The 576716-nt window shown below is 35.4% G+C and overlaps 9 protein-coding genes, 3 long non-coding RNA genes and 1 pseudogene across 13 annotated transcripts; 8 read left to right on the top strand and 5 right to left on the bottom strand.

Moving 5' to 3' along the window:
- Positions 1–20384: 20384 nt before the first annotated feature.
- Positions 20385–47817, top strand: LOC137396617 (sodium/mannose cotransporter SLC5A10-like). The gene is made up of 15 exons (XM_068082937.1): positions 20385–20462; positions 21941–22012; positions 23620–23724; positions 25315–25479; positions 26743–26929; positions 27899–27988; positions 31473–31606; positions 32264–32399; positions 34554–34730; positions 39568–39672; positions 40579–40724; positions 42590–42680; positions 44030–44160; positions 44815–44947; positions 47572–47817. The coding sequence occupies exons 1-15, from the start codon at positions 20385–20387 to the stop codon at positions 47769–47771; spliced, it is 1950 nt and encodes a 649-aa protein (XP_067939038.1). The 3' UTR covers positions 47772–47817.
- A 46371-nt stretch (positions 47818–94188) lies between these two features.
- Positions 94189–119797, bottom strand: LOC137396640 (uncharacterized). Its single transcript, XM_068082956.1, has 4 exons — positions 119417–119797; positions 104032–104248; positions 97151–97434; positions 94189–95007 (listed from the first exon to the last, which is right to left on the bottom strand). The coding sequence occupies exons 1-4, from the start codon at positions 119610–119612 to the stop codon at positions 94805–94807; spliced, it is 900 nt and encodes a 299-aa protein (XP_067939057.1). The 5' UTR covers positions 119613–119797; the 3' UTR covers positions 94189–94804.
- A 14609-nt stretch (positions 119798–134406) lies between these two features.
- On the bottom strand, positions 134407–172306 carry LOC137397044 (RNA polymerase II-associated factor 1 homolog). The gene is made up of 10 exons (XM_068083328.1): positions 172258–172306; positions 165061–165459; positions 162085–162251; positions 160461–160558; positions 159506–159578; positions 155397–155486; positions 145837–146016; positions 143201–143337; positions 136244–136329; positions 134407–134684 (listed from the first exon to the last, which is right to left on the bottom strand). The coding sequence occupies exons 2-10, from the start codon at positions 165441–165443 to the stop codon at positions 134570–134572; spliced, it is 1329 nt and encodes a 442-aa protein (XP_067939429.1). The 5' UTR covers positions 165444–165459; positions 172258–172306; the 3' UTR covers positions 134407–134569.
- Positions 172307–172472: 166 nt separating this feature from the next.
- Positions 172473–221794, top strand: LOC137396376 (ESF1 homolog). The gene is made up of 15 exons (XM_068082633.1): positions 172473–172703; positions 185012–185246; positions 192011–192089; positions 200910–201005; positions 202150–202340; positions 203746–203875; positions 205326–205488; positions 205613–205727; positions 206304–206418; positions 211287–211337; positions 215421–215564; positions 216849–217003; positions 217138–217293; positions 217586–217753; positions 221407–221794. The coding sequence occupies exons 1-15, from the start codon at positions 172558–172560 to the stop codon at positions 221713–221715; spliced, it is 2253 nt and encodes a 750-aa protein (XP_067938734.1). The 5' UTR covers positions 172473–172557; the 3' UTR covers positions 221716–221794.
- Positions 221795–250161: 28367 nt separating this feature from the next.
- Positions 250162–262010, bottom strand: LOC137397047 (ras-related protein Rab-4B-like). The gene is made up of 4 exons (XM_068083332.1): positions 261955–262010; positions 254101–254285; positions 253400–253495; positions 250162–250298 (listed from the first exon to the last, which is right to left on the bottom strand). The coding sequence occupies exons 1-4, from the start codon at positions 262008–262010 to the stop codon at positions 250162–250164; spliced, it is 474 nt and encodes a 157-aa protein (XP_067939433.1).
- A 3647-nt stretch (positions 262011–265657) lies between these two features.
- On the top strand, positions 265658–395732 carry LOC137396382 (uncharacterized). The gene is made up of 2 exons (XR_010978548.1): positions 265658–265729; positions 395345–395732. It is a non-coding gene; the product is annotated as an uncharacterized lncRNA (long non-coding RNA).
- Positions 268086–276719, top strand: LOC137396616 (ficolin-2-like). Its single transcript, XM_068082936.1, has 6 exons — positions 268086–268395; positions 269028–269246; positions 270025–270165; positions 270618–270754; positions 272450–272579; positions 276589–276719. Exons 1-6 carry the CDS (start codon positions 268086–268088, stop codon positions 276717–276719), a joined length of 1068 nt encoding a protein of 355 aa, XP_067939037.1.
- Positions 375754–387459, top strand: LOC137396381 (uncharacterized). Its single transcript, XR_010978547.1, has 3 exons — positions 375754–375840; positions 377197–377247; positions 387359–387459. It is a non-coding gene; the product is annotated as an uncharacterized lncRNA (long non-coding RNA).
- Positions 395733–419265: 23533 nt separating the features above from the next.
- On the top strand, positions 419266–428295 carry LOC137396767 (ficolin-2-like). The gene is made up of 5 exons (XM_068083078.1): positions 419266–419281; positions 419430–419648; positions 422293–422429; positions 425990–426122; positions 428165–428295. The coding sequence occupies exons 1-5, from the start codon at positions 419266–419268 to the stop codon at positions 428293–428295; spliced, it is 636 nt and encodes a 211-aa protein (XP_067939179.1).
- Positions 428296–432968: 4673 nt separating this feature from the next.
- LOC137396766 (ras-related protein Rab-4B-like) lies at positions 432969–440125 on the bottom strand (annotated as a pseudogene).
- Positions 440126–462704: 22579 nt separating this feature from the next.
- On the bottom strand, positions 462705–463841 carry LOC137397041 (uncharacterized). Its single transcript, XR_010978706.1, has 3 exons — positions 463714–463841; positions 463058–463190; positions 462705–462890 (listed from the first exon to the last, which is right to left on the bottom strand). It is a non-coding gene; the product is annotated as an uncharacterized lncRNA (long non-coding RNA).
- Positions 463842–469980: 6139 nt separating this feature from the next.
- LOC137396379 (ESF1 homolog) lies at positions 469981–496439 on the top strand. 2 transcript variants are annotated; one of them, XM_068082637.1, is made up of 9 exons: positions 469981–470047; positions 471728–471857; positions 481298–481401; positions 481936–482051; positions 486944–487087; positions 489463–489617; positions 489753–489907; positions 490210–490377; positions 496336–496439. In XM_068082637.1, exons 1-4 carry the CDS (start codon positions 470033–470035, stop codon positions 482029–482031), a joined length of 345 nt encoding a protein of 114 aa, XP_067938738.1. In that variant the 5' UTR covers positions 469981–470032; the 3' UTR covers positions 482032–482051; positions 486944–487087; positions 489463–489617; positions 489753–489907; positions 490210–490377; positions 496336–496439. The 2 variants fall into 2 exon arrangements, with proteins under 2 accessions (XP_067938738.1, XP_067938737.1); XM_068082636.1 differs by lacking the exon at positions 481936–482051.
- Positions 496440–555501: 59062 nt separating this feature from the next.
- On the top strand, positions 555502–567836 carry LOC137396763 (ESF1 homolog). Its single transcript, XM_068083072.1, has 9 exons — positions 555502–555621; positions 556153–556267; positions 556929–557027; positions 558385–558435; positions 560974–561117; positions 562985–563139; positions 563274–563429; positions 563728–563895; positions 567528–567836. Exons 5-9 carry the CDS (start codon positions 561066–561068, stop codon positions 567834–567836), a joined length of 840 nt encoding a protein of 279 aa, XP_067939173.1. The 5' UTR covers positions 555502–555621; positions 556153–556267; positions 556929–557027; positions 558385–558435; positions 560974–561065.
- The last annotated feature ends 8880 nt before the right edge of the window (positions 567837–576716 follow it).

Here is a 576716-nt window from a genome sequence, read left to right as displayed (position 1 = left end):
TATATATAGATCACTAGAGTGTATATATATTCGAAAAATGTATATGTCGAAAACTATATATATACTGTATATAAAATATGTAGGCTATACAGATATGTATATATACACCAAAGTGAGGAAACAATTGTGTTAAACATAATAATATAATGTAGTTTCTATATTGTTTATTGCAGATTTCACTGATGCAGTTGGCTATTCAGCTGCTCCTTCTCAAAGCAGCTTTTGGAACCCTTCATGAAGACCTGTTTCGGGTTTTCCGCAACCCCATAATTCCTGCAGAATTTGCATACTTTCAAATAAGTGAGAGTAAAGGTAAGTAATGATTGACAACGGCTAAAACTAGATGTTCTCATGTTAGCCTTAATCTATGCAGTTTGGTAATAAAATTTTTGCCTAAGGAGTTTAGAAAGTGTTTTTACATTTATTCATTTTGTTTTACATACAAACTAAAAAAAGAATTTTGTTGCTTGAAATTTTAAAATATGGAGCCTGGACTACCTGGAAGTTAATTATATACCAAAAAAAGTTTCATGTCTCTGTTATGTTGTGTCGAGTCCCCTGCCTCGATACAATTCATATTGCCAATTAATATTTAAGTATTTATTGTTTATGGTTTTGTCCATTTAGTGCTTTCACTAAGCAAAAAAATAATTGTACAGTAATTTCTTAACAAACCAGTAACTATTTTACATTTACAACACTGAAGAAATGGAAAATACTATCTTCAAATAAAAAAATTTCCAAAAGAATATTTAGTCTAATTGACACTATATATTCTCATAATAAATTGTTTAGTATTTCAATAAAACAATCTCAGAGCATTTAAAACAGTCTCAAAAATCTTTAATAAAATAAGTTGAGCTAATGTACTTTTAATTTTTAAAAATTTTATACTAAAAATTTAATGATTAATCTCTAGAATGCTTTTATTTGCAGTTACAAACATGCAATAATGCCATACTTTTCAGTTTTGAACATGCGACACTGCGCCATGCTTTGCAATAAAGAGGAACATTGTGAAGCGGCAACCATTTCGGATGAGTCATTATGCAAACTTTATGAAGCATCAATCATCAATGTGACAGATTCTGACAACGACCAGCAGGTTGTCTACATCGAGTCTTTCTGTGCCAACAATGCTGTAAGTTTAGTTCAGTACTAGCAACAACCTTAAAGATAAACTTACACAAAATTTTAGTAGATTCATCAGAAAATATCGGTATTTTTCTATCATTTGCAATTGTTTTTTATGTTTGAGGTGATCTGACTGTGATGATGTTTCGAGATTAAAATTGAAAAAACTTGATCACTTTTTCTCAGACCAAGTAAAAATGTGATTATGACGTCGGTAGTTGCAGAGAAACCAACAGAATAGACACGCATGGCAGCAAGTTGAACACAATAATTGGTATCAACAATAACAACTTGTGACTTCATTTCTTACATATTTTTTGTGGCTTTTTAGCTGTGACCAAGTTTTAATAGTTAGGTATATATTTTTAAATGATGACAATTTTCAATCATCTGTTTCTAAAACTGCTAGTACACAATTAAGTTGCTATATTGTAAAACCGTACATTTGTCCTAAAGATTTTTTGACTGGATGTACAAAACTGATTTTACATAAAGAAAAAAGTTATTTTTTCTTCTCTCTGAAATTAAGTTTTTTTTGTACAAATGGTGAAATCAATTTGCCTAATTATGAAAGTTTTAAGTAGATTCTTACTGATAAAAAAAGGAATTGATGGCATATGGTTGGGATCAAATTGACAGAGTGTTGCTAATTTTTTAGGCAAACAGACCTGCATACTGTGCCCCAGCCATACCTGAGCCATATCCTGAGACTACAACTCTAACTCCTCTAGTCTACACAGGTAGGAACTTGAGTCATTCTGTTTCCGATCATATGCTAAATTATTAATTTTTGGTTAAATGAAGTCATATCAGTTTTTTAAGAATACAGTGCTGACTTTTGCATTAAATAAATTGCAGAACCCGCTAATACAAAAGATTTTTCAAATTTTTTAGTGGTGCCATTTTTAGAAGGACAGCAGTATTATTGCAATATAATTATGCTAATCTATCAGATGCCTCTAGCTATGTCTATTTGCATTTATGGCAAACTAACCAAATGCCTGGCATTGCGCGGGTATTAAAAACAGCTTATAACTAATGGCCAGTAATGTAGTCGCTTGTCACTTGCCATCAGCCTGGCACATTTCAAATGACTAATTTGAGTAAGTTAGTATTCGTATTGCTATACTTACTAACAAGAGCTGTAAGAGCAAGCTTTATAGACATTGCACTGTAGCGGAGAGCGCTATGCATATTTTAACCCAGATAATGACTCATATTGCCAAATGAATCCATTGCATCCTACATAGCTTAATAGGTTAGGTTATTTCCTAGAATAGGGCAGGTTCCGAAATCAAATCTTCTGTGATACGGGTTTTTCATTGCTAAATACTAATCACTATAGCTGGACAGACCACATGACAGACAGACGACAAAATTTGAGATTTGTATATATATAAATGAGTGCTATTTCCCTCAGGTGGAGCGCTGTTTTTTGACGTTTATGTAGAACTTATGTCGTTCAAGGCTACATGTTGCCTCTACCTGTTCTGAAAATCTAGCTTCAAATCTGGTGACAGTTTTTTCTAGACCATCAGATCATAGTAGCTTATTATAAAACCTACTCTATGTAGACTGGCTAGATTAGCTTTAACATTTTACTGAATATTTTGAAAAAAGTTTACTTTATGCGGTACATGAAAAAGCAATAAAATATTATAAAATTACAACTAGCATTGACCCTACTAACTGATAACCCAGTGTCAACTTTGCACTAATCTTAAGCTAGTAGAAAAAGCAATGAATAGTTTTAAGCAGATGAAACCTGTCAGGTTTTTTAAAAATATTTTTACCAACAAAGCTTGTTTTTAGATATGGCTTATTAGTGCCAAAGTCCTTCTCTTAGATTTCCTTTAATCAGAGCATGAGGGTAATTTTTTTTTCAATACACTGCAGGCTGAAAATTTCTTTCAGTACAGCAGGCGATTGTCTAAATGCAGACCAGCAGGTTGACTGGACGGACTACCAGTAGTCTTCAATAGTTGATTTTATAGTGGAACTTAAGATTGGGTTCTTTTCATGTCATTAGTAAGGATATTTTTCAAGAATAGAACTGCAACTGCCTATCAAAATTTAGCGAAATTTAGAAAACTCTTTCCGAGAAAAACTTTTCAAGTTTCTTTTGACATTACTGTGGTCTATCTGCTACTCCCGCTGAATTCTGCCAGCTTTCATTAACCAAATAGGTTTATACAGTAAATACATATACAGTATACAGTAAATAATATATAATGATTTATATAAACATTATATAAACATATTTATAGTATACAGTTAATATACAGTAAATAATCACAGTTGGTTAATTGTGTTTATTTACTGTATTAATTAGTTAATTGTAATTACTTAAGGTATATTATTAAATAAAAAAACTTATTTTTATGACGAGACGTTCTGGTATAAACTGCACAAATTTTTAGAGAACAAAAACTTTCACTCAAGTCTCAACTAAAATATTTCTGTTCCAAATAATTTCATTTCACGTGAAAATAGCAAATTTATTTTAGACTGTCAGGAGTACTACGAGAATGGCTATTCCACTGATGGTATTTACACCCTAAACATCTCAAACAGTGACCTTGACCCATTCAATGCTCGATGCGAGTTCTTTGATGACCACGGGTGGACAGTTATTCAGCGGAGATTCAATGGTTCTGTCGACTTTAATCGCTCTTGGGCTGAGTATAAAAATGGATTTGGTGAAAATCAAGGAGAACACTGGCTGGGTAGGAATATTAGCATTTGTTGTAAGAGCTCTATAATTTGCTGTGCTAAACATAAGACATTTTTGTGACAAAAACCTTTCGAGAGTTTGTGACAGAATGTCAAAACTGTCAATGTTTCTCATTGGTGTTAGCCAAAAATCAAACCCTACAATTTCTGTTTGCTGAAAATAGACGCATTAGGTTTATTAAGCACTCAACTCCAGTTTTGTAACCAACCTGTAAAACAACATGAGTATTTGTACATTATTCTTGACGCCTTGCTGGTGACATTTGGAAGTCAAACAGTCAGCTGGAATTTTGGCAACTTGGCCAATCTGAACCGTGTCAATATTACCGCATATAAAATAAAAGACTTTTGAGCAGGGTAGCGACGATCGCCCCAACGACTACTGATGAAGTCATAAGAATAAGCGTTTTCAGGTATCATCATCTTTTTTCTGACGTAGTACTTAGAATCTTGTCCCCCAAGCAACTAGCCTGTGCTTCAATCCTAATTATAAGGGATGTTAAAAAAGCATATGGTCTCAAATTACTCATTCACTAGGGGAGATATCCCTGACAGGAACCTTGAGGCAGACAACAGGAAACAACCTCAGTAAAGACTTGGAAGAACTGCCTCACTGCTTTCTGTGATAAAACAGGTTGAATGGTGAAGAGGGTTAAAATGTTGGTACGTAAGCCAAAAGTCACGATTTAAAACGTTGTTGAAAACAACTTTTTTTTTACTTTTTGGCTTCAGGTAAACAGATAATCAAAAATGGCTTTTGTCATTAAAAAGATTAGCTCCTACATTGAGAAATTTTGTGAAAGCAAATTTGTTGCGGCAGGGTGACATAACCAGAGATGAAGAGACTGACCTCCTGGCTACTGCGGTCGGCGGACCGAGCCTTCCTGCCATCGGAGAAGGTGCGGTCATCAATGAACAGACTCGATCGACCGAGTAAACAAACAGACTTCCGAGAGTTAAATAAAGAAAAAAGGGCGGAGCTTAACAAAAAACAATCGTATAAAGGAAGGAGAATGCCATCGTTCTAGCGGAGCGGGCAGGCTCTTTGCATGATTGTCATTTGTTGCACTCACAATTATGTTCATATATTTGTACATATTTGTGGTGAAATATAAATTCCTTGTTGAATAAGCACTTTGCTGTTTATTTGTTGATTGATCGGCATGTGGAGAGCAAGGGAGCAAGCAGTTTCCTTTACAAATTGATGCAAGTGTGCCTTGTAATCACATCATAACCTGCCAGTAGTCAGCCTATTCACTAAGTCTGTGAATATTGTGGTTTTTAGATGCATTTAAAACATTGAGCTGCACTAAATACCTTGACTAAATCTTGTATTAAAAACGAAAAATGAATTTTTTATAATTCTTTTGAGAAGGCTAGTATAATTATGCTATCTAAAGCTACTATCATTTAAAGGTAAATTTGCACAAAATGTTAGTAGATTATATCATAAAGTATCAGTATCTGTTTATCATTAGCAATTGTTTTTCATGTTTGAGTTGATCTGACTGCCAGGATTCGTCAAATCAAAGTCGACCCAAATTGATTGCGTTTGAAACGCTTAAAAAGTGTACAAAATGATGTCACTCATTGTTATTGTTGCTCTTGCTGATATCGGCTATTCTGTGTAATGTTGAAGTGTTGCCCATTTCTATTCTGTCAGTTTCTTTGAAACTATAGACATCATAATCACACTTTCAACAGATTTGAGCATTTTAACTACAATCAAGTTTTATCGATTTTAACCTTGAACCAAATTGGCAGTCGGATCACTTAAAACATCAACAACAATTAGTAATAAAATAAAAATATTGATACTTTTTGATAACATATACAAAGTGTTTGTATACAGTCATCTTTGATAGAGAATAAAATGCTGTCACATTTTATCTATTTGTCTGGCAGCCTTTGGCTAATCGACGGCCTATAAAATGTGTTTGAAGTGTTTATTTGCTCTTTCAATTGATTTTGGGCTCATTATAAAATAGGCAAATAGTCGGGCGCCAAACCTAACCAAATAATCAATAAAGCAAACAAACCATTATCTATTCAAACAGACTGTTAAGAGTTGTCTGCTCAATAAGAAAACTTGTCTATAAATGTGTTTGGAACTAAATTTGATCATAAATAGTCAGCTTTTAACAAAATCGCCTAAGCCTTTTTTTTGTAAAAAAAGTTAATTTGATTTTTAAAGAATTTGAGTCGGTAAGTAAGTGCAGTATGCCAGCTAATGGCTCGGCAAACTTTGTTAAAGTAATTCATAAAATTGGATAAATATTTAAGTCTGCCGCTTTCTGAATCTTTGTTTTTATAATTTATTTTGATGTTTGCAAAGTTTCAAAAGTAGCAGACTTTGTGAATATTTCCTTTTTCAAAGACTTACTCTTACTTACTCTACTTACTTACTCTTTCATAAAATTAGCAGAGCCTTTTTTGTGAAAAGCTATTCTTTAAGGCTTTCAATGAATTTGTGCCAAAATTACAAAGAAATAAATTAAACTATGATTATCACAGGCAACTAGGATGACAAGCTTGTTAAACGTCATAACTGCATAAAACTTTGTTAATTTATAAGTCTACTGTTTATCAAAGTTTCTGGTTTGATAACTTACTTCAGTGTTTGTAACAATTTACTTAACCATCTAACCAGGCTCGCTCTAAGTATCTAGAAGTGATTAATTTTCCACATTTTATGTTGGTTTAGGGTTTTTATATAGTTGATAACAACAACTAGTTAGTTTACAGTAGCCAGTTAGGGCAGCGAAGGATCTATCCGCCACAGCGGCAGTAAGTTGAGATCAGTGAACAGGTAAATGTTTAATGTGACACTGATGGTAGGAGAGTTTAATAATGCATGTAATCAATACTTTGACACTTGAAGAGCGCTTTTTATCTTGTTGTCTGTTTTCAAGGAATTATTAATATATAAGTATTTATTCTCAGCTTTTGGTTCTAAACTGATATGTTGTCTACTTTTCTATCACACATTCAATGAGTTGCAGTGTTTTAGGGCTTATAAACATTGTCGTTGTATATTTTAACTTTGGTCTCTCAAATATATATTTGCGAAATTAAAGCTATATATAAAACATATATGTATATATTATAAGCAAAAATATATATATACATTGTATACGCATGCTACAGACAACTGTTTCGATAATTGACACCTCATTAGTGCGGCTAAGAGCAGGCAAGGGAGACAAATCCCATTACCAATGAGAGTTGACTTGCTGCCATGAAACAACTAAGCTGCCTCACAGACTTTAAGAAAGTTGATGTGCTGACACCAGAGTGCTCAAATCTCATAAGTGATGAGCTTTGCATTAAGGCTAATCAGAGCTGTGCTACTCGAGTACAAATTCGAGTACAAGTACTACTTGAGTACTGATTTCAACTACTCCCTACTCTACTCGAAGGGGCCATAATATGGGATAAATATACTCTACTTGTACTCCCTTGGGAAGAAAGTACTCAGAATCTACTTGCAAACTTAAATACTCTACTCTACTTTACTCTACATCAAATATACTCTACTCTTACTTGCACCAGGGAGTTGTCAACTCCCTGTTGACACATAATATTTCTCTTTACTTTACCTAGACTGTGATCCAATTTGTATTGTGTACTACCTGCTTTGTTCAGCACCACAATTTCTCTGTTTGTACTCTGTACGTGTGTAATGTATGTTGGAACAAGGGCTTTTTTTCTTATTGAAATGTCAATCCAAGGTCACATAGACTACTGAAATGTTGTGCAAGTAACATGGTATGATAGTTAAGTGTCTGTGAGAATTCAGAAAAATAAAATGTGAGGAGAGATTTATTTTAACAATGGCAGAGGCAGGACTGTTGGTGTTTGGCACCGAGAGCGGGAAATACTCTTCAAGCTGTACCCTCTTGCCCAAAAAGTTTGAGTGTGCCGGCAAGTTCTGCTGCCATCGAGAGGATATTCTCTCACGGTGGCACCTTGATGAGGCCACATCGCGCCTCAATGAGCGATGCCGTTCTGGAGAACCTCCTAAATAAAGAAAACTAGAACCCGGGGATAGTTGGACATTATACTTTTATATTATCAAATTATTTTATCATATTATTATCATACCCTAATCATTATCATATTATATATAGGCCTACCTGTACTGGTTAATTTGGCTGTTTTACTTGTTTGTTCATTTTACTTTAATTTAATAAAAGTATTTGATATTTGATTAATGTACTCTATACTTGTACTTGAAATTCAGAAGGAAAACTCTACTTGAACTTGAAATTTGAGAAATAACTCTACTTGTACTTGGAACCAAGTTGTGATACTTTACTTGTACTCGGAATCAAATTGTGATACTCTACTTGTACTCGGAAGGCAGAAATGTGTGTATACTTGTACTCGATTTTGTTTTGAGTACTCGCATTACTCTACTTGAACTGAAAAAAAGTACTTGAGCATAGCTCTGAGGCTAATAGTGCCGCACCTCTCACTGAGCACTCAACCAAACTGAAGTAAGGATGCAAGTACTCATGCTAAAAAGACTTTTCCGGCGATTGAAGCCTCATCAGTACAGCTCAGAGCCGACTAGGGAGACAAATCCCATTGCCAATGAAAGTTTATGTATTGACATATATTTAATTAAATATATGTATATATATATTTAAATACATATATATATATGCTTTTTTCTACATTTATTGATATATATGCGTATATTTATTTATATACATTTATTGATATATATATATGTATATTTATATATATGTATATACATTTGTATATATATATATATATATATATATATATATATGTATATATATATATATATATATATAATTGTTTCCTCACCACGGTTAACCCATATGAGTGGTAATTTCTGCTCTAACTCGGGTCTCCTACCAGACGCCTGCGAGTTATATATATATACACACATATATGTATATATACATATATATATATATATGTATATATAAATAAATATATATATACTTCTTTATATATATTATAGCCAATCAATATATATATTTATTGGCTATAATTTCATTTCAAACAAAAATGGTTCCTAATTTATGCCATATAAGAATCATGAAACAAAAAGGGCAACAATATCTTTTGAGGATAATCTCCATAATTTCTGTCAAAAAATTTTGGTTCACAACATCACACTAAATTAAGACTCTATTTGAATTTTAACCTGCCAGCCACTGAAATCCGCTAACCAGTAATCTGTATAATATTTAGAAACATTTTAAAGTTGGCACAAAGGCTATATAATCAAAAACTGTTTGTTATATTTTTAAACTGAGCTATAATAAACTAGAAACAAAGCGAGTTTCATCAAAAATAATTCTTACTGCAATAGTTTACAAGAGCGTTCATACAAATTCATACAGGTTAATATGTCAACTTCGTCCCCTACTCAGAGATCAGTTATCAGTAGCTATCTTGTGTTTGATTTTATATTATATTCATTATCTTACTGAAATACTCTCCACCAATAAGAAGGCTAAAAAAATAGTTACCTGTAAGAACAATAATAATGTAAGTAAGTAAGAACAATACATAGGATTAAGCTTAAAAAGTTTTCATTTACTGAGGACGCGAAACTGTAAATCATCAAATTTAAATATACAGAAGAAACGAGTTGAGTTGAAACATTATAGTTTTATAATTGCAGACAAGTGGTAAAGACAAGCATTAAATCTAAATTCAGGCCCGGGCATAGCAGTGAATTAAAAATTGAATGACTTGCACTTCTGTTTTTTAACAAAAACAAACTAGTCCAATGGGTTGGAAAAGATTGTGTAATAGCTGATAAGAAGCATAATAGCTGTCTGAGCTATTATTATTATTATTGTTATTATAATAATTATTATTATTATAATTGATTATTATTATGGTTATAATAATAACAATTATTATTATATGTATTAGTATGAAATGCAGCTAGGTTGTTGAGTGGTCAGTCGACTAGGCTCAAACTCACGACAATTTGATCATGTATTAATTGTGATCAAGTTTTGCCAACTAAATTTCAAAACACCCTTGCAGTCAAATCACATCTAATACCAAGCACTAATGCAAATGATCAAAAAATACTAGTACTTTCTGTTAAATCTACTAAAACTTTGTAAAAGTCCAATAATCAAGGTCAGCTAGAACTTCCTATAACAACAATAAAAACATGTTTTCCAAAAACTGAAGTTGTTTGACCTTGCAAGGTTTTCTTAGGAGAGGGCAGGCTATTCTAACATGGCTACCACTTTTTAGTAAAAAGGAGAGAAATAGACTCATGATTTATCACGCTGTTGATTTATAGCGCTGTGGCTATATTTACATCTTAATTATACATAATTTTAATCACAAATTTAGCGTCATAAGCATCTATCTAATCGGCAGCGATTATTTTAGGAAATGACAAGATTCATACTCTGACTCAAACTAACACCAAATTGAACATTTACTTAGAAGCAGCTGATGGAACTAGCAGAAATGGAACTTGGACAGACTTCCGGGTAGCAAATGAGGAACATAACTACCAGCTTACGGTACAGCATAGCTTTCAATTTATCTAATTCCATATTTTGTCTTGAAACAGTAAGCTTTACTCTATAGCAGCTTGCGTTGTGCTGAATAGTACAGATTAGTTTGGTTTGTTTGTACCGCTCATAAATTTAGTAGCTGGTATCAATACTCAAAAGGTGAAACACACTAGGCGATATTAGAGCGATATCGCACTGCGTGGCGCTCATCTGGGCTAGAATGCACTCAGCGAGCTCATGCAGAGCGATAACGCTGGACTTTCTCTACACAATTTTATCGCTAGCGAGATGCATTTTGATTGGTTAGTTTTTACCAGAATGCAATTTTATGGCGGGTAATTATTTCTGATCAATGTTCACCAACGTACAGCAGCGACAATTTGCTATTTTGTTAATATTGAAACTTCTTCAGAACGAACACTGAATTGTTCATAAATTAAATAATAACACTCCCAGTCCTGTACACCTTAACAAACAAAAAATACAAAAAATCCGAGTTGAAAAACCAACATTTGGATTCAATCGTTGTGCAGGTTGACCATCTCGAAAACGATAAATATTTAACATATTAAATATAAAAATAACTGCAAAATGAAATATGTATAAAAATCATAAAAATATTACAGTTAAAAATACAATAATCATTTTTTCTTATGTCTTCTTGTAATGTAGGCAGTGTACAATCCATGAAAGTGAGATAGGTTTAATAACAAATGCGGAAGTTGTTTACGTTGTTGCATAGATGGCGCCATATTGACTTACATAAATTTATTAACAACTCTGAAGAAACTTATGATACGGAATTTTATTGGCAGTTCGTGAGCGTGCCCATTATATCGTTTGCTAGTAAATCGCTCAAGTGTGTTTATGCACATGCCAGCGATATCTCCGCCCTCCTCATGAGGCTCATGATAAAACCGCCTAGTGTGTTTGGACCTTTATACGCTTGAAGCTTCAAACAGTTTTCCCGGTTTGTACTGTGATTTCATGAAGATGTATTTCGATCATCTTTGAATACTGCAGCTCTCTACTGAGAGCATCCGTGACCTTATGATCTGAAAAGTCTGACCTGTAAACAACCTATCGGAGTTCAATCCTTAAAAACGGCCTCTGGTGGTGACAGAAATGACATCCAACTTACATTGCTCTTTGTAACTGGGCATGTCGTCAAAGTTCCTTTGCAACTGAACCCAGACATGCCCACCCAAGATGTGTATTGTTTGCCAAGGCATTGTTTGTGTAACAATGCTTTTAGAAAATGTGCAATTATAGTAAACTAACCAGACACAGAATCTTATGCAAACTTAAATGGATTGCTCAGACATCATGTGTCTACAACAAATAGTTAGACGACTTGCCCAAATTTTAAAATAACTAGCCATCAACAGTGAGGGATGCTAGAATGTAGAAACGATGCCAGTTTTCAAACATGTAACGAAAGTAATCATAATTTTGAGTGCGTACACACTCTATGAGTAGAAAAGAGTTGATATGAATGGTATTTTCAGGTGACAGCTGATGGATACAGCGGAGATGCTGAGGAAAGGTTGGTCTCACAGCACAATGGAATGAACTTCACGACATTAGATGTTGATAACGATGAATTAGATGTCACAAACTGTGGATTCAAATATTCTAGTAAGTTTGCCATAAACTGTGTTAGTAAAATTTGAGGTAGATAATAGGTATTGATGTTTTAATTAAATCCAAATTCTAGACAAACTTTACAGTAATTTCATATTACAAAATATAATTCGAGGTAAGAATGTCTAACTATTGAACAATTTGGTATGTAGTCTATTACAGTTGACAACACAGTTAGACTACTAGTGAACAATTGTCTCTAATTTCAAACAAAAAGCGATTTGACAAGACAAAAGTACAACATCAAAAAGCATAGGAAGCTGGTGCTTACAAATACCAGCTTGACTACAAACCTGCAAAATCAAACAGGGAAAACCGACAACCATACAGACAGACAATCTGGTATAATACCACGTAATGTGAAACCAATGTTGACAAGAGCTTAACCAACATTATCAAACAATGCTTTTCTAAGGAACACAAGCTCCAAAAAATATTTAACATACTTTTTAAGACTGGAGTGCAAAACTACTTAGAGCGAAGATTGAAAATTCCATTTTTTTAAATCAAGTTGGTGATTGCATTAAAACTGTCTTGAAATGAGCTAAGCAAATAGATATTTTGTTTAAAACATTGGAGTATGAAAAAACATCAATTTAAAAAGTTTACGACAGAAACAGTATTATTTAAGACTTTGTTATAAAAAATCAATCAGATTGAACTAATGCTACATATTTACATATCATGGTTTTTAAATAGGAAGCAAATCATGGACTCAAATTGTTGGTTCACAGACCCTTTTTTAGTATAGCAAACAATTACAGTCATAGACCTTTTAACTATACATATAACTAACTATATATAAGTGTAGTTAATTGGTCTATGATTACAGATTTAAAAGATTTTGGTTATTACATTCGCCATAACAGGTAATTTATGGAAAATCTTAAGCTCTAGTTACCAATATCTGCTTAATGCCTCATAAAAAATAGAGGCTAGGTTTATGGAAATATATGGCTACTTGCTCAAACAGCAGTTTTGCAGCTTTTTTATTTTAAACTGGCTTTTAGACAGTTTTCTATGACTATGTAAGGTTAAAACTAACTAATTGTTTTACTACTAACAGTTATTTCAAGAAAAATTTAATCCTTTATCCCTAGGCCTTGCAAGAACATCAAAATCTTATATAGCTAACATAATATATCCGTTGAAATGAAACAGTGAGGTAATATATAATTATGTCTCTTTCTCTCTGTTTTTTTTCTGATTATCTTTACCCCCCCCCCCATCTTTCTGTCCCCTCTGTTCTGCCTCTTCTGTCCCGCTGTCTCTCTGTTTTTTTATCCATCTGTTCGTGTGTTCATTTGTCTGTCACTCTGTTCACTCTTCTTTTTCTTTCGGTATCCGCTCCTTCGCCGCTTCGTCGCTTTCTTTCTGCAAAATTTAATTTCACTGTTTACCATTCATTTGATATAGTTGGTGAAATATTGACAAAGTTTTCTCTATGAGTTAACATATGTGGGTACCAGTTGCTTAGCACATGCAACCTTTTAATAAAATTAATAAGAATTATAAATTTCTCTGGAACTATTGCGTGGATTTGCAATCTTTCAGACAATTTTAAAACGTTTGCAGCAAAGTTAATTTTGAACAGTAACTTAACAAATTCTGAAATTAAGGAATTGCTGGCAGTTAACTGCAGTTTTTTATCTAATTATGAATGTAATTGTCTGCATACATTTTACACACCTACTTGACGGGACAAATGTAGCCGCAAATTATTATAGGCTAACTCAATTTGTGAATCTGTCTATTCAATCTCAGGCTGAGACAGGTTGAGACAAGCTGAGACCGGTGCTTGAAACTGCTTACAGGTGGTTGGTGGTTCAAATCTTGCTTCCAAGTTAACATCAACGGTCAGTATGAAACGAGTGGATTTTCAGCATCTGGTTTTGGCGTGAACTGGTGCTGTACATGGAAGGATCATACAGATTCTCTTGTTAAGACCGGAATGCGACTAACTAGAGATTAACTGCATACCAACTGTGACTATTTAATCAGCTCTAGCAGTGCTGCTGAGGAGAACGAGAGTATGAGTCATATCACCACATTTCACTAATAAATTATAATCGTTTGAATTTTCTAAAACCCGCATTACCGCGTTTCTATGCTTTGAACGGGTTTGGAATTGTCTGCTGCTGACGAATTCGCACACTACTGTTTAAACATTTTGATTTTAGATGTTTTCAAAATTTGAGATGTATTCTTCAAAACCAAACTTGTTTAAGTAAACTCACTTTTATATCACGGTCGCTTTCAATTTATAATTAATCAACTAGTAGCACTAAAAATAATTATTTCATCATCTTCTTTATTATTATTAACGTAAAGACAAAAATTCAAGCAGAAACAGTAGCGGTAATTAGCAGTAGTACGTTTTTCAAAGGAGAGAGCTGCGTGGTTTTGTGCTGAAATTGTTATACATCTCTTGTGGAGAGCTTGGCCAACTGCTATCAATTTGAATTCATCAGTGGTGAGCATTCCCATAAAAATTAGCAAAGCAAAAAAGGCGTGGAATGAATTCGGGTTTGGCCAGTTCTATAATTAATGTGGAAGCATCTCTGAATCCATTCAAAGCATGGAAGCGCAGTGTGCGACTGACATACTTGAAAAAGCCAGAAAAAATATTGTAAGAATGGTCTAACTTTCTGCAGCAATTGATAATATCTTTTATTATAATACCTATTTCTGAAGGTCAAGGTTGCAATGAGGTCATGTGACTGCTGAAAATTTGGCACCAGTTGAATATTATTTAGTGCTTAAATCATTGATTTGACAGCTTTTTTACTAGAATGTTATTGATACATTTTGTTCATGGGTAATTTAAGTGCATTTGTGTAGTTCCTGCTAGTTTTTATGTTATTTCTAAACAGGCAAACTATCAAGTTTAGTTTAAAGTACTATGTTGTCAATCTGTGATTGCCTTGACATTGCAAGACATCCACTATATGCTGTTCTAAAAAGGTGCCTGTATACATTGAAGGTATGCAGTAGAATGATAGCTGTTCCCGCCTTATTAGTTCACACACATATATGTATACATATATAGATGCATAAATATATATACACAAACACAAATACATATATATATGCACATAAAATATATACATAAATATACAAATAAGCCCACATAAATATATATATATACATATACATATACATATATATATATATATATATATATATATATATATATATATATATATATATATATATATATATATATATATATATATATATATATATATATATATATATATATATATTGTGTGCAATAATTAACGCATCGAGCGTTTTAATTAACGCACTCGGCAGGTCATAGGACCTGCCGAGTGCGTTAATTGTATTTTCTAAACATTTCTGATGGACTTCAGTTTTATGGTTGATGTTGCTTTGTGTAACTCCCAAGTACATGTACCCTTCTTCTACATGTATATAGGTTTTTATGTAGATATGTATATATTATCAATTATGCAAAGGAGTTTTTATTAACTGGCCAAAAAGCCAAACCTATAAATCTCACAGCTCTTAGTGGGTATTCATAGCATTTAGGTATTAATATTTTTAAAATGGTTTCAACCTTAAAAACAAGAGAAGACAACTTCAGACATACTGGCAACATTTTTTTTAAATTGTGACGAGATTCTAAGAATTACAACTCACTTATTTTATACATTACACATATATGTTATCACTTATGTTATACATATATATAAAATATACATGCATATATATATATATATATATATATATATATATTTATATATATATATATATATATATATATATATATATATATATATATATATATATATATATATATATATATATATATATATACATGTATGTATGTTACATAAATATGTTATATACAAATATATATGTATATATGCTACATATATATACAGATATATATTTTATATGTAACATATATATATGTTATATATAAAATATGTAACATAAGATTGATATTATGCTAAATACATAGTTATATGATAATATGTATTCACATATAAATATTTATATATTATACTGTAATTATATAGTTATAATATAACATAAATATATTATAATTATATTATAATTATTATAATTAAATTAAAGTAAATATTGATATAATTAGAATTATATCAATCTTTACTATAATAAAAGCTGTGTTTGTCTATTCGTTCATTCGTCTGTCCAAAACAATGCTTAGGGGTTTTGGATAAAAATGCATCAGAACAAAAACTCAGGCATCCTACTTATCAGCCAAACGCAACAGCAACTATGCCACTGGACCACCTTGAATCGTCATAGAATATTTGTACACATAGTTATTACGCATAATGATCTCTCATGCACTAGACCACGAGCATACTAGTACTTTTAACAGAATGATCAAAATAGTCTTCAAGCTCTGAAAGGTTTTAATACCTTAGCACTGGAGTTTTAACAAAAGCTAGCATCTTCGTTTAACCTAAAGACTCACTGCGCAGTTAAAGCATTACTTGTATTCAGAGTTGTCCCATCTTGAAAAAAATTAATTGCTAAAGAAGATCTAGAGATTTACAAAAGCAGAAAAATTTAAAAAAGAAAGCACAAGTTTTCACAACTTATGATATCATAGAGAATCTGAAGCATCACAACAAGGCAAGACAACTTCTCACCTACCACACCACAGCTAATTTATGGGAATGTTTGGCAAATGATAACAGGCTAAGTGGTTTTATGATTATTTTATGATTATTTTGCTGTAACATACATCTAGCCTTAAAGCTCTAGCCTTAGGTCTATAAACCTTTACAAACCTCTTATAAACCTTTACTGCATCGTTTAAAAAGCTATGAATGTGAATATTCATAGCACAGTAAAACATTAATATTGTTTGGAGTTGTGGCATCATGCAAAATAATTGTTATTTAAATAGGAGATGTAACATTTCAGCATTCACATTTTCTAAAATTTTAATAAAATTTCAATTATTTAAAAACTGAAAAGTGTTCCACAGCCAAATTATAGCTTCAAGAACAAAGAACAAACCACACTTCAATGTGTATTGCTTTTTGATGGATGATTGTACAAACTAATATTGGAATATGTAGTGTGATACACTTGTTATATTTCAATACTTGCAGTAACATATTAATAAGACTTTGAAAAGCTTTAGAACTTGTGTTACATTGGCCAGTGCTGGTAGCATGTACATTTTTTCCCAATGTGCCAAATTATTAAATGTTACAAGCCTGCTAAAAATGTATTCACATAACATTTTTGTAGATTTTATCAAAAAGTATCAGTATTTCTCTATCATTTGCAATTATTTTTGATGTTTGAGATGATTTGGCTGCCAAGATGCTTAAAATTAAAATGGACCAAACTTGATTGCAATTAAAATGTTCAAATCAATCAAAAGTGCGATTATGACGCCTATTATTGCAAAAAGACCAGCAGAATAGAGAAGCATTTTGCTTAAATGCAAATAGCAAATAGCAAATAGCAAATATCAACTATTACAGCAAAAACAACTAGTGACATCATTTTGAGCTTATTTTCATTCTAAGTCTTTTAACCACGATCACATTTTTTATTATATTCATGAAACATCCTGGTAGTCAGATCATCTCAAACATTAAAAACAATCGCAAATGGCAGCAGTACCAACACTTACTGATGAACTCTGCTGAAATATTTTTGCAAGTCCATCTTTAGCTCACCATTTTTAGATGTTTATTTAAATAAGACACAAATTTAGAAAAGGGAAAATGGCTGTGAAGTAACTCCAAACGAAAAATGGGCAGTTTTCAATGCAGGTGGTTTTTTGGTTTCGCTATTTTCTAACCAAAGACTAACACGAGCGGTCGATATCCTGTGTTGAAGAATGATAACTAAACAAAAAGCAGACAACTGTAGAACTTTTACTGGTCCAGATAGTTAAAAATAAGTAATGTATGAATAGCTGTGATCAGTGCAGGGCTCACTGTAAATTTCTACCAAATCCTACAAAGATAAAGGTTCATGTAAACACATGATAAAATACTTCAAGCGGTGTTGAGGGAGACCTTTCATGATAAAACATCCGCCTTTTAGAAACTCTGGTTATCACTTTGTTTTCATCACAACGTGAGCATATTTACTGAGGCAATCAGCTGTCAGTACAGCCACATGCTGGCACTTCTACCCTCATGTCAGGGTAGATAGATAACCAGGAGAACTTTAAAAGTCAATTTATCGTCAACGGAGATAAACTGGGCTGCTCATTAGATGGATTACCCATATCTTATCTCCAGCACACAGTTCAGTCATTAAAGCTGATACACTTCAGTGATACTTGCTTGAGCTCAATGCGCTAGTAAGCTTCCTGAGGCATACAACAAGGTATGTACTGGCTACGCATCACTTACAAATACGTATCTCTAATGCTGGTTATGAAACTGTGGAGGCAATTGATTGACATAAAGAAGGCTTCCTCAGATCACTGGTTATGCTCTCTAGAAAAGTTCCTGACAACTTTTAAGAATAATTTATAATATATCACTATAATATTACTATAACCATTTGAAAGATGTTTTTGTCATATAGTTAGGTACAACTTATAATCAAACTAACATAAGACCCGTTGCAAGAAATTTTTTTCACTTTTACTCAAATAACATGCTGGGAGATTTTTAACACAAATTGTTTCACTGCTTTCACAACAATAATTCATCTAGGCATTCATTGAGGGCAAGTGTCCTTATTTCATTTGACGACTTGTTTATGAGTTTCTAATCCGATATGTGTTTAGGAAGCTGGTTCTCAGTAACCAGATAAAGCTTTAAAACCAAAAGATTTTGGCGAAACGCAGAAATAATATGTGAAGTTTGGAAGAATTTGACCTAAAGTGGAAATGTATACCATTGTCATAGATTAACAGGCACACACAAACTCACGCACGCATGCACGCACACACATACACATGCACGCACGCGCATGTGGAACGCACACACACGCAAAAAATATGCATGCACGCATGCTCACACGCACACACCCACGCATACGCACACACAACCACGCATGCACACACAAGCGCATACGCACACACACGCACACATGCACACACACACGCATACGCACACACAAGCACGCATGCAAACACTCATTCACACGCACAATGATAAATTGAGATCGAGCAATAGAGATAATAATATACACTTTTGTAATATAGATTAATAATCCACAACCATTTTCACTATAAATTCTCTTGATGCTTTCAGTCATGTACTAATACATCTTATCGAGTATATAAATAGACATATTGCTTTGCAACAACTGTTCAACAATTGCCTTGCAATATTTCTCACGGTTGTCTATCCACACTGACATGAGGGTAGAAGTGCCAGCATGTGGCTGTACTGACAGCCGATTGCCTCAGGAAATATGCTCCCGTCGTGATCAAAGCAAAGTGATAGCTAGAATTTTAAAAGGCGGATGTTTTACCATGAAGACTTTCTCCATGATGCTAAAAGTACCTTCTCATGTGTACACAGTCTTTTTTGTAGGACTTTGTATAAGTTTGCAGTGAGTTTTGTATCAACTACATATATTCATAAAGGTACTTATTTTAACTATCCAGATTGGGAAAAATTTAGCAGTTGCTCATGCATTGTTTTAGTTAGCACTTTTCAAAGCAGACAATCAACAGCTTTTGTTAGTCTTTGATTGATTTTTAACAATTTGTCCTGTTTTCTGACTTTTTATTTTCTGCCATGTGCTAACAATCATAAACGAGTCAGTGTTTTATAAACTGTAATGTGAAGAGCCCAAGTTAGGCTAATTAATTTTATATTCAAATCTAAAATAGGGTATACAATCTTTGACTTTAAATACATATAAACTGTCTGAAATAGAGGTGCTTTTCTGATACAGATCTGCTTTTCCTGAGTAGACATAAGCTTATTACCTCTTTTATTAGCCATCAATTGAGTTTATTAACTGTCTTTTTGTACACAAATTAAAAAACTTTTGCTTTAGTTTTCTAAGCGAGATCAAAAAATAACTAAACTGAATTTACTGTAACTGGTTGCTGCAATCAATCAAGTATATGAAAGATGAAATAAATGTAGTTTAAAACACAGTTTTACCAATTTTCAAAAGTTGTCAACAGATAGAAAATAAAACTATGTTCAAATTTATCATTCATTTGTAATTTTAACCAAATATGTTATCAAACCAGTTTACAGATTGACACTATAAGCCTGGCATCATATTTTGAGCTAAGCCGTTAGTTTACAATGATTATAAAATGCGTCTATGCCGGTGATTGTTCACTTACTAATCCTACTTACTATTTCTAGAATATTCTAAAAGCTCATCACCAGAAGCATGACTAAAGCGCTGCGACCTGGAGATATCGCTGCCATAGTTATCTACTTCGCTATAATAATAGCAGTTGGAATATGGGTGAGTGACAGCTGATGAGATATATTCAGGAACTTAGGCTGCTTCATAGTCTAGTAGAAACTTCTAGAAACTAGAAACTTCTCCATATGTTTGGAGATGGTAGCCATGGAAGGGTTTAGTTTTAATACTCGTGCATTAGACATTATAATTAGAGAGTTGTCTGTCTACCTTTGTGAACTTTACTAGAGACTCTCATGGCTGTAATGAGTAACATAAAACTTTGTTGATAGTTGAATGATAGAGTTATCCACAATGTATAAAATTTGAGAAATATTCAGCTAAATATAAGAATTTAAGCAGTACATGAAGTTCCACTTTATTTGTATGTTAATTGTAAAAACTTCACATCTGCTTAGAAATGTTAGGAACGCATAAGTTTAAGATTTCAGTTCACCCATGAAGCATGCTTAAGAAATGACCTAGCTTTGTGCATTCTATCAAAGACTCTCATGGTTGGATTCTAGCCTAGCTCTTTTAAGGCATAGTAGCCCTATGCCAAAAAAAATTAGGATATTTGGTTATTCTTCTCTGCAGTGTATAAAACTTGAGAAAAATTTGTTTAAATATAACAATTTTACTTGTATGTACATGCATGTGCAATCGTCAACAAGTAATTTCTCTTTTTACATGCCAAAACAAAAATGAGAATACAGGAATTATTGATAATTTGGAGCGAAAATGGTTTAAAGTTAGTAATCTAATAGTACTGTAGAGGAGTGTGATAACAAAATGTAGGTCGTACTAACAAAAAGTTCATGTACTGAAACATATGACGACAAATGTAGTCTGTTGGAGTCACGAAATAGAAAGCGATGTTTGTCACATGTGTGAAAAGATGAGCACTAGTGTTTTGAGCATTTTGAAACTTGCAACACAAATGAAGAAATAAAAAAGTTTGGGATAAAGTAATATGCTCAAAGATTGTGTGATATGTGATTGGTAGACGTTGTAAGCTGGAATATTTGATTGGTCGTACACAAATCTTACTATAGACGTCCACAAGAGGAATATCTTTGTCTGCTGTTGATATGGTGAGATGGGGAACTGTATATCAACGCTATTGATAAGAGAACAATGCACAAATTGAAAGTAAAACAACAGAGCTGTCTTTCGGTTTGTTTTAAAAGAAGCCTTTAATAAACTCTTGCTGAAAACATAATCAATATGTTCAGACCACGTAAGATCATCACTTATCAAAAAGCTGAGTAGTTTTGCTGATCTCCGTGACAGAATGTTATCTCCTAGGTGTAAATTCAAAGATACAGTATCTATATTGACAAGAATAATCAACAATAAATTTATTAAGAGCATTTATAGATTTTTTTCCATCATTTTTGGTTGATTTAAATTTATTTTTATTAGAATATTTTATTTACTATAAGATTTTAAGATTTTCTTAAGCCATTAACTTTCATGATAAATATTTAATATATTTTTTTAAACCCTTATCAATTTTTTCATCTTTCCTTTTGTTGCAGTCGACTCTCCGACGGGGCAAAGGAACAGCTGCTGGATATTTCCTTGCTGGTAGACAGATGACCTGGCTGCCAGTGAGTATACAAAATTTCTGCTTTTTGAAATGCAACAACTGTTGATGTAAATGTCTGCAATACTAGTTAGGATAATACATATTATTATTTTGTATGCAAGTAAGCAAGGCTAATGTAAACCAGTAGCAGAATTTTTATTTAGCTGGAAGATAATTGCATCAAAGATAAACTTGCACAAAAGTTCTAGTAATTTTTAACGTAGAGATATTTTTTATCATTTGTGATTGTTTTTGATGTTTCAGGTAATCAGACTGTCAGAATGTCTTAGGAATAAAATAGACAAAACTTCATCGCAGTTAAGAAAATCAGAAATAAAATTTGGCAAAATGACGTCATTAGTTCTATTGCTGCCATAGTTAATATCGGCTATTGTGTTCAAGTTGCAACATTACGCATTTCTATTTGGTTGATCTTAAATTAAAGGTGTCATAGTCCTGGTATATTTCTCATTAGTTTTATATCCTCAAAACATACTGACAGTCAATCATATCAAACATAAAAAACGATTGCAACTGATAGGGAAAAAGACCGATACTTTCTAATAAAATCTACTAAAACCTTTTGCAAATTTATTTTTAAGGAAACTTTAATATATTAGTACCTCTGCAGTCTAGCTCCCTAGGAGAAATTGTCAGGTGTGCCAGTAAAACCCAAATAATAAAAAAGTGCAATTAATTTGAGGCTTAGGAAGATGGTTGTTTGGTGCAAGTGTCAGAGACTATCAGTTTACCAAGCTAATTGTTATGAGTTTAAGCCTTGTAAAAAGCTTTCTTTTATTCTAATTTTCAACTCTGAGTTCAGATAAGAAGATATATTTTATAGTGAAGATAAGGCACTGCCAGCTGTTAGACCCGTATGTAACATAGAGATATTTTGAGGTGGTGTATGAAAACGTGCCTATCAGTACCTCGTGCCATCCTGTAATCGCAACACTATGAAATAATCTTTACACAAATTAAAGTTGCATTTGCGCTAATAAAACAATTCTGGAATTTTTGTTAACTGCTGAAAAAAATATAACATTTCTACTTGGTTGCATGGCCGGTTATCCCATGTTAAATATATGCAGCATACGAAACTTTGTATGCTTTGTAGCTTATAGGCTTTTTAACTACAACAAGCAATTTAGTGAAATTTGTAGCCTTTGGTCAAAAATAAACTTGCTGTCAGTCTTTGACTTGGTTTCTGTTCTTCGATTGAAAAAGTCTCTCCTTCACAGTACCAAAAATATACAAAAATGGGTAAAACAATTGGTAAAAAAGGGGCATTGACTAATACACTATATACACTAGCTTGAGCCAGAGTGTTATTTGACTCTTTTTGAAAGTTCTACACATTTCTAACTCAATGAAATGCCAGAACTCAGTGAACAGCCTAGGTCAATGTTTGGATGCTAGGGTTGCCACCGTTGGTGATCAAATACTACTGCATTTTCCAATTACTTAATAATGTAATTTGCCATCATAGCTTTACTGTACAGTTACCGGCATGTTACAAAATATGAATGGTCAACGATCACTATAAATAATTTAAGCATCTGTAATAAAATTTTTTGACAATTTGGTTTTTTAAATTATGGAAATTGAAAATAATGTAATTGATTACAGATAGGGGCATCAGTGTTTGCTAGCAACATAGGAGTTCCGATGTTTGTTGGTCTCGGAGGTTCTGCTGCCGCGGGTGGTATCGCTGTGACAACTTTTGAATGGCATGTGAGTCAAGTTTACTATTATTCCGGTTTATCATCAATGTCACATATGGTATTTATCCTACTTGAAATTTTAAATAATATAGTAATTTTGATTATTTCAATAGCACTTTTCAAAAAATTTCAATCACGCCATCCAATAAAAATTTTTCATAAATAATATACCTAAATAGCCACCTAAGGTGCTCAATTTGAAGTTGCAAGCAAGCTATCTATGAATGTCACGTTAGTCAGCCTAGAAATTTCAAACCTAGTACAATCTTTTGGATTTGTCATCTTTTATCGTACGATAGTTTTAGAGGCTGAAGCAAAGTTTTAGCGAAGTCTCAAAAGTGCTTTTGCATAGTGTTGAAGTTATAAATGTTATAATTTAACCAATTAAACTCAATTTTGATAAGCATTACGAGTCTAGCAGCATCGTTACACTGCTAGCATTTATCTGACTTTGAAACAGAAGTTGCAAACCGTTTGGTAAATTGTGTAATACCTGTTGGTTTTTATTGTGCGCATTCTGCTGATTTGAGTGTTTTTAGCTAGCCAAACCCTAAAAACTAGGCAATATTCAACACATTAAATAAAAACAAACATTGCAATTCATGCAGTAGTACTTACATGTATATGTCCATTCATATTGGATTGGTTTAACAAATTTACTTTGTTATATTTAAGGTGTTTATTTTAAGCTCACCACTTACTTATCATAGTATAAGTTGCTTCAAAAGATTGTTTTCCCACTTATAAACAAAAAAACAGGCAAAAGAAAAGCTGTTAGTACACTCGAGAATAAAGTAGGTCAAGTCAGAATAGGGTAAAGTTCAAGTTGGTTTCTAGCTAACTTGTATCTACAGCTTGACAGTATAAAACTTTCGCTAACTTTCTTGAAACAGTATAATAATAGTTGTGGAAAGTTTTTGCTGCAACTTTCCAAATCTAAAAATTTTAGTGGCATGTTGGTTAACACATAGCTAAAATGCACGCTAATTTTTTTTCAACAAAGAATTTGCCTTTAAGAAGGGAACTTTTAAAAATTTTGAACCCGAACTTTAAGTTTTAAGAATGAAGATTTCTGTGAAAACAAACATTAAAAATGAAACAATAAAGATGTGAGTTTCCTTTATGGCTAAATGTTTATCTTGCTAAAGAAGTTACACATAAAAAGTAGAATATTACATACAAGTTTTACTCAGAACAGCTGTGATCTAGTGGTCTTGACCTTGACCTTTCCGCAAAAGCCCACTGGTAGTAACATGAGTAAAGCAGAAATCTCAACTTCGTCGTCGAGGGGTTGTCCACTTTTGCCCGATATATACAGTATACTGATCTTTTATAAATTTTACTGCTTGCCGTAAATTAGGTTTTAGCTACATAAATTGCAGTCTGTTAAAAACTGTCAATTAGCAAATAACCACTTTGCTATCTGCCCTAACAGATATGGTCAAAGGTTTTGGGCAAATCTACAATCATATATTTTTAATTCAAATTTCTCTCTGTATACCTACTTTTTTCAGATAGCAAACCTAAAGCTCTGTTATTGTATTTGTTTGTTTTCTTTGTAATTCAAACCATTTCCTTAAAGTTGTCTTTACTTGAGCAGGCTGTGCTGATGATCATACTACTAGCCTGGTTCTTTCTACCAGTCTATCTGTCCAGTGGCTGCACTACAATGCCCGAGTTTATAAAACGAAGGTTTGGTGGAAGGCGACTCAACACACTTCTATCTTTACAAACTCTTATCTTATACATCTTAGTCTATTTGTCTGTAAGTGATGACAACTTCACATAACAACTTAGGTTATAATTTTATAGCAGAGTGAATGTTTAAACAGCTTTTAGTGAATAGGTACTCATAGCTACTCCGAGTGCAAATAACAGGCATATCACTTCAGAAACTTTCGATTATTGTGCAGAACTTTTATACTGCATAAAACACCCTGGGTCAATAATCAACTACTTTCTTAGCATCTTTTTGTCCTTTTCTATAAAATAATTTTTGTTTTTGCTCCACCGCTAATCAAAGTATGACTTTTTTATTTTTCAATGCCAGTGATAAAAAATAATTTTTATAAATTTATTTTTAACCAGCATAAGTAAAGCAAGTTTAGCAAGGACTCATAGCAAATTACATATTTATGTATTCTATTACTTTTTATTTTTGTATTTATTTGTTTATCTATGTATTTATAGTGTATTTATTGAAGTATTTACTTGTTTTTTATGTATATATTTATTTGTGTATTTATTTAATCTAGTATATTTCATTTATATGTTTATTTGTTTTGTTATTTAAATATTTATTTGTTGTTCATATACTATTTTGTTTATTTGTATGTACCTTATGAAATCATTTTCAAAGGTACTAGTATAACGCAAACAGGCATGAGTCTATTAACTCCATAAATTGTTAATTTTATAAATATTAATATTACAATAATTAATCTACGAGTAAATACTTTTTAGTTTACATACTCATATTAACTTTTTTTAAATATTTTCTTTGAGCTATTGAATTACAATGATGCCATTTTAAAATAAGACTTTTGTAGTCAGACTTTTTGTACTCTGGACTTCAAAACTTGGCACTAAAATTAGATCAGTCCAAAATCAGGCTTTTTAATATAATACCTTAACATTTTTGATAGAAAATTCATTAATACAAGCTCTCAAAAAATATATTCATGTAAAATTAAACAAAAGGTTTACTACAGACAGTGTTAATAATGGCAATTCTGTCTGTTCAAAAATGACCAATAGTTTTTACGAATTTTTGCACTACAATAGAATTGTCAAATTTCTCAACTTCTCTTTTTAATTCATTGACATTTATACAAACATTTAAATTGCTCATTTGACAATATTGTAAATGGAGGGACAGGCATATATAGGGGCTCTTTTTATCAAGTATGTACTTTCTTGCTTAGGGACAGATGTATGCAGGTGCTCTGTTTATCAAGTATGTAATTTCTTGGTTAGGGACAGATGTATGCAGGTGCTCTGTTTATCAAGTATGTAATTTTTTGGTTAGGGACAAATGTATGCAGGTGCTCTGTTTATCAAGTACCTCCTTGGTTGGAACATCTACCTGAGTTCCCTTGTGCTTCTCATTCTCACCGCCATATCAACCATAGCTGGTGGCCTTCGAACTGTCATGTGGACTGACACTGTTCAGTCTGGAATCATTATTATCGGTGCAACAACAGTCACTGTGTTCAGTGAGTAAAACTGTACTCTCTTTTGCTATGACATTAAACTGTTGATATCAAGTATGAATATTCACATATTTTCAGTTTTACCAAATACGTTTGTGGTTCAGCAATTTTAAATTGCAAAATTATGCAAAAGAAGGTACTAAAAAGTACTAAATCACTTGCCAATTTACCACTTCAAGCATCTACTTCAGCATCTGGACATCGTCTGCCCTTATACCAAACCTCAGAAGCATAAAATTGGTAATCTATGCTATCAATAGAAAAACGCTAATCTATTTTGAACGGTCTTGAAGGGTTGCTTGCTGTTAAGAGTGAAATAGTTTTTGCATTTTCCGTTGCCTTTTTTCTTTTTCCATCAAACTGCCGTGATTTTCTATCCAAATTTTATTAGTCATTCTACGACCAGCTCACCACCTGCCAAATGGCCTCTAAACCTCAATCAGCCAAACTATTGTGCACATGGAACCTCTATCAATGATTTTATGGTGTAATCCTTAGCAATTATCATTTTTAATGAGAATATGAAAATCAATAAAAAAATTTAATTCAATTTAATTTAAAAATAAACATTGCTTAAATTTTTATTCAGTGAGCTCTAAACTTTGTTTTGGTTGTTATTTATACCATATTTAGTGTTTTACTTTTTGTTTTGAATTTAATAAGTTAATTAATTAATTAATAATTAATAAGAAAAATAATTTAAGTACATGTATAGTTATATTTTGAAACCAATTGAGAAATTTACTTAAGTAACCGCCATATTTTTCTCAAACACTGTAAACTGTAATAGTATAATCATTGATGGCAGCAGACGTGTAATGAATATCTGGAAAATATGTGGAAGTTATAAACACAGAATACTACTACTATTAATACTACCATTGCTACTAAGTAGAAGATCTCACTTGAGATTGATCTATGTTTTTCCACATGTATCTCAAATTAGCATAGTTGCTGCCATATTTATTGAAGGTCTTATAGAAGTTGGAGGCTGGGAGAGTCTTCAAAACAGGTTTTTCACAGCAGCTGCCGAAGGTGTCATTGAAACTCACACAAGATTTGGTAAGTATTTCTTTGGATATCTGAGAGCACAGATTGATTGGATGATTGTCACTTTGCAGACATCCTTACTGCACTCAGAATACATAAAGTTTCCTTTTTTATCATCGTTGTTTACTTACTAATGATTTTTTCTTTATTATTTGTTGATTTATATATCTAGTTGTTACCTTTTCATTTATTTATTATTCATTAATTTCATTTTTGTTCTTTATTTACTTATATATTTACTTATTATTGTCTTTCTTTATAATTTATTAACTGACATATTTATTTACTATTTATTTTTTCAAATTTACAGCTGTATTAGATGACCTACCTCATATTACTGTTATTATTACCACTTCTATTAATACTACTACTAATTCTATTAATACTACTACTATCACTACTATTACTACTACTACTACGAGTACTACTACTATTACTACTACTACTACTACTACTACTACTACTACTACTACTACCACTACTACTACTACTACTACTACTACTACTACTACTACTACTACTACTACTACTACTACTACTACTACTACTACTACTACTACTACTACTACTATTACTACTACTACTACTACTACTACTACTACTACTACTACTATTACTACTACTACTACTACTACTACTACTACTACTACTACCACTACTACTACTACTACTACTACTACTACTACTACTACTACTACTACTACTACTATTACTACTACTACTACTACTACTACTACTACTATTACTACTACTACTACTACTACTACTACTACTACTACTACTACTACTACTACTATTACTACTACTACTACTACTACTACTATTACTACTACTACTACTACTACTACTACTACCACTACTACTACTACTACTACTACCACTACTACTACTATTACTACTATTACTGCTATGAGTACCACTACTACTATTTCTAGTACTACTACTACTAATACTACTATTACTACCACAACTATTACTACTACTTCTACTACTCCTATTACTACTACTACTACTATTACTAGTACTACTACTACTACTACCACAACTTTTACTACTACTGTTACTACTTCAATTACTACTACTACTACTATTTGGAACGGCACGCTTCTGTCATGTGGTGACAATGCTTGGTAGTGTTCGCATGTTTTAGAAGAAAAACACACCGCTAGGACTAGTTTTTTATAAGCTACCTTGGCTGGTCCTAACACTTGTCAAGGGCTTCTTCTGGAACTGTCAGAATAATCTGAAGGAAGCAATTTTGCAACACGTCAGTCTGACAGAGCCAGGTAGCCATTTCACTTGCCCAATGTGCAAAGGACAGAGGTGGATCTTTAATGTGCCCACGTTGTCAGTGTGGTACACGGGGGCTCCAAGTTATGACATCGATCCGAAAGACCCAGCAATTTAGGGTTGAAAACTTGAAATGGTGTTACTACTACTGTTACTACTACTATTACTACTACTATTACTATTACTACTACTACTAATGCTACTGCTACTAGTACTGCGTCAAAATCTAGCGTCAAAATCTAGCACCTAGTGCCCTTGCTCAGATTGAAGCTACCAGTGTAGTTGAAGCTACCTTTGCATGTTACTACCAAATAAATGCTATATTACATTAAATCTGAAAATGATTAAAAAAATAATATAATTTACTTAAAGCTGCTCTATTAAGCTAAAAGTATATAAAGGCTGGTGCAGAATGTATCGCAGTGTGTTGACAGTAATCCTGCAGTATAGCAGTGATCGTCTGTGATAACATTGTTAGCGTTCAAAAACCCATATGCTTTTACATCAGAGAGTAGTCTGCAGCATGGTATATTCTCATTATACATTGTGATCACTAAAATGATGAAATACTAGTCCCGCAGTAATTATTACGAAGGAAAAGGTAGATCAAGCAATCCGCAAGAGCCAATCACAGCCGCCGATGTGGGACCCATTACATAAACTGTAGAAAATGCACAGCAAAATATTATAAAATTTTTACAGCTGCACGGCTTTTTCCGTCATAGCTGCATTGTATCAGTGATGTAATCAGTCTACAGTGCACATAATATACAAATAATCATCGAGAGTACAACTCCAACCTACTGAGACGCAGCGTGTACAAGCCTCAAAGAGTTTGTGACATATTCTTAGTGTTGAAATTTTTGGTTCGTGGCTTACAGCATCCTGTATGTTATAGTCATGAATTTTATAAACATATTTAAATAAATATTTTAAAACAAGAAGAAAAAAACATTTTTCATCAGCCAAAAAAGCTGCTAATTGGAGTAGCTAATTACCCTCTTCGTTGCAGCGTATATACTTAAATTCTCCTCATTTGCTACAATATTTTTGATGTGTAGTTGAAAATATATTTTATTTTAGAATACACAGTATAGCTTTTTGAATGGGTCTATAATTTGATCTCAGTATTTAAGTTACAAAGTTATTTGATTATGAGAACAATTTTTAACTTTTACTTTTTGCTTACACAGTTAGATTTACCATGTACCAGTTACCAGTTTGCTTGAGTCAACTGTTTGCATGAAATGCCTGTCATAGTCACTTGATTAATCTATTTGCGCAAAGACACTACTGAACCACAAGTTACAGGTGTAACGCCATAACCTTGCACAAATTCCATTTCTATAATATAGATTTTAGATGGGTTTGAATGAGAATACACCATATTCTTCGGCCCCATTGTTCAATAAATTGATTACTGACACAACCTTGGCTTTGGCAAATTACCTTCCAGATGCAGTGACAAAAAAGTAAATTTGCAGCTTGTCATAATAACAATAGCCAAATGTATCTTTTTATTACCTGTTAGTGTAAACCAGTTAAAGAGGCTTTTAATGATTACAGCACTAATTTTTAGCCAATCCACATAAAAAAGTTGTAGGATTAAAAATAGTCTGAGTTATTTAAGTTCAGTCTAAATTAATTGACAAAAGATTGCCAAATCTCCAAATGACTAAATTTTAAAGGCATTTCTAAAGGCTAATAGATTTTACAGAGTATGTTCCACTGTGCTCATATTTAGAATATAATAAAATGCATAATATAATATAGTTTCATACAAAGTAATTAAAAAAATATAATACAACATAATATGTTATAATAAAGAACAACATATTATAATATAGGATAATACAAGATAAAACTACATAGCAAAATATACTATATTATAATTATTTGCAACATAATATAAAAGAATTTAGTATAATATTATATATTATAACTATAAAGCGATTTAATATAATGTATTATTTTACGTATAGCATGCTGCAATACAATGTAATATTGTAAAATATAATAAAAATATAAAGTAAAATTCTATAACATAATAGGATGTATAATAACATAAACTGATACAAATTACATAATGTAATATAATGCAATATAATACAGCCATATTAAAATGTTATGTACTCTACCACGATATAATATGATAAAAATATACTTGATAGCCAATGGATATTTAAGGCAACACACTTTTTGGTAGGAAACTGGAGTTGTGCCTACCCAAGGGAAGATTCCCTACATCTCTGGAGAAATGCCGTTACTGGAGATCTTCCCTGGCCAGGGATGATGTTTGGCTTAACCGCCATAGCGATGTTTGTCTGGTGCAATGATCAGGTTAGCGAAGTTGTCTTTCCCACATATTTAATAGTCTGCCTTGCAGTATGTCATGCTCAACTGATGTCAGATGTCAGAGTTAGGCTTTTACTGTTGGCTGTTGTTAGTCAGATGTACTATTTTTTTGCCAACAATTCAAATATTTCCTTTGCGGTTTTTCTGACAACAATTTGGGAGGTTCTTGTGAACAGTAGCATGCTAAAGTAGTAGTATCTCTGTTACCGAGTTAGGGAAAAGTGGGCTAGTGGAGACAGTCACATTATTTGAATTTTTCTTTGTACTCATGAGTTGTTTTTTTTTTTACTTAAAAGGGCATTTCTTGCTAGTGCTAGTCATATTAGTTAGAAGCTCATGTAAATGTTCCTTTTGAGGTAAAATAATTTTTAAAGTGTTTTGCTGAGTTCTTGCTATCATTAGATTTTGTGTGTCTTCTAAGAGATAGTAGGAATCCATGTTTCAGTTTTAAATACATTTTAGTTTTAGATTCTCACTAAAACGTTGTGAATTTAATTCTGCAAATAGTTTTATATGAAACACTGTTTACTTAATAACATCGGTACTAGTTGAGGCAGCATTGGTGGGGAAAATACAGAAACTGTCTCATCTTGGTTATCGAGTTACTCACTCTTCTACTTCCTTTTGTACCTTCCTGTTTAGATAATGGTTCAAAGAACTTTAGCCTCTAAGAACCTTCTAGAAGCAAAGAAAGGAGCAGTCTTTGCAAGTTTCTTGAAGTTGACTGGTTTTGGGTTATTCATCATACCTGGAATGGCGAGCAGGGTCATGTATCCCGGTAAGCAGAGCTCAGACACTATATTATTCAATCAGTTAATCAATGCAGCAATCAATTACAATTAATCAATTACAATCAAGTTTTGTCGATTCTAATCTTAAAACATCCTGGCAGTTAGATCATCTCAAACATCAAAAACAACACAAATTGATGAAAAATATCAATCCTTTTTGATAAAATATATTGAAATTTTGTTTAAGTTTATCATTAGTCAGCATCAAAGGGTTCCTGTGGTATGATTCTGGAAACAGTGAGAGATTTCGGAAAATGTCGTGGATTAATCAATCATTTACAAGCTCAAAACAATATTCAATTTAATTGCTAAAGATAAATAATTTACTTTATACAGTGAGTATTTTAGAAACAAGCTGATGCAACTATAGTAGTGATATTGCTAAAATTATTATTTGCTATGGTAAAGCCATGCTGAGAGTGATTAGAGAACAGATTGCACTGTATCGGAGTTGTACCCGGCTATTGGCTTTCCCGGACAAGCAGGCAACCATATTCACTACACGATAACCTTAGACCTAACTAGATAGCATTGTAGAATGATTATGCACATATTTATTACACAGGATGATCTCATGGATCGTATAGCATACGTAGCTAATTGATCAATCTAGAAGTTGTTGAGTGTGTTTTATTGTATTTTTATTTCGTGTGCAATTATTTTGTAAAACTACCAATTCGTGGGTCTTGCTGATGGCAAAAATCTTCAGTAGTAACCAATATTTTTATTTTGTTAATTGATGAATAAGGTCAAGGCTGCTTTCTATCACTACTGATAACAAAACTACTTCTGTTGCTGAGTCCCAACAGCTATTGCTTTGGTTAGTCAAATAGTATGTCGATCTGTGGCGTTATTTATTCACATAAAGGGAAAAAACGAAAAACCTTCTTGTCATGTTTTCGGGATATCATGCTTAGGATCAAAATTAAAATGATTAAAATTAAAACGTGATTAAAATTGCAAAATATTGATACCCAAGTTACATATAGCCTTAGCTTTAAAACACGCAGTATTCTAGAACTAAGGCTATATTTAGTTTTATTAGAGATTTATGTTGAATATTAGAGCTCCTTGTTTGTTGTAGCATTTTAGGGGCTGGACAGTAGTTCTTGCGTACTTTCTGTTTGGAGACAGCAGAGCTTTTGGTGATGTGTTTTTGAAAAAATAAACATTAAGCAGAAACTCCATTGTACAAGACTGTTTGCTATCTACTCTTTAGCATTTTTTGTGAAATACTACTAAAGAAACAGGACAGTTTACAGCAAAATTCTATAGGATAAGGCAGTTAAAAATTACCCCCACCCCCTTCCAAGTACTCCATGTAACATATATGTTACATATATGTTACATATATGTAACATAAATGCAACATATATGTCACATTTATGTTACATATATGTAACATATATGTTACATTTATGTTACATATACAGGCATGTAACAAAAGATTTTAGAGTCGCCTTGCCATAAATATATATTTAAGTAGAAAATTCTATCATTTATTGTATATGTATGTATTTGCTATTAATTCATTTTTAATTTATTTTATTTTTTTGTTTTTTTTCACACCAGAAAGAAAATTTTTATAGCTACATAGCATTACCAAGTTTTAATAGTCTACAACAACTCATGTGACCTGAAGACCATTTTAATTTAGCTTCCAATTTAACTTCCAAATTTTAAGTACTTGTTAAGCACACGAGAACTTTCAAACTGAGAACACCGTAATAAGTAGTGTAATATTGTTATAGTGTAAACTAGCATCATAATATGAAAAAGAAAGTTTTTTCTATACATTATAAAATACAAAATATATATTTTGATGAAAATTTTTTTGAGTTGAGTATTCTACTGAATTCGCAGTCTAAATAAAAAAGCGATCAAAAGATTTCTTTGTTTCAGAGAGTCACTGATTCTAAAACTAGTTCACAATATTCAGTCATCGCAAATAAGGTTCGAAAATATTCAATTAATTTAATTGATTCACAAAATACTATTAAGGCTTTGAATCATGTGAAGCATATATGTGAGCACAACTCCAAATTAGAACTCAGCCACATTTTACAATAAGAGAAGTAAAATATTACAAATACTTTTGAGCATATGGAGGTAACTTTGTATCTCATATTATCTCTATACAGATCTAGTAGCCTGTGGTACTCCAGAAACCTGTTACGAGCAATGTGGAAACAGGTTAGGTTGCAGCAACTATGCCTATCCTCATCTGGTGTTGACTATTTTACCACACGGAGCTACTGGTGTCCTCATCGCTGCCCTGATGTCAGCTCTCATGAGCACTCTTACATCTATTCTAAACAGTAAGACTATATCTGCATTACTATCTCTCCATGTCAATGTGTACACCTATATTTATGCCTTATAGATAGGTCTAGTTCAGCTAAAACAGGCTAGCTTTTATGGCTACTTCAGATTTTTTATAAAAGGATTAAAAAACTAAATATTAAAGGTCAGCTCACTCAAAATTTTAGTAGATATTATCTGAAAATATTGGTAATGTTCCATCTTGTGCGATCGTTTCGAATGTTTGAAGTGTTCCAACTGCCAGGATGTTTTAAGACTAAAATTGACAAAATTTATTGCCATAGAAGCCCTCAAATCAAGCAAAAGTGTGATTATGACGTCTATAATTGCAAAGAGACTGACAGAATAGAAATGCGTAGCGCTGCAGCTTGAACGCAATAGTGGATATCAAGTATCATATCAAGTCATTTCCATGTACAGTAATTGACTATAACAATTTAGAATCATGAGCTGTTCACTGATTGGCTGGGGAAGTATTTTTGGCAGTATTGTAAAGAGTGTGAAAAGCATTATTGCAAAATTTCTTTCATCGCAAGTTCCACTAAAACAACGAAAAGATGAATGAATATCTTTTTTTTTCATAGTACTAAAAAATTATAATGCCAAAGAAATAATTATATCACGAAATGTTTTTACAGTTTTGCAAAAAGCTCTCCTCTAAATTAATAATTAAATTAAATTAAGTTTGACCTTGACCTAGAATTGTCTTGTTATTGCATTTCTACTGATCTAAATACTACCTAATCCACTGTTTTATTGATTTCTGGCATATTTTCCTTGAGCAGTCACAATGCGCCAATTCTCTTTTTATTCAGGTTATTATTATATATATATATATAATAATATATATATAATAATATATATATTATTATATATATATATATATGTATATATATTCAGGTTGTATATAATTAGCAAAGGAGCAAGTTTAGCATTAGCCCAAACAAACATTTTAAAATATTTGTTAGAAATATTTTAGAAATATTTCTATCACTAATTTTGCAGTGCTAATCTTTGTTTTTAAGTTCATACTACAATTATCTTGACTGAGCTCTTCTCCATTCCAGGTATGAAAATTGAGCTCAAATTATTTGCGCAAATAAATATTATTTGCCTATTTTGCTTATTTTCCAATCATCTTCTTTAATAATCACAATAGGATTATTTGTACTAGCACCCTGGATTGCTTCGCGTACCGTGAGAGATCGTCAGGTAGGCTGAAAAAGCCCAGAGAGTAAGAATGCTCGTAAAAATTTTGATGTGCTGGATGGCAGAAATTTAGTCTAGGTGTAAGAGTGTTTCACTAACAAGTGAAACTTCTTGAGTTCAAACCCTGTATTTTGCAAACTTTTGTAAAGTAACTCGGCGGCCTTTATTTGGCACAATCTCGGCTATTTCATAAAGAAATAAAATGCGTGTGATTTTGTTCCAGTTTTTATTATGGAAGGAAGTCCCACTAAGCGAAGAGCGTATGGCTATCCGCTTTGCCCAACTCAGTGAGCGCGCTCCTTTCTATACAATAAACTCACTCGTTCTGGCTAACGGAACCGAGCAAAACCGTATTACATTAGTAGTAAACAGATCGGCATGGTTATAATACAGCGATAAACGAGGACATAATAGGGATATAATATATAGACAAATTAATAATGATATAATAAAAAGAACAAAACAGCATGCAAGATATAAGATATAAAAATATATACACAAATTACAATGTCATGGCCTGGCGTCCACCACACTTTTTTCCTAACCTCCTACTGACGCTTCAGACAGATGAATGGACTCAGTTTTCACTCCAACAGAGATTGTTATATTGGCAGAAAAATTCATTCAAGGCTGGAAGTCTTTCTTTGTTTTCCTAGCAGCCTTTACTGAAGATCAAATCGAACTTGTAGCTACCATTAGGTTGGGCATTGTTGCAACTATTTAAAAAGCTGAAAAAAATTAACACTTTTAATTTGAACATATGCTATAACAAAAAATGAGCCCATTAAAACTGTCATTATAAAACTTAAGTGCCTATTGTCTATGATATTTTTATAGTTTCTTAGACCTGTGAAGGGAAGATATCCAGGAAAATACTAGTCAGTGACAGAAACGCCATCAGACTTCAAGTACCTCTCTCTGTCAAATTACCTCAAGAAGTATAGCCTACACGCTAATCAGCAATTATCTAACTAAATTTTGTTAAGATGAGAGGTCAAAAGGTCAATAGGTCAAAAATATTTAATCTATCATTAAAGATGTAGTTGCGTCAAAATTTAAGTTGATCTTAAAAGAAAGCATTTTTTTTTCTCTATCAGTTGATATGTTGTTTGTTGTGTTACGCGATCGCATTGCCAAGATATTTGAAGATTAAAACCGAAAAAATCTGATCGCCGTAAAAACGCTCAGGCCACAAAAACGTGCCCAGCCTCGCCAAAAATGATGTCACGCGTTTGGCAACCTGTCTCTATCCCTCGTATTCACATCGGCTATTTGCGATAAAAGTCTAGTCTTACGCGGCTCTATTGGCATATATCTTATTTTGTATTTGCTCATGTTAGCTAGAATAAAATTTTAAATCCTGCTACAGATGCATTATTATGAATGTTTCAAAGGCCTCAAATAACGAAAATTGAAAATTTGTTCTACTCACTTTCTCCAAATGTTGTTTAAACATTTGGGTACCGACTACCAATTCTACCGGTCTACGGTAATTCTGTCAAGTCACTTTATGTAGGACGCGGTCTTTGTATCAGCAGTTTTGCAGCTACCCTATACAGCCTCCCATAAGCCCCGCCCACATTATGTCGCCTATTACATATTGCCTACGTACTAGTTTCTTGCTAGTAGCAATGATATACATTGCTGTATATCATTGCTAGTAGTATTCTTACCGAATACTAAATTAATGAAATAAGCAAGCCACCTCTTTGAAAAGAATATAGACAGGGATAGAGTTTTAAGGATGAGAAGTCTGCTGCAAACTGGATTTGAACTCACATTCTTCAGTTCTGCGGACACCCATATACCATATCCGATTCACTACAATATTCTGCAAATCATGTTTTGCATTATCTTTAACAATATTATTTTATTATATAATTTTTACAAGCAAAAATATTTTCATCTCGGCATAAAGCTTTTATTAAAGATATTCATCAAGTCGTGGCCACTCACATAGTATTAGCTGATACAATAAGACAAATTCATCTACTGCAACAAACTCAACAAAACATCATCCAGCACGCATTCAATTCTCGCTTTCTCCTTTATGGCAGTTTCCACACTGACAAAGCTTCTTCGGCTGGTGGGACGACATAAACATTCTGTAATCAGTAAAACAAGTAAATGTAAACAAAGTAGATGCAATAAATATGTCATTCATAGATATGTCATTCTAAAGCGTATCTATTGACAGCTTCCAAATTGGGAGTTGAATAGATTGCGAGTGTAATTTTAAAAACGAATAAACATTTAATAAAGGCGCAAGTACGCCAAGCCAACGATTCGAAGCTTTGGTTCTGGAAATTAAAGATTTGCAATGATCAATCGATTTTACCCACTTCCTACGAGTGAAAATAATTTGTAATCATGACTCTAATTTACCAAAGAAAATTCGAAAAAAATATTATAGCTAGGTAAAACGGCAGATAAGCTATGAAACGATGATTGGAGATAGCAAAGAATTATCATTTTATTAATTAGTACATGTATTTATGACTATAAAAAATATTACATTTACTAAAGTATAGAAGACTCTAAGTTAATTTACCTCCATTCTGTCTTCTTCTGCAGCAAAACGCTGCTGACGCCTGTCAGCTTTGGCCATAGGCTGTCTACTCTAATATTTTACTTAAAGTTGCTCAGAAAACTCTGAGTAGCGGTCGCTCGAACTTGAAGCCATTTTAAAACTATGTATAACTTAGTAATTGTTGAAACGCGTTGAATCAGAAACAACGATGAGAATCTTCGAGACCACAGACAACGCGTTTTACGAGTGATAACCTTTATTACGGCCTATATAAAAATTTCGCACGCATGATTGGCTAACGAATCGACCTCATTTTTATCGCTCGTGGTTTCGTTTCAGATAACAAGCTTGTTACGTCACGAAATTGGCACCCGCTGGAACGTGAGCTTTTTAACAGAGGGCCTCATTCAAACGCATATATCTCTGGACAGGGTTGGTCTACAAAGACAAAAATGGCATCAAATTGTAGCTGATGTTTTAGCCTTTTATGGGTCCTAATTTCATTTTTGACGCAACTACATCTTTAAGGTTATGGTTGGGGAAAGAGGCCAAAGGCTGGTTTACACTATATTACCGTATTTCGATGTTGATGCCACAATACATGTACTTTGATGATTGTCGATAATAACCATGTTCACACTATCACAAACCCATTTGCGTTTTCATCAGCAAATACTCCATGGCATAGTGTTCTCCTTTTTTCTAAATTTTTGCTAAGAAACCTCTTTGTGTTTGCATGACTGAAATCAAATGCTAGTCCCGCAGCAGCGATCATAAGCAGAACTGAATAATTCATGTTATCGGCAACCGTGTATTGCCACCGCCGAAATGTTTCACATTGTGCAGGCGGTCTTGGATGCTTGGTGAAATATCGAGAAAGTTTGACAGCTGCAAACTTTTTCGATGTGTCCCCGTTGCTTTGCCGATGCCATCGGTTTACAGTTCACATAATCAATAATAAACGCGGAAAGGAAAACGCAGACCTACGGCGATGGAGTGTGAGCCAGGCTTAAGGCAGCAAAATGCTAAGAGACGCGACAGGCACTAGACCTATACATACTCGTATGATATATCTACATCTATGTTCTTTGCAGGTGGAAGTAGCATATTTACTTTAAACTTGTGGCCCATGTGCCGACCTAAAGCCACTAAGTCGGAGCAGATGATTGTGGGAAGACTGTTTGTTCTTCTTCTGTCAGGTGAGATAACTCCTAAAAGCAGTTGATACAATAGTAAGATTCAAAATTTTTAACCTTCACTAATCATTGATGATGTTCCGTTTTTTTCTAGTTATTAATTTTTCAATCTATATATATAAATTTCAGTGTTTGTGTTTCGGCTGTTATTCTGTGATTCTGTGATTCAGTCTGTCAAGTTATAGCTGTTAGTATACCAGGAATGAAAAATCTGTAATGCAGAAAATTTGATTCTAGAACCTTTCGTTCACCAGGTAATAAACTAACTCATTGATCTATGTGAGATGCATTTGATTCATCAGACGATATGAGTCGTTATATATGTTACAATATTCATATCACACTCTCTGTTATGGCGCAACATCACTAAAGCTTGCTCTCACGACTCTTATTAGTAAGATTTGCTATAGTAGCTTACTCAATTTAGCCATTGGCAGTGTGCCAGGGCCATAGACCTATTAACTATACGGTATTACCTGTATATTTAATAGGTCTAAGGCCAGGGTAGTGGCGAGTGGCAAGCAACTACATTACCTGCCATTGTTTATAAGCTGGTTTTTGATAGCCTTGGAACATCGGGCATTATGCTAGTAAATGATAATAATAATAACCCTTACTATAATAAGAGCAGTGAATTTTCTTTCATTTGTCTGGAGCCAGGCTAAGATAGAAAAAATATACGGTGTTATCCAAGGACAAAACATTGCCTCACACAGGAATCAGACTAAGGGCTTCGGTAACAAAGGCAAGCGCATTACCGTGACATCACTCCGGTCACCTTGCTGTGCTACAAAATAATTATGGATATTGTGATTACACGTGACGATCTCTCACAGCCCACAGGACTGCTAGCGCACTAGTAATAATAATAGCAACTGAAGTTTATAAATTTATTTAATTTTTACTAAGGTATTACAATCGCTTGGCTACCAATTTTGGAAGCTGCCGGAGAAGCACAGCTTTGGAACTACGTACAGGCTCTCACCTCTTATCTTGCTCCACCTTGTGCCATGTGTTTCCTGTTGGCCGTTTCTTGGACCAGAATGTCTGAGCAGGTAATAGGATACTGCATCTTTGCAAGCAACTTCCTATAATATATGCCTCCATAGCGCTTATTTCATTGCCTGTCGATAATGTGTTTGTGAAAAGAGATTTACCCTTTGTATTTGCTAGCGATTTAGCAGTGCAAGTGTTACAAAGATTATTTTAGTTTTTCTCCAGAGATTAAAAATTCAGTCACTTTAGTAATGAAATATAGATAAATTAGCAATTTTAATGGAGTTGACCTTATACCTCTTACATGGAACTAACTAGAACTCTTTATATTTTTCTCTGTTGTCTTTTTTCTTTTCTCTTCTTTCTCTCTCTCTCTCTATCTTTCTCTCTCTTTCCCTCTTTTCCTCTTTCTCTCCTTTTTTCCCTCCCTTCCTCTCTCTCTCTCTCTCTCTCTCTCCCTTTCCCTCTTTCTCTCTCTCTTTCTCTCTCTCCCTCTTCCGCTTTTTTTCTTGCAGCTGTTGAAAGTTCAATCAGAGCTCTTGGCATGAAGTGACTAGAGTACCATTAATGTAAAGTAGACTTGCTACTATTGTTGTTTTTACTGAGGGTTGGCTGTAGTAAACCATTTCAGTAGTTAGCGCTTCTAGTGAATGTTGGCGCTTCCTATAATTGATTAACTTGCCATCTTTATATGAGAAAATCTTTAAATGAAAATATAGGCAGTAACCAGATACAGAAAAGTAGCATATTGCTTTATATCCTGATTGGAAAAAAATGTTTTGGAATTGCTGTTAACATATGAGTAAATCTATAACGCTTCTGGCGTAACACGATGTCTAACTTGATAGGCACAGTAAAATCCCTTTTTGGGTTACCACACATTATAAGCTTTTGTGTTTCTAAAGTGATAAACACACAAAGGCAACTTTATTGGGAGCATCATGATTAGCACAAATATATTCCTACACTTTCTGACGTGTGCCCACACACACTTTAGCAATTTCTCAGCAAGTGGTAACGCATGCACGCTCGCAACAGCCAATAACATTCTGCATGACCAGTTCCTTTGGTGTAAGTAATGAACAAACATGGGTAAATCTGGTGTCTCCAAGCAAGGACATAAACAACTTTTGCGTTTGTTAGGCCTGTATCTCATTCACAAATTGCACACTACAAAAATAACAATAGCTTTAATTTCGACATTTGTTTGATAAATAACAATAATTTATCGTTCTCAAGATGGTAAATCTGCGCAATGATTGACTCTCAATTGTTGGCTTTCAAATGAGTTTCTTTGTAATTCTTGTGTTGTACAGGACTATTCTGGGTGTGCTCTTATTGAATCTATGAACATTTCAGTGTTCATTTTGATGAAGTTTAAATTGTAACAATAATGTAACATTTGGGGTAAATTGGCAAACATTGACACAAGAAAATTGACAGTCAGAGGAAGGAAAAACTATTCTGGGAACAACAATCGATCAAACTGCACATCGCGTGTGATATAGCTCTAATTTAGCAAGTCTGGTAACATCGCTCCACTTTAACTAGCCCAGGGCAGATTGGTACAGATTGGCACAGATTGGCACAGATTAGCGCAGATTGCCACAGCGTTACCCTACATATTGCTTAGTGTGTTTGTGCCTTAAGAGAACTCTTGCAATATTTTTAGTAAAGGGTGTAAAAACAGTTTTTTTAGTAAAGTTTCCAATCCTCTTTATTTTCATTAATGAGCAAACTAACTCGAAAAATGTAGAACTTGATAGTTAACTACCAACTGTTTTACTTTTTCATTTAACGTTTAATTGAATACAGAGTAGCCCTACCTCAAAGTTGAGACTTACTAAGTCAGCCACTAAGTTAGTAACTTACGTTATTTTAACTTTAAAAACAAGAAATTAAAAAATTAAAAAATCTGTTTTAGGGAGCGTTTTGGGGTCTTCTCATCGGACTTTTGGTCGGAATTGTGCGATTGGTGCTCGACTTTATATATCCAGCACCAATCTGTGGTTCAGGTAATTATTTCTATACAGTCTATAACTCTATAGATAACTCCATGAATAACTCTATGGATATCATGAATTTCTATACAAGCTATAACTATATAAATAACTTTATGAATATCATGAATTTCTATACAGGCATAACTTTATAGATAACTCTATGGATAGCATTAGTATTCTCACTACAAGTTCAATAATACGAGTTTCTTACTAAATGGTCACAAATCTTTAAAAAACCCAAAATTTTGTACTTTATGGGTATTTGTATGTTCCAAGTTTGTGTAGATAGCATTTGCTCTGCGATGTTTGCAGTAATCTTTCTGACTTCAACGGGTTTGAATTCTAGACCCACCTGCATAATAGAAAGAAGGTTTTTAAAGTTTCAGCCATACTTTTAACATTCGAGAACATGTGAGCCTTTTATACTTTCTGGTTAAAGTTTTCATTTTTGTTGCTGACATCAACTAGCTCATAGCTCACAAACTTTTATATCAATAGACTGTGCTCTCATCAATCATGCCTTAAAAATGAGACTAACAACATATAGTAGTATATATGTAAACAAGTGAAGGCCCCATAAAATATGTCATACACCTCTCTGACTTTGACAGTCCCAAAGTCCAAGAGGTGACTGTATTATCACTCTGTGGAGATTGAACAAAGCTACATGTAGATAAGTTTGAAATGAAATTATTTGCAATAAAGTAATAGATATGTACATACAGTGGTGATCATAATAACGGGACCACCTGGTAATTTCACAATATTTTTTCATTTAAGGCATAAGCTCTTTTTCCCTATAATCTCAGATTATAAATATTTGAAAAGCAAATTTAATTTTCTAGACATTCTGTCTGCCACCAAAGGTACACTCTAGTAATAAAACCTGTTTAATGGGCACCCATTATATCCTATCAGGTCAGTCTAGGCTTTTGGTGTCATACCAAATACTAAGATGATAGAAATACTTTCAAGGAACTCAAAAACATCACTAATTAACTTTCATATATGTCTGTTCTAAAATTATGTCAAATAAAGTTACGTTTTCCACAAATTTAAACATTTGTTTTGGATTTTTGTACCAATTGATGCCGAAAATGCCATATTCTACAAAAATCAAACTAATGAAGCAAATATCAGTTAGTTTTACATAATAATCATATCCAGTAAATTCTGAGCGTTCCATTGATGTGCGTATTGTCATAATTCACATAATAACGACAAAAAAATATATGAAATAACAACAAAAAAGGCATATATTCCAAGTATTCCCATAACTAAAATCACTACTGTAATTAAATGTACCTGAAACTGCAGCAGCTTTATATAATAAGCAAAACTAACAAAAGCTTCCTTTTTAGGAGAACCAGATACTAGACCAAGCGTTCTATATAAAGTGCATTATCTCCACTTTGCCATACTTCTGTCTGGAATATGCGTTGCAACCACTGTTTGCATCAGCTTAGTTACTAAACCTAGAGCTGCCAAACAGGTTGGTACAGGGACTAGCAGCCTCAATAAACTGGAAGTATCTAAGCTTATTTGAAGTTTTGGTTAGTGTTTTTTTGTAATGGATTTGAATCATGTGAGTGTTTTTAATGATAAATAGATATTTATAGGGGATCATTTTTAAACGATTTCATTATTGGTTTAGTTTTATACACATTCTGATTATTGTTACACTGTTGCATTCCAGCTTCTCACAGAGTAGGTTATCTGGAGAACAAGTTGTTTTCTTACATAACATAAGGAACTATCTTGGTCTCAATTGAAGCAAATTAGATGATATTTGTTTACCAGTATCCTTTTATTGCTAAGTTTGTGCTGTTAACCTTTGACCTTTGACTGTTAACCTGTAAACCTTTAACCGTTACACAAATAAACACTAGGGACTGACAACTAATTAAACTGTTTATTTGACAAAAAATTGCTCACTATTGTCACTAAAGAAACCTCTCAGCAAGTTATATATTAAAGAAAAATTTCTAAAGACAGTTTTCGCTGCAGGTTTTTGTTTTAGAATCATATTTCTTTTGCATTATATTCATTGACTTCTGGAAGCAATCAGTAACAGCTTGTCTGAGATTTCCTTTAAACTACTAACAAAACTGTCAAACTAAACAATTGTTCCAAATTATTGTTTCAGTTGCACCGCTTGACATGGTGGACAAGGAACTCCCCAGAACTTCCGGATCTTTCTGAGGAGAACTCAGATGCAGTGTCTGAAAACACTCAGAGCAATGAAGGAGAGCATAACGATGAAGAGAGTGAGAGCCCAGGTTAGTGCTACAAATATACTTGAAGATGATTTTATGTAGCATTTTAGCAGATTCTATCAGAAAGGATCAGCATTTCTCTATCATTTGCAATTGTTTTTGATGTTTCAGGTGATTCAACTGCCAGGAGGTTTCAAGATTAAAATCAACAAAATTTGATTGCTGTTAAAATGTGCAGCTCAATTTGATTATAAAATCTATTATAGTTACAAAAAGACAAACAGAATAGAGACATGTAATGTTGCAACTAGTACATATATAGCAATGATAGCAACTAATGATGTCAGTTAGCACGTATTTTCCTTCTGAGTGTTTTAACTGAGATCAAGTTTTGTTGATTTAAATCGGGAAACATCTTTGCAGTCAAATCATCTCAAACATAAATAAAAATACTGACACTTTTTGATAAAATAGATTGAAGTTTTGTGCAAGTTGGTCCTTAAAAAGTATAAAAGGCTTTTTGATGGAATCGTCTGCTCGGCATTAGTGTCATTCCAACATGTTTTCCAGTTGTAATATGTTTGAATATTAACCAAAAAGTTTTATTCCGGCTTTGTTAGATTAATCTCATTGGTTTGTGTTTTAAATATATTATTTAAATTTTTTAATGCTTTTTGACTATTCTGTAGCGGTGGTTCAAAACTTGCAAGTTTGTTTAAAAATGAATGAAACAAAAGAATAATGAAATAAAATGAATACATGTAGAACGAAGATACTACTGTTTAAAATAGAGTTTGAGAACTAGTTGGTAGCAAATTTTATTGTGACTAACCAGATAGAGAAAAAGAAAGCAAAGTGAATTAGTATCACTATAGCATGTAATGAGTCACTAGCATATGATTGGCTAACAAAAGCAAAAGCTACACTAGCAAACAGCTCTATGAAAAGTAGGTCAAAAACTGAACATAAGTTCTTAAAGGAGAAGGCAACTCCTAAATGCTAAAAAACCAATTGTGTTATACCCTACATGATGAAATTATTCAATGAATTTAATAATTCGCGAATTCGCGTACAGTCAATTCCACAAATTATTAAAATCCGCGAAAAATTAGTTTTACTTTTAACACAAGGTAGAACAACTACTACCTCAAATTAAAAACTAGCCACTAGGCATAATTAGCAAACGTAGCGTGTTCCAAACTTTTTCAAAATCATCGCCGGGGCTTTGAATTAAGCCTATTGCCAATGCATCACACTTCTTTACAAAATTATTCAAGGTCGTCACAAGTTAATCGGCACGGCGTCATCATCGCAAAAATCTCTTCTGCAGTTCTTTTCGTTGAATAAACTCATAACTTACCACAAGTGATTGATTCACCAAAGGCCTCCGAATCAATGAATATTCATGAAAAACTCTAGATGCAGCAAAAAATTTATAGCTTTGTACAATCGACAAAAATTTCTCAGCTAAACAGAAACCTAAACATGTGGTATATGCACATGAAGGTTTTACTCTATTGCTAGATGCATTCACGAATTAATTTATTCATGAATGCGTTCATCTGCAAATAATTTAGTCCGCGAATATGCATGAAAAGACAATTTTCGCAAAATTAAACTTCACGAATAATTTCATCCTGTGGAGTATAAAGTTACAAACAAGTCTTATTCAACAGTTTAAACACTGATTAGCTCTTTTGAAAAGTATTTTTAGCAAATAATTTGTGGTCAAGCCTAAATGTTTTGGATTAATTGGAATTGACAGTGGTGCTAAATTTTTACCACTCAAACTTAGTAAACTTTGGCAAGTTGGGACATGTAATCTTTTGTTTGTTATTAATTAAATTTAGATACTGTTAAAGGGAGCAGCTGTAGTGTAATGGATAACTTTTTGCAATTTTAAGCGACAGTTTAGTGAATTATGCTCCAATACAAGATGAAAAAAAGGAACATTTTGTCTAAAATTGCAATTTGAAACAATATTTTAAATTTAACTTTAAAACAATTTGAAAAAAAATTTTGTAAGAATTTTTTCGGTTAAGCTATAAAGATTTTTACCTGTATGCTAATCAACAGTAATAATAGTTTTAACATAGTTAAAACTCTGTAAACTTTCTAGCAAATTGCAAAGAGCTGTGTACTGTTTACTGCTACCGTACGGACATCTATAGCCAGTAATCAGGACAACGAGACCTCTTCTAAAGAGGCATCACAGATCACAGTGATACTAAATCTTTCTTTAACCTCTTTGAAACCTATTTCATGTAACGAGCAAGTTCCACTTGTGACTTCACTGAGTTAAGACAGTTTTTATTATAAAGTATGTTATGCAAAAAATATAAAAGATAACACAAATTTAGCAAACATATTGAGCAAATAGGATTTGGCAAACACCTTGAGCAAATAGGTTTATTTACAATTTTGTTTGTCATTTCCCATTCTGATTTCCCACTCTGTATTTCACATACTCAAAACATTCTGCTTATGTTAGACACATTTGGGCTGCCATAGCTTAGAGCCGTTACATTGTTATTATTATTGTAAAAAGTTATTTATTTGAGTTATTCTCAGCATTTTTCTAACACCTGTAATCTAGCAACAAAAATGATTATCAGTTAAACTTCTTTTAAGTATACGTAATTTGTATTTGTTTGAAAATTGTTATTACAAATTGTTTTCTGTTTCAGAGACTATGAAAAGCAAAATTCTTTTCTGGTTCTGTGGAATACATCTGCATAAGAAGAAGTCCCAAGTCACGGAAGGTGATGATAAAAATTTTATCGATGCAACACTGAATGAGGGAACGACTCTAAAGAAGAACTTGATAAACTTTGGTGCATGCACTGTTCTGACCCTAACTTTCTTTCTTTTTGGATTTTTTGGATAAAAAGGCTAAAAAGTTAAGTTAACAGTAACGTTATATAATAAATAAATTGTATCCATTAATTTTTTAATTTAAATATAACTCTAACTTTTACCTTAAAATTATTTTAGTTATAAATTTTGTGTTCTTCAGTTTCAGATAAAAATATAAAATTTGTGTTATCAGAAATTTTTAAACTCTGAAAATAATTATATCATAAAAACAGGGCTATTTTAAAAATATGAAAAGTGCCAATATTTTTTAAATTTTGTTAAGCATAATCTATTTAACCAATAAAAACCTGTGAATTAAAATCAGGGCAACCCCCGAACCAGGCCAAGCAGGAACTGAAGCTTGATTATAGCAGCCAAGGCACCTCCAATTTAACTACACTTCCATCACTGCCAGCATAAAAGTCGTTAATACCGACTCGCTATCACACAGCCGGAAGCAGACTGTATATACCAGCGCAACTCCAACAAGAGCCGATAAATCAGACTCGATATAACAGCTGATAGCAGACTGTGTATATATTAGCACACCTATTAAACCAAGCTGTCCAAGTTACAAAAGAGATGCATTGTACTTGAATAAATCTATTGTCATATCATAGTATGCCTCACCATACTAGCCCAGTTTCAACTGCTTCTCATATGCAAAAACTGTTTATATAAGCGAGCAGAAGCAAACACAACATATGATTGGTGGTTACAAGTAGTGGAAATTTGTAGGTCAAAACGGCAGTTACTTTTAAAAAGAAAACACACGCTATTTACAAGTAAATACATAATATAAAAATTGTGCTACATTTTGTAATACATTAATTAATATGGGAAAAGAGTTAATAATAAAACAAAGAACATTCTTTCTTGAAGTTCAGAAGATTTTCTGCTTCTAAGTCCAAGGTAGTGGGTGCCTAAAATAAGGTATAATTCCTAAAGCGGGCGCATTTTACATTAGATTGCATTTATGCTATTCTTCGTTAGCCGTTGGAATACGTCATAATTTGAATTTTTAGTTAGATAAATAAACCCTGATTGACTCGCTAGTGTAGTTTCAGCTTTTGCTCCTGTCCTTTCTTATGCCCTTCTCAGTGCCACCAACATTTAATGAGGAGTTGTCCTTTCTCTTTAGTGGTGGAAAGTCTTTTTCATAAATTTTACGCAAATTTACTCCACCTGTCAAGTATTCAAGAGAAAAGAACTCCCAAAATTATTGCAGTGAAATAAGCTTAAAGATGAACCTATACAAAACATGATTAGATTTGGTCAGAAAGTTTCAGTATTTTTCAATCCTTTGCAATTATTTTTTATGTTTGAGGTAGTTTGACTGATAGGATGTTTTAAAATTAAACTTGACAAAACTTTATTGTGGTTAATACACTTTTTTTATTTCTAATATTTGTCATATTTTTCTTCTGAGCAATGTAACCGTTCAATTTGAAGTCAAATTTTTTTATTTTGACTTGCAACAAAATTCACATTACAGTTATTTGGTATCCAAAGATTCACTCTGTTGTGTTGTAGGTGCCAAGTATGTGGAAATGCGATTACAAGCTAGTAAAAGCTCAAAAACGAAAAGCCGCCACAGATTGAAATCTGTTTATTTATCTGACGTAGTCATTACAGTTTGGTTATCGTCTTGTTTCACTTGATGTTCTCACGTGAATTGAAAGGCCAATAAAAAGCTCGATATAAAACTTATCGTAGCACTAGTTTACGACAGACACTTCGGGTTTTACCAAAGACCCCGTATCAAATATAGATGCTCGCTACTTTACAGTTTTGTTTCGGCACTATCTAATCGTCAAGTCCTAATCTGATCATGCGACCCTCTACTTTGCAAATAAGTTTTGCAGCACTTTTCGATTATCACAGGTGACCAACAGGCTCGTCATGATTATCAAACAATGAAATGTACTCTTTCGAGCTAAGGTTAAAAAGTTTAACGAATTTTTACGGTAAGTTACAAGATATCAGTGCTAATAGTGACAGCATTACAATGGCGATAAAAAAGATGCGTAAAAACACTAGACATGGTTTTATTGAACGCGTGAGGTATATTTGTGAAAACATTTCAACGAATGAGGTTGCATGAAAGTGTAAACAGAAGCCATCTACCACAGCTACGTCACATTTGCGCCATTTTGGAAAGCGAATCCAAACTACGGCGGTCTCATGTGGCTGCAATTAACTGTTCGTTTTTTAGCTTTTAAGAGCTTGTAATCACATTCCCATATATTTTGCACCTACAACAAAACAAAGTAAGACATGGTGAATTTTATGATACCAAATAACTGCAATGTGAATTTTGTTGCAAGTCAACCATTAAAACACCCTTTCAGTCATATCACATCAAACATTAAAAACAACAGCAAATGATAAAAAATATTAATACTTTTTGCTGAAATCTGTTAAAAATTTGTATAAGTTTGTCTTTAGCCAGTATTAATGAGTTTTTATGATATAATTCAGGAAACCATCAGAGATTTAGAAAAGCGTAATGGATCAGCCCATCACAAGTTCAAAACAATATACATTTTAACTGCTAAAGATAAATATGTTACTTTCTACAGTAAGTGTTTTAGAAACAAGTAAATGCAGTTATAATAAACACTTTGATCACGATATATTATCATGGTCTTACTTGCTTAAAATGACAATAATAATAAAATAATAATATTAAACATAATAATCAATAATAAATAATAATAAGAAACCAATAATAAAATTATTTATTTTATTATTAATTTTAATAATAAAATTAATAATATAATTCATATATATATATAAGTTATTCATTACTCTGATAAAACTACACTAAACGCGGTAAGAGAAAAGATTGAACTGTACCAGAGTTGTACTTAGCTGTTTGGGTCCACAGTCAAACACGCTATCATCTACCTCCCACGATTCTGCATTGCAGAATAACTATGCGCATAGCTATTACACATAGTTATCTCATCGTTCATAGAACCGCCAGTATAAAAAAAATAAATCAATGAAAAATAGAATATTGAAAGCTGCAGTGATCTTTCACAGCCACAGCTCTAGTGACATCAACTCCCTACTATGTGTTCATGTGTTAACTCCAACGCAGTCTAGAGATGGACAAATTTGTTGTGTTTCTATGTTTTGATGATATAGATCATTTTGATATTTAAAAATATCATTTCGAGTCGTTGTTTGTTTAAAAATATAGTTGTAGTCAATTTTTCATCTAACTGGACTAAAATATGCTACAAAATATCATGAACTGTAATTGTCACGACACAACTACAAAAGGAATTCATGAACTATACAGTTGCCAAGCTCATTTACATAATTGCTAGTTGAAGGTTTTAGAGGTTCAATGTAGCCTGGGCATGGCTCTCGAGGGGGATTGGGAGAGAGAATCTCTCTCTCCCAATCCCCACGAGAGCCATGCCCAGGCTAGGTTCAATGCATCATGATTGAGGCTGTTTGAAGTTTATATTTTTTGAATTAAAATTATTTAATTTTACAGTTAAATTATTAATTATTACAAACTATTATGAATAGCAAAGGTAAAAGTCACTATAAGTATCTCAAACAAACCAGAGACCACTCGCAGCGGTTCATGTGCTGAATTAATATTACGAGTTCGAATCCCATCCCATGCAATCTTTTTTCAACCTCCAACCAAGGCTTCTGATAGACAAACGGACACAGCTCTTATTATAGTAAAGATTAGTAGCCTGAGAGTCTAGTCCCCTGTGAGAGATTATCAGGTGTAATAACTATACGTACAATTATTCTGTATTGCCAAAAGACTGTCAAACAGTGCAGTTGTTAGAGTGTTGGTGTGATGTGTTGAAAGCCAGAGTTTCAAATCCTATACGGCACAAACATTTTCCCTATTTCTAACCTTGGCTTTAGACTGACAGATTATATTGTAGCAATGAGTTTTATTCATTGAAGAAACATGCAAAGAATTTAATCAACAAATTGTCACATGTAAAATCTGTTTTTTTGTAGTTTTCTGTACTTTTAAGCATTGAATTACATTAAAAAAGGTGTTTAAAACATAGAAAAATAGTTCTACCTGTTCTCCATTCTATTTCTGTGTAAGTTGTGTTCTCTCAAATTTGTTTCTCTATGAGTTCATTTGCTTCAAGTAAGTTGTTATAAATAATACTTCATTGCTAATAGTTGTGCCTACATCAAAACTCTGGACATTAGTATTTAAATGTGATAAAACTTATAACAAGCAGACACTAAATTATAAATTATTATGACTTTTATTGTATTTAATAACAGTATATAAAATATAAATTATTATAAAGTTGAGTATTTCACTAATTCTAGCAACATTTTAGGTGTATTTAAACTATTTAATAAAAAAAATGACAAGTAAGACATAACGTCAATTCAAAAATTATTTGGTGAACTAAAGCACGCGTGCTTGGTTAGACCAAGTGTCAATATGTAAGACAGTTATCTGCAAGTTCATGCAACATCTGGTTAATTTAACCAGTACATATTTCAACACTTTCTATAATGTTAGTTGTAAAGTGGAATATACCTAAATGTATATTTAATAAGAGCCACTCAAATAATAACAATAATAATACTATTAATAATAGTAATAACTAATAATAATATTATTATTAATATTATCGATATTATTGTTATTATAAGGTTATTTTAAGGTCAATATAAGGTTATTGAAGTTAAAAGACTAGTCCTGATACTAATAAACGAAGAAACCAAACAATATCAGGTCATAGACATAGCAATACATGGAGACACAAGGGTAATAAAGAAGGAAAATGAGAAGATTAGTGAATACAAAGAGCTTGGGTTCGAGATAAACAGACTGTGGAAGGTAAAGACAGAAGTGATACCAATAGTAATTAGTGCACTCGGAACAATATCAATGAGGCATATAGCATACCTTGCCGAGGTGGGAGTAAACATGTCTTTTGAGACTATACAGAAGACAGCCATCTTAGGAACAGCTCACATATTGAGGAAGGTCCATTTTAGTGGAATTAAGAAAGATGCTGGATCCTTTGGCCTTTTGTTAAAGCCCGGACTCAAAACGAACTAAAACCAGTCACCTACCACCACACGACTGTGATGAAAAACTATAACATTAATAATAATATGCTTGGTTTAAAGTCACAGCTTGACTTTGATATCGAAACCTAAATTTGGCCTTATCAAACAGAAATTCGTGACCCGATGTATAATCATATTTTCTTTGCTGGCAGTAAGAAGCAAGTGCTTCTGTGAATTCTACCTGTCACTTTCTAAAAGGTAATAAATTCTGTTTATATACAACTGAGCTGCGGTCCCGCTTTCATGAGTCATTCATAAGTCATGGCAAAAAGGTTGCAGTTTAACATCAACTGTGGAGATTTTGTAAAATCTTGCACAAGCATTAAACGAACTACAGACGTTGGAAGAACAATGTTAGGTAAAATAATTTAATTTATTACATTTTTTACTGTTAAAAATATAAGCAAATCTGATTTTAAAAACACAAAGCTAAAACATAAGTAACATTAAACATTGTCAAAGACATTCTAAAAAGTTACATTATAAGTACAACAAATACATAATATAAATTGAAACATAATGATCTTGAACTATTGAAAAACCTTTTACAATACAACTTGTAATAACACTGAAACCAATGAAATAGTTATAAAAAAAGCCACCACAAAAAGCTTCATGATGTTACTTATAATATAATAAAGTGTCTACTTTACGCCTACACAAAGTGAACACTGTTGGTATTTAGTCCATTCCAAAATCTTTCAGCTCTGAACTTTTATGAAAATGATACATTATGCAGTACCCATTATATAGTACCCATTATATAGTACCCATTATATAGTATCCATTTTAGAGTACCTATTATATAGTACCCATTATCGTATTGATATATCATATATACTATATGATAGATCATATACTATATATGATACATGACATATGATATTGGTGTGATTTACAATATATGATACATGATATATGTCATATAGGATATATTATGAGAATATATGACATAAGGTATATCTTATATCATATTTTATATTTTATTATACTTATATAATATATTTTCATACATTCTCATCATATGATATACGAGGGGCGATCGTAAAGTTCCAGGAATTGTCTCAGTACACAAAAACCGTTAATCGTAATTACTTAATTTAAACTGTCCCCTTCAAAGTAATCGCCTGAGCTTGCTATGCACTTGTTCCATCTGTGTTTCCACTGATCCATGCAATGCTGGAAATCAAAACTTTGGCTATGGGGAAATCCCGTGCTGCTTAGCAACATGGAACAATCAAAACAACTGCACATGGTCTTATATTTGACTAGGAAAACGATTCCGGGAACTTTATGATCACCCCTCGTATATAGTATATATACTATATATGTCATATGATGAGAATATATGAAAACATATAAAATATGTGGTACAACAAGCAACAGTTCTTTATTACTCATTGTCTGTCAGTGATTATTACCAGAGAGTATCTGAACAGACAGAACAAAGTGCTAAATGACTGGTTTTTTGCAGTAGAAAGAATAAAACTATCACAGCTGTAAACCAAGATATGAACTGCAATGAAGACCAAAGAAATTCATGCATTAGAAGGCAAAATGTTCTTAACTGGTTTTCACTGCAACTAACTATTGACTAGTCAACCCTTTCCTCTGAAAGATAGTGTTAGTGTTTACATAAAGTAATTTGCAAAATATCCGGTATCTACATTTGTGGACTGGTAGTGAAAGTTTGACCAGCTAATTAAAAATACGTTATGTGACAATATACCAAGCGTAAATAGGGTAGCGCAGCCTCGCATATCTACTTATAATTTTGAGTGAGTCAGATGGGTGAAGGAAGGATTAACCGACTCTCTCAAGGTTCTGATATGGTTGACCAACACTCTCAGCCTCGCATATCTACTTATAACTTTGAGAGAGTCAAATAGGCAAAGGAGGGATGAACTGTCACTCTCAGGGTTCTGATAGGGTCACAACAGTTTGAAATGATGTCTCTGACAATTCCTTCTTTCCTTCGAAGTCAGCTTCACTACTACCACTTATTGTTTGTAGTGTTGGTTTTTGTTCAGTTGTTGTAACTTCTTCGGATCCAGTTGCTCTGCACACTAGTTTGTTCAAAAGATCTCGTGCATCTTTCTGAAAATATTGGGGATGTAGTTTAAATGGATCAAATGAGCATTTTTCTATACTTTCTATATGAGAACTTAAAACTCAAGTAAATTAAGCTGCTTATCAAATAACTTCTTAGATTTTAAAACGGTTTTTGTTCCACGATTTCACTATAACAAATGAAATACAGAGCACTGTATACTAAATTTAATAAATATTTCTAAGATATATTTTGAGTTAGTATAAACCTATTTTAATTAGATGGAAAACATTTTACCTATAATTTTAATACTAGAAGTTAAGAACTTGAGAACTAATGTAATTTAAACTTTGTATCAACAAACTAAATTTGGTATGACAACATATATAATTTTAATGGTATAACAAATGAACCAAATCTAAAGCAATCTTTAATTGATTCACCAAAGTTTGCAAGAAGGTTTTGTTATTAAATATTATCTGTTCAATAATAGTAGCAGTATAATTTATTTTATGTGTCTTGTGGTAATTTCGTTGAATACTTTTGCATTAATGATTTGGTAAGTTGATATTTAGACTAAATTGTGATATGGCTACTCAATCAGAAATCATGAATCTCATTTATTACATGTATATTTTTTTTCGTAAATTTAAACAAATTCAAAAAAAATTATTTTTAGAAAAAAGCACTGGCATATAAGAACAAGAGTAATTCATGTAGTCATCAGAAGATTAGCTGCAATAGCACCAACATGTGATGTGGCTTCTACAAATACTGGCAGCGTCAACACAAATGAGTTATAGAAAAGAATGTTATTGGGAACGACTAAGATCTTGAGGGGAGTGCTTAAATTTTTGGGTCTTTGGTAGGATACTAAGCGTGAGCAGGCAGGCAACTACCGATTGTAATCAAAATTGATGATTAAACACTACTAGATTAAACACTACTATAAAGACATCTATGGCTTAAATATGGTTTCTACACATAAATGGGAATAATTATTATTAGGACCACGCTGTTCTGTAAGCCTCTAGTGGCAGATCACACACCAATCCCCAATCATCAGTGAAGTCTAGGCATACGGTCGGCCACAATACGCTTACAAAACAGGCTTGTCATAATGATAAGTATGCTCATATTCATTCAGAAATCATTGATTCATATATAAACAGCTGTTTGTACCCTAAAATTATCGTTGAATACAAAGTAAACAACCGGTGTTGAGAAGGCGTTGGTTGTCGTCAGAATATACAGGATATAATCAATAGTCTGATAGTCATTGTAAAGCCGTCCTTCCGTCAACCCAGTTCGCATGACCTTGGGGATCCATGTAATCAGAGTCAAGGCTGCATCTACCAGGAGCATTGTCTGCAACTGTCAAAATATTTCCATAATATGTGTAAAGCCAATATTTCACTTTAATGCGCAACTTCACGGAACTCTACAAATGGGTTTACATGTTGAAACCAAATGTAAGATAGGGTGGAGGATAGAAATTGGTCTGAGTAAGTAGTTTATGTTAGTGATCACTTTTTGTATGTTTATCTCTTAACTCACCAGAAGTCAATCTACAGTAATACACTAAACTCTAGTTACAGACAGAATTAAGCGACTCAAACAGTAAACTGATCAGGTTATACCAAACACAACTCCTGGCATAGCGTCATAGTAAATATCAAGGATAAACAACCCATGCACATATTTGATCAAACTTATGAGTCAACTCTTTCAAAGACCTCTAAAAGTAAGGGCATAGTCTGCAACTGTCAGCAAATCTAAAGTTCTGTTGGGCATACTGTATAAATCGACCTAATATATTTTAGTTTTATGTCTCTGATCATATGACTAACCAAATGACTAATCATAATTCACTGTAGCCAAATTAGGCAGAATTTTAACAGACAAAATTGTCAAACCTAGAAGAGAAATGAGTGTCAAGTTTTGTCAGCAAAACTATACTACTTCTGATATTGAACGAGTTAGTTTAATAACTTTTCTATAAATGAGTGAACTTTCATGTATTGATGTGAAGAGGAAAAAGAAGAAGAGCCCCTGTCTTTTGTTACACTTCCTTATACCCTCCCCTATACTGCCTTAAACTAGCTAATCTTCTAGCTTTACCCACTAGCCTTATTCCGCTAGCTTTATCCAGCTTTATCCACTCACCGTAATTACCAAGACCCCCTGTGAGCTCAAAGGCCAATGTAGCCTGGGGCTAACAAACTCCATAATACAAAAATAACTATTACTTCTATGAGCATGACAGTTTATGTAATCACATGGCTGTATTTCCAAATTCTACCTCAGAGCACCAACTGACTTTCAAATCCCTTTCTACGTAAACATGAAACCGACAATCGGTTTTTGTTGCAAGCTAAAACACAGTCCAACTTTACACATGTCTACAGGAAATTAAATGCATCCTATGCTAACTATTTCAACTTCACAGATATAAGAAGTAGTAAAAATTAAAAGCAAAGCTACTAAATTTATGTGAAATGTTTTTATGTAGTTAGATAGTAAAGGAAATATAAGTGAAATAGGTGTTAGGAACGATGTATGTTAAAGAGCAGTGTGTTTCCTAGACTCAAGTTACATGAGAACTAATGGTTCTTTTGCTATCTATCTTTACTCCTCAGGGGAGCTTAGTAGTCTACACCTTTCTTGTCTTCACCTGAACTGGTCTGACCTGATTTACCATGAGCTGTAAACCGAGCCAATGTGTCTTGATCTGAGGTGCCCTGTCTGGTCCGGACTTGAACAGTATTGAATTAAACCGAGCAGGCCAAGCCAAGTCAGGCCTGGCTTAGCCTGGCCTGACCCAGCCTGACTTGACCTGAACTGACCTGACCTGACTTGACTTGACTTGACTTGACTTGACTTGACTTGACTCGACTTGATCTGATCTTATCTTATCTGACCTGACTTGACTTTACTTTACCTGACTTGACTTGACTTGACTTGACTTGACTTGACTTGACTCGACTTGATCTGATCTTATCTTATCTGACCTGACTTGACTTTACTTTACCTGACTTGACTTGACTTGACTTGACTTGACTTGACTTTACCTGACCTGACCTGACCTGCCCTGCCCTGACTTGACCTGGCCTGGCCTGGCCTGGCCTGGCCTGGCCTGGCCTGGCCTGGCCTGGCCTGGCCTGGCCTGGCCTGGCCTGGCCTGGCCTGGCCTGGCCTGGCCTGGCCTGGCCTGGCCTGGCCTGGCCTGGCCTGGCCTGGCCTGGCCTGGCCTGGCCTGGCCTGACCAGACCAGACCTGACCTGTTCTGAACTGAACAGACGTTACCTGATTTTACGTGTTCTGATCTGAAATAACCTGATATGATCTGAAACAATCAGATTACTAAAAATTAGGGTTCAATTCTCAAAAAGGCTACCGACTGTGACAAAAATTGTATCAAACCTTAAACTGCTCTCTGCAAATGGGCAGGTCTACGGTCAATGAAGATATAGGTTTTACCAAGACCACAGAGACATTGTTCATGCAACAGATGTAAGCATACCAGACATATTCGATCTACTAAGTACTGTTATTTGTGATAAGATCAATGCTAGGTGGAAAAGTGTCTGATACATGATTCACACTGAGCAATTTTTTTCTGTTGAAGTTCATGCCAATATGGAATGCAGTATGGATATTACTATCTGGCAAATTATAAGAAACAGTCCAAAAGCATAGCAGCTGATTAAATGCAGGTGTACCTACCTTTTTCATTTCAGAGTCTCTTCTTTCAGAAGAATTAGCGTTTAGAGTGCTTCTTTGTCGCGTGTACAATTTACCATAAATGGCAGCATAGCAACCGATCAACACAAACGCCGGAACTGCAAACTTTATTAACACTATATAGTTCATTTCGTAATGTCCTGTGAAAGAACTTGCGACTGCAACAACCCAAACCAGAACAGCGACGAGAAGCTTATGTTTGCGAGTATAACGATAAGCTGACAGAGGAAAGAATATGATAAATACTCTTTCGATGCTAATCACAGTGCTGCACAATAGACTAGCATACCATAAGTTACCTCTGGACCAAATAGGGTTGAACTTTCTTGCCGACAATGCGCATCCGTTAAAACCCAACATAGCCATAATTACGTGTGAGATGGTAATGAGCGCAAGGAGAAGGTCAGCGAGAGCCATGTTGATTAGCTGTATCTTTACTTCTTTGCTGACTCTTCTACCGAAACCTATGATGAAGGTAAGAGGCACGTTAAGGGTTGCTCCAAGAATTCCCATAATCAGAAGAGAGTAAATAAACAATTGGCTCTCGCCGTTCATTTTTATTTCTTCTCCTGTTGTAACATTTTGCGCTAAACCGTGGTGCAAATTTGTCCAGTTTATGGACTCTTTCTCGCAACCGTGCAACAAAAAAAGAGCAGTTCTAATGTTAAACATTGTACCAGTGTCCTCTATGGTCAGCGCTGCCGATATATCTGATTTTAATCATAAAAGTTTCATGAAATAAATTTGAATTGTTGACTAGTTAACGGAGTCTCGTGAGAGATGAATATTTATTAACCCTCCTTTAGCTGACGACAAACCAGCTCTGCTGTCGGATGGTTTGCTGTCAATGTCAAATATAATCAGTCAAACATTGATTTGTTACCGTCGCTCTTACGTTACGAAATATTTACTATTAAATGGACAACAGTAATTATGTTTTCTGTTCTGCTTTTCGTCTTGAAGACTTTGACCTTAGCATGATCAATAGACCAGTGACTACTGGAAATACGTTTTGTTTGCCGATGTATATCCTTATGTGATACTATCTGTCATACCTTCATTTGTTGCAATGTTTTCGAGGTCATAAACTGATGTTTTAGCAGTGACAACAAAAATATCAATAATTTATAGCCATAAGAATTACCATTCTAGGTAGAATGTTAAAGCTACGCACTCCGTCTCATTATTACATGGTATGCACCACACACAGTTTCTATTAGATTCACCACTTTGGCATGGTCTGCTTACCTTATGAAATCTAGGGAAAACTTAAAATAAGGCATTCTACATAACACTAGAATAATAATAATATATAATAAAGTATGATACATAATAATATTTTAAAAATTACAGGCTTTATGAAATGCTTATTCTGGTAGCACAGACTTTTATTTGGAAGCAAGCTGTTTTTTTTAAATAGCGTTGTAGAATATTTTGGCTTCAATCAAACCAAATTTAGGCTTTATTTGTTTAGCAGTAGCTTCATTTTTATTGCTTGTTCTGTACAAAAAATCAGCTTAAATATTATACTGTATATGTAATATTTATAATACATAATATTATAATACATATTATATATAATATAAATTATTGAAAGTTATCATACCTAGAGCGAAAACCACAGTGCTCAACATAGAATGGAGCAGTATAAATTGGTAAAGAATTAGATAGTGTATTTGTGTTCTTTCAGCTACTGTCAGTTTTTTGTTTACGCAATCATCAGGCTGTAGATCTCAACTATTTACAGCCTGATGATTGCTTGACGAAGCAATTAATGAAGCAAGAAGTTTAGAATTTTGTTAGATCATATTATATTATTCCTACGATATATTATTATTAGCCGTTGTTCATCTTTCTGTTTGTCTGTTTGTCTATCTGTCCCTTTGTCCTTATTTTGTCCGACTGTACATCCCTCTTTATGTCAATCTGTCCCTAACCATTCTTTATTCGCAGAGTGGTACCACTATTCTGATTCATTAGTGCTCTGATGATTGACTTAGTTATAGCATAAACTAACAAACTGAATGTTCAGAGTTCAAAACACAACACAAGCAATCTTTTTATCTCATTATCCTAAGAATTATGTGATTTTTGATGGCGGCTAATTAGCTCGGTTAGCTAGAGAATTAGTCTAATAGTCTAAGTGTTTTGAGTTCAAGCACAATATTGGCCAATATTTTATTTGTTTCATTTATTGCATGCAAAGAATTTCGTGATTGAGTGATATTTGGCACATTTAGAACAGCTACGTTGGCAACACAAAAATAGGACATCTTGTCTGCACTTTAATATTTTTGACAATTTAATAGTGCTGCAAGTCATGTTTTATTAGTTAAAAATTAGGGAGTTATCTTAAACGAATCTCCAATGCAGATGATTTTAGATAAAGGAATTATTATGACAGATGTTGTAATCTGTCCAATGAGTACCACTCTTTTCAATGAATCAATATTCATAAATATTTCCCATAGTCCCTTGGGAGTCTGGTGAGAGACCGTCATGTGTAATGTAGTTATATATACGCATTATTTTAAGGTCATTCCATGGTCAGCCATGTGGTCGACCGGCACGCGGATGAAAGCGCGCTTGACTGCTAAACCAAATGTGAGTTTAATTCTTAAGGGAAGGGATATTCTTTCCTAACCTCCAACCGTCGCTTCGGACTAATGGAGCAACATGAATCTCATTAAAATAGATTCTAGCTGAGTGCCCAAAGTTGCCTGGGCAATAAAAATGTATTTGGACAAAAAATTTAACTTGTAAAAACAGCTATCATTCTAAATTTTAAACTTCATATCATGAAAAAAGTGTTTTGGGCAATTCAAATAAATTAAGAAAAAAATAATTCAATTGGTAAGGTGTTTGAATGTAAATGTGAGATGATTAGCAAGTAATGGCCAAATAAAGTCTGTTTCGCTATGATTGCAATGAAGAATAATTTGATGATGATACAATTAATAAGAATAATAATAATACAGAAGGCAGCTATCTTAGGAACAGCTCACATATCGAGGAAGGTCATCTCTTAGTGGAATTGAGAAAGATGTTGGATCCTTTAGCCTTTTGTTAAGACCCGGACTCAACACTGACTAAAACCAGTCACCTACCATCACACGACTGTGAAGAAAAACTTTTACAATAATAATAATGAGTACATAGAAGTGTTCATATAGAGAGAATTCCTCCTGCAGCAGATGCTATTCATCAAAACTTTGAATTCAGCAATAAGGGTTCCTCTCGATACTGGTGCAAATGAAAAAATGAGGTAACAGACTGTTTTTTTGGGTGCATTGTCTGGGCGAACCGAGAGAAAATCTGGATGCAATATCTACTCAAGATAATACTATATTCCACGTGTAAACTTTAAAATTTATTAGCTATTAGCGATTGCCTCGAAGAGAGATGGCAAATTAAAGCTGGTTAAAAGACATTTAAAATAAAAATGTCACACTTAAAAATTACCAATTAAAAACTAAGCTACGAATTTGAAAATGACTTTTAAAATGTTTTAAAACGCCAAACAAACGCAAAAGGTAATAATAAAAAGTGTATCTACATTTAACGATAAAGATACCATAGATAAAATAGCTAATAAAAAGAATGGATTTGCCTTGTTAGCGCATTCTCAAACTTGTGGTCGAGATCTTAGGGTGCCCAAATCTAAAGTGAAGCACAATTTTTGTTCCGGAAAACTTTATTGCTATGAATAGACAGATGACAGACTTCAAGATTCATATATATAGATTAGCCTGTTACAGAGGAATTGAACTGTGAACTGTGAATTGTGAACTGAAAGATCTATCATTCAGCTTGTTCTACAATTCTTATTTTAGTATAATTAATATCACAAATACCAATACATATAAAACTTTTACAAAATATATTAATATTCATAAATAAATTGTTTGATGGTTGCTTTTAACTACTAATAGAAAACGGTTACAGCAATTTTTTGTTTCCTACTGACAGAGGATTGTGGGTAAAAAGGTTTTATTTACATTACTCTTAAACTAAGTTTAGTTTTAAAATACACATTTTTTCAAAATTATCAGATTAATGTTCAATGAGCATTAAAAAAACCTTATAAGTAAATTTGTGTTGGAGATTATCAAATAAAACTATGTTTGATATTGTTATACAATTCAAAGTTCATGATTATTAACAAATGCTGTTTGCTTGAGGTTGTAATATAAATATTTTTAGAGGTTATCAAATGTATACTTGATAGAAATTATCAGAAAAAATTGCTTAACCCTATCATAAAACTCATTGTTTGATATTACCAATAGATAATTTGTTTGAGGTTATTAGATGTTATAAATTTTAGATATCAGGACACAATCAAAAGAGGTTCACTACCTATTAAACTGCTGAGCTTATTCACACAGCTTTTAATTGCTGTTTTTAATATGCCAATGGCCTCTTCTTGATAGTATTTATTGTTAATCAAAACGGTTAGTATTTTCACCTAATTCTTTTATTTTGTGATAAAAGCTTTTATTTTGTATTAAAGATAAACTTACATAAATTTTTTGCGGATATTATCAGAAAGTATCGGCATTTTTTATCATTTGCAATTGTTTTTATGTTTGAGTTGATCTGACTGTCAGGATGTTTTTAGAATAGAATCGACAAAACCTGATTGCGATTAAAACGCTCAGAAGAAAAATACGTGCAAAATGGTATTGCTATCGGTTAATCAATTCATACCTTTAACATTTTACATTAGAAGGTAGTTTTATGGTTACATGTTATTAATGTTTGTTTTTTTGTTGCAGCTAAAAATATAAGTTTATCAGCTCACAAAAACATTGCAAGAGATACTAGTCAATAGGGATAAAGGCGCATCTTCATACCAAAAGGTATTTCTAGAGGTCACCGGTATATTGATCATGCTTAAGTCAACATCTTCAAGACCAAGAGCAGAACGCAACACATAATTATTGTTGCCTAGATAATAGTAATATTTATTATGTATATGTGGCACAAAATCAATTTTTTGTGTGATTATGTGTGGAATAGACAGCAAGTATGCTGACAGCATTTAATTCAATATTTCTAGGTTCCTGATTAGATAGTTTCTTCTTACGGCATAACTATAGTTGAGTGAAATGTAGCCCATACCAATCAGAATTCTTGACCCATACACATAGGGCCTGAAATGCTTGACGACCTTGACCATTGCCAGAAACTCCCTCTAAGTGATGCAGTAATTACTCTTCAGAGGTGTCAATGTTTTGGTAAAATAGGCTAATCGCTAATTGTAAAAATCGCTATGCATCCACCCTTGATCTGAGTAAAGAATAAATACTCATTTTTCCTTCCAGTTAGTAAACTAGTAAATAAATCAAATTTATTTTATAAAAGTCTATGGATAAGAAAAAATGTAGGATCATTGCTGACTGTAGCAAACATTGGCAAACAGAACTGCGTTCTTTGTCGTGCAGTTGCAAAACAAAATTAATAAACCACGCAAATTTACACCGTGGGTCAAGGAGAACGGTACAACAGATGTAAAATACATAGCACCAGCACACGAAGACACATATTTGGACCTAAAAGTTTCGGAGTCTTTCGGATTTCGAATATAATGACTAAGGTGTTACTATACATGCTTTATCTAGAAGGGTTTCCCACTTTTAATTTTGTTTTCATTTCAGAGAGTGGCTATCATCCATTGCTTAAATATTGGCAATATAACATAGAGAGATAACTCTAAGGTCTGATGTCATCTGTCAGCAAATCAGGCTTTATTTTTAGCAGATACCAGTACTATTCGCTGTCTGACAACCAGAAACTGCGTCTTTACCATCAGTTGAAGCTGTGCATAGATTGAACAAAGGCCTTAATAATGATGCTTTTTACCTGCAATTAACACCTGTTAAAATTTCCACTAAGCAAACTATCTAACTAGAGACGGTTTTGCCTGGATAAAGCGGGTCTAAGCTTGCTTCTCATAGGTCACTGTTTCTGTGTCGAAAGCCAAAAGAAATCAAATCATTATTGATCTATTTTAAAAGCTGGAGGTTGATCCTTCAGCCCTGGCTTTGCCAACTATTACCTGTGAGAGAACAAAGCATAGTCAGTGTCACCATATTTACATACACGTCAATGTATGCAAAATAAATTGCCCACACAAATTCAAATCCTGTGAGATTGATGTAATTGGAACACTGATGTTGCACATGAGCTTGTACTCATAGACTATTGCTCTGATATAAGCTGCCGCTTTAAAATCTTAGTTCATAGTCAACGTAGTTGGGGTAGGAAAGACTTCCACCCTTCTTTTTGTATGTCGGTATAAGTTCATCACGCTATACTTGGCTATACAAGTATAAGTTTTTCCTTTTTAATTTGTTTTTCTTCAGGCCTATAACATTGTAACTACTACAAGATATTGATGGCTTGGTCCTCGTAAGCTGATAGCTGCCTCCGGCTCTTTCATTTTATAGCCACCTTTGTTGATGTTGTTCAAACAATCACAATCTCATTTTGACTGTTTTTCTATTAATTTTGAACTAATGCTATTCATTTTAAACGGTAACATTAGATGCAATCTAAGGTTACGTGTACTTTATACATTAAGCTATGCTAAAAAGGGGCTGGTAATCAAAGCATAGAAAGACAGCTCTCCCATTTTGGTTTCTTTTCTCCACTCATTCTCTGTCTTAGTTGTGCTCTCTTGTCTCTCTGTCTTAGTTGTGCTCTCTTGTCTCTCTGTCTTAGTTGTGCTTTCTTGTCTCTCTGTCTTAGTTGTGCTCTCTTGTCTCTCTGTCTTAGTTGTGCTTTCTCAAATTCATTTTTACTTGTTCATTTACTTAAAGGAAATTATGATCTATTTTGCTTTATTTCTGTCCAATAACAGTTACAGTTACATACACGCTTTGGAATTCCCATGATGCTAATTGATAAAAATTACACAATGCAAGATCAGCTCGGTTTAAGTGGCAGCAAAGTGGAAGCTTGATTGCACAAAGTCCGCAAAATTTTGCCCTAGTAATTTTGCCCTGACCAGTTGCAACAGCAACTGATCAGGGCAAATGAGTAATAAAAAGATTTTTTATTACTCATGCAATGTCGAGCATTCATCTAGCATGTATATATATACATATACATATATATATATAAAATCAATTGTTTTTTGTTTTTCTTTTGCATATTTAGTTAACAGTGATTAGTTAAATACATTAACTGTCAAAAACTGTTAGTTATTGAAATATCAGTTCAGCATTGTTTTCCACACTGTGTTTGTTTAGCATATTGGAGTTGTATTACCATTGAATCATATGTTTTTGCTAGTATTATTGCAAAACAACACACAATTCAACGAAAAATAATATGTTTTTGCTTACAGAAAAAAGTAAAAGCTTTTACTGATTTCATTACTTATTTTCCAACACAATATACAGCTTGTTTATATACACTCAGTATGCAAACAAACTGCAGCCTTGCTGTTACAGAGTTAGTCATGAGTAACACCAATAATAAGGTTCCCATCTTACATCGACTGCAAAAACTATAGAAAATATTTCGCAAACATTGCATGAACTAGAAACATTAGAAGAGCTATATTAGCTAAATTAATTTAATTTACTATATGCTTTACTACTAAGATATAATAATAAAAAATATAATGATAAAAACATAATAATAAAAAATACATATACTACTATCTAAAATATTTTACAAACATTACATGAATTTTACATCTTACATGATTTATTTAAATATTGCTAGATATCATGGAAAAAAGATAAATTTAAATAATACATGTATAAGGTTTTTTGTGTAGATTGTGCGAGTCAAAGACAAAGTAATTCAAGTGGGGTAATAATCAGTTAATTACAATTAATAATAGCAACAGGCAGCCTTAATAATCAGACTCAACTTTTCATTACAAGTCGAAGTATTTTAGAGTTGGTTAATCGTACTTTAATCTCAATTAAAATACAAAATAGGAAAACACTTCCTCTTGTTGGAGTTATCATACTACAAAATGGCATTACAAGGTTTTCAATCTAGCTATATATAAAAATCTTAAAGTTGGTTTGTCTGTAGTTCAGTCTGTCTAGATATAGCTATTAAAATCTTGGAATTAAAAGCATGCATTCTGCTAAATTTGAACTCACGAAGAACGCAAGCAAAGTTTAGTTATTCCATTGTCGAACGATGAGTCTACGACGGTTACTACGGTTTATTTACCTACGAAGGCTTGATAAGGCTTACGATTTATAGCTTCTACTCTATAATGCATACACACTTTTCTCGGTTGCACGGGCTAAATGACGTACTAATTGAAACTCTATTAACTCTATGTAACATTACGCCTTTTCATCCTCCTCGCACTAGGGCTAATTAGTTTTTTGCCAAATGATATCAACAAAAATTTTTATCGAAACTAAAGTTTGGCAATTGTATCTTAGTTCATGTCGATCCCGTTCCAATCAGTTCTGCAATCCATTATAGTTAAAATTGCTTTGAAAACAGATAAGTGATAAAGTTTTAGTTAAAAGTTCACTAAAACACCTACTAAAACTTGTTTCCAGTGTGTGTTTAGTAAACTAAATTTACATCGGTCAGATTCAGCGTTTATGTTACACTCCTGTCTTTAAGGTAAGAACTCTGCACATAGCACATTGTAATGTTAAGTTTTCTTGCAGATTATAACCGCAAAAGGCACTAAAGTTATTGCAGGTAACTATAGTTACTAAGGTTAACATATTGTTTTGTTATTTTTTTTAATGATGTCGATTTAGATTATTTTCACTAGGCAGTGATTGCATTAGATAATTAATATGGGTTTCTATACCACTCTATATGTCTATGCAATATTTCCGCCTTATGACGCTGACGCTGAAACAAACTGAAATCATATAATCATATTCCAAATAAAATTGTCATTGTAATCATAGCAAAACAAACTATATTTAACCATTTATTGCTAATGATTTCACATTCAGATTTAAGCACCTTAACAGTTTTATTTTTCCTCCTAATTTATTTCAACAAAACACATTTTCCATGATATGAAATTTAAAAGTTACAATGGTAAATGTTGTATATGTCAAACAAAAATATTTTTTTCCAAAGACCTATCTGCTACCTGGGCCACACCAAGCATTTACCTAGTCTATGTATATTGTATATAAATCTCAAAGCTTGTCTGTAGTTTGCTTTGTCCGGCTATAGCTATTAAAATATGAACCAAAATGAAATGAACAAATCATTTTGCAGAAGATTTGATCTCGGACCTGCCCATTTGCTAGTCCAATCCCTTACTAGCCTGTCTTGACAAACTGTTTGTTTTCGCAAAGTTGTTCCCCCGTCGAGCGGGCGAGCAACACAACAGCTTGTCACAAGACGTACTGCACCTGATGCTTCAGCTGCACTTATAGGGAGTGGTTTTTTTCCGTCTATGTGGCTTGGTTGCGATGTTATGTCAGTCGCCCTATTGGTAGTCATAACAAATTTCGTGCAAAAATTCATGTAGACAAAATAAGATTACAACATTTAACCAGCGACCAGTCTTTGCGGTAAACTTTAGTAGAACTTGAGAACTTAGGCAACAACAGCGACTAAACATGGCGTTACTTGTGCGCTCAGCCAGTTTTAGTTCTATTTTTGTATCAGTTAGTTTTATTTGTTCTTATAGATTTTATTTTCAATTTATTTTATTCTCAAGTTCTACTAGCGTTTACAACAGAGACTGGTCTTTGGTTAAACGTTGTAATCTTATTTTTTTCTACAAAAAATTTTGCGCGAAATCCGTTATGATTACCAATGGAGCGACCACCATAACATCGCGCCAAGCCGCATAGACGGAAGAGAACAACTCTTTTTCAGTGCAGCGGATACATCAGGTGCAGTACGTCTTGTGACAAGCCGTTGTGTTGCTCGCCCACTCGACGGGGGAACAACTCCGCAAAACAACAGTTTGTCAAGACAGGCTAATCCCTTACTAAGACAGCGGGGTTAATTGGTAGAAGAGTATTAGTAAGCTTGCTTGAATTAACTATCGGAAATGTGCCAGGCTAATAGCAAGTGGTAGGCAACTACATTACCTCTCATTGTTTATAAACCAACTTTTAATACCAGTGCCACGCCGGCAATTTTGCTAGTTATATAATAAATTTTAGCTAAAATTTTTGTTATTTGTTTTCTAAGTAGGCTTGAGTTTGGTGTAAAGTTTTATTGAATGCTCAACACAATTGCTTGATTGTAATATATTTAGGTGGCTTTAGGTGACTCAATGCAAATTTTATACAGTATTTAGTAAGATACCAACATTAGATTTATTAAATGCATATATTTTATTGCAACTACCCTAGGACACTTATGTATTCGCCTCATCTATCTTTCACATTTTCGCGGAGTCATCCTCTCGCGAAGATTTCATGAGCAAAACTAAAACGTCATAACGAACGAGCAAAAACGCTGAATTAAATAGCTTTGTTCATTGATAGTCCAAAAAACAAATGGCAGCAAGCGATAAAATTGCATTATCGATATAAGCCAAACAATTCTACCTGCGATTTACAATTACAAGCTAGTACCAAAGTAAAAAAAATATCTTATCGGTGAACCGAACCTGAGGAATCTAATTATGTTTGTTCCATTGCTTTTATTTCACATCACTATATTTTTGCACTCATCAGAGCTGCAAAATTAAGTTGCATCGAAATTTTACTCTGTATGATACTCACGAAGCTAAATACTAGCGAAATATAAGTGTCCTAGGGTAGCGGTAACTATCAGGCTTTCAGGTATTAGGTTTCAATAGTTATTATTGTTACCTTTGATGTATTTGAACAATATACACATGTAAAGCATGATAACAACAATGAGGTGTGTTACATAATCATTGACAGATTAACAGAGTTGCAGCTACAGTGTAAGGAAGTCAGGTGTATTTGCGGTTTGATCCTGTTTTGGTATAATTTCAGTTTTTCCAGTGGGAGGTACCATAACCCAAATTGCACATTTTCTTCCAGTAAACGGTTTGTTGTAACCATTTGCTTATGAGATCTGGTGCAATTGTGGCTAGATGCCCTTTTCTAATAGCATCTGCGTACTTCTGCACTTTTAACTAATGACCTACTGAACATAAGCCACCGACTCTAACCGAAAGACTACTGCTGCTCCTCTTAGGATAAAAACAAACACAACCTATAACAGTATTGTTATTGTTTGTTATTGTTATCTTGAAAAATGAACCTATACAACATCTATGTAATTTTATCTTAAGATATCAGCATTGTTCTATTTGTTGCCATTTATGTTGATGTTCGAGATGATCTGACGGCCAAGACGTTTCAAGGTTATAATTGACAAAACTGTCGATCCCAACTGATATTTGTATCGCTGATTGCAACAGTGATAGAAACTATTGATGCAATTTTTGCATGTGTTTTTTGAGTGGTTTAACTGCAATCCAATTGGTCAATTTTAATCTTGAAACGTCTTGTCAGTCGGATCATCACAAATGTTAGCAAATGATAAATTAATACTGATACTCTCTGATAAAATCTGCTAAAATAATGTGTAAGATCATTCTTAAAAAATAATATTTGAGAATAATATAATAATAGGAATACTACAACCACAAGAAAGAAAAATTATAATAGTATTATATTAAATGACTTAGGAGGTTAGTCCCTTGTAACTCTCATGGTTGTCTTTGTGAGAGAGTCTTGATGTCCTTTCCACGTGCAACACCAATTGATGCCTTGGCCACTGGTAGGTATCCCATTACCAAAATACTGTCCGTTCAAGTTAACACTATAGCATGCTGAATACCACCAACCACCTGTAACAACACGTCAAACATGTCTGAAATGATGCATATAAATGCTTTTCTGGCAGTGAGTACTCCGATGAAACATTTGTTTACAAAAAATAGCACTTTGAAGTTTAGTAGCATAATGTATATTAGTGAAAATTATTTCACTGATATTATAAATGGTAAATTGAATTTGGTTGCAAATAATTCGCAGAAAGATAGGTACATGCTTCCAAAGATAGTTTCTTTCAAACACATTGTTGCTTGCTTGAAGCCATTATAAATTGTTCCTAACTTATTCACTGAGGTTGTTAATAACAAGAAAACCTTTTGTGTAGAAGTGAGATTACTATAGTGACAAATCTATTCATAGTAAATAAAAAACTACCAGTATTGTTGTTAAATCTGTAAATAGTGTGAAGAAACTATTGGCTAGTGTGACAACTCATGAAATCACGTGATTATGTAACCATGTGGTTATATAGTCACTTGCTTTTGTATTTGAATGGCTGTGTAGTCAAATACTAATAAAGTCATGCATTTCTCATATTTCTTTGTCTGTTTTGAATAAAAATGAACTTGTACAAACTTTCTGTACATTTTATCAGAAAGTATCGGTATTTTTCTATCATTTACGATTGATTTCTTATGTTGGAGATTATCTGACAGGCAGTATTTTTCAAGATTAAAATTGTCAAAAGTTTGTCGCAGGTAAAACCTTCATATAAAAAATATCTTCGAAATGAAACAAGCTGCAGCAATATGTGTTTCTATTCTGTCTCTGTGCAACTAAAGACATCATAATCACACTGCCACTTGATCTGAGCATTTTAACCACAATCAAATTTCTTGATTTCAATCTTGACACATTCTTGCAATAAAATCACCTCAAACATAAAAAAACCCAATTGAAAGAAAAACACCTATACTTTCTGATATAATCTACTAAAACTTGATTTGTGTTCGTTTTTAAGGAAGTTGTAGTTGTAAATATACTATATATTGTATAATAACTCTGTTACAGTTATATGGAATGTGAGCCAGGCAGTTGCATTGCAGCTAACTTGAAATATATCAAATCAAATATTAGTTCTTATATAATATATATTCTTATTATATATATATATATATATATATATATATATATATATATATATATTGCAAAGCTCATCACTTTTGTGATTTGAGCACTCTGGTGCCAGCACATTGACTTTCTTAAAGTCTGTGAGGCAACCTAGTTGTTTCATGGCAGGAAGTCAACTCTCATTGGTAATGGGATTTGTGTCCCTTGCCAAAGCTCTGAGCTGCACTGATGAGGCTTCAATAGCCGAAACAGTACTGTCTGTAGCATGAATATATATATATATATATATATATATATATATATATAAATATATATATATATACATATATACATATACATATACATATATACATATACATATATACATATATACATATACATATATACATATACATATATACATATATACATATATACATATACATATATACATATATACATATATATATATATACATATATATATATATACATATATATATATATATATATATATATATATATATATATATATATATATATATATATATGTATATATATATATATATATAAGATCCTCTGGGACTTCTACATCCAAACTGACAAGCATGTCCTGGCAAACCAACCAGATATAGTGGTGGTGGACAAGGAGAACAAGAGGGCTACTATAATAGATATAGCAGTACCCAATGACTACAATATAGCCAGCAAAGAAAAAGAAAAGGTAGAGAAATATCTCCCTCTTGGAGAAGAAATTGAAAAATGCTGGAATGTAAGAACAACTGTAATCCCAGTAGTCATTGGGGCACTGGGCGCAATAACTCCGGCGCATAAAAGGTGGCTTGCCCAAATACCAACAGCAATCAACTCAGGTGAGTTGCAGAAAGATCTTGAGGCGAGTGCTCAAACTCCCAGGTCTCTGGTAGGAGACCCGAGTTAGAGCAGAATTTACCACCCATACGGGGTATCCGGGGTGAGGAAACAATTTTTTTTTATATATATATATTTATATATATGTATATATTTATATATATATACATATATATATATATTATGATGTTCGCTTATTCTCTTGTTTTAAGTAGTGGCTGTACGTATTTCTAAGAGCAGAAATTTTTGACTCTGTGATTTTGGCTAGAGAAAGAAACATCGATGACGAGACATGCCCAGTTTAAGAGAGCAATTCAATGTTGAATGTCATTGCTGTCACCACCGAGGATGTTTTTTGGGAAATTGAAGCTCAACTTGCTGTTTGCAAATGAAAGTTTCTAAGCCACGAGGCTGCTAAACCATAGCTGAGATTCATAGGCAAAAGTAAACAAGCTGCAGTTATAATTGTGGTATATTTTAGTAGTCATTTGAGAAATTTATGCAAGAAATTAAATTACCGTAAAAAGTTTAGAGTCCAGAGAAATAAGGAAATTAGTTTGTATATTTAATGAAACACAAACCTGAGTGTTGAACGGCGCAGTTGCCGCCACTTGAATCATTGTCCGTGTCCATCGTGGTAAACTTCAGGCCATTATGGTTAACTGCAAAAGCTTCGTCAGCATCACCAGTGTATCCTTCTTCCGAGACCTTTAGCAAAAAAGTAGTAGAGAGCTGCATCTACTAGCAACAGAATTTTCAGGAATAGTGGAGTTACTGTATGCAAGCTACTGCTAGTATTGCAATTAAACTGAATCTTACTACTGGTATTACTACTGCCATTATACTACTACTACTTCTATTACTACTACTTCTACTTCCGTTACTTTTACTACCGCTAGTTTTTCTAACTCTGTCAGCAAAGGCATGGCAACTCGGAAGTTCACTTCCCTTCCTTACTGAGGCTTCTTTGTCGGAGCACCGACTTATATACGCGACCGTTTATAAAGCAATACTTGTTACAGTATGTGTTCATGGCGCGCATGATTCACAAATTTGAGCCAATCCGCAAGTTAACAGCATTTTGGAAACTGTATAAATCTGCAAGCTAAGCCAGTTTTGCGGTTCGCAAAACCTTATCAAATCCATCATGCTTGCGAATTATAGAAACAGCATTTGCAAATGATGCTCATTAAAACACTGCCAGCTAATCAATTTTAAGCATGTTCAAGATTTCCGTCATTCTTTCTCAATTGAGTTTTATGTGTTTGCGTCGCTAACACATGCATCATTAACTGTGTCGCTACATATTAATTTCTAGCGAATAATTCCTCACCCTTTCTTCAACAAGGCACCGAGGTCAATCCGCATCATGCTAATGACTAAAGAAACACTTAATTCGCATGGTAATACAGCTTGAACAAAACTCCAAACTGGCATGATGCGTGTCATGAAAACATGGTGTTAGATGGTTCAGTGGCTTTGTATAAAAGCCGTGATTCAAAAGCTGTGGCTTTCCATGAAAGCTAGCATTTCCATCACAGGCTAATCACAGAGAATCCCCATATATTCACATAATATCCCACATCTTTTCAGCTTTTAACAAAGCTCACAAAAAAGATGCATTGGTCTCAAGTGACTAGCAGTCAAGACCATCTAGACATGTAGGATGCTGTTGCACACGCTGTAGCCATTTAGGCGGTTCAAGCTTTTCAACCAGTCTGTCCACTTCAACCACCCGCTGCTTTGCATCAGCCAGCCTTAGGTTTGACTCGTTCATCTGAAAGTTTACCTCCGTTATGTTCCTGATTTACTACTGCACAGGTGTCAAACACATGGTCACGTCATTTTATGTGGCCCGCAAGGGCTTAATTACTCATCCACATGAAACACACGGAGTTTACTCCCGTATTTATAACGGTGCTAGGCACCCAATGTGAGTTATCTTGCCTCTAAAATTTATCTATTCCTTGTATCGTTATTTTTTAATTACATAAAAATAATTTTGATTAGTTGAAAGAAAATTTTCTGGCTAAACAAACGTACAAATATGCCTAAATGATCTCTCTGGCAAAAGTTATAACGAAAATACTACACCCATTTTGACATCTAGCTAAACTGAAAATCATCGCGGTCACTTAAAAATTTATCGGTCGCGGTCAATTCTTTTTCAACTCCAGAAGTAAATATGCAGATTCAGCAGGGGTAAGACAGTGAAAGACTGCGTAAATCAAATCAAAACCTTATTTAATGTCTCAAAGTTTTTACTAACTTTTAATTTTGTCAATTTGAATCGTTATGCTCTAATAAAAATGCACTTTTTAGGCTGTCAGCCGTAGTCAGACTAAAGATATCATTCAATCTCGATAGGATCATTTTGATTCTTAGAGCTGCCCCTGAAGTCTGAAAAGTTAAGAACAGAGTTACTGAACATATTTTTATCATTTGAAACATGTTTATGACAGATTATTTGAGTTATATTGGGATGTAGATTTGCTATGCTTTGAAGGATAATACTCGTGAGGAAAAATTCGAAATTATAGTCTTGTAATTTTCATGTTCATGACCAACTGTATATGTATAAATAATATTCGTAACTTTGTATTGCATGTAATAAATAAGTAATGTTAGCCAAACACTGTATATTTTGCAATTTTTTGGTGCAAGTTTAACTTTGTTTCAGCAAATAGCAAATAATTCTTTGTTTTGTGCTGCTTACATATTGATTTTATGCTGCTGTTGCGATTATTTAGTGTTTGCAGGTTTAATGTGTGTATGCAAACAAATTGATGTTCTTAGCAGCTCACAACTTTTGATTTTACTGAAAGTATGCCCATGTTAATAGGTATTGTGTAATTTTCCTAATTTCTTTCGAAAACAAGTATTCTGCATGTTTTGCTGTGCAACTGTTCTGTTTGCAACTTTAAGTAATAAAGTCAGAGTTATTTAATATCAAAGACTAGTTAAAGTTATTTTACATTATTGGATTACATTTCATTACAATTATAAGTTACATCTGTTCCTTTGAGGACAGCCATTACGCTGATGTGGCCCTCGGTGATAATGAGTTTGACTCTCCTGTTCTACTACCTCATCATCAGCCTTGCCTAAAGGCTAAACAGGCAGTACCATCTCTTCCGGCTGCGCATAGATGAAACTCTCTTCCAAGAGTTAGGTGCAACCTAAGCCCAGTGGTCTAGGTTTTATGTCAGTGACAAGTACATGACTGACATGGTCAGTACCTATGTCACTGCTATATCTCTGTTGCCTGACATCTCTCAGATGCCCTGGCTTGTCATTTACACACACTGCCTGATTGGAAACGATGCTGGTAACCTGACTTAGCTCCCAGTGCTTAGCGCAAGACGGTGAATATGGTCTCACCCAAACTTCATCACCCACACTAGAACAGCCTTCGACATTTTTCTTAGTTGCCCCGCTGTTGATATCCACCTTGCTTTGCTTCCACAAAACAGCAAAAATCATGGCACATTTGAAAAACACAAAAGTCTTCCCCACCTTCATAATGCGACACATTATGCCATAATGTTGCCTCTTCGAGTGTAATCTTTTTTCTTTGGTAATCCTCTTTAACTTCAGCATTTAGGCTGAAGTTCTCAGTCTAGGAAGGGATAAATGATCGGCAGGGTATTTTATTGTATGATAGCTTGATGCAGTTGTGTGGTAGAAGCCACCAGAACACCAGCACTTAGTATTCCAGTTAAGAGGTCCCTAATTAGCGACACGCACGATCAGCTGAGTGGTAGGAAACTAGCTAGTCATCCGGGTACAGTTGCCATGGCTGTAGCCAGCTTGGTTAACAAGACCAAAGTCGGCACGACCGAGACTTTCTCTGCTATTCAGGACAAAGTCAGCTCAGCTAAGGAAGGCTATAGTTGACTCAGATGAAACCAGGCACATTACCAGGCACATAACCAGGCGCATTACCAGCCAGGCAAAATTGGCACATATGGCTTAGGGAACATGGTTTAAAATTGAAAACAGACTAGACTTTGTTTAATGTGGAAGTAAGTTTGGTAGACTATTGGAATTTTCGAGACTTTGTCTTACACTGAGAGTGTAAAAGTTGGACTCATCAGCTATGGCAAACCCAGTCCAGAATCCATTCCGTTGAGTTCCATCTGCCGCCTCCAAGTGAACATTTAGTCTTTGGTTTGTTTTTGTCAGCTCATGAATTCGATCATTACCTGATGAACAATAGCAATAATTTGATTTGTAAAATAGAAGTAATTTGTAAGATTTGTAAATTTGTAGATTAGCATAGGTTGATTTTTAAAAAATATTACATATTATTTTATATTACTTTATTTATATAATACATGGCAGAGACCTGTGGCCTAGTGGTCTGGAATACTTAACCTGCAAGCAACATGCTTGGGTTCAGTTTCTAAAAAAGGTAACAGGTTTGACCAGGTTAACCAAAATGACATTCTACCTTAAATTCCTCTGCACAACTAGGTATGTCACCAGTCGTGTTTTAGATTTTACTACCACTCTAGTTAGACATTTCTAGCCAAGTTCATAGAACTATTGTTTGTGCAACAATGCTCTTAAAAAGACACTGCAGTCTCTGCAGCCTTTATTGATCTTTGAAGGATGGCTTTATGTCATATTGTATTTTATAAGTTTTATGCATTTATATCTTGAGGATTTTTTTACTGTTTAGAGATGGGACCAGAAACTAATGCCAGCCATGCATAAACAAACCAAAGCTTTATTTTCTGTCAATAAAATTTATGGTTTTGCTAACTCAATGTAATAGTTAAAAAGAGGAAGAAAATTTCGCACAATTTTAAATGTAAGACAAAAATCAAAAATGCAATTTTCCATCAAGCTTAGTTAAACCAGCTAAATATAATAAAAAAACATCCACTGCAGATTACTGATGTATCATCATTCTTTACTTTAATAGTAGCCCTTTGTTCTCCGAATTAAAGAGAGAATTGTGGCAATTAGCCTGAAATTGTTTTATTGAAATAATTTAGAATGTTGTAGCTGTTACATTACCAAAAGAAAATTTGAAACAAATATAGTTGAAAATTGGATGAAAGATGCCATAAAATCATTTCTAAATTTTTTACTCAAGTTGATAACAAAGGTCAATAGCTAGATTAAAAAATGAAAACTATGAATGACTCATTTTAACAGCGTTTGTGATATTTTGGTTTCTGTACTTCTTTGTTTTAAGAATGCAAAATACTATAAAATTAGCTCTAAATTACATAATTAAAATAAAATTGTTAGTTAAAAGGCGCATTTGGGTTCATTTTCTTAACTATTGTTAAGCTTACATGCAGCAATAGCTTACAGTTTCCTCTACATTAGTAATTAAACAATTGATTAGTGCCATGTGTATAAGGAAACATGTCTGGTAATAAGGAGCAGTGTTTTTTTAGGAAATAGGAGTTCACTGAATGGTTAGATAGATCGGAGATATGACTTGGGTATTTTAAACAGCAAATCTCATTCATGGTTTATGTTGTTTTCACCACTTAAAGATACAACCTTGAGATAGGGCATCACACAGCCATCGCTCTATTATATCGTCCTACAAAAACATGATCTGCTTGTCAGCCCAGCGTAGCGCTTCTGCACTGGTGCACTCAAATATGCACCATCGTCTGCGTTGAAACTTAGTCAATATATGCTAAAGAACGACAACTGCATGCTGCCAGATATGACCTACCTAGCCAGTGTTCCCCATCAATTTCTCCGAAGCCCAATTTATATGCTTTCCAATTGTGGTTAAATTCGACTGATCCATCAAACCTGCTTTGTATGACTGTCCAGCCATGGTCGTTAAAGAACTCACACATGACATCAAAAGGGTCAAGGTCGCTGTTAGAAATGTTAATTAGATAAACTCCATCTGCTCTGAAGCCGTTCTCATAGTATCCTTGGCAGTCTAAAACATTTTCATTTTTTCAATAGTTATTTTAGTTTTTAGTTTTGAGGGTTGTGTTCTAACTTCATGACAGGTTTTTTAACTTTATAAATATTTGTGTTTTTGTAGTTGTTCATAAGTTATTGAAGGAATTGTAACTACAAAGTAAAATGAAATAAACACGTTATTTGCAATTTTTATAGTATGTACGGTATTAATTAGCTAAATAATAACAATATCCGCTTTAATGGCAAACTAATTAGGTTTTACGTATAAATATTATTAATTATCAATTGAGACTTTTCTTTCAGTTCTGATTTTGGTGCAACATTGTGTAAAACATAATAAAAAATTCTATAAAGTTATTTTAAAAAACCGTCAGAATAGAGGCGCATAACACTGCAACTCGAATGCATAGCTGATATCATTAAGGAGGATTATTATAATAATGAGAAGTATATTATAATAATATGATTATTATAATAATTATTATAATAATTGTATAACATAATTATTGTAATAATAATTATTATATTAATGTAAAGAATTTGCCGGTGTTTACTCAGGCCAAAACTACATGTAGATTTCAAGATTCGCTGCATAAACTGTGAGAGAAGTGAGTACGGTTTTTTGTTCATTTTATTCTCAAAAAAATTCCGTTAGACGAGGAGTTGCAATTATTCTGCTCTCCTAGCGAGAGCGCTCTCTATATGCTTATATAATTTTTGCCCGTACCGTATCATGGAACTGCGTAAAAAATCGTGCAATGAATGATGATTAATAAAGTTTCTCACACGTTAGCGTAGTTACGGTCAAACTAACAAAGCATGAGCAGTAAGACAACAAATACAGAAAAAACATGAGAATAACATGTAGGAGTAAGTATATGTGAGTAGATAAAACATCAGAAATATATAACAATAACAATATAACTACAATAATAATATCAATAGCCCCAACAGGCAGCAGTGCAAGTAGTTTTCTTTTTAGTGTTTTAAGGACGATTACGTTTTACCAATTTTAATCTTGAAACATCCTAACATTCAGATCAAACATCAAAAACAATGAAAAATGACAAAAAGAATGACTGATACTTTTTGATAAAATCTACCGAAACTTTGTCCAAGTTTATCTTAAAACATTTACTTGTCTATAAAGCGTTAGTGGTCATGTTTTACCATGTCTACAGGCCATTATGTCTACAGGTCATTATGTCTACAGGCCATTATGTCTACAGGCCATTATGTCTACAGGTCATTATGTCTACAGGCCATTATGTTTACAGGCCATTATGTCTACAGGCCACTCTGTCTACAGGCCATTATGTCTACAAGCCATTATGTCTACAGGCCATTATGTCTACAGGCCATTCTGTCTACAGGCCATTATGTCTACAGGTCATTATGTCTACAGGCCATTATGTCTACAGGCCATTATGTCTACAGGCCACTCTGTCTACAAGCCATTATGTCTACAAGCCATTATGTCTACAGGCCATTATGTCTACAGGCCATTATGTCTACAGGCCATTTAGTCTACAAGCCATTATGTCTACAGGCCATTATGTATACAGACCATTATGTCTACAGGCCGTTATGAATTATAATTTAAACAAGAATGCACATAAACATACAAATAAGTATCAAGCACATAGCTATCTATGCATGTACATACCTATGTAAAGGTCCATATCAAGGTACCATACATATCTATGTACGTAGGTACCTGTACATGTAAAGATTTATTTAATGATAGCTTAAACAAAAATGGATTGATTTAGTTCTTTGAAAAATGAAGCGTGTAAAAGTGTTAAACGTACCTTCATAAATACCATGAACAGGAAACTGTGACTTTCCACAGTAGGACGGTCGGTTTTCCTGCAATAAATTGATTGGTACAAATATACTTGCGCAGTTATCAAAATGCTTTTTGAAGATTCAAATTGCTTCCATAAAGTTATATACATCTTATCTACGTCATAGAGGTATCCATGTTTTCTCCATGCTATAAACTTAGCCGTATCTTAGCTATTCTGTAGAGTTATCTTCATTCTATCTTTGCCATAAAGTTATTTATGACCTATTTATGTCGTAGATTTATCTACTCCTAATATATGCTACAGAGCTATGTGCATTTTGTTTATGCCATAAAGTTAGTCTTTTCATATCTATTTCATAGAGTTACTCATGCATTATCAATACTATCAAGTTATGTACTTCCTATCTATTCCATATAGAGTTGTGTGCTTCAGCAATGGCCAAACTTACTGCGTAATCACCGCAAACATTTTCCAAATAGATGAAATCGTCGCTTCTTTCAGCTCCTACAGCTCTCCCTAATGCTGACTTGCTTAATAGGCAATGTAAGGTGGTAAAGACAGCAGCCTGGCAACTAGCATCTCTGTTGCATAGCTTGCTACACTCTATGACATTCTCTGCTGCAAACAAATCATCAAATTTTCTATCATCGATTTTGTTATCATTTATATTCCCACAACCAGACAGCGCAAGTAAACTACGGGAAGTTTTATCATCAGGTTTATTCCCATTTCAACTTTTCAATAATAAAACATCATGTGAAATATAATGAATTATATATAATACAGTAATATGATATAAATATATCTATATATACAATGAAATAATGTGTAAAATACAATGCAATATAATTAAAAATTGAGTGGTGTAATGTAATATACTACAATATATAATATATATATGTATGTATACATATATATATATATATATATATATATATATATATATATATATATATATATATATATATATATATATATATATATTTATAGAAGAAGGCTTCTTCTATTAGGCATATATAGGCCTAATAGAAGAAGGCGACCATCCGGAATGGCTGACCAAAGGACGAACTGTACTTCTGATAAAAGATCCAAAGCAGGGGCCAATTCCCAAGAACTATCGACCAATAACGTGCTTGCCCACCACCTGGAAACTGATCTCAGAAATAGTTGCAGACAAACTGGAAGAGCACATGAGTCACTATATGAGCAGTGCTCAGAAAGGAATTGGGCGCAACACCCTAGGAGCCAAACATCAGTTACTGGTGGACCAGACGGTCTGTCAAGACAGCAGGAGAAGGCATACCAATCTTGCCATGGCTTGGATTGACTACAAAAAGGCCTATGAGTCAATTCTCCATAGTTGGATATTTGAGTGCCTCAGTATGTACAATGTTCACCCTGCTCTTGTGGCATTCATCAAGATGTCCATGACCAAATGGAAGACGGACCTGGAGGCTAATGGCAAAAAGCTAGCGAGTGTAAAAATTAAGTGAGGCATCTATCAAGGTGACTCCTTATCACCGCTGTTCTTCTGCATATGACTAAACCCTCTAAGCAATATACTGGAGAAAACTCAATATGGGTACCAGTTTAAGAGTGGCACCAAGATAAACCACCTCTTCTACATGGATGACATCAAGCTGTACGCTAACAAAGAAAGGGACATTGATTCGCTAATACACCTCACTCAGGTATACAGCAAGGACATCGGAATGACCTTCGGTATTGAGAAATTTGGAAGGCTAATTCTTAAGAAAAACCATTCTATGCTCACAGATAGCCTAAGTATGCCAAATGGTACCATCAAAGATATAGAAGAAGGGTACAAGTACTTGGGGATTATGCAAAGCAACATCAACCACGAAGCCGAGGCACATCACAAAGCCATTAATGAATACAAGAAACGCCTTCGGCAGGTCTTACGGAGCCAGCTCAATGCCAAGAACCAAGTCATGGCAATAAATACCTACGCACTGCCAGTAATAAGATATCCAGTAGGCATAATAAAGTTGACTGAGGAAGCCATCAAGGAAACAGATATAGCAACTCGTAAACTGCTGACCATGCATGGAGCACTCCACCCAAAATCTGTTACTACTAGATTGTATCTCGATAGGAAAGATGGCGGTAGGGGACTCAAAAGTGTACAGCAGACAGTGAAGAAGGAAGAGCAAAGCATCAAAGTCTATGCAGCCTCCATGGCCACATCAGAAAAGTTGCTAGCTGAATTTCAATCGGCTGCTCTTACAATGGACCTTTGCCCTGATGATGAGGAAACTGACTGGCACATGAAACCTCTTCATGGTGCTTACCACCGACAAATATCCAAGGTTGGCGATCTTCACCAGACGTATATGTGGCTGAACAAAGGAAACCTAACGGCCAATACAGAGTCGCTAATCATGGCAGCCCAGGAGCAAGTGCTCCCAACAAGGCAACTCCAAACAAAAATCTATCACACTAGAGACAATCCTAGATGCAGACTGTGCAAAGATTCACCTGAGACCATCCAACACATCATCAATGGATGCAAGCAGCTAGCAGGAAATGCATACACTGAGCGGCATAACCATGTCGCAGGTGTTGTGTATAGAAGTTTATGTGAGGAGTATGGCCTTAATAAACCACAACACTGGTGGGAAACTCCTGCTAAGGTCAATGAAAATGACCGCGATAAGATCCTCTGGGACTTCTACATTCGGACTGACAAGCATGTCTTAGCAAACCAACCAGATATAGTGATGGTGGACAAGGAGAACAAGAGAGCTACTATAATAGATATGGCAGTACCCATTGACTACAATATAGACAGCAAAGAAAAAGAAAAGGTAGAGAAATATCTCCCTCTTAGAGAAGAGATTGAAAAATGCTGGAATGTAAGAATAGCTGTAACCTCAGTAGTCATTAGGGCATTGAGCGCAATAACACCGGCGCATAAAATGTGGCTTGCACAAATACCAAGAGCAATCAACTCAGGTGAGTTGCAGAAAAGTGCGCTATTGGGAACAGCTAAGATCTTGAGGCGAGTGCTCAAATTCCCAGGTCTCTAGTAGAAGACCCGAGTTAGAGCAGAAACTACTACCACCCATACGGGTTAACCGAGGTGAGGAAACAATGGTCTTTATATATTTATATATATATATATATATATATATATATATATATATATATATATATATATATTACAACGTAATGTAAATGTTGTAATTTATGTATTACAACAAAATATACATGTAGTATAGTATAAAAAGACGAGATATTAGTTTTCTGTCTACACAAAGTTTAACAAAGTGGCAGGTGACAGGTGACAGGTATTAGGTAAATATGATGAGAGAATGGCGACATGTGACAGGTGACACATGAGAGGCAACAGCTAACATTTTGCAGATAACAAATGGTAGATGGCAGATTGCAAGGGACAGATGACATGGAACAGATGACATGTGACCGTTATAGTGGCCAGAAAAGAGATGTCAATTGACAAATAAATATCATCGTAAAGCAAGTAGTAGTTGCAATTGAAACATAGTTTTCTGTTAGTTTTTGAAGCAGTTTGAAAGCTTTTTTAATAGTGTTTAAAAGTCATACATCTCACTTACCAGAATGAATGGCGATTATATTTTTCCTGTACTCATCATAAAATTCTGGGCTCTGCCGAATTCTGAACAGGCTAGCACTAAAATCGCAGTAGACGAGGCAGGCAAGGATGGTAATGATTGTCAGCTGGTACAACTGGTAGTTCATCTGCGGAAATATAACATTGAAATAATACATGTATTTACACAACTTCGGATTGGTTAACCTACATGTATATTAAACAAAGGAAAGCATGACATTAAAAGGCCAGCCACAATTAGGCAGCCCAGAGCTCTTTAGGTTCAACTACACACCTTCTGTAGTGTTTGTAATATCTAACTGAAGGTTTACAAAGATTTGAAGTCACATAAAGTCATACCTTGACATATGAACTTATTCTTAGACGAAACTTGTATGTCAAATTAGTCAAATCAATATTTATTACATAAAATTGCTGAATACAAAATCAATTGTTTCTATGAAAAACTACCTAAAAGCTGATAATTACTATGAAAATTGTGCTTTTAGTTGTTGTAATATCTTACCCGAGCTCAAAAAGTAACAATAACTTATGTGTTTGTTACAACCTGCAGTAAAATGTAACATTTATTATTTAGGAATGAATGGAGATCTTAGCTTTGAGACAGATGTATTGGCTAAAAGCAATGTCAGAGCGATTTGACACCAACACGCTTGGTAGTCACGCTTTTGGAACTTTCAGAACACTTTTTACAAGAAACTTTAAATTTAATTTAAATGAATTGAATTTACATAAAACACTTAAGATAAGTTTTAATTTTGCAGCAAACTTAGTTCTAGCTTTGTCTTGGTTTTTTTATTTTGTTATCATTTTTCAGTTTGGTGCTCACTGGCTCCATTTCACTATAATTTTTAACTGACCCTATTACCCCTTTTTTTAAACTGATGCGATGAGTAAGATTGAGTGATTTTGTTCTCAAAAATGGCCTCTCGCATACTTGATCGTTTAAAACTAGTTCCTAATCATAATTATGTTTGTATCTCAAAACATTGAAAACTAGTTCTCAATCATGTTTATGTTTGTATCTCAAAACATTGAAAACTAGCTTTCAATCATATTTATGTTTGTATCTCAAAACATTGAAAATTAGTTCTTAATCATATTTATGTTTGTATTTCAAATCATTGAAAACTAGTTTTCAATCATATTTATGTTTGTATCTCAAAACATTGAAAACTAGTTCTCAATCATATTTATGTTTGTATCTGAAAACATTGAAAACTAGTTCTCAATCATATTTATGTTTGTATCTGAAAACATTGAAAACTAGTTCTCAATCATATTCATGTTTGTATCTCAAAACGTTGAACACTAGTTCTCAATCATATTTATGTTTGTATCTCAAAACAATGAAAACTAGCTTTTAATCATATTTATGTTTGTATCTCAAAACATTGAAAACTAGTTCTCAATCATATTTATGTTTGCATCTCAAAACATTGAAAACTAGTTTTTAATCCTATTTATGTTTGCATATCAAAGACTCCTCATGTTTCAAGGAGGAAACTTGCTCGAAATTCTGCTCGTGTTTTGATTTTTTTATATTCTGAGCCACTCAAATGTCGAAGTGTGGTTAAATTTGCGTGTTGAATATTAAGTGATGCATATATGCTTAGGAGTTGCCTACACCTTATCTTTTTCTACCTATGTTGTCCAGTTATCTGTTCATTATCTATCCCATCCAGTTATTCACATAATATCAAAGCAATAAAGTTATCTATTTTTATTTATGCGAGAGATTTATGCATGTATCATCTGTTCTATGGAGTTATCTAAACCTTATTTATGACATAGAGCTATTTATTTGTTATCTATTCCATAGATTCATCTACAGTTTATTAATGCCATAAAGTCATGTGCACCTTATCTAAGGCTTAGACTTCTGGCAGTATAAAAGCCCTGCTAATGGGCGAAACCCATCTAGGATTTTATGAATTATTTTGAAATGGAAGTCTGTTTCAAGAGATTTGAGACTTATAAAACTATTGCTAGTCAGAATTTTTCTACTTAGTTTAATATTTGTGACAAAACTCACGGTAATAATGCTATTGGGACATTAGTAAAGAATACAAAGTTCATGTTTAGCAAAGGTTAAAGGTCACTACTTTTTACTGGCTTAGCATCAAATAATCAAGCAATTTAAAAATGAGCTCATTCAGAATTTTTGTAGATTTTATTAGAAAGTATTAGAATTTGTTTATCAGCTGCAATTGTTTTTATGTTTGAGGTGATCTGACTGTCAGAGTGTTTCAAGATTAAAATCAATAAAAAATTGATCACGGTTAAAATACTCAGATCAAGTGACAGTGTGATTATGACGCCTATAGTTGCAAAAAGACAAACAGAATAGAAACAGGAAATGCTGCAACTCGAACATAATGGCTATCAAATGTCGCAGCAATAACAACTAATGACATCATTTCACACGCATTTATCTTCTGAGTGTTTGAATTGTAATGAAATTTGATCAATTTTAATCTTGAAACATCCTAACAGTCAGATCACTTCAATCATCAAAAGCCATATTAAATGGTAAAATATTGATTTTTTCTGATAAAACTCACTAAAAATTTGAGTTAGTTAGTTTTTAGCATGTGAGCGATTAAGAGGTTGATTTAGTGGCTTCATGGTCAATCAGCAAACGCTGACTTAGTTAAGGGCAGCTTGGGCCCAGTCGTGTTGACTTTAAATGTGCGTTTTAATCTTATTTCCTTTTACTTGGTCTGAATTCAAAAATGATTAAAGAATAGAGAAAGCATAATATTATTATGATTTATTAGTTATCTTGAGGTGTTGACTGATGTTCTGAAAAAAGAATCAAGGAGATTGACCCCCTAGAAGCTGAGATATAGACAGCCAAACACAGGTCTACCTAATAAAGAATCAGAGGAAAACCCTTCGAAAATCCCGAAAACTATGACGTATAAAATCGACTTAATGGTCATGTGCCGGAGTTGCGCACCCTTACCGCCGTTACTTATAATGATTGTTTTGGCTACGAGATGTGAAACGCTTCTCGCGATAGTAAATAATTTACATACTAGCTCTGGTTTCTCAGGAAAATCATCCAAACATTGTGTGGTAAAGGCATTTGCCCACAACCCCTCGTCATGATGTTTTAAAGCAGAAGAGCAGATTTTGACTATTGTGCTTCAAATTTTAACTCGATCTCCACGGATATGCTCCGAAGATCATCTGTTCAACGAACGGCGCGTGTATAGTCTATATGCAATATCCGCGATTGCAGTTTTTTTAGAATACAAAATAGGAATGGGACTTTTTGTTCCTTCATCATTTTTCTACTGTGTATCTACTGCAGCATTCAGTTGATTTTCATGATTATCGTCACTATTAACAGACTGGAAGTTCACTACAGCCATAATCTTAAAAAGACTAACTTTACCGTGCTGCTCTTGCTATAAGAAAAGAAAACGATAACTTTTGCTTTGATTTTTCTATTGATCTATTATCTTATCTATGATTATTTTTTATGATTTATATAATATTCATAATGCATATTATACAAAATAATAATATAACTGCGTATAGAATAAATGATGTAACTAATATAATTTGTAGAAAATTCCAAATGATAACCGAGATTGATTTAATTGATTCTATTTATTAGCTATAGTTAAAAAATCTGAACAACGCTAAAGATGAGTCTGAATAGGGAAGCTTAGTAGGAGAACAACAAAACTGAGCTGAACTAGCAAGATAGCGAAATGTTGCGAAATAATAGATGCGTGTAATTATTTTATGCTAAAACTAATCTACACGTCAGAGGGACTGGTTCGGAATTCTAGGAGCGATGATTGTTAGGCCCAACTTGATTGTTCTATACTTCCAGGGATTAAACCAATTAAAACGCCGTGATTGTTATAGGAGAGCGCATTAGTTGGCTTAATTGACCAATGACACACAAGTCGATTTCATACGTCATATATTGATGATTACCAAAACACTTTTGTTTTTTGGTAGACCTGTGTTTGGCTGGCTATATCTCAGCTTCTGGTTGGTCAATCTCCTTGATTCTTTTTTAGAACATCAGTCAACACCTCAAGATGAATAATAAAGCATAATAATATTATGCTTTCTCTATTCTTTAAATAGTTTTTTAAAGTTTTTTAAAAGGTGAAAAACTCTAGCCATTGGCAATCTAGTAGCTTCATTGTATGATTTTTGTCAATAATTTGTGTCTCGATTACACAATAAAATTTATCTAACAAAAGATGTTAATGTGAAATCTAATGAAAATCTATATAATATTATCAATAAAATTTATATATTATAATTTATGTATTATAAAATAATATAAAAATATAATATATATTCATATATTATAATTATTAATATAATATATTATTATATTATATTTATATATAGAGAATATATATTGACAAGTCCCCCTTTGTCGATACAGCATCTCATAAACTGAGCTGCTGTTTCCAGGACCTTCTGTAAAGGTGGAAGAGTTGGTTTAAGTCAGAGGTCAGGGGTCTGCAACCTTTTCCAATCAAAGAGCCATTTGGACCCGTTTCCAGCAGGAAAGAACAAACTTGAAGCCACAATCTCTTTTGGATATTTTAAATTTTTTTTAAATAAATACTACACGTAACGTTTTTGTTTAGCTTATAATGCTTTAATACCATGTTTACACTATAAAACGAAAAGGTGTGGCATGTATAATGATTTAACTGGTGAGAAAACAAAATTAAACTTTTGCAAAGAACAATAAAATAACTAATATTAACTTGAACGTAACGTGAAAATATTACGTTGTTTTAAGGTTACTTTCCAAAAATATTGCAACTTTATGTTTAATTCAGTCCTTCTTTTCACAAAACATTTGCAAAAGTTGACAATAAGACTTGTTTACAAATTTCTCATCACATCTTAAGCAAACTGGTAAACTAATCTCATCAGCGGTTGAAAGCAAACGAATCAGTCCACGTAGAATTAAATGTTCTATTTTCCTCTGTCACTTTTCTTTCTTTAGTATTCGCCATAGTTTGCCTACCTGGGGTAAAAAAATATCAAAAAGTGTCATGCCAGCTGGTGTAATGTTGGCAGTTTTATTGGCGCATAACAAGTGACAAGGTTTGATTTATCACCATAATTACAACTGTTTAAATTATATTACAAAATCTAGTGATAAAACTTCTATATTTTTATGAATTACTCGGCATATGGTAGAAAAAGACAAAAATCTAAAGTCAAAGAGAGCCGCAGCGAGGGGGTAAAAAAGCCGCATGCGGCTCCGGAGTCGCAGGTTGCTGATCCCTGGTTTAGGTGTCACACAACTGTGGCTGGCAAATGTTAGCTTTAGAAATATACTATACTATTTAAATATCCTTAAACAAACAACCGCTTTAGAAAACAAACAGATTATAATCAAGTCTCATTCTGGCTGTTCTACATTTACTAGACAGGAACTCAAAGGAGCTGAATAAAAGGCAATGAAAGAGTAATAAATGGGGAAGCACAGTAGACGCTTTTATAACGTAAATTCTAGATAACGTAATGAATTTATGCTAAGTTTTTGTTTCGTAATATATAAAAAATTCCATATAGCATAAAGTGTCAAATCGAGTGAGTGTGCCTGTTATTCTGTGCAAAAGCTGTTTAGATCATTTTGAAAGTTTTAAAAGTTTCAAATATGATAGCTATCTGCAGATTTATTTTGGTTATTATTTTATTTTATTAACTGGTTTATTTTGGGAACTGTGAAATGAGAAAAAAATGCAATCATGGCTTCTCATAAAAACCTGTATTATTAAACCTTAACTAAATTATTGTTAAATTATTTTTTACTAAATATTATTAATCATAAACTACTTTGTCATTATGTCTGTCTGTTAGTCTGCAGTTCATAATTTCGCAACTGATTTCTTTCAAACTTTACTCATCCATGCCTTGCACCAGATCGCTAACAGAATTTGGTATTAAAACTTTGGCATTCCTAATAAGCAGACTTTTAAACCCCCACCTGCAGCTTATCCAATTAAAAATAAAAGAAACTTAGATTATTAACTAATTTATTGCCATGGTATAAACTATTACAAGTAAAGATATTTCAGACTAAAATCATTGAATCTGTGTGTTTTTACAAATATAAACATTTACTCACCATTGCGCCAAGAAACCCTGTTTGTTGCATACGAAAGGCTCATCACTTATATCGGTTGTTGGCGTCATCACGTGGCTTTTAAAAAAAGTCGGGCATAATGTCAATGCCTTTTACAGGAAATATGTAAATGTATCATTGATTAGTGTGGTTTATGGCAATAAACAAAAAATCAATCAGATAACGTCATTCTCCAGTATGGTTAGTAGAACTCAGACACTTTGCGATTTAAAATGCTTCACAGCAACGAAGTGTTTGCACTCTCATTACTCAATAGGGCTAGAAGTGGATTCAAAATTGATTTAAATCCTAAACATACCTCTTCTATCCAAGTTAGCGTTTCAAATTTCATTATAAAACTGCTGCCGATGTCAGCAATTTTATAATGAAAAATAAATAAATAAACTAAAGATTATACTTTTTGTTTATTTACATTGCAAAGTCAATAAAGTTTGTGTTTCAACTTTTAGCTTGTTTTTGTTATTATACATGTCTTGTTTTGAGATATTCAAAAAATAGAAATTGCTGAGAATATTCACAAGTTGTGAAAGATAAAATGATTGGCTCAAAAGGCACCAATCGAAAATGCTGATGGTAATAAGGAGAGCTTTTTCAAAAGTTCTACAGTTGTTTTTACATTTGATGAGCAAAAATGTGGCAGCAATTTGAACATCTTTTTAAAGATTTCTAACTAAAGGTTTAAAACTTCTGAAATGTTTAAGAATTTCAATTAAACTTTTAAATATTCAACTCCTTATATGAATTAGATGTGTCAGGTTTTATGTTGCTACAAAGCTCACAAATTGTTTAGCTTTTTTAGTTTTTTGACGATTTGCTGGAAAAAAACAAATCAAATTTTTACTGAGTCTTTTTTTTAGTTTTAACCGAACTTAAATTTAAATTTACTTTGAAAAAAAAACAAATTTGGCCTGGCTAATATGACAATCTCTAAATGAATACGAGTGAATGACGACTTCACATGAATGAAGTCAACTCTCGTTGGTAATGGGATTTGTGTCCCTTGCCTAAGCTCTGAGCTGCACTGATGAGGCTTCATTAGCTGAAACAGTACTGTCTGTAGCATTAGTATAAATATAAATTATATATATTTATTTTGTTTTTTTTATCTTTTGTCAAACATTTTTGAATTATGCAATTACAAGAATTGTTTGAATAATTTATTGGTTATTATTTTGTCATTAACCTGTGGTGTATTAGAACTAATACAATCGTTCTTGTTTGTAATCGCCCTGGCTCTAATTCGCAGAGCAGTTCTGAATAATCCTAAATATAATCTCTTTAGTTTTATTTGCTGAAATATTGCTTTCATAAGTTACAAGTTTGGTTTATATATTACCAATTGCAGCTTTCAGAGCAAAAAGACCTGTAATTACATGTAAAAGAGTGCCTGTCAGAGACAGCTAGTAATACAAACAAAATTTGATAAATACCTCCTTTGCCTTACGTTAAATTATTGCAAAAGTGGCAAGAATATATCCTCCTTAGGAGAAATAGGAAGACAATATCAGGAAAAACTATCAAAGCAAGCAGCTGTTTAGTTGAGAAATATGATAGCTTCACCAGAAACCTAAATTCTTTCTCACATCAGAAAGTTACAATACAACTTGTCAACACAAAATGCTTGTCGAGAAGTTGGTCTCTGAAAGCGTATTTGTAATGTTCTTTGGAAGCAGCATTGCTTTTACTTCTGATAGCCGCATTCTAGATACTTCTCATTGCATTCTACTTCTGATTATGCTGCTGATTGGAAACAACATCACTGCTTCTTATCAGCTGAGCATAGTCTTGCAATACTATAACACTTTTTCTATAGTGTTAGTGTTTGTTTGGGACATGCATGTATTTAGTGCATCACACACTTCTGATTGGCTGTTTTTGTTCTTTCGCAATTTTTAAGTGACTATTGTTTGCTTAAAAGAGCCTCGTTTGTCCAAAGGCCAGGGTCGGATGCTGAGAAAAAGATTACATAATACAGGGTTTGAACTTGCCACCACTTGATCAGTAGTCTGAAACACCAACCACTAGACCAGCCACTGCCATATTTTGGTTTGAAATTATTGTACAGTTAGCAATTAGTACACCAGACTGCCAGGGTACTAGCAAAAGTAATTAATACCATGATCTAGTAATAATCTTCTTATATCATTAGACATTATTACATCATAATGCATTACTATGTAATACTGAGCGTATTGCTATTTAAGTTTAAAAAGTTTGGTCTCCAAATCTCTTCATTATTGTAACTAAAACATTTTCCAAAAAATGGAGTTTAACAATTCAAAAACAAAATTTTTATCATTTGCAATTGTTTTTTATGTTTGAGTTGATCTGACTGCCAGAATGTTTCAAGATTAAAATTGACAAAACTTGATGGCGGTTAAAATGCTCAAATCAAGAAAAGTGAGTCTACAGTTGGACTTCAGCAAGGAGACTAACAGACTAGAGCACATGTGTCAAACTCATGGCCTGCGGGCTACGTCTGTCCCAGTTTGTAATCAGATCTGGCCCTCAAGATCATTTTACATTATTGTTATTTGTGGCCCATTGATATGAACCGCTGATGACATAATACTGCACAGAACTGCAAATCCCATAATGCAATGCTTCAGCTGCCTTGCTGCGTACTTATCACGTTAAGTAAACCTGATGTTTGTTTCAGGATGATATTCCTTTTTTTTATCCATATTTATGTTCCAGAAACATGTTGTTTTAGTTTGTTAAATAAATGTTTATCCTGTTTGGTCCGCGACCTAGATGGTGTTTTGAATTTTGGCCCCTTGTACAATTGAGTTTGACATCCATGGACTAGAGACACATATCACTGCTAATTGAACAGAATAGCCAATATCAACAATTTGCTATTGTTGCTAAAAATTCAATGAAGCGCAGATAGTAAAGTGCCTGGCTGCTAAGCTAAATGTGAGAGTTCAAATCCTACGCCACGCATTCTTTTTTTCCAAGAACCAACCATCTTGGGCAATGGTTGGATCGCACAAACTCTTATGGCTTTTATTATAGTAAAGATTTAAATTAACAAAGAAATTAGTTTGACTAGCTGTAGTAGCTGTGGTTACTAACTCTGACTGATCATTTGGAAGTCATGAGAAACATCTTTGGCGTCCCCTTGGAAATGGCGTCCCTTTTTGCTATTGTTGTTAAAGCATTATTACATCATAGTGCATTATTATGTAATACTGAGCGTATTGCTTTCTAAGTTTAAAAACATTATTATTATTATTATGGTTGTAAAGGTTTTTCTTCACAGTCATGTGGTGGTAGGTGACTGGTTGTTGTCCATGTTGAGCCCGGGTCTTAACAAAAGGCCAAAGGATCCAACATATTATTATTATGGTAATTATTCCTTTACATTATTATTATAATAATAATAATATATTATGATCCAATATATTATTATTATTATTATGCTAAAGCAACAATAGCAAAAAGGGACGCCATTTCGCACATATTCTTCATCAGAGCATTTTAATTACGATTAAGTTTTGTCAATTTTAATCTTGAAATATCCTGGCAGTCAGATCACCTCAAACATCACAAACAATTTAAAATATAGAAAAATATTAATACTTTCTAGTAAATCTACTAATTTTTTGTGTACGTTCTCCTTTTGAACCTCAGAAATGTTAGAAAAAGACGTCTTTTGGCATGAAAATTAATCATATGCAGCCGTAAAACCACCAACAGACCATTAAGATAACTTTACAAAGGTTTTCAGCTGTCCAAAATTTTATAAGCAAAATATATGTTAAGCTGATTATGAGATTAACGGATTAGGATTACAGGATTAGGCTGAAAAATGCAAAGAGATAATCTAATAAGTTGTTAACATCTAATAAATGTTTCTCATGACTTCCAAATGATCAGTCAGAGTTAGTAACCACAGCTACTACAGCTAGTCAAACTAATTTCTTTGTTAATTTAAATCGTTACCATAATAAAAGCCCTAAGAGTTTGTGCGATCCAACCATTGCCCAAGATGGTTGGTTCTTGAAAAAGAAGAATGCATGGCATAGGATTTGAACTCTCACATTTAGCTTAGCAGCCAGGCACTTTACTATCTGCGCTTCGTTGAATTTTTTTCTAATTATGCAGATATTTATTACTAAAAAGATTGTACTGTACAGGGTTTGAACTCTAAACATTCTGATTGGTAACCTACTTAAAAATAATGTTGCAGAACTTTGTTCAACATGATGATCTCTCACCGCGCACCGACAGCCAATGTACTAATTCTGATAAATTAACAGTTTGAACTGGAATTGCGTCCTTTTATTTTACTTTAATATATATATTTTTGTTTCAAAACACAAAGCTGACAATTCATCAGTAGTTTACTAATACAGAATAATGAATAAAATAACTCATTGATATATTTAATAGAAAATCTCATAATATAAATAGTGCTTACACTTTTACATATATATCCAACATATAGCTCTAAATGTCAAAGTGTTTTATATTATATAAACACTCAAAGAATATAAACTTATATATGATTACATATCTAGAAGGTAGGGGCTGGTAATATACACATAATAAATAAGAAAAACATTGTCTTGCCAGCATATCATATACTTAAAAGACAAGGCAAAAAAATCTCTTTCACGAAAATAAGTTTAGAGGCATTAGATATTTGCAAACTGCATCCAAAATTTGAAAGAGCAACCAATTATTCCTGAGTGGCAAATGAAGCTTTTATTCCTTTTTTTAAAAGCATTTTTCATAAAACTTACAAGTGCTGCCAACTTATGCTGCCAAATACTAAAACAAGTTTGTAAGGTTTACGAAGTTGGCAAAAATAAAAACTTGGTTGAGTGTTTTGACACTCCGAACTTTTACTGCAACTTCTTATTGCAAGTTGCAACAATCTTGCAGCTCGAATATATAATACTGTTTAATTAATTGGTGCTGAAACACTTTTCGGTAATAAAACGATGTTCTACCTCAGAACCGGCACAATAAGCAATACTAAAGCAGTGTACACGGAGAGTTTGCTGTTCTGTAGCTGCAGACACAGTTTCTGACGGAGAAGATTAAACCTGGATAGCAACTGAACATCTCAGAGTTAGGGTATGACATGAATCTGGAGCAGTTTGTTCCCGGTACTATCTGATATCGTGGCCCTCCAGAAGGTTTGCACCAGGAATAACCATCTGTTTCAATATGTGAACCTACAATTAATAAATTTTTCAATATAGTAGTGGAACCTTCCATGGTACTACCAAAGAAATACTAGCAACCAACCTTCACAGTATTAGCAAACTAATCAAGAGGGAGACACGCAGCAAAACTGAAGGAATCCAATAATTTACTGGAAGAACAACAAAAAAAGGCATTTTCTGCGTTTACGTGTTTAAAAAAGTGTTTCAAGCCAACACCCTAAAATATTTAAACGGGATGTTATCTAATTTTAGTATTTTCTAAAGCTATATAATTTTGTTGGATTCCTCGATGAAATAATGGTGAACTTTAGCGTAAACTTTATTATACTAAGAGTTGTGTCCCTCCGTCTGTCTGAAGTCACTGTTGGATGTTGGGCAAAAAAAGATTGCATCATATGGGATTCAAACTCGCAGCATCCAGCATAGTAGACAGACTGACTAACAACTGAGCCAATCAACGCTCTCTTGGCAATCCAAAAGAATTGTGCATTTAGCAGTTACACCTGATGATGTCTTACAGCACACTAGACTGCCAGGGTAAGAATCTTTAGATCGATAAGAACCGTGCATTTTGGTTAGACAAATATCAAGGTTGGAGGTTAGAAAAAGATTGCATCAAACAGGATTTGAACTTGTAATAATAATTCAATACATCAATTCTTGTGTGTGGTCTTTGGTTTACTCAAAAGACTCGTAGTAGCTTTTACTGCAGCGATTTACATACTGGTACTAATATCTTTTAAAAGCTAATCACTCAGCTCTCGACTAGTATTGAGTGAGCAAGAGCCATAGAGGGAAATCGAGATATGGCACGCTAACACTTTGCCAATAGAAATGTTTAACTCTACAAATTGAACGCAACAGCCGCTAGTAAGTATAGCAATGACAACTATTAGTGACGTTATTTCGCACATATTTTTTGTTTGAGCGTTTCAAAACTGTGATCAAGTTTTATCAGTATTAATCTTAAAACATCCTGTCAGTCGGATCACCAGAAAAATAACAAACAATCGCAAATGATAGAAAAACACCGATCCTTTCTGATAAAATATAATAAACTTTTATGTAAGTACATCGTTGCTTATGGTATAATCATCCAAGATTGATTATTATTGATTACCATTATTGGTTGTGGACAGAACTGACAGCTAACCCTCGTCTTTATGACTGGAACATTAGATCTCAAGCCTGGGTCATAATTTTGTTGCTGTTTAACTAAGATATTAGGTAAAAATTGTAAGACTAGAAAAATATCTAGAGTTGAATCCTTACTTTCACAGTTAAGTTTGGTTGAAGCTTAAAACATACACAGCCATTTCTATGCTATAAGTCAAACTCAGCATGAAAAGTATATTAAGGACAAAAAACACTTATGAGTCACATTGTTGGAGAAATTGTTTTAATAAAATTGAACACCAAGAACTAATATATCACTTTAAACTTTAATGATAAATAATTTTGAATTATAATAGAAGCAAAAGCAGGCTGAACGCTACATGACACATTTAAGCTTGTTAACATAGCTTGTTAACATTGTGTTAACATGTTAGCATTGACAATCATTGACAGCATTGAGTTTGTGTTAACCTGCTAACATGTTAACACTATGCTATGTGTTAACGTGCTAGCATTGACAACATTGAATTTGTGTTAACATGCTAACATGTTAACTCTTAACATAACATGTTAAAAGTCATTTTGATAACTATATCATGACTAACAGGCTAAAAAATTTATTAAAACCATCTGAGTTAATTCAAATACGCGGTAACTAAAATTCAATAAAATCTTCATCAACAACGTTACTTTTCAACTACACTGATACGCTGGTAAAAAGAAGTCACCAACGTCAGAAGATCGCTAAGTCTTTAACTTGCAATTGATGTCTTTGTTTTTTTCGTTTTATTAAGATCAATCTCCAATTGTCGCCAGTTTCTTATAAATTTTTTGCCAACTCAAACTTTTCTTTTTTCACACACTAATTTCACGCGTAAGCTACTCGGGAGTATAAGTCACACCACCAACTAAACTATAAAAAAGCGTGACTTATTAGCAGGTAAATATGGTACTTGGAAGCCTCAACTAAACCACATCGCGTAGGGAAGAGCCTAAGGCTATAGGCAACTTTTTCTCTGAATTGTAAAAACCTTACCAGAAGAAGGTCTGTAGTTTGGTTTTCTTGGTGGTGAAGGAGCGGTTGCTGAACTCACGCCTCTGTTTGGAATCATGGTTGAAGACTCTCCCGATACATTCTCCGCCTGTGATGGTGTTGATGTAGCACCGTTATTTTGATGAGTTTGTTGTGCTTCTAGCGGATGCTCTATGCTATACAAAACGTCACTAGGAATCTCGCCAAAATATTTCAAAAGGGTTTGCCTGTAGCAGTTGAGCCAGATCTTTGTCTGGCCATCATCTCCATCCATTCCGATAGAGAATCTGGCAATGAGAGAATGAGCTAATTACTTATTTAAAAGGCAAAAAATAAAAAGGGTGGATTTTTTGGCAATGGTGGTTTTATGACTTGCGATAAAGATTTTTTTCCACAACATTAGGTAGTTTAGCTTATTATATATTAGAATATTTTATCGCAGCATATCAATATATGCTATTTAATCCCACGACCAAACGAAGGGAGCGAATTTTTGAGAGTTTTTAGGATAAATGCATGCGCACACAACTCTCGAACATTATTCATCAAAAACGTCGCAAACCCTTGTTCCGAAATCTCATCAACAAATTTCACCATTTTTTTATAGAGTAATTTAAGTATAATAACAATACAAAAACACATAAAAACATATTTAAATATGTTACCAACTCTTTGAAAAATGTCAATATATTCCTAAAACTTACCCATCTGAATGTAATATACACAAATAGACAAATTAATTTGGCCGAAAATCATTATTAAAACTTGCTAAGCCTTACTTTTATCAAAATTAAGACCGGCAATTGAAAAGCCGAGCGGCAGAGAATAGAACAATTAAGTCATGCGCATTTTACGAAAAAATAACGTGCACATTTCATCAGTCTATAGCATTGTTGAGTTGCCAAAGGTTTCTGTAATTAACGTAGGAGTACTGAAATCGTTTCATTTTTGCCGATTTCAAAGTAACTGACATTTTAGACACTTTTGAGTACTTTGGTATTCTAACTGATGTCCAGCGCAGTGTAGTAAAGGAAACGACGATGATATTTTTTTCTAACGATTCTTATGAGATTATTACAATATTTAATTATAAGTTTGGATGACTATTGAATTGTGATAGTCACACGAACAACATCAATGATGGGCAATATGTTACTGTTATTTTATTTTCTAAATAGTTTTGTTAAATAGATTTTCTAAAAATCTATATAAATATCACAACTTCTTGATATTGTTAGCTATGACGTTTTGAAATATAAACAAAATTGAGCATTGGTTTTATATTATTACTATATTAATAATATTGGTCATTCTAATAATATCAGTGCATTTTACTTCTAATATTGGCCAATATTGCATTTCTCCTATAGCAGAGGGAGAGATATAAACATATAATCTTTTCCTTTCATTATTGCTGTTTGTTGTATACAATAACACCTACACCCAGTACATTACAGCTACCATTGCAGTTATCTTATTGCACTGCAGTGCCATTTGACTGCTAATATTGCATTTCTCAACCATCAGTACCCTTTCTTTTTTTCCAATATCACTTTGTATCACTGTATGACAGTGGAATTTCTAGTTTAATATTGCGATTTATAGCATTACATCATATCATGCTGTGTCATCTCGTGGTATTATACATTATTTTACACATTATAATACTATATTATGTTATATAATGTGAAGTGATATAAAATAATATTTACTATGATAAGAGCCGTGTTTGTCATTCAGTCTGGCTGAAGCCATGCTTAGAGGTTAAAAAGATACATCGAACTCTCATATCAGATTTTGAAGCAAGACACGCTATCAACTGCGCTACTAGAACTAGTAGCACCACTTAATAATTGTGCACATAGTTATTACACCGGTTAATCTCTCACATTGCACAGGACTGCCAGCATAGTACTACCATATAATATTATATCTTATTGTATTATATTGTGTTTTATTTTAGCATAATTTAATATATTCTAGCACAATATATGTGTTATATTATGAAATATTATACGTTGTAAGACGTGCTACTATATTTTCCTATTTAGTATAGTATTGCATAATAAAAACTATCCAAATCAGCGACGATTAATATCTTCAGAGAGCTAATAAACTATTACCCTAGGACACTTATATTTCGCTAGTATTTAGTTTCGTGAGTAGCATACAGAGTAAAATTTCACTGCAACTTAATTTCACAGCTCTGATGAGTGCAAAAATATAGTGATGTGAGAATAAATGCAGTGGAACAAACATAATTAGATTCCTCAGGTCCAGTTCACTGGTACGAACTTTTTTTTCAATTTGGGTCTAGTTTGTATTTGTGAACTGCAGGTAGAAATGTGTAGTTAATGCAATCTGATTGCTTGCTGCCAATTGTTTCTTAGACTATCAATGACGTCAAGGTCTCTGCCGCCAAGGTCTCTGCCGCCAAGGTCCCTGCCGCCAAGGTCCCTGCCGCCGTGACTGATGTGGTACCAATATTAGATCTCAAGTATTTGTAGCACATGGTGGCCATGGCTCAGGGTTATTGTTTTTAGTTAGTAATAAAATTCATCACTACAATAATTATTATTCAATTTTGTGACTTTCCCTACCAGACTTTCATCCTCAATCCTCATATCAATGAACAAAGCTATTTAATTTGGCGTTTTCGCTCATTCGTTATGATAGTTTAGTTTTGCTCATGAAATTTTCGCGAGAGGATGACTCTGCGAAAATGCGAAAGTTAGATGACGCGAATACATAAGTGTCCTAGGGTATAGTATAATGATGATGAAATATAGCAAATAAAGTATATTCTTGCAAATCAGTACCCTGGCATTCGGGTGAGCAGTGAGCTCATCAGATGTAATAATAATAATGCATGTAGATGTGATAATATGTCGACAGTTATCTTCACAGCTCTTTGGGTAGTCAAGTGGTGCAGAGGTTAGAGCGCTGGTATAGTATGTTGAAAGTCTTGATTTCAAATCCTGTTGACTGTGGTATGTGTTCAAAAAGCAAGGTACTGGCTAGACTGTTTTAAGTACTGGTCGTGCCGCATTTGTTAATATCTTTATCATGCCAGAGTAAAAAACTATTAAATTTTACACTTTTTATCTTGCTTTCTTAAACAGGTTGTGCATAAAAAAATCTAATGCTGGTGATTTAAACAGTATTATAACCAAATGCATTATACTATTACCAAATATTATAACAGAATTAATGCAAACAGTTTGTGCTTCTGCCAAAAGGAGTGACATTTCAAATGGGCTTGCTAGCATAAAAGCCATTAGCTAAATATTTGTCTCTGAACACACAAATATTTCAATAGATGGCTCTTGTTTTAGCCAGTTTAGAAAATATTATTGTAGCAAGATTGGTAGCTGGCAAGATCATCATGTTGTTAATGTTGCCATTAATGTTTAACCACTCCACCCTTAGTTCCTTTAGTCTCTGATCCAAAAGCCCAGTTTAACCCAAATCCGACTTTGAAACAAGATAAATGCATGTTTTGGGGCCAAGCCTAACAGCAAAAGCTGGTGATTTACTTGCTTCACTCCATCAATCACTTGGAATATATTAATGGTGCCGAATATGAATTCCTAAACATGGTAGAACTATACGTTGAGAAGGATCAGCTACAAGGTAATAATTCCTGAAAGATAACTTTTGTTTATAGACTAAGAAAACGACCTCATTTACCAGAAAACTTCACTAAACAAAATCTCCAAAATATCTTTTTATAGACCTTACTTTTTAATAAACCAAGAACTTATGCCATATGCTGTGTTTGTTTAAGAACTGTGTTGATTTACACGATGCACTTTAACTAGTACTATTCCTTGAAACATAGTTTTTTAGGAAATCTATAGCTTCATCGGGATATTCAAAAGACATAAATGTTTTCCATTTCTTGTACCTTATTATAGGTTTTAATCAACGAGTTTTATTTTTCAATCTATAAAAAAAATTTGAGAAATAAATTTTATGGTTGCTTTGAAATAGCGTAAGAAAAAATTTGATAACAAAATTTACACAATTTCATTGGTTAATTTTACTTGTAGGCACCCTGCTACAACTGTGTGTGTCAGCTTGTGTTTTGTGACTAAAGTGTTGCATACCGCTCGCTATGTTGCAAAAGGTTGTTGTTCAATTTTGAAACAAATACAAAATGTTGATTTTAAAGATCTTTTAACATAAATAGGCTTCTACTAAAAGCTTTTATTTGGTTGAATGAAATCAGAGCATTTATCTTCTATTGTGGCACAATTATGTTTATAAATAACTTTACTTGGACAGCCAGAGTGATGTGACATTTGATGATTTTCCAACTGGGTCATAAATTGACACAATGCTAGGTTGCGGTTTTAAATAGCAAACGTTTGGCATGGAATGCTTTTCTGGCATAATTCAGTTCACGCCCAAGTAATGAAACAGTTTTAAATTAAGATAAAAGAATCTGCAGCAATACACAATTTTTTTTCCATAAATTTGGCAAGTAATAACTTTTAAAATGGACAGAAATTCAGAAAAAGCTAAAAAGCTAGCTTTATTGTGCTTCCTTTCCGTTACTGTATGGCTCTGTTTGGTCCTGCCAATAAAAAGATCTGAGACTTTTTTGATATTTCTATTTTATTCAAAACAAGGTTTAAAAATGTATTTCGCCAAATTCGCCCCTAACTTTAGAACCTATTATAGTAAAACTAATTATAGAACCAAAGAGGTATTAGGAATACATAAAGCTTTGCAAACAACACTCCGTGCATCTCAGTTTCAAGGATTAGTTCTTTGGATGATTCTACTTATAAAACTGCCCTGATTCAGCTTTTTGAAGGGCTTTTGTCTTATTATACAATTGTATTACGTTATATTAAATTTAACTATTGACAAGCTTTCTAGAGCTTTTGGTTTAAACTCAAAACTGGTTTAATTTCCATTCTGATAAATCACACTATGATAAGCCACACTATGGTGAGTCCCAATATAGTAAGTCATACTATGGTAGGTCCCAATATAGTATGTCACACTATGATAGGACACACTATGGTGAGTCCCAAAATAGTATGTCATACTATGATAGGTCACACTAAGACAAGTCACATTATAGTAAGTCACACTACAATAAGTCACACTATGGTAAGTCACACTATGATAAGTCACACTATGGTAAGTCACACTATGGTAGGCCACACTATGGTAAACCACACTATGGTAAGTCACACTATGGTAAGCCCCAATATAGTAAGTCACCCTATGGTAAGTCACACTATGGTAAGTCACACTATGGTACATCACACTATGAAAGTCACATTATGATAAGTCACAACATGGCAAGTCAAACAAGATTTTTGTACTTAATGTTTAATGATCAGAATAGTTCTTAATTAATAAACTTAATAGAAGATCTATATACGGGTAAACTGCTAAATGTTATTAATTTGATATACTGTAAACTGATAAATAGAAAGACCATGTTTATTATCATAACCATGAGTATCATGTTGATCCTTGTACTCAATTCTCACTCCGGTTTGGTTCTGGCGCAATCAACTAAAGCTTAAAAAATAGTGTATGGGAAATCATATTCCTTTTAAACCTTAGTAAATCCATCTTATCTAACTTCTTTGAAAGACGAAAATATGTCTCAATAAAACAAAGTTGTAACACCAGAGAAGAGCGCTTGAAGATGTGATTAAGAAAAGTAGCAATAACTCAGGAATTATTAAAACTTTAGCTTTTTAAATGTTGGCGCTTTCAAATACTTCAAATGTTAATGATACCCGTTGTCTATTAATTAAAATTTCATTGCTATATATTAAAGATAAAATTTAATTAAGCACTTGTTGTTTTATTAGTAGATAATAAGAATGAACATACAGTGAGAATGGTTTGAGTTTCTACACTGCTTTAGTTCAAACAGCAAATCTAAATAGTACTGTCAATAAGCAATCACTTCACCTGAGAGCTTTTTTACACCCAGCTGTTTACCAAATTTGCCCCACCAATTCCAGGGTAATCATTCATTAGTAAATGAGCACAATTGGAACCTTCCATTAGTTACTTAACATATATTGCTATACAGCAAAAGGTTGCTTACTGTAGCTTTCAAATATTGAGTATTGGCATAGGTCTTAGGCAACATTTTTGATAATAAATTATAAAGACAGATATAGGTGTAGCTAATGTCGACAATAACTCCAAGACTGGTTTTAACTATGCTTACTATAAAGTTTTTTATTATATACCAAACTACGTCAAGGCAGCAGTTCTATTCAAATGATGGTCCAAAGTTGATAGCCAATAGCTAGGTGTTAGTTTAGATTCAGATATCTAAAAAGTTCCTTTTTATAACGTACACAGGGTCATAAATAAAATTATTTTCACTAATCTTTTGGATATCTAAGCTCGTATAGAATAATCCGCCAATATCAAATTTTTTAAACTGGAGTAACTTATGAAAGCGAATCATATTATAATTATATATTAATATATGTATATTAATATATATATTAAAATATATATTAATATATATATATTAATATATATATTAATATAATTATATTATATTATTACTATAAATGAGAATTGAAGTAAGTTTTAAATTATCAATGCAAAATAATAATTAATTAGAGACTACACTGTTAGCAGCTATGATTATGTACAGAATAGCTATGTACTATAGCTACAAAGACAACACTTTTTACCAAGTCATTGGAAAAAAAAGGATTGTTCAATAAGAATGTGTTTAACTTTCTAAGTTATCTTCCGCTGAAATTTCTGGCACATTTAGCTTAAACCAACAATAATATTGAACAACTTGATTTGGTATCAACATTTGACTGCATAATTATTTTGTTCCAACTTAGTTTCACCCAATATTTGCAGTAGTCCGTTACCTGAAAAAGAGGTTTCCCAAATTTGAGCTCGGTGCTCTCCAACTGAAAGAGATCTTTCTGTCTGCTCCTGCTGCTGATGAATCATGAGTCAGCATGGTACCAGCCATACAGATGTTGGCTCCTCTGGTGAACTGCCCGACAGCTTTCCCTCTAGCATCTGTTATTTCCACATTATAGTAGTCCGCTCTCTGCTCAGGATTAGTAGACAGCAGCATGACTAAAATACAGCCAAGAACAATTTAGTTGCTAGTAATTTTCCGTGTTCTATAAAACTCAAGTTTTCCTCAACAAAAAGTTAGACTAGGCAAAACTCAGCTATTTGAGGCTGGAGTTTTGTAGTTGTTGCTAGGAAATGGCTTTGTCTTAGAGTGAACCTCATGATCAAGAAATACTTTTATGTAAAGAAACTTGTCTAAACAAACTAAGCAACTTAAAGTTGGGTTAAAATGAAATCTCTGACTGAAATCAGGTAAAAATCTTTTAAAATGCGATATTGAGTGTTTTATGTAGTGGCATGGACTACACCAAACTAACACTTTTCTACTATCCGCTAGTTTTGGAGACAACAAATTTTACTTCTGGTTTCACAAGCGCTTTCAATTTTTTAATGGCATACTGCATTAATGGCTTCAAGTCCAAATTTTAGTTATTTTTTACAATGCTCCAGAGCCCAAAAATTTGGTAACATCTCATATGTGTAGATCGAAGGGAATGCAATAAATTTATCTTTTTTGTTTTGTGTAGTCGAAATCCCTACAGTAAATATATTACAGTAAACACCAAGAGAGGTATTGGGCTTTATCATGCTACTAGCTGTAAGTGTGGTTGAGTACTCAACAAACGTGTTTCTGAACTAGAGAACTTTGGTTAAAGTTCAAGAGCCGGCTGAGACAGGTGTTTTGTGTTATAAAAAAGAAATGAATATTGAATACAGCTCAAACAAAAAATATCCTTTGCTCCAAGCAATATGATTGTAACTTGAAATAAAATTTTGAAGTGAATTTGAACATCATATAAGCTGTATATGAATAATATACAATATAATTATATAAACTTACATAGCTGTTTACTTTCTAAACTCATTGTTATTGAAATGAGATTATTAAACTAACAAATTTAATGAAAACTTATTATCTATGCATAAATATATATCCATTATATGTATTATTTATACATATGTAGGCATACCATAGGTTTGCATAGTATTTTAAATCAAAGTTTAATCCATAGTATTTTAAATAATATTGAAAGTAATTATCTTATAAACAATGCAATATATTAGTTAACTAAATATTAGACTCATAGTTTAATTCAACAAGGAATAAGACACAAGAGATAGGACACATTGATTTCACTTAATCTCTTGGGAAAATCATGCTAATAGAGTTTACAGGCTTATATATGTACATCGTATGTGTTCATTTGTATATTTATACATGTATTTATTATTTATTTGTAAGTTTTGCTAATTATTAAATGCTCGGTCAGCACCAAACTATCACTATAGAAACAAATATATGAATAGTTGTAAATCTAAAGAATTATTAAGTTGTCATGGAGATGTAATCAGCTTTAGGAAAGAATTTAGCAGATGGATATCAATTAACTACACTTACTTGTGTAATTACAGTGTATGTTGATATATTCCTGGTGAACACACAAGTATATGTATAGTGGTTTATTACATTAGTATATTACTTACACACTAAAGTATTTGAACCCCTGATAGAATGTTCAAGTGTATACAATTTTATGGCATATGAGTACACGGTGTATATGTCTACATGTATAGAAATGCTTGTGATTCTTATAAGCATGCATGCAATTAGCGTTGTAGTCATGCTGATACTTTTGAGCAACTTTACTGTAGCATTCAACTACTCTCATCGCTTATCTTTATCTATATTTTCTAACTTTAAAAACAATATATTTCATTTTTTGTATATATATATATATATAAATCTCAAAGTTTGTTGTTTAGTCTTTCTAGCTGATTATTATCTAGCAATAAAAAATGTGTATCGCAAAAGATTTGATCTTGTAATATCCTGTTCACTAGGTGATAAACCAACCCATTGAGCTACGCGAAATGCAGAGGATTTGTTGGGCAATATGAGTCATTATTCAGGTTAAAATAAGTAGAGAACTTTGTCTTACCATGCAACATCACTAAAGCTTGCTCTCACGGTTCTTATTGGTAAGTTTAGCAATACGGATACTAGCTTACTCAAATTAGTCATGGCAATGTACCAGGCTAATGGCAAGTGGCATGCAACTACATTACCTGCTACTGTTTATAAGCTGTTTTAATGCCCGTGCAACACTGAGCATTTGGCTAGTTTATGTATATAAATATTATATATAAATTTAAAATATGTATATATATATATATATATATATATATATATATATATATATATATATATATATATATTAGTTTCAGTCTTTGTCATTTGTTTGCCCATTGATAGCGATAAAGTTCTAGGAATGAAAAATCCACTCCACATCAGATAAAAACTCAAAACCCCCAAGTTTGAAGACCAGCAAGCTAATCTACTACACTAAATAGTCTTTGTCATACTATGGCTTATTATGATGAATACTTATGTATTGTTTTAGGTTCATGATTACATTATACATCTCACATAACACAACGTCACAAGCTAGCTTCTGATTTAGAACGAGGCTTTTAATATAGTAAGTTACTAGCTAAGTTACTCAACTTCATGGGGTAATCATATTTTTGCCCGTGCAACACCGATATTCAGCTAGTATTTATTATAGGGAAATCTGTGTCTGTCCATCTGCCTGTCTGAAGCCACAGTTGCAAGTTAATAAAAAAGGGCATAGTTCAGAATTTGAACTCGCGACTTCAAGCTGGAAGGTCAAAACGGTAAAAGCTGCACCAACCAACTGCCATTGCATCTCAAAATAATCATATATATGTTTATTATGCCTGACGATCTCTCATGGCACACTTAATTGCCAAGGTACTATTATGAATTAAAGAAGCTATCAACACTACTTGAAATAAATCGTTTGCCAAATGATGCCAGTAGCATCACTAAGGCTTGCATCTTTGGTGAGAGTACAGTTGCATTTTTCAAATCTAATAACCAAAGCCAGTGTATTTTCTGCCTTCAAAAGTTTTCAGAAGCGATCGTAAGAAAAGATAAAAATAATTCATGACAGCCTTGACTTATGTTTTCTTGCCAAATGCTAGCAGCATTATTATAAAACTACAATTTTGTAAGAGGTTTTTTCACTCAAATCACTAAGTATTTAATCAAACATAAGCATCCAAAAACAATTGGCAAACTTATTATACCCTAAACTTTAATAGAGCATTTACGTAAGGCTTTATAAGAATGGCATAAATAAAAATATTCTATCGTGACACTTACATTTACATGCCTTCATTACATAAGCAGTATCTTGAGTGATGGCAACACGAAAAGCATTGTGTCTCCAGAGAGATGCCAGTTATACATTACCTCTGCATAAAATTACTCAAAACAAGGCTAAACCTTATGAGATTGTGATTAGTGGAATGTCACGGTATCAGTAAAGGCATTACGGGAACTACACTTTTAGCTAGTAAAAATAGTAGGCAAGTGCTAGGGTCATCCTTGAAGGTAAGGTGTTGAGGTGAAACATGATATAAATTGAAGTGTTGGGGTGAACCTTGAGAAATATACGAGTGTTGGGATGAACCTTGAGGAATATATGAGTGTTCGGGTGAACCTTAAGGATTACATGAGTGTTGGGATAAACCTTAAGGATTATATGAGTGTTCGGGTGAACCTTAAGAAATATATGAGTGTTGGAATAAAGCTTAAGGGATACATGAAGGTTGGGGTGAACCTTAAAGAATATATGAGTGTTGGAATAAAGCTTAAGGGATATATGAAGGTTGGGGTGAACCTTAAAGAATATATGAGTGTTGGAATAAAGCTTAAGGGATATATGAAGGTTGGGGTGAACCTTAAAGAATATATGAGTGTTGGAATAAAGCTTAAGGTATATATGAAGGTTGGGGTGAACCTTAAGAAATATATGAGTGTTGGGGTGAACCTTAAAGAATATATGAGTGTTGGGGTGAACTTTAAAGAATATATGAGTGTTGGGGTGACCCAAAGAAATAAATAATTGTTGGGATTGAGTTGCTTAAGGTCATCTGATAACTGAGATAACTTTTATAAAGAATTAATACCAAAGTCTACTGAATATCATATCTTCATTGACTATCAGCCATTTATTGAATTTACTGCTACTAATAAATGATCATTTATTTAAAATAGCACATTTAACATTATAAAAATATTGCTGGTATTAAAGCTCTGACATGAGTTTGAGGGAATTAGCCAAAGACTTATTTCTTTTTTATCTCCGAAGATTAATAGGAAACCATACCTGGGGTTTCCTATTAACCTCTAAAATTGCTGTGTTTGTACCGATACTCTTGATACAAAAAGCAAAAATTAGCTTTATTTACTAAAAACCAGATGCTACTAAAACAAGCAAAGCTGTTGCTGTTGACATTACAAAGGAATATTAAAAAACTTTTTGCATCACTTACAAAACCAAAAATTGTCTGCAGTGTATAAAGGGTTTTGAAACATCAACTTTAGTACAACTTCCTGCAAATAAATCTAAATAAACCAAACTATGTGCAATTGATTAAATAGAGATCAAGGACTCTCTTCAAACTACTAAATGTTTTATGACAGACAATAACTCAACTCAAAATAACAAGAAGTAGGTGTATATGACGCTGAACAACCAAATAAGTCGTCCTTGCGAAATGAACATGTTGCTTTTCGTCGATAGAAATAAAACTAATGATTGTTTGAAACAGTTAATTTTATTGACCATAACTTTAGTTTAATTGCATTCATTGCAGTCACAAACTGTCAATGATCCAAGTTGAAGGGAAACATTTTTTTCCTGAGTATGACATGGCAATACAAATAGCTGCACAAATGTTTGTGCTAGTACAAATATTTGATTATTTGTACTAGATAATAAATAAGCTAGCAATTTGTACTGGAAAATCAAATAAAGAATTTTTGTGGGCCACACGATTGAGACCAATTTTCATGGGTCAATCTTTTGTCAACCTGATGCATCGTTTACTAGTGTTTTTGTGTGCAGTCATAACCAATATCTACACTAAGCGTTGGAGAATGATGTATGCCATGACGCTGTGTAACCAGACCTATAAGAGACAGCAAACAATCAAATGCTTTTGATGTTTCCCTGCTTTAAGCATTGCTACTCAAGACCGAATATTAGATTAAGCATTTTTTATGTGACCAAATCACTGCGTTTCCATTTTTCGAATGAGTTTGGATTTGCTTCCTCTCCAAATCATAGAAACAATAAAATTCAAATGCATCTGACATCATTTGATTTGCTTAATTTCGTGAAAGCATTTGCTTTGAGAGTCATTTGATATTACAAAAGCGTTCAATTATTAACCCCCGGCTAAGCTCTCACCAGTGAAAGTAAAAGAATTTCATCAGAAAAGCATGGAAACACAGTGATATAATGGGATTAATCTATTTTACCAAGTTTTAGTGACTCAAAATCCTAAAACACATGCTATCGACTATGCATTTTGTATAATTTGGTGAGCATAATTATTCCCTACACTTCAGTTTAGTTTTCCTGAGTCCCCTTTTTCAAGCTAAAGTCGTAGGAACTAATTTTGCGACTTTCAACAGCAATACAAACAACTCTTTGACAAACCTTCAAACACAGGCTTTACATACACTATATTATATTGTATATAATATAGTATGTTATAAACTATATTATATTGAACACATTATCACATAGCTAGATCATAGCCTCTGGCATTTCATAGCTTTCCAATAGAGCAGAATTGGTAAACAAGAAGCTATGGTTGCCTTAGACAATGTCCTCTCATTGATAAATAGATATTAACTTTGTATACACAGGTCAATGCGGCTTAGAGCAAATTAGACCACGAGACCAAACAATTAATAGTGAAGTGAGAGATCGTCATGAGTAATCAGTATATGGATAAGTCATTCCAGAAGTGGCAAGGTAGCTGAGTGGTGTAGGGGTCAGAGCGCCAAGCTGTAAATTGTTTACTAGAGTGCAATTCCCATGCTAAGCAATTTTTTCTAAAGCCTGTAGCATGACTTTAGACAGATGGATAGACACGGCTCCTATTATAGTAAAGTTTGGAAGAAATAGCTTTTTTGCATATGCTATAATATATATAATATTATATTCTATAAAATAAATTAGCAAAGTGCTGGTATATGGTAAAGTATAATGGTTGTTTGAGGAAGTAGAAAGGTAGAATAGGTCTGGCAGGATAGAGCTACTATTTGAGTATTTTAAAGTAAACAGTATAATAATTATACTGTTTACTTAACGCGGTCGCGGTCACAGAAACCATGGTTAAGTTGCAAATCACGAAGTTGAGTTATTCGACTTTAAAGTTCCACTAACTGAATTTATAATTTTGGTAAGGATTTTGATAACACATGCTTCTGAACTAATCAAAGAGTGATCTTTCTGAATCTGAAGTCAGTTTAGATAATAAATGTCTTAAAACCTCGGAAAAACCCCTTAAAACCGTTGCTATGCTAAACAGGAAGTACTGACAAATGGCGTCCGAAAAACGTAATCGTTTCTTTTTTGCCGATTTGAGGGATAATTCTGACATTTTGGACACTTATAATGAGTACTTTGGTATTCCAACTGATGCCAAAAGCAGTGTGAGTAAAGGGAATGACCATGATATATTCTTACCCATTCATATAAGATTTTTACAATATTTAATTATAAGAATAATTTTTCGATTTTATAAGATTTGATTATAAGAAAAATAATTCGAATTTGCAAGATCAAAGTATAAAGTGACCAATGATGTGCAATATGTTACTGCTATTATTATTTTTTAACATCTTGTTGATCATACTACGGTTGTGCTCAATATCGCGGCACTGCCAAGCCGTTTTTAATATCTGCAAAATTAGGTAATACATTTTCTTATAGATATACAGCCATTTCTATGACATCCAGCCAAATTCTGTTTAAATTTTTAAATTCAGCATAATTTTTTTGATACAAATACAGAAATCTAGATAAATATCACAACCTCTTAATATTGGTTGCTATGACGTTTTGAAATGCAAACAAAACTGTGCATCGGTTTTCGTTTCTCAGACTTTAACACCAGTTTTCTCGGAACTAGGTTTTCGCACTGATGGTAAACATGCATTCAGTTTATTGACCATAAAATCTGTTGTAATTAAGCTAGAATCAAAATATTTTTTGCAAAATAATTGTGAGAATTTTCTCCTTCTGTTAATGCAGATAAATCTAAATCTTATAATCCCGACTTAACCATGGTTTCTGTGATCATGACACAATTATATCTAAAAACACATCGGGCTCCTCAGCATTAAGAGAATTTAGACACTGGTCGTAATGGTCCATATCAGGTAGCATGGTGCACTCTCATGGTGCACATTTGGCTAGTGAAATGGCTACCTGGCTCTGTCAGACTGAACGTGTTGCAAAATGCATCCTTCGGGTCAATCTGATAGTTCCAGAAGAAGCCCTTGATAAGTGTCAGGACCAGCCAAGGTAACTTATAAAAAACTAGTCCTGGAGGTGTGGTTTTTTACTAGAGAACATGAGAACACTACCAAACATTGCCACTACATGACAGAAGCATGCTATTACTTGTTTATTATAAGACATAATTTTTGAAAGCGTTCTAACTTTTTTATCAGTTTTTAAGAAAAAGGAATGCCAGCTTGGAGCAGCGTAAGACAAAATTCATAATATACAGTTGTGGTAAATGAGTGATAGACCTTTTTGTTTCTATATAAGGATTCTATAATGTAGGTAAATTAGCAAAGCGCTGGTATATGTTACAAGTATAATGGCTCTTTGCAGAAATAGGAAAGTAATGGATGGTCAGACAAAATAGAGATACAGTTTGAGTATTTTAAAGTGAACAGCAAATATCTAAAAACACATTTAGCTCCTCACCATTAAGAGAATTTAAACGATTTAGATTTAATTGTTTATATTAGGTAGCATTACTCTAGAAAATAATTTTTGAACGATTTGGTTTTTTTAACAGCTTTAACAAGAAGGGATGCCAGCTTGGAGTAGCATAAGACAAAATGGATATTATACGATTGTGGTAAAAGAGTGATAGAACTTTTTGTTTGATAAAAGTTTGTATCTCACAATTAATACAGTCATTCTCTAATATATTGAGGTACCCAGTCTAACCTGCTCTCATGTTAAGAATTTAGTTTCACATTCCACAATCTATTTCCTCGGTCTATTAGCATTAGTTAACTATGAAATGCTTCCTTACGGTGCTCTGCTAATCCTTGCGACTAATACACCCTAATCCAGATCAGTGTGGGATTATTTAAGCTTGAGTGCCTGTCTGATCCTATTCATTGCCTTTGACGCCCAGAATAATTGAAACAAGTCATTTGGAACCAAAACATGACAATCTACTAGCGCACTAGAACATTACATGATGTGTTGAGTCTATAATTACTACTTTAAGAGATACTCAGTTGATAACACTTCTCTATTTGAAACTTACAGACAAAATTGCAAAAACTATCTTTTTTGCAATGAGCAAGTTGGTATGACAGATTAATAAAATGGCTTTTAATATCACATCGCATTGTACGCATATAAAACTGGGTGTCCCCTTAAAGGCGTTATGAGTAAAATGAAAACCGCCTACATTCTTTGTGCTGTAAAGGAAATTCTCCATTGCAAAAAGATAGTCTGCAAAGGAGGTCAGGTTTGCTTTATGGCTGCAAGCATACTGTAGTTTTAATGTTAGAAAATATTGGACAAAAATAGCATAGTTACATTTTCAATATAATGAAATTACCAGCATATACTTTTATTAGAGTACACTTGGCCTACTAGCTAAATTACAACTGTAGACCACACACACTGACACTCTTCATACGCTAGACACAACGTCTTTTACAAGCAGACGCTCAACAGGTGCTTAGTTAGTAGTGAGCCTTGGAAGGAATATGTCATACTTAGTTACTTTGTATACTGAGCTGGTTTAAGGAAACCAATAGGTAGGTTTTATTCTATTCTCTTCTGTTTAGTCACTTTTTGGGTTTTTATATTCAATGCCTATAAATTATACAATTACATTGTACATGTAGTTGTATAATGTAAATGTTGAATATTGTTACCTTCGTGCTAACGTCAACATTTTTATGATAAAATAAAATCAATACAAACATCCAAGACTCAGTTCCCTAAACTCAGACTTCTGCATCTTTTAAATTTTGGTAAACAAACTCAAACAGCACTTTTTGAACCAATAACCTTTTTAGATGATTGTGAGGTCATTCTTCTGATACGAAAACATAAAAGATTATAATCTGCATACCTGCATGTTTCACTATTGTTTTATTTTATTATCACTTGAGGTAGTTCATCATAGTTTGGCATATCAGGGTGTTGTGATAAATCAGACAGTTTGCGTTCACATGTCAAATAATGACATGTTGAGCTAGATGCTTTGACAAACCATTGTCTATCTATATACATAAATGTCAAAGCATGTGCGTGTATCTGTGTGTAGTTCAGTTTGTCCAGTTATCAAAATATTGGAATGAAGAATCCGTATTGCAGATGATTTGATCTCAGACCCTACTGTTTGTTACGCAAATGCCTTACCAAATTACGAACGCGAGCTTGATCGATTCTATAGAAGATATATGTCGCAATGTGTGTGAAAATATACTACCACCCTCCGTTATGACACAACGCCATACTGTGTATTAGTGAGAGCCGTAGATAAGTAGTTTACTTAAATAAGCCATTGGCAATGAGTCAGGCTAATAGCAAGTGGCAGGCAATTGCATTGTAAGCTGGCTTTTGATACCTGTGCAACGCTGGGAATTCCACTAGTACTTGATATTTCACAAAGCAAAGACAAAAAAGTGGCAGGACGAAAACTGTGACAAAAGCAAAAAGATGACAATGGCTGCACTAGTCAAGTAAGGTATGCTCAGATATTTGCAGTTTTTTTATATACCAATAAGTATTTTTTGCAATATGACTGCTACCGGCTAAAATAATGCGGATTTGTAAAAAGTAAGACGAAAGGAAGGGTGAGGCTATGCTTAAAGGATGTCAATCAATTTGCATCATTGAATATCACAGAGATAACTTGGGTGACACAGCGTGAGATATGCAGATCAGCTTTTCGCTAAGTTATTTTTATACTGCTAACGTTGGGTGCCTGCATTTACATAATAAATATTCAAACTCAGCAGGAAATACTCATTAAGTATTGAATTCTAATCTTACGCAGGTTGCCCTAGATCAGGTGAAGAAAACATGAGAAGACGAAGGCCAGCACAGAGCGTTCAGCAGCCCAACTTCTAATTACTTTATGGAAAACGCTATTCGTCTGATGGGCAGGAAATACTCATTAGGATTGAGTTCTAATCTTATGCATCAGGTGAGGAAAACATGATAAAATGAAAATTCAAACAGAACTTTTAGTTTCCCAACAATAATGGTTACTCCTAATGGTACAACCCAATCTTATGTGCTAGTTGGCTTGGCATTAAAATGTATCTAACTGAGTTTAAGCAATTTACATTCTACAAGATCATACTTATGTGACAGTTGATATTTGAAATATTTGACTTTCCTACACTGTAGTTAAGGCGTAGAAACAGTGGAACCAATCAGCAACGCCTGTCTTAAATGGCTCGTGTAATGTTCTTTTTCATTTCACCCACTTAATACGCCTATAAATGCATTAGTGGTACAAATAGTACCCAAGGTTCGTAGTTTCTAGAATCAAAGATTCTTTGAGAGCTAATGCCATACCAAACCTTTTCTGCCATTAATGGTGTCAGATCAGATCATTGGTTAGTCATTCTATAAACATGTTTCAAATATTGTGGTTAGTTACTAGAGGATACAACTACATAGAAAGACTAAAACTACTAGTGAGTTAACATTTCCTTTTACTAGTCTATAGTACTTGAAAGTAACTGCAAAATATATAAACCATTATGATATTACATTATGTGAAGACTGTATTTGATAATCTACTAGCTGTGAGAGTGGTTTCATTTGAGGTAAGCGTTCAAAAGGTGACGGGTTAACTCTAACAAAAACTGAAAAAGTGAGTTCTTTTAGCTGACTATGACTAGGCTTTTTCAAAAGTCAGTCTGAGGGTAAACTAGAGTAGCAACTAAACTTGTTGTAGAGTTCTAATCTTTTCTTTGAAGAAAGAGAGTTGGTTTGCAATACAAATAAATATCAGTTCTATGCTTGCTGATCAACAAACTCTGTTGTTTTCTTCTATCTTTTCAACTCATAATCAACCTTCTTTACACTAGCAGTAAGTCCGAGATTTCATTTTTAACCAGGTAGCCTGCAGTAGTGTGTTATAGTGCTAGTTCTCAGAAATCAGACAGAGTTTTGAAGCCAAATATTTTAATGGCCTAGTAGAAGGCAGGGAGCATATGCTTGTAAAATTCAGACGAAAAATATAGAATATATAGGTTATCCTTTGTGTCAGCTAAGGCGCACATACACACACACAACCATACCACACACCCATACCACACACCACTACACACCACACAACCATACCACACACCCATACCACACATCACACACCCATACCACAAACATACACACATCACACAGCCATAACACACACATACACACCACACACCTATACCACACACCCATACCACACACCACACACTACACACCCATACCACAAACATACACACATCACACAGCCATAACACACACATACACACCACACACCCATACCACACACATACACACCACACATCCACATCACACAACCATACCACACACCCATACCATACACATACACACACCACACACCCATACCACACACATACACACACCACACACCCATACCACACACATACACACACCACACATCCACACCACACAACCACACCACACAACCATACACATACACACACCACACACACCACACACATACACACACCACACAACCATACCACACACATACACACACCACATACCACACACTACACATTCGCACCGGACACATACTCACAGATGCAAGTACCTACTCATTCAAAGTAAGATTTGTTAAAATAAATTCGCAATTTATAAGTTTTTTTACCACAATTTTCTGTATGTTTATTAAAACAGTCTATACTTTTTGTAGAAACATTCAATTTGAAGTGATTGAGTCAAATATGCAATGAATTGAAAACAGGGGTTTGCCTTGTTTTAAAGTCTAGACCAGAAGAAGGATATTATTAACCTTAAATGTCATATTAAATCAAGTATTTGAGTTTGTGGTCGGACTTCAAACTGAGTCGATGTTCTTCCTTAGACACTTTGAAACTTGAAAACATAACAAACAACATGTTTAATAGCTAAACATGTCTATTAGGCTTCCTCACTAACAGCCTGTCTACTTACAAATGCAAAAACAGATCTGTAAACATCAGGTTAATGAATCAGCAGGGTTGGTACTTTATAACTAGTACCATTAATAGCAATAAAGATGACCTTACGTAAAATTTTAAGAGATTTTATCAGAAAGTATCAGTATTTTTTTAATGTTTGCAGTTGTCATCTGGTGGCCAAGATGTTTTCAGATCAAAATCGACAAAACTTGATCGCGGTTAAAACGTTCAGAAGAAAGGTATGGAAAAATGATGTCACAAGGAGTTATGGTTGCTATAGCGATACCCGCTATTGCATTTCTATTTTCCATTGGGCATTTCTATTCCCTCGATCTGTTTGCAACTATAAATGTCCTGGTCGCAGGTTTGACTGATCTGAGCGCTTGATCCGCAATCAAGTTTTGTCTGCTTTTATCTGTAAACATCCTGAAGTCAGATCATGTCAAACGTTAACATCGATCCCAAATGGTAAAAAATACTGATACTTTCTGATAAAACCTACTAAGATTTTGTAAAAGTTCATCTTTAAGCTATTTGTAAAACTAATAATTTGTAATAAATTAAAACAATGTGATAAATTAGGACCTACATCCTCAAAAGTGATTTGGAAGCCAATTAAACTGGAAAAAGAATTGCTGAGACTTTAAGAAAAGCGACACAACCATTGACTCCAAATGTAAAATTAATTCACTCAACATTTTTTTTACATAGTCTAATAATTAGCTGTTTAAATTTGTTTGACAGACTGTGAAAGTAAGATTATTTTACATTAAAATTAAATAGCAAGTAATAAAACCTTTACGACGTTATTTAATAATAAAACTAACAATCATTATATACTACTTGATATACAATATTAGAAACATAACCATGGAATTTATGGATATAAATTGCTTCTCATGCTCTGCTATAAAAAAACAGCATGTTTCCCATCTGAATGCAACGATTAAGGTTTCATTTATATAGCAATTATGTGTAAGCAATAAATTCTGAGATCACGGTTTAAACTTGAAAGTTCCAAGAAGAAGCATAACCATTAGTTCAGAAGTGATGACGAGTTTTGTGCACATTATGAAGAGCATTTTTGCAAAACTAATGGCTCTATGACCTTGGCTGAACATGTCTGAGCCAAGCAACAAAAGAACATTCATGAATGAAGACATGATCAGTAATAATTGAACACAATTCATGTTTCTACAACTCCTTTTAGTGGATTTGAAATAATTGGACACAATTCTTATTTCTACAACTCCTTTTAGAAGATGTGAACCTCAGCCTGTTGTTTGAAGGGCAGACATTCCAGACCATCAGGTTACAGTGGCTCTCTTAATCAGTCACAATCACTAGGAGTTTAGATATTATCAATCAAGCTTATACAAGTTCTGACTCACGCTAAAACCTTCAGTAGATTATTTAGTTCTCGTAATAGATTGCAGAACAGATGTGTGTATTTTATTAATATAGTTCCTAGACTACTTCATTCATAAAACATATTTTATCAAAACAGGCTTGTACGCTCCAGATAAGTTAAGATGAACTTCTGTAGCAAATTTGTTATTAGATTAGCTTAATGCATCTGTTGATAAAATTTATCTCAGCCAAAATTTTGTTGATGGCTTTAGTATATAACGTATCATCGAAGTCGGCATCTATTAGCTTTTCTAAAAAGTTTGAAATAGAACCCAATAATAGCGTTGCAAAGTTTTACTGGAGAAGGCATATTTGTGCTGTTGGCAACAAGTTTTAAGCAGGCGTACCTTAATGTTAGTGGAACTATACACTCAGAATATGTCTTCGCAAGACTCAAATAATTAAAAATATTCAGAGATGAAAATATGATAAATATTCAAATAGGTTTTAAATCAATGCAGTAAAATTTTACCAATAAAGCCTTTACCCAGCTGTACTAATTTGCTACCAAAAAAGCTATTTCACTTTTTTTATTTGGGAATTGCTTAATAAATAGCTAACGAGCTAATGAAGTTGAATAGTTTTATTGTATTCATACAATATTAGCAAACATTAAATTTCTTAGCGTTAACTTTTTGGAACTTCTCTAATATCTAATAAGTTACCATGTTTTGACTAATTCTCGTATAAAAGGGGTCTTTAATATCTAGCTGAAAATTATGATCAGCTGAGAGTTTTTGGTGACGCCTTTTTTCATAGTAAAGAGGTCGCATATTAAAAACAATTATATCGTTTGATATGCCTTGTGAACTGTCTTTAGCTTTTAGCTACAACAAACCAAAGTTTAGCTTTAGCTACTACACAGTATAATGGTTGTAACAGATTTCATCTCTGCATATTCCATTTCATTAAAGATAAACCTCCACAAAACTTTAGTAGATTTTATTAGAAAGTACTAGCATTTTTCTACCAATGGCGATCGTTTTTTATGTTTGAACTGATCTGACTACCAGGTTGTTTCAAAATTAATATTGAAAAGGATTTGATTGTGGTTAAAATCATATTAGGAAAGGTATGTGCCGAAAGGACATCACTAGTTCCTCGGCTGCCTGTCCTTCCCATTACTGATATCGGCTATTGCTTTCAAGTTGAAGTGTTACGTGTGTTTATTCTGTATGTCTCTTTGCATCTATAGACGTCATAATTCTGTTTTCTTGAATCTGATCGCTTCAACCCTTTTTTGCTCAAGTTTTTTTGATTTAATTTTAGCAAGATCCTGGCAGTTACATCACCTCAAACATGAAAAACAATGGCAAACGATAAAAAAGATACTGCCACTTTCTGATAAAATATACAAAGATTTTTCGTAAGTCCATATTCAAAATACACTTTCATCTTACATTAATGTTCATCCTTAATGTAATGCTGTCTGAGGTTAAGAGATGAAAGAAAGAAGTGCATTTATATGTACTTACAGTTCATTTCCGTAGAAGGTCTGTATATATACGCTGATAGACTGAGAACTGTAAATGCGCATAGCGATTGCTGCTCTTCAACGCTCGGTAGGTCCCTTATTAAAGGACAAGTTTGTTCTGCTGATGATGTATGAATAAACGCGTTACCAAAAACGATTGGTACACAACTTGCCACGAAAAACCCTACTAGCAACATCTTGATAGTCTTGTTTCTAATTATACGCAAAGAAAAGACTACTTATTAACACGACACTATGATGACTAATGTTAACTTTTGCCCCCGCACTCACTGCTAAAACCTTGGTAATGCTTAGTGGAGAGATCTACCCGAGTCGTACCAAGAAGAGACAAAACGAGTCTAGATTAGTTGTCTCGGTGATTCTCGTGTTACCCACAGCAGAGTACTATGTAGGATTGCTCATCATGCCTTTATAAGTTCAAGCGGTTTATGTATTATTCTACCGTACGCTCCCAAAATATCTCCATATCAAGATGATTTTCTAATAATAAGTTTGCGGAATGATCCAAAAAGCCCTCATGTGAAAACGGTTTTCTGTAGATAGGTCTCAAAATGTTCCTAAAAAAGCCCATTTCACGATGGCATAAACTTTATATAGGTCTAGAGAATTGTCCCAGAAGGCCCACATATCAAACTGACTGTAGATATTTCTACAGTATGTTCCCAAAAAAAACTTTTTTGCTTCAAGATGGTTTCAACTGCAAATAGTTGTGCAGTTATCTGAGAGTTTCTATAGCAACACTTTGACAGAAATCAAATCTATTCTGAGAACGTGACAACCGAGAGAAAATCCTATATTCTTGAGTAGTCAATGGCTGTTCAATACCTGACCTCGAGAAGCAAACTAATTTCTTTCACAAAATGGGTGTTCTCTCAAGTACATGTACCATTAACAGCTTCATTTTGGAACATGGTAGGTTTTCAGTAAAAATAACTTTTAAAGTTAAGAGGAATAGTCCTAGTTCTAGGTTTCTGTGTTTTACAGGGAATAAAAGTTCAACTACAGCAAGTAAGTGAAGTAAATGAGATACCAAATTGTTACCACTTTGGTTTGAGCACTCGGGCATAACCATGTTCAACAATACACAAACCATAGCATTCTAGCTAATGAAAAATCTGGCAACCAGGACAGGTACTTCATGAGTACAACCTTGCGTCAAATCGTAAAGCATGACGCTCAGTAGCTGTGTAATTTCTCTATGATGCTTGATGTAAAATTGCTACTTTTCAGAAACACCTAGTTGTTTGTTTGTAAATTAAATAACAGGTACAGGGCCATTTTTAATGATTATTACATGCACAGTAAATATTTCAATGGTAGAATTAGCATTTTAGCTAACTTTCTTCAAATTAGATTTCTTACATACGGGGAGTACGCAATAAGGAACACATTTGGTTTCAGAAATCAAACCACGTACCGCTCACAATCAGGGCCGTATCCTCCTACACTGCAGTTACTGCCGTGGCAGTACCATTTTTTAAGGCTCAAAATCCCGGAGTTCACTTCTTTTTTGCTTGATTTTAATAAATCTTTAAAAAGCTGAAAAGACACAAAATTTTCACTTATGGGCACCGCCATATTGAATAAGTATCTGTGGTAACAACACTAAGTCACGCGCTTTGCGAGAGGTATCATTGATGTCTAAATTATCCCACTCATCACCAAGTGCGTTTTTGCCAATCCAACAGCAGCCCAAAGAGATCATTGATTGAGCACACTGTTGGACTACAGTGTTTAAGCTGCGCGTGGTACATTTGAGCAGAGGTTGATTGAGACTTGGTTTGAATCAGCATCACCATCTCCATAATGGTAGAAGCAGGTGCATTATTTTTAACATGGTGTTCAATTAACTTTACTTTTTAACTCTACAATAATATTTAATTAAATTATTTCATAGGAGACTACTCGTCTCCTACACCATTCAGCATTGTACCAGGTGATAATTCTACCTCATGCTAGCTGTGACCAACTCCTTTAGCAGCTTTCATTCACATTATATTTTTAATAAGCGTTGTTAAAGACAATCTCAAACAGTATTATATTTAGAAAACAGTGGTTTATAATGTCAAGTTCGCTGTTAGAGCTTGTCCCTCATCAGGAGCCAAGTGTGCTAGATTTGCACCATTTTGAATAATTATACTAAAAAATTTCTCCTGGTTTTTACAACTCAACGAATTTCACAATTTATTTTATTAAGCAAATACAGTGAACACATGATGAAATATTGATTGGTTTTTTATATAGATAGATTTCAAAGTTTATTCGTTGAGTCTACAATTTTGAATTAGTTTGTATTTTTAAAATTAGTTATCAAACCGAAAGTCTTATCAGTTATACTCAAAAAAAAAAATTTTTTATCAATCATTCTTCAAGTAAATAGAATTTTTAGAATTTCACAACCACTGTAAGATTCTCATAATATATATTTCAGCTTTACTCAAGTAAAGCTAACAGAATTAAGGGCTGAAGTATTTACTTCAGCAATATACATATGAGTACATATAATTATATGTACGTATTTTAAATGTACATAAACATATACAATACATATAAATCTCAGTGTCCATATGCCTGTCTGTCCAATTGCCAAGGTAGAGCGACAAAATTTTAGGAATGAAAAACCCACTGCAGACTAGATTCCAACTCTAAACCTCCAGCTTTTCAGACAGATATCTATTAAATACACTACCATGCTTAGTTGGCTATACTATAGAATCAATTGTGTACATACTTATTACGCCTGCCAATTTTTCATGGTTTCACTCTTAACACTGCAGCTAGCGTTACGTGTGAAGCCATATCAAAAAAATATGGTCACAAATGTGAAGGAAAATGCTTGAACTATTGCAATCAGTATAGAGCTGTATATATTAGGTACTGCAGTCGGTGCAGTATTAAAAAATACACAAAAATAAACACAGTACACAGAAATCAACACAATATACAGAAATAAACACAGTACACAGAAATAAACACAGTACACAGAAATAAACTCAGAACACATAAATAAACACAGTACACAGAAATAGACACAGTACACAGAAATAAACACGGTACACAGAAATAAACACGGTACACAGAAATAAACACGGTACACAGAAATAAACATGGTACACAGAAATAAACACGGTACACAGAAATAAACACGGTACACAGAAATAAACACGGCACACAGAAATAAACACAGTACACAGAAATAAACACAGTACACAGAAATAAACACGGTACACAGAAATAAACACACTACACAGAAATAAATACAGTACACAGAAATAAACACAGTACACAGAAATAAACACAGTACACAGAAATAAACACAGTACACAGAAATAGACACAGTACACAGAAATAAACACAGTACACAGAAATAAACACAGTACACATAAATAAACACAGTACACAGAAATAAACACAGTACACAGAAATAAACACAGTACACAGAAATAAACACAGTACACAGAAATAAACACAGTACACAGAAATAAACACAGTACACAGAAATAAACACAGTACACATAAATGAACACACTACACAGAAATAAACACAGTACACAGAAATAAACACAGTACACAGAAATAAACACAGTACACAGAAATAAACACAGTACACAGAAATAAACACAGTACACAGAAATAAATACAGTACACAGAAATAAACACAGTACACAGAAATAAACACAGTACACAGAAATAAACACAGCACACAGAAATAAACACAGTACACAGAAATAAACACAGTACACAGAAATAGACACAGTACACAGAAATAAACACAGTACACAGAAATAAACACAGTACACAGAAATAAACACAGTACACAGAAATAAACACACTACACAGAAATAAATACAGTACACAGAAATAAACACAGTGCACAGAAATAAACACAGTACACAGAAATAAACACAGTACACAGAAATAAACACAGTACACAGAAATAAACACAATACACAGAAATAAACACAGTACACAGAAATAAACACAGTACACAGAAATAAACACAGTACACAGAAATAAACACAGCACACAGAAATAAACACACTACAAAGAAATAAACACAGTGCACAGAAATAAACACAATACACAGAAATAAACACAGTACACAGAAATAAATACAGTACACAGAAATAAACACAGTACACAGAAGTAAACACACTACACAGAAATAAACACAGTACACAGAAATAGACACAGTACACAGAAATAAACACAGTACACAGAAATAAACACAGTACACAGAAATAAACACAGTACACAGAAATAAACACAGTACACAGAAATAAACACAGTACACAGAAATAAACACACTACACAGAAATAAATACAGTACACAGAAATAAACACAGTACACAGAAGTAAACACACTACACAGAAATAAACACAGTACACAGAAATAGACACAGTACACAGAAATAAACACAGTACACAGAAATAAACACAGTACACAGAAATAAACACAGTACACAGAAATAAACACAGTACACAGAAATAAACACACTACACAGAAATAGACACAGTGAACAGAAATAAACACAGTACACAGAAATAAACAAACACTTTCATTTAAAAGTTAGAGTGTAAGCGTTGTATATGTTGATTAAAGATGAATTTATTGCATTAAAAACTTTTTTAATTTGTATACATATACCCACGAGAACATATTCATTTATTTGGGTCATTTGAAAAAGTATATATAAAGGCATATACTGCTGAAGTAAACGATTATTTCCCTCAAGTAAAGCTAATAAAAAATGCTCAACACAAAGTACAGAACTATTTTTATATTTAGTTTGAAGAATAGATTGTACTTAACTTTCTGGATACAACTAGTAATAATGGAAAACCAGAAAGTGCCACATAAACCCACAGTTCCGACCTAAATGAATCATTCAAAGAGGCTGCACCATTCCTATTTTCAATCTCCAAGAGCTAGGAAACACTAAAATACACTCTTAAAATCAAATAAGAGGCCTCCTGTTGCAATCTCACTAAATACAAACAACTAAACTCAGATTATCGATCACATCTAATTTTATTACAAGGAAGGACAACTCTGCCGTTTTGTTATTGCCTGTTTAAAAAACAGATAGATTAACTTTGAGCGAGTATATCTAAATAAAGAGCGACAGTGTCTAAGCATTATGGGAAGGTAAATTCTCGATAACCACAAGAATGATTACGAGTGATTATTAATTCTGAACGGAACGTGTCCGCCCTGAATGCTTATATTTGTCTGCAAGTGTCACGATGGCAATGCTATGCTATCTTTACACATAATAATTCAATAATTATAAATAGCTATCTAAGTTAGATGTGATCATGTGATCTAAACCAGCCAATCAGCTCAATCAACTTTCACTGTCTCATTGAAGGAGTAACAGAGGAGTCACCTGCTGGATTACTTGTGAAATACTCGCCTACGCTAGCCGTGGTTTACCTCACAAAGATAACTTTAGAAATTTATTAAAAATGTATATCATAGAAGTGATTTAAAAACATAATAAAAAAACAAAGTTATGTATGTAAATGAAAACACTGTCTACTTGAGCCAGTGTTTTGCTCTTTCCCTCTTCTGACATGAAAGAGTGCAGTCACACTTTGATTTATAGTCAAAGCCAAATAAAACACTTGACCTGAAAACAAATTAAAAGCAAATATTTGACTTGACAACCAAAGTAGAATCAAACATTTGACTTGACAACCAAGTAGAATCAAACACCTGACTTGACATCCAAAGTAAAATCAAACATTTGACTTGATAACCAAAGTAGAACCAAACATTTGACTTGACAACCAAAGTAGAATCAAATCTTTGACTTGGCAGCCAAAGTATAATAAATCATGCTACACAAAAAAAATTTTCTCGTTTCATACTGCAAATGTCCTTCATATATTTTAGTTCTACAAATAATATTGGTCTGTGCTTCACACCTGTTATATTTGCATTTTGTATATTTGCATTTGTTATATTTGCAAAGTTTCTATGAAAACTAAAATGAGTGGTAGTCGCGTAGAAAAAGAAGAAGATAATGATTTTCCTGAAATTAGAACGAGATTTTATAGAAAGACAACCAACAAAATTCTTTAAAAAACTTATTAAAAAGGTTAATAGTTGTAGTGAGGAGAAAAGAAATACTGTAGTGTGAAGATGAAGAAAAGAAACCATGAAACTAGTCAAAGTGATAATTATGCATAAATGTAAAACATTGAGTAAAAGAATGAAAAATATTAAAAAATAAAATTTATTCAAAAATCATGGAGTGGAAGCTTTTTTATCTATCTATGCATAGTCTGTAACATGTAACCATGTAATATCAAACCTGCTTTCCAAATTTATACTCGTCAAAGATGAGCTTACGCAGAATTTTAGTAGATTTTATCAGAAAGTATCAGTATATTTCTATCATTTGTGATTGTTTTTGATGCTTTATGTACCATATTGTAGCCTAAGAGTACGTGTGTGAGACAACGCAGGCTGTTTAAGGTGCAGTCCAGTACTCCATGTTCTGCCTTTTCAATGTGCGGATATGACTTTGTGTGCACTAGTCCAGTTTTAAAAACTTTAAGATCACATTTTGAAGATTACTCAGGGTGTAGAATCAAATTTTTGTTAAAATTTATGCCCTATATTGGATAATTTGTATGTTTTGGTAACTGACAGTAGATCTGATCAAAAGGTTTCAGGTTTTTGGCTAGTTATTTAGAAAGCCATCTTTCCAAGATACCACCCGTTGTCAAACCCAAGCACCAGCATTTTGGGCGTATTTAACACATCTAAAAGTATTTTATGTAATATTTTAATTACGATAACATAGTGAGAAGGCGACACCGCATAATTATTATGTAGCAGTATTCCATGGCAGTTCAGCATGATAAGACAACAACTAATAAACCTGCTTAAAAGAACTTTACCAGAAAGTTATTGCATACGGTTATGGACAACTGGCTCAGACAAGAAGCAAAAATTCCACATTGTAATTTTTGCTATAATAAAATCCTTTTCCGTCTGTTTGAAGCCACAAGTAGGTGTTGGTGAAAAAATGGTGTCATACAAGATTTGAACTCACATCACTCAGCTTGGTAGAATGACGCTCAAACATCTGCATTTAATCAACTGCTTTACCTCAATTTGGAATAGTTGTACACATAATTATTACACCTGATGATCTCTTGCGGTACACTAGACTACCAACGTACTAGTATTTGCTACAATAAGAACCATCTCCGTCTGTTTGTCTGTCTGTCTGTCTGAAGCCATTGTTGGATACTGGAAAAGTCTATAAAACGAAGAGTATTTCGCCCTTTTTGTTTACATGCCAAACTGGGAAAAGATATCTGTCCCCTCGTTTACAACAAATTACTAGATAATAACACTACATACATACGCTACCCGTAAAAGTGGCATTGGTCACTGTTTGTATAACTTTAAAATTATGCCAAATATTTACTGTACGTCTGTCAGAAGTCAGAGTTGGAAATTGGGATAAAATATTGCTTTGTGTGGGGTTCGAACTCTAACACCTGCACCAATTACGCACAGTTCTTTTGTGTCATTTTTTGGCACCGCATATTAGACTACCAGAGTAATAGTCATTGATAATTCGTCAGTTGAAACAAATAAAATTTTGTCATACTAAATTCTCCAGTTCTGTTTAGTTTTGCCATAGTAAATGCTAGATTATTCTTCTATTGCTGGTCCAAGCTAGAAAGGTGCAGCAAAAGAATGCATAACAATATCAGCTTATTTTGGAATCCAGCCAAATGAGTCAAGAAATGACACTGATCCACATTTCCTGAACTAACAGCTGGTGGTAGTATTAGGTCCAACACATCAGACAGGAAATAGATATTATCTCTATATTTTTAGTATCTTTAATTCATCCGGCGAGTGCACTCGTTACGACCTATCCAAAGGTGTCAAATCTAATACATCCTTCCTCCTTTCATGAGCAAAATCCGCCACAAGTTTGTCACAAAAATGTCTGATATTTTGATACTAGATAATCTAACCACAAAATGGAATAAATACTACAATTGAACTCTCTTAAAAATGACTTGCACTACAGTTTTGTAGATTTGTCAGAAAATTTCAACATTTTTCTATCACTTGCGGCTGTTTTTGACTTGTGAAACGATCTGAATGCCAGAATGCTTCAAGATTAAAACCGATTAAACTTATTAAGTTTAATCGATTTTAATCTTGAAGCATTATATATTATATATAAAAATGATTGTATACATATTAAATATGATTATATATTATAATCTTGAAGCAACTTTATATTATAAAGGTTCAGACAAATCAAACGTGAGATTATGAAGTCAACAATTACAACATTGCCACAGATGTAAAATAAGCACAACCAACCATGCAACCAACAAACATTTGCATCTCTATCTTGGAGCTTTCACTGTTTCTACAAAATATTACGCCAAATATATAAAATTATTGTACGGTATGAAAGTGATTCCAGTCTAAAAGCCTTTTTTCTAGTTGATGATATGAACTTTAATATAATGCAAAAATGTTTGTATATCAAAGTATCAAATATACTTCCATCAAAGCATTACCTTGAATGCTTAAGAAAAGCTTTTCAGTCAGGCTTGCCAACCCCAGAGTGGGGCAATGCGTGAGATTTGGTTTTGGGGCAATTGATGTATCAATGATAGTATATATAAAATTGTGGAAATTGAGGCAAAAATCTCACGCATTTTCATTTTTTCTTTTGGGTGATTGCATGAGTCTCACGCCCAATGCGTGAGAGTTGGCAGGTATGTTTTCAGTGTAATAAGAGAACACATTGAACCCTAACTTACTTAAAAATGAACTTGACACCAAATTTTTTCAGAAGTATCGACATTTGTCTATCGTTTGCGATTGTTTATTATGTTTGAGGTGATTTGACTGCAAAAATTGTTCAAGACCAGATCGACAAAACTTGACAGCAAGTGAACTGCTCAGACCAAGCAGAAGTGTGATTGAGGTATATAATTGCAAAGATATCACCAAAATGGAAACGTATAACTCTGCGACTTGAGCTGATAACTGATATTAACTGATAGCAAAGATAGCAACTAGTGGCCTTATTTGGCATGTAGTTTCTCTTCGGAGCGTTTTAATCGTTTAAATCGCGATCAAGTTTTGTTGACTCTAATCTTAAAAGTAATCAGATCGCCTCAAGCATAAAACACAAACATATATAATAAAATAAAGTATATGCTATATCTATATTTATATATATATACAAATATACATAAATATATATATACAATTAAGTATAGGCTAAAAGTCAGCATAAAGTGTTCGATACTAAAGTAGAGCTTACTATAAATTTGGTAAGAAATTTATTAAAATTTGACTAAGCATAAAAATTACTAAAATTTTCATATTACACAAAAGGTGTGTAACACTCATCAGATAAAATGCTTAGTCTAAGTATGACTATGACGAAGCATTTCATCTGATGAGTGTTACACACCTTTTGTGTAATATGAAACTTTTAGTAATTTTTATGATTAGTCAAATTTTAATAAATTTCTTACCAAATTTATAATAAAATAATACGTATACTTTTTGATAAAACCTATGATAAGTTTGCATAAGTTCATTTTTAATCAGTTTTTTGTTACATGTCCACTGGCTGCACTTAAAAGGAGAGATTTCAGCGTCAGTTACCTCTACATTTGAGGAATTGAAACAACGAAATCTGATATCTTTCTTTTGTACACTTTAATTGTTCATCATAAAGAAGTGCTGGGATCTGGCTACAAGCAGTCATTTTCTATTTTGTCAATATAATCTGCATCAAACTGCTGACTTTGTATATGCATGTTGCGCAATCGTTGAATTGCTGATGTTGCATTGAGCAATAGTTAATTGGCTGATGTAGTATTGCGCAATCCATGTTATTGTTCAAAGTCATGTTATTTCTTTATTAGCACAGTTCACTTACTCAGTTATTACGCAATATTCTATTTTTAGCAACTGACTAATAATGGTGTTTTTCTGGAAATTAATGGAATAATGTTTTAGTACATAAGGGTTGACATGCTACTGGCTTTATTCATTCGTTATTTATTAGCAATAAAGACAACATCTAGTGAAAAGTTTGAATCTTCTCTTGATAGACCAGTACAAGGGGTCGTATATAAGAACTCTGGGTGTCACCACATCTGCTGTGTGACATATTCCAACTTGGCTGCAAACAGTCATTTTTTATTCCAATTTTTCTCAAAGCAGTATTGCTTTTTCTCAGCAGCATAATCAAATCTGCTTTAAAAATAAAGAACTTTATTCCATGTCAAATTTCTATGTTATTTGTGTTCCTATAGACTCAAGCCATGCTACACATTTGGCTGGTAACGAGGTTTTCCACAAGGTAGACTGTGGTCTCCCTCAACAGACTAACTAGTAAGCTTACCGACATAAAAGAAGCTCCGTGGATTTGGTAAACCAGTTTTAATGAACTATTCAATATGCAAATCTAGCCATAAATATATTTAGCAGTGGTTGCATAGAGTTGTAACGGCTAAAAGTTGCTACAAATATGAAAGGTAACTCCAGCCTTCCCTCTTGGTTGTTAAAGTGAATATGTTGGCTCAAAACTAACAGCAATGGAAAATGCTTACAATAACCCACTCACCAAACTTCCTGGGAATGAATTCATTATTACCCTACTATGCATTTTATAAAATGGGGGACAGATAGGGCAAATAACTTACAATAAACTCATACGTACATACATATGTGCATACATACGTACATACACATGTACATACATACGTACATACATACATATGTACATACATACATAAGTACAAATATACATATGTACATACACAGGTACAAACATACATATGTTCATACATAGATACAAACATACATATGTACGTACATACATACTTAGAGCTAAGATATGAGAAGATCTATTAATCAACAACAAATAAAGGGTTGCCATAATTTTGAAAACCACGAAGTTTTTTTTTAATTTTTTAAGTTTTTTTTCTTTTCAGTTCAAACCTATTTTCTTTTGAAATGATGAGTCAGCAAATTGAGTTAGAAAAAATCTACAATTTATCTTAATATCCAGAGCCAACCAGAAACAGAACAAATATGGTAATCTTTGTGTACAGTTGGAAAAAAATTTACAGACTCGCAGCCCGCTCCTCTTTATCAATATTTAGGTCAAATATGTAGGTCAAATCAAGATACATGTACAGATAGCTTGAATGAATATAAAGAATGTCTAATCTTTCACTGGTTTACCAAATTTAATTATACATTTTAATGGCAGGTCATCTTTTCAGAAATCCAGTGCAGGCAGGATCTTTCCATCCTTCAAATATCAAGATTTATTATTTGGTTGCCTATTTGCAGAGAATGCGGTTAGGTAATGCCGCATCAACATAAGATATGACGATGGTAACTCAGCCAAGTATGGCACATCAGCTACTCCAGGTAAAGGTCACTTAGTGAAGCTTCCATATAAGCTCATCAAAGTCTTCTTTTTTGCTAAAATATCCCCTCAAAGGTCACTACATTATGATATGTTTGGTTTGTTTGTAGCACAACCATGAGGGCATCGGCATCATTATTAACATTGTTGAATGTACTTAGCATCTCTACTTGTCATTATGTGTATATTCAACCCGATTCTCTTTCATGTTCACTAAAACCTTTATTATCTGTCAATTAACTATTAAGGTCAAGTGTGGAAAGTCGTTTTCAGCAACGCTTGTGTAATAAATAAATAATAATGTATTAAATATGAACAACTTGATGAATGCCCGGCTTTGCTTGGTTAATAAAAAAGATTTTGGCAAAGAAAATTATTTTTATTTAACATGTACAACACAAAATATACCATTTTAACTTTTAAATTTTATATCATGAAAAAAGTGTTTTGTGCAGTTCGAATAAATTAAAAAAAAATTAAACATCTGTAAAGGTGTTGAAATGTGAAATAGTTAGTCAGTAATGGCTAGATAATCTGTTCTACTACAATAAAAATGATTTGATACTAATGCAATTAATACGAACTGAAAAAAAATCGTATGTTTAATTAAAAATAATATTTAGCACATAGAAGTGTGTGTAAAAAAGTTATGGACGCAGAAACAGCTATTCATCAAAACTTTGAATATGACGAGACTGGTAGTTATTAACACTGGTGCAAACATAGCAGTAAAGCGCACGAGGTTACTTTGTCTGACCGAACGACGAGAATGTTGAGGCGATTCCCACTTGAGATAAGACAGCATAAAAATGCCCACATGAAAGACTTCTAGCTGTTACAGTGTTAACGATTGCCCTGAGGGAGAACTGGATATTGAAGGAGAGTAATGGCACATTTGAAATTGGAAATGACATAATTGTAAATTAAAAATCAATAAATAATAACAGATTTTAAAATGGCTTTTGAAAAAATTTCAGAAAAAAAACAAACGTACAAGGTAATATTAATTAATAATAAAAAAGTACATATCAAGCTTGTAACCTGCAACCACAATAACAACAGATAAGATAGCTGAGTATGACAAGAATGGCTTGGCCTAGGAGTTAGATGTGTGTTTGTATACTTGAAATTCAAAAGTCGTGATTTCAAATCCAGTGCCATGCAGTTTTTCATTGCTAGGTTTTAATCGTTGTAATTGGACACACAGCAGATAGATGGCCAATAAATATTGAGATTTATATATCTTACTTTATCGCATAAGCTTATTAGTATTATTTTTGATCACTTGAAAAGCTTATCCAATAGTAAACAAGTGGCAAAAGTAACCTCTGTTGGAGGCTTAGAAAAAGATTACATTGTACAGGATTTGATCTCACAACAATGAGCATGGTTGTTGGAAACATGCGAACAACCAACACTCTCATAATCGCATCAATCATCGCATCACCTACTAACATTTCAAAAATATTGCTTGTTCAGTCTGTTCAACTGTCCGAAGCCAGAGTTGATTGAGATAAAAGTTCGATATAAATGACATTCAAACTCTGGATATACAGCTATTATAGTAGACCAACACTTTAATTCCTGCGCCAATAAACCTGTTTTTGTCATTTCAGCATTAAGGTGTATCTTTGTGCTGTATCGCCATACCTCCTGATCTCACACAGCCCTCTTATCTGACAGTGTACTAGTGTGAATAACTTTATCTATTCCAAGCCTGGAAATGCATTTTTGTACTGACTTGCTCTCTATTAAAAGAACAGGTAATATATAAATATACCGAACGTCTCATAGAAGTTAATGAAGAAGGCAAGAGAATGTAATATCCTATCTGTAGCAACTCGCACCGAATCAAATGTCAGTTTTTGTGTAAAATTTAGAAAGTAGAAACAATATTCTAATACGTATAAAATAAACATTACACCAATGCTATACGCAAAACACCAAATATAGTCAGTATTTGGTAAAACACAGCTAACACTAGATTACTAAAAAGAGCATCCGCTGGCAAACGAGCAGGGCCATGTTTTTTTGACTAACTCAGAGAGATTTGGTTTCTGAACTTTTGTTTCAAGTCTCGGTTCTTTTTGAACTTGAGATTTGTTTAACTTGAGATCTGATTCGTTTGGAAACCGAAAAAGAACTGTATTGTACGCGAGCAAGACCATGCTGATCCGAGTGTATTGGAAGAACGTATCTAGTGCAACAGCATGTGCCGTCTCTCCTCTGATCTGCGCTAGCGACATACCTGGTCAGAAATTCCAAACATTAAGCATTGGAACTCAAAATTTAGGACATCCTACATTCAGACAGGTTTTCACGTGAGCATTTGTACTTGCAATAAATGCCATGTCTTTTGCGGTTAGGTTTCCCGATGTATAAATATTAAAACTACAATAATAGTGAACAAACTATTTCCTGTAATCACAGAAACAGCTTAAAGGTTGACTTGCACCAAAATTACATTACTTATTTAGTATCAAAAGGTTTACCATGTTTTACTCTGCACTGTTGTAGGTTCAAAATATGTGGAAATGTTTACAATGATTTACAATGTTTAAAATGATTACAAGCTCAAAAACGAACACTTAAAAAACGGCCATAGGTTGGAATTTCTTTATTTCGATGAAGTACTCAACTTGGTTATTGTTTTTGACATGTGATGTTATCAGATGAAATGAAAAGCCAATAAAAGGCTGAATATAACATTTCTTGTAGCACTAGTTTGTGACAAACACTTCGGGTCCTACCGGCAAACCCTCATCAAATATACAGTGTAGATGCTCGTTACTTAACAGTTTTGTTTCAGCTTTGTCTAATCATCTAGCCATAATCTGATCTTGTGACCAATATTTTTCGCCAAATAGCGTGAACAACTTTTATAGCATTTTTTACCATCACATGTGACCAACAGGCTCCTCATGTTTATCAGAGGATGATATGCGCCCCCTCGTGCCAAGGTTAAAAAATTATATCCGTTTTTTGGCTAGGTTTTGAGATATCAGTGCTCGAAGTGACAGCATTACAATGACGATAAAACAAACGCGTAAGAACAATAGACATGGTTTTATTGAATGCGTGAAGTATATTTGTAAAAATATTTCAACGAATAAGGTTGCATGGAAGTGTAAACAGAAGCACATCATGTTCAACAGCGTCAAATTTGAGACATTTTGGAAAGAGAATCCAAACTACGGCGGTCTCGTGTGGCTGCGATTAACTGTTCGTTTTTTTTAAGATTTTAAGAGCTTGTAATCACATTCCCACATATTTTGAACCTGCAACAGAGCAGAGGAAGACATGGTGAACTTTCGGATACCAAATAACTGCAAGGTGAATTTTGTTGCAAGCCAACCTTTAAGGAGATAATTTGCGATATTTAATACATAAATTATAATAATTATTAACATGTAAATGCAGCTGTTCTCAGCTGACTTCAAGATTGTTGCAAAGGGGAAACAGTCCAAGTGGCCGATGTAGACAGGCTGAATAAGTTTAAGCCTTTTTTATTCATATTGCAAGACGGGTACATTATTTAGCCACAGACAGAGTCATAGAGCTATCCAGAAAATTCATACCTTTATAAAAAGAAAAAAGAAAGACCCAGTATTTACAACTCTTATATACAAGATAAACAGAGTGTCCAGAAACGCAGATGTACTGTGAAGACATCTGCTTCAATCGCTGTCGCTGCCGAATATCTCAGCTTCATCATCTCCGCTTTTCTTGTCATCAGCTGATGCCTTTCCAGCGCCCTCGTCCTCACTTTCAGACGATGAACCAGAAGAAGAGCTACAATATATAAGGGATTTGTGAGTACACTGTCACTACATGACTAACCACTAAGCTTAGATCTCTACAATAACCAAAAGTTGACAATAGACAGATAATTCGATTGCAACAGCTTCCAGAAAATACCAAGCCAATAAGAACGGTTTCAGAAAATACATTTAAGGAAGTCATATTTCCAGTTCTTGTATACTACTATTACCAACTACTAACCCTTATTTATTATATCCCTACTGTTACCATATACTAACCCTTGTTTATTATATCCCTACTGTTACTATATACTAACCCTTGTTTATTATATCCCTACTGTTACCAACTACTAACCCTTGTTTATTATAACCCTACTGTTACCATATACTAACCCTTGTTTATTATATCCCTACTGTTACCAACTACTAACCCTTGTTTATTATAACCCTACTGTTACCATATACTAACCCTTGTTTATTATATCCCTACTGTTACCAACTACTAACCCTTGTTTATTATAACCCTACTGTTACCATATACTAACCCTTGTTTATTATAACCCTACTGTTACCATATACTAACCCTTGTTTATTATATCCCTACTGTTACCATATACTAACCCTTGTTTATTATATCCCTACTGTTACCAACTACTAACCCTTGTTTATTATAACCCTACTGTTACCATATACTAACCCTTGTTTATTATAACCCTACTGTTACCATATACTAACCCTTGTTTATTATATCCCTACTGTTACCAACTACTAACCCTTGTTTATTATAACCCTACTGTTACCATATACTAACCCTTGTTTATTATATCCCTACTGTTACCAACTACTAACCCTTGTTTATTATAACCCTACTGTTACCATATACTAACCCTTGTTTATTATATCCCTACTGTTACCAACTACTAACCCTTGTTTATTATAACCCTACTGTTACCATATACTAACCCTTGTTTATTATATCCCTACTATTACCAACTACTAACCCTTGTTTATTATAACCCTACTGTTACCATATACTAACCCTTGTTTATTATATCCCTACTATTACCATATACTAACCCTTGTTTATTATACCCCTACTATTACCACCTACTAACCCTTGTTTATTATAACCCTACTGTTACCATATACTAACCCTTGTTTATTATATCCCTAATATTACCATATACTAACCCTTGTTTATCATATCCCTACTATTACCATATACTAACCCTTGTTTATTATATCCCTACTGTTACTATATACTAACCCTTGTTTATTATATCCCTACTGTTACCATATACTAACCATTGTTTATTATATCCCTACTGTTACCAACTACTAACCCTTGTTTATTATAACCCTACTGTTACCATATACTAACCCTTGTTTATTATATCCCTACTGTTACCATATACTAACCATTGTTTATTATATCCCTACTATTACCATATACTAACCCTTGTTTATTATATCCTACTATTACCATATACTAAACATCAGATGCCATGTTCATAATTAATATCAAGCGGGTAATGAGATATGAAACACCTAATGACACTTATCCTGTCAGAGTGATCAAAAGTAACATACCCGCTACTTTCGCTGCTGCTCGCTGATCTGCTCGCTGACCTGCTTGGAGACTTCTCTTTCTCCTTCTCGCCCTCTGATTCTGAAGTCTGCAAAAAACACTAAAATTTGAACAGCGTATATCATACAAGAAGAAAGCCCAACACATGGTTTGATAAACCCTCAAGAGAAAATCTTCATTTTACCCATAGATATTGAGACGCATAAGCTTTTCGATTTCAATATAATTCGTGCTAGGTCCGAGAAGCGGGTGTTTGTCAACAGGGATTCAAAATTCATCTTGGCTCACCGATTGCACATGCTAGCAAGGAACGCCAGTCTTGTCTTTTAAAATTGATGAATCTGTCAATGACAACTTTTGAAAGTGCATATTTTTTTGTATTTGTTTTAATTTTTTTAATCATGGTCTAATTTGCTTTACACAGCATCGACCAGTGTAAATAAAGCCAATATCTATCCATTTACTAAGAAGCCTGAATTGCCGAAATTTAATTTTATGTACCGTACTTTTCGGACTATTAGCCGCTACTTTTTTCTGATGATTTGAGCTCTGCGGCTTATATAAGGGTGCGGCTATTCTATGGCTTTTTCTTTGAACGCTAGGGCGCATTAACCATAATCTACGGTTAGTGCGCCTTTAGCGATGAAAGAAAATACGAAACAATTCCTAACAGTACTGTTCTGCTAGGCACTAGGTTAAAAAGCGCCGATTAATACGAAACTGTGCCGTTAGGCACTGTTCTGTTTTAAACAGGAAAGTTGCGGCCGCGTTAAAAATAACCGTCCTGAGTTCTGCGGCCTATACAAAGGTGCGGCCTATGTATTGCTTTATTATCGGTTTTTGGAATATGAAGCAGATGCGGCTTATATAGGGGTACGGTTCATAGTCCGAAAAGTACGGTACAAATCATCATTTTTGCAGCAAGCGCGTAAGTATGTAATTTGCAAAATCTATGCGATGGCTTCACAACCAACCGAGTCTAATGCCACCGAGTTTATAAGAAGCATTGGGTGGTAAAAACATCACTGATTTATTCTAGGGAAATGTACTATCTTTGGTTTTGAGCTGTTCTTGTCTGCCTCTTCAACCAGACGTCCCTAATCAGTGCTATGAACAGATTTTATAGGCTTTTAGACTGTAAGCTGTAGGTAGGAGTGGCCACAGCATTATAAAAAGTCGTTTAATGGACTTGCTAAAAGCCTCATTACAAATCGGATGCTCTTTCTAGTCTACTCGCTTGCTTTGGAATAACTAACTACTAGCTTTGATATTTTTTGTAACTGGCAGTAACAAATCAATGACACACTGTTTACTTAAAAACAACACTGACAATCTAGGTGAGCAGAAATAAACTAAACTTTACTATAGAACTGGTTGGTAAAATATGGTAGGGGTGGAATGAGTATACAGTCACAAGAGCGTGAAACTGTCTAAAGACTAAGTAAATGTGAGTGACTAATTTCAAAGCGGATTCATAGCTAAGAAATGATGTAGAATAAATACAGTAATAACTCGATATACGAGAAACTCGAGTTCCGAGCAGAAATTTAAGCGAAGTTTTGGCTCAAGATACAACAAACTTTGAAATATGACCATGCGAGCCAGTTCTTAACAGGGTTAGAAAAAAACATGGTTTTTATGAAAAAAACCGAAAAAAATCTGTTTTTATGGCTTAAACCGGTTTTTATTGTTTTTATAATTTTACCAAGGTTTTTTTGCAATTTTAAGTCTAATTAACATCACTTACTATAGCTGCATGATTGAGTATTGAACATACATATGTGGAATCATCTGTTAAAGATGGTACTGTGAAAGTTGTCATGGGAAAAAAGAGAGAAAACATATGGAAATTTCGGAATGAGTCTTTAATCAAACATGATTGATGAAGTACAGAGCAGAAATCTTATCACATAAAGTGAATATTTTACATACAGCTCTATGTATAAGAATTTTATTCCAAGTTATTAGTTGCGTGGTAGTGTTGAGCAGAGCATAATGCAGATGCATTGCTAGTGTTTGGAGCAGTGGCAGATGACTCAACTTCTATCACCTGAATATTAGCATCACTGTCTGAATTGGTGTTTTCAGCTTAAAATTTTGCTACATGAGCTTTAAGCCTCTCTGCGTGACCTCGCGTTACGACAGCACACCTACGTATTACATTTTGCCTTAAAACTTTTGCCTTTTGCAGTTCGAGTGAAAAACTGCCAAACGGGATCCTGCTTGCGAGGCATGTTGAAAATTTGAGACACAACTTCAACTTTTCAAAACACAAAAAACTTGATAAACTGAATTCTAACAATCCAACTACTTTGGCTTGTGCCCAATAAATGAAATATTAGTTTGCAAACTTAAAACTTTTGCCCAAAAGGATTTTATTGTTTTAATTTCTAATTATAAGTAATCCTTTCTCACTGGCCAAACTTGAGAAAGTATTCATTCATTATTGGAAATGATGATTGGATTAGTATATTTCACATGGTTTTTATATTTCATCAGTAAAGAGATCATCATAAGACTTGATAAAAGCAATTGAAAATGAAATTCACTAATTTCAATTGTTGTGCTAGGATTTCATGTAGTTTCAACTTGAGCTCTGCCATCAATTTTCCTACTGTGTCCTAAATAAACTTCCACAGCTGATAATTTTATATAATTGCATTTCTACTGCACATGAACCACTAGGAGCTTAAAATATTATGTTTTTCACACAAAAATAATGAAAAAATCCGAGAAAACCGGTTTTTTTCGGCTGGTTTAAACCGCTCGAGCTGAACCAACAGCTCGAGCGGTTTAAACCGTTTAAACCAGAGTTGGCTCGGTTTAAACCTTTGGTTTGAACCGAGCCAACCCTGGTTCTTGATGTGGTCGCTATATGGCCAAGTATGTAAAAGGCCCTTCTCAAGAACAGTACCGATTTGTCTTTACTGTAGAATCAGTATAAAAAAAGTTTTTAAAAGGCGGGCTTGAAATTATAGTGAACACGAGGCAAAAAAAATAATGAAAATATTAAAACAAATACAAAATTAGAATTTTGTGAAAGATTAAAACCTAGCTTTAAGTGGGTGTGAAGTAAGCTAAATTCACATATGTTAAATTTATACAAATTTTATCTAGCGTTGGGTCACAAAAGTCTAGTGTATCGAACACGTTGCTGTCAAGTCTCAGTGGGGGTCCTACCACACAAAGTTGTCGTCAGAATAGTCACTTTTAAAATCACTGTCGTCACTTTTAAAATCACTGTCGTCACTTTTAAAATCACTCTCACCTTTTTCAAGTTGGCAACCAAATCAACCTTTTTCTTCACATTCGTTATTTTAATACAAATATCTATTCTGGTGGCACTGGGTTGCGTTAAAAATCTGAAACTCGCTCAGTTTGAACTTCTGCTAACCAAAAGCATGGCTCAACCAGCGACCTTCACAAACATATTAGTGATGTTTGGGAGCGTTGCTGATTACTCCGCGAAGAGTGACAGCCGTGTTAGGTTTTTAGGGCTATATTTCTTGCACTGAAAATAGACCGAGATTGTCTTTAATAATCACTGTCAGTCACAGACTTGGAAACGGATTTGCTGTCAATGTCGTGGCATTTCATTGCTTTAATTTTTTGGCAGTCTATAAATGCTGGGCCAGATGCTTCAAACAAAAACTAGTTAAGTTTCGGTTGACCGTGGTGATTTATGAACAAATAATAAGTTAGTAAAGGTACGGCTACACGTAACAAAATTTCCGTTGGTTCTAACTAAAATCACGAAATGATTGAAACACACAGAAATATTCTGCGCTGCTAGAATTGTGCTAGCGAGCACGATTCCATCAGCTTTTGCAATTAGAGAGACGTATAATGACGTCCAAGAGACGTATAATGACACACAATAAAAGTATAAGTGCAATTCAACATAATTGAATTTAGATGCAATTCAAAACATAGAAGCAATTCAACATGATGCAACTGCTTAGATTGCGTTTTGAATGTATTTATTGTTTGGACGCTATAGCTACAAATTGTTTATTTTTTAATTATATTTCCTTTTTAGCAGCAAAAGTTTTGTGGTAGAAAAAGTTGACATCTCTAGCGCAATCAAGTCGGTTGCATCGTATTTACTATGGTAACTTTCTGTAATATTTTTCTTATGTGTCGCATTATGTTCTCGGACTACATATATGTTAAAATTTGCTAGAGTCGTGCTCGTTAACCAACAATAGCGCGACCTAAACAGTTACATAGTGTGTTTTATGTTGAAATACTTTCGTATTTTTATTGTGTGTCACGATACATGTCTTGGACTATACTAATTGCTAAAGCTGCTAGAATCGTGCTTGCTAATAATTTGTTTAATCTTTTAAAAGCGTTTCGTCGACGAAGTCGGTGGGCATGCACAGCTCAAATAATTCTTTGAATTTCGACCGATTAATTCTGCGTTTTTCGTGATTTCGGTCAAAACTCAGAACCAACGAAAAATTCGTTACGTGCAGCCGTACCTTTAGTAATCCTACTTACACAATCATCGTCACCTCGTCACCTACATTGATAAATGGTCGTCTCGTCTGTCACTTTTTAAATATTCCTGTCGTCGGGTCGCCAGAATCGTCACAAAACATGGGAGGACCCCCCTCAGTGACACTCCCGTTAACCACTAGATTATCTCGAAGGTAAGAACTCCATACAGTACTGCACATAGTAATGTTACATTTTATTGCAGATCATAACCACTAAATAGGTATTTGTTACTTTTATGGGTAGCGAATTACAAGAATTTAAAAAGCATTTTTCCAGCGTAAAATTTTGTTTTAAGTAGTTTTTTCAGTATGGGAATGGATTGATGTAATTATAGTTATTTTATATAAGAAATATTGCATTGAGATTTGAGAAAATTGACATACGTGCTCAGTCCCAGAATGCATTGACTTGTATGTCGACATATGATTAACTAAATGCTATGGTCCACTCTATATATCACTATGATATACTCTACTATGATATATTCTAGCACACGATTGACTGAAATAAAAATTATCATATCTCAATTATATGCTTGTACTTTTGGTAACAAAAACAGAAAAGTTTTTAATCACACAGATGAAAGACTACCACCATAGACGCCTACTATTATAGACTACTATCATAGACTACTAAAACACTTCAAGGCAAACGAACGACAAGTCGTAGTGTGTTGGGCGGCAAAGCCGAATGTTGCAGGTTCAAATCTAGTACAATGAAATATTTTTTAGCAACCTCCAGCTGTGTCTTTGGACAAACAGACAGAGACGGCTCTCATTGTAGTCTTGTACAACACGGGCTTAGTCTGGCTAGAATTGTAGTTGATGCTACGACATGTATACACAGGAATAATTTATGTCGGGCGTGTGCCGTTGTCAGACGTATTAAAGCAACAATAAATCCTAGTTATCCTCTAGATAACAAATGTTTGCTGGAAACGCCCTCATTACATGTGGATTTAACGCCTGCCTAGCTGACCACAAATCTCGAGAATTGAATGAGTCGAAGATTGGTTCCGTCCAATGTAGGTCAGATAGTGACAGTAACTTATTTGAAAAAAAGTTGACACGCGAATAAAAAAGGCATGCAAGTCGATCTCAATCAGTTCAACTGAGTTTAGACAATGGCAATGCGAGTACCCGTCTGTTGGCAGGCAAAGGCGGGTGCTTGACAGTGGAAAGACAGTGAAATTGCCTGATAGCTGACAATACAAGCTAGAGTATAACATTTGACCGCTGATAAGGGCGCCTAGCAGTTGACAGACTAGGCAAGTGCTTGGCAGTTGGCAGAAAAAGCAGGGTGCTTGACAGTAGATAGATGATGAGATTGTCTGATAGCTGACAAAAAAGTTCAGTGTCTGAAAATTGACAGCTGATGAGGGTACCTAAAAGTTGACAAGCTTTGCAAGTGCTTGATAGTAGACAGCTGATAAAAAAGTCTGACAGTTGAGAAGAGTTTTTGGCAGTTTATATTAATTTGTTTCGTAAAAGGTAAGTCGACATGTGGTCTAGCTAGAAGTCACCTTAGACCTACTTCATATATAGGCATTTACTTGGAAGCTTACAACTGTTAGAACTATGTTTACTGTAAACTAGTACAGGTTTTGAAATCTCTTCAATTGTTCCATCAACAGATGGAACAATTGTAATCAGATAACACTTTACAGACTACTTCTAGAACCTTCCAAACTGCGTATATAATAAAGGCCATAATATAGGTTATAATATAGGCCATAACACAAGTGGTACTTATAGTAAAAAATAGCTAAAAATACTTTTAACAATTCTTTATTTAAAAAATTTAATTAACTTCGCTTTACTCTTAAAAAATAATTTTCACATTAAATTCTGTAGTCTAAGAAAGAAAATGCTAATAAAATTGAAAAAAAGTCAAGTCAGCCCATTAGAAAAAAGGAACCTGGACCTTGCTGTGAAAAAAAGAAATTAACGCAAAAAAGCAACATTTTTCTGCACACAGATCCTTGTCACTGACCGAATTCACTGCTATATCACAGATATGAAAAGTGGGGAATTCTACAAAAAAAGTTTTTATAAAAAACCGCTGTTCAACTGTCCCGTATCTATTTCGTTCTATGTTTAGCTATTTCATTTATAATGCTTGACGAAAATCACTTAAAAGAAGAGAACAGAAACAGTTACTCCTAAAAACCATTTTCACTGAAAATGTGTTTCCCATTTTTGGATTAATTAGACATTTTATGTCAATAATGAGGCTTTTTGTCAAGCTTGTCTTCCTTACAACAATTCAGTGACCGTAGCAGGGCTTGAACCACTGACAGGGGGCGCTATCCATTACACTACAACTGCAACCTGTTTAGACAGTATCAAATAAGAAGCCTGCCCTAGCCAGCATGAAAACATTTCAGAGTCAAACCAATGCGTATTAACCGATTTTTGAGAACTAAAAGGAAATGATCTCCATACAAGCGTTCTCACCTCTGCATGAGATGCCTCCTCTTCATCCTCAGCGAGGGGCTCAAGCAGAGTCATCCTCCGCTCCATCTCCCCTTCCTCTGTGTCGTTCATCGGCCTGTGACGAACAATCAGTCGTGTCTTTGGAGCCGGGCCACCTCCTGCGAAGTCGATAGCAACTCATATACCACAAAACTAATTCTTTTCTCACTACACACGGCACAGATAAATATACTTTCAAGTTAACAATGTATAGCCCTGATTCTTCTGTTAAAATACAGGACATTAAAAGGGGTCGAACTTAACTTCTAAGAACTCTAAGCATCTACAATCTCGATATCGAAATATCGATCATAAATAGGCAATGTATATTCGCTTATGTGCTAAATATATTTAAAAAGCTTTAAGGTAACTAATAACTGGTTTAATTGGTTATCATACGCTGTGAATGATTTTTTATGTCTAAAAGTTATAAAGACTTTTTATTTGCTCGAATAAAAACCTTGATAAAGATGATAATATACATGCGCACGATTATATATACCGCAGCACGATTATATTTTCCACTAGGGGTGCACCATATCAAAGGGTGCAGTCTCATATCCTCAGTATGTAAAGTGCACCACATCATAACACGCATTTTAAAACATGCGTTTAAAATCACAACTAAGACAAAAAATGAACTTAATCGACTTTATTGAATAAAATATTCACTCTTCCAACATTTTGTCCAAAGATCTGGGTTTCTTCTCATCGTTGCTCCTATTATAGTAAAGATTATATATTATTCGATATATTATATACAATATATAAGTATATATATTATATATGCTTATATATATTATAAGGTATTACATGGTATTATTAGTCACGGGAGCATAACCTTTGGTCCATGACATCAATGATATACAGCCCCCCAAGGATAGCCGACGGCTCTCATATGGGCGGGGTTTAATGATGGAGCTCTGTTGGGATGAACCCGAACACGGCACCCGAACAAAGAAATATACTGAATAAAGCACCTTGTAAATTTACAAATATTATGAACTATAGTGGTTATTTCACTTATCTGTTGAATTCACTGCGTTGTCAAATAAATATAGTATCCCAATATCGTCACCATTATGATCAGTCAGTTGCCAGTCACAAGCATTAGTGATATTAATAGTCACAATCGTAAAAATAGCTCAAATTCGGTTTTATATTTAGATTTTGAGTATAAAAGCTACACTGCACAGCTTTGCCTGCTGTCCCATCTTATTGGCAAGGTAAAACAATGAGAGAACGATGAAAGACTGTCATTTTATATTAGGGGTGACAAAATATTAATCAAAAACTAGGAAAAAAGCCGTTGTTCGGGTAAATTATATTCAACTTTAAGCATATACTACAACTTTTACACATTTTAAAATTACTAAAAGTAGGTAATTTGAAATGTCTTATTTTGTATGGATCCATTATTTTGGTTAGGTATTACCCCTACATTGTAGAAATTCAAGGTTTACTATTGTGAACCGCGGGGTCTACTGACTGAATGAGCTAATGAACCGATAACAGTGAGTTGTGTTTTTCAAAACCTAACAAGGCAACGCGATCGCCCGCGAGAGTTGTGTTTGCTCCGAAACCCAGGCTAGCATAATCCTCACATAGCTCCATCATTAAACCCGCCCACATGACAGCCGTCGGCTATCCTTGGGGGGCTGTATATCATTGACGACATTTACAGAAACCAACGTCGATTATGAAATGGGAATATTAATCACACTTAGTTCTTAGTATTTTTATTGTTTTAGCATTCCTGTTTGATAACTCTGACATAAAAACTATTTCATAAAACGATAGAGTTATATCATCTTTTACTTTATCCGAAGCGTTTCAAACTTGGTTTGAAACATATTATATGACATTCAGCTTACCCATCATGACAGGCGGGAATATCAAGCAATTGTTATGTAAATCAGCCAGCTTTGACCGCAAGTGTCAATGCACGCGAATACAGTCAATATTTCCCCGGTACACTTGAGCCCAACTTCCCTGCATAACTGGTAGATGCTAACCACAAGCATTGTAACCGCATGTACTGTGTACAAAACTCGACACTCTATATATTGAACGTAGCAAAGAGCGCTGGCCATTGATTACCGACGCTGGAAAATAAAAGCACCTGCTCACACCTGTCTAAAGCCTGGTTCTCATATACGTCGTAAGCACGGCAACAGCACCGCAGGCTATTAGCGGTGAAATGGGAACTTATGTGCCGGGTACCGCCGGTAGTTGCCGGCGGCAACGTAATGATTCAGGGCTGTTTAAATCTTCAAACCTTCCCAAAATGCACTGTACAGGTGAAGATCACTATTATCGAAACGAAATGGTGAGCGATCATGCTATTTGATTATGCGATTATATTTAGCGATGCAGCTTTATACGTGAACAGATGCCGCCGAGCCTGGCGTAGCGAGCGCTTTGCTGCGCAAGTTACCGCCGTAATCTCGCAATCGATACGGAAACCAGGCTTTACGTTACTTGCTGAGCTTGCATTGTCACTGTTCAGAAGGCTAATGATAGGTCATGTACTAAACTTGCAATTCTATATATTGAAATGGGCAAAAAGCACTAGCCCCTGATAACTGACACCCGAAGGAAAGACCACCTGCCCGCACCTGTCTTACGCCGCTTGGTGAGACGAACTCTAGTCTCCAACTCGTTGTAACAGAACTGGCCATTCCTCTCCAGAAAGAAATACATTTCTTCATATCCTTTTGTAGCCTTATTTTTTACATTCCATGTGTACTCCCGACTTAGCATGTGGTCATATGGCTCATCGGGGCGATAGATAACGGCTACAATAAAAGTAACTGGGATACAGTGCTGACTTGGCTATTTCTCACAGCTGAAAAATACAAAGTAGTGGTAGCTAGATTTTTCATTTGAAGTCGAAAAAAATTCACACGTTCCCAGGGAATGTGTGAAAGTGCTAAAACAAAGCTTCTGATTTTCTGACACGATAAGTATTAACGATTTCTATGCAAACAAAAGTTACTGATAGCATTAATTACTAGTGACCTGTATTGACGGATAACATGGCTTTCATGTTGAATTCCTCTGTTAATGAAACAAGCTTGTACATAAAGAGCTACGAGTTCACACGCACAGTAAATCCTTGCGACTTCGCAGTTCAACTTCAGCGGCTTCTGTACTTCAGCTGGTAAAAACATCCATTAAAATTGGAATACATAAAATAAATCTCTCTCATGCTCTGACCCAGTGGCCCTCCGCGATTGTGATAACAGTCGTTGTGATGCACTGTTTTTCATGTTATGTCTTGCAAAGTGCAAAAAGGCAAGTGATTGTGCCACCCTTCATCATGCCTTTCAAATGCCCTTGACCTTCAAAATTGTCTATTGACAAAAATTTAGTTTTTTGAGATTAGGCGCATATGTGCTTAATTGTCATTGTTCACTGAAGTAATGATTATTAGTAAGCTTTTGTGAACATTTGCAGGTAATTTTTTTGTTTTATTGATATTAGGTGCACATGTGCTAAAAATTGTCTATTAAGAAAAAGAAATAAATGCTTTCAATAAAAAAGTCACTTTACTAGATATGAGTTGTTTTTACTTTGCGGATTTTTAATTATCAAAAGGGGGCCGGGTTGACCACAAAAAGTGTGGGGGGGGGGGGTTGTTACTTTCAAGAAACACAACTTTCACTCTGCGAAGAAGCTGAATGCATGAGAAAAAATAGTCTAGTTATAAAACACTCTGGTCTTAGTTTTGCCTATATAATATAGGATAGCAATGTCTTGATAGCTTCTTGACAGAGAGATGCTTAGATTTTTGATGATTTGCACAAGCAATTCTCATTGCTGTGTGTCTGAACACTGTTTTGATGTTCCGTATTCACTTATGCATCCTAAAGATATGACATATGAAATACCAGTTAAATCAAATAGTAATATAGCCAATGCTCCGACTTTGAAAACTGAGACAAGATAAAACGAATCCCAAAATTATGAGGATCTTTTGCAATTTGCAAAATGGTAATCAAATCTGGCAATCTGGAATGAATGAGTTCCTACTGCCAACAAATGCTAAATAACCATAAGCAACATACTTGGTGGCCCATTCTTTGATCTTAGACTTCAAACGTAGAAGTGGGACAGGCCTATATTCAACTCAAAGACCAACTATTTACAATGAATATAATTTAAATTATCCAGATACCTAAATTATGTTCAGAAATTCAAAGCATGATGGGTGTAACAGTCATTAAAAGGTGAGACAGATGAAGAGCCAGCAATGCAGCTATGAGCTATGCATATTATTCTTCGCTTATCCTACATGCACCTATTTATTGACCTCTTTTAACCAAGCTGAGATACATTTAGAGATAAAACTTACAAAAACTTCATGTAAGTTTATCAGAAAGTAGGAGTATTTTTTATCATTTGGATTGTTTTTTTTATGTTTGAGGTGATCTGACAGCCAGGATGTTTCAAGATTAAAATCGACAAAACCTGATCGCGGTTAAAATACTCAGATCAAGTCAAAAGCTCAGCTGAAGATTATGTGAGTAATGATGTCACTAGTCGGTATCGTTGCAATAGTTGATATTCAGATATTGTGTTGAAGGGACAACATTATGTGTCTCTATTTTGTCGGTCTCTTTACAACTGGAGACGTCACAATCACATTTTCGCTTGATCTGAGCGTTTTAACCGCGACGAAGGTTTGTCGATTTTAATCTTGAAACATCCTGGCCGTCAGACCACCTCGAACATAAAAAATAATGCAAACGATAGAGAAATACCGATACTTTCCGATGAAATCGACTAAAATTTGGTAGAACTACATCTTTAATGTTGAAAAATAAAACTCTACTTGTGCTTGAGGGAAGTATAGCCTTATAGCAAAAGCCAGAAAAGGTTCATCATCCTGCGAAATAAAAAAGTACTCTTAACAGAAAAGCCCAAAATGTAACACTCCACAGGCAACTTGCAGCCGATCAATTAACGCGAAACAGTACCACAAGGAAACATGGTCATAGTGGAGACAAAACTTTTAGTCGCTGGCAAAAAATACAATAGTCTTTACTTTAATAAAAGCCATATCCATCTGTCTGAAGCCATGCTTCGAGGTAAGAAAAAAATAATGCAACGCATGAGAATCAAACTCGGATGAGTGACGAGGTGGACTGACACACTAACCACTGCACCACGCAACCACCTCACAGCATTTAGGAATAAGTTTGCAAGCAGTTACTACACAAGACGATCTATCATGGGCCACGGGACTGCCAGCTTACTACTAGTAATAAATGCTCTTGAGTACAATGAAATTCTGTAAACCCTTCAAGCTAGCAAGGTCAATAAATAGAACATCTTGTTAGATGCCACCAACTTTCCATCAGCTGGTACTGAATTGATCTTTCATCATGAAATATAGTGAAAGGGTATCTACTAAGTCAAGAAAAATGAAAGTAAACGATACTGAATTTAAAATGTAGCTGGTGACCATGTTACAAGATTTGTGGAGTGAGAACTGCCTCTACATAAGATTGGAGATGTGGTGCTGAGTATATTGCGTGTTAAACTGCTACGAAACTTCCATTTTTACTACACTCTAGCTTGTGGTATAGCTTTGAAAAATGGCTATTAAATGATAGAGTGGAATGATGGAATGTCATCCAATTCAAAACACGACAGTGTGAAACACCTAAAAATCCGATAACAATAAACCATGGAAACAGGTGCAAGAAGAAAGAGACCCGGCAAAAAAACCTGCTTGTTATTAATGCTCAATAAATCTCACAAAGACCTATTGTTTCTTCATCAAATGCTCAGACTCTTATCTAGCTTGCTCTTTGATTAGCTCATGACGTCTTCTCATTGATCTCCACCACAATCATGCTCCATCTAAAGTCGGGCATTAAATGTTTCGTTTGAGACCACAAGCTAGCCACTAAGAATAAATTGGAATTACCTAATATCAGTTTTGAATGATGGCCTTGCATAATATTGTAGTAGATTTTATCGCAACATATCAGTATTTTTGTATGTTCCATGTTATCGCAACATATCAGTAGTTTTGTATGTTCCATGTTATCGCAACATATCAGTATTTTTGTATGTTCCATGTTATCGCAACATATCAGTAGTTTTGTATGTTCCATGTTATCGCAACATATCAGTATTTTTGTATGTTCCATGTTATCGCAACATATCAGTATTTTTGTATGTTCCATGTTATCGCAACATATCAGTAGTTTTGTATGTTTCATGTTATCGCAACATATCAGTATTTTTGTATGTTCCATGTTATCGCAACATATCAGTATTTTTGTATGTTCCATGTTATCGCAACATATCAGAATTTTTGTATGTTCTATGTTATCGCAACATATCAGTATTTTTGTATGTTCCATGTTATCGCAACATATCAGTATTTTTGTATGTTCCATGTTATCGCAACATATCAGTATTTTTGTATGTTCCATGTTATCGCAACATATCAGTATTTTTGTATGTTCCATGTTATCGCAACATATCAGTATTTTTGTATGTTCCATGTTATCGCAACATATCATTATTTTTGTATGTTCCATGTTATCGCAACATATCAGTATTTTTGTATGTTCCATGTTACTGCAGGGATGTTTCAAGATTAAAATCAACAAAACTTGATTGTGGTTAAAATTCTCAGATCGAGTGAAAGTGTGGTAATGATGTCACCAGTTATCATTCCTATAGTTGATATCGGATATTGCGTTCAGGTTGCAGCGTTACGCGTCTCTACTTAGCCAGTTTCTTTGCCGAAGTGCGACTATAAAGGTCATAATCACACCCTGACGTCATTGAAACATCCTGGCAGTCAGATCACCTCAAACACCAGAAACAATCACAAATGATAGAATCCTAACACTTTCTGATGAAATCTACCAAAATTTGGTAGTTCATCGTTAACCACTCGGTAAATAGCCGGAGCATCGGACCTGATCTAACTCCTTTTCTATCCTAGCCAAGAAATGTACGAGTGTGATTGATGAATGAATGAATGTGGGATTAGAGCAGAGTAAATAGAACCAATCAACAGAATCGTCTGAAGAGCGGAGATGAGATTTGGCAGAAGAGATTAGGAGGTTGATGAATTAATGATTGTAGATGTTCAAATGTACGATTGAGCCCAACCCAGGAGCTAGCCGGCAGCCTCTAATCATAAAATAAGCGAATTGAAAAAAGCTCGCAAAAGTGAGAAAAATCTGTTGCAAAAATAATTTCCACAACTGCTATTACAATGATTAATTGTGAGCAGTTAAAATCTTGAGATAATTTCCAAGACTTCAACTTGCGTGGATGTAACTACCACGGAGACACAGCTTATTTAAAAAACCTTTCCCATGCAAGTTGAAAGACACCAATTTAAAGATATAAGCGTAGTTTCATCTTGCTGGCAGGAACCTAAGACAAGCGAAATGAAGTGGGAGCCGACACTATTTAAGCTGTAGGTGCAGGCGGTCAGCGTAAGAGTTGGGAGTTGTTCAACTTTCACAATGAGCTACAGACAAAACCTACCCATAATGCATTGTACAGCATGTAAATTAGGTTAGATTTTTCAAGACATTGTGGAAACTATACTTATCAGATTTTTCTTTATTGACAAAAGGAATTTTCAAAATGGCCTTGACACGCTACAACAGTTTGACCTTGCAATCACCGACGAAACAGCTATATGATAAAATAAACTTTTCGCTGTGATATTTCGCTGCATAAAAATTCCGTCGGTGTCCTGGAGCCAACCTAGGATCCAGTTTAAATCTGGAGAAAAATCGCCAAATGAAATGGCAAGTGTAAAATTTTGCAATAGATCCAACTACTGGATGATAAAACTCAGGCCCTGTTGTTAGGGTTTAAGGCCGGGCCACACATATTGTGTAATTTCAACTAATCTGGGAAATTCCATTCGTACGAAAGTTCTGACCTGCCACACGGAGTTTCCCCACGACGGATTCGTCCGAAACTAACTTTCAACTAGCCAATCATAACGCAGTGATAAATTGAAGCCGATTCCGTTTCAATCATTTGCTTCAGTACAAACATGCGGGTCAGATCTAAAAAAGATAACGATTTGTGAGTTTCTAGTCGCAATTCCTAATTCCTAAAATCGGTTCCGGAATGTACACGTAAATTAATTTCGGCGCCTACAATATAACTGCGCATTAATAAGGTCGTTTCTACGCAACTACAAAACTGCTAATGCTAGTTGCACTGAGTAGTTGTAGTAGGCTGTTGTTGTAAATGGTTTTAGTATACTTTTGAATAGAGCTTGTACATTGATAATATTATCACAAACTATTACGTATGTACTACATTGCAAAACGGTTATTTTGTATTTTATATGACTACAGCAAGTTTTGGCTTGCCCACAAAACCGTTTTACTTTTTCTTTTAATTACAATACAAATTTGAACCTGACTTTTCAGCAATTATTAGCCTAGCTACAAAACAGTTATATTTCTATTAAATACATATTGGAACCTGACTTTTCAGCAAATATTATACTAGCTACAAAACAGTTATATTTCTATTAAATAAATCCATTACGTCCATGGTACTACTGATTACATATAATCGCCAACACAGTACACAGTTTTCAAACCGAGTTAGGAACTGCGGGCTAGAAACTCGCAAATCGTTATCTTTTTTAGATATGACCAAACATGCGCAAAAGAAAACGGCCTTCAACATTCAACTAACCTTTTCAACCGACCAATCAAACAACGATTCGTAGGAATTTCTGACGTTTCGTCCAATTCAGGATTCGTTCATCGTGCGCAACCAACGATGGACGAATTCATCCAAATGTCAATTCGTACGAATCGTTTCGTCCAAATTTCGCCGATTTCGTGAAAACTTTGTCTCGTGTGGCCCTACCTTTACCGTTTCGACTTCGCACCAATCGTCAATTAGTTTCCTATCCGAATGCTGCTTGACATAGTTAAGGAGCACATAAATAGTAGTTATATATTCTTAAAATCTGCTACTATTTACTGTTATTGTTACTAGTGTTAATTCTAATATTCTTAGAAATCTTAAAACGGGTAGACCGATCCTCAATGACTGACACCCTTATTGAAAAAAGTCTGCCAGAACAAGGACTGTCTTCCACATCAACTATTACTCTAGCGACTACCCGTATGTGATGATAGTGAAATCGAAGAAAACATAGACTCTGCTAGAATGATGTAACCAAGAGGAATTTAGAATGAAAGCAGATCAAAACAAATTCATGGCAGACAACTGCTTGCAATCGAGCTCATTGAAGATCTGCAATCGTACGTAAGCCACCGCCATAGACAGTCTTAAGCCTAGTTCCCATATGACAGCGCAAATACCGGCAATAGCACCGCAGGCTATCGGTGGTGAAATGTGAACCTACGCGCAGAGTACCTATCGCGGGTAGTTCCCGGAGGTCAACGCAAAATTTCTGCGCTGTTCAACTTTCGTAAATAGCCGCAGGCAAAGCCTTCCCAAAATTCATTGTGCAGGCGAAGGTCAGCATTTGTGTAACTGCATGGTGTGCAAAGATTTTAACGCGATTATTAGCGATGCAGTTTTATGTGAACATTACCCGCCGAGCCTAGCACCGCAAGGACTTTGCTGCGCGAGATTACCGCCGGGGTCTCGTAATCTATATGGAAACCAGGTTTTAGAGCGCGAGAATTGAAGAGAGAGAACAGATTCTATTAGCTACAGGTAAACGGCAAACAGTCTCACAGGAATAAAGCAATCATTGTAACACAATTTATTTTAGTATTTTGTGTGATGTAACAATTGTGCCTCAAATAGAGAAGAGTTTCTCAAAAACTAAGACAACGAGATACTACATGGCTTTGGACCCAATTGAAGAACTGGCAGTGCCGGACAGCACTATTCTTCAGCCTGCTGCCATTTTTTCATGTCAACAAACCAAATCTTCAACAATTGTGAAATTACCTCCTTGAGGCGTAGCAATTGTTTCTCTGCAACGAACCACTAGGTAATCCCCTATTCCAAAACTTAAAATTTTAGACATTGAAAAGAGCAAAGAGCACTGGTGGTACGATGAGTGGTAACCTGAAATACATGAGTGGTAGTACACAAGTCTTAGTACGAATTTCTGTAAGAATACTTTTTTCTGCTGTCGGTATAGTTATACAAGAAGATATATATCAACATCATTGATAAGACAATGCGCAAATTGAAAGTAAAACGACAGCGCTGTCTTTCTGTTTACAAAATATCTACAATGCCTCAAAATAAGCACGTTTGATGATTGCTTGCTGCAAACATGATCAATATGTTTAGACCATGTTTAGACCATCATCGCTTATGATGAAATTAAGCAGTTGTGTTAATCTCCTATGAAACAGAATGCTACCACATGTAAATTGAAAGATACATAATCCATATTGAAATGATTGATCAACAAAAAGTGTGACTCGTACATATGGATCTTTATACGATCTGTTGTACATCACTGAAAAATTTTATTGGTATCAGAATTATACTCTCTTTCAGCAAGGCGATGTAAACAGTGTCATTAGCATACGAAGTATTTAACAGGGGCGCTGTAGGCAAGTAACTAAGCCTCCTAAGAAATCAAGGATTACTAGTCGGCCAATTGTTCTTACGTTTCATAACAACATACGCAACAAAGCACTATTTGATAAGGAAAGAGCAGTTACATTTTAAGATTTAAAACCCCATCACAAGAGGCTTCCATGATATCATCATTTCTAAACTTAGATTTGAAGTGCCTTAAGCTCGAATAAAAAAGTTATTAGTGAGTCAAGAAACCACGAGGGTGAATGGATCTACTGCCATATAAACAGAATGAAAAAATCATAAATAAGCATGGAAGTTAGAAATTGCAAAATGGACTTGCAGTAATTCCTCGTCACTTCGCGGCTTACCTTTTGCGGTTTCAATACTTGGCAGTTAAAAAATTACGAACAAAGGAAAATTAATAACAAAAACATTAAAATATATAAATATAGATACATAAAATACATTTAGAAACATGTGACTTCTTTCTCACAACGAACCCAGTTAACCACATGCACGCATATTTAGACCAGATGATGTCTGAGCTATGCTATGACTCAAGTTGAAATATAAACTGAAAGTCAATCAAGATAACTTACAATTATTAACTTAACTTCAATTTACTTATTATATAGAAAATAAATACAATATGTTTAGAAAGTTTAGGTGTTCTGGTGTTAAAATTTGGCTTGTACATACAATTTGAAGAAAGTAGCTTTCATTTCACTTATCACAGAGGATGCCGGTTCCTATAAACCGTGCAAAGTAAGGGGTTTCCGTATTCTTTAAAATTATGTATCGATTGGTAATGACTGCGTTAATGCAGTTCTTCCTTGCAGACATTCTTAATAATCCTAAAAACTCATTCAAGTGTCAGAAGTGCTCTGACTCTCGGTAGGCGAAGAGGTTTGTAGGAAAACTTCAAGTCCAACCGGCTTACCTAACAGCAAGTACATTCGAATTTAAAATGTTGAGATGTGACAACTCCAAAAGAAACACAACATCTGGTTATGAGGCAATAAACAAGAGTTGACCAATTGCAGGGCATCAAAAATGTTAAGAAAAAAACTAACTTGCTAAAAATACTTATAATTATTTATGATGTAGCTGGGAAGAAATGGTTCAAGTGGACACTACTTCTGCTTCCCTAGTTATTTTAACAGTATTGTTGTATATAAAAACAACTGGAGCAATCTCGAAAGTGAAAAGTTATTTAAACTCTTTTGTAACTAATGGGTAGAACAGCTTTTGATTGGATGAGTTAAGTTTATAAACAATGATTTACAAAGTTCGCTCGGAAACACCCAACCCATAGACTTACCACAGATATAGACATGTACCATATACATAAACTAGGAGAACAAGATTTAACAGAAAAAGTGGTCAGATATCAGACAGATTTTGCCTTGCAATGTCTATACACGGAATATTGAAAATTCTTTAGAAAATTAAAAAGCATTTTCATTCTTACCAATCGCACTACCATGTCGATGTCGTTGTAAAATTGTCTTCACATCGTACAATTGTCTAAAGAGTGCATTAGATTACTAGTAAAACCAGTAAAATAATAGCAATACCCTGCAATTCCATGACAAGCTTTCCTTTTAAAGAAAGTGTTTTTCTGAAAAATTGTACGTACAATTAGCCTTATCCTCTTCTCTCTTAGCCATAGATTCATCAGTTGGAAGAAAGTAAGCCACAAACTGCTCTCCACTCTCATCCTTCATACCTGTAGATGAAACACAGTTTATCAGCCTTTTTTATCATACCTTATTTGCATGGAACTACATAACAGAATCGTCGGATTTATCTTCTCTACTTTGTAGAGCACACAACTCCAAACTATCTATACAAATTCTGATGGTTTTGTCCAAGGTCGTATCTTTGTAGATGACAAATGCCCTGTGTGCCATTCCAACCAGTAACCAGCTTGGCTTTCCATATTAGATTAGAACTAGCGTAGTAACACTTTGAAGATACATATATACATGTATAAATATATATGTAAACATTTATATATACGCATATATATGTATATATGCATATATATGTATATACGCATATATATATATATAAATGTATATATAAGCTTGTTTGTATACTATATACAAACATATACCGTAAGTCCTTATGCTCAAGCCACGCGACTTGTGCTCAAAACCAGATGACTCACGAAAGAAAAAATAATCCTCCAACAAGCCGCGTATGCCCACAGACCGCGGCTAATGACTGAGGTTTTGTCGTCCTTGACCCCCTTCAGGAGCGAGAGTGTTGAGAAGAGTGTCGCTATACTCCCATTCTCTTGAATAAGAAAACAGGCTACATCAGTACGCGTGAAAAGAACTTTCTTTTACTTCCAAGTTCGAATTAAAATTCCTAAACCCTTGCATCAAGAACTTACTTGCCATGTCTCAGCTAGATTTTTATTGCGCTGTTAAAGGCTTCACGTTTATGGAAAGATGCGGTCAGGAAAGAAACGGTTTTAATGACCTATGACTGTGGTGAGTTAAACATTAGCGATAAATTCTTCGTTAGTCTAAAGTATTCCATCAACATGACCTTGAAAATAAACGAGTAACTTGCAAAAAACCCGTACATAAAAATGTATCATGGCTGCGATTCTATGGCTATAGCGTGGAACTGAGCAGAGACCGCATTTATCGAGAAGCCGCCCTAAGCTTCATGTAAGTTTTAAAAACTTGGCTTTAGCCGCGACCTCTGACTTTGAACCAGAAGCCGCGCCCAACGACAAACCGCGCGGCTTGAGCATAAGGACTTACGGTACTATAATAGTATATGTTTAGTATAGTATATGTATAGTATATATGCGTGTGTATATATACCATAAAACCTATATTTGAACGCCACCTTTATGTGAACGGCATCTCTAATTGACCGCCACTTTGACATTCTTCGATCTTTACGAACCCATAATAACAAGTGATCGGTAATGATACAATTAATACAAACTGATAAAATAAAATTCATGAATAAATTGAATTATTAATAACAAGCAGTGAATAGAAGTATGTGTGTGTAAAAAATGTTACTGTTGCAGCAGAAGCTATCACTCAAAACTGTGAATACGACAATACCGGTACCTCTTGATACTGGTACAAATGTAAAATTGAGATATCAGTCTGCCTTAGTCTAATACTTTGTCTGACCGAACGGAGAGAGTGTAGAAGCAATTCTTACTTGAGACAATACAATTGTCCACATGAAAAGGATTTATCCTTTACAGATTTAGCGATCAAATCTAAGAGAGAGCGAGCATTGTCTCTTTCATGAGTTGTGTGAGGGATTTCGGCGAATAGCATATCGGCATTTTCGTTATCCTGACGTATTCAGCACACCGACTGCCAAATATAAGAACAACCTCCACCCCGTCATGCATATCACTGCGCCTCTCGGAAAGGATGGTTAGTCCTTTGGAAGGCTTGTTGTCCTTTGCGAGAGCTTCGCAATGTCTGAAAATCACCGGACAACTCGATACTGCAAATAGGTGATTCGCGATATATCGCAGTATTATTATTATGTGAAAAACTTGCGAATTTTGGTTAATATTTTTTGTATTATTTAACTTAAAAAGAAACCGTTTTGTGTTGTGATAATTAAAAATTTTTATTGTGCGTGGAAGGCCATGGAATGAGCTTATTATAAGACTAGGAGGCCCTATTATAAGACTATTATATATATTATATATATATAATATATATAATATATATATATAATATGTCGATTTATATTACACCTGAGAATGTTCAGAGTGAGTGATTCAGGAAATAAAATGCATGGACCTTTTAGTCTTATAATAAGCTCATTAATTATTATATATTAATTATTGTATACCTTAAATATTTTATGTATCAAATATAATAAAATTGTATATAATATTACATTCTTATATATAAAATAAAATATTACAGTATGTTATTGTTATGCTATGTTGCGCAATTTATGTATTACATCATAATTATCACATTATCTTATAATATTTATTATATATTATTTTTGTCATAATATTGATTATGATATTATTTCTCCATATCATCTTTATAAGCTAGTGTAAATAAGAGTGGTTGATCCACAACTGGCATCAACTGAGATAGCCATGTTTCTGAATTGAATATATAATATAATCGCGTATATAATATATATATATAATATATATATTATATACGCGATTATATTGTTTATACAATTGGTGATATATCTTTAAATGTTGGCAATTTTCAGACTTTCCACCTCAAAAATCGTCACAAACTAATTAAATCGCCATATCGCGAAGGTCCACTCACTGTCTGATGATGGTACATAATGTAGAGGTAATGTACTCCTCTCATACTAGTGAGCCAGTTCAGTCATGCTCACACCACTCTTATGTTTTCTATTACTCTATGACTATCGGTTCTCATCACACACCTATCCTATCCCTATCCGGCACTGGCTTGGTTTGTTCATTGTTTACTGTTAGACCTATTCATAGATATATAAAACTTATAAATCTATTCATAGATATATAAGGTTTATATATCTATGGACCTATTGTTTATTCCCATAATTCTGCACTAATTAACACACAAAACAAATGCAAACTGATCAGATGAGAAATGGCGAGTGATGCTATTCTAATAACCAGCAAACTTGCATCTCAAATTTGTCTTACGCCTCAAGGCAAAAACTTGCCCATGTCTCAAATCACTTGTATGAGGTCGGAACCAAAAGTTCCCGGAATGGAGTTGTATTCTCATGCATATTCGCATGATAGAAAACCCCATTGCGGGGTTGGCTGGGGAACACCTCTGGGGTGTTGTCACAAAATTTTAGGTTGCTATGACAACGCGTTCTCATGTGAGCTGATGATATGTCAAGATCAGTTCGGTGCTTCCGTCGTTTTTTAACAAATATATCGTCGTGTCTAATCAATCGGAACAGCGTATTTGCATTAAATTTTGTGTGAAATTAGGGAAACAAGTACTCAGACAGTTGAAATATTAACTATTGCTTTTAGAGGTGCTGGTCTAAAGAAAGTACAAATTTTTGAGTGATACAAATGTTTTTGTGAAGGTAGAAACAGCACTGAAGATGACGCGAGGTCTGGCAGACCAGCGTTGGCAAGAACCTGCTCGTAAATTGACAGCGTGGGGTCACTAGTCATGCCAGATCGACGTTTAACCATAGGAGATATCTGGAGAGACTGGACTTAGTTTTAGAACTGTTCAACAAATTTTAACTGACAATTTAGACATTTTAAACGATTTTTTAACAATTTAATGAGTCGCAGCAAAGTCTGTGCCAAGCTTGCTAACTGATGACCAAAACGAGCTCAGGATGCACGTTTGCAACGATTTTAAGGAAGCTTTCAGGAATGATCAAAACTTCATTCTAAAGGTTGTAATATCCTTGTTTTCCCTAATTTCACACAAAAATTAATGCAAATGCGCTATTCTGGTTTATTAGACATGACAATAATTTTTTTTAATCGACGGAAGCATCTGACAGACCTTGACATATCACCGGCTCACATGAGAACGCATTGTCCTAGCAGCTTAAAATTATGTGACAAAACTCCAGAGGTGTTCACCAGCCAACCCTGCAATGGGTTTTTCCAACGTGTGAGTATGCACGAGTATACAACTCCATTCCGGAAACTTTTGGATCAGACCTCGTTTGTTGAAGTATGACTGTATATAAATTATCGCTTTTTGTTTGTCTACAGAAGAGAAGAGTGCACTACTGACTCACCTCTGATCATAGCTTGAGACATTTTATTACATGCAGCACCTGGCTGGGGGGACGGATCAGAGTCGAACATAACCTGTCCAACATGAAAATTATACTGTAGGTGTGATATCACTGGTTAAGAAAGATAAGAGGTCAGCTAGAGGTCAGTTAAGAGGTTTGCTAGAAAGCATTTGCTGTTAAATTAATATAAACAAATACATATTAGAAAAAATATTAGAACAGATACAAATAACATACAATATAATATATAATAAATATAAATATTTATAATATTAATAATAGATAAGATATTAATACAATAGATAAAAAGAATAGACAAAAATTTGAAAATCGCAGAGATTCCAGCGGTCTATGAATTTTTGGTGTCACTTTTTAGCACCGCTAATTTTACATTCAGAAAATTATTTATTGCTTATTATTTATTAATTATTTATTGCTTATTATTTATTAATTATTTATGCTTATAAACAGCAAATAAATAAAATGAATATATTAGCAAAAGCATTATTTTATCCATGAAACTTCACAAATAATACCTTTTTCCTTGAAAAATAAAGAAAATAAATTGAAATCTATTTGAATTGGGTGAATTTCATTTAGTATTATAGTGTAGAGTCAATAGCTTCAAATGATGAGCTGATGATTGGTTGCTGGTTTATTTCATTCACCATCTTCAGTGTGAACTCTTCATTTACATAAATTTTATGTTCACATCGCCACATCGTTAATTGAAGGATCTCATGAACTGCATCTGACCAATACATACAATGTAAATGTAGCCGGTATGTAAAAACATTTATCTCCCACTTTACTTACAATTTGTTGAGCCGTAAGTCACGACGAAAGATGAACAAATTCTGAACTTTTAACTTGCGCCATAAATCTTCATGGCAAAATTTCATGCACCAATTAAGTTCCATTCCGAGATTCTAGTGTTAATTGAAAAAAAACAAACCTGGGCAAATGGAAACTTCCACATGGTAAAATCAGGAAAGACATCCAAAACAGCTTCTGCAGTGACACCAGGTTTGCTGTGATGCTTCTTGGGTAAATCTACAAAAACATGCTATAACAACTGAAGGGAGACGAACGCTGCAATATCCACATAAGGCTGGCCTGCTTCATCTAACTGGCTTCGCTAACTAAACGAGAATGATAACCGATAAGCCTGAACACTATTTTGAACGATATTAAATATTATATATTAAATAAAACAAAATTTTGCCTCCCAAATGTTCCCAAGCATCTATTATGGCTGAAGTTATGCAACATGTCAATTGAGCAAGCTGGCAATTCTTGTTTAATCCCAAAAAAGATAACAGACTAAAGGGATGGTCACACGAGAGCTGAAACGAACTAAACGGTGTAAAACGACATCGGTGGCAGCTGTAAACTGCTCGACAGAAGACATTTCTGGTTGAAACGAACCATTTCGGTCCTACTGGAAATTTTGTGGTCGAACCCTTGCCCTTATTGGTTGGTTAAAATTCTAGTGAGCACACGCCACATTTCTCTTTGCGTGCGTGTGAGCAAAAATGGGACAATCTTTTTATTTCGTTAAATAAACAACATGAAACAATTTACGACAAGGATCACCCGGACTTGTGATTGTGTTGCATAAATGTAAAATGTTGCACTCAAGTTTTGCATAAATTTAAGAGAATGGTTGTGGTTTTCTTTCGTGTAGAATAGAAGTAATGTGTCATACTCATCCTGATGAAGAATCGTTGACTGATTTATTTTTAATGTAAAACCACAGTACTATGATAAAGACTGTTTTTGTTTGTTATGTACTCAGCATAGAAAAACATTCATATGTTAACAAAAAATATAATTTTGTTGATGGGAAGGGTTGGCAAAATCTTTGTATCGAGTGATTTATTTTGAGCAGCTGAACGATCTTCTGATAAATCTGCTGCGTAATTATAATTAATAGTTGTTCCTCAAAGTTTTTTGTTTACAATAGAAATATTTAGCTCAAATACATAAAAACTACCAATGAAACAGTGTGCTGTCTTCATGCGTATGGTATCTAGGAAGCGAAATGACTTCGGATACCGTGTGACATGTGGCTTAGCTGAAGCGAAGTAAAACAACCTCCGAACCAAACCAAAGTCGGTTCGGCCATCGTGTGACCACGGCTTAAGACATAACCGATTTAACGATGCAATAAGCTGCAAGATTTCGTCGACTCAAATTACGAAGTTAAAAGGAGGACAATACCTAAAACAGTGTTTCTCTACTAAGCCTTTCCACGATAACAACCCTGTTATAGAATTCAACCCAGATATAGAGCCCTGGCTATCAAATTCAAGTGTTCACCTTTAACAATAATTCTTAAATTCAGTAAAAAGACGACAACTTCAAAAAAAATAGTGTTTCTATACTAAGCCATTCCCGGATAACAATACTGATATAGAATTCCACCCGAATATAGCCCCCAGGGCTAATAAATTTAAGTTTTCACCTTTAACAAGAATTCCTAAACTCCGTTAAAAAGAAGACAACTTTCAAAATAATGTGTCTGTACTAAGCCTCTCCCCAGATAGCAAGACTGCCAAAGGGCAAATGACCCTCACCTTTGACAGCCTGGAATGTCCTCTCAATAGTTCTGAGCTGACTCTCCCTGTCTTTGTACAAGTCGTCAGGGTTGAACAGTTTCTTTATGTTAAAACCAACTTTAGCCTCAGCTTTCTCAGATTTAAACTGAGTTCTGTAGTACTCTGAGGCGATATACTCTGTTTTCCTGTCAAGAAATTCTTTCTTTTCATGATTCTAGCCAAGTACAACATCTAATACTTGGGTCTTTTTTCTTATCTTTTAACCAAAAGCACTTATGGTGAAGTAAACACCTCTTCCTAAAATCCTAAACAATCTTTACTATAATAAGAGCCGGGTTCATTAATCTATCACATTAATCTACCTCATTAATCTATCACATTAATCTACCTCATTAATCTATTTCATTAATCTACTTCATTAATCTACTTCATTAATCTATTTCATTAATCTACTTCATTAATCTACTTCATTAATCTACTTCATTAATCTATTGCATTAATCTACTTTATTAATCTATCACATTAATCAATTTCATTAATCTATTTCATTAATCTATTACATTAATCTATTTCATTAATCTACCTCATTAATCTATTTCATTAATCTACTTTATTAATCTATTTCATTAATCTATTCCATAAGCCATGCTAAAGCTGCTGGATGATTTGACCAACTGGCCGAGAATCGCCTCATGTGAAAAGAGCAACGAGCCGGAAACCAATTTTTTCCAGAAATAAATTTTATCAGGCTGTGCCTGGCCAGTAAACAAGTCTAGGCTGACTTTCAAATCGAGTAGACAATGAAATCACTCTTCACAGCGAATTACGCATTGTCATTGTTGTTTCGCCATCCGAGAACATTTTTACGAGCCCAAACAATTCTTGGTGCTTTAGGCCTATGCCCTATGTTTCTGATGACTAATGACGGCGACGCCATAATAATTTATGCAGATGCTGTTAGCAAAGGATCATCCTCCCTGTAGTTATACATTATTAGTGATGAACTACGCGAGGCAACATAATTGTCCATGAGAAACTTTGTAGGAAACAGTAAAGAAAACTAAAAGCATGACTCACAAGAAATATAGCGACCAAGTTATCTGACCCTGCAGATAAAAAATGCAAAATCGCCCACTCTTGGTTCAACATCGTCCTGGTGTTAATGAAAAAAAACGGGCCACTAGCTCCCATATAATCGTTCAGAGATAAGCCACAAGAAACGTTTGCAAGTCGGCTGGTATGGACGCAGTTTAAGAGCACTAGAAAAAAGATTCCCAGCATGTGAATCGAACCCGAATATTCAATTTCAAAGTCAAACATGCTACCACCACTCCGCTTGACCACCTTGCTGCACCACAGAATAATTACACACATAGTTATTACACCTGATGATCTCTCACGGCACACTAGACCACCGATACTAGCATTCATAGTTTTCCATGTAATCTATTTATAACATCTATTTACCTTCTTGACAATTAAGTAATCAATTCTCAGGTTGATATTTAACCAAGCTAAACATAACATGTGCCTCACTGTCTTAAAAGCCAACCCAAATTTAAAGATTCATCCGCAAGCAATTAGTGGTTAACAACTGATATTCGACCTGTTCTGGGTGGAATGCTTGAAGGAATGGCCAAAAATGCAACAGCTTCAATCATTTTTAATTTGGCCCGATCAATATACTCTGAGTGAACACAATTACGCTGTTCAAAGATAGACTTGCAAAAAATTTTAGTTTATTTTATCGAAAAATATCGATATTTGCTAAATAATAAATCAATTACGATTGCATTTGATGTTTGAGGTGGTCTGACTGCCAGGATGCTTACAATATCAAAGATGGAAAATGAGTAAAAAATGGTAGGCCTATTTGAGAAAACTGTATGTACTGCTGAAATTAAAAAAAGAAAAGAGTGTAAATGAAAGAGCGGACAGTCCATTACTATGTTCCATGGTAGGATAACTCCCATGGTAGGATAACTCCCATGGTAGGATAACTCCCATGGTAGGATAACTCCCATATTTGCGTCATCTGCACGATAGAAACGACAAACTGCCCAAGTCAAGCGAGTTTTGTTATTCGCAAATTTTCAAATGTTTCATTCTTGCAGAAGATGGGAATGACGCGAACGATGCACAAGAAATCGTTGCACAAGCTATACGAGTTTGAACATTTTCCACACTTTAGTCATTCTTATTTTGAAAGCATGTTGCCAGCGAGACAGTAATGCGCTGCTATGACCTCTGTCATAGAATTCCTTCGCCTGCTGTAATCCACAACATGTAAATACCCAATGAAACACTTATCTCGCGGTACATCAGTGTGAGCACAATCACAAATCCCTATCGTTCAACCGATGGAAACAGTTTATAACTCATAGTGAAAGGCTGATAACTGAAAAACATACAGTGACGGCCAAAATAGCTGGGACGCCCAATTCCACATTTTAATTATGACTAAATGTCATACTTTCATTTTATAACATTAGTTTTTCATCCCAATGTAGTTAAGTAATATATCAATAGAATCCTCAGATGCTGAGAAAGCTGTCAGCTGGTTATTTCCAGCAAAGGAGGCGCAAAAAATATCAACAACCATCAAAATATCAAAACCCTAAAAGCCCTTTTCAGGGCCTACAAATTATACAAAGAGTTGTTCAAAATTATTTTAATATGATATCGAGCAGACACTGTCATAGATTGGTCATAATCGAAATCATGCTAGATATTGTAGTTGAAGATGTTGTCCACTAAAAAAATTCATAATAAAAACCAGCTAATTATAATATTAATATAATTGGTTTCATCACACTCCTGACAGTATGAGGAATTACAAAATATATAGTTTTAGTCATCTAGCCGCTCTAACAGCCAGGTAATTTCAACATGAACATATATTTCTGGTTATTTCAATAGGCATCCCAACTATTTTGGCCGTCGATGTATTTCTGGCCCAACCATGTAAACTTGGTATACAGACTAAAGAGGTACCTGAGCCATGAGACGGGGGTGTTGTGATGCCGAGACCGTTTAGAATCTGTTGATGCCGTCGTTTCTTCCTCTAACAAACGTTCATCTTCGCTGTCAACTTTGGCATCTGAACTGATTGCATATGCATCCGGATTTATCAAGTCAATATATACTCCAAGATCATGTTCGGTCAACATGTCATATTTGAAATTTCTTTCTAGCGATGTCGGATTATATTGTACAAATCTGTTGGCTTCAAAGGGATAAGAAATAAACTTGGGATCAAATGGAATATCAGGCAAGGTGTTTGAATATTTAACCCTGCATATTAGCTGCTTCTGGCGTTCACCAGCCTTCGGGCGCCTGTCCCTAGATCGCCCCGCTTGTTGGACTGTGGGTGGCATATCACCGGTTCAAAGCCTACAAATGTATAGCGAAACATTTATGCCGTTTCTTCAATTTCCGTACATATGTAGTTTTCCCTTATAATACTGCATATTCTCTGATGCATGTCGATTTTCTATGAGCTTGCTCATAAAAGATTCAACAAGAAATAAAACGCCTTTTCTATTGTTATTTCCAGGTCTGACATGGCTTCGGAAGCCGCTTACAATGACATTAACATTAGGTGTAACACATTAGATGTTTGTTCTGATTGATTCAAGTCTCATTCTTTAGCAATGGCAGCAATTTTTAGCTTTTCAGAAGCGAATGGAAATGGTAATAACAATTACAATAATAATATTAGTAATAATAAATGAACATGGATTTGAGATGTAAATCAGTCATTCGTTGGCAAATGAAGCGGGTATCAGTAGAAGCTAATCATTTTGCACAGTAAGCAATGACAAGATTTAGTACTCATTTTACCTACCTACATTTTACCTACCTACATTTTACCTACCCATACTTTACCTACCCATAAGTACATATCCATTTCACACCTACCTATATCGTACCCATATTTCACCTACCCATAGTTTACCTACCCATATTTTATATATATTTTATATATTTATCTAGCTATAGAAGCACAAGCTTCTATGAAATGACTGAACTTGAAAGGAGTTGTGCTACCACAACAGAAAGTGTCTAGAAGAATTAAAAGTGATGCTAGCTGAGTTGGCAATGCTGCTTGTTATCTAAATAAATCCCAATCATGTTGACAATAAATTATAAGAAATATTGTTGGAAAACAATAAAAGTTATACAGGTGTTAAGTATGTTCCAGAAATACTAGAATATTGCAGGTGATCCTATAAAATTGAACATGTACATTACATATGGCTGAAAATGTACTTGACCACAATAGATTTGAAAATGTTGCAAAACCTTGCCCTTGCACACTGTGGTCAAGTCGCACCACGCCTAAACGCATAACCCTAGCCTAACTGTTATAGCATAAGTGTAGCATCCTATTTTAACACTGTACTCAAAACCTGCATAAAAATGAGTCACATACTGAACTGCATAAACACGAGTCACATATTATACTGCATAAACACGAGTCACATATTAAACTGCATAAAAATGAGTCACATATTAAACTGCATAAACACGAGTCACATATTATACTGCATAAACATGAGTCACATATTATACTGCATAAACAAGAATCACATATTAAACTGCATAAACAAGAATCACATATTAAACTGCATAAACATGAGTCACATATTAAACTGCATAAACACGAGTCACATATTATACTGCATAAACATGAGTCACATATTGTACTGCATAAACATGAGTCACATATTATACTGCATAAACATGAGTCACATATTGTACTGCATAAACATGAGTCACATATTAAACTGCATAAAATGAGTCACATATTATACTGCATAAAAATGAGTCACATATTATACTGCATAAAATGAGTCACATATTACACTGCGTAGATCAGTGGTTCCCAACTACCTTGGAGCAATGGACCCCTTGAGCTCCTTATCTAAAAGTCACGGACCCCTTTATAAACATCATAATCTATGGTGCTCATAACAATGCATTGTAAATTGAAATGTTTTATTTTCCATGGATCTTAGTATATCCCTGAAATTGAAGAGGGAGAGAGAGAATTACGTGTTTTCTGGTTACAGGTTTTGTTGTTTTGTACTACTAACCGGAAATCAGGTACTATCCAGCAATTGATGCACATATGTGATAAAAGTCTGGACCCAAAAACCTAACAAAACAACGCAACCACCCCCGAGAATCGCATAAGCCCCGAAACCTAGGCTAGCACAATCCCAGACCTGAACCATTGAACCCCGCCCATATGATAGCCATCACCCATCCTTTTAGGGTTTATATCATTGATCCAACCACTGTAAGTCAGAAATAGCTGTAAATAACTAGCTAGAAAAAACCAATACTGGCACCAGCCTGTGGACCCCCTAAAACCTCCTGTGGACCCCTAGGGGTCCATGGACCACCAGTTGGGAACCACTGGCGTAGATGGTAATGTTACGAGTAGGCAGAGATGAGCAGATGATGAGTCTATAAACAGTAACAAGCAACTGACTATCACTCATAAAATAGTCAAGCTGCTGATAGCATTTACTGATAAATATTGCCTTTATTATTTTTATATATGAGCATTTTATATTTTTATTGTAAGTATATGAAAATAAATATTTTTATACATATTTTTAATGCGAATGAACAACTGGTTACAAGCAAACCAACTCACTATGGTACAGCCTACAGAGATCTCAAGTAGAATACAAATGAGATAGAGATAGTACAGCAGGCTGCAATTGTTTGTGTGAACATAAGGAAAACAATTAAAACAATGGACTAGGAAACGGCAGTCAACAGACAACAACAAATTAATCATTTACAGAAGAATGTGTTAGGATCATGATTTGACTGTCAGAAGGATGCCAAACTGAGGAATAAAGACCTGTGACAATGTCATGTATCCTGAGCAGAACTATATGGCTTCCAGGAATTTATGTTAAAAATATGCTTATTCCTGAGCTTCGACTAATCATAGTCGAATCAAACAATTAAATTTTCATAGTCAATAGTACAAAAATTAGGCTCAATCAATGACCTAAAACAAATCTTTTGGTGCGAATGTCAATAGACCATAGAGATAATATAATCAAAACATTTGCAGAACAACAGGTGGCTGTATAAAAATGGAAATTACAGCTGGCTTTAAGGTTGACTCGCAACAAAATTCACATTACAGTTATTTGGTATCAAAAGATTCACCATGTCTTACTCTGTTGTGTTGTAGGTGGCAAATATCTGGAAGTGTGATTACAAGCTCTTAAAAACTCAAAAACGAAGTTATTCGTCGCCATCACGAGACCGCCGTAGATTAGAATCTCGTTACAAAACGGCTCAAATGGGACATAATTGAACAAGATGGCTTCTGTTTATACTTTCATTCAACCTCATTCGTTGAAAAATTTTCACAGATATACTTCACGCATTCAATAAAACCATGTCTATTGTTCTTACGCGTCTGTTTTATCCTCATTGTAATGCTGCCATTTTGAGCCCTGATATCTTAAAACCGACCGTAAAAATTCATTTAATTTTTCAACCTTAGCTCGAAGTCATTTTTATCATCTTCTGATAAACATGATGAACCTGTTGGTCACCTGGGATAGTAGACAAAATGCTGCAGAAATCATTCACGCTGTTTGGCAGAAAGTACGGGTCACACGATCAGATTATGACTAGACGATTAAACCAAGCCAAAACTGTACACTAGCGAGCATTTATATTTGGTAAGGGCTCTTCGATAAAACACTAAGTGTTTGTCATAAACTAGTGCTACGAGAAGTTTTATATCGAGCCTTTCATTGGTTTTTCAATTCACGTGAAAGCATCACGTGTCAAAACAATAACCAAATGGATTGATTACGTCAGAGAGATAAACGGATTCCGATCTACGACGGTTTCGTGATGGCTGCGATTAACTGTTCATTTTTGAGCTTTTAAGAGCTTGTAATCACATTTCCACATATTTTGCACCTACAACGCAGCAGAGTAAGACATGGTGAATCTTTTGATACCAAATAACTGTAATGTGAATTTTGTTGCAAGTCAACCTTTAAAGTGTGCAAGATGCCAACAAAGTTGCTTTGCAGGTAAGGAGTATGTATGCTTGAGGGTCTTACAGAATTAAAACGGTAGAAGCAAAGTCAAGGGGAGACAACAGTAAGCTGGGATGAAACTGGTTAACAAATTGTGGAAGGCCTGTCTAACGAATGGTGATGTAGTGTGCATGCATAGCTGCCCAAAAGAAAACAAAAGTAATCCATGCATCTCCCTAATCATCATAGATGGAGACACGTCCTTCTTCCCATAGCAAAGGCTTCACTTAAAGTGACTGAATAGTGTATAGAAACCTTGCGGTATTTGTAGGCCATGCGCAGACAATAAAAGATATGACTCGCCAAGGTTGTATAACAGACAGAAGAATATATACATGCATGTGATTGGTCGAAAAAAATGATTGTTCTTAAATTATTTTTCTATCTGACATGTTCTTTCGCAAAGAGATTGTACTAGTTATTCATATTAGTTAAGCTTGATCAATAATTTGCCCTAGCTAGTTGTCTTTCTTTGATAATCTTGTTTTTAATAATTTGCTTTTTTAAAAACCAGTTTATGTAAAAGAAAAGATGTGGGATAATGCTGGGTTCCTGCTTGATAAAGAGAATGCTGCCTAATGAAGAATAACTGAAAATATTATGTTCTTCTCTAATAAGCCATGACTAAAACAATGGTCTATAGTAAGGTCAAAAACATCGGTATCTAGTCAGCAACTTGAAGCAGAGCTTCGCCCACCCACATCTGTGCATAGAAAACTTGCTGAACCAAGGTACTGTATCCATGAACTAGATATGCCAGTCAATCAGGCATATAACATTGCGCTAGTAGAACAAGGGTCTTTCGAATAATTCCAAAGAGTTCAGTGAGTTAACACCATAATATTAAGAAGCAGATATTCAAATAAAACAGCTGAGCAGCATTTGGCCTAGCGCTAGTAAACTAACAGTTAAAATACAGAGTATTTTCTAGGCTACCACACTGTCCATGTTAAGCATTGATGCCATTAGAAGGGTGTAAAGACAGGGTTAGAACAAACAAAAAATCTTGAACTCTGATATGTTGAAAACATGGAAAACTGCAAACGTCACCTATACTGCAGCAAGAGTTCTAATGCTGCAAGCTAACAGCAAGTGCCTGAGTATTACAGGTAATCAAACAATTCTTTAGCTAATTAATTTGCGCAAAAAGTTAAAGAGCCAGCTAAGACAAGACATGCCTAACAAAATGATAAAGCACTGCAAAAAACCACTGAAGGCACTGCGATTCTAAAGTGATGATAGCTGAAGATTTTAGCATTATCGTAATGTCATAGTGTTGGAATAGTATAGTTCACTATTTACTCGTCTGTGTGTACTGTGGTTCATGGCACAACTGCCTCGCTTCCATTTTTATAACATGTTTTAATAAATATTAATTTATCTTCAATTCATCTGCTCATTTAAAATCCGTATACATCCTGTAAAGAATACCTCATTATAATAATCCTACAAAGATAGGAAAAGGAAAATTGTTCATTACAACTTTTCCATGCTCTGGTAAAATATGCTATTACTTTATTATACTTTGTAACAGACATACTGTTGTAATTATGGTTTTAGATTTTGAAATTTTCTGTATTTTCATTTTTCAGTCATGAATAATCTGATCTATTTCTTTGCTGAGTGTATCTTATTCTATGGGCTGAGGAGTCGTACTGTACATACTGAAGAGCCATTCTATTACTGTTACATTACAACAGAATAGATCATTTTTCCACCAAACACATTTTTTTAATTCAGCTCTATTTCAGTTTATGTACCTAAATCACTAGATACAGAAAGTCCACAACAACATGACGGTTGACTTAATCATTCCTTAAAAAGCAACACAATAGCTCATTGCTAATTACTGTAATAAACAATGCTTTCAGGTGATAGAAGGTGCAACAACCACTATTGACTCAACACCTCAAAATAGGTCCTAACACAATGCTAAAAGCAAAGTTGAACAGAAAAATATATTAAGTGTCAGTTTACCAATCAGTTGTGTTCCATATTAACATAATGAGATTAGGGTTGGTTTTTTGGACAGAAAAAACCTATTTTTTGGAGACAGCGGGAAGTCCAGAAAATAATTGGGAAAAAGCGGAAATGGGAAAAAGTGATCAGTGTGGCAAAGTGAAAAGATTATATTGAAAATTAGTGAATTATATTTGATGATCGCCCACCACTTGGGTCATGCATACAGCTTATTGCTACCAGGTATGAGATGCTGTAGGAAAATACCTGCCTGGGCCCAATGGATTATTAAAAAGATAAAATAGATAAACAGAGTCTGTGAGTTCCCTGCCCTTAGGGACTTTATTAATGAGTGACCATAGCTACTCTCAGTTCACCTCAAACAAGTAGTTAGTGAGAAAGGCAATGTAATAATTTTCTTGGGTCAGTTTGAAATGCTGTTATGTTCACTCAATAGGCCAGCTTAATTTGTGAGAAAATGAAATATCATTTATCCAAGAGCAACATTAGAAATTATGAGTTTAGCTTGTGAGAAATACAAGTCTGCTCAGTACAATAAATCAAAATAATTTTAGATATGATGAAATTGTCAGTACTTAGTTGCTGTTACTGAGCTCATATAACTCCTTTCTCATTTTCTCTACTTTCACCGTTTCAGGTATAGCTGAGTATCCAGTATAGAGAGTATCCTAACTATGTCAGTACAAAACAGGCAAACAAATGACATTTGGGCACACTTCAAAAAATCAGGAATGAGAATAGCAAAACAAGTGATGAGATTTATTGTGGTGAAATTATTACTGAAAATAAAAGTTATGAAATTGTTTTTTAAATCAATACAATACCAATTTACTCCATTTAGCAAACTATAGTTTAAGTTTATTTTTGCAAACGGAATATTCCTATTTTGCCTCCACTTTATCCCACTAAATACATTTGTCCTAGGAGGGTAAATACTATCAGTATTTATCAAACCGGGAATGTATCGATCCTGTATAATATTTGGTGAAAAAGGAATGGCAAATAAACAATTTATATCTGTTTAAATTAAAACTGACATGAAAATAAAACTACAAGAACAACACCATACTGAAGCATGCAGAAAGATAGTTAGCACGAAGCCTCTGACTGAAATGCATACCTTTGGCAGGGAAATGAAAAAAAAATTGTATGCGTTTCACCATTACACTGTTCCGCAGAAAATTCACGCTTCAAACGCCTGTATTTTACAAAATATGTAACATTTAAAATAAAACTTTGTAAAAATTTTTTAAATAATGTTCAACAAATTTTATGCAAAATAAATAATGAAAAGTTACTTTTGGAGCTCTTTATCACTTCCGGCTGGAAAATCTTGAGTCGCACATGTCATTTTAATACTCTTACCTTACCAAATAATTGATTGATTTCGACTTGTAGCGTGGTATTAATTTCATTAGTAATGGATGATGAGCGATTTAAAGGTATTGCTACGGACCCTCGGTTTCGGCCACTGCCTTCTAGAATTCGGAAGGTTAAAATAGATGACAGGTTCAAAGGAATGTTTACTGACAAAAAGTTCAAAGTGAAATGTTCGGTTGACGAAAGGTGGGTTGTGCGTGTAAAACATTGTTTGTAAAAAACAGCGTTCAGATAGCTGATTGTTTGTCTGCCAAATACTTTCTAAACTGTCATGTCATAATTATCGGTATATAGTTCTCACTAGAGATTCTTTGTTAACTATATGGAAGGTGTTTATATTAACACATAATTGTAACCTAGTTACACACATGTAAATTAACGATATTGTGTATTAGTTTCGACACTAGTAGACTATATTATAGTCTCATACAGAGGTTTTTGTAAGGCTTTGACAAATGATGTGATTCATTTCAATTCTCATCAAAAAATTAACAACGCAATACCAAATTCTTTTTGTATCAACTTACATCATTGTCGTGTAAAATTGATTTATTTTACAATACATAGTAAAAGCATCATAATTCAATTCTCAATTCTTTAGTTATTCTAATTTCAATTTCTTAAATCAATGATCTCAAATGGACAAAATAAATTCTCTATCAATTATTACAAAAATTGACCTATGACAATAATCAAAATAACAATAACTCTCAATCCCCAATTTGTCTAAATTCATTAGCTCAGTCTATCGACTGTTTGTATAGCTAATATCAACTATTTCACTAGGGATTTCATTGCTTTTTCGGGTGGAATTAAGTGATTCTTACCCTTTTTTGCTGGCATGCACTCGGTATGTTTATTGTATAAGTAGACATTACAGTGCACCCTCGAGATACGATGTTAATTCGTTCCAGGGTTGGCATCGTATGGTGAAAAAAATCGTATATCGGGGTATAGAGACCATTGTAATTACAATGCAAACACCCCCTGGTGAAAATCGTCAATTTGTTTTTATAAAAATGTGTACATATTGATAATTAACAACAAAATAGTATGTTAACTTTAGTAATTATAGTTACCTACAGTAACTGTATTGTATTTGGTGTATTTTAATGGTTATGATCTGCAATAAAACGCAAAATTATAATGTGTGTACCAAATGTAGTACGTACGGTAAGGATTTCTTGCTTTCAAAAGGTACGCATAACATAAACTTTGAATTCACTTCAAGTAAGTTTAGCTTGCTAAGCCTACACTTAAAACTAAGTTTTAGTATGTACTAGCTGCATTACCCGTGTTCGGGAACAGATTTACGTAAATCAATAGTTTTATTGAGAGTTGTCTTTCATACCGTAAAACAACTCCAAATATGCAATTTACTGAAATTTTTGTGCTGATCTGACTGCATACACATATGCAGTTGTACATGTCAATAATGTTGGAGAGACCAATGGAAATATGCAATGTGTTTTACAGCTAGTCTTCAATGCATCAGTCTCGAACCACTCAAATCGGAGTTGTCCTAATTTTGTACACAACTGATAATGAAATTGACATTGCTAGGCAAACTGACATTCTTCAAACTGGCAGTATTGAGAAGTTTTACATATTTTAAGAAATTCTAGAAAATATTTTGCTATTGCACTGCTTAGCTATCGCCAGCATTTATTGAATTGAGACTTCTGCATGCTTGAAACACTAATCATGGTTCACCAGTTCTTCGTCTATAGCCTGTGTTTTGACATTGTATATACCAACTGTGCAGCAGTAACGCGGTTGTTGATAAAATTTATTATCAATAAAATCTACTATATAAACTACATATATGGCCTCTCGCCTTTCCAACTTTCCAACGTAAGGCATTACATTTGGAGCATTTTTGGACATTCGTCCCATAAAAAATTTCAACCCTATACTGTGTTGCAGGACTGTAGTCAAGTGCAAAGTTTTCTGTCCATAAACGGCGCCTGGTAGCAGCTGCTGTAGTTGTGCATCTCGCTGTTGTCGCCGTTTCATCCGCTCTGAAAATTCAGCTCGCCGAGCAGCTGTTGTAGCTAGTGCATCATGTTCTTGTCGCCGCTGCATCTGCTCGGAGGTTTCTGGACGTCTGGCCGATGTAGCGGCTGCTTTGAGCCGTTTGAGTTACTGCTGGGGTCGGTTTAGTAGTCTCTGCACTTCTAGCGGCTGCAGCATCTATTCTGGCCTGCTCTCGATGTACCCGTGTTTGTTCGGCGGTTTCTGCTCTTCTAGCAGCTGCAGCAGCAGTTCCGTTTCGTTGTGGGCGTAGCTGCGTTTGCTCTGCAGTTTCTGCTCGTCTTGCTGCTGCTTCGCAAATTCGATCTCTCTCTACGGGAATCAATCTGTTTTTGCGTTTGGGCAATAGGCTTTTTAGAAGGCATTGTACTGCTTCAAGCATTTCTAACATCGAATGAGATGGTGTGCTTTTTGTAATATACGCTGCTCGCTTTCTTCTCACCGCTGCCTATCGCCAGGCTCGGAGTGCCCGTGCAAGTTCTGTAGTTCTCGTAGCTGGAAAAAAAGTAAAAGTAACTCAGCTGCGGAAGGAAATGAACAAACAGTGACAAATCCAACGTTTTCAACCCTTTCACTGAAGTAGACTCATTTATGCGTTTTCTATGGTCGACCGCCGTAGACACATTTTGCAATTTTACCAGCAATTGCTAGTAACTGAATTTTATTATTCGTTGATAACATAACCAACGGTCTTTAAGACTTTTATAGTAGTGACAGTGTTGTCCAAAGATTTCTCTATAAAATTAGCCTAAAATTTAATTTTAAATCTTCGTTCGAGAATTTCTAACATAAAAACGAAGATTTTTTGTGCGAGTTCATTAAATGCGTCCGAGTTAAAAAACAAATAACTACTTATGTTGACGACACATGACAGATAATTAAAATGCACAAAATATAGATACAACGATTTTTTGTATAGCAGTGCTTGTTAACATGTTGGCAAAATGAAATATATAACCAAAACAAACAGTATAGATGAAGTTTGAAATTGAAAAAAGATCGTATACATTGTATTAAGCAATATCGGCAAAATGGCTGGCAGTAGGCCGAGAGCTAAATTTGTACACGGACGCAAGTGAGAGGTTTATGTAGTGGAAGTGTGGCAATTCATAGACAATACAACATTGATTAAGAAATACCTACCTTTTTTATGTAGAAATGTAGTTGGTGAAAACTGCGTTTTCCCGTGACCGCAAGAAATCAACGTTCGCGTGACCTTCTCATTACACGTTGGCAGTAAATATTAATCGCATGTAAATTACTATTCATTAATTTATTTTATTTAATGATTAGTACATTTGTATAGCTGTATAGGCTGCCGAACTCAGAACGGTGCTTTTTCACATGGCCACAATTTCGCTGTTCAGAACGCACCAATGTCGTTGGGCGCCGTAAAGAGGCGCGCTAACCAGATATGACGTGGTCTGTGTAAAACTATGAATAGGTTATGTATAGAGGCGTGTAGTAACCGAAGACTCCCAGTAATGCGCCCTAGATACCTAGTAGCGGGTAATAGTCGGAAAAGTACGGTACTGTATACCGCGGACACTCAATCACATACACACACACGCACAACGATTGCCGTTTATATAGTAGATTTTGAACTATTTTACTGAATTTCAACTTTTTATCACGGAATTTTATCCTTCAGCAGTTCCTGTCTTCACTTTCACTATAAACTTTAGCCTATCTGGTTGAAACCTTTTTCAACCTAAATCAATAAGGCCGAGCGATGCAGTTATAGACAGCGGCCTCTCGCACACTTGACCATTTAATGGCTACCGAAAAGAAAAATAAAATTATATTTTTTATATTGGACGTACATACCTTTGGAGTAACGTTGCTTTAGCTGGTACATGTAGCGGGTAAAGCAGAGAGGAGGCAAAAACGTATCAATGCTAATTATGGTGCTGTACTACACTTAAAAATAAATTTAAAACGTAATGAATTGTAATTTTTTAGCAGGCTAAAAGAAGTTGTCCATTCCTGTCCAATTTTTCTAATTATACGAAAAAATTGATGGTGCAATGCAGAAAATTGCTAGCTAGCGCTTGTAAAAGGATCCAGAGAATGGGGTACAGTAGTTTGTCTTGTATGAAATGTGCACAAGAATCAATGTAACCATACATACAGTTTGTACGTATTTATACCCTATGGGGGACAGGGCTTTAGCAAGTTTCAGAAAGTAATGTGGATGCGTCAACTATCTTGAGTAGCTAGTTATATGAGTTACATACATACATTGTACATACGATGAATTGTATTCACGTAGAAGATAACAAGCCCACATGCAAAGACATGGTTAAACAAGAAAATACAACATAAAATCAAAAGGAAACAAAATGAATAAAATATGAAAAACATGCCACACAAGAGATAAATAATATATATTATATATGCATTGTTTTAATGTACCAGTCTACATCAGTAAATTAAACACTCGAAATATTTCTGCGAATGTGGGATTTTCTGTATCTTCTACCTCCTCGCCTTTACTAAATGGTTGCTCCTTTTGAATGCTGATCGCGAGCATGACCTAGCTCATTCAAATCTTCAGTTGGAAGCTCTTTCGTGTGCTTGCTTTAATGGAGTTCTTGTTTTAATAATAATTGCAAATGCTGATTGGTTGCGATCATATTCCTTGACAATGTTGATAATACGGGTCCCTTCTTCCTATTTACGACATCCAACTTTGTTGATATAGAAATCATTTTTCCTTCGTTTTGTAACGTTTGTATCGGTCTCAGATTACATAAATAACGAATTAATTGTAGATAGTTGTAGTTATATACGTATGCTGACGTAAAAGTTTATAGTAAAAGCTATAATAACGCTACAAATGAATATTTGCTCACGCTTGTGTATTTTACACGAAATTTTCCATGCAGACATGAGAGAAGTCGATCATCGTGTCTCTTCTAAACGTTCTAAGAATGTTTTCGGCAAACTATATTTTGGTGTCTTTTTTATTTCGACGTGTGTTATGAGCACACCGACGGCCAAATTTTAACTCGGGCGAAACTTTTCTCAAATTCGTATGGTGAAATAAAATTCGTATAGCGAGGTGAAGATATCACAATGTTTGACTTCGTAAGGTGAAAAAATCGTATATCAGGGTAATCGTATCTCGAGGGTGCACTGTATTATATAAATTTTATGGTTTTTTGGAATCAGCAAAAAATTCTACACGAAATTAATGCCTTTGAAAAACAAAAAAATGTTTTATAAATATTTTTGTAGTTTAGAAAAGCCAGCTGCAAAAGAAAAATGCTATCGTTTTTGCAGTTAGACCAAAACTTCTAAGATTTCGTAGCCAAACATATCATTGGTTCAGTGTTGAAGGATTTCATTAGCAGAAATATGTTTAGGTTAATGTTTACGAATTTTCTTTCATTCCTAAACCGGGAATGTGAAAAAATTGAAACAATAATTTTATGCTGCTTTGTGGAGTAAAGGAAAAAAACTATGCAACCGGTTCGTTCATGGCCCATCGATAGCTTAACTTCCTAAATTTATTGTGGTAAAGTTTTTGGTGGATCTAATAGCACTGCGATGTGTGATTGTTGCGTTTGTATAGATACAAAGGCGGGTCATTATTGAGGCTTTTTAGTAAAATGAACGATATTCACGAGCAGCTATAAAGCATATAAATAAGGTTATTGTCAGTGTGGCAAACTATAAAGTTAGTGCATAGTACATATTATTGACCAATAATATATACACAGTGATATCGAAGTTTTTTAAAAATGTGTGTGGGTGGCAACATGGACTGCACTGACATCTTCGTTTTGGGACACCTTGAGTAACAGATGTTGTTACTTCGGACATCGCTGTCCAGGATTTTCCATCAAAGTAGTAATTATAAGGGAAATGTTGGTGCATTTTGACTCAAGTCATTTTGCTTATTGAAATTAAAGAATCGATTTAATTCCTTTATGGTGTCAGTAACGATTCAATTCTTCCTAGGAGGATGCTCTGAGTCGATACAATTGTACAGTAAGTTAAATATACCATTGAATCGATTTTCTTTCAATTTACTTATGAAGTGAGCCTTGAGGCTTGCTTGAGCAAGCATGTTTACTCGAGAGCTCATCTCCTGTCTCATATAGGTTTCCGCATTTCGAGTCTATTAGATAGGCAAATATTATCCTATGTTTTTTCGTGACGTCATTTTATCGTTATCGGCCATCTTCGTAGACAATTTTATTATTAAAAACACGGAGCTGTTGCAATGAATTTTGGAAAATGATGCATTTGTTTGCAATTTTTTTATTATAGTATCAAAACAACACCAAAAAGTACTAGTAAAATAAAGAAAAACGATCGTTTTTTCTACAAATATGGTGGCTTTTTTGTGAACGAGGACATGTGCAAACGACTTGTTGACGTAAAAAAAAAGATGGATGGTAACCAGTTCAATCACCTCAGAACATATTGCCCCTAAGAACTCATCTCAAGTCAAATCTATTTATATCAGTCCACGCGTCGCAGGCTAGTTAACTCCTTTCAGTTTCATGAGTGAATAGTAATTATATTGCGGTGTTCAATCAGCCATCACCACAGGGAAGTATTTACTGCTTTACAATACTGTAGAGTTATCTTTATGAGTACATCCAGCTCTTCCAAAATAAAATGAAATATCAATGCTACTAGCTGTTGTCCTTACCGTGTTATTATTTTGTTTGCATTATTTGGACTATTAACTGAAGTTCAAATTATTTATGTATTTGTTGTGTGCAATCAAATCAACCTTTTGTAATTGCCCATAGAGCGTCAACGATATACACATTAACACATAAAAAATTGTTGACACGTAATTTTGAAGCATACATCAAGCAAGTATGCCATATTTACAGACAGAACTACATCATGCAATTTAAATAAATCTCAAAGTTTGTGTGTACTCGAGTAGTTCGGTATGTTCAGTTATAGCTATTGACATCATGGAATGAATAATCTGTATCACAAAAATTTTTGACCTTGAAATCTCTCATTCGTCATGCTAATGCCATACTAATTTAGCTATGCAAGATTGATAGATTCTTTGGGTGATATATGTCGCTATGTAGGTGAAAATACTCTACCGCTCTCTGTTACGGCGCAACGTCATTCTATGTTCTAATAAGAGCTTACTTGAATTAGTCATTGGCAATGTGCCAGGCCAATGCCGAGTGACATTGTTTGTAAGCTGAGTTAGTAAGTGTGGCATTGCTATCACTGCTTATAAGCTGATTTTTACTAATGTGCAGCACAGGGCATTCCGCTAATTATTAATGAAACCTGCCTGCTTTATATTATGTATAGTAATTAACTTCATCATTTTTGGTTCACCTACACCAGTGATATGAAGCCCATTGTGGTACTATATCACACTGATAGAGACAAAAGGAGCCCGTATGGAAATGGGTAAAGGTTTTCTGAGGTTATTAAAGGTATTATTATAGCTAAGAATCGTCCATCAAGAACACAAAATATGTATTACCATGAATTGTTAACTTGAGCGCCTGAATGAATAAACAAAAGCTTTGATTGCCAAGCGGTTTGAGCAACAAAATCCTATATAATAGTATAATCAATATTGTAATAATTTTTATGTTATAAATTATTTATATGATATAATAATTATTATAATGTAGACGCTCATATAATATTTATATATACCTCAAAAAACGTAAATCTCAGGTAACAAAGAATTTATATGAAGTTAATTTGAGTGAATTTAACAGAGTATCCAGTCGGACGAGCTCTTAAGTTTGATATTAATGATAACCGAATTTGTCGCTGCACTTGCGAGGGTAAAAACGATGTGCCTCTGGCATTATATCTATTATATATATTTACAATCAAACATGGATAACTTACCCTCGGATTGCTCGAACACATGGTTAACTCGAACAGTTTTTTTTGTTTGTTCCCACGTAATGATAAATTGCTTTAGGTAACTTGACCTCCACATTGTTGACTCGGAACAGTTTTTTGCCCAACGGCTACCGAAACGGTTGTTATTACTTTAAAAAATCACTCTATTCTAAGCCATAGAGGTAAACCTCAACTTTTCGGAGTTCATAGGGGTCGTTATAACCATCATCGGCAAAATATTTTTGTCAACGACTTTTCTAAAGGTTTGATGAAATTTGATTTTTACCAAATATCCGCTTAGCGATGGCCTTTCGGAAGCGAGGAAAAGTGATGTAATCTTCGCATAAACTTCAAGAAAAATCTGCAAAATTGATCTTGGTTAAAACGCTCAAAAGAAAAAGATGTCTTTTTTTCTGAGCAGTTCAACAGCGATCAAGTTTTGCCAATTTCAATCTAAAAAACGTCCTGACAATAACATCAACTCAAAGAACAAACCAATCTCAAGTGATACAAAAATCTCGATAAGCCTACTTTTTGATAAAAAAATTTTTAACTTTACATTAGAAGCATTTAATTTGAAACAAGCCATTTATGCTTTTGATTTATATTATAGGTTGTATATGTACATGTATTTACTAGTAAATAAATAAATACATGGACTTGTGACAGTGCTCTGATAATTTGAACGCTCTGACAACTTGAACGCTCTGAGAACTCGAACACTTTCGCTCGGTCCCGTGAAGTTTGAGTTAACCATGTTTGACTGTATATACATATATAGATTTGTAGTTGTACCGGAAGTTGTATATATATACATACTGGAGTACTTACTAATAATAGCTGTGAGAGCAAGCATAAAGTGACGATGCACCGCGCAGTACGGTATGCTTGTGTAGCATATCGCCCTCGCTTATCTCAATTGGTGAGATATGTGCTTCGCGGATGGGAGGTTTCGAGATCAAATCCAGCATGAAACGGATATTCCATTCCCAACTTTCAATAGCTATAGCTGGACAAACCGAAACACGCATATATATACATTATATATACTTTATATATATATACTCTTTGTATATGTATACAACTTCTAGTATGACATTCTAGTTCGTCGTGATAGATTGTTAGATGTGTCAACAAAACAAAGAATAGGATAGATATGCAATTGTTCATAACAATGGTCGATTGGTGCAAGTGTTACAGCATTGTTCTGCCAATTCGAATGTCACAAATTGGAGTATAGTTAATAGTTATCTTTTATCATAACCTTGACCCCTGAATACTGATACACCACGAGCGGGTAGACACCACTCTTTGTAGTAAAAATATCGTTTTTGTTTTGCATTATTGTTGACGTATAAAATATTTGTTATTAGTGCCTTGCAGAATAGAATTCCCTGTCTAGAAAAAATAAACAAAGCATTGTAAATAAACGTCAATTAGTTTGGTAAACTGTAGATGTGCGCTCCCCATCAACTTTTTGTAAAATAACAGCAATCATGGTCTATAAATCCTGTGAAGTTGATCAGAAAAAGGAGAAAAGCTGTCAATTGATTGTAAACCAATAGTACTGCAGTTATGGTATGGCCCAAAAGTTAAAAATTACGTCTAGTTTTTCCTTTTGGTGTCGCCAAAAGGATGAGTTTGGAAAGATATTGGAACAGACTAGGCAATTTACATGTATTTTCCTGTTTGTATAACGTAAAATCCCAAATAACGTAAACGTTCTCGGATATATGTATGATTACAATAACTAACTTGTGTTGATGCTGATGTATGGAGAATTTTGCCACCAAACCACAGCTTAATTATGTTACGCTGGCATAACTATAGATATATAAAATGTAATATACAATGTATACATAAGAATATATACATGTAATAATTGACACCAATAGAACCAAATTATGTAAAAATATGCTTATTCTAGTTTTTAGCGCCTACTACATGGCAACGCTAGTCATATTTTAACAAATAATGTCGCCTAATTACTGCATCATATTGCAAAATTTTGCACGCTCAACAATTTTATCATGAAAGAGCTATTGCTATTTCATCTAAATACAAAATTTTTACATCAATCATACCGACACATCGTATTATCATATTAAAGTACTAGCAGAATGTCCGGTGTTGCATTGGTTTTAAAAACCAGCTTATTAGCAGTGACAGGTAATGTAGTTGCCTGCCACTTGCCATCAGCCTGACACATTGCCAATGGCTAATTTGAGCAAGCTAGTACTTGAAGTACTTACTAATAAACGCTGTGAGAGCAAGCATCGAATGACGATGCGCTGAGCGGTAAGCTTGTGTAACATATCGCCCTCGTGTATCTTAATTGGTAAGATATTTTCCTCGCGAACGGGAGGTTTCGAGATCAAATCCAGCATGAAACGGATATTTCATTCCTAAATTTTAATAGCTATAGCTGGACAAACCGAAAGACGCACATACACAAAAACTTTGAGATTTATATATATATATATAGGCTCACATTCATATTAACCAAGTCCTTTGAAAATATAGACCATCATCTTTACTATCAAACATTATATTATTTGAAACAATAGTTTTGTATTAGCAATACATTCTGGGTTTTTATGTGTACCAAAAAAGACCGGTGTTGGTCGGTATAATTTATCAATCGGTGTTACTTAAGTCTTGTGTATCTTATGTACTCACAAATACACATACGACTTCAAAATTTGTGATGCTGTACATGGGATTAAATAAATTCATTAATTTTGCAAGGACTTCCGCCATAACATGAACTTCAAAGTCTAAACAATAAGCAGTGTAGGAACTTCAAAGTGATGAAGTAGGTAGTTATCATGAGATTATATCTTCCACTTCGCACCAAGTGATTTCTGAGCTCACTGGGTTGTTCTTAACAGCAACTATATGTTTTAAATTTCAATTTGATTAATCATGACTAACTTTATCTTCTCATTAAAACTTTGGGGCTAGTGGATCAAGATTGGACGATCTAATCTAGTCGATTGAACTAGGCCAAGTTATCTCTGAATCGACTAGTCAGTGAATTAAATATTGTAATAGCTAGTAACATAGAAAGCTAGGAGGTTGTAATTTTATGTGAAGCAAGCAAGACTTGGAATTGAAAACCATTGTTCTAGGTTTTTAACACAGTGTGCCTCTCCGAACTGCCATGTTTTATCACTAAATGCATCGAATGTTTTAAGATTAGAAAAATAATTCATGCTTGCTTCTGCAGTATCGAATCACATTCACATCAATTCTACTACACGTAGATTAACCTGAAAAGTTAATTGTCTTGTTTGAATGGTACTGAACATCCCATTTCTATGTTATTGTAACCTAAATGTTTTAAATTTCATTGCATTAACCTTTTGGCTGGGTTAGAGCCCCGCTAAAACACCCGCCGAAAATCGTGTAATAATTATTTTTGGAAAATCCAATAAAATTGGTATTATGTGAACATGCATAGCCCAAACTAAAATTTATTTCTATCACCAAAATCTTTTGTAGGTGAACATTCATTCACATATCTACTACTACAAAAAAACTACGACCATGTACAATTGTCCCTGTATGAAATGCTTGGAAGCAATCCTTTCGGTAGAGTCCAACGCTACAGGGTAGCCATGCGAGCTACCATAATGATCACTTTTCCCTGTATATTCAAAAGTATTAAAAGTTTAAGTGAATTCCATCATCTGAATTATTTTTATTATTATTTTGTTCTGATCAAACAAAAGATCACTAACGATCACATGATCAAATAAATTTTTATTTACCGTTTTGAACGTCGAGTCGATGTTGACTGGGTTTTCCTTTACTCCATTTTTTCAATGGTGTAGCGATTTCTTAAGCATTGAGCTCAAAACAACGCCTCTCAGATAATCGTTTCATATAGTAATTCATTGACTAATATCTTGTTGATGATATTTAAAATTTACTAGCATTTTTATCTTTTGTTTAATGTTACTAGGCGACAGTTTTATAAATGTCTACCGAAAACGACATAAAAGTCGTTTCTCCATGCAACCGATAAACAACATTTTTGTCATTTCCCAGCCAAAGGGTTAACTTTACATATCTCCAATAATTGCATAATTAATAATTACATAATCTCCAAAAAATAATTACTTGTGCTCTGCTAGATTTATTGTTTGGGGGATGCTTAGAGATGCATTTGGTAGGTTACTAGGAAAAAACCTTTACAAATTTTTGCACCACTCACATTGTTACAGAGGTCGTCCTGTAAAACCACTCACATTGTTACAGAGGTCGTTCTGTAAAACCTCGCATTGTTACAGAGGTCGTCCTGTAAAACTACTCGCATTGTTACAGAGGTCGTCCTGTAAAACCACTCGAATGTTTACAGAGGTTGTCTGGTAAAACCACTCGCATTGTTACAGAGGTCGTCCTGTAAAACCACTCACATTGTTACAAAGGTCGTTCTGTAAAACCATTCGCATTGTTACAGAGGTCGTCTAGTAAAACCACTCGCATTGTTACAGAGGTCGTCCTGTAAAACCACTCACATTGTTACAAAGGTCGTCCTGTAAAACCATTCACATTGTTACAGAGGTCGTCTGGTAAAACCACTCACATTGTTACAGAGGTCGTCCTGTAAAACTATCCTCCAACAGACATCTCAAAAAGTTTTATCAGCTGTCGTCATCTGAGGAAGAAAGTGAAGAAGATGATGAAAAACCTGTTGCGAGGCATGTAAATGTTGGGGTGATAGAAGATGTCCATACATCTGAGGAAAGTGAAGACGAAGAAACAGGAAATGAAGCAGAAGCTGAACCTTTAGCAGTAGATCAAACCAAGGTCACTCAATCCACAGACAAGGTATGTACAAGTGCTAACATTTCAATCAAGTGATGAATTCCAGTATATCGTGATAAGGGAATCTTACTGTTTGTTGATGGTCACTGATTTTGTCAAGTGTTTGAGTCTCATATAATTTATGACTAGAAACTCGTAAATATACACTGACGATGACGATCACAATTGTCCATTGTGATTGGATAGGGTATTTTGTCACATCTGAGGTACCGTATATCCCCGCATTTTAGTTGATTCTAGAATGCAAAATAAACTTACCTAACTAAGAGGTCCAGCTTATACGCTCATAACTCTGAAAGCAAATGATCCGACTTACTAATGCTAACTTAATTCTTAACGATATTCAAGAATTTTTAGACATTTTTTTACATTATTAATAATAGTAAATAAAGAATATATTAATTGTTATTAATGTTAATGATTACCACTATCGTTAAATATTTCGCTACCAAATAAATCTTTTTACCGAGACAATAAAATAGTTGGTAAAACCAAATATTTTACATTGGCGCATATAAGTTGCCATCCCATTTAACCAAATTAATTAGTACATTTTTTTTACATTCGATATTAATAAAAGCCACAAATATGTTCCGGAATCAGTTTGGACGCTTTTGTGTTCTTCATATTACCAAGGTTGACAAGTTAAGCATGTTCCGAGCCCGACGAGTTGCCACTATTACTATAGCTTATGACATTATTATTGCTTTTAAACGTGTATAAACACTCGCTGACACTACTACTATTACTAAAGTACATACTAAGTTAACTAGCATAAAATTTTACACTAATTGATGCAATAAAAGACAGTATATTGCAAAATGAGCGTAGACACCTTTTCGCTACTACCGTGATCATGTTCCAAGTCTGACAAATTATCAATATTATTATAGTTTATCAATATTATTACAGCTAAAAAACACAACCACTCTCAGTAGTACTATTATTCAATAGATAATCATCAGAAGTTCATTGATCTACAATGAGTGAAACCTCCATATCTGTAATGCATCTAATCACTACGAAGAAGAAATAGCTATAAAAATTGAGATTTTTCAAAGCAAAACTAAGGCCAGCGTGAGATGCAAATATATAATTTCCCTTTAGCTCAGCGCGAACAGATGATTGTTTTCTCTTTGATTAAACGGAGACATGATAGGCTAATTATACAACTGCTCTCCAATCCTGAAACGTTTTAGACTAAGTTTACAAATGCCACTGTTCCCACAACCTTTTGCTTTGATAGATACATACAGCGTATTATGAATTATAGGTTTCGTTTATATGCGAATTCGCATTGTTTATCTGAATTTAAGGTTTTTTCTAGGCTTATGTGCGGGGGGGACATTTGGTATCCATCGTTCTTTTTGGTTTCACCACCCTGTTTGCACTAGCCTGTCTTGACAAACTGTTGTTTTTGCGGAGTTGTCTTCCCTTGAGCAGGCGAGCGACACAACAGCTTGTCACAAGACGTACTGCACCTGTTGCATCAGCTGCACTGAAAGGGAGTTGTTCTCTTCCGTCTATGCGGCTTGGCTGCGATGTTATGGTGGTCGCTCCATTGGTAATCATAACAGATTTCGCGCAAAGTTAGTTAATCTTTATTGAAATAATATTAATATAGAATATAATATTATTTGCAGGCAAAAATAAATATAATCTTTAATTATATTTCATGAGAAAGAAACTCCCCGTAGGTGAGATTGTCAGATGTAAATAACGAAACAGTTATGTAGAGAGGGTAATTACAAGTAGCAAACTAAAATAATACTGGCAGGAAACAGAAATTGCTCCACGGCAAGACTTATATACAGTGTTTATATACAAGGCAATACAGAATGCAGTAATGAGAATGCAATAAAGAAAATATCTTGAGTCCACAATGCCAGAGGTGGACCCAACCCACCCAGCCCCGGCAGCACGGCGGCGCAGGCCTCGCCAACCAAGGCCAGACGAGGTCAGCGGCCTAGAGGAACAAAATTCCAGAGCAAACTGTGTGCAAGACATGAGAATCAAAGCAAACTTTGATTCTCATGTCTGGCACATGCTGAAATAACAGCTGATAAAAATTCGCGCAGAAATTTATGTAGAAAAAAATAAGATTATAACGTTTAACCAAAGACCATTCTCTGTTGTAAACGTTAGTAGAACTTAGGAATAAAATAAATTGAAAATAAAATCCATAAGAACAAATATAACTGACTGATACAAAAATAGAAATAAAACTGACTGAACGCACAAATAATGACATGTTTAGTCGCTGTTGTTGCCTCAGTTCTCAAGTTCTACTAAAGTTTACCGCAGAGACTGATCGCTGGTTAAACGTTGTAATATTATTTTTTCTACATAAATTTTGCGCGAAATTCGTTATGATTACCAATGGAGCGACCGACATAGCATCGCAACCAAGCCGCATAGACGGAAGAGAACAACTCCTTATAAGTGCAGCTGATGCATCAGGTGCAGTATGTCTTGTGACAAGCTGTTTTGTTGCTCGCCCGCTCGACGGGGGAACAACTCCGCAAAAACAACAGTTTGTCAAAACAGGCTATGTTTGCACATGCGCCCATCTACGAAAAACCGCCATCTTTGTAGAAAACGATCATCATTCTCTTGATTAATAGTATTTTTTGGTGTTGTTTTGATACTAAAATCAAAAATTTGCTAAAAAAGCATTGTTTGCAATGAGTAATTGCAGAAACTTGGTGTTTTTAACGATAAAAGTTGTCCATAAAGATGGCAGACAACGATAGAATGACGTCACGAAAAAACGAAGGATAGTTTGTCTATTTCTACACATAAGTAACTGTACCATGTACAGGAGCATGTACACTAGTAACTGTAGCATGTACACATGTACATGTTTACATGCTACAAATTTTTGTCATATTTTTCATTTTCGTAGCGCGTAAATGATTTCAAGTGTCGCTTATTTAATTCATCGAAGCGATTCAAACCTCTGATTCAAGGGGGTTTATTTGAACACATCGTATCAACATCGAAGTACTGCGTATGATGCAAACATCAATATTCAAATTATTGCATAAATTTTTGCGATCGGATGTTTGACATTTGTGTCAGTCGCGATATAAAATATGCGCTTCTATGTATCTAAAAGCGCTACAGGTTAATATAGAAAACGTGGAGTTGTGTGACAATTTCTTCGTAGCATATAAACTCGTCAGCTATGAAGAATTGGGAGTTGTGTGACCACTCCTGCGCAACATGGAAATACATTCTCCTTGTTCCTAGGATCAAAACCACAATTTTGAAGATGAAAAATTCACAGCATGTAACACTGGTGATGTGTAAAGGCTATATATGTAACACTGCACTGTGATAGTGTAGTAAAGGATTTACCATTGTGATCAATAACTTTTTACATCTAAATGTCAGTTAGGAATACAATGGAACCCCTACCTACTAAAGCTTCTGCAAACGGGATTTTAAAGTCACGAAATGCCTTTTGGTAGAGATTTTTTTGCTTGGACTAAAAGATATTTCGTTTGTTCCACCTCTTGGCCTGTTCACTTCAGGTGGGTATGACTCAGATCAGTTTTATTTGCTAGTAAACGATAAGTGTTTTATTTTCGCTGGCTGTATAATTTAGAGTAATCATATTATTCCTATATCGCATACAGTGTAGGACATTCTTTTCTAATAATTTATGTTTTGTGCTTTTTGCATGGTCTTCGTTTTTCAGTTCGTGCCGTAGCCTGTGTTGGCAAACTGTAGTTTTTGCGGAGTTGTCCCCTGTTGAGCGGAGCGAGCAAAACAACAGCTTGTCACAAGACGTACTGCACCTGATGCATCAGCTGCACTTATAAGGAGTTGTTCTCTTCCGTCTATGAGGCTCGGTTGCGATGTTATGTCGGTCGCTCCATTGGTAATCATAACGAATTTGGCACAAAAATTTATGTATAAAAAATAAGATTACAACGTTTAACCAGCGACCAGACTCTGCGGTGACCTTTAGTAGAACTTGAGAACTGAGGCAACAACAGCGACTAAACATGTCATTATTGGTGCGCTCACTCAGTTTTCTTTTTATTTTTGTATCAGTCAGTTTTATTTGTTCTTATGGATTTTATTTTTAATAATTTTCTTCTTAAGTTCTGCTAAAGTTTACCATAGAGACTGGTTTCCGGGTATACGTTTATATATATCTTATTTTTTTCTACATAAATTTTTGCGCGAAATCCGTTGAATACCAATGGAGCGACCAACATAACATTGCTGCATAGACAGAAGAGAACAACTCCCTTTCAGTGCAGCTGATGCATCAGGCGCAGTCGTCTTGTGACAAGCTGTTGTTTTGCTCGCCGGGGAACAACTCCGCAACAACAACAGTTAGTCAAGACAGGCTATTCGTGCCGATGTAAATAGACACTTCTCTGTACGTTTTTTAAAACAATTAGAGCACAATAAAAATAGCCATACAACACCGTCAACAGAGGTTGCCTCATCTGATTGCCATCAGTCAACTTCTCGAGGTCTTTCCTTAGCCTCGCTTACATGGCCAGCAACGAAGGTAAAAAAAAAGCTCATCGTTCAATGTTTTTCTATTTCTCATGCGGTAATATATTTCTAACATGTGCTTATATAAAATGCTGCAAAATTTTAATTTTAACAATTAAAATTTATACAAATGTTATATCAGAGTTTCGTGCGGGTTTGGAATGGATTAGGGCATTTATATGATAAACTCAGTTTCTGTTTCAAAATATTGTACTATCGAAATAGCTACCGCAATGAATTACTTTCACAAGTAGAGGTTCCATTGTATCTGGTTATTGAAGTTTAAAGGTTGACTTGCAACACGTCCCAAATGCATCACGTTCCACTTTAGTCACCTCTTCAACCATGCTATGATGAACGGTTACTGTTTGTTTATTAGTGTGTAACCATTCTTAAAAGTTGACTTGCAACAAACTTCACATTACAGTTATTTGGTATCTAAAGATTCACCATGTCTTACTCTGTTGTGTTGTAGGTGCCACATATGTGGAAATGTGATTACAAGCTCTTAAAAGCTCAAAAACGAAAAGCCGCCGTAGATTGGAATCTCTTTATTTCTCTGACGTAGTCACTACATTTGGTTATTGTCTTGTCACATGATGTTCTCACGTGAATTGAAAGGCCAATACAAAGCTCAATATTTAACTTACCGTAGCACTAGTTTATGACAAACACTTTGGCTTTTACCGAAGACCCCGTATCAAATTTAGATACTCACTACTTTACAGTTTTGTTTTGGTTTGATCTAATCGTCAAGTCATAATTTGATCATGTGACCCAATATTTCACAAATAATTTCTGCAGCACTTTTCGATTATCACAGGTGACCAACAGGCTCATCATGATTATCAGACAATGGTATGTACTCCTTCGAGCTAAGGTTAAAAAATTAAATTAATTTTTACGGTAAGTTATAAGATATCAGTGCTAAAAGTGACAGCATTACAATGATGATAAAATAGACACGTAAGAACAATAGACATGGTTTTATTGAACGCGTGAAGTATATTTGTGAAAATATTTCGACGAACGAGGTTGCATGAAAGTGTAAACAGAAACCATCTTGTAACAACTACGTCCCATTTGAGTCGTTTTGGAAAGAGAATCCAAGCTACGGTGGCCTCGTGTGGCTGCGATTAACTGTTCGTTTATTAGCTTATAAGAGCTTGTAATCACATTTCCACATTATTTGACACCTACAACACAACAGAGTAAGACATGGTGAATCTTTTGATACCAAATAACTGTAATGTGAATTTTGTTGCAAGTCAACCTTTAAAACTATCACTCTTTCTCAAGTTTGGTAGTGTTCTACCTTAGCTGATGTGATGTCGCTAAGGTGCACGTGTTGCTGTTTTTTATGTACCATATTTGAAGATAAGTTCAGGATATTATTGGGTGGCTTATAGAGTTGTTCACACGGGTAAGAGTTTTTATTTTGAGTGTCTTCAGATTTTGAAACCTATTAAAATTTGGCTGAAAACATAGTTTAATATTTAATTTTACAAAAAAAATTTTTATTTTCTTAATCTTCACATTTTATTTTATCGTAAACTGTACAATATAATGAATATTAATTTAAAAACGAAATTAAAATAAATGCCTATTTGTCATTGAGGTCGCCATGGTAACACGTCTGTAAGTATCATTTAGTTTTATCATTGTTGCTTTCTGTATAAAGAAGAGATATAGATATAGAATTAGGTATTTAAAACTTTGCGAGTGTAGGTATTCAATTACAATAGTGAAAAACTGGTTTTTCCATCACAATATCCTATTTTCGGTGGTTTCCCGTAGTATTGGAACGGTACTAGTAGTATTGGAATGTTACTAGTAGTATTGGAACGTTACTAGTAGTATTGGAACGTTACTAGTAGTATTGGAATGTCACTAGTAGTATTGGAAAGTTACTAGTAGTATTGGAATGTTACTAGTAGTGTTGGAATGTTACTAGTAGTGTTGGAATGTTACTAGTAGTATTGGAATGTTACTAGTAGTATTTTAATGGATTAATTCGTATTTAATTATTTTCTAAAGTAAATTTTGCTTTGAGATGCGAGAACATTGACATACGAGTTCAGTCCTAGAATTCTTCGAGCTTGCATGTCAAGATATGACTGTATTAAGAAACATTGGATGTCGTGTGTTTCAGATTACATCTGGTGTTGAGTCTAATACTTCTTACATTATTACATAGAACCTGGAGGAGATTTTAAATAGTTTTGTAATTCTAGTTTGTTCTTGAATAGACTAAGAAGAGGAAGAAGAAAAATAAAAAAGAAGAACATTCCAAGGAGGAAACAGAGGATGAGTTGAATTATGCTACTGGTGAGAGTTTTCCTCTCTGTGCGTTTTACTGAGCAGGGGTTGGCAACCCGTGGCTCACGAGCCGTATGCAGCTCTCTCATCACCACGCTGCGGCTCCCTCTGACTGGATTTGTTTCTTTTTTAACCATATGCCAAGTAATTCATAAAAATATAGAATTTTCATCATTAGATTATGTAATATAATTTAAAAAATTGTAATTATAGTGATAAATAAAACATAGTCGCTTGTTATGCGCCAATAAAACTGCCAAAATTGCACCAGCCGGCGCGACGCTTGTTGATTTTTTTTACCCCAGGTAGGCAAACTGCCGAATACTAAGGAAAAAAGTGACAGAGGAAAATAGAACATTTAATCTCACGTGGGCTGACTCGTTTGCTTTCACTGCTGATGAGACTGGTTCACCAGTTTGCTTAATATGTAATCAGAAATATATGCTTACTTACTGTACGCCCCAAATCACAGCACAAGAAGAAACGTAGCACATTTGTTGCAGTTAAAATTCAAGTTTGGCATTTTGTTAAAAAAGAACTGAATTAAACAGGAAAGTGCAGTTTTTCTTGAAAGTAACCTTGAAAATAATGTAATATTTTCATGTTACGTTCAAGTTATTTTTAGCTATTTTTTTTTTTCAAAAGTGTAATTTTGTTTTCTCAGCAGTTAAATCATTATACATGCCACATCTTTTCGTTTTATGTTGTAAACATGGTATAAAAGCATTAAGAGCTAAGCAAAAACGTTACATGTAGTATTTATTTATTTTTCAGTTTAAAATATCAAAAAGAGTTTGTGGCACCCACTGCGTTCTTTCCTGCGGAAAACAGGTCCAAATGGCTTTTTGAGGGGAAAAGGTTGCCGACCCCTAGTCTAGGATGTTGTTTATGGAAGCAAAGTTATCTTTAGCATCATCATGTTTTATAATTAAATACCTTTATAATCTCTCAACTTGAAAAAGGAAAAAATGAATAAGGTTGAAAAAGGAATTGCTATTTGCAAAATTAGTAGTTTCAACTCATTCAAACAAAGCTTGATCTTAAGGTATTCTGTTCAACTCCTGGTAGGTGTAACACCATAAGCCTAGCCGTGTCTATGCAAGCCGGACCCCTGATCCTAAACCGTATTACCCACCTGCTATCAACCAATTCCTTTCAACTGAGTATTGTGCGAAGTTTGAAGCGTCCACAATACAATGCAAAAAGCAGAAATCAAATAGAGTACACAGCTTTCATTTAACACTCCCTCAAAAAAGTGATGTTCCCTCATCACTTTTTTGCCATGTACCAACATCACAAAAAAGTGATGTCATCTTTGTTTTATTTTAGGGATAATTAAATTATAAATTATCACATGTCGACTTCATCCTCTGTACACTATAAGTCACAACAATGTATTTAGTGAGTGTATTTTGTTAACTCCCCTCCACTTTGTGCATAGAGTAAATACATGTAGTAGATGATCCTGTCCATATAATATGGGTCTGAGAGGTCATTTTGCAAACATGAGTTGAGCTGCAATTTTTAGCATAGTACGCATATTCATGCAGGTCTAAAATTTTGCAACAGATGGACCAACGGATCTCAAAAGAAACATTTTTCCCTATCTGTGATTGTTTGTCAAAATTTTGTGATTCTCTAGCAGCTTTTTAGCAGTCAAGCTCATATTGTATTCAAATAAACCTTTCTTTAGGTAATATTGAGGTGAAATCAGGGCAAAAAAAGCATAACTTCATAGAAAACTCAAGATTCTGGTTAAATTGATTTACATAAAAAATGTTTGTCGTGCCACACGTGAAAATTATATAAAAGTTGATGCAAAGCGAACAAATTTAACTTTAAATATTTTATTAGATGGTAACACTAATCTATACCTCAAAGAGTATCTTTGTTGGCTGTTGATAAAGGGATGTTTAATTTTTTCACATTATACATAATATGTCTGACATGACAAGATTAAATATATGTCACTTTCCACACCTTTTTATGTGTGCAAAGCGGTGCTTCATAAAATACAGAAAAGTTTCACAGCTGTAATTCAAACTAAATCAAGTTTGAATCAATGGTGATCATGTTGTAGTCAAATACCAGACAAAGCGTGGAAATGACACTATGTGGACGTCATAAAAGCATAAATTTTGTGATGTGCAAATCAGGGAGTTTTGAGTTTCTAAAGAGTGTAAGGGAGCTTATGAGTTTAGAATTTGTTATAAAGGAAAACCACCAGTTCCGGGTAGAAGAGAAACATACTTACGGTCTTCACAATTTGAAAAACAGATTACGTGTTTTCTTAGTTGAGTAAAACTACAATCTCTAAAATGTGGGTGATTGAGTTGTTCAGAGCTTTTGCAGTTGTTTGCACTAGTGGATAAATATTTAGCTGAATAGCTTGTTATTGTGTATGTCTGTTTAATATCATTACTAGCATCATGCACTTACGCTAGGTGTTATGTATAATTCTTTATTTTATAAACTATTATTATGTTATTCCATGTAAATTACAATTATGCTAATTCAAAATTTTAGTCAACTTTTGTTTCATATAAATTTCAAATTTAAATGAAAAGTAATATCCTTGCCAAACTCACCCTTTGTGCCCTTCAAAGAGGCAAAACTAGACTTGGATTTTCAAATTTATGGCTGCATCGTAACTTTAGTATTATTACTTTTTTACTTAATTTTACCAAACATCCACTTAGCGATGGCCCTTCGACAGCAAGGAAAAGCGAAGTAACCTTCGGATAAACTTGAAGAAAAATTGGCAAATTGATCTTGGTTTTTAAACTTAACGTTAGTCTAATTCCATATATTCGGGACACTACATTTGATGAACATAAGTCATGGTAGATTTTTGTTGGAACAACATAGAACTGATTTGCTGCTTATTATAGGTAGCCCCTGATGGTGTTTAGCTTCCACTAATATTTCATGGCTGTGGAGTTGTCATTTAACAAAATAATTTAAATGGTCTCCCTTCTGGACGCTACTGGATAGAACCGTGAAATTTGTTTCCGGTTTTAATGTTTACAATTTATCAAAGCGCCCAGGTTTACCAAAATTAAACTTGGTTTACATTTGACTAGCATAGACCAGCTTCACAATAATGTATATATAGACTGGTTTTAACCAATTCTAGAGTACTAGCAAAAAATTAACACGCAACACCTTCAGGACGCTACATTCTGGACACTACAACTTTGTCCACTATGTATTGTCTGTAGAAATTGACTTTTCACAGAACTTTATTAACTGTATTTATTACAAGTAATTGATAAATTTATTTACAGCATAATATGAGTTCAAAAAACATTTGAATATTATTATAACTAATAGAAATGTTTATGATAAAACTATTTCTGAGAGCAGCAAGACCAAAAAAAATACCATTAATTAAAAGTCCTTTTTCTTGTATCGCTCGCTAACAACTTGGGAGTTGTCAAGTTTGTAAGATTGAACTGAAGAATCATTAGGGCTTATAATTGGCACCGCAGCCAAAATATAATTAGCATGAAAGAGTTGAGGCTTGTCCTTGGCAGGCCATTTATAATGTCTATTTGAGGTGGCAGTCATGAAATTAGCATGAATCTCTTTTTGATAATCGTTGATCCTCTCGATTGATCCTATATATGTTCCACATTCATAAGCTACAGCTTCCAGTTTCCTAATAGCGAAGCGCTTAGGAAGACTAACATTGCGACCAGGAGAAATAACCACAGTTGCGGGTGCCGATGTACTGAGATGTGGGGCTGGCGTTATTGGGATGGTTTCTAGAAAATTTGTTTTAGTTTTAAAGATGTAGTTGCGTCAAATTTAAGTTGATCTTAAAAGAAAGCATTTTTTTTCTCTATCAGTTGATATGTTTGTTGTGTTACGCGATCGCATTCCCAAGATATTTGAAGATTAAAACCGAAAAAATCTGATCGCCGTAAAAACGCTCAGGCCACAAAACCATGCCCAGCCTTGCCCAAAATGATGTCACGCGTTAGGCAACCTGTCTCTATCTCTCGTATTCACATCGGCTATTTGCGATAGAAGTCTAGTCTTACGCGGCTCTATTGGCATATATCTTATTTTGTATTTGCTCATGTTGGCTAGAATAAAATTTTAAATCCTGCTACAGATGCATTATTATGAATGTTTCAAAGGCCTCAAATAACGAAAATTGAAAATTTGTTCTACTCACTTTCTCCAAATGTTGTGTAAACATTTGGGTACCGACTACCAATTCTGCCGGTCTACGGTAATTCTGTCAAGTCACTTATGTAGACCTCGGTCTTTGTATCAGCACAGTTCTGCAGCTATCCATACTGACGATATACACCCTCCCATAAGCCCCGCCCACATTATGTTGCCTATTACCTACGTACTAGTTTCTTACTAGTAGTATTCTTACCGAATACTACCTAAGTGAAATAAGCAAGCCACGTCTTTGAAAAGAATATAGATAGGGATAGAGTTTTAAGGATGAGAAGTCTGCTGCAAACTGGATTTGAACTCACATTCTCCAGTTCTGCGGACATCCATATACCATATCCAATTCACTACAATATTCTGCAAATCATGTTTTGCATCATCTTCAACAATATTATTTTATTATATAATTTTTACAAGCAAAAATATTTTCATCTCGGCATAAAGCTTTTATTAAAAATATTCATCAAGTCGTGGCCACTCAGATAGTACTAGCTGATACAATAAGACGAATTCATCTACTGCAACAAACTCAAACAAAACATGGCTTATGCAGCACACATTCAAGTCTCGCTTTCCCCTTTATGGCAGTTTCCACACTGACAAAGCTTCTTCGGCTGGTGGGACGACATAAACATCCTGTAATCAGTAAAACAAATGCAATAAATATATGTCATTCATAGATATGTCATTCTAAAGCGTATCTATTGACAGCTTCCAAATTGGGAGTTAAATAGATTGCGAGTGTAATTTTAAAAACGAATAAACATTTAATAAAGGCACAAGTACGCCAAGCCAACGATTCGAAGCTTTGGTTCTGGAAATTAAAGATTTGCAATGATCAATCGATTTTACCCACTTCCTACGAGTGAAAATAATTTGTAATCATGACTCTAATTTACCAAAGAAAATTCGAAAAAAATATTAAAGCTAGGTAAAACGGCAGATAAGCTATGAAACGATGATTGGAGATAGCAAAGAATTATCATTTTATTAATTAGTATATGTATTTATGACTATAAAAATATTACATTTACTTAAGTATAGAAGACTCTAAGTTAATTTACCTCCATTCTGTCTTCCTCTGCAGCAAAACGCTGCTGACGCCTGTCAGCCTTCACCATAGGCTGTCTACTCCAATCTTTGACTAAAAGTTGCTCAGATGACTCTGAGTCGCAGTCGCTCGAACTTGAAGCCATTTTAAAACTATGTATAACTTGTATGTAGTAATTGTTGAAAAGCGTTGAACCAGTAACGGTGAGAATCCTCTATCGAATGAGAATGAATTCTCTAACGATGAGAATCTTCGAGATCACAGACAACCCGTTTTACGAGTGATAACATTTATTACGGCCTATATAAAAATTTCGCGCTCATGATTGGCTAACGAAGCGACTTCATATTTATCGCTCGTGGTTTCGTTTCAGATATCTTGCTTGTGACGTCACGAAATAGGTACCCGCTGGAACGTGAGCTTTTTAAAAGAGGGCCTCATTCAAACGCATATATCTCTGGACAGGGTTGGTCTACAAAGACAAAAATGGCATCAAATTGTAGCTGATGTTTTAGCCTTTTATGGGTCCTAATTTCATTAAATTGACTTTTTTGACGCAACTACATCTTCAAAGTTGAATGTCTGAGTGGTTGAGAAACCCGTGCAACGACAAAAAATAATTCCTGTTGCCATCTTTGATTTGATGTAGTGAATGCCATGGGTTCCAGGCAGAGTTAATATTCCTTCCCAGATCTTGCCAGCTCCTTGCCTTTGCTGTTCTGCAGCAATGTCTTCTTTGACACAAAAATGACATCTACAGTCTGGTTTGAAGATGCAGCTGCATTGAAAAATTCCACGGCATTTCTTGCTTCGACTTTACCAGCTTTCACACGTGTCCATACAGATATTTTCACACACCCACCCACACCATCAACCGCTCCTTTGCCGTGGCCGGTAGCAAAGTAGTTCCACTCAAGTGACACATCGAATGTCTTTTGTAGATGCTACAGATTAGAAAAGAGATACTTTGCCTTGAACGGACTAGTGGCTCCATCTGAGAACACTAACATGTTTGACCTTAAATTTTTCTGTAGCTTTTTTAGCAGCACTCTCATTTACTTGTGAACCACACTTTATCATGGTCTAAAGAATCAGAGACGATAGCGTAATTTTGATAGTGTAACCTCGGTGTACTCCTTGTGACTAGATTACTGCGGTGAAGATTGTAACTTGATTGTGATTGTAGTAAGCCGATTGGATTTCGTTCTGCAGCACACATGCATAACTTTCACTAAAATCTACTTGAATGACAGCAGTTCTGTCATCAATGTTGCCTTTTGCTGTTTCCAAAGTTTCAGATGTTGAGTGCAACTATTCTTTGATATGTCTGACTAGGACCTTATAATAATGCTCCAAAATACACTTGTCAAAAATTAATAACAATTTGTAGCTACAGCTTTCTCACTTCTGGACACTACAATTTCTTCTGGACACTACAATATTTTGGACACTACCAAAATGAATACAAGTTTTTTAAACTGCGGAACTGCTGTGAAATAAAAGTGTTGCTATTAAAATTATCTATAGAGGTTGCAAACATAGGATTTAAAGAAAAAAAATTTTGAATAGTGTGTGCGGGAAATATTGGAACTTTAAAAGGTTTTCCCTTCTGGACACTCCGCGGGTTCATGTGTTTTTTTTTGTGTCCATATTTTTGAGGATTAAAGTTGAGAATGACAGTTTTTTATTTTCTCTGATACCCTATATATATTTATGTGGCAGCATGATGTCTAAAAAACTAATAGCATCATGGCCTGCTGACTTTTAGCTTCATTTTGATACCCATATTGTCGGTGAACCTTGAATTTTAAAAATCTTGGTTGAAAAAAGGTTGACGATTTTGGAAGTGGCTGTTAGAAGCCCTTTAATTTGCAACAAGCCATCTATGCTTTTGATTTATATATAGTATAATTTGTATATGTACATGTATCTACTAATAAATACATGGACTTGTGGCACTCCTCTGATAACTTGAACGCTCTGATAATTCGAACACTTTCCCTCGGTCTCCTGAAATTTGAGTTATCCGAGTTTGCCTGTACTTCATCTTGGTGGTGTAGACCATTATTATTAATTAGTTTGAAATGTATACCGAGCCCAAGAAACATATGTTCATGTGATCAGGAAATGCACTTCTTTAGGCAAAGCTAATTTGAAGGAGAAGTAATTTTTGGTTAGTTACTATCGTTTACTTGTATTGTTAGATAATATACATGTACAGTCAAACATGGATAACTCGCCCACGGATAGCTCGAACACATGGTTAATTCGAACTGTTTCTTTGGTCCGTTCCCACGTAATGATAAATTGCTATATATAACTCGAACTCAACACTGTTAATTCGAACTGTTTTTTTGCCCAACGGCTACCGAAACGGTTGTTATCGCTTTAGAAAATCACTTTATTCAAAGCCATAGAGCTAAACCTGATCTTTTCGTAATTCATAATCGTCGTTATTACCACCATCGGCAAAATATTTTTGTCAACGACTTTTCTAAAGGTTTGGTGAAATTTGATTTATACTGCTATACGATGAGTAGCACGGGCTAGCCGGGTCACGCGTGCAAGGATTTTCGCCACGCACATACAAAACAAAAATCGCATGTTTGTTTTGTATGTGCGTGGCGAAAATCCTTGAGTGCGTGGCGTAACCCAGCTAGCCCGTGATGAATAGTTTTCCGACGTTGATTCCATGTTGAATCAACGTTGGAATATTGAATGTTTAAAACGTCTTAAAAATTGTTGTAATTAAACGTATACGTTGTCTTAGCTACAAAACACTATTCATCGTTTGACCTAAACACAGAATACGTGTGTACATTCAATAAGTATCTATTAAAAAAGCGTGAGTGATATAGAATGTACGTAAAACCTCGTAAAACTTCTAATTGAACTGCCTCGGAGTGTTGCTCTTAAAGAATCCCAGGTAAAGTAAGGTAATCTTTGCATAAACTTCAAGAAAAAACGGCAAAATTGATCGTGGGTAAACCCCCAAAAGAAAAAAATGTCTTTTCTTTTGAGCATTTCAACAAGGATCAAGTTTTGCCAATGTCAATCTAAAAAACGTCCTGGCAATAAAATCACCTCAAACAATGAACCAATCTCAAGTGATAGAAAAATCTCTATACTTTGTGATAAAAACGTTTTAAACTTTACATTAGAAGCATTTAATTCGAAACAAGCCATTTGTGCTTTTGATTTATATTATAGTTTGTATATGTACATGTATCTACTAATAAATAAGTAAATACATGGACTTGTGACAGTGCTCTGATAACTTGAACGCTCTGATAATTCGAACACTTTTGCTCGGTCCCGTGATGTTCGAGTTATCCATGTTTGACTGTATATATAATAGAATAACCGGTAGCAACAGAAGTTAAGCTCATCATGTCTTTCTTTTGAGTGTCACAGGCTAGTAGAAGATGAAACATTTTTTAAATTCCCTTAGCAAATGAAGGTTGGCTTACCTTTGTAAGGTATCACTGCTGATATGAGAACAGTTCAATTCATTCAATGCTGATACAAAAACTACTCAATACATTCTAATGACCAATTCAAGTAGGTTCCGTTTATATTTGCAGAAAGACAGACAAGGGAGATAAATCCTATGGAGGACTATGCACGAGGAGTAGTGATGATGTCCAGCAGTAGTGAAGATGAAGATGATGACGAGTTCAGTAAGGGACGCTACTCTTTACACCTATCCAAATATTATTTTGACACTCGATAGTCTCAGGCTAGGTTGAAATAAAAACATGACTCATTTATTATGGAGATACTCTGAGTTTAATCAGGATTTTTGGGTGAAGTCAATATTTTTACATTTTGTTTCTACTATTAAAAAACATCCGCCGAAGTGTTTGCCTAAAATTATCTCCGTCTAATTTTTATGAACTTTAATACTTTGGTTCTGTCCTGTTTAGTAATCTACAGTATTATCTCGCTAATTTTAGACTAATCTGTCGGGTCTTCAGTACATCACCAGTTGAAAAGTATTTATTAAATATATGAATAAAGTAGAAGTATTAAATAAATGTATCTCTCTCATCTCTCATACCCAGTGAGACTAGCAGTAGTCGTAGTTCACGATTTTTGTGTTTGTCTATCATTTTTTGGAAAATAAAGCAGATGCGGATTGTATATGGGTGCGGTTTATGGTGCGGTTTACTGTTTATACGAAACAGTGCCGTTAGGCACTGTTCCGTTTTAAACAGCAAAGTTGCTACCGCGTTAAAAAGCACTGTTTTGAGTTCTGCGGCCTATACAAAGGTGCGGCCTATGTGTTGTTTTACTATCGTTTTTTGGAAAATAAAGCAGATGCGGATTTTATAGGGGTGCGGTTTATGGTCCGAAAAGTACGGTAAAAATAATGTGACATGAAAGCATTTTTTGTTTCCCGCATTTTCACTAAGCACGGGAGATGCCCAAGTAACAGGCAATCCCGAGTAGCCACGAAAAATAAGGGGTTTCTGTAGTCTTTCATCCGGTAATGCCATTCTCGTATCTGTGACCTATTCACGACCTCGTGCAAATTATAATAATTATCTGAGAAGGCATTGTGTATTGAGTCGCGGCACCGTAATAAATTGTCAAGTATTTTTTTATAGTGATGGAATTTTGGCTCGCCTGAGAAGTTTTAGCCATATTTTTTACTCTTGTCAAGCCCGAACAATGTATAAGTGTACCTTTGGCATAACATCCATAACAAGGGTTTCAGTCTACATAGATTCTGATGTAAGAGTTTGTTTCAAGTAGAGTTGGTGTCTCAAGAACCAGTTTGAAGCTAAAGCTAGATATAAGCTCTGTTTTCAAACATTTTAGCAACTCCATATGACCAGGAAGCTCACGATGATCACTACTGGGGTGAACATGATGACGATGCCGAAGAGACGGATGAGAAGACACGTCGATTGGCCATACAGAACATGGACTGGGATCGAATCAAAGCCTATGACCTGTTTATGCTTCTTAATTCCTTTAAACCACCATCTGGTACAGTTCATAGTGTCAAGGTTAGAGCTGGACAATTGTATGCTGAAAATTGCCTTAGGATTCACATGATCAGCTCTCAGAATATAGATAGTATGTGTTCATACAAGTTCTGGACTAGTGCTTCCTGTTTTGTTTCTCTGAAAGCATTCATGTAGTGCCCAGGTTTGTGATTTTACTAGCCTTCCCGAAAGGAAAATTTTTACAAAATGTTCATTGATGGTTTGCGGAACTGGTGAAGGTACAAAACAGCAAAAAAAAACAGTCTGAGCTTTCGGTGTGAGCTTCAGAGCTCAATGTATTACTTGCAAATAACTGGTTTATTGTGATCAGTTCAAATATCTATTATATAACACACGCACAGTCAAGCCTACCCTTCTCAGAGTTGTCAACTCTCGATTCCTGATTTGAATTTTCTAATCCTCATTTTGGTCTTTTCTCTTGTCATTCAGGTTGTAAGAATTAATAGACGTTTAATACATTACCAACCAGTAACCAGCTTGGCTTTCCATATTAGATTAGAACTAGCGTAGTAACACTTTGAAGATACATATATACATGTATAAATATATATGTAAACATTTATATATACGCATATATATGTATATACGCATATATATATAAATGTATATATAAGCTTGTTTGTATACTATACACAAACATATTCCGTAAGTCCTCATGCTCAAGCCGCGCGGCTTATGCTCAAAACCAGATGACTCACAAAAGAAAAAATAATCCTCCAACAAGCCGCGTTTGCCCACAGACCGCAGCTGATGACTGAGGTTTTGTCCTTGACCCTTTCGGAAGCAAGAGTGTTGAGAAGGGTTTCGCTATGCCCCTGTCCTCTCGAATAAAAAAACAGGCTATATCAGTACATGTGAAAATAATTTTCTTTTACTTCCAAGTTCGAATTAAAATTCCTAAACCCTTGCATCAAGAACTTACTTGCCATGTCTCAGCTAGATTTTTATTGCGCTGTTAGAGGGCTTCACGTTTATGGAAAGATGCCGGGCAAGAATTAAACGGTTTTAACAACCTATGACTGTGGTGAGTTAAACATTAGCGATAAATTCTTCTTTAGTCTAAAGTATTCCATAAACATGACCTGGAAAATAAACGAGCAGGCCGCCAAAATCCCGTACACAGTGTGTATCGTGACTGCGATTTTATGGTTATAGCGCGAACTGAGCAGAGACCGCATTTATCGAGAGGCCGCCCTAAGCCTCACGTAAGTTTTAAAAACTTGGCTTTAGCCGCGGCCTATGACCTTGAATCAGAAGCCGCGCCCAACGACAAGCCGCGCGGCTTGAACATAAGGACTTACGGTGTAATAATAGAGACATGGAATAGAGTTCCTAGTTTTTGATGCTGCAAAACAATTGATGTACTCTCATAGAGTAATAGTATTTTGAACGCATCACTTGGTAGATATACCCGAGTGAGTTTGGTAAAGAGAAAATGAAGGAAGATGATCTGAGTGGTCCAAAGGAGCTACGTAATTCAAAACTTGATGAGGCAGGGGAGGCTGAAGGAAAGATTAAAGACCTACCAGAGAAGGGTACGGCATTTTTATTAACTCTGTTATGTATAGTTATTTTTAACCTCTTCTCAGTTCTAGCTGGTCTGTTATATAACTATATTAATCCTCTCTCCTCATTCCTAGCTGGTCTGTTATATAGCTATGTTAACTCTCTCTCCTCATTCCTAGCTGGTCTGTTATATGACTATGTTAACCCTCTTTCCTCATTCCTAGCTGGTTGGTCATATAGCTATGTTAATCCTCTCTCCTCATTCCTAGCTGGTTTGTTATATGACTATGTTAATCCTCTCTCCTCATTCCTAGCTGGTTGGTCATATAGCTATGTTAATCCTCTCTCCTCATTCCTAGCTGGTCTGTTGTATAACTATGTTAACCCTCTCTCCTCATTCCTAGCTGGTTGGTCATATAGCTATGTTAATCCTCTCTCCTCATTCCTAGCTGGTCTGTTGTATAACTATGTTAATCCTCTCTCCTCATCCCTAGCTAGTCTGTTATATAACTATGTTAACCTTCTCTCCTCATTTCTAGCTGGTTTGTTATATGACTATGTTAATCCTCTCTCCTCATTCCTAGCTGGTTTGTTATATAGCTATGTTAACCTTCTCTCCTCATTCTTAGCTGGTCTGTTGTATAACTACATGTATGTTAATCCTCTCTCCTCATTCCTAGCTGGTTTGTTATATGACTATGTTAATCCTCTCTCCTCATTCCTAGCTGGTTGGTCATATAGCTATGTTAATCCTCTCTCCTCATTCCTAGCTGGTCTGTTATATAACTATGTTAATCCTCTCTCCTCATTCCTAGCTGGTTTGTTATACAGCTATGTTAATCCTCTCTCCTCATTCCTAGCTGGTCTGTTATATGAGTATGTTAACCCTCTCTCCTCATGTTTAGCTGGTCTGTTATATGACTATGCTAATCTTCCCCCCTCATTTCTAGCTGGTCTGTTATATAACTGTTAATCCTTTCTCCTCATTCCTAGCTGGTCTGTTATATGACTATGCTAATCCTCCCCCCTCATTGCTCGCTGGTCTGTTATATAACTGTGTTAATCCTTTCTCCTCATTCCTAGCTGGTCTGTTATATGACTATGCTAATCCTCCCCCCTCATTGCTCGCTGGTCTGTTATATAACTGTGTTAATCCTTTCTCCTCATTCCTAGACTGTCTGTTATATAACTGTGTTAATCCTCTCTCCTCATTCCTAGCTGGTCTGTTATATAACTGTGTTAATCCTCTCTCCTCATTCCTAGCTGGTCTGTTATATAACTGTGTTAACCCTCTCTCCTCATTCCTAGCTGGTCTGTTATATGACTATGTTAATCCTCTCTCCTCATTCCTAGCTGGTCTGTTATATGACTGTTATGAATATGCTAGTTCTCTTTTTTCTATCACTGACCATTTGAAGTTATGAAATGTTGCGTAATTACAAAGCATCAGTTTTATAATCCAAGTGTCATCACTTTCAGACCAGAAGAAGGCGATGCTGGAGAACCTGCGACAGTACCAGCTCAATCGACTCAAATACTATTACGCTATCGCTGAGTTTGACTCTCCCGAAACCGCTGCCCATATCTATGACCAGTGTGACAGCAGGGAATATCTTGCGTCATGCACACAGCTTGACCTTAGGTGTGTAGTAATATAACCACTAGCACACATTTCACAAGTTAACTTTATTAGGATTTATCCTATCCAGCGTTGGTCTCACAATCAGATTATGACTGGCCTATTGTCATATTTACTTATTTTACAGATTTGTTCCTGAAGGAATGGAGTTTAATGAAGACGAGTTGAAAGAATCTGCTAATCATGTGCCAGATAATTATGAGCCTAAATTCTTCATCAACCCCGCTCTTGGCCAATCACTGGTAAGCACATTCATGGGTTATTAATTTGAGATTTTTTCCAACCAATAAGCCCACCTTCCTGAACCTCGACACTCTGTTTCACCTGATTAGCATATATACAAGAGATTACTTTACTCATTTCATTGTCTAAACCTGATCTGTTAAGATTGGGTCAAGGTGAAAACAATATGGCGTTGCCTAGTAGAATAAAAAATACGCGCTTAATTAGTTATTATGATGTTAGCTAGATATACTATGACTCAACTTACAAATAAATTGGGTTTATTTCTAGTTTGAGTTCATCAGCAATCGCGTTTATTCACTGCAAACTTAATTTCAATTGATTCAACTGTGTTTGACTGAACAGGATAATGGTGATATTGCATTAGCCGAGAAGTGTCATATTGTCATTCCATTTGTGTCAGATAAGAATTGGGCGATCATGAGATTACAAAATTTATTTTGGCTAACGAGTCATTTCATGCGCCACATTTGTTGATGCAAATTGGTAATTGGAGCTGATAACTCTCAAGTCATCCACTTTATTCTTTCTACATCATTGTTTTGCTCAGACTCAAGGTACATGATATGTTACAGGTAAGGTGCACTTGGGATGAGAATGGGCCTGACAGAAGTGGAGTTCTTAACAAGAAATACCAGGCAGATGATCTTGAACAGCTTGACATGGATGACTATCTGGCGTCTGATTCAGGTATGAGGTTTGGGTAGGTCAAGGTCAAACATTCATAAAAGAAGCTTTCAACATCAAAAGTTTTAGCTAGAATAATCAGCCAAAGTGTAAAAATGTGGAACTGAATGGCTTTGATCATACTTAACTGAAGTCCAGGTTTGATTGGACAACATAATATTAGCAGTTACAATATTCACATTATTGACTCACCATCCTAAAGTAGTAATTGACAAAACAAGCATATCACTGTCCATTATCTGAGGGCTTACAAGTTAGGTAGAAATATAATGGTATCAGTGGAGTCACCGGACAGCAGAATAGGAAATAACTGGATTGATGTTGCTATCACTGCTTGGTTCAGTCTCGTGTAGTGGCATTTCATAATTGTTGGTTGTATTTATTGAAAGTATTGAAAGTAGGTTTTCAAATTGGTTTAAACTAGAGCTGCACAATGATCACTTTAATTAAACGATTAACACGATTAATACAAATACACGAAAAACTGAGTTGAAACATTTATTCTTCAAATAAAATACAACCGAGGTGTTGTTCATGATGTGGTTCCTTTGTATCGTTTAATATATTGTAAAGGATTTTGCCTCTACTCGAGCTTGATCTAGATTTGAAGAAATTTTGCATAAATTGTAAGAATGAGTATGGTTTTTCTTTTGTTTTATTTCGAATGAATTTCCATTAGTCGTGGAGCTGTGACTATGCTCTCCCACAGCAAGAGCGCTCCCTTATATATACTTATACTAGCTGCATTACCCGTGTTCGGGAACAGATTTACGTAAAGCAATAGTTTTATTGAGAGTTGTCTTTCATACTGTAAAACAACTCCAAATATACAGTCTACCGAAATTGTTGTCCTGATCAAAGAATGCATGCACATATACATGTCAATGTTGGGGAGAACAATGGAAATCTGCAATGTGTCTTACAGCTAGATGCGTGTAAAATCTAGTAAATATTCTAGATTCATGTGTCTAGATTCATGCATCCGTTCATACCCGTCTATATTTGCAGTTGACGATCACGCACTTTTGCCGCTGAGCCCCCGCCTCGGCTGACCAGTCTTTACACGCCTCGCAGTTGACAATCGCGTTCTTGCACTCACCTCACAATCAATCGCTTCGCACTCACAATCAATCGCCTTGCAATCAATCGGCCCGCACCCGCCTCGCAATCAATCGCCTTGCACTCTCCTCGCCATCAATCGCCTTGCACTCGCCTTGCACTCGCCTTGCAATCACCTCGCAATCAATTACCTCGCACTTGCAATCAATCACCTCGCACTCGCCTTGCAATCAATCACCTTGCACTCGCAACCAATCGTCTCGCAACCAATCGCCTCGCAATCAATAGCCTAGCACTCAATCGCCTCACACTCACCAACTCATTCATCCGGAAAGCCGTGCCTGTAGACTCTTGCTGCACTCGGGGCGAAAAAGGTAACCCGCACATCCCCGAGTGACGCCACGGTCCCAAGCCTAGCTGTGCTACCCGGCGTTGCCCGGGTAGTAAAAAAAGTCTGCACAGAAAATTGATTTGTATTTAACATATAACAACATTTGCCATTCTAACTTTCAAACTACATATCATGAAAGAAGAGTTTTGTGTAGTTGAAATAAATTAAGAGAGAAAATAAAACAACTGTAAAGGTTTTCAAACTTTTTTACACAACTACAACTTTCAAACTTCATATCATGAGGAAAAGGTTTTGTGCAGGACAACCGATTTAAAAATAAATAAAACAACTAAAGGTTTTCAAACCAATGTAAATTTAAAATTTCATAACTTTCAGCGACCTATATATTTTGATAACGTATAGTGGAACCTCAGCTCTCGAACATAATCAGTTCTAGAACTTCAAGATCTGAAACAATTTTTCGCATTAAAATAAAATAATGTAAGTTTTAATCCGCTTCAAGGTGAGAAAACAACTTCGGTAAAGTATTTTTTCAACATTTCACACCATAAGCTGTACTTGTACCCAGGAATTAAAAAAGTCTTTGCACAGAAAATCTATTTGTATTTTTAACATATATAACAACATTTGCCATTCTAACATTCAAACTACATAGGTAACATGAGAAAACATGATAGGTAACCAACCTATCATGAGAAAAGTGTTTTGTGTAGTTTAAATAATTTGAGAAAATAAAAACAACTGTAAAGTTTTATCAAACATTGTCAAACAACTGTAACTTTCAAACTTCATATCATGAGGAAAAGGTTTTCTGCCATTCTAATAAATTAAAAAAATGAAACAATTGTAAATGGGATTAGGTGTAAATTTCAAATAATTAGCAAGTAATAGCTAAATTAAGTTGGTTTTGCAACAATTACAATAAAAGATGATACGGTAATGATACGATTAATACAAACTGAGAAAACAAAATAAAAATCATGAATATGTTGAATTAATAGTAGCAATTCTTGCATAAAAGTGTGTGGGTATAAAAAGGTTACTGTCCCACCAGAAACTATCCATCAATTCTTTGAATACGACGATACTAAAAAATATGACAGAATATTATAGTATTTTGTAGTTAAAATTTTGTTAAAACAATGTCTGCCAAAAATGGTTGAATAAAAGAATAATATTAATAATAAAGATTGGAAACTAATCAAGTAATAATAACAGTGATAGGAAAATGAATAATGTTTAAACTTCAAACACGATACTCAATTTATGTTTAAAAGAATGCAAGTTGAAATAATATCAACGATGAAACAAACTTTAAAAAACTTATACTATAAACTTCAAAAGTCATAAAAAGTTTATAAATGTAATAAGAGAATTTAAATATCTACTATATGTCAATGTATGTAAATATAAGATAGTGGAGAATAACTGATACTTGCAATCTTACACGATAAATCTTACAGTAATCTTACAAATGTTTGTTGTAAAATGTGAAAATAATTACGAAAAACTAACTGGTTAGGTTTAACAGGAAAGGTGTGTAAGCTAATACATCTAGCTGTACAACCCAGCGTTGCCCGGGTAATAAAAAACACTGAACAGAAAATTGATTTGTATTTAACATATAACAACATTTGCCATTTTAACTAAAACAACTGTGAAGATTTTCAAATTTACTTTGTCAAACAACTTTTAAACTTCATATCATGACAAAAAAAGGTTTCGTGCAGGTCAAATAATCTTTAAAAATAAAACGACTATAAAGGGTTTAGATGTAACAGTGAAATAATTAGCAAGTAATAGCTAAATCGAGTCTGTTTTGCTACGATTACAATATGAGATGATTCGGTAATGATACAATTAATACAAACTGAGAAAACAAAATAAAATTCGTGAATATGTTGAATTAATAATAACAATTCTTGCATAAAAGTGTGTGTATAAAAAAGTTACTGTTCCACCAACAGCTATCCACCAAAACTCTGAATACGACGATACTGCTACGACGATATGTTATGTAAAAATAAAATATTGTAGTGTCTTTGTCTGATCGAAGGTGAGAGAATATAGATGTTACTCCTACTCGAGATAATACAATTGTCCGCGTGAAAAGTAGTGACCTTAACAGCGATTTAGCAATTGAAAAGCCAGATATAGAGGTTCACAAAAACGGCATCGTGTTTCATAGAATTAATAAAATTTAGTCGCCAAATTCTAATATCGAGAGAGTCTATTGTCGATATCGTTTTGCCGAAAACAAATTAGCCCTAATACGTCGAAGACAAAAAAGCATCGCGTGTCATGTAGCTAAAAGAAAGCCATAGAGTTGTAATTATTACGTCATTTTGGGGTGAAAACGGCAAACGATGAATAGGTTATGAGGCGCACTAATGTTTTCTCGTTAATGCGCCCTAGATACCTAGTAGCGGCTAATAGTCCGAAAAGTATGGTACTCTATAAAGCGGACAGACAGATAGACAGACAGACAACGATTGCCGTTTATATAGTAGATTTTACCCGGACCGTATATTGGAACCTGGTAGGAAACCGTATAAGAATAAATGATTAATAGGGTCGCCAACACGTTAGCGTAGTTACATCCAAACTAACAAAGTATTAGCGATGAGACACATAATAAAAAAGACGCAATATGCAAAATATATATAAGAATAGTTATATGCAATTGTATAAAACATCAGAAATATGGTCGTGGCCCGGCCACAATATAACATTAACGTAGCAGGTTACTACCATTTAATTTACTAACAAATAAATATTCTGACAAGCAACATTTTCTTTCCAATTAGATACAACCACAATTTTTTGCACTCCACTATGAAAACACTAAGTGAGTCACTAACATAAAACTTGTTTCTACAATTACGCAAGCGCGATTTTATCACAAGCTAGCGTTGTTATCGCGCTTTTTTAGCTCATTTAATCGGCGTTCAGCCTATTAAACATCCTGTAACAAGCTACGAGCATTGTGTTCAGCCTATTAAACATCCGGTAACAAGCTACGAACATTGTTAATTAGCTTATCTAGCTTATCTATATAAAAATAATGAGATTATTTTGAAAGCGGAAATTAGATAATAGTGGGTTTTATGACATCCATCTCTATAATTCTAAATCAGACTAAACATCTCCTACTTCCATCCCAAAAAAGTGAGGTTGTCACATATTTATTGGCGGGGCTTGTTGTGTCGATTGTGACACGGATATTGAATCGTTGTAAAAAAGCCTTCAAAAACAAACATGACTTTGAAAGTTAGTCGACCAGTCGTTATTTTGAGTACAAAATTGACATCAGCGTTTCTGATTTACCAATGGAACCTTCTAAGAACCTATGATGTACCTTTCAAGTTTCTCTGATCGTTCTTCCTTAATAGCAAATTGTTTGGCATGTGACAGCATGTAATGGCAAATTTATTACTAATCTATTATATATGTTGTGTAGACAAAGAAGAGGAGACTGGGAAACCTCGTGCAAAAGCTCAAGAACGGTCAGGTACTATCATATTTTGAATATCTGAATACTTTGTAACAATGAGATACTGATATGTCTGTTTCCAACAAACTCATGAAGAGCCGTTTGTTTCTCATTAGGTTATATACTCATGATGAGCTGTTTGTTTTTAAGGTGACATTAAAACTGTATTGTAGCTTTTGCACCTTTACTAAGTCTTGACTATCTGTTTCTCATTTTGCATCAAACATTTCTATATATTGTCATTAGTAACACTTCATTTCACAAGTTTCATTCCATGCGTATCCGGCCTTGATTTCACGTAGCTACTTTTAGGGTTACAATTTCAAATAGCACCCTTTCATTTTCATCTTTTTCTAGCACATTCTTTTGGTCCCCACATATTGCTTCATGCTTTTCCTATTAGGTTCCTGTTTACGGTCATCATCTCATAGAGAGTCATTGCTATTGGATGGTTCTTTGAAACACCATTATATTTTGAATGCCTTCATCCATGGCTCGCAGTTCATAAAGCACCTGTCCGTGATTGTCGATAAATTCTGTTAAACTCCTGTGTCATGTGTCATCAATTCACCCCACTTCTTTTTATGCATAGAATGTATGTATATATATATATATATATACATATATATATATATATGTATATATATATATACATATATATATATATATGTATATATATATATATATATATATACATATATATATATATGTATATATATATGTATATATATATATATATACACGCGGTCACGCGTGTATATATATATATATATATATATACAGTCAAACATGGATAACTCGCCCACGGATAGCTTGAACACATGGTTAATTTGAACGGTTTCTTTGGTCCGTTCCCACGTAATGATAAATTGCTATTTATAACTCGAACTCAACACTGTTAATTCGAACTGTTTTTTGCCCAACGGCTACCGAAACGGTTGTTATCGCTTTAGAAAATCACTTTATTCAAAGCCATAGAGCTAAACCTCATCTTTTCGTAATTCATAATCGTCGTTATTACCACCATCGGCAAAATATTTTTGTCAACGACTTTTCTAAAGGTTTGGTGAAATTTGATTTATACTGTTATACGATGAATAGCACGGGCTAGCCGGGTCACGCGTGCAAGGATTTTCGCCACGCACATACAAAACAAAAATCGCATGTTGTTTTTGTTTTGTTATCGCGTGGCGAAAGTCCTTGAGTGCGTGGCGTAACCCAGCTAGCCCGTGATGAATAGTTTTCCAACTTTGATTCCATGTTGAATCAACGTTAGAATATTGAATGTTTAAAACGTCTTAAAAATTGGTGTAATTAAACGTATACGTTGTCTTAGCTACAAAACACTATTCATCGTTTGACCTAAACACAGAATACGTGTGTACATTCAATAATTATCTATTAAAAAGGGTGAGTGATATAGAATGTACGTAAAACCTCGTAAAACTTCTAATTGAACTGCCTCGGAGTGTTGCTCTTAACGAATCCCAGGTAAAGTAAGGTAATCTTTGCATAAACTTCAAGAAAAAATGGCAAACCTGATCGTGGGTAAACCCCCAATAGAAAAAAATGTCTTTTCTTTTGATCATTTCAACAACGATCAAGTTTTGCCAATGTCAATCTAAAAAACGTCCTGGCAATAACATCACCTCAAACAATGAACCAATCTCAAGTGATAGAAAAATTTCTATACTTTTTGATAAAAACGTTTTAAACTTTACATTAGAAGCATTTAATTCGAAACAAGCCATTTGTGCTTTTGATTTATATTATAGTTTGTATATGTACATGTATCTACTAATAAATAAGTAAATACATGGACTTGTGACAGTGCTCTGATAACTTGAACGCTCTGATAATTCGAACACTTTTGCTCGGTCCCGTGAAGTTCGAGTTATCCATGTTTGACTGTATATATATATATACATATTATATATATATATTATATATAATATGTATATATTATATACTCTCAACGACATACTTTGAGAAATATATTATATATATATATATATTTCTCAAAGTATGTCGCCGTATGTCGGTTTTCCAGCTATAGATCTTAAAATCTTGAAACAAGTTTTTTGTACCGAAGAGGATTCAATGTCGGACCAAGCTGTTCACAAGTCTTACACCTAGCCCACTGGACTATGAAAGTCGAATTGCTAGCCTGCCAATATAAGGCTTTATATCAGTGCAATACCTAACTGCTTTACGTATGACGTGGGTCATAGCATAACGTCACGAGAAGTTGTTCACTCACATTATTAGACTGCCTAATAGCAAAACTCTTACTACTTATCTCATTATTTATAAGACAAAAAACCTTTCTCATGATGTTCTCATGATAGGTAGTTTTAAAGTTAGAATGGCAAATTTTGTAATATGTTAAATACAAATCAATTTTCTGTCCAAATACTCTTCTATTACATGGGCAACGCCGGATGGCACAGCTAGTATATATATATATATATATATATATATATATATATATATATATATATATATACTGATGAAGAAGAAGGTTGCAGTTCATTAGAAGGGAGGGCTCAGTATTTACATAGAGCATTTATATAAAATATATTAAGAACTGAAAACTTTAAAAACTGTTTACTACTTTAAGTAGTAAACAGTTTTTAAAGTTTTCAGTTCCTAATATATTTTATATATATATATTCACAAATCTATATATATCTACATGTATATAGCGTAAAGCCTTTAATTGAACGCAACCTCTATTTGAGCCCGACAAGTTTTCAGTTCTTAACATATTTTATATAAATGCTCTATTTTAATACTGAGCACTCCCTTCTAGTGAACTGCAACCTTCTTCTTCATCAGTATATATTAGTGTTGGGCCGGTTGAAAATTAGAGCGACACCTTTTCTTTCAACGTCACCTGCATTTGACTGCCACTTTGACTATCATTGATCTTTATGAACCCAAAATATCAAGTGATCAGTAAAAAAGTGTCCACAAAAGCGTAGTAGTAATGTATCGCTTTAATTAATAACAATCAATTATCTCGTTGTCCAACTCCAAAGCTTTTCGATTCTTTTTGTCAAAATTTAAAAGCCTTAGACCTTATAAAAATAATCAGTAACGGTCTCAGGCTAATAGTAATTCTTTTTTGACAGTCTGGATGCTTCGAAGTACAAGTACCTACTATTCAGTATTTTTATTTTGTTTTCTCAGTTCGTATTATTTCTATTATTACTGAATCATCTTTAATTGTTATCGTAGCAAAACAGATTTAATTTAGCTACTACTTGCAAATTGTTTCACATTTACATTTAAACTCAAATTCTTATTCTCAAATTTCTTCTCAAACCTGAATTCAAATCACCATTCGTTTCTTTAGCAAAAAAGTCAATGAGTAATTGCCTTCCTCCTCTGCTATTGATAACATACTGCCCTGACATCTTCCATGTCAGGAATCCAGAATTCTCGATAAACATGAAGTCCCCTCAACCCACAAGTGAAATCAAACTGAGCCATGGCTACCACGTGCTATAAATACTTGAGATCTAATATTGGTACCACATCAGTCACGGCGCCAGGGACCAAAATGTCATTGATAGTCCTTAAAACAATTGGCAGCAAGCAATCAAATTGCATTATCGGTCTCGTCTACACATTTCTATCTGTAGTTCACGAATACAAACTAGCCCCAGATTGAAAATTTTTCCCTTACCTGTAAACTGGACCTGAGGAATTTAATTACGTTTGTTCCATTGCATTCATTTTCACATCACCATATTTCCGTACTCATCAGAGCTGCGAAATTAAGTAGCAGCAAAATTTTACTCTGTTTGCTATTCACGAAACTAAATACTAGCAAAATATAAGTGTCCTAGGGTATATTTGAAAAAGACTGTAGCCTGTTAACATTATATTTTCATATTATATATTGGAGAGAGAATTGTGTTATTGCGAGCTAGTCAGTATTAGTACATACATTTCTGTTTGAAAAAACGTGTAGTCTGTTTACATTATATCACCTAGAGAGAAAACGTTATTTTATTGTGATTTAGTCATAGTGTTAGTATTAGGCAGGCTGCATAAGTAGGAACATTCTAGCACCTCAATCCAATATTTGTGTAGAGTTGCTCGAGCTAGCTGATTCAAGCTCTGGTGAGGAAGATGAGAGATCAATTGATAAGTACCGAGCTCTTTTACTCGGAGGGGTCAACACAACGAAGGAGGACAGTGACGGGTCAGTTGACCTTGAGGTCACATGGGATACAGGTACGTAGACCTGTATTGAACCAAAACAGAGATGGCTTGGTTAAGTCTGGCAGTGTGTTCTAATGCATTTCGCAGTTTGCTGGTTTTTCTACTCTTTAGCATAATAATAGTTCACTATAAGGTTCTTGCATAATATCTCTTTGAACTGTAAGTGTTGCTGTGATGTACAAACGCTCCCCAACTTACGAATGAGTTACGTTCCGAACGATCGTTCGTAAGGTGAATTCGTTCGTAAGTTGCTTCAGTGCTATATTTTGTATTATAATTTATGTTTAAGGCCTATATAAGTATATCGGAGGTTTATATAAGTATGTTTAAGGCTTGTATAAGTTACCTGTATTGGTTTGTACGGAAAATACATTTAATAAAATGGAGAGAATACTTACAGTACTATACTACGTATTTTATATCATGAGAGGATCTTCGTCGTCGCTGGAATGGGCTTCAAAAGTTACTTCCTCCTCCGTAACTTCAATTTAGGAAGAAGATGAGGGTTGATGAGTATCTTCCTTGGAGGATTTACTAGAAACTGGCCAAAAGAAGCGATCTAACGACGATTGCAGTTTTCTTCTTTTTTAACGGTCGAAATATTCAGGTTGTATGCCCGTGCAACGCTCACCATTTTCTCACCCGCATCAAGCTTCTTTATTATTGACACTTTCGTTTCAAATGAAATGGCTTGCCTCTTCTTTGCACTACCACTCTCACTAGAAGCTTTTCGCTTTTCTCCAACCATATTGAATAATGGATGCACGAGATATTTAATGATAAAATAAAAAAAGTTCTGTGCGCACTGGAGATACGTTCATGCACTTGTGCACTGCAATGAACTGGGCAGAGGAAGGTGGATGCTGGGTGGTGCTTTCGAGTAGTGCTTCTTTTCGCCATTAATACCGACGCCAAGTGTCTTCATTAGCGGTGGACATACACGCAGACTTGTTCGTATGTACCGTTGGTCGTAACTCGAATGTTCTTCAGTAGGGGAGCGTCTGTACTTACATTAGGAAACTCTACACACTTATGTCCTATTTAGTGGAAGCGATTGTCTCACACTAATTACTATCCTCTTGTTTGCTTTTTCCATTTTATGTAGAAAACACTTCATTAGGCATGAGATTTATATGAATTCTGGCAGTTTTCCACTTCTGGTTTGTGATAAGAAACAATTGAAGATTTCTCATCCCACTAATACTATTATATGAGTACTAAAGGTGTAAAGGTTGTACAACAGTTACTATGCCTTTATCTTTGCTTTTGTGTCTGTATGCCAATAAAATGTTTCAGGTCTAAAAGACACTGCAGAAGGGTTGGTAAAAAAGAAAACAAAGGCAGAGAAAGCAAAAAGGGTGGAGTCAGTGTTTGATAAACAACGACAGCAAAAGCGTGAAAAGGCAAAGCAGCTAAAAGAACAGAAAAAGATCAAAGAAATGGATGTGCAGGTAAATTTTGGCATTTGTTGCCCATTTAGTTCAAGTATTTTTTAGAGAGTACAACATTAGGGTCTTCAGTTCCCTTATTGAGCCATATTGGTGGTTCTAAATCAACTGACAGATAAATGTATACCAATTTGAAGGCTTTCTCAGATGATGAACTACCAGAAGGATTTAATGCCTCTGAACTTGTTGCATCAGATGATGGTATCGAAGAGGTGCGCACCAGCAGGCATGAAAAGAAAAAGAAGATACCTAAGGCTAAGTCTGAAGTCCTAACTCATGAGGCAACTAAAGAAGTGAGTCATATCAGCAAGCTCATTTTACATGATCATCAACTCATAGAGTTATCTATATATCCATCGAGTTACCTATTTCTTTGTCATTGCCTTCACCAGTTCATAAACATAAAGTTCATAAACTGTCTAGAGACATACTTGCCTGTTCATCGCATTCCTTCGCTATCGTAGAATCACTTAGTTTTTTATAGTCAAGTTAGTGATAGTACCACTTGGCATATTTGTTATCTCTAAACACTGTCTGTGAGTCAGAAAGCAAATCTTTGTAATTGAAAGATGTAAGTGTTATTAGGGAGAAGGGGAGTCTCTCAATCTGATGGTGATGAACGACAAGGGAGACACCCTGTCAAAGAAGCACTTCAACATGAAGGAGATTGCTGAGTATGACAATATGACAAAGAGCAAGAGGAAAAGGAAGTTGAAGAGAAATGAGCTAAAGGATTTCGAAGATGACTTCAAGGTTTTTGTTAAAATCATCATATACAATGGAACCTCGGTTCTCGAACGCTTCGGTGCTCGACCAACTCAGTTTTCGACCAACTCGGTTTTCGACCAAACATTTTGAGATTCCTTCGTCTCAGTTCTCGAACATAAATTCAGTTTTCGACCAAACCGGAGCATGCGCATTGAAATTAAACGCTCGAAAAAGCTCCAAAAACAGCATGGAAACTTTCGGAAGGTTTTCAAACAGAGGGAGTAGCAAGTTAGGCTTCATAAATTCTTTACAAAAAATAGGAAACCATTTGGGACGCCGTCTCGTCTACTGAAGAGATTTGCTAGTAAGACAACTCTTCAGTCGAGTTTTCTTAAATTGTTTATGAGGAAGATTCTCTTCCAAAGATGTGAAGTGAACATGTCCCTGCTGTTTATATTTCCTTTTTTTCACGAGTTTTTATGTAACCAATCTGTTGCATTTTTTGCCATTTTTCATTATCAATTTTTGGTATTGTATCTTAACTTATGTTTTCGATCTTTCAAGAGCAAAACACATGAAAGTTTACTTTTTGTTTTCTTTTTTCATCATAAATGAAAAATATTTTAATAACATTCAACATGATCTACATCTATTCGTTTTATTTATAGTATGCAGTGTAGTGTACGTGTATAGTACCGTTTATAATGTAAAAGGTTAAAGAAACACCTACCGAAGTTGTTTTCTTGACATAGAACGGATAAAAATTCACATATAGGCTAATAATTCTAATAGAAAAAGTTGTTTCAGATCTCGAACAACTTTTGAAGAAGTTTTTGAAGAACTTTCTGGAACGGAGCATGTTCGAGAACCGGGGTTCCACTGTATAGACATATCATTCCTTGTAGCCCCCCTATCCTTGTTGGTTCAGTCTTTCTGTTTATTTGTCTATCACAATTCTTTCACTCATTCACTCCAATGATGAAAGGCTACATGGTTTATTCACTCACACTCTTCGAGAAATCCTAGCATTTTAGTTGAATCACAGGCTATGTGGTTATTGCACTCATCAACTTCGAAAAATCCTGGCTTTGTGACTGAATGCTAAATATTAAAGATGTGATTGCATCAAATGTTAGTTGATTTTAAAAGAAACTATTATTTGTCTATCAGTTGATATGTTGTTTGTTGTGTTAGACGATTTCATTGTCAAGATATTTGAAGATTAAAATCGGAAAAAATTGATCGCGGTCAAAGCGCTTGGGCCAAAAAAGACATGCCCAGACTTGCCCAAAATGATGTAACATGTGATAGAACCTGTCTCTATATCTCGTATTCCCATCGGCTATTGCGATAAAAGTCTAGTCCTACATGACTGTACTGGCATATATTTTATTTTGTATTTGCTCATGTTGGCTAGAATAAAATTTCTAATCCCGCTACAGATACATTATTATGAACGTCTCAAATGCCTCAAATAAGGGAAATTAAAAACTTGTCATATTAGCCTCCTCTACATGCTGTGTAAACATCTTAGTACCGACTACCAATTCTACCGGTCTACGGTAATTATGTCAAGCAAACGAAGTAGAATAAGGTCTTTGTATTGGCGCAGTTCCGTTGCTACCCACACCGGAAACTAGTTACTAAGTAAAATAAGCAAGCTGCGTCTTTGAAAAGGCAAAAGTACCTGTCAATGCATCTCTGATTACACTTCATAAATCCATCTATCAGACAAGGTTTCAGCACATGTGTCAACGGGGCAATGATGTATTCAATGTTCTGCAAATCATGTTTTGCATTATCTTCAAAAATATTATTTTATTATATAATTTTTACAATCCAAAAAGTTTTTATCTCGGCATAAAGCTTTCATTAAAAATATTCATTCAAGTCGTGGCCACTCACATAGTTTCAGCTTATACAATAGGACAAATTAAACTACTGCAGCAAACTAAAACAAAACATATCATGGTTTATGCAGCACACATTCAAGTCTCTATTTCCCATTTATGACAGTTTCCACACTGACAAAGCTGTTCGCTGATGGGACTCCATAAACATCCTGTAATCAATAAAACAAATACAATAAATATATGTCATTCATAGAAATGTCGTTCTAACGCGTATCAACTGAAAGCTATCAAATGGAAAGTTAGATAAATTGCGAGTGTAATTTTAAAAATGAATAAGTGTTTAACAAAAGCATAAGTACGCCAAGCTAACGATTCGAAGCTTTGGTTCTGGAAGTTAAGATGTGCTTTGATCAATCGATTATCCTCACTTTCTACAAGCGAGAAGTGAACATCTAAAGTCTAATCATAAAACTAATTACCTAGCTAAAACTGCCAAAGAAAATTTGAAGCAAATATTATAGCTAGGTGAAACAATAATTAAATTATAAAACGATGATTGGTGATAGCAAAAAGTTATAATTTTATTAATTAGTAAATGTATTCATGAGTACTAAAGTTATTACCTTTAGTATATTCATCAATCTAGGCCATTGTATCGATAGATGCTATGGATTAAAAAGAAACCGTCAATAACTCACTGTGCATCCGTATCTCGCACGATTGGGAAATTACATTAGTCTCGAATGGGGAAATATAATCTGAATGTAAACACAACAGTATATCTATAGGAGACTCAAAGTAAAGGATAAATTTACCTCCATTCTCCTATCTTCCTCTGCGGCATCGCGCTGCTGACACCTGTCAGCTCTAACTATAAGCTGTCTGTCCCAAACTTTAACCACCTGATGCTCAGAAAACTCAAGAGTCATCTTCGCAGGAACTGGCTGCATTTTTACAATTCTGTTTTTTGTCGATAAACTGTGTCGATCGAGTAATTAATTAAAATAACGATGTTGATTATTTTAGTAAATATCAATGTTGATCCGATCTAATAATAGAGTAAAATGCATAACTTCGAGATCGCAGACAACACGTTTTACGAGTGATAACATTTATTACGACCTATATAAACATTTTGTGCTGATGATTGGCTAAAGAAGAGATGTTATGTTTATCACTCGTGGACTCTTTTTACATGTAACACTCGTCACAAATGAATTTTTAACAGATGGCCTCATTCAAACGCTTATATCTCTGGACAGGGTTAGCCTATGAAGACAAAAGAGAAATCAAATTGTAGCTGATGTTTTAGCTTTTTATTGGTCTTAATTTCATCAAATCTACCTATTTGACGCAATCACATCTTTAAGTCACAGGCTAGAAACTCATCTATTGTTTACAGTTGGTCTATTTTCAACTCCTTTAAAACAATGTTAGGAATAATCTGGTTTGTCAGTCTATTGTATCGTTTACTAAAAGATTACACCTGCAGTTACTATCACTCATTATAGAAGTCACCAGTTAAAACTATGACAAGTAATGGCAGGTGTTACTAACAAAGATGCCCAACCTTATCAGAAGCACCAGAGCATACATCGTTGTCTATTCGTAGATAGTAATATTACGTCTAGTTGTATTGAGATTTGAAAGTTCCTGAAAATAATGGATAGATTGTTCTTATACCCTTTGTTTTTTTATTCAGGCAATCATGACAACTGACATATTTTATATTTCTATATTTCACAACCAATTTTATGACTGAGTGCGTCATTATGTTGTTTATTAGTACACAATTAGCCACAATTTTGTTTATTAGTAAATACCATCGTTAACTCTCTATTTCAGATTGATGTTAAGGATGAGAGATTCAGGGCTATGTACTCATCTCATCTTTACAATATCGACCCCTCTTCACAAGACTACAGGAAAACTAAGGCTATGCAAGCGATAATTGATGAAAAGCAACGTCGTATACGTGACAGCGAACGGTCGATTGACAAACCAAAAAAGCGAAAAATAGATCCTGAGACCAGCCTAATGATAAACAGTAAAAACTCAGAATCAAACAAGAATATATCTACTCTAGTAAAGTCTATTAAAGCTAAAAGTAGACTGCATTCTAAACAAACACGGCCATTGAATGGCAAAGGATAGCCTGAGGTGTTAATATTTTTATATTTTATGCATCAGTCTTTATGTATGTAATAAACTGACCCCCAAACAGTTCTGGAAAGCAGTCTACATTGTGAATATTAGCAGTGTAAACTGTAAAACTAGCAGCTAGATGCATATTGCGTCGCTGTGATAGCTGAAGATAGGTTCACACTAGCCTGGGCATGGCTATCTTGGGGGTTGGTGGGGGAAATATAGTCTGGGGCATCTAGCAAAAAAAAAGTAAGATAACTTCTGCAAAACGAGTGACATATGTTACATATGACGCTCAGGCTGATACTCATGGAAGCGTGTCGATAGATTCAGATCTCACGATGTATTAGATGTGGCGCGATGTATTAGATGTGGCGCGTCTTAGATGTTAAAAGCCTATTGTCACGGTCACGTGACTTGATCCGTCTATTATATGATTACAAGCAGTGTAAACTAAAACTAGCAGCTAGTTGCATATTACATTGCTGTGATAGCTAAATACAGGTTCACACTATATTAACATATCAGAGTTGTTCTCTCGGTAATTGTTTGCAGACTAGGTGTACCATAAATCAATGACCTCATTTAGGCAACGTGGATACGTCAGGAAAGACTATATAAGTTGTGAAAGCTGCTAGAATCGCGCTCTCTAATAATTTGTTTAGTAGATTATTTAGTAGATTGTTTAGTAGACGGTTTCGGTGCGCATGCACAGCTCTGATCCTTCGGTTAATTTCGGCCAAATAATTCTGTTTTTCGTTCATTTCGTGAATTCGATCAGATCCATCCATCAGTAGGCCCGGGTGGTCGGACCTTAAAGAACATGAACCACTTCGGTGATGATAATTACCTATTGCGGATTGCTTGGTTTATGTTTTCTTTCGTGATCGTAGCTGTGACTAATATTTCATCATTTGTTTAATGAGAACACTAATGTTTAATGATAATGATGATTGGCTATTGCTGATTGCTTGATCTATATTCTCATTCATGACCGTTGCTGGGGGACCAGTATTCCATTGCTTTTGTGACCGCAACATATAACGAGAACGCTATACCACATCATATTTGCTGATGTAAAATCATATGGGTTTATGATAGTATGAACATCATTATTATAGACAATCACCAAAGTAGTGTGTGATTACCACTGACATTTGGTGATATTGTGTGAACCAGTCTTTAGATGTTGATAGCAAAAGAGATTCCAGTAAGAGTTGTTGATCACTACCAATATCTAATGGCAGCACAGTTCTAGGGTATGAAAGTGATAAGACTCCTGTATGTGTCAGGGGGTGTCAGCTGTAACTGATAAATAGCTATTTATATTGAGACTGTTTATATAAGGCAGATAAGAAACTAGCAGACGTGATTTTCCACACTCGCTTGTCCATGTGTTAGCTTACTGACTGCATACATTATTTATAATGGGCTGATATTAAGGGGCAGAAAGAACTACTTTAATCATAAACTCTGGATACTGCCTCAAAGAAAAGCATAACCTCTGTCAGACTAAACAATCCCAAAGATAACCATTTGAATAGCATTTAGTACATAGCACTAGTTGCCTAGAAGCAATTTTTCCATTGCAGCCTTATCTGTTAGGACCTTAATTTGTACATTTTAGCAGTAATGAAAATTCAATAAAACCAGATAATAAAACTAATATTACAAACTGGGTCTTGAAAGACTGTCACTAATAGATCTATCAGTTTTTATTGTAACTGTGACACGGTCAAGACTAAAAATACACGTAAAAATGTTAAAAAAGTTGCATATGTGTAATTTAGAAGCATAGAAAACAACAGAAAACCTACAAAAGAAAGGTACATGCATAAACATGAAAATATTGCCAGCGTCACTACCGAAAGTTGAATGTTATTACTGTTATCTCAAGGGAAGAAAATGATAGAAGAGGTAAAAGGTAGTAAAAAGAATAAAATAAAACCTACCTATCAGTTTCCTTAACTAAAGAAATTCAGTGACAAAGTTTAGTAGAAACTATATAGTAGCTCTGCAGTTCAGTATAATTGAACAGGTGTTCAGGTATACTTGGTTATTTTGTAAAAAGTAACTAAGTATGACATAGCCCTTCCAAGGCTCACTAGTAACTAAGCACCAGTCTAAGGTCAGCTTATAAAAGACTTTGTGTCTAGTGGAATTAGGACTGTCAGTGTGGGTGGTCTAGGGCTGTACTTTAGCCAGCAGGTCAATGTTAGTGTCTGGAAGAAAATCATCTCTAGAGACAAAACCAATATGAAATTATTTTGATCAACTGCTACAGTGGAGCACCGTGAACAGAGCCGCAGACTGACTCCCTGGTCACCATAGCAAGGTTGCGCATATATATTTACTCTAGTAATAGAAATAAGAAGACTTGAAATACATAAAGATTAATTTTCCTGTAGAGAGTGAGTGAACTTAGTACAAACAATTACTGCTTCAATTCACTGCTGATCCGATCTGATAGAGTTCAATCGCAGTATTCGTAAAATATGTTTTATTGTGTTATATTTCGATCTTTTTAGATTAGCTGTTGTGACATTATTGATGATAATTCAATTAATTATATATAGAATATCTTCAAACTTTCACATTGTTCTGAGCAATTTTATAGCAGAATGAAATAAATGCTCCCCTTAAAGTAGGTTGGGGAAGCATATTGCATTTTAGCCTTGTTCTTCCCTTGTTTAGTCCTCGCTTGGATTCTTTGTTGAGAAGCGAAGGTGCCTAGCATAGATATAAATACAATATATTTATTTATATGTATATATAATTCTTGTATTTATATGCATATATACTATATATATACATGAATATATATGATATATATATATATAGAAAATTGTTTCCTCATGCCGATAAACTCATGGGAGTGGTAAGTTCCTATATAACTAAGGTCTCCTACCAGAGACCTGGGAGTTTGAGCATATATATATATATATATATATACATAAATGCAGCTTATGTACTATATATGCATTTTATGTACTATATATACATATATATGTATGTATCTATAAATATATATACATAATTATCTATATATTTCTGAAAGTTTGTCGCCGCCGGAAATCTGGCTATAGATCTTTAAATCTCGGAATAAATATTCCATACCGAAAAGGATTCAAACTCAGACCAAGCGGTTCACCATTCTGACGCTTTGCCCACTAGACTACGGAAGTCTATTTGCTAGCCTGCCAATATAAGTCATTATATCAGAGCAAAACCTAACTGCTTTGCATATGACCGCGGGTCATAGCATAACGTCACGAGAAGCTGTTCGCTCACATTATTAAACTGGTTAATAGCAAAACTCTCACAACTTCTCATTGTTTATAAGACAAAAAACTTGTCTCATAATATGTAGTTTTAAAGTTAGAATGGCAAATATTGTTATATGTTAAATACAAATCAAGTTTCTCTTTAAATACTCTTTTATTACACGGGCAAAGCCAGGTTGCACAGCTAGTATATATATATACATATATTTTTTTTTCTGTTTGGAGTTGCCTTGTTGCTCCCAACAAGGCAACTCCAAACGAAAATCTATCACACTAGAGACGATCCTTGATGCAGACTGTGCAAAGATGCACCTGACACCATCCAACACATCATCAGTGGATGCAAGCAGCTAGCAGGGAACGCATACACTGAGCGACATAATTATGTCGCAGGTGTTGTGTATAGAAGTCTATGTGATGAGTATGGCCTTAATAAACCACAACACTGGTGGGAAGCTCCTGGTAAGGTCAATGAAAATGACCGCGCTAAGATCCTCTTGGACTTCTACATCCAAACTGACAAACATGTCCTAGCAAACCAACCAGATATAGTGGTGGTAGACAAGGAGAACAAGAGGGCTACTATAATAGATATACATGTAGCAGTACCCAATGACTACAATATAGCCAGAAAAGAAAAAGAAAAGGTAGAGAAATATCTCCCTCTTGGAGAAGAAATTGAAAAATGCTGGAATGTAAGAACAACTGTAATCCCAGTAGTCATTGGGGCACTGGGCGCAATAACACCGGCGCATAAAATGTGGCTTGCCCAAATACCAACAACAATCAACTCAGGTGAGTTGCAGAAAAGTGCGCTATTGGGAACAGCTAAGATCTTGAGGCGAGGGCTCAAACTTTCAGGTCTCTGGTAGGAGACCCGAGTTAGAGCAGAACTTACCACCCATACGGGGTATCCGGGGTGAGGAAACAAATTATATATATATATATATATATGTATATATATATACATATATATACAAGTATATACACTGTATATGTATACTGGTATATATATATATATATACTAGTATCTATATATACAATGTATATGTAAATATACATATATGTATCTATAAATATATACATATATGTATCTATAAATATATACATATATATATTTATATATTGTACTAGCTGTACCACCCGGCGTTGCCTGGATAATAAAAAGTCTTTGGACAGAAAATTGATTTGTCCTTAACATATAACAACATTTACCCTTCTAACTTTCAAACTACATATCATGAGATAAGTGTTTTCTGTAGTTAAAATAATTAGGAGGAAAAATAAAAACAGCTGTAAAAGTTTTCAAACTTTGTTAAACAACTGTAGCTTTCAAACATTATACCATGAGGGAATGATTTTGTGCAGAACAGGCTCTTTTCTTTGAAAGTATCAGACAATGTGTAACTTTTGAGTATATATATTTTTAACAGATTAATAAGAAAAATGTAACATAATATGGTAGTATTTTGTGGTTGAATTGTATTAGAACAATGTCTGCCAAAAAAAGTTGAATGAAAAATCTATATTAATATTAAAGGTTGGAAACTAAGTAATAATAGGTAACAGTGATAAGACACTGAATAATGGTTAAACTTCAAACAGATATTAAACTCGAATTAAAATCAAAAAACGCAAGTTGCAATAAAAACGATAACGTATCAAAATTAAAAAACTTATATTATAACCTTCAAAAGTTATACAAAGTTTATGAATGTAATAAGAGAATGTAAATCTACCTATACATATATTTCTCAAAGTATGTAAATGCATGTAAATATACGAGAGTGAGGAATAACTGATACTAACAATAAATCTTACAGATAATATTACATTAATCTTACCAATGATTGTTGTAAAATTTGAAAACAATTACGAATTATTAATTGGTTAGGTTTAGAAGAAAAGATGTGTAAGCTAATACACAAAGCAAGCACTGATAGAAATATTTTTGAAACATGCATTTAACAAACGAAACATTTGGTTGTTGAAGAAAGGAAATAGCGCTTGTTACTATACTATGTCGCTATTAAAATAAACGATAATTACCAAAATGAAAAAAGTTTTAACAAAATGAAAACAACTGTAAATGTTTTCAAACTTTTTCAAACAACTGTAACTTTTAAACTTCATATCATGAGAAAAAGGTTATCAAACCACTGTAAATTTAAAAGTTTATAACTTTCAGCAACGTATACAGCAACATACAGTTCAACCTATTCTAGCAGAACTGTTCTAGCATTGCTAACCGAGTTTGTCATAAAGTATTTTTTATCAACATTTTACACCATAAGCTGTACTGTATACTGCATACTATAAATAGAAACGGGTATATATAGATCATGTTTAATTTTAATAAAATGTTTTATATTTATGATGATAGAAAAATAAAGCAAAAGTAAACATTTTGTACGTTTGGCTTTTAAAACATCTAAAGCGTTAAAAGTTAAAATACAATACAAAAAATTGCAAAAATGGATAATGAAACAGCAAAAAATGCAACAGATATTTGCAGCAAAAATCATGAGAAAAATAAAATATAACCAGCAATGACCCGTTTACTTTACTTTTTTAACCTAACCACTGTAACTTTCAAACTTCATATCATGAGGAAAATGTTTTGCGAAGGACAACTAAATTAAAAATAAATAAAACCACTGTAAATGTTTTCAAACCGCTGTAAATTTAAAAGTTCATAACTTTCAGCGATGTATAGCTTTTAGTAACGTAGAGTACTTTTAGTAAGAGAACCTTGGTTCTCGACCATAATCCGTTCCAAAAGGTTTTTATGTGTTACCTGTTAGGTTAGGTTACGTGTTAGGCTGTTGTAGCGTTGCTAGCCGAGCTTTTCGAGATCCGAAACAATTTTTCCCATTAAAATAAAATTATGTAGATTTTAATCTGTTTCAAGATGAGAAAAACTTGGGTAAATTCGGAGATATACTTCGGTAAAGTATGTTTTCAACATTTTACATCATAATCTGTACTGTATACTGCATACTATTAATTGAAACTGATGTATATAGAACGTGTTTAATTTTAATAAAGTATTTTATATTTATGATGCTGGAAAAAGAAAGCAAAAGTAAATATTTTGTACGTTTGGATTTTACAACATCTAAAGCATTAAAGATTAAAATACAATACTAAAACTGAAATAATAGGTAAGGAAATAGCAAAGAAATGCAACAGATAGTTAAATCAAAAATCGAAGAAAAAAGAAAATATAAATAGCAATGGCCAGTTTACTTTACATCTTTGCAGGAGACTCATCATCCAAAACAATTTAAGGTAACTCGACTGGAAGGATTAACTCCTTAGCAAATTTCTTTGGTATAGGAGGCCGTCGTCCCGTGTGGTTTTCCCTTTCTGTAAGGAATTTACGAAGCATGAAACGCTTATTCATTTCCAAGAGTTTCTGGAGCTTTGCTAATCGCAATGCGCATGCTTCAGTGTAGTCGAGAACCAAAATCATGTTCCGAGGTAAACAAATCTCAAAACATTTGGTGAAAAACCTAAGGCTAAAATAATTACCACGCGCGTGCTGTATATACTTTACATGACAATGCATCTTCCGCTATGGTGTTCTAGCTCAGTGGTAGAACATCCGGATCAAAAGCTTGTCTATTAAAATATCGTCGTGAGTTCAAATTCATCAAATGGTAGAAAATCGAGATTTTAAGATCTATAGACGGAAAACCGACAGATATAAAAAACGATGACGACAACATAGAATACGACGACACATGGGGAGACTGTGAGAACTATATATATATAGAAGGTTGAAGATAGATACATTTATATGTATATATATACAAAAAATTGTTTCCTCACCCCGAATACACCAAATGGGTGGTAAATTCTGCTCTAATTTGGGTCTCCTACCAGAGACCTGGAAGTTTGAGCACTTGCCTCAAGATCTTAGCTGTTCCCAATAGCGCACTTTTCTGCAACTCACCCGAGTTGATTGCTGTTGGTATTTGGGCAAGCCACAATTTATGCGCCGGTGTTGTTGCGCCCAGTGCCCCAATGACTACTGGGATTACAGTTGTTCTTACATTCCAGCATTTTTCAATTTCTTCTCCAAGAGGGAGATATTTCTCTACCTTTTCTTTTTCTTTGCTGGCTATATTGTAGTCATTGGGTACTGCTAAATTTATTATAAAAGCCCTCTTGTTCTCCTTGTCTACCACCACTATATCTGGTTGGTTTGCTAGGACATGCTTGTCAGTTCGGATGTAGAAGTCCCAGAGGATCTTAGCGCGGTCATTTTCATTCACCTTACCAGGAGCTTCCCACCAGTGTTGTGGTTTATTAAGGCCATACTCATCACATAGACTTCTATACACAACACCTGCGACATGATTATGCCGCTCAGTGTATGCGTTTCCTGCTAGCTGCTTGCATCCACTGATGATGTGTTGGATGGTCTCAGGTGCACCTTTGCACAGTCTGCATCCAGGATCGTCTCTAGTGTGATAGATTTCTGTTTGGAGTTGCCTTGTTGGGAGCACTTGCTCCTGGGCTGCCATGATTAGCGACTCTTTACATATTTATAAATATATATATATATATATATACATATATACAGATAATGGTTGAGACTTCACTGATATAGTGCTCAAAGTTGTCCACCTAGCCTGTATAAGTACAAAGATGGAAAAAGATTTTAGCAACAGTTTATGACTAAAAGTTTCATACTGCATGCAGTAATCATCAGATGCTAATGTGAAGTCTTCACATTAGCATCTGATGATTACTGCATGCAGTATGAAACTTTTAGTCATAAACTGTTGCTAAAATCTTTTTCCATCTTTGTACTTATATATATATATATATATATACATATATATATATATATATATATATATATATATATATGTATATATATATATATTTATACATATATATATATAAATATATGTATAAATATATATGTACATATGACCATATATGAACCATATATATATATTGTTATAACCGAACCCATAGCTGTCAGCATCCTCTGCTATACAGTGTTCTATATTAGCGCACGGTAGACCTCACCTTATATACATATACTTAGAGTCCAAAATACTTTTGAGCAGAGGCATCGTAACTCGTGGATTCAAGGCTAAAATAATTAGCATATGCATGGTGTATACGGTATATGAAAGCATCTTTGATCACTACGCTGTTCTGGCTCAGTATTACAGTGTCTGGATAAGAAACTTGTCAATGTGTTTGCGGTATTCGTCACGAGCTCAAATGTATCAGCAAGCGGAATTTTAACATCAAGGTTTTAAGATCTCTAGCCAGAATGAGACACAGATCCACACATCCACATACACACATACTTTGAGAGTTATTTATGTATAGATGCTATCTAAACCCATAGATGTAACCATCTTCTGCTACACAACGTTCCATATTAACACACGTTAAACCTCATCTTATCTACGGCTAGACTTTGCTATTGACAATACTACTATTATCATACAGTGAAGTCAGTTTGAAGAAAGAGATTAGTTATCAAATATTTACTCAGTTGCCATAACACTGATAAGTAGGTGACAGACAGTCTACCTGGCATTATTGTTGTTAAGGACTTTGACTACCACCCACCAAGCAAGAGCTGTTTATCTGTTTTACGTATAACTACATAATACACTTCTGATTGTAACCACGCATGTGCTACAATGTTTCCTCAACAATGGCTAATCACCCAGTACTTCATAGAGCACTCTAGAACCAACAACATCTGTTACAAAGACAATAGTTTCTGGTAGACTTAATTTTTCTTATGACTCTCTATATAGCCATCAACTTAAAAAAGTGTTTATATGAACACATTTTCTATATTATAATTATATAGAAAATGTATGACATTAGAAGGAATAATGGGGAGTTGGAGCAGATATAATATAGATACAGATGATATGTTGAACTGTCAATATAAACTAGCAGTAAAAAGTCCATTTTCGCCTTCTGAAAGATCATGTGGGTGGGTGCTTTTCATACAGACCTTAATGGGCGGAGCCATGTAACAGCTTAGTTTCCTACTAAGCTTCTTGGTATATAAATAAAAAAAGTTGACTCGTAGAATCATTAGTAATCGTGCAACGCTACAATGGCTGCTATTCTACAACTCGTACTGCTCACTCTGCTAATATCAGCTGCACAATCTAATGTTATTGAACCCGACACGATCAAACAAGAATTATTCTTTTACCAACATCAAATCTACGCTATACACCAAATATTGAATACTGAGTGCCCTGACCTTATTAGGTTCAAACGTGAACTCTACCACGACACCTTTACATCGTTACATTTGGAAGCAGCAAAAGTCGCTTACAATAATTTGCTGAAAACTCTGATGTCATGTCGTTCCGATGCTCACAAGAGTCCTTCAGTAATGATCAGCTCGTCCACCACACCAGGTAATACATAACCTATACCAAGATGACTTGGTTTTGTGTAGCACTCTACTGGTTGCTATAAAAGTATTTTTTTCTTGTACCTTTTTTTTCTTGAATATTTTGAAGCCTACTGATGTGTTTTTGCAAAATACCTAACTGGTATAAACTATCATACTAGAAACTGCTTACACAAGTATTTACATGTCATTTACAGACCAACAGAAAATGTTAACACAAAAGACACCACGACACTTCTACGTACAAAATGTAATTCTATAGCTGAGTACAGAAAGAAGAATTTTAAACGTCCAAATTATTCTGTTAAACTTCCTACACTGAGATTAGTTACCCATTTTTGTTGTACTCAGTTGTCTATAAAATAATATTTTCCAAGCTGTGCCTAAAAACTTGTATATTTAAAGTAACTTCAAACTGTTTTTGTTTACAGAAGCCAGCTCGACTTTAGGTGCTACCAAAAAAGCAACAACAACAACAGTGCCTGTAGACAAAGGTAACTTACTCTTTTCATGCACTCAGCTGTGTCTCTTTTTCTAACTACAATTAGACTGTGTTACTCTGTGATTAATTACTATTTATGTCTTTGCTAGACAAACCACAATAACTTAATACTTTAATAGATTGTCAGGAGCATTATGAACGTGGAGCTGCCACCTCTGGAGTCTACCTAATAAATCCACCATCCAGCAACTTGAAACCATTTCCTGTTTGGTGTGATTTTCTGGATGGTCATGGATGGACTGTTTTCCAGAAACGCTCTGATGGCAGCGTTGACTTTTACAAAGACTGGTTGAGCTACAAAAATGGATTTGGCAATATGACTGGAGAGTATTGGCTTGGTAAGAATATTGGATTTACTCTCTCTGTAACTATGCTACTAACACACTGTTTTCTAGACGTTTTACAAGTTGGTTCAGAGTGAAATGTTTAAATAGGAAACTTAGCAAGGCAATCAATAAATAATGACAGAAAAAATGAATAAATAGAAAAATATTAATGCAGCCAGTAACTCTTTGTCGCTTTGTTTACAAATTGTATCAAATATTTTATTAACTTTGATATAATCTGAGTAAGTGTAACAATTATAACATTGTTGTCATATAATGGTTAACCATGAAGTGTTTAAATAGTAAACCCAACAAAGAGATCAATATAAAAAACAAAATTACTATTAACTTCTTGCTGCTTTAATTACATAATATAAAAGTTCTATAATCTTTGGTTTACTCTGTGTAACTTTAAAAGTTGACTTGCAACAAAATTTACATTACAGTTATTTGGTATCAAAAGATTCACCATGTCTTACTCTGTTGTGTTACAAGTGCCAAATATATAGAAATGTGATTACAAGCTCTTAAAAGCTCAAAAACGAAAAGCCGCCGTAGATTGGAATCTCTTTATTTCGATGACGTAACCACAAAATTTGGTTATCGTCTTGTCACGTATGTTCTCACGTGAATTGGAAGGCCAATACAAAGCTCAATATAAAACTTATCGTAGTACTAGTTTATGACAAACACTTCGGGTTTTACCGAAGACCCCGTATCAAATATAGATGCTAGCTACTTTACAGTTTTTAAGACTCCTATATGTGTCAGAGGGTGTCAGCAGTAACTGATAAAGAGCTATTTATGTTGAGACTGTTTTTATAAGGTAGATAAAAAACTAGCAGAAGTGCTTTTTCACGCTCGCTTGTCCATGTGTTTGCTTACTGACTGCATTCATTATTTACCATGTGCTGATATTAAGGGGCAAAAGGGACTACTTTAATCATTATAAACTCTGGCTACCCCTATTATATCAGAATTATAATTTTTATAACCGTGAATAAAAATAAAGTGTGACCTTTGTCAGACTAAGCTACTCTAAATACAACCATTAACCATCATTTCTCTAGTTGGCTAAAAGTTATTTTCCTTTCATGCATTTCTATCATTACTTTGATGTGTAATTTTTAACATTAATAATAGTTCAATAAAAGCAGATAATAAAGCTGATATTACAAACTTGGTTTCAAAAAGTCATCACTGATGCGTCTATCAGTTTTATTTTATCATAAAACATGGCACTGTCAAAACTGAAAACCACAATATTCAATAATTTGCAATTTTTATGAAAAATATTTTTTTTTTATGATAATTCTCAATTATAATAAAGCTGGTATTTTCAACATTTCATGTGAGTTTATTTGTAGAACCCCAATTTTGACAGCGACCGTGTATACCATAATATCTACATATAAAAAATGTCAGTTTTTATGATGGTTTGATGAATGAAAAACTAAGGGTATTAGAACTATTATTGTTATTATTATTACTATTCTTCGAATTATTATCTATTATTTATTACTATGACATTTATTATTTTCAGTGACGTTCAAAGGCTACAAAATTAAACGAGTTTTTACGGTAAGTTATAAGATATCACTGCTAAAAGTGACAGCATTACGATGACGATAAAATAGACGTGTAAGAACAATAGAAATAGCTTTATTGAATGCGTGAAGTATATTTGTGAAAATATTTCAACGAACAAGGTTGCAAGAAATTGTAAACAGAAACCATCTCTCACAACTACATAACATTTGAGCCGTTTTAGGAAGGGAACCCAAACTACGGCGGTCACGCGTGGCTGCGATTTTCTGTTCGTTTTTGAGCTTTTAAGAGCTTGTAATCACCTTTCCACATATTTTGCACCTACAACTCAACAGAGTAAGACACGGTGAATCTTTTCGTATCAAATAATGGTAATGTGAATTTTGTTGCAAGTCAACCTTTAACAATTATAGTTTAAGTAAATCTATTCAACATCTAATTTGGTTGCTTGGCTGATAAATTCAGTAATATAACAAGCTGAAGATCACTTTCCTATCTTTCTTGGTGTCTAAGTCCATTTTCAAACTCGAGTCTGTTTCTATTCAACTCCTAATAACATATATTTGTAATCAAAGTTTTACTAAGACAGATAACCAACTGACATGTATGACCTAAAATGCCAGATGTGTTCTTTTATTATGTATTATAGAATATATGCTTCTAAATGGATATTATTATTGTATGTACCGATATTATGTTTGTTTATTTCATATTTTAGGACTGGATAAGATACATGCTTTAACTCAGACTAATAGGAAGCTGAACATTCTTGTGAAAGCCGCCCATGGGACTACATACTCTGGAACCTGGTCTAGCTTTATAATTGGGAGTGAGGGAGACAATTACAAGCTAAATGTGAGTACGTAGTGCATAAGGACTAAATGAAGTGAATGTATGCAAGTAGTGAAGGAGACAACTACAAATTAAGCTTGATTAAATAGGGAAATGTGGATTGAAAGGAGTGATAAAAGTTGATGAATAGAAACACTGTATATGAAGTTGGTGAAATGAGATGGTAATGTGTGCTGAGTTGATATGATGACAGTTACATGTGATTCACAGTTGGTAAGATCATATCACTCCAAGATCTTCTCCAGCTAAATATGATTAAAATGAAAAAGTTACTCTGAAAAGAAAATATTAAAGGCTGACTTGCAACAAAATTCACATTACAGTTGTTTGGTATCAAAAGATTCACCATGTCTTACTCTGCTGTGTTGTAGGTGCAGAAAATGTGGAAATGTGATTACTAGCTCTTAAAAGCTCCAAAACAAACAGTTAATCGCAGCCATCAAGAAACCACTGTAGATTGAAATCAGTTTATTTCTCTGATGTAGTCATTACATTTGATTATTGTTTTGTCACGTGATGGTCTCACGTAAATTGAAAAATCAATAAAAGGCTCTATATTAAACGTCTCGTAGCGCTAGTTTATGACAAACACCTCGGGTTCTACCAAAAGCCCGTATCAAATATAGATGCTCACTACTTTACTGTTTTGTTTCGGCTTGGTCTGATTGCCCAGTCGTAATTTGATCATGTGACCCATACGCCTTGTCAAACGGCGTGAATAATTCTGCAGTGTTTTTCGACTATCACAGGTGATCAACAGGCTCGTTATGTTCATCAGAGGATGATATGCGTCTTTCGAGCTAAGTTAAAAAAATTAAACAAATTTTCACAGTAGGTTATGGGATATCAGTGCTCAAAATTACAGCATTACAATGATGATGAAATAGACGCGTGAGAACAATAGACAGGTTTCAAAGGTTTCAAAAATAGGTTTTATTGAATGCGTGAAGTATATTTTTAAAAATATTTCGTCGATTGAAGTTGCGTGAAAATGTAAACAGAAGCCATATTGTACAACTAAGTCCAATTGGAGCCAATTTGGAAAGAGATTCTAATCTATGGGGGTCTCGTGATGGCAGTGATTAACTGTTTGTTTTTGAGCTTTCAAGAGCTTGTATACACATTTCCACATATTTGACACCTACAACACAACAGAGTAAGACATGGTAAATCTTTTGATACTAAATAAATGTAATGTGAATTGTTTTGCAAGTCAACCTTTAAGTAGTTAATCTGAAGAAAAAATATCAATATGATTTTGAACACTAAGAAGGAATGTGTTTTTCGTAAATAAACTGCCCTATAAATTGTCTCTTACACATAAACCTACCTCCTTAGAGTATCAGTCATCTTTATGTTATTGGTCTACTAATAATTATATGTATATAATTGCACTTACCCAGTGAGTGTTACCTCTGCCTCACACTGAGTAAATTATCTGTATTTTATAATCACAAAGTTATTAATAACTAAAACTTCAAAACTTAAACTAAGTAAAAACTAGCTGATAAAATTCATGATGAAAATTCATATAATATATTAATAATAATCATAATTAATATTAAATTAACATTTAATAATAATAATATTAGACCTAACAAAAAACATGAGTGGACATATTCCCTTAAGTTGATATCACTTCTTACCTCTCTAAACAATGCTCATAACACATCATAATTATGTGAATTAACCAGTTATTACAAATATATATACTGTAGGAGTTATCTTTCCTCAACCTATTACAACTTTTCTCTTTTAATTTGGGTCATGGCTAGCTTTAGATTATTTCTGGTATATATTTAACCATAGGACGTGAAACGCATACTTTAAAAGTAAAACTCTATTGAAAAACAATTGTCGTGTCAAAACCAACATCAAAGTGCGCTTTTAAAAAAATGCAATATTTCTATGTTGCTTTTGCTTGATAAAATATCATAAAAAGAAGATTCTAACTCGCTATATCTGATGTACATTAACACTTACAGCTCTCACTAAACAGTAAGTTAGCAATTTGGTTTGTAGAATACTTTCATTCAGTTAGTATTTTCATTAAAAGTGTTATAACGATAGAAACTGATTTTCAATTGAAAAAATATAGTTGCTTGTGAAGCTTCGATTCATACTCTTCAAATGATCGAAATTTAATAGATTTGTATGCATAAGTAACAAACGGTTTTAATCACTGGATTTCTATGCATAGAATAGATTCGGAGTTGTCCTCTGCTGAGCAATTTGCACCATACCGTCTCCATGATTCAAAGTTGCACTTTATCAAGCAGTGGGATGTACTACTTGCTATAAAATTATTACTTCAGAGGTTGCATGAATGAAAATCATTTTTAGCAAAAAAAACTTTTAATATTGAAGCGTTAAGCCTAGTAACAGTGCAGTGGGAGTCGGTAAAAACAGCAGGATCATTTGATTAATGAATAGCGTAATAAAAAATAAAAATGTAATTATCTCATTATTGCTGTATGAGCAACCTATCATTAGCAATAGTATCTATAATATACCCACGTGATAGTGTAATGAAATGCACTGAATTTTTTACTTCCATCAGGAAAGCTTTATTGGATAATTGATAAGCTTAATTTGGTATTATCAAATGTTATCAATTTGAATCCATCCGCTGTGAGCGTTTCTGTGATTTTAAATAATAGGTTCAATGCAAATGCCTTCGCACAAATTTTACTAATCAAAATAGCGTCAACTTTATTTGAACTTGATTGTTTTTAGGATTCAGAGCAAAAAATGCTCCGATCTTTTCGAAGCATTTAAACCCAGTTAATACATAGTGCACAGTTAGTTTTAATATAGAGTTCATAATGGGTTTCAATGTAAGGTACATAAAGGTGCGTTTGCACTTCCATGAAAATTATCAAAATGATATATTGCATAATATACAATTTTCTTTGCTGTGGAATTTATAGAGTCATTCTTTAAACAATTAAAAAAGTTATTAAAAGTTTGTTTTTTTGTAAAACTTGATCCTTAAAATATAACAAGGTGTTTGTTTTACTAAAATTCAAATTTTGGTAAATAATAAAGTTTTAACGCTCAAAGTTATTATTTCTTTGAATGTACTATTCATGCTAATTAATAAATTATTTATTGTAGATTAGTCATTCTCCACTGTATTGGTCTGTATTATATTGTGTGTTTATGTATCTTACCAACAGGTTAGTAGTGCAGCTTATAATGGGAGTCTTTATGAAGGTGGTCTCTCCGACCTCAATGGTATGTCCTTCACTACAAAGGACAGAGACCATGATGAATGGAGTAGTGGCAACTGTGCAACACACTGGCATAGTAAGTATAAACTTGTATGTAGCTGTCCATCTTTTCACAGCTCATAGAAACATAATTATATTTAAATGTATCCTAATACTACTATTACCTGATAACTAGTTATTTTATATTATATAAACACTATTAACTCTAAAAGACTTATTATTATAACAGAACTAGTTAGAGTGTCTATCATGGAGTGTATATATCAGGTGATAGCATTAGATAGCTAGTGAATATTTAATTTATTACTAGTAAACTGCATAACGTTGCTATAAATTTAGCAGCTAGGAATGCAGGCTAAGTGAATGTAGTACAATCATACCTCAACAAACGACTGCCCCAAGATACAAGCAAATAGAGATATCAGCAAAATTTTGAGTTGGTTACTACTTAGAGATATGAGAAACCTTTAAGATATGTACTTACAACAGGTTGTCAATGGTCATCAAATGGCCAAGTATGCGACTGGCTGTGTTCGAGAACAGTATGGCTTATCTACAGAAGGCTGGCTAGTAGTTACAGTGAGAGCTAAAAAAATTCGCCGAGCCAGAAGCTGGTAATATAAAAATTAGGATGATGACAAAACTAAAGTATATTAAAATAATAAAACTCAGCTTTAAGTGTCTGACTAAATTCATTTACATCGGTTAACGGCCAATTGAGAGAGACTTGACAGCTTTGTGTTTGATACACTAGACTAACAAGATGCTGCACGTAACATAATGGAAACTTTAAATTCAAATTCATTTATATGAAATTTAAAGTTCCAGTTAGGTTACGCAGCGTCACGCTAGTCTAGTTTATTGAAAGACAAACTTCCAAGTCTCTTTCACTTCGCTGTTAGCCATTAAATTTGTCTCAAAGTTAAACACTCCATACAGTACTTTACTCAGTAATGCTACATTTTATTGCAAATCATAACCACTAAATAGTTAATTGTTACTTTGTGAGCATAGATAGTTAATTACAACATTTAAAAATGTATTTTTTTCATCATTTTTTTATGTTTTAGGTGTTTGTTCCTTAGTATGCAAACAAATTCATTTTTATTTAGTTAATTTGTAGAGGAAATATTGCATTGAGATACAATCACTTTGACATATGATTTCACGCCAACTATGTATTAAGATTGTATGACGCGGTTTGACTTTATATTCAAATAAGAGTAATTGTTTTTAATATAGCTTTGGTTAGGGGGTATTTATATTATCATATGACTCATTGAGTTTTATAGTATAACATTATTTGTGAAAACTGTAACGTGCATAATCAAATAAAGAAAACAAATTACATTTAAAGATAATAATAAGTTATTATTGCAATAAATTTCCAGCAATTATCGATAAATTCTTAATTATCATTGTTGAGTATGTCTAACCTTGTTAACCTTTACAATGAAATTGCTAGGAGATCGTAACTCCTATAGACACAAAGGAGTGATGGAAGTTTGTCTAGCTAAATTTTTACCATCTTCATTGTCCTCTTTTTAATATTTTAGTAATAATTATGATACTAATAATTGTAACTTGTATCGGCTACTTAAAAGTTGCATTTAATTTATATGTCTCTAGTCAAAATCCTTATCTATCTGTACCATGATATTGTATGGTGATGACAGCTGGTCAGCTAGATCTGGCAGTTGGTGTCTGAATGCAGGTTTGAGAGATTGTATGAGTTTAAACCATATACTTTAAATCATCATATGAACTTTAACCTTAAACATCAAACTATGAATAAATTAAACCAGATTCTTATACAAGTTACCTGCAGTAAAACACTTTCTAGTGAGCAGATACCGGCTGTTAACATTTAAAATTACTAAAGTTTTATTTTAAAATAGCTGTCTGTCTCACTTAAAATTAATAATAAACTCCATAAACATATTAGGAGAATCGCTCATAACTAAATATTTAATGGAAATTAATACAATGTTATTATAAAGTTAGCGGCCAGAAACACAGGCTACACATTATATATAGCATAAGCAGATGAGAGCATTTATTTGGATTGTAAACATAGATAATTGTGTATATTGCAGGTGCCTGGTGGTACGGGGCTTGTGGGTGGTCTAACCTCAATGGTGGCTACAATAAAACTGATGATTCTGGAATCTGGTGGAATCCCTTACACCAGCTGAAAGAGACAGTGATGAGAGTCAGTAGAGATTAAGTTGTATCAACTCTAGTCAATAGACACAACTAACTAGTTACTAAACTCTATTGACTTTATGATGTATAAACATGACTTTGTTGGAACTCTAATATATTATATTTATAATTATAGTACATGTTGGTTGTCTGATGTCACCATAAACACTCCTATAAGTCTTTTATGACTTTGTCTAAAATCAAATATATAACATAACAAACGCAATTTCTCTCACTATTGTAGGTGAAGTTGTAATTGTTTCGTAAAATATGGCTGCTGTCCAAACACAATGCATTATAAGTAAAGCACCATCAACCAACTTATTAAAATATTCACAAGTTTATTAGAGAGCTGATACTTTTTTGTCAAATTTAAACTCATTACTACGACAATAATGAATATAATGACAATTAAAATGACCCACAAAACATTTTAAAATCTCTGCCACTCATTTTAATAATTTAAAACTTCTGTCACTCGTTTTAGTAATGTGGAGACCCTTTTGAAAATGTAAAATCAAGCATCATGCATATGAGCACGAATAAGTTATCGATACTCCAATAATTTAATTCACTGTATTGCTTTATAAAAAGAAGGACGATTATTTGTTTTCTTTTGTTTGCTGCTGAAACTTGTTTCAGTTAATTTTGTTATCAATAGCAACGTTATGTGTTTTATTGATTTGGTTAGTTTCAGTTTGTTTTGTTATTGCTAGCAACCAAACAGCGTAAAACATCTAATTGAACGCCATGGCGCTCTATTTTTCAACCCTTCTTCTATGGTGATAGTCAATTAGAGGAGGTTTTCAAAGAGAAGCTGGCGGTGTATTTTTCCAAATGGCTCGTCAGACTTTTTGGAAGGAAAATCTAGCGCTAATACGGGTGAAACGAACATCGCCTATAGTTTGCTCTCTTTTTTTGTTGGAACGATATTAAACCTGTTGGATGCAATAAATCTGTCAACTTGCCTCTAACATGTCAAAGATCTCTTAATAAATGTGCATCGAGAAATATATTTATTAGTTGATATCTATTGTGTGCAATTGACATGTGATGAGATTATAGCCTGTGTTCTTCTTTGCAATTGGCTTGAGTTTTCAATTTTTATTTCATTTTGAATTGGAAGACGTATTTTTAATTTACATCTCTATTTGATTTTATGACCATTTATAAAAATGACCGTCACTAATCAACTTTTGTGGCGTCACGAATCCGGAAACGGCGTCACAAATAATTGTTTTTGTGACGTCACGAATCCGCAAATGACCATCACTAATAAATTTTTTGTGACGTTATTTTCACATTCATGGCGTCACCAATACAGTTTTTGGTGATGTCACAAATCCAGAAATGACGTGACAGATAAAATAAAAGCTCATTGCACTCTTTCTTATGTTTGCTTCAATTTACAGCCAAAACTAACTTTTTATGTGCATAATAAGTGGAGTTATGAGCATCGTTCCATCGTAAACCATATTAAGAAAGCTGCAAGGATATTTATAAATTATACAATAATAATCTATCAAATGATACAAATATTTATATTATAAACAATTAAAATAAATGAATCATACTTATATTACATGCAGAAACAAAAATTAAGGTTTTCAACACAAAAGTATTTCTATCGTTTGCTCGGATAGCTGCGTTCTGATTCTTGCTTGAATGGAACAAACATATTTTAGTTGCCCAATACTTCTTGTAGTATCCTCTGACTTCAACTCTTCTTTTGCACTGCTGAACTAGTCGATGTTAGCGTGCAAACATATTTTAGCATAGCTTTCACGCGCTGCATTTAGTACAAACACAACTAGTAAATGTTTGCTTAGTAAATGTAACCTTTGGTCCAAAACTTGCAATCGGGTATTTGTACGCATGTCCTTAAAAGGATTAGAACCGCGTTAAGCAAGGACCACTATTAGCTTGAGATAGCAATCACTTCTATAATAGTGTTGCTTTGAAAGTTCATCTACCGTCGTAAAATTAAGACGATTTTTATATGTAGGCTTCTTCGAAGTAGAAAGACCGTGTCAAACAGAGAACTACTACTAGCCTGAAACCGTTATTGATTATTCCGATGGTGCTGCTTTTAAAGTTTTAACAAAAGAAAACAAAAATCTTTGGAATTGGATAGCGAGATAATAAATTGTTTGTGATATGAACAATTCATTAATAATTCGATTTTGTGTACACTTTTCTACTGGCCAGTTGATATTATGGGCTCGTAAAGATCAAATAATGCCAAAGTGGTGGTCAATCATGGTGGCGTTCAATTGGAGAGTGGCAGTCTATTTTTCAACCCTTCTTTCAGGGTGGCAGTCAATTAGAGGCGGCATTCAAAAAGAGGCGACGTTCAATTAGAGGTTTTACAATATGTTATATTGAATGTTGTTAATTTCACTTTGTTTGGTTATTGCTAGCAGCCAAATATGCTGTATAGGTTGTTGTCAGTTTCTGTTTGTTTTGTTGTTGCTAGCAACCATATATGTTGTGTAGGTTGTTGTTAGTTTCAGTTTGTTCAGTTATTGCTAGTAACCAAATATGCTGTATAGGTTGTTGTCAGTGTCAGTTTGTTTTGTTGTTGCTAGCAACCATATATGTTGTGAAGGTTGTTGTCAGTTTCAGTTTGTTTTGTTGTTGCTAGCAACCATATATGTTGTGAAGGTTGTTGAAATTACTGTCCGTTGCAGCGGCAACGCAAATTTGTTTATAGAAGAGCATACAGAAGAGCATATAGAAGAGATATGTTTATCACTTTCTACAATAAACTTGCTTGAACTAATTTAAAAGGTTTGAAGTCATTTTATGTATAAATTGACCTTCCGGCTAACATACAAATGAAGCCTACACACTGACACTCTTCATACGCTAGACACAACATATTTTATTAGCAGACGCTCAACAGGAGCTTAGTTAGTAGGGAGACTGGGAAGGGTTATGTCATACTTTGTTACTTTACCTACTGAACTGGCTTAAGGAAACCAATAGGTAGGTTTTACTTTATTCTCGTTTATTCTATCTTCTAGCTCATCTATCTTCTTCTTCCCAAAGATAACAGTAATAATTTTCAATATTTTGTAGTGTCACAGGCCATGGTTTTATGTATATGCATGTACCTTTGCTCTGTAAATTGATCAATATTATTCTATACCTATAAATTACAGAAATGTAAATTATTGAATCTTATAATTTCAGTTTTGACAGTGTAATGCTTTACAATAAAGTCAAAATTATAGATGTATTAGTGATGATATAGTTATTTTACACACAGTTACTTCTTGATCTTCTTCTCACCCCTCAGTCTTTGTCTCAGTTCCTTATCTTTTCTTTTGGCAGCCCGAGTTTTTATTGCTGGTGGGGCTTTCCTTGATGCTTCCAAGGCTCAGTCCTTTGACATTGGTAGCCAGGTGGTCTGTCGCTATAGCCCTGATCACAGTGCTATGCCATTACACTTCACCAGTGGAGGCCCTGAGGGCTGACCACTCTGAATTTAGAGGGCAAAGCAGCTGGTGCTGGGCACTGAACTCCAGCCTGGCCACCTCGGTCATCTCAAATGCCCAGTCTGCTCTTGTCAGGTGCTAGGACCTGGTGTGCTGGCTTTTCTGCAGTGTCATGCGTTGCCACTGTCTGCTGTCTTCTAACAGCTGCAGGGCCCACTCTTCCTGTCTTCCATACAGTTCTTCATCGGCCTGCGGAATGCTGAACTCCAGCCACTCCATCCGGCCTTCAGGCTCCATTGATAAGGCAGAGGTATTCTCTAGCGGCGCCGTCATTTTGGCCGCTTTTTTCCTAAGCAGATCGTCTGCTAAACAGTGTTCCATATTAACACATGTTAAACCTCACCTTATCTAAGGCCAGACTTTGTTACTGACAGTGCCAAGGTTATCATGCATATTCATCAGATCAAAGAAAGATATACACTATCAAATACTTACTCAGCTACCATAATACTGATAAGTAGGTGACAGACAGGCTACCTGACATTCATAAGTCTTACTATTATAAACTTTGAATACCATCAACAAAGGAATGCCAATTGCATGTTGTACATGGAGCCTCATGCATGTATTATTTAACACACTTTAAACTGTAAGCATGCATGTAAAACAATATATCGAAAAGCTAAAACACACAAGGCAATTTTATTGTGGGCGTCTTGAGAAGCGCGGAAAAATTGCTGGCATGTACCCAAACAAACTTGAGTGATTTCTAGTGAGTGATAACATAAGCACTCCCACAAACATCAAATAAAATTTTGTCTCATTTTTTTTCAGTTGACAATAGATTTACCTTGATATGAAACAGCGATTTAGGCAGCAACGTAAACAACCTTGACCTTTGTAGAAGCCAACTGCACTTTTACGAATTTCACGCTACAAGAACACATAAAAGATCTTTATATTTTCAACAATATTGTTTAAGGAGCTGTGTATACCATTTAACTTACATTCAGTTTTAATGTAATAAAGTTATGCGCAACTAATAATAAAAAATAAATGTTTAAAATTTTCAAGGTGGTCAGCGATTGAATCCCATATGTTAGTTTTTGTTTCTGATTCTTTGTGATCCTTATGTCTGCATCTTTGTAATCCTTGTGTCTTGTGTATTACAGGACTGTGTGTTGTGTATTACTGGACTGTGTGCTCTTATCAAATATACTAGAAATTGCCGTGTCATACAGCCCACGACCAAAGTGATATTGGAAACGAGAAAGGGTATACTGATGGTTGAGAAGTGCAATATTTGCAGTCAAATGGCCCTTCAGTGCAATAGGATAACTGCAATGATAGCTGTAATGTACTTGGTGTTATTATATACAACAAACAGTAATAATGAAAGGAAAAGATTATATGTTTATATCTCTCCCCTTCAAAAGGATAAATGCAATATTGGCCAATATTAGAAGTAAAATGCACTGACATTATTAAAATAACCAATATTATTAATATAGTAATACTACAAAACAAATGCACAATTTTGTTTACAATTCTAAACGTCATAGCTAACAATATCAAGAAATTGTGATATTGATATAGATTTTTTAGAAGATCAATTTAAAAAAGTGTTTGGCGATGACAAACAGCAATAATGAGAGGAAAAGATTACATGTTTACATCTCCCCCTTGTAATAGGATAAATGAAATATTAGAAGTAAAATTAAGTAAAAATATTTACAAAAAATAATAACAGTAACATATTACCCATCATCGATGTTGTTAGTGTGACTATAACACTTCAATAGTCATCCAAACTTATAACTAAATATTGTAACAATCTCATAAGAATCGTTAAAAAAATATCATCGTCATTTACTGTACTTTCACTGCGTTGGACACCAGCTAGAACACCAAAGTACTCAAAAGTGTCTGAAATATCAGTTACTTTGAAAGAAGAAACGATTATCTTTCAGTACTTCTACATTAATTACAGAAACCTTTGGCAAATCGACAATGCTATAGACTGGTGAAATGTGCGCGTTATTTTTTTGTGAAATGCGCACAACTTAATGGTTCTATTCTCTGTCGGTCGACGTTTCAATTGCCGGTCTTAATTTTGATAAAAGTTAGGTTTGAAAGTTTTAATAACGATTTTCTAACAAATTTAATAACAAAGGGTTTCAATGTAGAGTATACAAAGGGTTTCAATGTAGAGTATACAAAGGGTTTTAATGTAGAGTATACAAAGGGTTTTAATGTAGAGTATACAAAGGGTTTTAATGTAGAGAATGCAAAGGGTTTTTATGTGGAGTATACAAAGTGTTTTAATGTAGAATACACAAAGGGTTTCAACGTAGAGTATACAAAGGGTTTCAATGTAGAGTATACAAAGGGTTTCGATGTAGAGTACACAAAAGGTTTCAATGTAGAGTATACAAAGGGTTTCAATGTAGAGTATACAAAGGGTTTTAATGTGGAGTATACAAAGTGTTCTAATGTAGAGTACACAGAGGGTTTCTATGTAGAGTATACAAAGGGTTTCAACGTAGAGTACACAAATGTGCATTTGCCCTTCTATGAAAATTATCATAATAATATATTGCATAATATGCAATCGTTTCTTGCTGTAGATTTTATGATATCAGTGTTGAGTATTGTTCACCTTGTTAACCTTTACAATAAAATTGCTAGGAGATCGTAACTCCTATCAGACCAGAAGGAGTGATAGAAGTTGGTCTTGCTAAATGATTACCATCTTCATTGTCCACTTTTTAATATTTTAGTAATAATTATGGTACTAATAATTATAACTAGTATCGGCTACTTAAAACTTGTATTTAATTTATATGTTTCTAGCCAAAACCCTGTTCTATCTATACAATGGTATCTAATGGTAATGACAGATAGAGATGAGAGTTGGTGTCTGACTGCAGGGTTGAGAGATTGTATGAGTTTAAACAAGTAGACTTTGAATCATGATATGACTCAAACATATCATTCAACTTTAAACTATGAGTTTTTTAACCAGATTCTTATATCAGTTACCTGCAGTAAAACACATTCTAGTGAGCAGATACCGGCTGTTTATATTCATAAGTTAAGAAAGTTTTATTTTAAAATAGCTTTCTGTCTCACCTAACTAATTAACTGCATAAAAATATAAAGAAATCAGCTCATAATTAAATATATACTGGAAATTAACACAATGTTATTATAATGCTAGCGGCCAGGAACACAGGCTACACATTATATATAACATAAACAGATGAGAGCATTTATTTGGATTGTAAACTTAGAGAATTGTGTACATTGCAGGTGGCTGATGGTACCAGAGTTGTGCGTGGTCTAGCCTCAATGGTGGCTATGATAATACTGGGATTTATAGAATCTTCTGATATCACTTATACCAGCTGGAAGAGACAGTGATGAGAGTCAGTAGAGATTAAGTTCTATCAACTCTAGTCAATAGACACAACTAACTAGTTACTAAACTCTATTGACTTTATGATGTAGAAACATTACTTTGTTGGAACTCTAATATATTATATTTATAATTATAGTATATGTTGGTTGTCTGATGTCGCAATAAACACTCTTGTAAGACTTTTATGACTTTGTCTAAAATCGAATATATAAAATAACAAATGCATCTTTTCTCACTATTGTAGGTAAATTTGTATTTGTTTAGTAAAATATGGCTTCTTTCCAAACACCATGAAATCTGGGTAAAGCAACATAAAAAAACTTATTAAAATATTCATAAGTTTATTACAGAGCTGATAGTTTTTGTCAAATTAAAACTAATTACTACTACAATAAAATCACGCATCACCTATGTACACTACATATGAGCACGAATAAGTTATCAATACTCCAATAATTTAATTCACTACGGGTGCTTTATAAAAAGGAAAACAATTACTTGTTTTCTTTTGTTTGCTGCTAAAATTTGTATCTGCATACTGTTGTTGTTAGCAATAATTCTTCAGTTTCAGTTAATTTTGTTATCGATAGCAACATTATGTTTGTATTCATTTCTCCAGTTTCAGTTTGTTTTTGTTATTGTTAGCAACCAAATATGCTGTATAGGTTATTGTTAGTTTTAGTTTGTTTAGTTTTTGCTAGTAACCAAATATGCTGTATAGGTTATATATAGTTAGTTTTAGTTCGTTTAGTTATTGCTAGTAACTATATATGCTGTATAGGTTATTGTTAGTTTCAGTTTGTTTTGTTATATCTAGCAACCAAATATGTTGTATAGGTTATTGTTAGTTTAAGTTTGTTTAGTTATTGCTAGTAACCAAATATGCTGTATAAGTTATATATAGTTAGTTTCAGTTTGTTTTGTTATTGCTAGCAACCATATACCGTAAAACCTCCAATTGAACGCCATGACGCTCTATTTTTCATCCCTTCTATGTTGGCGGTCAATTGTATGCAGCGTTCAAATAGAGGCTGGTGGGTGTATTTTCCAAAGGGCTCCTCAGAATCTTCGGAAGGCAAATTTAGCGCCCCTATGGGCAAAATGAATGTCACCTATATTCTGCTCTCTTTTTTGTGGAGCGAAATTAAACATTTTGGATGCAATGAATCTGCCAACTTGTGTCTAGCTTGTCAAATATCTCTTAATAAATGTGCACCGAGAACCTGAAAAATATCTCTATTAGTTGATATCTATTGTGTGCGATTGACCTGCGATGAGATTATAGTCTGTGTTCTTCGTTGCATTTGGCTTGAGTTTCAAATTTTTATTTCATTCTAAATTTGAAAACATTTTTATTTTATATTTGTATTTGACATTATTGAATAAAAACTCGTTGCACTTTGTAATATGTTTGCTTCAATTTGCTGCCAAAACTAGCTTTTCATGCGCAATAGAAGTGGAGTTATGAGCATCGTTCCATCGTAAACCATGTTAAGATAGCTGCAAGGGCGCTATTAATTAAATAACATGCTAAAAATCTGCATATTTATAAATTATATAATAAGAATTTGTCAATCATACAAATATTTATATCTATATGAACAAGCGACATAAACGAATCATACTTATATTACATGCAGAAACGAACATTAACGTTTTTACTGAAAAAACATTTCTATCGTTTGCTCGGATAGCTGCGTTCTGATTGTTGCTTTGAATGTAACCAACATATTTTAGTTGTCCAATACTTTTCGTAATATCCTCTGACCTCAACTCTTTTTTTGCACTGCTGAACTAGTCGATGTTAGCGTGGAAACATATTTTAGCACAGCTTTCACGCGCTGCATTTAGCACGAACGTAACGCTTAAAAGTTTGCTTAGTAAACGTAATTTTTGGTCCAAAACTTGCTATCGGGTATTTGTACGCATGTCCTTCAAGTATTCAAACCACGTTAAACAAAACTATTAACTTGAAATAGTAATCATTTCTATAGCGTTGGTTTGAAAATTCATCTACCATCGAAAGATTAAGCCGTTTTTTATATGTAGGCTTCTTCGAAGTAGAAAGACCGTGTTAAACAGAGAACTACTAATAGCCCGAGTTCATTATTGATTATTCCTATGGTGTCTATTTCAAAGTTTTAACACAAAAAAGCAAAAAGCTTTGGAATTGGATAGCAAGATAATTGATTGTTATTGGTATAAACAATTCATTAGTAATACGATTTTGTGGACACTTTTCTACTTATCAGTTGATATTATGGGCTCGTAAAGATCAAATAATGTCAAAGTAGTGGGCAAATGGAGGTGGCGTTCAATTGGAGAGTGCCGGTCTATTTTTTAACCCTTCTTTCAGGGTGGCGTTCATTTAGAGGTTTTATGGTATGTTGTATTGGATGTAGTTAGTTTAAGTTTGTTTGGTTAGTGCTAGTCGCCATACATATTGTAAAAGTCATTGAATTTAATGTCCGTTGCAACATCAAACCCCACTTGTTTATAGAAAACCATATATCAGCAATGAACTAGCTTAAAATAATGTAAAAGGTTTGAAGTCGTTGTATGTATAAATTGGCTTTCTGGCTAATGTACAACTGTAGCCTACACACTGACATTCTTTATACGCCAGACAAAACGCCTTTTATAAGCAGACGTTGTGCTGGTGCTTAGTTAGACAAAGAGTGATGAAATATCATATTGTTCGAAGATGTTCATCGATGTTCGTATGTTCTAGCATTTCCTTCATACAAAAAATTTGCTTTGCTGGTTGTCATAGAAACGCATGACTACCTGCTTTTACATGTTATTTAAAAAGATGCCAACTTTATGTTTACATCATCGTTTTAGAAAATGATTTGAATATACACTAGTTGTATTTAGCAGTGTCCCTTATTTGCAATTGATAGTGGCTTGTTTAATTGGTGATACAGCATTCACAGAGAAAGACAGATTTTTTAGGCAATTTTCTTGAATGGCTGGCTGATGGTGCAGTAATTGCGAAAGTAACATCAATGATAACACAACAATTTTTTTCCCTTTGTTCTCTTTCTCCAAAGACCTTAGAAAATAAAGAAAATGTGAATGATCCAGTTAAGCCTCAGAGAAATGTCATTCTAAAGACTGTTTATAGATATCAATTTTGGTTTTAAATTGACTGATATGTAAATAGAGACAACTCCAAACAGCACAGATATAAGCATGCTTTAAATGCATCCAGCAGAGCTGCCACTCATTCAGCAAAGGAAGCCAAGAGATTTGTAGCAGTCACAGACTTTTTTTCAGTCCTAGCCTGTTGTCTTTGAAATCGATGCAAGGCAGCATTACTGCATTGTAATCCATATCCCATCATTTTTGGATCCAAGTCCCCTATATACATAAGTAGAACATTATAAAAAGCCACAAAGTTTTCAGCGAGTTAAACTTACGACAGATTAACACTAACATGTTTTCATCCTTCTGTTCTGCTGGCAAACACTCAGCTTTTCAAGAGCTTATCACCCATGAAAGATAAACCTGCACGAGACTTTACCAGATTTACATTAGAGTATAATTTGTCTATAATTTACAGTGTTCTCTGATGTTTAAAGCACATCAATTACATAATAACTGTTTAAGCTTATTCAGGTTCTTCAATATCTTGGCTTTCAAATGAGCCATTGTTTGACATGATGAGACAGACAATGGTTGGTGTTTATAAGATTTCTCCAGAGCTCTACCACAAAAATGTTAGGTGACATAGGCATAGGGAATCAGTGTCATTAGTTTTCCATGTACAGATTATTTGTATGATAAATGACTCAGATTCTGAGCACTATACTATATTTTTCAAATGATATTATGTGATAGACCGTTCCATTTATTGTGATGTTGAGGGGCACGACTGAGGCTAATTGATGTCAAGCATTGCAAGATCTCACAAGAGTGCAATCTACATATAGTCCTAGGGCCACGCCACTGCAGGTCACAATTTAATTTGTGATTTCATTGCCTTTATCACCAAGGGTGGTTAACAACCAGGTATGTTTTGACTAGTCATTTCTGATTTTGTTTACTTTTGTTGCGGAGCTCAATTGAATTAAATCAATCGTTGGGGTTGACTCACTGCACTCCAGGATTGTTCAAAATAGAGAAGCCTACTGTAAATATCTTAATCTGTCTATAAGCTAGTATCATACACAAAGTGATTAATTTATCTGTCCAGTACTCTTTTCTATTTTCCATATACTGTAGTTTATTCGAATGTAATATAAATATTTTAGTTTTTTTTTTGCTATTTAATTACTAATTAGTTATTAATCAAGTTGTTAATCATTTTTGTATAGGACAAAAAATGCCATCATATAAAATGTTGTGATAATAACTACTATACATTGTAAATGTTTAAAATGAACAAAAGGACGTAAAAGGTCACATCTATCAATCACCTGAAATCTATTAACCTAAAACATGTGTTTGTATTGGTCGAGTGTTACCACAATACCCGGGCATTGTTGATTATCTAGAACCCTAGTTTATTGTTAGCGCTCTCTTGGTTTAACAGCCTGATTGTCAAAAGAAAGTGCAGCTTCAATGGCAGAAAAAGGATCAATGACCTAAGGTTAAATGATAATTATGACATCACATTGTGGGAACACCAACCAAGTGTTTTTTTATTGTAGGACATACTTTTGACACCCTGTTTTTCATAGTTCTATTTTTCTTTCTGTATTGAATATAGGAACAAAATATAGGAATATTATTGTGTATTGAATATTGATTATTGAAACAATGGCTCTTTCTAAAGCCAAGACTTTGATGTACTGAAATATGATAAATGTACTTATGTAATTAATGTGCTTTAAGGTGATTGGACTGCCAGGATGTTGCAAGGTTAAAATTAACAAGATTCGATCAGCAAAATAGCATAAACACTCCGATCATACGGGAGTAAGAATATGACATCCCAAAGAGACCTACAGAATGAGGTCATGTAACGGTGCAACTTGAACGCATTTGCCGATATCAACTAGCTAAAATGTTATCAGAATAAATTTGCTACCGCTTTCATGATGTTCTTAGAAAACATTATTATTGAATGTCTCAGCGATGTTACAGGTATGTTACTTAGGAATTTTTGGGTGTGAACATCCATATAGCATCGGCTTGTCATGTGACTAGAACATTTTGGTATGTCATATTATTACTTTCAAATGGATGTCCTAGCATTGTTACATGAAATTTAGTTTGGGATGTTGAAGTGTAAACATTTGCGTAACATTTATTTTCAATGTAAACGCAATATTATGATGGTGTATCGCATTGACCTATACATGAATGTTCCAGCAATGTTACAGGATATCTGCTTTGAAATACATGTACTTGAGCCAATATTACAGCCAGTAATCTCTCAAAGTAGATTCTGACGTAGACTTTGGTTACAAAGGGAAAGTGTCTTTTAAAGATGAGCTTTTGCAAAATTTTGGTAGATATTATCAGAAAGTATTGTTATTTTTCTATCATTGGCAATTTTATTTGATGTTTGAGGTGATCTGATTGTGAAGAGGTTTCAAGATTAAAATCAGCAAAGCTTGATCTCTGTTAAAAAGCTCAGAAGAAATATACGTTCGAAATGACGTGAGTAGTTCTTATCATTACTATTTGCAGTAATGCATGATTTATGTTGATCAAAAATTCCAAAATCAAAAAACTTGAAAACATATTAGAAACTGAAAGTACATGTTAACACTAATATACAAAATAAAACAATAAATGTGCGTGCAACATAAAACCATAACTATTCACTTTTATGTTAAAAATCATGGAAACCCTTTTTGCGCTTTTTGTGTTTGCTGTTGGTGCCTACATGTTTTCTGAATGATATTTTCACAACATGAAACAGAGACTGTATTCACTGAATATGGATGTAAGTGCCACAGGTCATAACTGGAATAGCTACTGTACTACGACAGTCGGTTGCAGTGATGTCATAAATCACTAAGTTTATGACTGTTTCAATCATAGCCCAGTCCTGTGCACCTAGCTTGGTTGTGCACAACAATCTGGTTACACTATTATGGATATAGTAAAAACTGAGACAGAGGCTGAGAATGGATTGCTATAAATTTGTCTATATTTCATGTTTACATTCTCAATAGGAAGTACACAGCCCTAGCTATCCCCATTTCTTCTGAAACCTCACTAAACATAACTGAACACAATGGTTAATGGTTTAGGCCAATTAAAAAGTAGGGAGATTTTATATAAAAATGTGATCGGCTAAATAAAAATGTCGGAGGTACTTGCTAATTGATTGTAAAAGATTAAGAGAAAAACTTTTTAATTTTTGCTGAATTTAGTTGAAAAAACAAGATGCTTTTTTTGCAAATGACAGAAAGATGAAAACTTGAATTGATGGAAGCTGTAACTAAAATTTCTGAAAATCTTTCAAAACACAACTAGTTACAATTTACTAGTTAAATCAGACTTACCTGACTCAATTTTGGCGAGAATAGATTGAGCAAATTTTAAATAGGTTCCCTCAATGTTCTCTTCAGTCATTACACTAAGTTCAAGGAAGAAACTGCCTAGAGAAATCAAAGATTTGACCATCATATAACTCTTAGTGTAGCAATAGAAAGAGTTGCTTAGCAACAAGAAACAATCTTCAAGATACAAAAGCCGTCACGAGAATCAACTAGTATCTGACAATACCTTGAAGATAATGGAAATGCTTGTTTATGCCGCACAATGAGCCCTCCGTTAGGTAATGATAGTGGTATGCAATGACAAGTAATGAAAGGTGATATTTTCTCCACCATTCATCGCAATTATGAAAGTAAGCGATATAAAACAATAGTTCAAATGTCAAAAATGTGCCAATAGCGTTTAACAGTCTCTCATTCTGAGTAGGCTGATACAACAAAAGTTACGGCACATATTTATTTCAAGTATTCTCATAAACCTTTGAGCCTCAGAAGTGAAAATGTGCTCCATAGAACAATTTTGATGTTGTGATTGCTCTGGGGCACCATCTAGACTTGTGAATGGCTGTGAACTTTAAATGACTATATTCTGCTAAAACTACTGAAATTACCGTATAACCTCTATTTTAATATCCTCTATACTTTAACATCACCTATAAAGGATGGTTTGTAGTCCAACACCAGTAGAGGTCATATCACCAGCTGACAGACATCTCTGTAACCAACTTCCTTTCTTACCATTTTCTTGTGAAAATCTGCTCTCTCCCGGAATGTTACTTCTCTCTCAGCATCCAGGTCTTTCTTGTTTCCCACAAGGATGATAACTATGCTTGGGCTAGCCAAGGTTCTTGTATCTCTCAGCCAGTTAGTAAGGGCGTTATATGATTCTCGGCTGCAAAAAGAGCAAAGGGCTATAGAATGAATTTCTTGTATTAGCTTACTATAACCTAACATCTATTAGGCAAATAACTATATGACCTTAACATGAAAATATTATAATATTATTTTATATTATGACTGCAAGATGTTATTTAGTTGACCTTAACATGAAAATAGTATATTATTTTATATTATATTGCATTCCAACTACAAGGATGTTTCACGATTAGAAATGACAAAACTTGATCACTAGTTGCTATCGTTGCAACAGTTAATATTGGCTATTGCTATTCAAGTTGAAAAGTTACGCGCTTCCTTTCTGTTAGTCTCCTTAAAAATCCCACTCTAGATTGATTTGATTGTTTCAACCATGATCAAGTTTTAGTCAATAACAACAGCCTAACATCTATTAATACTCTGAAGTCTGGGTCTGTGAGAATTCAGGAGAATGTTTACCTGTCTGACACTATGCCTTAGTAAACTAAGTTGTATTGTTCTGCTTTATTTTGTTGAAACGTTTCAGTATAATTCTAAAGTCTCAAGTCGATTGAATGATCAATTCTTGTGATATATCCAAAATACCGAAGGCACTTCTAATCGACCGAGAAATGCAATATGGCTGCTGACAAAACATTACTTTCTAATGACACACAGATTAAAATTCTGGGTAATTAGAGATCAAAGACAAAACTAGAAAGTTTCTCATCAGCAGCAAAAACATCACATTAAAACATTTAGTTTTTCTATTCATAATTGCACACTCTATCAGATGTGGTGTACTCCAGTAATTATGCTGCTTCAGTTATCATCACTTCTTCAAACACCACTTCTTTGAAAGCATGTGAAAAAACTATATATTTTTTGAAAAGAAATAAATTTTAGATATTATGTTACATTTTGATAAAAGAAAACAAGTCACTACTTTTCTTTTCACCAATAAGTTATAGCTTGATATCAAGGACTTCCGATATTATCAAATTTCTTGTGTGGGATATGTGGATAAAAAATAACTTGTGAACAGAAACATCGACCTAAATGCTTGTACAGTTCTCCAAAGTGGGATTGAGGTGTTTCTCATAATTATCTCTTTTTATTAGGGGTCTGCCTTCTGAGCAAACCGCAAAATGACAGCACTCTTTTTTGCAGTCGGTTTTAGTAAACCATCAAAAATTATTAAAATTATAATAATAATAATAATAATTTATAATAAAATTATCTGTTATTAAAATGCTCTTATTCTAGTGCCAAAGCGTCTGTTGATTTTAAACTTATTCAGACTAATGCTTTAGGACCAAAACTATAGCTTCTACAACCAAAAATTACTGAGTGTTTGTTAATCAAAAACACCTTGGATAAAATAATTTCTATCACAAATAGCAAAACGTAATGAAATGTAATGTAAAATGTAATGAAAAGGTTAAAAAAGTGGAAATAAACACAAGTGTAATGAGAATTATCTTGTCTATGATGAATACACAACTCCCCTATTAATGGCTATGTATAGGCACCTGTACTAAATTTATGATGAATACTTGTGACGGGCACCAGTACTTCTTTGCAAACAAATTTAGCCTCAGCCCCTTCCGTTCAAGTTTTTTGTGTATTTTGCGACTCAAGAGAAGATAAACCTGCGAGTTCAACAAGTTGTATTACCCGGGCCCAGCACTAATAAATACAGTAAGTATAAATGTCGTAGCTCCACACTTGACTTGCGATCTTTGCGAGTTCTAAACTAATGAGAAGCAGATTTTTCATTCTTAGATTTTAACTGCTATAGCTGGACAACAACAAAATTTGAGATTTATAGATATTCATAATTCCTATGCACCAGCTTGTATCAGCGCGTTACAGAAAATTAAAAAATATCAATTGCTTGCAGATGCTGAGATAAACAGTGGATATTACAATAGCTATACCACACAATTGAGAATAGACTTTAATACTCAGCTATGATGACCTTGCTAAATCAGAATATGTGGTCTATTCTTCATCTTCACAAGGCGCTTTAAAGAATGGCAAACTAATGCATAGGTGCAAATAAATATTGCCTTAATCTGTTTTGAAAAATATTTAGGCTAGTGACTCAGTGAACAGTGACTCACAAAGAAACAAGCAAATTTAGTAACCTTGAGAAACATTTCATCTTCATTCGACCTTAGGATACCGACCACTTTCAACCGTGCAAGTAAATTCACAGAGTCGATGGTGAATTTTTCACTGACTTATGCTTGTTGGTTAATAGCAATACTTAAACTTGACAACGTATGAGTGTCTTGAAGTTAACAGCTACCTGTAACACCTGCCACTCACCATTAAGTGTCATAAATTAATAGAGTGACACGAGCTGCTATGTAGTAGCTTCTTGTAACTGATCTAAGTCATTTAGGCAATCAGCAATGACCTTTAGGAGAGTTGTAAAGAACTCTATTCAATTTGAACTCAAAAAGAATATGTGAAAAGGAGGTGTAAACTCAGGCCACCACCAGCCATGATATACACCTTTCTATTAGGCATTTGAAATGACTGACAAGACTGAAGATGAACCTACGAAAAACTTTTTTCCAGGGAAATATTATAAATAATAAAATGTTTAATAAATACCATTATTAATATTTCCTATTCATTTCTGATTGTTGTTGATGTTTAAGGGAATGTGGCTGCCAAGATGTATCAAGATTAAAATGGAAAAAACTTGATCGGTGTTCAAACACTCTGAAGAAGAATATATGAAGAGTTCATTTCCAAAACCAGTTATTTCCGATTTTAGCATTTTTCACAAACAAGAAAATTTTGTACACTCAATATTGTTCAATATAATTGGCATAGTTTTTAGCTAATACTCAAGACAAATGACAAAGCAAGCTAATACTTTTTTGTGTTCAACAATTTTGTCAAGAAGCATGATAAACAGCAAACAGAGTTCTGCTTTTTTTTCAAAAGCAGTTATTTCGAGAAGTAACTGCTTTTGACATGAAAAAATCAGCAACCAGTGATTTAAACAGTAAGTCTTAGATAATAGTCTGACTTTAACCACAGCTTTAGGTGAACCAATAATTAATGCGGACTAGTTACAAGTGGTGAGCCAACATGTTATATACAATAATATCTCGAAAATAAAAACATACCGTACATTGTTTTACTGTAAAATGCATCTTATTTAGAAAGAAATTCTCTACAAGATATGTATAAAATTGTTTAGTGAATCTTACCCTTGCAATTTTTTTTGCATTGAACAAATGGGGTGTGTTTCTTATATCTATGAAAGTAACGATCTGGTTTGCCATTTTGAAAAATAATTAAAAATGAAATTGTTAAGCCAAAGTTTTTTATTGGTTGCACGTGATTGGCAGTAAGGTTCTTTCAGACATCATCTGCTAATGTTTGGGTCTCGTAATGAAGACAAGTGACACCCTATTGATAAGGCGATCCATCGGCTTACCGTCTGTACTTATACTACTGTGCAAGCCGATACATTGGCTTGCGAAAGAATTATTAGCAAAAATAGTAATAGATTACTACTACTAGCACTAGTTAACTCTTGTACTAAACACAAACAAACATGCATTGTGTTTGATGTGATTGTTTCATTTTTTTTGCCTTCTGCAATTTAGTTAAATTTAGCTTTTAAGCCAATTTAGCAGTAAAAGGTTTAAATTAATTACCTGCTACATTCTCTTTGTTCTTTTTACTTTTACCAGGTCGTGTTATTTGCACAGGTTCTTCAAAAAGTCATTAAACGTTGCTGCAGTAAAATCTCTTGTTGAAGATGCATCCATCATGAAAGCACAGGAAGTAGAAAGATAGCTAACAAAACTAAGTCAACCAATCAAAAAGCTGACCTAGTTTTAGAACAACCAATTGAAAAGCAAGCACAAAAATAACTGCTTTTGGAATGAAACCCAATAGAAAATAACTGGTTTTGGAACAAAACCGAGACTTTAGTGGGTGCAATGTATGAGAAATAACTGGTTTAGGAACAAAATATCTATTGATCAATGTACTCATATTATTATAGTATAATTTAAGATTAAAAAGTCAAAAAGTGCAAAAAATGGAAATAACTGGTTTTGGAAATGAACTCCTCATATGTCATAATGACGTCACGAGTTGATATTGGCTGATGTGTAAATGTTGCAGCATTACGCATTTCTATTCTGTCAATCTCTTTGCGACTATAATAGACATCACACTTTCGCTTGATCTGAAAGCTTTAAAGATGATCAATTTTTGTCAATTTTAATCTTGAAACATCTTTATAGTCAGATCATCTTAAAGCACATAAATTACATAATTTTTTTATTGTATATTTCAATACATCAGAGTCTTGGCTTTCGAATGAGCTTTTGTTTGCCATGGTGAGACAGGCATTGGTTGGTGTTTATAGGATTTCCCCATAGCTCTACCGCAGAAATGTTCAATGGTAAAAGCTCCAAAATTATGACGTCACAATTTTTATATTTGGTGCAGTGCTCTTACTGCTTCTTTTTATTGATTACCACTTTTATTATCAACTGACGCTAGTGGAAAGCAAAAGTGGGACAACTCCAGAGAACCATTGAAGATAACAAAGGAATCAGTGTCACTAGCTCTTCATGTACAGATTATTTCTATGATAAATAACTCAGAATCCAAGCGCTATACTATAACTTCCCGATGATATTATGCACTAGCCCTCTTATTTTATTGTGATGTTGAGGGTCGACTGAGACTAATTATTTTCAAGCATTGCTTGATCTCGCGAAAGTGCGATTGACCTATTGCAACCCGCAACCCGCAGGTCACAACTTTATTGGTGTGATTTCATTACCTTTATTGATGACAGTACATTTATTGAAGCATAATTAATTAACCCAGAACATGTGTTTGTATTGGTGAAATTTATAAACAATAGACTTTGACATAAATGTCGTTTGGACTGCTTATTGTTAAACCGAAAACTGTCATGTTTTGAGCTTGTTACTGGTGGCAAGTGGTTTAATTACTTTTCATTCCTTTGGTGTTGTGAAAAAAATATGACAGAAAGGATAATATAACTGAAATAATGAAAAGCAGTGTTGACTTTTACAACACCAAAGTTGTTTAGTATTACTTTGTATCAAGTAATACTAAAATGCAATATCGTAAATTAGATGTTTGATCATGTTTACTGAATAATCCACATATTATTATTATTATACACTGTATATTATGTTATTATATTATTGATTATCAGTAGGAACAGTGATGTCAGACTTTTTGCCCTACAGCCCATGAGATCGGGTCATTTGTTGTTAGGATGACAAATGACATTGAAACTGACAACGACCTGTGATTGGATGCTGAAATCTATTGTTTATAAATTTCACCGTTGGTATTGGTCGGGCGTTAGCACGATCCCGGGCACTGTTGATTATCTAGAATCCTAGTTTCTTATTAGCGCTCTCTGGTTTTTAGCAGCATCGATTGTCACAGATGGCAATGGCACAGAGGCAAAGATGGCAAAGATCACAGTCTCAAGGGCAGCGAAGGGGATCGACTACCTAAAGTTAAATAATAATTGTGACATCAAGTTTTGAGAACTTGAACCAAGTGTTTTTTTTTATTGCAGAACATACTTTTGACACCTTGTTTTTCATAGTTCTATTGTTCCTTCTGTATTGAATACAGGCTCATTCGAAAGCCAAGACCCTGATGTATTGAAATATATAATAAAGAAATTATGTAATTTATGTGCTTTAAACCCCAAAAACCTACTGAAACGATAGAAAAATGCCATTGCTTTCTGATAAAATCTACTAAAATCTTGTGTAAGTCTTTTTGTAAGAGAAAATTAGTTTCTATTAAAGTTAAGTTTCATAGGAAAGGTTATTTTTATATGTACAATAACAGATGATGGCAAAATGAAAACCTGGCTTTAGTTGAATTGTTTATGTGTTTATTTTCTATTATTATGATGAATTAAATGTTGTATCATATATATTTTATGTGATATGTTATATTATAAATTTCATTGCACATCAAATTGCTGGTGAACCCACTTTCAATATTACTGATTTACACGGTATGGTTTGACAACTTTAGATATTTCCTGCGATCAACAAATACTCATATAAATTATACAAATGTAGAAACTATAAGTAAGTGAGCTACTAGCAGGTTCCCACAGAGTTAACATAAAGGTCGAAGACATAAAAAGGCTCTATGAAACATTTAAAGCCTCTACTTCCTTGGTGTGATTGATGTAGTTGATCGGAAAATTTTACAAAAAATCTGAACCCATTCATAATATACTTAAAGTCTTCCTATTCCGCAGTGTCCAAAAATCTGTAGTTTATGGTTTTTCCAGCCTTATCTACAGCTTTACTATCACAGTCTACACCGATCCTTGTTTGACTAAAACAATAACAAAAGGACATTAAAAGCTGCAATTACAGTCAAATGAGTTGCTACAGTAAAGTAGGCTACAACTACAACCCAGTTGGCTATAACTGTCATCAAAGAAAATACAGCTACAACCCTAAAGGCAATAACTATAGCCAATAAGATATATCTACAGCCAAATAAGCTAAAATTATTGTCAATGAGCTATGGCTACAGCCAAATAAGCTATAGCATTTACAACACGCTCTTGCATCGTAAATACACAAACGTCGACACAACTGTTCGCATTATAAAAAATAAGCTAGACATTATACGTGTTAAGCTTTAAACTGGCAGGTGGCAGGACAACAGAACCATGGTGGCAGCAATGTTATGATTGAGTGTGCTTAATAAAGTGTTTTACTGGTAATATATGCCTTCTTTCCACTGTTTTTATACTGGTAATCTTTGGGAAATAACTTTATAACCTCTAACATTTATATATGGTAAAGCATTTTTACTATGGTCATTGGTTTAGGCTTCATGTCGTGCTGTGTAAGTTAGGTGTAAAATTATGTAATTTCCTTTTCATATTTGATGTGACTCATCAGCAACATATCCATAAACATAAGTTGACTTGAAACATTTTACCATGAAATAGTCTCTGAGAAACTTGACTTGTAATGAAGTCTATACCGTATCTAAACACAAACACAGGTCGTCATGGACTTACATTTGTGTTTGGATCCTGCCGACCATAAAACGATTTGGACATGAGTCGACTCTGTATATTTGATCGATTCTGATCTAACTTAAATAAATTTAGCTTACTAAATACCTCTTCTGTTACCCTATACAGTGTTACCCCCACTCGTATTGAAACTGCACCCATCTCACAAACTGCCACAGCGTTTCCTTCACTTGCATGGACTTGAACCCCTCTCACGTATCACCATAGTGTTCACATTACTTATTCATCACTCTCTTGTACCACTGTAGCAATTGCTCCCCGTCTCCTTACTTATTTGCAGTTGAAACACCTTTTCTGTACCCCTATAGTGTTCCTCCACTTGCATGGAACCTGAACCCCTTTTGAGTGCCTCTCATGATGGCCCCCTCAATTGTATGGAGACTGAATTTCTCAATTGTGCTACCACCGTGTTTTTCCTCATTTATATAAAAACGGAACCCTCTCATGAACTACCATAGTGTTTTCTCATTTTTATGGAATTTGGACCCTTTTCGTAACCTGCCATAGTGTTTCCCTCATTAGTACGGAATTGCATTACTTTCACGTATCACCAGTGTTCACCTAACCGGTGTGGTATATAAACCATTCTCACATGCCACCATAGTGGTCACCTTTCTTGTGTGAAATCTGAACCTTCTCATGTACCATCATAGCATTTCCCTCTTACTGATATGGAGTCTAAAACTGCTTCTGTACCTTTATAGTGTTTTATCTTGTATGGAATCTGCACCCCTTTCAAGTACCCCCATAGTTTTCTACCTATTGTATGAAATCCAAACCTCTTTCATGTATCCCACAGTGTCCTCGACCTGTATAAAATCTTAACTTCTCTCGCGCACTCATCATATTGTTTTTCCAACATTTAGCAAATCTGAACCCCTTTTGTGTATTCTTCTCAATGGTTCCCTCACTTAGATGAAATCTGAACCTATCTCATGTACCCATATAGTGTTTCTCCAACATCTATAAAATCTGAAGCCCCCTTCGTGTACCATCATAGTGTTCTCATACTTACTTTTTTGAAATCTAAATTGTGCTTGTGTACCATCATGGTGTTTTGGCCACTTGTATGGCATAGGAAACTCTCATGGGTACCCCATCATAGTGTTTCCCCCAGTTGTATGGAATCTGCCTCCCATTAGTGTATCACCAGTGGTTCCTCCATTTTTCAGAATATGAACCTATTTTGTGTACCACCCAAGGGCTTCCTCTACTTGTATAGAATAAGAACACCTCCTGTGTACCCCTACAATGTTCCATTTACTTGTGTAGAGTCTGAGCGTTCCACATGTACCTATCTTAGTATTCTTTCCAATGGAATAAAATCTGAACCTCTGTCATGTACTCATACAGTGTTTCCCCTCTTGCTTCAATTCTGAAACTCTCTTGTGTACCACCATAGGGTTTCCACCACTTGTATAGAGTCTGAACACCTGCCATGTACCACTACAGTTTTCAATTTTTCTGCATGGAATCTGAATCCTCATGTACCTGAGTACCTAGGGTGATTTCCCAATTTTTATGAAATGTTAACTCATTTTATTTACCACCACAGTGTTCCCATTGTTTAGAATCTGAACCCTCCTTTGTACCTGCTAGGCTTTATAACACTTACATGGAATCCGAATCTTTGTATCTACCTCCAGCAGGTTTTTTTTACTTCAATGAAAGCTGAAACCTTTTCATGTACACCCAGTTCCTGGCAGCAATTTAACATCCAAACACTTGGCGTTGAGATCAGAAATTTATCTGAAGAGGTCTTTAAATTTAAATAAACTTTTTTGTCAATTTTCGATGGTTTTATTCTTTATCAACAATTTATAACAACAATTAGTACAATTATACTAATTTTTAATCACTATTTTTGTGCTAAAAGAAAAAACTACACTTTAAAGCCAGTTACCAAAATAGTTTTAACATATGAAATGAATGAAGCTGGAGAACATTTTGAGTTTAACCGATTTTAACCATGGTTGTTAATGGAATAGTCTTATTCATTTATAAAACTTTTACCATAATATTTTTTCAAGGAATTCACAGATGATACGCTTGGCTTTCAAGTTAATTACATCCCACTTACCATTCAGTAATTTATTTTACTAATTGTAGAATCTCTATTTTATGCATTTTACGAATTGCATTTGAAAAAAACTGTGTAGCCTGTTAATATCATATTTTTATATGTGGGAGAAAACTGTGTTATTGCGGACTAGTCAGTGTTGGTACATACATTTCTGTTTGTTTTCTGTTTGTAGTTCGTTTACATTATATCACTTAAAGGGACAGTTTTATTTTATTGTGATTTAGTCATGCTGTTAGTACTAGGCAGGCTGCATAAGTAGGAACATTCTAGCACCTCAATCCAGTATTTGTGTAGAGTTGTTCGAGCTGGCTAAGTCAAGCTCTGGTGAGAAAGATGGGAGATCAATTGGTAAGTACAGAGCTCTTTTACTCGGAGGGGTCAGAACAACGAAGGAGGGCAGTGACGGTTCAGTTGACCTTGAGGTCACATGGGATACAGGTACATAGATCCGTATTAAAGCAAAATAGAGATGGTTTGGTTAAGTCCGGCAGTGTATTCTAATGCATTTATTAGTTTGCTGGTTTTTCTACTCTTTAGCATGATTTTAGTTCACTATAAGGCACAATGTCTCTTTGGACTGTCAGTGTTGCTGTCGTGTACTTATATTAGGAAACTCTCCACACTTGTATCCTGTTTAGTGGAAGCAAATGTCTCACACTAACTACTATCTTTTTGTTTCCTTTTTCTTTTTTATGTACGCAAAAATTCATTAGACACTTGAGTATTGCTAGAGTCAAATTCACAGGCTGGAGCTCAATGTAAATGATGACAGTCTTCCAATTATTGTTTGTGATACAAAGCAATGAAATACTTCTCACCAAACTAATATTATTGTATCAGCACTACAAGTGACAAAATTGTACAGCAGTTACGGTGCCTCGATTTTTGTGCTTTGGTGTCTTTATGGCGTTAACATGTTTAAAAGGTCTAAAAGACACCACAGAAAGGTTGGGAGAAAACTAAGGCAGAGAAAGCAAAAGGGCTTGAGTATGTGTTTGGTAGACAACAGCAGCACAATTTTAATAAAGCAATGCGGCTAAAAAAAAAGAAAAAGGTTAAAGAAATTGATGTGCATGTAATATTTGGTATACCTTGCACATTTAGTTCAAGTATGTTTTAAAGAAGACAACATAATTTCTTCAGCTACCTTGTTGAGTCATATTGGTGTTAATAAATCAACTGACAGATGAATGTTGATGCTATGCACAGTATTACCAATATAGTAACAAGGTAAGTCATTTTTAATTGGCTATTGACTGATTGGCTGTCAATAATTACTTCTACCTGACACAGGTGCATCGCTGATGGTAATCAGAGGGAGAGTTGCTGTGCCGTGTAAATCCATTACAATTATTATCGGTTTAGTGTATGTAAATTTTATTCACATTGGACTGTAGCTGCTGTCATTTACACAACTCTCTTGTGTATGTGTCTCTATGGGTAGTTTCCTGAGAAACAATAGTATTTTGTTTAATTATTCTCCTTTTAACAGTCCATTTTGCATAATTCTATATGTAAACAATAGGCGCTGAGGTACCTTCTGTGTGCCACAACCTTAGTAGTCAAGCTAGTAGCTATCTACTAGTTTGATGTTTTTACCCAATCAGTAGATACCAAATAGGAAAAGAGCCGATAATTCCTACTTGTAATTGTACTTCATTTTAAACTGCTATGATTACTCAATCTAAAAATGTTTAATCATTTGAAGGCAATCTCTGATAATGAACTACCAGAAGGATTCAGTGTCTCAGAACTTGTTAATTCAGATGGCGGTATTAAAAGGTGGGCACCAAAAAGATTGAAAAGAACAAGAAGAAGCCTAAGGCTAAATCTAAAGTCCTAACTAATGAGGCAACTAAAAAGTGAGTTATACCAGCAAGCTTACTTCACATCATCATCAGCCCATAAAGTTTTCTATATACTCATAGAGTTGCCAATTTCTATGTAAATAGCTTCACCTGTCTCTAAACATATTTAACTGCCTAGAGACATACTTATCTATCCATTGCATTCCCATGCTACTATAGAGTCGATTAGTTTTCGTAGAGTCAAATTGGTGATAGCGTCATTTGGCATACATGTATTTGTAATCTCTAAGCACTGTGCCAGTAGGTTTGGAAGGGAATCATTGTAATTAAAAAAATATAAGGGTTATTAGGGAGAAGGAGAGTCTTTTATTCTAAAGATGATGAAGGAGATTGCTGAGTATGACAATATGACCAAGCGCAAATGGAAAAGGAAGTTGAAAAGAAATTAACTCAAAGATCTCAAATATGACTTCAAGGTTTGTATTAAAATCATCATATATAGACATATTATGATTCCTTGTAGCCAGTCTATCCTTGTTGGTTCAGTCTTTCTGTTTATTTGTCTATCACAATTCTTCTAATTATCCGCTCCAAGGATGAAAGGCTGCGTGATTCATTCATTTATACTATTCGAGAAAACCTAAAATTCTGGTTAAATCACGGGCTATGTGGTTACTGCATCAACAGCTGCAAAATATTTTGGTTTTGCGACCTGGCTTCCTGGTTTTGTGACTAGATGCTAAATAATAAATCACAGGCTACAAAATCATCACTTGTTTACAGTTTGGCCATGTTCAACTTTTTTGATACAGTTTTAGGAGTAATCTGACGCGCCAGTCTGTTGTATTGTGGATTAAAAAACAATTACACCTGCAAATACTCGCACTCACTATAAAAATCACCAATTAAAAATATGACAATTAATGGCAGGTGTTACTAGGGAAAATGATAAATCTTATAAGAAGCACTCGAGCATTCATCAGTGTTTATTAATATGTAGTAACATATGTCTAGTTATATTGAGATTTGAAAGTTGCGAATGATAATAGAGATATTTTTCTGATATCCTTAGTTTTTTTAATCAAGCAAACATGAAAACTGACATATTTTATACGGAAACATTTCACAAGCAATTTTATGGCTGAGTGCGTCGCCATGCTGTTTATTAGTAAATACCACCTTTAACTCTCTATTTCAGATTGATGTTAAGGATAAGAGATTCAGGGTCATGTACTCATCTCATCTTTACAACATTGACCTCTCTTCCCAAGACTACAGGATAACTAAAGGCTATGCAAGCGATAATCGATGAAAAGTGAAAAAGCTGAGAATAGATCTAGAGACCAGCCTAATGATAGACAGTAAAAAACTCAGAATCAAGCAAGAATATATCTACTTTAGTAAAGCTAAATGTCGACTACATTTAAAAAAAAGGCTAATGAATGGCAAAGGATATAGCCTGAGGTGTTAATATTTTTATATTTTACGCATCAACATCTTTATGTATGTAATAAACTGACACCCAAACGGTTGTGAAAAGCACAGTCTATTTTATGAATGCAAGCAGTGTAAACTGTAAAACTAGCGGCTAGCTGCACATTATATTGCTGTGATAGCTAAACACAGGTTCACACTATATTAACATATCAGAGTTGTCCTCTCGGTAACTTTTTGTAGACTGTGTGTACAATAAATCAATGACCTCATTGAGGCAACGTGAATACGTCAGGAAAGTTTGCTGCTGTAAAACTCTCTCGATTGTAAACAGAACATGTGAGAGAGCCTAAAAACATGAACCACTTTGGTGATGATGATTATTACCCAATGTGGATTGTATGATTTATGTTTTATTATGAACTAGCTGCATTACCCGACTACAGAATGTAGACGGGTCTAGGAATGTGATTACAAACTTTTGAATGCTAAAAGCCAAAAATTTAATCACACTCGTCACAAAAACACCATAGTTTGGAATCTCTTGATTTTGCTGACGTACTTCAACAGTTTGGTTAGTATATTATTATTATACTGTTTTGATATTTGATGTTATCACATAAAATTAAAGGTCAATAAAAGGCTCAATATAAAACACCTCGTAGCACTATTTTATGACAAATACTTCGGGTTCTACCAGAAAGCCCGTATCTAATATAGATGCTCACTACTTTAGTTTCATTTCAGCCTGGTCTAATCATCAAGTCGTAATCTGATCATGTGACCGATGCTTCCTGCCAAATAGTGTTAACAAATTTTGCAGCATTTTTCGACTCTCACAAGTGACCAACAGACTGGTCATGTTGAACAGAGAATGATATGCACTCTTTCAAGCTAAGGTTAAAAGATTCAACGATTTTTTGGGATAGTTTTAAATATATCAGTGCTCAAAGTGACAGCATTAGAATGATGATGAAATAATTGCGTAAGAAAAATAGCCATGGTTTTATTGAATGGAAGAAGTGTATTTTTGAAAATATTTAGACGAATGAGGTTGCATGAAAGTGTGAACAAAAGCCACCGTAAATTTTAAATAAATTTCATTAAGGTTCATAATGATAAAAACAGTAATGATGTAAAAATTTCAATTTTTTATCAAAGGAAAATTATAAAATTGTTCACTCAAAAGGAAGAGTACTGAACAAATGCTTCAAAGGGTTGAATAATTTGAGAATACAGTAGTGTAATACAACTATTATAACTTCACTCAATGGCTTTATGTTTATTGAAGCAGATTTTGAGTGGCGCTCTCTACCAGCTTGGATTCCTATCAAGCTTCTGGTATATAAATAGATAAAGTGGACCTGTTTGAATCATTATCAACTGCGCTACCCTACAATGGCTACTCTTCTACAACTCGCACTGTTCACTCTGCTAATATTAGCTGCACAATCTAATGTTATTGAGCCCGACACGATTGAGCAAGAGCTGTTCCTTTACCAACATCAAATCTACACTCTACAGAAAAAAATAAAATCTGAGTGCCCTGATCTTATCAGAGTCAAACATGAGCTTTACCATGACAACTTTACATCACTAAATTTGGAGTTGGCAAAGACTACACTCAACCAATTAGAGGTAATTCTCAGGTCATGTTCTGATGTTCATAAGAGTCATGCAGTGATGACCAGCTCATCCCCTGCACCAGGTAATATATGATTCTTACAGATGACTATGTTTTGTGCATAACTCTACTGGTTGCTATAAAATTGAGTCTTTCTGGTACCTTCCTTCTAATATTTTTTAAAGCTTTCTCATAGGTACTTTAAAAATACTTAACTGATATAAACTACCATGCTAAAATAGGTTTGTTCAAATATGCTCATGCCATTCATAGTTTACAGATCAACAGCAAAGGTTACCTCAAAAAAGTCTACAACACTTTGACAAAGAAAAGGTAATTCTAACTGAGTGCTTAAAAAAAATTAAACGCTAAAATAATTCTATTAGATTTGAAACACAGAATATAATCACTTTTAATTGCACTGAGTTTTGTCAGAATGGCAAACTCAAAGCGGTGTCCAAAAAACTTTTAGAACTGAGGTAGTTTTAATCCATTTTCTTTTACAGAAACCGCATCGACTTTAGCTGCTACCAAAAAATCAGCAACAACAACAGTGCCTGTAGGCTAAGGTAATGTTTACTTTTCTTGCACTCAGCTGTGTCTATTCTCCTAATAATAATTAGGCTGTGTTATACTGTGATTAATCTTTATGTATGTCGTTATTAACAATCCATATAATAATGGTTTTTCAATAAATTCGCTTAATAATTTAATAGATTTTCAGGAGCATTATGAACGAGGAGCAACTACTTCTGGAATTTACCTAATAGATCCTCCTACCGGCAGTAAAACACCATTTTCTGTTTGGTGTGATTTTTTTCATGGTCATGGATGGACTGTCATCCAGAAACGTTTCGATGGCAGCGTGGATTTCTTTAGAGACTGGTTGAGTTACAAAAAGGGATTTGGCAATATAACTGGAGAATACTGGCTAGGTAAGAATGCTGGATTATTTTCTCTTTAACGATCTTCTTACCAGATATTTTTCCCTTATAAATATTTTGTCAGTTTTTTCAGTGTGAAGTGTTTAAATAGTAAACATAAGAAAGAGATCAATATGCAAAATAAAATAACTATTAATTCTTTGGCTTTTTGATTAAGTAATATATACAAATTGTAGTTTTTGGTTTACTCTGCATAACTCTGCATTTGGTTAACTCTGCATAAAATGCAATATTCAAGTCTATTGAACAACTAATTTTGTTACTTGGCTGATAAATTTAGTAATAAAACAAACTGAAGATCAGTTTCCTATCTCTCTGGGTATCTGACTGCATTTTCAAACTCAAGTCTGTTTCTATTCAACTCCTATAATAGATAACAAGCTAAATTCTATAAACTAAAAAATGTTTCTTTTTATAACGTATTACAAAAGATATGCTGCTGAATGTATATTATTATTATTGTCCTTGTTGATTTCCTCAGCTCTTCAGTTGTCAATATGTTGGTATTGGGCTAGGGGCCCCTAACCTGAGATATTCAACACCATCCTAGCATTGCTGATGCTTTTCATATTTTTCTTATCTTTTGCCAGGTTTTCATAACTTTCCATTTTCTCTTTCCTTTTATTATTTTTTTTATTATCAGAAATTGATTTCCTCAGCTCTTCAGCAGGTGATACATGGATTTTTATATTATTATTATTACCATTATCATTACGATTATATTATTGTATTTACTACCAATATTATGTTTGTTTTTATCATATTTTAGGACTGGATAAGATCCATGCTTTAACTCAGACTAATAGAAGGCTGAAAATTCTTGTGAAAGCAGCCGATGGAACTCTACAGTCAGGAACCTGGTCTAGCTTTTTAATTGGAAGTGAGGGAGACAATTACAAGCTAAGTGTGAGTATGTAGTGCATAAGGACTAAATGAAGTGACTGTATGCAAGTAGTGAGAGGACAACTACAAATTGAGCGTGATTAAATAGGGAAATGTGGATTGAATGTAATGATAAAAGTTGATAAATAGAAACATTGTATATGAAGTTGGTAAAAAGAGGTGGAATTGTTGCCGAGTTGATATGATGACAGTTACAAGTAATTCACAGTTGGTAAGAATCATATCGCTCCGAGATCTTCTCCAGCTAAATATGATTAAAATGACAAAGTTACTCTGAAAAGAAAATGTTAAAGGTTGACTTGCTACAAAATCCCTTTTATTATTATTGTTATTATCAGAAATTGATTTCCTCAGCTCTTCAGTCGGTGATACAAGGATATTTATATTATTATTATTACTATTATCATTACTATTATTATTGTATGTACCAATATTATGTTTGTTTTTATCATATTTTAGGACTGGATAAGATACATGCTTTAACTCAGACTAATAGAAGGCTCAACATTCTTGTGAAAGCAGCCAATGAAACTATACAGTCTGGAACCTGGTCTAGCTTTATAATTGGGAGTGAGGGAGACAATTACAAGCTAAATGTGAGTACATAGTACTTAAGGACACCAGGAGAAGTGTATGCTAGTAGTGAGAGACAACTACAAACTAAGCGTGATTACATAGAGAGATGTTAATTTAATTGAATCATAAATAGTTGATATATAGAAACACTGTATATAAAGTTGGTAAAAAGAGATGGATTGGAGAGCCGAGTTGATATGATGATAGTTAATTAAGAGTTGGTAAGAATCATAATTATTGCCCAAAGATCTCCTCCATTAAGAGTACCATTGTCATTTGAAGAAAAAATACTAAAAAGTACATGTATAAAAAACAGACATCTTGCTTGACACCAAGCAAGATGTCTGTTTTTTATGTTCATGGAGCAATTAATAACTAAAACTAATTATAATAATTATATACCTAACAACAAATATGAGTGAACTTCTTTGCTTAGGTTGATATTACTTCTTTCCTCTCTAAACAATGCTCAAAACATCTGGTAGTCATTATGTGAACTAACCAGGTGTTACAAATATATATAGGAGTTATCCTTTCTCTACCTATTATGACTTTTCTCTTTTAATTCAGGTCATAATTTGCTTTTAAAATATGTTGGTGCAAAGATAACCATATTAAGTGCCACCTATATTGTACAAGACACCGATTTGCTTGAAGCATTGAAACCCAGTGAATGTAGAGTATACAAAGGGTTTCAATGTAGAGTATACAAAGGGTTTCAATGTAGAGTATACAAATGGTTTCAATGTAGAGTATGCAAAGGGTTTCAATGTAGAGTATACAAAGGGTTTCAATGTAGAGTATACAAATGGTTTCAATGTAGAGTATACAAAAGGTTTCAATGTAGAGTATACAAAGGGTTTCAATGTAGAGTATACAAAGGGTTTCAATGTAGAGTAAACAAAGGGTTTCTAGGTAGAGTACACAAAGGGTTTTAATGTAAAGTATACAAAGGGTTTCAATGTAAAGTATACAAAGGGTTTTAATGTAAATTATACAAAAGGGTCTCAATGTAGAGTACAAAAAGGGTTTCAATGTATACTACACAAATGATTTCAATGTAGAGTATACAAAGGGTTTCAATGTAGAGTACACAAAAGGTTCCAATGTAGAGTACACAAAGGATTTCAATGTAGAGTATACAAAGGGTTTCAATGTAGAGCACACAATGGGCTTCAATGTAGAGTACACAAAAGGTTTCAATGTAGAGTACATAAATAGATTCAATGTAGAGTACACACTTGGTTTCAATGTAAAATATACAAAGGGTTTTAATGTAGAGTACACAGAGGGTTTCAATATAAAGTACACAAAGGGTTTCAATGTAGAGTACACAATGGGTTTCAATGTAAAGTACACAAAGAGTTTTAATGTAAAATACACAATTGGGCATTTGCACTGGCATTAATATTATTGAAACAATATTTTGCATAACATACAATTCTTTGTTGCTGTAGATTTTATAATAATATACTTTACAAAAATTAGAAAAAACAAATGAAAATTTCTTTTTATAAATTTTGGTCTTTAACAAATAAGAAAACCTTTTTTTACTTAAATTCAGTTTTTGAAAATGAATAAAGTTTTTATTGCTCAACATTAATATTTCGGTAAATGTTAAATTCATTTTACTTCTTTAGTGATTCATTTTATAATTGTCTTTTTTTACTGTTTTGATTTGTATTATATTAGGTGTTTATGCATTTTACCAACAGGTTAGCAGTGTAGCTTATAATGGTAGTCTTCCTGAACCCGGTCTTTCCTACTCCAATGGTATGTCTTTCCCTACAAAGGACAGAGACCATGATGGATCGAGTGGCGACAACTGTGCAAAAGGTCACCATGGTAAGTATAAACTTGTATACAGCAGCCAACCTATTTACAGCTCATATAAACATAATTATATTTAAATGTATCATTATACTATAACTAGCTTATAAGTGGTTAGTTTATATCATTTAACCACTATTAACTTTACAATGCTTATTTTTATAACGGAGCTAGATAGAGTGTCTATCATGAAGTGTATATACCAAGTGTCAGTATACGGAATATAGCTAGTGAATATTTTTATTAGTAAATAAAATCAGTCAATTTTCTAGTAGTAAATAAAATATCCCTATTATTAACTTAACAGCTAGGAACACAGGCTAAGCAAATGTCGTGCAGTCATACCTTGACATACGAGTACCCCAAGTTATGAGCAAGTTGATATATGAGCAAAACTTTGGGTGAGTTACTACCTTGAGATAAGAGAAACCTTTGAGATATGATCTTACAAGCTGGTTGTCAGTAGCCATCAAATGGCCAAAGTAAAAATCATAAAATTATTTGCATTTCATTGCAAATCATATTCACTAACTTGACATTTGCTACTTTATGAGCATAGATAGCAAATTATTACATTTAAAAACGTGGTTTTTCATTGTAATGTCCTGTTTCAAGTGTTATTTTTACAAGTATGCAAGCGGATTAATTTGTATTTAGTTAGTTTATATTGGAGATATTGCATTGAGATGAGCAATTTGTTTTAATATAGTATACGACATTATACTCAAATAAGAGCAATGGTCTTTAATATAATCTTGGTTACGGTGGTATTTATGTTATCATATGACTCACTGAGTTTTATAGTATAACACAATTTAGGAAAATCTTTACACAATCATTAAATAATGTAAACGGATTAAGTTTAAAGATAATAATAAAATATTATTGCAATAATTTTCTAGCAATTATGAAACGATCCTTAATTATCAGCATAGATATAGTAAACCCTAGATATGCGAATAATCAAGACAAGTGAGGCCTATAATTAGCATGACGCAACGTCATGGTGATGTGCAAAGCGAATCAGCTGATCTATTAACTCCTATTGACTTAGCACTAAAAACTGCTCAATTTTTCCATAGTTTGTGCATCTGAGACTGCATACTTTATTGAAAATATGTAAAACTTATATGCAGTAATACTTCAACTTACAAGTGCCCTAACGTACGAGAAACTTGAGGTACGAGCCAGCTTTTAAGCAAGTTTTAGCACTAAAATACGAGCCATGTTTGAGATACGAGCACATGAGACAGTTGCCAAGTATGTCGGAGGTGTTTTATGAGAACAGCATCACTCTGTATTTTCAACTGCTCAGATTATACTTTTGTATCATGTTTACCATGTAAAAAATAGACATTCGGACAAGTTGCCTAGCGGTCGTGCATTAACCCTTGGTGACAACACCTGTGTTCGTCCTGATCGCAACACGTTGAAAGGGCGACAAAGGCAAACGTCCTTAGATAGGTTTCTCTTAAAACGGCCGGCTGGTCGTGAGAGCGAAACAAAAGAAAAACTAGCAAACCAGCGAGAAACTTAAAACTATGAACGCCGAAGAAACTTTAATTACGTTAAGTTAAAGATTAAAGTTTGCTTTTAAGTTTGTCTTTTACGACTTGGATAAAATCTAAATTTATCAAAGTCAACTGTTGTAATGAAGGATAACTTATCTCTCCCTCTCTGGCAAATGCTAGCGTTAGCCGCTATTTTATGTATTTGATTTTACATTTTAATAAATCACATTTCCTTGCATTATTTTTATTTGTTGTTTTTTGAAAGCATGTGGTAAGTTAGGACAATAACCAACATGTTCTTTCTGTTACAATATATTGTTTTGAGTGTTTTATATGCATTTTCAGAGTATGAAAACCTATCAATATGTATTTAATTGTTCTATATATAAATAAATTGCACCAACATGCGAGTAAATTGACATACGAGCTCAGTCTCTGAACGCATTAAGCTCGTAAGTCGAAGTATGACTGTAATGACTTTGGATGAGAAAGGCAAGAACCTTACACACATGGTAATGAATAATACCAATGATTTAGAAGCTTCTATATTATTGATAATACAAAGAGTGACCAAATAGAAATTAAACTAATAACAAACTAATGAATCAAATGAGGTTTAGAAGCAGTTACGCTGGACCACTGTATTAAACACCCATTAGACATGACTGAAAATAACTAGACGAGATAGTTTTTGTCTAAGGTTGGTTGAACTAGATTCCTGCTTTGAAGCGGCATAGTGTTTTCTGATTTTAGTATAGCAATTTAATATAGTTTTGAGTAGACTGTTGGCATGCACTGTACATGTAAAACCTTGATGGAGGTTATGTAATATGACATATATGTTACTGTCTGTGATGTTACTTGTTTAAAAGCTCTCTGTGTGATACCACAGCTCTCCATGTGTGAACGTAGGCACTTTTCTGCAGCAATTCATATTCGGCCTATCAATCTGGTCACCAATCCTCTTCTGTTTTTAACTGAGATTAGGGTTATGTCATCACTATTTCTACTTCCCACTACTTCGACATCGGTCAAGAACTTGATATGCTCATCACATTTGAGTTAGAAAAAAATCCTCATCACCGAACTCCTCATCTTCACCTTCCTCAGCTTTTGTCTCTTCTTTCTTTTTCTTTCTAGCCAGAGAATGTAGCAGGAGTTGGCCAGTTTTTTCAGCCCTGCTCACATCCAGATCAATACAGTTAACATTGGGACATGGTGTGATATCTGCTTTTATGAACAGTGCTCGAAGTGCAGATCTAAAGCACTGCACATCCGGATTATTGTTATAGCCACCCTTAGATCGTATTGTGGAAAACAGAATCTCAATGTGATCCTGGTTGATCTTAAAGGTTAGGAAGTAGTTGATGTAAGGGTAGTTGCTGAAAAGATATTGAGCAATGTCATGTACAGATTTGGCTGCTGACTCAAAACCAATGACGAAATGATGATGATTTTCCTATTATTTTCCACTAGCAGCTTTCAGCTTGGTGTCTTTAATCGGCATAGATAGCTTATGATATTGTTGAGAACTTCTTGTTTTGAGTTGAAGTTCTGTTTTGTTATGGGCAATTCAGGATATACCTGGGGTGTTGTAGTCTCTTCTGATGACATTTCACTAAGAATTTGGTCTTATTGTTATGTTTATGACTTAAAAACTAGCATGCCAAGCGTGATTCCACTACTAAACTTATTGCTCAATTGAAGGCTTTGATGCTGTGATGCACATCACTACGACGTAACGTCGTGAAAACAACAGCCAATTATAGGCCTCACTTTTGCTCCATTGTATTGATAGCTATTCGCCAATCTAGGATTTACTATATCTATGATTATCAGTGTTGAGTATGTCTCACCTTGTTAATCTTTACAATTAACTTGTTAAGAGATCGTAACTCCAATTAGACATGAAGAAGGAATGGAAGTTGGTCTAGCTAAATTTTTACCATGTTTTTTTCCCCTTTTTAATATTTTAATAATAATTATGGAGCAAATAATTATAACTTGTGTCGGCTACTTAAAAGTTGTGTATAATTTATTTATTTCTAGCGAAAACCCTTTTCTATCTGTCTCATGATATTGTGTGGTGATGACAGCTTGTCAGCTAAATCTGAGAGTTGTTGTCTGACTGCAGGTTTGATGAGAATGTATGAGTTTAAACCAGTAGACTTTAAATCATCATATGAACTTTTGCTTTAAACTTTACATTATGAATATTCTAAACCAGATTTTTATGTAAGTTACCTGCAGCGAAACGCATTTTAGTGAGCACCTAACAGCGGTTAATATTGAGAATTTGATAAAGTTTTATTTTAAAATAGCTTTCAGTCTCAACTAAAAGACTAACTGCAAAAACATATAAAAATATAATGTGATTAAATATTTATTGGAAAATAACACAATGTTATTATAAAGCTAACAGCAAGAAACAGGCTGCAAATCATACATAGCATAAACATGTTAAAGCATTAATTTGGACTATAAACTTGGTTCCATTATCCTGTATATTACAGGTGCCTGGTGGTACAAGCATTGTATGTTGTCTAACCTCAATGGTAGCTATGATAAAACTGATAATTCTGGAATCTGGTGGTATGGCTTATACCATCTGAAAGAGACAGTGATGAGAGTCAGTAGAGACTAAGTTCTATCTAACCTATTCAATAGACACAACTAACTATTTACTAAACTATGTTGACAATATGATGGGTGAAAATGCCTTTATGATAACTCTAATAATTATATTATATTTATAATTATAGTATAAGTTGGTTGTCTGATGATATCACCATAAACACTCCTCTAATTTCTTTCTAAATTTATATAAAATCAAATATATAAAAAAGATGCATCGATCTTCTCCACCAGCTGTAGGTACATACTGTATAACAAATAAGGATAATTTGCCATGGTAAGTTCAGCAACGTATATATTTTAATAACGTATATAGTCAGTGTACAAATATTTTAGGTTTTGAAATAAGTTATTGTCGTGGGGCGGAAGAAATTAGCTCTAACGAAAAATTAAACAGAGCAGCGTTGTGTAGCATAAACTTAGGTCCCAAAATATTTTCTAACAGAGGCAGCGTCACGCTAAATAACTAGCATGCACATGGGGTATGCGGTATATGAAAACACCTTTGATCGATATGCCGTTCTAGCTCAGTGGTAAAGCATCTGGTTAAACCTTGCCGATGCATCAGTTGTGAGTTCAAATCAATCACAAGATGGAACTTTACTATCAATACTTTAATAGCTATTGCCGGAATGACACACATATACACAGACAGAGACACACTTTTAGAAATATATATGTATATATATATATATATATATATATATAATAACATTGTGTAATAATATACAATATTATATATAAAGATACGGTGTCAGGGTGGCCTAGTGGTAGCATCTTTAACTGTCAACCCTGGGATTAGTGATTGGAGTTCTGTTTAATGCCGATCTAACCAAAAGATCTCAGTAAGCTTTAAATCCTCAATTCCTGGGTCTTTCGGATCTAGACCACGACCTTGGAGGGCCTGTGTACCACACTGAAAACGTAAGCACATCAAAGATCCACCTCCGCCCTTTGCACATAAAGAAAGTGAAATGGCCAGTGAAATGGTTTTTAGGCTCGATCAGACTGGATGGGTTGCAAAAGCATCCCTTCAGGTTAATCTGACAGTTCTGAAAGTGGTAGATATTGAGAACTGGGTCACTTCTACTTTACCATACAGCTTGCCCCATGCATGCATCGCTAAGATGCAAGTCATAGCCAATTACAACAGACAGCCATGATATTACTATTAAAATTATTATTACTACACCGATATACGGGCTATGACAAATATTGTGATTTTGAATCATGTGGAAACCGTTATACCAGCTGAAAGAGACAGTAAGAAGTCAGTAGAAATTAAGTCCTATCAACCCTAGTCAATAGACACAACTAACTAATCACTAAAACTCTGTTGACATTATGATAAAAATTACAGTTTTAGTTCTCTCTCCTCATTTTTAGCTGGTTTGTTAGATGACTATGGTAGATTCTTCTCTCTCTCTTTCTCTCTCTCTCTCTCTCTCTCTCTTTCTCTCTCTTTTTCTCTCTTTCTCTCTCTCTCTCTCCATCCCTCTCTCTCTTCCTCTCGCTCTCTTGCCCTCTCTCTCTTTCTCTCTTTCTTTCTCTTTTTCTTCCTTTCTCCCTTTGACTCTTTTTCTCTTTCTCTCTCTTTCTCTCTCTCTTTCTCTCTCTCTTTCTCTCTCTTTCTCTCTCGCTCTTTCTCTCTCTTTTTCTCTCTCTCTATCTCTCTTGTTCTTTCTCTCTGTCATTCTCATTCTCTTTCTTTCTCTTTTCTCTCTACTATTTTGTAGTTTGTCGGTATGACTATGTTAGTCTTCTTTCCTCTTTTCTTGCTTGCCTGTTATATAGTTATGTTAGTCATTTCTCCTCATCTCTACTCAATCTTAAGTATGGCCATGTTAGCCCTCTTTCCTCATTTCTAGTTAGTCTGTTATATGACCATGTTGATTATATTCTCTGAATTCTACATGTAGACAGTTGTATGTATCACCATGTTCATTTGCTCTTCTCATATCTAAATGGCTTTTGGTATGATTACATTAATCCTCTCTTCTCGTTTCTAGATGGCATGTTTTATGACTATGTCAATGCTTACATCACTCGCCTACCTGACTATTCAAAGTATTAAAATGCAATGTGACTACAATGCATCAGGGTTATAATCCAAGTGTCATCTATTCTAGACCAATAAAAGGCAATGCTAGAGAACTTGCGACTATACAAGCTCAATCGACTTGAATACTATTATGCTACCGTATAGCTGGACTCTCCCAAAAATGCTGCCAACATCTACATGTATGACCAGTGTGACATCAAGGATTACCTTTGTGTCATGCACACAACTTAACCTTTGGTCTGTAGTATTATAAGCGCTAGCACACATTTATAAGGTTTATGTTTGTTTCACAAATTTGCTCCCATCGGAACTGTCCTATCAAGCAATTGTTTTGCAGTCTAGACACGCTGAACTGCTTGTGTTGTTGCTTTTTTTCATCAAGTCAAAATTGCTCACTACAAACTTGTTAGAATTATTTACTAGGCGAGCTTTTAAACGTATGCACGCTAGGTAGCATTTTTGACATAGAAAAACTTGTAAAAGGTAATAAAAGCACTATTGATTTTACTTTGTGTGGAGTGTTTAAAATTTCTCTGCGTGGAATGTTGGTAATAGTGTTTTTTTGGTCTTTCTATTATTTTGACACGCCTGTCATCAAATGAAACGACAAATTTCATCACCCTGTCAAGCCATGTCGCCATGTCACATGTATAGATGCAAATAGGCAGTTGGGAGAAAATAACTCTCAAGCGGTCAGTTTTATTCAGGGTTATCATTGTTTTGCTGAGATTAAGAGAGTACACATTATATTATTGGTAAGGTGCATTTGGGATGGGAATGGGCTTGACAGAAATGGTGTTTTTAACAACAAATACCAGGCAGATAATCTTGAGCAGCTAGAAATTTATGAATACCTTGCCACTGATTCAGGTATTATGCGCTGTTGGCGGGTCAATGGCAAACATTGATAAGAGAAGCTTTGACATCAAAAGCTTTGGTTGTAATAGTTAGCCAAAGTGTAAAAATCTGGCGTAGTGACTTTTTATAAATGTTGCTACACCTCGAAGTTTTATGGTTTTCAAATATATTTATATATTTACTAGCTGGATGTCTGACATTACCCGTTTATTAAAAATCAGCTTATAAACATTGAGGGATAAATTATTTGTCTGCCACTTGCCATTAGCATGGCAGATTGTCAATGGATAATTAGCAAAAACTTTCTAATAAGAGCTAACTATTTTCTCTGACAATTGACCAGGCATAACATTGTGCTACCGCTAACGCTCTCCATGATGTTGCACTGTCAAGTTACATCGTAACAGAGAGCTTTAGTGTAGTTGCACCAATATAAGGACATACATGTATATCGCCTATTGAATAAATCAAGCTTGTGTGGCTTAATTGATGAAGTTTTGGAATAGTGAATAGGAGGGTCTGAGATCAAAACCTCTGCACTATGGATTTTTTGTTTCCAGACTTTAATAGCTATAGTGAAACATACACAGACACAAAAAACACAGACTTACGAAAACACAGACAAACATTGTGTATTATATTGATGCTCATATGTTTTATATATACATACTCTTTCAACAGACAGTACCTTTCGGCTACTGAAGCCTCATCCGTGCAGCTCAGAGCTGGTAAAGGTGACAAATTCCATTGTCAATAAGAGTTGAATTCCTGCCATGAAACAACTAAGTTGCCCTAAAGACTTTAAGAAAGTCAATGTGTTGACAACTCTGACAACAATGATTTCAACACTTTGGTGTCAGCACAGAGTGCTGAAATCATTGTTGTCAGAGAAGTCTAGTGTCAGGACTCTGTGCTGGCACTAGAGTTCTCACATCATTGCTCAAATTCTCAGTCTATGCATTTCACTAGCATGAAGCGCATACACTGAGTGGCCTAATCATGTTACAAGTGTTGTGTACAGAAGTCTATATATATATATATATATATATATATAGATATATATATATATATATATATATAAAATTGTTTCCTCACCCCGGATACCCCGTATGGGTGGTAAACTCTGATCTAACTCGGGTCTCCTAACAGAGACCTGGGAGTTTGAGCACTCGCCTCAAGATCTTAGCTGTTCCCAATAGCGCACTTTTCTGCAACTCACCTGAGTTGATTGCTGTTGGTATTTGGGCAAGCCACATTTTATGCGCCGGTGTTATTGCGCCCAATGCCCCAATGACTACTGGGATTACAGTTGTTCTTACATTCCAGCATTTTTCAATTTCTTCTCCAAGAGGGAGATATTTCTCCACCTTTTCTTTTTCTTTGCTGGCTATATTGTAGTCATTGGGTGCTGCTATATCTATTATAGTAGCCCTCTTGTTCTCCTTGTCTACCACCACTATATCTGGTTGATTTGCTAGGACATGCTTGTCAGTTTGAATGTAGAAGTCCCAGAGGATCTTAGCGCGGTCATTTTCACTCACCTTACCAGGAGCTTCCCACCAGTGTTGTGGTTTATTAAGCCCATACTCATCACATAGACTTCTATACACAACACCTGCGACATGATTATGCTGCTCAGTGTATGCGTTCTCTGCTAACTGCTTGCATCTACTGATGATGTGTTGGATGGTCTCAGGTGCATCTAGGATCGTCTCTAGTGTGATAGATTTTCGTTTGGCGTTGCCTTGTTGGGAGCACTTGCTCCTGGGCTGCCATGATTAGCGACTCTGTATTGGCCGCTAATTTTCCTTTGTTCAGCCACATATATGTCTGGTGAAGACTGCCAACCTTAGATATTTGTTGGTGGTAAGCACCATGAAGAGGTTTCGTGTGCCAGTAAATTCCCTCATTATCAGGACGTAGGTCCTTTGTAAGAGCAGCCGATTGAAATTCACCTAGCAACTTATCTGAGATGGCCATGGAGGCTGCATATGCTTTGATGCTTTGCTCCTCCTCTTTCACTGTCTGCTGTACACTTTTGAGTCCCTTACCGCCATCTTTCCTATCAAGATACAATCTAGTAGTATCAGATTTTGGGTGAAGTGCTCCATGCATGGTCAGCAGTTTACGAGTTGCTATATATGTTTCTTTGATGGCTTCCTTAGCCCACTTTAATATGCCTGCTGGATATCTTATTACTGGCAGTGCGTAGGTATTTATTGCCATGATTTGGTTCTTGGCATTGAGCTGGCTCCGTAAGACCTGCCGAAGGCGTTTCTTGTATTCAGGACTTGGCTATGTGGTACAATGCCAAGAGGTACAATGACTTGTTTGTGATAGTACCACTTGGCACATTTGTTATCTCTAAACACTGCGTCAGTGAGTCTTGATGGAAACCTTTTCAATTGAAAGATGTAAGTGTTATTAGGGAGAAAGAGAGTCTCTTAATCTGATGGTGATGAACGACATGGGAGACACCCTTTCAAAGAAGCATTTTAACATGAAGGAGATTGCTGAGTATGACAATATGACCAAGAGCAAGAGGAAAAGGAAGTTGAAGAGAAATGAGCTAAAGAATGTCGAGTATGATTTCAAGGTTTTTATTAAAGTCAGATCAACAGCAGAAGTTACCACAAAAAGACTACAACACTTTCAAAAGCAAAAGGCAATTCTAAATTAATCCAAAAAAAGTTTTAAACGCTAAAATACATCTCTTAAACTTGGAACATTGAGAATATTATCCCTTTTTACTGCGCTAAGTTTTTTAAAAAAGTTTTTTTTTCAAAATAGCGTATTCAAAGCTGTGCAAAGACAACTTTTATAACCAAAGTAGCTTTAATCCATTTTTGTTTACAGAAACCACATCGACTGTAGCCGCTACCAAAGAAGCAACATCAACAGTGCCTGTAAGCAAAGGTAATCTTCTCTTTTCTTGCACTCAGCTGCATCTCTTTATCTAATTACACTTAGACTGTGTTACTCAATGATTAATTACTATTGATGTCTTTACTAGACAAACCACATTAGCCTGATACTTTTGTATATATTCAGGAGCATTATGGATGTGGAGCAACTTCCTCTGGAGTTAACCTAATAAACCCACCTAGCAGCAATGTAAAACCATTTCCAGTTTGGTGTGATTTTTCTGATGGCCATGGATAGACTGCTTTCCAGAAACGTTTAGACGGCAGCCTTGACTTTTACCAAGACTTGTCGAACAACAAAAAAGGTCTACATTCTTTAAGGAGTCTATAGTTTAAATAGTAAACCCAAGAAAGTGATCTATAGATAGAATAACATTACTATTATTTCTTGCTGCTTTGATTACATAATATTATTTGCAAGAAATGTTGAGTTTATCTTTGCTTGTATCAAAGAAGACTCGAACGCAGCTCCCTAAACACCCAAAAAGCATTAGTAGTTAATTATGTGATCAAAACTCCCATTCAAATATACTGTAGCTACATGTACAACAAGCAAACTGCTATGCTTGGTGGGTGGTAGTCAAAGTCCTTAATAACCAGAATGTCAGGTAGACTGTCTGTCACCTACTTATCAGTATTACATGTATGTTAACTGAGTAAGTGTTTGATAGTGTATCTCTTACTTCAATCTGACTCAACTGTATGATAACAGTAGTATTGTCAATAGCAAAGCCTGGCCTTAGATAAGGTGTAACAGATTGTGCCAATATGGGAGACTGTATAGCAGAGGGTGCTGACAGCCATGTGTCTGGTTAGAGCTGTTTAAGTTTATAGTATATAGTAACTCAAGGTAATTATGAAGTGTTATTTTAAGCATATTTTGTTATAATCATATCATGAAATGGATCTTTTAGAATCTCGCATCGATATCCCAATGCCTTTCTAATGTCGTAATGCACCCCAATACCTGTTTGCAATGAGAAACTAGCGGGATGCATTGGGACTATAAAGTAAACAATGGCAGTAGCACTAAACCATAAACCCAAGTCTGTTTTGGATATTTTATTTTAATTAAATATTATCAAATTATTAAAAAACTGCATTTGCATTAAACAATAAAAACGAGTCTATATTACAGGTTTTATTTTATTAAAAATGTAAGCCGCATGTGTATAAGTAGGCCTATGTTTTAAAGTTATGATTCACATTTAAATGTATCGATTTAAATAAACACCAAATGAAAACTGTTCTACCGGTCTGTGAGTTCCACCGCACTTAGTAGGCAGGGAAAGGGTCATGATGACTTAGTCATCATCAGCATCGCATCTTTCATCACCAACCATGAAATATCGTGATCCACCATCATCAACCATGGATCGCTTTTACGAACTTCACCTTTGAGATATTTTCAAATAGATTTTTCTCTTCTACAATTTTAACATAGGGAACCAATCTTTTTTCTGAACATTTCATAACAACACAAAATCTCTGGCTATACAATATTTTCTGAGTTTATTTTTTCATTGCACTTCCCCGTCTCAAACTCGCTATCATCGTCAACTAATTGTACCAATGAAATGCTTGATTTATTTTCTCTTGTCTCAGAAATTGGTATCTCAAATTGTGTCTTTTGTAGATGTTTACTTCTTTTGATCCTTTAGCTAGACTAGTGAGCAGAATGATGTATTTAACATGATTTCTGCAGTTTTCTCTGCCAGCCGGTTCCTTCTGAAATGGGCAAAGCTGCTCTGGTGTGTTGATAAATCATGATTAGTGTGTGGTTTGCACTGAGACACACAGTTTGCCTTGGGACATGCCCCAATGCATCCCATGCCATAGTGCCCCAAAAGCACCCAAAAGTTCTAAGCTATTTTGCGTAAAAATTTCACAAGCCTACTTTACTATTAATGTGCCAAGCTGAAGTTTAGAATGGTATGTTTTCATAAAATAACAGTTCTCACTCGGCTGTATTTCTTTTATGGTTAATTAGCAAATTCAATTCAGCCTAAAAATTTACTTATACTACAGAGAAGTGAATAAGTTTTTACCAAATTGCTCTCCTTCATGCAATGTTGGTAAAATTGATATGGCTGGGCACTGATGCCATTTTCCTAATCTAGAGAGTGGAATGACAACTACATAAAGTGTTTATGTTTGAATTTCAGACCTGTCCCAAAGCACCCTCTCCCCTCCCACCCCCCACCTCTCCTATATATACTAGCGAAATATCTGCCATTATCCGGATAATAAAAAGTTGGCAAGTGGTTGCCACTTCAGGCCTGCCACTTCTTTAACCGGGCAAGTGGCAGGCAACTATCCTTACTTCCCAATGTCTATAAGTTGATGTTTTTAGTGCTTGGGCAACACCGTGTAGCACAGATAGTATGCATATATATATTAATGTATATATATATATATATATATATATATATACATATATATATATATATATATATATATATATATATGTATATATATATATTTATATATATATATATATATATGTATATATATATATATACGTTTATATATATATATATATATACATTTATATATATATAAGTTAATGTATATATATACATATGTATATTTATATAAATATATCTCCAAGTATGTTTGTAGATATATCTGTGTGTCATTCTGGTTATAGCTATTAAAATCTTGCTAATGATATTTTGCATTCCGATGGATTTGAGTTCTCGACAAATACCATGAACGCATCGAAAGGTTTCTTATTCGGCTGCTTTACCACTGAGCTAGAACGACGTATTCATCCAAGACGTTTTCATATACTGTATACACCATGTTATAACAGTATAAAATGCTCCCACTTCAAAAGGAGCAAAATTAAAACAGGTTATAGAAGGACTAAAAGTCATTGCACTACAATATTGTTTTGTATGGTTTGCAGTAAAATCAAAAGCACAGCTTCAAATCTAAGCAAACCGCACTCGTCAGGTGCTAAAACCATACTAAGTTAATGCAGCTGTAGGTATCAGCTACCGGGAGTCAAGCCTAATGTTTGAACAAATTAGGTGTTGATACACAGTAAATGTTTTCTTTTGTGTTTGCAATCACTGAACAGCTCAATTATGTGGTTAAGAGTGCCAATATAGGGTCTATTGTTGAAATGAGGCTTACGGTCTTGTAGCGTTACAAATGCTTGTTTTCTGGCAATAGAGTCAAATTTATTAGGTATGCCCAAATATGTTGCCATCTTTGAATCTTTTTTAGTAATGTCTAGCTCAGCTGATTCAGCAGATTTCTTGTAAGGAGATGTTATGTTATCCTTAAAGGTTGACTTGCAACAAAATTCATATTACAGTTATTTAGTATCAAAAGATTTACCATGTCTTACTCTGTTGTGTTGTAGGTGCAAAATATGTGGAACTGTGATAACAAACTCTTAAAAACTCAAAAACGATAAGCCGCCGTAGACTGGAATCTGTTTATTTCTCTGGCGTTGTCATTACAGTTTGGTTATTGTCTTGTCACGTAATGTTTTCACGTGAATTGAAAGGTCAATAAAAAGCTCAAAATGAAACCTATTGTAGCCATAACTTATGACAAACATTTCGGGTTTTACCGAAGACCCCGTATCAAATATAGATGCTCGCTACTTTACAGTTTTGTTTCGGCTTGGTCCAATAGACAAGTTCTAATCTGATCATGTGACCCAGTACTTCGCAAATAATTTCTGCAGCACTTTTTGAGTATCACAGGTGACCAACAGGCTCGTCATAATTATCAGACAATGATATGTACTCCTTAAAGCTAAAGTTAAAAAATTAAACAAATGTTTACTGCAAGTGGTAAGATATCGCGGCTAAAAGTGACAGCATTACAATGACTATAAAACAGACGCGTAGGAACAATATACATGGTTTTATTGAATGCATGAAGTACGTATAATTGTGAATTGTTTTGACAAATAAGATTGCAGGAAAGTGTAAACATAAACCATCTACAATAACTATGTCACATTTGAGTCGATTTAGAAAGAGAATCCAAACTACGGCGGTCTCGTGTGGCTGCGATTAACTGTTTGTTTTTTAGCTTTTAAGAGCTTGTAAGCACATTTTCACATATTTGCTCCTACAACACAGCATACTAAAACATGGTGAAGTTTTTGATATCAAATAACTGTAATGTTAATTTTGTTGCAAGTCAACATTTAAATAGGTTTTTGTACACTGCCAGGTCAACATTGTAAAAAAAACTGGTTGTTTTGTTCACAGCAACTAGTAGCTTTTCCTTTACTTTCTCACTTAGTTCTTTCTGGAATTGCTTACATTTTTTTGTTGAACTTCACCTGGCATATGAAGATGGTAATCATTCAGCTAGACTAATTTCCCTCACTCCTCCATGTCTGATAGGAGATATGATCTCCCAACAGTTTCATTGTAAAGGTTAACGAGGTGAGACATACTCAAAACTGATAATTAATTACTGTTCTGTAATTCTTGAAAATTTATTGCAACGATATTATCATCATTAAATGTATATTGTTTACTTTGTTTACCTGTATGTGTAAAAGTGTTTACAAATAGTTTTATACTATGCGTTACAAGTTTTATACTAAAACTCAAACTTAATAATATAAATACCACCGTAACCAAGACTGTATTAAAAACAATTACTTTTATTTGAACATAAAGTCATACCTCAACATACAAGCCTAATGTATTCTAGGGCTGAGTTTCTATGTCAATGTGCTTGCATCTCAATTTGATATTTCCTACATAAAATAGCTAAATCTAATGTAAATAATCTGCTTACATACTAAGAATAAAACACCTACATTGGAACATTATGATAGAAAAACATGTTTTTAAATGTTGTACTTGACTATCTATGCTCACATAGCAAAAATCAACTATTTAGTAGTTATGATTTACAATAAACTGTAACATTACAATGTTTAGTACTGAATGGAGTACTTAACTGTAAAGCAGGTGTTATGGCTAGCAGAGAAGTGAGAGAGACTTGACAGGTACATATTCGATACACTAGAGTGACGTTGCATAATATAATGGAAGATTTAAGTTTAATTAAAATTAATTTAACTTACTACTCAAACACTTAAAGCTAAGTTTTTATATTTCGATGAAAACTAATTTTGTCATAGTCGTAATTTTTATTACCAGTTTGTGGTTTGGCTATTTTTTTCAGCTTTCACTATAACTTTTAGTAAACCATTCTAAAGCCATTTTTCTAACTTATTAAGAAAGATTCAGCGCTGCTGTTCTCGAACGGTGCATGTCACATGTGTTGCCCTTTAAAGACTATTGGCAAACAGCTTGTATATTCATATCTCAAAAGTTTCTAGTATCTTAAGGTAGGAACTCACTCAAAAAATTACCTATATCTCGATTTGCTTAAACATTGGAGCACCTGCATGTGGAAATATGGCTACTATGGCTTTTCTTTAGCCTGAGATCCTTCCTGCTAAGTTTACAATAATGATATTCTTTTTACTAATAAACTAACTATTCACTAGGTTTTTTTATACCAACGCCTACTAAATAAAGTCCATAATAGACACTTCAACTATTTCTGTTATAATAACAAGCCTTGTAAGGTTAATAATGCTTATATAATTTAAAAATAACTATTTATCAGGTAATTATAGTATAAAGATAGACTTAAATATAATTATGTTTATATGAGCTGTGAAACGATTGACAACTTCATACAAGTTTATACTTACCATGGTAACCTGTTGCACAGTTGTCATCCCTCATATCATCATGATCTCCCATTTGTAGAGAAGGACATACAATTGCGGTAGGAGAGACCAGGTTATACAAGATTCTCATCATAAGCTACACTGTTAACCTGTTGGTAATATACATAAATACATAATATAAAACAAATTTATACAGACAAGAATAACAAGTATACAATGAGTAGTTTATTACCTAGGATGAATAAAAAGTTCAATGTAATGACAAGTTTGAACAATATAACTTTATTGTTTACACTGAAATGACGAAAAACAACTAAAAACAAAGTAAATGTGTAAATATTTGTTGAAGATAAAGTTTTATAAAATGCTAAATATGTTTTCCAATTTTTTAAAGTATAAAAACATACAATCTAAATTAATAACAAATGGTTATATATTGAATAATATAATACTATTATCCATTATTTGTAACAATATTATATGTTACATAAGAATAATCTGTTATGCAATATATTATTTAAACAATATTCATACAAAATCAAATGCACTTTTGTGTAATTTACATCAAAATCCATTGCTTACTCTACATTAAAACCCCTTGTGCACTCTCTGGGTTTCAAGGTTTCGAACTGATTAAAGCTTTTTTGGCTCTGGATCATAGTAACAATAAAGTCCAAGTAAATTTGATGCATTTTTGCTGAGTGAAATTTGTGTGAAATCATTTGCAATGAAACTACTATTCAACATCACAGAAATGCTCACTGCGGATGTATTCCCAATGGTAATAAATACCCAATTAAGCTTTCCGTTTCAAGCATGAAATCTAGCACATTTTACCGCACTACTAAGTCGGTCTACCATTCCTAATATTGTCAATGATTGTCTGCTCATACAACAATGACAAGATAATTGCTTTTTACTTTTTATTACCGTGTTCTTTATTGCACAATAAGAGAAAATATCTGGTAATAATATCGTTAAAGTGGAACTAATTCCAATAGTCTTACCTAGCTAGTACTCTTGAGTTATATTGCTAAAGCCCTTTTTATGGTACAACCAGTCTTAGTAAAATCAACGCTTTTATTGAAACGGTTCTGGAAAAGCAGTCCATTCATGACCATCAACAAATCATAAACCAAAATTAACATGTATAATCGTAATTATTAGAGATATACTTTTGATAGAACGCTATCTGTAATATATTATAAAAAATGTGTGGTATTTTAGTTTATATATGTTATCTTTCAGCGAAAAACTTTGATTATGTAATATATGTTATTAGGAGTTGAATAGAAGCAGACTTGAAAACAGGTCATGAAAACCCTATACGCGTAAGAAACAAGTTAACGAGCACGGTTCATTTGCAAGAATAAATTCCCTTCTGAGTTCAAATAATTTGAATACTTTCATTTCAGAATAACCATAGTCAGTTCAATCATTTTTAGCTAGAAGAGATCTAGGGGCAATATAATTCTTACCAACTTTGAATTGACTGTCATCTAATCAACTCAGCACAAAAATCTACCTCTTTTTACCAGTTTCATATACAGTGTTTTTATTTATCAACTTTTCATTATTCTCTTAATTTCTCCTTGTCTCTATGTATTTACGCTTCAAACTAAGCATAAATAGTAGTTGTCCTCTCACTGCTACCATACTCGCATTTCCATATGTCCTTAAGTTCAATGTACTCACAATTATCCTTTAAAGGTCTCTATCTCTCTCTCTCTCTCTCTCTCTCTCTCTCTCTTTCTCTCTCTTTCTCCCTTTCTCTCTCTCTCTCTCTCTCTCTCTCTCTCTCTCTCTCTCTCTCTTTCCCATTGCCGCTACCTCTATCTCCCTTTTTTTCTTCTAATTTATAAGATTACATTCATTTCCATATGTACTCACATTTATATTCAAGTTGTCTCCCACACTACTCACATACATTTACTCACATATGTCGGTATGTACTATGAACTCACATTTAGCTTGTATGTAATTGCCTTCCTCACTTCCAATAAAAAGTCAGACCAGATTTCAGACGATGGATTTCTATTGGCAACTTTCACCAGAATGTTCAGCCTTCTATTAGTGTGAGTCAAAGTGTGAATCTTATCTAGTCTTGATATATAACAATCATAACTTCAAAATTATTACATATAATATCAATTAACAATTATGTAGATTTGGCAGCAGACTTTCTGAAATACATTATATAAAACATCTGGTATTTTATTTCATAAATACTCGGTTGTTATCTGTCACAGTAAAACCTTGAGAAGTGATGTATGTCATTAGGAGTTGACTAGAAATACACTTTTGAGTTTGAAAATATACTCATATACGCAGAGAGCTAGTGAAGTGATCTTCAGCTTATTTTATTACCAGATGTATCAGTCAAAAAACAAAATTAGAGTTTGAATAAGCTTGCTTATATTATGATTGTTAAAGTTACGCCGAGTAAACCAAAGATCATAAAACTTTTTTTATATTATGTAAACAAAGTGGTGAAGAATTATTAGTAATTTTATTGTATATATTGAGCTATTTGTTGGGTTTAATATCTAAACACTTTACACTGAACAAATCACCAAAATATCTAGGGAAAACATCTGGTAACAATATCATTATAGAGAAAATAATTCCGGTATTCTTACCTAGCTAGTACTCTCCAGTTATGGTGCCAAAACCCTCGTTGTAACCCAACCAGTCTCAGTAAAAATCAACACTGCCATCGAATTGTTTCTGTAAGACAGTCCTACCATGATCATCCAAAAGATCACACTAAACAGAAAATGGTGTTTTACTGCTGGAAGCTGGATCTATTAGGTAAACTCCAGAAATAGTTGTTTCTTGTTCATAATGCTCCCGACAATCTATTTAAGTATTGAACAACTTTATTAAAAAACCATTATTATATGGATTGTTTATTAACGACACACATAAAAATTAATCACATGATAATACAGTTTAATTATTATTAGGAAAAGAGACACAGTTGAGTGCAAGGAAAGTAGAGATTACCTTTGCCTACAGGCCCTGTTGTGGTTGCTGATTTTTAGCAGCTAAAGTCGTTGTGGCTCTTGTAAATGAGAATAGATTTAAACTATTTTGGCTATAAAAGTTTGATAAGCAAAGCTTAGAATATGCCATTTTGGAAAAACTCAGTGCACTAAAATGTGACATTATTCTGTGTTTCAAGTTTAACAGATTAATTTTAGGGTTAAGCAATACTTTTCATGTACTGGGAATTACCTTTTGTTTGTTGAAGTGATGTAGTCATATTTGCAGTAATTTATGTGGTTGATTTGTACACTACAAATGACATGTACATATTTACTCAAAAATATTCGAGTATGGAAGTTTATATACATGTAGGTCAAGTATTTTTTAAGAACTTATCAGCAGACTTCGAAATTTTCAAAGAGAGGTACTAAAAAGATTCAAATTAATAGCAACCGGTAGAGTTATACACCAAACATTTTTATCTGTAGGAATCATGTATTACCTGGTGTAGTAGATGAGCTTGTGCTCACTGCATGACTCTCAGGAACATCAGAACGGCATGAACTGAAAATTACCAGTAATTTGTTGAGTGTAATCTTTGCCAACTCTAAATCTAGCAATGTAAAGTCATCATGGTAGAGTTCACGTTTGACTCTGATACGGTCAGGGCACTCAGCTTTTAATGTTTGGTGTATAGTGTAGATTTGATGTTGGTAAAAAACAGCTCTTGCTCGATCGTGTCGGGTTCAATAACATTAGATTGTGCAGCTGATATTAGCAGAGTGAGCGGAGTAAGTTATAGAAGAACAGCCATTGTAGCGTAGTGCAGTAAATAACATAAAGAGCTATGTACACAGCAGCAATATGATTAATGATATTCACAGCTACATTTTGACTAGCTAGACTAACTGAAACAATATGACTAGCAATTGTACAACAGTTGGGTAAATAGCTAGTACTATGTACCCAACTGTAATATACCGAACAAGCTATATACATGTACTAGCTACATAGTCTATATATATATACTTACAGCGGTTTAGATAATGTATATTATGCATCGCTTATCCTTGTAATTGGTAACCAATCTTGTGGCTAATACCTTTTTGTTGATATGTGTGTTTTTTGTCTTGTTTTCAGAAAATAACGATATATTATAAAGTTATTATCCTGTATAGATATATTGTATTATCCTGGAAAGCTAGTACGTTATCCTTTATTATAGCTATATATCCATATGTATGTGTCTATACATACCTATGTACCCATATGTTGGGCATTCAGCTAGCCATGTACATATACAGTAATAACAGTAATAACAGTAATATGGTCAGCTGCACGAATCACATTTTACTAAAGTACATACATTTATTGCAACAACTTGCATGTGTGACGGTCTGCCAAACTCAAATTTATCTCTTTCAGTTTCTGTCCTATTATACCATATCTCATAAGTTGCTTGTCGTTAACTGCAACTTTGTTCTGATTGTTTTGTTTTACTTGTGACCAAAATTATACGATTGTTAGCTTTTATATACTGTTTCTTTAATCAGCATCTTCAATAAAGCATTTCAACTGACAAAATTTGTCACAGAAATCTTTTTCATTGCGTTACAAAAGTTTGATTAATCCTACCTAGCCTTTAGTTTGTATTTTATTACTTGCCTTTTAAATCCTCTTTCTACTGAATAGATTTAAATGTTCAATTTTTCTCTGATGATGTGTTGCTTCTATAAATGTTAAATTTCTATGACACAGTTTTATACGTCAAAATTTTTATGTAGTTCACCTCAAGACTATTTGAAGCTTTTTTAAAATGAGGTGTCAAAACCTTTGCTGGGAAAACTGTAGGATTAATAATAAAATAATATTTTACATCATTGTTTTGTATACTTTGTAAAATACACAGTTACTAACAATAATAAAAAACTGAGACTGGCAACAACCAATACAACATATACGTTTGTTAGCAAAACAAACTAAAACCCACAAAAAACCATACAATGGTTGCAAAAATAACCAAACAAACTGACACTACAAAAGTTCTTGTCACAAACAATACTATGCAGATAAGAATTTAGCAATGAAAATAAGAAAACAAAGAAATGTCTTTCTTTTTGCAAAGCATTGCATTGCACTAAAAATAATTGAGTATAAATTGTTCGCTTATGTTCATATGCAGCGTAGATAAGTGAAACTCAATTTTATATTCCAGAAAGGTCTTCAAATTAATAAATTGAATGGCATAGAGTTTAAAACATGTTATGGCTCATTATTATTGGTATTACTATTTCAACAATGACGTTAATTTTGACCATAACTATCAGCTCTCTACTAAGCTTGTGAATAGTGTAAAAAGCCAGTTGATGCTGCTTAACCCATAATGCATGGCTCTTGAACCACAGACATATTTTGATATACAAACACAACATTGCCTAAAATAAGTAGAAAATATTGTTCTATCATGTTATATATTTGATTTGGTTTATGATATTTGATTTGATTTGTTCAAAGTGAGAAGAGTGCTAATGGTGATCTCATTAAAAAACAACCAAAAGTATAATCATAAATATAATGTGCTAGAGTTCCGACAACGTTATGTTTGAGCATCATAAAGTGAATAGAGTTTAATAGCTAATTAGTTCTGTCTATTGACTAAAGCTGATAGAGCTTAACCTCTAGTCGATTTTTTTTAGAGGAAAAAAAGTAGCACCAGTAGACTCCAGTGTTTGCAATATTATTATAGCCTTCTTTGAGACTAGTCCCGTGACATATATTGTATCACCAAGCACCTGTAATATACATGTTTCTGTAACTGAGGCTATACTCGAACTACCTTCTGTCATCTGTTCAGAATATATCTAATGTGTAGCCTGTGTTCTTTGCATTTAGGTTTATAACCATTCTTTATCATTTACTATTGGATATTATAAACAAATTATCAAATTTTTGTAATACAGTCTATGTTTAGTTGTTTTGTTGACAACCAATTTATAATAGAAACTCCATTAAATTGTAAGCGGTAGCAACTGGTACTCGCTTACTAGATTGTGTTTTGCTGCAGGTAAGCCAAACAAGATTGTGTTTGTAACAATTTGCATATTCTCCTAACCCTGCAGCCAAACATCCACCTACCAGATTTAGCTGAAAAGCTGTCGTCACCATACAATATCATAGTATAAATACAGAATAATTTTGACTAAAAGCATGTCAAGTAAACAAAATAGTTTATTAAGCAGCCAATAGAAGTTATACGTATCAGTACGATCATTATTATCAGAATAATACTGCAGATGAATGCAGTGGAAATGATAATCCTTTAGTGAGACCAACTTTAATCACTCTTCCTTTTCTCATAGGAGTTACGATCTCCAAGTCATGCATTTGCGAAGGTTAAAAAGGTGACACACACTCAAACTTGGTAAGTTAACTTGTAATTAATTAGTTAGTTTGTCAGCTTAATACTTTGTATTATTTAAATGTAACATTTTCTTGGGTTTAACTATCAACTTGAAAGCAACTTAAAATTAAAAATACAATAAACAAAGGAGTGATACAATAACTCAAAAATTTACTAGATAAGAAATTTATCGCTGCAACCCAAACTGCATTTAAACTAATTACCCTTTTTTGATTACAATGTATATGATTAGCCTGCATTCTTTGTGTGTAGGTTTATAATATTACTCTATAAATGACAACCTCATATTATTTATTCACTGGCTATCTTATACCATCACCTGGTATATAAAGTCGGTGATAGACATTCTAACTAGTTCTGTTGTAATAATAAGTGTTGTAAGGTTAATAGTGTTTATTTAATGTTTAATAACTAGTTATCAGGCAATTATAGTATAATGATACATTTAAATATAACTAAGTGTATTTAAAGCTTTAAAGAAAGCTTTAAAGCTTTATTTAGGCGTTTAAAAAATCGACAAGCTACTCACAAGTTTATGCTCACTATGGTAGTGTGTCGCACAGTTGTTTACACTCCAATCATCATGATTCTTTTCCTTTGTAGAGAACATGCCATTGTGGTAGGAGAGACCAAACTCGACAAGACTCTGATTATAAAAAAACACTGCTAACCTGGTAGAATACGTATTCAAATTACAGACTACAGAGTATTAATTGAAAGAATTTCAAAAATACAATAAATGATTTACTATTTCATATGAAAATAAAACTCAATCAGACAACTACGATGCACAGTGTAGTATTATTGCGTTTGGCTAAAGATAGAATTGAAGAGTTGCGGTTTTATTTGTAGTTTATTGCGTTAACTTGCGCCCAGAATGATCACCGATGTCAAGGTCAAAAACTACGTAACACTACATAAGCAAGGAAAGACAACACTTAGAGTATAGCCAGCCTAGTTCCACTACATGTCCCCTTCTGGGATTTGAAACAAGCACCAAATGCAACTTAATGTGTGTACGGCAAAAGATAGGATATACAACAAAAATGATTATCAGTAGGATTTATCTCAGTACAAAAAAGTACATCATAGGATATATATGTCATAATTATCCGAGGGATGTTTGGTAGTTTTTTACAAGACATGGCGGTGGCTTGCGATCACGTCGCGGTCTACTGTTAATGTTTGGAGACTGAATGTCTTGCCCCTTTTCCGGTATATCCACTGGTCTACACTGTAGCTTAGCTGGTGTGATCACCTGAGTATCTGAGGGGGCTGTCATTGGAACGAGGGCTGATCTATTTTGGTGTACTGTGTTGTCTGCTTCATTAGTTATAGTGTAGGAACGAGGAGCTACTTGTCGTAAGACTACTCCTGTGGCTTTCTGATTCCGGATGTATACCTGTTGACCTGGTTTCATCTCTGGAAGGTCTTTAGCACGATGACGTTTATTGTAATGCTCCGCTGCATACATTCGTCTGTCCTTCTCCCGGCTGCAAATCTTTTGTTGATTGGCAAGAGCAGGCATAAGGTGATCCGAAAGGACCGGTATACGTGTTTTGAGGCGTTGGCTCGTCAGAAGCTGTGAGGGAGAGGATCAATTTTCCAGAGGGGTTGATCGATAATTCAACAGAGCTGTGGAGAGGTCCCCTGGCTTAATCATTAGGCGTTTCATGGTGCCCACTGCGCGTTCAGCCTCACCATTAGCTTGTGGATAGCGGGGTGATGAGGTAATGAGTGTAAAATTGTTGTCTCTTGCATATCGCTCAAAACTTTGTGATGCAAACTGAGGACCATTGTCTGATACGATATAGTCTGGAAACCCATATGTTGCAAAGACTTTGTCTAGGATGGCTACTGTGTTAGCAGAAGTCTGGTTCTTCGTGGTTTCATGAACCTCAATCTAACGACTATAGTAGTCTACAATCAGAAGGTAGACCTTCCCGTCTAATTCAAACAGATCCATCCCGAGTCTCTCCTATGGGCGATCAGGGAAGGAACTGGGTGCCAGTGTCTCTCTTGGGGTAGGCAGAACTTGTTGGCAGATGTTGCATTGACGAACTACCGCTTCTATGTCACCACTCATACCTGGCCACCATATATCTCTTCTTGCTCTCGCTCTACATCTCGCTATGCTCTGATGGCCCTCGTGTACAAGATTGAGCATTTCCAGCTGAAGACCGCCAGGTATCACAAGTCTCCCATCATAGAGCAACACTTCCTTATCTACAGTCAGATGGCCCTGATGATCAAAATAAGGTGTAAGTGATGGATGTTCACTTTTGTAGGCTGGCCAGCCAGGTTGACAGAATTCTATTACCTTCCGCAGGATTGGGTCATCGTTTTGAGCATTCCGCATGCGATTCACAGATGAGTGCTTTGGTATGAACACCTTATTGAAGTATTCCACTTCATCAATGAACTGCACTTTGCTAACAGTAGTCGGCGCTCCATTAGTCCTTGATAGATAGTCTGCTACATGGTGTTTCGACCCTGGAATATAGGTGACTGTGGGAGAATACTTCATCAAACGAAGACAAAATCGAAGAACACGGGCCGGCATATCCGCAAGATTCCTTGAATTGAGCAGCGTGACTAGAGGCTTGTGGTCTACCTCTACGGTGAACATTAGCCCGTGTAAGTACTGGTTGAATCGTTCACAGCCCCAGGCTACTGCCAGCGCCTCTTTTTCGATGACTGCATATTTTCCTTCAACCTCTGTTAAGGATCTTGAAGCAAAGCTGACTGGTCGTCGTGTACCATCAGCTTGAATCTGAAACAAGGCCGCTCCTACTCCGCTGTTACACGCATCTGTGGCAAGTACTGTCTCGAGTTTTGGGTCATACAGAGCAAGAACTTTGCCAGAAGCCAGTATTCCTTTCAGTCTTGCAAATGCTTCCTGCTGAGCCGTGCCCCAGACCGACTCTCGGTTTTTTCGGAGTAACTGACGAATCGGTGCCGTGAGCTCTGCTAGATTAGGGATGAACTTCATTAGCTGATTCAACATACCGTTTAGGCGTCTGATGTCTGATTGGTTCTGAGGTTCAGGAAATTTTAAAATGGCTTTGGTCTTCTCTGTGTCAGAGTGTATACCCTCCCCATCTATAATATGTCTAAGAAATTTGACCGATGTCTGCCTAAGTAGACACTTTTTCCTATTTAGAGTCATGCCTGAGTGAACGATATGATTAAGAACCTTCCTGAACCGGTCGTCGTAGATTTCCTTAGTAGCGGGATGGATCAGAATATTATCCATGTGAATTATTACGCCCTCGATATCACCTAGTAGTTTATTCATATATCGCTGAAAAACCTCTGGTGCGGCTGAAATTCTAAATGGCAGTCTGTTGAATGCATATCTACCAGACGGTGTAAAGAAAGTGGTCAGTAACCGTGAGTGTTTTGTAAGGTTGATTTGATGATACCCAGAATTGGCATCCAGACGAGAGAAAACCTTATACTGTCCAAGTTTGGCTAGGCTGTCCTCGACACAAGCAGTTGGGTAAATCTCTCGCTTAACTGATTGATTTAGGTGGGACAGATCCACACATATGCGCACGGATCCATCTGGTTTTGGTACCGGAACATATATAAACTTATATACATATATTTAACACATATATACCGGCACATATAACGCCCATTTTTACCATCTCCTGGAGTTTATCTTTAACCTTGGGTAACAGAGGTTGTGGTACAGAGCGGGCGGTGTATATACACATAGGTCGGGTATCTTCTTTGAGACTTATTTTGTAAGAGTAGTCCTTGACAAAACCCAGTCCATTGAAGACTGTAGGGTATTGCTGATATATTGTATCTATGTCTGTCTCAACCTGGTACACATTGCATGTTAGCAGCCCAAGGTTTTTGCAGGCCTCCCTACTCAGTCGGTTGGTGTTTTGGTTAGCTATTACATATATAGTCTCGTTGGTAGATTTTCTGCCATATCTGAGGCACGCTGTAAAGTTCCTAAGCATTTAATGCTGTGATTTCCAGGACCACGAAGACCAGACCGGGCTTGGTCTAGATTTTCTAGAGTTCCGTAATTTTCATAACTGAAACATCTGCGCCAGAATCGAGCTTGAATTTCACTGGTGTCTTATCAAATTCTACAGTAGTTGACCATCCTGGATGGTTGTGCACCCTATCAATCTTGAGGTCCTCGCAGAACAGAGTTTCTTCTGCAGGGCCATCAGACTCTGTTTCAGACAAATTGACTCGCTTGGAATAGATCGCTGATCTGCAAGCCTTTCCCCAGTGGCCAACTTTGTTGCATTCCTTGCACCTATCTGACCGAGCTGGGCATTAAGACCTTGGATGTGTTATTCCTCCACAGTAGCCACATGTGCCTGACTTGCCAACACTTGGTTTACTGACATGGGCTGGTTTTTGTCGTCGTGATGACCAGGAGATGGCTTCGACTGGTTTAGTTGGCATATCAGAGGTGAGTGCTTGTGAGCTGATATCTTTCATCGCCCTGGCAGCCAATTCTTGTGATCTTCAGATTTTTATGGCCTCTTCCAATGTGAGATTATTCCCAAAGGCTATTAGCTTTTTCTTAGTACAGTCTTCGCGGATGCCTAGAACAATCCTGTCGCGAATGAGGTCTGATTCTACATAACCGAATTGACACTTCTGAGCCTTTTGGCGCAACTCAAGATAAAATGCCTCAAATAACTGTCCTTCAGTCTGTGATGTAGGGTTGAATAAATATCGATCGTGGATGACATTACTTTCTCCGACACAGTATTAGTGTAAGATTTTAAGAATATCGTCCACTTTACACGAATCTTCCTTATACTGTGGGCTTGTTTCAATGATTTTAACCGCTTCAACGCCTACGCAATGTTTTAGCATAGCCAATTGGTATTCATTTGGCCGTTTGTTTAGCTCGGTTAGTATATTAAATGTTTTCCAGCTTGACACAAATGACCTGTAACTTTCCTCCTTGTCTTGCAGTAAGTCAATTGCAGCAGGCTGTTGTTTGACAGGTTGATATACAGTTGACATGTTGCAGGTTGACTCAAAGCTCACAAAAACAGTTTGGTCAGTTGCTATATCTTTGGTACTTGAGTTAAATAATTGGCTCTCTGAATCAACAGAAATCACTGGACATGGGAATCACCAAACCAACTCGCTGCCACCATGTAGTATTATTGCGTTTGGCTAAAGGTAGAATTGAAGAGTTGCGGTTTTATTCGTAGTTTATTGCGTTAACTTGCGCCCAGAATGATCACAGATGTCAAGGTCAAAAACTACGTAATATTACATAAGCAAGGAAAGACAACACTTAGAGTATAGCCAGCCTAGTTCCACTACACGCAGTAATTTTTTTATGCATTAAGAAACTTATTAAAATGAAGGAAAACTTACATTCTTATATTATCTAAAATTTTAGACAACAATCATGATATATAAAGTTTTTAAACAATTTATAATCTTAAAAATATTTTACCTACTGCATAGCACCTTAGCATCTTACTACTAACATATTTAAAATTCTATATATTCTTATGAATGATGCACCCACATTGATCATGAAGTTTTCTTTGTCTACTTCCTTCTCTTCTCTTCCTTTTCTCTCCTTCCCCATTCCCTTCTCCTACCCGTTTTTCTTCTTTTTCTCTTTCCTCTTCTTCTTTTCAGCATCCCCTTCTCCTTCTCGCTATCTATTTCCTTCTCCCTATCTCTCAGGCTATCCCTATCTTTCAGTCTCTCCCTCTCTCTTTCACTATTGTACATAGACTAGAATACATTTTTTTCCACATATTCTTATGTACTATGTACTTGCATGCAACATGAACTTGTTTTTATACCTCTCTCTTTTTTCCTCTACCTTCCTTACCTCTCTCTCTTTCTTATTTTTCTCTCTATCCCTTTCTCTCACCATTAGCATGCATTCATGTTTTACATGTTTGCCCTTATGTACTCACATTTACCTTGCAGTTCTCTCTCTCACTCTCTCTCTCTCTCTCTCTCTATCTCTGTCTATCTCGCTAGGACCATACTACTGTTAGATCTGACTTTCAGTTTATTCTGAGATCTGACTTCTGTATTATTTTTAGATCTGATTTAATATTTACTCTGAGAACCAAACAAGCCAAATTATATTCTTATAATCATTTTAAACTACGCAAAATATTATCATTTATTTCTGCAAGTACATGCTTTGTAAGAATATGGATATTGACCAACTGCCCACTTATTATTGCATTATTTGCAAAAAATGCTGAGTTTGTTTCGTCTGTATCAAAGATTACTTGAACTCAGCCCCCATAACACACATAAAACCAAAAAGCATTTACATTTATTAACTGATAAAAACTCCTATTCATCTATAGCTACATGTAAAACAGGCAAACAGCTTAGCTTAGTGAGTGGTAGGCAAAATTATTAAAAAAATAACATCAGGTAGACTGTCTGTCACCCACTTATCAGTAGTATGGTAGCTGAGTAAATATTTGATAGTGTATCTCTTACTTCAAGCTGACTCAGCTGTATAGTAACAGTAGTCAAAAGCAAAGTCTGGCCTTAGATAAAGTGAGGTGTAACATTTGCTAATATAGAACGCTGTGTAGCAAAGGTTGCTGACAGCTATGGGTTTGGTTAGATAGTCTAATATGTCATGGTATATATGTATGAACAAAGTTTGTTAGTTGAGCATGCTTGTTAGCAAAGTTTTGCCTGAGATAAGATGTGGTCTAACATGTAGAAACACACTATAGCAGAGGGTCCGGACATCAATCGGCAAGGTTAGAACTGGCTGAGTATAGGGCAAGCAGGGACACATCGGAACCAATTTCCAACATTATTAGTTCAAATGTGCTATTTCCTAGCTATTTTGATGCAATTCAAGGTAACTGTGTAAAGTGTTATGATAAGTATCATTTGTTATAAACCTAATACCGTGGGATGAATATTTCAAAAATTCTCACGCGTATTTTAATGCCTTTCTGGTATCCCAAGTCACTCCTATTTTAGAGTGCAATGGAACAATGGTGAGGTGCATTGTAACTATAAATTAAACAACTGCAGTAGCACTAAACAATAAACACAAGTCTGTTTTGGATATTTTATTTTATTTGAACCATAAATTATTGCAATTATTGCAATTACCGGTCCCTGAGTTCCACCACACTAAGTTTCACCGCACTTAGTAGGCAGGGAAAGGGTCATGATGACTTAGTCATCATCAGCATCACATCTTTCATCACCAACTATGAAATATCGTGATCTACCATCACCAACCATGGATCGCTTTTACGAACTTCACCTTTGAGATATTCTCAGGTAATTTTTCTCTTCTACATAATAACATATTGAGCAAATCATTTCTTCGAAGCATACCATATCAGCACAAAATCTCCTACTACAATATTTTTAGATTTGCTTTTTAATTGCAATTTTCTGTCTCAGACTTGTTATCATCGTCCACTAATTGTGCCAATGAAATATTTGATTCTTTTTCACCTGTCTCAGAAGTTCGGATGTCAGTTTTTGTCTTTTGTGAATGTTTAGATAGTCTAGTAAGCAGAATGATTGATTAAACACAATTTCTGCAGTTTCGTTTGCAATCCAGTGCCATCAGGAACTAGTGAAGCTGCCCTGGTGAGATTGTTTGATTTTGATTAGCTACTAGGCTAGCTGCAGAGGTAAAAGCCATGTTTAGCTCACCAGCTGAATGTAATTACATCGTTTCCACTGTGCTGTTGGATACAGTCCCTAGAAATCTTTTGCCAGTTACACTTGCTGCCAAAGAGTCCGCTTTTGTAAAAGCATTCAGACTATATGTTGTAATGTATGTGGTTGGTTTTCGTTTACATGTCATGATTATTTGTAATAAAACTTCATAAAATATTTCTGTACTTTTGAAGCAAGTAGCAATTACTGACCTCTGTTACTTACTGCTAAAGTTAATATAGCGGTGATAAAGCGCGTATTACAGTATTTAATTTTCCTTGCATTGTGGTAATTTTAAAATAGTTATGGAAAAAGCAAGGTAGTTTGTGGAGCGTATTGGGACACATGGTGTGCTTTTAAACATGTTCTGATGCATATTATAGTGCCACGATAGCACTCGAAAGAACTAAACTATTGCAATGTAAAAACTTTACTAGCTAAATTAATTGTGATGTCTCAAGTTATGCTGACGGTCAAAATGTTAAAATGTTTTCAAAAACTAACAATTCTCAATCGACTATCTTTTTTATGCTTAATCAGCAAATTCGATTCAGCTTAAAAATCTACTTATACTAGAAAAAAGGAAAAAATTTCTCACAAAATTTCTCTCTTTCATGCATTGTAGGCAAATTTGATATAGCTGGGTAGTGATGTCATTTCCTCGTTCTAGCGGAGAGAAAGACAGCTACACAAAGTGTTTATGTTTGAATGTCAGACCTGTCTCAATGAACCCGGTGTTCCAATGCGCCCCAGCTTTTCCTATAAATGCAAGCCGAATGTTTGGCACTGCTCGGGTTTCAGAAAACCTTTTAAGCAGATAATTTATTTTTATCAAACTGATACAACATTTACCATTCTAACTTTTAGACTTTGTATCATGGGAAAAGTGCTTTTGTACAGTTCAAATAGTTTAAGAGGAGAAATATAACAACTGTGAAAGTTTTTAAACTTTATCAAACAGCTGTAGCTCTTAAAGTTCAGTTAAAACAATCAGAAAAAAACCTTTTTGTAAAAATCATTAAAAAAAGAAAACCGTAAAAGTGTTTAAATGTAAATGTGAAATAATTAGCAAGTAATAGCTGAATCGAAAATGTTTATCTATGATTTCAATGATAAATTATTTAGTGAGTTTTTTCCAATACCCAATATAATATATGAAATTAATTAAACATAACTTAACTTACCGTTATTAACAGGTTTCTTAAACAACACGCTGTCATTCTTACTTAAAAACACTTCTTGGGTCTCCCAAAACTCTTCATGACTTATTTCATTACAAAAAGGCATTGAGCACAATCTTGTTTATTCACGACTCAAACTTGTTTGAAACTAAATCTTCTGATGAAAACAATTCTATAATACATAATGGGTTAAGCAATGTCAGAAAATAGTGCTCAATAAATAAAGTAACATTAAATGTTTTAAAGACTAGCTTTATTATAATGGAGAATCTCCATTTTAAAAATACTTTTCATAGATCAGTGTGCAAGATAATGCCAGCGATCTCTCCTTATCATCGCTCAAGGCACTACTTTTATATTCTTTCTTTTTGATTAGCTCCAGCCTTCGATGGAATGTCTGACTCTGCAGCTAACTAGTCTCACTAGTCTCCCTGGTTGTCGTCTTTCCTGCCAAGCTGAGGGTGTCTGGAGCTGACCTTGGGCCTTTTGGAATCAGCTTGGTTATAGGCTCTGCTATCAGCAGACTGCCACCACAATAAGAGCAAACATAGTCTTGTACCATGCTGCGTGCAAGAATTACAAAGACCCAGTTAAAAATTGAGAAACTCCATAATAGTTATACTTTTCATTGAACGGGTTTAATAAATAGCCTTAATATAAACCATGCTGAAAATATAATATTTTCTTGATCTGCTTTTGATTCTACATTAAATTGGCCCTCTTATATTACAAAGCTATGGTCTGAGCAAGCATTTATCTCTTGATTGGTTTATTTCATTGCTTTTAAACCTAAAAAAAGTGTAAATTTTTTTTACAACTGTCTAATAAAAAGTAAACTAGTTTACGGTTGACTGTAGCTCAGAGAAAAACAAACCAACAAATTATCTTAACAAAATTCTTGCTATACCAGTGGTTTTGCTTAAGAATTACATTCAGTTTATGTGTGAGTTTCTATAATATATATCATATAAATGCCGTGGGTTCGAATTACGTGCTTTTTTATTACTCTTAAAGGGGAATCCGATGGACGGGCTTTTATTATATTTTAGAATTCAGAGTGTATATTATCTAGGAGAATAAATAAAAACAATTAATTTTATGACTGAGTAGGTCATCATGCGTTTGACTAGTAAATACTTTCTTAGACTCTCTATTTTAGATACTTTGATTATTTTAGATATTTAAGATGCAGGAAAACTGAGGCTAGGTAAGCGATAATCAATAAACAACGACATCGTATACGCCAAAGTGAGCATTCCATTGACAAACCAAAGAAACAGAAAAGAGATCCAGAGAGCAGCCTAACAATAAGCAGTATAAACTCAGAATAAAACAAGAATATATCCACTCTAGAAATGTCTGTCCAAGCTAAAAGTGGACTGCAATCTAAGAAAGCACGGCTAATCAATGACAGAGGATAGACTGAGGTGTTAATATTTTTAGACTTTTACACGTTAACATATAATAGTTATGTATGTAATAAACTGACCCCAAACAGTTATGGAAAACACAGTCCACATCATAAATGCTAGCAGTGTACAGAGTAATCCTAAGAGCTTGATGCAAATCCATTGCTGTGATAGCTAAAGACCGCCTCACACTATATCACCATGTGGCACCGTTGTCTTCTCGGAAATTATTCGTCGGCTGTGTGCATAATGAATAATGGCATCATCAGGACAATGTGGGTATGGCGAAAATGTTTGCAGGTGTAAAACTTTTCGAAATTTTTGCCAAGTGTCCATGACAGTCACTTCATGACCGTTGCTGTGGGATCAGTATTCCATTGTTTTTGTGACCGCAACGTATAACGAAAACGTTTTACCACAGCCTATTTGCTGATGTAAAATCATATGGGTTTGTGATAGTATGAATATCGTTATTATAGACAATCACCAAAGTAGTGTGTGGTTACCACTGACATACGGTGATATTGTGGGAGCCAGCCTTTAGTTGTTGTTAACACAAGATAGTCGAGTAATAAATGTTGATCCACTACCTAATGGCAGCGCAATTCTAGAGTATAAAAGTGATAAGACTCTGGTATGTGTCAGTGGGTGTCAGCTGTAGCTGATAAATAACTATTTATATTGAAACTGTTTATATAAGGCAGATAAGAAACGAGCAGACCGCTTTTTGACACTCGCTTGTCCATGTGTTTGCTTACTGACTGCATACATTATTTACCATGTGCTTATAATATTTATAAGGAGCAGAAAGAACTACTTTAATCATAAACTCTGGTTACTGCCTTAAAGAAAAGCATCACCTCTGCCAGACTAAACATTCCCAAAAATAACCATTTAAATAGCATTTCACTAGTTGCGTAGAAGCAAATTTTTCGTTGCGGCTCTATTTGTATTTATCAGGACCTTAATTTGTAAATTTTAGCAAAAACGAAAATTCAATAAATACAGACCATAAAAGTAATATTACAAGCTGAGTCTTAAAAGATCGTCACTAACTATATTATATATATCTACATATATATATATATATATAAATATATTTATATATATTTATATATATATATGTATATAAATAATCATATATATATACATATATTATGCATGTGTGCATGTGACTACCGCTATAACTGAAGCCATGCCAGCTCGGGAGTCGCCCGGTCAAACAAGGTCTGCGCTGCCTAAAAATTGGATTACTGGATCAAAATGGATGAATTGGACTAGGAATGGTAACACAGGCCTCAGGCAGTGCTACCTTATGAAAAAACCTCAAATGTTAATACTACATGAGAAGGATGCATCAACTGTGGATAAACATGCGCCCTGAATTGCCACTAACCGCTAAACAACTTGTAGCTCAGAAGAGCTAATAATCATAATCAAGCGGCACCTGATATCGGAACTTGAGATAGATGAAATTAAGCAACAGTTCACATCGACTAACGAGAAGTGCCTATCAACACCTTCTAATGCACATACACAAATTTGTGTTGACTCCCGGGTTTAAGAAGATCTGCACTTCGACCTTGGCTCAAAAGTGAAAGAGCTTGTGGTGAATATCATCAACAAGATGCCAGCCGTTAATGATTATAAAAGCAGGGTATCACCACAGAGAGTTGGAAAGGCCATACAAAAGAAACTGTAAGACGACGTTAAATTGGCACTTGAGTCAATCTCAATAAGATCGTTTAGTGAAGGTAATGCATTAATTAATCTACTGCATGACAACCGTTGTCTTAGAGGAAATGGGTATTAAGCAAATCTTAACAAGGCTTCAAGCAATTCCGTTGGGCAGATGAGGCTACAAAACAAAATCAAAGACTTGCACAAGAATGTTAGTAAGATCAGTTAGATATATAACCACAGTTTAGAGCGTCTAAAAATGCAAGCCACAATGAAAGCTTTAGACTGCTAAACAGCGGCTAGTAGGACTCTCGGCAACACTGAAGTGGTTCACCAAAGAGCGGGATAACATGAAAATGAACAAACTGTTCATCAATAATTCATCAATCCCAGTTCAATAGTAAACTATGGAGGCCAGTACCAGATCTTCTTAAATCCAGCATCTCAAAGTTCTGGAAGGACATCTGAAAAGCACCTACTCACAACATCACTGCTAGTTGGTTGAATAGGCTCAAAGAGAGCCACCAACACACTGTTGCTCAGCAAGGATTCACCATCAGCGAAATAGACATCAAATGCAGAGTGCAGAGTATGAAGAACTGGGCAGCACCTGGACCTGACATATTTCAAGCCCTGCGGTTGAAGATATAGACATCACTTCACGCTAGAATGGCAAAGCAGACGGAATGCCTAATAGAAGGTCACCATCCGGACTGGCTGACAATAAGACAAACTGTACTTCTGATAAAACTTCAAAAGCAGGGGCCGATTCCTAAGAACTTTTGGCCACTAACATGCTTGCCCACCACCTAGAAACTGCTTTCAGGAATCATTGCCGACAAACTTGAAGAGCAAATGCATCACTATATGACCAGTGCTTAGAAAGGAATCAGACGCAATGTTGCCATGGCTAGATTGACTACAAAAAGGCCTATGACTCAATTCCCCAAAGCTGGATACTTGTGTGCCTAAGGGTGTACAATGTTCGCCGTGTCCTTGTGGCGTTCATCAAGATGTCAATGACCAAATGGAAGACAGAACTGGAAGCTCATGGCAAAGAGCTGGTGAGTGTCAAGGTTAGGCAAGGCATCTGTCAAGGTGACTCAGTATCACCGCTGCTTTCTGCACATGCCTAAACCCTCTAAGCAACTTGCTGGAAAAGACTCAATATAGGTGCCAGTTTAAGAGAGGCACTAAGATAAACCACCTTTTCCAAAAGAATGACATCAAGCTGTACGTTAACAAGGAAATATATTTATATATATACATATATATATATATATGTATACATATATATATATATATATATTTATTTTTTTTTTTTGAAATTGAAAAATGCTGGAATGTAAGAACAACTGTAATCCCAGTAGTCATTGGGGCACTGGGCGCAATAACACAGGCACATAAAATGTGGCTTGCGCAAATACCGACAACAATCAACTCAGATGAGTTGCAGAAAAGTGCGCTATTGGGAACAGCTAAGATCTTGAGGCGAGTGCTCAAACTCTCAGGTCTCTGGTAGGAGACCAGAGTTATAGCAGAATTTACCACCCATACAGGGTATCCGGGGTGAGAAAACAACTTATATATATATATATATATATATTTATATATATATATATATATATATATATATTCATGACATGATTCAAGACATGATTCATGACATGATTCAAGCCTTCCGGTTAAAGAAATTGACATCACTGCACACTAGACTGGCTAAGCAGATGGAATGCCTAATGGAAGGTGACCATCCAGAATGGCTGACCAAAGGACGAACTGTACTTCTGATAAAAGATCCAAAGCAGGAGCCGATTCCCAAAAAACTATCGACCAATAACGTGCTTGCCCACCACTTGGAAACTGCTCTCAGGAATAGTTGCAGACAAACTGGAAGGGCACATGAGTCACTATATGACCAGTGCTCAGAAAGGAATTGGGCGCAACACCCGAGGAGCTAAACATCAGTTACTAGTGGATCGAACGGTCTGTCAAGACAGCAGGAGAAGGCAAACCAATCTTGCCATGGCTTGGATTGACTACAAAAAGGCCTATGACTCAATTCCCCATAGTTGGATACTTGAGTGCCTCAGTATGTACAATGTTCACCCTGCTCTTGTGGCATTCATCAAGATGTCAATGACCAAATGGAAGACGGAACTGGAGGCTAATGGCATAAAGCTGGTGAGTGTACAAATTAAGCGAGGCATCTATCAAGGTGACTCCTTATCACCGCTGCTCTTCTACATATGCCTAAACCCTCTAAGCAATATGCTGGAGGAGACTCAATACGGGTACCAGTTTAAGAGTGGCACCAAGATAAACCACCTCTTCTACATGGATGTCATCAAGCTGTAGGCTAACAAAGAAAGGGACATTGATTCGCTAATACACCTCTTTCAGGTATACAGGAAGGACATCGGAATGACCTTCGGTATTGAGAAATGTGGAAGGCTAATTTTTAAGAAAGGCCATTCTATGCTCACAGATGGCCTAAGAATGCCAAATGGTACCATCAAAGATATAGAAGAAGGGTACAAGTACTTGGAGATTATGCAAAGCAACATCAACCACGAAGCCGAGGTACGTCACAAAGCCATTACCGAATACAAGAAACACCTTCGGCAGGTCTTACGGAGCCAGCTCAATGCCAAGAACCAAATCATGGCAATAAATACCTACGCGCTGCCAGTAATAAGATATCCAGCAGGCATAATAAAGTGGACTGAGGAAGCCATCAAAGAAACAGATATAGCAACTCGTAAACTGCTGACCATGCATGGAGCACTTCACCCAAAATCTGATACCACTAGATTGTATCTTGATAAGAAAAATGGCGGTAGAGGACTCAAAAGTGTACAGCAGACAGTGAAAGAGGAGGAGCAAAGCATCAAAGCATATGCAGCTTCCATGGCCATCTCAGATAAGTTGCTAGCTGAATTTCAATCGGCTGCTTTTACAACAGACCTACGCCATGATGATGAGGAGATTGACTGGCACACGAAACCTCTTCATGGTGCTTATCACCAACAAAAATCTAAGGTTGGCGATCTTCACCAGACATATATGTGGCTGAACAAAGGAAACCTAACGACCAATACAGAGTTGCTAATCATGGCAGCCCAGGAGCAAGTGCTCCCAACAAGACAGCTCCAAACGAAAATCTATCACACTAGAGACAATCCTAGATGCAGACTGTGCAAAGATGCACCTGAGACCATCCAACACATCATCAGTGGATGCAGACAACTAGCAGGGAACGCATACACTGAGCGGCATAATCATGTCGCAGGTATTGTGTATAGAAGTCTATGTGATGAGTATGGCCTTAATAAACCACAACACTGGTGGGAAGCTCCTGGTAAGGTCAATGAAAATGACCTCGCTAAGATCCTCTGGGACTTCTACATCCAAACTGGCAAGCATGTCCTAGCAAACCAACCAGATATAGTGGTGGTAGACAAGGAGAACCAGAGGGCTACTATAATAGATATAGCAGTACCCAATGACTACAATATAGCAAGCAAAGAAAGAGAAAAGGTAGAGAAATATCTCCCTCTTAGAGAAGAAATTGAAAAATGCTGGAATGTTAGAGCAACTGTAATCCCTGTAGTCATTGGGGCACTGGGCGCAATAACACCGGCGCATAAAATGTGGCTTCCCCAAATACCAACAACAATCAACTCAGGTGAGTTGCAGAAAAGTGCGCTATTGGGAACAGCTAAGATCTTGAGGCGAGTGCTCAAACTCCCAGGTCTTTGGTAGGAGACCGGAGTTGTAGCAGAATTTACCACCCATACGGGGTATCTGGGGTGAGGAAACAATTTATATATATATATATATATACATATATATATAAAACATATATATATAGGTGAGAGTGAAGTAAGTTGAACCTATGTCCAAGTTGAACCACCTAAAGATTTGCCTTCGTCTGGATAGCTTTAATCTAATTTATCAGCCACATGACTAGCGCTGCGTGATTACATCATTTTTTCTTAATAGTCAGCTAATGCAGAGTTGCAAGCTAAGCTAAAAACTTACATAAGACAAGTTTACTGCCTAAAAGTGATTATGATGGCATAATTGATTTTTAGGTTGGAAGGCAGACATTCAACTTGGCTGCTGGAAATTTTTTACTGGTGGATGTCTATTGCATAGAAAACCATTATTGGATATTGTTATTTTAATTGAACGCAAATTTTTGCTTTTAATTAATGATTCATCCTTGTTCTTCCTATGGGGCAAGTAGAACCATGGCTGATGGGTTAAGTTGAACATATGTTCAACTTACCCCATCAGGGATATTTTCAACGTACCTCGAATATTTATTTGTGTATAGGCATGCATTTGCCCTATTATTGATGCCTCGAGACTATATATGACAAGCAATTCCTGGCAACACAGGCCAAAAATTTATGGATCTTGCTCTACTTGAAGTTGCTTTGAGAACTTCAGTTAGGAGAGTGGCTTTAGCACATGGCATATATCGAATTACCCTAACACCTTATGAGTTGAAGAATGAGCAAACTGTGATCAGCTATTCTGGCACTAGGATAGCACACATGGTCTTCAGCAATAAGTTAGAGAAAGGCTTGGCCTCTCAAACAAAAGAGCTGACCAATTTTTTTACGGATTGTCCAAAAATTAAGCTTTGGAACTGGCTTATAAATTTGCAATAAAGAATCAGCTAAAAGTACCGCAAGGTATCACCAAGGGAAATATTACATTGGCCATCATATGTCAGAAAAAAACATTGAACAGAGAAAGAAAGATGAGAAAGTTGGCTTTAATAACTGGCACACTTGTCGAAGATGCTATTGAGATTAAAAAAACAAAATAATCACAGCCTAAGGTCTCTTATGTCGAAAGTTATGAAGAGTCTTAAGCACACTGTGGTTGAGAGCTCTGACACCAACCATGATGAGGCAGAACCTGTGCTATCCGAACACTCTAGTGACAATGCAATCACAGATGAGAAAGTTCAAGCCAATGATGTTGAAGTAGAAACTTTCTTTCTTGTTAAATACAAAAAAAAACTGTTACATGCTTCTCAGATTGATGCCGTATCTGGTCAAAAGTATCATATCGATTCGCTGAAGAGAGTTGGGCACTCCAATCGGTTTATCATGCCCACCACTAAAGATTCCAACATTATTAGAAGTGGCAGAATAGTAAAAGTTCTAGACCTATTTTAAAGGGCATTACGGGGCGCAACGTTGATGGCTTCGCCTTTCAAATTGACATTAAAAACAACAATATACGCTAAATGTAACTTTTATTGTCATAATTTACTGCAAGATATATTATTCTTATTTAAAACTTTGTTTCTTATAACATTATTATCATATTTTCAACTTACCCCGATAGGTGGTTCAACTTGGAACAGGGTTGGGGGAAGATGAACCGACTAACAACCATTTTTAAACAACAAACCATAAACAAACTTTTATGGCTAATCATTTGTAAAGATGATGCTACATAGCAAACAGTCCAATGTTTCTATTATTAGAGTGTAGGAAAGCAAATGTCAATATGTAGTGAAAACTTCGCATTTTTGTAAAAATGGTTAAAAAACTTAACCCACTCTCACCTATATGTTTTATATATATATACATATATATATATATATATATATATATATATATATGTATATATATATATATATGTATATGTATATATGTTTATATATATGTATATATATATAAACATATATACATATATATATATATACATGTATATATGAAATAGTTTAGCTCATTATAATAAGTTTATATTTGTACATGTATAGATGTATACATATACATGTATATAACCATGTATATATAAAATTATTATAATGAGCTAAACCATTTAGTGTTTTAGTAAAAGTTTCTATCAGTACAAAACCACTTGCAGGAAAAGTTAGTGAACAGCGGATGATTACTGTCTCAGTTAAGTAAAACTAAACAAACTTTCGTACCATGACATCATAACATCAGACAAAATATAAAATATCCTTGCAGTAGTGACTGAACTACACACTAGACAGAGTAACTAAATGAGCCAACAAAGTTTTCACATATTCTTAGCAAGAATTAGTACAGGAAGTCTGGTTAATCCAAAAGTTTAACACTGTTATAGCAACCGTTAAGTGAGAAGCTTTGATTTACTAATATCAGCAGCTATCAACAAACTTTTGGAAAGCGAATGACTAATAGCGCCTTTGTTATGCTATACGAATGCGCTTGACTGGTCGGTTTCAGCAATATTATTAGAGTTAGCTCAAAAACATGTAAGTTGAGTTTACTTATTGAAATGACCTCAAAGAATGTGTCAGAAAGCTAAATAATCATCTACATAAATATTATCATTGAATGGCAGATAAAAGTAAATATTTAACAATAAGAATGCATTTTGATGTAAGTCTGAAAGGCTATTCAAGGCCACCTAAGTGACAAAATATTTGTAGGCGGAGTCTAATCCTGTTCCGCAAACCTGCCAATCAAGCAGTTGCTTATAACGTATCAATCACCAATAATTTGAGTTTTTCATAAGCTTCCTGACAAGCATTCATAGTAGCAGCTCAATGCTTGTCATTCCACTTTGGCATAACTGTGATTGATTGCTTTACCAGCTGGAGCTCAGGTAGCAACTGTTGTTAAGAACATTCGAGAGCTTTAAATGCTTGTTTTGCTTGCCTAGAGTCTGTAGTTTAGACATCACTGCACATAAGCTCATGTGTAGATCAATATTCTGATGTCATTGTATTTACTCTGACATATAATTTGGTTCACGCGAACTAATAGTGTTTTATGTTTAAAATAGTTATTGCAAGAAGCTATATGCCATTGTCTTTTTTAACCAAATGCTTATGTTGGTAAAATTGCTTTAAAAACGAGTTACAATTGTCAATATTTTAAAGTTTGGTGAAATCTCCAAATGAAAAAAAATTGTATTTGTATTATTTATGATTACATGGTATAAGATGGCTAAGCAGTTACCATATCCAGCTAGACAACTAGCTTCACAAAGATGCAGGTTAGAATGTGATGACTGTGAAACCACTAAAGACTTATACCAGTTTAAAGACGGAACCATCCTGTGCTCAAGTTGTGATGGTAAGATCTACTCAGAACTAAGGCGTAGCTCCGATATCGCCTTTTAAAGCCCTGCGGTATTATTTTGCAACAAAAAAACTTGCGGCATGTGGCTTGGCGGCTTTGACAAAATTCATCACATAAATGTGCTTCTCTGATGATCACATAACAATGTCTGCTCGCTATGCTATTTCAAAAGTGCTGACTTGCTCTTTTAATATAGCATACAGTGCACTTCATAAAGGTTTTCCAGTGGCTATTTTGCAAAAGTAAACAGTGGAGCTGTTATGTTGACTCTAACAACGACCGCCATTACTCGGAGCGTATGTTCTCATTACAGTGCTGATGACCCTGCGATTCTACCACCTATATGCGGCTTGCAGCGTATAGGTGGCAAAATTGCACATACATGCTGCGATGCTGTGGCGTATATAATAACCAGGCTTAACTTTGACACTTCAAATCTCTATAAACATGCATTCTATTTAATAACAATTTAATCATTACTAATACTTTTCAATAAATTGTTAAAGGAAATTTGAATTTAAAAGAAAAATGAGTGGTTTGAAAAAGGAAAGAAATGAACACAAGTTGAATAACTTCATTTAAAAGAAATTGCAAAAGGATCAGTACAACAATTTTCAAAGACCTGAAATTATTATTATTTGATTAGCAAAGCACTAATTTTAAGTACAAACCTACATGTACATAGATAATATTTTACTGACAATGTTTTTTGCTAGCAGTCGTTACATTAGTGTTTTGAAGTAAGCAATAAGCAACAGGAAGACAATTTCTAAATAATTAACTTTTTATAGATGAGTAAGAAGTTACCCAATTATATTTAGTTTTTGATGGTTCCATATATTAGCTAACGGTAATAGTGTATAGCGTGACCAAAATATGCATTAGGCCTATATACAAGAAAGTGCAATTATTTATATTATAGCCATATAACTATGTAGGTAATTGCTTTTTGGCGAAATTCAGCTGAAAGTAAGATTAACTTCATTTTTGAACTATTTACAGTATTGAACGGTATGTTTTTAAAGTTTCTAAAAGTTTTTAAAGTTCAGGTTTTCAATTTTCATCAATTGATAAGATTTAATTGCAGTTCAAAAATACTTGCATTCATTATTAACTAAAATAATGTTGACTAGTAATCTTACATTGAGGATGAACTTGGTTTGGTCCTCTGGTATATTTAAAGAAAAGTGTATTTACCGCTGTAATTGTTTTTGTAGTGGATAGATACATTCAAAACATTCTAACTCAACTAAATTTATTTTTAGAAAAAATAGGGTACAGCAACATAATGAACCAAGAAATAGAAGACGTCGAGGAGTTTGATAGTATTTCATTATCGTAAGTAGAATCTTTTCCATGATAAATCAGTGTCTGAAAGGCACAATTGATAGTATTTAAATAAATTAAAAAACTTCAAGCTCACAGAATGGACTGGAATAAAGAACTATTCTTTGAAATTAATTTTGCATGAAGTCAAGAAATGATCAAACATCATTCGTACAAACTGCAGACACATTTAAAACATCAGGATGTATGGTGGTTTACTCGTTAATATTATAATAGAGAAAGGTTTGTCCAGCTTTCTATTCAAAATTATGTTAAAAGCATCTGGAAAAATGCCTGACACCGCCATTGAACTGATATACTCTGAACTACCGACTAGTGCACTAACTACTCAGCTGTCTTGTAGTTTCAGAAAGTAAATACAAGCATAGTGATTACTGGTTGACTGCCTAGCGCACTAGCAATTCTTAACATAAGCAATTGACTTAAAGACACAATGCCATCTTACGGAGCGTTTAAAATTATGTCTTATGTTAAGCTGAACTGCTTTTGTAGAGAAGTTGCCATGGTAGTTGGTATTACAGGTATACCACAGGGAGAAAGGGAGAGAGAAGGTAAAGCTTTCCTTTGCTATAAATATAACCTTTTAGCAAAGTTTTGTAAAACTATTGTTCAATAATTCTTAACTTTCATGTTGTTTTATTAACATAAATGGTTGTAAATAAACAGCTGGTTTGATATAAGTCTTTTTTTCTATTTTCTATTATAGTACTAATATGTAAAATAAGAATATTCCAATAATATATGTAAAAAAAAAATGGCAGATTATTCCAATGCGTGTTTTTAAATTTTTAGCCAGGCGAATAGTGGAGCAAGCTCAGAATGATGTTCAAAAGATACTAGATGAGACAGACCAAAAACTGATGAAACTTGGTGTAAGTTTTGCAACAGAACTTTTCACGTGTTAACATTTACTGCTTTGCTTGAATAAACAACTTTGTTATGAGTTTAAAGTTAGCATGAAGTTCAGATAATCAAGACTTAATTAGTAGTGAAAAGCAATTTTATGACAGATGTTGCTTTTTCAACCATGAGGAATGTTTCTAGTAAAAAAACTCAACATACAGTTAAGAGATCAAATGCTTTAGATTACTAGCTTAAAATCGCTTCCATAAAATGCTTCCAAAGCAAAAACGTTTTCATGTTTAGAGCAGTTCTAAAAATTTATTTTGCGCACGTAAAAAGGCATTTAGAAACATGTTCTTGACAAAATATTAGGTAGACTGAAATGTCAAATTGATATCAATGTTAGTCATAATCAAGTCGATATCAATATATAACATAATCTAATATAAATTATAATATAAATCAAGTTATAATAGAATTAAGTAATAAGTTTTTAACAACAAACTGAAATGTGATTGGCTTGCATTTAATTCATCACTGTTGTCTTTTTAATTTATTTGTGCAGTTTTAAAAGTTTCAAGCCATTGATAGTTTTTTTTTAAGATTTTACTTCTCACTTATTATTCTCTTCAGACTGTCACAAAAGTTTACTCTCAGAGTTACAAATATTATTGTATTGGTATGTTTTAGATGCATTCATAGAAACGTGTATTACTTAGAAGTTAATGAGCAAACATTATTTATGCAGCTTTAAGTTTATATGAGCCTTATTAAATGCTTTAGGCAAAGCCTATGCAAAAGAAGACCTGGAGTCAGAGCGTCAGAGAAATAATGGATACAACAAAAAGATTTTTCTATTGTCTCTGGAGAATTGTTAGACATAGAGAATATGAAAGTTTATATTGGCTTAAAGACCGGATTTTAAAATTTCTTGGCTTTTTCAAGCGGAAAACTGGTCATAAGCTAACAATCAAACAAGACTAAGATTGAAAGCCTAAACTCGTCGTGCAGCAAATACTTGATATCTACAAGTTTTTTTGTTGATTTTGTGTAAATAATCAGAAAGGGTATTTCTTAGTACACGCAAAAGTCGCTTTGTGTTATAGATATAAGGTTTACCTGATCCATCCAAACTTGCTATTTGGTTGTAATACATATATAGGCCTATATTGTATGCATATAAATTTTAATAGGCATTTATGTTTAATGTTTATGAGTACTCGCTCGTGAAGTAATTTCCCATTTGATTGGGATTGATCAATAAATAATGATATCCCAATAAAGTTCATATTTAAAAAGTTGCATCTTACCACTCATTATCAAAAAAACTGTGACCGACACTAAAATCTCTATTCAAAGCTTTGATAGTTTTAGTAATCACCTTAAAGTTAACAGCACTAACTAAATAAGACAATGACATTTTAGCTTTCTAATGTTTCTATTCGATTTTTCTAACCATCTTAGTTATTAACTTCTAACTGATTGACCAAATGCACAAAAATGTTTTTCACAGGTAAAGTTTATGAACAAACTGACAAAATACCATATTTAGTAAGCAATGAAGCTTTTCTGCAATTTTTGACACACATCGAGCAGGTGATGTAAAGCTCTTCTATATGTCAAGCTTGATTATTGTCGTTTATTAGGCATACAGTTATTAACTGTGTTCATAGTTCCTGGTAAGTTGCGATTTAGGACTTTTACTCGCATCGTAATAAAACAGTGTTTTTGTTACAATTGGCAAAACCATTTTTAGAAGCTATTCACTGTCATTGAAAGTTCCTTAGGTGCTGAAAATATTTGAAAGCTACAAATTTGAAAACCTTCCACTTTAAGGCAGCCTAAACTGATTTGTCATTTCTATCTAGTTTATTCAATCCTGCTTGGAAAAGTTTGATGTCCCTATGGCATCTGCAAGGATCTCAAGGTAGCACAGAAACTCTTGAAATGAATTAATTGAGTTTTCTACACCAATCCCACTTGGAAAGTATAATATAATTGTAATACATCCTTGAATGTGTGAAGGTTCATAGAAACATTGTGTGATAGCCAAACCTGTTCACTCCCTTGTTCATTGGGAGGTGGCAGAATTTAAACTTAAGTGACAGTTTCATGAGTCTAAAACCTATTCACAACAAAAGAATATAGTATGTGCGTTAAAACAGTGTTTAAAGGATAAAGCACTTTCAAATGTGAAAGCTATCCACAGATTTCAGCCCAACTCATCAAATCCCTAAGTTATACTATTCTGTCAATGCATGTCCTACTAATGGGTTTGACAGCACGATGTGTTATAATTAATAAAAGATCCCAACATTAATCAAACCATCTGTTGATCTTTACTAGAGATTTACAGAGATGGTCATTACCACCTTAAACTCAGACAGTCAGCGCATCATTGACAAACAGTTGCATACTGTACGTCGAAACAATAAAGATAAAATGCCCATTGATTCAATAAGATAAGATGATACCATCTGTAACTAAACCCTGATAAACTACAGCACAAATACACTTTTGAAATTTGATACAGTCAGTCAGGAGAATTGGATCTGCATTACTTTATCACTGTATTTTGTATGTCCAATAATTATGGCTTGTGTTACACCGTCAAACGCTATCAGAACAAATTGAATGTGGCAGGAGCCATTTCAAACCTTTTACGCTATTTCATGCGTCAAATAAGATTATAGTAGCCAGGTTCAAGAAATGGCAGCATAAACTTGCATTGTAGTCATGAAACCACACAATGGCTGCGGAACAGAAACATAGTACAACAAACGCTAGTAGGGTTTTTGTAAATGCAGTTTAGTTCCATCTCTGACAACGTGAGCAAACTAATCACATTACAAATACTCATGCTATATAGGTAATAAGTCTGCTCAATAAATGAAAAGGAACCGAGTCTGGCATTGATATGCTAGGAAAAACAGTGACAAACCCCCCCCCCCCTAAAAAAAAACTTTATCCAAATGATAGCTCCTAATAATATCACTAATTTTTGAAGGATTCTAATCTTTTACTACCATGAGCCCATGTATTGGCAATCACGGCAATAGAAGTACAGACCGAAAGCCAATGAATTGACAAATCAATAGGGTTTCACATTCATTTTTGCTACACAGCCAACACATTAGCTAGAGCATTCAAATTTTGTCTTCAACAAAACAACCTTATTACCAATCAGATGCGACAAATCAAAAATGTGTTTTCTAAGTAATTCTATTTGTTATTCATTTTTCATTCATTTCCATTTTATCTTCCTGGTAATAAAAAACTCACGGTGTTTGTTCAATGCAAAAAAGCGCCAGAGGTTATGCAAAGTAGAAGCCGTTAAACCGTTTTATACTTATTTTGTATAAAATTTTATTTTAAATAAAATGCATTTTATAGTAAAACAACATCTGCATTGGTGTTTGAGATAATGCATAAATACTAGTGCCATATCAGTTTTTCAACGATTCGTTTGAATTAATTTTATCATAATAGCAAATTCAGGGCAGTATTGAAAAAGTTAAATAGCCATATCATCCAATAATGTGAAATCAGAGCTTATCACATCAAGTCACGATAATCAATAAACAAAGTAGCAGACACTTGGTGATGGGTGTCGTGGAGTAGATCAATGTTTGAAATAATTATGAATTCATTATAGAAATGATACAAAAAGGAAATGTTCATAATCAGACGACAACTGCTAAAACATTTCTAAGAAATGTCATTGCTTAGTTGAAGATGGAGAGACTGCAGAGTTTTGTGTGGTAGATGGTGAAAAGGTAGGCAAAGCTGCCAATGTGAGAGGTTTTGAAGAACAACCAGCTTCAGGTAGGTGAGGGAAGAAAGGTATTATGTGGATGCTATTGAAGTAGAGACTGTGGAGGACAATTCTATAAACCATCTGACCATGAGAGGAGCGAGATAAGAGAGGGAGATTTTAATTAGCGTAGAAAATCAATTAACAGAAAAACTAAAATACTATCTTAGTACAAAATATTTTTCTGAAAATATGGAAATCATATGTTCTACACTGCAAAGAAAAGTTCAGGTTATGATACACCACTAAAATGAGATAATGATGCAAAGAAAGAAGAAATGGAAGGATAGCCAAATTGTTCACCAGTTTTAAATTTGCATATTGCTAAATATATTTATTACAGATTAATATCATGTTTCTCCTAAACTTCTAATTATCTCGTCTGAATTGCAAACAAAACTGGAGTTCAGATTGCTGCTCCTTATTTTAATTATTAGGGCTTCATCTCAAAAAATTATATTACATACCTGCGTATTTACATTGTGTTTACTCAATATATAACTATACAGTGGCAATATTCAGGTACAAGTATGGCGGTCTCATCGCTCAGATGTATCAGTTTGATGCACCAACACATTCAGACAAGGTTTGCTATGTAAGGAATTTAGTCCTTTGCAATTTAGTCTTTCACTTATTACATTGCAATTAAGGCTGCTTTACACTATATCGCCAATAGTAAATGTTTTCCTTGTCAGTGCATATATTAATTATATAAAAAATATATATATATACATACGGATATATACATATACATTGTAGATTATTTGAACATTAACTCATCTCTGTGCAGCATCAGCTTGAGTAATAAAGAGCCATACTTATTCAACAGTCATCTTGCTTGCAACGATTCTAGTTGTGCATGATAACTAATACTTATTCAGTATAGGACAACTTGTAAACAGCATTCACTTAGTAGTGATTGCAAGTGCTGTAAATTGCTATATTAGCAAGAAACAAACACATAAATTCACTACATAAGTGTATGCTCCTTCACTCCGGTTTGGTTGAGCACTCTGTGAGAGGTGCGGCATTATTGGCCTTTGTGCAAAACTCATCACTTTTGTGATTTGAGCACTCTGGTGCCAGCACATTGGCTTTTTTAAAGTCTATGAGGCAAATGAGTTGTTTCATGGCAAGAAGTCAACTCTCATTGGTAATGGGATTTGTGTCCCTTGCCTAAGCTCTGAGCCGCACTGATGAGGCTTCAATAGCCGAAACAGTACTGTCTGTAGCATGAGTATATATACCTATATATATATATATATATATATATATATATATATATATATATATATATATACATATATATATATATATATATATATAAGAATGCCAAATGGTACCATCAAAGATATAGATGAAGGGTACAATTACTTGGGGATTATGCAAAGCAACATCAACCACGAAGCCGAGGTACGTCACAAAGCCATTTCCGAATACAAGAAACGCCTTCGGCAGGTCTTACGGAGCCAGCTCAATGCCAAGAATCAAATCATGGCAATAAATACCTACGCACTGCCAGTAATAAGATATCCAGCAGGCATAATAAAGTGGACTGAGGAAGCCATCAAAGAAACAGATATAGCAACTCGTAAACTGCTGACCATGCATGGAGCACTCCACCCAAAATCTGATACTATTAGATTGTATCTTGATAGGAAAGATGGCGGTAGGGGGCTCAAAAGTGTACAGCAGACAGTGAAAGAGGAGGAGCAAAGCATCAAAGCATATGCAGCCTCCATGGCCATCTCAGATAATTTGCTAGCTGAATTTCAATCGGCTGCTCTCACAACGGACCTATGCCCTGATTATGAGGAAATTGACTGGCATACGAAACCTCTTCATGGTGCTTACCACCAACAAATATCTAAGGTTGGCGATCTTCACCAGACATATATGTGGCTGAACAAAGGAAACCTAACGGCCAATACAGAGTCGCTAATCATGGCAGCCCAGGAGCAAGTGCTCCCAACAAGGCAGCTCCAAACGAAAATCTATCACACTAGAGACGATCCTAGATGCAGACTGTGCAAAGATGCACCTGAGACCATCCAACACATCATCAGTGGATGCAGACAACTAGCAGGGAACGCATACACTGAGCGGCATAATCATGTCGCAGGTATTGTGTATAGAAGTCTATGTGATGAGTATGGCCTTAATAAACCACAACACTGGTGGGAAGCTCCTGGTAAGGTCAATGAAAATGACCGCGCTAAGATCCTCTGGGACTTCTACATCCAAACTGACAAGCATGTCCTAGCAAACCAACCAGATATAGTGGTGGTAGACAAGGAGAACAAGAGGGCTACTATAATAGATATAGCAGTACCCAATGACTACAATATAGCCAGCAAAGAAAAAGAAAAGGTAGAGAAATATCTCCCTCTTGGAGAAGAAATTGAAAAATGCTGGAATGTAAGAACAACCGTAATCCCAGTAGTGATTGGGGCACTGGGCGCAATAACACCGGCGCATAAAATGTGGCTTGCCCAAATACCAACAACAATCAACTCAGGTGAGTTGCAGAAAAGTGCGCTATTGGGAACAGCTAAGATCTTGAGACGAGTGCTCAAACTCCCAGGTCTCTGGTAGGAGACCCGAGTTAGAGCAGAATTTACCACCCATACGGGGTATCCGGGGTGAGGAAACAATTTTTATATATATATATATAGGTTTATATATATAAATACAGTCTCCCATATTAATACATGTTCGACCACTCCTTATCTAAGGCCAGACTGCCATTGACAGTACTACTGTTATCATACAGTGAAGTCAGCTTGAAGTAAGAGATACACTATCAAACAATTATTCAGATACCATAACACTGATAAGTACATGTAGATGACAGACAGTCTACCTGATATTCACATGTCTTATTATTATGTACTTTGGCAACCATGAACCAAGGAATGATCTTAGTCTATTGTACGTATAACTACACATTATATAATATATGTCAGATTGCAAGCATGCATGTACAACAATATATCTAAAAGCTAAACCCGCCGGGTGAATTTAATCTAGGCATCCCTAGGAGAGCGTAGACCATGCCGACGTTTGCCCAAAAACACTTGCGCCAATTAACAGCAAGCGACAATGTGGGCACGGTCACAAACAGCCAATAAAATTCTGTATGACCATTCTGCTCCAGGAGGTGATACAGAATGGTGATATCACCATTCCGCTTCCAATTCTGCTCTAGAGTTGTTAGTAAATTTAAGTAAATATTGAGACTTCTATACAATAGCATGAACAACTTTGGCTTTTGTAAAGGCCTATCTCTCTTTCACAAATTTCAAACTATGAGAAGACACAAGAAAAATATTTCTCACATTGTTAACAAAAATATTTATAAATTTTTATATATCATTTACTTTACGGTAGTTTTTAATATAATAAATTTGTACCATTATCAGATGATCAACGATTGACTTCCTAAAGTTAGTCTTTAACTGGATATCTTTGTAATTACTGTGCGTTGTGTCGTACAGTACTCTGTGTGCTCATATTATGGCAGAAGATTGTAAAGTCCAGGGTGGGTTGCTACACTGATACTGAAGTAGCTGATGCCAGCCTTGTCAAACCATTGTCAAAATTGTCAATGATTGACTTCAAAATGTCAGTTTTAGATGGGTATCTTCGTAATTCTTGTTCGTTGTGTCGTTCAACGCTGTATTTGCTCTTATTGTGGGGCCAGACCGCAAAGGCCAGGATCGGTTGCCAAGCCGATATTGAGGTGAAAAGTTTGGTGAGCTGTAAGTCACCTGCCAAGTCAAACATGACAATGAGAGGCAGAACCAATCAAGAAGAAAGGATATAAAATGAGTGTATAAAGCGGCTATGAACAGAGACCCCTGGCAGCCTTTTGTATGCTGTTCATTGTACACTCATATTTTAAGTTGCTTGTATTGTTATACACAGTAGTGTATGCTGTAAAATATATATCACTTATTGCCTTTCCCTCAGATATTTTGATTCTTGTGGAGCAGTGAAGGAAACATGACAGTTTCCTAAATGATATTAAATATATGAACTATTCAGTGTTATTTTTTCTCGTTTCAAACATGCCCAAAATATAAAAAATTGGTTCCTGTACATTGTTAAACATGGATACAAAAAGTTAATAGCCGGCACATTAAACTCTGGGCAAAATGACTAATCAAAGTTCACATCATGTGTTATAAAGTTATGAGTGAGCAAGTTACCATTACCGCTAAGCATCAGATCATTCAGCGAAATCTAGCGCAGATTAGCGTCACACTGCATGATATCACACTAAATATCACATAGTGTATTGACTATTGACGACTAATCACCAAGTGATTCAGAGAGCAGTATGCAACCAACTACATCTATTACACAGACCATACTTTCTAGTAGACTTGATGAGTTTGCCCAATGGTTTTCTAAAAAAACTATCTAGCTCTTCCAAAAAAAGGGTATATATATACACCTTTTCTATGATTGTGGTTGTTTTACAACAATACATGAGGCGTGCACATTTTTAATATCAATGTACAATAATGTTTTTATTCTTTTCTAGACAGCAAACTATATTCTGCAGCAATAAAATTATATAAAAAATTGTATATGTCGAAAGCAAAGTACAACAAAAACTATATCTTTACTACAATAAGAAGGGTGTTTTTTGTAAATCTAAGAGGTAAGCATATAGATTGCAAATTTAAATTGCAAACAAAACAAAAAAATAGAGCAGAGTCAAAGTTCACAAAGTTTCTATGAGGAGACGATGCATCAAAAAGTGATGCAGCAATATATTGTTTACAAAAACTTCCAAAAAGTATTTTTGGACTAGGTTCCTTTATGAAATGCTTTTGAATCTTGAACACGGCTCAATTCTAACTTCATCAGGTACTTACCATAAAACATCTCTGTGAACGCCATTTTTGTTTCAACTCCACTTCTAATAGAACGCCACTATAATAGGAGGGGTTGAATAATATGGCGCCACCTTTTAATTGAACGCCACCTCGGTTACACCGCCACATCGATACACTTTGGTCCTCGTGAATTTATATTAGAAAGTAAAATGTTCTCTTACAAATGCTCCACTATTTTATAGATATATCATAACATATCATATGTATATATATAAATAAAGCACCATGACATTTAAATAGAGGCTTAACAGAAACTAGAAATTTTATCTACTGTCCATAATGACTAGTTAGTAAACACTGGTACGAGAAATTTAGGAGACAGCTTTGTGACAATGAAACAACTGATAAACAGACTTCAATATTGGCATAGAAAAAATAAGATTACCTGTGAGATGCTTTCGGACCTTAGCTGCTGACCTTAAGTTATGCAGATGACTTGGCCATGTAATTTTGTTACAATTAATAGCATAGCCTGAAGCTTGCTGGTTTGTCTAGACTGTTTTCTGCTTTCTTAGAGTACCATATCTTGTGAGGGTGTAGGTTCTCCCAACTTCCTTTAATCATGACTGATCTAGGCAGGTTTTAACAGTGGTTTGTCATCACTTTCGCTTTAGTGTTTTCCTCGAGACACCATCTTTGACTAGCTGGTCATTGGCTAGTAAAGGAGCTCATCCGCCATTTGCCATGTTTGGTTTTTAGTCCTGCATGACTGCTAGCCACACTCCTCCATATACACCGGAATGCAGATAGAAGAGCCAGTTTAGTTGCTGAAGACCTGACCGGATTTGGCACAGCAGCAATTGCAGTTGGATGCTTTTTTAAGCTAACAATGATTGCCCTTCTGTGTCTCGAACTGCTGACCTATTGATGATAAGCCCAAGCTCCAACTTTGTCTGCTTTTTTTGAGCAACCATGTTTCAAGTAAATCACATCTGCTCCATAGTTCCATCAGGTAATCATTTTACAGAAACTCATCTAATGATTTTGCTCAAACACATCTAATTATTTTACTCAAAGACATCCATGTAATCGTTTTACCCAAACAAACCTATATCATGTTTTGTTGAAATCTTTGACACATTGTTAGTATAAAGTTTACAGCAATTGTATTTAGTCAGGATCAGGTTTGTCAGTAGCCTTAGGATCCTATAACCTGTATTGTTAATGTTTGTTTTTTCGCACAAATATTGACTTTTTGGAGACCATAATCTGAACTACCAACAATTTGGAAAATACTTTATCAAATATAGAATAGTTCTATGTACATGAACTTATTTGAAAATCTTGTACCTACTGCATTTCTTAAAAAGCTGAACGTTGCTGATTGAAATGAAAAGCTTAAGGGTTATTTGATCATGGCAATTATGAGACTACTAAAACTGTGTCAGAAATCAAAATATTTCTCTGGGTTATTAAAACTCACCATATTTATGCTGTTGCTAATGTGTGTGCATGAGTTGTCTTCTCTTTTATATTAAAAAGGACAAGATCGTCATACACTCTAAGACAATGATAGATAAAATATCCTGAAAATCAACTTAAGATAATTGTATTAGCAAGCTGGAATAGCAATTAAAAAATTATTTTTCGAGTTGCCTACTCTTCATATCATACAGACTTCATATCATACAAAATCTGGTCAAAGGTAAAGCATTCCGTTGAGGCGTTACTTATAGAAATTATCTTCTTCTTACAGGTAAAAAACAGCTCATAATTTTCTTACAGATTTTCCACTGTTCTAACACTTTTTTCGTACAAAACATTTGCTAATTGCAATGGAGGCGTACAACTACCTGCTTTGACAAGTATTTGACAATTGCCAACTTTGTCGTCTCCATATCATAATTTTAGAAAATGCTTTAAATAGTGATTGTATTCAGCACTGACCCTTCTGAACATTTGACAATGGCTGCTTTAATCTGTGATGCCTATCAGCATTCATAGAGCAAGAAAGATTGTTTAAAGGTTGACTTGCAACAAAATTCACATTTCTGTTATTTGGTATCAAAAGATTCACCATGTTTTACTCTGTTGTGTGTAAGTGCCAAATACATGGAAATGTGATTACAAGCTCTTAAAAGCTCAAAAATGAAAAGCCGCCGTAGATTGGAATCTGTTCATTTCTCTGACGTAGTCATTACAGTTTGGTTATCGTCTTGTCACGTGATGTTCTCACGTGAAATGAAAGGCCAATAAAAAGCTCAATATAAAACTTATCGTAGCACTAGTTAATGACAAACACTTCGGGTTTTACCGAAGACCCCGTATCAAATATAGAAGCTCGCTACTTTACAGTTTTGTTTCGGCATTATTCAATCGTCAAATCGTAATCTGATCATGTGACCCAATACTTCGCAAATAATTTTTGTGGCACTTTTCAATTACCACAGGTAACCAACAGGCTTGTCATGATGATCAGACAACGATCTGTACTCCTTCGACCTAAGGTTAAAAATTTTAACGAGTTTTTACGATAAGATATCAGTGTTAAAAGTGACAGCAATGTAATGGCGATAAAACAGATACGTAAGAACGATAGACATGGTTTTGTTGAATGCGTGAAGTATATTTGTGAAAATATGTCGACAAATGAGGTTGCATGAAAGTGTAAACAGAAACCATCCTGTAATAACTACGTCCCATTAGAGCCGTTTTAGAAAGCGAATCCAAAATACGGCGGTCTCGTGTGGCTGCGATTAACTGTTTGTTTTTTAGCTTTCAAGACCTTGTAATCAAATTCCCATATATTTTGCACCTACAACACAACAGGGTAAGACATGGTGAATCTTATGATACCGAATAACTGTAATGTGAATTTTGTTGCAAGTCAACCTTTAAGCAATTTTTTTGAATGGCTGGCTGATTGTGCAGTAATCCTGAAAATAACATAAGCGACAGCGTAAAAATTTTGTTCCCTTTCCCTAACGACCTTCAAAAATAAATAACATATAAATGATCCAGTCAAGCCTCAGAGAAACTCCTCTTTAAAAAGTTTATAAGATATCGATTGTGGTTATATATTGACTGGTATGTAAGTGGAGACAACTCCAAATGGGGCAGGTAGAAGCATGCGCATCCAGCAGAGCTGCCACTCAGTCACCAAAGGAAGCTAGGAGATTGGTAACAGTCAAAAAGTTTCTTCTCAGTCTTAGCCTTTTGTCTTTGAGATCGACACAGGGCAGCATCACCATATTGTATTCCAGAGCCAATCTTTTCTGAAACGAAGCCCCTTATTTACATAAGTAGAACACTATCGAGAAAAACAGTTTTGAACAAGTTAGATTTACAAAAAATTAAAACTAACTTATTTTCAGACTTCTGTTCTACTTATGGCAAACACTTTGGCTTAATAAGAAAACAGTATTCCTGGCTGTAGCCTTTATCACCCTTGAATGATAATCTTGCACAAAATCTTACTCTTATTATTTTGGGAAATGCGCACGACTTAATTGTTCTCATTTCTGTCGCTCGGCGTTTCGTTTGCCGGTCTTAATGTTAATAAACCTAAGGCTTGGCCAGTTTTAATAACGATTTTCAGCCAAATTAATCCGTCTATTTATGTATAATCCAATCAGGTGGGTTAGTTTTAAGATATTGCGGTGAGCTTTCAAAGACTTGGTAACATGTTTAAATAGGTTTGTATGTGTTTTGTATTGTTATTATACTTTAACGAATCTACAAAAAAATGATTAAATTTGTTGATGAGATTTCGATTGTGTGTGCACATGCATTTATCATAAACACTCTCAAACATTCGCTCTGCTCGTTTGTTCGTGGGATTACAGTAATGATGGTTTATAAAACCAGTGAGCTTGATAATAAACGGAGAAAAGTTGTCGGTGCAAACTAATAATACTGCAAGTACGGCACAGTCCCCAAACTAAAAGAGTTAAGTAAAGTTTTTCCTCTTTTGCCTGCCCAAAGGGGCAAGTTTAAAAAGATCTTGGAACGAATTAGTCAATTTACATGTATTTTAATGTTCTTATAACATAAATTCCCTATAATGTAAACGCTACTGGAACGGATTATTTACATTTTACGAGTGCGTACTGTATAAAAAAAATTTGTGTGACAAGAATAAAAAAACACAAAATTCACTTTTAGGTTGAACATCATTGAAACCTTCTTCAAGCCTACAATGTTTCCTGTTTTTACCTACATGTTTCCATGAGGAAATCTACACATGGTGGAAGTGAGACTGTATAGCCTGAATATGGATGCAAATACCACAGGTTATAACTCGAATAGTTACTGTACTACAACAATTTGTTGAAGCCATGTTACAAATCACTCAGTTAATGACTGTTTCAATCATAGCCCTGTCGTGTGCGCCTAGCTTTGTTATTCAAAACGATTGGGTTACAATATTCTGAATATAGTAAAAACTGGGACAGAGGCTGAGAATGGATTGGTGTGAATCTGTCTATATTTGATGTTTACATTCTCAATAGAGAATTACACAGGCCACAATTTGATTATTATTCCAGACAAAAATATTTTCATTGTATCAATCAGATGGCGACAGTCTAACCAAATGTCTCTAATCGATCTATTGTGTGGTGACACCAAACCTGATCTCTGAACTAATAAGTATTTAAAAAAAATGGTATGAGTGTTGTAAGATAGATAAAAAAAAGGCTATGAGATTGTATTTGACCTCTATCTTACACCTCCTCGATTAAGAAGGTTTCCAGGTGAGATCGCGTGGTTGCAGATATCTCTTGTGATGCTTGTAGTGATGTTAAACCTGTAGTGAAACCAGATGTTTGGCGGTGGTGAAGCTAATCTTTGGTCATTTTGGATGAAGTAATGTTCTGTCATGTTTTGCCAGTTGTGTATCGATAATTCATAATATTGATAATTTGCGTCTTGCTTCACACAACATCTAAACTTGCGCGCACCTTCATTTATTCTACGGTGTAGCGGGTTGTTTCAAGTACTTTTTGAATAGCATTTGGGTTGATAATCGAGAGGCTTCATAATCTGAAACCAAAATAATAAGGACTTGTATGCTAACATAACTAGTAAAGAAATAATACATTAAAATAAAAGACAAAAGTATCAAAAGAAAAGTAAAAAAACAGAGACCCTTACTACTTATTACTGATCAGGTCTCAAACGAATTACAAAAAAACTACAAAAGTAAAAACCTAAACTAGTTCCTTTTTTGTTTAACAGCCATTTGCCTTTCACCATAAAAATTAGAAAAACCCTGCACCTGATACAAGCCCAATTTATTGTTGTACAAGTAGGGCAAAGGTTGTTGGAATCACTAAATGATGGATGCACTCATGTAAAAAAGAGGCTAGCATTCTTTTTTTACCATAATATAAATGAAGGATAACTTAACTAATATAATGTTTGATTGCAAAGCTTCTTGATCAGTGGATTTTTAGTATGGTGCAGGCAGTGGGCAATTTTGGCATTGTGTGGCACGAAAGTCAGCATATCGAGCATCCGTTGCCATGGGGACGTTAAAGCAGATAGTTGAGCTCATATATGACAACTCTTGATGAACTACAAGAAAAGTTAGAACACAAAGACTTGGCTGTCTTTACATCTGAATGCACACTACTAACTTACAACCAGCTAAATGAGTTCAATCGAATGTTGTAGTATCTTTTTGGTTTTTTGACAAAAATGAAAATTAAAAGATGAATTAGTAATATGTATTTTGGAATACTATCAAAATCATCTTTAGGTAGAAGTAACTCAAAGCTTAACCTGTCTTGCTCTATCCACAACATCTACAATGGCCCACATCTTAGCCTTCTTTTTGCATTTACCTATAAAATTCAAGATTGACTGCTCCAATAGAAATTTGACTACTATGGTTAATTTTGATTTATTGAACACATATTTAGAAAATTATAAAAATGTTGATATCTGGAATAGCTTTCTCCGGTCATGTTTGCAAATTCGCGTACCAACTGCATTCAAGTTATTACCGAAGCGGATGTTCAAATCGGTAAGTGGTTGTTCTTCCTTTTACTCAAAATATTATGTACAATTAATGAAAGAGTATAGGTTTCCACAACTTCGATTTAGACCGTTTTGATAATGCATAAACCCTAACTTGACTTGCTAACAACAAATAAAGTTGGAGAAAAAGTTGCGGCTACGGAAATAGTTAGTTATATTTAAATCTCCAACTTGAAACTGGCATTTAGTGCTCCTCCAGCCATTATATGCTTTGTGTAACTAGGCCTTCAAGTTTTTAACTATATTTGATTTGGAATACTTCAATGACCCAGACTTAACCGTTGATGATCTCATCACTCCAGTTTCATCAATTTGTCTAGAAATTCAATCTGATCAATAATACTGCAACTACAACAGATGACCTTTCACTCAACATAAAAAAAACTGATTCTTATTGGACATGACTTGCTTCAATTTCTTTATTTCTAATTTCACTATTAATGATATGTTTATATAAATGTTATTATTGTTGGCGCACTGAACATCTAATTCTTAATCGTAGGCCCTCACCATTTATTAACACAATAATACCTTTGAACCAGACCAATTTGTTATCATATTTTTGATATTTAGTTTGTTTTGCTTATTATTATTTTGGTATCAGTTACTTATGGACAATTACTCACATATCAACTTAATTAACAAACAATTGCTAACGTAGTATAAGAATAGGCTATTTTTCTAATATTAGCCTATTCAATACCTGAATTGTAATTACAGTTTCAACAAGGGGTTTTTCAACACTGCTATTTTAATTGCCATTGCAGTCTTGTCATATTACTTTGTGTTTTACCCACAATAGAATTAAATGTGAGTTTTATTTTAATGTTTTAAATGGTTATTAACTTTTTTGCAAAGTTCCTGCTTGTTCTAGAGAATCGGAAATGAATCCAGATGTCACTCCTAAATGTTCAATGACTTTAGTCTGGTGGCTTAATGTTCTAGTCATGTCATCAAATGAAAATTCATCACGAAACTCATTTCATCCGTAAAGCAAAAGTTCATGAATTACTGCGTCATTTGCATAGATATACAAACCTAGATTGGCCAATAGGGAAAAAGCCTGGCAGACTTAAATAGCATGACGTAATGTCATTGTATTGTACCTCATGCTTGACTGCACTGTTGTTAACAATGGAGCTAATGAGGAGAAGGTAACAAAATCACATTTATTTTTGCATAAAAACCTTCTTGTATACATAACCCAGTAAACTAAAGCAATTATGTGATAATATCTGATAACCACCATAGATTACAAGTATAAAAGCTAGGAATTGTTGCACACAAATCATGAGCCATCAGGGCTTTATTGCCACCCTCCCCTATCCCCATTCTCTCTTTTCCGGTTCTCCAAAGAAGAAGTGAAAAAGGGAAGAGAAAGAAGGGGGAAAGGAGAGGGGGGCAAATAGCCCATCCACCCGAAGAGCCAGACCCTGGCTAGGTGAAAGACTAATATCATGTTGAACTAAACATGACTAAATATGATGCGCTTGTGAAGTTTTGATCTGATCAGGGAAATGGAATCAATGGCCTTCTTAGCTAGAGCTGAAACGAGACCAAGCAATGGAGAGTCGGACCAGACTCAGGGTCAGCAATGAGGGCCAAGATCGGGTCGGACCGGGTCAGCACACGCGATTTTTTATTTTTTCAAGGTGAAGAGATAGTTCTATTACAGCCTAATGGTGTACCATCAATAAACTGAGATAAAAGAAACCATTATCACATCAATCATTATATTTTGTAGCTTGGTTTATAGATGCAATCTACAATTTATGGCTAGACATTGGTGGATTAATGCTATTCAATAGGTGATAGATTAATGGCATGACTTGGCTAGTTTTTTTACATATTTTATTTTCAACTGCTATTATCATCAACAAGAGATTAGTTAAGAAATACTTTACAAATATAGAAATAGATAACCACGCGTGGTGGAAAACAAAAATCCATCACTTCCCTAAAACTTCTGGTATTAGTGAAAGAAACTAAAAATATAATACATTTGCTGAACTGAAGGTTCTTAGACACGCTTTTATGTTTTTCAGGATGCCCTCTTTGTGAATGCCTCAATAGTTTTGAGGTGGACCCTTCTTTGTAGCTTAAAGGTTAACTTGCAAAAAAATTCACATTACAGTTATTTGGTATCAAAAAATTCACCATGTCTTACTCTGTTGTGTTGTAGGTGCCAAATACGTGGAAATGTGATTACAAGCTCTTGAAAGCTCAAAAAAGAAAAGCCGCCGTAGATTGGAATCTGTTTATTTCTCTGATGTAGTCATTACAGTTTGGTTATCGTCTTGTCACGTGATGTTCTCACGTGAATCGAAAAGCCAATAAAAAGTTCAATATAAAACTTATCGTTGCACTAGTTTATGACAAACACTTCGGGTTTTACTGAATACCTTGTATCAAATATAGATGCTCGCTACTTTATAGTTTTGTTTCGGCATTTTTCAATCGTCAAGTTGTAATCTGATCACTTGACCCAATACTTCGAAAATAATTTTTGCAGCACTCTTCGATTATCACAGGTGACCAAAATGCTCGTCATGATTATCAACCAATGATATGTACTCCTTCGAGCTAAGGTTAAAAGGTTTAATGATTTTTACGGTAAGTTATAAGATATCAGTGTTAAAAGTGACAGCATTACAATGACGACAAAACAGACGCGTAAGAACAATAGACATGGTGTTATTGAATGCGTGAAGTATACTTGTGACAATGTTTCAACGAATGAGGTTGCATGAAAGTGTAAACAGAAACCATCCTGTAACAACTACGCCCCATTTGAGCCGTTTTGGATAGCGAATCCAAACTACGACGGTCTCGTGTGGCTGCGATTAACTGTTCGTTTTTTTGCTTTTATAAGCTTGTAATCACATTCCCATATATTTCACACCTACAACACAACAGAGTAAAACATGGTGAATCTTATGATACCAAATACATGATACTGTAATGTGAATTTTCCTGCAAGTCAACCTTTAACTTGCTTTTGCATATTGTACAAAAAACTTGGTATTTTCCTTTTGTGACTGGCTTCATAAACTCCCAGACCACCAACATGTTGATTATTTCTTGTCAAAAAAACGTTGTGCAACCTATAGTCCGAAGACTATTGTCGCAGATGTAAAAATATAGTCTTGACTCACGTTGTGTTAATTGGCCTGGTCCTTCCGCGCTAGGACTATATGCGACTCCATTTCAATCGCACTTAAAAAGCGATATGCAACTGCTGTTGTTTAGCCATTATACACATACCCGTGTCTTTGTATAGGAAGAGCCGAGGGTCGGGTGGCCTGACCCGGGCACCTCTGACCCCGTGGGTCAAGACCAGATAGGCTACCCGTGCCAGCTCTATTCTTAGCTTCATAATGCGCCCTAATCGAAATATATCTCTTTGCTATCTCACGAGCTAGGCTATTAGCTTGATGATTACACTTAAACAATAGCATGATGTTGGACCTCAGCAACTTCTCCATGGTGGCAATTAGTGCTAGCTTGGGACAGTCTTTCACCAATCCAGCACTACTAAACAACAGTTTTGTCGCTGTCTCACTGTAGTTGCAAACCTCAATGACCACAGGCGAAGACAAAGTCAAGCCACCACAATTCTTAAAAGTGATTAGGGAATTTGTTGCTTGGTTTACATCATAGTTGGTAACATCCCCGATGCTAGTGATACAATCATTACACTTCAGCTTTAGTGACCTAGCCAGCTACGTAGCCAGCTGTAAAATAATCATTCTGTCTCATTTTTGATTAGAGACCTACTGGCATACTCATCATATTTAGTCATGTTTAGTTCAGCATGATATTAGTCTATTTACCTAGCCAGGGTCTGGCTCTTTGAGTGAGTGGGCTATTTGCCCCCCCCCCTTCCTTTCCCCCTTCTCTCTTTTCCCTTTCTCACTTCTTTTTTTGAGAAGGGGAAAAGAGAGAATGGGGATAGGAGGGTGGAAAATAAAGCCCTGATGGCTCATGATTTGTGTGCAACAATTCGTAGCTTTTATAGTTTTAATCTATGGTGGTTATCAGATTTTGGATCATGTATCCAAGAAGGTTTTTATGTAAAAATAAATGTGATTTTGAAACCTTCTCCTCATTAGCTTCATTGTTAACAACGGTGCAGTCAAGCATGAGGTACAATACAATGACATTATGTCATGCTATTCAAGTCTGACAAGGCAACTGATGGGAATAGCTATTATTGGCCAATCTAGGTTTATATACCTATGGTCATTTGTCAGTATGCTAGCTGAGTAGTTTAAGTGAATCAAATTGATGCCATGCAAGGCAGTAATTGGGGTCATGTTACCACTGGAATAGTAGTAAAGTATGCCATTTAATAATGCTGGGACTTCTTGGTTCACTGAGCATTCATCTACACTAGGCATATGCATAATAATTTTGATGTGAGTGTCTGACTTATAGTTTCCAGCTATCATTGCCTTCAAAGGAATGCGCGTTGAACAAGCTTCGCTTGCAGCTATTATATATTGCCGTATTTCTCCACAATGGTGGACAGATGTTATGTTAGGAGTTGTTAAACATAAAGGTAGGTGTGGTTTAGTAAATGTCGGGCTGCTAAGGTAGACTGCTGTATCAAAGCTGTAACTACTAAGTGAACTAAATATTGCATTGCCTGACAACTGATTCTAACTGAGGTTTGAAAGAGAGGATTGTAATATGTTTAGACGCGCAGTTCAAAAAGTCTATTGCTCGCAACAGCACCATATTACAATCTGAGTCACTGAGCCGAGAGGGCGGTACTAAACCCATTGCAGGGTTTAGCTAAACCAAAAACAGGGTTGAGCTAAACCCATAACAGGGTTTAGCTGCCGTGCTTGGTCATGCTTCCCGAGAAATATATGTAAGGGAAATCAGAGGAGCACAAACCGTTCGTGTATTACCGGCCTTGCAGACAGTGATGATGACAATGGTGATGGACATGGGTAATGACTAGCTCGTGCTAGACATGTCCTTCGGGCCGACCTGCAGTCAATTTTGGATTCAGATCTACTGCAAAAAATGACAGCTTTCTTTTTTGCAGTCAACTTTACTACATCAAAAAATAAGGTATCGAACATTGTATCTGTACTTAAAGTGTCCAGAACATATGAACAGTCTGTCTGCTGTTAGACATTCATGAAAAATTTCCTTCGACAACACAGTTGAGTGCTCTTTGGTGGATCAAATGCAATATTCAGAAGCTACAGAAGTGTTGCCTTCACACATGATTAAAAGTCTGTCTACAGTAGTGTTGGGCCGATAAGGAAATATCCGCTTTCACCAACACCGAGTGATTATCGGTAACCGGAAAACGAATCATTTTCGGTGATAGCTAGTTATTCGAGGCCGGTTTGATATGATCGGTATTTATCAGTGAAAGCCTATCGGTAATTGGTTATCCGGAAAGATTTTTGTATTTGACAGGCTACAGCATTACCAGCGACGTGTGCGCAGGAGAATCTCTGGCGCAATGAGCTACTTATGAAATAGCTCATTAGCTGCCTCGCCCACAATCGCCATGTAACGGAATGGGAAAGAAATGAAAAAAATGAAAAATAAATATCGCGCGTTAATCGCTGTTATGGTTAATAGCAAAAACTCATCTTTGATGAACACGCTAACCAAAAAGAGTCGCTCAAACAGAGTCGCTAAACAAAAAGAGTCGCTTTTTTCTCAAACATTCTGAAAACACAACACATGCGATTTTATTATAGCTCTTTATCAAATATAAAACAAACATTACAATTGATATTTATACGTTTGATATATTTATATGTTTTATAATTGATTTATTCCCTACTTTCGTTATATGAAAAAGGGCAGTAGGTAAGCTGAAGTTAAACACACTTTGAAAACCATATAGAGTGTATCGAACTACAATATCGACAATACCGAGCTTTCTTAGTTGGCAAAGAATACCGAAGATGGTAAATACCGAGGATACCGACACTGAGAACACCGATAAAAAGTGCAAGGATATCCTAGCCGGCACTAAATTATATACCGGTTCTAATGTAGAATCTTTTATAGTCAGCGTCTCTAGTTTTAAGCAACTGTGGAAGTTGTTGTTCCCTGGAGTACGCTGCTGTAAACCCCTGTCAGATCTTTGCTGGACAGAAGACTGAAGTAACAGTGAAGTAGCCATAACCAGCGACATACCTGTATTTTGTGTCCTCTGACTTTGACTTGGTAGAGATCATTACTAATATGGAACATTAATAATGAAAAACCTTTCATTTAACTATTTGGATTTAGAATTAGGTTTATTTGTATTGCCTAAAAGATGGAAGCCACTGAACCTGAACAAAACTTCAGGTTCAGGTGCTGATTGCTCAGTACCTGAAAATTTGCATCAAATGGCCAAGTACATGTTATACTACAGCAAATATTCATCCAATAACAATAGCAATAACAAATCCACTTTTTTGGCATTCAACAAAAATGGGTAACAACTGCAGAAGTTGCTGTTCCCTGGAGTATGTTGCTGTAAACCCATGTCAGATCTGTGCTGGACAGAAGAACTTTATTTTGACCTTCGGTTTTGACTCAGTATTGATCATTATTAATATGGAACATTAGTAATAAGAAAACTTTCATTTCATTATTTACACTTAGAATTAAGTTTCATTGTATTACCTACAAAATGAAAAATATTTTTATGTTACTATAGTCTTGTGCCATAACAAATCAATTTATTTGCAATTCCCAAAATTTGGTTATCAACTTGCAGCTAATATTATCTATGCACATAAATATTTAGAACTTTCTACTTTAAAGATTCAGAATCCACATAAAATTCCGTCTTAGAACCAATGTACTTTTGGCATTACGGCTTAGCTTAGTAGGGTTTGCTAAGGTGATTTTAACTTTAAACAAATAGTTATGTCACTCGAAACTTTAAACTGCTGATTTCACACTCCACATTATTCATCTTAGTTTTGAGTTTAGTCACTTGTGAGACAATATTTTTAGTACTAATCTCACAACTTGCACCAGACCTATAAAAATAAGCTTCACCGATCATGAAAGAAGAAACAAAAGTTCTGGTGCTGAACCTGAACAAAAGTTCAGGTTGAGCACCGGAACCTGAACAGCACCAGCAATCAGCACCTGAACATGAACAAAATTTCAGGTTCAGGTGCTGATTGCTCATCACCTGTACATTTGCATCAAACGGGCACGTGTATATGTTATACTGCAGCAAACATCCATGTGAAGGCCTATTGCAACACTATACCTCAACATAACCAAAACGAACAACATGTACGAAAAGACCAAGTGGAAAGACAATAATGGGAAATGTGACATGTAAAGCTGTAGAACCAACAGACAGACTGATGTGAGTATTTTTATGTATAGTGCATGTATTGATTTTTCTAACACAAAAATATTAAATGTAAAAAGACCGGTGTGAAGTTACAAAACAATCAACGGAAGTGACAAAATATGAATAGCTGTGAACAATACATTCACAGGAGGTACCAACCAAGTTGGAATTCGAACGAATGAAAATAGGATAGGAGACACGGAGACCACAGAAAGAGTGAGTGGGAAGATTGTAAGGAGATTATTCAATGTTGGAAGTTTGGAGAGTGAGGAAGACTACTATTTATCAAAGGCATAACTTATTATTGTGTCAAATTACAAGAGCTTTTGTGAGCTCCATATGGTAACACACATATTATGAAGCACATGAATTATACTAAAGACTTCATCTAAGAGTAATTTAAACATTGGTGTATTTCAAAAGGAGATTTATTTTACAAGGGATGGAATTCACTTGTAAAGTTCAACTATTTTGCTAAACTACATCTCTGGTTAAAATATATATTTATCAAGGACTGAATACTATGTGTAAAATTTATTTAGCCATTTGGACGATAAACATTTGACTGCCGTTGTCGTATAATTTATACATACATTTCTAAATTGATTCAAATTACGCACTATTACTTATTATATGGTATCAGGATATGAATAAAGAGTACAGCCAATAAGTTCAAACAAGACAACCAAAGACTGTTGTGCCAAATTTTTGATGAGATTGGAGCTAGCAGTCGTTGGTTCAGAAATAAAATCTCCTTCTGAGAAGGAAGATAGTGATGCGAGCACATCCGAGTCCAGTAAGACACAACTAGGGGAATGGAGAAAGGGAGCAGCACTGCTAAATGTTATGGGAGAATAAAGAATGGCAATCTTTAAAGAATGGGATATACAGTCGACGGATGTAGCTTTTACTGATATTGTTGCTGGATTTAAGGGACATTTTTTCCAGGAAAGAATGAATTACTTTACTTCGTCTGGGCTTTCTTAACCGATGGAAATTGGAAGGTGAATCAACCACAGAGTTCATTAGTAGAGCTGGAGTAGCTGCTGCACAGTGCAAATTGGGTTCATTAAATGATTATATGATCATACAGATTGTAATTAACGGAAAAAAAATGAGTTAAGACGTAAGCTACTTACTGAAGAAAAAATGAACCTACAAAGTATTCCTATTAAATGTGAACAAGTTGAATTAGCAGAGAGGACGTCAAAAGCTATTTGATGTCTAGAAACAGTAGCTGTAAATGTGGGAGATAACAGGAACTCAACAGTTGTTGCTATGCGCAGCGACAGCTTCAAAGGATTGACAAGGTGAAGAGGACAACAGCAAGGATGGCAAGCTAGGTCAGAAGATCTAAGAAATTACACAGGACGACCTGTGGGGTGTCCTTTGTTCTTTTATCTGTAAAGGTAGAATAACCAAGGGAATGATGTTCAGGAATGGTAGTGGCAGCAAAACCTAATGCACAGGTTAGGAGATGCGTGGACTTGACGGCCTTGAATAATGGTGTTCACAGAAAAATTTACCCGATACTTAGTCTGGAGAAACTGCTGGCAGGACTGGAAGGAAGTAACGCATTTTCTAAGTTGGATGCTAATTTCCGCTTCTGGCAGCTAAATTTGCATCCAGAATCTAGGAAGCTAACAACTTTCATTACACCTCTTGGAAGATTCCAGTGAAGGAAGATGCCTAGAGTTTGGAATTTTTGCAGCGCCGGAGTTTTTCCAGAGACATATGGAAAAGATTATTGAACGCCTTGAATGAGTACTGTGTATCATGGATGACATCCTAGTGTTTGGAAAGAATGAAATAAAACATGACAAGCGACTCAATGAGGTTTTTGAAAAGTTGAAACAAGCTGGGTTGACATTAAACAGAGGGAAATGTCAATTTAGGATGAATCAAATAAAGTTCTTAAGGCATGTAGTGAGTCAAAAGGGGATTCAAATTGACCCAAGCAAGGTAAAGACAATACAGGACATGCAACCGCCAAGAAATAAAAAAGAGCTCAAAAGCTTTCTAGGGATCAGCAGCTACATACCTAGGAAAACTAGGTGGGAAATTGCCGAGCTAGAGAAGCAACTACGAAATCTACAAAAGAAAACATCAAAGTGGTGTTGTGGGCCACATTGAATAAAAAGCTTCGAGAAAGTGAAAAAAGAAATTGCTTTGGCCCTTGTATTAGCAAAGTACAGTTTAACAGCCCCACATAGAATAACCTCGAATGCTAGTTATCACACATTAGGAGTGGTGATACTACAAAAAAATAACAAAGGCAAGTGGCAACCAGTAGCTTACGCTTCAGAACCATTAACAGACATGGATCAAAGATACGCCCAAATAGAGAAGGAAGCATTTGGTATCATCTGAGCATGCGAAAAGATTGATTTATCTTTAGTAAGGGCTCATTTTGAAATAGAAACTAACCACAAACCATTATTCAAGTTATTAGGATAATCTGATATAGCGAGTATGCCGTTAAGATGCCAGAAATTTAAGATGAGATATAATTACCGATAGTACACACTCCGAGAAAGGGTGTGATACTTGCCGATTAACTGTCACGAGTGGCGGGAGTGAGGCTCCAAATGGTTCAACAGAATGATTTGCAAGCAGAAGAGGTAAAGGAACATGCGATGCTAGCTACTGAGGCTACTCAGGAAGGATTTAAAGATATTCTGGTGAATACATTTGTTCAGGCTGCAAAGACTGACCCAGAGTACCAGCTAGTAAAGACATATGTGGTTGAGGGACGGCCAAAGGTTAGAAAAGATTAAACCCAAAGTTACAGTTATAGTATTCAGTGCAAATGGATCTTAGTTTACATGACGATTTGCTGATGTTTCAAGGGAGAGTAGTGGTTTCGAAATCGCAAAAGAAAGACATTCTAGGACAAATACACGTAGGCCATCAAGGAGTAAACAGATGTTTGAGGAGAGGAAGAGAGTCAGTGTGGTGGCCGAGGTTGAGTAATGACATAAAAGAAATGGTAATGGATTCTGATCTATGTACCAAATATAGCAAACTAAAGCATCAACCGTTAAGGAATACTGAACTTCCACAAGGACCATGTCAAGTCGCTGTATCCGACTTGATGACTTTTGTTGGAAAGGATTATTTGGTCTTAGTTGACTATTACAGCAGATGGGTGGAGATAGCATTAATGGAAAGAGAAACGTCACGGGAAATAGTGAAACATATGCATAGGATTTTCTCTAGGACAGGATATCCGTATGCACTTAGAACATACAGCGAACCATTTTATGCAGCGGAAGAATTTAAGAGATAGTGTGGGCAACATTAAATTAAACATACAACAAGCAGTCCACTATACACAGAAAGCCTAGAAATGGTCTAGCAGAAAGGATAGTTCAATCTGTAAAGAGTTGGTGGAGAAAGGAAGATTACAATACAGCTCTTTCAATGTACAAATGACCTCATTACAAAGCGGACCCAGTCCAGAAGAGTTGTTCTACAACTGCAAGATTAGGTGAAACTTACTTGTCATAAATACAGGGAACATACAGAAATTTCAGCAAAATGACAAGCTGCTGAAAAGGGTACAAAAAGAATGGTTTGATGTTAGGAAAAAACCAAAGTCACTAACGGAATTAAAGCCAGGTGACAGAGTATGGATTCGAACATCTAACACGGAAGAGCCACTAAGTGCAGTAGTTATTAGGAAAGAAAATAAACCACTCTTGCTTAGTACAAAGCGGTGAACAAATTATTAGAAGAAACAGGAAACATTCAAGGAAGAGAACAGAGAGCGTAGAGTCGAAAGAAACAGAAAAGAAAATCGACAGACAATCACTAGTGTTACATGCTACAAAGTGTTGTCGTATTTTGCATCTTCGTAGCATGTAAATGGTTCAAAAGGTCAAATCTTTAAATCTTTGAAGCGATTCAAACCTCTATTTTAAGGAGGGGGTATTTTTGAAAACATCGAATCAACAACGAAGTACTACGTATTATGTAAACAGCAAACATTCGGATTTTTGCACAAATCTTTGCGATCGGAGGTTGGATTTTAATCGTCAACATTGGTAATTGTCCTTACAGCATCCCTTGCAACTGTTTTTAAAGCACGGGTTCGAAGAAATCTTTAATATGGTGAATGCATTGTTTTCATAGGAGTTAGTGATGGTGATGCTCGATCTAATGGGCGCGCTAAATATTTTTGTAAAGATAGATGGCCGAAGAGATAGAAATACCGCTATTTATAACCAACTGGCAGATGCCGTTGATGGGCGTTGTAAATTGGAAAGGGATGCCCAACTGTCAGGAAAGCAGATCAACACTAAATGGAAGGCTCTGAAGTCATTTTATAAGGAGGAGAGGATTAAGTCTTCTAACCCAAGTGTGTTGGCTTAAAAACTTATTGTTTTCTTTTTACTCTTATTTATCATGAGCAGCTTATTAATGCTAAAGTAATTATTGTTTTGGCAGAATAATGTGATTCACAAAGTATGTTTAATCGTAATACACAGATAATGTAGATAATAATTATCACATTATTGTGTTCTGTTTTCATAGGTCGAACTCTGTCAACATGGAGATGTTACGGGAAGACGCATGAAGTGATGTAGTATAGACCAATAATGAACGATGTATCTGATGAGTTGGCAGCCATGGACAAGGAGGAAAGGAGGTGAGGGTTCATACTAGTAAAGATACTATAAGTATTAAAATGATCATGGACAGCTTTAATACATACAAAAAGTTTAAATACTCGCCTATATATGTATGGAAAATTTGAAGAATGCTTGTATGCCATTTCATGTATGTGTGTTTCTTTTTAGCCTTACTGAAGACATTTAATTGAGAGGCTAGTTATCACTATGATCTGTTTTGTCAATCATTGTAGTCGTGAAGAGCTGAATGGTTCCCTTAGATTACAAATCTTGTGAAATTAAATGATGTGATCTTAAAAAAGTAATCTTTATTTATTATGGTATTGTTTTTTTAGCGAGTAAGATGCTCAGGAACAGCCAAAGACATCAGCAAGTTGAGATGGGGTCAGGACAGGCTATCAAGCAGCGACAGACTACGTAAGTACATTATCTGCTAGCGCAAGTGATAGTGAGCCATCCACCTCACATAAACGAAAGCACTATAGGGACATAGAAAACCTTTTGAAGAGCCTTCGTGAGGAGCAATCGAACAGATGAAAGATTATATGGAGATGATGACCAAACAACAAGGAAAATCTTTAAGCAACATCACAAATGTTTAGTCAAACCATGAAAGCATGCTGCTCTCCATCAACTCCACCTACTGCTGCTGCTACTCCCGGGATGAGCCAACTCTATGCACAACCGACATATCCACCTCTACCATCACAGCCATCAACTCTGCAGTTTCAATCTCCTTAACCATGGCAATCACCAACTATGCAATATGACAATGACTCTGGTACGAGGGGAGAATGTCTTTTTTATCGAGCACCTGAATGCAGTTATCAAGAAAGACCGGAATCTCAAGAAGATGACAACAACTCTAAAGCTGAGGACGGCAGTAATGTGGAAGCTGAAGAAGGTCTTCCACAACAACAACAGGAAGCCCAGAAAAAAGTATTCAAAGCGGATACATACGCGGAGAGCCATGAAATTAGTAGTCCGAGAGGATCTAAAAGAACACAAATTGTATGGACTATCAAAAAAGGACATTTGCACTAATATTGTATTTGTTATAACTAGGATTACTGGGTTACACCCAATTATTATAACTAAAATTAGTAGGTTATACTCAATTTTATTACAAAGTGTGGGATGCACCAATTAGGGTGACTTAAAAATAATACTTTGCTATTTTACTAACAAAGGTAGGATATGCTAACCAGTTTTGGGTTTTTAGATGGAAACTGTTATTATTTTAAACAGTATGGGAGCAAGACTGAACATAGAGGCAAGTGCTAGTCCTAGGCCAGGAGTACAACTCAATGACCTCTTGGATGTTGCCAAATGTCAATAGGGATCTGCTCTGAAAATCATTATAGCAGAAATTACTGATTCGGGAATAGATGATACCCACATATTACTGCTAGGAGAGAATTTGAGAGAGCATTATCTACAGCAAGGGATATACAAAACATAGCGGTATATCCAATATATCTTTCCACTGCTCTGTCACTAACTGATTAAACCATTATACTTCCCTGTAATAACATTGAGAGAGGGATGAATAGTGCCTATGAAGAAAGAACTGCTGGAATTCTTTCTGATATATTTGCTAGAAAGGAGGGCACCAATTTCTTTACCTTACATACCACTAGACTAAGGGATGAGTGCAACCTAAATGCCAAAGAAGTTAGAAAGGCGGGAGAAGTGTTATCCGTCTGTATAAAATAGAGGTCAAGAAATGCGAACGAGTCTCGACCAAAATTTCTGCATCGACCTGTGTTAGTTAGCAGAATGAAACAGACTAATAGACCATACGAAGAACAGGGAAGAGAAAATAGGCTGGACCATAGTAGGGATGAAAGACCTCTGCCAACAGATCTTAAACTTATCATACAGGGTAACGTCCAAGAGAAAACTGGATATAGATGAAGAACTTGACAGACGTGAGGTCCGTGTAAGAGACGATTTTAGAAGGTTGGATTTAGAAAGGGAAGAAAACATGAAATTAGAAGCAATAAGAAGAGAAAGAAGGGAGAAGAAAATTATACATGGATTCGATTACCTGCATGGATCCCAGAACATAACATGGATACAAACTTGTTGAATCTAGCACCACCCATAGAGAATAGGAGGCCTGTTGCTAGTAACCCCAATAATGCAGGCTCGCCTGAAACAAGAACGGGAACGACCTACATTCGTCAGATCATATGTAGAGATTGCCGCTACCAGAATAGCTAAGGAGAGTGGGCGAACAGGATATCAAAAAAATTTTTGTTATTTACCAAAGTGCTGATTATACAGAACTTTACTACTCGACTGAAAAAAAACAAAAAAATTGTGAAGTTATAACATAGAAAACAAAAGTGACTAAATATGAATTACTGTGAGCAATATGCCCACAGGAAGTACCAAACCTTTAGTTTGAATTTGAACAATCAAGGATAGGAGAAATGGAGACCACAGGAAAAGAGAGCGGGAAGATTGTAAGGAGATTATTCAATGTTGGGACTAGGAGAGTGAGGAAGACTACTATTTATCAAAGGTATAATTTATTATTGTGTCAATTTACAAGAGCTTTGATAAGGGTTGGCTTGGTTTAAACCAATGGTTAAAACCGAGCGGTTTAAACCAAGCCGAAAAAACCGGGTTTTATGGTTTTTCAATCAATTTCTGAAAAACAATATTTTAAGCTCCTAGTGGTTCCTATGTGGTAGAAATGAAATTCTATGTAATTATCAGCAGCTGCTGTGGAAGTTAATTTAGGACACATTAGTAAAGTGATGGCAGAGCTCAAGTTGAAACTACATGAAATCCTGGCGCAACAATGAGTTAGATAATTCATTTTCTATTGCTTTTATCCAGTGATATGATAAAATGATCCCTTTACTGATGAAATATAAAAACCACGTGAAGTATACTAATCCTATCATTGTATTCAATGATGAAAACTTTCTGAAATCTAGCCAGTGCGTATAATAAGAAATTAAAACAAAATCTTTTGGGCAACAGCTTTGCAAACTAATATTTCATTTAGTGGGCACAAGGCAAAGTAGTTGTGTTGAGTTTGGCTAGACACTAGCGTGATACGTTTGGAGTTATAGCTCAGTGGTCTATTTTAAGATATGAAAAACCATAAAACCTATACAATGAATGAACGTACTCTAATTAGTGGAATATTACTACATAAAGTAAACCAACATAGAATATATAAAGCATCAGGTAGAAACATATCACCTGCAGGAAAACTGACTAATAGTACAGAATTGCAAGCAAAATGACAGATTATGTGTAACATCTGTTTCACTAACCTTGTGCCACCGTTATCGCATTACTAGTTTTACATTATTTATTCTGTTCAATATTTGTAAAAACAGCTGTAAATATGTCAAATGCAAGTCTTATTTGCTTAGACCCTGTAACTAAGCTAAAACCAGACAAAAGCGGGAACAAACAAAATTTGATGATCCAAAGCCAATGCTATCATTGGTCATCATCATCAGACCACCCAAGAAGACTAGTGCAGGGGACGGGCCAGATGTCCATTAGTCATCATTCAGGGTAACCAGAGCGCGCTAACACCAAGCCCACCTCTTCACAAGTTGAATTACTAGCAATGCATCTGCATTATGCTCTGCTTTACATGACCACACAACTAATACCTTAGATTAAAACTCCTACTTATACTTCAAACTGTATGTAATATATTCACTTTATGTGATAAGATTTCTGCTATGTATTTTATCAATCATCTTTGATTAAAGATTCTTTCTGAAATTTCCAAATTTGTTGTCTCCTTTTCCCCATAACTGCTCTCACAGGTCGGCCTTTAACAGATGATTCCACATATTTATGTTCAATACTCAATCATGCAGTTATTGTAAGTTATGTTAACTAGACTTGAAATTGCAAAAACCTTGGTCAAATGATAAAAAACCGGTTTTGTAGAGATGCTACGCTGACATAACAATTACAATGCTAACATGATATGGCAATATACAATCAACCAGTCACAGCGTGACAGCAATACGCTGTGACATTCGTTAGCCAATCATCGTTATGACAATATACGCTGTTCTAGGCAAGCCGGCTGGACTGCAATATTGCGGGCAGTTAAATACTAGTATCGCTATAGCATTCGTGTTTTATATATTTTATCTGTGTGTAATTAGAAGTTTGAATAAATATAAATCTGTCTGCGTGCTACAAAATACAATGTGCAAAACCTTGGATATTTCATACTCTTGAACATTGAAGAAGTCAACAGGTTTTAACCATAAACATCAGTTCAAACAAAAAACCTGTTTTTTCACAAAAAACTGTGTTTTTTTCCAACCCTGGCTTCTGTGAACCGCACAACTTGTACTGGAGACCGATGGCATCGTCGGCTGACACACCCACCGACAAACACAAACCCCAACATCCTCAGCACGGGTTAGTAGGCATGGTTCGTTTAGTATGAAATAAATTATGACAAATAGAACGAATATAAAATAAGATAGCAAATATAAAATTGCGTACTGTGTTGAATGGAAATACTGCAAAAACAAAATACTAACGGTGATGTAACCAGACCACAGGATAGGCATGTGATACCCACAAGCAGCGGGACCGCTAGGATACATCAAAGGATTCGCTAGTTGAAAACGTCAAAAGTGAAAAGACACCAATCATGGGAAATGCATCAATAACCGCGAAGGGAAACCGCTGAAGGGAAGTAGAAACAATGACATCTTCCAATTCCCCACCGAGCACCGCCAAAAATAACTGAAATCACCCTCACATTTATCTACCATTTCTCCCTGACGCATGTACTGCGCCAACGAAAACCATATTATGCAATCCTGGCACCAAACCCACAGAATTGGTGCTCCTCAGATCACGTCCCCAAAGACAGTGTCTCCTCTAATGGACTCACTCCTACAACACAAAATATGATACGAACATAATGTGTACATGTCCTCAGGTTATCCCGAATGTCTATGAAAGCGAACAAGTTTAGTAGCTCATCCTCTTTTGAGAGTAACACTTGTAGACGTACAAGACAGAGCTCAAGAGCCTATACAGCTGTTGGCTTAAGAGACTATTTTACTTAGCTTTTACTACTTGTTAACTTTCTTATATTCTGGAATTTCGCTACTTGCGTATTAGGTTGTGGTTCATAAGATTAAAATATATTTTGATTGCTATACCAAACATCTGAGGTTTAGCATAGTTAGATTTGCACTAAAGATCTGAGTCAAGTCCTATAAATTGAACTCTCCACTCTGAAAATCATAACAAACAAGGCGGCTTGCCTGTGCCTAAGCAACCATAGGAACTTGGCTAGATTGAAGTGGAACTGGTAGTTATTAATCATTGATGTTAGTGTGGTATTCAAGTGAAACCAATTCCTTAACTCTTTCAGCCCTAATTATTTTCCAGTTGAGTGCCCCCCTGGCCTAATTAATTTTTCACACTCAATATTTAATAAAGTGAGGTGTGTTAGATTGAGCATAAATAAAACTGTGTTCAAGATAAATGAGAATAGTTTTTTGTAACTTGTTGGTAACAGTCTTAGCTACATTTTGATACTAATATATACACATTAGGTTGATCTATATGGGATGTTATTGATAAGATTCAAATCGATACTTTTTTGGAAATCGAAAAGTCTAAGTTTGGTTGCTACTACCAGTCAGCTTTTTGGTTGATAACACTTCAGTAACATATTAGGATGACAAGAAAATGTGTTATCATCAAGTTGCAAAAAAAAATTAGAGTTCTAACCAATAGAACTGAAATTATGAGCCTATACGCAATAATATGGCATAATATAGTTTCCGTTCCATAGTTCAATCAATTGGTATATAAGGTCTATATATCATATTTACATTCTATAAGGACAAAATTTATTGCAGTTATGATAATAAACACGAGATTCAAACAACTGGAGTATAAAACTAATATAATTTATCGTTTTTATCTACTAAAATTGTGAAAAGATTTGTCAACTAAAATTTTTTTATTCGAAAAAATTAAAAGTTATAACAATTTAGTAATTCTGACGTAGTGCAATTGAAACCTAGCTTGTGCTGCTAATAAATGGTCATGTTGCTGTTTTAGATCGCTGTCACCGCTAAATTCTTCACCTGAACTAATTATTACGTTAGATTGTAAGATTTAGCCTTCGTCTTTCGGCAAAAGCATTCAATATGGCGACCTCCAGAGTTGAAGTTTGAAATCTATCACGGGATTTGCTTAGTAAAATGCTTTTATCCAACCACATTTCAGGTATCAAAACAATCATCAGACTGTTATCTCTCGAAATAAAGCTATAAAAAAAACGATAAACACAAAAGGAGTATCAATAAAGTTACTCAGAAAGTGTCCCGAAAGTGTTGGCTTCAGGCCCAAGTGTGAACAACTTCTCCCGAAGTAGTTGGCATCAGGGGTGACAGGGTTAAATAACCATATAACAACTGTAAATCGAGACCACTAGCAAAAACACGACCGCACTGGAATCGAAACATTGTTATGGATTTGCTAAACTCAGCTATTTCTAATAGCCTTAAGCATCCAGCTGTTCTGGGATTAACATAGTAATATACAAGCCAGCTTTCATGGAAAGCCAATGGACTATCAAAGAACACTGTATATAAGGATATGTAAAGCATTATAGACCAGAATGGGTAATGATAAGTAACGAGGAAGATACACTTATGAAACAGAAGAACAAAGAGTACATTTGTTGAGTATTATATATGAACATTCGGGGATTATTTGAACATTAATTCATCTCTGTGCAGCTTTAGCTTGCGTAATAAAGAGCCATACTCATCATTCACCAGTCATCTTGCTTGCAACAATTACAGTTGTGCATGAGAGCTAATATGTTGATAATATGCCTGTAACATTTATGTTGTGTTGTGACTTAATACATTTATTCTGAATAACTCATATATCTTAGTTTCATGTTTTGTAGAGCCTGGAGTGGGCTTTGTACATAAACTAACACAAATCTAAAGTCAGTCAACAGTTCTATTCATATTGTACAACGAATAACTAACATAATACTTATTCAGTATAAGACAACTTGTAACCAGAACCCACTTAGTAGTGATTGCAAGTGCCGTAATTCGCTATATTAGCGCGAGGGAAGCGCAAAAATTCACTACAATATATACATATTGTGCTGCAAACATAATATGCTTTCAGGCAAAACAAAAACAATAGAAAACCAGTAGCAAACTAAAATGGTCAACGTGCGCTGTTCACAATTACCAAGCTCGCAGGGGCTATAACTAAGATTTACAGTGTTATGAAATTACATTTTGGCGAGTCCAATGATACTAATTTTTATAGCTTATGTTCCTAGAATTATTTTTTGTATTGTGTGATTTTTCTTTTGTGATCAGATGGCTAGCTTTACTTTTAAATGAGATAGCTTTTTGTTTTGCGTTTAACTCACTCTCTTTTTGATGATCATTCAGTCAATTCGGACGTGTTTTAAGAAGAGTGTGTTAGAGGTAAATAGAATTCCATCGGACTTGTTAATTTTCCTGGTCGTATTTGTAATCGTAATTGTAAATTGTATTGTATTGTATCGTTGTATTGTATGTTTTGAATCTGGGTTGATTCTACAACTTGTTGTACAACCCAGATAGTATTCATTTGGAATAAAGTAAATACTCACTAGACAAAGGACCCGTGTTTTTGATTTGGAATGATATTTTTTTGAGATATATAACCAATTCCATTTCATTGGGGGCTTGTCTGGGATATTTAAATTTAGAGTTGGGATTTAAGATTCTTAACTTTGAGTTTATTTGTCTAGTGAATTTGTCAGTCTGTGTTAGCAGTAGCTAATTGCAATTATGTCAAACCATGATGACTCTGTTGAGGCTGGGTATATTGATGGAGATGACATATTTTATGACAGTAGGGAAGACACTTTCCAATCTACCACTGTAGGTTTACCTACTATACCTTCATTTATTCCACAGAGAACTATTCCTCCTACACCTAGGCCTAGATCTACCGTAGTAGTTGGGTCATCTTATCCTTCTGTCACCCCCAGAGAAACGTTATCTGCTGAGACTGTGATAGATGATGCCTATAATAGGTGCTTTCCCAGCTCAGAGCCACAGATAGGCCTAAACATTTCTCCGGTGCCCACTGCTAGGTCAAAATTAGTGAGGATAAATCAATATCCTGATTCTTTAGGGAAGAGATTGAGTAGGCCTAACCAAACTGTAAATAAGTTTGAAACGACTCCTTGGGTTTCCGACGCCTACGCAAGTACAGGGCTGCCTGTGTTACATAAACCCAGTGCTGCTGAGTCGGCTCCAAAGCCGTTGCATTCTTCAACCTCAGCTCAAATTAATAGTAATACCGAAGATATGTTGCGGACTTTGGTCAACGAGTTCACCCACGCTATAGAGGAAAGGTCAACTTCAAATGTAGTCAAATCAACATTGAAAACCCCTCGCTTTGATGGTACAGGAGATGTACATCTGTTTATACAACAGTATAATGATGTATGCGCATTGAGTGGTTGGGAGGAAAGGGTGGCTTTAGCACAGCTGAGAGGTGCTCTCGATAAAGGAGCAAAAGAAGCCGGCAGAGCTGATAGTGTTAAAGAGGTGTTTCGACGGTTGTTATACATGTTTGGTCTTTTACCAGAGGAAGCACGTGAGAAACTTCATCAAACCCGACGTGAGCCTGGTGAAAGCTATATGAACTTGGGAAACCGGGTAGGAAGACTGGCTCGTCTTAGTTATGGGGGTCTTGGTTCAGAGGTGGAAAGTACTCTTGCTGTGGAAGCGTTTGATCGAGCGCTAGACGACCCAGCATTAAGGCAATATATATCCCTAGCCAAAGTCAATACATTGGATGGAGCTGTTAAAGCTGCAGAGCGCTATGTAATGCTTGCACAAGTACCTCCTAAACCTGCTCCACGACTGGAGCGAAGTGCTAGAGTGGCTGTAGTGGACTCCACACCTGACGAAACTTCAAGATTCAAAGCCGGTTGCCCGAAACCCGACAAATTTGAAACACTGTTAGCTTCATTCTCACAGAAGTTGGATGCACAGACTAAGCAAATTGAGGAACAGTCACGTCGTCTTGCTCTCTACGAGCAAGGTAACCGACGTCAGACTGACAATTTGTTGAGGCCTAATTCTTCTTCAAATCGTGTTAATGCAGAAAAGAATAGTCGGGCCTGTTACCAGTGTGGCAGTACATCGCATTTTAAGCGAGAGTGTCCACAATTAACCAGTGCTAAATCTAAAAATTCTAGCAATTCGGAAAACTAAGTAGGTCTGCACAGAACACTGCGGAGGCTGGTGGTAGACCGGAATCATATTTCCGCATAAACAGTGGTGTGGAGGAAACAGTAGTTAACATTGATAGCCGAGACGTGGTAAAAGAGCCAGTTGAGGTGCCTGATCACCTACTCACCAACAGGTTACCTGCGTCAACGTACGGTTCTTCAGTTACGACTACTTCGAACCAAACCACTGCTTGCACAATATCGGAAAACTTTTCCGTGAACATGGCATCATGCACACCTGCGTTATATTTGCCTGGAAGAGTTGGGCGTATAGCAGTTCGCTATCTATTGGATAGCGGATGTACCCTCAACATTCTCTCCAAAAGAATATTTAATAAACTTCCTCAGGTTACTAAGAAGAGTATGAAGCCTTTTCATTGCAATACTGGAACCTTGGCAGATGGGTCAGGGTTGCCAATTGAGGGTCAGGTAGAGTTGGATAGTAGACTTAGATCAGAAATGATCAATGTGTCTTGGGTAGTAGCCAACATTGAACCTGACGCCATTTTAGGTATGCCTTTTCTGCTAGGTAATAATTGTCAACTTTTCTGTAGTAATTTCACATTAGTAATGAATGGTAAAACTCTACGATGTTCTGACCGCCATGGAGTGGACTACACTAGCTCTGTGCAGGTAGTGTCTGACGTAGATATTCCTCCGCAATCTGAAAAACTGTTGGATTGCCAATTATCAAGAGTTATCAATTCTTCTGTTGGAATGGTAGAAATGAGTAGAGCGACAGTTTCCAGAGGTTTAGCTTTGGCTTCTTGTGTTGTAGCCTGCACCAAGGGAGATAGGTTTGTGGTCAGATGTTTGAATCCACAAAATAAGACGGTATTCATTCCGTCTGGGTCAATTATTGGTCAATGTTTTAGTGTGGAAAGTGACCAGCTTGTCGAAACGCCAGTCGAGTGTGACACAGGTCAGAATTCAAAGCAAGGGGAATTGCTATCTGATAAACCTGTACCAGATCACTTGGAAAATCTATACAGAGAAGCCAGTAGCATTTGTACACTGACATCACAACAGAAAGTGATTGCCGGCCTACTAGACCGGTTTGGAGATGTTTTCTCTGCCGGAGATCACGATATGGGGTGCACAACTCTGGTTCAACATTCGATTCCTATCGAACCGGGAACTAGACCCATTAAACAGGCACCTCGTCGTCTAGGGGCGGAGAAAGAGGTGGAGGTCGATAAGCAGGTTAAGAAGTTGATCGAGCAAGATCTTATTGAACCAGCACAGGGGGCGTGGAGTTCTCCAGTGGTGCTGGTTAAAAAGAAAGACGGAAGCTGGAGATTTTGTATCGATTATCGACGACTTAATGCCGTCACGGTACATGATGCTTACCCACTTCCCAGAATCGACGAAAGTTTAGAAGCTTTAGCTGATAGTCAATATTTTTCTACTCTTGATTTAATGAGTGGATATTGGCAGGTTCCTTTAGATGAAGACGCGAAGAACAAATCTGCTTTTTGTACTCGGGGAGGGTTATGGCGATGGAAAGTCTTACCATTTGGTTTGACCGCCGCCCCGGCCACTTTCCAACGTACGATGGAGCGGGTTCTCCACGGTCTTCATTGGAAGTCAGTGTTACTCTATCTAGACGATATCATTGTCATTGGTAAAACCTTTGAGCAACAATGTTTGCATCTAGAAGAGGTCCTATCACGTCTTCGCGCTGCCGGGTTAAAGCTCAAACCATCGAAATGTCACATTTTTCAACAAAAAGTGAAATATTTGGGTCATGTGGTTAGTGATGCAGGAGTGTCTACCGACCCGGATAAGATAGCCGCTGTGCAGGAGTGGCCAGTTCCAGAGAACTTGACAGAGCTGCAATCGTTCCTCGGGTTCGTGGGGTACTATCGTCGTTTTGTCGACAACTTTGCATGTAAAGCCCGCCCTTTAACTAAATTAACTGGGAAAAATACACGTTTCCAGTGGTCAGAGGAATGCCAAAAAGCGTTTGATTTTCTTCGACAATCTTTGATGACCGCACCTGTCCTGTCTTATCCTAATCCTCAGTTGGAGTATATCTTAGACACGGATGCCTCTCTAAATGGTGTGGGCGCAGTGTTATCCCAAATTCAAAAGGGTGAGGAAAAAGTGATATCGTATTACAGCAAAGCTCTTTCATCGGCAGAACGCAATTACTGTGTCACACGTCGTGAGCTCCTAGCTATTGTGAAGGCGGTAATCCATTTCAGACCTTATCTATACGGTCGAAGATTTAGAATTCGCACCGATCATGCTTCTCTGCTCTGGCTGTGCCGGAAGACAACTCCTTCAGCACAAGTGGCTAGATGGCTAGAAATTCTAAGTGAATTCAATTTTGGTATAGAGCATAGGCCCGGCGGAGTCCACAGTAATGCAGATGGCCTGTCACGCCGCCCATGCCGCGACTGTTCACAGTGTGACAGAATGGATCGCACTGGTGGGGGCCCTAGTTTACCTGATATTCGTAAAGAACTCTCAGACATGAGAACCCAGGAAGATACGGTTGTCACTGATATTATTGGCGAGCAACTGTATGGTGCTTCTGACTTTGTTAGTCACTATGATAATCCCTCTAATGAGTGCCATAGTGTCTTGCAGGAAAAAGCCAGAGATGGTTCTCTTGTGTGTCCAGTTAATGGAGACAATCTGCAAGACAGCGGGGAAGAACAAGTATCTCTACCGCTACCAACGCCTGATTCTACCGAAACCAACATTGTACTGAGTGGCGCTCAGAAGGAACAAGGAGAAGTTTCAACGGTATATAAGGCTGTTGATGACCAGGTAGCTATTGATGCATCTATCGTCAATTTGGGAAGTTGGGAACTACGAAAACTCAATTCAATGATGTCATTAATGAGAATTCGAGACGATGGTGTCCTGGTTGTTCGAATTCTCAATGGCCAAAGAACTAAAGAGGTCATTGTCTGTCCTAAGACATTGCGAAAGGATTTAATATGGTCCACCCATACCCTTTCTCATTCCGGTCGGACAAAGACCTTAAAAAGGTTGAGGCTAACCTGGTATTGGCCGGGCATGACCGCTGATGTACGTAGGCTGTTACGTACTTGTGAAATTTGTCAACGTGCTAAGTCCGGGGGCCTTCTTCCCTCTTCCAGGGCTGGGCCACTCTGGGTTGGTCGACCATGGCAAAAAGTTGCTATTGATTTAGTGGGACCGTTGCCAGAAACCTTGAGAGGAAATAAGTGGGTCTTAGTTCTTACCGATCACTTTACTCGGTGGCAAGATGCGTTGCCTCTTTCGGATGCAACCGCACCCGTTGTTGCCGAAGCTTTAGATAGTCGAGTTTTTTGTTATTTTGGTCTCCCTGAAGAACTTCATAGCGATCGTGGTTCGCAGTTTGAAGGTGAACTTATGACCGAACTATGTCGTTTTTGGCGAATAACTAAAACACGTACTACACCGTACCACCCTCAGTCTAATGGAGTGGTGGAACGGGGTAATCGAACTCTTGGTGACTCACTTCGATCCATGCTCCTCAGTTCCGGACAAGAACAGAATAACTGGGATTGTTTGCTACCTCAAATTATGCGAGCTCTGCGAGCTACTCCGCATTCAAAAACTGAGGAAACTAGCAACTTTCTCATGTTTGGACGGGAATGTCGCCTGCCAGATCAGTTGATTGGTGGTACGTATTCATGTGAGCTGAACACAAGGCTAGAGTATGCCCAAAGACTAAAGGAGCGTCTAGAGTCAGCTCATGATCTGTTGAGGTCCCAACAGAGTTTACTCATGAGATGGCCTGACTCTGACGAGGAACCCTTATTTAAACCCGGCGAGTTGGTTTTGGTACAACGCAAGCGAAAGAAAAAAGGAGTTAACCCTAAGCTTCTGCCAAAGTTCGAGGGTCCTTTTTTTATTCGCAAGTCATTTAATAATGGCACCTATAAAATAGACGGCCGAGGAGTAGTCAACGAATGTCGATTGAAATTATTTGTTCCTTGTGCTGACGCGGACGGTCGACAAACTCCTCATTTAGGACAAAGCACCCATCAGTCTATTCTAGAGTACACAGATGAACCTGACAACAGGTCTGTTCACTCAGACTTGGCTGGTGATCCTGTTGTTCCAGAACCTGTGTTGCCTACGGGAAGGTTAGGAAGGACTCGACGCCGACTGAGGCATTTATTTGATTACACATTGTATTAGTTTTGAGTAGCGGTGCAAAACTAAACTAAGTAGATTGACTTCTTTGGTAGTGTCAGTTGTGATAATTATGAGCATGTAGATCTAATTCTCTTTTCATATGTAATTTCTTTTTGTTGGCAATCGATGCTAAGATCATGTTGATACTGTGTCGCATCTAGGGGCGGAGAATGTTATGAAATTACATTTTGGCGAGTCCAATGATACTAATTTTTATAGCTTATGTTCCTAGAATTATTTTTTGTATTGTGTGATTTTTCTTTTGTGATCAGATGGCTAGCTTTACTTTTAAATGAGATAGCTTTTTGTTTTGCGTTTAACTCACTCTCTTTTTGATGATCATTCAGTCAATTCGGACGTGTTTTAAGAAGAGTGTGTTAGAGGTAAATAGAATTCCATCGGACTTGTTAATTTTCCTGGTCGTATTTGTAATCGTAATTGTAAATTGTATTGTATTGTATCGTTGTATTGTATGTTTTGAATCTGGGTTGATTCTACAACTTGTTGTACAACCCAGATAGTATTCATTTGGAATAAAGTAAATACTCACTAGACAAAGGACCCGTGTTTTTGATTTGGAATGATATTTTTTTGAGATATATAACCAATTCCATTTCAACAGTAACACAGAACCTATTATCGAAAAATGAAAAATATGGTGTAAGCTACAGCGAACTCCGCAGCAAACGTACACCAAAAATAAATTATCTTGAAATTACCACACTTGTGTCTGTTTTCAAAATTAGAAAAAAATAAAAATTCTACAAGCATTGCTCAGTTTTGTCCAAATCTTGACTTCAAGATTTAATCCTTTTTGGACCCAACCATGCACATCCGGTTGGAAATTTCCGATTTGCTCACGCCTTTTTTTAATTTTTGCAAGTGTTTGCAGTTGGAAGCGTTTGCATTAATCGTGGAAAATAGCGGACATTTGAAGAAATTGTTCTCACGGACTGTTTTGGTCATTAGCTTTTAGAATTTGAAAGAACATGTTCAGCTGAAAAAATTACAATGGCTTTAATCACACGAGATTGCGTGAAACGGACGTCCTTTCGAAGCTCTCCTTTAGCTCTTAGATATTATTAATATTTATTTTTTGTATCTATCATATCTTTGTTTTTACTGCTCTTTTTTATACTAACGTAAAATGCTGACTTGCTATATTGACTTTACAAAAAGTAAGTCGAGCATAGTTTTGTTTTACTTTTACCTTCGAAGTCACTGCTTTTTGATTTTCGACTTTTTTCTTTGAGTGGCTCGGATGTATTTGACAACTTATTTATTTTGTTATATAAGGGCAGGAGGCAATGATGGTAGTTCAAACCCGGGCAGTATTTGTAGTAGTAGACAGGAAGGGTGAGATCAGGTACACATTTACATACTGTCATGTCACCATTGTCTAGTAAGCCTAATGATCAAGTAAATTGTTTCGTTGGAAAAGGTCAATGTCAGTTAAAGGACCAAGAGATCCTGGTGTTGATTGGTCCAGTGGGTCTGGGAGGGTTAGGAATTTCTCCAAGAGGCAACATTTCACTGGGAAGCTCTTGATACCATTCGTCCTCTGGTCTGACTCAACTGGCATACTCAGGATAAAGACAATATTTAGTGTTCATGTGATTACAGAGCTTTTGGAACAGTTGAACTTCAAATAACACTGCCACCAGGGTTGTCAGACAATGATATGATCTTAATTTGAATCGACCCAGTGAAATTACACCTAGGAATATCCCAGTTCTAGTAAGATAAAATCCAATTTCAAAAAGGCAAACTATGAGGACATTTGCATTTTATTCTTGAAGAGGCCATAGCAAGCCATGTTTTAACTTTATTACCAAATCATGACGCCGAACTATATTGGATGCCTAGATACAGACTCCTACAGAGGATACCGCCAACATCTTTGCAACTATTTTTTGTCAGTGTTTAATAAAGACATGGATGTAATACCTAGTTTTTCTTTACCGATCCCTCCCTAGGGAAATTGAGGACGATAGTAGTGACAGAGGTAGGAAATGCCAACCTAATCAAATCATTAGACATCCTGAAGGCTTGTGTCCCTGATAATATATCTTAGTACTGTCTGAAAGCATATGGCATTGAAATAATAGATTTCATACCATACCTTACACTTATAATGCAAGGATATCTATTTAAAAGATACATTCATGATGACTGGTAAACAGTTCCATCTCGCAACCCTTAGACCATTTCAATCTGATAAATAGTAGCCAACATGGTTTCCGCAGACGGTATAGCACCACGACTCAATTTTTGATGTTATTCGCCGTGTTATTCACCCTATCATTTAATCCACGGTGTATTGGGGAAGGCTCAGGTTTATTATTGATTGGAGATGGTCTGCTTTTAAGTAACTGTTGCTAAGATCAACTAAATAAAGTCTGGTCTTGATAACTGACTGTTATAATCAATCTATCATGTTAATCCCAACCCCTCTAAATGTGAGAAATGTAAGCTTTAGTTTCAAAGGAGATTTCCTGATAGTACAGAATGTTCTGGGGTCTTCCCAAGACCATGTGTCGATTTTTAAAACATGAAAACAAGCAATAGTTATACAGGGTCTAAAAATAGAAAGGTAAGTGTCTGAGACATAAAATCTAATTACCGTCTTGTCCTCTTCGAAAAAGACTCTTTGGTTTGTTTTGCTGACACGTCTGTCAGCCATGATGGTGTGTTGAAAGAGATGTGTTGTAATTTAAAATGTCTGGAGCATTATTGAAGCAAGGAGGTGTAGGAAAGTCTACATTAAAAAGGGAAATCAAGCAAAGATAGTGCTTTTAGCAGTGAAAATCATTCTCAGTTAAGCCACAATCAGGGTATATACATATTCCATCATATCTACAAAGCTGATAAACTTTGGTATAAGATGAATAGAAAAGCTATATTAAATCAATATAAAAATTTGTTAAAACACTCGTTTATAGTCATTGTTTATTTTAAGGTTTTGAGTCTCACATAACTTACAACTAGAAGTTAATAAATATACCCTGATGATGCTCCCAATAACTCATTGCGATTGAATGATGTAATTTGTAGCAGCTGATTTACCACTTTTGTATCTCTTGTTCATTTTCACGCAGAGGTAACAGTAATATGGGGCCATATTGGATATATTTAGCAGCATATTTGAACGGTGAACAATAGCTACTTACTTTACATTGTAACCTTAGCTAGCAAGTTCTAACTATATAACTTTGAAAGCTTCATCCACCACACTAGGCAGCTTTTCACCAGTGATTTTAGCTAATGTGAAGCTGCTGGTGTGCAAATGTTAGCGTCTTGGAGTATTACATATGAAAAGAAGTTTAGGATATTAGATCATGGTTGTGGCAAAGTTTAAGAAGTTATCTTCTCAGTCACAGATATGTTACTCAGTCAATTTAGTCAGGAAGGTAAAAGTGGCGTAAGGCTACTCTGTCAGCTCTGGGTGATATTTAATATAACACGATAATAATACTTTCTAGTCATAAAAGAAAAGCCGGAATAGTTGGTTGTGCAGGTCTCCTAGGGACACCTTACTACCAGTTCTTCAGCGTATCTAGAAGTTAATTGGAAGGTTATGGACTGTTGTGTCTATTCCAGTCAAAAAGATAACCTGACAACACATGTATCTTGTAGTAGCATGATTAGCATTCGGATGAAAATTAGCCTGAACGTTCCTGTGGCAATTATGAACTCGAAAAGTTAATTTATTCTGAGATCTTCGCTGTACGTTGAAATGATTGTAAGTTGAAACAAATATTTTTATAAGAGTACACTGTAATTCATCTTATTTGTTCCACCACTCCAGAACTCCTTAATAAAGCAATACAAACGAATATGATATGTGGAATCGTGTAACTAAATCTATATAAAAATTATATTATATGTTAAAAGAGTGTTTCAATAAGTTACTAATAAATAAAAGACTTCTTATATTTTTCACTAGAAATTAATTAAGGAAGATTCAACAATGCCCTGGTTCAGAGGTAGAGTTGAGATAGAAATGTCCATAGTGACTCTCCTCAACATAGGCTAGGTAAAGTTTAGACTAACTTCACCTGATCTCTAGTTTTCGTTATATTAAGAAATATTGGCCGTCGTGTGTTTGAGATTACATCTGAAGTAGAGTCTAATACCGGTTGCTATATTATTACATGGAATCTGGAGGAAGTTTCAAGTAGTTTTGCTTTATTGATTTGATTTTCAATAGACTAAAAAGAAGATGGAAAAAAGAAGAAAATTTCAAGGGGAATCTCGTAATGAATTGAATTTTGGTTTGGTGAGAGTTTTCTTCTCTCCGCTACTTCACTAGATGCTATATTAGGATGTTGTTGATTTCAGAACAATTATTTAATCATGGTTATTTTTTCTAATTTTGTTTTTTTAATCAGGATCCTATTTGAGATATGCATTGGTCTTTGCTTAAACAGTCTTTTCTCTTTTAAACACGTATAAAATCTAAATGTTTGAATTTAAGGTCTTTTGTTTGGCCATTGTTTATTTAACAGGTTTAAATGTTGCAAATGTCAGCGGTCACGGCTCAATCCATCAACTAGTGTGTTTAGTGTTATTACAGTAATATAGAGTAAATACATGTATGTACACTAAATTCTGTGGGAGTTTTCTTCTTTCTGCTACTAGTGTGAATGTACAACTACAACCTAGTGTGAATGTAGGGTCTAGAGGCGCCTCATTTGATACTTATCTCAGTCTATTTCGGAGCCATAATCACCAAAAATTTAGCCAGTCTGTTATTAGAAACGGATTTCATGTCAGCAGCCTTTTTTTCAATTCTCGTCTTGTTTAAGGTAGTTCTCAGTGTTTTGACAATGTTTCGAGAACTACAGTATGTAGGTGTTCATTTGACTTAAAACTTAAATTATTGTAAAATAAATTGAAACACATACCGAACCCAAGAAACATATGATCATTTGATCAAGAAATGCATTTTGTAAGGCAAAGCTAATGGTGAGGAGGAATTAATTTTTGGTTAGTCGCTATTGTTCACTCATACTGTTATTTAATAGACTTACCATAAAACAACCAATAGCAACGTCGAAGTGAAGTTCATCATATAGGTTTCCTTTTAGAATCTCATGATAGTCGGAGACAAAATCCCTCAAGCAAATGGCGGTCAAAACGATATTGTAAGGTATCAATGCTGATACAAAAACTACTCAATACATTCTAATTACCAGTTCGAGTAATGACAGTTCGTAATTGCAGAAAAGCAGACAAGAGAGATAAATCCTTCGAAGAACTTTGCACAGGACAGGTGATGGTGTCAAGCAGTATTGAGGATGATGACGAGTCCAGTAAGGGACGCTACTCTTTACTCCTATCCAAATATTAAATTGACAATTGATAGTCTCAGGCTAGGTTGTATTTGACAATTGACAGTATTTGTACATTTTTCTTCAATTCTTCAACAATATCCGCCGAAATGTTCGCCTAAAATTATCTCCTGTCTAATTTTCATGAACGTTCATACTTTGTCCATGCTACTTCGTGGTTAATCTGTCACTCCTTCAGTCCTTTGCGGGCTGAAAAATAATCACTAAAAATTTAAACTTGAAGAAAATAATTAAAAGTAACATAATAAAATATTTCTCAATCTTTGTATTAACAGCAGTCCCAGTTCACTATTCTCTTGCTGTATGTCCCTACGTGTAAGTACAACATACTTGTGAAAGCCTTCATCATGCCTCTTGAACACCTACGACTTCCATCCAAAATCATCTACGAGCTTGAGAATGAAAAGACATGCTTATCAGTAATAAAAAAGTGATTTTTAAAATCAATTTTTATTTCCCAGATTTTTACTTATCAGGTCGTCCCGAGTAACCACAAAAATTAGGAGTTTCTGTAGTCTTTCATCCAGTACTGTGACCTATACACAACCTTGTAGATATGCATGTAGTTTTTGTAAACAAAAGTGACACAAACAGCTCTAAAATACCGAAGTTATATATTCTAAGAATTTTGAGCTTGTTTGATCATAATTATTATAAACATATTGCTTTGTACATGTATATTTTTACCATCTTATGAATAGTTCTTACTTTTTAATGTAATGTGTAATGAAACCGATAACCGTCGCTCTGCAAAGAAATACCGCAACTAAAAGAACACACGATAACACTTTCATTCTTATCGTTTCATTAATATTAAGTGTTGTTTGTGTATTAACTGTAGTATGTGAATTATATTTAAATTGTACTCATGAAATTATATTAATTACTGTATACATGCACATGTATATTCTTATATTGAGCTAACAGAACGTCATTGTTAACCGAACACGGACTATGGTCGACACGGCCTTTCGTTCAATTCTCCGTGTCCGGACAAGTTTTACCCGCGATTGGTAGTATATACGTAAAAGAAGCCCAAATTTTATGAAGGGCGGTTGGTGTTTAGACACGATACGATAAAATACAGACATTTTACTCGCAAAAGTGTTATTTATTAAATTGGATTATCCAAAAAGTCATTAGATACGACCCGGTATCTGTTTTAAGGACACAGAACCGAACTAAAATATAACAGGGCCGTTGTGCGGACTACATGATTAGACTCAGTGGACAACATAATCAATAGCAACAGGTAGTAACGGACCGGGTGTAACTTTAAAGGCAGTTGCCCGCAATCCATTACAATATTTAGAGTTGTTGCTACCGCAAGAAGCCATGTTTTAACAACCGTGCGCAGGCGCTTTAGTTCTATTTCCTGTCTCGAGTTTGGCAATAGTTAAGTCGAGACCGATACGACACGAGACAGGTCGATACTCGAGACGTCTCGTGTCTCATTCCACCTCTAGTCTCAGGCTAGGTTGAAATGAAACGAGCTTATTATGGAGATACTCTTAGTTTAATCATAATTTTTGAGTGATGTCAGTATTTGTACATTTTTCTTCAATTCTTCAACAATATCCGCCGAAATGTTTGCGTAAAATTATCTCCAGTCTAACTTTAATGAACGATCATATTTTGTCCACGCTACCACGTGGTTAATATGTCACGCCTTCAGTCCTTTGCGGGGTGAAAAGTATTCTCTAAAAATTAAAGAAAATAATTAAAAGTAAAATGATAAAATACTTCTCAATCTTTGTATTAACAGCAGTCCCAGTTTACTATTCTCTTGCTGTATGTCCCTACGTGTAAGTGTAACATACTTGTTAAAGCCTTCATCATGCCTCTTGAACACCTACGACTTCCAAAATCATCTACGAGCTTGAAAATAAAAAAACAATGTACTGTGACCTATACACAACCTTGTGCAAAATATTTCTGAAATCGTATTGGCTATAAAGTCATGGCACAAATAAATTGTCAAGTGTTTTTAATAATGACAGAATTTTAGCTCATGACTGCGAAATTTCAGGCATATTTCTCACTATTGTCACACCCAAACAACCTTATCAACATATTAATGCACCTTTAGTAAAACATCCATTCTAAAGGGTTTCAGTCTACGTGGATTCTGATGTAAGAGTTTGTTTTAAGTAGAGTTGGTGTCACAAGAACAAGTTTGAAGCTAATGCTAGAGATAAGCTTTGTGTTTAAACATTATAGCAACTCCGTATGACCAGGAAGCTGACAATGATTATGACTGGAGTGAACATGTTGATGATGCCAAAGAGATGGATGAGAAGACGCAGTAACTGGCCATACAGAACATGGACTGGGATTGAATAAAAGTCCATTGACTTTTATATGGTGCAATTCAGTGTCAAGGGTAGAGCTGGACAATTGTGGGCTAAAAAATTGCGTTAGGATTCGCTTGATCAGCTCTCACAATATAGACAGTATATGTTTGTACAAGTTCTGGGCAAGTGCTTTGTTTTTTTTCTGAACAGCATTCATGTAGTGCACATGTTTGTGCTTCTACCAGCCTTCCAAAAGGGAAACAAAAGGTAATCTATGGTTTGTGGACCTGGTGAAGTTGGAAAAACAATTTGGAAGCCTTTGATGTGATTTCAGAACTTGCATAATCAAAATACTTCTAGCGAATAACTGGTTAAAAACAGTGCAAAGTGTAACTTGTTAAAAGGGTTAAAACACCTAATATCTATGGACTGAAACACACTCAAGTCTACACTTCTCAGAGTTGTCAACCCATGATTATTGATTTGGAGTTTCTAATCCTCGTTTTGAGTCTTTTTTCTCTTTGCGCTTAATAGGTATAACTGAAAAGTTTAATAGAGGTATGATACTTATATTATGTCAATAGAGGCTTGGCGTAGAGTAACTAGTTTGTGATGATCAGAACAATAATTGTACTCTTATAGATAAAATAGTATTTTGAACTTGTCACTTGACAGATATACCCGAGTGAATTTGGTAAAAAGAAAATGAGGGAATATGAACTGGTCCAAAGGAACTGCGAAGCGCAAAAGGTGATGAGGCAAAGGAGGACGAAAAAAAGATTTCCAACCTACCGGAGCAGGGTACGGCAGCTCTGTTGACTCTCTTAACCCCTTCTCATTTCTAGCTGGTCTATTATATGACTATGTAAGTCCTATCTCTTCATTTGTGTTTAGTGTGCTATATATCTATGTTAGTCGTCTCTCTTCGCTCCTCGCTGTTCTCTTGTATGACTATTTTGGCAATCTTTCCTCATTACTAGCTAGTCTGTTACATGACTACGTTAGGCCTCCCTCTTCATTTCTAGTTAGTATATTGTATGGCTATGTTAGTCCTCCCTCTTCATTTCTAGTTAGTATATTGTATGGCTATGTTAGTCCTCCCCCTTCATTTCTAGTTAGTATATTGTATGGCTATATTAGTCCTCCCTCTTCATTTCTAGTTAGTATATTGTATGGCTATGTTAGTCCTCCCTCTTCATTACTAGTTAGTATATTGTATGGCTATGTTAGTCCTCCCTCTTCATTTCTAGTTAGTATATTGTATGGCTATGTTAGTCCTTTATACTCATTTCTAGTTGGTACATTCTATGGCAATGTTAGTCCTTCCTCTTCATTTCTAATTAGTATATTGTATGGCTATGTTAGTCCTTTCTACTCATTTCTAGTTAGTACATTCTATGGCTATGTTAGTCCTTCCTCTTTATTTCTAGTTAGTATATTGTATGGCTATGTTAGTCCTTTCTACTCATTTCTAGTTAGTACATTCTATGGCTATGTTAGTCCTTCCTCTTCATTTCTAGTTAGTATATTGTATGGCTATGTTAGTCCTTTCTACTCATTTCTAGTTAGTACATTCTATGGCTATGTTAGTCCTTCCTCTTCATTTCTAGTTAGTATATTGTATGGCTATGTTAGTCCTTTCTACTCATTTCTAGTTAGTACATTCTATGGCTATGTTAGTCCTTCCTCTTCATTTCTAGTTAATGTATTGTATGGCTATGTTAGTCCTTTCTACTCATTTCTAGTTAGTACATTCTATGGCTATGTTAGTCCTTCCTCTTCATTTCTAGTTAGTATATTGTATGGCTATGTTAGTCCTTTCTACTCATTTCTAGTTAGTACATTCTATGGCTATGTGAGTCCTTCCTCTTCATTTCTAGTTAGTACATTGTATGGCTATGTTAGTCCTTTCTACTCATTTCTAGTTAGTACATTCTATGGCTATGTTAGTCCTTCCTCTTCATTTCTAGTTAGTATATTATATGGTTATGTTAGTCCTTTCTTCTCAATTCTTGCTGGTTTTTAGTATGGCTTTGTTAGTCTTGTCTCCTCATTTCTAGCTTGTATGTTAATTGACTATGTGCGTTTTCTCTCCTTATTTCTAGCTGGTCAGTTTTACGACTATGATAGTAATCTTTCCTCATTTTTAGTTGGTTTGTTGTGTGGATAGGTTAGTTCTCTTTTGTCATCTCTAGCTGGTCTGTTTTATGACTATATTAGTCCTCTGTTCTCACTTCAAGCTGGTCTGTTATTTGACTATGTTACTCCTCTCTCTTAATTTCTAGCATGTCAGTTGTATGACTATAATCGTAATATTTCCACATGATTAGTTGGTTTGTTGTATGGATAGGTTAGTTCTCCTTCCTCATTTCTAGCTGGTCCGTTATATGACTATGTAATAATCTGTCCTCATTTCTAGCTTGTCAGTTGTATGACTATGTTAGTAATCTTTGTTAATGTCTAGTTGGTTTGTTGTATGGGTAAGTTACTTCTCCTTGATTTCTAGCTGGTCTGTTATATGACTATGTGAGTCCTCTCTCCATAATTGTAGCTTGTCAGGTGTGTTACTATGATAGTAATATTTCCTAATTTTTAGTTGGTTTGTTGTATGGATAGGTTAGTTCTCCTTCCTCATTTCTAGTTGGTCTGTTATATGACTATGTGAGTCCTCTCTCCATAATTGTAGCTGGTCAGGTGTGTTACTATGATAGGAATCTTTCCACATTTTTAGTTGGTTTGTTGTATGGATAGGTTAGTTCTCCTTTCTCATTTCTAGCAAGTCCGTTGTATGACTATGGTAATTCTCTGTCCTCATTTCTAGCTTGTCACTTGTATAACAATGTTAGTCTTCTCTGCTCATTTCTAGCTGGTCTATTGTATGACCATGTTAGTAATCTCTCCTCATTTCTAGTTGGTCTGTTAGTTGTTTATTTTCTTATGTTTAGTTGGTTTGGTGGATGGATAGGTTCGTTTTCCTTCCTCATTTTTAGCTAGTCTGTAGTATGATTATTTTAGGGTTCTCTCCGTGTTTCTTGCTGGTTTGTTTCATGATTATGTCAGTCCTTTCTCATCATTTCTGGTTCGAGTGGTGTATGACTATGTTGGTCATCTGTCCTCCTTTCTAGCTGGTCTATTGTATGACTATGTTAGTCTTCTCTGCTCATTTTTAGTTGGTCTGTTGTATGACTATGTTAGTCTTCTCTGCTCATTTCTAGCTGGTCTATTGTATGACTATGTTAGTAATCTGTCCTCATTTCTAGTTGGTCTGTTAGTTGTTTAGTTGTTTATTGGTTTATGTTTAGTTCGTTTGTTGTATGGATAGTTTAGTTCTCCTTCCTCATTTTTTAGCTTGTTTGTAGTATGATTATATTAGGGTTTCCTCCGCATTTCTCGCTGGTTTGTTTCATTATTATGTCAGTCTTTTCTCATAATTTCTAGTTCAAGTGGTGTATGACCATGTTAGTCAACTGTCATCATTTGTAGTTGGTTTGAACAATAATATAACTATGTTAGCCGTCTCTCATTTCTAGATGGTCTGTTATATGACTATGTTAGTACTCTCTCCTTATTTCTAGCTGTTCTGTTATATGACTATGTTAGTTCTCTGTCCATAATTGTAGCTTGTCAGGTGTATTACTATGGTAAGAATCTTTCCTCATTTCTGCCTGGTCTGTTAGTTGTGTAGTTGTTTATTTGTTTATGTTTAGTTGGTTTGTCGTATGGATAGGCTAGTTCTCCTTCCTCATTTTTAGCTGGTTTGTAGTATGATTATATTAGGGTTCTCTCCGCGTTTCTTGCTGGTTTGTTTCATGGTTATGTTAGTCCTTTCTCATCGTTTCTAGTTCGAGTGGTGTAAGACTATGTTAGTCAACTGTCATCAGTTTTAGTTGGTTTGAACAACAATATAACTATATTAGCCGTCTTGCATTTCTAGATGGTCTGCTATATGACTATGTTAGTCCTCTTTCCATAATTCAGCCGGACTGTTATTTGACTATGGGAGTCTTCTCTCCTCGTTTCTAGCTGGCCTATTGTATGACTATGTTAGTATGCTCTCGTCATTTTGAGTTGGTCTGTTATATGACTATGTTAGTCGTCTGTCCGCATTTCTAGCTTGTCAATTATATGACTATGTTAGTAATCTCTCCTTATTTCTAGCTGTTCAGTTATATGATTATGTAAGTCCTCTCTCCATATTTCTAGGTGCACTTTTGTATGGCTATGCTAGTCTTCTCTCCTCATTTATAGCTTGTTAGTTGTATGGATATGATAGAACTCTTTCTTTATTGTTAGTTGGTTTGTTGTATATATAGGTTAGTTTTCCTTCCTCATTGCTAGTTGGTCTGTTTTATGACTATGTTAGTCTTCTCTCCTCATTTCTAGCTTGTCAGTGGTATGACTATGATAGCAAATTTCCTCATTTTTAGCTAGTCTGTTATGTGGCTTTGTTAATCGTCTGTCCTCATTTCTAGCTTTTCAGTTATATGACTATGTTAGTCATCTCTCCATATTTCTAGCTTGTCAGTTCTCTAACTATGATCGTAATATTTCCACATGACTAGTTGGTTTGTTGTATGGATAGGTTACTTCTCCTTCATTTCTTGCTGATCTGTTATATGACTATGTTAGTCATCTCTCCATATTTCTAGCTTGTCAGTTGTCTAACTATGATCGTAATCTTTCCTCATTTTTTGTCGTATTTTGTATGTATAGGTTAGTGTTAGTTTCCCATTTCCAGCAGGTTTGTTGTATGACTATATTAGTTCTCTGTCCTCATTTCTAGCTTGTCAGTTGTATAACCATGTTAGTCTGATCTGCTCATTTCTAGCTGGTCTATTGTATGACTATGTTAGTAATCACTCCTAATTTCTAGTTGGTCTGTTAGTTGTTCAATTGTTTATTTGTTTATGTTTAGTTGGCTTGTTGTATGGATAGGTTAGTTCTCCTCCCTCATTTGTAGCTGTTTTGTAGTATGATTGTATTAGGGTTCTCTCCGCATTTCTCGCTGGTTTGTTGCATGATTATGTCAGTCCTTTTTTCATCATTTCTAGTTCTAGTGGTGTATGACTATGTTAGTCAACTGTTATCATTTCTAGTTGGTTTAACAATAATATAACTATGTTAGCCGTCTCGCATTTCTGGATGATCTGCTATATGACTATGTTGGTCCTCTCTCCATAATTTCAGCCAGACTGTTATTTGACTATGGGAGTCTCCTCTCATCGTTTGTAGCGTGCAGGTTGTATGACTATGTTAGTATGCTCTCGTCATTTTTAGTTGTCCTGTTAAATGACTAAGTTAGTCCTCTATCCGCATTACTAGCTGGTCAATTGTATAGCTATAATAGTAATCTTTTGTCATTTCTAGCTGGTCTGTTATATGATTATGTAAGTCCTCGCCATATTTCTAGGTTCTCTTTTGTATGGCTATGCTAGTCTTCTCTCCTCATTTCTAGCTTCTCAGTTGTATGACTATGATAGCCATCTTTTGTCATTTTTAGTTGGTCTGTTATATGGATAGGTTTGTTCTCCTTCGTTTGTTGCTAGTCTGTTATATGACTATGTTAGTTCTCTCTCCATAATTGTAGCTCATCAGGTGTATTACTATGATAGGAATCTTTCCTCATTTCTAGCTGGTCAGTTGTTTTCCTATGATCGTAATGTTTGCACATGACTAGTTGGTTTGTTGTATGGATCAATTACTTCTCTTTCATTTATAGCTGATCTGTTATATGACTATGTGAGTCCTTTCTCCATAATTGTAGCTTGTCAGCTTTATGACTATGTTAGTAATCTTCCCTCATTTCTTGTTGGTCTGTTAGTTGTTTAGTTGTTTATTTTTTATGTTTAGTTGGTTTGTTGGATGGATAGGTTTGTTTTCCTTCCTCATTTCTAGCTAGTCTGTAGTATGAATATATTAGGGTTCTCTCCGCGTTTCTTGCTGGTTTGTTTCATGATTATGTCAGTTCTTTCTCATCATTTTTAGTTCGAGTGATGTATGACTTTGTTAGTCATCTGTCCTCCTTTCTAGCTGGTCAGTTGTATAACTATCTTAGTCTCCTCTGCTCATTTCTAGCGGGTCTGTTATATGACTATGTTAGTTCTCTTTCCATAATTGTAGCTTGTCAGGTGTATTACTATGATAGTAATATTTCCTCGTTTTCAGTCGGTTTGTTGTATGGATAGGTTAGTTCTCCTTCCTCATTTCTAGTTGGTTTGTTATGTGACTATGTTAGCCATATGTCCTCGTTTCTAGCTGGTCAGTTGTATAACCATGTTAGTCTTCTCTGCTCATTTCTAGCTGGTCCATTGTTGGACTATGTTAGTAATCTCTCCTAATTTCTAGCTGGTCTGTTATATGACTTTGTTAGTGCTATGTCCTCATTTTTAGCTAGTCTGTGACTATGTTAGTCCTCTCTCCCCACTTCTACATGTAGCTTGTCAGTTGTATGACTATGATTGCAACCTTTCCTCATTTTTAGCTGGTTTGTTATATGGCTACATTAGTCGTCTGTTCTCATGTCTAGCTTTCCAGTTATATGACTATGTTTGTCCTCTCTATATTTCTAGCTTGTCAGTTGTCTGACTATGATCAAAACATTTCCACATGACTAGTTGGTTTGTTGTATGGATAGGTTAGTTCTCATTTCTCATTTCTAGCAAGTCTGTTGTATGACTATGGTGGTTCTCTGTCCTCATTTCCAGCTTATCACTTGTATAACTATGTTAGTAATCTCTCCTTATTTCTAGTTGGTCTGTTAGTTGTTTGTCTTATATGTTTAGTTGGTTTGTTGGATGGATAGGCTTTTTTTCCTTCCTCATTTCTAGCTGGTCTGTAGTGTGATTACATTAGGGTTTTCTCCGCGTTTTTCGCTGGTTTGTTTCATGATTATGTCTGTTCTTTCTCATCATTTCTAGTTCGAGTGGTGTATGACCATGTTAGTTAGCTGTCATCATTTCTAGTTGGTTTGAACAATACTATCACTATGTTAGCCGTCTCACATTTCTAGATGGCCTGTTATTTGACTATGTTAGTACTCTCTCCATATTTCTAGCTTCATTTCAGCTGGTCTGTTATATGACTATGTGAGTCCTCTCTCCATAATTGTAGCTTGTCAGCTGTATGACTATGTTAGTAATCTCTCCTCCTTTCTCGTTGGTCTGTTAGTTGTTTAGTTGTTTTTTTTTATGTTTAGTTGGTTTGTTGGATGGATAGGTTCGTTTTCCTTCCTCATTTCTAGCAAGTCTGTAGTATGATTATGTTAGGGTTCTTTCCGCGTTTCTTGCTGGTTTGTTTCATGATTTTATCAGTCCTTTCTCATCATTTCTAGTTCGAGTGGTGTATGACTATGTTGGTCATCTGTCCTCATTTCTAGCTTGTCACTTGTATAACTATGTTAGTCTTCTCTTCTCATTTCTAGTTGGTCTGTTTTTTATTTGTTTATGTTTAGTTGGTTTTTTGTATGGATAGGTTAGTTCTCATTCTTCATTTCCAGCAAGTCCATTGTATGACTATGTTAGTCATCTGTTCTCCTGTCTAGCTGGTCAGTTGTATAACTATGATAGTATTCTCCGCTCATTTCTAGCTGGTCTATTGTATGACGATGTTAGTAATCTCTCCTCATTTCTAGTTGGTCGGTTATATGACTTTTTTAGGTCTATGTCCTCATTTCTAGCTAGTCTGTTATATGACTATGTTAGTTCTCTTTCCCCACTTCTAGCTGGTCAGTTGTATATTTATGTTAGTCTTCTCTGTTCCTTTCTAGCTGGTCTATTGTATGACTATGTTAGTAATCTCTCCTCATTTTCAGTTGGTCTGTTAGTGTTTTAGCTATTTATTTGTTTATGTTTTGTTGGTTTGTTGTATGGATAGGTTAGTTCTCATTCGTCATTTTTAGCTGGTTTGTAGTATGATTATATTAGGGTTCTCTCCGCGGTTCTTGCTGGTTTGTTTCATCGTTATATCAGTCCTTTCTCATCATTTCTAGTTCGAGTGATGTATGACTTTGTTAGTCATCTGTCCTCCTTTCTAGCTGGTCAGTTGTATAACTATCTTAGTCTTCTCTGCTCATTTCTAGCTGGTCTATTGTATGACGATGTTAGGAATCTCTCCTCATTTCTAGTTGGTCTGTTATATGACTTTGTTAGTGCTATGTCCTCATTTCTAGCTAATCTGTTATATGACTATGTTAGTCCTCTTTCCCCAATTCTGCATGTAGCTTGTCAGTTGTATGACTATGATTGCAATCTTTCCTCATTTTTAGCTGGCCTGTTATATGGCTATGTTAATCGTCTGTCCTCATTTCTAGCTTTTCAGTTATATGACTATGTTATTCCTCTCTCCATATTTCTAGCTTGTCATTTCTCTAACTATGATCGTAATATTTCCACATGACTGGTTGGATTGTTGTATGGATAGGTTACTCCTTCTTCATTTTTACCTGGTCTGTTATATGACTATGCTAGTCTTATCTTCATAATTGTAGTTTGTCAGGTGTATTGCTATGATAGTAATCTTTCCACATTTTTAGTTGGTTTGTTGAATGGATAGGTTAGTTTTCCTTCCTGATTTCTAGCTGGTCTGTTAGTGGTTTATTTGTATATGTTTAGTTGGTTTGTTGTATGGATAGGTTAGTTCTCATTCTTCATTTCCAGCAAGTCCGTTGTATGACTATGTTAGTTATATGTCCTCCTTTTTAGCAGGTCCGTTGTCTGACTATATTAGTTCTCTGTCCTCCTTTCTAGCTGGTCAGTTGTATAACAATGTTATTCTTCTCTGCTCATTTCTAGCTGGTCTATTGTATGACAATGTTAGTAATCTCTCCTCATTTCTAGTTGGTCTGTTAGTTGTTCAGTTTTTTCTTTGTTTAAGTTTAGTTGGTTTGTTGTATGGATATTTTAGTTCCCCTTCCTCATTTTTAGCTTGTTTGTAGTATGATTAATTTAGGGTTCTCTCCGCGTTTTTTGCTGGTTTGTTTCATGGTTATTTTAGTCCTTTCTCATCATTTCTACTTCGAGTGTGGTATGACTATGTTAGTCAACTGTCCTCCTTTCTAGTTGGTTTGAACAACAATATAACCATGTTAGCCGTCTCTCAATTCTAGATGGTCTGTTATAGGACTAGGTTATTTCTCTCTCCATAATTGTAGCTTGTCAGGTGTATTACTATGATAGGAATCTTTCCTCATTTTTAGTTGGTTTGTTGTATGAATAAGTTAGTTCTCCTTCCTCATTTTTAGCAAGTCCGTTGTATGACTATGTTAGTCATCTGTTCCCCTTTCTAGCTGGTCAGTTGTATAACTATGTTAGTTTTCTCTGCTCATTTCTAGCTTGTCAATTGTATGACTTTGATAGTAATATTTCTTCATTTCTAGCTGGTCTGTTATATGATTATGTTAGCACTCTCTCCATATTTCTAGCTGGTCTGTTATATGAATACGTAAGTCCTCTCTCCATATTTCTAGGTGGCCTTTTGTATGGCTATGCTAGTCTTCTCTCCTCATTTATAGCTTGTTAGTTGTATGAATATGATAGTAATCTTTCTTCATTTCTAGCTTCTCAGTTGTATGACTATGATAGCAATCTTTCGTCATTTTTAGCTGGTCTGTTATATGGATAGGTTGGTTCTCCTTCGTTTGTTGCTGGTTTGTTATATGACTATGTTAGTTCTCTCTCCATAATTGTAGCTTGTCAGGTGTATTACTATGATAGGAATCTTTTCTCATTTTTAGTCGGTTTGTTGTATGAATAAGTTAGTTCTCCTTCCTCATTTATAGCAAGTCCGTTGTATGACTGTTAGTCATCTGTTCTCCTTTCTAGCTGGTCAGTTGTATAACTATGTTAGTTTTCTCTGCTCATTTCTAGCTTGTCAATTGTATGACTTTGATAGTGATATTTCTTCATTTCTAGCTGGTCTGTTATTTGATTAATTAAGTCTTCTCTCCATATTTCTAGGTGCTCTTTTGTATGGCTACGCTAGTCTTTTCTCTTCACTTCTAGCTTGTTACTTGTATGAATATGATAGCAATCTTTCTTCATTGTAGCTTGTCAGGTGTATTACTATGGTAGTAATCTTTCCTTATTGCTAGTTGGTTTGTTGTATGAATAGGTTAGTTCTCTTTCCTCATTCCTAGTTGGTTTGTTTTATGACTACGTTAGTCTTCTGTCTGCATTTCTAGCTTGTCATTTGTATGACTATGATAGTAACCTTTCCTCATTTCTAGTTAGTCTCTTGTATGGCTGTGTTAGTCCTCTGTCCACTAACCTTTTTAAGTTATGAAATGTTGCATGATTTCAAACATCAGATTTATGTTCCAAGTTTCATCCCTTGTAGACCAGAAGAAAGTGATGCTAGAGAACCTGTGACAGCACCAGCTCACTTGATCTAAATATACTATTACGCTATCCCAGAGTTTGACTCTCCCTGCCCGTATCTATGACTAGTGTGGCAGCAAGGAATAAATTTGCGATATGCCCACAGCCTGACCTTAGGTCTTTTGTAACATCAGCACTATTAATCATTTAGCGGTTTTTGTATAGTTTTCTCAAGTTTACTTCATTGGGAGTTATCTTATCAAGCAGTGTTTTCACAATCAGCCTATTCGCATAATTACTTAATTTGCAGAACGAAACTTTACTTTGTTTCAGAAAGAATGGAGTTTTATGAAGATGAGTTGATTAACTCTGCTGATCATGTGCCAGATAATTGTGAGCCTAAACTCTTCATCAACCCCGCTGTTGGCCAATCACTGGTAAGCGCACCCTTGCGTTATTAATTTGAAATTTTGTCCAACCAATAGTCCACCACCCTGACCTTCGGCGCTGTGTTTCACCTGATCAGCATCTATAAGTGAGATTACCCTTTTCACTGTTTAAACCTGATATGTTAAGATTGGGCCATGGGGAAAGCATATTGGCACTCCCTAGTAAAGTAAAAAATATGCGCCTTATTAGCTTTCATGATGTTACTTTATTTGAGTTGTAGTTCACCAGAAATGCCATTAAATCACTGCTGAATTAATTTCTATTGATTCAACTGCGTTTGACTGAATATGATAATGATGATATCGCATAGGCTGAGAACTTGCATATTTTCATTCCATTTGTGTCAGATAATAATTGGGAATGTCTGAGTTGACAAATTTTCTTTTGCCTATTGCGTCATTTCACATGCAATGTGTTCATGCAAATTGATGGTTGGAGCTGATAACTCTCAAGTCACCCACTCTATTCGGGGTTTATCATTGTTTTGCTCAGACTGAAAGAGTGCACAATATGTTACAGCTAAGGCGCACTTGGGATGAGAATGGGCCTGACAGAAGTAAAGTTCTTAACAAGAAATACCAAGCGGATGATCTTGAACAGCTTGACATGGATGACTATCTGGCCTCTGATTTAGGTAGGAGGTTTGGGTAGGTCAAGGTCAAATATGCATAAGAGAAACTTTCAACATCAAAAGTTTCAGTTAGAATAATCAGCCAAAGTTTAAAAATGTGGAACTGAATGGCTTTGATCATACTTAACTGAAGTCCAGGTTTGATTGGACAACATAATATTAGCAGTTACAATATTCACATTATCGACTTACCATCATAAAGTAGTAAATGACAGAACAAGCATATCGCTATCCATTATCTGATGGCTTACAAGTTAGGTAGAAATATAATGGTATCAGTGGAGTCACCGGACAGTAGAATAGGAAATAACTGGAATGATGTTGATACCACTGCTTGGTTCGGCCTTGTGTAGCGATATTTCATAATTGTTGGTTGTATTTATCAAAACTTTATGGTTTTCGAATTGGTTTGAACTAGAGCTGCACATTGATCGCTTTAATTAAAAGATTAACGCGATTAATACAAATACCCGATTAACTGAGTTAAAACATGTAATCTTCAAATAAAATGCAACCGAGGTGTTGATCCTGATGTGGTTCCTTTGTATTGTTTAATATATTGTAAATGATTTTGCCGGCCTATCCTCAGGCACAATCTAGATCTGAAGAAATGTTACATAAATTTTAAGAGTGATAACGGTTTTTTGTTTGTTTTATTCCGAAGGAATTTACATTACTTCTGGAGCTGTGACTACTCTTTTATCCTAGCGAGAGGGCTCCTTATAAACACATATATCTTCCCTGGATCATATAATAGAATCAGGTAGGAAACCATATAATAATGTTTAGTAGAGTCGCTAACACGTTGGCTTAGTTACAACCAAACTAACATAGTATTAGATGTAAGACACATAATAGAAAAAGTCACAATATGCAAAATAAATGTAAGAGTAATTATATGCGAGTATAAAACATAATATGGTTTTATATAAAGACGGACACAATATACAAAATATACTGGTATATAAGAATAATTATATGCAAGTGTATAAAACGTCAGAAATAAATTCGTGGCCCGGCCACAACATGGCAGGTTACTATCATTTAATTTACTAACAAATAAATATTCTGACCAGCAACATTTTCTTTCCAATTAGATACAACCGCAATTTTTTTGCACTCAACTATGAAAACACTAAGTGAGTCGCTAACATGAGACTTGTTTATACAATTACGCAAGCGCAGATTTTATCACAAGCTAGCATAGTTATCGCGCTTTTTGAGCTCATTTCTTTGGCGTTCAGCCTATCAAACATCCTGTAGCAAGCTACAAGCAATGTTAATTACCGTACCTTTCGGACTATTAGCCGCTACTTGTTTCTGATGATTTGAGCCATGCGGGTTATGTAAGGGTGCGGCTAATCTGTAGTTTTTCCTTTCATTGCTAGGGCACATTAATCAGAATCTCAGGTTAGTGCGCCTTTAGCGGTGGAAGAAAACACGAAATGATGCCTAACTTACTGTTCCGTTAGGCACTAGGTTAAAAAACGTTGGTTAATACGAAACAGTGCTGTTAGGTACTTTTCCGTTCTAAACAGGAAAGTTGTTGCCTTGTTAAAAAGCACTGTTCTGAGTGTTGCAGCCTATACAAAGGTGCGACCTATGTATTGTTTTATTATCCTTTTTTTTAAATAAAGCAGCTGCGGCTCATATAGAGGTGAGGTTTATAGACGGAAAAGTACGGTAGCTTATCTAGCTTATCTTCATAAAAATAATGAAATTATTTTGAAGGCCGAATTTTGAAAATAATGTATTTTAAGACGCCCATCTCTATAATTCTAAATCAGACTAAACATCTCCAACTTCCATCCCAAAAACGTGAGGTTATGTCAAACATTTATTGGCGAGGCTTGTTGTGCCGGTTACGACACTGATATTGAATCGCTGTAAAAAAGCCTTCACAAACAAACATGACTTTGAAAGTTAGTTGACCAGTCTTTATTTTGAGTACAAAATTGGATTCAGCGTTTTTGATTTACCTATGGAACAAACAATGAAACCTGTTCGTAGCAGTTATGGTTTAAGTTTCTCTGATTGTGCTTTCTTAATAACAAATTGTTTGGCATGTGACAGCATGTAATAGCAATCTTGTTACTAATCTATTATATATGTTGCGTAGACAAAGAAGAGGAGACTGGGAAACCTTGTGCAAAAGCTAAAGAACGATCAGGTACCATCATATTTCGAATATCTGTATACTTTGTAACAATGAGATATTGAAATGTCTATTTCCTGTAGGGTGATTTACTCATGAAGAGCTGTTTGTTTTTAAGGTGACATTAAAACTGTATTGTATCTTTTAGCACCTTCACTATGTGTGTCTACCATCTGGTCCCCTCTTTGCATGCTGCATCAAACATTTCTATATATTGGTAGCGCTTCATTACACAAGTTTCATTCCATGCTTATCCGACCTTGATTTCATGTAGCTACTTTCAGGGTTACAATTTGTGATGGAAACGTATGTTGCCATCTCCTTTTTCTGTATATCATTTGGAGTTGTATTCTCTTTTTCATTTATGTAACCACGCCCCTAAAGGAGGCTGGCCTTTGCTACCTTATTTACATATTCAGCTGTATTTAAGGCAGAGCCTCGGCTCATTTACGTTGTTCAATACATGCCTTGCATTTGGACCCACACTCTTCTGTTACTTTGCGCAATAGCAGAACCACATTGAGCACTTACTTTACTCCAAGACTCAGTCTATGGACTGTACTTTAAGAGTAAAGTCACAGAAACACTGTCGACCCCGTCAACCTCAGGTCGACCTTGTCGAACTAGTATAGTACCACTCAGGGAGCAATTCCTGTTGTAAGGTGGTTGATGTGGACCGGTGGTGTAAGTCGACCTAGTCGCCTCCGCGTGTTGGTCACGGGCAACCCTTACACAGCCCCTGTGAAGAGTGAATGCAGACCGGTAGAGTAAGCCGACCTAGTCGCCTCTACGTGTTGGTCGCAGGATCCAACACACTGGTGGCAGCAGTGGGATTTGACCACGGACTTCTAAGATAACCCTTGTAACCATGCCAAGCAGCCGACGGAGTGCTACCAGAGATCTGGCTGAGGCAGAGTTACACCATGTCGACCAGATTGGTCAACTGACAGAGGCTATTACTAGAGCCTTACAAATACCTAAGAAGGACGCTAGCTTCAAGCCACCGAAGTTCGATGGGAGTGAAGATGTAGAGTTGTTCATCTCCCAGTTCGAGGAGGTTGCGGAAGCTAATGAGTGGAGTGAGAAGGCCACTCTCCTCCACCTGCGTGAGACATTGAAGGAGGGAGCCAGAAGCTGTAGTCGAGGAGACTCGCCTGCTTCCATCTTCTCGGCTTTACGCACAAAGTACGGGCTCTCCCCGAGAGAGGCTAAGAGTAGGCTCCACCTCAAGAGGGAACCAAAGACGAGCCTCCAAGAACACGCAACAGAAATGGAGCATCTGGTGAAGATAGCCTACGCTGACCTTCCAGACTCCTACCAATCCAGTATGGCCATGGATGCGTTTTCCCTGACCCTGGGAAACACGCCCCTCCAACGCCATCTTTTGGCAATGAAGGCCCAGAGCTTGGAGGAAGCAGTGCAGGCAGGGAATGAGTTCCTGCAAATTCAGCCCACTCTTCCTCGGCCTGGTGCCCGACCCATAATAATGACAGTGGAGGAGGAGGAGGCTACCCCTGCTACAGTCGCCCCCGTTCACTCGGATCCCCCATCAGCCACCCTGAATGGCGTCCTGATGGCTATAAAAGGATTAGCGGATGGACTAAGGGAAGGAAATCTGTTGGGACAACGGGGAGTGGAGAAAAGGGGACCGAATTGTTGGGGTTGCGGCCAGACTGGGCACACCCAACGCCGGTGCCCTCAAGTCTCCCAAGGACGACCACCTCAAGCCACGAGGTCGGGAAACGGTTCCCATCCACAGCAGTAGGGAGAAGTACTGACTGTGGATCGAATATACCCCTGCAAGGCCAGCGGCAACGGCCACGACGGACTAGGCGACACAGGCTCCCCCCCTGCTCGCCACCGGTCCCCTTGCATAACCAGTATCAACCCTTACCTGAGTGTGCAGGTCTCCCACCCTCAGAAGCCAAGGAAGAAACGTACGTCTGGCCAAAGCCGTCTCGGCCTTCCAAAAAAGGCCCCCAGAGAATGAGCAAAGCCAGACGAACTCACGGAGACGAATCATGGAAGCCGCATAATAGCAGCTATTTCTTGCCAGGTCGCATCGGAGGTCAGCCCGTCCAGTTTCTCGTGGACACCGGATGCACCTCTAATCTGTTGGGACGACATGTCTATGAGCGCTTACCCAAGGATGTCAAAAGCCAATTAGAGGTTCGGGAAGACCATGGACGGATGGCAGATGGTACCCGGCTGCAGTTTCACGGACTCATCACTCTCCCGGTCAGAGTCAGGAGTGTCCAGGTTACTGTATCTCTCGTGGTGTGTGCCTTGAAGGAGGACGCCATCCTGGGCATGCCCTTCTTGGTCGACCACCACTGTGAGATGAACTTTCAGCAACCCACGTTGGTGTTAAATGGACAGAAGTTGACTTGCACTGACCGAGAGGGTCGACCTCTGACAAGTGGAGTTCAAATAATGCGAGCCACAACGCTTCCCCCTCGAACCGAGGTCCTGGTTGCCGGACGTCTCACGTCCTCATCCTATCAACCAGTCGGGTTAATCGAGGGAATAAGAAACGGTTATATGGTGGCCGCCAGCCTACATCAACCCGGTGAGAAGGGGAGAGTGGCCATCCGCTGCATGAATCCCACCGACCATCCCGTCAGCGTGACGGCAGGAACGGTCGTGGGACAATACACTGGAGTCGGGCCGGACGAAATAGGGATCCCCTGGACAGCGAAGGGAGAAGCCGAGATTTCTAAGGAACCTCCCCCTTCTGTTTCCAACGTACCTCCCCACATGCTGGACTTGCTCAAACAGGCGGCACCACATTGCTCGTCCCCTACCGAGTACCGAAGGATGGAAGACCTTTTGGTCCGTTATGCGGATGTATTTAGCCAAGGAAGCGAGGACGTGGGGCGTACCACCCTGGTACAACACGAGATCCCCCTCCTTCCAGAGGCACAACCCATCCGTCAACACCCATATCGAGTAGGACACGAGAAAGAAGCCGAAATCGAACGACTGGTTTCGGCCCTGGAGAAACAAGGCATGATTGAGCCCGCTCACGGGGCCTGGAGCTCTCCGGTGGTCTTGGTGAGGAAGAAGGACGGGGCATGGCGATTGTGTGTAGACTATAGAAAACTTAATAGTGTCACTCGCCAGGACGCCTACCCCCTCCCCCGGATTGACGAGAGTTTGGACGCCTTGTCCGGCAGCAGGTTTTTCAGTACCTTGGACATGATGAGCGGATACTGGCAGGTACCCCTCTCCGCCGAGGCCCAGGAACGGTCAGCGTTCGCCACACGCAGTGGGTTATGGAGGTGGAAGGTGCTCCCCTTTGGACTGACCTCCGCCCCGGCTACCTTCCAGCGGCTAATGGAGCGCGTCCTCCAAGGGCTACACTGGAAAACCTTGCTGTTGTACCTGGACGACATCATCGTCATGTCAGCAGACTTCTCTAGTCATGTCACTAGGCTGGCAGAAGTGTTGGAGCGATTGAGACAGGCCGGGCTGAAACTAAAGCCCTCTAAATGCAGTCTGTTCCAGACCCAAGTCAAGTACCTGGGCCACATAGTCAGCGACACTGGAGTGGCTACCGACCCTGAGAAGATTCAGGCCATCAGTGGATGGGCAGCACCCCAGGATGTGACGCAGTTAAGGTCATACTTGGGTACCACTGGGTACTACCACCGATACGTACCTCGATCGCCAAACCTCTCACCTTGTTGACAAGCGAAGGGGTCCCCTGGAAGTGGGAGGAAGAGGAACAGGAAGCTTTCCTTAGGCTCAAATGGTCACTGACACACGCTCCAGTACTGGCATATCCCGATCCCTCCTTGCCCTACGTGCTAGATACCGACGCTAGTAACGTAGGGACCGAGGCTGTGTTATCCCAGGTCCAGCAAGGCAAGGAGCGACCCATAGCCTACTATAGCAAGACCCTCTCCTCCGCCGAACACAATTACTGCGTAACTAGAAGAGAGCTGCTGGCAGTTGTGCTGGCTGTCCGGCATTTCCGGCCCTACCTATATGGCAGAGAATTTACAATCCGGACCGATCATGCCTCCTTGGTTTGGTTGCACCGGAGGAAGGAACCCTCTTGCCAGGTGGCCCGGTGGCTGGAGAGCCTGGCTGAGCACAAGTACCGAATTATCCATCGAAAAGGCGATAAGCACGGTAACGCCGATGGATTGAGTCGACGACAGTGCATCGACTGCCGGCAGTGTGCTGCCATTGAGAAGCGGGATCAGGGGCCAACGAGGTCACAAGTGTGTGACTCTCTAGTAACCTCAGGAACAAATTGGGAAACTGCTGTGCCAGTGGACCAGGTTCCGGTACAACCACCAAGAGGTACAGGAACACCCAGCCCCAACATCCGCCAGTTGGATGAAGATGAATGGCCTCGACTACCCAGCAGCGGACATGCCTCAGGGCCCGGCCTCCCGATTCCCACACCAGCCAGTTCAGTCCCAGTACGGCTGCCAGGCGGTGCGGGGTCACCAGGAGTGTTGGACGACCCTCCCAGAAGGCTTCAAGACCCTCGGTTACGAGCCATCAAGATGGCAGGTGAAACCGGAATCGTTGAGGGAGCTGGTGAAAGCACGGTCCCAAAGGTCCCAGAACGGTTGACAGTGGTGCAGACTTCGCTAGATGAAGTACGGGCATTACAACAGAGACCCGCCACCGACCTAGGGATAATTTACCAGGCCGTCAGGAACCGGAAGAGAATAGAAGAGGCCGTGCTGCAAGTAGGCAGCCCCGAGCTGCAGCGATTGGCCCGGATGTTCCACCAGCTCCAGCTCGACGAGTCAGGTGTATTGACCCTTCATCTCACTCAGAATGGGCGAGAAAGGGTGGTGGTGATATGCCCGCAAACGCTGAGACAGGAAATCCTGTGGAAAGCCCACGAACAAACGCACTGCGGCATGGAGAGGACCTTGAAACGCGTCCAATTGGACTGGTACTGGCCGGGCATGGCTGGAGATATCCGGAGGGCAGTTCTCTCTTGTGAAGTTTGCCAGAGGGCCAAGACGGGAAAAGGCCGGACCTCCGGGAACAGGCAACGGCTGTACGCCGGGAGGCCATGGCAACGCCTAGCCGTAGACTTAGTGGGACCCCTACCTCAGACCCCTCGAGGAAATAGCTGGGTGTTGGTGCTCACTGACCATTTCACTCGGTGGTCAGATGCTTTAGCCATCCCCGACGCTACAGCCCCAACGGTAGCTCAGGTCCTGGACGAGAAAATATTTAGCTACTTCGGTCTGCCCGAAATTATCCACACCGACCAGGGGAGCCAATTCGAGTCCTCTTTATTCCAAGGGCTATGTGACTTGTGGGGAGTCGATAAATCTAGGACCACTCCGTACCACCCCGAAGGGAATGGTGTGGTTGAAAGAAATAATCGTGTACTGGGTGACTCCCTACGAGCCCTCTTACTGGGCAGAGGACAGGAAGATTGGGATCAGTTACTGCCACAAATCATGCGGACGCTGCGAGGTTTACCGCACTCCGCCACTAAAGAAACACCCAATTACTTGATGTTGGGTCGAGAGCTTCGTCTTCCTGACCAGTTGCTGTATGGAAACAGGCTGGAATCATTTACAAGCATACACGAGTATGTCCAGACTGTTCACGACCGGTTGATGCAAGCCCACACTCTCCTCCGAGATTGACAGAAGGAAATTGTGTCAACCGATGTGAGAGAGTTTCCGCTATTCAATGAGGGTGACCTCGTATGGTTACTAAGCAAGCGGCGGAGAAGAGGGGAAAATCCAAAATTAGCGGCCAAGTATGTGGGACCCTATCGCGTACTAAGGAGTCACGAAAATCATACTTACGAAATAGAAAGGTATGGACAGCGATCCACTCAAGCTGAAGGAAGGCTAAGACTCTGTCGCCCTAGTCCGGTGCAACAAGGACGAGCCCCAGTTGAAGTCGAGCCTGCCCGACGTCCTAACATGAGAGGTCACCCCCGGAGACGAGTCTCACGAGGAAACAATAATCCGGATGCCGTTATTCTAGAACCACTCCTGCCTAGCCGACTAACGGAGTTACCAATACCCCAGTCGCCGGGAAGATTGGAAGCACTTCGGTTTCCCGGCGAAGATTCCTTGGTCTCTCCAGGGGAACGCAACCCTAACTCGAGGGCTGACCCCGACCCTGGCGGCGGATTGACGACCGAGGAGGCAAGAACCACGGGAAATATAGGAGCCCAGTCTAGTAACACCGGGGCTGGGAATACATCACGGCCCCAACGAATAAGAAGGCCTCCCACGTATTTGGCCGACTATGATACCAGCGCCGTCCAATCAGGAGGAGCCATCAGAGGTCAAGGGCGGAAGGCGGCCATCTTGGACCCCAGAAAGAGCGCGCTCATTGCTTGCTGTCAACTCGAAGCGCACACATCTACACCTCCTCTAAACATGGAAATAACGAAAGAGACAGTAAAGAAGGCCTCGCCAATCATCGGAGCCTTGCCTTTATTATCCGAAGTGACCATTCCACTGGAGCTCCACCCAGCTCCTGACGAGACCCTGGACGACACGGAGCCGGACTCATTGAAGGAGGATTCCTCTCCACACCCCCACCTGCCGACAAAATGGATCTCTGAGGAGACGGCCAAGAAAATCTCAAGATTATGCCGGGAAAAGGGTGTTAACTGCCCACTATGTCAACAGCTATTGTCTTCCCCTCGACGGCGCCGGATACATATAGCTCAGCATTTCACTCGATTTTTCTGTAAATGTGGGAGGAATTCCACGTCCAGAGACACTTTTTCGAAGCATCAGTCACGAATTAAAGATGCGGAGACACGAAAAGCTCACGGCGGAAAGGGCATCACTATTTATGAAGTCGACCGCACTAGTTACCCCGCATGGAGCCAGAAGGTCCAACTGACTAACCCCCCGGCATTCGAGAAGCCCACACCCTACGGACCAGTTAAAGCGAAGCCGCCTGTGCGAAGAGGGCCCCAAGCGCCCTTTCCCTCTCCCCCGAAGAAAAAGTGGTGTAGTCCGCTCAAGGTAGAACGGCCGATCCCAGCTCCCAGGAAACTAACCACGGTCAGAAGCGTCCAGAACCGACTGGGGAATATTTGACCCCGAGTCACGGTGGACGTCCTGCGGGAAGAGGCCTCCAATCTCAGACGGACGGCTCGCCGTCTAGAAGACCTGGCGAACCGAATGTCGACCCCATAGAAGGTGTGACCGAAAGACATTGTTTATCCCTATTTTTCTTGGTATGTTTTAGTTAGTTGGTGTTCTCTCATATTATTTTATTTTTCTTTTCTTTTTGGTGTGTTTTAGTTAGTTGGTGTTCTCTCATATTATTCTATTTTTCTTTTCTTTTTAATTTGTTTTACATAGCCGATGGTCGTCTATAGGGGCGGCGTGTGTGATGGAAACGTATGTTGCCATCTCCTTTTTCTGTATATCATTTGGAGTTGTATTCTCTTTTTCATTTATGTAACCACGCCCCTAAAGGAGGCTGGCCTTTGCTACCTTATTTACATATTCAGCTGTATTTAAGGCAGAGCCTCGGCTCATTTACGTTGTTCAATACATGCCTTGCATTTGGACCCACACTCTTCTGTTACTTTGCGCAATAGCAGAACCACACTGAGCACTTACTTTACTCCAAGACTCAGTCTATGGACTGTACTTTGAGAGTAAAGTCACAGAAACACTGTCGACCCCGTCGACCTCAGGTCGACCTTGTCGAACTAGTATAGTACCACTCAGGGAGCAATTCCTGTTGTAAGGTGGTTGATGTGGACCGGTGGCGTAAGTCGACCTAGTCGCCTCCGCGTGTTGGTCACGGGCAACCCTTACACAGCCCCTGTGAAGAGTGAATGCAGACCGGTAGAGTAAGCCGACCTAGTCGCCTCTACGTGTTGGTCGCAGGATCCAACACAAATTTCAAATAGCACCTTTTCATTGTCATCATTTATAGCACATTCTTTTGGCCTCCACATATTGCTTCATGCTTTTCCTATTAAGTTCCTGTTTATGGTCATCATCTCATAGAGAGTCAATTATTATTTGATGGTTTATGATTTGATTATTTATTTGAGCTTATACCATTAAACATTTCTGCAGTAGAGCTCTGGGGAAATCTTATAAACACCAACTAATGTCTTTCTCACCATGTCAAACAATAGCTCATTCGAAAGCCAAGAGTCTGATGTATTGAAATATATGATAAGAAATTATGTAATTTATGTGCTTTAACCTTTTCGCAGGCAAGTTTTTTAGGCTATTTAAGACCCGCTGGGCAGATTAATTTTTCGCAAATTGATTTAAAAAAAATAATTGATACGTTTTTTATATGGTATTGTATATGCGTATTATGTTTTTATTATACAGGTAAATACAAATAAACATTTATGAGTCAAATTCTCATATAAGTGTTTCTCTAGCTGTAGTAATTTTTGGTGCTTTTGCCCTCGCAGAGGCCTACACCACAGTTTTGACATCATGCGCTTATTATTGTTCTTCTATAGCTTCGCCTGTAGCCTTTGGAGGACGCCATAACAGTAAAAGAAAGTTTTTGCACTCTGGGAAAATATTCAGAAAGCAGTAACAGAAGCATAAACAAGCTACAAACAAAGTTCTCCATTTTATTTAAATAAGTTTTGGTTTCGCATTTTTCATTCGTTTAGTATTGCAAAACGGTCGTTTTTTTTTCAAAATGGCTAATATTTTAGTTGTTAACAGAGACCAATATATTGTAGTTTTCTATTAGTAAAACAAATTAAATAAAAAGGCAATAAGCTAACCAGAAATCAATTTATAAAAAACGTTCGCTTGGCGACATAATAGTCGCTCTGCCTATTGGCGTCAGTATCGCGAAACGATAATAAATTGCAACTCTCAACTTTTTTGCAGGCATAATGTCGCTATGCCTGCAAAAGAGTCAAGTTGTAATATGACTCCCTCAAAGTTTGTAACGTTGTGTTTGTCCAGCTATTGCAAGTATAGCTATATAATGCATGCTATATGCCATGCTATAGCTAGTATAGCTATAGCTACACATTATCTCCGTAGGAAGAGCCTCGACATTCTCTCTCCTTTCAGTCAGACAAAGGCAGTATATTTCATGTTTACATTTGTACCAGTACCTAGAGTTACCAGTATTGTCGTATTCAAAGTTTTGATCGGTAGCTTCTGCTTGAACAGTACCCTTTATTTATACACACACTTCTATGCAAGAATTGTAATTCAACATTCAGGATTTTTATTTTGTTTTCTCAGTTCGTATTATTTCTATTATTACTGAATCATCTTTTATTGTAATCGTAAGAAAACAGATTTAATTTAGCTATTGCTTGCTAATTATTTCACAATTACATTTAAACTCAAATCTTTATTCTCAAATTTCTTCTCAAACTTAAATTCAAATCACCATTCGTTTTTTTAACAAAACAAGTCAATGAGTAAGTGCCTTCCTCTTCTGCTATTGTTGATAACATACTGTCAAGACATCTTCCATGTCAGGAGTCCAGAATTCTCAATAAACATGAAAGCATCTCAACCCACAAGTGAAATCAAACTGAGCCATGGCCTCCGCATGCTATAAGTACTTGAGATTTAATATTGGTACCACTTCAGTCACGGCGCCAGGGACCTAAATGTCATTGATAGTCCAAGAAACAAATGGCAGCAAGCAATCAAATTGCATTATCGATCTCATCTACACATTTTTACCTGCGGTTCACAAATACAAACTAGTCCCAGATTGAAAATTTTTCCCTTACCTGTAAACTGGACATGAGGTATCTAATTACGTTTGTTCCTTTGCATTTATTTTCACATCACCATATTTTTGCACTCATCAGAGCTGCGATATCAAGTAGCTGCAAAATTTTACTCTGTATGCTACTCACAAAACTAAATACTAGCAAAATATAGGTGTCCTAGGGTATATTTGAAAAATACTTTAGCCTGTTAACATTATATTTTCATATTATATATTGGAGAAAAAATTGTGTTATTGCGAGCTAGTCAGCATTGGTACATACATTTCTGTTTGAAAAAAATGTGTAGTCTGTTTACATTATATCACCTAAAGAAAAAACTTTATTTCATTGTGATTTAGTTGTAGTGTTAGTACTGGGCAGGCTGAATAAGTAGGAACACTCTAGCATCTCAATCCAATATTTGTGTAGAGTTGCTCGAGCTGGCTGATTCAAGTTCTGGTGAGGAAGATGAGAGATCAATTGATAAGTACAGAGCTCTTTTACTCGGAGGGGTCAAGACGATGAAGGAGGACAGTGATGGGTCAGTTGACCTTGAGGTCACATAGGATGCAGGTACATAGACCTGTATTGAACTAAAACAGAGATGACTCAGTTAAGTCTGGCAGTGTGTTCTGATGCATTTCTTAGTTTGCCTGTTTTTTTACTCTTTAGCATACTGTAATAATAGTTCACTATAAGGTTCTTGCATAATATCTCTTTGAACTGTCAGTGTTGCTGTGATGTACAAACGCTCCCCAACTTATGAATGAGTTACGTTCCGAACGATCGTTCGTAAGGTGAATTCATTCGTAAGTTGTTTCAGTGCTATATTTTGTATTATAATTTATGTTTAAGGCCTATATAAGTATATCGAAGGTTTATATAAGTATGTTAAAGGCTTGTATAAGTAACCTGTATTGGTTTGTCCTGAAAAAACATTTAATCAAATGGAGAGAATACGTACGGTACTGTACTACATATTTTATATCATGAGAGGGTCTTCGTCGTCGCTGGAATGGGTTTCAAAAGTTACTTCCTCTTCCTTAACTTCAATCTAGGAAAAAGATGAGTGTTGATGAGCATCTTCTTTAGAGGATGTACTAGAAATTGGCCCAAAGAAGCAATCTAACTACGATTGCAGTTTTCTTCTTTTTTAACGGTCGAACGATTTAAGTTGTATGCACTTGCAACGCTCACCATTTTCACAGCCGCATCGTGTTTCTTTATTATTGACACTTTCGTTTCAAATGAAATGGCTTGCCTCTTCTTTGCACTACCACTCTCACTAGAAGCCTTTCGCTTTTCACCAACCATATTGAATAATGGATGCACGAGATATTTAAAGATAAAAATAAAAAAAGTTCTTTGCACACTGGAGATGCGTTCATGCACTTGTGCACTGCAACGAACTGGGCAGAGGTAGGTGGATGCTGGGTAGTGCTTCCAAGTAGTGTTTCTTTCCGCTGTTAATACCGACGCCAAGCGTCTTTATTAGCGGCGCACATACATGCAGATATGTTCGTGTGTACCGTCGCTCGTAACTCGAATGTGCGTAAGTAGGGGAGCGTCGTACTTACATTAGGAAACTCTACACACTTATGTCCTATTTAGTGGAAGCGAATGTCTCACACTAATTACTATCCTCTTGTTTGCTTTTTTCCATTTTATCTAGAAAATACTTCATTGGGCACTTGAGTATCTCTAGTCAAATTCACAGGCATGAGATTTATATGAATTCTGGCAGTCTTCCATTTCTGGTTTGTCATATGAAACAATTGAAGATTTATCACCCCATTAATACTATTATATTAGCACTACAAGTGTAAAAGTTGTACAACAGTTACCATGCCTTTATCTTTGCTTTTGTGTTTGTATGTCAATAAAATGTTTCAGGTCTAAAAGACACTGCAGAAGGGTTGGTAAAAAAGAAAACGAAGGCAGAAAAAGCAAAGGGGCTGGAGTCAGCGTTTGATAAACAACGACAGCGAAAGCGTGAAAAGGCAAAGCAGCTAAAAGAACAAAAAAAGATCAAAGAAATGGATGTGCAGGTAAATTTTTGCATTCGTTGCCCATTTAGTTGCAATATTTCTTTGGAGAGTACAACATTAGGGTCTTCAGTTCCCTTTTTGATCCATATTGGTAGTTCTAAATTAACTGACAGATAAATGTTTACCAATTTGAAGGCTTTCTCGGATGATGAACTACCAGAATGATTTAATGCCTCAGAACTTGTTGCATCGGATGAGGGTATTAAAGAGGTGCGCACCAGCAAGCATGAAAAGAAAAAAAAGAGACCTAAGGCTAAGTCTGAAGTCCTAACTCATGAGGCAACTAAAGAAGTGAGTCATATCAGCAAGCTCATTTTACATGATCAGCAACTCATAGAGTTATCTGTATACCCATCGAGTTACCTATTTCTTTGACATTGCCTTCACCAGTTCATAAACATCTAACTGCCTAGAGACATACTTATCTGTTCATCGCATTCCCTCGCTACCGTAGAATCGCTTAATTTTTAATAGTCAAGTTGGTGATAGTACCACTTGGCATATTTGTTATCTCTAAACACTGTCTGTGAGTCAGAAGGGAAATCTTTGTAATTGAAAGATGTAAGTGTTATTAGGGAGAAGGGGAGTCTCTTAATCTGATGGTGATGAATGACAGGGGAGACACCCTCTCAAAGAAGCATTTTAACATGAAGGAGATTGCTGAGTACGACAATATGACAAAGAGCAAGAGGAAAAGGAAGTTGAAGAGAAATGAGCTAAAGGATTTCGAAGATGACTTCAAGGTTTTTATTAAAATCATCATATACAGTAGAACCTCGGTTCTCGAACGCTTCGGTGCTCGACCAATTCGGTTTTTGACCAAACATTTTGAGATTCCTTCGTCTCAGTTCTCGAACATAAATTCAGTTCTCGACCAAACCAGAGCATGCGCATTGAAATTAAACGCTCGAAACTGTTCCGGAAACAGCATGGGAATTTTCTGAAGGTTTTCAAACAGAGGGAGTAGCAAGTTAGGCTTAATAAATTCTTTACAAAAATTAGGAAACCATCTGGGACGCCGTCTCGTCTACTGGAGAGATTTGCTAGAAAGACAACTCCTCTTCAGTCGAGTTTTCTTAAATTGTTTCGGAGGAAGATTCTCTTTCAAAGATGTGAAGTGAACATGTCTCTGCTGTTTATATTTTCTTTTTTCACGAGTTTTTATGTAACCAATCTGTTGCATTTTTTGCTGTTTCATTATCAATTTTTGGTATTGTATCTTAACTTATGTTTTTGATGTTTTAAGAGCAAAACACACGAAAGTTTACTTTTTGTTTTCTTTTTTCATCTTCATAAATGAAAAATATTTTAATAACATTCCACAAAATCTACATCTACTCGTTTCATTTATAGTATGCAGTATAGAGTATCGTTTCTAGTGTAAAAGGTTAAAAAACTTACCGAAGTTGTTTTCTTGACATAGAACGGATAAAAATTCACATATAATAATTCTAATGGAAAAAGTTGCTTTAGATCTCGAACAACTCGGTTTTTGAAGAACTTTCTGGAACGGAGTATGTTCGAGAAGCGAGGTTCCACTTTATAGACATATTATCATTCCTTCTAGCCCCTCTATCCTTGTTGGTTCAGTCTTTCTGTTTATTTGTCTATCACAATTCTTTCACTCATTCACTCCAATGATGAAAGGCTACATGGTTTATTCACTCACACTCTTCAAGAAATCCTAGCATTGTAGTTGAATCACAGCTTATGTGGTTTTTGCACCCATCCACTTTGAAAAATCCTGGCTTTGTGACTGAATGCTTAATATTAAAGATGTGATTGCATCAAATGTTAGTTGATTTTAAATGAAAGCATTTTTTGTCTATCAGTTGATATGTTGTTTGTTGTGTTAGGCGATCTCATTGTCAAGATATTTGAAGATTAAAATCAGAAAAAATTGATCGCGGTCAAAGCGCTCAGGCCAGAAAAGACATGCCCAGATTTGCCCAAAATGATGTAACATGTGATAGAACCTGTCTCTATCTCTCGTATTCCCATCGGCTATTGCGATAAAAGTTTAGTCTTACGTGACTGTATTGGCATATATTTTATTTTGTATTTGCTCATGTTGGCTAGAATAAAATTTCTAATCCAGCTACAGATACATTATTATGAACGTCTCAAATGCCTCAAATAAGGAAATTAAAAACTTGTCATATTAGCCTCCTCTACATGCTGTGTAAACATCTTAGTACCGACTACCAATTCTACCGGTTTACTGTAATTATGTCAAGAAAACGAAGTAGAAGAAGGTCTTTGTATTGGCGCAGTTCCGTTGCTACCCACACCGGAAACTAGTTACTAAGTAAAATAAGCAAGCTGCGTCTTTGAAAAGGCAAAAGTACCTGTCAATGCATCTCTGATTACACTTCATAAATCCATCTATCAGACAAGGTTTCAGCACAGGTGTCAACGGGGCAATGATGTATTCAATGTTCTGCGAATCATGTTTTGCATTATCTTCAACAATATTATTTTATTATATAATTTTTACAATCCAAAAAGTTTTCATCCCGGCATAAAGCTTTTATTAAAAATATTCATTCAAGTCGTGGCCACTCACTTAGTTTCAGCTTATACAATAGGACAAATTAAACTACTGCAGCAAACTATAACAAAACATATCATGGTTTATGCAGCACACATTCAAGTCTCTTTTTCCCATTTATGACAGTTTCCACACTGACAAAGCTGTTCGCTGATGGGACCACATAAACATCCTGTAATCAATAAAACAAATACAATAAATATATGTCATTCATAAAAATTTCGTTCTAACGCGTATCAACTGAAAGCTATAAAATGGGAAGTTAGATTGCGAGTGCAATTTTAAAAATGAATAAATGTTTAACAAAAGCATAAGTATGCCAAGCTAATGATTCGAAGCTTTGGTTCTGGAAGTTAACATGTGCATTGATCAATTGATTATCCTCACTTTCTACAAGCGAGAAGTGAACATCTAAAGTCTAATCATAAAACTAATTACCTAGCTAAAACTGCCAAAGAAAATTTGAAGCAAATATTATAGCTAGGTGAAACAATAATTAATTTATAAAACGATGATTGGTGATAGCAAAAAGTTATAATTTTATTAATTAGTAAATGTATTCATGAGTACTAAAATTATTACCTTTAGTATATTCATCAATCTAAGCCATTGTATCGCTAGATGCTATGGATTAAAAAGAAGCCGTCAATAACTCACTGTGCATCCGTATCTCGCACGCGCACAATTTGGAAATTACATTAGTCTCGAACGGAAAAATATAATCTGAATGTAAACACAACAGTATATCTATATGAGACTCAAAGTAAAAGATAAATCTACCTCCATTTTCCTATCTTCCTCTGCGGCATCACGCGGCTGACACCTGTCAGCTCTAACTATAAGCTGTCTGCTTCAAACTTTAACCACTTGATGCTCAGAAAACTCAAGAGTCATCTTCGCAGGAACTGGCTGCATTTTTACAATTCTGTTTTTCGTCAAAAAACTGTGTCGACCGAGTAATTCATTAAAATAACGATGTTAATTATTTTAGTAAATATCAATGTTAATCCGATCTAATAATGGAGTAAATTGCATAACTTCGAGATCGCAGACAACACGTTTTACGAGTGATAACATTTATTACGACCTATATAAACATTTTGTGCTGATGATTGGCTAAAGAAGAGATGTTATGTTTATCACTCGTGGACTCTTTTCACATGTAACACTCGTCACGAATGAATTTTTAAAAGATGGCCTCATTCAAACGCTTATATCTTTGGACAAGGTTAGCCTATAAAGACAAAAATGACATCAAATTTTAGCTGATGTTTTAGCTTTTTATTGGTCTTAATTTCATCAAATCTACCTATTTGACGCAATCACATCTTTAAGTCACAGGCTAGAAACTCATCTATTGTTTACAGTTGGTTTATTTTCAACTCCTTTAAAGATGTAGTTGCGTCAAATTTTAAGTTGATCTTAAAAGAAAGCATTTTTTTTTCTCTATCAGTTGATATGTTGTTTGTTGTGTTACGCGATCGCATTGCCAAGATATTTGAAGATTAAAACCGAAAAAATCTGATCGCCGTAAAAACGCTCAGGCCACCAAAACGTGCCCAGACTTGCCCAAAATGATGTCACGCGTTTGGCAACCTGTCTCTATCTCTCGTATTCACATCGGGTATTTTCGATAAAATTCTAGTCTTACGCGGCTCTATTGGCATATATCTTATTTTGTATTTGCTCATGTTGGCTAGAATAAAATTTTAAATCCTGCTACAGATGCATTATTATGAATGTTTAAAAGGCCACAAAAAACGAAAATTGAAAATTTGTTCTACTCACTTTCTTCAAATGTTGTGTAAACATTTGGGTACCGACTACCAATTCTACCGGTCTACGGTAATTCTGTCAAGTCACTTTATGTAGAACGCGGTCTTTGTATCAGCACAGTTCTGCAGCTACCCATATAAACGATATACAGCCTCCCATAAGCCCCGCCCACATTATGTCGCCTATTACCTACGTACTAGTTTCTTGCTAGTAGTATTCTTACCGAATACTAAATAAGTGAAATAAGCAAGCCACCTCTTTGAAAAGAATATAGACAGGGATAGAGTTTTAAGGATGAGAAGTCTGCTGCAAACTGGATTTGAACTCACATTCTCCAGTTCTGCGGACACCCATATACCATATCCGATTCACTACAATATTCTGCAAATCATGTTTTGCATTATCTTCAACAATATTATTTTATTATATAATTTTTACAAGCAAAAATATTTTCATCTCGGCATAAAGCTTTTATTAAAAATATTCATCAAGTCGTGGCCACTCACATAGTATTAGCTGATACAATAAGACAAATTCATCTACTGCAACAAACTCAAACAAAACATCATCCAGCACGCATTCAAGTCTCGCTTTCTCCTTTATGGCAGTTTCCACACTGACAAAGCTTCTTCGGCTGGTGGGACGACATAAACATTCTGTAATCAGTAAAACAAGTAAATGTAAACAAAGTAGATGCAATAAATATGTCATTCATAGATATGTCATTCTAAAGCGTATCTATTGACAGCTTCCAAATTGAGAGTTGAATAGATTGCGAGTGTAATTTTAAAAACGAATAAACATTTAATAAAGGCACAAGTACGCCAAGCCAACGATTCGAAGCTTTGGTTCTGGAAATTAAAGATTTGCAATGATCAATCGATTTTACCCACTTCCTACGAGTGAAAATAATTTGTAATCATGACTCTAATTTACCAAAGAAAATTCGAAAAAAATATTATAGCTAGGTAAAACGGCAGATAAGCTATGAAACGATGATTGGAGATAGCAAAGAATTATCATTTTATTAATTAGTATATGTATTTATGACTAAAAATATTACATTTACTAAAGTATAGAAGACTCTAAGTTAATTTACCTCTATTCTGTCTTCTTCTGCTGCAAAACGCTGCTGACGCCTGTCAGCTTTGGCCATAGGCTGTCTACTCTAATATTTTACTTAAAGTTGCTCAGAAAACTCTGAGTAGCGGTCGCTCGAACTTGAAGCCATTTTAAAACTATGTATAACTTAGTAATTGTTGAAACGCGTTGAATCAGTAACGATGAGAATGAATTCTCTATGATGAGAATCTTCGAGATCACAGACAACGCGTTTTACGAGTGATAACATTTATTACGGCCTATATAAAAATTTCGCACGCATGATTGGCTAACGAATCGACCACATATTTATCGCTCGTGGTTTCGTTTCAGATACCAAGCTTGTGACGTCACGAAATAGGCACCCGCTGGAACGTGAGCTTTTTAAAAGAGGGCCTCATTCAAACGCATATATCTCTGGACAGGGTTGGTCTACAAAGACAAAAATGGCATCAAATTGTAGCTGATGTTTTAGCCTTTTATGGGTCCTAATTTCATTTTTGACGCAACTACATCTTTAAAACAATGTTAGGAATAATCTGGTTTGTCAGTCTATTGTATCGTTTATTAAAAGATTACACCTGCAGTTACTATCACTCATTATAGAAGTCACCAGTTAAAACTATGACAAGTAATGGCAGGTGTTACTAACGAAGATGCCCAACCTTATCAGAAGCACCAGAGCATACATCGTTGTCTATTCGTAGATAGTAATATTACGTCTAGTTGTATTGAGATTTGAAAGTTCCTGAAAATAATGGATAGATTGTTCTTATATCCTTTGTTATTTATTCAGGCAATCATGAAAACTGACATATTTTATATTTCTATATTTCACAACCAATTTTATGACTGAGTGCGTCATCATGTTGTTTATTAGTACACAATTAGCCACAATTTTGTTTATTAGTAAATACCATCGTTAACTCTCTATTTCAGATTGATGTTAAGGATGAAAGATTCAGGGCTATGTACTCATCTCATCTTTACAATATCGACCCCTCTTCACAAGACTACAGGAAAACTAAGGCTATGCAAGCGATTATTGATGAAAAGCAACGTCGTATACGTGACAGCAAACGGTCGATTGACAAACCAAAAAAGCGAAAAATAGATCCGGAGACCAGCCTAATGATAAACAGTAAAAACTCAGAATCAAACAAGAATATATCTACTCTAGTAAAGTCTATTAAAGCTAAAAGTAGACTGCATTCTAAAAAAACACGGCCATTGAATGGCAAAGGATAGCCTGAGGTGTTAATATTTTTATATTTTATGCATCAGTCTTTATGTATGTAATAAACTGACCCCCAAACAGTTCTGGAAAGCGTTGTCTACATTGTGAATATTAGCAGTGTAAACTGTAAAACTAGCAGCTAGATGCATATTGCATCGCTGTGATAGCTGAAGATAGGTTCACACTAGCCTGGGCATGGCTATTTTGGGGGTTGGTGGGGGAAATATAGTCTGGGGCATCTAGCAAAAAAAAAGTAAGATAACTTCTGCAAAACGAGTGACATATGTTACATATGACGCTCAGACTGATACTCATGGAAGCGTGTCGATAGATTCAGATCTCACGATGTATTAGATGTGGCGCGTTGTATTAGATGTGGCGCGTCTTAGATGTTAAAAGCCTATCGTCATGGTCACGTGACTTGATCCCTCTATTATATGATTACAAGCAGTGTAAACTAAAACTAGCAGCTAGTTGCATATTACATTGCTTTGATAGCTAAATACAGGTTAACACTATATTAACATATCAGAGTTGTTCTCTCTGTAATTGTTTGCAGACTAGGTGTACCATAAATCAATGACCTCATTGAGGCAACGTGGATACGTCAGGAAAGACTATATAAATTGTGAAAGCTGCTAGAATCGCGCTCTCTAATAATTTGTTTAGTAGATTGTTTAGTAGAAGATTTCGGTGCGCATGCACAGCTCTGATCATTCGGTTAATTTCGGCCAAATAATTCTGTTTTTCGTTCATTTCGTGAATTCGATCAGAACCAACGAAAAAGTAGGCCCGGGTGGTCGGACCTTAAACAACATGAACCACTTCGGTGATGATAATTACCTATTGCGGATTGCTTGGTTTACGTTTTCTTTCGTGATCGTAGCTGTGTGACTAATATTTCATCATTTGTTTAATGGGAACGCTAATGTTTAATGGTAATGATGATTGGCTATTGCGGATTGCTTGATCTATATTCTCATTCATGACCGTTGCTGTGGGATCAGTATTCCATTGTTATTGTGACCGCAACATATAACGAGAACGCTATACCACATCCTATTTGATGATGTAAAATCATATGGGTTTGTGATAGTATGAATATCATTATTTTAGCTGATCACCAAAGTACTGTGTGATATCCACTGACATCTGGTGATATTGTGTGAACCAGTCTTTAGTTGTTGATAGCAAAAGAGATTTCAGTAATAAATGTTGACCCACTACCAATATCTAATGGCAGCACAGTTCTAGGGTATAAAAGTGATAAAACTCTTGTACGTGTCAGGGGGCGTCAGCTGTAACTGATAAATTGCTATTTATATTGAGACTGTTTATATAAGGCAGATAATAAACTAGCAGACGTGATTGTCCATGTGTGCTTGTCCATGTGTTTGCTTACTGACTGCATACATTAGTTATAATGGGCTGATATTAAGGGGCAGAAGGAACTACTTTAATCGTAAACTCTGGCTACTGCCTCAAAGAAATGCATCACGAATGGGGAAATATAATCTGAATGTAAACACAACAGTATATCTATAGGAGATTCAAAGTAAAAGATAAATTTACCTCCATTTTCCTATCTTCCTCTGCAGCATCACGCTGCTGACACCTGTCAGCTCTAACTATAAGCTGTCTGTCCCAAACTTTAACCACCTGATGCTCAGAAAACTCAAGAGTCATCTTCGCAGGAACTGATTGCATTTTCACAATTCTGTTTTTCGTCAATAAAACGTGTCGATCGAGTAATTCATTAAAATAACGATGGTAATTATTTTAGTAAATATCAATGTTGATGCGATCTAGTAATAGAGTAAAATGCATAACTTCGAGATCGCATACAACGCATTTTACGAGTGATAACATTTATTACGGCCTATATAAAAATTTTGTGCTGATGATTGGCTAAAGAGGAGATGTTATGTTTATCACTCGTGGACTCTTTTTACATGTAATACTCGTCACGAATGAATGTTTAAAAGATGGCCTCATTCAAACACTTATATCTCTGGACAGAGTTAGCTTATGAAGGCAAAAGAGACCTCAATTGTAGCTAATGTTTTAGCCTTTTATTGGTCTTAATTTCATTAAATTGAGCTTTTTGACGCAATCACATCTTTAAGTCACAGGCTAGAAACTCATCTATTGTTTACAGTTGGTCTATTTTCAACTCCTTTAAAACAATGTTAGGAATAATCTGGTTTGTCAGTCTATTGTATCGTATATTAAAAGATTACACCTGCAGTTACTATCACTCATTATAGAAGTCACCGGTTAAAAATATGACAAGTAATGGCAGGTGTTACTAGCGACGATGCCCAACCTTATGAGAAGCACCAGAGCATACATTGGTGTCTATTCGTAGATAGTAATATTACGTATAGTTGTATGGAGATTTGAAAGTTCCTGAAAAGAATGGATATATCGTTCTCATACTCTTTGTTTTTTTGTTCAGGCAATCATGAAAACTGACATTTTGTATTTATATATTTCACAACCAATTTTATGACTGAGTGCGTCATCATGTTGTTTATTAGTACACAATTAGCCACAATTTTGTTTATTAGTAAATACCATCTTTCACTCTCTATTTCAAATTGATGTTAAGGATGAGAGATTCAGGGCTATGTACTCATCTCATCTTTACAATATCAACCCCTCTTCACAAGACTACAGGAAAACTAAGGCTATGCAAGCGATAATTGATGAAAAGCAACGTCGTATACAAGACAGCGAACGATCGATTGACAAACCAAAAAGGCAAAAAATAGATCCGGAGACCAGCCTAATGATAAACAGTAAAACTTCAGAATCAAACAAGAATATATCTACTCTAGTAAAGTCTATTAAAGCTAAAAGTAGACTGCATTCTAAAAAAACACGGCTTTTGAATGGCAAAGGATAGGCTGAGGTGTTAATACTTTTATATTTTATGCATCAGTCTTTATGCGTGTAATAAACTGACCCCCCCCAAACAGTTCTGGAAAGCATTGTCTACATTGTGAATATTAGCGGTGTAAACTGTATAACTAGCAGCTAGATGCATATTGCATCGCTGTGATAGCTGTAGATAGGTTCACACTAGCCTGGGCATGGCTATCTTGGAGGTGGGTGAGGGAAAGATAGTCTGGGACACCTAGCAAAAAAAAGTAAGATAACTTCTGCAAAACGAGTGAAATATGTACATATGACGCTCAGACTGATACTCATGGAAGCGTGTCGATAGATTCAGATCTCACGATGTATTAGATGTGGCGTGTCTTAGATGTTAAAAGCCTATTGTCACGGTCACCTGACTTGATCCGTCTATTATATGATTACAAGCAGTGTAAACTAAAACTAGCAGCTAGATGCATATTACATTGCTGTCATAGCTAAATACAGGTTAACACTATATTAACATACCAGAGTAGTTCTCTCGGTAATTGTTTGTAGACTAGGTGTACCATAAATCAATGACCTCATTGAGGCAACGCGGATACGCCAGGAACGACTATTTAAATTGCGAAAGCTTCTAGAATCGTGCTCGCTAATAATTTGTTTAGTAGATTGTTTAGTAGACGATTTCGGTGCGCATGCACAGCTCTGACAATTTGGTGAATTTTGGCCAAATTATTCTGTTTTTCGTTCATTTCGTGAATTCGATCAGAACCAATGAAAAAGTAGGCACGGGTGGTCGGACCTTTAAGGTTGACTTGCAACAAAATTCACATTACAGTTACTTGGTATCAAAAGATTCACCATCTCTCACTCTGTTGTGTTGTAAGTGCCAAATATGTGGAAATGTAATTACCAGCTCTTAAAAGCTCAAAAATGAACAGAAAATCGCAGCCACACAAGACTGCCGTAGTTTAGATTCGTTTTCCAAAACGGCTAAAATGTGACGTAGTTGCGCGAGATGGTTTCTGTTTACACTTTCTTGCAACCTTAATCGTCGAAATATTTTCACAAATATACTTCACGCTTGCAATAAAAACCATGTCTGTTGTTCTTATGCGTCTATTTTATCGGCATCGTAATGCTGCAACTTTGAGCACTGATGTCTCAAAACCTACCATAAAAATATGTTCAATTTTTTAATCTTAGCTTGAACGATTGCGTATCATCCTCTGATAAACATGATGAGCCTTTTGGTCCGCTGTGATGATAAAAAAATGCTGTAGAAAATGTTTGCGCCATATGGCGGGAATTGTACTTCACATGATCAAATAATGTTAGTTTCAGTTCAAGTAATATCTATCGCAAATAGCAGACACGCTTTCTCGTATGAAACTTGTTAATTTTAATTCGTCATAATGTCTAACGTGCGACATCATGTTTGTGCAGCTGAAAAGCACCTTTTTTCTTGGCCAAGAGCAGAGGAAAGACCAGACCTTCACCGCGCGTGGAGCAACTGTGTGAAGCTGGATGTGACAAACTTTACTTATTCGCCTGCTTACTCTTACCTTTGTTTTCGCCATTTCAAAGACAACATGTTTCCTAACCGGTTTGCATACTCCACATGTCACCAAAACACTTGAGTAATTTATTTTATGAACTACTTGTATTAGTAGTGGTAACTCGGGTTATTTTCTAGTATTCTCCTAATACTACTGTACTAATCTATATTCAATATTACAATGTTATTGTCATTTAATTGTAATATGATATTATTAGTATTTTATCTTTTTAATTATGTGTATTATTATTATTATAATAACAAAACTAATTCATACTGCATATCTATCTGTAAATTGTAATATATTAATCTATAATTCATCAAATAATGTTATAAGTTTCACGATTAATTTCGCCAAACTTCTTAACCCCACACACTTATAGATATGTTTTATAAAATAGTTATTGTCATTCTCTGGTATCATCATTATTAGCATATTAATATTATTAGATGATTATTACTATTAGTATTAGATGATGAAGAGTTTGTGCCAACCACTGAAGACTGGGCAGAGTTTGAGCGCTATGTTGGCCAGCGTCAAACGCTCTCCTATTACATGTAAGATAGAGCTGAACTTAACCAAACTTGACAAAATATAAAGAATATCCATAGAGTTATTACTCACATTTTTATGTTTACAATATCATGGATTCTGATAAGGTTTTGTAAAATCTGTGTCATGATTGCATGGCTTTATATTTATTCTTTTTTGATCATGCAAATATAATATAATAACAGGAAATGATGTTGTACAAATCTTATTGCAAGTCAACTACTGTGTTGTGATTTCAGACCCGAATCCTCCTTCAAAGAGGAAAAAATAATAGTAAGTGTGACAGCACTCCAGCGACTATTTCACTGTCACGCCTGCACCCTCCCCTGCTCATTCACGATGGTGCGAGAAGGCGGATAGGTAGATTTCAAGGTTACATGTGCTTCCTGTCACCAATCGTACACTTGGGAAACAACTGCCAGGGTGAACAGAGCTCACATCATCAACTCCCTGCTGGCAGCTGCTTCACTGTTTTCTGACGGATGCCTTACGCAGAACCTCCGTTTTCTGTCGCTCCTGAGCATCGCGATACCAAGCCACAACGTTTGCCTCTACCAACAAAGAGAATACTTACATGGTGTGAGTGTTAATATTTACCCATAAACTTGGAAAATGTGAGTAAAAGCTTGGCTAACTAATTGAATAACGACATTTAGAAACAATTTTTTTCTTGAAATGAAAATATGTCATCCTTCAAGCGAAATACATCATAATTTAAAATTCCGATTCTTCATCATAATATAGCACAAAAAGGGGAAGAGGATTCTACATTCTTAGACTAATGATAATGATACATTAATCTTGTATAATGAAGTTTTACAATATTTTACAGTGTATTGCTGAGCAGTACACTCTGCATAACGAGGGATTGATGGCAGCAATCGATTGGGAGCTTGATTTGGCAGGTGACGGTAGATGCGATAGCCTGGGGCATTGCGCACTATACGGGGCCTACACTATGATGGATCAGAGCTGCGGTTTAATAGTCAGCAGCCTTCTTGTCAAGGTAAAACTTTGACAGTTTTTACTTCACAGCGTGACAAAAACCCAAATTTTCTAGTAGTTATCAATACATAAACATGAAGTTGCTGATCTAGCTAAATAATTCATTCAAATAATGTGAAAGTGATTGTTGGTCGTAACTTTCTTTACTTTGCAGTCAACAGAGACCACCAGCTCTAACGCCATGGAGCTGGAAGGCTTCAAGCGATGCCAGTCCGATATAATTTCCCGCGGCCTGAAAGTGAGGTCTATTACAACGGATCTTGTTACAAAGGTTGTGTGCATACCGCAAGCTTGTGTTTTGGCTTATGCCGCAAATTTGTTGCGGTGAGCGACGGCCTCTACCTGCCTGCTTGGTGTCTAAGATTCGGGTTCTCTTCCCACCAACGGATGATGAAGAAGAGTTTGCAGACTTGCAAACAAGGTTTGCGGCATAAGCCAAAACACAAGATTGCGGTATGCGCACAACCTTTTCCGAGCATTTGGCGATGGCTCTCCAAATGGGAATAAATTATCTACCAAAACAATTATTGAAAAACATTGCTGATCATCAAAATAATCTCGATCTTTATATAATAAAATCATAAAACTAATACATTCTCTAATATAGTAAGTGTACAAGCCAAATATAACAGTTCTCCTTGTGTTCCACGAGTTCAAAGTATGTGTGTTCCACCGATGCATTAAATGTGTAACACAAGAATTGTAGATAATGCTTGACACATCAGCATAGCTTTGGTGTTGTTGGCATTAAATGAAAATCCAACTCACTATGATATCGCAGGTAATTATTTCATCCCAACTCAAGGGGTGCAGGCGCCACAAGTTTGTCCACACCAGGATTCATACACAGACATTCATGCTCCCCCCGGTCATGGATACGATGTGCAAACTCTGCATCATGGCAGCACAAAAATTCAGGAAGAGATGGCATGTTTTGACAGCGCTTGCAGACACACTACTCTGTAGCCGGTGGTATTAGCTCCTAAAGAAATGAACAGATATGTCTATGCAACCACAGCTAATGCATCAGGTCGATGTTATCCAACAGTATATCAGTGCAGCACTAGATTTAAATATTAAAATTGTTAATGTTGTCATTCGAGAAAAATCTGTAATTATTTTTTTGCAATATGAAATGATAACTATCCTCACTAAAATCATATATATATATAATAAAATTCATTCTATCACTCTCTAGCTAAAACTGTTACTACTAGCTAGCTTGGCACATAAGAGCTGGCTAGTGGTGGTGCTTACTTGCTGGGAGGTTTGATTCTGTTAAGGATCTTCTTCAGATAGAGCGTCAGGCTCGAAACACCAGGGTCTTAGCTCTACAGAATTTGACATTTTTAATGATCGCAACTAAGACATGAACACGAACGTTGAATTGTCAGACGGAATGGCCAAGCTGAAACTGTAAAGTAGCGAGCATTTAAATTTGATACGGGGTCTTAGGTAAAACCAGAAGTGTTTGTCATAAACTATTGCTACGATAAGTTTTATACTGAGCTTTTTATTGGCCTTTCAATTCACGCGAGAACATCACGTGACAAGACAATAACCAAAATCCGTGGATACGTCATCGAAATCAAGAGATTCCAATCTACGGCGGCTTTTTGAGTTTGTAATCACATTTCCACATATTTGGCACTTACAACACAACAGAGTAAGACATGATGAACCTTTTGATACCAAATAACTGTAATGTGAATTTTATTGCAAGTCAACCTTTAGCAACATAAACCACTTCGGTGATGATAATTACCTATTGCGGATTGCTTGGTTAATGTTTTCTTTCGTGATCGTAGCTGTGACTAATATTTCATCATTTGTTTAATGAGAACGCTAATGTTTAATGGTAATGATGATTGGCTATTGCGGATTGCTCCATCTATATTCTCATTCATGATCGTTGCTGTGGGATCAGTATTCCATTGTTTTTGTGACCACAATGTTAAACAAGAACGCTATACCACATCCTATTTGCTGCTGTAAAATCATATGGGTTTATGATAGTATGAATATCATTATTATAGATGATCACCAAAGTACTGTGTGATTACTACTGACATCCGGTGATATTGTGTGAACCAGTCTTTAGTTGTTGATAGCAAAAGAGATTCCAGTAAGAGTAGTTGATCACTACCAATATCTAATGGCAGCACATTTCTAGGGTATAAAAGTGATAAAACTCTTGTACGTGTCAGGGGGCGTCAGCTGTAACTGAAAATATCTATTTATATTGAGACTGTTTATATAAGGCAGATAAGAAACTAGCAGACGTGATTTTCCACGCTCGCTTGCCCATGTGTTTGCTTACTGACTGCATACATTATTTATAATGGGCTGATATTAAGAGGCAGAAGGAACTACTTTAATCATAAACTCTGGCTACTGCCTCAAAGAAATGCATCACGAATGGGGAAATATAATCTGAATGTAAACACTACAGTATATCTATAGGAGATTCAAAGTAAAAGATAAATTTACCTCCATTCTCCTATCTTCCTCTGCAGCATCACGCTGCTGACACCTGTCAGCTCTAACTATAAGCTGTCTGTCCCAAACTTTAACCACCTGATGCTCAGAAAACTCAAGAGGCATCTTCGCAGGAACTTGTTGCATTTTCACAATTCTGTTTTTCGTCAATAAAACGTGTCGATCGAGTAATTCATTAAAATAATGATGTTAATTTTTTTGTAAATGTCAATGTTGATGCGATCTAATAATAGAGTAAAATGCATAACTTCGAGATCACATACAACGTTATATATAACATTATACATTATACAACGTTATAACATTTATTGCGACCTATATAAAAATTTTGTGCTGATGATTGGCTAAAGAAGAGATGTTATATTTATTACTTGTGGACTCTTTTTACATGTAACACTTGTCACGAATGAATTTTTAAAAGATGGCCTCATTCAAACGCTTAGATCTCTGGACAAGGTTAGCCTATGAAGACAAAAATGACATCAAATTTTAGCTGATGTTTTAGCTTTTTATTGGTCTTAATTTCATCAAATCTACCTATTTGACGCAATCACATCTTTAAGTCACAGGCTAGAAACTCATCTATTGTTTACAGTTTGTCCATTTTCAACTCCTTTAAAACAATGTTAGGAATAATCTGGTGTGTCAGTCTGTTGTATCGTTTATTAAAAGAAAAAAATTACCTGCAGATACTATCACTCATTATAGAAGTCACCGGTTAAAAATATGACAAGTAATGGCAAGTGTTACTAGCGACGATGCCCAACCTTATGAGAAGCACCAGAGCATACATCGGTGTCTATTCGTAGATAGTAATATTACGTATAGTTGTATGGAGATTTGAAAGTTCCTGAAAATAGTGGATACCGTACAGGATGAAAATATTCGTTGGTTATAAAAATTCGCGATTTCGCGAGCAGGCAACTCCGCGAATTATAAAATTCAGTGAATAATTAGTTCTATTTTTAATCACAAGGGAGAATAACTACTGCATGAAATTAAAAACTAGTCGCTAGGCTGGTTTTCAATATAAATACTAAACGTAGTTGAGTTTCAAAACATTTCTAAAATCCTTGCCTGGGCTTTGAGCTAACACCATTGCCAATGCATCACATTTCTTCACAAAATTATTCAAGGTTGTCATAAGATATGCAGAATGGCGTCATCGCAAAAATAGCCACTAGGCAGAAGTACTAAACGTAGCCGAGTTCCAAAATTTATTTAAAGTCATCGCCGGGCTTCGAGCTTTATTGCCATTGTATCAAACTTTACAAAATTATTCAAGGTTTTCATAAGTTAGTCGGCGTGGCTTCGTCACCGCAAAAATCTCTCCTAGTCTTTTTACATTGAAATCAACTCCATCAATCTCTAATACCGAAGTTGAGAACGATCATGATTCTGATCTAGACATTATGGTATGTATTTGCTTTGCAGATAGGTCTTCCATAATTAACAGCATTAGTTAATTCTTTTGTTTAAAAACTGATCGCTTTCATTAAATATTTCAGCTATTGTTTTTGTACTTCCTTGACACTTGCTAATATTTTTTTCTTTTTGTGTTTACTGCAGATTGACAATGAAACAACCTACTCTGATTACGAAAACTAAAGACAAGTAGTAATATTTACCGTGGCAGAAATATCGGCAGAGAAGCTACCAGTCAACCTAGACTAGAGTTGCCCCGATTTCAATATCGGTATCGGTACCGATATGGGTATTAAGTATCTGAATCGGTATCGGCCGATCTTTTCTTAAAAAATCGGACACTTCAGATACTTTTTACATATCAACTATTTAGCAGAAACCTGTATTTTAGCCAGCTACTTTAATAACAAATCATCAGCTGCAAGTTCCTTGCTTTTATCTAATGATTTCCGAGCCTGTCACACAATATATTTAATGTCTATAGCCTAATAAACAACCACACAGCTGCGTAATATTTTGGCTTTAGTCAGGACGTAATCACCAAGTGCGGTATTTTCCAATTACAGCGATATGATTTGTTGCAGCCAATCACAAACAAGAGAACCATAACGAGCAACAAGAATGCGGTGTAATGTTTCTATTTACTAGCATTGCGAATGTAATTTGAGCAGTTGATGCATAAAGTTATCTATCTCTGTCTTGATCCTGACGATATGATGTATCGTTTGTATTGCATAAAATAACCTCAGTGGCTTATCGGTGTTTAGCCTGCCCTCCATCATCAGTAGCGTGTGAGTCCTTCAGTACGACGGGCTACATCGATAGTGATAGAAAATAAAGACGTCTCACTGAGATAATTGAATCACTAACGGTAATTAAAAGACGCATTTATTTGCTTTAGACTTGTACAGGCGCAGCAGTTCGTTCAGCAGTAGAAAAGAGACTTCATTATCACAGAGAAAACTGTACCACTAACTTAATTACCATTAATAATAACATATTTCAAGAAACACGGACTGTTTTGTTATTAGATGCACGGTATGTCAGTATGTGAATATATATACATGTATATCTTTTTTCATAAATACAAACAAATAAATACAATAATATTTATATTTTCTTTGCATTATATTTATACTTGCATAAAAAAATGAACAACTATCTATGCAACACAAAAGAATCTGAATCGGTATCTGAATCGGATTATTTTTCATTAAGAATCGGTATATCGAATCGGTATCTGAATCGGCTGGTGAAATTAGAATCGGGGCATCTCTAACCTAGACCCCTTTATCGACAACAACTCCTTGATATCGCTGCAGCAAACATGATTAAATTATATGTTTTATTTCATGTATAGATATTATAATTTATAGCAAACTTGAGTGTACAAATAAAATGTTTCAAATACAAATACAATTTTACAAACGATGAATGGAGTAAATATAAACAGTTTAGTCCATATGGCGGTGGTCTAGAGCAATAAAATTAAACTGAAACTCTTCATAAGTGAATACTAGCGTGTAATGGTGCTCTCTGACTAGTTATTTTGGTAATATCAGCTCTATACTGCTGTCACTGTCTTGGGTAGATGTTAAAGGGAATTCTCTCACTACTACGTGGCTGGTAAGTCAGTTATTAGAAATCTCCTTGTGGCTTACTATTGCAACGTTCTGCTGGTTGGCCAAAAATTTGTGATCGTAAAGGCGTTCTTGCTCCTTTTTTAAAGCAGATATATTCTCTTCGTTAGCAGCTGCGGTCACTTCAATTTCAAGACATCCCTGAATGATTGGTGATCTTCTAGGAATAACATCCACCACCCTTGCAGTCATTGTACCTCCGGATATGATGAAACAGCTGCTTACTATACTTATTTCACGGGGTAGATGACCAACCGTTGCGCTGTCTGCGTTTATTAGCTTTACTGCCAATGGTTCGTGTAGATTATTGGGCTCTTTCTCACACTAAAACGAATAACAGAGCGGTAAGGATGGAAAAAATATATATTGCGTTTTACTGAAGTAAAACTCAATTATTACTTAAGTAAATGGTTTAAAAAAAACTCATTACTTACCACAAGTTGTTGGCTTATCAAAGGCCTCCAAAGCGATGAATATTCGTGAAAACCACTGGACACAGCAAAAATTGTTTACCGTAGCTTAGCAAGATCGCCTTGCGGTTGTAAGCTAAATATAAACCGGAACACGCGGTGTGCGCATGCGTAAGAAAACTATTACTAGCCGCAATAGAGTTAACTTTTCCTAGAGAGTGGCAGTTTCCAGTCGCGAATAAATTCATCCGCGAATATGCATGAAAAGACAATTTTCGCGAAATATAACTCCGCAAATGAATTCATCCTGTACGGTATATCGTTCTCATACCCTTTGTTTTTTTGTTCAGGCAATCATGAAAACTGGCATGTTGTATTTATATATTTCACAACCAATTTTATGACTGAGTGCGTCATCATGTTGTTTATTAGTACACAATTAGCCACAATTTTGTTTATTAGTAAATACCATCTTTCACTCTCTATTTCAGATTGATGTTAAGGGTGAGAGATTCAGGGCTATGTACTCATCTCATCTTTACAATATCAACCCCTCTTCACAAGACTACAGGAAAACTAAGGCTATGCAAGCGATAATTGATGAAAAGCAACGTCGTATACGTGACAGCGAACGGTCGATTGACAAACCAAAAAAGCGAAAAATAGATCCGGAGACCAGCCTAATGATAAACAGTAAAAACTCAGAATCAAACAAGAATATATCTACTCTAGTAAAGTCTATTAAAGCTAAATGTAGACTGCATTCTAAAAAAAAACACGGCTTTTGAATGGCAAAGGATAGGCTGAGGTGTTAATATTTTTATATTTTATGCATCAGTCATTATGCATGTAATAAACTGACCCCCCAAACAGTTCTGGAAAGCATTGTCTACATTGTGAATATTAGCAGTGTAAACTGTATAACTAGCAGCTAGATGCATATTGCATCGCTGTGATAGCTGTAGATTGGTTCACACTAGCCTGGGCATGGCAATATTGGGGGTGGGTAGGGGAAAGATAGTCTGGGACACCTAGCAAAAAAAAAGTAAGATAACTTCTGCAAAACGAGTGATATATGTTACATATGACGCTCAGACTGATACTCATGGAAGCGTGTCGATAGATTCAGATCTCACGATGTATTAGATGTGGCACGTCTTAGATGTTAAAAGCCTATTGTCACGGTCACGTGACTTGATTCGTCTATTATATGATTACAAGCAGTGTAAACTAAAACTAGCAGCTAGATGCATATTACATCGCTGTGATAGCTAAATACAGGTTCACACTATATTAACATACCAGAGTAGTTCTCTCGGTAATTGTTTGTAGACTAGGTGTACCATAAATCAATGACCTCATTGAGGCAACGTGGATACGTCAGGAAAGACTATATAAATTGCGAAAGCTTCTAGAATCATGCTCGCTAATAATTCGTTTAGTAGACGATTTCGGTGCGAATGCACAGCTCTGAGAATTCGGTGAATTTCGGCCAAATTATTCTGTTTTTCGTTCATTTCGTGAATTTGATCAGAACCAATGAAAAAGTAGGCACGGGTGGTCGCACCTTAAAGGTTGACTTGCAACAAAATTCACATTACAGTTACTTGGTATCCAAATATTCACCATCTCTCACTCTGTTGTGTTGTAAGTGCCAAATATGTGGAAATGTAATTACCAGCTCTTAAAAGCTCAAAAATGAACAGAAAATCGCAGCCACACAAGACTGCCGTAGTTTAGATTCGTTTTCCAAAACGGCTAAAATGTGACGTAGTTGCGCGAGATGGTTTCTGTTTACACTTTCTTGCAACCTTAATCGTCGAAATATTTTCACAAATATACTTCACGCTTGCAATAAAAACCATGTCTGTTGTTCTTATGCGTCTATTTTATCGGCATCGTAATGCTGCAACTTTGAGCACTGATATATCAAAACCTACCATAAAAATATGTTCAATTTTTTAATCTTAGCTTGAACGATTGCATATCATCCTCTGATAAACATGATGAGCCTTTTGGTCCGCTGTGATGGTCGAAAAATGCTGTAGAAAATGTTTGCGCCATATGGCGGGAATTGTACTTCACATGATCAGATAATGTTAGTTTCAGTTCATGTTTGATCTATCGCAAATAGCAGACACGCTTTCTCGTATTAAACTTGTTAATTTTAATTCGTCATAATGTCTAACGTGCTACATCATGTTTGTGCTGCTGAAAAGCACCTTTTTTCTTGGCCAAGAGCAGAGGAAAGACCAGACCTTCACCGGGCGTGGAGCAACTGTGTGAAGCTGGATGTGACAAACTTTATTTATTCGCCTGCTTAATCTTACCTTTGTTTTCGCCATTTCAAAGACAACATGTTTCCTAACCGGTTTGCATACTCCACATGTCACCAAAACACTTGAGTAATTTATTTTATGAACTAATTTTATTAGTAGTGGTAACTCGGGTTATTTTCTAGTATTCTCCTAATACTACTGTACTAATCTATATTTAATATTACAATATTATTGTCATTTAATTGTAATATGATATTATTAGTATTTTATCTTTTTAATTACGTGTATTATTCTTATTATAATAACAAAACTAATTCATACTGCATATCTATATGTAAATTGTAATATATTAATCTATAATTCATCAAATAATGTTATAAGTTTCATGATTAATTTCGCCAAATTTCTTAACCCCACACACTTATAGATATGTTTTATAAAGTAGTTATTGTCATTCTCTGGTATCATCATTATTAGCATATTAATATTATTAGATGATTATTACTATTAGTATTATATGATGAAGAGTTTGTGCCAACCACTGAAGACTGGGCAGAGTTTGAGCGCTATGTTGGCCACCGTCAAACGCTCTCCTATTACATGTAAGATAGAGCTGAACTTAACCAAACTTGACAAAATATAAAGAACATCCATAGAGTTATTACTCACATTTTTATGTTTACAATATCATGGATTCTGATAAGGTTTTGTAAAATCTGTGTCATGATTGCATGGCTTTATATTTATTCTTTTTTTATCATGCAAATATGATATAATAACAGGAAATGATGTCATACAAATCTTATTGCAAGTCAACTACTCTGTTGTGATTTCAGACCCAAATCCTCCTTCAAAGAGGAAAAAATAATAGTAAGTGTGACAGCACTCCAGCGACTATTTCACTGTCACGCTTGCGCCCTCCCCTGCTCATTCACGATGGTGCGAGAAGGCGGATGGGTAGAGTTCAAGGTTACATGTGCCTCCTGTCACCAATCGTACACTTGGGAAACAACTGCCAGGGTGAACAGAGCTCACATCATCAACTCCCTGCTGGCAGCTGCTTCACTGTTTTCTGACGGATGCCTTACGCAGAACCTCCGTTTTCTGTCGCTCCTGAGCATCGCGATACCAAGCCACAACGTTTGCCTCTACCACCAAAGAGAATACTTACATGGTGTGAGTGTTAATATTTACCCATAAACTTGGAAAATGTGAGTAAAAGCTTGGCTAACTAATTGAATAACGACATTTAGAAACAATTTTTTTCTTGAAATGAAAATATGTCATCCTTCAAGCGAAATACATCATAATTTAAAATTCCGATTCTTCATCATAATATAGCACAAAAAGGGAAAGAGGATTCTACATTCTTAGACCAATGATAATGATACAAATTATTCTTGTATAATGAAGTTTTACAATATTTTACAGTTTATTGCTGAGCAGTACACTCTGCATAACGAGGGATTGATGGCAGCAATCGATTGGGAGCTTGATTTGGCAGGTGACGGTAGATGCGATAGTCCGGGGCATTGCGCACTATACAGGCCTACACTATGATGGATCAGAGCTGCGGTTTAATAGTCAGCAGCCTTCTTGTCAAGGTAAAACTTTGACAGTTTTTACTTCACAGCCTGACAAAAACCCAAATTTTTTAGTAGTTATCAATAAATAAACATGAAGTTGCTGATCTAGCTAAATAATTCATTCAAATAATGTGAAAGTGATTGTTGGTCATAACTTTCTTTACTTTGCAGTCAACAGAGACCACCAGCTCTAACGCCATGGAGCTGGAAGGCTTCAAGCGATGCCAGTCCGATCTAATTTCCCACGGCCTGAAAGTGAGGTCTATTACAACGGATCTTGTTACAAAGGTTGTGTGCATACCGCAAGCTTGTGTTTTGGCTTATGCCGCAAATTTGGTACGGTGAGCGATGGCCTCTACCTGCCTGCTTGTTGTCTAAGATTCGGGCTCTTTTCCCACCAACGGATGATGAAGAAGAGTTTGCAGACTTGCAAACAAGGTTTGCGGCATAAGCCAAAACACCAGATTGCGGTATGCGCACAACCTTTTCCGAGCATTTGGCGATGGTTCTCCAAATGGGAATAAATTATCTACCAAAACAATTATTGAAAAACATTGCTGATCATCAAAATAATCTCGATCTTTATATAATAAAATCATAAAACTAATACATTCTCTACTATAGTAAGTGTACAAGCCAAATATAACAGTTCTCCTTGTGTTCCACGAGTTCAAAGTATGTGTGTTCCACCGATGCATTAAATGTGTAACACAAGAATTGTAGATAATGCTTGACACATCAGCATAGCTTTGGTGTTGTTGGCATTAAATGAAAATCCAACTCACTATGATATCGCAGGTAATTATTCCATCCCAACTCAAGGGGTGCAGGCGCCACAAGTTTGTCCACACCAGGATGCATACACAGACATTCATGCTCCCCCCCGGTCATGGATACGATGCGCAAACTCTGCATCATGGCAGCACAAACATTTAGGAAGAGATGGCATGTTTTGACAGCGCTTGCAGACACACTACTCTGTAGCCGGTGGTATTAGCTCCTAAAGAAATGAACAGATATGTCTATGCAACCATAGCTAATGCATCAGGTCGATGTTATCCAACAGTATATCAGTGCAGCACTAGATTTAGATATTAAAATTGTTAATGTTGTCATTTGAGAAAAATCTGTATTTATTTTTTTGCAATATGAAGCGATAATTATCATCACTAAAATCATATATATATATATAATATTATTCGTTCTATCACTCTAGCTAAAACTATTAGTTACTACGAGCTAGCTTGGCACATAAGAGTTGGCTAGTGGCGGTTCTTACTTGCTGGGAAGTTGGATTCTGTTGAGGATCTTCTTCAGATAGAGCATCAGGCTCGAAACACCAGGGTCTTAACTCTACAGAATTTGACATTTTTTATGATCGCAACTAAGACATGTACACGTACGTTGAATTGTCAGACGGAATGGCCAAACTGAAACTGTAAAGTAGCGAGCATTTATATTTGATACGGGGTCTTAGGTAAAACCAAAAGTGTTTGTCATAAACTATTGCTACGATAAGTTTTATACTGAGCTTTTTATTGGCCTTTCAATTCACGCAAGAACATCACGTGACAAGACAATAACCAAAATCCGTGGATACGTCATCAAAATCAAGAGATTCCAATCTACGGCGGCTTTTTGAGTTTGTAATCACATTTCCACATATTTGGCACCTACAACACAACAGAGTAAGACATGGTGAACCTTTTGATACCAAATACCTGTAATGTGAATTTTATTGCAAGTCAACCTTTAGCAACATGAACCACTTCGGTGACGATAATTACCTATTGCGGATTGCTTGGTTTATGTTTTCTTTCGTGATCGTAGCTGTGTGACTAATATTTCATCATTTGTTGAATGAGAACGCTAATGTTTAATGGTAATGATGATTGGCTATTGCGGATTGCTTGATCTATATTCTCATTCATGATCGTTGCTGGGGGATCAGTATTCCATTGTTATTGTGACCGCAACATATACCGAGAACGCTATACCACATCCTATTTGCTGATGTAAAACCATATGGGTTTATGATAGTATGAATATCATTGTTATAGACGATCACCAAAGTACTGTGTGATTACTACTGACATCCGGTGATATTGTGTGAACCAGTCTTTAGTTGTTGATAGCAAAAGAGATTCCAGTAAGAGTTGTTGATCACTACCAATATCTAATGGCAGCACAATTCTAGGGTATAAAAGTGATAAAACTATTGTACCTGTCAGGGGGCGTCAGCTGTAACTGATAAATAGCTATTTATATTGAGACTGTTTATATAAGGCAGATAAGAAACTAGCAGACGTGATTTTCCACGCTCGCTTGTCCATGTGTTTGCTTACTGACTGCATACATTATTTATAATGGGCTGATATTAAGGGGCAGAAAGAACTACTTTAATCAGAAACTCTGGCTACTGCCTCAAAGAAAAGCATCACCTCTGTCAGACTAAACAATCCCAAAAGTAACCATGTGAATAGCATTTCACTAGTTGCCTAGAAGCAATTTTTCCATTGCAGCCTTATCTGTTAGAACCTTAATTTGTAAATTTTAGCAGGAATGAAAATTCAATAAAAGCAGATAATGAAGCTATTATCACAAACTGAGTCTTGAAAGATCGTCACTAATAGATCTACCAGCTTTTATTGTAGCTGTGACACGGTCAAAACTAAAAATACATGTAGGCCTAACAATGTTCAACAATTTGCATTTGTGTAATTTAGAAGCATGGAATACAACGGAAAACCTCCAAAAGAGAGGTACATGCTTATACATAAAAATATGGCCAGCGTCACTACCAAAAGTTGAAAGTTATTACTGTTATCTTAGGTAAGAAAAAGATAGAAGAGCTAAAAGGTAAAAAAGAGAATAAAATAAAACCTACCTATCAGTTTTCTAAAACCAGTTCAGTTAACAAAGTTTAGTAGTAACTAGTAGCTCTGCAGTTCAGTATACTTGCACAGCTGTTCAAGTATACTTGGTTATTTTGTAAAAAGTAACTAAGTATGACATAGCCCTTCCAAGGCTTACTACTAACTAAGCACTAGTCCAACGTCTGCTTATAAAAGACTTTGTATCTGGCACAATGAAGACCGTCAGTGTGTGTGGCCTACAGCTGTACTTTAGCCAGCAGGTCAAGTGTACTTATAATAAGAGCATATGTTAGTAAGCTCTCTGCAGCATACAATCTTTGATTTTAAGAGGTTATTGCCTGTAGCTATCAGCTCAGAGAATACATAGCTAAAAGAAGTATTTTGAATATTTTATTGGAAATGTTTTATACTAGGTTCAAATCTTTTAACAAGATCAATGCTGGTGTCTGGAGGAAAATCATCTCTAGAGACAAAACAAATATGAAATTATTTTGATCAAGTGTCGCAGCAGAGCGCCGTGATCAGAGTCTTAGACCAACTCCTCGATCACCATAGCAAGGCTGTGCTTATATATTTGCTCTCGTGATGTGAATAAAAAAACTTGAAACACATAAGGATTAATTATGTTATCCATAAGGATTAAGGAATTAAGAATGGATTAAGAATATTTGAAAATCTGTTCAGCAGTGAATTGAAGCAGTAATTGTTGGTACTAAGTTCAATCACTCTCTAAAGGATAATTAGTCTTTATGTATTTCAAGTCTTCTTATTTCTACCACAGCATCAAATATATAGACACAGCCTTGCTATGGTGACCAGGGAGTCGGTCTAAGACTCTGATCACGCTGTTCTGCCGCAGTAGTTGATCAAAATAAATTCGTATTTGTTTTGTCTCTAGAAATGATTTTCATCCAGACACTAGCATTAACCTTGTTAAAAGACTTGAACCTAATATCAAATATTATTTATGTGTACATATATTATATATACATATATACATGTATATATTTATACATATATCCATGTGTATATATTCATACTTAGAAACACATCTATACACGAGTATATAATATATATATTATATACAGCGTTCCATATTATCACATGTTAGACCTTATCTAGGGCGAGACTTTGCTATTGTACAATTGCGTCTGAGGAGTGCTTCGCACGAAACAGATTTGTAACGCAAATACTAAAAGTTTACTTTTTTCGCAATAATTTTTCAAATATATATATATATATATATACATTTATTTTAACCAAACCGATGGCTGTCCGCACCCTTTGCTATACAGCGTTCCATATTATCACATGTTAGACCTTATCTAGGGCGAGACTTTGCTATTGACAATACTATTGTTATCATACAGTTGCGTCAGTTTAAGTAAGATATACACTATCAAACATTTACTCACTTACCATAATACTGATAAGTAGGTGACAGTCAGTCTACCTGACTACCATTATTAAGAGCTTTGATTACAACCCAGGCACCCACCAAGCAAGCTGTTTGCCTGTTGTACACGTACATGTGACTACACATTATATGATATACTTCTGATTGTAACCATGCATGTACAACAATGTATCCTTGGCTAATCACCAAATACTTCATAGAACACTCAACATCTATTACACAGATCATAGTTTCTGGTAGACTTAATTCTTCTGATTCTATAAATAACTATCCACCTCTTTTGAAAATGATTGTCTAAATGGACACATTTTTAAGAGACAAATATGAGACATTGGAAGGAATAATGAGTATTTGCTGAAAGAATAATATAGAAACAGCAGATATGTTGAATATAAACTAGAAATAGCAAGTTAAGTTTGTCCTTTTGAAGGATGATGTGGTTTGGTGCTGTTCATACATACCTTAACATCAAGTGTTTCTATAAACATGTTTCTTTAAGTTTTCATGATGACAGAAAGTGTGTGAGTGTGTGTGTGCGTGCGTGTGTGCATTCGTATGTGAGTGTGTGTGTGATTCCATCAAATATATAGTACATACAGTTGCATACATACAAACAAGAAAACAAAGAAATGTTTCAAACAATTGTATATCAAGAATCAAACAAAAGCAAATATGATGCGGCCAGTGCAAAATAGCTGGTCGCAGGCCCGAGTCGACAGCATAAGGCGTAAACACTAATACTCACCATGCCGAGCTAAGGTGGAGCCTTATCTTTGTTTTAAACTAACCTATAGGTTTTATTAATTTTAACGACGCTGACAATTTATTCCACAGTGCAGACATCACAAAGTTGGATGTTCGTTGACCAGCAGATGAAGAATAAAAAGGAGTAGGAAGTGAGGATGATTGAAATCGGGTGTTATAATGTGAAGGTTTTTGAAATGTTTGTGAATGATACAATTTGTGTGCTCTAATAAGTGATTTGTTATGATACATTCTATCAGCAGTCAAAATCTTAGAGTCGTGAAATAAATCAAAAGCTGGGTAACCAAAAAGCTTTTTATATATAATACGCAATATTTTCTTTTGAAACTTAATTAATTTGTCAAGGTGAACCCAAAAAGCATTTCCCACGATTCTTTAGAGTAGCATAATTTAGATTGAATAAAAGAGTAGTAAAGCATTATCAGAATCATTATTGGAACCGTAGTGTTTAATCACAAAAAACAGTCCTGAAATACTTTGTTGGTCTTAAGTCAATCAGTAAATTGCGTGTGTGTGAGGACCAACTCAAATTCTCAGTAAATAGTAAGAAAAGAGTTGGCCCTAACACAGAACCCTGAGGCACACCGAATGTTATAACGCAGGAATTAGAATATGAATCATTTATTTGTGTGACTTGAGTTCTATTTGACAGATATCCATGGATCCAATCAATAGTCAATGGATTAAAATTATAATTATTCAACTTGTTAAGTAATATATTATGATCAATGGTGTCAAATGCCTTTCTAAAATCTATTAAAATACTATTTTCACATTCTCTTTTACTAAAAGACTCTAGAATTTGATCAGTAACAGATAAAATTGCATCCGGTGTGCCTCTTTCCCGCCTAAAGCCAAATTGATTTTGATTGAGAAGGTTGTTGGATTCTAAAGAATCAAGAATCTGCTGATTTACAAGTTTTTCCATTATCTTACTAAAATAGGTAAGATAGAGATAGGACAATAATTAGCAAATTCGTCACAAGATCCTTTCTTATGTAATGGAATAACTTTCACAGTTTTTAATTGTGCAGGAACTTTGCCTGATTCAAATAAAGAATTGATTATTTTAGAGAGCGGCTCGGCTACAGCATGATATAAAGATTTGGTAAATTTAGCGCAAATATTATCGAGTCCAGAAAATTTATTTGAATTCATAATTTATACCTGTTTTAGAACCTTATTTTTATCTGTATGTTTTAATTGGAAAACTAAGGAATCGTTGTTGACCTCAGCTTCAGGACTGCTTTCAGGCTGCGTAGCATTGCTATTAAAGTTAGAAGCCAAGCGCTTTCCAATGCTACTGAAATATAAGTTAAATTCATTAGCTATATCATAATCACTTTAAGCTATAAAAGAAGGATTTTGAAAACCAATCAATTTTGATAGTAGCTTACGTTTTGCACAACTTGGAGTGTTTTTCACAACAAAAAGCATTAATGATGTAAAAATATCAAGGGTTCATTAAAGGAATGTTATAAAGTTTTCAATTTAAAATGAAAAATACTGAAAAAATGCTCCAAAGGGCCGGCTTTCAGCAGGTTCACCAGAGAATATATCTTTTTCCCAGGTCTTTAAACTTTGATAGTATGAGAATATGGTGGTGTCCCACAAGTGTTCTAACTTTATGCAAAGGCTTTATGGTGCCTGAACGAAATTGTAGGCGGGGCTAAACATGGGCTCTGATTTTTCCTATGTTTCTCGATATATAAATAGATAAACTAGACCTGTATAATCATTATCAACGGCGCTACGCTACAATGGCTGCTCTTCTGAAACTCGCACTGCTAACTCTCCTAATATCAGCTGCACAATCTAATGTTATTAAACCTGACAGGACTGAGCAAGAGTTGTTCTTTTACCAACATCAAATCTACACCATACATCAGCTATTAAAAAATGAGTGCCCTGATCTCATCAGGTTCAAGCGTGGACTCTACCATGACGACTTTACATCCGTACATTTGGAAACAGCAAGAATTACTTACAATAATTTACTGAAAACTTTGATGTCATGTCGTTCTGATGTTCTTAAGACTCAAGCAGTGAGGACCAAATCATCTACCACGCCAGGTAATACCTAACTTGTAAAAGGGCAACTAGGGTTTGTGCACAACTCTACTGGTTTCTACCAAATGAATTAATTCTGATACCTTTATTTTAATACTTTGAGGTCTGCTGATAAGGTTTTATAAAATACTTGACCTATATGTATATAAACCATCTCAAATATGTTTGTATAAATATGCGCATGTCATTTATAGTGTACAGATCAACAGCGGAAGCTTGCTTCAGAATTAAAAATCTGAAGCTAGCTGATAAGTCCTTACCACAAACTTGAACTACCTGTGTATGAACTACCATACTAAAATATTTTTGTATAAATATATACATGTCATTTATAGTGTACAGATCAACAGCAGAAGTTACCACAAAAAAGACTACAACCCTTCGACGTACAAAAAGTAATTCTAAATGAATGCAGAAAAAAGTTTTAAACGCTAAAATACATCTCTTCAACTTGGAACACTGAGAATATTATTTCTTTTTACTGCACTAAGTTTTTTAAAAAATTTGTTTTTCAAAATGGCATATTCAAAGCTGCGCCTAAACAACTTTTATAACCAAAGTAGCTTTAATCCTTTTTTGTTTACAGAAGTCACATCGACGTTGGCGGCTACCAAAAAAGTAAGAACAACCACGACCAAACAAGCAACAACAACGACCATGCCTGTAGGCAAAGGTAAGATTCCCATTCCTCACACACAGCTGTGTCTCTTCTCCTAATTACTATTAGACTGTCTGACTCTGTGACCAGTTACTTTTTAAGTCTTTGCAAGACAAAACAAATCATGATAGTTTTTCTATAAGTTTGCCTTACACTTTAATAGATTGTCAGGAGCATTATGAACTTGGAGCAACTGCCTCTGGAGTCTACCTAATAGATCCACCTACCAGCGGTGCAAAACCATTTCCTGTTTGGTGTGATTTTTTTGATGGCCATGGATGGACTGTCTTCCAGAAACGTTTCGACGGCAGCGTTGATTTTTACCAAGACTGGTCACACTACAAAGAGGGATTTGGCACTATAACTGGAGAGTACTGGCTAGGTGAGATTACTGGAATTAGTTTCTTTTTAATGATATTATTACCAGCTATTTTCTCTTAAATATTTTGTCAGATTGTTCAGCATTAAGTGTTTAAATCATAGACTCTTTAAAGAAAGGACTGCCCATTGTCAGGCTCGGGATGTGTAACCTGGGTGCTAGATTTAAATTGGATGTATCTTTAAAATTGGTTCTAGACGGCCTAGAGAGGTAATTCCGTTGCCAAAATGGGGGTTTCTAAGGACAGCGGATTCTATTATGCTAAAGTCAGTGTACTAAAACGTCATCTAGAAGTTAAATAAGTCAAGTTCCAAAGACAAATAGCTTAATTTGGTTTAAAATTAGTCAAAATTTGCCTCAGCATGGGTTACAAGAGTGATTTCAGTGTCTATTGATGGGCTTAAATCACTTCTAGATAAAATAAACAAGATCGATGCAATGAAAATTACTACTACTATGCCTATTTTAGTAACTTACATGCAAAGGTTTATCAAAATGGTTATACTAGTAACAATAAGTACTTGATTTGACAACTTTTCTCGCCTCTTCAAACAACCAAGCTGCTTCTCTTTGTCACTTTTATCAAGCACAAATGACCAAGAAAATATTAGACAATGTCACACATGCTCCATGAATTATTGCCATAGGGCTATGAATATGTGATATTGCTTGGATAAGGTAAACACAGTAACAGTGAAGGTTACAGTCAATGAATAATCTATGAGCAGCCCAAATGAAGTAAACAGTGGACATATTTGGTACAGTCAACCCACCCCTGTTCAAGTTATTGATAAAATCAAAATCTGCAAGGTCTTCTGCTGTCTCTGGTTCTACAAAGTCCGCTGTCCCAAAAACTTGTGCTATAAAACCCCTGCTAAGAAAATCATTTTTTGTTTTGATGTCTCATCAGAGTTTGTCAGTTCCTCAGCTTCAGTACTGGTCAAATCATATTGATGATTATCAATGGTCTTCAGCTGTCACAGAATTGTAGGAAACGTGTGAAGTCATATCTACCAGTGCCTGGTAAGGTGGTCGAGGTCGAAATGAAAAACTTACCAAGCAAACCCTAAATGCTTTTGTGATATCAACGAAAACAATCATTGAGGCGGCAGAGTTTCTTCTGAATGAACATAGCTTCAGCTATGTCTTACCTGCAATATTTTCTGATGAAACTCTCGAAAAGTTTTTCGGTCAGGCTCGAAAACACAGTGGGGGTAATTTCTTTTATTGACGGGGTAGGCATCAAGGCAAGTGCCAAGACTAAGAATCTACACTCACCGCTTAAGTATGAGTTTATATCATCAACCCCATCACAAGCTATGTCTTGCATCAACAACATTTCCATTGATAATGAGCAATATGATCTTACCATTACTGACACTGAGGAACTGATAAACTCGGATGAGACATCTAAACACAAAATCATTTTCTTAGCAGGGTTTTTAGAGCACAAGTTCCGTGGGACAGATGATTTTGTAGAACCAGAGACAGCTGAAGACCTCGCAGATTCTGATTTTATTACTAACTTGAACAGGGATGGGTTGACTGTACCAAAAATGTCCACTGTTTACTTTGTTCATGCTGCTCACAGATTATTCATTGACTGTAACCTTCACTGCTACTGTGTTTACCTTAGCCAAGCAATATCACTTAATCATAGACCTATGGCAATAATTCATGGAGCATGTGTGACATTATCTAATATTTTCTCAAAGTCATTTGTGCTTGATAAAAGTGACAAAGAGAAGCAAATTGAGTGCTTGAGAAGAGAAGAAAAGTTGTCAAATTAAGAACTTATTGTTACTAGTATAACCATTTTGATAAACCTTTGCATGTAAGGTACTAAAATAGGCATAGTGGTAATAATGTTCATTGCATTGATGTTGTTTATTTTATCTAGAAGTGATTTTAGTCCATCAATACACACTAAAATCACTCTTTTAACCCATGCGGAGGCCAATTTAGACTAATTTTCAGCCAAATTATGCTATTTGTCCTTGGAATTTGATTTATTTACTTCCTAGATAACCTTCTAGTACATTTACTTTACAATAATTAAATCTGCTATCCTTAGAAACCCCCATTATGACACCAGAATCACCTCTCTAGGCCGTCTAGAACCATCTTTTGAGATACACCAAGTTAAGTCTAGCACCCAAGTTCCAAATATCGACCGGCACAGTGTGCAGCCTTTTCTTTAAGAAGTCTATGATTTAAATAGTAAACTCATCAAAGAGATCAATATATAAAATAACATTACTATTGTTCCTCGCTGCTTTGATTACATAATATATAAAAGTTTTATAATTTTTGGTTTACTCGACGTAACTTCAACAATTATAGTATAAGCAAATCTATTCAACGTCTAGTTTAGTTACTTGGCTGATAAACTCAGTAATATAACAAGCTGAAGATCACTGCCCTATCTTTTTTGGTGTTTAAGTACATTTTCAAACTCAAGTCTGTTTTATTCAACTCCTAATAACATATATTAGTAATCAAAGTTTCACCAAGACAGATAACCAACTGACATGTATGACCTAAAATGCCAGATGTGTTCTTTTATTATGTATTATAGAATATATGCTTCTAAATGGATATTATTATTGTATGTACCGATATTATGTTTGTTTATTTCATATTTTAGGACTGGATAAGATACATGCTTTAACTCAGACTAATAGGAAGCTGAACATTCTTGTGAAAGCAGCCGATGGGACTATACAGTTTGGAACCTGGTCTAGCTTTATAATTGGCAGTGAGGGAGACAATTACAAGCTAAATGTGAGTATGTAGTGCATAAGGACTAAATGAAGTGAATGTATGCTAGTAGTAAAGGAGACAACTACAAACTAAGCGTGATTAAATAGGGAAATGTGGATTGATTGGAAAGATAAAAGTTGATAAATAGAAACATTGTATATGACGTTGGTAAAAAGAGGTGGAATTGTGTGCTGAGTTTATACCATGACAGTTACATGTAATTCACAGTTGGTAAGAATCATATTGCTTCGAAATCTTCTCCAGCTAAATATGATTAAGATGACAAAGTTACTATGAAAAGGAAATATTAAAGGTTGACTTGCAACAATTTTCACATTACAGTTATTTGGTATCAAAAGAATCACCATGTCTTACTCTGCTGTGTTGTAGGTGCAGAAAATGTGGAAATGTGATTACAAGCTCTTAAAAGCTCCAAAACGAACAGTTAATCGCCGCCATCATAAAACCGCCGTAGATTGAAATCAGTTTATTTCTCTGATGTAGTCATTACATCTGGTTATTGTTTTGTCACGTGATGTTCTCACGTAAATTGAAAGGTCAATAAAAGGCTCTATATAAAACATCTTGTAGCGCTAGTTTATGACAAACACCTCGGGTTCTACCGAAAAGCCCGTTTCAAATATAGATGCTCGCTACTTTACTGTTTTGTTTTGGCTTGGTCTGATCGCCCAGTCGTAAATTGATCATGTGACCCATACGTCTTGCCAAACAGCGCGAATAATTTATGCAGCATTTGTCGACTATCACATTTGATACACAGGCTCGTCATGTTTATCAGAGGATGATATGCGTCCTTCGAGCTAAGCTAAAAAAATTAAACGAGTTTTTACGGTAAGTTATAAGATAGTAGTGCTCAAATTACAGCACTACAATGATGATGAAATAGACGCGTAAGAACAATAGACATGGTTTTAATGGATGCGTGAAGTATATTTGTGAAAATATTTCGACAAATGAGGTTGCGTGAAAGTGTAAACAGAAGCCATCTTGTACAACTACGTCCCTTTTGAGCCGTTTTGGAAAGAGATTCTAATCTATGGTGGTCTCGTGATGGCAGTGATTTACTGTTCATTTTTGAGCTTTCATAAGCTTTTAATCACATTTCCACATTTTTTGCACCTACAACACAGCAGAGTAAGACATAGTGAATCTTTGGATACCAAATATCTGTAATGTGAATTTTGTTGCATTCCAACCTTTAAGTAGTTAATCTGAAGAAAAAATATTAAAATGATTTTGAACACTAAGATGGAATGTGTTTCCCACAAATAAACTCCTCTATAAGTTTTGTCTCTTACAGATAGACATACCTTCTTCGATCATCAGCTATATTTATGTTATTGGTATACCAATAGTTATATGTATATCAATGTACCTACCCAGGGAGTGTTACCTCCACCTCACGTTGCAACTAAAACTTTTATTGCAAATAAACTGTGCACTCTAAGTTGTCTCTTACACAGAGACGTACCTCCTTTGATCATCAGTCATCTTAATGTTGTTGGTCTACCAACATTTACAAGCATTTAAAGGACTTAATCAGTGACTGTTACCTCTGCCTCATGCTGAATACATTCTCTGTATTTTTATATTCATGAAGCTATTAAAAATTATCGTTTTTTCATATTTACAAACTATTAATAGCTAAAACACAAACCTCAAATCCTAAACTAAACAAAAACTAGCTGATAAAATTCATGATGAAAATTCATATAATATAGTAATAATAATCATAATTAATATTAAATTAACATTTAATAATAATAATAATAATAGACCTAACAAAGAAACATTAGTGGACATATTCCCTTAAGTTGATATCACCTCTTACCTCTCTAAACAATGCTCATAACACATCATAATTATTATGTGAACTAACAAGTTATTACAAATACATATACTGTAGGAGTTATCTTTTCTCAACCTATTACAACTTTTCTCTTTTAATTTGGGTCATAGTTAGCTTTAGAGTATTTCTGGTATATATTTAACCATGTGGCGTGACACGCATACTTTAAAAGTAAAACTCTATTGAAAAACAATGGTCGTGTCAAAACCAACATCAAAGTGTGCTTTTAAAAAAATGCAATATTTCTATGTCACTTTTGCTTGATAAAATATAAAAAAGAAGATTCTAAGTCACTATATCTGATGTACATGGAAACTTACAGCTCTTACTAACAGTAAGTTAACAATTTGGTTTGTAGAATGCCTTCATTCAGTTAGTATTTTCATTAAAAGTGTTATAACGATAAAAACTGATTTTCAATTGAAATAATATAGCTGCTTGTAAAGCTTCGATTCATACTCTTCTAATGTGCAAAATTTAATAGATTTGTATGCATAAGTAACAAAGGGTTTTAATCACTGGATTTCCATGCATAGAACAGATTCGGAGTTGGCCTCTGCTGACAAATTTGCACCATACCGTTTCCATGATTCAAAGTTGTACTTTATCAATTTTCCAAGACTAGCTATGTACTCTTTAAAACAGAACTTGTTAAAATCTTGTCACGTCTGGGTCTTGTTCACTTTTCAATTAATGTTTTATTCACTTGTTGTACTAACTCAGCCAAGATATCTGATCAGAATTTTTTTATTATTGATAATATGAGTACCCCCTCTATACTACAAAACAGCAGTGGAATTTAATACTTGCTATGCAATTATTACATCAAAGGTTGCATGAATGACAATCTGTTTTAGCAAAAAAAATGTTTCAATACTTAAAGCGTTAAACCTAGGAACAGTTCAGTGGGAGTCGGTAAAAGCAGCAGGTTCATTTGTTTAATGAATAACGTAACAGAAAATAAAAATATAATTATCTCATTATTGTTGTATGAACAACCTATTGTTAGCAATAGTAGCTATAATAGACCCATGTGATAGTGTAATAAAATGCACTGATTTTTTTACTTCCACCGGGAAAGCTTATTTGGGTAATTGATAAGCTTAATTTGGTATTATCAATTGTTATCAATTCAAATCCATCCGCTGTGAGCGCTGGATTGAACCTACTAATAAAAATCTGTGATTTTAAATAGTAGGTTCAATGCAAATGCCTTCGCACAAATTTTACTAATCAAAATGGCATCAACTTTATTTGAACTTGATTGTTACTAGGATTCAGAGCAAAAAATGCCCCGATCTGTTCGAAGCATTTAAACCCAGTTAATGCATAGTGCACAGTTAGTTTTAATATAGAGTACATAATGGGTTTCAATGTAAGGTACACATAGGTGCATTTGCACTTCCATGAAAATTATCAAAATACTATATTGCACAATATACAATTTTCTTTGCTGTGGAATTTATAAAGTCATCATTTGAAAAATTAAAAAAGTTATTAAAAATTTTGTTTTTATAAAACTTGATCTTTAAAATATAACAAGATGTTTTTTTTTACTAGCATTCAAATTTTGGTAAGTAATAAAGTTCTAATGCTCAAAGTTAATATTTCTTTGAATGTACTATTCATGCTAATTAATAAATTATTTATTGTATATTTGTCATTCTCCAATATATTAATCTGCATTATATTATGGGTTTATGTATCTTAGCAACAGGTTAGCAGTGCAGCTTATAGTGGGAGTCTTTATGAGTATGGTCTCTCCTCCACCAATGGTATGTCTTTTTCTACAAAGGACAGAGACCATGATCGATGGAGTGGCAACTGTGCAACAGCATGGCATGGTGAGTATAAACTTGTATGCAGCTGTCCATCTTTTCACAGCTCATATAAACATAATTATATTTAAATTTATCAATATACTATAATTACCTGATAACTAGTTATTTTATATTATATTAACACTATTAACTCTACAAGGCTTATTATTATAACAGAACTAGTTAGAGTGTATATCATGGAGTGTATATATCAGGTGATAGCATGAGATAGCTAGTGAATATTTAATTTATCACTAGTAAACTAGTTAACGTTGCTATAAATTTAGCAGCTAGGATCGCAGGCTAAGCGAATGTAGTACAATCATACCTCAACAAACGAGTGCCCCAAGATACAAGAAAATGGAGATATCAGCAAAATTTTGAGACAGTTACTACTTTGAGATACGAGAAACCTTTAAGGTATGAACTTACAACAGGTTGTCAATGATCATCAAAAGGCCAAATATGCGGCAGGCTGTGTTTGAGAACAGCATCACTCAAATTTCGTTGCTGATTTAGTGAAAAAATACAAAAGCTTGGCTAATAGTTACAGTGAGAGCTCAAAGAAGTTGCCGAGCCAGAAGCTGATAATAACAAAATTAGAACGATGACAAAATTAAATTTTATTAGAAGATTAAAACTTAGCTTTAAGTGTTTGACTAAATTCATTTACATTGGTTAACGGCCGAGTGAAAGAGACTTTACAGCTTTGTGTTTGATACACTAGACTAGCATGATGCAGCACGTAACATAACGGAAACTTTAAATTTAAATTCATTTATATGAAATTTAAAGTTCTAGTTATGTTACGCAGCGTCACGCTAGTCTAGCTTATTGAAAAACAAACTTTCGAGTTTCTTTCACTTCGCTGTTAGCCATTACATCTGTCTCAAAGTTAAACACACCATACAGTACTGTACTCAGTAATGTTACATTTTATTGCAAATCATAACCAATAAATAGGTAATTGTTACTTTGTGAGCATAGATAGTTAATTACAACATTTAAAAAGGTATTTTTTTCATCATTTTTTCCTGTTTTAGGTGTTTGTTCCTTAGTATGCAAACAAATTCATTTTTATTTAGTTAATTTGTAGAGAAAATATTGCATTGAGATACAAACACTTTGACATATGATTTCACGCCAAATATGTATTAAGGTTGTATGACACGGTTTCACTTTATATTCAAATAAGAGTAATTGTTTTTAATATATCTTTGGTTACGGGAGTATTTATATTATCATATGACTCATTGAGCTTTACAGTATAACATGATTTGTGGAAACCGTATAGTGCATAATCAAATAAAGAAAACAAATTACATTTAAAGATAATAATAAGTTATTATTGCAATAAATTTCCAGCAATTATCGATAAATTCTTAATTATCATTGTTGAGTATGTCTAACCTTGTTAACCTTTACAATGAGATTGCTAGGAGATCGTAACTCCTATAGACACAAATGAGTGATGGAAGTTTGTCTAGCTAAATTTTTACCATCTTCATTGTCCTCTTTTTAATATTTTAGTAATAATTATGATACTAATAATTGTAACTTGTATCGGCTACTTAAAAGTGGGATTTAATTTATGTTTAGTCAAAATCCTTATCTATCTGTACCATGATATTGTATGGTGATGACAGCTGGTCAGCTAGATCTGACAGTTGGTGTCTGAATGCAGGTTTGAGAGATTGTATGAGTTTAAACCATATACTTTAAATCATCATATGAACTTTAACCTTAATCATCAAACTATGAATAATTTAAACCAGATTCTTATACAAGTTACCTGCAGTAAAACACTTTCTAGTGAGCAGATACCGGCTGTTAACATTTAAAATTACTAAAGTTTTATTTTAAAATAGCTGTCTGTCTCACTTAAAATTAATAATAAACTCCATAAACATATTAGGAGAATAGCTCATAACTAAATATTTAATGGAAATTAATACAATGTTATTATAAAGTTATCGGCCAGAAACACTGGCTACACATTATATATAGCATAAACAGATGAGAGCATTTATTTGGATTGTAAACATAGATAATTGTGTATATTGCAGGTGCCTGGTGGTACAGCAATTGTGCGAATTCTAACCTCAATGGTGGCTATAATAATACTTACAGAACTTCAATCTTCTGGCATCCCTTATACCAGCTGAAGGAGACAGTGATGAGAGTCAGTAGAGATTAAGTTGAATCAACTCTAGTCAATAGACACAACTAACTAGTTACTAAACTCTATTGACTTTATGATGCACAAACATGACTCTGTTGGAACTCTAATATACATGTATTACATTTATAATTATAGTACATGTTGGTTGTCTGATGATGTCACCATAAACACTCCTATGAGTCTTTTATGATTTTGTCTAAAATCAAATATATAACATAACAAACGCACTTTCTCTCACTATTGTAGGTGAAGTTGTAATTGTTTCATAAAATATGGCTGCTGTCCAAACACCATGCATTCTGGGTAAAGCACCATCTATCAACTTATTAAAATATTCACAAGTTTATTAGAGAGCTGATAGTTTTTGTCAAATTTAAACTCATTACTACGACAATAATGAATATAATGACAATTAAAATGACCCACAACACATTTAAAATTTCTGTCACTCGTTTTAGTAATGTGGATACCCTTTTGAAAATGTAATAATCAAGCATCATGCATATGAGCACGAATAAGTTATCGATACTCCAATAATTTAATTCACTGTATTGCTTTATAAAAAGAAGGACGATTATTTGTTTTCTTTTGTTTGCTGCTGAAACTTGTTTCAGTTAATTTTGTTATCAATAGCAACGTTATGTGTTTTATTGATTTTGTTAGTTTCAGTTTGTTTTGTTATTGCTAGCAACCAAACAGCGTAAAACATCTAATTGAACGCCTTGGCGCTCAATTATTTTTTCCAAATGGCTCGTCAGATTTTTTGGAAGGAAAATCTAGCGCTATTGCGGGTGAAACGAACATCGCCTATATTTTGCTCTCTTTATTCGTTGGAACGATATTAAACCTGTTGGATGCAATAAATCTGTCAACTTGCTTCTAACATGTCAAAGATCTCTTAATAAATGTGCATCGAGAAATATATTTATTAGTTGATATCTATTGTGTGCAATTGACCTGTGATGAGATTATAGCCTGTGTTCTTCTTTGCAATTGGCTTGAGTTTTCAATTTTTATTTCATTTTGAATTTGAAGACATATTTTTAATTTACATCTCTATTTGATTTTATGACCATTTATAAAAATGACCGTCACTAATCAACTTTTGTGGCGTCACGAATCCGGAAATGGCGTCACAAATAATTGTTTTTGTGACGTCACGAATCCGCAAATGACCATCACTAATAAATTTTTTGTGACGTTATTTTCACATTCATGGCGTCACCATTACAGTTTTTGGTGATGTCACAAATCCGGAACTGATGTGACAAATAAAATAAAAGCTCATTGCACTCTTTCATATGTTTGCTTCAATTTACAGCCAAAACTAACTTTTTATGTGCATAATAAGTGGAGTTATGAGCATCGTTCCATCGTAAACCATGTTAAGAAAGCTGCAAGGATATTTATAAATTATACAATAATAATCTATCAAATGATACAAATATTTATATTATGAACAATTGAAATAAATGAATCATACTTATATTACATGCAGAAACAAAAATTAAGGTTTTCAACACAAAAGTATTTCTATCGTTTGCTCGGATAGCTGCGTTCTGATTCTTGCTTAAATGGAACAAACATATTTTAGTTGCCCAATACTTTTTGTAATATCCTCTGACTTCAACTCTTCTTTTGCACTGCTGAACTAGTCGATGTTAGCGTGCAAACATATTTTAGCATAGCTTTCACGCGCTGCATTTAGTACAAACACAACTAGTAAAAGTTTGCTTAGTAAACATAACCTTTGGTCCAAAACTTGCAATCGGGTATTTGTACGCATGTCCTTCAAAGGATTAGAACTGCGTTAAGCAAGGACCACTATTAGCTTGAGATAGTAATCACTTCTATAGCGTTGCTTTGAAAGTTCATCTACCGTCGTAAAATTAAGCCGTTTTTTATATGTAGGCTTCTTCGAAGTAGAAAGACCGTGTTAAACAGAGAACTACTACTAGCCTGAAACCATTATTGATTATTCCGATGGTGCTGCTTTTAAAGTTTTAACAAAAGAAAAGAAAAATCTTTGGAGTTGGATAGCGAGATAATAAATTGTTTGTGATATGAACAATTCATTAATAATTCGATTATTACAATATTATTTAAGAAGTTGTATCTACCATTTAACTTACATTAGTTTTAATCTAATAGAGTGATGGGTAAAATTTTCAAGATTGTCAGTGATTGAATTCCCAATGTTAGTTTTTATTTATGTTTCCTTGTGGTCCTTATGTCTGCATCTTTGTAATCCTTGTGTGTTGTATATTACAGGACTGCGTGTGCTCTTATTAACTATATGAACAATTTACTGGTCATTCTGCTGACGTTCCAATTTTAACAAAATAGCAAAATGGTGTTGCTGTACATTGGTAAACAGTGACACAAAAATTAGAAGCCAGAGCATTGCGTTCTGGTGAAAAACAACCTATTAAAGAGCACCTCAAGTATGATAAAATTCTGATTGAGCGAGTCTCACTCTATCACTCCACATCAGCCACTCAGCAAAATCCAGCTAGAGTAGCGCCATGCAGCATAGTATTAGACTAAATATCACCTACATGTAGTGTGTTTTCACCATTTATGGCTGATCACCAAGTACTTCGTGGAGTACCCTAGAACCAACAACATCTATCACACAGACCATAGTTTTTGTTTAGTTTTGATGAGTTATCCTTTTGGCTTTCTAACCAACTATCTAGCTCTTCCAAAGGTGAGTGTATATATACACATTTTCTATGATTGTGGTAATTTTACCTTAATATATATGACTCATATAAAATGAGGCGTGCGCACTTTCATGTCAATTAAGTTTTTATTCTTTCTAGACGTCAGAGTATATTTTGCATAAACAGAATTATAAACAATGTTTTATAAATCTAAAGTAAAATCAAACAAAAAATATACCTTTACTACAATAAGAACGGTTTCTCTCTGTAAGTTTAGACGGTAAACATATAAAATGGCTATTTAAACAGTAAACAAAACAAAGAGAAAAGAGCAAAGTCAACAACCACAAACATTCGATGAGGAGACGATGCACCAAAAAGTGATCCATCAATAGCTTGTTTACAAAAACTTTGAACAAGTCCTGTTAGACAAGGTTCCTTGATGAAATCCCAATGATTCTTTGACATAGCTCAAATCTAACTTCGTCAAGTAATAACCGTAAAATATCTCCTTGATCACCACCTTTGTTTCGACTCCGCCTATAATAGAACACCGCTATAGGAGTTAAAAATGTTTCGACTCCACCTATAATAGAACACCGCTATAGGAGTTAAAAATTACCAGGCCACCCTTTGAGTGAACGGCACCTCTGTTTCACCAATGATATACAGGGGTCTGTATATCATTGGTTTCACAGCCACATTGACGTTCTTTGATTTTTACAAACTTACATGTATATTACAAAATTAAATGTTTTCTTATAAATGTTCCATTAATATATATATATATATATATATATATATATATATATATATATATATATATATGTATAATAATATACATCATAACTAGATGTCATTAGAAACCAGAATGTCGACTTTTGTTATTACATGTAGATCTTAACAGGGATTTTTCTTGCCTTCTGTTGGGTGTTTTTATTGAAACCCCATTTTTGGCTAGCTTGTCATTGGCTCATAAAGGAGCTCCTCATACATATGCTCCTTAAACATTGTTAGTATAAATACACACTGTAAATATATATTTAGTCAGGAACAAGTTTTTCAGTAGCCTTAAGATCCTATAACCTGTACTGTCGATGTTTGTTTACGGCACAAACATTGACTTTTAAGAAACAAGATTGTAATCTCAACTATTAAATCTTTAGAAAATCCTTTATCAAATATAGAATAGTTATTTGTACACGAAATTGTTTAAAATCTTAAATCTATTGCATCCCACAAACTTATCTGTTAATTACAATGATTGGTTAAGGGTTATCTTACCCTGGCAATTATGAGACCTAAAAAGTATGTTAGAAATCAAAGTATTTCTTTGGATTATTAAAGCACACAAACTTTATGCTGCTATTACTGTGTGAGCATAAGTTGTCTTCCCTTTTATTTTAGAAAGGATTGTCGTACTCTCTAAGACAATGATAGATAAAATATCATGAAATTCAACTTTACATAAACATATTAGCAAGCTGGAATAACGATTAAATAATTATCTTTGGAGTTGCCTACTCTGATTTCATATAATAGAAAATCTGGTTGAAGGTAAAGCATTTCTTTAAGGCACTACTATAAAAAGTTATCTTCTCCTTACATGTAATAAAACAGCATAAAATTTTCTGACAGGATGCTCCACTGTTCTAACACTTCCTTCATACCAAACATTCGCTAATTGTCATGGAAACGTATGACTACCTGCTTTGACACGTTATTTAACAAAGCGCCAACTTTGTCTCCACATTATTGTTTTAGAAAATACTTCAAATTGTAATCGGCACTGACCCTTATGAACATTTGACAGTGGCTTGTTTAATCTGTGATACCTTACAGCATTCATAGAGCAAGAGAGATTGTTTAAGCAATTTTCTCGAATAGCTGGCTGACGATGTGGTAAATCATGAAAATAACATAAACAATAACATAACAACTTTGTTCTCTTTCTCTAAAGACCTTCAAAAATAAAAAAAATACGAATGATCCAGTCAAGCCTCAGAGAGATTCCTCCTTAGAGACTTTCTATAGATATCAATTATGGTTATATATTGACTGCTCTGTAAGTAGAGACAACTCAAATGGCCGCAAGTACAGGCTTCTACATCATACATGCTTCTACGATGTAGAAACATGCGCATCCAGCAGAGCTGTAACTCAGTCAGCAAAGGGAGCAAAGAGAATGCTAGCAGTCACAGATTTTCTTCTGAGTCTTGGTCTGTTGTCTTTGAGATCGACGCAGGGCAGCATCGCCATATTGTATTCCAGAGCCCATCATTTCTGGATCCAAGTCTCCTATATACGTAAGTAGAACACTATCAAGAACAACAGTTATGATCAAGTTAGACTTATGACATATTAACACTAATCTGTTTTCAGCCTTCTGTTCTGCTTATAGCAAACACTCCATTTGAACAATCGGCATTTCTAGCTTTAGCCTTATTCGCTCTTGAAGGATAAACTTGCACAGAATTTTACTAGAATTTATCATAAAGTATTTGCATTTGTCTATCATTTGCAATCGTATTTGACGTTTAAAGTGATCTGACTGCCAGGATGTTTTAAGAATAGAAGCTACAAAACTTGTGAAAATTTGCCAAAACACTCAGATAAAGCCGGAGTGAGAATACGTCGTCACAAAGAAACCTACAGAATAGTGGCCACATAATAATGCAACTTGAATGGAATAACCACTATCAGCTATAGCAATGATAGCAGCTATAGCTGCTATCATATAGTCACGCCATTTCAAACAAAACATTTCAAAGTAACCGTCCTGTAACATCATTAGGGCATTTATGAGGAGATTAAAGTGATATACCATCTTAATTTTGTCTTTATATTGCAGATCAATGTTATGTAAATGTTTACACTGCAACATTCCAAAGTAAGTTTTCTGTAACATTGCTAGTACATCCATTTGAAGGTAAAAATATGACATACTATAACGTTCCAGTCACGTTACAAGCCAAGGTTATATGGATGTTCACACCCCAAAACTCCTAAGTAACTCTGGTAAGTAAACTTCCTGTTACACCGCTGAGACATTCAATAACAATAACAATGCTTCTCTAACAGCGTTATGATAACGTTAGCAAAGTTTATTCTGATAACATTTTAGCTCGATCGTTACAGAAATGAATGATTTATTTTGACCAAAAATTCTAAAATCAAAAAACTCAAGAACATTTTAGAAACTGAAAGTACATTTGTTGTTAATATTTGGTACATATTAACACCAATATACCAAATATAACAATAAAAATGTGTGTAACGAAAATAAAATAAAATTTCACTTTTAGGTTGAACGTCATTGAAACCTTCTTCATGTTTGCGGTGTTTCCTGTTTGTGCCTACATGTGTCCATGATGACATCTACACAGCATGAAAAAAAACTGTGTCAACTGAAAATGTATGTAAGTGCTACAGACTGTAACTCGAATAGTTACTGTACTACGACGATTGGTTGTAGCGATGTTACCATTCACTCAGCTTGTGACTGTTTCAATCATAGCCCGGTCTTGTGCACCTAGCTTGGTTATGCACAACAATCTGGTTACACTATTCTGTATATAGTAAACACTGAGGCTGCGAATGGATTGGTGTAAATCTGTCTATATTTCATGTTTACACTCTCAATAGGGAAGCACACAGCCCTAGCTATCCGCATTTCTTATTAGACCTCACTAGAAAGATAACTGAACACGAAGGTTTATTGTCTGGGTCAATGAAAAGTGAGGGAGATTCTATATAAACTTGTGATTGACTCAATTGAAAGGTCAAGGGTGCCTGCTAAATGTTTGTAAAAAAATAAAAAAAACTTAAAATTGTTTTGAATTAAGTTGAAAAAACACGATGCATTTTGAGCAAATGACAAAGAGAAGAAACATTTGAATCATTAAATGCTGTAACACAGTTTTATAATAGCCTTTCAAATCAAAACACGACAAGTTACCATTTCCTAGTTAAATCAGCCTTACCTGACTCAATTTTAGCAAGTATAAACCAAGCACACTTAAAAAAGGTTTCCTCAATGTTCTCTCCAGTCATTGCACTAGTTTCAAGGAAGAGCATGTCTAAAGAAATCAAACATTTGCTCATGATATAACTCTGAATTTAACAGTAAACCGAGTTGCCTAGCAACAAGAAACAATCCTCAGTATATAAAAACCTTCATGAGAATCAACAAGTATCTAACAATACTTTAGAGGGAGTGAAAATGCTTATTGATGACACATAGCAAACACTCTGACAGGTAATGATAGAGATATGACATGACAGGTAATAACAGGTGCTATTTTTTCCATCATTCATTGCAATGATGAAAGCATGTGATATAAAACAACAGTTCAAAGGTCAAGGATGTACCAATAAGGTTTAATGCTCTCCCATTCTGAAAAATATGATGCATATCTTTTACAGTAAAAGTTACTATCACAAATTTATCATAGCATCTAAATAATATAATATTATTTTATATTATAAAATACTAAGTGAATGCCCGGCGTTGCTCGAGTAATAAAAGTTTTGGCAAACTCGATGATTTTATCTAAAGTTGTGATTGGCTCATTTGACAGGTCAAAGTTTGAAAGAAACTTAAATATACTTTCTTTACCATTTTAAATTTACCTGATTTTAGTTAAAAAACAAGATGCTTGTTCAGCAAATGACAGAAAAATGAAACATGTGAATTGATAGCAGCTTTCACTCAGTTTTCCAGCCTTTCAAATCAAAACACAGCTAGTTGACATTTGTTAGTTAAATCAGCCTTACCTGACTCAATTTTTCGGTTTCCTCAATGTTTTCTCCAGTCATCGCACTAGTTTCAAGGAAAAGCATGTCTACAAAATACAAAGAGCTTTTCATCATATAATTCTTAGTTTAACAGTAAATGGGTCATCACATGATGGCCGAAACAAAGTAAGCAACACAAATTGACGTCGGTGTCAGTTGTAAACTGTTCTGCCGAAGACATTTCCAGCCAAAACGAACTATTTCAGTTCTGCTTGCAATTTCATAGGCTGAATCTCTGCTTTAATTGGTTAAAATTTCACCTAGCACGCTGAACATTTTTTCCATACATGCACGAGTTAAATTAAGAAGTGTCAATCCTCAATGTGATACTGTCTTCATCCCTAGTCATGTTCATTTGATGTAGCAAATATTCTCTCTCTGTCTGATGCCTATCTCTTTGTCTGAGAAAAATGTAGGTGTAAACTAGCAAACAAGTAAATGCAAGAATATAATCTATATCTTCTTCAATGGCATCCGTTTTGAGAATTTCAGACATAGACAGGAAGTGAAGTAATTTTGGCTGCCACGTGACATGTGAGCTGAGCGAACCAAACCAAAGCAACTTCTGAACCAAACCAAACCTGAGTCGGTTCGGCCATCGTGTAACCAACCCTTAAACTTGTTTGAATGCATCAAGCTGTTGATGCCACATAGCGAACACTCTGACAGGTAATGCTAGTGATATGCAACGGCAGGTATTGACAGATGGTATTGTTTTCATCATTCATTGCAGTGATGAAAGTATGCAATATAAAACAACAGTTCAAAGGTCAAGGATGTGCCAATAAGATTTAACGGTCTCTCAATATAAATAGGCTGATTAATCTCTATTATAATAAAGATTATCGACACAAATCTGTCGTAAGTATTCACCTAAACCATTGAGTCTCAGAAATAAAAATCTGCTAAATACTGCAATATTGATGTTTTTATTGGTCTGGGGGCACCATCTAGACTTGTTATTGGCTGTACACTTTAAATGACTATATTCCACTAAAACTACTTAAATTAACGTAAACCCACTACTTCAATGCCACCTTTACTTTAACAGGACCTATAAATGAAGGATTGAAGTCCAACAACAGTAAAGGTCATATCACCAGCTGACAGACAGCTCCGCACCCAACTTCCTTTCTTACCATTTTCTTGTGCAAATCTGCTCGCCTCCAGGAATGTTATTTCTCTCTCAGCTTCCGGGACTTCTTGTTTCCCACAAGGAATATGACTATGCTTGGGCTAGCCGAGGTTCTTGCATCTCTCAGCCAGTGAGTAAGGGCTAGTAGACCTAGGTGTGAGGGTCTGGTGTATTAAACAGCATCAACTTACTAGTGGTCTCAAAAAAGTTTTATTTTAGATAATCATGGATGTACAAGCTCTTAGTGCGATAGTCGGGTGCGGTGTAGTTAAACTACCGACCATTTTCAAATTGATAAAGAGATGAGCTTGTAGATTATGTCAAACTTTATTGTAACATACTCTCGACAGCTAGCTTACTACCTTATGCACACGAATGATTCTCAAGCACAGCCTTATATACAGTTTACAAAACGATAAGAGTCCCAGAACCTGAGTTGCTATGATAACAATTAATTGAATAGAACGCCATTATGTTTACACAGAAAGCAAGATACACAGACACTGAACGAATAAAAAGGTTGTTCATGGAAAACCAGAATCAACATGTCAAGATAACAGATTCAATTGTAAAAACATGGAGAGGAAATGTTGCTGACTTCCTTCGATAATTCCATAAAAACTGGACAACGTTTTGATTATTATTCCGCAGACAAAAATATCTTCATTATATAATTAGGTGGTGACAGTCTAACCAAATGTCTCCAATGCATCTATTGTGTGGTGACTCCAAACCGGATCTCTGAACTAATAAGTCTTTTAAAGAAACGGTATTAGTGTCGTAGGATAGATAAAATAAAAAGCTATGAGATTCTACTCGAGCTCTATCTTAACCTTCCTGATTAAGAGGTTCAGGTGAGATCGTGTGATTGCTGATATCTCTTGTGATGCTTGAAGTGATATTAACTATGTAGAGAAACGAGATGTTTGGCAGTGGCGAAGTTGATCTTTGGTCATTTTGGATGAAGCAATATTTCGTCATGATTTGCCAGTTGTGTATCGATAATTGGTGTCTTTGTGTCTTGCTTCGCACAACATCTAAACTCGCACGCAGTTTCATTTATTCTACCGAGTAGCAGCTTGTTTCCAGTACTTGTTGTTACATTTGGGTTGATAATCAAGAGGCTTCATAATCTGAAATCAAAATAACAATGACTGGTAAGCTAATATAACTAGTAAAGAATTAAAACATAAAATAAAAGACAAAAGTATCAAAAGAAAAGTAAAAAAACAGAGACCCTTACTACTTATTACTGATCAGGTCTCAAATGAATTACAAAAAAATTACAAAAGTAAAAACCTAAACTAGTTCCTTTTTTGTTTAACAGCCATTTGCCTTTCACCATAAAAATTAGAAAAACCCTGCGTCTGATACAAGCCCAATTTACTGTTGTACAAGTATGGCAAAGGTTGTTGGGATCACTAAATGGTGGTTACACTCATGTAAAAAAGAGGCTACCATTCTTTTTTTTCTTTTTTAAAATAATATAAATGAATGATAACTTAACTAATAGGATGTTTGATTGCAAGGCATAATGATCAGTGGATTTTTCGTATGGTGCAAGCAGTGGACATTCTTGGTATTGTGTGGCAGGGCATTCGGCATATCGAGTGTTCGTCGCTATGGGGATGTTAAAACAGGTAGTTTAGTACATATATGACAACTTCTGATGAACTAAAGGAGAAGTTAGCATGCAGAGACTTGGCTGTCTTTACATCTGAATGCACATTACTAACTTACAACCAAATAAATAAGTTAAATTAAATTTTGGTACCATTTTTTTTTAGTTTTGTGTCCAAAATTAAAACTAAAAGATGAATTACTTACATTGTATATGTATTTAAAGATATTCCCAAAATTTTCTTTAAGCAGAAGTAATTCATAGCTGAACCTGTCTCCCTATATCCGCAACATCCACAATGGTCCGAGTCTTAGCCTTCCATTTGTGTGAATACCTATGAAATTCAAGATTGACTGCTTCAATAGAAATTTAGTTACTATGATTAATTTTGATCATCGAACACTTTTTTAGAAAATTATAAAATAGTTGATATCGGGAATAGCTTTCTCCTGTCATCTTTGCCTATTTGCGCTCTGACTAGATTCAAGTCATTTACCGACGCGGAGGTCCAAATTGGTAAGTAGTTGTGCTTCCTTTCACTAAAAACATTATGTATAGGTAACGAAAAAGAACACAACTTCAATTTAGACCGTTTTCATAACATGTAAACCCTAACTTGACTCGCTAACAAAAAATACAGTTAGAAAGACAAGCTGCGGCTAAGAACATAGTTATATTTAAATCTTCATTTCCAATTTTAAACGGTCATTTACTGCTCCTCCAGCCATCATATGCTTTACGTAACTAGGCCATCAAGTTTTTAACTACTATTTGTTTCAAAATACTTTGATTATTCAGACTTGACCGTTGATGATCTCATCCCTGCATGTTACGTAAATTTATCTAGAAATTCAATTTGATCAATAATACTACAGCTACAACAGATGACCTTTCGCTCAACATAAAAAAACTGATTCCTATTGGACATGGCTTGCTTCACTGATCTTTTTTTATTTCTAATTTGACCATAATTTATGTCTTTATATAAATTTTATTATCGTTGGCACACTGAACATCTAAAAATTAATCGTAGGCCTTCACCATTTATTAACACAATAATACTTTTGGACTAAATAAATGAGTTATCATCTGATTGACATTTAACTTTTTTTGTTTATTTCTATTTTATTCTAGTATCAGTTACTTATGGACAATTACTCACATATCTACTTAATTAACATTAATTGCTAACATAGTTTATGAGTAAGCCATTTTATAATATTAGCCTATTCAACAGCTGAGCTCTTATAAGTTTAAACAGTATGTTTTTCAACACTACTATTTTAAATACCATTGCATTCTCATCGTATTACTTTGTGTTTTAATCACAATCAAATATAAAGGCAAGTTTTATTTTAATGTTTCAATCAAATACCTGATTGGATATGCAATGGCATAAGAGATCAGGCCCTAAAGTGAGCTGTTAGTAGACCCAGACTAGTCGAATATAGCGACACAGAGAGCAGGCTAAATTGGTTTCGGAGTAAGCCTGACTGCTGGGTACTTATCATGGACTGGCCTGTCCGTTTGGGAATGTCAAACAGGCCTCGGATAAGGTCTACTAGGAGTTTGGGTTATGTGTACGTGTTAGTGGGTAAAGCTGACTCACCTGACAAAGTCAGGCATTTACCATATCAACTTGTGTGCTCAAGTTGAGGTTCCAGGCATAGACATATAAATTTCAGGAAACTTTGGAAGAGGACGTTTTTGAGTAGTTCTGGATCGGATAAATAGTGAGGCAGTTCGGAGCATGATAGCTCCCATGTCAACGGATAGACAAGCTGTCTTGTCAGAGGCTACAGCCGTAGCTCGTAACAGTGAAAAAAAGTTCGATTCAATGACGGTTACGTCAGCTACTAAAGTTGTAGCGGTGAGAAAGCAACATTTTAAGAAGCGTACAAAGGTACTCCTGCAAGTGCAGAGACAAGTACCAGACATGATGAGTGATATCATTGCAAGAGCGGTGGTCACCTTAGCAACAGCAGTCAATGCGCAGCTGTAGACCGCCAGTGCAAAGTATGCCACAAAACGACACAATACAAGAGCCAAGTTTTGTAATGCGGAGGCAGAAGTCTATTGCAGCAGCTGTAAACGGCGCAGAGTCGGGTGATGATACACCGTTGCTTGTTCACTGTTCAGCGCGTGAGGAGCAAGATGCCAAGTCAGCATACTAGATGAGATTGTTCCATTCATATTTGATACTTGTGTATGTAGCATCATTATAGGTGTTGACCAGTATAACAAGCTGAAGTCGAAACTCACCATTACACTAAAAAAGGTTTCAGATGCTGAGAAACCGCTCGGCTATGGCAGTAAAAGCGAATTAGATTTGCTTGGTTCATTTATTGTGAAAATACAATGTGAAGATAACAATGTTCATGCTGTTTTCTATGTATACAATGGCGAGGCTACGTGTTTTTTGTCACATGAAACTGCTGTGAAGCTATCATTAGTTTCTTACAGCGATAATGCGGTGTGCAATGTTTTGCCTGAAAACTCTGATAAAATCGTCAAAAGTTTTACCATTTTTTTAATGGTTTAGGCAAGCTGGTAGGATACAAGGTTAAATTCCACATAACCAACTGGCAGATGCCGTTGATGGGCGTTGTAATTTGGAAAGGGATGCCCAACTGTCAGGAAAGCAGATCAACACTAAATGGAAGGCTCTGAAGTCATTTTATAAGGAGGAGAGGATTAAGACTTCTAACCCAGGTGTGTTGGCTTAAAAACTTATTGTTTTCCTTTTACTCTTATTTACGATGAGCAGCTTATTAATGCTAAAGTAATTATTGTTTTGGCAGAATAATGTGATTCACAAAGTATGTTTAATCGTAATACACAGATAATGTAGATAATATTTATCACATTATTGTGTTCTGTTTTCATAGGTCAAACTCCGTCAACATGGAGATGGTACGGGAAGACGCATGAAGTGATGTAGTATAGACCAATAATGACCAATGTATCTGATGAGTTGGAAGCCATGGACAAGGAGGAAAGGAGGTAGGGTTCATACTAGTCAAGATACTATAAGTATTAAAACGATCATGGATTATGGTATCGTTTTTTTTAGCAAGCAAGATGCTTAGGAACAGCCAAAGACATCAGCAAGTTGAAATGGGGTCAGGACAGGCCATCAAGCAGCGGCAGACTACCTAAGTACATTATCTGCTAGCGCAAGTGATAGTGAGCCATCCACCTCACGTAAACGAAAGCACTATAGGGACATAGAAAACCTTTTGAAGAGCCTTCGTGAGGAGCGATCGAAGCAGATGAAAGATTATATGGAGATGATGACCAAACAACAAGGAAAATTTTTAAGCAACATCACAAATGTTTAGTCAAACCGTGAAAGCATGCTGCTCTCCAACAACTCCACCTACTGCTGCTGCTACTCCTTGGACGAGCCAACTCTATGCACAACCGCCATATCCACCTCTACCATCACAGCCATCAACTCTGCAGTTTTAATCTCCTCAACCATGGCAATCACCAACTATGCAATATGACAATAACTCTGGTACGAGGGGAGAATGTCTTTTTTATCGAGCACCTGAGTGCAGTTATCAAGAGAGACCGGAATCTGAAGAAGATGACAACAACTCTTAAGCTGAGGACGGCAGCAATGTGGAAGCTGAAGAAGGTCTTCCACAACATCAAGCCCAGAAAAAAGTATTCGAAGCGGATACATACGCGGAGAGCCATGAAATTAATAGTCCGAGAGGATCTAAAAGAACACAAAGTGGTTGGACTGTCAAAAAAGGACATTTGCACTAATATTGTATTTGTTATAACTAGGATTACTGGGTTACACCCAATTATTATAACTAAAATTAGTAGGTTATACCCAATTTTATTACAAAGTGTGGGATACACCAATTAGGGTGACTTACAAATAATAGTTTGCTATTCTACTAACAAAGGTAGGATATGCTAACCAGTTTTGGGTTTTTAGATGGAAACTGTTATTATTTTAAACAGTATGGGAGCAAGATTGAACATAGAGGAGGCAAGTGCTAGTCCTAGGCCAGGAGTACAACTCAATGACCTCTTGGGTGTTGCCAAATGTCAATAGGGATCTGCTCTGAAAATCATTATAGCAGGAATTACTGATTCGGGAATAGATGATACCCACATATTACTGCAAGGAGAGAATTTGAGAGAGCATTATCTACAGCAAGGGATATACAAAACATAGTGGTATATCCAATATATCTTTCCACTGCTCTGTCACTAACTGATTAAACCATTATACTTCCCTGTAATAACCTTGAAAGAGGGATGAATAGTGCCTATGAAAAAAGAACTGCTGGAATTCTTCCTGATATATGTATATTTGCTAGAAAGGAGGGCACCGATTTCTTTACCTTACATACCACTAGACTAAGGGATGAGTGCAACCTAAATGCCAAAGAAGTTAGAAAGGCGGGAGAAGTGTTATCCGTCTGTATAAAATAGAGGTCAAGAAATGCGAACGAGTCTCGACCAAAATTTCCGCATCGACCTGTGTTAGTTAGCAGAATGAAACAGACCAATAGACCATACGAAGAACAGGGAAGAGAAAATAGGCTGGACCATAGTAGGGATGAAAGACCTCTGCCAACAGATCTTAAACTTATCATACAGGGTAACGTCCAAGAGAAGACTTGATATAGATGAAGAACTTGACAGACGTGAGGTCCGTGTAAGAGACGAATTTAGAAGGTTGGATTTAGAAAGGGAAGAAAACATGAAATTAGAAGCAATAAGAAGAGAAAGAAGGGAGAAGAAAATTATACAGGGATTTGATTACCTGCATGGATCCCAGAACATAACATGAATACAAACATGTTGAATCTAGCACCACCCATAGAGAATAGGAGGCCTGTTGCTAGTAACCCCAATAATGCAGGCTCGACTGAAACAAGAAGGGAACGATCTACATTCATCAAATCATATGTAGAGATTGCCGCTACCAGAAAAGCTAAGGAGAGTGGGCGAACAGGATATCAAAAAAATTCTTGTTATTTACTGTTATTTAACTTACAACCAAAGTGCTGATTATGCAGAAATTTACCACTCGACTGAAGAAAAAACAAAAAATTGTGAAGTTATAACATAGAAAACAAAAGTGACAAAATATGAACTACTGTGAGCCACAGAAAGTACCAAACCTTTAGTTTGAATTCGAAAAATGAACAATGAAGGATAGGAGAAATGGAGACCACAGAAAGAGAGAGCGGGAAGATTGTAAGGAGATTATTCAATGTTGGGACTAGGAGAGTGAGGAAGACTATTATTTATCAAAGGTATAATTTATTATTGTGTCAATTTACAAGAGCTTTGATCAGGGTTGGCTTGGTTTAAACCAATGGTTAAAACCGAGCGGTTTAAACCAAGCCGAAAAAACCGGGTTTTATGGTTTTTCAATCAATTTCTGAAAAACAATATTTTAAGCTCCTAGTGGTTTCTATTTTAAGCTGCTATGTGGTAGAAATGCAATTCTATGTAATTATCAGCAGCTGCTGTGGAAGTTAATTTAGGACACAGTAGTAAAGTGATGGCAGAGCTCAAGTTGAAACTACATGAAATCCTGGCGCAACAATGAGTTAGAGAATTCATTTTCTATTGCTTTTATCAAGTGATATGATAAAACGATCCCTTTACTGATGAAATATAAAAACCACATGAAGTATACTAATCCTATCATTGTATTCAATGATGAAAACTTTCTGAAATCTAACCAGTGCTTATAATAAGAAATTAAAACAAAATCCTTTGGGCAAAAGCTTTGCAAACTAATATTTCATTTAGTGGGCACAAGGCAAAGTAGTTGTGTTGAGTTTGGCTAGACACTAGCGTGATACGTTTGGAGTTATAGCTCAGTGGTCTATTTTAAGATATGAGAAACCATAAAACCTATACAATGAATGAACGTACTCTAATTAGTGGAATATTACTACATAAAGTAAACCAACATAGAATATATAAAGCATCAGGTAGAAACATATCACCTGCAGGAAAACTGACTAATAGTACAGAATTGCAAGCAAAATGACAGATTATGTGTAACATCTGTTTCCCTAACCTTGTGCCACCGTAATCGCATTACTAGTTTTACATTATTTATTCTGTTCAATATTTGTAAAAACAGCTGTAAATATATCAAATGCAAGTCTTATTTGCTTAGACCCTGTAACTAAGCTAAAACCAGACAAAAGCGGGAAAAAACAATACTTGATGATCCAAAGCCAATGCTATCATTGGTCATCATCATCGGACCACCCAAGAAGACTAGTGCAGGGGACGGGCCAGAAGTCCATTAGTCATCATTCAGGGTAACCAGAGCGCGCTAACACCAAGCCCACCTCTTCACAAGTTGAATTACTAGCAATGCATCTGCATTATGCTCTGCTTTACATGACCACACGACTAATCACTTAGATTAAAACTCCTACTTATACATCAAACTGTATGTAATATATTCACTTTATGTGATAAGATTTATGCTATGTATTTCATCAATCATCTTTGATTAAAGATTCTTTCTGAAATTTCCAAATTTGTTGTCTCTTTTTCCCCATAACAGCTCTCACAGGCCCGTCTTTAACAGACGATTCCACATATTTATGTTCAATAATCATGCAGTTATTGTAAGTTATGTTAACTGAACTTGAAATTGCAAAAACCTTGATCAAATGATAAAAAACCGGTTTTGTAGAGATGCTACGCTGACCTTACCATTACAATGCTAACACGATATGGCAATATACAATCAACCAGTCACAGCGAGACAGCAATACGCTGTGACATTCGTTAGGCAATCATCGTTATGACAATATACGCTGTTCTGGGCAAACCGGCTGGACTGCACTATAGCTGGGCAATTAATAATTAGTATCACTATAGCATTCGTGTGTTTTATATATTTTATCTGTGTGTAATTAGAAGTTTGAATAAATAAATCTGTATGCGTGCTACGAAATACAATGTACAAAACCTTGGATACTTCATACACCTAAACATTAAAGAAGTCAACAGGTTTAAACCATAAAAACCAAATCAAACAAAAAAACCTGTTTTTTTCACACAAAAACGGGGTTTTTTTCAACCCTGGCTTTTGTGAACTCCACAACCGGTACTGGAGACAGATGGCATCATCCCCTCACACATCCACCGACAAACACAAACCCCAACATCACCAGCACGGGTTAGTAGGCATGGTTCGTTAAGTATGAAATAAATTATGACAAATAGAACGAATATAAAATGAAATAACAAATATAAAATTGTGTAATGTGTTGTATGGAGATACTGCAAAAACAAGATACTAACGGTGATGTAACCAGACCACAGGATAGGCATGTGGTACCCACAAGCAGTAGAACCGCTAAGATACATCAAATGATTCGCTAGTTGAAAACGTCAAAAGTGAAAAGACACCAATCATGGAAAATGCATCAATAACCGCCAAGGGAAACCGCTGAAGGGAAGTAGAAACAATGGCATCTTCCAATCCCCCACTGACCACCGCCAAAAATAACTGAACTCACCCTCACATTTATAGATTACTTCTCCCTGACGCATGTACTGCGCCAACGGAAACAATGATATGCAATCCTGGTACCAAATCCACAGAATTGGTGCTCTTCAGATGACGTACTCAAAGACAGTGTCCCCTCTAATGGACTTACTCATACAACTAATATACTTACTAAACATCTGATTTCGCATATGTATGTTCAATACTCAATCATGCAGTTATAGTAAATTATGTTAATTAGACTTGAAATTGCAAAAACCCTTGGTCAAATGATAAAAAAACAGTTTTTTAGATATGCTACGCTGACATGACCATTACAATGCTAGAATGATATGGCCATATACAATCAACCAGTCACAGCGTGACAGCAATATGCTATGACAATCTTTAGCCAATCATCGTTATGACAATATACGGTGTTCTAGGCAAGCCGGCTGGACTGCAATATATCGGGCAGTTAAATACTAGTATCGCTATAGCATTCGTGTGTTTTATATATTTTATCTGTGTGTAATTAGAAGTTTGAATAAATATAAATCTGTCTGCGTGCTACAAAATACAATGTGCAAAACCTTGGATATTTCATACTCCTGAACATTGAAGAAGTCAACAGGTTTTAACCATAAAAATCAGTTCGAACAAAAAAAAATCTGTTTTTTTCACAAAAACTGTGTTTTTTTCCAATCCTGGCTTCTGTGAACTCCACAACTTGTACTGGAGACAGATGGCATCGTCAGCTCACACACCCACCGACAAACACAAACCACAACATTCTCGTGATGTAACCAGACCACATAACGGTGATGTAACCAGACCACAGGATAGGCCTGTGATACCCACAAGCAGAAGGACCGCTAGGATACATCAAAGGATTCTCTAGTTGAAAACGTCAAAAGTGAAAAGACACCAATCATGGAAAATGCATCAATAACCGCGAAGGGAAACCGCTAAAGGGAAGTACAAACAATGACATCTTCCAATTCCCCACCGAGCACCGCCAAAAATAACTGAACTCACCCTCACATTTATCCACCACTTTTCCCTGACGCATGTACTGCGCCAACGAAAACAAAATTATGCAATCCTGGTACCAAACTCACAGAATTGGTGCTCCTCAGATCACGTCTCCAAAGACAGTGTCTCCTCTAATGGACTTACTCCTACAACACAAAATATGATACGAACATAATGTGTACATGTCCTCAGGTTATCCTGAATGCCTATGAAAGCGAACAAGTTTAGTAGCTCATCCTCTTTTGAGAGTGACACTTGTAGACGTACAAGACAGAGCTCAAGAGCCTATACAGCTGTTGGCTAAAGAGACTATTTTACTTAATTTTACTACTTGTTAACTTTCTTACATTCTGGAATTTCGCTACTTGCGTATTAGGTTGTGGTTTATAAGATTAAAATATATTTTGATTGCTATACCAAACATCTGAGGTTTAGCATAGTTACATTTGCACTAAAGATCTGAGTCAAGTCCTATAAATTGAACTCTCCACTCTGAAAATCATAACAAACAACGTGGCTTGCCTGTGCCTAAGCAACCATAGCAACTTGGCTAGATTGAAGTGGAACTGGTAGTTATTAATCATTGATGTTAGTGTGGTATTCAAGTGAAACAAATTCCTTAAGTAACCATATAACAACTGTAAATCGAGACCACTAGCAAAAACACGACCGCACTGGAATCGAAATATTGTTATGGATTTGTTAAACTCAGCCATTTCTAATAGTCTTATGCATCCAGCTGTTCTGGGATTAACATAGTAATATACAAGCCAGCTTTCATAGAAAGCCAATGGACTATCAAAGAACACTGTATATAAGGATATGTAAAGCATTGTAGACCAGAATGGGTAATAATAAGTAACGAGGAAGATACACTTATGAAACAGAAGAACAAAGAGTACATTTGTTGAGTATTATATATGGACATTCGTGGATTATTTGAACATTAATTCATATCTGTGCAGCTTTAGCTTGCGTAATAAAGAGCCATACTCATCATTCACCAGTCATCTTGTTTGCAACAATTACAGTTGTGCATGAGAGCTAATATGTTGATAATATGCCCGTAACATTTATGTTGTGTTGTCACTTAATACTTTTATTCTGAATAACTCATATATCTTAGTTTCATGTTTTGTAGAGCCTTGAGTGGGCCTTGTACATAAACTAACACAAATCTAAAGTCAGTCAACAGTTCTATTCATATTGTACAACGAATAACTAACATGGTACCCCAAGTGAGGAAATACTACTATTGATGAGATGTGACTGACAGTTGATGATTCACAAATCTCAAAGCTTCTACCTATCTCAAATCACAACAACAGCTTAACAATATGAGCATCAGTGTTGAATTTCTAGCTCCTAAGCCTATAGAAGATGGAGCAGACTTATCCAATCAGTGGAGCAGATTCAAAGATTAATTCGAGTTATTTCTAACAGCAGCTGAGAAGACTAACTCAGATGACAAAGTTAAAGTTGCTCTTTTGTTGAGGTGCATTGGACCAAGGGGAAGTGATATATTTAAAACATTCACGTTCCAGACTGGCAAGTCAAAATATGTTTATAAAGATGTGATTGAGAAATTTGATGCTTTCTGTAACCGCGGCACAAACAAGCTTGTCAAAAGACATCAACTCCTTTCAATGAAGCAGAACACCCTGACGATAGATGAATATGTTACAGATCTTCATGAAGTCGCGCGTGAATGTCAACTCAATACCATGTATGACGACTTCATGCTTCAAGCTCTGCTTCTGAGTATTAATGATGATCAACTGAGACGAAAGTTATTCGATGACGCTGGAAGTGATACCGGACTTGGATTAGAGCAGGCTATAAAGAAATGCCGCATTGCAAAAAACTCGAAGAATGACATGGCCACTCTTCAGCCAGATGAGGCTCTTCAGGTAGTAACTACAAAGAAGAATGATGGCAAGAATGATAATCAAGAAGGAACAAAGCTCACCTGGGTTGGTAAATCAAGCAACAGAAGTGTGTGCAGAAATTGTGGCGGGTCCCAGCCTCCACGAAAATGTCCAGCATGGGGACAACAGTGCCATGGATGCAAAAAGTACAACTACTATAAGAAGCAATGTCAATCTAAATGAAAAGTGAATCTTGTGGAGGATGAAAGAGAAGGGTCAGAAGACTCCCTATTATGCCTTCATGTTGTCCGGAGAGACAGGAAACTGCTTACATCTGTTGTCACCAAGGTGAATGGAAATAGAAAGCAGACGAGATTTCAGCTGGATACCGGAGCGTCCTGTAATATTTTGAATCACACAGATTACAAATATATCTTGGAAAACCCAGTCTAGATGGCAACCGTAAACAGCTGAGACAGTTTGATGGTTCAACTACTAGGGCGTTAGGAGGATGTGAAGTGGAAGTCGCTGGTAGAACCTTCTATTTTCTGGTAGACAAAACACGCAATCACAGCTTGCTGTCTCTAGATGCTTGCCTTGACCTCGGGCTGATCTCAATGAAAGATAAATGGGTAACTCTTGTTAGTGGTGACAACTTTCAAGAGATCCTCAAAAGCTATCCAGATGTATTTGAAGGAATTGGTTGCTTGCCAGGAGAATACCATATTGAAGTTGACAAATAAGCCATACCGAGACAGAGCCACAACCGAAATACGCCACTTTCCATGATGACTGATCTGAAAGCTAAATTAGAAAGCTACACAGAGAAGGGTATTTTAGCTCCAGTTGACTACCCTACGCAATGGATTAGCAATAATGTATTTGTCAAAAGCCGAATGGTTCACTACGTGTGTGCATTGAACCTTGTAACCTCAAAAAGGTGATACAGAGGAACCATTTCTCCATGCCAGTTCTGGATGATGTTCTCAGCGATCTGGATGGTGCCAAGGTGTTTACCTTGTGTGATGCTAAAGATAGTTTTCTCCAAGTAAAGCTGAGTGATGCATCTAACGATTTGACAACCTTTTGGACTCCCTTTGGGATATAGAAATGGCTCCGAATGCCTTTCGGTTTGTCATCGAGCCCAGAGGAGTTCCAAAGACGACTCTCAGATGCTTTGAGTGGGTTAAAGGGAGTGAGAGTGGTAGCGGATGACATTCTAATCTATGGAAAAGGCGCAACATATGAAGAAGCTATGCTGGACCACAATGCAAACATTGAGAAATTCCTTGCACGCTCTAGGAGAGTAAACCTGAAACTCAACAGAGAGAAGTGCAAGTTCATGCTCGATTCACTACCATATATTGGCCACATAATAACACCGGAGGGCGTAAGACCAGACCCTGCTAAAATTCAAGCTATTACCAAGATGACCGCTCCCACCAACAGTGATGGGGTGCGCAGATTCCTTGGTCATGTGAATTATTTGGCCAAGTTTGTTCCACACTGTTCTGCAGAATGTGAGCCATTGCGCAGACTAGTAGGGGTGTCGGATGGGGAGTTCAGATGGGGTGAAGATCAGCAACGTGCCTATGCAAAAATAAAATGTTTAATCACCGCAACTTCCTCTCTAAGATACTTTCAGGTGAACAAAGCAGTTGTAGTGCAAACATATGCCAGCACAGAGGGTCTTGGTGCAGTACTCTTACAAGATGGTCAACCAGTGTCTTATGCCTCTCGGAGTCTGACTGACAGTGAACGGAATTATGCGCCCATAGAGCTAGAGCTGCTTGCCATTGTCTTTGGTATGCAGAAATTTGATCAGTATGTTTTTGGAAATCCTGATGTCACTGTGCACACAGATCACAGTTCACTGGAGTCAATATTCAGCAAACCACTTATTCAAGCACCAAAAAGACTGCAGTCGATGTTGTTGGCCCTTCAATGGTATCCTATGTCGGTAGTCTACAAGCCAGGAAAGGAACAGATTAGTGCAGATCTACTTTCAAGAGCTCCCACTGGCACACCTGAACAGGGAATCAATGATGAACAAATTTTCACAGTCAACCAGCTGAGGTCATTCATGTCAGACCTGAATCGAGAAATCATAAAGAGAGACCTGCCAGTCTCAGAGGCGACATATGTGAAAATACAACGGCAAACCAGGACTGATCCCATTCTGAGCCAGCTGAAAACAATGACTCTGTCAGGATGGACTGATAAAATAGGTGATCTGCCGGAAGAACTCATGCCATACTACTCTTATCAAGATGAGTTGGCTGTACTTGATGGGGTCATCTATAAGGGTTCAAGACTTGTAGTTCCAGATACGATGAAACTGGATATTCTAGAGAAACTTCATAGTAGCCATCAATGTACCGCAGCAACAATCAGGAGAGCCAGAAGTGCAGTGTTCTGGCCCCAGATGGCCGAGGACATAAGAATCAAAACGCATAAGTGCGTCACCCGTGCATTAGACTCTCCAGCACAACCTCATGAGACTCTAAAGAGTCATGACATACCTGCAAAGGTGTGGAGCAAGATTGGAATGGACATATTTACACATAGAGACAAGCATTATCTGATACTTATTGACTACTACCCAGACTTCTTCGAGTGCGAGCCTCTCTCTGATCTGTCAAGATCAGAGTGATGAGTCAAGATCTGTTATTAAAGCTTGTAAGAAAGCGTTTGCTAGGTATGGAATTCTACATCAGATTCATTCTGACCATGGAACACAGTTTACCTCAGCAGAGTTCACCAACTTTGGCTAGATCTGGGGTTTCATACACACCACATCATCTCCCGGACACCAACATTGTAACGGCAAAGCAGAGGCTGCCGTAAAAATAGTAAAGAGATTGACGCGGAGGGCAGATGATGTATACCTGGCCCTGTTAGAGTATCGGAATACAACCACTGCCGGCATGTCTACCTCGCCTGCACAGAGAATGTTTGCAAGAGCTACACGTTCCATACTCCCTACAGCTTCTGACCCTGAGGCCGAGGTTCTGAAGCATAAGGCATACTATAATACTATGACTTAAGAAATACTATAATAAATCAGCCAGAGATTTCTCTAAACTGGCTATTGGCTTTCCAGTGATGCTGAAAGATATTCAAGCACAAAAGACAAAGTGGTATCAGGGATGGATAGTGGAACAGCTATCAGACAGATCGTACCTGGTATCAAATGAAAACACAGGCAATGCAGTGAGAAGAAACATAGTTGATCTAAGACCAATAGTATCTGGTCCTGACCATACCATCGAAGCTGAAGTCATTAACCCGCCTGAGCCTCAGGCAAATGCTTCTGTGCCACCTGATGTTGAAACGGCACCAATTAGCTGTGACCAGTCTGTAGCTACAGATGAAGCTATGTCAGCTCCATGGCAGACAGCTCGACAAGTCAAACTACCAAGCAAATACAAGGATTATGAGATGTACTAGGTGACCAGGCTGACCCAGGAGGTGTCGGAACAGGCTGAGGGGGCCTGGGCCTCTGAGGCCTGATGGGACTAACACAATCCTTTTGTTACTGGTCATGAGACGATAGATGACAAGAGAGTTTACAAACTATACTGCTTCGACAATTAGTCAGATTCAGTTCATATTTCATTCATACACTATTGCATATGAGAAAAATTTGTGAGAAGCTATTACCACACATTTCTATTCATGTGAAATAGAATTTCTTCATCATGCTTTTGTGGAAACATACGATACATAATGTGTGATATTCATGACTTGCTTTATCACATGATTCTTTCCAAATATTGTAAAAGGGATGTTGATAATATGCCCGAAACATTTATGTTGTGTTGTGGCTTAATATTTTTATTCTGAATAACTGATATATCTTAGTTTCATGTTTTGTAGCGCCTGGAGTGGGCCTTGTACATAAACTAACACAAATCTAAAGTCAGTCAACAGTTCCATTCATAATGTACAACGAATAACTAACATAATACTTATTCAGTATAAGACAACTTGTAACCAGAACCCACTTAGTAGTGATTGCAAGTGCCGTAATTCGCTATATTAGCGCGAGGCAAGCGCAAAAATTCACTACAATATATACATATTTTGCTGCAAACCTAATATGCTTTCAGGCAAAACAAAAACAATAGAAAGCCAGTCGCAAACTAAAATGGTAACCGTGCGCTGTTCACAATTACCAAGCTTGCACGGGCTATAACTAAGATTTACGGTAACACAGCACCAATTGTCGAAAAATGAAAAATATGGTGTAAGCTACAGTGAACTCCGCAGCAAACGTACACCAAAAAGAATTATCTTGAAAATTACTACACTTGTATCTGTTTTTTAAATTATAAAAAAATAAAAATTCTACAAGCGTTGCTCAGTTTTGTCTAAATCTTGACTTCAAGATTAAATCTTTTTTGGACCCAATCATTCACATCCGGTTGGAAATTTCCGAATTGCTCACGCCTTTTTTGTACTTTTCGCAAGTGTTTGCAGTTGGAAGTTTGGAAGTGTTTGCATTAATCGTGAAAAACAGCGGACATTTGAAGAAAATGTTCTCACAAACTGTTTTTGTCATTAGCTTCTAGAATTCGAAAGACCATGTTCAGCTGAAAAAATTACAATGGCTTTAATCACACGAGATTGCGTGAAACGACGGTCCTTTCGAAGCTCTCCTTTAGCTCTGATATGTGCAAAATTAGTATACCTAATTAGCACATAGAAACAAAGGACTACAAATTATACGTAGTAGGCTATAGCTAACGCAGTTACCCTTCCGAAACAAAAGCCACTATTCATGACTGGCATATCCTATGAACTAAGTATTACCATCTAATTATACATACTTCAACGGAACCAATGCTGATGTAAGAATGAATAATCTAACCTTGAAAGACACACAGCATTGGATCCCTTATGGCTCAAATAAGGGTAAAGACAGCCTACCAGTTTCTAGATACTGCCTCTGAGTGGTTGATTTTAGAATAAGAAATCTGCAGCTCCCAATCCCAGTGAGCTCCACAGACTTGAAGCTGGACCACTCTCCGAGGTAGACGTACCAACGGGACCTGTAACAAGTGACACCCCAAGTACTTGGTGAGTTATTGATATAGCTGTTTTCCTTGATAAGAAAGCTTTAATATTTTACTTAATTAGTTATCGAGAAAGCAGTTATATCATTTTTGGTGGAGGCACAGTGTTTCTTTCCTGTGTACCATACATGAACTTGTGCATATTTTTGCACAGAATAACTGAGATCTCTGGTGGAATAGCCCCCATCCAACCAAAAGATTAATTGCTCTTGTGGTCAGTTGCCTTGTTGCTGTTGTCGCGTGTAGTACCGCTCAAATAGGGCAGGGAGCACGCTTGATAACGCTTCTAGGCAAGCAGAAATCCTAGGCCTGGGAAATTGTTTTTAGCAATTTAAAAGATTGTTGAATTAGACCGCAATTGAGTAATTCTGACAAGCTAATATACGCCTGACAGGGAACCGGCAACCTGACTGCGCTGTGTCATTAGCAATTATCTAATCAATAAATTTTTGATAGATAACTAAAGGGTAGATTAAAAATACATTTAATCCCCACACTAAGCTCTGAAAGGACTTGATAAATTGTCAGAGAGCGAAGCGAATTTGTCTGTTTGAGCAATTACCATTGGCTTGAGTGCAGTTCATATTATTTAAACAATTTCCATTTATCTTAGTAAACCCGCATTCGCCAAGAGTGTATTTACATAGCAACTGGCAGTTAATATATTCAACTAAAAGTAAAATAATCAATTAATTCAATTTTCACAGCTGACTGTCTTGCAATTTGCTCACAGAATATAACCATCAAATGTTTTCATCTGACTGGTACAAAAACTTAGTAGGTGGTAGAACTCGTGGTGGAGCCACATATAAAGCTGTATCAACTGAATCAGTAACAGTGATGGCGTCAGAAGCCACTAGTACCAATTCAACCCCTCTCGTCACCACTGCCTCTACAGTCTCATACACTCCTAATCCTTTATCTACACCTCTTCATTCATCCACACCTTACCAAAGGCCAAGGGACTTGCTGGATGAAATACGTGAGAGCCAAGCCCAGCAAGCACCTTCAGCCACACCCCCTCTACCATCCAACATGTCTGTACATGACATGCAGCTTACCAATCTGACCACCTCTACTATCACTCAGCCACCATCACTGCAACCAAATCAGCCAATACAAATGGCAGCATCTTTGGGTACATCTCCCATACCACCGATAAATATGGCTTCTGGAGGTATGTGTAATGCTCGATTATCTAATCAAAATTTTCAGCAGTCAGTGGTAGATAGCCAACCAGTAAATGGAGCAATCCCACCGACTAGCTCAGCACAAGCTAACACAAACATTTCCAGAGAACATCAAGCATTAGCAGTATGGAACTCTATACCTAATGACTTGAAAGCATATATATTAACAATGAATGGAGCTCCTGTGCATAGCACACCACTCGTCCCTCAAGCACCACCGCCTCGGCCGAACTTCACGGGTGCTTACCCTCGTCCGAACAACCCTAGGCATGGCTATGGCCACCCAGGCAAAACCTTTGGCGCACCAGGAATGCCTCCGCCACGCTTTTCTCGACCCCCATACGAGAATCAGCAAGAACGGATGGCTCAAAGACCAGGAGCTCAAAGCCAGCTTAAGGAAATAAACCGAGTGCCAAGCGACGAGTTGCCCCTAACCGCATCCGTCAATAATAAAGACCATAAGGCAAGCGGTACCATCATTCTACCCAATTTTGATGTGAAGGAGACATTCGCCGATGAACCGACAGAGAGCTGGGAAGGATTCATCGAGCGTTGGGAGATAGGAATGATGACCTTTGGTCTGGATGAACTGCAGCTAGCCCAGTGCTTACCAAAGTCATTAAAAGGGTCAGCGTATCAAACTTACATAGGTTTGGTGAAGGCCGGAAGCCCCGCCATTCGTGACTATGCAAAGCTCAAAAGTGAACTGAGCAGCGCCTTTTTGAGGCATAAGCCGATGAAAGGACGAAGTCTATTTACTCTATCACAAGGGAAAAAGAGCGTGGGCACATTCTATGATGAGGTGGTGACCGCAGGCAAATCAGCATATGCTGATATGCCAGCTGACTACAAAAATCGCATTATACGAGATGCATTCATCAATGGACTCAAAGACAAGTATCAGGACAAGATTTTGGCCAGTGGAGATGTGTCTCTTGAAAAGGCTTTGGACATAGCGAAAAGAGTGGAGTATACCGATACAATCGGTAAAGGTCAGAAGCTAGTGGCAGCATCCCAAGGACATGTAAATTGTGTTCAGGATAACCCTGACCAACTACAAGCCCTTACTCAGCAAATGAGTGCTTTAACTGAGTTGGTAAGAGCCCAAACTGCAAGGCCACCCAAAAGCCATGAATCTTCCAAGCATAGTTTTCCATCAAATGGTTCGGGGAAAGGCAGCAACTCGAAATGGGTTCCGAAAGCTCAGAATCAGCAAAAATTTCAGCATAAGAATACAAAATCAGCGAATAACCCTCGTGAAACTCGAAACTTTGCTAATAGCCAGCCGAAGTCTAGACTCTTTTGTACACATTGCCGTATACCTGGTCATGATATCGCTAAATGCTACCAGGTCAAGCGAGGTGTGAACGCGGTGGACCTTGACACAAACCATGAAGTAATAGCTGAAATGAGTGATGATCAGTTTGCGGAGATGTTGTGCCAACCGGCAGAAGAAAAGGAACACGTAAATGTGGTGATGGACGAAAAACCAAAACGACGCCGTAATCGGAAAGGGAAAGGTAGTGGCATAACTCCGACCACTTACGCGTCGCTAGCATTGATGACACTGCTCTGTCAGTTTGTAGGCGGAGAAGCTGTGCATCCAAGAGGCCCATTGATATGTGGATCAAGGAAAGAGGACAGTCCTCACATTTTTCGAGTTAATACAAACTACCACTGTGATAGTAGGGTGCAGAATGCCACACTGAAACCTGCCCCCCTACGCATGATGGTCTACCAAAGAAATTTAGTGAAATGGAACAGCCTAGCCTATCAATGCAGCAAATTTCGACAAACTATTACCACAGAAGTTAGTTTCTTCACTGATATAAAAACCAAAACAACAAGCTCTGAACCACTCTCGATAACGAAAGAAGAATGTTTGACCATGGTCAGCAACCGTGAATGCAAAGATGGAACTCTCTATGGAGGACAAGGTGTTTACCTAACCAAGAACCCTATTGATGCAGAATACAAATACTGTTGCAAGAAACACGACTTCAGCGCTGATCAATGCAGCACAATCGAAACAACTGTGTATAAAAGGCATGACGCTCAGTACTTTGAGTCACCTGCAGGAGATGTATCTCACTGCAATTATGACCATGGTAGTTGCCTACTGGCTGATGGCACCATGCTCGTTTGGGAAAAGAACGAAAATGTCACCTGTGAGTTTGAGCCAGACTTTTCAGTCAATGGCACATACTTTGATGGACATTTTGTGAGTGATGATTTCGATCTCACCTTTACTTTCACTAAACATGGACTGCATCATCACAAGGACTGTCAAGGAAGAGTCGCATCCATGACGGACCAAGGACTCCTTGTGCGGTTCTTGACACCTTTACCAAATATCACCCTAGATGATCATGTTGTAAATGAGTATACAGCAAGGGGAGATGATACGGCGTTACTCAACGCAATGATACAGGACGTAGCAACTGATCTCGCAACATCAGAACGGAAACAATTTTGGGACAACTACGCATACACTTGCCAGAATATTGCAGCTACTCTGAAAATAGTAAGTCTGCTGATGTCTCAACATCCCACAATTAGCGCTCAATACATGCTGAAAAATCCAAACATAACCGCCAGAGCCGGCCCAAGTTTCGTGCAAGTCTACCCTTGCACCCAACTGTCTGCAGGCATGTACAACTTTGTGGCAATGCCCAAGGATAACTGCACCGAGTACCTTCCAATGAATGTTACTATTGGTGGCAAGACACATACAGGATTCTTGGATCCAGTAATGAATGTCGTTCATTCCAAAAGCATGCAAGTAAAATGCGAGTTACAAGAAGAGGCATTAGTACAGCTAAATGACACAATATATAAGTACAAACTGGATGGAACCCTGGAAGTAGCAAAAGTAACTCACAACCTTACTCTACCAAATATCCATTTAGGTGCCCATCCAGTAGAGATTCATGAAAGTATTTTCAGTCTCGCCCATCGTCTCAATTGGCAAGAATTCAGTGACCATAGCGCTCTGAATGATATGCTTCCCACATTCAGCCGACAGCATCAAGTTCTACACGCTATGGGAGTGGCCACCTCTCCCCATAAATCATTTGAGGAAAATGTAGTTGAGTCCAAGGAAGAGGTCCTAGGCAGGTCCTTCATGGCTTTCTTATTTGGAGGACATGTCGCCTCAGGCTTCGAACTCTGGACCTTAGCAGTCAACGTGATTGTTAGTGTTATTTCTATTGCACTCCTAGGATATGGCTGTCTTCTTAACTGTTGTATTCTACGGTTTGGACCCAGTAGAGAGTCAGTAAATGCTATTAGAGCGCAGAACAATGATGAGGAAGAACTAGAAGTAATTGTTGACCAGACTCCAGCTTTCCAAGATGCAAACGATCTAGTTCTGGTCACAAATGAGCAGGAAACCATGTTACTCCCGTGTAGCGCCACGACCTCCTGGGAACTACCATCTGCTCCAACAGAATCAGAAGTGTATGCCCAGGAACCTTTGACCATGATACCGGAAGTAACATTTCCAACTTACTTCACAGAAGAATTTTGACTAGAGGCCGACCCATCCAACATCTCACAAGTTTTCAGAGTCAATAGCGGTAGACGATGCAAGAATGCATTGGTGAAAGTGAGCATAGCCAGTCGCAATTATATGGCTTTAGCAGATGCAGGAGCCACTATTACCCTAATGCGATTGAACATTGCTCAAGAACTAAATCTACCACTGCATAAACATAAACTTTGTGCAACTGGAGTAACCAAGGACGCATTAGCTATTGTTGGTCGTACCGCAGCACTTGTGAAACTTGGAAAACATGAGTATCAGCAATGTTTCTATGTTGCTGATAAAATTTCTCACGAAATAATCTTGGGTACCGATTTCTTGGCCAAGTTGGGTGAGGTCGCCTATAACTTTGACAAATGCACGATACGAGTCAATGGAGAGACGCTACCTATGGGCAACAAAGCTGTCAAGGCTTGCACAGTGTCGAGGACAGATCATATGGTCTGTGCAGTAAAAGTTGTACACAACACCCAACTGCCTCCATTTTCTGAGACACTAGTAGAAGCCCAGGTTAAATCATCAAACATTGACGGACGTGACTGCATATTCGAAGGAGATTCAAAAGCTGGATCTCGACGTGTAATTATGGGAAAGTCAGTGTGTAAAGTTGATAGAGAAAAAATTTGCATTCCAGTGATGAATGCCGGACCATCATCCTATACACTGCAAGAAGGTACGATCGTAGGCAATGTAGAAACTTTAGAGCAAGATTTGCCTATACTCAATCTGAAATCAGTTCCTGCGAGAACCAAGGAGTCTACTAACCCAGGAGACACCCTGAAGCAAGAGAACACAGATCTGACAGATAGTGAAATGGGTCGACTAAGAACACTGATAAACAATTTTAGTGACATAATTGGAGAAAATGTCTCAGAGCTCGGAAGAACTACCATTGTCGAGCATGTTATTGAAACTGTACCAGGAGCAACACCTGTACGGAGCAGACCCTACAACATACCGGTACATCTAAAAGCCGAAGTGAAATCTCAGATTGATAAAATGCTAGAACATGGCCTGATAAGGATGAGCACAGGTAATTGGAGCTCTCCAATAGTATTAGTTAAGAAAAAGGATGGTAGTTGGAGATTCTGTGTCGATTACCGCAAATTGAATGCCGTCACTGTCAAGCACTCTATGGCCTTATCTAACATAGAAAATGCCATGGAAGTGATGCATGGGAAGAAGTATTTTAGCAGCATCGACTTAAGCTCCGGATTCTATCAGGTAGCCCTCCACAAGGATTCTCAAGAGAAGAGTATCTTTATAACACCATGGGGATCCTACGCATGGACAGTTATGCCTATGGGTGCATCCGGAAGCCCTAGCACATTCACACGGTTAGCGTTAGCCATAACTGCTGATCTGATTAGTGCTGGAAACTCTTGCGTTTATATAGATGATTGGCTACTCACTTCCAAAGATTTTGATCACCACATCAAACTACTGACCACAGTATTCACACGTTTGCGATATGCAGGCATAACATATCGCTTCAGCAAGAGTTACTTTTGCCAAAAGGAGATAACGTATCTCGGTCATGTGATTTCACAAAGTGGTATAACTGTATCACCACATAACACTGTGAAAATACGGGAATTTCCCACGCCGAAAGATAAAACAGGAGTTCGGAGACTCTTAGGATTGTTCGGATTCTACCGGTCCTACATCCAGAACTTCAGTAAACTAGCGGCACCATTGATAGCCCTCACCAAGGAGTGCAGTCCCTTCATTTGGACAGAAGAATGTGAGAAAGCTGCCATTACGCTCAAGGACAGAATATGTTCAGCACCAGTTCTAGCATTCCCAAATTTTAAACAAGAATTTGTACTGACTACGGATGCATCAGCAACTGCAGTGGGAGCAGTGCTTTCACAGAAGGGAGAGGATGGGAAAATGCACCCAATCTCCTTCTACTCGAAAGCCCTCTCAGCTGCAGAACAAAAATGGGATGCTTGTGAACAGGAGCTCTACGCCATTTTATGTGCAATAAAGCACTACAAGGCATTTCTCATGAACGCGCACTTCAAGGTGCTAACAGACAATATAGCCTGCACATTCATTGTAAAGAAAGGCGACTTATCACCAAGACTAGCTAGGTGGGCAGTGCAGCTAGCTGACTACTCATTTGACATCAGCCACAAACCTGGAAAAGAGAATGTAGTAGCAGACGCTCTATCCAGAGCAGAAGTTGCTTTAGTCGAATCGTATGACGAGATTACTGAAAATGATAGGGCAACATCAGCTGCCCAAGCAAAAGATTACTATCTCTCACCAATCCTCTTGTATCTCCAGAAAAGAAAATTCCCAATAGATGCCGGAAAACGAGATATTAACGTCATTAAAGAGAAAAGCAAGCATTTCAGAGTAGTGAAAACAGTGTTATACCGTGTTAAAGATGACAAGCTGTTACTGGCAATACCATCCTCTCAAAGGATGGAGTTGCTACATGCGGCACACGAGTCCGTGATGTCCATGCATCCTGGCCTGACAAAAACAATGTTAACCTTGGCTGATCGTTATTGGTTTCCGAAAATGCGAAAAGAAGTTGGCCGTCACATTGCCCAATGTGGATCATGCCAACAGAAGAAAAACCCAAAAGTACCAATGAGAGTACCACTGAAAAATCAGATGGCACAACACCCTTTTCATGTACTTTCGGTTGATTTTCAAGGCCCATATGTTGAAAGCGAGTCAGGTAACAAACACATTCTGGTATGGGTAGACCATTTCACTAAATGGTGTGAAATGGAAGCCACCAAGGACCAATCCGCCGCAACGGTAGCTCGATCGTAGATACACAGAATTTTCTGTCAATTTGGAGCTAGCAAGATTCTAATCAGCGATCGAGCAAATAACTTTTTGAGTGATGTAATCTCAAATATCAACAAGTTGTTAAAAGTCGATCATCGATTGACCACCCCGTATCACCCACATACAAACGGTCAGGTTGAAGTTTACAATCGGAGCATCGGAAACATGCTATCACATGTCGTAGCTGAGAATCACAAAAACTGGGATGAGTTCATTCCATTTTGCCAACTGGCTCACAATTCTTCCCGACATACAATAATAAACGCCTCTCCAAGCCTACTCCTGATGTGTCGAGAAATGCGATTACCTTACGACCTAACTAAACCTGAACTACCTGAGAGAATTGAACCAGGAACATTTGCTGCTCAACTACATGAGAAAATGTCCCAGGTTTGGCAACGAGCTAGGGAAGCTATAGAGAAAGGAAAGCTCATGCAGAAGCATCAGTATGATAAGAAGGCGAAGCCTTCAAGCTTGCAAGTGGGTGATGCAGTTCTATATTACACACCCAGAGGATACAAAAATCGTACCTCTAAGCTAATTAAGCGATGGACAGGAATATACATAATCAAGAGTATATCCGACACTAATGCCAACATCCAGCATTTTGACGACCCGGATGAGCCACCCTTCCGAGTACATTTAAACACGCTCAAGCTATATCTTGGACCACTAGTACGAGGAAGTAGTCATGAGATGAGTCTAGATCTTGGTTACTCACTTGATAGCGACATTGATGGAGATTCGGAAAGAAACGTTAGCAGTGGTTCCGAGTCGGATGATGATACTAGCGCATCAACAATAGATATTAGCAGAAGTGATGAACTAAGCGATAGCTCTACGGCAAATAGCAAACCTACAATTAAAAAGAAAGAGTTAGTAGCTCAACAATCAAACAACAAACAACCTGCAAACACAAGAAGTCAGCTGCAACATTCGACAAAACTCGCAAACAATTTGGCGACAGAGCAAGAGTCTGTAGCAAAGTCTGAAACAGGCAGCATCCCTACCACCGCTAACGAGCAAAGAGCAAACAGATATGGTCTGCGGAGGAAGCCAAAGCAAAACCGAGAGAAAGGCTTTCTCTACTCCAGCCAATAGACTAACCTTGGCATCTGTCATTTTATAATCGCATATAACCACATTATCTTTAACCAAAGACATTATTACGAACCAAATAGACTGGATGTGTAAACACGATTACTTTTATTGAAATATTTATATATACAATTAGGCATCAACTTGTGCTAATTCAATTTGGATGGGTGCACGCTGGCATCTTCTATGTAAGTAGCAAATAAAAATTGTACCCACAAGTAGGACCATGGCACCGACTGCCACTATCGGCCCAACCACTGACCAATCTACAATGATAACAAATACAATAGAGAATACCATATATATATATATCAAGCTACTCTTGTGTGTTGATGTAAATTGATCCGAAATTATTTTACACATGACATGACTAGCAGAACTGAAAAAGGTAAATAAATAAATTTGTAAACCATAAATTGCTTAGCACAATTACCGATAGCTAGTGGCAATTCAGCAGTAGATGTAAACGCAAACGGAGCTGTAGTAGGAGGCTTCAGTGTTGTAAGACGCTTCAGTGTTGTGACACACTCTGTGACACCCCTCCATCCTTTACAAGTGTTTCTAATCTGATAATTAAGTAGAAAGGAAATAGTCACGCGCCACTCACTTCTAGGTATTGCAATGGATAGTATATCTGTACCCTGTTTTCTATGCATACAAACATACATTTTTATTTTGCTATTTTTATTTTAACTAGAAACATAGCGACGCTTACGCTGCTTATATTGATAACCAAATTTCTGGGAAAGTGGTGAGGCGTTGCTATTATCTTCCTGGTAGTTAGGGACCGTTTGTACACTCTTGCACTCATGGATAGCGAGTGCACTATTCATTCAGTTATATGTAATGTAAAAGGCATTTATGTGAGCACAGGTGTGCCTTGAGTAATCTAAAGCTAATATAACCTGGTAAATGTAATTTTTGAAGAAAATTCCGAGAAAAAAAAAACTTTCTCGGTCTCAAAGTCATATTTTTGGCCAAGCGCAAAAAAAAAAAAGAGTACATAACGGCTTTGTGAAAAGATGCAACGACGGCCTGATCAAGAAATGTCACGTTTCTTCACAATTATGTTTTTATTTTAATACTTACAAAAGGTGTAGAAGTAGCAGTAGCATAATTGATTATGAATGTGACTAGAATAAACTGGTTTTGCAGTGACATAGTAGTGTTTTGGATAGCAGTGTGTAGTGTACTTGTAATGCTGAGTACGACCATGCGTATGTTGTTTACGCATGCGTAAATAGCCTAAGTGAACCATACGATTATTGTTTTTTTTAATCTCCGTAGTTTCGGTTTCCACCCTCTGATTTGGTGGGACCTTATTTTATAATTATTACTTTATTATGATCATGTCATTTTTGTTTTTCATATTAGGGACTAATATGTTTTAGAAGGCGGGTGTATGATATGTGCAAAATTAGTATACCTGATTAGCACATAGAAACAAAGGACTACAAATTATACGTAGTAGGCTATAGCTAACGCAGTTACCCTTCCGAAACAAAAGCCACTATTCATGACTGGCATATCCTATGAACTAAGTATTACCATCTAATTATACATACTTCAACGGAACCAATGCTGATGTAAGAATGAATAATCTAACCTTGAAAGACACACAGCATTGGATCCCTTATGGCTCAAATAAGGGTAAAGACAGCCTACCAGTTTCTAGATACTGCCTCTGAGTGGTTGATTTTAGAATAAGAAATCTGCAGCTCCCAATCCCAGTGAGCTCCACAGACTTGAAGCTGGACCACTCTCCGAGGTAGACGTACCAACGGGACCTGTAACAAGTGACACCCCAAGTACTTGGTGAGTTATTGATATAGCTGTTTTCCTTGATAAGAAAGCTTTAATATTTTACTTAATTAGTTATTGAGAAAGCAGTTACATCAGCTCTTAGATATTATTAATATATATTTTTTGTATCTATCATATCTTTGTTTTTACTGCTCTCTTTTATACTAACGTAAAATGCTGACTTGCTATATTGACATTAAAGAGCTCGGTCGCGTCAGGGGCTGCTGCGCTGTTATGTGTGGTTGCGGAAAAATTATGTTATGCATAACTAATCCGAATCCACACAGAACACCAGTGTTGAATTTGCTTGTCATATTATTCTATTTTGACTATGTTTAGTTTGTGCACTTTTACTTAGCTTGTGAATGCTAATTTTATTATTACTGGTTCAAGTATAGCGAAGGTGTTAAGCTTATTGTAAGTAATGCTGATATTTACCAGTACAAGTTACTTTTTTATTCTATAAGTCAAACAATTAGACTACACAACTAACAAAATTCTAAAACAATAATATTAATGACAAAACAATTAGAAGAGCTAATAAAAATTACATCCTTACTCGAACGGTCGTCTGTGTTTGCTTGGCTCGGTCCATGCGGCTGCGAGTTTCAATAGTCAAACGAGAGTCGTGAGAGGTCATAGGTAGAGAGAGTCGGCAGTTGAGATAGTGGCGTAGAGGAGGCTTGGCTGGTGGAGGAGAAGGAGGCTCCATTGGTAGAGAAGAGAGAGAGGCTCCTCAGCAGGCAGATGGGCAAGCGTCCAAGGAGGCTCTCGGGAAGAGAGAGAGAGAGAACCAGAGCTCAAGCTAGAGACGGAGATAGGGATGGGGATGGAGAGAGAGATGCTGAGTCATAGGAGCTGTTCTCTTTTATAGATGTCTGGCATGTGGGATGGTTAGCCTGTGGGTGTAGGTTGAGTGTTAAGGTTCAATGCTTTCTGTCAGGCGTGTGAAGATATCTTGTTTGCGTAAATCTTGAGCTGGTGCATGTGATGTTGACATGTAGGGCGGAGCTCGTGAGTTATTCCTGGTGTCTAGGTCATGTTTGACAGAAGTGGCAGATCTGTATGTGACTCATTTGACTCGTCTCTAATGTTTCTCTGGTGGCTTTTTGATGATGGTGGTTGGTAGGTTTAATTGCTTCGACCTCCCTTTGACATATTCTCTATCTGGTGTTGACGCTATTTCTATGATTGATTTCTTCCAAATTTGAAGTTTCTAATTTGCTTTTGACATTTTCTAATGTTTGAATCTTTAATGTCTTTGGGTGTCTTGCTGCTTGTATGAATTATATGCTTATCCTGTGGTCTGGCTACATTCTCTGTTGGTATCTTGTTTTCGCAGTATTTCCATACAACAGCGCAAGTTTTTTGTACATTCCGAGTGGACAATTTTTGGTAGTTTTTATTTTTGATTAAAGTCTCTGCGTAGTTTACTCTTTTACTTTGGTTTTAAAATGAGCATTTCAGTTTTGCACCGACTAACTTTACAAAAAGTAAGTCGAGCATAGTTTTGTTTTACTTTTACCTTCGAAGTCACTGCTTTTTGATTTTCGACTTTTTTCTTTGAGTGGCTCGGATGTATTTGACAACTTATTTATTTTGTTATATAATGGCAGGAGGCAATGATGGTAGTTCAAACTCGGGCAGTATTTGTAGTAGTAGACAGGGAAGGGTGAGATCAGGTACACACTTACATACTGTCATGTCACCATTGTCTACTAAGCCTAATGGTCAAGTAAATTATTTCCTTGGAAAAGGTCAATGTCAGTTGAAGGACCAAGAGATCCTGGCATCGATTGGTCCAGTGAGTCTGGGAGGGTTAAGAATTTCTCCAAGAGGCAACATTTCACTGGAAAGCTCCTGATACCATTAGTCCTCTGGTCTGACTCGACTGGCATACTCATGATAAAGACAATACAATACATTTAGTGTTCATGTGATTACAGAGCTTTTGTAACAGTTGAACTTCAAGTAACACTGCCACTAGGGTTGTCAGACAATGATATGATCTTAATTGAAATTGACCCAGTGAAATTACACCTAGAAATATCCCAGTTCTAGTAAGATAAAATCCCATTTCAAAAAGGCAAACTATGATGAGATTTACATTTTATTCTTGAAGAGGCCATAGCAAGCCATGTTCTAACTTCATTACCAAATCATGACGCCGACCTATATTGGATGCCTAGATAATACTCCTACAGAGAATACTGCCAATGTCTTTGCAACTATTTTTTGTCAGTGTTTAATAAAGACATGGATCTAATACCTAGTTTTTTTTACCGATGCCTCCCTAGGGAAATTGAGAACGATAGTAGTGACAGAGGTAGGAAATGCCAACCTAATCAAATAATTAGACATCCTGAAGGCTTGTGTCCCTGATAATATATCTTAGTACTGTCTGAAAGCATTTGGCATTTAAATAAAAGATTTCATACCATACCTTACACTTATAATGCAAGCATATATATTTCAAAGATACATTCATGATGACTGGTAAACAGTTCCATCTCGCAACCCTTAGACCATTTCAATCCGATAAATAGTAGCCAACATGGTTTCCGCAGACGGTATAGCACCACGACTCAATTTTTGATGTTATTCGCCGTGTTATTCACCCTATCATTTAATCCACGGTGTATTGGGGAAGGCTCAGGTTTATTATTGATTGGAGATGGTCTGCTTTTAAGTAACTGTTGCTAAGATCAACTAAATAAAGTCTCGTCTTGATAACTGACTGTTATAATCAATCTATCCTGTTAATCCCCACCCCTCTAAATGTGAGAAATGTAAGCTATAGTTTCAAAGGAGATTTCCTGATAGTACAGAATGTTCTGGAGTCTTCCCAAGACCATGTGTCGATTTTTAAAACATGAAAACAAGCAATAGTTATACAGGGTCTAAAAATAGAAAGGTAAGTGTCTGAGACATAAAATCTAATTACCGTCTTGTTCTCTTCGAAAAATACTCTTTTGCTTGTTTTGCTGACTGTCTGTCAGTCATGATGAAGGTGTGTTGAAAGAGATGTGTTGTAATTTAAAATGTCTTGAGCATTATTGAAGTAAGGAGGTGTAGCAAAGTCTACATTAAAAAGGGAAATCAAGCAAAGATAGTGCTTTTAGCAGTGAAAATCATTCTCAGTTAAGCCTCAATCAAGGTATATACATATGCCATCATATCAACAAAGCTGATAAACTTTGGTATACGATGAATAGAAAAGCTAGATTACATCGGTATAAAAATCTGTTGAAACACCTGTTTATAGTCATTGTTTATTTTAAGGTTTTGAGTCTAACATAACTTACAACTAAAAGTTAATAAATATACCCTGATGGTGCTCCCAATAATTCATTGCGATTGGATGATGTATTTTGTAGCAGCTGATTTACCACTTTTTTATCTCTTGTTCATTTTCACACAGAGGTAACAGTAATATGGGGGCCATGTGGGATATATTTAACAGCATATTTGTCACTGTGAACAATAGCTACTTACCTTACATCGTAACCTTAGCTAGCAATTTCTAACTATATAACTTTAGATGCCTCGTCCACCACATTAGGTAGCCTTTCACCAGTGACTTTAGCTAATGTGAAGCTGCTGGTGTGCAAATGTTAACGTCTTGGAGTATTACATATGAAAAGAAGTTTAGGATATTAGATCATGGTTGTGGCAAAGTTTAAGAAGTTATCTTCTCAGTCATAGATATGTTACTCAGTCAATTTAGTCAGGAAGGTGAAAGTGGCGTAAGGCTACTCTGTCAGCTCTGGGTGATAGTTAATATAACAAGATAATAATACTTTCTAGTCATAGAGGAGCATAAAAGAGAAGCCGGAATTGTTGGTTGTGTGGGTCTGCTAGGGACACCTTACTACCAGTTCTTCGGCTTATCTAGAAGTCGATTGGAAGGCTATGAACAGGTGTGTCTATTCCTGTCAAAGAGATATCCTGACAACACACGTATTTTGTAGCAGCGTGATTAGCATTCAGATGAAAATCAGCCTGAACGTTCCTGTGGCAATTATGAACTCGAAAAGTTAATTTATTCTGAGATCTCCTCTGTACGTTGAAATGATTGTAAATTGAAACAGATATTTTCATAAGAGTACACTGTAATTCATCTTACTTTTTCCACCACTCCAGAACTGCCTAAAAAAGCAAAACAAATGAATGTGATATGTTGAATCGTGTAACCAAGTTTATATAAAAATTATATTATAGATTAAAATAGTGATTTAATAAGGTACTAATAAATACTACTAAACAGTAAATAGTACTAAACCAGAGATAGATTGAGGAAAATTCAACGATGCCCTTGTTCAGAGGTAGAGTGGAGATAGAAATGTCCATAGTGACTCTCCTCAACATAGACTAGGTAAAGTTTAGACTAACTTCACCTGATCTTTAGTTTTCGTTATATTAAGAAATATTGGCCGTGGTGTGTTTGAGATAACATCTGATGTGGAGTCTACTACTTGTTGCTATATTATTACATGGAACCTGGAGGAAGTTTCAAGTAGTTTTGCTCTATTGATTTGATTTTCAATAAACTAAAAGAGGATGAAAAAAGAAGAGAATTCCAAGGGGGAATCTCCTGATGAATGGAATTCTGGTTCAGTGAGAGTTTTCTTCTCCCTGTTACTTTACTAGATGCTATATTAAGATGTTGTTGATTTCAGAAAAATTATTTAATCATGGTTATTTTTTCTAATTTTGTTTTTTTAATCAGGATCCTATTTGAGATATGCATTGATCTTTGCTTAAACAGTCTTTTCTCATTTAAACACGTATAAAATCTAAATGTTTGAATTTAAGGTCTTTTGTTTGGCCATTGTTTATTTAACAGGTTTAAACCTTGCAAACGTCAGCGGTCACGGCTCAATCCATCAACTAGTGTGTTTAGTGTTATTACAGTAATACAGAGTAAATACATGTATGTACACTAAATGTAAGTAAAATAAGTTAGTGTCTGACCTAATGTGAATGTAGGGACTAGAAGCACCTTGCTTGATCGCAATCTCAGTCTATTTCTGAGCCATAATTACCAAAAATTCAGCTAGTCTGTTATTAAAAACTAGTTTCTTGTCAGCAGCCTTTTTTTCAATTTTTGGCTTGTTTAAAGTAGTCCTCAGTATTGTGACAATGTCTCCAGAACTAGGTGTTTATTTGACTTAAAACTTAAATTATTGTAAAATAAATTGAAACACATACCGAACCCAAGAAACATATGATCATTTGATCAAGAAATGCATTTTGTAAGGCAAAGCTAATGGTGAGGAGGAATTAATTTTTGGTTAGTCGATATTGTTTACTCGTATTGTTAGTTAATAGACTTACCTTAAAATAACCAATAGCAACGTCAAAGTGAATCTCATCATATAGGTTTCCTTTTAGAATCTCATGATAGTCGGAGACAAAATCTTTTTATAAATCCCTCAAGCAAATGAAGGTCAAAATGATGTTGCAAGGTATCGCTTGCTGATACAAAAACTACTCAATACATTCTAATGACCAGTTCAAGTAATGACAGTTTGGCAGACAAGGGAGATAAATTCTACGAAGAACTTTGCACGAGGAGGGGTGATGGCGTCAAGCAGTACTGAGGATGATGACGAGTCCAGTAAGGGACGCTACTCTTTACTCCTATCCAAATATTAATTTGACAATTGTTAGTCTCAGGCTAGGTTGAAGTGAAACCAGCTTATTATGGAGATACTCTTAGTTTAATCATAATTTTTGGGTGATGTCAGTATTTTTGCATTTTGTTTCAACTCTTCAACAATGTCCACTGAAATGTTCGCCTAAAATTATATCCGGTCTAACTTTAATGAACGATCATATTTTGTCCACGCTACCACGTGGTTAATTTGTCACGGCTTCAGTTCTTTGCGGGGTGAAAAGTATTCACTACAAATTTAAACTTGAAGAAAATAATTAAAAGTAACATGATGAAATACTTCTCAATCTTTGTATTAGCAGCAGTCCCAGTTTACTATTCTCTTGCTGTATGTCCCTACGTGTAAGTGCAACATACTTGTTAAAGCCTTCATCATGCCTCTTGAACACCTACGACTTCCAAAATCATCTATGAGCTTGAGAATGAAAAAACATGCTTATCAGTAATAAAAAAGTGGTTTTTAAAATCAATTTTTATTTCCCAGATTTTTACTTATCAAATCGTCCCGAGTAACCACAAAAATTAGGGGTTTCTGTAGTCTTTCATCCAGTACTGTGACTTATAAACAACCTTGTGCAAAATATTTCTGAAATCGTTTTGGCTATAACGTCATGGCACAAATAAATTGTCAAGTGTTTTTTAATAATTACAGAATTTTAGCTCATGACTGCAAAATTTCAGGCATATTTCTCACTCTTGTCACGCCCAAACAACCTTATCAACATATAAATGCACCTTTAGTGTAACATCCATTCCAAAGGGTTTCAGTCTACGTAGATTCTAATGTAAGAGTTTGTTTTAAGTAGAGTTGGTGTCACAAGAACCAGTTTGAAGCTAATGCTAGAGATAAGCTTTGTATTCAAACATTATAGTAACTCCGTATGACTAGGAAGCTCACGATGATCACTACTGGGGTGAACATGATGACGATGCCGATGAGACGGATGAGAAGACACAGTAACTGGCCATACAGAACATGGACTGGGATTGAATAAAAGTCTATGGACCTATATATGATGCAATTCATAGTGTCAAGGGTAGAGGTGGACAATTGTATGTTAAAAATTGCATTAGGATTCGCTTGATCAGCTCTCACAATATAGGCATTATATGTTCGTAAAAGTTCTGGGCAAGTGCTTTGTTTTTTTTCGGAACAGCATTCATGTAGTGCACATGTTTGTGCTTCTACCAGCCTTCCAAAAGGGAAAGTGAGGTTAATCTATGGTCTGTGGACCTGGTGAAGTTGGAAAAACAATTCGGAAGCCTTTGGTGTGATTTCAGAACTCGCATGATCAAAATACTACTAGCGAATAACTTGTTAAAAACAGTGTAAAGTGTAACATGTTAAAAGGGTGAAAACACCTACTATCTATGGACTGAAACACACTCGTTGACAATTCTCAGGGTTGTCAACCCATGATTATTGATTTGGAGTTTCAAATCCTCGCTTTGAATGTTTTTTTTCTCTTTGTGATTGATAGTGATTACTGAAAAGTTTAATAGAGGTATGATACTTATATTATGTCAATAGAGGCTTGCCATATAGTAACTAGTTTGTGATGATCAGAACGATAATTGTACTCTTATAGATAAAATTAGTATTTTGAACTCGTCACTTGACAGATATACCCGAGTGAATTTGGTGAAGAGAAGATTAGGGAATATAAACTGAGTGGTCCAAAAGAGCTGCCCAGCGCAGAAGGTGATGAGGCAGGGGAGGAGGAAAGAAAGATTACCAACCTACTGGAGCATGGTACGGCAGCTCTGTTGACTCTCTTAACCCCTTCACATTTTTAGCTGGTCTGATATGTGACTATGTTAGTCCTATCTCTTAATTTGTGGTCTGCTTATCCTAACCTATCCTAGGTTAGGATAGGTTAGTTCTCCTCTCTCATTTTTAGCTGGTTTGTTATATGAATATGTTAGTCCTCTGTCCACATTTCTAGCTTGTCTGTTAATTGACTATGTTAATCCTCTTGCCTCATTTTTAGCTTGTTAATTGTTTGATTACGATAGTAATATTTCGTCATTTCTAGCTGGTCTGTTATATGACTATGGTAGTCCTCTGTCCACATTTCTGGCTGGTCTGTTATATGACTATGTTAGTGTTCTCTCCTCGTTTCTAGCTGGTCTGTTATAGGACTATGTTAGTTGTCTGTCTTCATTTTTAGCTGGTGTAATATATGACTATGCTACTCTTCTCTTGTCATTTATAGCTTGTCAGTTGTATGACTATGATAGTAATCTTTCGTCATTTCTAGCTGGTCTGTTATATAACTATGGTGGTCCCTTGTCCTCATTTCTAGTTGGTCTGTTGTATGACTATCTCATCCTCGTTCAAAATTTCTAGCCGCTCTGTGATTTGACTATGTTAGTCATCTCTCCTCACTTTTAGCTTGTTAGTTGCGTGACTATGATAGTAATCTTTCTTCATTTATAGTTGGTTTGTTGTATGGATAGGTTAGTTCTCCTTTCACAGTTTTAGCTGGTCTGTTATATGAATATATTAATCCTCTGTCCTCATTTCCAACTTTTCAGTTATATGACTATGATAGCATTCTCTCGACATTTCTAGGTTGTCTGTTGTATGACTATGATAGTAATGTCTCCTCATTTCTAGCTGGTCTGTTATATGCCTATGTTAGTCGTCAGTCCTCATTTCTAGCTGGTCAGTGGTATGACTATGATAGTAATCTTTCTTCATCTCTAGTTAGTTTGTTGTATGGAGAGGTTAGTTCTCCTTTCTCATTTTTAGCTGGTCTGTTATTTGACTATGTTAGTCCTCTGTCCTCATTTCTAGCTTTTCCTTTATATGTCTATGTTAATCTTCTCTCTTCATTTATCGCTTGCCAGTCATAGAACTATGATAGTCTTCTCTGCTCATTTCTAGCTTGTCAGTTGTATGACTAGGATGGTAATCTCTCCTCATTTCTAGCTTGTCTGTTATATGACTATTTTAGTCTTCTCTCGTCATTGCTAGCTTGTCAGTTGTATGACTGTGTTTGTCTTCTCTCCCCCTTTCTAGCTTGTCAAATGTATGACTAAGATAGTATTCTTTCTTCATTTTCAGCTGGTCTGTTTTATGACTATGTTAATCCTCTGTCCACATTTCTAGCCGGTCAATTGTCTGACTATGTTAGTCTTCTGTCTTCATTTCTAACTGGTCTGCTATATGACTATGTAAGTCCTTTGTCCTCACTTCTAGCTGGTCAATTGTATGACTATGTTAGTCTTCTGTCTTCATTTCTAACTGGCCTGCTATATGACTATGTTAGTCCTTTGTCCTCACTTCTAGCTGGTCAATTGTATGACTATGTTAGTCTTCTGTCTTCATTCCTAGTTGGTATGTTATATGACTAAGTTAGTCTTCTGTCCTCACTTCCAGCTGGTCAATTGTATGACTATGTTAGTCTTCTGTCTTCAATTCTAACTGGTCTGCTATATGACAATGTTAGTCCTTTGTCCTCACTTCTAGCTGGTCAATTGTATGACTATGTTAGTCTTCTGTCCTCAATTTTAGCTGGTCTGTTTTATGACTATGTCAATCCTCTATCCCCATTTCTAGCTAGTCTTTGATATGACTATGTTGTCCTCTGTCCTCATTTTTTGTTGGTATGTTATATGACTATGTTAGTCTTCTGTCCTCCTTTCTAGTTGGTCGGTTATATGACTGTGTTGGTCCTCAGTTGTCATTCCTAGCTGTTCTGTTGTGTGACTTTGTTCATCTTCCATCCTCACTTCTAGTTGGTCTGGCATATGACTATGTTGGTCCTCTTGGTTTGTTGTATGGATAGGTTAGTTCTCTTTCCTCATTTCTCGCTGGTCTGTTATACGACTATGGTAGTCCTCTGTGCTCATTTCTAGCTGGTCTGTTGTATGACTATGTTAGTCCTTTGTGCTCAATTTTAGCTGGTCTGTTTCATGACTATGTCAATCCTCTATCCTTATTTCTAGCTGGTCTTTGATATGACTATGTTAGTCCTCTGTCCTCAATTTTAGCTGGTCTGTTATATGACTATGTTGTCCTCTGTCCTCACTTGTAGTTGGTATGTTATATGACTATGTTAGTCTTCTGCCCACATTTCTAGCTGGTCAATTGTATGACTATGTTAGTCCTCTGTCCACTTTTATAGCTGGTCAATTGTAGGACTATGTTAGTTCTCTGTCCTCATTTCTAGCTGGTCAGTTATATGACTATTTTAGTCTTCTCTCAACATTGCTAGCTTGTCAGTTGTATGACTGTGTTAGTCTTCTCTCCTCTTTTCTAGCTTGTCAAATGTATGACTAAGATAGTATTCTTTCTTCATTTTTAGCTGGTCTGTTTTATGACTATGTTATCCTCTGTCCACATTTCTAGCTGGTCAATTGTCTGACTATGTTAGTCTTCTGTCTTCATTTCGAACTGGTCTGCTATATGACTATGTTAGTCCTTTGTCCTCACTTCTAGCTGGTCAATTGTATGACTATGTTAGTCTTCCGTCTTCATTTCTAGTTGGTATGTTATATGACTATGTTAGTCTTCTGTCCTCACTTCTAGCTGGTCAATTGTATGACTATCTTAGTCTTCTGTCTTCAATTCTAACTGGTCTGCTATATGACTATGTTAGTCCTTTGTCCTCACTTCTAGCTGGTCAATTGTATGACTATGTTAGTCTTCTGTCCTCAGTTTTAGCTGGTCTGTTTTATGACTATGTCAATCCTCTATCCTCAATTCTAGCTGGTTTTTTATATGACTATGTTGTCCTCTGTCCTCATTTCTAGTTGGTATGTTATATGACTATGTTAGTCTTCTGTCCTCTTTTCTAGTTGGTCTGTTATATGACTGTGTTGGTCCTCAGTCGTCATTCCTAGCTGTTCTGTTGTGTGACTATGTTCATCTTCCATCCTCACTTCTAGTTGGTCTGGCATATGACTATGTTGGTCTTCTCTCCATTTTTCTAACTGGTCTGTTATTTGACGATGTTAGTCTTCTCTCCTCATTTTTAGCTTGTTAGTTGTTTGACTATATTAGTCATATTTCCTTATTTTAGCTTGTTAGTTGTTTGACTACGATAGTAATCTTTGGTCATTTCTCGCTGGTCTGTTATATGACTATGGTAGTCCTCTGTCCTCATTTCTAGTTGGTCTGTTGTATGACTATCTCACCCTCGTTCAATATTTCTAGCTGCTCTGTGATTTGACTATGTGAGTCTTTTCTCGTCGTTTCTAGATGGTCTGTTATATGACTATGGTAGTCTTCTGTCCTCATTTCTAGCTGGTCCATTATATAACTATGTTAGTCCCCTGTCCTCAATTTTAGGTTGTCCGTCATGTGACTATGTCAATCCCCTATCATTATTTTTAGCTGGTCTTTGATATGACTATGTTGTCCTCTGTCCTCAATTCTAGTTGGTCTCTTATATGATTATGTTAGTCGTCTGTCCTCATTTCTAGCTTGTCTGTTATATGACCATGTTAATCGTCTGTTCTCATTTCTAGCTTGGCAGTTATATTACTATGTTAGTCCTCTCTCCTCATTTCTAGCTTGTTGTTTGTTTGACTATGATAGTATTTTTTCTTCATTTATAGCTGGTCTGTTACATGACTATGTTAGTGTTTTCTCCAAAACTCTATCCTGTCAGTTGTATGACTATGATAGTAATCTTTCCTCATTTCTATTAGGTTTGTTGTATGGATAGGTTAGTTCTCCTCTGTCACTTCTAGCTGGTTTGTTACATGACTATGTTAGTTGTCTGTCCTCAATTCTAGCTTGTCTGTTGCATGACTATTTTAGTCGTCTGTCCTCATTTCTAGCTTGTTAGTTGTGTGACTATGGTAGTAATCTTTATTCATTTCTCGCTGGTCTGTTATATGACTATGGTAGTCTTCTGTCTTCATTTTTAGCTGGTCCGTTATATGACTTTGTTAGTCCACTATCCTCATTCCTAGCTGGTCTGTTATATGACTATGGTAGTCCTCTGTGCTCATTTCTAGTTGGTCTGCTATATGACACTGTTAGTCTTCTGTCCTCATTCCTAGCTGGTCTGTTATATGACTATGGTAGTCCTCTGTCCTCATTTCTAGTTAGTCTGTAATATGACTATGTTAGTCCTATGTCCACATTTTTAGCTGATCTCTTATATGACTATGATAGCCTTCCGTTCTCATTTCTAGTTGGTCTGTTATATGACTACCTACTCCTCACCCAATATTTCCAGCCGCTTTGTGACTTGACTATGTGAGTCTTTTCTCGTAATTTCTAGCTGGTCTGTTATATGACTATGGCGGTTCTCTGTCCTCATTTTTAGCTGGTCTGTTTTTTGACTATGTTAGTCCTCCGTCCTCACTTCTAGTTGGTCTGTTATATGACTATGTTAGTCCTCTCTCCATATATCTAGCTGGTCTGTTATCTGACTATATGAGTCTTCTCTCCTCATTCCTAGCTGGTCTGTTGTATGCCTATTATAGTCTTCGGTCCTCAATTCTCGCTTGTCCTATGTATAACTATGATAGTAATCTCTCCTCGTTTCTAGTTAGTCGGTTTTATGACTATTTTATTCTTTGCACAATATTTCTAGCTGGTCTGTTATATGACTATGTTAATTCTCTGTCCTCATTTCAAGCTCGTCTGTTATATGACTATGTTTGACCTCTGTCTTCATTTCTAGCTGGTGTAATGACTATGTTAGTCTTCTCTCCTCCTTTCTAGCTTGTCAAATGCATGACTAAGATAATAATCTTTCTTCATTTCTAGCTGGTCTGTTATATGACTGTCTTATTCATCACTCAATATTTCTAGCTGGTCTGTTACATGACTATCTTACTCCTCTGTCCGCATTTTTAGCTGGTCTGTTATATGACTATGTTAGTCCTCTGTCATCATTTCTAGCTTGCCTGTTGCATGACAATGTTAGTCTTCTGTCCTCATTTCTAGCTGGTCTGTTTTATAACTATGTTAGTCCCCTGTCCTCATTTCTAGCTCGTCTGTTATATGACTATTTTAGTCCTCTGTCCTCATTTCTAAATGGTCTGTGATATGAGTATGTTAGTCTTCTGTCCACATTTCCAGCTGGTCAATTGTATGACCATGTTAGTCTTCTCTCCTCGTTTCTAGCTGGTCTGTTATATGGCTATGTTAGTCTTCTCTCCTCATTTCTAGATTATCAAATGCATGACTAAGATAATAATCTTTTTTCATTTTTAGCTGGTCTGTTATATGACTGTCTTATTCATCACTCAATATTTCTAGCTGGTCTGTTACATGACTATCTTAGTCCTCTGTCCTCATTTTTAGCTGGTCTGTTATATGACTATGTTAGTCCCCTGTCCTCATTTCTAGTTGGTCTGGTGTATGACTATTTTGGTCGTCTGTCCTCAGTTCTAGCTTGTCAGTTGTATGACTACGATAGTAATCTTTCCTCGTTTCTAGTTGGTCTGTTATATGACTATCTAATTCTTCACACAAGATTTTCAGCTTGTCTGTTATATGACTATGTTAGTCCTCTGTCCTCATTTCTAAATGGTCTGGTATATGATTATGATAGTCTTCTGTCCACATTTTCTGCTGGTCAATTGTATGACTATGTTAGTCTTCTCTCCTCGTTTCTAGCTAGTCTGTTATATGACTATATTAGTCTACTGTCTTCACTTCTGGCTTGTCAGTTGAATGACTATGTTAATCTTCTGTCCTTATTTCTAGCTGATATGTTGTATGACTATGATAGTAATCTTTCCTCATTTCTAGTTGGTCTGTTATATGACTATTTTCGTCCTCTCTCCATATTCCTAAGTTGTCTGTTATATGACTATCTTATTCCTCACTCAATATTTTAGCTGGTCTGTTATATGACTATGTTATTCCTCTGTCCTCATTTCTAGCTTTTCAGGTATATGACTATGTTAGTCTTCTGTCGTCATTTCTAGCTTGTCCGTTGTATGACTATGTTGGTCTTCTCCCCTCATTTGTAGCTTGTCAATTTTATGACTATGATAGTAACCTTTCCTCATATTTAGTTAGTTTGTTGTATGGATAGGTTAGTTCTCCTTTCTCATTTTTAGCTGGTCTGTTATATGAATATATTAGTCCTCTCTCCTCATTTCTAGCTTTTCAGTTATATAACTATGTTAGTATTCTCTCTTCATTTATAGCTTGTCAGTTATATGTATATGATAGTCTTCTCTCATCATTTCTAGCTTGTCAGTTGTATGACTATGTTAGTCTTCTCTCTTCATTTCTAGCTTGTCAGTTGTCTGACTATGATGGTCTTCTGTCGTTATTTATAGCTGGCCAGTTATATGACTATGATAGTCTTCTATCTTCATTTCTAGCTTGTCAGTTGTATGACTATGATAATCTCTCATCATTTATAGCATGTCTGTTATGGGACTATGTTAGTCGTCTGTCCTCATTTCTAGTTGGTCTGTTATATGATTATTTTAGTCTTTTCTCCTCCTTACTAGCTTGTCAATTTTATGACTATGATAGTAATCTTTTTTCATTTCTACATATTTTTTGTATGTATTGGTTAGTTCTCCTTTTTCATTTTTAGATGGTCTGTTATATGACAATGTGAGTCCTCTCTCCTTATTTCTAGCTGGTCTGTTATTTGACTGTGTTAGTCCTCTGTCCTCATTTCTAGCTTTTCAGTTATATAACTATGTTGGCCTTCTCTCATCATTTATAGCTTGCCAGTTATATGACTATGATAGTCTTCCCTCGTCATTTCTAGCTTGTCAGTTGTATGACTATGATAATCTCTCATTTTTTCTAGCATGTCTGTTATGGGACTATGTTAGTCGTCTGTCCTCATTTCTAGTTGGTCTGTTATATGATTATTTTAGTCTTATCTCCTCATTTCTAGCTTTTCAATATTATGACTATGATAGTAATCTTTTTTCATTTCTAAATATTTTTTGTATGTATTGGTTAGTTTTCCTTTTTCATTTTTAGCTGGTCTGTTATATGACAATGTGAGTTATCTCTCCTTATTTCTAGCTGGTCTGTTATTTGACTATGTTAGTCCTCTGTCCTCATTTCTAGCTTTTCAGGTATATGACTATGTTAGTCTTCTGTCGTCATTTCTAGCTTGTCCGTTGTATGACTATGTTGGTCTTCTCCCCTCATTTGTAGCTTGTCAATTTTATGACTATGATAGTAACCTTTCCTCATATTTAGTTAGTTTGTTGTATGGATAGGTTAGTTCTCCTTTCTCATTTTTCGCTGGTCTGTTATATGAATATATTAGTCCTTTGTCCTCATTTCTAGCTTTTCAGATATATAACTATGTTAGTCTTCTCTCTTCATTTATAGCTTGCCAGTTATATGACTACGATAGTCTTCTCTCGTCATTTCTAGCTTGTCAGTTGTATGACTATGATAGTAATCTTTTTTCACTTCTAGCTGGTTTGTTTTATGGGTAGGTTAGTTCTCCTTTCTCATTTTAGCCGGTCTGTTATATGACTATGCGAGTCCTCTCTCCCTTTTTTAGCTGGTCTGTTATTTGACTATGTTTGTCCTCTGTCTTCACTTCTAGCATGTCAGTTGCATTTCTATTATTGTAATCTTTGCTCATTATCTAGTTGGTCTGTTATATGACTATGCTAGTGCGCTGTCTGCACTTCCGGCTTCTCAGATGTTTGATTATGATAGTTATCTTTCCTCATTTATAGCTGGTCTGTAATTTCTAACTGGTTTGTTGTATGAATGGGTTAGTTTTTCTTTTTCATTTCTAGTTTGTCTGTTATATGATTATGTTAATCTTCTGTCCTCATTTCTAGCTGCTCTGTTACTTGACTATGTTAGTCCTCTTTTCTCATTTCTAGCTTGTCAGTTGTATTACTATGATAGTAATTTCTCCTCATTTCTAGTTGGTTTGTTGTATGGATAAGTTAGTTTTCCTTCCTTTTTTCCAGCTGGTCTGTTATATGACCATGTTACTCTTCTGCACTCATTTCTAAATGGTCTGTTATATTAATATGTTAGTCCTCTGTCCACATTTTTAGCTGGTCAGTTATATGACTATGTTAGTCTTCTTTCCTCGTTTCTTGCTGGTCTTTTATGTGACTATGTTAGTCTTCTTTCCTCGTTTCTTGCTGGTCTTTTATATGACTTTGTTAGTCTTTTGTCCTCATTTCTAGCTTATCTGTGGTATGACTATGTTAGTCCTCCGTCCTCTTTTCTAGTTTGTCTGAGATACCTGCTATGTTGTATGGCTCTGCAAATGCTCTGTCCTGCTCTCTAGATTGGCAATTGTATGACTGAACGTAATCACTCCACGTTCCTAGATCTTACGCTATATGACTATGCTACTATTCTCTTCTGATTTCTTGCTGGTCTATTTCATGACAATGTTAGTCCTCTCTTCTCCTCATTTCTAGCTGGTCTGCTACGTGACTATGTTATTCTTCTGTCGTCATTTCTAGCTTGTCAATTGTATGACTATGGTACTAATATTTCCTCATTTATAGCTGGTCTGTTATATGATTATGTTAGGCCTCTCTCCATATTTCTAGCTGGTCTGTTATCTGGCTATGCTAGTCTTCTCTCCTCATTTCTAGCTTGTCTGTTTTATGACTATGATAGTAACCTTTCATCATTCCTAGTTTGTCTGTTGTATGACTATGATAGTAACCTTTTATCATTTCTAGTTTGTCTGTTGTATGACTATGATAGTAACCTTTCATCATTCCTAGTTTGTCTGTTGTATGACTATGATAGTAACCTTTCATCATTCCTAGTTTGTCTGTTGTATGACTGTGATAGTAACCTTTCATCATCTCTAGTTTGTATGTTGTATGACTATGATAGTAACCTTTCATCATCTCTAGTTTGTCTGTTGTATGACTATGATAGTAACCTTTCATCATCTCTAGTTTGTCTGTTGTATGACTATGATAGTAACCTTTCCTCATTTCTAGTTTGTCTGTTGTATGACTATGATAGTAACCTTTCATCATCTCTAGTTTGTCTGTTGTATGACTATGATAGTAACCTTTCCTCATTTTTAGTTTGTCTGATGTATGGTTGTGCTAGTCTTCTCTTCACTCTCGCTAACCATTTGAAGTTATCAAATGTTGCATGATTTCAAGCATCAGGTATTTGTCTAGTTCTCTCCAGTTTACTTCATTAGGAATTATCTTATCAAGCAGTGTTTTCACAATCAGCCTATTCTTATAATTACTTATTTTGCCGAAAGAAACTTTACTTTGTTTCAGATAGAATGGAGTTTTATGAAGATGAGTTGAAAAACTCTGCTTATCATGTGCCAGATAATTGTGAGCCCAATTTCTTTGTCAACCCCGCTGTTGGCCAATTACTGGTAAGCGCACTCTTGCATTATTGGTTGGAATTTTTGTCCAACCAATATTCCACCACCCCGAATCTAGGCACTGTGTTTCACCTGATTAACATATATAAGTGAGATTACCCTTTTCACTGTTTAAACCTGATCTGTTAAGATTGGGCCAAGGAGAAAGCATAATGGCACTTCCTAGTAGAGTAAAAAATATGCGCCTAATTAGCTATTATGATGTTACTTTATTTGAGTTTAGTTTACCAGAAATGCCATTTATTCACTGCGAACTTAATTTCTATTGATTCAACTGTGTTTGACTGAATATGATAATGATCATATTGCATAAGCTGAGAGAAGTGTCATATTGTCATTCCATTTGTGTCAGATAAGAATTATGAATGTCTGAGTTGACAAAGTTTCTTTTGCCTATTGCGTCATTTTGTACGCAATGTGTTAATGCAAATTGGTGGCTGGGAGCTGATAACTCTCAAGACACCCACTCTATTCAGGGTTTATCATTGTTTTGCTAAAACTGAGAGACTACATAATATTTTACAGGTAAGGTGCACTTGGGATGAGAATGGCCCTGACAGAAGTGGAGTTTTTATAAAGAAATACCAGGCCTATGATCTTGAACAGCTTGACAATGGATGACTATCTGGTCTCTTATTCAGGTATGAGGTTTGGGTAGGTCAATGTCAAACATTCACAAGAGAACTTCTCAACATCAAAAGTTTCAGTTAGAATGATCAGCCAAAGAGTAAAAATGTGGAACTGATTGGCTTAGATCTGCTTAACCTTTTGGCAGGGGAAACGACCAGAATGTCGTTTACCGGTTGCGTGGGGAAACGACATTGATGTCTATTTCGGTAGACGTTTATAAAGCTGTCGTCTAGTAACGTTAAACAAAGGATATGAACACTAGTAAGTTTTAAATATCATCAACAAGATATCAGTCAATGATTTACAATATGAAACGATTATCTGAGAGGCGTCGCTTTGTGCTAAAAGCTAAACAAATCGCGATTCCTTGGAAAAGATTAAAAGTTGGAAAAACCAGTCAACATCGGCTCGACTTTCAAAACGGTAAAAATAAAAGATTATTTTATCCTGTGATCGTTATTGATTTTTTGTCTGATCAGAATAAAATTAATTCAAATGATAGAAGTGATGTAAACTTTTTTGGACTTTTAATATACTTGGAAAATGCAGAGAAAACGATCGTTATGGTGGCGCGCACGGCTACGTTATAGCGTTTGACTCTACCGAAAAAGATGCTTCCAAGCATTTCATACAGGGACAATTGCACATGGTTGTAATTTTTTTTGAGTAGTAGATATGTGAATGAATGTATATGTACAAAAAAATTTGTTCATTGAACTATATTTAAGATTCGAGCTATGCATGTTTATAAAATATCGATTTTATTGAATTTTCAAAAATAAATTACACGAGTCTCGGTTGTTTTTGGGGGGGCTTATACCTGGTCAAAGGGTTAACTGAAGTCCAGGTTTCATTGGACAACATAATATTAGCAGTTACAATATTCACTTTATTGACTCACCATTATAAAGTAGTAAATTACAGAACAAGCATATCACTATCCATTATCTGAGGGCTTACTAGTTATAGGTAGAAATATATTGGTATCGGTGAAGTCACCAGACAGTAGAATGGGAAATAACTGGAATGATGTTGATACCACTGCTGGGTTCAGTCTCGTGTAGCGACATTTCATAATTGTTTGTTGTATTTATCAAAACTTTATGGTTTTCTAATTGGTTTAAACTAGAGCTGCACAATGATCGCTTTAATTAAACGATTAACGCGATTAATACAAATACACAATTAAATGAGTTGAAACATTTAATTTTCAAATAAAATGCAACCGAGGCGTTGTTCATGATGTGGTTCCTTTGTATTGTTAAGTATATTGTAAAGTATTTTGCTGGCCTCTACTCGAGCTTGATCTAGATTTTTATAGAGGTTGCATAAATTGTAAGAATGAGTATGGTTTTTCTTTTGTTTGATTTTGAATGAATTTCCATTAGTCGTGGAGCTGTAACTATGCTCTTCTAGCAAGAGCGTTCCCTATATATATTTATATTTTCCCCGGACTGTATAATGGAACCGGGTAGGAAACCGTATAAAAATAAATGATTAATAGAGACGCTAACACCTTGGCTTAGTTATAGCTAAACAAACAAAGTATTAGCGATAAGACACATTAAAAAATGCAATATGCTAAATAGGTAAGAATAATTGTATGCAAGTATATGAAACATCAGAAATAAATTCGTGGCCCGGCCACAAAATAAAATTAACATACCAGGTTACTACCATTCAATTTACTAACAAATGCATATTTCGACGAGCAAAATTTTTTTTCCAACTAGATACAACCACAATTGTTTTGCACCCAACTTTTAAAACTTGTTTCTACATTACGCAAGCGCGATTTTATCACAAGCTAGCATTGTTATCACGCTTTCTGAGCTCATTATTTTGGCGTTCAGCCTATTAAGTATCCGATAACAAGCTACGAGCATTGTGTTCAGCCTATTAAACATCCTGTAACAAGCTAAGAGCATTGTTAATTAGTTTATCTAGCTTTAGAAAATAGTGGAATTTAGGACGCCCATATCTATCATTCTAAATCAGACTAAACATCTCCAACTTCCATCCCATAAAAAGTGAGGTTATTTCACAAATTTATTGGTTGTGTCGATTGCAACAACAATATTGAATCACTGTAAAGAAGCTTTCAAAAACAAACATGGCGTTAAAAGTTAGTTGACCAGTCTTTATTTTGAGTACAAAATCGGAATCAGCGTTTCTGATTTACCTATGGAACAAACAATGAAAGCTGTTTGTAGCAGTTATGGTTTAAAGGTTGCCTTGCAACAAAATTCACATTACAGTTATTTGATATCAAAAGATTCACTAAGTCTTACTCTGTTGTGTTGTAGGTGCAAAATATGTGAGAATGTGATTACAAGCTCTTAAAAGCTAAAAAACGAACAGTTAATCGCAGCCACACTTGATAAAATATATTAAAAACTGAAAACTTTAAAAACTGTTTACTACTCTAAGTAGTAAAAAGTTTTTTAAGTTTTCAGTTCTTAATATATTTTATGTATTTATATACATAGATCTACATGTATATATATACAAATATAGCGTAAAGCCTTTAATTGACTGCAACCTCTATTTGAGCCCGACCTGAATTTAACTGCTGCCACTATGAGAGAAATGTTGAAAAATAGAGCGCCACCCTTTCATTTAACGTCACCTCCATTTGACTGCCACTTTGACTACCATTGATTTTTATGAACCCATAATATCAAGTGATACTTCCATCCCAAAAAAAGTGAGGTTATTTTACAAATTTATTGGTTGTGTCGATTGCAACACCGATATTGAATCACTGTAAAGAAGCTTTCAAAAACAAATACAAAATCGGAATCAGCGTTTTTGATTTACCTATGGAACAAACAATGAAAGCTTTGTGTAGCAGTTATGGTTTAAAGGTTGCCTTGCAACAAAATTCACATTACAGTTATTTGATATCAAAAGATTCACCAGGTCTTACTCTGTTGTGCTGTAGGTGCAAAATATGTGAGAATGTGATTACAAGCTCTTAAAAGCTAAAAAACGAACAGTTAATCGCAGCCACACTTGATAAAATATATTAAAAACTGAAAACTTTAAAAACTGTTTACTACTCTAAGTAGTAAACAGTTTTTTAAGTTTTCAGTTCTTAATATATTTTAAATATATATATATATATATACATAGATCTACATGTATATATATACATATATAGCGTAAAGCCTTTAATTGACCCCAACCTCTATTTGAGCCCGACCTGTATTTAACTGCTGCCACTATGAGAGAAATGTTGAAAAATAGAGCGCCACCCTTTCGTTTAACGTCACATCCATTTGACCGCCACTTTGACTATCATTGATTTTTATGAACCCATAATATCAAGTGATAAGTAAAAAAGTGTCCACAAAAGCGTATTGATCATGAATCGCTTTCATTAATAACAATCAATTATCTCCAACTCCAAAGCTTATCTTTTTGTTTCAAAATTTAAAAGAGGATTTTATTTGTAATTTGTAACATTTTGTAACCTATTAACCTATAAAAATAATCAGTAACGGTCTCAGGCTAATAGTAATTCTTTTTAACAGTCTTGATGTTTCGAAGTACATATACCTACTATTCAGGATTTTTATTTTGTTTTCTCAGTTCGTATTATTTCTATTATTTCTGAATCATATTTTATTGTAATCGTAAGAAAACAGATTTAATTTAGCTATTGCTTGCTAATTATTTCACAATTACATTTAAACTCAAGTTTTTATTCTCAAGTTTCTTCTCAAACTTAAATTCAAATCACTGTTCGTTTCTTTAACAAAAATAGTCAATGAGTAATTGCCTTACTCCCCTACTATGGTTGATAACGTACTGTCCAGACATCTTCCATGTCAGGAGTCCAGAATTCTCGATAAACAAAAAATCCTCTCAACCCACAAGTGAAATCAAACTGAGCCATGGCCTCCGCGTGCTATAAATACTTGAGATCTAATATTGGTACCACATCAGTCACGGCGGCAGGGACCTAAACGTCATTGATAGTCCAAGAAACAAATGGCAGCAAGCAATCATATTGCATTATCGATCTCGTCTGCACATTTCTACCTGTGGTTCACAAATACAAATTAGTCCCAAATTGAAAATTTTTCTTTACTTGTAAACTGGACCTGAGAAATCTACCGTACTTTTCGGAATATTAGCCGCTATTTTTTCTGACGATTTGATCCATGTGGCTTGTATAAGGGTGCGGCTATTCTGCGGCTTTTTGTTTCGCCGCTAGGGCACATTAACCAGAATATCCGGTTAGTGCGCCTCTAGCGGTGAAAAAAAAAACGAAACAATGCCTAACAGTACTGTTTCTTTATGTAGTAGGGCAAAAAGCGTCGGTTAATATGTAGCAGTGCATTTCAGCACTGTTCCATTTTAAACGGAAAAGTTGCTTCCACGTTAAAAAGTACCGTCCTGAGTACTGCGGCCTATACAAAGGTGCGGCCTATGTATTGTTTTATCGTTTTTTGGAAAATAAAGCAGATGCAGCTTATATAGGAGTGCGGTTTATAGTCCGAAAAGTACGGTAATTACGTTTGTTCCACTGCATTTATTTTCACATCACCATATTTTCGCACTCATCAAAGCTGCAAAATTAAGTAGCAGCAAAATTGTACTCCATATGCTACTCACGAAGATAAATACTAGCGAAATATAAGTGTCTTAGGGTATATTTGATAAAGACTAGCCTGTTAACATTATATTTTCATATTATATATCGGAAAAAAAATTGTGTTATTGCGAGCTAGTCAGTATTAGTACATACATTTCAGTTTTAAAAAAACGCGTAGTCTGTTTACCTCATATCACCTAGAGAGAAAACGTTATTTTATTGTGATTTAGTTGTAGTGTTAGTACTAGGCAGGCTGCACAAGTAGGAACACTCTAGCACCTCAATCCAATATTTGTGTAGAGTTGCTCGAGCTGGCTGATTCAAGCTCTGGTGAAGAAGATGAGAGATCAATTGATAAGTACAGAGCTCTTTTACTCGGAGGGGTCAAATCAACGAAGGAGGACAGTGACGGGTAAGTTGACCTTGAGGTCACATGGGATACAGGTATTTAGACCCGTATTAAGCCAAAACAGAGATGAATTGGTTAAGTCTGACAGTGTGTTCTAACGTATTTCTTAGTTTGCTGGGTTTTCTACTCTTTAGCATGGTTTTAGATCACTAACATGTTCTTGCATAATATCTCTTTGAACTTTCAGTGTTGCTGTGATGTACAAACGCTCCCCAACTTATGAACGAGGTACGTTCTGAACGATCGTTCGTAAGGTGAATTTGTTCGTAAGTTGCTTCAGTGCTATTTTTTGTATTATAATTTATGTTTAAGGCCTATATAAGTATTTCAAAGGTTTATATAAGTATGTTTAAGGCTTGCATAAGTGACCTGTATTGGTTTGTACTGAAAAAAACATTTAATAAAATGGAGAGAATACGTACAGTACTGTACTACATATTTTATATCATATGAGGGTCATCGTCGCTGGAATGGGCTTCAAAAGTTACTTTCTCCTCCGTAACTTCGATGTAGGAAGAAGATAAGGGTTGATGAGTATCTTTCTTAGAGGATTTACTAGAAACTGGCCGAAAGAAGCGATCTAACGATGATTGCAGTTTTCTTCTTTTTTAACGATCAAACGATTCAAGTTGTTTGCCTGTGCAACGCTCACCATTTTCTCACCCACATCAAGCTTCTTTATTATTGACACTTTCACTTCAAATGAGATGGCTTGCCTCTTCTTTGCACTACCACTCTCACTAGAAGCCTTTCGCTTTTCACCAACCATATTGAATAATGGATGCACGAGATATTAAATGATAACTAGAAATTCCCCTGTCATACAGCCCACGACCAAAGTGACATTAGAAAAAAGAAAGGATACTGATGGTTGAGACATGCAATATTAGCAGTCAAATGGCACTGCAGTGCAATAGGATAACTGCAATGGTAGCTGTAATGTACTGGGTGTGGGTGTTATTATATACAACAAACAGCAATAATGAACGGAAAATGTTATATGTTTATATCTCTCCCCCTGCAATAGGAGAAATGCAATATTGGCCAATATTAGAAGTAAAATGCACTGATATTATCAGAATAATAAATATTATTAATATATTAATAATATAAAACCAATGCACAATTTTGTTTACATTTCAAAACGTCATAGCTAACAACATCAAGGAGTTGTGATATTTATATAGATTTTTAGAAAATCTGTACTATGTAGTCATTGTTCTGTAGTCATCCAAACTTATAATTAAATATTGTAATAATCTCACGAGAATCGTTAGAAAAAAATATCATTGTCATTTCCTTTACTTACACTGCGTTGGAAATCAATTAGAATACCAAAGTACTCAAACGTGTCTAAAATGTCGGTTACTTTGAAATCAGCAAAAATGAAATGATTTCAGTTCTCTTACGTTAATTACTGAAACCTTCGACAATTTGACAATGCTATGGACTGGTGAAATGTGCACGTTATTTTTTCATGAAATGAGTACGACTTTATCGTTCTATTCTCCGTCGCTCGGCGTTTCAATTTCCGGTCTTCAATTTGAAAAAGTAACGCTTAGCAAGTTTTAATAACGATTTTCTGCCAAATTAATCTGTCGATTCGTGTATAATCCGATCAGATAGGTAAGTTTTAAGATACTGTCGACGGTTAACAAAGACTTGGTAACATATTTAAATAGGCTTATATCTGTTTTGTATCGTTATTATACTTTAACGACTCTACAAAAAGATGGTTAAATTTGTTGATGAGATTTCAAAAGAAGGATTTGTTATGTTGTTGATAAATAATTTTTGTAAGTTGTGTACACATGCGTTTATCATAAAAACTCTCAAACTTCGCTCCCGCTCGTTTGGTCATGGGAAAGTAAAAAAAGGTTATTTGCGCACTGGAGATACCTTCACGCACTTGTGCACTGCAACGAACTGGGCAGAGGAAGGTGGATGCTGGATGGTGCTTCCGAGTAGTACTTCTTTCCGCTGTTAATACCGACGCCAAGCGTCTTTATTAGCGACACACATACATGCAGATATGTTTGTGTGTACCGTCGCTCGTAACTCGAATGTTCGTAATTAGGGGAGCGTCTGTACTTACATTAGGAAACTCTACACACTTATGTCCTATTTAGTTGAAGCGATTGTCTCACATTAATTACTATCCTCTTGTTTGCTCTTTCATTTTTATCTAGAAAATACTTCATTAGACACTTGAGTATCGCTAGTCAAATTCACAGGCATGAGATTTATATGAATTCTGGCAGTCTTCCATTTCTGGTTTGTCATATGAAACAATTGAAGATTTCTCAACCTACTAATACTATTATATTAGCACTACAAGTGTAAAAGTTGTACAACAGTTACCATGCCTTTATCTTTGCTTTTGTGTCTGTATGTCAATAAAATGTTTCAGGTCTAAAAGACACTGCAGAAGGGTTGGTAAAAAAGAAAATGAAGGCAGAGAAAGCAAAGGGGCTGGAGTCAGTGTTTGATAAACAACGACAGCGAAAGCGTGAAAAGGCAAAGCAGCTAAAAGAACAAAAAAAGATCAAAGAAATGGATGTGCAGGTAATTTTTTGCATTCTTTGCCCATTTAGTTGAAATATTTCTTTGGAGAGTACAACATTAGGGTCTTCAGGTTCCTTTTTGATCCATATTGGTGATTCTAAATCAACTGACAGATAAATGTTTACCAATTTGAAGGCTTTCTCGGATGATGAACTACCAGAATGATTTAATGCCTCAGAACTTGTTGCATCGGATGAGGGTATTAAAGAGGTGCGCACCAGCAAGCATGAAAAGAAAAAAAAAGACCTAAGGCTAAGTCTGAAGTCCTAACTCATCAGGCAACTAAAGAAGTGAGTCATATCAGCAAGCTCATTTTACATGATCATCAACTCATAGAGTTATCTGTATACCCATCGAGTTACCTATTTCTTTGTCATTGCCTCCACCAGTTCATAAACATAAACTGTCATAAAGTTCATAAACTGTCTAGAGACATATTCACCTGTTTATCGAATTCCTTCGCTATCGTAGAATCGCTTAGTTTTTTATAGTCAAGTTGGTGATAGTACCACTTGGCATATTTGTTATCTCTAAACACTGTCTGTGAGTCAGAAAGGAAATCTTTGTAATTGAAAGATATAAGTGTTATTAGGGAAAAGGGGAGTCTCTTAATCTGATGGTGATGAACGACAAGGGAGACACCCTGTCAAAGAAGCACTTTAACATGAAGGAGATTGCTGAGTACGACAATATGACAAAGAGCAAGAGGAAAAGGAAGTTGAAGAAAAATGAGCCAAAGGATTTCGAAGATGACTTCAAGGTTTTTGTTAAAATCATCATGTACAGTGGAACCTCGTTTCTCAAACGCTTCGGTTCTCGATTAACTCGGTTTTCGACCATACATTTTGAGATTCCTTCGTCTCAGTTTTCGAACATAAATTCAGTTCTCGACCAAACCGGAGCATGTGCATTGAAATTAAACGCTCGAAAAAGTTCCGGAAACAGCATGGAAACTTTCGGAAGGTTTTCAAACAGAGGGAGCAGCAAGTTAGGCTTCATAAATTCTTTACAAAAATTAGGAAACAATCTGGGACGCCGTCTCGTCTACTGAAGAGATTTCCTAGAAAGACAACTCCTCTTCAGTCGAGTTTTCTTAAATTGTTTCAGAGGAAGATTCTCTTTCAAAGATGTGAAGTGAACATGTCTCTGCTGTTTACATTTCCTTTTTTTTTCACGAGTTTTTATGTAACTAATCTCGCATTTTTTGCCATTTTTCATTTTCAATTTTTGGTATTGTATCTTAACTTATAATGTTTTCGATGTTTTAAGAGCAAAACACACGAAAGTTTACTTTTTGTTTTCTTTTTTCATCATCATAAATGAAAAATATTTTAATAACTTTCAACAAGATCTACATCTACTCGTTTTATTTATAGTATGCAGTATACAGTACCGTTTATAATGTAAAAGGTAGAAAAAACACCTACCGAAGTTGTTTTCTTGACATAGAACGGATAAAAATTCACATATAATAATTGTAATGGAAAAAGTTGTTTTGGATCTCGAACAACTCGGTTTTTGAAGAACTTTCTGGAACGGAGCATGTTCGAGAACCGAGGTTCCACTGTATAGACATATTATCATTCCTTGTAGCCCCTCTATCCTTGTTGGTTCAGTCTTACTGTTTATTTGTCTATCACAATTATTTCACTCATTCACTCCAATGGTGAAAGGCTACATGATTTATTCACTCACACTCTTCGAGAAATCCTAGCATTGTAGTTGAATCACAGGTTATGTGGTTATTGCACCCATCCATTTCGAAAAATCCTGGCTTTGTGACTGAATGCTAAATATTAAAGATGTGATTGCATCGAATGTTAGTTGATTTTAAAAGAAACTATTACTTAATAATACTTATTAATAATACTATTAATACATAATACTTAGCCTCCTCTACATGCTGTGTAAACATCCAAATACCGACTACCAATTCTACCAGTCTACAGTAATTATGTCAAGCAAACTAAGTAGAATAAGGTCCTTGTATTGGCGCAGTTCCGTTGCTACCCACACCGGAAACTAGTTACTAAGTAAAATAAGCAAGCTGCGTCTTTGAAAAGGCAAAAGTACCTGTCAATGCATCTCTGATTACACTTCATAAATCCATCTATCAGACAAGGTTTCAGCACAGGTGTCAACGGGGCGATGATATATTCATTGTTCTGCAAATCATGTTTTGGATTATTTTTAACAATATTATTTTATTATATAGTTTTTACAAGCCAAAAAGTTTTCATCTCGGCATAAAGCTTTTATTAAAAATATTCATTCAAGTCGTGGCCAATCACATAGTTTCAGCTTATACAATAAGACAAATTAAACTACTGCAGCAAACTAAAATAAAACATATCATGGTTTATGCAGCACACATTCAAGTCTCTCTTTCCCATTTATGACAGTTTCCACACTGACAAAGCTGTTCGCTGATGGGACCACATAAACATCCTGTAATCAATCAAACAAATGCAATAAATATATGTCATTCATAGAAATGTTGTGCTAATGCGTATCATCTGAAAACTATCAAATGGGGAGTTAGATAGATTGCGAGTGTAATTTTAAAAATGAATAATTGTTTAACAAAAGCATAAGTACACCAAGCTAACGATTCGAAGCTTTGGTTCTGGAAGTTAAGATGTGCATTGATCAATCGATTATCCTCACTTTCTACAAGCAAGAAGTGAACATCTAAAGTCTAATCATAAAACTAATTTACTAGCTAAAACTGCCAAAGAAAATTTGAAGCAAATAGAGAGAGCTAGGCATAGATATAGTAAACCCTAGATATGCGAATAATCAGAACAAGTGAGGCCTATAATTAGCATGACGCAACGTCCTGGTGATGTGCAAAGCGAATCAGCTGATCTATTAACTCCTATTGACTTAGCACTAAAAACTGCTCAATTTTTCCATAGTTTGTGCATCTGAGACTGCATATTTTATTGAAAATATGTAAAACTTATATACAGTAATACTTCAACTTACGAGTGCCCTAACGTGCGAGAAACTTGAGGTACGAACCAGCTTTTAAGCAAGTTTTAGCACTAACATACGAGCCATGTTTGAGATACGAGCACATGAGTCCGTTCCCAAGTATGTCGGAGGTGTTTTATGAGAACAGCATCAGTCTGTATTTTGCAACTGCTCAGGTTATACTTTTGTACCATGTTTGGTGTGCGCGATTTTCAGTGCAGAATTATGTGAATTGAAATTACCATGCGTAGATCGAAAGTTTGCCAGTAAAAGGATAGATAATGCAAAGAAAAAGCGAATGATAACAATTGATAATAAACGGAAAATTATTGAAAAATATGTATGCTTGATTGAGCTAGCTCAGCAATATGACAGAAATACATCCACAATTATCAAACACAAGGATTATATTCAAGGCATTTAGTTTGCAAAAGACTAACCATAATTTTTAAAGGAGGCAGCGACCTTCACGACCACTGATGGAGAGACTGCTCAGGCTTTGGATAAAAGACAAACAATTTGCCGATGACTGCGTAACTGAAACGATGCTACGTAAATAGGCCGGTGCTATCTATCAAGACTATATATATATATATAATAATAATAAGACCTATATATATAATAGGTTTCTCTTAAAACGACCAGATGGTCTTGAGAGCGAAACAAAAGAAAAATTAGCTAACCAGCGAGAAACTTAAAACTATGAACGCCGAAGAAATTTTAATTACGTTAAGTTAAAGATTAAAGTTTGCTTATAGGTTTGCTATTAAGTTTTGGATAAAATCCAAATTTATCAAAGTCAACTGTTGTAATGAAGGAAAACTTACATCTCCCTCCCTGGCAAATGCTAGTGTTGGCTGCTATTGTGTGTATTTAATTTTACATTTTAATCCATTCCATTTCCTTGCATTATTTTTTATTTGTTGCTTTTTGAAAGCATGTGGTAAGTTAGGACAATAACCAACATGTTTTTACTGTTACAATATATATCGTTTTGAGTGTTTTATTTGCATTTTTAGAGTATGGAAACCAATGAATATATGTTTAACTGTTCTATATATAAATAAATTGCACCAACATGCGAGTAAATTGACATACGAGCTCAGTCTCTGAACGCATTAAGCTCGTAAGTATAAGTCGCATTAAGTCGAAGTATGACTGTAATGACTTTGGACGAGAAAGTCAAGAATATTACACACTTGGTAATGAATAATACCAATGATTTAGAAGCTTCTATATCATTGATAATACAAAGAGTGACCAAATAGAAATTAAACTAATAACAAATTAATGAATCATGTGAGATTTGGAAGCAGTTACGCTGGACCACTGTATTAAACACCCATTAGACATGACTGAAAATAATTAGTCGAGATAGTTTTTGTCTAAGGTTGGTTGAACTAGATTCCTGCTTTGAAGATGCTTAGTTTATTCTGATTTTAGTATAGCGATTTACTATAGTTTTGAGTAGACTGTTGGCATGCACTGTACGTGTAAAACCTTGATTGAGGTTAGGTAATAAGACATATATGTTATTGTCTGTGATGTTACTTGTTTAAAAGCTCTCTGTGTGATACCATAGCTCTCCATGTGTGAACGTAGGCACTTTTCTGCAGCAATACATATTCGGCCTATCAATCTGGTCACCAACCCTCCTCTGTTTTTAACCGAGATTAGGGTTATGTCATCACTATTTCTACTTCTCACTACTTCTACATCGGTCAAGAACTTGATACATTCATCACATTTGAGTTAGAAAAAAATCCTCATCACCGAACTCCTCATCTTCACCTTCCTCAGCTTTTGTCTCTTCTTTCTTTTTCTTTCTAGCCAGAGAATGTAGCAGGAGTTGGCCAGTTTTTTCAGCCCTGTTCACATCCAGATCAATACAGTTAACATTGGTACTTGGTGGGAAATCTGCTTTTATGAACAGTGCTCGAAGTGCAGATCTAAAGTACTGCACTTCCGGGTTATTGTTATAGCCACCCTTAGATCGTATTGTGGAAAACAGAATCTCAATGTGATCCTGGTTGATCTTAAAGGTTAGGAAGTAGTTGATGTAAGGGTAGTTGCTGAAAAGATATTGAGCAATGCCATGTACAGATTTGGCTGCTGACTCAAAACCAATGATGAAATGATGATGATTTTCCTATTATTTCAGGATATACCTGGGGTGTTGTGGTCTCTTCTGATTACATTTCACTAAGAATTTGGTCTTATTGTTACGTTTATGACTTAAAAACTAGCAAGCCAAGCGTGCTTCCACTACTAAACTTATTGCTCAATTGAAGGCTTTGATGCTGAGATGCACATCACTACGACGTAACGTCGTGAAAACAACAGCCAATTATAGGCCTCACTTTTGCTCCATTGCAATGATAGCTATTCGCCAATCTAGGGTTTACAATATCTATGGAGCTAGGTGAAATGATAAAAAATTATAAAACAATGATTGGTGGTAGCAAAAAGTTATAATTCTATTAATTGGTAAATGTATTCATGAGTACTAAAATTATTACCTTTAGTATATTCATCATTGTGTTGCTAGATGCTATGGATTAAAAAGAAGCCGTCAAGAACTCATTGTGCATCCGTATCTCGCACGCGTGCACAGGAAATTACATTAGTCTCGAACGGGGAAATATAATCTGAATGTAAATACAACAGTATATCTATAGGAGACTCAAAGTAAAAGATAAATTTACCTCGATTCTCCTATCTTCCTCTGCGGCATCGCGCTGCTGACACCTGTCAGCTCTAACTATAAGCTGTCTGTCCCAAACTTTAACCACCTGATGCTCAGAAAACTCAAGAGTCATCTTCGCAGGAACTGGCTGCATTTTTACAATTCTGTTTTTCGTCAATAAAACGTGTCGATCGAGTAATTAATTAAAATAACGATGTTAATTATTTTAGTAAATATCAATGTTGATCCGATCTAATAATAGAGTAAAATGCATAACTTCGAGATCACAGACAATACGCTTCACGAGTGATAACATTTATTACGACCTATATAAACATTTCGTGCTGATGATTGGCTAAAGAAGAGATGTTATATTTATCACTCGTGGACTCTTTTTACATGTAACACTCGTCACGAATGAATTTTTAAAAGATGGCCTCATTCAAACGCTTATATCTCTGGACAAGAAAGACAAAAGACTATAAAGGCAAAAAATGACATCAAATTGTAGCTGATGTTTTAGCCTTTTATTGGTATTAATTTCATTAAATCTACCTATTTGACGCAATCACATCTTTTAGTCACAGGCTTCAAACTCATCTATTGTTTACAGTTTGTCCATTATCAACTCCTTTAAAACAATGTTAGGAATAATCTGGTGTGTCAGTCTGTTGTATCATTTATTAAAAGATTACACCTGCAGTTACTATCACTCAATATAGAAGACACCAGTTAAAAATATGACAAGTATTGGCAGATGTTACTAGCGAAGATGCCCAACCTTATCAGAAGCACCAGAGCATACATCGGTGTCTATTCGTAGGTAGTAATATTACGTATAGTTGTATTGAGATTTGAAAGTTCCTGAAAATAATGGATAGATTGTTCTCATACCCTTTGTTTTTTTATTCAGGCAATCATGAAAACTAACATATTTTATACTTATATATTTCTCAACCAATTTTATGACTGAGTGCGTCATCATGTTGTTTATTAGTACACAATTAGCCACAATGTTGTTTATTAGTAAATACCATATTTAACTCTCTATTTCAGATTGATGTTAAGGATGAGAGATTCAGGGCTATGTACTCATCTCATCTTTACAATATCGACCCCTCTTCACAAGACTACAGGAAAACTAAGGCTATGCAAGCGATAATTGATGAACTATGTAGCCCATAGCAACCTCTGCAATGATATGTAAGGTATAGCAACCTCCTAAATGATATATAAATATCAGCAGCCTCCTAATTAATATATAATTCATAGCAGCCTCCTAACTGATATATAAATAGTACTGTAACTACAAACTATATGAAATTCAAATTATAGCAAACTCTTAGGTGATCTATAAGTGATAGCAGCATCCTAAATTATATGTAACTCATAGCAACCTCTGCAATGATATGTAAGATATAGCAACCTCCTAAATGATGTAAAAATAGCAGCAGCCTCCTAATTAATATATAATTCATAGCAGCCTACTAACTGATATATAAATAATTGCTATCAACTATGGAAAATTCAAATTATAGCACGGTCTTAGGTGATCTATAAGTGACAGCAACATCCTAAATTATATGTAACTCATAGCAGCCTCTGCAATGATATCTATCTAAGTTATAGCAACCTCCTAAACGATATATAAATATCAGCAGCCTCCTAATTAATATATAATTCATAGCAGCCTCCTAACTGATATATAAATAATAGCTATCAACTATGGAAAATTCAAATTATAGCAAGGTCTTGGTTGATCTATGAGTGATAGCATCATCCTAAATTATATGTAACTCATAGCAGCCTCTGCAATGATATGTAAGTTATAGCAACCTCCTAAATAATATATAAATATCAGCAGCCTCTTAATTAATATATAATCCATTTCAGCCTCCTAACTGATATATAAATAGTACTGTAGCTACCAACTATATGAAATTCAAATTATAGCAAACTCTTAGGTGATCTATAAGTGATAGCAGCATCCTAAAATATATTTAACCCATATCAGCCTCTGCAATGATATGTAAGTCATAGCAACCTCCTGAATGATATATAAATAGCAGCAGCCTCCTAATTAATATATACTTCATAGCAGCCTCCTAACTGATATATAAATAGTACTGTAGCTACCAACTATATGAAATTCAAATTATAGCAGACTCTTAGTTGATCTATAAGTGATAGCAACATCCCAAATTATATGTAACCCATGGCACCTCTGCAATGATATATAAGTTATAGCAACCTCCTAAATGATGTAAAAATAGCAGCAGCCTCCTAATTAATATATAATTCATAGCAGCCTACTAACTGATATATAAATAATAGCTATCAACTATGGAAAACTCAAATTATAGCAAGGTCTTACGTGATCTATAAGTGATAGCAACATCCTAAATTATATGTAACTCATAGCACCCTCTGCAATGATATGTAAGTTATAGCAACCTCCTAAATGATATATAAATATCAGCAGCCTCCTAATTAATATATAATCCATAGCAGCCTCCTAACTGATATATAAATAATAGCTATCAACTATGGAAAATTCAAATTATAGCAAGGTCTTACGTGATCTATAAGTGATAGCAACATCCTAAAATATATGTAACTCATAGCAGCCTCTGCAATGATATGTAAGTTATAGCAACTTCCTAAATGATATATAAATATCAGCAGCCTCCTAATTAATATATAATCCATAGCAGCCTCCTAACTGATATATAAATAATAGCTATCAACTAAGGAAAATTCAAATTATAGCAAGGTCTTAGGTGATCTACATATAAGTGATAGCAACATCCTAAATTATATGTAACTCATAGCAGCCTCTGCAATGATATGTAAGTTATAGCAACCTCCAAAACAATTTATAAATAGCAGCAGCCTCCTAAATAATATATAACTTATAGCAGCCTCCTCACTGATATATAGATAATGGCTACCAACTATGTGAAATTCAAGTTATAGCAGTTTCTCAAGTGATTTATAAGTTATAGCAACATACTTTATTATATGTAAATCAGAGCAGCCTCTCAAAGAAACAAGTTATAGCAAACTCCTAAATGATATAAGTTACGACATCTTACTAAAGGGTATGTAAGCTATGCCATGCTATGTAATGTTTCCATTGTAACTATTACATAAGTTACAATGGTAACATTCTAATTTATGTGTAATTTGTAGCAACCTGCTAACTGGCAATCATTATTTTTGCTTACTCATTGAGGTATGAATTAATTTACCTTCAAATTGATATGTAATTTACAACAACCATCTAGACATTCTCCAAGTTTTGACAGTTTTTCTAGTATGCATATATACAAAGTATGATAAGGCGATAAATATATTTTGTATGATACCATATTCTCCTTAAATTTCCATAAAAATATATAATAATTAGGAGGTGAATAAATATATATATATCTACAATGTAGATAAATTAGACCATATAGGAGGCTTACCCATATATATTTGCGTTAACTCCTAATCCCTTATATTCCGAAACCTCCTAACTGGTATATATTTATTCAACTCCTAACTCTGAAATATGGGTATATATATACGTATATATATATGTATATATATATATATATATATATATACATGTAGATACATATACAGAAATAGAAGTTTAAACCATATCTGTTACAAACAACGTTTATCGTATTTCCTTGGTAAATCAGACACGCTAATTCTGATTTTGTACTCAAAATAAATATTAGTCCACTAACCTTTAAAATCATTTAAGCTTTTTTAAAGCGTTTCAATATCCGTTTCGAAAACATCACAATCGGCATTACAAGCTCCGCCCATAAATATGTGATGAAACCTAGCTTTTTCAGGAACGGAAGTTAAGAATGTTTAGTCCGATTTAGAATAATAGAGATGGGTGTCTTAAAACCCATTATTATCTAAATCCAGCCTGTAAAATAGTTTCAGTTTCTTATGAAAGGTATATAAACTATTTAAAATTGCTCGTAGCTTGTTACATGACGTTTAATTGGGCTGGACGTCAAGAAAAATGAGCTCAAAAAGCGCGGTTTTATCACGAGCTAGCGTTGTTATCGCAATTTTTTAAATATGCAATGTTAAATTGCTTATCTACCTTTCAGAAAATATTGATATTATTTTTAAGGCTGAATTTAGATATTAATAGATTTTAAAACACCTATCTCTATTATTCTAAATCGGTCTAAACATCCCTACGTAACTTATGTTCCTAAAAAGCTAGGTTACGTCATGTATTTATGGGCGGAGCTTGTTATGCCGATCGTGTCGTTTTCGAGACCGATGTTAAAACGCTGTAAAAAAGCCTTCATTACTCTGAAAGTTAGTGGACTAATATTTATTCTGAGTACAAATTTGGAATCAGCGTGTCTGATTCACCTAGTAAATACTATAAAAGTTGTTCGTGACAGTTATGGTTTAAACGTATGGTAAAAAAACTATAAAATTCAATGTTGTAAGCATATTGCAACAAAGCTGCTACTTGATGAAAGAATTTGTAAAACAGCAGAGAGTAGAGCCTTAATAACTATGAAAGACCACAAAGAAAATTTTACGAACAACCCACCATGCTGTCTTTATCAATTCGGCCAAATCGGAGCTTGAAAAAGTAAGCAAGCAAATACTCGAACATATCAACACAAAGGTAAACATGAACAATAAATTAAGTCAGTGGAAGAACACAACTTCTTTTTTAAATAACGGATTTCGCTTCTTTTGTTGAGAGATGCTAAATGTGGTTTAGCATTTAGGTTCAGAGAAATGCTGTAAAGTAATTTGCCAGCCTTTGCTTGGCACGATCTAAGCTATTTCTAAGGAAAGAGAATGTGTGTGATTTCTTTCAGTTTTTCTTACAGAAGCAAGTACCACTAGCCGAGGAGCGTACGGCTATCTGCTCTCCCAACTACATAAATGAGCATGCTGCTTTTTTATATACCGTAATAATATCACCCGTTCCGGCTAACGGTACAAATACCGGCTAACAAGGTGACTAAATATGATCGCTAGTGCGTTGGTATGACAACAACATAAGTGATGATAAGTGATAGCAAAACAAGTAAAACAACAATATAACAAAAAGGAAAACACATACAATAAAATAAGACAACAATATGAGTGACAATAAGTGATAGCGTAACAAGTAAAACAACAATATAATAAAAAGGTCAACACATACAATAAAATAAGATATGCAACGTCATGGCCCGGCGTCCACCACACACTCTCATCCATTAGAGGCATTATCTAATTAAGCAACAAGGTTTGAGCAATCAGCCAGATCCGCGTCTCAAGCTGCTAAACATTGTGTTCAAGACGGCTAAATTTTTGATCAAGCAAATGTTGTTGGTGAGTAGCTGAAGTATCCTGTTTCTGGTACTGGGGCTGCCTTTTTAACTGTCTCTTTTCTTCTTGAAGTTATTGCTGCATGGCCTGAATATGGGTAACCAGCTGGAGGCTGTCTTAATAGAGTTGTCCAATGGTCTGAACTAGGCTTCCGGGTCATCTGGTCTGTGGCTAAGTATTCGTATCTTCTCGTTGTCTGATTGACCCAATCACCGTACCGTTCCGCCTTTTTTGTAATACAGGACGAATGATGATTGCGGTGATGGGGGTTTTCACGGCCTGGAGGGACATCGCTAGGCATCCGGCGTCCGGGTCCGTAGCTAACTCACCGAGATTTTCTAGAGTGGAATTGTTTATTTCCTCTTTTACTTCGCTTTAGGGAGGGCTGCATGAGGTTTTGAGTTCGAACCCTCATGCAAGTTTTTGTTTTCGGCTTAGGCTTGTGGAGTTGCCGTTCCCATTTCGTCGAGCCTATCAGCTGAACTCATTTGGAGAGGGAACTCCGTTAATTGTTCATCTGGTTGCGAGCAGTTTCCTCTTGAGTGCTGAGCTCTCCTGACCCCTTTCATATTCGGCCATCTTCAAGGCTCAAGCCCTTCCGGAGCACAGCCAGAGCTCCCTGGACAGACATGATAGGGTTTTAACCTGGACTCATGTGGAGTCAAGGTTTGGCCTGTCTTTTTAGTACATATATGTGGTTATATCAGACAGTTAAGACTTGGTAGGAGCCCATGCATTTAGCTTGTAGCTTAACATTTGCCTCCCTTCCCCACCGCCTGTTTACCAACCGCACACAATCCCTAGGTGCGAAGAGCGGTGGCTCTTTGTGGTCTGCCTGCCTAGTCTCCTTCTGCCCCTCCCTGAGGGCCTCATGCGCTTCTTCCAGCCTCTGCTGCTTCCACATCACGTAGTCACTGGCCAATTGTATCTCCATGGGAGAGGGTGACATTCTAACTGGTCAGGCAAACGCAGCGTCCTGCCGAAGATCATGAAATTGACCGTCTTGCCTGTTACTGTGTGGGGATGCGCGATACGCTCACATAAACTGTGGCAGGAGCTAATCACATTCCTCCTCGCCTCGTTTCAACAACAGGCTCTCGGAGAGCCCCCCAGGCCTCGATTGATCCTTTCTATGATCTCATTTGTCTGGGGATGGTAAGGAGTAGACCGTGTCTTGCTTACCTTCCAGAGCTGGCAGAGCTCCTCCATTAGTTGGCTCTCAAATTGAGCGTCTCGGTCTGTATAGATTTGCTCTGCAAGCCCCAGGTAGTAGATCACCTTTTCTCTGAAAGCACTGGCCACTACTGAAGGCAAGACCTCCGGAATGGCAATGGCATCCTGCCGCCAGATAAAGTGGTCCGAGAGCACTAAGATCCATGTGTTGCCCCTCGGGGTGGTGGGGAGGGGGCCTACCAGGTCAATGGCGACCTTCTGCTAGGGTTGGCCAGCATATAACTGTGTCAAATTTATGCATGTTTAGTGCCTCCGCACTTGGCTGCCTGGCACATCTCATATCTCCGTACTAACGTGTGGACAACAGCTGTCAGTACCATGTAAACTGGAGGCAGCTTACCATCTTCCCCACCCTGGAGAGGTCTATGACATGCGTCTGCCAGATAACTGGTTCCCTTATAGCCGGGGTCACATGGGACACCACCGGGTTTGACCATGAGGAGCCACTCTGGCTTCTAGCACGCCATCCTGCCTGATTCCCAGAGGTTCCCTCCTGCTATGCAGAACCCTGAGCTCCTGGTTTCCCAACTCCAACTGTTTCGAAGGCACTTAGGTGTGGCTTTGAAATGCTCAGTAAATTAGGGCTACAGCACTCTTGCCCTCGCTCTGCAGCTAAGTCAACTGGTTAGTTAGCTGAGCCAATGCCTCAAATATCATATTTCACAGGTATAGAGTGCTCAACGAGTGATGTTCCACCCGTATCGACATCTCCAGTGCTAGACACTGACCTATACTTGTTCAGTAAGATAGCCAGTTTCCTAGCCTGTTCTGCATTTGGGCACGAGGGTCATGCGGCCTGGTACAGTTACTGGAGATGCTGGATGATCTGTGTCTTGGCCTTGACTTGAGTGATCGACTAGGCAGGGCCTCCCTTGAGGAGAGGGGCGCCGGTGATGGGAAGAAGCGCTTTCACACTAGTGTAGGTGCCTACGGTGCTTCCTGAACAGATGGTCAAGGGTTGGGGGTTTGGGTTGAGACACCTAACCAACACCTTTCCATCTGCTCCAGGCTTGTTCAGGCTTGTAGCTAAAGGCCGGCCTTCAGGGTACTTTTCTATTATCCCGAGTGGACAGAAATTTTGTGTAGTCAACCTACACCAGACCGCAACCTCTGTCCTAGCTGGCACCATCAAGTCCAATTACCTGGACTTTGTTCTAGCGGAACTTCTCTGTTTTGTCGGTACAAGCTAATGGCTTCCCATCCACCTTTACCACGGGTCGTTCAAACTCCATCAAACATTGGTGTGCCATAAAGAAGGGCATGCCAAGAATAGCGTCTTCACTAATCTGGCTGACTATAAAGAATTCTTCAGTTTGAACCTCGCAGAGCCTTACTGGGAGCAGGATTTCACCGAAAAAGGGTAACCTGGTCCCATCAGCAAGCAGGCCATGGGTGTCATTCTCCTCAGTTGTTTTCTTATACCCCGGGGAAGTCAGTTGAACACCGGCTTTCCCAGCAGGTTAATAGTGCATCCGCTATCCAACAGAAAGTGCACTGCACGACTTTTGATTTTACCCGAAAGGAAGTAATTGGTACAGTGTGGACGCCCCAGCAGGCGTGGTTGAGCAGGTTCCCGGTGCTTGTAGGGGGCTGCTTGAGGCTGCTCCATTCTTGCAGATAGAGAACTTGACTGGGCGAGCGTCTTTGGATGGCAGGGACTGTCCTCTGTTGGACAGGGTAAAAAGGTACCTGAGCGAAAGGCATACTGCTTACTTCAGAGGGACTCATGCCTGGCTATTCTAGGTTTAGTGGTTAGAACCTTTTCTGGGTAGTAATGAGTGTTGCTTGAGGTGGAGTTCTGGGTCAGCCTGATTTTCTCGGATAGGTCCATCTGGGTGAGGCCATCGGCTGAATCGGTACTTTGTGTTTTTTCTGGTTTCCGCAGTGGGCCTTATTGCAGCTAGCAGAGTTTGCTACTGCTGCGGCCTTTTCCAATTCCCGACTCCTTTTTCTTTTGAATAGGGCACTTCTTTCAGAGATCTCCTATGCCTTCACATCCCCAACAAATGACAGGCTTAATTTCTGAAAGCTCTATAGGCTGGTTTTTCGGCTGCTTTACCTGTTCCGCCAGCTCTTTCACTGTGGATAGAAGTACGTTCAAGGTGTTCGTTTGACACTGCAAACTGCATTATGTCCTGTATTGGCAACAGAGTCTTCTATTACTTCTATGACAGTTTTAACAACTTTGCCCAGGGTTGGTTATTTTCCAGATTTAATCTGGAGAAGTTCTCCTCCAGCTCGTACTGCATCCGCGAGGGTCTCCGTGGGAACCGCTAGAAAATGCCGCTGTAGGGTGGGTTGGTTCAGGGAGTTTGACAAGTAATCTTTTGCCATGTTACTTCTGAATGGTTCAGGTAGTTCAGAGTAGGCTATTTAGATTAGGCGTTCATTTTCCGTTGCGTGTTCTTGCAGGGAGGGAGTTTTGGGTTTCTTTTTTCAAACTGTTCAACTCTGCTATGGTTTGTCGGAGAGATAGTCCAAATCAGGCTCGGATGGTTTCAAAGATGGCTGCCACCCCGACTGCCCCTTTGCGGGATTCTGCCTGTTCCTTCAAAGCCTTTCTGAGGTGCGATGTGCTGGCCTCATCAGCCCACCTATTTGCAGCTGCAATTTCTCTAAATCTGGTAATGAAGTATTCTGGGTCTTCGACGCCATTATTCTAAGGCGTTTTGAACTGGGAGGCCTGTTCTGGCTTCTGACTTAATCTGACAAGTTGCCCAATGGCATCAGCTAGTTGATCCATGACCCAGTCTACACTCCTTGCCCTCTTTCAAGACATGACTTTAACTTCTCTCCAAGTGAGGAGAGAGGGGTACCGTTATAGATGATCTGGGCCTGACTTGGAGTGCTTAAGCCTTTTTCTGGCAGTATCGAGTGCTTTACCGAATGGGTGATGGTTGGCATAGTGCCAGTCATCAACCCTTCTCTGGAGTGCTAGATAATTTTGCTTATTCTAAAACACCAGTTTTCTCTACAAATGTGGGAGATAGCCATACAGCTATCTTTGCCAGATTCGGAACCCAGGGTGTTTGCCATACTACTCCGGTTTTCCTCTACTGAGGCTGCTTTTGCAAACAGGGCAGGAGGTCTGCCGGAGTTTGATTTCTAAATTTCTAGATGGTGCCTGCCGGGTTTGGCGCAATCCTATTGCTGCCAACAGTATTAGGAATTTGCCAGCCTTTACTCGGCGCGGTCTAGACTATTTCACAAAGAAAATGTGTGTGATTTTGTTCAGTTTTTATTACAGCAGGAAGTCTCACTAGCCAAGGAACATATGGCTATCTGCTCTCTCAACTAAATGAGCACGCTCCTTTATATATAATAATACCACCCATTCCGGCTAACGGGAAGGATACCGGCTAAAAAAGTGAATGTACAGGATCGCCAGTGCGTTGGTATGACAACAACATAACTGATGATAAATGATAGCATAATGAGTAAAACAACAATATAATAAAAAGGACAACACATACAATAAAATAAGAAATGTAACATTATGTACCGGCGTCCACCAAACACTCTCATCCATTAGAGGAATTATCTAATTAAACAACATGGGTAGCGCAACCAACTTGGCCCACGTCTCAAGCTACCCACCACCAAAAGCTAACCATCAGATCTTTGAATCCAACGATACTGGTACCTCTTGATATTGGTACAAATGTAAAAATGAAATATCATACTGTCTTTGTCTGACCGAACAGAGAGAGAATTTTAAGGCTCTTTCTACAGAGATAATAAAATTGTCTGTGTGAAAAAGAGGGGCCTTGAACATTAGCATTTGAATCTAATGGAAAATCGTAAGCACAACTTCAAAGAAACACAAATCAGCATCATGTTTCATAGAGTTAATAGAATTCATGGAGTTTTTAATAATACATCATTTAGCGAGTGCATACAGTATATGGTATGTGATAATGTTTACGATCAAAATGCCTTATGTAGCCTGGATAAATAACTTGCGGTAGCATTCATAGTTCAAATCCATCAGTGCATGAACTTTAAATTCTAAGATTTTAATAGCTACAGCAGGACACACAAACATATATACACATACACTCTACCAACTTTCAGAAATATATCTATACACTTGTATATGTCTACTTATTCTAACCAAACCCATAGCTGTCAGCACCGTCTGCTATACAATGTTCCATATTATCACATGTTCGACCTCACTTTATTTATGGCCAGACTTTGCTATTGACAATACTACTATTATCACACAGTGAAGTCAGTTTGAAGAAAGAGATTCGTTATCAAACATTTACTCAGTTAACATAACACTGATACTTAGGTGACAGTCAGTCTACCTGACATCTTTGTTATTAAGAACTTTGATTACAACCCACCAAGCAAAGCTGCTGGCCTGTTGTACATATAACTACACATTATATAATATACTTCAGATTGTAACCATGCATGTACAACAATGTCTCCTTAGCTAATCACCAAGTACTTCATAGAGCACTCTAAAACAAACAGTGTCCATTACACATATTATAGTTTCTAGTAGAGTTAATTCTCCTGGCTCTATAAATAACTATCAACCTCTTTATAAAATGAGTGACTATATGGACACCTTTTCTAGCGAATATAAATATGAGACGTTAGAGAGAATAATGAAGGATGAATAATGATGAACCTTGAATATAAACTTGCAGTAGGAAGTCAATTTTGTCCTTTTGAAACACTATATGACGGAGTTAGGTCTGTTAAATTCAGGTCTGTTACAGCAGACCTTAACATAAAAGTGTTTTTATACTCATGCTACTTTAATTTTTCACAATGATAAAAAACATTAATTATGTGAAAAGATTAATTCTTATCAAATGAATGTTATAAAATTTTTAACTCAAAATGAAGAATACTGAACAAATGCTCCGATGGGCTGAATTTCAGCATATTCACCATAGAATAGATCTATTTTCCAGGTTTTTGAACATTGACAGTTTGAGAAGAAGATGGTGTCACGCAAGTATTCCTATATTATGTAAAGGCTTTACGGTGCCTGAACCAAATTCTCTTATGCTTCTCTGTATATAAATTAATCAAGTGGAACGTTAGCGCCATTAATGACCATGCGGTGCAACATTGGCTATTTGAGCACTCTGGTGTCAGCACATTGACTTTCTTTACGTCTGTGTGGCAACCTAATTGTTTCTTGGCAGGAAGTCAACTCTCATTGGCAACTCTCTTGCCTGTTCTGAGCTGCGAGGATGAGGCTTCAATAGCCTAAACGGCATTAGTCCATTAGTCCATTAGGCATTTAGTCTTCAAACATACCAGACAAAGCAGATTATCTAACCAAACCCATGGCTGTCAGCACCCTATGTTCTACAGTGCTCTATGTTAACACACATTAGACCTTATCTAAGGCCAGAATTTGTTATTGACAATATTAATGTTATCATATAGCTGCATCAGTTTAAAGTAAGAGATACACTATCAAACATTTACTCAGTTACCATAATACTGATAAGTAGGCGACAGACAGTCTACCTGATATTGTTATAATTAGTATTTATAATTACCACTAACCAAGGAAGTCTGTTTTTCTTATGTACATCTAACTACACATTACATAAAAAACTTCAAATTGTAACCATACATGTACAACAAAGTTTCTATGGGCTAATCACCAAGTACTTCATTGAGCACTCTAAAATCAACTACATCTATAGCACCTACCACAGTTTCTGTCAGACAAAATCAGTTATTCTTTTGACCCTAAATAACTGTTTACCCTTTTAAGGATGAGTGTCTATATTTACACATTCTTTGAAGAATACAATGTAGAGATAATAGCTTAAAAATGAATAGTTGTAGCAAGAATAGTATAATTATAGTTGTTACATTGCACATTGAAATTAAACTACCAGTTACAAGCTAATTTGGTCATTTTGTAAGATAATGTTGCTGATAATTGTTTACATTAATGATGTAAAGATGTCAAATCTTTATTAAATGAATATTATACAAATTTTCACTCAAAAAGAAGAGTACTGAACAAATGCTCCGAAAGATTGGATAATTTGAGAATACGGTAGTGTAATGCAACTATTATAACTTTGCACAAGGGTTTTACGTTGCTTGAAGCGGATTGTGGGTGGACCTCTCTACCAACCTGGATTCCTATTAAGCTTCTGGTATATAAATAGATAAGGTAGACCTGTTTGAATCATTATCAAATGTGCTACGCTATAATGGCTGCTCTTCTACAGCTCGCGCTGCTCACTCTTTTAATATCAGCTGCACAATCTAATGTTATTGAACCCGACACGATTGAGCAAGAGCTGTTCTACTACCAACATCAAATCTACACTATACACCAAATATTAAAAGCTGAGTGCCCTGACCTTATCAGAGTCAAGCGTGAACTCTACCATGACGACTTCACATCGCTAAATTTAGAGTTGGCAAAGACTACACTCAACAAATTGCTGGTAATTCTCCGGTCATGCCGTTCTCCTAGTCTTAAGAGTCATGCAGTGATGACCAGCTCATCCACTACACCAGGTAATACATGATTCGTACAGATGACTATGTTTTGTGTATAACCTTACTGGTTGCTGTAAATATGAGTATAAATATGTACATGTCGTTTATCGTGTACAGATCAACAGCGGAAGTGACCGCAGAAGAGACTACAGTACTTCGACAAACAACCGGTATTTCTAATTGAGTGCAGAGAAAATATTTTCTACTGTCAAAATTAATCTGTTAAATTTGAAACACTGAGAATATTTATCTATTGTTATTGTACTGAGTTATTTGCAAATTGGCATATTTAAAGCCAAACATAGAAAGCTTTTATACCCAAAGTAACTTTAACCCACTTTTGTTTACAGAAGTCAGATCAACATCAGCAGTTACCAAACAAGCAACAACAACGACAGTGCCAGTAGGCAGAGGTAACTTACTCTTTCCTTGCACTCAGCCATGTCTCTTTATCTAACTACAATTAGACTGTGTTACTCTGTGAGTATTACTATTTATGTCATTACTAGAAAAAACAAATTAGATTGTTTTTTCAATAAATTTGCTTAACACTTTAATAGAATGTCAGGAGCATTATAAACATGGAACAACTACTTCTGGAGTCTACCTAATAGATCCACCCTCCAGCAACTTGAAACTATTTCCTGTTTGGTGTGATTTTTTTGGTGGTCATGGATGGACTGTCTTCCAAAAAAATGGCGTATTCAAAGCTGTGCCTAAACAACTTTTATAACCAAACTAGCTTTAAATTTTTTTGTTTACAGAAGCCACATCGACGTCAGCGGCTACCAAACAAGCATCAACAACAATGATCGTGTCTGTAGGCAAAGGTAATCTCTTCTTTCCTTAAAACCAGCTGTCTATTTTTCTAATTACAATAGGACTGTGTTATTCTGTGATTAATTACTATTTATGTCTTTACTGGACAAAACAAATAAGATTGTTTTTCAATAAATTTGCCTAATACTTTAATAGATTGTCAGGAGCATTATGAACATGGAGCAACTGCCTCTGGAGTCTACCTAATAGATCCACCTACTAGCGGTGTGAAACCATTTCCTGTTTGGTGTGATTTTTTTGATGGCCATGGATGGACTGTCTTCCAGAAACGTTTCGACGGCAGCATTGATTTTTACCAAGACTGGTTGCACTACAAAGAGGGATTTGGCACTGTAACTAAAGAGTACTGGCTTGGTAAGATTACTGGAATTAGTTTCTTTTTAAGAATATTATTACCCGATATTTTCTCTTAAATATTTTGTCAGATTGTTCAGCGTGAAGTGTTTAAATCATAGACTCTTTAAAGAAAAGATGGCCCATTGTCAGGCTCGGGATGTGTAACTTGGGTGCTAGATTTAAACTAGATGTATCTCTAAAATTGGTTCTAGACGGCCTAAAGAGGTGATTCCGTTGTCAAAATGGGGGTTTCTAAGGACAGAAGATTTAATTATGCTAAAGTAAATGTACTAGAAAATTATCTAGAAATTAAATAGGTCAAATTCCAAGGACAAATAGCATAATTTGGCTGAAAATTAGTCTAAATTGGCCTCAGCATGGGTTAAAAGAGTGATTTTAGTGTGTTTTGACAGGCTAAAATCACTTCTAGATAAGATAAATAATATTGATGCAATGAACATTACTACTACTATGTATATTTTATGTAACTTACATGCAAAGGTTTATCAAAATGGTTATACTAGTAACAATAAGTACTTAATTTGACAACTTTTCTTCTCTTCTCAAGCACTCAAGTTGCTTCTCTTTGTCACTTTTATCAAGTACAAATGACTTTAAGAAAATATTAGACAATGTCACACACGCTCCATGAATTATTGCTATAGGTCTATGAATATGTGATATTGCTTGGCTAATGTAAACACAGCAGCGGTGAATGTTACAGTCAATGAATAATCTATGACCAGCATGAACGAAATAAGTAGTGGACATTTTTGGTACAGTCAAGCTACCCCTTTTCAAGTTGGTGGTAAAATCAGATTTTGCGAGGTATTCAGCTATATCTGGCTCTACAAAACCTGCTGTCCCACAAAATTTGTGCTCTAAAAACCCTGCTGAGAAAATGGTTTAGTGTTTTGATGTCTCATCAGAGTTTGTCAGTTCTTCAGTGTCAGTAATGGTAAGATCATATTGATGATTATCAATGGTCTTCAGCTGTCACATAATTGCAGGAAACGTGTGAAGTTGTATCCACTTGTGCATGTAAGTTGTGCCAAGTTGTGCACATCCACCAAGTTGTGCACATCCACATGGGCGGTGACCGAGGTCCAAATGAAAAACTTACCAAGTAAACCCTAAATGCTTTTGTGATATCAACGAAAACAATCATTGAGGCTGCAGAGTTTCTTATGATTGAACATAGCTACAGCTATGTCTTACCTGCAATATTTTCTGATGAAACTCTCGAAAAGCTCCTCGGTCAGGCTCGAAAACACAGTGGGGGTAATTTCTTTTACTGACAGGGTAGGCATCAAGGCAAGTGCCAAGACTAAGAATCTACACTCACCGCTTAAGTATGAGTTTATATCATCAACCCCATCACAAGCTATGTATTGCACCAACAACACTTCCATTGATAATGAGCAATACGATCTTACCATTACTGACACTGAGAAACTGATAAACTCGGATGAGACATCAAAACACAAAATCATTTTCCTAGCAGGGTTTTTAGAGCACAAGTTCCGTGGGACAGATGATTTTGTAGAACCAGAGAGAGCTGAAGACCTCGCAGATTCTGATTTTATTACTAACTTGAACAGGGATGGGTTGACTGTACCAAAAATGTCCACTGTTTATTTCGTTTGTGCTGCTCATAGATTATTCACTGACTGTAACCTTCACCGCTGCTGTGTTCACCTTAGCCAAGCAATATCACATATTCATAGACCTATGGCAATAATTCATGGAGCGTGTGTGACATTATCTAATATTTTCTTAGTCATTTGTGCTTGATAAAGTGACAAAGAGAAGGAACTTGAGTGCTTGAGGAGAGAAAAAAAATTGTCAAATTAAGTACTTATCGTTACTAGTATAACCATTTTGATAAACTTTTGCATGTAAGTTACATAAAATATACATAGTAGTAGTAATGTTCATTGCATCAATATTATTTATTTTATCTAGAAGTGATTTTAGCCCATCAATACACACAAAAATCACTCTTTTAATCCATGCTGAGGCCAATTTAGACTAATTTTCAGCCAAATTATGCTATTTTTCCTTGGAATTTGACCTATTTAATTTCTAGATAACCTTCTAGTACATTTACTTTAGCATAATTAAATCTGCTGTCTTTAGAAACCCCCATTATGACACCAGAATCACCTCTCTAGGCCATCTAGAATATTTTTAGAGATACACCAAGTTAAGTCTAGCACCCAAGTTCCAAATCCTGAGTGGCACAGTGTGCAGCCTTTTCTTTAAGAAGTCTATGGTTTAAAAGCAAACCCATTAAAGAGATCAATATATAAAATAACATTACTATTATATCTTGCTGCTTTGATTACATAATATATAAAAGTTTTACAATTTTTGGTTTACACGGCGTAACTTCAACAATTATAGTTTAAGCAAGTCTATTCAACATTTAATTTGGTTACTTGGCTGATAAATTCAGTAATATAACAAGCTGAAGATCACTTTCCCATCTTTCTTGGTGTCTAAGTACATCTTCAAACTCGAGTCTGTTTTTATTCAACTCCTAATAACATATATTAGTAATCAAAGTTTTACTAAGACAGATAACCAACTGACATGTATGACCTAAAATGCCAGATGTGTTCTTTTATTATGTATTATAGAATGCATGCTTCTAAATGGATATTATTATTGTATGTACCGATATTATGTTTGTTTATTTCATATTTTAGGACTGGATAAGATTCATGCTTTTACTCAGACTAATAGGAAGCTGAACATTCTTGTGAAAGCCGCCAATGGGACTACATACTCTGGAACCTGGTCTAGCTTTATAATTGGGAGTGAGGGAGACCATTACAAGCTGAATGTGAGTACATAAGGACTAAATGAAGTGAATGTATGCAATTAGTGAAGGAGACAACTACAAATTAAGCTTGATTAAATGGGGAAATGTGGATTGAATGGGATGATACAAGTTGATTAATAGAAACATTGTATATGAAGTTGGTAAAAAGAGATGGATTTGTGTGCTGATTTGATATGATGACAGTTACATGTAATTCACAGTTGGTAAGAATCATATCACTCCGAGATCTTCTCCAGCTAAATATGATTAAAGTGAAAAAGTTACTCTGAAAAGAAAATGTTAAAGGTTGACTTGCAACAGTATTCACATGACAATTATTTGGTATCAAAAGATTCACCATGTCTTACTCTGCTGTGTTGTAGGTGCAGAAAATGTGGAAATGTGATTACAAGCTCTTAAAAGCTCAAAAACGAACAGTTAATCGCCGCCATCATGAAACCGCCGTATATTGAAATCAGTTTATTTCTCTGATGTAGTCATTACATTTGATTATTGTTTTGTCATGTGATGTTCTCACGTAAATTGAAAGATCAATAAAAGGCTCTATATAAAATGTATCGTAGTGCTAGTTTATGACAAACACTTCGGGTTCTACCAAAAGCCTGTATCAAATATTGATGCTCGCTACATTACTGTTTTGTTTCAGCTTGGCCTGATTGCCCAGTCGTAATTTGATCATGTGACCCATACGCCTTGCCAAACAGCGTGAATAATTTTGCAGTGTTTTTCGACTATCACAGGTGATCAACCGGCTCCTTATGTTCATCAGAGGATGAAATGCGTCTTTCGAGCTAAGTTAAAAAAATTAAATAAATTTTTACAGTAGATTATGGGATATCAGTGCTCAAAATTACAGCATTACAATGATGATGAAATGGACTCGTAAGAACAATAGACATGGTTTCATTGAATGTGTGAAGTATATTTTTGAAAATATTTCGACGATTGAAGTTGCATGAAAATGTAAACAGAAGCCATATTGTACAACTACATCCTATTTGAGCTGTTTTGGAAAGAGATTCTAATCTATGGGGGTCTCGTGATGGCAGGGAATAACTGTTCGTTTTTGAGCTTTTAAGAGCTTGTACTCACATTTCGACATATTTTGCACCTACAACACAGCAGAGTAAGACATGGTGAATCTTTTGACACCAAATAAATGTAATGTGAATTATTTTGCAAGTCAACCTTTAAAGTAGTTAATCTGAAGAAAAAATATCAATATGATTTTGAACACTAAGAAGGAATGTGTTTCTCGCAAATAAACTGCTCTATAAATTGTCTCTTACACATAAACATACCTCCTATGATTATCAGTCATCTTAATGTTATTATTATCAGCTATATTTATGTTATTGGTCTATTAATAATTATATGTATATAAATGAACCTACCCAGTGAGTGTTATCTCTGCCTCACGCTGAGTAAATTATCTGTATTTTATATTCACAAAGTTATTAATAACTAACACTTCAAAACCTAAACTAAGTAAAAACTGGCTAATAAAATTCATGATGAAAATTCAGATAATATATTAATAATAATCATAATCATTATTAAATTAACATTTAATATTAATAATAATAATCATAATTAATATTACATTAACATTTAATAATAATTATAGACTTAACAAAGAAACATGAGTGGAGACATATTTCCTTAGGTTGATATCACTTCTTACCTCTCTAAACAATGCTCATAGCACATCATAATTATGTGAATTAACCAGTTATTACAAATTTATATACTGTAGGAGTTATCTTTTCTCAACCTATTACAACTTTTCTCTTTTAATTTGGGTCATAGCTAGCTTTAGAATATTTCTGGTATATATTTGACCATATGACGTGACACGCATACTTTAAAAGTAAAACTCTATTGAAAAACAGTGGTCGTGCCGAAACCAACATCAAAGTGCTCTTTTAAATAATTGCAATAATTATATGTCACTTTTGCTTGATAAAATATAAAAAAGAAGATTCTAACTCGCTTTCACTACTAGATTCTAACAGCTCTCACTAAACAGTAAAATAGTAAGTAGCAATTTGGTTTGTAGAATACCTTCATTCAGTTAGTATTTTCATTAAAAGTTTTATAACGATAAAAACTGATTTTCAATTGAAAAAAATATAGCTGCTTGTAAGGCTTTGATTCATACTCTTCTAATGTGCGAAATTTAATAGATTTGTATGCATAAGTAACAAACGGTTTTAATCACTGGATTTCTATGCATAGAATAGATTCGGAGTTGTCCTCTGCTGACCAATTTGCACCATACTATTTCCATGATTCAAAGTTGCACTTTATCAATTTTCCAAGACTAGCTATGTACTCTTTAAAACAGAAATTGTTAAAATATAGTCACTTCTGGGTCTGTGTCACTTTTTCAGTAATAGTTCATACACTTGATGTACTAACTCAGCCAAGATATCTGATCAGAATTTTTTTATTATTGATAATATGAGTGCCCCTCTATACTATAAAACATCAGCGGAATGTACTACTTGCTATACAATTATTACATCAGAGGTTGCATGAATGACAATCAGTTTTAGCCAAAAAAGTTTTAATACTTGAAGCGTTAAGCCTAGGAAGAGTGCGGTGGGAGTCTGTAAAAGAAGCAGGATCAGTTGTTTAATGAATATTGTATTAAAAAATGAAAAGGTAATTATCTCACCATTGTTAGTAGTATATAGAGAGCAGATCTACACATAAAAGTGACGGATCCAGCGGGGGGATAGAAAAAGGGGGTTGTGAATTAAATTGGCTAGGGGTGTAGATTGAATCGTGTGGAGTTGAATGAGATGTTGGGGTTTGGGGGGAAATTGTGGTGTAGAGTAGGGGGTTGAATTCGAGGGGTTACGGATCCGCTCCTGGCGTAATCGGCGGATTATCTGTGGATGAGTCATCGGATTAGCGGGGGATGAGTCATCCGATTGAACGCGGATTATCGCGGGATTAGTCGGGGGAATCGTCGCGGATTAGTCGGGCGAATCGTCGCCGATTATCGGTGGAATAGTGGGGGTGAATATCTGGGACATCGAGGGCTGGATGGTTTTCCGGAGTGGATCTCGCGGATTATCGAGGAGAGCGAGAGATTACCTAGCGGATGAGTGAGGGGGTTAATATCTGGGACACCGAGGGGTTGATTTTCCGGAGATTGTTATATATTTGAAACATGGAATATATATGAGAAAGTGTTTATGTGCAAAGTGGAGAATGTTATATATTTGAGAACGTTGAATATATATGAGAAAGTGTTTATGTACAAAGTTTTTTTTTGTTGAAGATTTGATGTTTTTGTAATGTTGAAGCTCTTGAATGGTTAAGAATTTTAAGGAATTTATTTTCGGTTTTTTTTGTATTTTTTTGTATGTAAGATTGAAATTTGTTGGAGAAATTAATATGTTGAATGAAAGATCAGTTTTATTACAAAATTATTCACTTTAAAAGATATATTTATATGTATTATTCATTATTTTTATCATCATTTTGTTTCAATAAAAATAAAATAGTTTATGTTTAACTTGAAATATATGAAAATATTCAAGTAGATAGGACACAATAAAGATAATATAGTATAAATGAAACATTGAATATATACATAAGAAAATGTTCATGTACAATCTTTATCAGTACTTTATAATAATTGTACATATACTTATTCTCTGTACTTTATTAACACACCTGATGATCTCTTACAGCACTTTATAATAATTGTACAAATACTTATTCTCAGTACTTTATTAACACTCCTAATGATCTCTTACAGCACTTTATAATAATTATACATATACTTATTCTCTGTACTTTATTAACACACCTGATGATCTCTTACAGCACTTTATAATAATTGTACATATACTTATTCTCTGTACTTTATTAACACTCTTGATGATCTCTTACTACACTTTATAATAATTGTACACATACTTATTATCTGTACTTTGTTAACACACCTGGTGATCTCTTACAGCACTTTATAATAATTGTACATATACTTATTCTCTGTACTTTATTAACACCCCTAATGATCTCTTACAGCACTTTATAATAATTGTACATATACTTATTCTCTGTACTTTATTAACACTCTTGATGATCTTTTACAGCACTTTATAATAATTGTACATATACTTATTCTCTGTACTTTATTAATACTCCTGATGATCTCTTACAGCACTTTATAATAATTGTACGCATACTTATTCTCAGTACTTTATTAACACTCCTGATGATCTTTTACATCACTTTAGAATAATTGTACACATACTTATTATCTGTGCTTTATTAACACTCTTGATGATCTCTTACTACACTTTATAATAATTGTACACATACTTATTCTCTGTATTTTATTAACACTCTTGATGGACTTTTATTACACTTTATAATAATTGTACACATACTTATTCTCTGTACTTTTTTACCACACCTGATGATCTCTTACAGCACTTTATAATAATTGTACATATACTTATTCTCAGTACTTTATTAACACTCTTGATGATCTCTTACAGCACTTTATAATAATTGTACATATACTTATTCTCAGTACTTTATTAACACTCTTGATGATCTCTTACAGCACTTTATAATAATTGTACACATACTTATTCTCAGTACTTTATTAACACTCCTAATGATCTCTTACAGTACTTTATAATAATTGTACATATACTTATTCTCTGTACTTTATTAACACTCTTGATGATCTCTTACAGCACTTTATAATAATTGTACACATACTTATTCTCAGTACTTTATTAACACTCCTGATGATCTCTTAATACACTTTATAATAATTGTACATATACTTATTCTCTGTACTTTATTAACACTCTTGATGATCTCTTACTACACTTTATAATAATTGTACATATACTTATTCTCAGTACTTTATTAACACTCCTGATGATCTCTTACAGCACTTTATAATAATTGTACATATACTTATTCTCAGTACTTTATTAACACTCTTGATGATCTCTTACAGTACTTTATAATAATTGTACATATACTTATTCTCTGTACTTTATTAATACTCCTGATGATCTCTTACAGCACTTTATAATAATTGTACACATACTTATTCTCAGTACTTTATTAACACTCATGATCTTTTACAGCACTTTAGAATAATTGTACACATACTTATTCTCTGTACTTTATTAACACTCTTGATGATCTCTTACTACACTTTATAATAATTGTACACATACTTATTCTCTGTATTTTATTAACACTCTTGATGGTCTTTTACTACACTTTATAATAATTGTACACATACTTATTCTCTGTACTTTTTTACCACACCTGATGATCTCTTACAGCACTTTATAATAATTGTACATATACTTATTCTCAGTACTTTATTAACACTCTTGATGATCTCTTACATCACTTTATAATAATTGTACACATACTTATTCTCTGTACTTTATTAACACTCCTGATGATCTCTTACAGCACTTTATATTAATTGTACATATACTTATTCTCTGTACTTTATTAACACTCTTGATGATCTCTTACAGCACTTTATAATAATTGTACATATACTTATTCTCTGTACTTTATTAACACACCTGATGATCTCTTACAGCACTTTATAATAATTGTACATATACTTATTCTCTGTACTTTATTAACACCCCTAATGATCTCTTACAGCACTTTATAATAATTGTACATATACTTAATATCTGTACTTTATTAACACTCTTGATGAACTCTTACAGCACTTTATAATAATTGTACATATACTTATTATCTGTACTTTAATAACACTCCTGATGATCTCTTACTACACTTTATAATAATTGTACATATACTTATTCTCTGTACTTTATTAACACTCCTAATGATCTCTTACAGTACTTTATAATAATTGTACATATACTTATCCTCTGACTTTATTAACACACCTGATGATTTCTTACAGCACTTTATAATATTTGTACATATACTTATTCTCAGTACTTTATTAACACTCTTGATGATCTCTTACAGCACTTTATAATAATTGTACACATACTTATTCTCTGTACTTTATTAACACTCTTGATGATCTCTTACAGCACTTTATAATAATTGTACATATACTTATTCTCTGTACTTTATTAATACTCCTGATGTTCTCTTACAGCACTTTATAATAATTGTACACATACTTATTCTCAGTACTTTATTAACACTCCTGATGATCTTTTACAGCACTTTAGAATAATTGTACACATACTTATTCTCTGTACTTTATTAACACTCTTGATGATCTCTTACTACACTTTATAATAATTGTACACATACTTATTCTCTGTATTTTATTAACACTCTTGATGGTCTTTTACTACACTTTATAATAATTGTACACATACTTATTCTCTGTACTTTTTTACCACACCTGATGATCTCTTACAGCACTTTATAATAATTGTACATATACTTATTCTCAGTACTTTATTAACACTCTTGATGATCTCTTACAGCACTTTATAATAATTGTACATATACTTATTCTCAGTACTTTATTAACACTCTTGATGATCTCTTACAGCACTTTATAATAATTGTACATATACTTATTCTCTGTACTTTATTAACACTCATGATGATCTCTTACAGCACTTTATAATAATTGTACATATACTTATTCTCTGTACTTTATTAACACTCTTGATGATCTCTTACAGCACTTTATAATAATTGTACATATACTTATTCTCTGTACTTCATTAACACACCTGATGATCTCTTACAGCACTTTATAATAATTGTACATATACTTATTCTCTGTACTTTATTAACACCCCTAATGATCTCTTACAGCACTTTATAATAATTGTACATATACTTAATATCTGTACTTTATTAACACTCTTGATGAACTCTTACAGCACTTTATAATAATTGTACATACACTTATTATCTGTACTTTGTTAACACACCTGATGATCTCTTACAGCACTTTATAATAATTGTACATATACTTATTCTCTGTACTTTATTAACACTCTTGATGATCTCTTACAGCACTTTATAATAATTGTACATATACTTAATATCTGTACTTTATTAACACTCTTGATGAACTCTTACAGCACTTTATAATAATTGTACATATACTTATTATCTGTACTTTAATAACACTCCTGATGATCTCTTACTACACTTTATAATAATTGTACATATACTTATTCTCTGTACTTTATTAACACTCCTAATGATCTCTTACAGTACTTTATAATAATTGTACATATACTTATTCTCTGTACTTTATTAACACACCTGATGATTTCTTACAGCACTTTATAATAATTGTACATATACTTATTCTCAGTACTTTATTAACACTCCTGATGATCTCTTACAGTACTTTATAATAATTGTACATATATAAACAGAGCTAGGATTGAGCTAGTCTATGTTAATATACAAGTGAGCAGCGAATATAAATGAATATATAATAATAAAACGTGAGTAAGATAAAAAGCTACTGAAGATACAATAAACAAAGCTAGGATTGTGCTAGGCCGTGTTAATATACAAGTGAGCAGTGATTATAAATGTATATATAATATTAAAATGTGAGTAAGATAAAAACTACTAAAGATACAATAAGCAAAACTAGGATTGTGCTAGGCCATGTTGATATACAAGTGAGCAATGATTATAAATGTATATATAATAATAAAATGTGAGTAAGATAAAAGCTAGGGTTGTGCTAGTCCATGTTAATATACAAGTGAGCAGTGATTATAAATGTATATATAATAATAAAATGTGAGTGAGATAAAAGCTACTGAAGATACAGTAAACAAAGCTAGGATTGTGCTAGGCCGTGTTAATATACAAGTGAGCAGTGATTATAAATGTATATATAATATTAAAATGTGAGTAAGATAAAAGTTACTGAAGATACAATAAACAAAGCTAGGATTGAGCTAGTCTATGTTAATATACAAGTGAGCAGCGAATATAAATGTATATATAATAATAAAACGTGAGTAAGATAAAAAGCTACTGAAGATACAATAAACAAAGCTAGGATTGTGCTAGGCCGTGTTAATATACAAGTGAGCAGTGATTATAAATGTATATATAATATTAAAATGTGAGTAAGATAAAAACTACTAAAGATACAATAAGCAAAACTAGGATTGTGCTAGGCCATGTTGATATACAAGTGAGCAATGATTATAAATGTATATATAATAATAAAATGTGAGTAAGATAAAAGCTAGGGTTGTGCTAGTCCATGTTAATATACAAGTGAGCAGTGATTATAAATGTATATATAATAATAAAATGTGAGTAAGATAAAAGTTACTGAAGATACAATAAACAGAGCTAGGATTGAGCTAGTCTATGTTAATATACAAGTGAGCAGCGAATATAAATGAATATATAATAATAAAACGTGAGTAAGATAAAAGCTACTGAAGATACAATAAACAAAGCAAGGATTGTGCTAGACCATGTTGATGTACAAGTGAGCAATGATTATAAATGTATATATAATAATAAAATGTGAGTGAGATAAAAGCTACTGAAGATACAATAAACAAAGCTAGGATTGTGCTAGTCCATGTTGATATACAAGTGAGCAGTGATTATAAATGTATATATAATATTAAAATGTGAGTAAGATAAAAACTACTAAAGATACAATAAGCAAAACTAGGATTGTGCTAGGCCATGTTGATATACAAGTGAGCAATGATTATAAATGTATATATAATAATAAAATGTCAGTAAGATAAAAGCTAGGGTTGTGCTAGTCCATGTTAATGTACAAGTGAGCAATGATTATAAATGTATATATAATAATAAAATGTGAGTAAGATAAAAGCTACTCAAGATAGAATAAACAAAGCTAGGATTGTGCTAGTCCATGTTAATATACAAGTGAGCAGTGATTATAAATGTATATATAATAATAAAATGTGAGTAAGATAAAAGTTACTGAAGATACAATAAACAGAGCTAGGATTGTGCTAGTCTATGTTAATATACAAGTGAGCAGCGAATATAAATGAATATATAATAATAAAACGTGAGTAAGATAAAAGATACTGAAGATACAATAAACAAAGCTAGGATTGTGCTAGACCCTGTTGATGTACAAGTAAGCAATGATTATAAATGTATATATAATAAAATGTGAGTAAGATAAAAGCTACTGAAGATACAATAAACAAAGTTAGGATTGTGCTAGGCCATGTTAATATACAAGTGAGCAGTGATTATAAATGTATATATAATAATAAAATGTGAGTAAGATAAAATCTACTAAAGATACAATAAGCAAAACTAGGATTGTGCTAGGCCATGCTGATATACAAGTGAGCAATGATTATAAATGTATATATAATAATAAAATGTGAGTAAGATAAAAGCTACTGAAGATACAAACAAAGCTAGGATTGTACTAGTCCATGATGATATACAAGGGAGCAGTGATTATAAATATATATAATAATAAAATGTGAGTAAGATAAAAGCTACTGAAGATACAATAAACAAAAAAAAAACTAGGATTGTACTAGTCTATGTTGGTGTACAAGTGAGCAATGATTATAAATGTATATATAATAATAAAATGTGAGTAAGATAAAAGCTACTGAAGATACGATACACAAAGCTAGGACTGTGCTAGTCCATGTAAAGGGAATTTGTTTAAATTCAGCGAAATTGCCCCAACCTTCACAGAAATTAGCCAACAAGCGTAGACAGTGTCTTGTATAGAAGCGATAATGTTTGTATTATAAGTCAAAATTGTAGTAACGATAATAATAATATTATATGCGTATAACCGTAGTGATGCAGTAATAATATGATTCGTAGTTGATAATCCGGTGTAAGCTCGTGATCAAAATCTAAAGTTACTCAAGAAAAAGCGCTTTTTTCTTATATCCGGTCTTGAGCTCTTCAGTCCGGGTGGATAAAATGTAGATTAAATACGAGAGGATATCATGCGTTAAATACGAGAGTAAAGAAATTGCCATCGCTAGATTAAAACAATTATAAAATGTACTTACGGCTATTATACTATTACAATAAAAATAAAATAATAAAATATTAATTGATAGTCTAGGTCAAACAGTACGGAACAGTATATGACAGTCTAGGTCGAACGGTCTTCATCTATACAATTTCACTTCACATGTTAATATACAAGTGAGCAGTGATTATTACAATATTATTCTATATTTTACAATTGAATATACATATATACTTTATATCGAAATAAACTTGGTAAAAAATACAACCGAATGTTATTTACTTTTTTGATATAAGTTTTATATATTGATATACTCACGCTGAGTTGGAGTTATCCTCAAAATAATCCACATATTAATCCATGTATGCCTCTTTACTAGTTCATCATCTTCATCTATTTACTGGTCGAGAGACTGTTATGGAATGGTTAAGCCAAACCAAACAGAAGAATTCCATAGGTAAACCTAGGAAAACATTCAGGTCGAATGCCAAGGCGCTTGTCCACACAACAGCCCCTGAAAACAGCGACACTCAACGAACTTAATCGCGAGTAGCCGACTAACAGAATTCTAGCTGAAGCATACAAGCCTTATGGTATCAACGCTCGATCGACCCAAATTCTCAAATATAAGTAGGCATCCAGAGATGGTTAATGAGGCAGAATATTCCGTCAGATCATGCAATGCTTATATAGTGAATTGAAGAATGATGGGTGTGTCCAAAGGAATTAATGAGGCGAAAATAGCAAACAGATTTTCGCGAAATTGAATTTCGCGAAAGTTGACTATATAATATATATGATGTGAAATTTCGCGAAATCCAATTTCGCGAAATTCACTTTTCGCGAAATTGAATTTCGCGAAAGTTGACTATATAATATATATGATGTGAAATTTCGCGAAATCCAATTTCGCGAAATTCACTTTTCGCGAAATTCAATTTCGCGAAAGTTGACTATATAATATATATGATGTGAAATTTCGCGAAATCCAATTTCGCGAAATTCACTTTTCGCGAAATTGAATTTCGCGAAAGTTGACTATATAATATATATGATGTGAAATTTCGCGAAATCCAATTTTGCGAAATTCACTTTCGCGAAATTCAATTTCGCGAAAGTTGACTGTATAATATATATGATGTGAAATTTCGCGAAATCCAATTTCGCGAAATTCACTTTTCGCGAAATTGAATTTCGCGAAAGTTGACTATATAATATATATGTGAAATTTCGCGAAATCCAATTTTGCGAAATTCACTTTCGCGAAATTCAATTTCGCGAAAGTTGACTGTATAATATATATGATGTGAAATTTCGCGAAATCCAATTTCGCGAAATTCACTTTTCGCGAAATTGAATTTCGCGAAAGTTGACTATATAATATATATGATGTGAAATTTCGCGAAATCCAATTTCGCGAAATTCACTTTCGAGAAATTCAATGGAAAATCAACCCCTCGGTGTCCCAGATATTAACCCCCTCACTCATCCGCTAGGTAATCTCTCGCTCTCCTCGATAATCCGCGAGATACACTCCGGAAAACCATCCAGCCCTCGATGTCCCAGATATTCACCCCCACTATTCCACCGATAATCGGCGACGATTCGCCCGACTAATCCGCGACGATTCCCCCGACTAATCCCGCGATAATCCGCGTTCAATCGGATGACTCATCCCCCGCTAATCCGATGACTCATCCACAGATAATCCGCCGATTACGCCAGGAGCGGATCCGTAACCCCTCGAATTCAACCCCCTACTCTACACCACAATTTCCCCCCAAACCCCAACATCTCATTCAACTCCACACGATTCAATCTACACCCCTAGCCAATTTAATTCACAACCCCCTTTTTCTATCCCCCCGCTGGATCCGTCACTTTTATGTGTAGATCTGCTCTCTATATACTACTATTGTTGTATGACAAACCTGTCCTTAGCAATAGTATCTATAATAGACCCACGTGATTGTGTAATGAGATGCACTGAAGGTTTTACTTCCACCGGGAAAGCTTAATTGGGTAGTTGATAAGCTTAATTTGGTATTATCAATTGTTATTAATTCAAATCCATCCGCTGTGAGAGTTTCTGTGATTTTAAATAGTAGGTTCAATGCAAATGCCTTTACACCAATTTTACTAATCAAAATGGCATCAACTTCATTTGAACTTGATTGTTTCTAGGATTCAGAGCAAAAAAGGCTCCGATCTGTTTGAAGCATTTAAACCCAGTTAATACATAGTGCACAGTTAGTTTTGATGTAGAGTACATAATGGGTTCAAATGTAAGGTACACAAAGGTACATTTGCACTTCCATAAAATTATCAAAATAATAGAATGCATAATATACAATTTTCTTTGCTGTGGAATTTATAGAGTCACTCTTTAAACAATTAAAAAGGTTATTAAAAGTTTTGTTTTTATAAAACTTGATCTTTAAAATATAACAAGGTATTTTTTTTACTAAAATTCAAATTTTGGTAAATAATAAAGTTCTAATGCTCAAAGTTATTATTTCTTTGAATGTACTATTCATGCTAATTAATAAATTATTTATTGTAAATTTGTCTTTTTCCACTATATTAATTTGTATTATATTATGTGTTTATGTATATTACCAACAGGTTACCAGGGCAGCTTATAATGGGACTTTTGATGAGTTCAGTCTCTCCTACCACAATGGTATGTCCTTCACAACTAAGGACAGAGACCATGATATACGGAGTGACAACTGTGCAACAGTCATGCATGGTAAGTATAAACTTGTATGTAGCTGTCCATCTATTCACAGTTCATATAAACATAATTATATTTATATGTTATTTATAAACTATAATTACCTGATTACTAGTTATTTTATGTTATATTAACACTATTAACTCTACAAGACTTATTATTATAACAGAACTAGTTAGAGTGGCTATTATGAAGTGTATATACCAGGTGATAGCATGAGACAGCTAGTGAATATTTAATTTATTACTAGTAACCTGCATAACGTTGCTATAAATTTAGCAGCTAGGAATGCAGGCTAAGTGAATGTAGTACAATCATACCTCAACAAACGAGTGCCCCAAGTTACAAACAAATGGAAATATTGGCAAAATTTTGAGTCAGTTACTACTTTGAGATACGAGAAACCTTTAAGATATGAACTTACAACAGGTTGTCAATGGTCATCAAATGGCCAAGTATGCGACAGGCTGTGTTCGAGAACAGTATGTCTTATGTACAAAAAGTTGGCTAATAGTTACAGTAAGAGCTCAAAAAAGTCGCCGAGCCAGAAGCTGGAAATAAAAAAATTAGGACAATGACAAAATTAAAGTTTATTAAAATAATAAAACTTAGCTTTAAGTGTTTGACTAAATTCATTTACATTGGTTAACGGCCAAGTGAGAGACTTGACAGCTCTGTGTTTGATACACTAGACTAGCATGATGCAGCGCACGTAACATGATGGAAACTTTAGATTTAAGTTCATTTTTATGAAATTAAAAGTTCCAGTTATGTTACGCAGCGTCACGCTAGTCTAGCTTATTGAAAAAACAAACTTTCGAGTTTCTTTCACTTCGCTGTTAGCCATTAAATCTGTCGCAAAGTTAAACACTCTAAACAGTACTGTACTCAGTAATGTTACATTTTATTGCAAATCATAACCACTAAATAGTGAATTGTTACTTTGTGAGCACAGATAGTTAATTACAATATTTAAAAAGGTATTTTTTTATCATTTTTTCCTGTTTTAGGTGTTTGTTCTTTAGTATGCAAACAAATTCATTTTAATTTAGTTAATTTGTAGAGAAAATATTGCATTGAGATACAAGCACTTTGACATATGATTTCACCCCAAAAATGTACTAAGGTTGTATGACACAGTTTCACTTTATATTCAAATAAGAGTAATTGTTTTTAATATAGCTTTGATTATGGGAGTATTTATATTATCATATGACTTATTGAGTTTTATAGTATAACATGATTTGTAAAAACCGTATTGCGCATAATCAAATTAAAAAAAAACAAATTACATTTAAAGATAATAATAAGTTATTATTGCAATAAATTTCCAGCAATTATCGATAAATTCTTAATTATCATTGTTGACAATGTCTAACCTTGTTAACCTTTACAATGAAATTGCTAGGAGATCGTAACTCCTATAGACACAAAGGAGTGATGGAAGTTTGTCTAGCTAAATTTTTACCATCTTCATTGTCCTCTTTTTAATATTTTAGTAATAATTATGATACTAATAATTGTAACTTGTATCGGCTACTTAAAAGTTGCATTTAATTTATATGTTTCGTCAAAGTCCTTATCTATCTGTACCATGATATTGTATGGTGATGACAGCTGGTCAGCTAGATCTGACAGTTGGTGTCTGAATGCAGGTTTGAGAGATTGTATGAGTTTAAACCATATACTTTAAATCATCATATGAACTTTAACCTTAAACATCAAACTATGAATAATTTAAACCAGATTCTTATACAAGTTACCTGCAGTAAAACACTTTCTAATGAGCAGATACCGGCTGTTAACATTTAAAATTACTAAAGTTTTATTTTAAAATAGTTGTCTGCCTCACTTAAAATTAATAATAAACTCCATAAACATATTAGGAGAATAACTCATAACTAAATATTTAATGGAAATTAATACGATGTTACTATAAAGTTAGCGGCCAGAAACACTGGCTACACATTATATATAGCATAAACAGATGAGAGCATTTATTTGGATTGCAAACATAGAGAATTGTGTATATTGCAGGCGCCTGGTGGTACAAGGATTGTGCGTATTCTAACCTCAATGGTGGCTATGATAATACTGGCGGTACTTCAATCTTCTGGCATCCCTTATACCAGCTAAAGGAGACAGTGATGAGAGTCAGTAGAGATTAAGTTGTATCAACTCTACTCAATAGACACAACTAACTAGTTACTAAACTCTATTGACTTTATGATGTACAAACATGACTCTGTTGAAACTCTAATATACATGTATTACATTTATAATTGTAATACCTGTTGGTTGTCTGATGATGTCACCATAAACGTCCCCATAGCGTCACCAATACAGTTATTGGTGATGTCACAAATCCGGAACTGACGTGACAAATAAAATAAAAGCTCATTGCACTCTTTCATATGTTTGCTTCAATTTACAGCCAAAACTAACTTTTTATGTGCAATATAAGTGGATTTATGAGCATCGTTCCATTGTAAACCATGTTAAGAAAGCTGCAAGAATATTTATAAATTATACAATAATAATCTGTCAAATGATACAAATATTTATATTATAAACAATTGAAATAAATGAATCATACTTATATTACATGCAAAAACAAAAATTAAGGTTTTCAACACAAAAATATTTCTATCGTTTGCTCGGATAGCTGCGTTCTGATTGTTGTGTGAATGGAACAAACATATTTTAGTCGTCCAATACTTCTCGCAATATCCTCTGACCTCAACTCTTCTTTTGCATTCCTGAACTAGTCGATGTTAGCGTGCAATCATAATTTAGCATAGCTTTCACGCGCTGCATTTAGTACAAACACAACGCGTAAAAGTTTGCTTAGTAAACGTAACCTTTGGTCCAAAACTTGCAATCGGGTATTTGTACCCGTGTCCTTCAAAGGATTAGAACCGCGGTAAACAAGAACCGCTATTAGCTTGAGATAATAATCACTTCTATAGCGCTGCTTTGAAAGTTCATCTACCGTCGTAAAATTAGGCCTTTTTTATATGTAGGTTATTTCAAAGTAGAAAGACTGTGTTAAACAGAGAGTAACCACTAACCTGAGACCGTTATTGATTATTCCTATGGTGCCGCTTTCAAAGTTTTAACAAAAAAAAGCTTTGGAATTGGATAGCGAGAGAATAAATTGTTTGTGATATAAAAGATTCATTAATAATTCGATTTTGTGTACACTTTTCTACTGATCAATTGATATTATGGGCTTGTAAAGATCAAATAGTGTCAAAGTGGTGGTCAATCATGGTGGCGTTCAATTGGAGAGTGGCAGTCTATTTTTCAACCCTTCTCTCAGGGTGGCAGTCAATTGGAGGCGGCATTCAAATAGAGGCGACGTTCAATTAGAGGTTTTACGATATTTTATATTGAATGTTGTTAATTTCACTTTGTTTGGTTATTGCTAGCAGCCAAGTATGCTGTATAGGTTGTTGTCAGTTTCAGTTTGTTTTGTTGTTGCTAGCAACCATATATGTTGTGTAGGTTGTTGTTAGTTTCAGTTTGTTTTGTTGTTGCTAGCAACCATATATGTTGTGTAGGTTGTTGAAATTACTGTCCCTTGCAGCGGCAACGCAAATTTGTTCATAGAAGAGCATACGGAAGAGCATATAGAAGAGATATGCGTATCACTTTCTACAATAAACTTGCTTGAAATAATGTAAAAGGTTTGAAGTCGTTTTATGTATAAATTGATCTTCCGGCTAACGTACAAATGAAGCCTACACACTGACACTCTTCATACGCTAGACACAACATATTTTATAGGCAGATGCTCAACAGGAGCTTAGTTAGTAGGAAGACTGGGAAGGGCTATGTCATACTTTGTTACTTTACCTAGTGAAACGGTTTAAGGAAACCAATAGGTAGGTTTTACTTTATTCTCCTTTATTCTATCTTCTAACTCATCTATCTTCTTCTTCCCAGAGATAACAGTAATAATTTTTAATATTTGGTAGTGTCACAGGCCATAGTTTTATGTATATGCATGCACCTTCGCTCTGAAAATTGATCAATTTTATTCTATACTTATAAATTACAGAAATGTAAATTATTGAATCTTATAATTTCAGTTTTGACAGTGTAATGCTTTACAATAAAGTAAAAAACAGATGCATTAGTGATGATATAGTTATTTTACACACAGTTTCTTCTTGATTGTCTTCTCAGCCCCTCAGTCTTTGTTTCAGTTTCTTATCTTTTTTTTTGGTAGCCCGAGTTCTTATTGCTGGTGGGGCTTTCCTTGATGCTTCCAAGGCTCAGTCCTTTGACCATGGTAGCTAGGTGGTATGTTGCTACAGCTCTTATCACAGTGCTCTGCCGTTACACTTCACCGGTGGAGGCCCTGTGGAGGTACCACAGAATATGCACTGGGATGGAATCATCAGAGTTTCGAAGGATAGGCGATTCTGAGTGGGAGTGCCCATTTTGTGAAGAAATTTAGTATGAATATTTGTTTCTAGATAAGATGATGGTTTACCAAAACACCAACTTATAATAAAGTCACCATGACAGTGTTGTAAGGCGAATACATAAAGTTATCAATATGTCAGAAACTTGACATGTGCATTTCGCTTTTTAGATAAAGACACTGGTTGTGTCAAAAGAACACTGTTCTGTATATAGCAATAGGTCTTATATGTTGGGTTTCTATTGGCACCATTATAAAGTGTACGCACATTGCAGAAGTGATTCTCTATAACATCCGAGTTGATGAGTCCAATTATAAGTGTGCCCTTCTTAGATGTTACTCGTCTGGTAAGTTCCAGTATAGTGGTTAGACAATTTACCATGTCCCACGTGCATTCTGCGGTGAAGCTTTCATACCTCTTAGCATCCAGAAAGGGCTGAAAGTAATCTAGTGCCCTTTGTATTGTCTTCATCCTCGGATCACCAAGGGAGCTCACTGTTTTCTGATCGTTGAAAACTTCAATCAAATCACATGTAACTTCAAGCAGTTCAATCAGGCCATCAACTTTAGCGGGATCGCTAAGCGTTCTTCTATACATCTAAAACAAAATATAGCATGAACAAAGGTGTGATATCAATGAGATATGACAATCCCATTGAGCTGCCTGTCTGAGGGCACCTGCATTATATTTAATAAGGACCCCTGGATTGAACTTGTCTTAGCAGCAATATAAATGATTGGTCAATCAGTGATATAAAATGATGAGATATATGAATGGTTCTTGATGTTGATTTTGTTATGATGGTAATCAAGCCTACCCATTTGAAAAATAGCTACCAATCATGTTGATTGTTGTGCAATGTGAAACCAACCTTGAAACTGTTCAGCATATCCCTATCTAGCATAGCCTCAGCCAGGTCATTCTTCATTTTTAGGCTAGTCGTGAGGAAGAGATGCTCATTAGTTAATCTTCTGGCAATACTAACTTCAGTTTCATTAGACCATCTGTACAGATCAAGAAAGTGGTCCCACACCAAATATCCTAAACCTGCAGATAAAACAACATCATTGAATAAAATAGATAATTGTACTATTGGAAATGTTGTCACAGGTGACACTAACTTACCATTCCTGCTCTTAATCTTGCTCTTGGTCCCCACCAGCCTGGATCCATATAAAGAGTTTCGCAGCTTTTTCACACAGTGCTTAAAGAAAAACATATAATGTAGTGACATGGAATATCTTACTAAAATATTGTATAAATAATATATTTTAAACAATCAAAAAGTTTGATTTCCAGTCCTTACCTTAGGATCCATCATCCATGAGATTGTAGCTTTACTATCATTCATGTTGCGGCTAGTATATGCGTACGATCTGATTGGATGTGTAGTGTTGATTTTTATAACTTTTCTGTTAACAGCGGCTCCATCAAGATTAACATACTCAACCTGTTTTGTGAAAAGTTAATTACTAGACGGAAATGAAGGCACAGGCTTACTGGTGTCTAATTTCTATTTTTAGTAGGAAGACGTTTAAATTCATTCCATCCATTGATTATTATAATGATAATCCTCTCAATTCTTGATGGATAATATAGCCAAGACACTTGACTTTTGGGGGCCAAGCGTCTTGGCTATGGGTAATGTATATGTACTATGTTATACAATAGCTTCAAATAAAAAAGCTTTGTAACGCAAAATATCATTTTTTCAATGCTAACAATAATATTATGGTTTAACTACTTAGATCAGTGCCTGAACCATCTTACTATGATTTTATAGAGTTATGAGATAGATGACCTTTGGGCTCTGTTGGTTGACTCACTATCGTGGACAGACAACTCCACCAAAAGACGGGTCATGTTTTATCCATTAATTACTTACAATGAAGTCATAAACATGTAGATGGTAGATAACATCTTGGATAAGATGGTTCAGTTCCTCCGCTGTATAGGCCTTTACAGGATAATGGCAAACTGGGAACTTGAAGCCACCGTACCCGTTGAAGTAGAACTGAAGGACGTGTTTGGCTAGCACACTGTCCTTCTAATCTCTCAGATTGGTTATTACTGGATCCAGCTCCTCAAAGCCAATGAACTCATGTAAGCCACTACCACTGCCGTCATAAGCCACTTCTAACTTCTTCTACAAAACAAACCACTAATATGATAAACCCAGAGAATTGGTATTATAAAATTTTGCCCATCTTATGAAGAAGTTAATAAACTAAGAAAACTGTCCCGAGTCACATTGCATCTCAGTGTCCATCCATGAAACAAAATTTACCTGTATTAACATCTCGTCAACAGCTAGTCCGCCTTCTACTCCTGCCAACCCTCTTTTGTTGGCCTCTCCACGCAGCCAAGCTAATAGATCAATATTTATGCCTGGACTTTGCTTTATCTGGTTCTTATGTTTGATTAGTGTACTCTCAGCAGGCACAACACCAATTATCTTGCTCTCTCTGAGATTCTTATAAGCATCTGGACTCTTTATAAATAGTCTTAGCATAGTGCTCATTGTCCTAAATCAATAGAATTATGCTTGTCATAATATGTTAATAATGTTCATTTTTGTTTACACGTACAGTGGCTGTTAGCTACATGTTAGGTCGAGAGAAGGCAACTTCACAGACTCAACAAGATATTGGATTGGGTTGTGATATTGATTTTGAATGTCAAGAAATAAGTATGGGTAATCACTCACTCGTCATCATATGATGCATTGGGTGGCAGACCTCCTCGCTTCAACTGCTGCCTGACATACTCCCCAAACTCAAGAGATATAGCATCAAGCTGATCTAACAGCTGGCTCTGAGCATCGGTGTAGTGTTCCTTCTTCACCTGAAATCTTTGTTGTGCCTCATAACGACTACATTTGGAGCATGTTGGGTCAAGAGATACTAGTTCACATACAGAAGAACATTGCCTGTTGCATTCTCTAAGGTTACACACTGCATTAATTATCAGCTGAAGGTGTTCTGGATCTGTGAAACTATTGTCAAGGTTGAAAGGCAGAGTGTGGCATGTTTTTTCTTTTACCATCAGAAAAACAGTTCTATTTTCAGTGTTAATAATCAGAATTTTGAAACCAGTGTCACTTGAAGATAGCAAAAGCTTCCATGTCCCATTTTCATCAAGTTTGACGCTTTTAACTTCAGCAGTGATTGTGATTGTGCTGAAAAAGTCCTCATTGACTTCAAGAGCGGGGGTTACTTCCAGTATTGAAACATTATGGTATTTGTATTCACCGTTTGATCTTTTCTTTTGAATTCTGTCAGAGAATTTGGGAATCGTCTTTAATGTGGCATTTGCAAACTGCTTACTCAACTCTTGTGTAAAGCCAGGTAGGCGATGTCCTATATCCTTACGATATACCAAAGTCTGTCCAGAGTGGAGTCTGACATTGTAAAGCAACCTAAACAAATGGGACACAAACCAATAATAAAGAGTTGAGGAGGGTGGGGAGGGTAAATCTGAAATACCACAGGTGTCCTTAAGTGGGTTCAAATTGGCAATATCATCTGATTTAGACCCAAAAAGGACACCTATGTGAAATGCAATATAAGAGTAGAGAATCGTGCTACCTTGGCTTTACAGGCCAGATATGCTGGTGATGTGCCTTGTCCTGATTTATTTTATCATAAACCAAAAACAATCCATAGATAGAACCATAAGTGTACACTGTATACTTGCATAAAAAGAACCAAAAGGAAAGTGAATAATAGAATATTCATCCATCAACGCTATAATTCCTATTACATATACAAAACAATGATCACGATCACCTCACTCAACTTTGTCCTAGATGTATAAATGAGGACAGCTTTAAGCAACTATTTCAATCAGATAACCATGACATACAGTACCCAATTTATAATATGAACCATTGATTAATATAAGATCATACCATTTCACTACTTCGGCATCAGGTGAACAATTAGATTTAAGTACTGCTTCAGCCATGCTAACAAGTCTGCATCGTATATTTCGCGCGCGTGGGTAGATAAGCACATGGTTTTGGTTACAATAGTGTTAACCCGATTTTAATTGGTTCTTGCATGCTCAAAAGAGACTTAAAAAAATCGGGAGCACTTAGCAGTGCCCCGATAGTTACTAAGATGTTGAATCAGGACGTCAGGCTAGGCTAGCGGCGACCATTTCTAAAACAGATATTGGACAGTCTCAAATTAATAGGGACTTTGGGACATGTTTTGACAAACCATAAGGTGAGTTGTGCAAGACATGACTTGAAACTTGGAATATTTTGACATGATGAATGCCTCAGTCGATTGGTTTAGTTTTTGTGCGTGCTGCTAATAGGATTGGTGAGATATTTGGGTGGATACTTTTGTTTTTGCTCATAACTAGGTGGACCTTTGTTGTTATTTTGTGTGTGTAGACTACGGCCCGGTCTCGGCTTCGGCAATATCTCCGCTAAAGGACACCTGTGCTTACAATGGACCATTTGCGGCAGATAATAATGTTTGTACAACGTCTATTTCTGCATGATAAATTATTGTATCTTGGTACTCAATCAGTTATTGTTAGTCAGTCAAGCCTTACAGACAAATATATGCATACGAACCTGCAACAGAACCCACTTAGTAGTGATTGCAAGTGCCGTAATTCGCTATATTAGCGAGAGGCAAGCGTAAAAATTCACTACATTATATACACATTTTGCTGCAAACCTAATATGCTTTCAGGCAAAACAAAAACAATAGAAAACCAGTAGCAAACTAAAATGGTAACCGTGCGCTGTTCACAATTACCAAGCTTGCACGGCTATAACTAAGATTTACGGTAACACAGCACCGATTGTCGAAAAATGAAAAATATGGTGTAAGCTACAGCGAACTCCGCAGCAAACGTACACCAAAAAAATTCATCTTGAAAAATACTACACTTGTATCTGTTTTCAAAATTATAAAAAAATAAAAATTCTACAAGCATTGCTCAGTTTTGTCAAAATCTTGACTTCAAGATTGAATCTTTTTTGGACCCAACCATTCACCTCCGGCTGGAAATTTCCGAATTGCTCACGCCTTTTTTGTACTTTTCGCAAGTGTTTGCAGTTGGAAGTTTGGAAGTGTTTGCATTAATCGTGGAAAACAGCGGACATTTGAAGAAAATGTTCTCACGAAGTGTTTTGGTCATTAGCTTCTAGAATTCGAAAGAACATGTTCAGCTGAAAAAATTACAATGGCTTTAATCACACGAGATTGCGTGAAACGGCCGTCCTTTCGAAGCTCTCCTTTAGCTCTTAGATATTATTTATATATTTTTTGTATCTATCATATCTTTGTTTTTACTGTTCTCTTTTATACTAACGTAAAATGCTGACTTGCTATATTGACATTAAAGAGCTCGGTCGCGTCAGGCGCTGCTGCGCTGTTATGTGTGGTTGTGGAGAAATTATGTTATGCATAACTAATCCGAATCCACACAGAACACTAGTGTTGAATTTGCTTGTCATATTATTCTATTTTGACAATGTTTAGTTTGTGCACTTTTACTTAGCTTGTGAATGCTAATTTGATTATTACTGGTTCAGGTATAGTGAAGGTGTTAAGCTTATTGTAAGTAATGCTGATATTCACCAGTACAAGTTACTTTTTTATTCTATAAGTCAAACAATTAAAATACACAACTAACAAAATTCTAAAACAATAATTTTAATGACAAAACAATTAGAAGAGCTAATAAAAATTACATCCTTATTCGAACAGTCGTCTGTGTTTGCTTGGCTCGGTCCATGCGGCTGCGAGTTTCAATAGTCAAACGAGAGTCGTGAGAGGTCATAGGTAGAGAGAGTCGGCAGTTGAGATAGTGGCGTAGAGGAGGCTCGGCTGGTGGAGGAGAAGGAGGCTTCATTGGTAGAGAAGAGAGAGAGGCTCCTCAGCAGGCAGATGGGCAAGCGTCCAAGGAGGCTCTCGGGAAGAGAGAGAGAGAGAGAACCAGAGCTCAAGCTAGAGCCGGAGATAGGGATGGGGATGGAGGGAGAGATGCTGAGTCATAGGAGCTGTTCTATTTTATAGATGTCTGGCATGTGCGATGGTTAGCCTGTGGGTGTAGGTTGAGTGTTAAGGTTCAATGCTTTCTGTCAGGCGTGTGAAGATATCTTGTTTGCGTAAATCTTGAGCTGGTGCATGTGATGTTGACATGTAAGGCAGAGCTCGTGAGTTATTCCTGGTGTCTAGGTCATGTTTGACAGGAGTGGCAGATCTGTATGTGACTCATTTGACTCGTCTCTAATGTTTCTCTGGTGGCTTTTTGATGATGATGGTTGGTAGGTTTAATTGCTTCGACCTCCCTTTGGCATATTCTCTATCTGGTGTTGACGCAATTTCTATGATTGATTTCTTCCAAATTTGAAGTTTCTAATTTGCTTTTGACATTTTCTAATGTTTGAATTTTTAATGTCTTTGGGTGTCTTGCTGCTTGTATGAATTATATGCTTATCCTGTGGTCTGGCTACATTCTCTGTTGGTATCTTGTTTTCACAGTATTTCCATACAACATTTCTCTCGCTGTTAAAGAATGATATGTCCTCATATCGGTGTCTGCGTTCCATGGTGGGGTTGACGCTGACGTAAGGATGTAATGGTAGAAAAAAATATATGATTAACAAATTGAAAAGATTGAATCTAGTTATTGGAGTGAGAGTAAGACTAAAATGATAGTATTCTTTAAAACCAACAATAGTAAAGTTAAAAGTGATTAATAAAACAAAAAACGCAATAGTAGACAATTTTCAAACATGGCTGAAGTGAAATGTCATATATGAATACAGTTGGTAGTTTGTCGGGCGATTTAGTCAAATGTCTATTGTCATTTTTGAGTCGAGTGTTACTATCCTGACATTTGTATTGTACCTCCCTTAGGGATGGAAACGGGTCCTCCCGTATATCGGTACTTGCGGGTGGCTGAAAGCAACGCTATGGTCATTTGGGTGGCAGTTGTAGAGAGAAAGAAGATGGTAACATAAAACAGAAACTGCATACATTGCAAACACAAATCGGCGTACCTCCAAAGAAATAAAAAAATTAACAGTAATTATTAAATGAGTGACTTATTCCGCAAGTTCTTTTTTTGTGGTGTTACCCAAGAGTTTATTTAAAACACCTGCTTTTGACTAGCCTATCTTAACCTAAAAATAAAAAGTTCCGAAAATTTTAAAGAGGAAAAACAAACTACAATTAAGTAGTCATATCTTTTTTTGCTATGTGCCGATCTACTTACAACAAAATATCTATCCTAAAAATTTGGAAACGGAATTTTTTATAACATTATTGTGAGGCACGGCGTTAGCTTTAATGTGGCGAAATGGGTTTTTATTTTTCAGAACGTTAATCAAGAGTGAAATTATCAGTTACAATCAATTAGCCACATCCAAAATAAAAACTTGGCACGTTACCTGTAAAGGAACACAAGTTTTATAAACAAGATATTCATACAAAATGAAAGTCAATGATCTGTCATAGTTAGTAGTTAGATGGAAGTTGAAAAGGGGTTGGAAGGGTGACTGCGATGAAGATGAGAGGGTTTCCTCTCTAAGTATTGTGTATATGTTGTGAGCGTAAGGAAAAGTAAATGTCAATGAGTGCCTTGAATGCAATGCAGTAAAAGATGAGGTTGTGGTTAATAGTGAAAGGCATTGTCAAAGGTTAGCTAGGTCGGGTTTGTGAGACCTATACTAATTGTGGCTTTGAATAATAGTCTGTGCAAATGACTTGATATAATTGTAAGTGACAAGTGAGTAATGAAAATTCAATTTAGTAGTAAAGTGTTGTTAAGAGTGTGAGTCTGTGAGACAGGTTAGTGGAAGTGGATGGTTATGAGAATATTAGTCAGAGCTATTCATAAGCAGTATTAAATTAGAAAGTCTAGCAATAAATGTCAAGCATTTGAAGTCACATCATCGGTGAAGTTAATTGTCCTTGTCATAGGTAAGGTCAGAGTTGTAACTGGTTAGAGAAGCACATGCAGAAATTCTATGGTATTCTTCCATGTTTGCTTGAAGTATATTAGTAGTAAGTCATAGTCAACAGTTATTAAGTGAAAGTGATAAGTACATCAAATACAATTAATCTGTTTTTGTTTTAAATCTGGAAAATGTCATAAGTTAGAGTCATAAGTTATAATGTCAGAAATTAATTCAAATAAGCTAGTCATTGAGACTAGTATTTTGGAGTTTTCCACTCATTCTTGTTTAAGCAATTTGGGAAGACAAGTCTTAATATCACCTACGCTTTGTTTAATTCAACTAAAAGCTATCAATGGATTGCGTTGATGTCTATTAGTAGCATGGTTGGTTCAAGCTTCTGCTAGAATGCTATTAAAAGGTTGCGTCTCAGCTAATGTGTAAATTAATATATTTAACTTCAAGTTTTAATTATCAAAATTGAAAGTTAATTTATGTAAAGCTATTTAGGAAAGTAAATCATGGAAAGCAAGTAATAAAATCATTGAAATCTTGAGAGCTTAAAGCTAAGCACTGTAATAGGAAGAAAGAGGTTTTTCTAACTGTTAAAGTCATCTGGCGCCTACAAAGTCAATATATTTGCACACATCACACAGTCGTAGTTCAATAAGGAGTAGTAGTTCTACATGTCACTTATTCATGATTAATCACTCTTTCATAACCGCAAGCTCTCAGCAGGCAACATAATTATTCAACCAGTTTAAGAACTTGTACTAGTTCTATAGAATTGCCAAGTGTTAAGTCATTTTTAGGCTTCAAAGAATCAATTTAAACATTTAATTAATGAATTTAATAGAAGTTTATCACTAAGATTCACTTCAATGAAAAGTTATAGTTTTTAATATTCATTTCTTTTGAACTATTTCTTAAGTTTTTTAAGTTTATTTTCATTTAAAAAAATGCAAGCTGCAGAAATGGGTACACGGCCAAACTTATTACATTATACAAAGTGAATTATTGTTTACTTCAGAGTTTAATTTGGTTTTCATCGTTAAGAAAATGATGAATCTGTATTTCGCTTCAGCTAATGTTGACCTGCTATAAATAGCTATCCCATAATAAGAACATTGCACATATATTATTATCCATCCAGTAAACGAATAGCTGATTCTAAGTTATAATTACGCCTAGGGTAAATTACTTTTATTTTAGTAGTTTTTGATCGTACATGTTGCTTAGATATACTTCAACATAAAGTAAATAGTTTTTAAGATCTTACATGTTTAAGTTAGGTATCATAACCTTGAGCTCAATATATCTACAGTCACCAATAGTTAGTATTGATATTCACTTTCCCGCGAACGGACAGTCGGAAAGGATATGAGTTTTATTTCCCTGTGAATGAAACAGCCGGAAATAATATGACACTATGCTTTCTCTGCAAGCGAAACAGTCAGAAAGATAGGTTGAGTGTGAGGGTGTGACTGGATTAATCTGCAGAATTGAACGTACATAAAAGGTTGCCAATGTATAAATATGATCTATGCTTTCCCGCAAGCGAAACAGACAGAAAGATAAATAAAGGTAGAGAGTGTCCTAAGAAATTTGTGAAGTTGTACGTTTATCAACTTCTGATCTGTGTTTGCCCTGGATTAAAACAGTCAGAAGGTAGGCAATATAGTAATAACAGTGCTCAGCTGTATGTATAGTCTCGATATTCACTTTCCCGTAAACGAAACAGTCGGAAAGGATATATGAGTTTTATTTCCCGCGAACAGCAGTCGGAAATAGAGGACACTATGGCAAATGTGAAGTGGAAACACGCGGCTGTGAAAGTTCTAGTTTTCTCCTAGGCAAATATAAATCTGACCTCAGATTTTCTTACAATAAACTAGGATCCGCAAGCCTATAACCAGTATGCAATGGGTGATCAATCCCGATATAGGCTGCAATTACGCGTTATGAAAGTATGAATTACGAAAGGTCTAGGCGTCAGGGGATTATTTGCCTAGCTATGTGGTTATGCTTTAGCTAAACGGTACGCCTAGATAAGTCACTAGATCTCAGCTAACATAGACTTTTTAATGAGTCCCACAATAGATATGTGAATATCTACCTGCCCAGTAGAATATAGCGATCAAATTAGGTATTGTAAATAGCTAAGCAACCAGATATGAATAGAGATGAAGATGTCAGTTCTATGGTAAGCGCTATGAATAATATTACGAAAGATTTAAGCGTTTAGGGATTACCCACTTAGCTATGTGAAAGGTTGATGACCGATAAGGCATCTCCAACAAAAATGTTATGTGTGGTTGTGGATAAATTATGTTATGCATAACTAATCTGAATCCACATAGAACACCAGTGTTGAATTTGCTTGTCATATTATTCTATTTTGACTATGTTTAGTTTGTGCACTTTTACTTAGCTTGTGAATGCTAATTTGATTATTACTGGTTCAGGTATAATGAAGGTGTTAAGCTTATTGTAAGTAATGCTGATATTTACCAGTACAAGTTACTTCTTTATTCTATAAGTCAAACAATTAAAATACACAACTAACAAAATTCTAAAACAATAATATTAATGACAAAACAATTAGAAGAGCTAATAAAAATTACATCCTTACTCGAACGGTCGTCTGTGTTTGCTTGGCTCGGTCCATGCGGCTGCGAGTTTCAATAGTCAAACGAGAGTCGTGAGAGGTCATAGGTAGAGAGAGTCGGCAGTTGAGATAGTGGTGTAGAGGAGGCTCGGCTGGTGGAGGAGAAGGAGGCTCCATTGGTAGAGAAGAGAGAGAGGCTCCTCAACAGGCAGATGGGCAAGCGTCCAAGGAGGCTCTCGGGAAGAGAGAGAGAGAACCAGAGCTCAAGCTAGAGCCGGAGATACGGATGGGGATGGAGGGAGAGATGCTGAGTCATAGGAGCTGCTCTATTTTATAGATGTCTGGCATGTGGGATGGTTAGCCTGTGGGTGTAGGTTGAGTGTTAAGGTTCAATGCTTTCTGTCAGACGTGTGAAGATATCTTGTTTGTGTAAATCTTGAGCTGGTGCATGTGATGTTGACATGTAGGGCGGAGCTCGTGAGTTATTCCTGGTGTCTAGGTCATGTTTGACAGGAGTGGCAGATCTGTATGTGACTCATTTGACTCGTCTCTAATGTTTCTCTGGTGGCTTTTTGATGAATGTGGTTGGTAGGTTTAATTGCTTCGACCTCCCTTTGGCATATTCTCTATCTGGTGTTGACGCAATTTCTATGATTGATTTCTTCCAAATTTGAAGTTTCTAATTTGCTTTTGACATTTTCTAATGTTTGAATCTTTAATGTCTTTGGGTGTCTTGCTGCTTGTATGAATTATATGCTTATCCTGTGGTCTGGCTACATTCTCTGTTGGTATCTTGTTTTCACAGTATTTCCATACAACAGCGCAAGTTTTTTGTACATTCCGAGTGGACAATTTTTGGTAGTTTTTATTTTTGATTAAAGTCTCTGCGTAGTTTACTCTTTTACATTGGTTTTAAAACGAGCATTTCAGTTTTGCACCGACTAACTTTACAAAAAGTAAGTCGAGCATAGTTTTGTTTTACTTTTACCTTCGAAGTCACTGCTTTTTGATTTTCGACTTTTTTCTTTGAGTGGCTCGGATGTATTTGACAACTTATTTATTTTGTTATATAAGGGCAGGAGGCAATGATGATAGTTCAAACCCGGGCAGTATTTGTAGTAGTAGACAGGAAGGGTGAGATCAGGTACACATTTACATACTGTCATGTCACCATTGTCTAGTAAGCCTAATGGTCAAGTAAATTATTTCCTTGGAAAAGGTCAATGTCAGTTGAAGGGCCAAGAGATCCTGGCATCGATTGGTCCAGTGAGTCTGGGAGGGTTAAGAATTTCTCCAAGAGGCAGCATTTCACTGGAAAGCTCCTGATACCATTAGTCCTCTGGTCTGACTCTACTGGCATACTCATGATAAAGACAATACACTACATTTAGTGGTCATGTGATTACAGAGCTTTTGGAACAGTTGAACTTCAAGTAACACTGCCATTAGGGTTGTCAGACAATGATATGATCTTAATTGAAATTGACCCAGTGAAATTACACCTAGAAATATGCCAGTTCTAGTAAGATAAAATCCAATTTCAAAAAGGCAAACTATAAGGAGATTTACATTTTATTCTTGAAGAGGCCATAGCAAGCCATGTTCTAACTTCATTACCAAATCATGACGCCGAGCTATATTGGATGCCTAGATAATACTCCTTCAGAGAATACCGCCAATGTCTTTGCAACCATTTTTTGTCAGTGTTTAATAAAGACATGGATCTAATACCTAGTTTGTTTTACCGATGCCTCCCTAGGGAAATTGAGAACGATAGTAGTGACAGAGGTAGGAAATGCCAACCTAATCAAATCATTAGACATCCTGAAGGCTTGTGTCCCTGATAATATATCTTAGCACTGTCTGAAAGTATTTGGCGTTGAAATAAAAGATTTCGTACCATACCTTACACTTATAATGCAAACATATATATTTCAAAGATACATTCATGATGACTGGTAAACAGTTCCATCTCGCAACCCTTAGACCATTTCAATCTGATAAATAGTAGCCAACATGGTTTCCGCAGACGGTATAGCACCACGACTCAATTTTTGATGTTATTCGCCGTGTTATTCACCCTATCATTTAATCCACGGTGTATTGGGGAAAGCTCAGGTTTATTATTGATTGGAGATGTCTTCTTTTAAGTAACTGTTGCTAAGATCAACTAAATAAAGTCTGGTCTTGATAACTGACTGTTATAATTAATCTATCATGTTAATCCTCACCCCTCTAAATGTGAGAAATGTAAGCTATAGTTTCAAAGGAGAATTCCTGATAGTACAGAATGTTCTGGGGTCTTCTAAAGACCATGTGTTGATTTTTAAAACATGGAAACAAGCAATAGTTATTCACGGTCTAAAAATAGAAAAGTAAGTGTCTGAGACATAAAATCTAATTACCCTCTTGTCCTCTTCGAAAAAGACTCTTTGGCTTATTTTGCTGACTGTCTGTCAGCCATGATGGAGATGTGTTGAAAGAGATGTGTTGTAATTTAAAATGTCTGTAGCATTATTGAAGTAAGGAGGTGTAGGAAAGTCTACATTAAAAAGGGAAATCAAGCAAAGATAGTGCTTTTAGTAGTGAAAATCATTCTCAGTTGAGCCACAATCAAGGTATATACATATTCCATCATATCTACAAAGCTGATAAACTTTGGTATAAGATGAATAGAAAAGCTATATTAAATCGATATAAAAATTTGTTGAATCACTTGTTTATAGTCATTGTTTATTTTAAGGTTTTGAGTCTCACATAACCTACAACTAAAAGTTAATAAATATACCCTGATGGTGCTCCCAATAATTCATTGCGATTGGATGATGTAATTTGTAGCAGCTGATTTACCACTTTTTTATCTCTTGTTCATTTTCACACAGAGGTAACAGTAATATGGGGGCCATGTGGGATCTATTTAACAGCATATTTGTCACTGTGAACAATAGCTACTTACCTTACATCGTAACCTTAGCTAGCAATTTCTAACTATATAATTTTAGATGCCTCGTCCACCACATTAGGCAGCCTTTCACCAGTGACTTTAGCTAATGTGAAGCTGCTGGTGTGCAAATGTTAACATCTTGGAGTATTACATATGAAAAGAAGTTTAGGATATTAGATCATGTTTGTGGCAAAGTTTAAGAAGTTATCTTTTCAGTCATAGATATGCTACTCAGTCAATTTAGTCAGGAAGATAAAAGTGGCGTAAGGCTACTCCGTCAGCAATGGGTGATAGTTAATATAACAATCTAATAATACTTTCTAGTCATAGAGGAGCATAAAAGAGAAACCAGAATTGTTGGTCGTGCGGGTCTCCTAGGGACACCTTACTACCAGTTCTTCGGCTTATCTAGAAGTCGATTGGAAGGCTATGATCAGGTGTGTCTATTCCTATCAAAGAGATATCCTGACAACACACGTATTTTGCAGTAGCGTGATTAGCATTTAGATGAAAATCAGCCTGAACGTTTCTGTGGCAATTATGAACTCGAAAAGTTAATTTATTCTGAGATCTTCTCTGTACGTTGAAATGATTGTAAATTGAAACAGATATTTTTATAAGAGTGCACTGTAATTCATCTTATTTGTTCCACCACTCCAGAACTGCTTAGTAAAGCGATATGAACCAATGTGATATGTGGAATCGTGCAACCAAGTCTATATAAAAATTATATTGTATATTGTAAATATATTATAAACGGAAGAAGACTTTTTATATTTTTCACCAGAGATAGATGAAGGAAAATTCAACGATGCCCTGGTTCAGAGGTAGAGTGGAGATAGAAATGTCCATAGTGACTATCCTCAACATAGGCTAGGTAAAGTTTAGACTAACTTCACCTGATCTCTAGTTTTCGTTATATTAAGAAATATTGACCGTCGTGTGTTTGAGATTACATCCGGTGTACAGTGTAATACTTTTTGCTATATTATTATATGGAACCAGGAGGAAGTTTCAAGTAGTTTTGCTTCATTGATTTGATTTTCGATAGACTAAAAATAAGATGAAAAAAGAAGAGAATTCCAAGGTGGCATCTCGTGATGAATTGAATTCCGGTTCAGTGAGAGTTTTCTTCTCTTTGTTATTTTACCAGAATACTATATTAGGATGTTGTTGATTTCAGGAAAGTTAAATAATCATGGTTATTTTTTCTAAGTTTTTTTTCTTTTTAATCAGGATCCTATTTGAGATATGCATTGATACTTGCTTATACAGTCTTTTCTCATTAAAAGAGTTTTCTTCTTTCTGCTACTAGTGTGAATGTACAACTACAACCTAGTGTGAATGTAGGGTCTAGAGGCGCCTCATTTGATAATTATCTCAGTCTATTTCGGAGCCATAATTACCAAAAATTTAGCCAGTCTGTTATTAGAAACGGATTTCATGTCAGCAGCCTTTTTTTCAATTCTCGTCTTGTTTAAGGTAGTTCTCAGTGTTTTGACAATGTTTCGAGAACTACAGTATGTAGGTGTTCATTTGACTTAAAACTTAAATTATTGTAAAATAAATTGAAACACATACCGAACCCAAGAAACATATGATCATTTGATCAAGAAATGCATTTTGTAAGGCAAAGCTAATGGTGAGGAGGAATTAATTTTTGGTTAGTCGCTATTGTTCACTCATACTGTTATTTAATAGACTTACCATAAAACAACCAATAGCAACGTCGAAGTGAAGTTCATCATATAGGTTTCCTTTTAGAATCTCATGATAGTCGGAGACAAAATCCCTCAAGCAAATGGCGGTCAAAACGATATTGTAAGGTATCAATGCTGATACAAAAACTACTCAATACATTCTAATTACCAGTTCGAATAATGACAGTTCGTAATTGCAGAAAAGCAGACAAGGGAGATAAATCCTTCGAAGAACTTTGCACAGGACAGGTGATGGTGTCAAGCAGTATTGAGGATGATGATGAGTCCAGTAAGGGACGCTACTCTTTACTCCTATCCAAATATTAAATTGACAATTGATAGTCTCAGGCTAGGTTGAAGTGAAACCAGCTTATTATGGAGATACTCTTAGTTTATTCATAATTTTTGGGTGAAGTCAGTATTTGTACATTTTTCTTCAATTCTTCAACAATATCCGCCGAAATGTTCGCCTAAAAGTATCTCCTGTCTAATTTTCATGAACGTTCATACTTTGTCCATGCTACTTCGTGGTTAATCTGTCACACCTTCAGTCCTTTGCGGGCTGAAAAATAATCACTAAAAATTTAAACTTGAAGAAAATAATTAAAAGTAACATAATAAAATATTTCTCAATCTTTGTATTAACAGCAGTCCCAGTTCACTATTCTCTTGCTGTATGTCCCTACGTGTAAGTACAACATACTTGTGAAAGCCTTCATCATGCCTCTTGAACACCTACGACTTCCAAAATCATCTATGAGCTTGAAAATGAAAAAACAATGTACTGTGACCTATACACAACCTTGTGCAAACTATTTCTGAATGCGTATCGGCTATAAAGTCATGGCACAAATAAATTGTCAAGTGTTTTTAATAATGACAGAATTTTAGCTCATGACTGCGAAATTTCAGGCATATTTCTCACTATTGTCACACCCAAACAACGTTATCAACATATTAATGCACCTTTAGTATAACATCCATTCTAAAGGGTTTCAGTCTACGTGGATTCTGATGTAAGAGTTTGTTTTAAGTAGAGTTGGTGTCACAAGAACCAGTTTGAAGCTAATGCTAGAGATAAGCTTTGTGTTTAAACATTATAGTAATTCCGTATGACCAGGAAGCTCACGATGATTATGACTGGAGTGAACATGTTGATGATGCCAAAGAGATGGATGAGAAGACGCAGTAACTGGCCATACAGAACATGGACTGGGATTGAATAAAAGTCCATTGACTTTTATATGGTGCAATTCATATTGTCAAGGGTAGAGCTGGACAATTGTGGGCTAAAAAATTGCGTTAGGATTCGCTTGATCAGCTCTCACAATATAGACAGTATATGTTTGTACAAGTTCTGGGCAAGTGCTTTGTTTTTTTCTGAACAGCATTCATGTAGTGCACATGTTTGTGCTTCTACCAGCCTTCCAAAAGGGAAACAAAAGGTAATCTATGGTTTGTGGACCTGGTGAAGTTGGAAAAACAATTTGGAAGCCTTTGATGTGATTTCAGAACTTGCTTAATCAAAATACTTCTAGCGAATAACTGGTTAAAAACAGTGCAAAGTGTAACTTGTTAAAAGGGTTAAAACACCTAATATCTATGGACTGAAACACACTCAAGTCTACACTTCTCAGAGTTGTCAACCCATGATTATTGATTTGGAGTTTCTAATCCTCGTTTTGAGTCTTTTTTCTCTTTGCGCTTAATAGGTATAACTGAAAAGTTTAATAGAGGTATGATACTTATATTATGTCAATAGAGGCTTGGCGTAGAGTAACTAGTTTGTGATGATCAGAACAATAATTGTACTCTTATAGATAAAATAGTATTTTGAACTTGTCACTTGACAGATATACCCGAGTGAATTTGGTAAAAAGAAAATGAGGGAATATGAACTGGTCCAAAGGAACTGCGAAGCGCAAAAGGTGATGAGGCAAAGAAGGACGAAAAAAAGATTTCCAACCTACCGGAGCAGGGTACGGCAGCTCTGTTGACTCTCTTAACCCCTTCTCATTTCTAGCTGGTCTATTATATGACTATGTAAGTCCTATCTCTTCATTTGTGTTTAGTGTGCTATATATCTATGTTAGTCGTCTCTCTTCGCTCCTCGCTGTTCTCTTGTATGACTATTTTGGCAATCTTTCCTCATTACTAGCTAGTCTGTTACATGACTACGTTAGGCCTCCCTCTTCATTTCTAGTTAGTATATTGTATGGCTATGTTAGTCCTTCCTCTTCATTTCTAGTTAGTATATTGTATGGCTATGTTAGTCCTCCCCCTTCATTTCTAGTTAGTATATTGTATGGCTATATTAGTCCTCCCTCTTCATTTCTAGTTAGTATATTGTATGGCTATGTTATTCCTCCCTCTTCATTACTAGTTAGTATATTGTATGGCTATGTTAGTCCTCCCTCTTCATTTCTAGTTAGTATATTGTATGGCTATGTTAGTCCTTTATACTCATTTCTAGTTGGTACATTCTATGGCAATGTTAGTCCTTCCTCTTCATTTCTAATTAGTATATTGTATGGCTATGTTAGTCCTTTCTACTCATTTCTAGTTAGTACATTCTATGGCTATGTTAGTCCTTCCTCTTTATTTCTAGTTAGTATATTGTATGGCTATGTTAGTCCTTTCTACTCATTTCTAGTTAGTACATTCTATGGCTATGTTAGTCCTTCCTCTTCATTTCTAGTTAATGTATTGTATGGCTATGTTAGTCCTTTCTACTCATTTCTAGTTAGTACATTCTATGGCTATGTTAGTCCTTCCTCTTCATTTCTAGTTAATGTATTGTATGGCTATGTTAGTCCTTTCTACTCATTTCTAGTTAGTACATTCTATGGCTATGTGAGTCCTTCCTCTTCATTTCTAGTTAGTACATTGTATGGCTATGTTAGTCCTTTCTACTCATTTCTAGTTAGTACATTCTATGGCTATGTTAGTCCTTCCTCTTCATTTCTAGTTAGTATATTATATGGTTATGTTAGTCCTTTCTTCTCAATTCTTGCTGGTTTTTAGTATGGCTTTGTTAGTCTTGTCTCCTCATTTCTAGCTTGTCTGTTGTATTATTATAATAGTCGTCTTTCATATTTTCTAGCTGGTCTGTTATATGACTACGTTGGTCCTCAGTAATCATTTCTTGCTTGTCAATTGTATGACTGTATGACTATGTTATTAATATTTGGTCCTTTGTACTTGGTCTGTTATATAATTATAATGGTCGTCCTTCATGCATAATGGCTATGTTAGTCCTCTGTCCTCATTTCTAGCTTGTCTGTTAATTGACTATGTGCGTCTTCTCTCCTTATTTCTAGCTGGTCAGTTTTACGACTATGATAGTAATCTTTCCTCGTTTTTAGTTGGTTTGTTGTATGGATAGGTTAGTTCTCTTTTGTCATCTCTAGCTGGTCTGTTTTATGACTATATTAGTCCTCTGTTCTCACTTCAAGCTGGTCTGTTATTTGACTATGTTACTCCTCTCTCTTAATTTCTAGCTTGTCAGTTGTATGACTATAATCGTAATATTTCCACATGATTAGTTGGTTTGTTGTATGGATAGGTTAGTTCTCCTTCCTCATTTCTAGCTGGTCCGTTATATGACTATGTAATAATCTGTCCTCATTTCTAGCTTGTCAGTTGTATGACTATGTTAGTAATCTTTGTTAATGTCTAGTTGGTTTGTTGTATGGGTAAGTTACTTCTCCTTGATTTCTAACTGGTCTGTTATATGACTATGTGAGTCCTCTCTCCATAATTGTAGCTTGTCAGGTGTGTTACTATGATAGTAATATTTCCTAATTTTTAGTTGGTTTGTTGTATGGATAGGTTAGTTCTCCTTCCTCATTTCTAGTTGGTCTGTTATATGACTATGTGAGTCCTCTCTCCATAATTGTAGCTGGTCAGGTGTGTTACTATGATAGGAATCTTTCCACATTTTTAGTTGGTTTGTTGTATGGATAGGTTAGTTCTCCTTTCTCATTTCTAGCGAGTCCGTTGTATGACTATGGTAATTCTCTGTCCTCATTTCTAGCTTGTCACTTGTATAACAATGTTAGTCTTCTCTGCTCATTTCTAGCTGGTCTATTGTATGACCATGTTAGTAATCTCTCCTCATTTCTAGTTGGTCTGTTAGTTGTTTATTTTCTTATGTTTAGTTGGTTTGGTGGATGGATAGGTTCGTTTTCCTTCCTCATTTTTAGCTAGTCTGTAGTATGATTATTTTAGGGTTCTCTCCGCGTTTCTTGCTGGTTTGTTTCATGATTATGTCAGTCCTTTCTCATCATTTCTGGTTCGAGTGGTGTATGACTATGTTGGTCATCTGTCCTCCTTTCTAGCTGGTCTATTGTATGACTATGTTAGTCTTCTCTGCTCATTTCTAGTTGGTCTGTTGTATGACTATGTTAGTCTTCTCCGCTCATTTCTAGCTGGTCTATTGTATGACTATGTTAGTAATCTGTCCTCATTTCTAGTTGGTCTGTTAGTTGTTTAGTTGTTTATTGGTTTATGTTTAGTTCGTTTGTTGTATGGATAGTTTAGTTCTCCTTCCTCATTTTTTAGCTTGTTTGTAGTATGATTATATTAGGGTTTCCTCCGCATTTCTTGCTGGTTTGTTTCATTATTATGTCAGTCTTTTCTCATAATTTCTAGTTCAAGTGGTGTATGACCATGTTAGTCAACTGTCCTCATTTGTAATTGGTTTGAACAATAATATAACTATGTTAGCCGTCTCTCATTTCTAGATGGTCTGTTATATGACTATGTTAGTACTCTCTCCTTATTTCTAGCTGTTCTGTTATATGACTATGTTAGTTCTCTGTCCATAATTGTAGCTTGTCAGGTGTATTACTATGGTAAGAATCTTTCCTCATTTCTGCCTGGTCTGTTAGTTGTGTAGTTGTTTATTTGTTTATGTTTAGTTGGTTTGTCGTATGGATAGGCTAGTTCCCCTTCCTCATTTTTAGCTGGTTTGTAGTATGATTATATTAGGGTTCTCTCCGCGTTTCTTGCTGGTTTGTTTCATGGTTATGTTAGTCCTTTCTCATCGTTTCTAGTTCGAGTGGTGTAAGACTATGTTAGTCAACTGTCATCAGTTTTAGTTGGTTTGAACAACAATATAACTATATTAGCCGTCTTGCATTTCTAGATGGTCTGCTATATGACTATGTTAGTCCTCTTTCCATAATTCAGCCGGACTGTTATTTGACTATGGGAGTCTTCTCTCCTCGTTTCTAGCTGGCCTATTGTATGACTATGTTAGTATGCTCTCGTCATTTTGAGTTGGTCTGTTATATGACTATGTTAGTCTTCTGTCCGCATTTCTAGCTTGTCAATTGTATGACTATGTTAGTAATCTCTCCTTATTTCTAGCTGTTCAGTTATATGATTATGTAAGTCCTCTCTCCATATTTCTAGGTGCACTTTTGTATGGCTATGCTAGTCTTCTCTCCTCATTTATAGCTTGTTAGTTGTATGGATATGATAGAACTCTTTCTTTATTGTTAGTTGGTTTGTTGTATATATAGGTTAGTTTTCCTTCCTCATTGCTAGTTGGTCTGTTTTATGACTATGTTAGTCTTCTCTCCTCATTTCTAGCTTGTCAGTGGTATGACTATGATAGCAAATTTCCTCATTTTTAGCTAGTCTGTTATGTGGCTTTGTTAATCGTCTGTCCTCATTTCTAGCTTTTCAGTTATATGACTATGTTAGTCATCTCTCCATATTTCTAGCTTGTCAGTTCTCTAACTATGATCGTAATATTTCCACATGACTAGTTGGTTTGTTGTATGGATAGGTTACTTCTCCTTCATTTCTTGCTGATCTGTTATATGACTATGTTAGTCATCTCTCCATATTTCTAGCTTGTCAGTTGTCTGACTATGATCGTAATCTTTCCTCATTTTTTGTCGTATTTTGTATGGATAGGTTAGTGTTAGTTTCCCATTTCCAGCAGGTTTGTTGTATGACTATATTAGTTCTCTGTCCTCATTTCTAGCTTGTCAGTTGTATAACTATGTTAGTCTGATCTGCTCATTTCTAGCTGGTCTATTGTATGACTATGTTAGTAATCACTCCTAATTTCTAGTTGGTCTGTTAGTTGTTCAATTGTTTATTTGTTTATGTTTAGTTGGCTTGTTGTATGGATAGGTTAGTTCTCCTCCCTCATTTGTAGCTGTTTTGTAGTATGATTGTATTAGGGTTCTCTCCGCGTTTCTCGCTGGTTTGTTGCATGATTATGTCAGTCCTTTTTTCATCATTTCTAGTTCTAGTGGTGTATGACTATGTTAGTCAACTGTTATCATTTTTAGTTGGTTTAACAATAATATAACTATGTTAGCCGTCTCGCATTTCTGGATGGTCTGCTATATGACTATGTTGGTCCTCTCTCCATAATTTCAGCCAGACTGTTATTTGACTATGGGAGTCTCCTCTCATCGTTTGTAGCGTGCCGGTTGTATGACTATGTTAGTATGCTCTCGTCATTTTTAGTTGTCCTGTTAAATGACTAAGTTAGTCCTCTATCCGCATTACTAGCTGGTCAATTGTATAGCTATAATAGTAATCTTTTGTCATTTCTAGCTGGTCTGTTATATGATTATGTAAGTCCTCGCCATATTTCTAGGTTCTCTTTTGTATGGCTATGCTAGTCTTCTCTCCTCATTTCTAGCTTGTCAGTTGTATGAGTATAATAGCAATCTTTCGACATTTTTAGCTGGTCTGTTTAATGGATAGGTTAGTTCTCCTTCATTTCTAGCTGGTCTGTTATATGACTGTGTTAGTTCTCTGTCCATAATCGTAGCTTGTCAGGGGTATTACTATGATAGGAATCTTTCCTCATTTTTAGTCGGTTTGCTGTTTGGATAAGTTAGTTCTCCTTCCTCATTTCTAGCAAGTCCGTTGTATGACTGTGTTAGTCATCTGTCCTCCTTTCTAGCTGTTCAGTTGTATTACTATGTTAGTCTTCTCTGCTTATTTATTGCTGGTCTATTGTATGACTATGTTAGTAATCTCTCCTCATTTCTGGCTGGTCTGTTATACGACTTTGTTAGTGCTATGTCCTCATTTCTAGCTAGTCTGTTATATGACTATGTTAGTCCTCTTTCCCCACTTCTAGCTTGTCAGTTGGATGACTATGATTGCAATCTTTCCTCATTTTTAGCTAGTCTGTTATGTGGCTATGTTAATCGTCTGTCCTCATTTGTAGCTTCTCAGTTATATGACTAGGTTAGTCCTCTCTCCATATTTCTAGCTCGTCAGTTGTCTGACTATGATTGTAATGTTTCCACATTTTAGTTGGTTTGTTGTTTGGATAGGTTAGTTCCCCTTTCCCATTTCTAGCAAGTCCGTTGTATGACTGTGGTACTTCTTTGTCCTCATTTCTAGCTTGTTACTTGTATAACTATGTTAGTCTTCTCTGCTCATTTCTGGCTGGTCTTTTGTATGACTATGTTAGTAATCTCTCCTCATTTCTAGCTGGTCTGTTAGTTGTTTAGTCCTTTATTTTTTATGTTTAGTTGCTTTGTTGGATGGATAGGTTCGTCTACCTTCCTCATTTCTAGCTAGTCTGTAGTATGATTATAATAGGGTTCTCTCCATGTTTATCGCTAGTTTGTTTCATGATTATGTTAGTCCTTTCTCATCATTTCTAGTTCGAGTGGTATATGACTAAGTTAGTCAACTGTCATCCTTTCTTGTTGGTTTGAACAACAATATAACTATGCTAGCCGTCTCGCATTTCTAGATGGTCTGTTTTATGACTATGTTAGTCCTCTCTCCATAATTTCAGCTGGACTGTTATTTGACTATGGGAGTCTTCTCTCCTCGTTTCTAGTCTGCCTGTTCTACGACTATGTTATTATGCTCTCGTCATTTTTAGTTGGCGTGTTAAATGACTATGTTAGTCCTCTATCCGCATCTCTAGCTTGTCAATTGTATGGCTATGATAGTAATCTTTTGTCATTTCTAGCTGGTCTGTTATTATTATGTTAGTCCTCTCTCCATATTTCTAGGTAGTCTTTTGTATGGCTATGCTAGTCTTCTCTCCTCATTTCTACATTAGCCTGTTAGTTGTATGAATATGATAGTAATCTTTCTTTATTGCTAGTTGGTTTGTTGTATGGATAGGTCATATCTACTTCCTCATCTCTAGTTGGTCTGTTTTATGACTATGTTAGTCCTCTCTCCCTTTTTCTAGCTTGTCTGTTATTTGTCTATGTTAGTCATCTCTCCTCATTTCTAGCTTGTCAGCTGTATGACTATGATAGTAGTCTTTCCTCATTTCTAGTTAGTCCGTTAGTTGTTTATTTGTTTATGTTTAGTTGGTTTGTTGTATGGATAGGTTAGTTCTCCTCCCTCATTTGTAGCTGTTTTGTAGTATGATTGTATTAGGGTTCTCTCGGCGTTTCTTGCCGGTTCGTTTCAGGATTAAGTTATTACTTTCTCATCATTTCTAGTTCGAGTGGTATAAGACTATATCAGTCAACTGTCATCATTTTTAGTTAGTTTTAACAACAATATAACTATATTAGCCGTCTCGCATTTCTAGATGGTCTGTTATATGGCTATGTGAGTCCTCTCTCCATAATTGTAGCTTGTCAGGTGAGTTACTATGATAGGAATCTTTCCTCATTTTTAGTTGGTTTGTTGTATGGATAGGTTAGTGCTACTTTCCCATTTCTAGCAGGTTTGTTGTATGACTATCATATTAGTTCTCTTTCCTCATTTCTAGCTTGTCAGTTGTATAACTATGTTAGTCTGATCTGCTCATTTCTAGCTGGTCTATTGTATGACTATGTTAGTACTCACTCCTAATTTCTAGTTGGTCTGTTAGTTGTTTAATTGTTTATTTGTTTATGTTTAGTTGGCTTGTTGTATGGATAGGTTAGTTCTCCTCCCTCATTTGTAGCTGTGTTGTAGAATGATTATATTAGGGTTCTCTCCGCGTTTCTTGCTGGTTTGTTTCATGATTATGTTAGTCCTTTCTGATCATTTCTAGTTCGAGTGGTATAAGACTATATCAGTCAACTGTCATCATTTTTAGTTGGCTTGAACAACAATATAACTATATTAGCCGTCTCGCATTCCTAGATGGTCTGTTATATGACTATGTTAGTCCTCTCTCCAAAATTTTAGCCGGACTATTATTTGACTATGGGAGTCTTCTCTCCTCGTTTCTAGCAGGCCGGTTGTATGGCTATGTTAGTATGCTCTCGCCATTTTTAGTTGGCCTGTTGAATGACTATGTTAATCTTCTATCCGCATTTCTAGCTGGTCAATTGTATGGCTATGATAGTAATCTTTCCTCAGTTCTAGATGGTCTATTATATGATTATGTAAGTCCTCTCTCCATATTTCTAGGTGCTCTTTTGGGTGGCTATGCTAGTCTTCTTTCTTCATTTCTAGCTTCTCAGTTGTATGACTATGATAGCAATCTTTTGTCATTTTTAGCTGGTCTGTTATATGGATAGGTTCGTTCTCCTTCGTTTGTTGCTAGTCTGTTATATGACTATGTTAGTTCTCTCTCCATATTTCTAGCTGGTCTGTTATATGAATACGTAAGTCCTCTCTCCATATTTCTAGGTGGCTTTTTGTATGGCTATGCTAGTCTTCTCTCCTCATTTATAGCTTGTTAGTTGTATGAATATGATAGTAATCTTTCTTCATTTCTAGCTTCTCAGTTGTATGACTATGATAGCAATCTTTCGTCATTTTTAGCTGGTCTGTTATATGGATAGGTTGGTTCTCCTTCGTTTGTTGCTGGTTTGTTATATGACTATGTTAGTTCTCTCTCCATAATTGTAGCTTGTCAGGTGTATTACTATGATAGGAATCTTTCCTCATTTTTAGTCGGTTTGTTGTATGAATAAGTTAGTTCTCCTTCCTCATTTCTAGCAAGTCCGTTGTATGACTATGTTAGTCATCTGTTCTCCTTTCTAGCTGGTCAGTTGTATAACTATGTTAGTTTTCTCTGCTCATTTCTAGCTTGTCAATTGTATGACTTTGATAGTGATATTTCTTCATTTCTAGCTGGTCTGTTATATGATTAATTAAGTCCTCTCTCCATATTTCTAGGTGCTCTTTTGTATGGCTACGCTAGTCTTTTCTCTTCACTTCTAGCTGGTTACTTGTATGAATATGATAGCAATCTTTCTTCATTGTAGCTTGTCAGGTGTATTACTATGGTAGTAATCTTTCCTTATTGCTAGTTGGTTTGTTGTATGAATAGGTTAGTTCTCTTTCCTCATTCCTAGTTGGTTTGTTTTATGACTACGTTAGTCTTCTGTCTGCATTTCTAGCTTGTCATTTGTATGACTATGATAATAACCTTTCCTCATTTCTAGTTAGTCTCTTGTATGGCTGTGTTAGTCCTCTGTCCACTAACCTTTTTAAGTTATGAAATGTTGCATGATTTCAAACATCAGATTTATGTTCCAAGTTTCATCCCTTGTAGACCAGAAGAAAGTGATGCTAGAGAACCTGTGACAGCACCAGCTCACTTGATCTAAATATACTATTACGCTATCCCAGAGTTTGACTCTCCCTGCCCGTATCTATGACTAGTGTGGCAGCAAGGAATAAATTTGCGATATGCCCACAGCCTGACCTTAGGTCTTTTGTAACATCAGCACTATTAATCATTTAGCGGTTTTTGTATAGTTTTCTCAAGTTTACTTCATTGGGAGTTATCTTATCAAGCAGTGTTTTCACAATCAGCCTATTCGCATAATTACTTAATTTGCAGAAAGAAACTTTACTTTGTTTCAGAAAGAATGGAGTTTTATGAAGATGAGTTGATTAACTCTGCTGATCATTTGCTAGATAATTATGAGCCTAAATTCTTCATCAACCCCGCTGTTGGCCAATCACTGGTAAGCGCACCCTTGCGTTATTAATTTGAAATTTTGTCCAACCAATAGTCAACCACCCTGAACTTCGGCGCTGTGTTTCACCTGATCAGCATCTATAAGTGAGATTACCCTTTTCACTGTTTAAACCTGATCTGTTAAGATTGGGCCATGGGGAAAGCATATTGGCACTCCCTAGTAAAGTAAATAATATGCGCCTAATTAGCTTTTATGATGTTACTTTATTTCACTTTAGTTTACCAGAAATGCCATTTATTCAATGAAAACTTAATTTCTATTGATTCAACTGTGTTTGACTGAATATAATAATGATGATATTGCATAGGCTGAGAACTTGCATATTTTCATTCCATTTGTGTCAGATAGGAATTGGGAATGTCTGAGTTGACAAAGTTTCTTTTGCCTATTGCGTCATTTCATACGCAATGTGTTCATGCAAATTGGTGGTTGGCGCTGATAACTCTCAAGTCACCCACTCTATTTAGGGTTTATCATTGTTTTGCTCAGACTGAAAGAGTGCACAATATGTTACAGGTAAGGTGCGCTTAGGATGAGAATGGACCTGACAGAAGTAAAGTTCTTAACAAGAAATACCAAGCGGATGATCTTGAACAGCTTGACATGGATGACTATCTGGCCTCTGATTCAGGTAGGAGGTTTGGGTAGGTCAAGGTCAAATATGCATAAGAGAAACTTTCAACATCAAAAGTTTCAGTTAGAATAATCAGCCAAAGTTTAAAAATGTGGAACTGAATGGCTTTGATCTGCTTAACTGAAGTCCAGGTTTGATTGGACAACATAATATTAGCAGTTACAATATTCACATTATTGATTCACCATCATAAAGTAGTAAATGACAGAACAAGCATATCGCTATCCATTATCTGAGGGCTTACAAGTTAGGTAGAAATATAATGGTATCAGTGGAGTCACCGGACAGTAGAATAGGAAATAACTGGAATGATGTTGATACCACTGCTTGGTTCGGCCTTGTGTAGCGTCATTTCATAATTGTTGGTTGTATTTATCAAAACTTTATGGTTTTTCGAATTGGGTTAAACTAGAGCTGCACATTGATCACTTTAATTAAACGATTAACGCGATTAATACAAATACCCGATTAACTGAGTTAAAACATTTAATCTTCAAATAAAATGCAACCGAGGTGTTGATCCTGATGTGGTTCCTTTGTATTGTTTAATATATTGTAAATGATTTTGCCGGCCTCTCCTCAGGCACAATCTATATCTGAAGAAATGCTACATAAATTTTAAGAATGATTACGGTTTTTTGTTCGTTTTATTTCAAAGGAATTTACATTACTTCTGGAGCTGTGACTACTCTTCTATCCTAGCGAGAGGGCTCTTTATAAACGCATATATCTTCCCTGGATCATATAATAGAATCAGGTAGGAAAACATATAATAATGTTTAGTAGAGTCGCTAACACGTTAGCTTAGTTACAACCAAACTAACATAGTATTAGCTGTAAGACACATAATAGAAAAAGTCACAATATGCAAAATAAATGTAAGAGTAATTATATGCGAGTATAAAACATAATATGGTTTTATATAAAGACGGACACAATATACAAAATATACTGGTATATAAGAATAATTATATGCAAGTGTATAAAACGTCAGAAATAAATTCGTGGCCCGGCCACAACATGGCAGGTTACTATCATTTAATTTACTAACAAATAAATATTCTGACCAGCAACATTTTCTTTCCAATTAGATAAAACCGCAATTTTTTTGCACTCAACTATGAAAACACTAAGTGAGTCGCTAACATGAGACTTGTTTATACAATTACGCAAGCGCAGATTTTATCACAAGCTAGCATAGTTATCGCGCTTTTTGAGCTCATTTCTTTGGCGTTCAGCCTATTAAACATCCTGTAACAAGCTACAAGCAATGTTAATTACCGTACTTTTCGGACTATTAGCCGCTACTTGTTTCTGATGATTTGAGCCATGCGGGTTATGTAAGGGTGCGGCTAATCTGTAGTTTTTCCTTTCATTGCTAGGGCACATTAATCAGAATCTCAGGTTAGTGCGCCTTTAGCGGTGGAAGAAAACACGAAATGATGCCTAACTTACTGTTCCGTTAGGCACTAGGTTAAAAAACGTTGGTTAATACGAAACAGTGCTGTTAGGTACTTTTCCGTTCTAAACAGGAAAGTTGTTGCCTTGTTAAAAAGCACTGTTCTGAGTGTTGCAGCCTATACAAAGGTGCGACCTATGTATTGTTTTCTTATCCTTTTTTTTTAAATAAAGCAGCTGCGGCTCATATAGAGGTACGGTTTATAGTCGGAAAAGTACGGTAGCTTATCTAGCTTATCTTCATAAAAATAATGAAATTATTTTGAAGGCCGACTTTTGAAAATAATGTATTTTAAGACGCCCATCTCTATAATTCTAAATCAGACTAAACATCTCCAACTTCCATCCCAAAAACGTGAGGTTATGTCAAACATTTATTGGCGAGGCTTGTTGTGTCGGTTACGACACTGATATTGAATCGCTGTAAAAAAGCCTTCACAAACAAACATGACTTTGAAAGTTAGTTGACCAGTCTTTATTTTGAGTACAAAATTGGATTCAGCGTTTTTGATTTACCTATGGAACAAACAATGAAACCTGTTCGTAGCAGTTATGGTTTAAGTTTCTCTGATTGTGCTTTCTTAATAACAAATTGTTTGGCATGTGACAGCATGTAATAGCAATCTTGTTACTAATCTATTATATATGTTGCGTAGACAAAGAAGAGGAGACTGGGAAACCTTGTGCAAAAGCTAAAGAACGATCAGGTACCATCATATTTCGAATATCTGTATACTTTGTAACAATGAGATATTGAAATGTCTATTTCCTGTAGGGTGATTTACTCATGAAGAGCTGTTTGTTTTTAAGGTGACATTAAAACTGTATTGTATCTTTTAGCACCTTCACTATGTGTGTCTACCATCTGGTTCCCTCTTTGCATGCCGCATCAAACATTTCTATATATTGGTAGCGCTTCATTACACAAGTTTCATTCCATGCTTATCCGACCTTGATTTCATGTAGCTACTTTCAGGGTTACAGTTTCAAATAGCACCTTTTCATTGTCATCATTTATAGCACATTCTTTTGGCCTCCACATATTGCTTCATGCTTTTCCTATTAAGTTCCTGTTTATGGTCATCATCTCATAGAGAGTCAATTATTATTTGATGGTTTATGATTTGATTATTTATTCGAGCCTATACCATTAAACATTTCTGCAGTAGAGTTCTGGGGAAATCTTATAAACACCAACTAATGTCTGTCTCACCATGTCAAACAATAGCTCATTCGAAAGCCAAGAGTCTGATGTATTGAAATATATGATAAAAAATTACGTAATTTATGTGCTTTAACCTTTTCGCAGGCAAGTTTTTTGGGCTATTTAAGACCCGCTGGGCAGATTAATTTTTCGCAAATTGATTTAAAAAAATCATTGATACGTTTTTTTATATGGTATTGTATATGCGTATTATGTTTTTATTGTACAGGTAAATACAAATAAACATTTATGAGTCAAATTCTTATATAAGTGTTTCCCTAGCTGTAGTAATTTTGGGTGCTTTTGCCCTCGCGGAGGCCTACACCACAGTTTTGACATCATGTGCTTATTATTGTTCCTCTATAGCTTTGCCTTTGCCTATAGCCTTTGGAGGACGCCATGACAGTAAAAGAAAGTTGCTGTACTCTGGGAAAATATTCAGAAAGCAGTAACAGAAGCATAAACAAGCTACAAACAAAGTTCTCCATTTTATTTAAATAAGTTTTGGTTTCGCATTTGTCGTTCGTTTAGTATTGCAAAACGATCGTTTTTTTCTCAAAATGGCTAATATTTTGGTTGTTAACAGAGACCAATATATTGTAGTTTTCTATTAGTAAAAAAAATTAAATAAAAAGGCAATAAGCTAACCAGAAATCAATTTATAAAAAACGTTCGCGTTGCGACATAATAGTCGCTCTGCCTATTGGCGTCAGTATCGCGAAACGATAATAAATTGCAACTCTCAACTTTTTTGCAGGCATAATGTCGCTATGCCTGCAAAAGAGTCAAGGTGTAATATGACTCCCTCAAAGTTTGTAACGTTGTGTTTGTCCAGCTATTGCTAGTATAGCTATATAATGCATGCTATATGCCATGCTATAGCTAGTATAGCTATAGCTACACGTTATCTCCGTAGGAAGAGCCTCAACATTCTCTCTCCTTTCAGTCAGACAAAGGCAGTATATTTCATTTTTACATTTCTACCAGTACCTAGAGTTACCAGTATTGTCGTATTCAAAGTTTTGATCGGTAGCTTTTGCTTGAACAGTACCCTTTATTTATACGCACACTTCTATGCAAGAATTGTAATTGAACATATTCAGGATTTTTATTTTGTTTTTTCAGTTCATATTATTTCTATTATTACTGAATCATCTTTTATTGTAATCATAAGAAAACAGATTTAATTTAGCTATTGCTTGCTAATTATTTCACAATTACATTTAAACTCAAATCTTTATTCTCAAATTTCTTCTCAAACTTAAATTCAAATCACCATTCGTTTTTTTTAACAAAACAAGTCAATCAGTAATTGCCTTCCTCCTCTGCTATTGTTGATAACATACTGTCAAGATATCTTCCATGTCAGGAGTCCAGAATTCTCAATAAACATGAAATCATCTCAACCCACAAGTGAAATCAAACTGAGCCATGGCCTCCGCGTGCTATAAATACTTGAGATTTAATATTGGTACCACTTCAGTCACGGCGCCAGGGACCTAAATGTCATTGATAGTCCAAGAAACAAATGGCAGCAAGCAATCAAATTGCATTATCGATCTCGTTTACAGATTTCTACCTGCGGTTCACAAATACAAACTAGTCCCAGATTGAAAATTTTTCCCTTACCTGTAAACTGGATATGAGGTATCTAATTACGTTTGTTCCACTGCATTTATTTTCACATCAGCATATTTTCGCACTCATCAGAGCTGCGATATCAAGTAGCTGCAAAATTTTACTCTGTATGCTACTCACAAAACTAAATACTAGCAAAATATAAGTGTCCTAGGGTATATCTGAAAAAGACTTTAGCCTGTTAACATTATATTTTCATATTATATATTGGTGAAAAAATAAGTTTATTGCGAGCTAGTCAGTATTGGTACATACATTTCTGTTTATAAAAAATGTGTAGTCTGTTTACATTATATCACCTAAAGAAAAAAACTTTATTTTATTGTGATTTAGTTGTAGTGATAGTACTGGGCAGGCTGCATAAGTAGGAACACTCTAGCATCTCAATCCAATATTTGTGTAGAGTTGCTCGAGCTAGCTGATTCAAGCTCTGGTGAGGAAGATGAGAGATAAATTGATAAGTACAGAGCTCTTTTACCCGGAGGGTTCAAGACGATGAAGGAGGACAGTGACGGGTCAGTTGACCTTGAGGTCACATGGGATGCAGGTACATAGACCTGTATTGAACTAAAACAGAGATGGCTCAGTTAAGTCTGGCAGTGTGTTCTGATGCATTTCTTAGTTTGCCTGTTTTTTACTCTTTAGCATAATAATAGTTCACTATAAGGTTCTTACATAATATCTCTTTGAACTGTCAGTGTTGCTGTGATGTACAAACGCTCCCCAACTTACGAATGAGTTATTTTCCGAACGATCGTTCGTAAGGTGAATTCGTTCGTTCCATTGAAATTAAACGCTCTAAAAAGCTCCAAAAACAGCATGGAAACTTTCGGAAGGTTTTCAAACAGAGGGAGTAGCAAGTTAGGCTTCATAAATTCTTTACAAAAAATAGGAAACCATTTGGGACGCCGTCTCGTTTACTGAAGAGATTTGCTAGTAAGACAACTCCTCTTCAGTCGAGTTTTCTTAAATTGTTTATGAGGAAGATTCTCTTTCAAAGATGTGAATTGAACATGTCTCTGCTGTTTATATTTCCTTTTTTTCACGAGTTTTTATGTAACCAATCTGTTGCATTTTTTGCCAGTTTTCATTATCAATTTTTGGTTTTGTATCTTAACTTATAATGTTTGCGATCTTTCAAGAGCAAAACAAACGAAAGTTTAATTTTTTTTTCTTTTTTCATCATCATAAATGAAAAATATTTTAATAACATTCAACAAGATCTACATCTACTCGTTTTATTTATGGTATGCAGTATACAGTACCGTTTATAATGTAAAAGGTTAAAGCAACACCTACCGAAGTTGTTTTCTTGACATAGAACGAATAAAAATTCACATATAGGCTAATAATTCTAATAGAAAAAGTTGTATATAAGTACATGTATATCAAAGGTTTACATAAGTATGTTTAAGGCTTGTATAAGTAACCTGTATTGGTTTGTACTGATAAAAACATTTAATAAAATGGAGAGAATACGTACGGTACTGTACTACATATTTTATATCATGAGAGGGTCTTCGTCGTCGCTGGAATGGGTTTCAAAAGTTACTTCCTCTTCCGTAACTTCAATGTAGGAAAAAGATGAGTGTTGATGGGTATCTTCTTTAGAGGATGTACTAGAAATTGGCCCATAGAAGCAATCTAACTACGATTGCAGTTTTCTTCTTTATTAACGGTCGAACGATTTAAGTTGTATGCCCTTGCAACGCTCACCATTTTCACAGCCGCATCATATGTTTCTTTATTATTGACACTTTCGTTTCAAATGAAATGGCTTGCCTCTTCTTTGCACTACCACTCTCACTAGAAGCCTTTCGCTTTTCACCAACCATGTTGAATAATGGATGCACGAGATATTTAAAGATAAAAATAAAAAAAGTTCTTTGCGCACTGGAGATGCGTTCACTGCACTTGTGCACTGCAACGAACTGGGCAGAGGAAGGTGGACGCTGGGTAGTGCTTCCAAGTAGTGTTTCTTTCCGCTGTTAATACCGACGCCAAGCGTCTTTATTAGCGGCGCACATACATGCAGATATGTTCGTGTGTACCGTCGCTCATAACTGAATGTGCGTAAGTAGGGGAGCGTCTGTACTTACATTAGGAAACTCTACACACTTATGTCCTATTTAGTGGAAGCGAATGTCTCACACTAATTACTATCCTCTCGTTTGCTTTTTCCATTTTATGTAGAAAATACTTCCTTAGGCACTTGAGTATCGCTAGTCAAATTCACAGGCATGAGATTTATATGAATTCTGGCAGTCTTCCATTTCTGGTTTGTCATATGAAACAATTGAAGATTTCTCATTCCACTAATACTATTATATTAGTACTAAAAGTGTAAAAGTTGTACAACAGTTACGATGCCTTTATCTTTGCTTTTGTGTCTGTATGCCAATAAAATGTTTCAGGTCTAAAAGACACTGCAGAAGGGTTGGTAAAAAAGAAAACGAAGGCAGAGAAAGCAAAAAGGGTGGAGTCAGTGTTTGATAAACAACGACAGCAAAAGCGTGAAAAGGCAAAGCAGCTAAAAGAACAAAAAAAGATCAAAGAAATGGATGTGCAGGTAAATTTTGGCATTTGTTGCCCATTTAGTTCAAGTATTTTTTAGAGAGTACAACATTAAGGTCTTCAGTTCCCTTATTGAGCCATATTGGTGGTTGTAAATTAACTGACAGATAAATGTTTACCAATTTGAAGGCTTTCTCAGATGATGAACTACCAGAAGGATTTAATGCCTCAGAACTTGTTGCATCAGATGATGGTATCAAAGAGGTGCGCACCAGCAGGCATGAAAAGAAAAAGAAGATACCTAAGGCTAAGTCTGAAGTCCTAACTCATGAGGCAACTAAAGAAGTGAGTCATATCAGCAAGCTCATTTTACATGATCATCAACACATAGAGTTATCTATATATTCATCGAGTTACCTATTTCTTTGTCATTGCCTCCACCAGTTCATAAACATAAACTGTCATAAAGTTCATAAACTGTCTAGAGACATACCTGTTCATCGCATTCCTTCGCTATCGTAGAATCGCTTAATTTTTTATAGTCAAGTTGGTGATAGTACCACTTGGCATATTTGTTATCTCTAAACACTGTCTGTGAGTCAGAAAGGAAATCTTTGTAATTGAAAGATGTAAGTGTTATTAGGGAGAAGGGGAGTCTCTTAATCTGATGGTGATGAACGACAAGGGAGACACCCTGTCCAAGAAGCATTTCAACATGAAGGAGATTGCTGAGTACGACAATATGACAAAGAGCAAGAGGAAAAGAAAGTTGAAGAAAAATGAGCTAAAGGATTTCAAAGATGACTTCAAGGTTTTTGTTAAAATCATCATGTACAGTGGAACCTCGTTTCTCGAACGCTTCGGTTCTCGATTAACTCGGTTTTCGACCATACATTTTGAGATTCCTTCGTCTCAGTTCTCGAACATAAATTCAGTTCTCGACCAAACCAAAGCATGTGCATTGAAATTAAACGCTCAAAAAAGTTCCGGAAACAGCATGGAAACTTTCGGAAGGTTTTCAAACAGAGGGAGCAGCAAGTTAGGCTTCATAAATTCTTTACAAAAATTAGGAAACAATCTGGTACGCCGTCTCGTCTACTGAAGAGATTTGCTAGAAAGACAACTCCTCTTCAGTCGAGTTTTCTTAAATTGTTTCAGAGGAAGATTCTCTTTCAAAGATGTGAAGTGAACATGTCTCTGCTGTTTATATTTCCTTTTTTTCACGAGTTTTTATGTAACCAATCTTGCATTTTTTGCCATTTTTCATTTTCAATTTTTGGTATTGTATCTTAACTTATAATGTTTTCGATGTTTCAAGAGCAAAACACACGAAAGTTTACTCTTTGTTTTCTTTTTTCATCATAAATGAAAAATATTTTAATAACATTCAACATGATCTACATCTACTCGTTTTATTTATAGTATGCAGTAGCCTATGCAGTACCGTTTTTAATGTAAAAGGTTAAAGAAAAACCTACCGAAGTTGTTTTCTTGACATAGAACGGATAAAAATTCACATATAATAATTGTAATGGAAAAAGTTGTTTTGGATCTCAAACAACTCGGTTTTTGAAGAACTTTCTGGAACGGAGTATGTTCGAGAAGCGAGGTTCCACTTTATAGACATATTATCATTCCTTCTAGCCCCTCTATCCTTGTTGGTTCAGTCTTTCTGTTTATTTGTCTATCACAATTCTTTCACTCATTCACTCCAATGATGAAAGGCTACATGGTTTATTCACTCACATTCTTTGAGAAATCCTAGCATTGTAGTTGAATCACAGCTTATGTGGTTTTTGCACCCATCCACTTCGAAAAATCCTGGCTTTGTGACTGAATGCTAAATATTAAAGATGGGATTGCATCAAATGTTAGTTGATTTTCAATGAAAGCATTTTTTGTCTATCAGTTGATATGTTGTTTGTTGTGTTAGGCGATCTCATTGTCAAGATATTTGAAGATTAAAATCGGAATAAATTGATCGCGGTTAAAGCGCTCAGGCCAGAAAAGACATGCCCAGACTTGCCCAAAATGATGTAACATGTGATAGAACCTGTCTCTATCTCTCGTATTCCCATCGGCTATTGCGATAAAAGTTTAGTCCTATGTGACTGTATTGGCATATATTTTATTTTGTATTTGCTCATGTTGGCTAGAATAAAATTTTTAATCCAGCTACAGATACATTATTATGAACGTCTCAAACGCCTCAAATAAGGGAAATTTAAAACTTCTCATATTAGCCTCCTCTACATGCTGTGTAAACATCTTAGTACCGACTACCAGTTCTACCGGTTTACGGTAATTATGTCAAGCAAACTAAGTAGAATAAGGTTTTTGTGTTGGCGCAGTTCCGTTGCTACCCACACCGGAAACTAGTTACTAAGTAAAATAAGCAAGCTGCGTCTTTGAAAAGGCAATAGTACTTGTCAATGCATCTCTGATTACACTTCATGAACCCATCTATTAGACAAGGTTTCAGCACAGGTGTCAACGGGGCAATGATGTATTCAATGTTCTGCAAATCATGTTTTGCATTATCTTCAAAAATATTATTTTATTATATAATTTGTACAAGCCAAAAAGTTTTTATCTCGGCATAAAGCTTTTATTATAAATATTCATTCAAGTCGTGGCCACTCACATAGTTTCAGCTTATACAATAGGACAAATTCATCTACTGCAGCAAACTAAAACAAAACATATTATGGTTTATGCAGCACACATTCAAGTCTCTCTTTCCCATTTATGACAGTTTCCACACTGACAAAGCTGTTCGCTGATGGGAATCCATAAACATCCTGTAATCAATAAAACAAATACAATAAATATATGTCATTCATAGAAATGTCGTTCTAACGCGTATCAACTGAAAGCTATCAAATGGGAAGTTAGATAGATTGCGAGTGTAATTTTAAAAATGAATAAATGTTTAACAAAAGCATAAGTACGCCAAGCTAATGATTCGAAGCTTTGGTTCTGGAAGTTAAGATGTGCATTGATCAATCGATTATCCTCACTTTCTACAAGCGAGAAGTGAACATCTAAAGTCTAATCATAAAACTAATTACCTAGCTAAAACTGCCAAAGAAAATTTGAAGCAAATATTATAGCTAGGTGAAACAATAATTAATTTATAAAACGATGATTGGTGATAGCAAAAAGTTATAATTTTATTAATTAGTAAATGTATTCATGAGTACTAAAATTATTACCTTTAGTATATTCATCAATCTAAGCCATTGTATCGCTAGATGCTATGGATTAAAAAGAAGCCGTCAATAACTCACTGTGCATCCGTATCTCGCACGCGCACGATTTGGAAATTACATTAGTCTCGAACGGGAAAATATAATCTGAATGTAAACACAACAGTATATCTATAGGAGACTCAAAGTAAAAGATAAATTTACCTCCATTTTCCTATCTTCCTCTGCGGCATCACGCTGCTGACACCTGTCAGCTCTAACTATAAGCTGTCTGCCTCAAACTTTAACCACTTGATGCTCAGAAAACTCAAGAGTCATCTTCGCAGGAACTGGCTGCATTTTTACAATTCTGTTTTTCGTCAATAAACTGTGTCGATCGAGTAATTCATTAAAATTACGATGTTAATTATTTTAGTAAATATCAATGTTGATCCGATCTAATAATAGAGTAAAATGCATAACTTCGAGATCGCAGACAACACGTTTTACGAGTGATAACATTTATTACGACCTATATAAACATTTTGTGCTGATGATTGGCTAAAGAAGAGATGTTATGTTTATCACTCGTGGACTCTTTTCACATGTAACACTCGTCACGAATGAATTTTTAAAAGATGGCCTCATTCAAACGCTTATATCTCTGGACAAGGTTAGCCTATAAAGACAAAAATGACATCAAATTTTAGCTGATGTTTTAGCTTTTTATTGGTCTTAATTTCATCAAATCTACCTATTTGACGCAATCACATCTTCAAGTCACAGGCTAGAAACTCATCTATTGTTTACAGTTGGTCTATTTTCAACTCTTTTAAAACAATGTTAGGAATAATCTGGTTTGTCAGTCTATTGTATCGTTTATTAAAAGATTACACCTGCAGTTACTATCACTCATTATAGAAGTCACCAGTTAAAACTATGACAAGTAATGGCAGGTGTTACTAACGAAGATGCCCAACCTTATCAGAAGCACCAGAGCATACATCGTTGTCTATTCGTAGATAGTAATATTACGTCTAGTTGTATTGAGATTTGAAAGTTCCTGAAAATAATGGATATATCGTTCTCATACCCTTTGTTTTTTTATTCAGGCAATCATGAAAACTGACATATTTTATATTTCTATATTTCACAACCAATTTTATGACTGAGTGCGTCATCATGTTGTTTATTATTTCACAATTAGCCACAATTTTGTTTATTAGTAAATACCATCGTTAACTCTCTATTTCAGATTGATGTTAAGGATGAGAGATTCAGGGCTATGTACTCATCTCATCTTTACACTATGAACCCCTCTTCACAAGATTACAGGAAAACTAAGGCTATGCAAGCGATAATTGATGAAAAGCAACGTCGTATACGTGACAGCGAACGGTCGATTGACAAACCAAAAAAGCGAAAAATAGATCCGGAGACCAGCCTAATGATAAACAGTAAAAACTCAGAGTCAAACAAGAATATATCTACTCTAGTAAAGTCTATTAAAGCTAAAAGTAGACTGCATTCTAAACAAACACGGCTTTTGAATGGCAAAGGATAGCCTGAGGTGTTAATATTTTTATATTTTATGCATCAGTCTATATGTATGTAATAAACTGACCCCCCCAAACAGTTCTGGAAAGCACAGTCTACATTGTGAATATTAGCAGTGTAACCTGTATAACTAGCAGCTAGATGCATATTGCATCGCAGTGATAGCTGAAGATAGGTTCACACTAGCCTGGGCATGGCTATCTTGGGGGTTGGTGGGGGAAATATAGTCTGGGGCATCTAGCAAAAAAAAAGTAAAATAACTTCTGCAAAACGAGTGACTTATGTTACATATGACGCTCAGACTGATACTCATGGAAGCGCGTCGATAGATTCAGATCTCACGATGTATTAGATATGGCGTGTCTTAGATGTTAAAAGCCTATTGTCACGGTCACGTGACTTGATCCGTCTATTTTATGATTACAAGCAGTGTAAACTGTAAAACTAGCAGCTAGATGCATATTGCATCGCTGTGATAGCTGTAGATAGGTTCACACTAGCCTGGGCATGGCTATCTTGGGGGTGGGTGGGGGAAAGATAGTCTGGGACACTTAGCAAAAAAAAGGAAGATAACTTCTGCAAAACGAGTGATATATGTTACATATGACGCTCAGATTGATACTCATGGAAGCGTGTCGATAGATTCAGATCTCACGATGTATTAGATGTGGCACGTCTTAGATGTTAAAAGCCTATAGTCACGGTCACGTGACTTGATCCGTCTATTATATGATTACAAGCAGTGTAAACTAAGACTAGCAGCTAGATGCATATTACATTGCTGTCATAGCTAAATACAGAATCACACTATATTAACATATCAGAGTTGTTCTCTCGGTAATTGTTTGTAGACTAGGTGTACCATAAATCAATGACTTCATTGAGGCAACGTGGATACGCCAGGAAAGACTATATAAATTGTGAAAGCTGCTAGAATCGCGCTCGCTAATAATTTGTTTAGTAGATTGTTTAGTAGACAATTTCGGTGCGCATACACAGCTCTGATCATTCGGTTAATTTTGGCAAATAATTATGCTTTTCGTTCATTTCGTGAATTCGATCAGAACCAATGAAAAGGTAGGCCCGAGTGGTCGGACCTTAAGCAACATGAACCTATTCGGTGATGATAATTACCTATTGCGGATTGCTTGGTTTATGTTTTCTTTCGTGATCGTTGCTGTGTGACTAATATTTCATCATTTGTTGAATGAGAACGCTAATGTTAAATGGTAATGATGATTGGCTATTGTGGATTGCTTGATCTATATTCTCATTCGTGATCGTTGCTGTGGGATCAGTATTCCATTGTTTTTGTGACCGCAACATATAACGAGAACGCTACACCACATCCTATTTGCTTATGTGAAAGCATATGGGTTTGTGATAGTATGAATATCATTATTATATATGATCCTTAACGTAGTGTCTGATTACCACTGACATCCGGTGATGTTGTGTGAACCAGTATTTAGTTGTTGATAGCAAAAGAGATTCCAGTAAGAGTTGTTGGTCACTACCAATATTTAATGGCAGCACAATTCTAGGGTATAAAAGTGATAAAACTCTTGTACGTGTCAGGGGGTGTCAGCTGTAACTGATAAATAGCTATTTATATTGAGACTGTTTATATAAGGCAGATAATAAACTAGCAGACGTGATTTTCCACGCACGCTTGTCCATGTGTTTGCTCACAGACCGCATACATTATTTATAATGGGCTGATATTAAGGGGCAGAAGGAACTACTTTAATCATAAACTCTGGCTACTGCCTCAAAGAAAAGCATAACCTCTGTCAGACAAAACAATCCCAAAAATAACCATTTGAATTGCATTTCAATAGTTGCCTAGAAGCAATTTTTCCATTGCAGCCTTATCTGTTAGTACCTTAATTTGTAAATTTTAGCAGCAATGAAAATTCGGTAAAAGCAGACCATAAAACTAATATTACAAACTGAGTCTTGAAAGATCGTCATTAATAGATCTATCAGTTTTTATTGTAGTTGTGACACGGTCAAGACTAAAAATACATGTAACAATGTTCAACAATTTGCATATGTGTAATTTAGAAGCATGGAATACAACAGAAAACCTACAAAAGAAAGGTACATGCATATACATAAAAATATGGCCAGTGTCACTACCGAAAGTTGAAAGTTATTACTGTTATCTTAGGTAAGAAAATGATAGAAGAGATAAAAGGTAGAAAAGAATATAAAATGAAACCTACCTATTGGTTTTCCAAAACCCATTAAGTCGAACAAGTTTAGTAGAACCTACCTATTTAGAAACCTACAGTTTACTAAACCAATTCAGTTAACAAAGTTTAGTAGAAACTAGTAGTTCAACAGTTCAGTATAATTGCACAGCTGTTCAAGTATACTCGCTTACTTTGTAAAGAGTAACAATGTATGAGATAGCTCTTTCAAGGCTCACCACTATTTATATATCTATATATATATATATATATATATATACATATATATATATCGATATATATATATATATATACATATATATATATATATATATACAGTGAAACACGGATAACTCAAACTTCAAGGAACCGAGCAAAAGTGTTCGAGTTATTAGAGCGTTCAAGTTATCAGGACAGTTATAAGCGCACATATTTATCAGTAGATACATGTACATATACAAACTATTTATCAATCAAAAGCATAGATTGCTTGCTGCAAGTTAAATGGTCTCTCGTGTGAAGTTTTAAATATTTTTAATCAGAACGTATAGATATTTTTCTATCACTCGAGATTTGTTTGTTGCTTTAGGTGATGTGACTGCCAGGACGTTCTCAGATTAAAATTGGCAAAAATTGATCGTAGTTAAAACGCAAAAAAAAATAAATACGTATTTTTCTACCGAGCGTTTTAACCAAGATCAATTTTGCAGTAAGTCAGTTATTACAAAACTGCTTTACTATTAAAAACCCATTATCAATTTTGCCGATATTACTTTAAAATTATCCAAATTTTACTTCGCATTTCTTGCATTCGGAGGGCTTATCGCTAAGCGGATGTTTGGTAAAATTTGATTTTTGCAAACCTTTAGAAAAGTCGTTAATGAAAATATTTGCCGATGTTGGTAATAACGAGGCTTAAGAACTACTAAAAGTCAATGTTTATCTCAATGACTTGGAATAAAGTGATATTCTAATGCGATAGTAACAACCGTCTCGGTAGCCGTTTGGCAAAAAACTGTTTGAGTTAACGGAGTTTCGGTGGAGTTATCTAAAGCCATTTATCATTGCGTGGGAACGGGCCAAGCAAATCTATTTGAGGTAACCATGTGTTCGATATATCCGAGGGCGATTTATCCGAGTTTCACTGTATATCAAACCGATTCATTTCAGCAACCCGTGCTAAACAGTGTTCGATATTAACGCATGTTAGACCTTATCTGAGGCCAAACTTTGCTATTGACAATACTGCTGTTATCATGCAATTGCGTCAGCTTGAAGCAAGAGATACACTATCAAACATTTACTCAGTTACAATAATACTGATAAGTAGGTGACAGATAGTCTACCTGACATTCATAAGTCTTATTATTATGTACTATGACTATCATCAACCAAGGAAAGCTGATTGTTTGTTGTACATATAACTAACTACACATTATATAATAGACTTCAGGTTTTAACCATTCATGTACACATGTACAACGATATATCAAAAAGCTAAAACACTTTAGGGGAGTTTATTGTCAACAGCTTAAACAACCCATAAACCACTTCAAATTAAGATTAATCACCAAGTAATTCATAGAGCACCATGCAACCAACAGCTTTTATTACACAGACCATAGTTTTTGTTTAAACTTGATGAGTTATCTTATTGGTTTCCTAATTAACTATCTAGCTCTTCCAGAGGTGAGTGTCTTTATATACCCCTTCTCTATGCCTGTGGTAATTTTACTTAACAAGAAAAGTGAAGTAACCTTCGGATAAACTTAAAGAAAAATCGGCAAAATAGATCTTGGTTAAAACGATCAAAAGAAAAATATGTCTTTTTCTTCTGAGTGTTTCAACAAAAATCAAGTTTTGCAAATTTTAATCTGAAAACCTCCTGGTAGTCCATCACCTAAAGCAACAAACAAATCTCAATTGGTAGAAAAATATCTATACCTTCTAATAAAAAATTTTTAAACTTTACACGAGAAGCCTTTAAATTTGCAACAAGCCATCTGTGTTTTTTATTTATATATAGTTTGTATATGTACATGTATCTACTAATAAATACATGCACCTGTTATAGGGCTCTGATAACTTGAACGCTCTGATAACTCGAACACCTTCACTGGGTCCCGTGATGTTTGAGTTATCCGAGTTCGCCTGTATATATTTATATATATATATATATATATATATATATATATATATATATATATATATATATATATATATATATACAAAGGAAACCTAACGGCCAATACAGCGTCGCTAATCATGGCAGCCCAGGAGCAAGTACTCCCAACAAGGCAACTCCAAACGAAAATCTATCGTTTGGATAATATATATATATATTATATACATATATATTGTACAAATGTATTGTATAAATAGCTTTAGATAAATCGACCTTAACTTTGCTAACTCGAACAGTTTTTTGGCCAAACAGCTACGAGACGGTTGTTATCGCTTTAGAATATCCCTTTGTTCTTAGCCATAGAGATAAGCATCAAATTTTTGTAGTTCTTAGGCCTTGTTATTACCAACATCAGCAAAGCATTTTCGCTAACAACTTTTTTAAAGGTGTGCAAATATCAAATTTTACCAAACGCCCGCTTAGCTCTTAGGGGTTGTCAGCTGTAGGTGATAAATAGCTATTTATATTGAGACTGTTTATATAAGGCAGATAATAAACTAGCAGACATGATTTTCCACACTCGCTTGTCCATGTGTTTGCTTACTGACTGCATACATTATTTATAATGGGCTGATATTAAGGGTCAGAAGGAACTACTTTAATCATAAACTCTGGCTACTGCCTCAAAGAAAAGCATGTCTCTGTCAGACTAAACAATCCCATGAATAACCATTTGAATAGCATTTCACTAGTTGCCTAGAAGCAATTTTTCTATTGCAGCCTTATCTGTTAGTACCTTAATTTGTAACTTTTAGCAGGAATGAAAATTCAATAAAAGCAGATAATGAAGCTAACATCACAAACTGAGTCTTGAAAGATTGTCATTAATAGATCTACCAGCTTTTATTGTAGCTGTGACACGGTCAAAACTAAAAATACATGTAACAATGTTAAACAATTTGCATATGTGTAATTTATAAGCATGGAATACAACAGAAAACCTCCAAAAGAAAGGTACATGCTTATACATAAAATTATGGCCAGCGTCACTACCAAAAGTTGAAAGTTATTACTGTTATCTTAGGTAAGAAAAAGATAGAAGAGCTAAAAGGTAGAAAAGAGAATAAAATAAAACCTACCTATCAGTTTTTTAAAACCAATTCAGTTAACAAAGTTCAGTAGAAACTAGTAGCTATGCAGTTCAGTATACTTGCACAGCTGTTCAAGTATACCTGGTTACTTTGTAAAAAGTAATCAAGTATGACATAGCCCTTCCAAAGTTCACCACTAACTAAGCACCAGTCCGATGTCTGCTGATAAAAGACGTTGTGTCTATCACAATGAGAACTGTCAGTGTGTGTGGCCTAGAGCTGTACTATATCCAGCAGGTCAAGTGTACTTATAATAAGAGCATATGTTAGTAAGCTCTCTGCAGCATAATTTTTTAGATTTTAAGAGGTTATTGCCTGTATCTATCAGCTCAGAGAGTTCATAGCTGGAAGAATTCTTTTGAATATTTTATTGGAAATACTTGATATTAGGCTCAAGTTTTTTAACAAGGTCAATGCTGGTGTCTGGAGGGAAATCATCTATAGAGACAAAACAAGTATGAAAATATTTTGTCCAACTGTCGCAGCAGAACGCCGTGATCAGAGCCGCAGACCAACTTATCGGTCATCATAGCAAGGCTGCGCCTGTATGATTGCTATCGTGATATAAATAAAACATATCAAATGCTTATCAAATGCCTCCAAAGCGATGAATATTCGTAAAAACCTCTGGACGCAGCAAAAAATGTTTGCCGTAGCTTAGCACGATCGAATCAGTTGTAAGCTGAATATAAACCGGAACACGCGGTGTGCGCATGCGTAGGAATAACTCTTTCACTAACCGCAACAGAGCTAACTTTTCAATTTGTTATATGTGTATATCTAACATATATAAGTGTATATATCTAGCATATGTACATATAAATACATATATTATATATACATATAAATATATATGTACATATGTATGTATTTATATCTATGCTAGGCAACTCTGCTTCTCAACAGAGAATCCGGCTAAGAGCATGGCTAAAATGCTATATGCTTCAACTCCAGCCTATTTAAAGCGGAAAATTTATTTCATTCTGCAATAAAATTGCCCAGAACAATTTATATATATATATATATATAATATCATTTAATTTTTTTTGCAATAAAAATGCTCAGAACAAGGTAAAAAGTCTAGAGATATTCTACATATTAATAATTGAATTATCACCGATATAATCCCAACTTTGCTACAAGATATCAAAATAGAGCTCAACGAAAAAGCTTTCACAAAACAATGAAAAAGCTTCCACGAATACTATTATATTGAATCTTTGAAAATCTGTTCAGCTCGTGATGTGAATAAAAATACTTGAAACACATAAGGATTAATTATGTTATTCATAAGGATTAATGAACTAAGAATGGATTAAGAATATTTGATAATCTGTTCAGCAGTGAATTGAAGCAGTAAGTGTTAGTACTAAGTTCAATCACTCTCTGAAGGATAATTAATCCTTACGTATTTCAAGTCTTCTTATTTCTACCACAACATCAAATATATAGACACAGCCTTGCTATGAGGACCAGGGAGTCGGTCTAAGACTCTGATCACGCAGTTCTGCCGCAGTAGTTGAACAAAATAAATTCAAATTTGTTTTGTCTCTATAGATGATTCCCCTCCAGACACCAGCATTGACCTTGTTAAAAGACTTGAACCGAATATCAAATATTATTTATGTGTACATATATTATATATACATGTATATATTTATACATATATACATGTGTATATATTCATACTTAGAAACACATCTATACACAAGTATATAATATATTTATATATATATATTTATTTTAACTAAACCGATGGCTGTCCACACCCTTTGCTATACAGTGTTCCATATCATCACATGTTAGACCTTATCTAGGGCGAGACTTTGGTATTGACAATACTACTGTTATCATACAGTTGAGTCAGCCTGAAATAAGATATACACTATCAAACATTTACTCAGTTACCATAATACTGATAAGTAGGTGACAGTCAGTCTACCTGACTACCATTATTAAGAGCTTTGATTACCACCCACCAAGCAAGCTGTTTGCCTGTTGTACACGTAACTACACATTATATGATATACTTCTGATTGTAACCATGCGTGTACAACAATGTCTCCTTGGCTAATCACCAAATACTTCATAGAACACTCTAGAACCAACAACATCTATTACACAGATCATAGTTTCTGGTAGACTTAATTCTCTCTCTGATTCTATAAATAACTATCCACCTCTTTTGAAAATGATTGTCTAAATGGACACATTTTTAAGATAATACAAATATGAGACATTGGAGGGAATAATAAGTATTTGCTGAAAGAATAATATAGAAACAGCAGATATGTTGAATATAAACTAGCAATAGCAAGTTCAATTTGTCCTTTTGAAGGATGATGTGGTTTGGTGCTGTTCATACATACCTTAACATCAAAGTGTTTCTATAAACATGTTTCTTTAAGTTTTCATGATGACAGAAAGTGTGTGAGTGTGTGTGTGTGCGTGCGTGTGTGCATTCGTATGTGAGTGTGTGCGTGTGATTCCATCAAATATATAGTACATACAGCTGCATACATACAAACAAGAAAACAAAGAAATGTTTCAAACAATTGTATATCAAGAATCAAACAAAAGCAGAGATGATGGGGCCATTGCAAAATAGCCGGTCGCAGGCCAGAGTCGACAGCATAAGGCGTAGACACTAATACTCACCAAGCCGAGCTAAGGTGGAGCCTTATCTTTGTTTTAAACTCACCAATAGGTTTTATTAATTTTAACGACGCCGACAATTTATTCCACAGTGCAGACATCACAAAGTTGGATGTTTGTTGACCAGCAGACGAAGAATAAAAAGGAGTAGGAAGTGAGGATGATTGAAATCGGGTGTTATAATGTGAAGGTTTTTGAAATGTTTGTGAATGATACAGTTTGTGTGCTCTAATAAGTGATTTGTTATGATACATTCTATCAGCAGTCAAAATCTTAGAGTCGTGAAATAAATCAAAAGCTGGGTAACCAAAAGGCGTTTTATATATAATAAGGAATATTTTCTTTTGAAACTTAATTAATTTGTCAAGGCGAACCCAAAAAGCATTTCCCACGATTTTTTAGAGTAGCATAATTTAGAGTGAATAAAAGAGTAGTAAAGCATGATCAGAATCTTTATTGGAACATTAGTGCTTAATCACAAAAAACAGTCCTGAAATACTTTGTAGGTCTTAAGTCAACCAGTAAATTGCGCGTGTGTGAGGACCAACCCAATTTCTTATCAATTGTAATACCTAAAAATTTAATTTCATCAACCTCAACAATATTTTTATCATTTAAAGTTAATAAGTGTTCAAATTTAAATATGTTTTGTGGTTTTTGAAAACAATGTAAGCTGTTTATTCTCAATTAATTGTTAGTTTATTTACTTGACACGAGTGGCTCAGTCATTGAAGATCAGTATTAATTTTTGTGTAAGATTA

Source organism: Watersipora subatra, chromosome 5, assembly GCF_963576615.1.
Source record: "Watersipora subatra chromosome 5, tzWatSuba1.1, whole genome shotgun sequence".
Taxonomy (NCBI): domain Eukaryota; kingdom Metazoa; phylum Bryozoa; class Gymnolaemata; order Cheilostomatida; family Watersiporidae; genus Watersipora; species Watersipora subatra.
The sequence above is the reverse complement of the archived record's forward strand: the minus strand, read 5'-3'. Positions and strand labels throughout refer to the sequence as shown.

What these genes read in the sequence shown, in the direction of transcription:
- LOC137396617 (XM_068082937.1), top strand. Translation starts at nt 20,385, where the DNA reads ATGACTAAAGCGCTGCGACCTGGAGATATCGCTGCCATAGTTATCTAC. An exon ending in TGACAACTTTTGAATGGCAT is followed by an intron (nt 23,725 to 25,314) that starts GTGAGTCAAGTT and finishes TTACTTGAGCAG; the next exon opens with GCTGTGCTGATGATCATACT. An exon ending in AGCACCAATCTGTGGTTCAG is followed by an intron (nt 42,681 to 44,029) that starts GTAATTATTTCT and finishes CTTCCTTTTTAG; the next exon opens with GAGAACCAGATACTAGACCA.
- LOC137396640 (XM_068082956.1), bottom strand. Translation starts at nt 119,612, where the DNA reads ATGTTGCTAGTAGGGTTTTTCGTGGCAAGTTGTGTACCAATCGTTTTT. An exon ending in ACCTTCTACGGAAATGAACT is followed by an intron (nt 104,249 to 119,416) that starts GTAAGTACATAT and finishes GCTGTATTTTAG; the next exon opens with TCATGCTGCTGTCTACTAAT. An exon ending in AAACTACAGACCTTCTTCTG is followed by an intron (nt 95,008 to 97,150) that starts GTAAGGTTTTTA and finishes TATTAATTGTAG; the next exon opens with GTTCACATATTGAAACAGAT.
- LOC137397044 (XM_068083328.1), bottom strand. Translation starts at nt 165,443, where the DNA reads ATGCCACCCACAGTCCAACAAGCGGGGCGATCTAGGGACAGGCGCCCG. An exon ending in GTCTCAAGCTATGATCAGAG is followed by an intron (nt 155,487 to 159,505) that starts GTGAGTCAGTAG and finishes TTTCATCTACAG; the next exon opens with GTATGAAGGATGAGAGTGGA. An exon ending in AGAAGAGGATAAGGCTAATT is followed by an intron (nt 146,017 to 155,396) that starts GTACGTACAATT and finishes CTTTTATTGTAG; the next exon opens with CCGTTATCTATCGCCCCGAT.
- LOC137396376 (XM_068082633.1), top strand. Translation starts at nt 172,558, where the DNA reads ATGGATGATGAGCGATTTAAAGGTATTGCTACGGACCCTCGGTTTCGG. An exon ending in TCACTCAATCCACAGACAAG is followed by an intron (nt 185,247 to 192,010) that starts GTATGTACAAGT and finishes GTTCTTGAATAG; the next exon opens with ACTAAGAAGAGGAAGAAGAA. An exon ending in TGAGGTCACATGGGATACAG is followed by an intron (nt 215,565 to 216,848) that starts GTACGTAGACCT and finishes AAAATGTTTCAG; the next exon opens with GTCTAAAAGACACTGCAGAA.
- LOC137397047 (XM_068083332.1), bottom strand. Translation starts at nt 262,010, where the DNA reads ATGGTACATGAGAAGGTTCAGATTTCACACAAGAAAGGTGACCACTAT. An exon ending in AGTTGGTTACAGAGATGTCT is followed by an intron (nt 253,496 to 254,100) that starts GTCAGCTGGTGA and finishes TGATTTCTCTAG; the next exon opens with GCAGTTTCTTCCTTGAACTT. An exon ending in TCTCGCCAAAATTGAGTCAG is followed by an intron (nt 250,299 to 253,399) that starts GTAAGTCTGATT and finishes TTATGTATATAG; the next exon opens with GGGACTTGGATCCAAAAATG.
- LOC137396616 (XM_068082936.1), top strand. Translation starts at nt 268,086, where the DNA reads ATGGCTACTCTTCTACAACTCGCACTGTTCACTCTGCTAATATTAGCT. An exon ending in CAGCTCATCCCCTGCACCAG is followed by an intron (nt 268,396 to 269,027) that starts GTAATATATGAT and finishes ATAATTTAATAG; the next exon opens with ATTTTCAGGAGCATTATGAA. An exon ending in AACTGGAGAATACTGGCTAG is followed by an intron (nt 269,247 to 270,024) that starts GTAAGAATGCTG and finishes ATCATATTTTAG; the next exon opens with GACTGGATAAGATCCATGCT.
- LOC137396767 (XM_068083078.1), top strand. An exon ending in AACTGGAGAGTACTGGCTAG is followed by an intron (nt 419,649 to 422,292) that starts GTGAGATTACTG and finishes TTCATATTTTAG; the next exon opens with GACTGGATAAGATACATGCT. An exon ending in GAGACAATTACAAGCTAAAT is followed by an intron (nt 422,430 to 425,989) that starts GTGAGTATGTAG and finishes TATGTATCTTAG; the next exon opens with CAACAGGTTAGCAGTGCAGC.
- LOC137396379 (XM_068082636.1), top strand. An exon ending in TACCAACCTACTGGAGCATG is followed by an intron (nt 471,858 to 481,297) that starts GTACGGCAGCTC and finishes ACTTTGTTTCAG; the next exon opens with ATAGAATGGAGTTTTATGAA. An exon ending in CCGCTGTTGGCCAATTACTG is followed by an intron (nt 481,402 to 486,943) that starts GTAAGCGCACTC and finishes ATATTTGTGTAG; the next exon opens with AGTTGCTCGAGCTGGCTGAT.
- LOC137396763 (XM_068083072.1), top strand. Translation starts at nt 561,066, where the DNA reads ATGAAGGAGGACAGTGACGGGTCAGTTGACCTTGAGGTCACATGGGAT. An exon ending in TCAAAGAAATGGATGTGCAG is followed by an intron (nt 563,140 to 563,273) that starts GTAAATTTTGGC and finishes ACCAATTTGAAG; the next exon opens with GCTTTCTCAGATGATGAACT. An exon ending in ATTTCAAAGATGACTTCAAG is followed by an intron (nt 563,896 to 567,527) that starts GTTTTTGTTAAA and finishes TCTCTATTTCAG; the next exon opens with ATTGATGTTAAGGATGAGAG.